The 502722-nt window shown below is 50.7% G+C and overlaps 7 protein-coding genes, 1 non-coding gene and 1 pseudogene across 19 annotated transcripts; 5 read left to right on the top strand and 4 right to left on the bottom strand.

Annotated features, from left to right (window-relative positions):
• Positions 1–4049: 4049 nt before the first annotated feature.
• Positions 4050–41693, bottom strand: FIBCD1 (fibrinogen C domain containing 1). The gene is made up of 7 exons (XM_010360955.2): positions 41614–41693; positions 31111–31590; positions 25782–25941; positions 25287–25423; positions 12653–12749; positions 7119–7298; positions 4050–5890 (listed from the first exon to the last, which is right to left on the bottom strand). Exons 1-7 carry the CDS (start codon positions 41683–41685, stop codon positions 5631–5633), a joined length of 1386 nt encoding a protein of 461 aa, XP_010359257.2. The 5' UTR covers positions 41686–41693; the 3' UTR covers positions 4050–5630.
• A 74058-nt stretch (positions 41694–115751) lies between these two features.
• On the top strand, positions 115752–201920 carry LAMC3 (laminin subunit gamma 3). Its single transcript, XM_030919061.1, has 28 exons — positions 115752–116213; positions 133233–133537; positions 138727–138857; positions 143265–143431; positions 146619–146807; positions 146885–147002; positions 149482–149580; positions 153513–153649; positions 157158–157268; positions 160648–160840; positions 161005–161120; positions 165010–165228; positions 168810–168998; positions 174878–175123; positions 175996–176149; positions 176828–176970; positions 177532–177710; positions 179651–179792; positions 180946–181151; positions 181565–181641; positions 184109–184243; positions 185463–185610; positions 187104–187253; positions 190688–190790; positions 194161–194360; positions 196129–196275; positions 196370–196469; positions 200419–201920. The coding sequence occupies exons 1-28, from the start codon at positions 115841–115843 to the stop codon at positions 200667–200669; spliced, it is 4728 nt and encodes a 1575-aa protein (XP_030774921.1). The 5' UTR covers positions 115752–115840; the 3' UTR covers positions 200670–201920.
• LOC115894086 lies at positions 128047–128185 on the bottom strand (annotated as a pseudogene).
• A 3699-nt stretch (positions 201921–205619) lies between the features above and the next one.
• AIF1L (allograft inflammatory factor 1 like) lies at positions 205620–232425 on the top strand. 2 transcript variants are annotated; one of them, XM_010360956.2, is made up of 6 exons: positions 205620–205800; positions 205942–206003; positions 220626–220692; positions 223838–223879; positions 227020–227182; positions 229535–232425. In XM_010360956.2, the coding sequence occupies exons 1-6, from the start codon at positions 205770–205772 to the stop codon at positions 229620–229622; spliced, it is 453 nt and encodes a 150-aa protein (XP_010359258.2). In that variant the 5' UTR covers positions 205620–205769; the 3' UTR covers positions 229623–232425. The 2 variants fall into 2 exon arrangements, with proteins under 2 accessions (XP_010359258.2, XP_030775668.1); XM_030919808.1 differs by lacking the exons at positions 205620–205800; positions 205942–206003 and adding an exon at positions 211960–212139.
• A 1713-nt stretch (positions 232426–234138) lies between these two features.
• Positions 234139–343752, top strand: NUP214 (nucleoporin 214). 6 transcript variants are annotated; one of them, XM_030919319.1, is made up of 36 exons: positions 234139–234321; positions 236103–236298; positions 236910–237061; positions 238192–238390; positions 240011–240081; positions 242137–242200; positions 242666–242769; positions 245037–245143; positions 246102–246168; positions 247780–247906; positions 249029–249190; positions 253448–253598; positions 254988–255163; positions 256299–256396; positions 259804–259890; positions 260092–260241; positions 261228–261386; positions 268775–268878; positions 272382–272564; positions 273542–273627; positions 273733–273816; positions 281521–281784; positions 282891–283052; positions 286183–286282; positions 295120–295195; positions 297227–297305; positions 300660–300744; positions 303933–303994; positions 305897–307696; positions 310745–310815; positions 323914–324070; positions 331475–331627; positions 336844–337015; positions 339328–339467; positions 341372–341396; positions 342543–343752. In XM_030919319.1, exons 1-36 carry the CDS (start codon positions 234154–234156, stop codon positions 342574–342576), a joined length of 6075 nt encoding a protein of 2024 aa, XP_030775179.1. In that variant the 5' UTR covers positions 234139–234153; the 3' UTR covers positions 342577–343752. The 6 variants fall into 6 exon arrangements, with proteins under 6 accessions (XP_030775179.1, XP_010359260.2, XP_030775178.1 ...); XM_010360958.2 differs by having other exon boundaries at positions 253124–253598; positions 255021–255163; positions 256302–256396; XM_030919318.1 differs by having other exon boundaries at positions 253124–253598; positions 255021–255163.
• On the top strand, positions 235570–235671 carry LOC115894053. The gene has a single exon (XR_004054109.1). It is a non-coding gene; the product is annotated as a U6 spliceosomal RNA (small nuclear RNA).
• Positions 326465–366896, bottom strand: LOC115893912. 6 transcript variants are annotated; one of them, XR_004053933.1, is made up of 5 exons: positions 366444–366896; positions 362064–362176; positions 356131–356194; positions 348886–349163; positions 346888–348624 (listed from the first exon to the last, which is right to left on the bottom strand). XR_004053933.1 is itself a non-coding variant. In XM_030919320.1 (3 exons), the coding sequence occupies exon 3, from the start codon at positions 348373–348375 to the stop codon at positions 347665–347667; it is 711 nt and encodes a 236-aa protein (XP_030775180.1). In that variant the 5' UTR covers positions 348376–349163; positions 362064–362176; positions 366444–366883; the 3' UTR covers positions 346892–347664. The 6 variants fall into 6 exon arrangements, 2 of the variants coding, with proteins under 2 accessions (XP_030775180.1, XP_030775181.1); XR_004053935.1 differs by lacking the exons at positions 346888–348624; positions 348886–349163; positions 356131–356194 and adding exons at positions 326465–326611; positions 333324–333378; XR_004053932.1 differs by having other exon boundaries at positions 346887–349163.
• Positions 366897–368383: 1487 nt separating this feature from the next.
• FAM78A (family with sequence similarity 78 member A) lies at positions 368384–387408 on the bottom strand. The gene is made up of 2 exons (XM_010360960.2): positions 386246–387408; positions 368384–371653 (listed from the first exon to the last, which is right to left on the bottom strand). The coding sequence occupies exons 1-2, from the start codon at positions 386566–386568 to the stop codon at positions 371125–371127; spliced, it is 852 nt and encodes a 283-aa protein (XP_010359262.1). The 5' UTR covers positions 386569–387408; the 3' UTR covers positions 368384–371124.
• A 14288-nt stretch (positions 387409–401696) lies between these two features.
• PLPP7 (phospholipid phosphatase 7 (inactive)) lies at positions 401697–423938 on the top strand. Its single transcript, XM_030920269.1, has 2 exons — positions 401697–402458; positions 422823–423938. Exons 1-2 carry the CDS (start codon positions 402008–402010, stop codon positions 423185–423187), a joined length of 816 nt encoding a protein of 271 aa, XP_030776129.1. The 5' UTR covers positions 401697–402007; the 3' UTR covers positions 423188–423938.
• The last annotated feature ends 78784 nt before the right edge of the window (positions 423939–502722 follow it).

The raw sequence follows: 502722 nt of genomic DNA, 5'->3' as shown, positions 1-502722 counted from the left end.
GTTGTCGGGGTGGCATGGTGCCCTCTCAGGCGGTGTTCACTGCTGCTGGGGAGGGCACAGGGTGGTGGCCCCCAACTAAGCCCGGGTCTTTGGGGCGGTTGGCAACTGCCGCTCTATTTCTGCCAGCTGAACCCCTCCTGCCCTGGGGAGCCGCTGCCCACGCTGCTGGGCACCATTTCTTGGGTAAATGCATGGATCCTTGTCTGAGGACCTCTGTGACTGAGTCCTTGAACCTTTCCAGGAGCTGCCTCAGGCTGGTCTGGTGGTTGCAGGAAAGGAGTTGAGTTGGGCACACCTGCACCTGGGGTGCGTGTGGCCTGTGGGAGGCAGGTGGCCATGATCTGTGACTTCTGCAGCCTGGCTCAGGAGTCCCATCCCCAGAGTCTCCACCTCTGCCCCTCCCACTTCTGCCCCCTCACCTCTGTCCTTCCCTCTTCTACCCACCCACCTCTGTCCCCCCACCTCTGCCCCTCCCTCCTCTGCCCCTCCCTCCTCTGCCCCCACCTCTACCCCCCACCTCTGCCCCCCAACCTCTGCCTCCTCACCTCTGTCCCCTCTCTCTTCTACCTGCCCACCTCTGTCCCCCCACCTCTACCCCTCCCTACTCTGCCTCCTCCTCTGCCCCACCTCTGCCCCTCCCACCTCTGCCCCTTCCTCCCCTGCCCCCACCTCTACCCCCCACTCTGACCTCCCACCTCTGCCCCCCTACCTCTGCCCTCCCTCCTCTGCCCCCCCACCTCTGCCCCCTCAAGCTGTCAGAGCAGCGGGCACTATGCTGGCTGAGTGAGAGTCCGTGGTGGAGGGAAGAGAGGGATTCGTGTTCTGTGAACCCCAACTTGGAAACCTCTGGCTGCACAGGGGGCTGTGAGACTCCCCGGCTGCTGCCCCCGACAGGTGCCGGGCGGAGGCCGAGCACAGGGCATCACCACTGCTGCTCTTTCTACTGGCCCCGTGCAGTACCTCCAACACAGGCACTCGATAAATATTGGATTTTATTAAATAAACTCCGGGGATTGTTTTATCTGTAAGCCTCAAATTGGTTTTATGAATAAATAGCCACTGGGGACTGTTCGTTCTTAATAAAGTGTCTCAGTTCCTTGGAACTCTAGCCCCAGCCACAGGAGGTACCCACGGGATAGTTTATCAGCCTGGGGACCCGGAAGGGATGCACCGATGGACCAGGCCCCGGGCTCATCCTCCAGAGCCCAGGCCCGGGAGGACCAACCCCACTGGGCACAGCTTGTGCAGGAGGCAGGTCCTGCGTCTGCCTGACCAGCCCAGGCCGTCTTTGCAAAGCCCAGAACTGGCCCAGTCAGACGGTCTTGAGCAGCCCCGGTGGGTCCAAAACTATCTGGGAAATGCCTTTTGGCTGCTCTAATAAAAATGGTGGCTGGGTGCGGTGGCTCATGCCTGTAATCCCAGCAATTTGGGAGGCCGAGGCAAGAGGGTGGCTTGAACCCAGGGGTTCAAAACCAGCCTGGGCAACATAGCAAGAGCCCATCTCTACAAAAAGTAGGAAAAAAATTGTTGGGTGTGGTAGTGCGCACCTGTAGTCTCAGCTACTCAGGAGGCTGAGGTGGGAGGACCGCTTGAGCCCAGGAGTTTGCCATGATTGTGCCACTGCTCTCCAGCCTGGGTGACAGAAAAAGATCGTCTCTAAAAATAATGATGGGGGGGAGTTCAGGGGAGACAGAGCAAGAGACAGTCCTGGAACACATGGGTATCTGATCCACTCAAGCTCTGACATGAGGCATGGAGTTGGGCTGGAGGCAGAGACTGGAGCCGGGTCACCACGAGACTTTATTAAAGACAGAACGCACAGACACCAAGCACCCACAGCCTCTCCTAGCGACGCTCCCGTACCAGGCTTCTTCCACTGGTCACTGTGCTGGCCCTCTGAGCTCCCTCTGCAGCGCTGGCCCCCTGAGCTCCCTTTGCAGCCCTGTCCAGTGCTGTGTGGCCCGAGGCACACACCTGTCAGCGCACAGGGGGCCAACATGGCCAGCCTTGGGCCAGAGCTCCCCCACATTCCCCACAAATCGCACCAAGGCCTGACCTCAGCCCTCTGGGTTTGCCAAGTCCTGCCGGCTGCTTGGGCCACACAGTTTGGGGACACCCTTTTCTCTGAAAGCAGATGAGGAAATGGAGGCCCTGGGGAAGCCCAGTCTGCTGAGGGCAAAGCTTAGTGTCCTGTCTCCTTGTTCCGGGTTCTGTGTGTCCTCTGCTGGGTCCTCCTGCTGGTGCATTGCTCCTGAAGTCACAGGACAGGGGTCTGCTGCTGGCCACGGGCCTTCTTCATGTCCCCTGTCCCCCCATCTCACACAAACGGTACCTCCCCTCTTCCATCCCCTCCCTGGAGTCAGCGTCCTCATGGTTTGAGATGGTTCAACAATCCTCCAAATCTCTGCCTGGTCAGACACGTCCCTGGGTGACAGGGCCTCCAGAGACCCTGGCTCCCAGCTTCGAGGGCTCTGGCCCCAGCCAAGCCAGCCAGAGGCCTGTGTGGATGAGGATAGGTGGCAGGAAGGGTAAGGGGGACCAGGAAGAGGGGGGCGCTGGTGATACAGCTTTTCTCCCAAAGACAAACATTATAAAACTGATTTACATGCAGCTGCAGGGGAAAGCTGTTTGAGAACGGCTCATAGCTCCGTTCCTATCTCCGGCTGAATGTGCTGAGGCCACCAGCATGGAAACCAAGAGTCCTTCCATCCTCTGGACCCTGGTGCTCAGGCAGTCAGCTGGGTGGCCTTTGGTGTAACTCTCTGAGATGTGTGCGAAGTTTAGGGGAATGGAGGAAGGCCATTTACTGATCCACAGAACTTGCCTGTGCACGTGGAGAGGCAACGGCGCAGGTGCACCGCCTCCAGGTCCCAGTGTGGCGATGCAGAGAACCCTCCCACTCAGCTTACTCCCCTCAAGTGAAGAAGCAGGAGGAGGCTCAGTCAGGCGGCATTGTGGGATGGAGGGCCGCAAGCACCCACCCTCAAATTGGGCCTCGGGCGACAGGGTTTGGGGCCCATGGGTCCCAGGCGACCCTGTGCACACGCCAGCCCTTGGCCTGGTCAGTCAGCCCACAGGTCTCCAGCTGTCCCTCGCCCAGGGCTTTCCTAGCATCCCGGTCCTCCAGTCTCAGATGAGAGCCATTTGCACTGGTATCAGACTGTAGGCTCTGCAGGGCTGGGGTGAGAGGCTGTGGCCCAGAGCAGGTGCGCAGGGACCGTTTTTCCCCAGTGCCAGTCTTTGAACGTGCCCCTGGGGGGGGGGCAGTGCACTGGCTTGGGCCCTCCCCACCATGTCAAGCTCTGTGCCCATTCAGCTGGTGCTTGGTGGGGCCGTGTGCCCGCTCCTGGTCTGGGACAGGGGCTGGTGTTCCAGGGCAGTAACAGGGCTCTAGAAGGGAAAGGCATATCCAGTGCAGCCGGCCGCTGAGGACAGATGGTGCCTGGACCTGGACCACAGGCTCCCAAAGGCCCCCTCCACTTGCCCCCGGCCCCTTGCCAGGCTCCAGCCATGGTGCATCTGTTCCGTAGCCAAGCCCTGGCACGAGGGCCCCGGTGCCTCCTGCTGTACCCACACATCTGTGAGTCCATTAACTTCACACTCACCAGGAGTTTGTTTGATGACACATCAGAAAGCGCTTGGCACTTTCTAAGCAGCCGCCGGCATGGGGAGGCTGGTAGCTCCCGCCTGGGGCCTGTCGGTGGGGGCTCCTGGGATGAGAACTTGAGTTCCACCTGGCCTCTGCAATGTGGCAGGGTGCCCTGGGAACCCAGGTGGTCTGGGTGGGCTCCCTTGGCTTCTAGAGGGTGGGAAGAGGAGCTGAGGGGGGATTTCCCTTTGAATCTCGTGTGATCATTTTACCCACATCTTGCCCCTCGTGGCCCCTCACCTGGGCTGCTCCATCCACCAGCCCAGCCACATTGGGCTGCCACTGCCTGATTCTTGGCTGTATCTGCGTCCAGCTGAGGACTGAGAAGGCAGGGACCAGGTCCTGTCCAGCAGGCAGGGCAGCCCAGGGCCACGGCAGAGGGAAGCGCTGCAGACATCTGCGCATGTGGATGACCTAGTGGCGCTGGAACAGACGCCAGGTCACACGGCCTCTCCCACCGCCCCCCTAGTGGTGCTGAGTCAAATTTATTGTTTTTTAAGCACAAACTTTCGTGGGAGGGGAAGGGAGAACGGAACGCCACACTACCCAGGCACCTGCCATCGGTGTCCTTTGGAGGAAGCCACCTCCCCTCGTGCCTGAGGAGGGGCTGCTGGGCAGCTCCCCCAGGCTGACTCCAACCCTCTCAGAGGCCCCACATCGGGGTGCCTTGGAAAAACCGCCCTGCGCCTGGGCCTGACGCAATGCACGCGGGTCCAGGGCTGCTGAGCAGAAAGCTGAGGACCCGGCTCCAGCCCTGCCCTTGCAGCTGCTGGTCCTGAGAGCCTGTGGGGCTCACCTCTGCGTGTGCGCACACAAGGAGCGGGGATGACAGCGTGCTAGGTGTTGGGAAGATTCAACAAGAAAGTGTCCAGGTGGTGCCTGGTCTGGTGCCCCAGTCCCCTCAACCCCATTTGCCCAGTGACCTGATCCCTGCCCCTTGACCACTCGCTGGGCCTGGCCTGGGTCCAGATGGCCACAGTCACTGGCAGGAGTTGGCCTCCCCATGGAGACAGTGGCCTCAGGGAGGGGGTTGCCGCCCCCATGGCCCTCCCAGGAGGCCTCAGGACCCTGGAGTCCCTGGGAAATTGGTGGTGGGGGTGGTACAAGCCTCATCCCAGCCCTGCCTAGGCCCCAGCCCAGAAAACTAAGAGCTTCCCATTAGCACAGCCCAGCCCCACGGTGCAGGGCCCCACCCACCTTCCAGAGGCAGGAGAAATGGGATGGCGGTGGGTGGGAGATAGGTTGGGCCTCATTTGAGACAGAGAGCAGGTGGGTACAGCAGGTAAGGGGACTGGAGACCCCAGGCCTGCCGGGGCACAGGGTGGGTGGCCTCCAGGGAACTGGTCTCAGCCTTAGAGCATGGGTCCCCAGAGGCAGCAGCTCCCCTTCCTGGCCTCAGGGCATGGTAGGATGGGGCCACCCAGCCCACAGCCAGGCCAAGGCCCTTGGGGGAGAGGTGGGTTATCTGGGCACCAGGGAAATGGGGGTGAGGGTTGGCACTGGAAGGGCTGGAGGACACTGGCCTCAGACCTGACTTCAGAGAGACCTGACGTTCCCCACGATCTGCTAAGAGGGCTCCAGGGGTGCTGTCTGCCCCCTGCTCTCTGTCCCCATAATGCCAGGTGTTTGGGTGGACAGAGCAGAGGGTTGCCTGGAGCAGACTTCACCATCCTGGCCAGGGGACGGCAAACAGCACGGGAGCCACAGTGGGGGCAGGCAGGAGCTGGGGTCGTCAAGTTTGCCAGCCCCCATCAACAGAGGCAAGAGATCAGTTAGCTGCCAAATGGAGCAGGTGGGGATGGTGAGAAGGTGATGTGTGACTTCACCAGCCCAGGGGGCTTCGTGTCAGGGATGGCCCAGCCCCTCCCTGCTGGAGTGGGTCCGCCAGGCACAGGTGGGTGGAGAACATTCACGAAGGAGTGAGGTGGGGTCAGCGATGGGGCGATGGGGACCAGCAGGGCCAAGGGCAAGGTGCACCGGTCTAGCGGTCCTCCCGGACCGGCCGGATCTTCATCTCGGAGAACTTGAGTGAGTACTGCCAGCCGGTCCAGGAGGACCACTCCACACCGTCGGCATAGGAGGTGTGGGCACCACGCAGGTACTGCCCGTTGAGGTTGGACGTGTGGCAGTTGCGGTACCACCAGGCGCCTCGGTAGAAGGCAGCGCAATTGTTCTCTGAGTGGTCGCTGTCACGGTCCTTGGTGGTGAACCTCATGCCGCTGTGCTTCAGGAGGGAGTCGCCTGCGCAGGGGTGCACACAGATGTGGGCACGGGGGGCACGGGTACGCCCACTGGTGTTGCATGTGTGAGCAGACACCAAGGCACTGCACCTGAACCTGGACGTGAGTCCATACACGTACGCACGTGCTCTCACACATACACACTGGTGTGCACGCATGCACGCACACCTGCCCCTCCACACCCGGGTGTGTCCATGCAGGTCACACGCACGCAGTCCCTCCTCGGGCGTGCCTGTGGCTGCCCCTGGGTCTAGGCAGTCTCTATCCCTCCCCCGGCTTTTCCACATTCCCTCTCCTGCCTCCCCCTCCTCAGCCTGAGAGGGGAAAACCCAGCCCAGGGGGTCCAGCCACCGACTTTGGAGACCCAGCAGACCCGAACCCCGGGTCTCCTGATTCCTGGCTCTGCGTTCAGTCTCTTCATCTGCAAAACGGGAAAACAGTCCAGGCTCTGCTGGTTTCGCCTTGCAGGGGTGAGGACCAAGAAGGACTTGGAGGTGGAGGCAAGTAGCCTTGACCCTGACCCCAGAGGGCTGAAGGGCATAATTAACATTATTATGAAAAAACGAACGTTAGCTTCACAGAAGCTCATTTTTTATGACGCAACAGAATCAGCTGATGAAGACAGGGATTAAGGAATCCTTGGTAAGGATGAAAATTTTCCCTTTTCTGTCTTGTTCACTCTTTCAATTTGAAAAACGTATTACTTAAAAAAATTTTTAGATTGGTTTCAGGCCTCTGATTGTGATATGGGGTTGGTAGTTTATCAATATTTGTTTGTTTTTTTTTGTTTTTTTTTTTGAGACGGAGTCTCGCTCTGTCGCCCAGGCTGGAGTGCCGTGGCCGGATCTCAGCTCACTGCAAGCTCCGCCTCCTGGGTTTACGCCATTCTCCTGCCTCAGCCTCCCGAGTAGCTGGGACTACAGGCGCCCGCCACCTCGCCCAGCTAGTTTTTTTGTAGTTTTTAGTAGAGACGGGGTTTCACCATGTTCGCCAGGATGGTCTCGATCTCCTGACCTCGTGATCCGCCCATCTCGGCCTCCCAAAGTGCTGGGATTACAGGCTTGAGCCACCGCGCCCGGCCCTCAATATTTGTTATTTTTCAAAAACCTGATTACTTTCAAAGGGGGCAAAATCCATGAGCCTTGATCATTTTGGAGGGCAGGACCTCCTCCGTCCTCCATCCTCCCAGGCCACGCCCTTCCCCATCCCTGCCTTGGCTGGAGCCTCACCTGCAGTGCCGGAATAGTCAGCCACGGTGAGCGGGTACCCGTCTTCCTCAGGGTCCACGGAGAACAAGCCCACGCCGAAGCTCCCATAGCGGGCATAGGCCGTGCCATTGTCAAAGTCCTGCAGGTCCACGTGCAGCTCATAGGCAGTCTGTGTGGTCAGGGCGTGGATCCTCTTGAGGCCTGAAGTCGGGGAGAAAATGGTGGGGGAAGCTGAGGGGCGTAGGAAGCGAATCCCAGGGAGAAATGATAAATGACAGCTGAGCTCATGCAGTTGGGGACAGAAAGGGACAGCCACCAAGCACGTGCCATCCGCCCTGGGCTACTGCAAGTCACTGAGGACCGACGGATTTCATGTTTGGTTTTCTCTGTTCCCTGTAAGTGGAGCTGTGCTGCTTTTCAAACGCTGGGGCTCTGAGCTGGCGGGAGGACTGCAGGAGGCGGGAGGAGGTGGGGGTGACAGCACCCTTACCCAGACTCCAGCCAGAGCCAGACAGGATCCGGTGTTCGCATTTTCTAAACCAGGCCTTTGGGCCTTTGCACATGCTGTTTCCCCGCCAGTGCGGAAGCCCCATGAGAGTGGAGGGTCCACCTGACCACTGCTGACCACAGTGCCTGGGCTGGGGCCCGGCACAATGGTGCTCACCCAGCACTGACTTAATGGATGGGAGGCAGGAGGCAGCATCCTCATCCCTCTAGGCCGGCTCTGTGCCCCCATCCCACTCTCTCCCTCCTGCTGTCCCCGCCCCACCTCAGCTCTGCCCTGCCCATGCCCGGGGTCTCATGCCAGGCCTCCCCCACAAACACACATGTGCTCAGACACCCAACGTGCTTCATTGCTGGTGTGATTACTCTGGATTAAGAGAGCATTTAATGAAATGATTTACAAGTTGGTAGCAGCGAGCGGTATTCCATCCGCTTCTCCCTCCTGCCTGCCTCTCCCCGGCTCCACACCTCCCGGGGTCAGTGTGTGCTGGCTGGAGGTTGTGCGGATCCTCCCTGATCCCGCCCGGACAAGAAGGCTTTGGTCCCAGTCACCAGGTCCAGGAACCAGGAGCAGCTGCTGTGGGAGGAGTCACAGCAAAGCTGACCGCCCGACCCACGTTCCTCCCCAAGGACCTGCCAGAACCCGGGCTTTGAGAGCCTGGGGTCTCACCCGGAGTCCCACCTCCCTGACTCTCCTGCTGCGGAGTCTCAGGGCAGCCGCTCTCCCTCTCTGGGCCCTGGCTCAGCTAGCACAGGACTGACGTGAGGGGCCAGGAGCGCATCATCCACGAAAGGGCAGGCGGGAGGTAATCATGACAACAGCCGCCACCTGGACGGGACTCACGAGGACCCAGCACCATTCTCAGCCCTTCGTGCAGATGAGTGAATCCAGTGGAATTAGAGTGAGTCCAATTTAATTACAGAATCCCTGGGCAGCTTTTCTGGCAGGGCTGGCCCACTGCACACATTATCCAGGTGCTGACTGCTGCTTCCCAAGGCCCCGGGGAAGGAGTGCGTATTACTCCCTATTTTACAGGGGAGGAAAATGAGGCCCAGGGAGGTTAAGGAGCTGGCCCAGGTCACACAGCTGGTGAGCGGCACTGCTGGGATTTGAACCCAGGCAGAAGGGTTCACTGCTATTCAGACCTTACCCAGAACAAATCAGACGATGCAGGAATAGGGAGAGAGGGAGACCGCCCCTGCGGGGGATGCTGGAAGATTCCTTTTCCCACCACTAAATGGCCACTGGGGCCCAAAGGCCTCCATCAGCCACTCCTCTGGATTGAGTGATGCTTCATGAGCGGTGTCCTGGGGGCTGCTGTGCAGGACGCCCGAGGGAGGGGTGTGTGGGGACCTGGGGCCTGGACTCCTCTCCGTCCTTCCTCCAGTCCATGCCACCTCCTCCCTCCCTCGCCTCCCTGCCTCCCTGCCTCCCTCCCTCCCTCTCTGCCTCCCTCCCTCCCTCTCTGCCTCCCTCACCTCCCTCCCTCCCTCCCTCCCTGCCTCCCTCGCCTCCCTGCTTGCCTGCCTCCCTCGCCTCCCTGCCTCCTTCCCTCCCTCCCTGCCTCCCACGCCTCCCTGCCTCCTTCCCTCCCTGCCTCCCTCCCTCCCTCCCTGCCTCCCTGCCTCCTTCCCTCCCTGTCTCCTTCCCTCCCTGCCTCCCTTCCTCCCTGCCTCCCTCCCTCCCTCCCTGCCTCCCTCGCCTCCCTCCCTCCCTCCCTGCCTGCCTGCCTCCCTCACCTCCCTCCCTCCCTGCCTCTCTGCCTCCTTCCCTCCCTGCCTCTCTGCCTCCTTCCCTCCCTGCCTCCCTCCCTCCCTGCCTCCCTCCCTCCCTGCCTCCCTGCCTCCCTCCTTCACCTCCCTCCCTCCCTCTCTGCCTCCCTCCCTCCCTGCCTTTGCTCTTAGGCTTTCTCCAGCTCTCCCCGCTCTCCACCTCCTTCCAGAATCGCCTCCAGCCATGTTAGCTGTTCTTCCCAGATTCCTTCACCAGCTCCCAGCTCAAATTGCAGGGAGCAAGAAAGAGGGCTGACGGCTTGAAATGGACAGGAAACCAGTAAGACCCTAAACCTCACACGGTCACCCCAGTGGATTCCGGCTGGACTAAAGTTCTCAACCTAAAGCAACACTAGAAAAACAGAAGAAAAGGCGGGTGCGGTGGCTCACGCCTGTAATTCCAGCACTTTGGGAGGCTGAGATGGGCAGATCACGAGGTCAGGAGTTTGAGACCAGTCTAGCCAATATGGTGAAACTCTGTCTTTACTAAAAATACAAAAATTAGCCGGGTGAAGTGGTGGGCGCCTGTAATCCCAGCTACTCAGGAGGCTGAGGCAGGAGAATAGCTTAAACCCGGGAGGTGGAGGTAGCAGTGAGCCGAGATTGTGCCACTGCACTCCAGCCTGGACTATAGAGCAAGACTCCGTCTCAAAAAAAAAAAAAAAAAAAAAAAAAAAAAGGAGAAGGAAAACAGAAGAAAAAATAGAGGAGACTTAAAATAAAACTAGGAAGGGAAGGAAAAGGACAGCAGGGGCTAAAACCCAGAAAAGATATGAAGAAAAGGGTGGCAGAACTAGTGCATAAACATCTTAAGTTTCTAGGAAATAAGTAATAACATGACCCCAAAAAAGAAAAAGAAAAAGCTGAAAGACAAATGGCCAGAAGTTAATACCTGTCATGTGTATTGGACAAACGATCGCTAACCTTAATATATAAAGAGCTCCCATGACTCAATAGGAAAAGACAAACCACTCAATGAGAGGGGATGGGGAGGGTGGTGCGGCAGAGGAGGGACCGGCGCTGTTGACATTCCTGTCAGGCCTCGTCTGCAGGATGCTGGAATCAGGACTTGCTTAAATGCTTCCTCCCGCACCATCTGTGGCTGCTGATAGATTTCAATTAAGATACCATGAGCACGGGCATCACCGCTGCTCCAGGGGGTGGGTGGTGGCGAGGGCGTGCCTCAGCCCTGCCGTCTTGTCCTTTTCTTTACCCCCAGCTTGGGGAGCCTGAGGCAGGGTCTCCCCATCTCCCCTCCTTCCATCCACCAGGTTCAGGGGATGAGGCGAGCTTGGTTGGGCACCAGTGTGTGGACCCTGCTGGGGCTCCCCCTACCCCAACACACGCATGCTTGTGACAAGAGACCTCCCCTTCCTGAGCCTCAACTTCCTCATCTCTAAAAGGAGGGGATGACAGCAGGGCCCCCAACTAGGTAGGTGTGAGGTTTTGGGGACGATGCATGGGAAGCGTGTAGCTGGGCACTCAGTGGGTCAGGGGTCAGCACTGGATGTGGGCATGAAGTCCACATGGGGTGTGACCTTCCCTGTTGTCGGCACCCCCGGGGGACCAGGGCACGGCAGGTCGGAGAGGGCCCTGCCCTCATGGGCTCGGGTGAGGAGGGGGCATGGGTGGCAGATCTTGCCCAGGGGCCTCCATGCACACAGAGGGGTGGTCCCGCCTCGCCACCCCAACCCTGCCTTTGGGGCCACCACCCCAAAGGTGTCACTGAACGTCCTTACAGGCCTGGAGCCCCCCTGACCCCGGCTGGTGCCCAGACCTGCGCTCTCAGCCCCTCAGGTGGTGCTTCCCACCAGCCATTCCAGCCTACACCCTTCTCACCCTCTCCTTCCTGCCCAAGCCTCCCCCCACCAGCTCTGACCCCGCACTGGGGAACTTCCCGGATGTCCTCACCCTTCTCACCCTCTCCCTCCCACCCAAGGTTGTGGAACCTCCGCAGCTTGTGGAACTCCCTGGATGTCCACACGCACCCTGGGGGGCTTAAGTGCAGGAGGACACTGTGGGGCATTCGAGGCCACCCAGAGGACATTCAGGGCACGCGTCCCCCGGCACCTGTGCGTTTCATGTATATTCAAATCACTGCAAGGGAGTGACGGCTCCCGGGGGCACAGGATTTCCTTCTGGAGTGAAGAAAACGTTCTGGACCCAGTGATGATGGATGTAGTATTCTGAATATACTAAAAACCATGGGGTCATACGCTTCCACACGGGGAATTTTGTTGTATGTAAATTATATCTCAAGAATAACCAGAAAAATCCACCTCACATCAAGCCACAGCCACCTCCCAAATATATAGGTAGACCTGAAAGTTGTGATTCTTTTAGGAGAGGTTTTGTTTAGAGTATTTTGTTTAGATAGTGAAATGTTAAGGACTTTCAAAAATTTTAAAATACTGAGTGAATTTTTTTTTTTTTTTGAGACGGAGTCTCGCTCTGTCGCCCAGGCTGGAGTGCAGTAGCGTGATCTCAGCTCACTGCAAGCTCTGCCTCCCGGGTTCACGCCATTCTCCTGCCTCAGCCTCCCGAGTAGCTGGGACTACAGGCACCTGCCACCTCGCCCGGCTAATTTTTTGTATTTGTAGTGGAGACGGGGTTTCACCGTGTTAGCTAGGATGGTGTCGATCTCCTGACCTCGTGATCCTCCCGCCTCGGCCTCCCAAAGTGCTGGGATTACAGGTGTGAGCCACCGTGCCCAGCAATACTGAGTGAATTTAAAGGTAAATAATAATATTGACAGAACCTTCTGAGCCCCTACTTTGTGCCAGGCAGGGACTGTGTCCCAGTGGCGGGAAGGCGTGCAGTTGCCTGCAGGCCCAAACAGGAGCCCTGGCTGGGAGCACCAGTGGCTGCTCCTGGGAGTTACATGCCTGGTGTCCCTGGCACCCTTGGGCAGGGCGGTGCCGGGTTCTCCTCTGTCCTCCCACTGCCTGGGATGCTGCTGCCCACCTGCCCAAGCTTACTGGATTCGGGACAGCAAGCAGGTCCCAGGGCGACCCCGGCAGGAACTGACCTCCAAGGGCGTGTGGGACCCTCAGCCTTTATGAGCACTTGGAGCCCACCCATGCCAATCACTTCCATTGGCAATGTCTGGCCTCATTCCTGCTGAATGCCTGTCACCTTCATGCACGACACCTGTGAGCTGGCTCGGGCGTGCCGGGAAACCCAGTCCAAACCCATTCAGGGAGTGGCTGGGACCCAACTGTGTCCGGAAGGCATGGGGAGGAGGCCCACCTGGGCCGGGAGGCGGGCGGGGTGCTCACCTAGCCAGTGCTCCCCAGTGAGCCTGCCAAAGCCGTCTCGGTACGCGTCCCAGCCCCGGAAGAAGTTTACGGAGCCATCCTCCCGGCGCTGAAACACCTGCAAAGGGAAGATGGGGATGGGGCACTGGCACCAACCACAGCTGGGCCCACCCCGCCCAGAGACTCCTCTCACCCTGCTCCTGATCTGCCCTCACGGGAGGGCAGGGGCCTGGCTGCCCACTTCCCCCAACAGACCCTGGCCCGGGGCCTGGAAAATAGCCGGGGCTCCAGAGCCTCGTGGTGGCTCGAGGTGGGACTGACCAAATGCCCACAGGCCCCCGAAATGGCTCCTCAGAGAGGCCGAGACAGGTAGATCACGAGGTCAGGAGTTCGAGACCAGCCTGGCCAAAATGATGAAACCCAGTTTTTACTAAAAATACAAAAATTAGCCAGGCGTGGTGGCGCATGCCTGTAATCCCAGCTGCTCAGGAGGCTACTCGAGGTCGGGCATTGTGGCTCACACATGGAATCCCACACTTTGGGAGACTGAGGCAGGAGCATCGCTTGAGCCCAGGAGTTCGAGACAACATAGTGAGACCCCATCTCTACACAAAATTTTTAAAAAATTAGCCAGGTGTGGTGGTGGGCGCCTGTAATCCTAGCTACTTGAGAGGCTGAGGCAGGAGGATCCCTTGAGGCCGGGAGGTTGAGGCTGCAGTGAACTGTGATCATGCCACTGTACTCCAGCCTGGGCTCTCTCAAAAAAAAAAGGTAGGGGGGAGTGGTAGGCCAGGCACGGTGACTCACGTCTGCAATCCCAGCACTTTGGGAGGCCGAGGTGGGTGGATCACCTAAGGTCAGCAGTTCGAGACCAGACTGGTCAACATGGTGAAACCTTATCTCTACTAAAAATACAAAAATTAGCCGGGCTTGGTGGCATGCGCCTGTAATCCCAGCTACTCAGGAGGCTGAGGCAGGAGAATTGCTTGAGCTCAGGAGGCAGAGGTCACAGTGAGCTGAGATTATGCCACTGCACTCCAGCCTGGGTGACACAGCAAAACTCTGTCTCAAAAAAAAAAAAAAAAAAACGAATCTCGGTGGTGTGGAGGAAGGTCAGCTTTGGGGCCCACCTCCAGCACTTTGCTCTGGGCCTCAGTTTCCCCAATGGTGAAATAAAGTGGGGAGGGGGCAGGGTCCTAATATCTTTTTCCAGGTCAAAACAAAACTGAACAAAAGTCTATCCTCCAGTGTTGTTGTTTTTTTTTCTGAGGCAGAGTCTCGCTCTGTCACCCAGGCTGGAGTGCAGTGGCGCGATCTCGGCTCACTGCAAGCTTCGCCTCCCAGGTTCCCGCCATTCTCCTGCCTCAGCCTCCCGAGTAGCTGGGACTCCAGGCGCCCGCCACCACACCCGGCTAATTTTTTTGTATTTTTAGTAGAGATGGGGTTTCACCGTGTTAGCCAGGATGGTGTCGATCTCCTGAGCTCGTGATCCGCAAGCCTTGGCCTCCCAAAGTGCTGGGATTACAGGCGTGAGCCACCACACCCGGCCTATCCTCCAGTTTTTGAGAGCCAAGAGCACCCCCACACACCCCAGGCTTGGCCTCCAGAGCCCCATCCCTCAATAAGCTCCCTTCCCCCAAAACAAGCCTGGGCGGGGGTCGGGGTGCTGGGAAACCGGAGTCCAAGTGGCTGCTCAGGGGAGGACGAGGAGCCCACAGCTGGCGGGGTGTGACTTGGGTACCAACGAATGCCCAGGCTGCCTCTGTTCTTCATTTTAATAACATTCTTGATTTGGGAGTCAGGAATCCCATCGGTTAAATTGCTTTGAAATAATACCACGCTGGTCCCGGCCAGAGCTGCCTGGAGTATTTACAGGATCCGTTGACAATCCATCCCGGCTGGCCTCCCCAGCCCTTCCAGCCCTCTTTCTGTTTAACAAGCCTTTTCCTGCTTATTCTCCAAGGCAGCTACCGCGGCCCGGCCGGCCTCCATCTGTGTCAGTCTGATGTGTTAGAGATCTGGCTGCGGTACCGGCGAGCTGCCAGTTTCATTACTAAGCAGCCTGATTTCAGTCGCTCGGAACTGCCTGGGTGCCCAGTCTGACCCGAGGCGTCTGCCGTGTGAGTGTTTGCCGATGCTCTGAGCCCTCAGGGACATGTCCGTCACGGCGTTTGGGCAGCTCTGACGTCAGGGAACTGGAGGGAGATGACACCTCCTTTTTCGTGCTTTGCTGCCTCAAACCTCGCCCAGCTCTGAAATCTGAAAGTCCTCAGGAGTGACCGGCTTGGGGCGGAAGGAAATTCGATCAGGCTTGGGGAGATCTGAGGAGCAGTGGAGAGCCGTATTGACGGCTGCATATTGGGACCCTGAGCACGCACCTTTTCAAAGGCCTAATCCTGGCAGAAGCTCAGGCTCTCCCCTGAGAAGGCAACGGGCAGCGGGAGCCTGTTTCTGAAGGAGGAGGGGAGCTAGAGGGACCAGCAGGCCCGAAGCCCCCTGGGATGCCTGGCTGGCATTGGCCGTCAGTTGGGCCTCTGCCCTAGGGATTGGGGACCTGGGCATACTCAGTGCTCTGTTCCATAAAGGAGTTCCTGAAGGCAGGGGTTGTGTATCTGGGTTCCAGGGCCCCAGCTTTGCCTTAGAGAGCCCTGGCAAGTACCCCCACCTCTCCGGGCCCCAGCACCCACATCTGTAAAGCAGAGATCATAGCCACACCTTCCTCCCAGGCTACGACCATCCACTTAGAATAAGCTCAGGCCTGGCACATAGGTGTTCAGCAAGTGCCAGCTGGATGGAGAGTAACAGCACCGAGGCCCAGGCCTGGGTGAGGGCTCCTGCCTCCACTGCGCCTCTCCCGGCCTCCGGCCTCCACTCTCCCCCAGCCCTCCCGAGGGGTCTGTCCCAGCCTCTCATTCAGACAGATGTTCCACTGAGCATCTACTGCCAGGCACCAGCTGCAGAAGCCAAGTCAGCAGGTACAAGGTCATGGTTCTGCCCTCAGGGACCTTAGGGCAAAGGAACACAGGAGACACCATGCTCAGGGGACCCCAACCCGGTGAGAGGCAGGACAGACTTGGAGGAGGGGGAGAGAGCAGGTCTGGCCAGCAGGGTGGCCCTGGAGGAGGGGCAGGATCCTGGGCCCTGTGTCTGCCTGCTGGGCGGGGCAGGAAATGCAGGGAAGTAGGCTACAGTAGGGGTGGTGGGGAGATCCCAGCAGCCTGTGGACATGCCCAACCAGGGGCAGGTGGGCTGATGTACAGGTGCCCGGCTGTGCCTCTTCCAGAAGGCTCAGAGGGACCATCCAGAATGAGAACAGGAAGCTCTGGTAGCCCAGAGAGGACAGCCTCCGAGAGGATCCCCCAGGCTCTGCCTCCAGCACTCACTCCCACCCCGGGATGCCTGGAACCAATGCTGCCACTTACGGAACTCGCCAGACCCCAGCCCTGCCCTGACTCTTCAGGATGCGGCGGGAGGGGCTGTTCCCGCCCCTGTGTCCTGGCTGATGGGATGATGGGCAGTCGAGACTGAGCGTGGGGACTGCGTGCTCTCTGCATGCCCTTGTCCCTCCCCAAGCCCAGGCGCCCCACCCTTACAGGGCCGAAGCTCGGACCCTGGCCAGAGGCCAGGCGGCCGTGAGCAGCAGAAAGCAGGGTCCGACTACATCTTGTGCCTTTAGTCCCATGACCGTCTGGACCTACCCTTGCTGCCGGCACCTGACACTATGTCCACACTCACGCTTGGTGGCAGGTCCACTGACCAGGGTGGCTGCAGCCTTGAGTGTGCCCCCCTACCCAGGCCTCTGGTGCCAAGAGCTGGTCCCTGCACCCACAGTCCTCGGCCCCCTCTTTCTCACTGCCCTCCCAGTCTGGGTGCCAGTTACAGTGACCCCACCATGCCCCCGGGGCTCCTCCTTGGTGCCAATCAATTGGGGTGAGCACACCTGGCCCCCTGCCTTTGCCTCTGCCCAAGAAAAGACACTAAAATCGCACATGGCTGGCACTCCTGTCCATGTAGCCCAAAGCAACACCCCCTTAGAAACGGCAGCTATTGGCCGGGAGCGGTGGCCCACACCTGTAATCCCAGCACTTTGGGAGGCCGAGGCTGGCAGATCACCTGAGGTCGGAGTTCGAGACCAGCCTGGCCAACATGGCGAAACCCCATCTCTATTGAAAATACAAAAATTAGCCAGGCATGGTGGTGGGCGCCTGTAATCCCAGCTACTCAGAAGGCTGAGGCAGGAGAATCACTTGAACCCGAGAGGCGGAGGTTGCAGTGAGCCGAGATCCCACCACTGCACTCTAACCTGGGTGATGAAAGTGAGACTCTGTCTCAAAAAAATAAAAAATTAACTGCAGCAGGTGTCAGCCAACGTGGACACTTTACCGTGTGCAGTGATGGACTGCGGACCCCCTCTCAAGACACCAAGACACATCCGTGGTCTGGCCTTGGAGAAGTGACCTGCAGACTGACCATGTCCCAGGGAGATGCAACCGACGTCACCACACTGGCACACGCATCCAGACTCCAGACTTAGCTTAATGCAGAAGGACATGCACTAATACTTTCTTTTTTCTTTTCTTTTCTTTTCTTTTTTTTTTTTTTTTTTTTTTTTTTTTGACACAGAGTCTCACTCTGTCGTCCAGGCTGGGGTGCAGTGGCACAATCTCAGCTCACTGCAACCACCGCCTCCCAGGTTCAAGCAATTCTCCGCCTCAGCCTCCCGAGCAGCTGGGATTACAGGCGCCCGCCACCACGCCTGGCTAATTTTTTTGTATTTTTAGTACAGACGGGGTTTCACCATCTTGGCCAGGATGGTCTGGAACTCCTGACCTCGTGATCCACCTGCCTCAGCCTCCCAAAGTGCTGGGATTATAGGTGTGAGCCACCGCGCCTGGCCTTAGTGCACTGATATTTTCTATCGTGTAGTACTCCACTCTATTTGACTGGAAAAATAATGTTGATCAAACTGATTCAGTTGATTTTGCCAGTGGCCCACGGAGTACTGCCGCAGTTTGGGAACCGCTGACAGCCTTTGCCGTGGGCTGTCCTGATTTCTTGGTTCAAATCCCGAGTGACCGCCTGTGCGGGGCCCTGTGCTAGGATCTCAGGCTTGGAAACCCTGCCCCAACCTTGAGCCAATGACAGCCCAACGTGGCCTGACTAGTGCAAGTGCCAAGCACAGCCCAGATCACCAGGTGGGTTGTCCAAGCTTCCCCCGTGTGGGAGAATGTTTAGTCTGACTCTGAGCCCACGATGAACTGCAGCTGTGACTTTATATTTCTGGCAAACAGCTTCAGCGACACTGGACCTTGGTGACGTCGGACGCCTGGATGTGGCCAAGCACAGAGGGCTTTAATTACAGAACGAGGACCAGCGGGATGGGAGGACAGAGGGAGGAAGTGAGGAAAGGATCCAGGCGTCCACTTCCCCTTCTTTCCGCCCCACCCACCAAACATGAATCCCCACTCGGCAAAAAGGGGCGGGGAGTCTGGGCACGGTGGCCCACGCCTGTAATCCCAGCACTTTGGGAGGCTGAGGCGGGCAGATCACTTGAGGTCAGGAGTTCGAGACCAGTCTGGCTAACATGGCGAAACCCCAACTCTACTAAAAATACACAAATTAGCTGGGTGTGGTGGTGGGCTGACTGTAATCCCAGCTACTCGGGAGGCTGAGGCAGGAGAATCGCTTGAACCCGGGAGGCAGAGGTTGCAATGAGTCGAGATCGCACCACTGCGCTCCAGCCTGGGCGACAGAGGGAGACCCTGTCTTGAAACAAAACAAAACAAAATGGAGGCAGGGAGCAAAAGACAGGGAAACAAAAATTACTGATTCACTGTCAGGCCAAAATATGAATTGGTCCAGCTCCGGGGGCATCTTTCTTGGGTCCTGGCTGGAAAACGATTGAGTAGAAACACTCACTGCGGCCACGGCCTCTTGGGCAGATGCCACGAGTGGGAAGACAGACAGAGAGTGTTTTATTGGTGCGGATTGTCAGAAGCCCGCCACCCAGCGCATCTTGGAAGTGCCACTTAGAAGGGCTCTGCCAAGGGAGAGCTGGGCCCACATGGTCCTGCAGATGGTGTTGGGCGGGTTCAAAGGAAGGAGTGACAGCTCTGGACGCAGAGGAAGGAAGACAGCAGCAGCCACCGACGGCCCTGTGTTGTCAGACGGGGCCTGGGGACCAAAGGAGGCAGAGATGCCTCTGGGCTGCTACAGCCTCACGCTCTGCAGGTTGCATCCCGCCCAGGGCTGCCTCTGCAAACAGACCCTGACCAACCAGCTACTGCTCTGCCACCCTGCCCAGAACATGCAGCTGGCGTCCTGAGCACTGAGCTGGGCTCTGTGGTCACCCCAGCACCCGGCCAATGCCTTAGAGGATGACCACGGCCTGGCCCTCCCTGCCACAGCCCTGGAGGGAGGGCTGGTGCTCCCATTAAGCAGATGAGAAGACTGAGGCTTAGAGGAGTGGGCAACCTGGGTGTGCAGGGCTGAGATGGCCAGAGGAGTGGGGATAACAGTAAACGCTCACTCCCAGGTAGCTCCCTGGGCTGGCACCCAGGAGACCTGAGTTCTACCCAGACTCCAGCCAACAGGATACGTGGCTTCTCCCCTGCAGAATAAGGGCTCCTGCACAGCACCCCATGTGTGCTTGGGCTCACAGGGATGACCTTGGCCCTCAAAGCTCACAGCCCCATGAGAGACAGACGCACAAGCCAGCAGCCACAGGGCGAGCAGCTCCCACCCTGGTACATTCCTCCAAACCCCAGGCCTCAGTTTCCTCATCTGTAAAGCTGGGATTATAAACGCCTCAACCCACAAAGTTTTGATGAGAATTAAATGCGCTGGTGCACAGCATTCAACAGAGCTTGCTGGGAACCCTGAGAAGGAGTGAGTCCCTCTCCTGGGGCAGTTGGAGGTGGTTATCTGGGAGGGCTCCCTGGAGGAGGAGATGCCTGGCTGAATGGCACATTAAGCAGGGCCTTGCCAGCTGGTCAGAGGAGCTGAAACCCAAGGAATGGGGGATGAGTGGGTCCAAACCCTATGAGATTGGGAGAGAGGGTCTCCGATGCCTTAGAACGGCCCCCTGGAAGTGGCAACTGCAGTTTTTCCTAGACTGTGATGAAACTGATGCAGAAACCAGTTACAGACAGGACTGCGTTGGTTGTGGAGCTGTGGCCTCCACCAGCCTCGCCAGCTTTCTGATCAGGTGATTCTCAGAGGGGGGCAGAGGGGTCCTGGCAGAGGAGGATTCATGTTTTTAAAGAACAAAGAACTTGGATGTGTGCACTACGGCAGCCCTTCACAGGCAGCCCTGGGGCGGCTCTGCGGCGTTCCCGGGAGTCTGGCTTTTCCTGAACAACTTTCTGGACACCTCTGGGCAGTGCCCCCAGGGAAGCCTCTGGGCTCAGTCCGGAACAAGGCAGAGCTGAGTTCAAATCCTGACTCTGCCTCTCACAGGCCACATGACCTCGGACAGGTCGCGGAACTTTTCTAAGCCTGTTTCTCTCTGCCTAAGCCCCCGCAGGGCCGGTGGGGAAGACGTAACGAAGTCAATGCCTAACTGGATGGCACACAGTAGGTCTAACCAACATCACCACCCTCCGTTCAGAGCCAGCTGCTGAGCCCAGAAGGAAATCGGACCCACTCCTTGTTTTTGACTGAAAATGGTACCCCCGGGCTTGGCGCCCTGCCGTCATTCCCAGGCTTGGCAGTCGGTGCCTGCCGGCTCTTGGCACAGCACTGCCAAGCTGCTGTTTCTTGGGTGCTGAGCCACATCGGGCGCGGGGCTGGGCCCTGCACGTGCATTGTCCTATTTCCGTTAAAAGTTTGAAAGATCCAAACTGCTCCCAACAGAGGCATGCTTGCTCTGCACGATGAACCAAGGAAACGTGAGGGTGTTGTCACCAGTCACCGGTCACCTCGCCGTTATGAATGTGTGTGTGTGCTGAGGACCCATTCCCCAGGCAGGGCGTGGGCCAGGCAGCAGCGTGGGGACACTGTGGCCCATCAATGTCACAGCAGATCCCCTGCCACCACTGCCTCTGGGACAAGAAGGGCTAGCCACAGCTGTAGCCCAAGTAGAAAGGAGCTAACATCTCATCTACTGGACCCCGAGGTCCTGCTGCTCAGCCTCCCCAGCAAAGGGGTCCAGGCTGGCAACTGGGGAGGCCCCGGGAGCTTCTCATCCCTCCCCGAGCCTGAGCCTGCTGCTGGGCTCCTTTGATGCTGTCCATGCGAGGGCATGATTTTCCTCCCTGCCTGGAGAGCTCAGGTCGGGGGAAGTGGGGGCTCCGTTCCAGGGGAACCAATTACAGGCAGATGTGTACTGGCTGACCTCGCACACAGGAAGCACCTGGCGGAGTACAGGGCCACATAGAATAGGGTTTGGGGCCGGGCGTGGTGGCTCAAGCCTGTAATCCCAGCACTTTGGGAGGCCGAGACGGGTGGATCGCGAGGTCAGGAGATCGAGACCAACCTAGCTAACACGGCGAAACCCCGTCTCTACTAAAAAATACAAAAAACTAGCCGGGCGAGTTGGCGGGCGCCTGTAGTCCCAGCTACTTGGGAGGCTGAGGCAGGAGAATGGTGTAAACCCGAGAGGCGGAGCTTGCAGTGAGCTGAGATCCGGCCACTGCACTCCAGCCTGGGCGACAGTGCGAGACTCCGTCTCAAAAAAAAAAAAAAAAAAAAAAAAAAAGAATAGGGTTTGGGCCACTTGGCACCGTGGTGTTGGGAGACGTTGGGTGTGCCTGGGATCAGAGCAGGCGGGTATAGGGTCCTATCGTGGCCACTCCAAGTCCCTGCTGAAGGACATGTTGATCTGGACCCAGGGTGTGTGATCCCGGCCAGTGACTATGCAATGATGAGGGCTTGGCAGTCAGGCCTAGGGGACAGCGCTGCCCCCGGCAGATTGCGGTGGGGACAAGACTGTGTAGCAGGACAGGGAGCCTGGGTGGGGGCGGGGAGTTCAGGCGCTGAGGCCCTCCTTCCGCCCACCTGCAGCAGATTCTGGGCACAGCCACCCCGTTCCCCAGGCCCTGCAAGGCAGGCAAGAGGGTCACCCCACTGGACAGATGAGCAAGGGGCCCTCCAAGAAGGGATATGACCCTCACATCTCACACAGCCATGGGCGCTGGGGGTGGGGGGTGTGGGCTGGCAATGGCTAGCTTCATCCCACTCGGCACCTTCTGAATAAGAAAAACTGGCCTTTCTTTTTACGATTCCGCCTCCCCTTGATTACAAGATGCTACAAGGCAGAGCCAGATCCTGTGTTCACAGGGAACCTCCGGGGCTCAGCACTGACTCCCTCCCAGCCCCTCTCCCTGCTCACTCCTCACAGGTGAGCAACCCGTGAAGGGTTCTGACTTCGCCCACATCTGCAGAGCAGCTCTATATGGTACCCATTTCACAGATGAGAAAAGCAAGACTTACAGAGGTAAAGCTACGCAGCCAAAGGGTGCCAACAGCCATCATCTGGCAAGCATTTAGAGAGTGCCAAGGGTGTGCGGGTGTGGTGCCGACCCTGAGCTAACGTGGCCACAGAAGGGTGTGGTCCCTGCCCCTAGGACTCCTGCCACCGAAGGGCTGGACCTGTGATGGGGGTGATGATGGGGTCTGAGGATCACCTGCATGACCCAGCCCCTGCCGCCTCCCCTGCCTTGTCCTGGACCCAAACCTCCTTAAACCAGATAGGCCAGTAGCACTGAGCTACCATGGCCCCCAAACAAGCCACACCGTCTCCCTGCCTCTCACTCCTCCCATCCCCCAGACTGGAATAGGTGTCTCTCCTCTGAGCCCCGGAGCTCCCCATTCCTGGCACAAGTTGGCTTCCTTGCCCTTCTGTCCGCCGGGCCGGGAGCTTGCTGACCTGTCTAGCCGCTGCTGACCTTCCTGGCCCTGGCTTGCTTTGGGCGCTCAGTGTTTGAACACAAGAATAAGTGTGTGCCACTGTGGGAGGCCTGGAGGCTGCTGGGTGGCCTTGGGCACATCCCTGGCCTTCTCTGAGGCTGCCCTGCCTGCCTCCAGGGATTGAAGGGCGCTGGCATGATTGATGCTGGGGGAGGGGGCCAGGAGGCCATGATGCTGGGGGAGGGGGGCAAGAGTGCATGAACTGTAAAGTGGCCCTGGGGACAGGGCTGCTGAGTTCCACCCTCGCCACGCAGGTCTCTCCAGGAAGCAGGCTCTGGTGAGAGTGTCCAGCCCCAGGGTCTTGGGGCACAGCTCCAGGTGCCCTGTCCTCCAGGAAGGATCAGGCGGCGTTGGCGCTCAAGGCCTGCCAATGTGGACAGGGAGTCTAATGAGGATGGATGGTATCCGGGGCTGGAGAGGCGGCAGCCAGCTCCCTCCCAAACAAAAATTGAGTTTCTGAGAGATTCCGTGTGGCATGGGGGTGATCCTGACAGATGTCAAGAGGTTCCTGGGAAAAGATTTCTTCTGATGGAGGCCCAAATGGATATTAACGCTCACTGGCCACGCAAGCACTTCTCAGATGAGAATGGCCTCTCTCCCAGAGCCCCCGGAACCGGGTGTCTGAGCGCCAGGGCTGGGGGGGAGTTCCCCATCGACTCCCCTCTAATCGCCTCTGAAGCCGAGGCCGTCGGAATGACCCGCCTCCCAGCCCAAATCCTGATTGACTTCCCGGGAGACTGACTTCACGTCCACCGGAGTGGAAGACGCATGGCCCGCGCCGGCGTCCTGATCTTTCATTAAGCCTGTCCTGACCCTGAACTCTGATTTCTGGGTTCAGCTGGTGCCTTCTCACTGTTCCACCTGCCAAGAGGTTCCCAGAAGCAAATGCCATAACTCAGACGTTCTCAGCGTTAGGAAAACAAAAGAGCTCTTATCCCCCAGACGCAGCTCCAGTCCATTTAAAAGCTCTCCTCTGGAGCTTGCAGACAGGTTTAGAGATGTGTCTGTCTTTGGGGTCTTGGGGGGATTCTCATCTGTTCTCACGCTGGCTCCTAACACAGCAGGCTCTGCCTTGCTGGCGGACTCGTCCCTCCACCGCCCGCCTGTGCGGGCCTCCCCACGTCCTGCCTCTGCTGAGGACGGCTGACCCCTTTCAACACTGACCCAGGCCGCCTACACCCTGCCTCCCCCAAAAGCTCCCCGCCAAGAGGCTTCCCTCTCTCGTTTCTCGGTCACTTGTTTTGTCTGATGTTAAGCCCCTTCCCCAGATGTTTGTGGGTCTAGACATCAATACACCAAAAATAGTCAACACCAAGATCCTGGGCGAGATGCGTCCCGCACTCAGCGACAACAGCCCTGGGGCAGTGGGGTTCTCACCGGGCCACCCCCTGGCCTGGTCTGGGGTCTCTGTTCCTGGCTGAGCAGCCCTGACTGGCATCTCTGGCCTCCCAGTCTTTCTCCAGCACACTCCTTCTCAGCCGAGCCCCCCACTTTCTTGTGCTTGCAGTTAAGAGCTCTAAGGATGTAGGCAGGCATCCCCATTTCACAGCCGAGGAAATGGGGACTCAGAGAACCGAGGTAAGTTGCCCCAGGTCACACAGCAGGACTCAGAGCCATGCCTGGGGTGGTCTGTGGATGACGGAGCCAGAGCGCAGAACCTCCAGGCTCCCCGCCTCTCTGACATCTGCTGTCAGGGCCCCATCAGAGACCTGAGGACTGAACGCTCATAACACCTCCTCCCTGTCCCTCTCCCCACTGACCAAGGATGCACATCGCCAAGTCACCTCTCCTGAAGCACAGTCTCCATCCCATCTTCTCTCTTCAACACCCCCAGTAGCTCCCGAGTGTGTATCCCAACCCTGCAGCCTGGGGCTGGACCACTCCAGCCTCATCTCCTCACGCACCACAAATCTCTTGGGCCCTGCTCCCCAAATGTGCCTTGGGAGCCGCGTTAGGTTGCCTCCTCCTCCTGGAACACCTTCTCCTTCTTGCCCGCACTCAGAAATCCTCCCCGCTTTAATGGCTCATGAGAAATGCCCCCTTCTCCAGGAAGCTTTACCCTCATCTCTGCTACAGTGACTTCTTCCACCCAGCGCCCCCCGGCCTGTAAATTCCTCGGGAGGACTGGGACAGGGGCTTCCCAGTCCCAGTCTCACGCACCATTCTCCCAGCACCTGGTGTAGTCCCGCCCCTGCCCTGTGACTGGCAGTTGGGACATCTCCCTCCTGTTTCCCACCCAAGCAGGAACCAGGAGGCATAGGAATCAGACAGCTCCTGTCAGCCTGTAGCCGCGGGGGGTCTCTGCTCCTAGCAGCCACACTCCTCCTTTCTCTTCTGCACACGCGCCATGTATTGGGTAGTTCAAAAAGTCAGGCGCCCGCACACAACAGCCCTGGAACCCACGTTAGCAACAGGTTTCTGTTGCCACGTGTCCTCCTAGGCCCAAATCCCAACTTGCCTAGAAACCCCCACTGGAAGAGCCACGGCTGGGGATCTCAGGGAGCCCAAGGTGGCTCCTGCCTAATGTCCACTCCAGAGTGGGTCCCCCAGGGTCAGCTCAGAGTCCCCTGTTCCCCTCTTCTGTAGGGGTGGGGTCAGGCCAGGCCACAGGGCACCGGGACGGGGCCAGTCCACAGGTCCACGGTGGAGGGCTGGGTGGGAGGCTGCTCAGAACGCCCAGGTTCACGTACACAGCCTTGCGGTCCCCGGTGCCTGTCCTGCCACCCACTCGGCCTGGGACACTCACCGTCCAGCCGCCGCCATCCGTGCGCATGTCACAGTAGACCTGGAAGCCAGCCGGGTAGTGCGTGGGAAAGACAGAATAGACGCCATCGTCCTGCTGTCCGCTCAGGAGGACGTCCAGACAGTCTCGGGGCCGGGAGCCTGAGGCAGGCAAGGCCGTCAGGGTGGCTGCGGCCCCCAGTGCGTTCCTGCCCAGCCCCCTCGCCTACACTGTCTGTCCATCGATAACGCATGTGGGGTCCCATGGGGTTGAGAGAGCACCGGCCTTGGAGTCCGACCTTGGCTCTGCCACTCCCTGCTGAGGCCGGGTGAGAGAATCACCCTCTCTGGGCCTTACTTTCCTCATCTAGATAATGGACCAAGGGGGCTTCAGCACAGGCCACATGGAAGCAGGGTCGGGCCCTGGAAGTCTCGTGGCTGGGAACCCTCACCCCAGCTTCCCCACTCCCTACAGCTGGGACCCAAGTCACCGGAGGAAGGCAGCCCCTGCCCCACTCACCAGTGGCACAGCCCCGGGGCCGGGCTCCCCGGGCAGGCGCTCTCTGAAGGTCGGCCTTGGCGCGGGGCCGGCCCAGCCCCCGGTCCCTCTGTAGGGCATCCAGGACGTCGCCGACAGAGTTCACCAGGTGAGCCATGTGGCCCTGGCTCTCAGAGAGAAGCTGCGGACACAGGGGGTGAGCCGAGGGGGCAGGGGCTCTGTTGGGGGGTGGGTGGAGCACATAGCTGGTCAAAGGCCAGAGTGGGCCCTCTCCTGAGGCAGAGGTGGGCTCCTGGCTCAATGGTAGCCCCCGCCCTGCCCTGCCCCCTGGGTCCCTGTCCAAGGTGGTCTGAGGGGCCAGCGGGTTATAATGGAAACTGTGCTCTGGGGCCTCGAGGGCTGAGAGGGCCGGGGAGCAGGCGGGAGGGGAAGGAAGCTCCAGCAGGGGACCTGCCACCTCTGCTGCCCCAGGCTGTCTTCTTCAGCCATCTCTGCGTGTTCAGCCCAGGGAAGAAGAAACTGGAGAAGGCCATGCCGTGCGGGGAGACAGCGCCTGGCGTTGGGCAAATCCAGCTTCAGCCCAGCGCGTCCACTTGCCAGTTATATGACCAGAGGTGAGTGTCCTCACCACACCTCCTCTCCCCTGGTCTGGCCGAACTGCTATGGGGACCAGTGATAACACATGGGAGGTGCCCAACACAGCGCCAAGGACCGGCCGGGTACTCAGCACACCAAGTTCCCACAGCACCTTCCAGGCTACCAGAGATCCCCACTGCTGCCTCTTCCGATCCCAAGCAAGGCTGCTGAGGCAGGAGTGATTGATCTGGACTTGACAGAGGGGTGCCCTGAGGCTGGGGAGGCCACGGGGCTTCTGGACCAACAAGTCATCCCCATCCCACCCCCACTCCCCATGCAAACATCACTCTGAGTTTCTGTGGCTCTCTGATGTCCATGACCTCACTGGGTCCCCCACCACGCTGCTAAGAGGGAGGACTTAAGGTTGTCATCTCTTGTGACAAATGGAGAAACTGAGGCCCTGAAAGAGAGATCCCTGAGAGTGAAGGATGGCACTGGGGGCAGGGACCAGGACTCAGGCCACTTCCCCAGGGCTGGCTGGCAGGAAAGGGGCCTGGGGCTGTGTTCTTGTGTAGGAGACCAGGGTCGGGATGGGGACGGGGTGGTGGTTTGGACCCAGGTCCTGGTGTTGACTGTCTTGTGTTTTTACTCCAATCCCTCCCCCATTCACTAGCTGCGTGACCCTGGAACAGTGTCTGAATCTCTCCATGTCTCCACTGCCTTGTAACCCAGGATAATGAGCCCTGTTTCTCTGAGTGGGGGGATTCAGGAGAGCCTGGGCTGGGGAGCTCAGCCGTTGTTTCCTTTACTCCCACCCTCCATCACAACCCTGGGGTTGGAGTTTGGCAAGCGCGATGCTATCCCCCAGCACCTCCGCCTGTGTTGGCTGCCTGAAGGGTCTGAGGTCTGTTGCCCTCACCCTGGGCTGCAGGAGGCTGCAGGACCACGTGGAGGGTGAGGGGGTGGCGAGCAAGCTACAGCTGGCCAGCCAGCGAGCGTGGAGTCGGCCAGATCTTTACACACCGAACCTGTCACTTGTCAGATAATAGCCCATTCGCAGAAGGAAAATAGAAATATACAGTGCCGGCAGTTTACAAAATATGATTCTCGGCTCATCCAGAGGCAAGGGCCCTGCAAAGCTTTTAGTTTCCCTGTCAGTTTCCCCTCGGCTGAGCAGGTGATTCAGTGAGGGCTGAGGTGGGGGGAGAGAGGAGCAGAGATGAGCAGGCAGAGCGTTTGGGTGTCACGGCAGTGTCCTGTAGACGAGCTCCATGCCCCACAGAGGAACAGAGGGAGCACCCCCAAACCGGGGCGGGAGGGAAGACGGCAGGTGGGGGCTGCCCTGCAATGTGTGTGCGGCGAAGATCACTTGGTTAAATCACACGGGTGCTGCCCATTTATCTGAGTCAACACAGCCACAACACACTCAAAAAACTCAGGCACGGCCTCCTCCCTCTTGCTAATGGGCAGGGAAGACCTCGGTTTAAACCAGCAGATGATTAAAGTTGAAAATGTACATATAAACATGCCCCGAATCAATGGCGAAGTAAGTCTCTCTGCTCGCCGAGCTGCACAGGCGCATCGGGGAGGGCTGGGCAGCGCTTAGAGGTAGTGGCATCAGACCTGCTGTCCCCAGCACTGCTTAGCTGTGTGAGCGAGCTTGCACAGGCACCTGCCACTCAGAGCCTCAGTCTGCCTCTCCATAGGATGGGATAACAAGGCCGGGCGCGGTGACTCACGCCTGTAATCCTACCACTTTGGGAGGCCAAGTCGGGTGGATCACCTAAGGTCAGGAGTTTGAGACCAGCCTGGCCAACATGATGAAACTCTGTCTCTACTAAAAATACAAAAAAATTAGCTGGGTGTGGTGGTGCGTGCCTATAGTCCCAGCTACTCAGGAGGCAGAGGCAGGAGAATTGCTTGAACCCGGGAGGCAGAGGTTGCAGTGAGCCGAGATCGAACCACTGCACTCCAGTTGGGTGACAGAGCAATACAACCATGTCTCAAAAAAATAAATAAATGAATTAAAATAAAATAAAATGGGATAACAAATGTACCAACCTCCTGGAGCTATTGGGCTGCAAAGTGCCTGTCAACACAGAGCCCAGCACATGGTATAGGCCTATCACTCCTATCAGAAAAGGGATTTTCGGCCCAACACAGTAATATCAGCACATGGGGAGGCCAAGGTGGGTGGATTGCTTGAGGCCAGGAGTTTGAGACCAGCCTGAGCACCACAGCAAGACCTCTCTACAAAAAATTTTTTTAAATCAAAAAACTTAGCTAAACATGGTGGGGCACACTGGTAGTGCCTGCTATTTAGAAGGCTGAGGTGGGAGGATTGCTTGAGCCCAGGAGGTGGAGATTGTAATAAGCTGTGATCGTGCCACTACTCTCTGGCATGGGTGACAGAGTAAGACCGCCTCAGGAAAAAAAAAAAAAAAAAAGAAAGAAAGAAAAGAAAAAAAATAAATAAAAGGGAGTTTTCAATAGTGGCATGGTGGTTCCCTACAGGTTTAAATTTCAGCTCACAAACAATTTCTACTATAATAATAAGGAGATGTTGATGGTGCAGACGGTGAGTATCCCCCACGTGACAGAGCCAGCAAAGCCCTGTAGCCAGGCCCTCCAATATCCCCTCAGCATAGACTGTGTTATGTACATGTCATGGGTCAGAAGAACCAGCCCAGAGAGGGGCTGCAACCTGCCCAGCATCCCACAGCTGGCACAGATGGGGCCTAGACTGGATCTAAGCTCTGTGGACTCAGACCCTCTGGGCAGAACGGCTCAGCTCAGCCATGACCAGCAGGCCTCAGGGACTATACGTGAGAATCACCCCCGTCCGGGGATCTGCAGGGGGTTGGGGATGAGGCCCAGGAACTTGCCTTTTCCTTTTTTTGAGACAGAGTCTCGCTCGGTTGCCCAGGCTGGAGTGCAGTGGCGTGACCTTGACTCACTGCAACCTCTGCCTTCCGGGTTTGAGCGATTTTCCTGCCTCAGCCTCCTGAGTAGCTGGGATTACAGGCGCCTGCCCGGCTAATTTTTGTATTTTTAGTCGAGACGGGGTTTCACCATGTTGGCCAGGCTGGTTTTGAACTCCTGACTCCAAGTGATCTGCCCACCTCGGCTTCCCAAAGTGCTGGGATTATGGCATGAGCCACTGCACCCGGCCAGGAAGCTGCCTTTTAACAAACACCTCTGGCGATTCCAACCCAAGGTGCCTGCAGGCACAGCTTTGAGAAACCCACGTCTGATCGACTGAGGGTCTGGGAAGCTTGGAAGGGAGGAGTTAAGAGCACGGCTCGCTGCCTCTGAATGAAACATAAAGACACACTGTCTCTTGAATCATCCAGTCTGTGGGGAATGAGTGAAATCAAACATTTTTGGGGAAGTAAATATGTCAGGTGAGCCAGCGCTCCTGGGCCCAGAAAGGCTGTTAGTCTTGCGGAAACACTCTGTACCTCTGCGCAGGCTATTGGGAGGGCAGGACTCTGGAGTCCCTCCTTCTAAATCCCCCACCCCAGCTCTAAGGGCAGGCCTTCATGAACTGGGCCTGAGCTGACCAGGGGCTGAGCGATTTGGAGTGAGGTGGAGGTCCCAGGTCAGCCGGAAAGTCAGGAGGTACTCCTAGCCCCCAGCCTTGCTGATGAGGCCTGGGGAAGTTGCAGCCGCGGGCTGGGGGGGGCAGCCGGAAGGCAGTTTAAACATCCCTCTACCCCGGGAAGGGGAAGCCACCTTCCCATCAGTCACCCAGACAGGGTGATGAGGACTATAATTTCTCCAGCTGCCGCCTTCAGAGGCAGGGAAGGGGCCCATTGCTCATGAGTGCTGAGTGACCAAATGCCTGGTTCTCCCAGTGGCTGCTGGGGGGTGGGGCGGAAGGGGATGGGGCGCCCATGGGGGCAGGGGCTTGGCTCCTAGCCTTCAGGGATCTGAGTCACCGGGAGGATGTGGCACAGGGCCGGGGCTGGGCGGGGCTCCAAGGGCACTGGATTCCAGGTCTGACCTGGCCACGGCACCCAGGAAAAATCACCACCCGTTTCTGGGCCACCATTTTCTGTCCTGGAAAAGGGTGGAGGCAGATGAGATGATCCCACGTCCCTCATCCTATGAAGGCGGAACTTCTTGTGGCTGGTGCTTCCAGTGTGGTCTCAGAGCCGAAGTTGGAGAGTCTTCACCCAGACCCACCTGGAGCTGGCTGGAGCCTGGCTTGGCTGGGGGCAGGGGTGGGGAGGGTGGAGGTGGTCTGGGACAGGCTAGGGGTCTGGCTGGGTTGCCTGGACTGGTATCTCTGTCCCTGGGAAGCTGCGGGCATTGCATGGTAGTGAACTAGGAGGGTCGTGGAGAGATTGGAGCTCTGATGGGGTCGCACTGACCAGTCACGTGATCTTTAGCAAGTCACATCCCCTCGCTGAGCCTCGATTTGCTCCAGTTGGGGGCGCAATGCCCTGCCTCGCCTGCATCTTGGAGCACTAGGGAAGCCCTCGAGCCCTGGATTTGACGGAGTGCCAAATGCCGTGGGGTGCTGTACAATTACCCAGGGTCACCGGGAGATAAACTGGGTTTGAATCCTGGCTCCCAGTAGCTGTGCGGCCCTGGATGAGTGACTGCGCCTCCCTAAGTTTCATGGGCTTGTCTGTAGATGGGAACAGCAGTAGCCCCTTGTCTGGGGCACTTGGGGATTAAGTGAGGCTGTGGACATCAGGCGCCTGGCACGTGGCAGCACTGACCCCTTGCCTCCAGCAAGACCCCAAGACGCAGACCCCAGCCCTACCTGGATGAGGCGGCCCTGCTCGCTCTGCAGGGCGCTGAGGCCCTGGCCCAGCGTGCCATGCCCCTTCCGTAGCCCCATGCACTCCGTCTGCAGCTCCGAGGCCCGGGTCAGCAGCCGCGGCAGCTGGTCGGCCAGCGTGTCCAGCAACTCCTGCTCCTGGTCGCCCACCAGCCGTGGCTGGGCCTGGTGCTCGGTCAGCGCCTCCAGCACCGAGGCCTGGGCGCTCTCCAGGCGTGCGAAGCTGTCGGCGAGGTCGGGGCAGCGCGGGTCGATGAGGATGCTCAGGCGGGAGCTGTCTGCCCTCTCCACAGTGACCAGGGCGCTGTTGGCACCGGCAGCCCCAGTGCTGACGACAGGTGGGGGTGCTGTGCCTGGCGTGTGGGTGTGGTTCAGGAACAGCACGGCACCGGTGACAGCCACGGCCAGCAGCACAGCCAGGGCCAGCAGCACGGTGCACAGCATGTAACCACAGCTAGGCCGCTACAGGCCCGCCCAGGACGCAGACACAGACAGACAGACGAACAGGAGAGAGAAGGGGCCAGCATTAGAGGCATATCTGGGGTCAGAGGAGCCCCTTCTTGGGGGCTGGGCGAGGGCGTGGCACAGAGAGACTGAGATGAGACAGGCACTGAGAGACAGTCCAAGGGGAGACAGAGAGACAGGGACACGCACAGATGCAGTGAGAGGGACACAGCGAGCGCCTCAGGGAGAAAGTGAAGAGAGACAGAGCCCCAGAAGGAAAGTGGAGACGTGGTGGGAGACAGGGAGATGCAGGGAGACACAAGGAGGCACAGGGAGACACGGGGAGATGCAGGGAGACGCAGGGAGACGGAGACGGAGAGGATGGGAAATAGAAACCGAGGCAGAAAGACACAAAGACACAAGCAGAACGCCAAGCCTTCCTTCTCGCTGCCCCTGCCGCCTGCCCCCACCCCCCCATGCCCTGCACGGTGATAGCCCAAGGACCCATGGTCACCTGTGTGTGCGGCCGTGTGGCCCCCGTGGAGCCCATACCACCCAGTAAGGGCTGGAGGTGGAGATCCCACCTCTGCAGCCAGACGGGTCAGGGGTCAGGCCTCCAAGCTGCATTTCCCACAGTGTGACCTTGGGCGAGGGGCCTCACCTCTCTGAGCCTCAGTTTCCTCGCCTGTAAAATAGGCGATATAGAGACACCCACCTCTCTATATACGGGTCAGAGACAGCTGTGATACAACAGCAGCGATGCTAGAGATGGTCTCGTGCTGTCTCTGGAACGAGTGCCCTGGGGTAGTGGGCACCCATCACGGAAGGTCCCTTCCAACAGGGGCAGCCACATCTCGTGTTCTGTCCCACTGTCCTTTAGTCCCCAGGGCACATGGGGGCTCCCAGGCACCTCCTCCCCGCACCCCAGCCCGTCCTCTCTCCTTCCTCTACCTCTTCACAGAGCAGGCTCCTGGCAGGGCAAATGCCAACCTGCTGGGCCAGGTAGCCCTAAGGCCACCCTGGAGAAGAGGCCTGCTGCCTTCCAAGGAGGAGGGGTGCTGAGGCAACAGGTGGCTGTCACTCCAGAACAAGCCATATCTCAAAACCGGGAACGGGGCCGGGCGAGGTGGCTCACGCCTGTAAGGCCAACACTTGGGAGGCCGAGGCGGGCAGGTCACGAGGTCAGGAGATCGAGACCATCCTGGCCAACAAGGTGAAACCCCGTCTCTACTAAAAATACAAAAATTAGCTGGGCGTGGTGGCGCATGCCTGTAGTCCCAGCTACTCGGGAGGCTGAGGCAGGAGAATCCCTTGAACCTGGGAGGCGGAGGTTACAGTGAGCTGAGATCGTGCCACTGAACTCCAGCCTGGAGACAGAGCTAGACTCCGTCTCAAAAACAAACAAACAAACAAATGGGAACGAAGGGCAGGTGCGATAAAAAAAAAAAAAAAAAAACTGTATTGGCCAGAAGCCAGGGCTGAGGAACAGCTTGTGGTGAACGGAGGTACCAGAGGGTGGCTGCACACGCTCTCGGAGGCCCAGATTCACCAGGCAGACTTGCTCATGGCCCCTGAGCATTACACACAAGGGAACACTGAGGCCCAGAGAGGGCAAGGGGCTCTCCCAGAGTCACACAGCAAACAAAAGCAGAATTGGGATTAGGCCCCAAGCCTCCTGCCTTCCTCCCCAGGCCAGGCCCCTCCTATGATGGAATTTCCTCAACTCTCAGACACACTTTCCCCACATTTTCAACTTTCTGAATTTGAGACCTGTCTTTAAATGACTTCGTATATTAAAGCGCTTGGAGCCGTGCCTGGCACGTTGTGCTCGCGCAATAAATATTAGTGGCTTTTATTATCCCATGATCAATGTGCACACAGCATCTGGAGGACATTTTTTTTCCACCCAAAGTGTTATTTCTGTGTGTCGTCAATGCTGGGATGCACCTTCTCTTTTTTTCACGTTTTAGCATCTCCAACGTGGGGGGACATCTAACAATTGTAATTGACAGTTCGCTTGCTTTCTTAGTGATACACTGTACAGAGATAGATGCCTCTTACGTCATTGTATCTTACTACCTAGAAGATGAGGTAGAGGAAAGAATCATTTTTGCAAATTCAAATTCTACAAGGACCTGCCGAGTGACCTACTTGGCACCCAAAGAGGACAGGGTGGAGGGGACATGCACCTGGACATGCAGACCCCCAGGAAAGAGATCTGCTTTGTTGTCAGGATGCGGAAGAGAGTTCCTTGGCCTGTCCCTGTTGTCATGCAGCTGCCAGGACTCAGTGCTCCACGCCTGCCTGGTCCCCTTGGGGGCTACGTCCATTCCAGGCTCCACGCATCAAGACAATTTACTCCAGCCAGACCTGAATGCACAGTTCTCCTGCACCAGCTCTGCACAAACTGCTCCCTTGGCATCCGCTTCCCCTCCTCCTCTTCCACTGGCCTAATGTATTCTCTTCTTTCAGGGCTCAGCTAGCTGTCACCTCCTCCAGGAAGCCTTCCTTGACTGTTTCCACTCCACTCCCCCCAGCTTGGAGGGGCTCTTCCTCTGTGCTCCCCCCGTGAGGGTGCTTACAAGACAGATTGTTGTGGCCTTCAACTTCATTTACTCACTCATTCATTCAATCATCTATTCCACATTCACTAGATCTCCCCATGACCAGACTCTGGGCCAATCCTGAGGAGTTATCAGGGGACCAGTCAGCTCCACCTCCTGCTCTTGGGGGAGTTCCTGTTCTATGAACTTGGATTACTGGGATTCTTTTTTTGGAGATGGAGTCTTGCTCTGTCACTCGGGCTGGAGGGCAGTGGTGCGATGTCAGCTCACTGCAAGCTCCGCCCGCCGGGTTCATGCCATTCTCCTGCCTCAGCCTCCCAAGTAGCTGGGAATACAGGCGCCTGCCACCACGCCCGGCTAATTTTTGCATTTTTAGTAGAGACGGGGTTTCACCGTGTTAGCCAGGATGGTCTCGATCTCCTGACCTCGTGATCCACTGACCTCGGCCTCCCAAAGTGCTGGGATTACAGGCGTGAGCCACCGCGCCTGGCGGGATTCTTTTTTTTGAGACAAGGACTCACTCTGTCGCCCAGGCTGCAGTGCAAGGGCACAATCCTGGCTCACTGCAGCCTCAAATTCCTTGGTTCAAGCAACCTTCCCATCTCAACCTCTTGAGTAGCTGGGACTATGCACCATCATGCCCGGCTAATTTTTTTTTTTTAATTTTTGTAGTGATAGGGACTCCTTACTTTGCCCAGGCTGGCCTCAAACACCTGGGCTCAAGCAATCCTCACACCTTGGCCTCCCAAAGTGCTGAGATTACAGGCACGAGCCACCATGCCTGGTGCACAGACTGTGATTCTTGAGTTTGTCTAACTCTTTCGGGGTGTCTTGTGAAAGCTGTGGGCACAGCTTCTGAGGATTCAGGGACCACTGAATCCCAAGTTCAGGAAACTTGCCCTGGACTGTGAGCCCCTCCACAGGTAGGGACCTGCTCAACACCTGGCACAGAGCAGCCCCGATGGCCGCTGCTGGGTGGACAGGCAGATGGACAGAAGGAGGGAGCTGGCATAGGGAAGGGGTGAAGGCATTCCTGAGACCTACCTGACTTGGCAGGGCAGAGGCTCATGATCCTGGCTGGGCCCTGGGCCCCGAGGCAGGGCTGCCTCTGACCCTGTGCCCATCTCTGATAGCCTGGCACAGAATGGGCAAGCTTCAGGCCATCCCCAGCCCCCAGCCACCTGCAGGTCAGCAGCTTACAGACAGGTGGGCGCTGCACCATCACTGCCATTCCTTGGGCGTGGACCATGTTCCCATCACTGAATTCTCCAAGTAACCCCATGCAGTTGAGGCTATGGTTGAATTCACTATGCAGATTGGAAAACTGAGGCTCAGAGAACAAGACCCTCATCCAAAGTCACATGGGGGAGGTGCACTGGAGCCACCACCTGGACCCAGGACTGGGGCACTCCGGAATTGCCTCTGTGCCAGGGCCGATAACTGGGCTGTTCTATGATTTCCTTCCTCTGCCTAAAGTATGGCTGGGTGTGATAGACAAAGCTCTGTGTCAGCAGCTAAGTCCCTGTCATGCACACTTCTGGAGCCCGTTGGGAGACACCTTGCCCCGAGCAGCTCAGGGCTGCATCACCAGACTATGTAGCATTAAGGTCTGCTGGCTGGCGAGGCTGGGGCTGGCATGGCAGAGAGGTCAGCCGTCTTCCCTCTGAGACTCCCACACCCCTGCCCTATCTTGCACCCTCCTCCCACCCAAGCCCCTCCCTGGTGGGAAGGCAGAGGGCACCAAAATGGGGAGGGGCTCGAGGAAGCCGCAGGGGGTCCCCTAGAGGCAGGGAACAGCAGAGCTTGGAGATGAAACGGGGTACTCAGCAGAGGAGAATTAGTCTTCAGAGATCACCTTAAAGATGAAGTACTGTTCGCTTTTATGGGCTGCCGTTTACGTGCCTTGCAAAGAAATCTGCCCGAGATAATAAGGGGGGCTCTGGGCGCTGAGCAGCCCAACTGGTGTGCCTGAGGCTGGAACTGATTCATCCGTCCTGGCGTGGCCAAGCGGGGTGCACTCCCTGGGGGCTGCGGAATGGAGAGAGCCCCCAGCTCCCAAGACAGGGCATCCTGGGCAGGTGGGCAGGAGAGAGACCGGGGCCTGAGCCGGGAGCCCCGGGTTCAAAGCCCACTTCTGCCACTGACTACCTGCATGAGCTTCCAGCTGGAGGGACCCAGCTTGGCTCCTCGAGTGACCCCCAGTGACCACCCAGGGTTCACGGTTGCGTAAGAAGCCTTGGCCAAAAGGAGGATAAGGCTCGTGCCAGGAGGGCGGCAGGCAGCCCCCGGGGGTGCCTCAGTTATAGGGTGACCTCTGTCCAGGCTACCTTCCCTGAGGCCCCAGCCTTGGGGGTTCTGAGGAAGCGGGGTGGGGGGAGCTCAGGAGGAAGGGATTTGATGCCAAGGCGCTCTGCTAAGCTGGCACACCTCCCTTCCTCCTCACCTCCTAAGGGAGTTGGCTGGCAGGAGTGCCCTGGGGAGACTGGGACCACACTCCACAGATGAAAGTAAGACGACGAAAGTCTCCCTCCAGGGGCGACCAGGCCAGGTTAGACACAGGTAAGCGCCCCTCCTGCCACCCACCCCCATCGCCTAAGAGCACCCAGCCCAAGGCAGGCAGCTGTTCTGCATGACAAAAACACAACCTGGGGCGTTGCATTGGGAGATGGAAAGTTGGAGGTGGCGGGGTCCTGTGCGCTCTGGATCCAGTAGAGGCTTGCACAGAGCCTGGGCGGGGGCTTATGGGCTCCGTGGGTTGAGAGGACTGGGCCTTGCCTCAGGCCAGAGCCTTGGGGAAATTCCGCCTGTCTCCCAGGAGCCCATTCCGCTCCCGGCTGGCACATGGCTGGGCACACAGCTCCCAGTAAGGGCTGAACTCTGAGTCCCTGGCCCTGGCAGAGGGAGGGTCCCGGAGACACCCCTGGGGGGTGAAGGGCTGGTGGTTCTCCTCACCATTCTGGGGTCCCAAAGACTTAGGAAGGGGGTCTGCAAGCTTGTTCTGTGAGATCTGAGCGGGAACCACCATCCCGCTGGTGACCCTTCAGAAGAACCCTGCTAGGGCCATCTGGAGCCTCAGGCCACAGGGAGGGGCACAGGAGGGGCTGAAGGTGTCCAAGGGGACAAGAGCGTCCCACAGAGCTCCCAGCCTCTGCCCCTCCTGGAGGATCCAAGCCCTCCAGCTGTCTCACTCCCTGGGAGCATTTGCTCTGAACCATGGATAGGGGTTCTCCAGATGTTTCCTATAAGGGTCTTGCCTGCCATCCCCCCAACATACAGCTCTGGCCTTTCCAGAGGGCCCACCGGGGCCTCAAGCCCACTGAAGCCCAAACCAGCATCTCTCCACCCCAAACCTGAGCCCTCCTACTTCTCACTCAGGGATGGCAACAACCCCACCTGCTGCCCCCATAAAGCTGGCACCTCCCCAGGCCTCCCTCCCTCACTCAACATCTGGCCAGTCACCTGCTCCCGTCCATTCTGCCTCCTCAGCCACACCACACCCCGGCTAAACAGTGAGCTCAGAAGGAGGGGCTCGGGAAACCCCAAGCCTAGCACAGTGACCTCAACCCAAACCCCAGGGGACAAGAAGAAAGAGGCATAGGTCTTCTTTCTAGCACCCATGACGGTTTGTAATCGCCTCTGACCTGTGAGCTTGTTCACCCCAAGAGACTCTAAGCTCCCTGAGGCACAGACCGTATCCACCAGACTATACCTCCTAGCATGAGGTGGGGCCTCCCTCAATAGTCACTGAGTAAATTTAATGCAGTGGGGATTTAGGTTAGATATCAGGAAGAACTTCCCAAAGAGATTTTTTTTTCTTTCTTTCTTTCTGAAATGTTCTTACAAATGTTGAAAGCGTCAAGAGATCTTGCCTGGGATGGATTGGAAGTTGACCTCCCTGTAGGGTGGCTTGGGAGAAACAAGCCCCTCTGACCAGCGGAGATGGTTGCAGGGTGACTTCCTGCCCCACGCTCCAAGACCAGAAGAATCATTGCTATTTCTAGAGCCTTTCATCTGACAAACTCCAAACTCCTGGCAAATATCGTTTCACTCTGCCCCAAGGGTGTGAGAGGCTCTTCCTTCTGCAGGGAGAGGGAGGGCGCGCTAACAAAGTCCAATCTGCAGGGAGAGGGAGGGCGCGCTAACAAAGTCCAATCTGCAGGGAGAGGGAGGGCGCGCTAACAAAGTCCAATCTGCAGGGAGAGGGAGGGCGCGCTAACAAAGTCCAATCTGCAGGGAGAGGGAGGGCGCGCTAACAAAGTCCAATCTGCAGGGAGAGGGAGGGCGCGCTAACAAAGTCCAATCTGCAGGGAGAGGGAGGGCGCGCTAACAAAGTCCAATCTGCAGGGAGAGGGAGGGCGCGCTAACAAAGTCCAATCTGCAGGGAGAGGGAGGGCGCGCTAACAAAGTCTGAGATGGCAACTCATCCAAGGTCGCCCGGCAAAGAGGAGCTGAGGCTGGATAGGGCTGGGATAGATGGGGCCCACAGCATCCCCAGAAATGGCTACGTTTGGACAAAGATCCTTCAGGACCTCTGGACCTAGGCTATCCCCACTCACAGCAGGTGTTTCGGTGCCCTGAGAACCACACAGCCTGGACACTGGAGCCCCAACTCGGGCTGCGTGGGCTGAACCAAGAAAGGGTGGCCAGCCTCTCTTCCCTCCAACTTCCCACAGAGGCCCTTGTCTGCTGTCCAAGAAGACCCAGGTTCGAGTCCCAGCTCCAGCTCTTAGTCTCAGTTTCCTCGTCTATCAAATGGGTTCATCATCCCTGCCACCAAGCTCCTAGGGTGCCTGTGACTAAGAAACGAGAGGTGTGGCCTGTGACCTACTGGTGCTTGGAGTGCACCATCGGCATTATGCTCCCAGAGGAAAATCCCCCATTAAAGAATCTCGGCCAGGCCCCTCGGGTAGGAGCCAGATGTTCAGACGGCGTTTCCTGGTGGGCAGAGAGGAGACCGGGACACAGCCAGCCTGTGGAGGGGACAGGCTGCTGCGACAGGCATCCCCCTCATGAGCATATAGTGCTTTACAGTTTGCAAAACACACCAGTATTTCACGTGGCCCCCATAACAGCCCTTGTGAAATGAGGAGGAAGCAAAGATTGCTATTCCCACTTTACAGATGGTGAAGCCCAGGCCCAGAGAGGGGGAGTCACTTACCCAGAGCCACACAGCATGTCAGTGGGTGAGATGAACCTGGCCGCAAAGGAGGAGAGAAGGCTGGCCCAGGGGAGGGCAGGCCCAAGGGAACCAGGGCAGCCAGCGCTCTCTCTTTCTTCTGACAGTGGCCACAGGAAAGGCCTTGCCTCTTGTCTGAAGCTTCAAACAAGCCCAGAGCTGGCACAGGGAACAGGCTGTCTACATGCTGGGTCACCAAAGGGGTGGGGAGGGGAGGCGGGTACTTGCTATTGGCCCAGGCTCCAGGAGCCACAGCCTTCAAGCTGCCTCCAGTGCCAAGAGGCAGACAGCTGGGCTGTGTGGCCTGGTGGCAGCGGAAAGCTGTGCCCTCAGGGAGCAGCAGAGGAAGGCAGGGCCCGATCCAGAGGCCTTGAAGCCACATTTCAAACACATTCCCCAGAAGGCACCTCCCCTTGAGACAGACCAGTGCCTGCTGGCTGTCTCCTGAGGCTCTTCCTGGCCAAAGCTTCATGCAGTTCGATTCAGCAAACACCCTCAATGCCTGACCTGAGCTGCCTGGAAGGAATGGAGCCTGGGCCCGGGGAGAGAACCAGAGATGGGCTCCAGAAGAGGGTGTGTGCAAAGGGACCTCCTGATGCAGGAGGGGCCCAGAACAAAGCAGCTGAGTGGCACAGGCTAGAACACTACTAGAACTTAGAGACACAGCCACAGGGCATCAGGGAAGGCTCCCTGGAGGAGGTGGCAGCATTCGAGTTGGGTTTTGAGTATATGTAGGGTGTCGCTGAGTGGAGGGGTGTGTGTCTGTGTGTAAGCCTGGGGAAGCAAACAAGATGACACAGAAAAGATCTGGAAATGGGGCAGCGTGGTGTGGGGCCCAGGGTTGGCAAATAACAGTCACTGCCTGTAAGGGACCAGTGGGAAGGCACAGTGCGCCAGGCTAGGAATGGCCTTGGAGGACAGGTCTAGAAGTTAAGACAGTTCTTGCTAAGGGGGAGAAGTCAGATCTCAGCAGGAGGGAACTTGTTATTTGGAGGGGGCTTAGGTGCAGACCTGACCTTTAGAGGGGCCCGACTGCCCATGAGAAGCAGTGGGATAGGTGTGTGGTTAGACCAGGCTTTGAATCTCCACTCTCTTGCCAACGTGCCGTGTGACTTGGGCACGTTCCCAACCTCTCTGATCCCTGGTCTGTGATGTGGGGACGCACTGGCCCCCAGCCTGCTTGGAGAAGTGAGGTAGTGCCGATGAATGGGAAGGGGCTTTGCAAACCGTAGAGGGCTGGGCCCTTGTGCCACAGCAGTATCACACCAGGAAGAATGAGCAGGTTGCAGCTCCTGAGGGGAAGGGACCACCAAGAGCTGCCCGTGCCACCCCCTCCTGCAGCTGCAAGCACGAACTGTTCCTTCCCCAATGACATCTGTCTGGGAGAAATTTAAAATTTAAAATGGGCAGCCCTATTCCTTCCCCTCCTTGGTGAGCGAGCTGCCTCCTCCTTTCGCCTGCCTGCCCCAGTCCCTTGGCAGCCCAGCCCCGGGCAGCCCTGGGGCTCCCCTCCGCCTCGGCTTCCGGACTCCAGCCTCCTTGCTGGCCAGCCTGGGTGCTCTGCCCTCACCCGCTTCCACCGCACAGCCCTGGGCACCCTCCAAGCCCCACCTCCACTGTCCCTGAAGAGGCAGCAGGAAGGGAGGAATGAACCAGCCCTGGAGCACACAGACAAGGGTTCAAATCCCAGCAGAGCTGCATGGCCTCAGGCAGGAGCCAACCGTCTCTGAGCCCTGCTTTCCTTGTCTTAAAGTCAGAAAATCAAAATACCCAGCGTTCCTGCAGGAGATGAATCTTTATTGATCCCCTACTGTATGCAGGGCCCTGGCTAAAGAGGGAAGGATGCAGAGGAGATTCAGGGGGTCAGGTTCAGGACCAGGTGCCTGACACAGGGTGGCGCCCAGAATGGAGATTTTGTGGGTGGCTAAGATGCCCATTGGAGAGGTGAGGAAACGGAGACTCAGCAAGGGGGCTGATTTGTCTGTGGACACACAGCGAACTGTAAGTCCCCGACTCCCTCTGCACCCGCGTGCACCAGGGGGTCGCTGGGGGTGCGGGGACAGAGGGTACCCGGCCCGCAGCGCGTGTGGCTCCTGCAGGGGTGCCGCCCCCATCGAACCTCGAGTTCAAGCCTCGGTTAGGGGAGGAGGAGAGGAGGGTCCCCATCCCGGCCCGTGCCTCCGGAGCCTTGAAGGGGTGCGCTCTAAACTCCAGGCCCCGCACTGGGTGCCCGCCCCGCCGGCCCGAGCAGCCACCGCCTGGCCAGCCGCCCAGGCCCAGTGTCCCAGCGCCCGCGCGTACCTGCGGCTTGTCGCGCGGCCGGTCCTCAAGTTGGGCAGCGCCGCCCATGGTCTTCCACCGGTCGTTGACCATCTTCCGGCAGGACTGGCGGGGGCGCCGGGCGAGGCGCGCCGCTGCGGAGCGCAAAGGCGGCGGGGTGGGCGCGGGCGCGGGCGCGGGGCGCGCTCTGTTCACCGGGTCCCCGCCTCTGTGCCCCGCGCCGGGGCGGCCCGGGAGCGGGCAGGCGTGTGCGGATGAGCGCGCCGCTGTGTGCGGGCGGGAGCGGGAGCGGGAGCGCGAGAGCCGCCAGCCCAACGCCCGCCGCTCGCGCTGCGCGCCGTCCCCGCTCACGGCTCCCGCGCCTCCCTGGCGCGCTCCTTTCCCTCCTCCCTCGTCCCTCCTCCTTCCTTCTTAATCTCCGCGTCTTTTCTGGTCTCGGACTCTCTTTGCTTTTTATTGCTCCCCTTGGCCTCCCCCGACACACTCACACACGCGCGCGCGCTCACACCCGCGGACTTGGATAGTGAACTCCGCCTCCGAAAAGGCCAAGAGAAAGAAAGGAGGCCGAACTGACCCCCAGACACCGCGGCCCGCCGAAGGGCAGCAAACAGCCGCGGGCGGCCCGGCTCCTGCTGGCTCCCGGAGGGGCTTGATAGCCCCCCGGCTGCGTCTCTGCTCAAACTTCCTCCCGGGCCGGACTCGCACAACTCACCGTGCGCGGGGCGGACCCCAAGGGCGCCCCTGCCGGCCGGTTAGGCGTCTCGGGGGAGTGGCGCGGCGCTCCTCCTGGCTCCCTCCCGGCTCAAGGAGCAGGGCTCGCCCCAAGATCCTGGCTGCACCTGGGGCAGGTTCGGTGGGGGTGCGTCCCTGCGGGCCCTGCGAGGTCTCGGTCCAGGTTCTGGGGCAAGTGCACCCAGCTGTGGGGTCTCCAGCCCCCGGGGAACTCCCTGCTCCCGACCCCGACGCGTGAGCCTGGTCCTGGGGGCGTCCCAGTTCGCTTCCGCAGACCCCTGCCCTCACGCCCGCGGTCGGAGAGCCCACCCGACGCCCCCTGGCCCGGGCGGCCCGTGGGCGAAATGGGGGTCCCCGCCACTGCCACAGTCGACTGCTCTGTGGTCCCGAGTCGCTCTGCGCTTGACCCGCGCTCCCCGGCGCGCCCCGCGCGGTCCCAGCCACCATCTCCTCCTCCGCCGGGAGGGGATTTGTGCCGGGAGGGGGCTTCTTAGTTGCCCCTTCCCACCAGCAGCACTTTTAAAATCATTTAATCCGCCCGGAGCGGCTTTCGGAGGTAATTGACAAAGTCCTTAATCTGCGCGGCGAAGGAGCTGCTATTGTGGCTTCCGACCGGGAGGCGCCCACACTGCCCGACGCCGCGCTCCCCTCCCGCCGAGCCCGCCGGCCGCCCCTCCTCCGCCCCTTTCTGCAGCCCCATCTTTTTCTGCTCCCCCAGCTCCAGACAGACACCCCCGTTCCCCGCCCCCGCTTCTCCCCAAAGCTGTTTTCCGGCTCCCGGGGCGCCTTGGCCGCCGCGCTGTTCCCTGGCACCGTCTCCGTCTCTCCCCCACTGGCTGCCAGTCTGTCGCCCCATCTTCGTCCCTCTCCCGATCCCTCTACGCGTCCGGCACCGGCAGGGCAGACTGGCTGGGGGTGGGGGCCGCGTCCAGCCTAGGCTGGGGCACTCCCTGGGCCCCGTGCCATCCGAGGAGACTGTCATCCGCCAGGCGCTGGGTTCACAAGCCACCAGCTGTTTGTCCCCAGCCGCCTTTTCCTTCCAGGACGACCGCTGGCCTCACCTGCGGCCCGATCCCGGCTTCCCGAACTGAGGCGGCCCGGGAGTTGGAGAGGATCCCACAGCAATGGCTGGCAATCAGGAGACCCGGGTTCCAATTCTGGCCTCTGGCTCTTTCTCGCCCCCGGGCCTTTCCTATGAATTAAGAGGGTCAGCAGGTGACCTAGAGGGCCCTCAGACTTGGGAAGAAGGATGTGGTAGAGGGCACAGGGCCCTGGCTGTGTGGCTGAGGGCAAGCAACATACCTCTCCTAGCCTCAGTTTCCCCATGTAAGCCAAAGGGTTAACCGCACACGCCTCGGAAGGGCTCTGCCACAGTGCATCACAGCACCTGAGCAGGGCAAGGCTCAGGTGTTCCTGCTGTGACCTTGGGCAGATTCCACGTCATCCCCAAGCCTCGGTTTCCTTGTAAACAAGGACTTGCCTATTGTTGGGGAGTGGCGAAGTTTGCAGGCCCCTGTGCAGTTACAGGCACAAAGCAGGCAGGTGGCAGAAATGCAAGGCTCTGACTCCACAGTTTGGGGAGAGGATGTAAACTTCAGACGCATTTGTGCACAGATAAAAGATCACCCTGGGGGTGGAGCGAGGATAGGGGGCTGAACTGAGAACCCAAGGGAGGGGTGCTAAGGGCCAACGGAGGAGATCTTGGGGGTGTGCTACCAGCAGTCAGGGAAGCATCCTGGGATGCAGGGGTGTGAGCCCACCCCCAAGGCCCATGAAGGCAGCATCCAGACGTCTGGGTGCTGAGGGAAAGGCATTTCCAATGGCGGGGCCACAGAAGGGAAGGCGGAGCTCGGGGAGTGACCCGGGGGTACCTGGGCAGGTGCAAACCGGAGGACGGGAGGACGGCAGGACGGGAGGACGCTCTGGAAGATCTCCTTCCAGGCCTGCAGAAGCGCTGTTGGACAGGTGAGCGGGGCCACCTAGCGGCTCCTTCTGGGAGTGTTGGAGGAGGTTGGAGGTTGAATCATCTCACCCGCTCAGCCACAAGTTCCTCAACTTTCCAGCCTGCGGGTGTGCCTTCCATGTGTGTCTTTGGGAGCAGGTCTCACTCTGTCACCCCCTCTGTGCTGACACCTCTGCTTCACACCCCGGGAGAAGGGTCAGCCGTGATGCAGGACTGTCATGAACCTGCAGGCATCTGCTCAGAGCTTTACACGCTGCACTCCGCGGACATACTTAGGGCATCGTTCTGGGAGAAGGGAGGGCCACCCCATTCACTGGAGCCTCCGAATTGGTGGAGAGGAATAAAATGGAAGTGGATCCCAGAAGCCAGTGCTGAGCCACAGCCAAGATCTGTGCCAGAGATAGGGCAGCCGACCCCACAGAGCAGACAGGCCCTCCACCCTCAAATTTCCCTTTGACAAGGCTGATGGCCACAGAGCGCTGGGGGCAAGCTTGGCTGTGCTCAGCAGATGGGACAGGACAGAATCAGGGCTTTCCAGCCAGCCCAAGACTGAGCATTCCTTGTCAGGGATGAGCCAGCACCTCAGGATGCTGGAACCCGGGACCAGGAGGCTACATGGGGTTAGACTTGAGGTTGTCTGGTACACTTGTTCACTCTCTGCGCATCCCCTCACCTTCCTCTGTCTGCCTCACCAATTCTGCCTGTTCCTATGTGGTGTTTCCAAGGTCAACTGGATATGATGGCCCCACCAATGGGCAACTCCTATTTAGGACTGAACCAGGCATATCAATCATAGGTGGCAGATGGCCAGAGACAGCTGTCCTTGGTCAGGTACCAACCAATCAGACCTTGGTCAGGTTCAATATGGGGGCATGGCTGTTGGGGGCCTAATGCAGGACCCCTCCCTTAGCAGGGAGTGGGTGCAGGGCAGGCAGTATGGCGACATGGGAGAGGTGGAAAGAAGAGCCCAAGGGGAGACAAGGAACAGCAGCCAGGGACATAGGGGGAGAACATTCAGGGTGCCAGCCGTGACCAACAGCCACCTGTTGGCAGCACCCTTACGCTCAGCCCCGTGCTGGGCACCTTATACCCTCCCAGCCGCTCTAAGTGGGCACTATTGTCCCCATTTTGTGGATGAGGAAACTGATTCAGAAAAGGTAAATTACATGACTGGGTAATTGTGTAATTAACAAGATGATACGATCAATATGGGGCCAGGCATAGGGGCTCACACCTGTGATTCCAGCACTTTGGGAGAGCAAGGCCAGTAGATCACCTGAGATCAGGAGTTCGAGACCAGCTTGGCCAACATGGTGATACCCCATCTCTATTAAAAATACAAAATTAGCCAGGCGTGGTGGCGCACTCCTGTAATCCCAGCTACTCCAGAGACTGAGGCAGGAGAATCGCTTAGAACCCGTGAGGCAGAGGCTGCAGTGAGCCGAGATTGTGCCACTGCACTCCAGCCTTGGCAACAGAGCAAGATTGTCTCAAAAAAAAAAACAAAAAAACAAAAAAACAAAAAAAACAATATGGAATTACCATTTGCCAAACATTTTCCATGTGCTGGATACATCAATACCATTAGCAATACCATCTTATTTCAAGCAATCCTCACCCAAGACCTGTAAGTGTTATTAATAGCCTCATTTTCTGATGAGGCAATAGAAGCTCAGAGAGGTTAAGTAACTCGATCAAGACCACACAGCCATTGGTGGGGCAGAATTTTTTTTTTTTGAGACAGAGTCTCTATCTGTTGCCAGGTTGGAGTGCAGTGGTGCGATCTCAGCTTGTTGGCTCACTGCAACCTCCTGGGTTCAAGCGATTCTCCTGCCTCAGCCTCCCTAGTAGCTAGGACTACATGCGCACACCACTACACCCAGCTAATTTTTGTATTTTTAGTAGAGACAGGGTTTCACCATGTTTGCCAGGATGGTCTCGATCTCTTGACCTCCCGATTTGCCCACCTCGGCCTCCCAAAGTGCTGGGATTACAGGCGTGAGCCCCTGCAGCTGGCCGGTGGGGCAGAATTTGAACCCTAGTCTGTGCACTTCTAGAGACCATCTCTCTTTTTTCAATACCTCGGTGCCTCTTGGTCTGCCAGAGCGGGGCCTGAGTCACCCGGTGAGTGCGCTGAGCCAGCATTCAGCAGGGCTTAGCGGACGTGGGCAGAATAGCCAATGTGCCTGTCTCTCTGGGCCTGGGGGACTGACTGGCCAGAAGGTCGGGACCTCTAGTCCCCATCCACTCAGCCTCTGCCCTGCACTGCCAAGGGCACTCAGCTCTCACCATAAAGCTGTTTCAACTTAACTCTGACAGTCACATTTATCATTAAAAATAAATGTATCTTGGCTTCCTGTGGTGTGGAAATCTACTGTGCGGTGATTCAATGGGCTTGTCACCCCTCACGGTTAGGCACGGGGAGCTGAACGACTGGATGGTCTCCAACGCCAGCTCCTTATTTTCTGCGGCTGGAGCCAGAAATGTACAGTGGGCTGACATTTAATTTAGAATCCAACATACCTTGACATAAACCCATAATACAAAGGCGGGGGTGGGGGTGGGGGCTGCCAAGCCTGGTGGGGGGTGGGGGGAGTCCAAGTGACGGGGCGAATTTCTTTCTTTCTTTCTTTCTTTCTTTTTATTTTGCTTTGTCAACATTGAGTGGTGATGACAGATGAGAGGCCGTGATCAAAGGCGAGAATTAGCACGGAGAGAATGTGTGTGTGTGTATGAGTGTGTGTGAATGTGTGTGTGCGTGAATGCGTGTGCGTTTGTGTGTGTGAATGTGTGCGTGTTTGTGTGTGTGAATCTGTGTGCGTGTTTGTGTGTGTGGTTGTGTGTGTGAATGTGTGTGCGTGTTTGTGTGTGGTTGTGTGTTGAATGTGTGTGCGTGTTTGTGTATGTGAATGTGTGTGCGTGTTTGTGTGTGGTTGTGTGTGAATGTGTGTGCGTGTTTGTGTGTGTGAATGTGTGTGCGTGTTTGTGCGCATGTGTGTGAATGTGCGTGTTTGTGTATGAGTGTGTGTGTATATGAGTGTATGTGAACGTATGTGCGTGTTTGTGTGTGTGTGTGAATGTGTCTGTGTGAATGTGTGTGCGTGTTTGTGTGTGTGTGTGTGCACGTGTGTGAGTGTATGAGTGTGTGTGAATGTGTGTGTATGAGTGTGTGAGTGTGTGTGTTTGTGTGTGTGAGTGTGTGTTTGTGCGTGTTTGTGTGTTTTGTGTGTGTTTGTGTGTGAGTGTATGTGAGTGTGTGTGAATGTGTGTGTGTGAGTATGTGTATGAGTGAGTGTGTGTGTTTGTGTGTGTGTGTGAGTGTGTGTGCGCGCAGCCTTTGTGTCAATTCATGGGTGCCTGGGTGGTGGGTCTGTGCCCTGAGCCCACTGGAATGCTGTGTGTGGCATCTTGTGATGTGTCTGAGGCTGGACTGTCAAGGCTGAGGCTAGAACCCAGGAACAGGACAATGTGGTCACTCCAGGTGAGGACAGCACCTGCCAGTTCTGTCTTTGTGTCTCTAGCCCTTCCCACAGGTCTTCTAACACCGTCAGTGCTCAATAAATGCAGAGCAGAAAGGGGAAACGTGATTTTAAAAGCTGGATGCAGAGTTCCTCTTAGGGAGAAAACTGACTTTTTTTTTTTTCTTTTTTCAGCAGAACATCCTGATGGACTGACTATTTAGGTGTGAAAAGCAGAGGCTCGAGGCTGACCTGGGAGGAGAAGCTGCAGGAAACCCAGCAAGAAATGCCCAGGTGGAGGGGTGGAGGTGAGACAGCATGAGGTAGGGGGCAGAACCCCCAGGCAGTTGGGGTTCCGGGGAGGGCCCACAGTGCTGGGAACCACAGCACTGACGCAATACACACCAGGGGATGTTTTCTCTTGCATGGAAAGTGATTTTCAGTGTCATGCTGCAGAATCCCATTCATTATCCTCCAATCCTTGGTATAAAGTCCTCCCTGCTCAATAGTCTTGTGTTGGTGATGGTTTGGGGAAATGAAAAGAGTGGGCCCTGCCTCACACCAAAGTCCAGGAAAGGAAGAGGGAGCTGTCCAGCACAGGTGGGGAGGGGAGAAGAGGGGTCCTATCGGGACCCAGAATTCAGACCGAGCAGGAAATCCAGCCAGGGGTTGAGGAAGGAGTGCCTGAGCTTGTATTACTTCAATCTGCATTTTCGAGACACATTCCAACCTCACAGATGCAGAATTTGGGGACCCCGGGCAGCTAACACTTGGGGTACAAATGTTTCTTGTTGAATGAGAGGAAGTAGGTGTGGTAAATGAACTTCTTGCACGGAAGTCTGAATACAACCGGTGGCCGCATCCCGACCAAACAACAAGAGGCCAAGCTTTCAAAAATGCTGCGTCTTCTTCTCATCCTTCTGTTAGATTCTGTCTACCAGAATTCCACCATCTGAAGTCCCTGGGGTGCAAATCCGGTTAGTTGTTAATTCCTCCAGCTCTCATGTATGGTGGCTTGTGTCACGTGTTTTGCAATTTTGCATTGCGAGTTCCATCTTTGTTAGAGTTTTATCCGTGGGAATCAGTGTGTCTAGGCCGGGAGTCTGTCTCTCCCTGGAGGATGAGCTTGTATTTCCACAAGGCACCGGAAGACACGCCAAACCTCGGACTGCTTGAAGTTTAGTTCCCGTCTTGCATGTAGAATAAATTCAGATCCAAAATATTCATGAGGACAGGCCTGTGGTTATTAATTTATGGGGGAAATTTTTTCCTTGTCATCTTCCTAGTTTCCTTGTCATCTTCCTTTTTCCCCTGCAGAGAGAATTTTCCTACTCTGCCAGTTCATTCAGGGTGTGGCCCTGGCTTTAGTTTAGGTCTGGCTCCCTGCCTCCTTGGGGCCCAAGGCCTGTGTCCTGGGCCATGACACCCAAGGCCATGGTGCCCATAACTGGTGATGCCTTCGGCCTCCATGGCTTCAGCCCCAGCTGCTCTGGGTTTCCTACTGCTTTTTGTTTCCTATTTGGCTGTGCCTTGAAAAGGATCCAAGTTATTGTATCCAAGTTTTTGTTTGGGTGTCTGGTCTGCCATATTGTTGAAAGCAAAAGTCTCTTCTTCTCGAACGCCTATTTTTATTTTCTTTCTTAAATTTTAAAGTCAAATTTACATATATTAAGATGGACACATCTTAAGGGTACCATTGGGGAGTTTTGACCACCATGCCAATCAGGACTCAAAACATGGCCAGGCGTGGTGACTCACACCCGGATTCCCAGTGCTTTGGGAAGCCCAGGCGAGAGGATCGCTTGAGCTCGGGAGTTTGAGATCAGCCTGGGTAACATGGTGAGAATCCATCTCTACAAGAAACAGAAAAAATTAGCTGGGAGTGGTGACGTGTGCCTGTGATTCCAGCTACTAGGAAGACTGGTCCCTTGAGCCCAGGAGCTTGAGGCTGCAGCGAGCCATGATCGTGCCACTGCCCTGCCCTCCAGCCTGGATGACAAAGCAAGACCCTGCTTAAAAAAAAAAAAAAAAAGATGGCCGGGTGCTGTGGCTCATGCCTATAATCCCAGCACTTTGGGAGGCCGAGGCGGGTGGATCACAAGGTCGGGACTTCAAGACCAGCCTGACCAATATGGTGAAACCCCGTCTCTACTAAAATACAAAAATTAACCAGGCGCGGTGGCAGGTGCCTGTAATCCCAGCTACTCGGGAGCCTGAGGCAGGAGAATCGCTTGAACCTGGGCAGCAGAGGTTGCAGTAAGCCGAGATTGTTCCATTGCACTCCAGCCTGGGTGACAGAGTGAGACTCTGTCTCGAAACAAACAAAAAAGACAGAGAATATTTCTGTCACCCTAGAAAGTTTCCATGCCCCTTTCCAGTAGCTTCCCCTGCAACCACCGTTCTGATTTCTGTCAGCTTATTTTTGCCTTTTCTTACTTTATGTAAATGGAGACCTGCAGGGCATACTCTTTTGGGTCTGGCTTCCTTCGCTCCTTCACTCCCCAGGTGAGCTGTGGGTGCATCCATGTTGTGTGTATATTGGCAGCTCACTCCTTTTTACTGCCGTGTATTTCATCATACGGTTCTGCCACAATCTGCTTAACCATTTTCCTGTTGGTGGGCATTTGACCTGCTTCCAGTTGGAGCTGTTGAGAACGGTGTTGCTGTGGACATTTGTGCACTTGTCCCTGGTACACATATGCACACATTCTTTGGTCATATACCCAGGAGTGGAATTGCTGGGTCATAGGGTGGGACTGTGTTTAACTTTATCAGAAACTACAAAATTGCTTTACGATGTGGCTGTCCTATTTGATACCCCCACTAGGAGCACTTGGGGTTCCAGGTTCCTGATTTTCTTCCAACGTCCCTTTGAGTGTCACAGTGAGAGATGGTGGCTGTGGTGTGTGTGCCGGGTGCCCTTGTCACTCACTTGCTCAGTTCATTCATTCAGTCAGTCAGTCATTCCACAGACATCCACCCAGCACCTCCTCTGCAGCCTCACCCACTCTGCCTTGTCCTAATTCAGTTTGGGCTCTTGGGATGGGGGGACCACCTGTCCCTGGGTGCAGCTCTGCCCTGGTAGGTATCCCCGTTTGGCACCACTCCTGCCTGAGGGTGTGTCTTAAAGCCGTGGTGGGGAGGGAAGGGCAGATCAGTTGTCATCTGTGCCTCCGAGGATGTTGGCATCTGAGTCAAACCTCAGAAAGCTGCCAGTGGTACGGAAGGGCTGCCAATCTCAGTTCTGTTTCCCAGTCACCCCTCCCACCTGCATAGCTGCAAGTACCCAGCACCCTCTAACATCAGTGACCAAACAGCTGTGCCCTTATTAAAAAAAAAAAAAAAAAAAAAACCGGACAAATTGCTTTCTGACATGGCTGTACTGCTTGACACTCCTACTGGCAGAATTATACATTCAAACCCCCAAATCTTCAACTGGCCAGTGGTTATCAATTTGCAGGAGAAATCTTCCCCTGGCACCTTCCTTTCCCCCAGGTAGAATTTCTCCCCGTCTGCCCATTCCCTGGGGGCATGGCCCTGGCTTTAACTTGGCTTCCTAGGGCCCAAGGCTTTGTGGTTGGGGTTCTGGGTGCTGCACTTCTCATCCTCTGGGCCCCACTTTGACGCCCCCGCCTGGAGAAGGAGGTGAAGCTGCGTAGACAGAACCTTGGTTAGAGCCCCACCTGTATTGCTTCTTGATGGGTAGCTCCCTGCCTGAGCCTTGGGGGAATTCACAGGGCCTGGTGTTCCTGAGCAGTGCCCCCAACGGAACCCAGGTTTCCTTGCAGGCCTACCCGAAAGCTCTCCCGACCACCCGTGTGCCCTGGGAGACTCTCTTGCCTCTACCCCTACCTCCCACATCCCATCCACCAGCAGGTTCTTTCAACAAATATTTATTGAGTACTACCATGTATAGTTTAGTTCTAACGAACAAATAAGTCATATTCAATGGTGATAAGAAAACAAAACCATTGGAAGACTGCAGGTGGGGAGAAAGGGGCATGTCATGAGTTGACAGACAATTATGCACGCTCATTCTAGCTGCTGTGTCAAGGATGGACTCTGAGGGGCTCTGGGGTGGTGGGGACCAGTGAGGAGGTCATATAGAATGGCTGGGGAAGAGGCTGTGAGGAGGTGGTATTTGAAGGACCACATGGGAGGTGCTGAGGGAGTGGCAGTTGCAAAGGCCCTGGGCAGGAACAAGGCTGGTGTGTGTTAAGATGTGAAAAGAGGCCTTGTGTTTGAAGCAGTGACAGGTGGGAGGAGAAATGAGACCGGAGAGAGAATGAGCGATGGAAGGTACACACCGGTGATGAGTTTGGATAGCACGCGGTTGCAATAGAAAACCATTGAAGGGTTGGGCATGGTGGCTTACACCTGTAATCCCAGCACTGTGGGAGGCTGACGCAGGTGGATCACCTGAGGTCAGGAGCTCGAGACCAGTCTGACCAATATGGTGAAACCCCGTCTCTACTAAAAATACAAAAATTAGCCAAGCTTAGTGATGGGCACCTGTAATCCCAGCTACCTGGGAGGCTGAGACAGCAGAATTGCTTGAACCAGGGAGGTGGAGGTTGCAGTGAGCCAAGATGGCACCACTGCACTCCAGCCTGGGCAATGGAGTGAGACTCTATCTTAAAAAAAACAGAAAAAGAAAAAACCACTAGAAGATTGCAGGTGGGGAGAGGGGAGAAAGGGGCATGCCATGAGCTGACGGACAATTTTGCACGCTCGTTCTAGCTGCTGTGTCGAGGATGGGCTCTGAGGGGCTCTGGGGTGGTGGGGACCAGTGAGGAGGTCAGGCCAGCTGTCCTGGCAGGAGATGAAGGTCGTTCAGACTGGGGCATTGGCAGTGGAGTCAGTGAGACATGGACAGACGTGGACGTGGGACAAGTTCTGGAGATGGCACCAGGAGGCCTGACTGATGGAGTAGATGAGGAGTAAGGTAGCGGACGGAGCCGAGAGCTGGGGCCCATGACACAGGTGGATGGTGGGGCCACTCACTGAGATGGGGAGACCTGGAGGAGAAACAGGCTGTGATCAGGAGTTTTGTTCTGGCTGTGTTACGTTTCAGCTGCCTATTAGACCTCCAGGAAGGGCATGGAGTGGGCGTCAAATATACAAGTCCAGAGTCCAGAGAGATCCAGACTGGAGTCATCAACTCTGAGAGGCTTGAGGTGGGTGATGGCTCTGGAGAGTCATTGACTCTAGAAGGGGTTGCAGGTGGGCGATGAGCTGCAGGTGGGTGATGGTTTCTGGGGAGTCACTGACTCTACAAGAGGCTGCAGGTGGGCGATGGGTTCTGGGGAGTCATTGACTCTAGAAAGGGCTGCAGGTGGGCGATGGGCTGCAGGTGGGTGATGGGTTCTGGGGAGTCATTGACTCTAGAAGGGGCTGCAGGTGAGTGATGGCTCTTGGGGTGATGGAATCCTTGCTCCTAAGTCCTCCCTCACTGTTAGAGATTTACATGCCCACACCCTTTGCCTGGTGCATCCAGTGTCTCCTACCCCATCAACCTTAGACTTGGCTGTATGACTTACCTTGGCCTTAAGAGGCACACTCTGTAGTTCCCTCATGGCCATGAGAATACTTCTTGGTCCCAGAAGGCTGACAGACATGTGGCACAGACCTGAACCTGGCAGATCTATGAGCCAGGAAAATAAATGCTGTTTCTGCAAGCCACTGAATATTGGGAGTGGTTGTTACACAGAATAGCACAGACAAAACTGAATGATACACAAGCAGAGGCAAGGTTCTGTCTTCCCTCCCAGGGCAGTGACAGGAGGAAATAAGATCGTGCACCCCAGGGCTTGGCCAGCACACAGCAGGTGTTCAGCAAACATTCATTTGTTTTACTATCATGCAGTTCACTGTGGGCTTAAAGGAGACACTTCTTATGTGTTTTCTTCATGGTAGCTCCTGCCACACGCCATCTGTATTTCTTTTAAATTTCACATTTGTATTCTAATTATAAAAATCACCTATTATCACTCTACCCAGAGATAAGCCTGGTTACTATTTTGGGGTGCTTCCTTCTAGTCTCTGTTTTCTTTTCTTCTTCTTCTTTTTTCTTCTTTTTGAGACAGGGTCTCACTCTGTTGCCCAGGCTGTAGAGCAATGGCACCATCATGGCTCACTGCAGCCTCTACCTCCTGCGCTCAAGTGATCCTCTGATTCTCCTGCCTCAGCCTCCTAAGTAGCTAGGACTACAGGTGCACACCACCATGTAGCTAGGACTACAGGTGCACACCAGCTAATTTATTTCATTTTTTGTAGAGACTGGGTTTTGCTATGTTGCCCAGGCTGGTCTGGGCAACTCCTGGGCTCAAGATATCCTTGCACCTTGGCCTCCCAAAGTGCAGGGATTACAGGTGTGAGCCACTTCGCCCAGCTTCTCGTTTCTTAGTAATTGCCAGAGACTTGTAAATATTGGGTCAGCAGGACCAGCAACTTCTTGGGAATCTATTTGTCTGTACTGATGTGCAACGTGGACAGGGAGAAGGATCTTCATGATTGTTTCTGTGGCAGGCACTTGGGGTTGGGATGGGAAAACAACAGCAGTGTTTATTCAACATTCACCATGTACCAATGCAGCTCGCACCATTGGATCTCCATCCACGTGGCCACTCAGTGCTCAACCTTCCAGAACATGCCAAGACCTGCCATTGCACCTTCTCCCCACGAGTACAGCCCTCAGCTGATGGCAGATGGAGGTTGGAAGAGTCAGAGGATAAATACCCCAGCTCCCTCGCCCTTTGGAAGGGCATGTTCTACATGTTTCCCAGAGTTCCCCTGGGCTCTCCAGCCCCAGTGCCCAGTGCTTCATCTAACACACAGCACACACAGTTTTGGATGCCTTCCTCTCCTCGTCTCCCCCTCCACTCGCCTTCCAGCGCTTCCTGGGTCACCTCCAAATAAGCCACTGCTATTTACATCTCTGCTTTGGCAAAAGCCACCATAAGGCAACCGGGTGCTATGTATGTGGGCTTGATGTGTGCCTCCCATTTCCTTTCATAACCATTCAGCAAATCCTCCTTTAACCTCTGTTCTTGCAGCACCTACTGCTGCTATGTGACAATGACCGAGGCAGGGGTGAGTGTGCCCCACTGACCCTGTCTTGCCCAGACTGAGGTTATACAATAGATCCCACGTGATTGTGAGAATTTCCCTCATGTTCTTCAAAATCCGAAAACTCAAGCCAGGTGTAGTGGCTTGCACCTGTAATCCCAACACTTTGGGAGGCTGAGGCAGGAGGATTGCTTGAGCCCAAGAGTTCAAGACCAGCCTGGGCAACATAATGAGATCCCATCTCTACAAAAAAATAAAAAAATAAGCCAGGCATGCTGGTGCATGCCTGTAGTCTCAGCTACTTGGGAGGCTGAAGTAGGAGGATCCCTAGAGTCCAGGAATTCAAGGTGGTTGTGAGCTATGATTGCACCACTGCACCCCAAAACAAAACAAAAAAAAAAAACAAATTCAAAAATTCAAGCTGGGCAAAGTGGCTCACACCTGTAATCTCAGCACTTTGGGAAGCCAAGGTAGGAGCATTGCTTGAGCCCAGGAGCTTGAGACCAACCTGGACAACATAACAAGACCCCCTCTCTACAAAAAATTTAAAAAAAATAGCCAGGTGTAGTTGTGCGTGCCTGTGGCCCCAGCTACTCGAGAGGCTGAGGTGGGAGGATCGCTTGAGCCCAGAAGGTCAAGGCTGCAGTAAGCCATGATCACACCCCTGCACTCCAACCTGGATGACAGAGTGAGACTCTGTCTCAAACAATAAAAATTAAAACATCATAAATAAATAAATAAAGCTCCCAAACTCACCTTTAAACCTAAGCCTGTTTGACAGTGATATTAGCTAATACGTAGGATGTTCTTTGTACCAGCAGCTGAGCTGGGTGTGCAACACGTGCCGACTCATCCAATCCTGGCAGTGACTCTTTATCCCTGGACACAGGTGAGGAAACTGAGCACGGAGTGGCCACACGGTTGAAGACTTAAAGATCTATACCCAGGTCATCTAACTCCAGAGTGGGTGGGGGAGGTGCATTGGTGTTTGTAAACCTCCCTTATTTCTGAACACTTATTTCTACTTTCTAGTTGTTGTAAACAGTGCATAGCGAACAGCCTTGCCCTCAATTGCAGTTTGCCTTGCTAATTACTTCCTTAGGGTGGATTCCCAGGAAGAGAATTACAGGGTCAAAGAGCAGGACTGTCTTTAAGACTCTCCATCCCCGGTGCCCAGCTCTGGCCTTGCTTTCCAATCTCCCATCTTCTTTCCCACACTGTCTTAAGTCAATAGGAAGCGTACAGCCTTGGCCTCCCTCCGCCCTGCCCACATCTGCCTGTCTCTGCACCTGAGGACATGGGGGTGATCTCCATCCCAGAACCCTGGGTCCCATTCTGTGTCCCAGCAGGGAGAGTCTTCATGTGCAGGTGCCCCTGGCACACTGTAGGGGTTTGGTTGTGATTGAAGGAATGAATCAATGAATGAATGAGATCCCTGGCCCGCTTGGTTCCACTTTCCATTGCAAAGCAACCACCTGTGAAGCAGCCTCCTCACTCCGGAGTCCAGAGGGCAGCTCTGAAGCTGAGAGGGGGGCTCCCCACTGCAGGCGTCAGAAGTGGGGAAGGGATGCAAACCCCAACCGCTCAGTCTGTACCCAAAGCCCATTTGATCCTGATGAAAGCTTCTCTAGCTGAAACAAGTGTGCCAGCCAGGACACCTTTGCTTAAGCCAGGCTCCCTGCCTGGAAGCCTCCCAGCTTGGATTTTCTAGTCTGAACAGGAAGGATAACAAAAATACTGTGTTGGATATCCATTGCTGCAGAACAAATTACCCCAAAATGGAGCAGCTCAAAACATGCAAGGCTCAGGAATTCAGGAGCAGCTTAGTTGGTTGGGTCCTATTCAGGGTCCCTCAATAAGTTGCAGTCATTATGTTGGCTGGGGCTGCATCATCTGACGGCTTGACTGGGGCTGGAGGATCTACTTCCAAGATGGTGCTGTCGTATGGCTGTTTGGCTGGTGGCCTCGATTTCCTGCCCCCTAGACTTCACCATAGGGTGGCTTGAGTGTCCTCACAACATGGCAGCTTTGTTTTTTGTTTTGTTTTGTTTTGTTTTTGTTTTTGTTTTTGTTTTTGTTTTTGTGAGATGGAGTCTTCCTCTGTCGCCCAGGCTGGAGTGCAGTGGCACAATCTCGGCTCACTGCAAGCTCTGCCTCCCGGGTTCATGCCATTCTCCTGCTTCAGCCTCCCGAGTAGCTGGGACTACAGGTGCCCATCACCACGCCTGGCTAACTTTTTGTACTTTTAGTAGAGACTGGGTTTCACCGCGTTAGCCAGGATGGTCTTGATCTTCTGACCTTGTGATCCACCCACCTCAGCCTCCCAAGGTGCTGGGATTACAGGTGTGAGCCACTGCGCCCAGCCGGCAACTTGGTTTTAAGGACACTCAGCTTCACAGATTGCCAACCAGAACACGCAATCCGAGAGAGAGAGCAAGATGGAAGCCACAATCTTTATAACCTACTCTCGAAAGTCACACTCCATCATTTCCACCACATTCTATTGATTAGAAGTGAGTCCCTACATACCATCCACACTCAAGAGCATGGGAACTAGGCTTGTCCTAAGAGAAGAGTGGGTAGTTTTTTGTTTGTTTGTTTGTTTGTTTGAAACTGAGTCTCACTCTGTCATCCAGGTTGGAGTGCAGTGGCACTATCTCAGCTCACTGCAGCCTCCACCCCCTGGATTGAAGCAATTCTCCTGCCTCAGCCTCCTGAGTAGCTGGGATTACAGGCGTGCACCATCATGCCCATCTAATGTTTGTATTTTTAGTAGAGACAGATTTTGCCACATTGGCCAGGCTGGTCTCAAACTCCTGACTTCAAGTGATCTGCCTGCCTTGGCCTCCCAAAGTGCTGGGATTACAGGTGTGAGCCACTGCACCCAGCCAGAAAGGGCAGTTTTAAAAACCACCACAATTGCCTGCCAGGGTACAAAGAGGACTCAGGGAGATGGGTCTGATAAGTGCCGAGCCCAGTGCTGGACACCTGCAGGCGCTCAGTAAGTGGTGGACACTGTTGTTTTATTACGATTATCCAGCACCTAGAACCCAGTCTACCCCAAATAGCACCATCAACATATCTTCCTGAATCCTGTCTACCTCATTTCAGCCTTTACTCTCAGGCAGCCAGGGGGTCCCCATTTTCAACAAGAAAAAGCCCAAACCATTTTTCTTGGCAGTCAACCCCACCCCATCCAAACCAATCCCTCATTTCTTCACTGAATGTTTCCTCTGTGCCAGTCACTTCCTTCCCACCACCACACCCTTAGCCAGCCTATCACCCACCAAGAATCCTGCCCCATCTTGGGCCTCTGCCTTCATTTGAAGCCCCTCAGCCCCTGTGCCTCAGTATTTTCCTTCAGTTCTAGATTCTTGCAGCACTACGGCCATTTACACAGCCATCAAATTCCAGGCCTCTTCTGTCACTCACCAGTTCCCCTCTGTCATCTTGTCTCCTGCCCAAGACTGCATCTCCTCTTGTCCCTTCTCAGAGAGGCCTGTGGTTGAGCAGAGGGCTGAATGAGAAAGAAACCCAGCCTGTCCTCAAGAAGCTGACAATATGTCCCTCAAAGACTGGACTCATTGCTGGTACCTCTGGGAGTCCCAATGTAGAGGAGAGCTCTCAGTGGGTGTGCAGAAAATCTTGTCAGAAGTTACTGTCCCTGGGCAGGGCTAATACCACCAGTATCACCATTATCATCATCATCACCACTATCGTCATCATCACCACCATCACCATCATTACCACCATCATCACCATCATCAGCACCATCATCAGCACCACCACTATTACCATCATTTTCCCTACCATCCTCATCACCACCATCATCACCATCACCATCATCATCATCACCATCACCATCATCATCGTCACCATCATTATCCCCACCATCCTCATCACCATCATCACTACCATCATCACCATCACCATAATCACTGTCACCACAACCATCATCATCACCATCGTTATCCCCAGCATCCTCATCACCATCATCACCATCACCATCATCACCATTACCACCATTATCACCACCATCATCATCACCATCATCACTACCATCATCACCATCACCATGATCATCATCACCATCATTATCCCCACCATCCTCATCACCATCATCACCACCATCATCGCCATCACCATCATCATCGTCACCATTATTATCCCCACCATCCTCATCACCATCATCACTACCATCATCACCATCACCATAATCACTGTCACCACAACCATCATCATCACCATCGTTATCCCCACCATCCTCATCACCATCATCACCATCACCATCATCACCATTACCACCATTATCACCACCATCATCATCACCATCATCACTACCATCATCACCATCACCATCATCATTGTCACCACCATTATCCCCACCATCCTCATCACCATCATCACTACCATCATCACCATCACCATCATCATTGTCACCATCACCATGATCATCATCACCATCATTATCCCCACCATCCTCATCACCATCATCACCACCATCATCGCCATCACCATCATCATCGTCACCATCATTATCCCCACCATCCTCATCACCATCATCACTACCATCATCACGATTACCACCGTTATCACCACCATCATCACCACCACCATCATCAGTACTACCACCACCATCAGTGGCACCACTTTTGCGGGCAAAAGCAGCTTCTGAAACCATACCCCAAAGCAGGCTCCACTCCCTTCCATCAGACCCTGCAGTCAGGAAGGGCCGTGGGAGGTCCTGGCCTTCACCTGTGAGAACTGCCTTACGCATGCTGATTTCCACCCACATGATATCAGAGGACCCCTTGCCCTGACACTACAATCCTTGTCCCCTTGTGTAGCCACCCCAGGTTCCAGCGCCAACTGTCCTGTCTACCGGAACATAACACCATGAGGTCCCCAGCTCCTGACCCTCCCCTAGGTCATGCCCCCTGGCCTGAGCTTTGGGATGTCAGAAGCCCCCATGGAGTCCACTGCTAAGACAAGCCCACCCTGCCAGCCTTCCCACCTCTCATAGCTGACCCTGCTGGGTTCTATGTTACCAACTCCCCTGCCCCAGCACCACTCTGTGCTCTGCAGTGAGCACAGCCGACTGTCACTCCCCTCAAGGGTGCCCAGGCAGTAGCGAGGTGTGAGGACTGTGGGAGCATAAGAGTTGTCTCAGGGTTGTGCAGAGGAAGCCAGGCCCCCCCTAAATACCTCCAGCTCATCGCACCAGTTCCATTCTGCCTGGAGCCCCGTGTCTGAGCCCTCAGCTCAGAGCAGACAACCATGCTAATCCTGTCCTGGGCTGGTGGCCACCCCCACTGAGGAGGGGGAGCAAGCTGCCCAGAAAGCTGGTGTGGAGTGCCTGTTAGCTGTGGATGGCATCGTGGTGCCACCGGGAGATTATCCACACACAGCTAGTCCCCAGCGGCTGACCCCAGTGCCCCAAAAGAAGGTAGCTAGCTATTAAGGAGATTCATGGGCAGGGGTGAGGCGAGGAGGAAGGCTAATCAAGCTGTACTGATTGTAATTGTCCGAAGGTGCTGGCCTCTCTCGTAAACATGCCGACTGCGGGCCCTGCTTCTGCGTCTCAGCAGGACTTCTCCCTGCTGGGACCGTGCTGGGTAATGTTCTTTCAACATAACTCTATTTAAATTCACATTTCCATCATCCCCCAGAGGAGCCGAGAGAGAGCTGAGCTGCGTGGTATAAGCCGGGAAAGGATTAGATGGGGTGGGTGGTATTTTTTTTCCTTTTATTTTCCCTTAGTGATGGAGATGGGGTTGTGCAGGGTGGGCCATTCTAGAATCCTGCAGAATTGGAACTCGAAGAGCTGTTACAAACCATCCAGCTCAACCCTCTGCATGTCCAGATGGGAAACTGAGGCCCCAGGGGCCCTCGGGATGCTTGGCAGAGCCCCCTCCCAGGATTCCTTCCCCCAAGGAGACCCTGGGGCGGATGTCAAGGAAAGGCCTGGAGGTTGGGGGGACCCTATGGGGGCCTTGGAGGCCTGGAAACCGGACTGTATTCCTGCGTTAGTTGGTAGGTAATGCAACCTTCCTTCAAGTCAAAGTGCCAGGCCAGCTGAGGCCCCCCAGAGCCTCAGCCCCCTCCCTGCTGCTCTGCCGAGCTCCTGCCATGAGTCTGAGTCACGTTTCTCCAGAGCCACATGTTCTCTGTAGGAAGCCTCTGGGGGCTGGCAAAGGCCCTGGCCTCTCAGGAGAGGAGGGGGCAGGTGAGCGGGTCAGTGGGATTGCATGGGCAGGAGTGTGGCTTCCGGCCCTCCCGAGCCTGGGTGGAGGGTGGGGTGAGGGGCTGCAGCATAGACTGCGGCTGAGACCCAGGGAAGCAGGGCCCCTGTCGCCAGGGGCTGGGCCCGGAGGGTGGGGAAGCCTAGGGCAGCAGACGGGAGGCAGCAGACACGAGGAAGCAGCTGCTCTGGGTATGGAACTCCTAGCCTTCTGAGTGCCAGAAATGTTCAAACAAGCATCTGGTTTTGTTTTTTGAAATTTCTCGCATTATCAGCCGTTTGGGTGCTGTGGAGGGGGCTGAAGCCTGGCCTAGATTTTCCACCCCCACCAGGAGGCCTTGCCACCATGGTGATAGTGGGGTGGGAGTGGGGTCACCTCTTGTTCTGAGCAGCCAGGCAAAGCCCTGTGGGGCCAGGTCCCGGTGGAACAGCCATGGCTCAGCCCCTTGCCGGCATGAGCTCAGGAAGCTGCATCCCCTCCGCAGGCTGTCACCTAGACTAGTAGGAGGGGTTTTTTTTGTGGTCTCCAACTGGACCCTAACTGGATCCAACTGGATCTCCAAGTGGAGCCTCTCCTCTAGGATGAGGGGCATTCCATCCTGGGCAGGGGTAGCCTCCTACATGGATGCGAAGGCTCTGGGCTGTCACATCATGTCCAGCATGAGTCTTTCCTGCACTCCATGTGCCCAAATTTTCTCACGTGCAGGCCCTGTAGTGAGCCCTGATCATGGTTCAGAGAGGTTGAGATATTCACCTAAGCTTGCACAGCCTGGAGATGTCCTTATTACCGTCTCATGGTGCCCATTGGGTCCAGTCTGCCACTCTGATGGCCCCACGGAGGTGAGTGGGCAGCACCTGGGCTGAGTGTCAGGTGTCCTGGGCTGTTAGCCAGTCACCCCCTCAACTGCTGTGACCTCCATCAAGTCACATCCCCTCTCCAGCCTTAGTTTCCCTGTCTCCTAAGAAGGCCTACCCCTCAGAGCCCTTGCAGAGGTCAAAGAAGACAACGACTTGAAGTTATTTTGCAAAGGGCTTAGTGAGGAGTCACAGACTCAGATGCTGACAGGGCAGGCGGGTGCAAGGCAGCCCAGGGGAATGGGAAGGACAGAGGCGGGAGGCATTGAGTTTCTTTGGCTGGCCTGCCACTTTGTGTCCCTGCAGAAAGGGCCAGATATGAGAGGTTAGAATAGTGCAGTGTAGGCAGGCAGATGTGAGTTCTTCTCCCAGCCTTGCCACTTACTCACTGACCTTGGGCAAGTGACTTGAACTCTCTGAATCTTGGTTTCTTCATCTGCAAATGGGCAAATTTCCTTGGGTGGTCACAAAAGTGCAATGAGATTAGGCACATCAACTCCACAATACAGGTATGGCACCTGCAGTGGCTCAATAAATGTTGGCTGCTGTTGTTATTATAATCACCACTATCATCACCACCACTACCACCAGTACCAGCACCAGCACCAGCACCACCACCACCATCACCACCACCACCATCATCATTACCACCACCACCACCATTACCACTATAACCACCACCTCCACCACCATCACCATCACCACCACTATTTCCACTACAACCATCACCATCACCACCTCCACAACTATCACCATCACCATCACCACTTCCACCAGCACCACCATCACCACCTCCATCACCACCACCACCATCACCACCATTACTACCACCAGTGTCACCATCACCACCACCACCACCATCACCAACATTACCACCACTCCCACCTCTCCCCTACCACCACCACCATTACCACCATTACCAGCACCACTACCACCATCACCATCACCACCACCACCACCATTTCCACCACAACCATCACCATCACCACCTCCACAACTATCACCATCACCATCACCACTTCCACCAATACCACCATCAACACCTCCATCATCACCATCACCACCATCACCACCATTACTACCACCACCATCACCATCACCACCTCCACCACCATCACCACCACCAGCACCACCACCATCACCACCACCACCACCACCATCACTATCACCACCACGACCACCATCACCACCACCATCACCAACATTACCACCACCCCCACCTCTCCCTCCACCACCACCATTACCACCATTACCACCACCACTGCCACCACCATCACCATCACCACCACTACCACCATTTCCACCACAACCATCACCATCACCACCTCCACAACTATCACTATCACATCATCACTTCCACCAACACCACCATCACCACCACCACCATCACCACCATTACTACCACCAGCATCACCATCACAACCTCCACCACCATCACCACCAGCACTACCACCAGCACCACCACCACCATCACCACCTCCACCACCATCACCACCACCACCATCACCACCACCACCACCACCACCATCACCACCACCACCATCACCACCACCACCACCATCACCACCACCATCACCACCATCACCATCACCACCACCATCACCATCACCACCACCATCACCATCATCATCACTACCACCACTGCTGTCACCCTGCTACCATCATCACCACTATCCCACCACTACTGTCACCACCACCATCACCGCCATCACCATCACCTCTACCACCTCCATCACCGTCACCACCTCAACCATCATCACCACCACTATCACCATCACTACCCTCACTACCACCATCACCACCACCACCACCCATCACCATCATCACCATTATACCATCACTACCACCATCACTATCACCACCACTCCCACTCACATCAGCACTGTGACTACCATCTCAGCACCACCAGCATGACCACCATCACCTTCACTAGCACACTTCCCACTACTTTTACCCAAAGGCCTTCCTTCCCCCTCTTGCACCCTGACCCCATTCTCCCCTAGACCCTCAGGGGCTTCTCAGGGCCTGGGCTGAATCTGAGTGGGGCCTTGAGCCATACAAGGAGTGAAAACTCCCCAGCTGCACACAGGGCCCAGCGTCCATCAGTTTCTTGATGACCAGGTTCCAAAGCCATCTAGCTCGGGCGTACCCTTTGGGGCCTGCTCACAAAACACATGCCTATTTTAGACCCAGATTTGCCTCTGGCACCCCCTACCTGCCACTCTGCCAGCTCCCTGCACCCTGGAATCCCCATAAATTATTGATGTCAGAAGTGCAAGGCTCACAAGGAGCTGGACGGAATAAACTGGTCAGCTCCAGCCCCAAAGGTGCCCATGGGGTCTCAGGCAGGCAGGGGCCACCTGGGAGGATCCAAGGGAAAGGGAGTGGGACTGGGCACTGTTGGATAGGGTTTGGCCAGGAACCCAGGAATCCTGCCCTAGAGCCTGGACACCCCAACCTTTGAGGTTCCAGAGGGAGATTGGTTCTATGGATGATGACGGTGAATGGAAGGTGAAGTAGGATTTGACTCTGTCCAACTCTGGAAGTTTTCATGTAGAGTTTCATCTAACCTGGAACAACTCACGTCTAAACTACCCAGACCAAGATGGCTTGTGAGGGAGCTCGTCCGACCCCCTAGATGCCCACCAGGAAAGTGAAGTCACTTCTCACCAGAGGCCCCAAGAGAACCAGGGCCATGCAGTGTCGGCTTTGCCCTCCTGCCTGGGGCCAGTATCTGGACAGCCCACCTGGCTTTTGATGGGAGGAAGGGGGGGCTCTCAAACCTGGAAAAGAAAGAGTGGGAGAGCTGTGGTCATCTCCTCCAGCAGGTCCATGCACAGTGACCGCCCTTCATCGCGCCGGCCCCATCCAGGACCTGGGATCGGTTCAGACCCTCTGAGCAGCTTCCTCCGTGCCCCTGATGAGGACAGTGGAGGTGAGGGTCTTTCAACTCCTCCCTGCAGAAGCCAGCAACTGGGACCTTGCCCAGGAACTTTTGTTCAGCTCACATGACTGCTGGGAAGGACTCACACCGAGTTGAGGAGCAGGTGAGGCCAGGATGGGCTCTGCCACCCACACGTATGGGTGCCATCAGACCTGTCACTTGCCCATCCCCCTAGACACTGAATGGGAATCTCCTACCCCTAGAATCGTTAAACCACCGAGGTTCAGCACCAGAGAATCTCGAATCGTGAAATCACAAGCCTCCCAAGATGTCTGGGAGAATGTTTTTGTCAAAAAAGAGAGAGATAACAAATGGCAAAGGAATTAGAAAATGTTTCCCAAATGTGAGGATGGCTGATTCCTTTGTGCCGCCTTGGAGGATGGGTGCGGGGTGCCTGGTAGGAGTGGAAACTGAAGGGGGTTGGAGAGGCATCACAAAGCTGCCAGGACACCTGCTTCTTCTTGAGCAAGAACCCAGAGACGTGACTAGCTACTCCAGATGTCACTAACCCCCTCCACCTTCTCATGCTAACTTCCATCCTCGCTGCTAGGTCCCCACAAGCCTGGGGCTCGGCTGGGACCAAGAAGAACACCCTTAGCCCCCACCCCCAGCCCAGCTACACTTTTCCCATCTGTCAAATGAGGTGTCTGGATTCGACTGTGATTAGAATACTCTGTTCAAATGTGATTTCATACAGAACCATCCCCGTCCCGAGGTTGGGAGGTGGTTATTGAAGGGCCCAGGGCACCCTGCTGGCCTCCCATTCCTCCTCTGTACCCCCCAAACTTCAGCCCCCACACATTCGCTCCACCGAACCTGGGACTGCAGAGTACGTCTTCAAATTCCTGGCCCGGATGGATGCTCGGTGGATTAACATTCCAAACTTCTGCACGTGGGAGAGGTCTCCATCCTCACACAACAGATTGACACTGACCCATTCCAACTGTGCCCAGGCTCCCAGCCAGCCTCGCCAGCGACTCTGACTGGGCCCAGGACAGCTGAGCCAGGGTCCCCAGACATCAAGGCAGGGTGGAGGGGATGCAACTAGAGTAAGGGGGTGTGTCTCTTGAAGGAAGGGGTTCTTCCGAGAGTGGACCCTGGGACACATGGGGCTCCATAGTGCCTCTTTAGGGTCCAGGGACCAGGCCCTGACCCAGTACAGGTCCTTAATCAAGGGCAACTGGACAACTGGCACTAAGTGGGGGTGGCCAATCTCATGTGTCCCTGCTTGAACCTAGGATGCTGGGTGGTGCAGGGAGTCCTGAGGCAGAAGGGAGATGGCATCCCTGGGCACTGGGAGTGTCAGTGGGCTTGTATCTGGGTTGGGGCAGGGGTGAGTGGGAGGGATTTGGTCTCCTTTTGGAGAGAACCAGGAACCCACTGACAGGTTTTTAATGGGAGCCTCCCATGTGATCAGATGGTACTTGGAAGTTCACTCTGATCCTGAAGGGAGATGGATCGAGGGGTCGGCTGGGGCTGCACAGAGGCCAGGAGAGGTGATGTGGCTTGGAACAGGGTCAGGAGAAGGATGACAAAGTCAGCAGGGCCTGAGGGCCTAGAAACATGTTTAGGAGAGGCAGGCTTCAAGGAGAGCCCCTCGGGGAGTCTCTGGTCCGGGCCTTTTGACAATGGGATGCTATTCACCTCAGCAGGGAAGCTTGGGTGAGGACCAGGCATTTGGGGTAGATCTGAAACTCCATATTGGATGTATTGACCTGTGGGGGAGCCCTTGGAACACCCTGTGGGGGAAGTCAAGGAGGAAGCGAGACACCCAGAAGTAAGATACAGTACGGCTGGGGCTACAGGCAAAGGCTGTGCTGCAGGAACAGGTTGTGCTGCAGGCACAGGTTGTGATGCAGGGTCAGGTTGTGATGCAGGTACAAGCTACAGGGACAGGCTGTGCTGTATAGTGACAAGTTGCGCAGCAGGTACAGGCTACAGGGACAGGCTGTGCTGCAAGTAGAGGCTACAGGTACAAGTTGTGCTGTAGGAACAGGTTTGCTGTAGGAACAGGGTGTGCTGTAGGGAAAGGGTGTGCTGTAGGGACAGGTTGTGCTGTAGAGTCAGGTTGTGCTATAGAGTCAGGTTGTGCTGTAGGAACAAGTTGTACTGTAGGAACAGGCTGTGCTGTAGTGTCAGGTTGTGCTGTAGGAACAGGTTGTGCTGTAGGAACAGGTTGTGCTGTAGGGTCAGGCTGTGCTGTAGGGTCAGGTTGTGCTGTAGGGACAGGTTGTTCTGGAGGGACTGGTTGTGCTGTAGGGTCAGGCTGTGCTGTAGGGACTGGTTGTGCTGTAGGGACTGGTTATGCTGTAGGGACAGGCTGTGCTATAGAGACTGGTTGTGCTGTAGGGACTGGTTGTGCTGTAGGGTCAGGCTGTGCTGTAGGGACAGGTTGTGCTGTAGGGACTGGTTGTGCTGTAGGGACAGGCTGTGCTGTAGGGACAGGCTGTGCTATAGGGTCAGGCTGTGCTGTAGGGACAGGTTGTGCTGTAGAGACTGGTTGTGCTGTAGGGACTGGTTGTGCTGTAGAAAAAGGTTGTGCCGTAGGGTCAGGTTGTGCTATAGGGAAAACCTAAAGGGATGCACTGTGCATAGTCTCTACATTACAGGTAGCTGAGGATGAATGGGTTGGTGCTGAGACCAGGATGAGGCATGGGGCTGAGTCTTGCGGATCTGCCACTTGAGAATTCCAGGACACCGCCATCCTTTGCCAGGCCAAGATGAAGCGTGAGAGGAAAAGCTTCCTCTGCTTCGTGGCCTGTGAAGACATCAATAAGGGCTGGTGGGCTCCTTGTGAGAAACCCTTGGAGACCCCAGAAATATCAGGGGTGAGCTGAGAGTAGGCTGTGGCCCCAAGGTCATGTCAATGTGGGTGGGGGAGCAGCGAAACAATGGCCTCGTGGTTCCTGTGACTGTGTCAGAGCTCACAGCCAGCAGGCCTGGACCTCTGGACTCAGGGGTGTCCACGGCAGCCCTTCCAAGATACCATGATTCAAAGAAAGCAGGATCTCCGAGTCTCAGACAGTCATTTTGGAGTCAATGACAGGGACCCATCTTGCCCTGTCTCTGTACACCCCAACTCCTGGGATATCCGCAGCTGACCTTCCACTCCAGCTGTGGTTCCTGACATAGGTTGGGGAACAGAGAGACTGAGGGAGGAGGGGGCAGGCCTCCCACTCTGTCCCACGGAGGCTTCCTGGAATGGGGCCGGCAGCCTGAGTCGTATCCCTGCGACTCACATGGCCCGTCAGACATTCTCATAATATTAATAATGTAAGGGCAGCTCCCTCGGAGACCACAGGCCCGCACTTGGCTCTGGCAAGAGCTTGGAATGTCAAGTTTTCCTAGGGACGCCACCAGACAGATGAGGGAGTACCGGCTGCGGTGGGCAGGGCAGCTTTCGTGACAGCCTGCCCCCGCCCTGGGGGGCTGTCTGGGATGTCTTTAAGGATGCTTTGTTAAACCCCATTAAATATGCATCAGCCCCCATTAAACTTTAATGTCCCACTTTTAGGTGTCACATTTTTCCCCTCCTCCTGGGATGGGAGCCACGGAGAGTTGACGTCTGGCACTTGGGGACCCAGGCAGGGGCTGGGCTGTGAGCAGCCTGGCAGTGTGTACCCCCGCCAGCACCCAGGCCTAGGGCAAGGCCCACGGGAGATTGTGCCCCTGCGGTGTTCGGTGTCTCGCGCCCCAAACCTCACCACTACCAGCCCCCAGGCTGGAGGGCTCTGCCATGAGAGTCAGAAAACTGTCAAGAGCCAGACAGTAAATGTTTTAGACTCTGCATGTGCATCTTTGGTTTCTTTTTACAACCCTTTAAAAATGCGAATGCCATTCTTATCTCACTCTATTAAAGAAAAAACAAACAATTCAATGGCACTTGTGAAGACATGGTTAGGAAAACTTTATTCAGAATCATCAAGGACCATGGCCAGGGAGTCTAAGGCTTGGGGGATTGGGCTCAACTCCAAACACAGCCTGGACAAGTGGAGATTAATAGCCGAGGAGCAGCGTGGGGGGTGGGGGTCAGCGAGTAAAAAATCCCCAAGAGGAGACATTAGGGGAAAGGGGAATTCTGCAGAAACCAACCCAACAGGATTCTTGCTGACAGGCCAGGGGGATCAGTTCGCCTGGGGGATGGGGGAGGATGAGGAACCTGATCAGATATCCAGTTTAGGGGTTTTGACTACACTGACTTCGCAGGGTTCTTGGCTAAAACCAGATTTTACAAGAAAGTGCACAGATGGGCCCAGGCCGGGCATGGTGGCTCACACCTGTAATCCCAACACTTTGGGAAGTTGAGGCAGGCAGATCACCTGAGGTCAGGAATTCATAGACCAGCCTGGCCAACATGGTGAAACCCCATCTCTACTGAAAATACAAAAAATAACTGGGCGTGGTGGCGAGCGCCTGTAGCCCCAGCTACTCAGGAGGCTGAGGCAGGAGAATCGCTTGAGCCTAGGAGGCAAAGGTTGCAGTGAGCCGAGATTGCATCACCGCACTCCAGCCTAGGCAACAGAGCAAGACTCCATAACTCCTTCAGAGTTACCATTTGATCCAGCAATTCTGCTCCCAGGTATATGCCCAAGAAAATGAAACCTGACATCCACACATGGTCGAGTACACACACGTCTCATTTTATTGTGTGATTTTTACAAGTCGAAGGTTTGTGGCAACTCTGTGTCGAGCATGTCTGTCAGTGCCATTTTTCCAACAGCCTGTGCTCACTTCATGTCTCTACGTCGCGTTCTGGTAATTCTTGCAATATTTCAAACATTTTAAAGGTTTTATTTATTGTTTTTTATTTTATTTATTTTATTTTATTTTATTTTTTGAGACAGAGTCTCGCTCTGTCGCCCAGGCTGGAGTGCAGTGGCGCCATGTCGGCTCACTGCAAGCTCCGCCTCCCGGGTTTACGCCATTCTCCTGCCTCAGCTTCCCAAGTAGCTGGGACTACAAGTGCCCACCACCTCGCCCGGCTAGTTTTTTGTATTTTTTTAGTAGAGACGGGGTTTCACCGTGTTCGTCAGGATGGTCTCGATCTCTTGACCTCGTGATCCGCCCGTCTCAGCCTCCCAAAGTGCTGGGATTACAGGCTTGAGCCACCACGCCCGGCCTGTTTTTTATTTTATTTTATTAGAGACCATCTTGTTTTCTCACCAATGGTGGAGTGCGATCACACAGTCATAGCTCACTGTAGCCTCAAGTTCCTGGGCTCATGGGATCCTCCCTCTTCAACCCTTTGAGTAGCTAGGAAGACAGGTACGCACCACCATGACCTGTTCATTTTCTTATCTTTACTTTTGTAGAGATGGGGGTGTGCGGTCCCACTATGTGTCCCAGGCTGGTCTTGAACTCCTGACCTCAAGAGATCTTCCTGCCTCAGCCTTCCAAAGTGCTGGGGTTACAGGTGTCACCTCGCCCATCAGACTTTTTCATTCTTATTATATCTGCTATGGCGACCTGTGATCAGTGGTCTTTGATGTTACTACTGTAACATCAGTAGTAATAATTACAGTAAACAATTGTATAGCGGCAGCACTAACTGCACCCGTATATGTCAGCAAATTTAAATGATAAATGCTGTTTGTGTTGGTCCCACTCCACCAACCAGCCCTCCTGATCTTTCTCTCTCTCCTCGGGCCTCCCTATTCCTTAAGATACAATAATATTGAAATTAGCCTGATTAATAACGCTGTGATGGCCTCTAAGAGTTCAAGTGATGGCCAGGCGCAGTGGCTCATGCCTGTAATCCCAGCACTTTGGGAGGCCGAGGCGGGCAGATCACCTGAGGTCGGGAGCTCAAGACCAGCCTGACCAACATGGAGAAACCCCATCTCTACTAAAAAATACAAAATTAGCCAGGCATGGTGGTGCATCCCTGTAATCCCAGCTACTTGGGAGGCCGAGGCAGGAGAATCTCTTGAACCTGGGAGGCGGAGGTTGCAGTGAGCTGAGATCGTGCCACTGCACTCCAGCCTGGGCAACAAGAGCAAAAGTCCATCTCGAAAAAAAAAAAAAGAATTCAAGTGAAAGGAAAGGTCCCAGGTCTCTTCCTTTAAATCTAAAGCTAGGCTTGATTAAGCTTAATGAGGAAAGCATGTCAAAAGTCAAGACTGGCCTAAAGCAAGGCCTTTTGTGCCAAACAGCCAAGTTATGAATGCCAAGGAAAAATTCTTGAAGGAAATTGAAAGTGCTACTCCAGGGAACACACAAATCAAAAGAAAAGTGAAACAGACTTATTGCTGATATGGAGAAAGTTTTAGTGGTCTGGACAGCAGATCAAATCAGCCATAACATTTTAAGTCAAAACCTAATCTAAAGCAAGACCCTAACTCTCTTCGATTCTGTGAAGGCTGAGACAGGTGAGGAAGCCGCAGAAGAAAAGTTGGAGGCTAGTAGAGGTTGGGTGATGAGGTTTAAGGAAAGAAGCTCTCTCCATAACACAAAAATGCAAGTTCTCGAGAAGCTGCAGCAAGTTGTTTAGAAGATCTCGCTAAGATCATTGATGAAGGTGGCTGCACTAAACGCTAGGTTTTCAATGTAGGTGAAACAGCCCTCTGTTGGAAGATGTCATCTAGGACTTTCATAGCTAGACAGAAGTCAATGCCTGGCAAAGCTTCAAAGGACAGGCTGACTCTTGTTAGGGGATAATGTAGCTGGTGACTCTAAGTTGAAGACAATGCTCATTGACCATTGCAAAAATCCTGGGGCTCTTAAGACTTATGCCAAGTCAACTTGGTCTGTGCTCTATAAATAGAAAACAAAGGCCAGGCGTAGTGGCTCGTGCCTGTAATCGCAACATTTTGGGAGGCTGAAACGGGCGGATCACGAGGTCAGGAGATAGAGACCATTCTGGCTAACATGGTGAAACCCCAACTCTACTAAAAAAAAAATAAATAAATAAAAATAAAAATAAAAATTAGCCAGGAGACCATCCTGGCTAACATGGTGAAACCCCGACTCTACTAAAAATACAAAAAAAAAAAAAATTAGCCAGGCATGGTGGCGGGCACCTGTAGTCCCAGCTACTCGGGAGGCTGAGGCAGGAGAATGGCATGAAACCCAGGAGATAGAGCTTGCAGTGAGCTGAGATCCGGCCACTGCACTCCAGCCTGGGCGACAGAGCGAGACTCCGTCTCAAAAATTAAAAATAAAAAAACAGAAAACGAAGCCTGAATGACAGCAAATCTGTTTATAGCGTGGTTTACTGAATATTCTAAGCCCACTGTTGAGACCTAACACTCAGAAAAGAATATTCCTTTTAAAAATCTTACTGCTCATTGACCCTGGACCTGGTCACCCCAGAGCTCTGATGGAGATGTACAAGGAGGTTGATGTGGTTTTCCTGCCTGCTAACCCAACATCCATTCTGCAGCCCGTGGATCAAAGGGTAATTTCTACTTTCAAGTCATCTTATTTAAGAATATACTGCATAAGGCTACAGCTGCCATAGACAGTGATTCCTCTGATGGATCTGGTCAGAGTAAATTGAAAACCTGGGAAGATTCACCACTGTAGACACCATTAAGAACCTTCGTGATTCATGGGAGGAGGCCAAAATATCAACATTCACAGGAGTATGTCAGAAGTTGATTCCGACTCTCACGGATGACTTTGAGAAGTTCAAGACTTCAGTGGAGCGGCTGGGCGTGGTGGCTCACACCTGTAATCCCAGCGCTTTGGGAGGCTGAGGCAGGCACGTCACTTGAGGCCAGGAGTTCAAGACCAGCCTGGCCAGCATGGTGAAACCCCATCTCTACTCAAAATACAAAAAATTAGCCAGGGGTGGTGGCACACGCCTGCAATCCCAGCTACTTGGGAGGCTGAGGCACAAGAATTGCTTGAACCTTCGGAGGCAGAGGTTGCAGTGAGCCAAGATAGTGCCACTGCACTCCAGGCTGAGCAACAGAGAGAGACTATCTCAAAAAAAAAAGGAAAAAACAAAACAAAACAAAAAAACCTCGGCCAGGCGCGGTGGCTCAAGCCTGTAATCCCAGCACTTTGGGAGGTCGAGGTGGGCAGATCACCTGAGGGCGGGAGTTTGAGACCAGCCTGACTAACATGAAAAAAAACCATCTCTACTAAAAATACAAAATTAGCCGGGCGTGGTGACGCACGCCTGTAATCCCAGCTACTTGGGAGGCTGAGGCAGGAGAATCGCTTGAACCGGAGAGGTGGGGGTTGCGGTGACCCGAGATGGTGCCATTGCACTCTAGCCTGGGCAACAAGAGCGAAACTCTGTCTCAAACAAACAAACAAACAAACAAACAAACAAAAAACAACCCCAAAGACTTCAGTGGAGGAAGTCACTGCACATGTAGCAGAAATAGCAAGAGAACTAGAATTAGATGTGGAGTCTGAAGACAGGGCTGAATTGCTTCAATCTCATGATCAAACTTGAACGTGAGGAGTTGCTTTTTATAGATGAGCAAAGACAGTTGTTTTTTGAGATGGAATCTAGGCCTGGTGAAGATGCTGTGAGCATTGTTGAAATGACAACAAAGGATTTAGAATACTTCATAAATTTGGTTGATAAAGCAGCAGTGGGGTTTAGAAGGATTGACTCCAATTTTGAAAGACATTCTACTGTGGATAAAATACTATCAAAACAGCATCAGGCCGGACGCGGTGGCTCACGCCTGTAATCCCAGCACTTTGGGAGGCCAAGGCGGGTGGATCACGAGGTCAGGAGATCGAGACCATCCTGGCTAACACGGTGAAACCCCATCTCTACTAAAAATAAAATAAAAAAAATTAGACAGGCGTGGTGGCGGGCGCCTGTAGTCCCAGCTACCTGGGAGGCTGAGGCAGGAGAATGGCGTGAACCTGGGGGGCGGAGCTTGCAGTGAGCAGAGATCGCACCACTGCACTCCAGCCTGGGCGACAGAGCGAGACTCTGTCTCAAAAAAAAAAAAACAAAAACAGCATCATATGCTACAGAGAAGTCTTTGGTGAAAGGAAGACTCAATCGATGTGGCAAACCTCACTGTTGTCTGATTTCAAGACATTTTCACAGCCACTCCAGCCTTCAGTAACCACCACCCTGGTCAGTCAGCAGTCACCGACATCAGGGCCAGACTTCCCACCAGAAAACGGATGGCGACTTGGTGAAAGTTCAGATCATTAGCACTTTTTAGCAATAAAATATTTTTACTTCGGGTATGTACTTTTTTTTTTTTTTTTTTTTTTTTTGAGAAGGAGTCTCGCTCTGTCACCCCGGCTGGAGTGCAGTGGCCGGATCTCAGCTCACTGCAAGCTCTGCCTCCTGGGTTTATGCCATTCTCCTGCCTCAGCCTCTCAAGTAGCTGGGACTACAGGCGCCCGCCACCTCACCCGGCTAGTTTTTTTTTTTTTTTGTATTTTTTAGTAGAGACGGGGTTTCACCGTGTTAGCCAGGATGGTCTCAATCTCCTGACCTCGTGATCTGCCCGTCTCGGCCTCCCAAAGTGCTGGGATTACAGGCTTGAGCCACCGCGCCCGGACGGTATGTACATTTTTTAGACATAATGCTATTACATGCTTAGTAGATTACAGTGTCACGTAAGCTTGACTTTTGTTTTGTTTTGTTTTTAGAGAGAGTCTTGCTCTGTCACCCAGGCTGGAGTGTTGTGGTGCAATCTCGGCTCACTGCAACCTCCGCCTCCTGGGTTCAAGTGATTCTCCTGCATCAGCCTCCCGAGTAGCTGGGATTACAGGTATGCACCACCACGCCCAGCTAAGTTTTGTATTTTTAGTAGAGATGGGGTTTCACCATGTTAGCCAGGCTGATCTCTAACTCCTGACCTCGTGATCCATCCATCTTAGCCTCCCACTGTGCTGGAATTACAGGTGTGAGACACTGCGCCCGGCCAAGCTTAACTTTTATATGCACTAGAAACCAAAAAAATTGTGTAACTCCCTTTATTGTGATATTTGCTTCATTGCAGTGGTCTGGAATGAAACCTGTAATATATACAAGCTATGCCTGTACACAAATGATAATAGCTGCATTGTTCTCAATCACCAAAACATGGCAACAGCCCAGATGTCCATCAGTGGATGAACGAATGAAGAACATGTGGGTCTATCCATGCAATGGAATATTATTCAGCAATAAAAAGGAATGAAGTATTGGCACCTACTACAACATGGAGGAACCTCAAAGTCATGTTTGATGAAAGAAGCCAGACACAGGCCAGGTGCGATGGCTCACGCCTGTAATCCCGGCACTTTAGGAGCCCGAGGTTGGCAGATCAAGAGGTCAGAAGTTCGAGACCAGCCTGGCCAACATAGTGAAACCCAGTCTCTACTAAAAATACAAAAAATTAGCCAGGCATGGTGGCTAATGGTGGTGGCAGGTGCCTGTAATTCCAGCTACTCTGGAGGCTGAAGCAGGAGAATCGCTTGAACCTGGGAGGTAGAGGTTGCAGTGAGCCGAGATCACACCACTGCACTCCAGCTTGGTCCACAAGAGTAAAACTCCGTCTCAAAAAAAAAAAAAAAAAAAAAAGAAGAAGAAGAAGCAGCCAGACACAAAGGGCCACATATTGTATGGTTCCGTTTCTATAAAATGTCAGGAATAGGCAAATCCATAGATGGAAAACAGATTAATAGTTTCCAGGGGCTGGAGTGAAAGGAGGATGAAGAGTGACTGCTTAATTGGTCTCTGTTTGGGGTGATGAAAAAGTTCAGACAGCACAAGATTGTGAATGGTCTAAATGCTGCTGAACTGTGTACTTTAACATGATTAAAATGGCCAGGCGCAGTGGCTCATGCCTGGAATCTCAGCACTTTGGGAGGCTGAGGCAGGCGGACCACTTGAGGCCAGAAGTTTGAGACCAGCCTGGCCACATGACAAAACCCTGTCTCTACTGGAAAATACAAAAAATTTTAGCCAGGTGCGGTGGCATGTGCCTGTAGTCCCAGCTACTTGGGAGACTGAGGCAATGAGCGGAGATTGTGCCACCACACTCTAGCCTGGGTGACAGAGCAAGACTCCCTCTCAAAAAAATAAAATAGACTGCGCACGGTGGCTCACGCCTATAATCACAGCACTTTGGGAGGCCGAGGTGTGCGGATCATGAGGTCAGGAGATCGAGACCATCCTGGCTAACATGGTGAAACCCTGTCTCTACTAAAAATACAAAAAATTAGCCAGGCATAGTGGTGGGCGCCTGTAGTCCCAGCTACTCGGGAGGCTGAGGCAGGAGAATGGCATGAACCCGGGAGGCGGAGCTTGCAGTGAGCCGAGATCACACCACTGCACTCCAGCCTGGGCAACAAAGCGAGACTGTCTCAAAAAAAAAAAAAAAAAAGGTAACTTTTACTTTGTATATATTTTGTCATAATAATAGTCAAATACTTTAGATATAAAATACTACATATAATATAAAATATTAATTTATAAAATAAAATAAAAAAGCACTGCACCCAGGCTCCTGGAGTCAGGATCTGTCATGAGACACTGAGGATTCTGGGTTCTGACCTCTTCCCTGGTGCTTCTTATGTGCAGCCAGCATGGGACATGGTCAGGCTGAGTGGCAGCCCCGGAGGGAGCCTAGGTGAGGAAGGGTCAGTTCTAAAGACGGAGCTCCTGGGGGCTGAGCTGGGACAGGGAGGGGGCGCTTTATTTTAAAATCTTCTCTTCTATCTAGCCTTTAAAAGGCTCTTCCAGCCGGGCGTGGTGGCTCACACCTGTAATCCCAGCACTTTGGGAGGCTGAGTGGAGGTCAGGAGTTCAAGACCAGCCTGGCCAACATGGTGAAACCCTGTCTCTACTAAAAATACAAAAATTAGCTGGCCGTGGTGGTACGTGCCTGTAATCCCAGCTACTCGGGAGGCTGAGGCAGGAGCATCTGCACTCCAGCCTGGGCAACAGAGCGAGACTCTGTCTCAAGAAAAAAGACTCTTCTTCCTGGGGGGAGGTGAGGATGGAAAGGGATCTTGCATGTGCCTGGCCACAGTGAGCACCTAGTAACTGCTGCCTGGTGATGGCGGGAAGAATGACCAGCCGGGTTACCGTCCAGGCAGGATCCGATCTGCTTGGGCATGGCGGGGTGGGGTGGGGCACCCCGAGCCTCCGGGCCCAGCCCTGGCCACTCGAGTTGAGGCGCCTCAGCTCAGGAAGCTCACGCATTGCAGAGGCTGTGCGTGGTTTTTGAGCTTGGAGAAGGAGGCCTGAGGCCTGGCAATCTGTGGGTGGGAGAACTCAGGACAGGCCTACGAAGAACCGTGGAGGGAACAACAGACACCTACATTTTAACATTGTGTTTATTTTGTTTCTTCTTTTTTTTTATGTTTTAGAGACAGGCTCTCACTCTGTCACCCAGGCTGGAGTGCAATGACTCACTGTAGCCTCAGCCTCCCAGGCTCAGGCAATTCTCCAACCTCAACCTCCTGAGTAGCTGGGAGTAGCTGGGACTACAGGCACGCACTACCATGCTAGCTAATTTTTGTGTTTTTGTAGAGATGGGGTTTCGCCATGTTGCCCAGACTTGTCTTGAACTCCTGGCCTCAAGTGATCCACCTGCTTTGGTCTCCCAAAGCATGATCTCCTTATGCTGGGATTACAGGCATGAACCACTGCGCTGGGCTAAAATTTTGTTTATTAATAATCTACTGTAACCAGACACTGTACTGAAGACAAAGAGAATTTGTACTGGAGACAAAGAGAATCAGAGTCCTGCCCTACACAGAAACAGAGACACACACAGAGACAGAGACACGCAGGGAGACACACACCACAGGGAGAAAGAGAGCCCGGGCCTTGCCTACCGACTACAGAAACAGAGACGTGCAGAGACACACACTGAGACAGAGAGGTGGTCATACATGTTCCAAAAGGAAGGGCAAGGAGAGGGAGAGGAAGGAAGGAAGGGAGGAAGGGCAGGAAAGAGGAAAAGAAAGGAAGGAGGGAGGGAGGAAGAAAGGAGGTGGGGAGGGAGGGAGGGCAGAAGGGAGGGAGGAGGAAGAGAGAGGAAGTAGGAAGGGAAGGAGGAGGGAGGAAGGAATGAAGAAAGAAAGAAGGGAGGAGGGAGGGAGGGAAAGGCTTTCTGCCGCTGGTGGCAGGCATTTTCCATTCTTAACAAAGCACCCGCCTGCTTTCGACTTTAAGAGGCATAGACTTGAGTGATAGAAATGTGTGTTCAAAGCCGAAAAACCTGAAAAGGCCTGCACTCAAACCCCGTCTCTGTGAGGGGCCAGTATAGGAGCCCAGCCTGTTTTCTCATCTGGAAGTGGGAATTCTCGAAGCTTAACTCACTGACGGCTGTTGGGTCACAGGATGGACCTGGTGCACGGGAAGTTTCCGGAAACGATAGCTGCAGCCTGTGTGCTGCTCATCCTCCTAAGGGGAGAGAGGACCAAGCTGAGACCCCAGTGAGCTAGGGAAGGGGCTGGTGCCACAGCAGCTTCTCTGGCTTCCCAAGGAGGCTCAGACCCTCAGGCCCTCCCAGGCCCCTCTGCCCCTGCCCTACTGGTTCACAACGAGAGACACGTCCCCACCTCCGCTGGTTCACTGACTTTCTCATTGTCTGGGAGGCCCCAGTGTCTCCACCTCTCTCTGTCTCTGTGTGTGTCTCTGCACATCTCTGTTTCTGCAGTCGGGAGGCAGGGCCAGGGCTCTCTCTCTTCTTGTGGTGTGTGTCTCTCTGTGTGTCTCTGTCTCTGTGTGTGTCTCTGTCTCTGTGTAGGACAGGACTCTGATTTTCTTGTCTCCATGGCATGTGTGTCTCTACATATGTCCTTGTGGTCTGTGTCTCTCCATGTCTCCTTGTCTCTGTGGTCTGTGTCTCTCCGTGTGTCTCTGTCTCTGTGGTCTGTGTCTCTCCGTGTGTCTCTGTCTCTGTGGTCTGTGTCTCTCCGTGTCTCCTTGTCTCTGTGGTCTGTGTCTCTCCGTGTGTCTCTGTCTCTGTGGTCTGTGTCTCTCCGTGTGTCTCTGTCTCTGTGGTCTGTGTCTCTCCGTGTGTCTCTGTCTCTGTGGTCTGTGTCTCTCCGTGTGTCTCTGTCTCTGTGGTCTGTGTCTCTCCGTGTGTCTCTGTCTCTGTGGTCTGTGTCTCTCCGTGTGTCTCTGTCTCTGTGGTCTGTGTCTCTCCGTGTGTCTCCTTGTCTCTGTGGTCTGTGTCTCTCCGTGTCTCTGTCTCTGTGGTCTGTGTCTCTCCGTGTGTCTCCTTGTCTCTGTGGTCTGTGTCTCTCCGTGTGTCTCTGTCTCTGTGGTCTGTGTCTCTCCGTGTGTCTCCTTGTCTCTGTGGTCTGTGTCTCTCCATGTGTCTCCTTGTCTCTGTGGTCTGTGTCTCTCCGTGTGTCTCTGTCTCTGTGGTCTGTGTCTCTCCGTGTGTCTCCTTGTCTCTGTGGTCTGTGTCTCTCCGTGTGTCTCTGTCTCTGGTCTGTGTCTCTCCGTGTGTCTCCTTGTCTCTGTGGTCTGTGTCTCTCCGTGTGTCTCTGTCTCTGTGGTCTGTGTCTCTCCGTGTGTCTCTGTCTCTGTGGTCTGTGTCTCTCCGTGTGTCTCTGTCTCTGTGGTCTGTGTCTCTCCGTGTGTCTCTGTCTCTGGTCTGTGTCTCTCCGTGTGTCTCTGTCTCTGTGGTCTGTGTCTCTCCGTGTGTCTCTGTCTCTGTGGTCTGTGTCTCTCCGTGTGTGAAACTCTGTATTTATCTGTCTCTGTGTCTACTTCTGTTTCTCTTCTTCCGTCTTTCTCTGTATGTCTCCCTATGCCTCTCTGTGCCCTCTGTCTCTGTGCTGTGTCTCTGTGTCTCTCTGCCCCTTCTGTCTCTGTGCTGTGTCTCTGTCTCTCTGCTCCGTCTGACTCTGCTGTGTCTCTCTGTCTCTGTCCCTCTGTCTCTGTGGTATGTCTCTGTGTCTCTCTGCTGTGTCTCTGTGTCTCTGTCCCTCTGTCAGTCTCTGCTGTGTCTCTGTGTCTCTGTCCCTCTGTCAGTCTCTGCTGTGTCTCTGTGTCTCTGTCCCTCTGTCAGTCTCTGCTGTTATCTCTGTATTGCTCCAGGTCTCTCTGATCTCTCCCTCTCTCCCTCCCTTCAGTGGAATCAATCTCCGGACTTATTAAGTCCCATTCTTTCTCAGAACATTTGCCTTTGAAATCTCAGCAGATGGGCTGGGGCCTTGGCTGACACCTCAGGCTGCCCTGGGCACGCAGCCCACCGAGGGCCCAACCAGAGGGGGCTGCCCAGTTATGCCCACTTCCCGTTTGTGAGATGCCAGCCCTGCCTTCTCTGAGGTCTCTGCCGGCCTGTGGGACAGCGACCAACAGTAAGTGGTGCTGTTTACCCAGGCCTGAACTCCCTTGTGGCTGTGCTGTGTGGAAGGGATTAACCTGGTTCTGTGGGCACCAGGAGGGTAAACTAAGGCAGTCGAGCACCAGGTCCATGGAGGCAAACACAGGGCGACAGAGGGCGGCCTTCCTCTGCAGGTGCAGCCATCTACCTGCAGGTGAGCTCTGCTCCCTGCCGCCCGCAGCCTGGCCCCAGACTCCCAAATACCCTCCAGCTGTTTAAATGACCCTCCAGCAGGCCTGGGAGGCTGGGGCATAACGGTGGCCATCATTGTCTGTTTGGGTGGCCCCTGAGCTACTCAAAGTGTCCAGCTCCACCTTCTAGAGCTGAGGACAGGTGATGGGCTCACCAGGGCTGGGTGTGGACCCTGCCACCTCCCAGGTGGGACAGGAGGGCCAGAGCAGAATGCCTCCCTCCCCTCATCCACGTCCACCTTCACCTGCAAGACAAAGCCCAGACTCCGTCCTGGTGGCTGCCGGTTCCCACCCCTCCAGCCGGTGCCACACTCCCCTGTCCCCCTGGGTACCAGCCACCCTGGCTTTCTTCAGCTCACTAAACACAAACGCCCTGCCTCTGTCTTTCCTCCCGGACTTTGCACAAGCTGCTCCCTCTGTCCAGAACACCCCCCTCTGGCCTGCATCGCAGTTCACCCCGGCTCATCCTCAGGGCCAGTCTTCCCTGACCGCTGGTCACCTGCCCCAGCTGTCACAGGTGCCGCTCAGTACACGGCCTGTATCTCCCATCACAGCTCATGGGACAAAACTGTTCTCCTCCTGGTCTGCCTCCGTGGGCAGTGGTGGCTGGAGTTGCGTCTGCATGCTGCCTGCTAGTGTTCCCCTTCCCCTGCCTCTGGCTGGCCCTGAGTGGACACCCATTGACGAAGGGGTGAAAATGCCCCCAAAGCTCATCATAGGGGGTTCCGGGGGATCCGCCAAGGGAGCTGCAGGTCTTTTCTGAGCCATGCAGTCATCTACGGCATCACGGTTGATCTCATGGTCATCCCTGCTCAGCTCTGTTCCCGGAGGAGGCAGTATGTGGGGCCACAGAGGACAGACCTGACTCCCAATGTCTCTAGGAGCCTCTCCCAGCCAGGCGGGAGGCACACAGAACTCCCCAGGAGCCGTGGGAATGAGATCAATGCGACACCCACCCAGGCCATGGACCCTGCAGTTCTGGCTGCTCCCCACACCCTCCCAATCACTCTCATTCCTCTCCAACCTCAGGGACTTCTGCTCATCGGTAGCTAATGACGGAAAGAGGGCCACAGGCTTGGAAACACAGCAAGGAGTTCAATGGAAAACTGAGCACCAGGCCAGGCGCGGTGGCTCATGCCTGTAATCCCAGCACTTTGGGAGACCAAGGCGGATGGATCACCTGAGGCCAGAAGTTCAAGACCAGCCTGGCCAACATGGTGAAACCTCGTCTCTACTAAAAATACAAAAATTAGCCAGGCGTGGTGGCAGGCGCCTGTAATCCCAGCTACTCAGGAGGCTGAGGTATGAGAATCACTTGAACCCGGGAGGTTGCAGTGAGCCGAGATTGCACCACTGCACTCCAGCCTGGGTGGCAGAGCGAGACTCCGCCTCAAAAAAAAAAAAAAGAACAAGAACAAGATCATGTCTTTTGCCGCAACATCGATGGAGCTTGTGGCCATTATCCTAAGCAAACCAAGTGCAGGGACAGAAAACCAAATACTGTGTATTCTCGCTTGTAAGTGTGAGCTAAACAACAAGAATACATGGACATAAGGAGGGAACAACATACACTGGGCCTACTCGAGGGTGGGGATTGGGAGGAGGGAAAGGATTACAAAATGCCTATTACGTACTATGCTTATTACCAGGGTGACCAAATTATCTGTACACCAAGTCCCCATGACACGCAGTTTATCCATATAACAAACCTGCTGGTCGGGCGCGGTGCCTCAAGCCTGTAATCCCAGCACTTTGGGAGGCCGAGATGGGCGGATCACGAGGTCAGGAGATCAAGACCATCCTAGCCAACATGGTGAAACCCTGTCTCTACTAAAAAATACAAAAAAACTAGCCGGGTGAGGTGGCGGGCACCTGTAGTCCCAGCTACTCGGGAGGCTGAGGCAGGAGAATGGCATAAACCCGGGAGGCAGAGCTTGCAGTGAGCTGAGATCCGGCCACTGCACTCCAGCCTGGGAGCCGTTTCCAAAAACAAACAAACAAACAAACAAACAAACAAACAAACCTGCACATGTACTCTTGACCCTAAAATAAAAGTTAAAAAAAAAAAAAAAAAGCTAGGCCCGGGTGCGGTGGCTCAAGCCCGTAATCCCAGCACTTTGGGAGTCCGAGACGGGCAGATCACGAGGTCAGGAGATCGAGACCATCCTGGCTAATCCTGTGAGACCCCGTCTCTACTAAAAACTACAAAAAACTAGCCGGGCGAGGTGGCGGGTGCCTGTAGTCCCAGCTACTCGGGAGGCTGAGGTAGGAGAATGGCGTAAACCCGGGAAGCGGAGCTTGCAGTGAGCTGAGATCCAGCCACTGCCCTCCAGCCCGGGCGACAGAGTGAGACTCCATCTCAAAAAAAAAAAAAAAAAAAAAAAAAGCTAACTATTTATGTATTTATTTATTTTGAGACGGACTCTCACTCTGTCCCCTAGGCTGGAGTGCACTGGCACGATCTCGGCTCACTGCAACCTCCACCTCCCGGATTCAAGTGAGTCTCCTGCCTCAGCCTCCTGAGTAACTGGGACTATAGGTGCATACCACCACACCTGGCTAATTTTTGTATTTTTAGTAGAGACGGGGTTTTACCATGTTGGCCAGGCTGATCTCAAACTCCTGACCTCAGGGGATCTGCCTGCCTTGGCCTCCCTAAGTGCTGGCATTACAGATGTGAGCCACTGCGCCTGGCCTAATTTAATTTTATAGTGACCAATGGCCCGTGACACAGCCCTCAGGAGATCCTGAGAACCTGTGCCCCCTAACTCATTTTTTAACACCTTGAATCTCTGGGTCAGCAGTCCCTGCCTGGGGCATGCAGGTCCAGAGGGCAGAGCTGGGAGGCCAAGGTCATGACTGAAGACTCTGGACATGGACTCTGAATCCTCATGGCAGCTCTTGGAGGTGGGCATCATTTTATGCCCCCATTCTACAGAGGAGAAAACAGAGGCTTCCACCAAGATGTTCAGTGATTCTCCAAGGTCACACAGCTAGCAGGAGGGACTGGAACGGGGTCTCTCTGGCTCCAAAGCTCACGGTCTTTCTGATGGGTGACACTGCACCAGTGTGGGGCCCAAACTCCAGGACTTGAAACCTGACTCTTGGAAAGGAATGAGTGACTCTGGGTATGAACCTCAGAGAGCACAGACCCTGAGCACAGGGGTCTCAGTCGCAGCCAGGCCTGTGAGCGGGACGGACAGTGAATTCACACACGGTGCCGCCCTCTGAAAGGCGGTGGCTTATCCATGAGAGATCGTTGCCTGGGTCCAGTCCTCAGAGGGGTGACTGGGTCTGTGTCCTGGACAGAGGAATTCAAATACATTTTCCCTGACTCATGGCCACTCATGATGTCAAGCAATGCGAAGCCTTCATTGACTGACTCATTCATTCTGTGAATACAAGTTGTCCCTGGATACCGATGTGGGATTGGTTCCAGGATCCCTGCAGATACCAAAATCCACAGATACTCTAGCCTCTTCTGCAAAATTGCGTAGCATTTGCATATAACCTACACACACCCTCCCGTGTACTTTAAATCATCTCTAGATTACTTATAATGCCTAATGCAATGTAAGTGCTATGTAAATAGTTGTTACATTGTATTGTTTAGGGAATAATGACCAAAAAAAAAAAGTCTGTACATATTCAGTACAGGTGCAAACATTCTTTTTTAAAAATATTTTCAATCCAAGGTTAGTTGAATCCACAGTTGCAGAATCCGTGGATGTGAAGACTTCCTTTGGGCCAGGCGCTGGGCAAGACCCCTGGGAGACAAAGTAATAAGGCAAATCCCCGGCATGAGGCTGCTGTCCTAGTGGGAGAGATCGGCCTTGAACAAGGAAATACAGCAAGCTTAACACACCAGGGCCGGGGCTGGTCAGGGGCTGCAGCATCTGGGGCGGGTGTGAGGGAAGGCGGGTTTCACATGCACACATAGGCATGCATGCGCGCACACGCGCACACACACACACAGAGTTTGTGGCTGGACCCCCGCTGCAGTAGCCTCTTAGGTGTCTGAGATGAGGCCTGAAGCAGGGCGGGCGGGCAGGGGCAGGAATGAGCCAGGCTAAAATTTCAGGGAAGAGTCTTCCAGGCAGCAGGAACAGCCTCACAAGGCCTGCAACAGGATGAGCGTGGTGTCTGAGGGACTGAAAGAGCCAGTGTGGCCGGAGCATCTGGCCCAAAATGAAGAGTGATGTGAGTGAGGTGGAGAGGTCCGCGGTGGCCAGAGCAGGCGGGCCTGGCGAGCCATGCCAGGGCTCTTCCACCAGGGTGCTTCAGAGCCAGCAACAGGCATTGGACAGGAGACAATGTGAGCCAATGCACATTTGGGAAAGATGGCCCGGCTCCTGGATGGACAATGGATTTGCAGGGAGTAGCGGAAGGAGGAGGAGTCCTGAGAAAGACCAGGGCAGGAACCCCAAGGCCAGGAGGTGTGAGGCTGAGCACAGGGAGACAGCAGAGGGCTCTGGGAGAGGCCTAGGTGTCGCCTGAGGGGACATGTTGATAGACTGGCCTTTTGAAAAAGCCAGCTGGCCCCAGGGGTGGAAGGAAGCTGGTGCAAGGAGGTGGTGTAGGGGCTGGGTCTGACTCTGGTAGCCTGAGCAGGGTGAAGAGACTGGCTCTGTGTCCCGGCTGCCCCATTTCCAAGCAGCGTGACCTTAGAAAGGTCGCTTTGTGCGTCTGGCCCTGACTGTGTGCTTATCTGTTATATGCTCGATCGGCTCGAGAGGCTGGGTAACAACCCCAGAATCTCAGGGCCTGGAAAGTGCCACAGTTTGTTCCTTGCTCACACAGTACACCCCTCCCCTATGGGCTCTGGAACCAGGCTGACAGGAGCCAGGCCACGTGGAGGGTGAGCCAGAGGTTCCCACACTTTTTTTTTTTTTTTTTTTTTTTTTTTTTTTGAGACAGAGTCTCATTCTGTCACCCAGGCTGGAGTGCAGGGGTGCCATCTCGGCTCACTACAACCTCTGCCTTCCAGGTTAAAGCAATTCTCCTGCCTCAGCCTCCGGCGTAGCTGGAACTACAGGCAGATGCTACCACGCCTGGCTAATTTTTCATATTTTTAGTAGAGATGGGGTTTCACTGTGTTAGCCAGGAGGGTCTGTATCTCCTGACCTTGTGATCCGCCCACCTCAGCCTCCCAAAGTTCTTGGATTACAGGCGTGAGCCACTGCGCCCAGCCAATTGGTTCCCACGCTTGAACACAGCCCACATCCCTCCCTGTCTGGATTCCTTGGCTGGAGGGAGCCATAGGGCCACGCCTCACTCCAAGGGGGCCAGGCAGTGAGAGCCTCCGGACATGCGTTCAGTAACGTCCACTTCACAGGGTGCTGTGCAGAGTGCAGTCAGTGAGGTGCTGCAGGAAGGGTTGACTGTGCAGAGTTGATGCTCAGTACAGGACAGCAAGGATGATCCCAGGAGGGCGTTGCTGGACCCGCCTCCCCTTCCTGGGCATCTCCCCAAAGGAGAGTGTGATCCCCAAACCTCCATCACCTGCCAGACCCATGGGCCAATAAGAATCAGTCACAGAGGCCGGGCACGGTGGCTCACGCCTGTAATCTCAGCACTTTGGGAGGCTGAGGTGGGCGGATCATGAGGTCAGGAGATCGAGACTGTCCTGGCTAACAAGATGAAACCCCATCTCTACTAAAAATACAAAAAAATTAGCCGGGTGTTGTGGCCAGTGTCTGTAGTTCCAGCTACTCAGGAGGCTGAGACAGGAGAATGGCGTGAACCCCGGAGGTGGAGCTTGCAGTGAGCCCAGATCGCACCACTGCACTCCAGCCTGGGCGACGAAGCGAGACTCGGTCTCAAAAAAAAAAAAAAAAAAAAAAAGAATCAGTCACAGAATGGTTTTGTTTTGTTTTATTTTATTTTATTATTTATTTTGTTTTGTTTTGTTTTTTGAGACGGAGTCTCACTCTATCCCCCAGGCTGGAGTGCAGTGGCGCAATCTCCACTCACTGCAACCTCCGCCTCCCGGGTTCAAGCGATCCTCATGCCTCAGCCTCCCGAGGAGCTGGAATTACAGGCGTGCGCCACCATGCCCGGCTAATTTTTGTATTTTTAGTAGAGATGAGGTTTCACCATGTTGGCCAGGCTGGTCTTGAACTCCTGACCTCAAGTGATCCGCCCGCTTCAGCCTCCAAAATTGCTGGGATTACAGGCTTGAGCCACTGCGCCTGGCCAGAATTGTTTTCTTTAAATCAACTCACTTTTTGTTTGTTTGTTTGTTGTGTCACTGAAAAAGAAGGTCCCTAATTCAGGAGTGCCTAACCGTTCCTCTGCGCACAGAATTTGCAGAGCCAAGTGTATATATATCTAAGGCCGCTCCCAAGTTACTCCAGCCCAGAGTCCCACTGCTTAAATAATACATGAGACGCGCTGCCTATATTTTCCATGGCAAGGCTGTGGATTAGAGCATGATACGATACATGGTATAATAAAAGCAGACGATCTATGCTGGTATCCTTTCAGCACCTAGAACATGGCTCTTCACTTCCAAGCAGAGAGCAGGGATCAGAGAGGAAGGGCAGGCTATGAGTGAGGACAGAGAGTTGGCTCTGGCGGGGCAGTCTGGGGCAGTGGGAAACGTCCCAAGTGGGCAGAGCTAGGTTTGAACCCTGGCCCTGCCACTTGCGAGGTGCGTGACTTGCAAGTCAAGTACGGGGAGGACCTTTGGTGTCCCCACCAGGTCCCCCTTGAGTCCCCTCTGCGAGCACTGCCTCCGTTCCGCCAGTGTCTCAAGGCTTTGCTTTGCAGCCATTGACTGGTGCTGGGTGCAAAAGCCCAGTTCCTGGCCTTGGGATGGGGCAAAGCTGAGGGTACACTCTATGCTCTAGTGTACCTCGTGGGAGCAGGCTGAGCCCAGCCCTCCCTTAAACCCACCCCATTGCCATCTCCCTCTTCCCTTTCCTGCCTTCCTCCCTCCTTACCAGCTTCTCCTTCGAGTTCTTCCTTCACAAAATCACTTGCCCTGAAATCCTAGATTAGGGTCTCCTCCTGGAAATACCCCTCTAAATAGCCAGGGACTTCACCTCTGTGCGCCTCACTTATCTCACCTGTGAAATGGATATAACATTCCCTCCAGCCTGCAGTTGGCGCAAAGAGCCTTAGCATAGGGCTGTGCACATAGCAACTGCCTAAGAAATGAATCTCTTCTGATTCATATGCAACACACAGGAACCTTGTCATGGTGCTGCTGAGGAATGAAGCATTGACCCTGGGCAGTGGGGGGTGTCTGGGGAGCCCTGCACAGTGGTAAGGAGGAAGCAGTTTCAGAAAACATATGTAGCCCCTCCTGGGCCCATCCACCTGCTCCTCATCAGAAACAGTCCCATCCTTAGCTCTTGGTGTGCAGCACAGCATCCTCGATGGTCAAGCTGGGTTGGCGCTTTGGGGGACAGTCAGTTACGAGACCAGGTTTGGCCTCTCACGTCGTCACTTCTTTGAGACGTGGCCTAGGTATGCGGGCGCCTGGGTTAGAGCAAGTGGATGTTTGACTGCAAAGTCATGTCTGTTACGGGGGGTGGGTGTGCAGATAGGGGGATCTCTTCACAGAGAAGGTAGAGCTGATAGGCTGGTCAGAACAAAGAATGTTGAGCAGAGGCAACCTGGACCCTCCTGCCCACCCTGGGCCACCCACCTCTCCGGCCACATCCTTAAAAGAGAAGCAACTTGAATGAATAATGGATCAATGGCAGACGTGCTCTTGCCTGAGAGCGGGCAGGGCGAGCTTCTCTTCTGTATCCTTTCGAGTCCAAGGGAGATGATTTTGCAATTCTGTGAACCACTTAAAAAAATAAAAGGAAAGAGAAAAAAAGAGGCAGCTGCTCTGCCCTCCCGGCCACTGCCCACAGTTCTTTGGGTGAAGGTCTTGGTTAAGCTGTGGCTAGGCCTCCCCGCCCCAGGCACGGTAATGGCAACACCATCCATTTGGATGGGGGCATCTGCTAGGTCTAAGGGCTTTGCAGCAGCACCTCATTTAACCAGTCCAGGAGGTTGCAATTATCTTCCCATTACTGATGAGGAAAAGGAAGTGACCACCTGGGAAGCAGAAGAGACTCACGGCCTTCCCTGGCTGAGCTCTAACCACCAAGCCATCAGGCCCGCCTCGCAGGAGCCTCTCCCGCTTCCTCTCAGGGCCACAGATCCACTGGGTCCTTGCAGGAGCTATCCCCGGCCTGGGATGGGGTTTGTAACCTTAGGACTTTCCCCATGGGGTACAGGTGTGGGGAAGCCCCCTTCCCCTGCTGCACCCCAGGGCCCTGGCTTCCCCAGCACCCCCTATCTCGCTCAGCCACATCTCAAACCTGGGACTGAGGTTTCCTGCAGAAAACAATCCTCAAAGCTGCCTTTGGTCCTTATTAAGTCAGCAGCTCCCCCATGGAAGGAGGGTGCTGGGTAAGTTCCCTGCTCCTCTCCCGCCCTCTCCTCGCGGCACCTTTCATCACAGGGAAGAATCCCAGGAGGGCCAGCGTCAGCTCAGCCTGAGTTACCAAGACAACGGCCTCTGCCCACTTGCCACGCAGCTTCCGCACCTCCCTGCGGCCCCCGCCCTCCACTCAGGGCCAGCGAGGCCCAGGCAGGTGCCTCCGCCACGGGGCTGTCAGCCTGGGTTGCAGGCCGTGGCTTTCATCTTTGAGACTCTGCCTTCGAAGCGGATTGCATTCTCTCAGGTTCCGGGTGGTAAGATAGTTGAGGGGGGAGTGACGAGGAGACGGAATGAAATCCTCTCCACTGTGGAACAAGTTCCGTCCCACTGCCTCCTCCTGCCGCCTGGTCCGGTCAAGCCCATCGTGGGGGGCCAGGGCCCTGGGGAAGGACAGCACGGGGGCCAAGGCCAGGAGGTTGAGGAATAAGACCAGCCGGGTACAAAGCTCAACTCCACTGTTCTTAAGCTGTGTGTCTTTGGGCGGGTTACTGGATCTCTTGGAGCCCTGGTACTGAATGGATGCTGATTACTGTCTCATGGGGTTGTTGCGATGGTGAAATCAGAGTGTGTGTGGGGCCAGGCATGGTGGCTCACGCCTGTAATTCCAGCACTTTGGGAGGCCAAGGTGGGTGGATCACCTGAGGTCAGGAGCTGGAGACCAACCTGGCCAACACGGTAAAACACCATCCCTACTAAAAATACAACAAATTAGCCAGGTGTGGTGGCAGGCGCCTGTAATCCCAGCTACTCGTGAGAGTGAGGCAGGAGAATCGCCTGAACCCGGGAGGCAGAGGTTGCAGTGAGCCGAGGTCGCGCCACTGCACTCCAGCCTGGGCAACAAGAGCGAGACTTCATCTCAAAGAAAAAAAAAAAAAAAAGAGTGTGTGGACAGCCTGGAGGCTGGCACCTAGGAAACACTCAGTAAATGAACTGCCTGCCCTGGCCCCAGCCTCCTTTGAGTGGAGCCCAGGAGAACACCACCACAGAGAAGGGGATTGACATTTATGTGGAGCTCCCTGGACACCAGGCCCCGCTCAGTGCTCACACCTGCACTGCCCAGGAGGGCACGTGAAGGCCCTGTCCATGGTTGGTTCGCTTCATGGGTGACACTAGAGGGAGGAGCAACTTGCCAACATTGCTGGGTAGGTAAGGCCAGGCGGCCGCCTCCTCTCCCAGGCCTGTGTGATCCTGAAGCCCAGGCTGTTCCGCACAGCCAGCCTGCTTGGAGACTTCGCTTGGTTTCTGCGGCAGCTGGATGAAGAGCCTGCGGTTGGCAAAAACAGGAAGACTGGGGCATCCCTGTGGCCCCTCAGCCCTCGGAGCAGCTCCTGCTTCCCAGGGTTACCCTCTGCTGTGAGCCTCTTCCTGGGCAGTAGTTGTGTTTTCCTACCCCCTGTCCTTGGGGTGACCTCAGAACTGTCACAAAAGCCCTGGGAGAGACGCAGAATCCAATCACCTATCATTAGGTGTCCTCTATAGCGTCTGCCCTAATGGAGAGGAGGAATATGAAAAGAGATCACAGCAGAATGAGGCAGTAAACCGATTAGCTGAATCCAATCAAATTCGGAAGGCCCCCGGTGGGGGCGCTTCAGACTGGCGTGAGCGGACAGAGAATGAGGGGCTGAGAACACATCCGGCTGGCCAGGAGTCCCGTGGTGCTCCATGTCCCATGAGGCAGTGGGTAGGAATGTAGGCAAGTCAGGCCACGCTGGCCGAAGACATTCTGCCAGCTGAGAAGGCGACCCCCAAATCACCAGGTGTGGCAAAATCCCTTCCACAGTAGCTAGCATCTTTTAGCCCCAAAAGGTTTAGAATTAAGTATAGGTGTGTTTAAGAGAATCAAAACAATAATAATAGTATTTTTGTCTCAAAAGTTTTCCTAACTTTACAGGCTGAACGCGGTGGCTCACACCTGTAATCCCAACACTTTGGGAGGCCAAGGCAGGTGAATCACTTGAGGCCGGGAGTTCGAGACCAGCCTGGCCAATACGATGACACCTTGTCTCTACTAAAAATATGAAAATTAGCTGGGCCTGATGGCACGTACCTGTAATCCCAGCTACTGGGGAGGCTGAGGCAGGAGAATTGCTTCAATCCTGGAGGCAGAGGTTGCAGAGAGCCAAGATCACACCACTGCACTCTAGCCTGGGTGACAGAGAGAGACTCTGTCTCAAAAAAAAAAAAAAAAAAAGGGCCTGGTGTGGTGACTCATGCCTGTAATCCCAGCACTTTAGGAGGCGGAGGCAGGCAGATCATGAGGTCAGGAGATCGAGACCATCCTGGCTAACACGGTGAAACTCTGTCTCTACTAAAAATACAAAAAATTAGCCGGGCGTGGTGACGGGCGCCTGTGGTCCCAGCTACGCAGGAGGCTGAGGCAGGAGAATGGCGTGAACCCGAGAGGCGGAGCTGGCAGTGAGCCGAGATCGCGCCACTGCACTCCAAACCGGGCGACAGAGCGAGACTCCATCTCAAAAAAAAAAGAAAGAAAGAAAGAAAGAAAAAGTCGTCCTAACTTTACAAATGCTGAAACCACCCACCACTCACGCTGCTTGGTTCTTTTGCCGATTAAACAATGAGGTCAGCCTCGTGATTCTGACTTAAAATGTGAAACTGAGCGCGTGGCTTAGACTTGAGACTTGAAGCTGCGCTCTGAGAAAGTTTGGAAATAGTGCTGGAATTCACCACATCTGTAATTCAGTGTGTTCGACGCACAAAAGATGTGCTTCAATCTGTAGCGAGGCTGGTTTCTCATTCGGGCCATGGAAGTACTTAAAAAGGAAACTGAATCTATTAAGTTTATTTATGCAGTTCAAAATGTTTCAAGGAGCTCGATGAACTGGTTTTGTAAATGGGACCAAGCAGTAACGAAATGGTCCTTAGAAAGGATTGTTCTGATGTGCTGGATTTTAAATAGAATAGTAACATGTGTAAAGTGAACTTAAAAGCTTAAGAAAGAAGAACATTTTTGAATGCGTAACATTCATGAAGCAAATGTTAATGTTTAAAATCAAAGTCATTGTCTGAGTAATCTTTTCTGTGCACAAGAGCCACCCCAGAGAACAGCAAACCAGTGACAAAGATATGTCCCTGTCCCCATTCAAAATTTGTTCCTCCTGTGTTCCGCACCTGCTGTATCCTTTCCCAAGAGGTGAGCTTTCAAGGTGACAGGCTCGGCTGCTGTCACAGCCACAGGTTTACGGTTCGTGGGCTAACGTCTGGTTTCAACAGGACACACTTGGGTCTCTAATAAAGTGGCTGCTCAGAAGCCTTTAGTTAACCCTCCCATTCAAGGGAGGAAGGATTGATTGAGCCCTGACAATATCCAGGAGGAGGTATTTAAGGCACCAACGAAGATAACAGGAGCTAACAGTGCTACGGTGTTCATCATTTGCCAGGACCAGTGATGAAGCTTCATAGATATTGACTCGTATAATTGCTCTAACAACCCATTTCACCAATGAGAAAACTGAGATGCAAGCTGATGAGTGGGGGCCCCAAAGACTTGGCCCCAGAGAGTCTGGCTGCAGAGCCTAAGTTCTTCCTCAGGCTTCTGTCCTTCAGCATCTTGCTGCATCCTCCCACCACCCCTGTTAATTAGACATTGTTGTCCCATTCTGCAGATCAGTTAACTGAGGCTCAGGGAATCTGGAACCTCACCCAAGGTCACACAGTCACATGGGACAGAGATCCGGCAGCTTCTGGCCCTTCCAACATCTGTGCAGCTCAAATCCAATGGGGGATGGACTTCATTATTGTTGTCCATCTGTCGCCCGGGCTGGAGTGCAGTGATGTGATTACGGCTGACTGTAACCTTGACCCCCTGGGCTCAGTGGATCCTCCCGCCTCAGTCTCTTGAGTAGCTGGAACTACAGGCATGCACCACCATGCCCAGCTCATTTTTATTGTATTTTTTGTAGAGACAGGGTTTTGCCATGTTGCCCAGGCTGGTCCTGAATTCCTGAGCTCAAACAATCTGCCCGTCTTGGCCTCCCAAAGTGTTGGGATTATAAGCATGAGGCACCTTGCCTGGCCAGGTCATGGCCTTTCAACAGATAGTACTGAATGGTTTTTAATTATAGCCATACCAGTGTTTTGCAGGCCAAGGACAGGAGCTTGGAGTATGCAGCAAGAAGACCTGGCCTGGTCTAGAGACAGGAGGGGTGCACCCGAGGAGGTGGTGTTGACACTGAGACCTGACAGATCTCAGCTGTGGCCAGGTGCAAGTGCACCTGGTGAGGAGGGGCCAAGGGCAGAGCCTGCTCACTGAAGAACAGCCTCTGTGAAAGCTGAGGCAGGAGGGCACTGGAGGGGTGCCCGGCGGGTGCCAGGGAGAGAGGTGGGGTGGGGCAGGCTGCAGAGAGGGCAGAAGCCAGATGGGACACTTTGAAAGTGTATCCTATTTGTTTATTTATTTTGAGATGGGGTCTTGCTCTGTCACCCAGGCTAGAGCGCTGTGGTGTGATTCTCCTGCCTCAGCCTTCTGAGTAGCTGGGACTTGTAGGCATGTGCCACCACACTCAGCTATTTAAAAAAGTATTTTGTAGAGACAGGGTCCCACTAGGTTGCCCAGGTTGGTGTCAAACTCCTGGGCTCCTGCCTCAGTCTCCCAAAGTGCTGTATTACAGGCGTGACCCACCGCACCCAGCTCCATCCTAACTTTGGACATTCTCCTAAGAACAGCTGGAGGTGATGGCAGGGTTTTGAGCATGAAAGGAATGAGGTTAGCCACATGTTTGTAAGCCATCTGTCCCAGGAGGGCAGCAGGATGAGGCAGGGGAGTGGGCTGCTACGGGCGCCCAGACGAGCAGCTGGAGCCAGGACTGACCTGGTGGCACAGAGCCCAGCAAGGTGTGCGCATGGAGAGTTGTTTAGAAGACAGCTCGGATAGGGGTTGGCCGCGGTGGGGTGGGGAGGGACTGGGAAAGAAGAGATCCCTTGGGGCCAAGCTGGGTCATGGGTGTGGTGTGTGGATGCCTCTCCGCATAGACCCCTGGCCTGCCACACCAGGGCCCAGACCCAAGGCCTTTCCCCAGCCCAGGATGAGGCACGGTGGGCTGTGCTGTCGGACTGAGAAGTGTCGCTGCAGGGGCCGCAGCATACTGGCCTCTGTGGAACCCCCCCGGCCTGGCCCGAGGTGCCCTCGCAGCGACCTGAACCGCTTAACTCCTCCCAGAGGAGTCCGGGTAATTCGGTCTCTGTGTTTACTCCTGCAGTGAGCGCCTCTGAATCTTTCATCTTGACTGCTGACTGTATCAAAATTCCCGTGGTAATTGGATCAGGTGCAGTATTTTCCATGAGGATATTAAATCAGGCCTTCTGCCCGCGTCCAGAACGATCCGTTTCAGAATATAAAGACGCAGGAGATGGCATTACCCAAGGTATTTTTCCTCCTTTAAACTTTCCCCCCCATCTTAATCATGGCAGCTCTTTATTTGTTACCAAATAAATTGGGTCGTCCTCCCCTCCCCCAGTTTGTAGCTAAAGGAAAGATTCTTGTGCACGGAAGTGGGAGACTATGGGGGTGTGAGCGAGGCAGCCAGGCGGGGAATCTGGGGCTGGATGGCAGAGCCCAGAGTCATCCAGGAGGGTCCCACCTCCAGGGGACCGGTGGGCCTAGGCAGGGTCCTCAACAGAGGGGAAGAGATCAGCCAGACACTGCCCTCATTCTCCCGATCAGACCCGGGAACAGCCACTTGGGGAGGGGGTTTGGGCAACCCAGCCTTGGTGGGAGCCCCTTGTCAGCCAGCCTTGTCCCATAGCTGGCCTCGAGGTGGGACATTTTAACTGTCCTTAAAACACCGCAGGAGAGAAACTCATGGATATGGCAAGACTCCGGGTGGGGAGGGAGTTGGAAAGAAGCTCAGAGACATTTAGTTGTTTAAAAAAGACAGACGAGGGAGAGTATTAAGGTCAGTTGGGAGGCTGATGAGGCCATGGCCAAATGGCTCTGTCATTTGGAAGGGTGGGGTGGCAGTTGCACAACCATGTGAAAGAACCAAATGCCACCAAATTGTTCACTTTCAGACGGGTAATTTTATGTTAAGTGCATTTCATTTCCATTTTTAAAAAGCAGCTCTTGTCAAAATGCTGTGTTACCCACCAACGACTTACTTCCATCGTTCAGCCAATATTGAGCAATATTGATCGAGCCTGTGTTCTGTGCCAGGCACGGGCCTAGGTCTCCAGGATGTCACGGTGAACATAGCAAAGATCCCTGCTCTCGGGGAGCTGACATCAGAGAGGAGGAGGGGGAGACAGGCAATGATAAGTGGGGTGAAAAGTGCTGGGCAGAAAAAAGAAGTAGGGAAGGAGGTGGGCAGTGAGAAGGCAACATGAAACAGAGCCCAGGGGAGGGGAACGGAAGCAGGAAGGGGAGGGACGGCATGGAGGTGAGTATAGGGGAGCAGAGAAGGAGGGGGAGAGCCTTGGAGGGTCTCGAGCAGCAGGGAGGGCAAGAGGGTCTCTCTGGTTGCTGGGGCAGGATGGATTTCAGGGGGCAGAGACCATCACAGGGACTCCACTGGGCAGCCAGTGCAGTTATGGAGGTGGAAATGCAAATTAAAACCACAAAGAGACCCCATTACACAGCTGCCAAAGTGGCTAAAATTAAAGACAGACAACACCAAGTGTTGATGTCCACACAGAGCAACTGGAATGCTCCCATGTGGCTGTGGGCTATAAAACGTCCTGGCCACATTGAAGAAGAACATGGCAGTTTCTCATAAAGTTAAACATACATCTCCCCTATGACCCCACAATCCCACTCCTGGGTCCATACCCGAGGGAAGTGAGTGCTTATATTCACAAAATGACTCACGCCAAAACATTCATAGCAGCTTTGTTCATAATAGCCCCAAATCAGAAACAACCCAAATGTCTACCCACAGAAGGATGGATGCACAAACTATGGTCAGTTCACAGAATGAAATACTATACAGCAGTGAAAAAGAACCAACCCCTGACACTTGTAATGACGCAGATGGATCTCACCTACTTTAATGATGAGCAAACAAGAAAATAGACACAAAAGAGTTCCTATTATAGGACTCCATTGGTCTGAAGTTCTAGAAGTTGCTGACTGTGCTCTGGTGATGGAAGACAGAGGTGATCTTGATGGCAGTGGGCAGAAGGATAAGGGAATTTCTGGGAGTGACAAATGTTCTTTGCCTTGATCTGTGGTCTCATGTGTGCATACATGTGTAAAAATTCATTGAGCTACATAGTTGTAATGCATGCATTTCACTGAATGTAAATTACACATACCCCCCCTTCGCCAACACACACACACAAAGTGGCAATGGAGAGAGGATGGTGGCTCCAACCAGGTTGTAGTATGGTTGGCGGGTAGGAGTCGCTACATCCAGGCCTGGGCCACCTGGAATGCCAGCCACCTCCTGCCCTTCCTGTGGTCCCTCACTTTGCGTGGGGCAGCCAGGGTGGGCAGATGTCCCTTCATGGGGACAGGTGGCCTGGGAAAGTGGTTATTGACTTTAGGGACCTGGCTTGTTTGTCTAGCGGGGGAGGGGCTGGCGGCGAGCATCACAGGACCAGATTCCTGATTATAACTTCATAACGGGCACTGGTGATTCGGGAGGTGCTAATATTTATGGAATAAATACAGTGCGATTTATGGCCATATCTCCCTCTGATGTCCCATCTGATATGCAATTCAATTTCTTTTATTGTTTTTGGGCTTTTGCCATGGAGGAGAATGCATAAATAAATAAATATGTGGGCAAACGGCAGCCGGCAGGCCAGGCCGAGGCTGCCAGCCCGCCGTCTCCAGTCCCATATTAGGCCCATCGATCACAAGTTATGAAGCCGGAGCCTGTCCCCCGGCTGGGATGAGCAGCAGACGTGCCGGTCACTCCCTGTTATTTAGGGGCCTCCGTTGGCGGGCTGCCCTGCCTGCCCTCTGTGTGCCACTGGGCCATGGTGTCCCTACTCAGGACCCAAGCCGGTGCAGCTCTGCCACTCGCTTGCAGGAATCCCGGAGGATTCTGCCCAGGGCCCAGGAGGGCGTGTCCCAGCCCTTCTGTGGGCTGAGAGCACTGAGGACTTCCCCCCACCTGCCTCTCCCATGGGAACTCCACGCCTCACAGGGCGAGGCTGCCTGGCTCTCCCATAGGCTCCTTCCTGCTTCCACGCCCATCAGCCATGCCAGAAGTTCCGTTTTGGAGTCAAATCACATCTTCAAAAACCAAGCACCAGCATCTCTGAGCCCTGGGACCCTCGGTAAGTCCCCTCCATCCCTGTACCTCGCTTCTTCATTTGAGCACAGGATAGCAGCCTCTGTCCCGGGGCTGCCTGGAGGACGGCCAGAGGCCCTGCATGCGTGGGCACTGGCCAGGCACCCACTGCACAGAGTCGGATGGGGACGGCGCTTGCCGTGCCAGGTGCTGGAGATGCGCGAACCGGCAGACAGCATCCCGGTCCTTCGCGGGGCCCCGCCCTCAGAGTCACAGAGTGACTCAGTGGCTAAGCCTGAGGTCATCAGTGATCCCCAGGACTGTCCTCTGCTGGGAACCGGACCCCAGCCTGTGGGAGGACTCAGCTGGAGAGCCCATAGCCTCTCCTTGGTCCCCATCTCAGGTGGGCCTCTGGGCTCCGAGATTCAGGTGGGCTGCCGAGTCCCTCCCCGTGCTCTTGGGCCAGCCGCGAGTCTGGAGCCCCCCACTTCCTGCCGAGTCCCTCCCTGTGGTCTGGGGCCAGCTGCTAGCCTGGAGCCCCCCACTTCCAGATGCTGCCATCCTGTGTCTCCCCAATCCCAGAGCATCCTGGGCCAGGCTGGGACCTATCTACAACAAGCTCACAGCTCCGCTCCTGCACAGCTCCAGGGACCACCACAGGTCTCGCTCCGCCACCAGTCCCAGCCGCTTTCGTCCTCTGGCTGTGCTGAGGGCTCCTGCACCAGGCCTGTCCCCCTCAGGGCCCCATAGGTCCTGCCACACACACAGATACATCCCACAGACACACATCACGTGCACACACACATACGCACCCATACCACATGCACACACACACCACCAACATGCACACATGTACACACACACAAACACACACCAACACACAGATACCCTTCCCACATCCTCCCCTCACAGATCCCAATGGAAACCCGATAGCTCCCAGCACATCCTTGAGACACGTGTGTGCATGAAAATCAATTTGCAAAGAATATCCCCATTGCAGAGACTGGGGTGGGGACTGACAATAAACTATGGAGAAGGCACATCTCTGCGGAGACCTGAAGGGGAAGACAAGGGGTTGCAGCGGGGAGGGTGCTCCGAGCAGAGGGAGCGATGTGTGCGTGAAAGCTCTGCAGCCCTCACGGAGCTCCCCAGGCAGGGGGAGTCCTAGTCGAACACTGAGGCTGTGGACTGTCCTAAATGGGGTTTGTCCTGGAAACTGGGAGAAGTGGGGAAAGACAGGGCCAGGAGGCTGCTAAGAGAGTGGGAGAACTGGGTTTCAATCCTTCCTGACCCTCTCAGGATCAGCGACATCGGGCAAAGCTCTCTGCTTCCGTGAGCCTCAGTGTTCTCATCTGCAGCCTGGGGGCAATGCCCCTTCCTAATAAGATCATCTTGGGCATGAATCTGGATGGATTGTACGGCAGGTGGTGGGGACAGAGCCTGGCCCAATGGTGGTGAGCAGGAGGAGTCACCTCTCTGAGTCTGACACAGCGGGGGATGCCCCCTAACCCCACCTGCTCCGAGTGGCCCCCATTTTCACCCCGTCCCGCAGAGGGCAGGGGGGTGACACTGAATCCACCTTCCTGTCCTCCAGGGGCCTCCAGCAGGCCGTGCCTCCTGAGCAGGCATAGACTTGGCAGCCTTACCGTTTTATTTTCTGAGCCCCCTCGCCTGGCCTTCGCATCGGCCCCAGCAGGCGGCATAAATTTCCCGCGGCCTATGCAGGGCCCCATTTGCGCATCGCCAGGAATGCTAATCGGCCCCTGGCGGTCCCAGGCGGAGAATCCCGCCTTTCCCTGACATTTGTAAAGTTCACGTTTTCAAAATAAAGCCACGTGAAGGGCGAGGCACCCGTAGATCACTTCCCTGTCACCGGCCTGCCGGCTCCTTCCCTGCCCTTGGCCTTCACTCCCCTGCTTAAAAGCCGTCAGTCCTGGGAGAACAGCCACCACCGAGCTTTGAGCTTTGCTGGCCAGTTCCTTTCTCCCAGCTTCCCGTCTATTTCTGCCCTCCCTCCCTCCTTTCACACACTCACCCATTCACTTATTCTTTCATTTTGCACTATTTATTGAGCACGTAGTGCACACCCTTCCTGGGTGTGTGTCAAGGACACAGCAGGAAGCCCCAGAATTCTTATCCCCAGGAGCTGACAGTCAAGTGGGAAAGCGGGACATGAAACACTCGCTTAATGACAAGTGTGAGAAGCGCCACAAAGTGGGAGGCAGGGGAGGTGTCACAGGGTTGGGGCACCAGGGACTGTTTGCCTGAGGAAGTGGCATCACCCCAGGCCTAAAGGAGGAGCAGGAGTCAGCCCCCACCCCACCCTGGCGAGAAGAGGTAGAAGGGAATTTCAGGATCTGCAGGTGCAAAGTCCTGGGATGGAGAGACCAGGGATGCCTGAGGGTCTGGAGGAGGCTGGTGAGTTCTGGAGTCTTAGGAGCTTCGGCTCAAGAGATCCCCTTTACCCGAGGGGAATGGGGGCCCCGCAGGGTCGTGCCAGGCCCCTGGTGCAGACTGGGGTCCTGCTCAGGTGAGGCTCAGTGCACGTGGCGCTCACATGGCCAGGCCCTAGGGCAGCCAGAGCTATGCGTGTGCCTCCCGTCCCTGGATGGGTTCTGCTGACTTTTAATCGGGTTATAACTGGGTTCTGGTGACTTATAACTGGGTTCTGGTGACTTATAATTGCTGTTTCCTTGTCCTCAGCAGAAAGAGCTCAGAAACGAAATTACTGTTTGAGGACAGCCTCCCTGCAGTGAGAACTGCTGGCAAAGACCAGTGTCTTCTTCCTATAGCCGCATAGCGGCAAGCAAGGCCGAGCTCATGGTCTGGAGGGGAGACAGACCACAAACAGACAAGCAAAAACATGCCCAGCAGGTGCAGTGAGGGCTAGAGGGGAAACCCACAGAGTGGCAGGAGAGCGCTGGGGAAGGTCAGCAGGAGGGTCTGGGACGGCCTCTCCGTAAAGGGACGTTGGGACAGATTGGGATGCAGAAGAAAGGATGGGAAGAGCGTTCCAGGCATGAGGAGCAGCAAGTGCAAAGTCCCCGAGATGGGAACGGGCTCTGTGTGATCAGGACGGAGGCCCGTGTGGCTGCAGCCAACCCAGTGGGCAAGGGGAGAGAGTGGCAGGTGCGGTCAGTGAAACCGGAACTGGGTAGGGGGCAATCAAGCAGTGCCTCCTGTAGGGACAGCGAGGCCCGCACAGCTGGGGGCAGAGGCCGCTGGAGAACCCAGGAAGGAAAGGCTCTCATTTTAAGCAGTACTCATTCATCACTGACTCCCTCTTCATTGATTCACCATCATTCATTCATTCTCACTCATTCATTCCTTTTCTGTCCATTCTTCCATCCACTTCCCATTCATTCATCCCCTTTGCCTTTTGTGAGCATCCACTCTGCTGCCTGCCTGGAGGAGGAGTCAGACCCACTCCTTGCCTGCCCTCAAAGGGCTCCTTGTCTGTGGTGGGGTCAGAGAGACAAGAAAGCCCACTGTAGGGGCCTGAGGTGTTTAATCCACCCATGGAGGGGGGGAGTTCCTGGATCCCTGGCTGGGCCCATCTGTGGGTGACACGTGGCACCGCGAGCTGTGGGCCAGTATCTGGGCACTGGGCAGGGGGTGCTGTGTCAGTGTGGACCTGGCTGCCAGCATTTTATCAGGAAGTACCAGGCCCAACGGGAGCTGCTGGGAACCCTGGGTCCCCAGAGGAAGTAGCAGTGGGGGCCAGCAGGGGCCAGAGGCTGGGGCTGGAGCCTCTCACCGGTGGGGCAGACAGCCTGGACCCCTGGGAGCAGCCTGATAAAGGGAAGCCACTCTAGGCAGACCTCAGAGGACATCCTTTGCTTCCCTTTATCATACAGATGGGAACGCTGAGGCCCAGAGAGGGGAAGGGACTCGCCCAAAGACACACAGCATGGGAGGGGCCGAACCAGGAGAAGAGTCTGGCCTCCTGCGTTCCTCTGGGCACACACCTTCAGCACTGGCAACCGGCTTCCCCATCTCCCCCAGGCCTGCTCCCGGACCGGTGACCCTGTCCCAGCACAGCATGCCCACCCAGGCCCCACCCAGAGACCCAGAGCCAGCCTCAGCTTTGCTCACCCTTCCCCCAGTCCAACTGGTGATTTTCTGTCCCCAGTGCCTTTCGGTACAGACACCCCCATGCCCAGGGGCCACAGTTTGCTTCCCAGGTCCTGCAGACCCCAGCTCCTCCCTGCTCCTGTTTAGGCTACCACCTCGTTCTCCTCAGGTCCCCGCAGCAGCCGCCAAACCATTTCTGCTTCCATACCACCCCCAGCGGGCCAATCGCCCTGCACATCCCAAGAGAAAATCTCCCCACAGCTCCCCATGGCCCCCCGGTGAAGTCTGGGCTCTCCAGCAGGATGTCCCAGGCCCTTCTTGGTTCCCCTCTTCCACCCGCCCCACTCCTCAAATGCCCATCCTCCCACATCCACCCCTGGCTTTTGAGCCTTTCACATGCTGCTGTCTGCCTGGGATGCTCTTCCCCAACCCCTTTTCCTGGGTACTCCACTCTCTCCAGGTCTCAGCCGATACCCCACTTCCTCCAGGAAGCCCTCCCTGATCTCTCCAGACTGGGTGAGGCACCAGCTCTCCATTCTCACTGCCTGGTGCTTATAGCCTTGTGTTGTTATTAACAGCTTCTTCTCTGGATCCCTAAAGTGCAGGGACAGTTTCATCATTTTTCATCACTCTGTCCCCTGTGCCCAGCCCAGGGCCCAGAGTGTGGGCTGAGTAAACATCTGTCCGGTAGGTAAATGAATGAATGAATGAATGGATAGACAGCCACGTTTATCTCCTTTGTAGCCCAGCCTGTGGCCCCTGCACCACCCAGAAGGGGACATCCTTTATTCTTCTGAACCCCCTGAACTTGAAGGGCTGCCCAGGGCTGACTCATCCAGGCCCAGACCCACCTCAGGCTGAACACAGCAGGGAGGTTGAGACAGTTGCTAGACTGAGTAGTGACATGCCCTGAAGCCAGCCATGTCCGTTGGTCTGTCTAAATCTGTTAACTCTCTAGGAGGAGATGCTCCGTGAGGGTGACAGCTGAGGGGCCCCCTGTCAGCTCCCATCAGCTCCCTCTCCATCCTGCCTCCCATCTCATCTGGCAGGTCTCCACTGAGCTGTCACCCCCTCCGAGAAGCCTCCCTGATTGCTCACCCCATCATGGAGTTCATCCCAGCCCCGTGTCTATTTCCTTTGCGGCTCTTACCATGATCAGTCACTATCTAATTCATCCGGTTGCTTCCTGGGTCACTGTCTGTCTTCCCGATTCTCTGGGGAGCACCATGAGATGACAATCTATCCCCTGTACCTCAGCAACCAGCCCAGGGAGGGCGCGGAACAAATGTCCCCTAAAGGAAGGAAGGAAGGAATGGATGGATGGATGAAGGAGTGAATGGAGAGCAAAGTGGAAAGGGCCAGGCACACTGGGGTGTGTACGCGGCTCTCTGCTGACGAGCAGAGTGGTCCTGGGCAAGGAGCTGTCTCTTGCTGGGCCTCAGTTTCCCTGTCTGCAATGTGAGGAGAATAACAGTAACTACTTGTGCAGTTGGTGCACTCAGCCCAGGTCTGGCTCCCAGGAGGCCTCACAGGGGGTGATCTTGTCCTTGCTCAGAGGGGCAGGGCCGTGCCCATGGGGATATTGCAATACAGACAGATGGGCATGGGCCTGGCAGTGGGATCCTGGGGGCTGATGTCGCCACTTGCTAACTTCTCTCTTCCATAGTTGTCCACAAGCCCTTGGCAGACCTCCCAGTTTTTAATTCCTGCCCTTGAAGGCTGCCTGCAGAGCGAGTGATGTCTCCCCACTGAACAGAAGGGAAGACCGAGACCCAGGCACGTGGACAGAGGACACAGGCTTAACAGAGCTTCTGAGCCAGACTGGGCATCCTGGGAACCATCTAGACCAACGCTCTTGCTGTCCACACCGGGAACTGAGGCACCCTAGAAAGGCAGAGCCCTACCCAAGATACCACAGTGAGTCTGAACTCCAAAGCTGCGGGGTGGGGGCAGGGGGAGCTGCCTTTCCCCTGTGCGCTGTGCCCCCAACGCTGGGCTCCAACGAGGCTGCAGAGCTGTCAAGAGAGATCAGCAGGGCCCTGGCCGATCTCCCCAGATTTAATTAACAGGCCTTTCATCTCTGTCCTGAAGGAATCAGCTATCTTCTGTCTTCTTAATTAACGTTCATTAAGCAAATCAGAACAACAGGGTTTTTCTCCCTTCTTTCTTCTCCCGGAAGGTTTTAACCCTTAGTAGGTGGGCTTCAGGGAGGGGAGCCTGCTACCTTTGCTGGTAGCCCAAGCAGAATGCCAGGCCTCTACAGGAGCCCCCTAGGTCCCCAATGCAGGCACATTCCTCATCAGACACACACACACACACACTAGACACACACACACTGGACACACACACACTCACATATCAGACACATGGGACACATACACACACATCGGACCCACACACACATCAGAGACACACACACTTCAGACACACACACACATTGGACACACACACACATCAGAGACACACACGCATATTGGATACACATACATATCAGACACATGGAACACACACACACATATTGGACACACACACACATCAGAGACACACACATACACTGGACACACATGCATATTGGGTACACATATACACATATCAGACACATGGAACACACACGTGCACGCACACGCATCAGCTCCTCCTACCACACCACCATCAGTCTGGTGACCTGGTCTCCACTCCCATCTTCCAAAAGGAAACAGGCCTGGGCGACCTGCTGCTCAGGAGCCTTCTCTGGTTCCCCGCTATGGCTAGGACAATGGGCAGACTCTCACCAAGCTCTGCCCGCTTCATGTCTGTCTGCCTCCCAGGCCCCCTCGTCCGCCTTGTTCCTCTCACTCGCTTCCCACCTCCCCACAGGGCACTTGCAGTTCCTTCCTCAGTTGTGCCCTCCCCACTTCTCCTCCGGAGACCCTCTCCAATGCCACTCCTCTCCTTCCCGAATCAGCTCTCTCTGCCGGTGCTAAGGACAGCTCCCTGAACCCCTGAAGGAAATATTCAGGAGTCCCTGCTCCCGGAGCATTCCCAGACACAGGCACACCCACCAGTGGGTCAAGGCCAGTGTGATGCAGGTCCCACTTACCGACCCTAGGAACTGGTACCAGCAGGGGACCTCACATGACATGGTAGGAAGTACTTAGGTGGCACCAGGGCTCCACTGGGGGGAGGGATGCAGGGGCTGCCACCAGGTGTCAGGGAGAGGGGCTGGAGGTTGGGGATCTGGAGAGGGGCCCCAAAGCTCCAGGCTGCAGGGAAACTGAGGCCACGTGACCTGTGGCTTCTGTGGGTTTCTGGTCATGTGTGTAAAGAGGGGGCCCCTGGCTTCAGGGGACAGATGTCTTGCCAGGGTGGGGGGCCCAACCAGAAGGTGCCACTCAGAATCTTCCCCTGATGGAGAGCTGGCAGCCCTCACCCAAAGACTGGCTTCCTCAGTTCTCCTGGCTCCTTCCCAGCCCCTTCCGGCAGTGCACGTATTTATTGTCCCCTTGTTGCCCAGATTTGGGGGGTTATTCTGAGACTCTTTTTGTGGGTGCACAGACACTGCTATGCCCAGGGAGTATACTTTGCTTCCTGAATTCCGTGGACCCCAGTCCCTCCCCGAACCCTATCCTAGGAGGAGCTGACCACAGGGATAGGAGAAACCTGGTCACATCCTGCCTCGAATGTGTCCCCAACAAACTGCTTCTCTTCCTTGGGGCTCAGTTTCCCCTTTTGTACAGCCTGTGCCCTGGATCCAACCATCTTTATAGGCTCAGATCTTATCGGATCCCAAGCCACAGGGAAGCGGGGACCTTTAGCCACCCCGCCCACAGTGCCATCCCTTCTACTCTCGCTGTCTGAGCCCCTCCTTCCCGCTCTGGGCTTCCCATCAACCTGGCTGCTCCACACTCAGCGCTGGGGCCCGGAGTGGCTGGGGAAGGGCGAGAGGGTGTCAGCTCCCGGGGCCTGAGACATGCTCGTGCCACTCACCCAGAAAGCGGCTTCGGGAAGCAGCTTTGTCCGATGGAGCTCCGCGCCCCCCACGGCGCTAGTCAGCTCCCCTGCCCTGTGCAGCAAGGGCCCGGAGTGTCCTGGGCCACCAGGGGCCGGAGAGGGGCCCGTCCCCGTATTGTGGCCAACATCGCCACCTGGTGGTTGGTCGCCGGTGAACTTGAGCAGCTGGACGGTGAGAGCTGGGAGGAGAAGCTGGGAATGCAGGAGGCACGGGGGTGCTGGGAGACCTCCGCAAATGAGGTCACCAGCCCAGGCAGGACGGTCCCCTTAAGGCCTGCTGCTAGGGCTGAGAGAGGTCGGTGAACACCCAGCTGATGCCTCTTGAAGGAGCCCTGATCTCTAGCCCAACCCCTAAAGGATCAGTCTTTACTGGCCGCGGGGTTCTCATTCATTCCATAAATGCTCCTGAACACCGCTCAGTGCAGGCCACGGGGACACCAGGCAGAGGCATATGTGGTCCTTGCCCCCTAGGGGCTCACAACCTCCAGCCCCTGCAGATCCTCACAGGACAAACTGCCACTGCCAAGAGACCCACATCCTCTGGCCTCTGTGCCCTGCTCCAGCCTCACCCCACAGGACCAGCTCCCTACTCAACACTGCAAACACAGGCCGCCGACCTCACCTACTTGTGCACGCCTCTGGACCTTTGTGTGTGCTGCTGTCTGGGATGCCCTTTCCTCTACTCCTCCTTTACAGCTCAGCCTAAATGCTGCCTTTTCTGGGAAGCATCCTCCAACTCCAGGCAGAACGAGCCACCCCCCTCTCCTTGCACCCATTCCAGGCACTGTTTTGTTGCATGTGTCAGCCTGTGTGTCCAGATCTATGCATATCACACCTCTGCCTCACTGACTGTGAGCCCAGGAGGGCGGGGGTTCAACAGTGGGCAACAGTACATTTGCTGAGGGACAAATGACCACAACTCAGTCTTCAACAGGTTCAAACAAGTCTTGGAATGTCATTTGGCTGTTCCCTTCTTTTCTTTAATTAGAAAAAAAGACTTCCTTCCTTCCTTCCTTCCTTCCTTCCCTCCCTCCCTCCCCCCTCCCTTCCTCTTCCTCCTCCTTCTTCTTCATCTTTTTCTTTCCTCTTTTCTTTCTTTCTTTCCTTCTTTCTTTCTTTGTTTCTCTCTTTGCTTTCTTTCTTCCTTCCTTCCCTCCTGTCTCCCTCCCTCCTTCCTTTCTTCTTCTTTTCTTTTCTTGTATTTCCTTCCTTCCTTCCTTTTTTCTTTTCTTTTCTTTTTCTTCCTTTTTTGAGACACGATCTCACTCTGTTGCCCAGACTGGAGTGCAGTGGCACAATCACAGCTCGCTGGAGCCTCCACTTTCCAGGCTCAAGTGATCCTCCCACCTCAGCCTCCTGAGTAGCTAGGCCTACAGGTGTGCACCACTATGCCTGGCTAATTTTTGTATTTTTTGTAGAGATAGCATTCCACTATGCTGCCCAGGCTGGTCTTGAACTCCTGGGCTCAAGCAATCCACCAGCCTTGGCTTCCCAGTGTCGAGATTACAGGTGTGAGCCACCACTCCTGCCCATCAGGCTATTTTTTCATGAACTATTTTCCTCTCTGACCAGACCATGGGCTCATAGAGAGCAGGATCTTGTGGGAATTATAGCAATAACAATTTATGGAGCACTCACTCCATGCTGAGCTCTGAGCCAAATACTCTCCAAGTGCTTGTGTATTTCCAACAGGAAGGACTGAACACAGGTCACTAAGTGCTCAGGAGATGGTTGGGAGGACTAGAGGGGCTGACACCTGGGACACTGCAGAGCTGACCCACCAGGGAAGCTGCCACCAACCATGTCTGAGGCTACCACCGCTGTTGGCTCTGAGAACCCACAACTGTGCCTGCAATCCAGGGGCTGGAAATAAGAGTGAGAAAGCCACTGCTCCTGCTACTGCCACCACACAGAGACCTCTCAGCACATGCAGAGCTGGAGAATGGGAAGCAGGTCAGGCTGAAAACCTCCCTTCTCTGTGACCTCACTTGCACCAGAAAAATCTGCCAGAAGGGCGGAAGTTGGCCTCTGCCCACTTCCACCTTCTAATTCTCAAGTGAAGACACCCTGCTGGCAGGACCGATTCTCTCTCTCTCATTTTTTTTTTTTTTTTTTTATGAGATGGAGTTTTGCTCTTGTTGCCTAGGTTGGAGTGCAATGGCGCGATCTCAGCTTACCGCGACCTCTGCCTCCTGGGTTCATGCGATTCTCCTGCCTCAGCCTCCCGAGTAGCTGGGATTACAGGCATGCACCATCATGCCTGGCTAATTATGTATTTTTATTAGAGATGGGGTTTCTCCATGTTGGACAGGCTGGTCTCGAACTCCCGACCTCAGGTGATCCGCCCGCCTCAGCCTCCCAAAGTGCTGGGATTGCAGGCATGAGCCACTGCGCCTGGCCTGGCAGGACCTATTCTACATGTGGGACCCTAGTGGCAAAAGCAGCTGGGAAGAGTAGCTCTTAGGGTGGCAACCCAGGCATATCAGGGAGACATCCAAGAAGGAGGGGGGACCAAGGCTTCATTATCCTCCACAGTCACACAGGTGGTGGAGATAGAATCTGAGCCCAGGTCTGTCCCTGAACATCATGTGGCCAATGGCTTCTGTGTCACACAGATTGAATTGAGAAGATGACCAGTTAATTCGTCCAAGCAGAGTCCTTGATTGAGAATTAGGGTGGCAGGGCAGGGTCTGCTTTGCCATGGAGCCTGGGAGGAAGGATGCTGGCTTCCTTGTCCCCAACCCCTCCCCCTACATCATGGTCCTGAGCTCTGGAGGGTCCAGAACAAAACTGGCCCCGTCCCACAGGTCCATCTACATGTCCCTGCCACCAATCTTGCTACATGGGTTGCTAAGCCACTTGCCACTGTCCACGAGTTCCTGTGCATCTTTCCCAGGTGTACAAACACTGCCCATTGGAATCACTATCCCCAGGGCCACCCTAGAGTTGGCTGGAAGGGCAGTGGCAGTCCATTCTGGTCCCATAACTGCACATTGAGCTGACTTACCTGGGAGCCAGGCTAAGATTTTTTCTTCCTCCACCAGCTGGTCATAGCGAACGCCTTCCTCCCAGGCTATAGGTATGAGCCAAGAAGGAAGCATCAGAGATGGGGGGCAACACGGGGGTCTGTGCCACCAGTTCCTGAACTCCCTCACACTAGGGACGACCCGTCCCTGACCCTAGACCTACTATTTCCATTTCATGAAGGCTGGCAGTTGGGTCTGCATCCTTGACTTCATGGGTCTAACTGCATCCAGTTCTTGATAGTAGTACCCACCATATGGTCTGTTGATTTCCTTTGATCATCACTCAGCCTCTACAAGAGCCCGGTCGCAGACCAAGATCTGCCTTTTGAGTGGCGTAGAGCTCTCTGCGGGGCTGGCAGAACCCTGGGGCTCCAGAACCCTGGGGCTCACGATAGTTATGGTTCTTTCCCAGCACAGATTCCACCAGCACCACGGGGCCCACTGGCACACATGCCTAAGAGGCAGGGCTGTTTGCATATGGCCTGGAGCTGCTGCCCAGCCCTTTCCTACTCTGGGCACATGTGCAGCAAGTAGCCTTACCTGTTCCCTGATAAGTGGGTCCGAGAAGTGTTCCTACATGCAGAGTATGCTGCTTCTAGGACCTAAAGAGGCCCACCAAGCATTGTGCATCTCGGTGATAGAGACAGTGTGACTTTTACTTTGGAGGGTGCGATGGTTCATTTCATGTGTTCACCTGATAAGCCACAGCACCCAGATGTTTGGCCAAACGTGATTCAAGATGTTTCTGTGGAGGTATTTGTTAGATCAGATTAATGTCTAAATCATAACACTTGGAGAGAAGCAGAGGCAGAAAGTGGGTGGGCCTCCTCTAATCAGTTGAAGACTCAGTAGAAAAAGACTGAGCTCCCTGAGAAAAAGGGACTTCTACCAGCAGGCGGCACGGGAACTTCAGCTCTTTCCTGGATCTCTAGCCTGCTGGCCTATCCTGCAGATTTGGGACTTGTTGACTTCTACAATCATGTGAGCCAATTCCTTAAAATAAATTTCTCTCAATGTATTGATTTATTTTTACTTATTTATTTTTTTGAGACAGAGAGTCTGGCTCTGTCACCCAGGCTGGAGTGCAGTGCCACAATATAGGCTCACTACAACCTCCGCCTCCTAGCTTCAAGCGATTCTCCTGCCTCAGCCTCCCTAGTAGCTGGGATTACGGGTGCATGCCACCACGCCTGGCTAATTAATGTATTTTTAGTACAGACAGGGTTTCACCATGTTGGCCGGGCTGGTCTCGAACTCCTGACCTCAAGTGATCTGCCTGCTTCGGCCTCCCAAAGTGTTGGGATTACAGGCGTGAGCCACCACGCCTGGCCCTCTCTCAATTTATTTTCAGTTATTTATTAATCTCTCTCTCACATATATGTGTGTGTGTGTATGTGTGTGTGTACATATTCTCTCTCTCTTTCTCCATATATATATATGCAGCCATGCATCATTTGATGACAGGGATTCATTCGGAGAAATGTGTCAGCAGGTGATTCTGCCATTGTGTGAACATCAGAGAACACACTTACACAAACCTAGACGGTATAGCCTACTGCATACCTAGGCTACATGCTGTAGTCCATTGTTCCTAGGCTACAAACCTCTACAGAATGTCACTGTACTGAATACTGCAGGCAATTTTAGCACAATGGTAAGTATTTGTGCCTCTAAATATAGAAAAGGTACAGTAAAAATATGTGGGCTGGGCATGGTAGCTCACACCTATAATCCCAGCACTTTGGGAGGCCCAAGTGATTGGATCACTTGAGGTCAGGAGTTTGAGACCAGCCTGGCCAACACAGTGAAACCCTGTCTCTACCAAAAATACAAAATTTAGCTGGGAGTGATGGCGCCTTTAGTTCCAGCTACTCGGGAGGCTAAGGTGGGAGAATCACTTGAACTTGGGAGGCAGAGGTTGCAGTGAGCCGAGATTGTACCACTGCACTCCAACCTGGGCAACAGATGAGACTCTATCTAAAAAAAAATGTATATGCTATAAAAGATTAAAAATAGTATACCCATATAGGGCACTTACCATAAATGGAGATTGCAGGACTGGAAATTGCTCTGGGGAGTCAGTGAGCGAGTGGTGAATCAATGTGAACGCCTTGGCCGGGTGCGGTGGCTCAAGCCTGTAATCCCGGCACTTTGGGAGGCTGAGACAAGCGGATCCCAAGGTCAGGAGATTGAGACCATCCTGGCTAACACGGTGAAACCCCGTCTCTACTAAAAAATACAAAACACTAGCCGGGCGAGGTGGCGGCCGCCTGTAGTCCCAGCTACTCGGGAGGCTGAGGCAGGAGAATGGCGTAAACCCGGGAGGCGGAGCTTGCAGTGAGCTGAGATCCGGCCACTGCACTTCAGCCTGGGCGGCAGAGCGAGACTCCGTCTCAAAATAAATAAATAAATAAATAAATAAATAAATAAATGTGAAGGCCTAGGATGTTACTGTACACTACTGTAGACTTTATGAACACTGTACACTTATGCTATATTAAATTTATTTAAAAATATAAAGTATTCATGCTATGATGTTATGATGCCTATGACATCACTGGACAATAGGAATTTTTCGGCTCCATTATAATCTTATGTGGTCCATCATTGAACAAAACATCATTATGTAGCATATGACTATATATATAAAGTTCGCACTATTAGCCAATCCCTGCAAACTTTTTTGGGGGATAATCCTGCTGCATCCTTAGCAGGCCCAGAACTTCCCCAGTCAGGCCATGCTGAACTTTTCCCTAGTTGCTGGACCTCTGGCCAAGAGGGGAGGTGGGCAAGGACCATCTTACAGGAGAAAGGCAAGGATGAGCTTACAGGCACCTGCCTCATTTGAGGCTCCTGCAAACTCTTCAAGCAGTGGTGGGGTGGTGGGCACTATCTTCTAGAAACGGGGAGTGGATCCCTTCTTCAGGCCCAGAGTGTTAAAGGAATCTGGAGATTCAAGGTTCTCAGTAAATCTGTCCAGATACCCACCCTAAATCTCAAGGTCACACTCCTTCCCTATCTGGACCCTGCCTGTGATTTAGGGTGCTTTCCAGGGATGGGAAATCAATCTCCTCTGGAGTTCAGCGCAATGTACAATCAGATCCTGGGCCTGGTTTTCAGCTTTGTCTACCCCCATGTGGTTTGTTTGTTTTTTGAGATGGAGTCTCACTCTGTCACCCAGGCGGCAGTACAGTGGCACAATCTTGGCTCAGGGCAGCCTCCGCCTCCCGGGTTCAAGTGATTCTTGTGTCTCAGCCTCTGGAGTAGCTGGAACTATAGGTGCACACTACCACACCTGGCTATTTATTGTATTTTTAGTAGAGACAGGAATTCATATGTTGGCCAGGCTGGTCTTGAACTCCTGATCTCAAGTGATCCACCTGCCTGGGCATCCCGAAGTGCTGGGATTACAGGCGTGAGCCACCACACTCAACCAGGTCTTTCTTTTTTTTTTTTTTTTTTTTTTAATTGTTGGCAACAAGTGCCTCTGGCTTTCTAAATTTGTTTTGGATTGGTCCAAGATCACCCTGACCTGGTCATTTTCCCTCTTGAAGGCATCAGTGACCTTCAGCAAGGGCCACCCAATCCCACAGTCTCTATAATCACTATTCCCTACTCTTAAGCACCAGAGATTGGATGGACCATCGTCTCCTTCCACTTGTACCTTGGTCAAGTTCACTGTAGGTGAAAGTCTCCTTGCTTGCACTGTTACTGCATGCTGGGAGCTACCAGTACTCCACCTAGCTCTAGTGATACCAGCCAGATGTTATTGTAAAAAGTAAAGTAGAAGTTCCTCTTCAAAGAGACTTTCCTCCCCATCTAATTAAGAATAAATGTGTAATCCCAGCACTTTGGGAGGCCGAGACAGGCGGATCATGAGGTCAGGAGATCGAGACCATCCTGGCTAACATGGTGAAACCCCATCTCTACTAAAAAATACAAAAAACTAGCCGGGCAAGGTGGCGGGCATGTGTAGTCCCAGCTACATGGGAGGCTGAGACAGGAGAATGGCGGGAACCCGGGAGGCGGAGCTTACAGTGAGCTGAGATTGCGCCACTGCACTCCAGCCTGGGCGACAGAGCGAGACTCCGTCTCAGAAAAAAAAAAAGAATAAATGGTAACTTCTCTTAGAAGCAAAATTTATTCAAAGACCCGTGCTAACATTCTTAAATATCTGCTAGCCGTAATAAAGAAATCAATGTACTTTATGTTCTTAGCTTCCACAATTTAGCCTGAATATTTGCCCTGGCATGCTTATACTGATCCAAGCAGGCATCAGGTCATAACGTATTCCTCTTTCTTATTTAGAAGTGTTTTTCTCTACAGCACCGAGGAACAAGCATTTCTAACATTATCATGGACACATTATGACTTTCCTGGACATTGGGCAGTTTTGCCTTAGCGGGCTCCTTTATTTATTAAAAAATATTAAAAATTATATTTTACCAAGGGGAGAAGGTTATAGAGTTATTGTTTAAGGGGACAGAGTTTCAGTTTCACAAGATAAAAAGTTTTGGAGGCCGTGTGCAGTGGCTCACGTCTATAATCTCAGCACTTTGGGAGGCTGAGGCAGGCGGATAACTTGAGGTCAGGAATTCGAGACCAGCCTGGCCAACATAGTGAAACCCCGCCTCTAAAATACAAAAATTAGCTGAGCATGGTGGTGGGCGCCTGTAATCCCAGCTACTAGGGAGGCTGAGGCAGGAGAATTGCTTGAACCCGGGAGGCGGAGGTTGCAGTGAGCCAAGATGGCACCGCTGCACTCTAACCTAGGTGATAGAGCCAGACTCCATTTCAGGAAAAAATAAAATAAAAGGTCTGGAGATGGATGGTGGTGATGGTTGCACAGCAAGGCGAATGTACTTAATATTATTTAACTGTAACTTAAAAGTGGTTAAGATAGTACATTTTATTAATATGTTATATGTATTTTACCACAATTATAATTTTTTTTGAGACAGGGCCTCCCTCTGTCACCCAGGCTGTAGTGCAGTGGCGTGATCTCGGCTTACTGCAACCTTCGCCCCCTGGGCTCAAGCAATCCTCCCACCTCGGCCTCCCAAGTAGCTGGGACCACAGGCGTCTGCCACCATGTCCGGGTAATTTTTTGTATTTTTAGTAGAGACGAGGTCTCACCATGTTGCCCAGCCTGGCCTCAAACTCCTGAGCTCCAGCGATCCACCCGCCTTAACCTCCCAATGTGCTGGGATTATAGATGTGAGCCACTATGCCTGGCACTAACATTTTTAAAGATTATATTTAACAACTGTATTGATCTAAAGATGGGTATAGTAATATCATATGTTAAAACATGTTCTTCAGCCTAAAAGTTCATTTTTTTTCTTCTGACTTTCAATAAATTAGAACAACTTTTGCGGGTTCCTAGAATTCCTGTAGGCCGCCACATTTCCTGTGCCTGATAGATGAATTAGCTTTGGATGGGCGCACAGCCCAGTTCAGGGTAGCTGGGTGGACCACCAAGAGTCTGCTGCAATCATGTTCTTGACCATAAGAGAAAGCTTTAATGAAGAAGCTTCCATGACACCATCAAAAAATAATCTGGTATTACATTAAATTGATGTTTTAACTTGGGGAGAATTTGTATATGTAAACAGTTGGAAATCTGTGAATACGGATGCTGGTCTCTTCAGGTTTTCTGTCTTTCAGTAGCGTTTTATAATTTGGTTCATTTATGTCTTTCACGTTTCATACTGCATGTATTATTAGGTGTTCTACCATTTTCTACATTATTGCTGGCATCAGCTTTTTTTTTTTTTTTTTTTTTTAAACATGCTCTATTGCATAGGCTGGAGTGCATTTGCATGACCTCGGCTCACTGCAACCTCTGCCTCGGATGCAAGCGATTCTTGTGCCTCAGACTTCCAAATAGCTGCGATTACAGGTGTGCCACCATGCCTGGCTAATTTTTGTTTTTTAGTACAGACGGGGTTTCACCATGTTGCCCAGGCTGGTCTCGAACTCCTGACCTCAGGTGATCCGCCTGTCTCAGTCTCCCAAAGTGCTGGGATTACAGGCGTGAGCCATCACGCCCAGCCAGAAAATGCCTATTGCTGGCATTAGTTTTCGTACTCTATCCTGTAGTCAGCCATCTTACGGAGTTCTTACTAATTTTAATAGTCTTAGTAGAATCTTTTAGATTTTCTATATGTATGTTCAGGTAAATAGAAGATATAAATATTTATACCTTTTAAGTTTTTAGCTTATTGCATTAGCTAGAACTTCCAAAATGACCTTAGGTACCAATGGTGATATCATATACTAACTCTACTTAGATATAGTTCTGAAATCTCTAACTTATTCCATGGGTCTATTCTGTAGCCCTTTCCAGAACTGTATTGTTTTAATCATGTGTAAATAACTGGTGGTGACCAGTCCACTATAGTTCATCTTGCTTCCAAAAATTTTCTTTCTTTTTTTTTTTTTTTTTTTTTTTGAGATGGAGTTTCTCTTGTTGCCCAGGCTGGAGTGCAACGGCATGATCTCAGCTCACTGCAACCTCTGCGCCCCAGGTTCAAACAATTCTCCCGCCTCAGCCTCCTGAGTAGCTGGGATTACAGGCACGCACCACCACGCGCAGCTAATTTTTGTATTTTTAGTAGAGACGCGGTTTCATCATGTTGGCCAGGTTGGTTTCGAACTCCTGACCTAAGGTGATCTGCCTTCCTCGGCTTCCCAAAGTGCTGAGATTATAGGCGTGAGCCACCACCCGGGCCAGGAAATTTATTTTTATTTTTTATTTTCCTTAGAGTTTGTCTGGGAATGGCTGCCTTTTTTTTTTTCGAGACAGGGTCTGACTCTGTTGGCCAGGCTGGAGTGCAATGGCACTAGTACAGCCCACCGCAGCCTGACCTCCCGGGCTCAAGGGATCCTTCCACCTCAGCTTCCCAGGTAGCTGGGACTACAGGCTTGTGCCATGACGCCGGGCTAATTTTTGTATTTTTTTGTAGAGATAGGGTCTCACTATTTTGCCCAGGTTGGTCTCGAACTGCTGGCCTCAAGTTATCCTCCCGCCTCCACCTCCCAAAGTGCTAGGATTACAGGCGTGAGCCACCGCGCACGGCCTGGCTGCTAAATTTTATCGAATGACTTCTCTCCTTCGATTTACTAATGTTTATAAATGGAGAGTAAAGGGGGCATTTATGGGGTTGGGGGCAGAAGGCCTCTCCGAGGTGACATTTGTGATAAGACCAGGTACCCTTGTCACAAATATCAGGTTAGAATCTCTTTGCTGTGAGAGCAGAGCGCAGCCGGCAGCAGGAGTGCTTTTCAGGGTTAAGGGCAACAGGAGCCGCGCAGAGCCATCTCACAACCCTGTCCAGAGCGCAGTTTGTTGCTAGGATGAGATGCGCAAACGGTAGCGATCAGGTAGAGATCCTCGTGTCCCCTTTTATCTCAGGACTTCCAAGGCACTGGTGAGCAGTTTCTACTTAATGAGCAGCCATTGAAGCCTCCCAATGGCGATAATGAGCCTGCATCTTTACCTACCCCACTCCACAGACTAGGAAACTGAGGCTCAAAGAAGCCCGGGTCGCCTCTGGGGCGGACTCCCAAGCAGCGCACTGCCGAGCACGTCCAGCAGGTGGGAGTGGGCGCCCGGGGACGGCGCGGTCCCTGGTATTTTTAGTGGGGTGGGGCCGCCGCCGCCCGCCCCTCCCTCCAGCCTCCCCGCCTAACCGGGGAAGGCGGGTCCTGGCGGCCAGCGCGCGGTCCGCGCCCACCCGAGCCGCGCCCACCCGTGCCGAGAGGCGCCGTCAGAGCGCGCGGCGTCGGTGCCCTTGACCATGGCGGCGGCTAAGCTCCTGCTGGGGTTGGCGCTGCTGGCACCTCGGGCGGCCGGCGCGGGCATGGGAGCGTGCTACGACGGCGCGGGGCGCCCGCAGCGCTGCCTGCCCGTGTTCGAGAACGCGGCGTTCGGCCGGCTTGCCCAGGCCTCGCACACGTGCGGCAGCCCGCCGGAGGACTTCTGCCCCCACGTGGGCGCCGCGGGCGCGGGGGCGCAGTGCCAGCGCTGCGACGCAGCCGACCCCCAGCGCCACCACAACGCCTCCTACCTCACCGACTTCCACAACCAGGACGAGAGCACCTGGTGGCAGAGCCCGTCCATGGCCTTCGGCGTGCAGTACCCCACCTCGGTCAACATCACCCTCCACCTGGGTAAGCGCGGGCTGGGGGCACCGCCACCACACCCCCTGTCCCCACTCCACTGGGGGTCTGAGGCCAAGGCTTGAGCTGCTGTGCGCCCAGGTTGGGCTGCAGGACCCAGATATGGTGTTGGATTATGGGCGGCTCAGAAATAGGAATTAGGCTGGGTGCGGTGGCTCACTCCTGAAATCCCGGCACTTCGGGAGGCCGAGTTGGGAGGGTCGCTTGAGCCCAGGAGTTCAAGATCAGCCTGGGCAACGTAGTGAGATCACATCTTTACAAAAAATAAAGAAAAATAGGCCGGGCGCGATGGTTCACATTTGTAATCCCAGCACTTTGGGAGGCCGAGGTGGGTGGATAACTTGAGGTCAGGAGTTCCAGACCAGCCTGGCCAACACGGTGAAAACCCGTCTCTACTACAAATAGAAAAATTGGCTGGGCGTGATAGTACCTGCCTGTAGTTCCAGCTACTCAGGAGGCTGGGGCAGGAGAATTGCTTGAACCCGGAAGGCGGAGGTTGCAGTGAGCCGAGATCACACCACCTTAGTCCAGCGTGGGCCACAGAGCTAGACGCTGTCTCAAAAAAACAAAAAACAACAAAAAAAAAAACCAGCTGGGCGTGATGGTGCACAACTATGGTCCCAGCTACTCAGGAGGCTGAGGCAGGAGGATCACTTAAGACTGGGAGGTTGAGGCTGCAGTGAGCTATGATAGTGCCACTGCACTACAGCCTGGGCTACAGAGGGAGACACCATCTCTTAATAAAAAGAAAGGATGAACAAAAGAAGAAAAAAACCAGGACCTGTACCCCTAGATAGCCAGAAGGCTAGACTGAGGGGTGCCCCGTGGGGCGGGAGCGGCAGGGAGGCCCTTGCAGAGCTGTGGGTCTAGGTTGCGATTATAATCCCCTGTAATGGTTTTCCATCCTAGGCTGGAACTGTTGGGGAGGTGACACACCAAGGACTGAATTGGTCACCCTCTAGGACAGGGGCTCCTGATCTTGGGGCTTCCGGTCAACTTCAGTTACTCAGTGGACCCCTGAAGCTGCCTGCAGTCATTGGGTGGGTTCTGGAAGATAGAGGTTGTGACATTCATCACTGCACAGGCGAAGTTTAACCCTCTGGGCAAGGAGGACTAAGTCTCTTCGTGCTGCTGAGTAGCTGCGCCCGGTGGCGTGGCCTCTCCACCATGCTCATGACTTGCCGAGGTGCAGGAGCCCTTAGATCTCCAGGAATCACAATCTGGAGTCTGAACCCAGCCCTGGTTCTCAGCCCCTGCCCCCACTGCAGGGAGCTGGAATGCTCTCTCCTCCCTGCGAGTTCAGCCCAGTTCCCATGTCCTCTGTGGCCGGGTATGCGCTCAATGTCTTTCCTGTTGCAGCCTCCACTGCCCTTTCAGGAGGGGCTGGTATCACTAGTTAGACTCCCTTATCTTCCAGGTCAGTCTCCCAAAGCTTTGAAAACTCAAATTATTTTTATAACTCATTTTGGCTGCTAAACCTGACCTGAGGCTGTTTATAAGCTATGTTTATCCTGGTGAGAATGAATATTCATTCGCTTTGCTACTGAAATCTCATCTGAGTGCAGCCGGCAGCCCCAGACCCCACTGGGGGTATTAGCACAATATATGGTATAAGGCCTGCATCATCTTTCTAAAAGCTGAAAAATTCTCAATTCCCAAACACATCTGGAGCCTAGGAGTTTGGATTAGGGATGGTGGGACTGTCTCCCATGTTTCAGAAGAGAAAATTGAGGTTCAGAGAGGTTGTTGTGCACAAAGGCACACAGCTGCTAAGTGACCATCTGAGCGTGTGGACAGCTGAGGACATCAGAGGTCAGAGCATAAACTCCTTGATGTGAGTTCTGCCACCATCAACTGAGTCAGCTCCACCTCAGCCTGGTGACAGTGTCCTGGGGAGGGCTGGGAAGTGACATTGGAGTTGGGGGGGACCGTGAGCCCCCTTTGCAGAGCACACGGGTACTAGCTGCCACCCCAGAAGCTCCCTTCTTGGACCACATCACCTTCTCTCGGCCTGTCTGGATCATTAGGTGGGGCTTCTGGACGGGACAAGGGGGAGGGGAAAGGAAGCCAGTGGGGAGGGGGGAGTCTGGGGGAGCTGTCTGAATGGAGCTGGCAGGACCCCAAGGCCACAGGGGAAGGAATCTGGAACAGGGTGGGGAGTTGCGGGGGAGACACTGCTGCATGGCAAAGGGTATCACATGTGTCCTGGGAACCCAGGGGCCAAGGAAAGGGCTCAGCCCAGGCACAAACAAGGTGGGAGGAAGTTGGGAGAAATGGCCAAGGTTTTGGATTTGGGGTAGTTCCTGTTTCCTGAGCCTCTGTGTTGTGCCAGGCCCTGTGCTAAGCTGTGCGCCCTCGTTGAACTCTGCCCAGAACTTTAGAAGCGGGGTGGTTCTGATCCTTCTGAAAGCCAGGAGCCTGAGAGCCTCCACACTGTAAATGAAGACAGCGAAGACACAGACACACACACACACTCACACACACACACACACAGACACACACACGCACACACACACTCACACACACAGACACACACACGCACGCACTCACACACACACACACAGTCTCACACACACACACTCACACACAGTCTCTCACACACACACACACTCACAGACCCACACACACACACTCACACCCTCACACACACTCACACACGCTCCCTGCTGTGTCTTATCCCGGTGAGCATTCTTTCTGTTTTGTTGCCAAAAACCAGGCATATAGGAGAGTCCACAAGTATGAGTGACAGGGTCACCTCCTCTGTCCTGTGCTCTGGGGCCAGCTCAGCATTCTCTTTTGCCTGCTCTGGGAGGCAGAATAGGGTAGAAATCATGAAACGGGGGCTTTGGACTTAGGCCCAGCAGAGCCACTCACTGGGCAAGCAGCATCCCCTCCCTCAGCCTCAGTTTCCTCACCTGTACCTTGCGGATAAGAGTCGCTCAAGATAACAGCTCCTGAGCAGCTGTTCAGGTTCATGAGCCCGGGTCGGAGCCGTGGCAGTCCTTGTGTGTGACCAGCGGGGCTGCTGAGACGGCTCAGGGCTGAGGCTGCCCTGCGGGTAGGCTCCCCTGCAGGGATTGAGAAATGCTCGTCACGGCCACCCTGCCTCCTCAAAGACATCCTGACCCTGGGCTCTGTTTACGCACAAGGGGCGCCGGGGGCTCAGCGCAGTCCCAGATTTGGGCTCTTTTTGGTTTTCTTTGACTTAGGTTTGCTCCAGGCTAAGCCATGGCTTGCATAATAGCGGGGGAAGGAGAGGCCTGGGATTGTCAGTGTCCCCTGTGGAGGCTGTCTGACAACCTCTCTTCCTGGTCCTTAGGCCACCTCTACTGGCTCTGTCCCCCACTGCTCCCTCTCCTTGAAGGCTCATGGGAGGGGAGAGTGGGCGGCCAGCTTTGGCCCGGGGTCTCCTAGAGGGAATGGGGTGAGGGGCAGGGAAGGAGATGGAGGTCGCCGTGTTCCCAGCCCCCCGTGGCTCTCGGACATCTGTTCCCGATCCTCCCGTCATCTCTGAGCTGAGCCTTCCTGTCTGGGATGAAAGGCAGCAGTGGGGTCTGGCAGCCCCAGCCTGCCACCAAGGCCCAGGGAGGCCACTGGGCTGGGGCCTGGGAGTCAGTGGGGGTGTGAGGGGAGTGGACAGTGACAGGGGTACAGACCGTTCTGGGGCTCTCACCATGTGCCAAGGACTCGCCCAGACAGCATTCCACACCGGCGTGCTTTGTTCTTTTACAGACAGCAAAACTGAGGCGCTGAGGGTGAGATCAGTTGCTTAGGTTCACACAAGTCAATAAATGGTGGCCCCTGGGACCGTTCCCCTAACGGCTGCACTTGGGAATGAAGAAGGTCCGGGCTAGGCTGGTTCACATGCTTCAAGCCTCGGTCCTGGGAGGAACAGTGTGGGCTGTGGCTTTCACTGTGCTGGGGGAGTCTCCTGCCCGCTTGCACTTAGATCGCTGAGAATCTCCTGGAATCACAGAAAGACCTCAGTCCCCAAGCGGATGAGTTCTCCCCTCCCTCCCCTGCAGGTCCTGGATGCCCCTGCGTGGAGTTGATTTCTTCTTGCTTTCATTTAGCTGTTTGCTTGGTGGTCACCCAGCCTTGGCTCACTGGCCACAGGATGCAGCTGTGAACAGGGCTATGTGTGGCCCCTGTCCTGGGGGGCTCGGGGCTCGCCAGAAGGCAGCCTGTACTGAGCAATGCTGCAAACGAGGATGTATGCTCTGAGAACATGCACTGGCGCGCATGAGCCTCATCAACAGGGTCAGGAAGGGTCTCGCTGAGACCTGAAGGATGGTAGGAGCTGACAAAAGAGGAAAGGATGTTCCAGGCTGAGGGAGCAGCACCAAGAGGCAGAGGCAGCTCTGTGTGTTCGTTGACAGGCCGGGCCTGGATGGCCTGAGTGCAGACACCAAGAAGACGCTGCGGTCTGGCCAGCCACAGCGAGGAGCTGGGCCCCAGGGGACTGGACATTAGGGGGACCCTGCGGCCCCTGAGGGGCCCTGGAGCCAGCTGGGTCTCCTGAGCTTTGGCTCCGTTCTGTCTTCCTGTCGAGTGGGTGGCTGCGTTTGCCTTGGCCTGGGCCAGTGCTGGGGGCCAAGTCCTCCCTCCTGCTCCCTGGGGGTTCTGGCTGGAACGCTGAGCCCCAAGCAGGGCAGGGGGTCAAGGCAGCGGCTGGTTAGCCTCCATCCACCCACAGAACTGCCCCCCAGTCCCCTGGGCCCAGCTGGCCTTGGCCACCTCTCTCTCTCTCTGGGCCTCCCCGGACTAATCCAGGAGATGCAGGGGTAGGAAGTCACAAAGCCCAGGATGGGTGTAGGCAGCCTCCCATGGCCTCCGCGTCAGGCCTGTCCACTTCCCACACTGCCCTCCAGCAAGGCCTTGGCCAGGCCAAGGCACTGTCTCTCCTCCAGCACTTTACATGTGCTGTGGCTTCTGCCCAGAACACTTCTCCTCCCACCTTCAGCCTAACTCACATCTTGTTCATCCACAAAACCATTGCATGTCTGCCGATCCCTGTGCCGAGCCCTGGGGATGTCTGTCTGCCCCACTCAGCTTAGAGGTGCCTCCTCTGGAAAGCCTCTCACCCCTCCAAGTTTGGGCAGAGGGCCTGCCTGTGCATCCTTGCAGCCCCTAATCCTCCTTCCACCAGAGTCTGGATTACACTGCGTGAGGGCTTGGTTTGTTTATGTCCATCCCTATCTCTGAGCTCCAGAGGGAATGCCTGTACCCTAGTGCCCAGCCTGCATTTGCCTACTGCGCAGGGTGCTGGGTAAAGGTTGGTCAGGCGAATGAATGGAAGAGCAGCTCAAATTTCACTGAGGCTGGGTGAGACTCACACCTGTAATCCCAGCACTTTGGGAGGCAGAGACGGGAAGATCCCTTGAACCAGAAGTTCAGGGTCAGCCTGGGCAACAAAGTGAGACCCTGTCTTTACAAAAATAAAAATAGAAATGAAAAAATTAGCCGGGCATGGGGGCAAGTGCCTGTAGTCCCAGCTGCTTGGAAGGCTGAGGTGGGAGGATCACTGGAGCCTGCGAGTTCGAGGCTGCAGTGAGCTGTGATCACACCACTTCACTCCAGCCTGGGCAACAGAGCGAGACCCTCTCTCAGAAAAAAGAAAAATGTAGTTGAACAAATGCTTCATGCCTGAGACTGTTCCAAGTGCTTCCAAGGTGTTTGTTCATGTAGCCCTGTTATTGTTATGCCTATTTTGCAAATGGGGACACCGAGGCACTACATTGCAGTCACTTGCCCACTGAACCTGAGGGAGTTCAGGTATTTTGCCCAAGGCCACAGAGGCAGGAATTGGTGGGGCTGGGCTGTGAACCCCAGGATTGCAAGATTGCACTGTGTTTCCTTGCTGAGAGCGAGGGAGTGAGGAATTCATGGAGGAAGGACCCCCAGCCTTGCAGGTGCCTCCCATACTCCTAAGCCATGGCGTTCATGGCAGCGCTGCCATCCTCCCGACCCAGCCCTTCCCTACCCTGCCCTGCTCTCCCTTGCCCAGGCTCCAGTTGCTTGGTCTACCTCCCTTCCCTGTGGCCCCTTGTCCCAGGCAAGCCCTCCCAGCAGCTGTGCCCTTGCCCACCTCATGCCCTGGCTTTGCTTATTTAAATCATAGTCGACATCCAGGACTCCACCTGCACCTTTCGCCCTGGCTCGGTCTCCACCTGAGCCCTTGACTGGGTAATTGGAACAGCCTCCTCAACACCGACCACTCTGGATGTCATGCAGGGGTCCCTGTGTCCCTAGAGGCATTTTCTTTTCTTTTTTATTTTTTTGAGACAGAGTCTTGCTCCACTGCTCAGGCTGGAGTGCAATGGTGCGATCTCGGCTCATTGCAACCTCCACCTCCCAGGTTCAAGCAATTCTCCTGCCTCAGCCTCCTGAGTAGCTGGGATTACAGGTTCCCGCCACCACACCTGGCTAATTTTTTGTATTTTTAGTGGTGACGGGGTTTCATCATGTTGGCCAGACTGGTCTCGAACTCCTGACCTCAGATGATCTGCCCGCCTCAGCCTCCCAAAGTGCTGGGATTACAGGCATGAGCCATGGCACCTGGCCCATAACAGCATTTCCACAGTAACCAAAGCCGAGGCAGCCTAAGTGTCCACCAATGGGTGAATGATGAGCAAGAGCAAATGTGGTCCATCCATCCAGTAGAATATTACTCAGCCCTGAAAAGGAAGGAGATTCTCACACAGCCACAGTACAGATGAACCTTGAGGACATAATGCTAAGGGAAAGAAGCCAGTCAAAACAGAACAAATACTGTAGGGTTCCACTGATATGAGACGCATCCTGGGATAGTCACATCCACAGAGACAGAAGGTAGAAGTCTGGTTGCCAGGGGCTGGGGGAGGGGCAATGGAGAGTGACTGTCTCATGGGGACAGAGTTTCAATTTGGGAAGATGAAAGAGTTCTGGAGATGGATGGTGGTGAAGGTTGCACAACAATGTGAGCTGTGCAAATGGTTAAGATGGTAAATGTCATGTTATGCATATTTCACCACAATAAAAGAAGGTTTGGGGAGAAGTACATGTCGGCCCTGTGGGAAGGCGGCTTGGCAACATGGATGAAGACCTACGAGAATATTCCCGGCCTTTGGCAAAGGAATCCTACTTCTGGGAATTAAAATAAGGGAAGGGTCCTAATGCATGAAAACGTTCATCGAGGCGTTCTTTATAGTAGGGAAAAATTGGAACCATAAGGGAATAGTTAAGTAAATTGTAGGACATAAATTCACATGGTGATTGGAACCATTCAGTGCAACAGCTGACAAAGGGTTTGTAATACACAGGGAGCTCTTAAGTCAAAATGTTGAATGAAGAAAAAGACACAAGTTGGTACATGTGGAATCATCAGATTTATATTTTAAAATCCCTAAAGAGTAGGCAAAAACGAAAGATATCAAAATGGTAAAAGCGTGTTTGTCCTCAGGACTTGCAGCGACTTTTCTTCCATTTTTCGTGTTTCTACATTTTCCCAATATTCTCTCATGAAGCTTGTTCTAATTTAAAAACTGGAGAGAACACATTGCTACAGTATTTTTTTTAAAGCACCCGCATTGCTATGTTTTGTTTTAAGATGTTTTTCAAAGTTCTGGTGCAGCACAGCTTGGCACCGTAACTCCCAACCCCTTAAAAGAAAGCGTGCGGAGCAAACAGAGTCCGGATCTGGGGGCGGCCTGGTGTCTGTGTCTGTTTGGAGCAGAGGTTTCGCATCTTGGAACCAAGTGGGGGACTGGTCCAGATGTGCATTCGCTAAAGGATGCTGTGCGCGGGCTGCTGCGGGTCGCCGGCGCAGACTCCTTAGTAAACATCTAGCAGCCAGACACCTCTCGGGAGGGGAGCTTGGAGCCACTTAAAAGGTAGCTGGCAGCTAGAAGCGTGATCGGAAAAAGGCAGTCACTGGGACTTCATGCAAAGGAGCAGCCTCACGCCATAGGAAACATCCCGACTTTTCCGTCCTTGCCAAACCAGGAGGTGAGAGAAGACGCAGCAATATCACAGAGACACAGAGGGGACTTTTTGTTACAAGAGTTAATTAGAGGCTGGGCGTGGTGGCTCACGCCTGTAATCCCAGCACTTTGGGAGTGTGAGGCTGGTGGATCACTTGAGGTCAGGAGTTCGACACCAGCCTAGCCAACATGGTGAAACCCCGTCTCTACTAAAAAAAAAAAAAAAATTAACTAAGCATTGTGGTGGGCGCCTATAATCCCAGCTACTTGGGAGGCTGAGGCAGCAGAATCGCTTGAACCAGAGGCAGAGGTTGTAGTGAGTCGGGATCAGACCACTGCACTCCAGTCTGGGTGATAGTAAGACTCTATTTCAAAAAAAAAAAAAAAAAAAAAAGAATGAGTCTGGTGGTTCAACCTGTAATCCCAGCACTTTGGGAGGCTGAGGTGGGCGGATCACCTGAGGTCAAGAGTTCGAGACCAGCCTGGTCAACATGGCAAAACCCCATCTCTACTAAAAATACAAAAATTAGCCAGGCATGGTGGCGTATGCCTGTAATCCCAGCTACCCAGGAGGCTGAGGCAGGAGAACCGCTGGAACCCAGGATGCAGAGGCTGCAGTGAGCTGAGCTTGTACTGCTGCACTCCAGCCTGGGCAACAAAGCAAGACTCCATCTCAAAAACTAACTAACTAACTAACTAACTAACTAACTAACTAACTAACTAAATAAAAGAAAGCAGCTTAATCCCTCCTTTGTGATGAAAAGGTTTCTTCCAAAGGCAACCAAAAGGCTAGGAAAGGAGTGGCCCCAAGATTTTTTTTTTTTTTTCCCTGGTGTCGGAGTCTCACTCTGTAGCCCAAGCTGGAGTGAAGCGGCATGATCTCGGCTCACTGCAACCTCTGCCTCCTACGTTCAAGCGATTCTCGTGCTTCAGCCTCCCGTGTAGCTGGGACTACAGGTGCGTGCCACCATGCCCGGCTAATTTTTTGTATTTTAGTAGAAACAAGGTTTCACCATGTTGCCCAGGGTGGTCTCGAACTCCAGAGCTCAGGTGATCCGCCCGCCTCGGTCTCCCAAAGTGCTGGGATTACAGGTGTGAGTCACCATGCCCGACCCCCAAGATCTTTTAAACAGCGACGAGAATTAAAACCTGCAGCCCTAGCCCAGCCCCTCACAAGCTCCAGGGGCTAATGAGGCTTCTGGGTGATTGAGACAGCTGTGTTCCTATCAGGAAGGCCAAGCCAAAGTGTCATCCTCAACTGTTAGCTGGTGGTGACACTGCTTGGGAGTACTTGGCTACCCTCACCTCCAGGCCACCCGATACGCTGTTCTCTGTGCGTAGAATTCTGTTCCTTCTGCTCTCCTCACCTGTCTGGCTCCCATGCACCCCTGCTCATCCCACCAGCTTACTAGACCACATGCCCCAAACTTACTTCTCACCACCTCCTCCCTCTCCATGCTCCTGCCAGCCTGAACTACAGGCTTCACCACGAGGTGGCCACAGCTCTGCCAACATCCTGCCTGATGTGGAATGCACCTTCTCCTCACCTTCCCTGGCTAATGGCTGCTCATCCTTGGAACCATAGGATGCCTTGTTGATGCTCCCACAGCCTGCCTGGGCTACTTTGGCCTGTTCTATAAAGACCTGTCTGTCTCGGCTGGGCACGGCTGCTCACGCCTCTGATCCCGGCACTTTGGGAGGCTGAGGCAGGCAGATCACTTGAGGTCAGGAGTTCGAGACCAGCCTGGCCAACGTGATGAAATCCCATTGCTACAAAAATACAAAAATTAGCCAGGCTTGGTGGTGCATGCTTGTAATCACCACTACTCAGGAGACTGAGGCAGGAGAATGGCTTGAACTCAGGGGACGGAGGTTGCAGTGAGCCAAGATTGTGCCACTGTACTCCAGCCTAGACAACAGAGTGAGATTCTGTTTCAAAACAAACAAACAAACAATAACAAAAACAAGACCTGCCTCTCTCTCCCTACCTGTCACCTCCCCTTGGGGCAGGTGCCATGAATCCTTATTGCTGAGCATGGCACCTGGCACACAAGAGGTGCCCAATAAATGCTTGCCAGATGAATGAGTAGATTTGAGGCAGGATTTGTACCTTCAAGGAGTTTATAATCCAGTGAGAGAGTGGAGACAGCAGGTAGTCCTGACAGTATGGGACACTGTCCCAAGTGTGCCTGGGAGTCATGATCCCTGCATGAGTCTCTGTTTAACAATAGCCAGCATTTAGTAGGCACCTGCTGTGTGCCAGGTGCTTTGCCAAGTGCTTTACACGCACTGTATGGCTGAGATCCCCAAACGCTTCATTTACTAATGAGGAGTCAGGCTCAGGGAGGAGAAGGACTTCCTCAGTGTCATGCCCAAAGTCACTGCTCAAAACCAGGGTGCCCTTCTACTCAGGAGTCCATGGGACCCCAGAGAGAAGGGACTGCCTAGGAAGGGAGTGAAGGGGCTTCTGGTGCCCATGGAGACACGGAGGTCCCACCCGCCCCCCTCCTGGTCTTCACCTGCTGGCTGAGCCAGCAGCTGGGCACAGCAGAGCGTCCCCCACCAGCCACCCCGCACCGCCCAAGCCAAACAGCAGGAGCGCCAAGTTGCATCCTCTCCAGCCAGCTGGAACATAAAGCCCATCAAGAATGATACCGGGACAGTCATAAAAATCAAGCCGGCCCACATCCGGCACTGACCAAGCAGAATGAGCTCAGTATGAAGAGGCTTATTTTGGGAAAATGGAAACAAAACAAAGCCCTTTAATTGGAGCCATCTGGGGAATAGCGGCCTGGGGAGTAGGGCGGGAAGGGCTAGGGTGGAAAGTTGAGCTGGGAATGCATGGGTGAGGCTGCCCTGCCCACCTCGAGCATTAGAACCAGGCGGTGAGCTGCTCCCAGCCTACAGGGGAGTCACACACAGCAGGGTCCCTGAGCCCCATCTGGCCACCCACTGCTCCTGTTCTTCCTCTTCCAGGCGAACTCTTGGCAATTCTGGGTGTGGTGACTCCCTGTGAGGAGCTGGGGACTCCCCATGGCCATGACACCAGATACCACAAGACCCTGGCTGAACCAGGGCTAGGCTCCATCACAGCCCTCCCATCTTGGCACTAAGTCTAAGCCCCAAATATGAATCAAGATTGCCAAGTCTGAAAAAACAAAAAGATTGTCAAGTGCTCCTCTAACCTGGGGAGACCAAACAGTTTTCCTTGGATTGATTGTTGCCTAGGGCTTTGTGTTAAGAAGGATTCTGAGGTACAGTCTGAGCTGAAACATGACTGAGACATGACTACACGTTTGCAAAGAGAGGTGGCAGGGCATTCCAGACCATTGCATTAAGTCAGGGAACAGACGAGGGGCTGAGAGGTGACAGAGAGGAGGGCAAACGGAATATTCCAGTGAATGAGCTAGTGATCTGGAGAATACTGAGGTCACTTGCTGAGGATGGAGGTGATTCACCAGCTTCTTGTTTTGGTGCATAGAGAGACTAGGGGAGGAAGGAAGATGCCTTTATTTTTTTTCTCCAAATACATATAACACAAACGTTTAATCTGGCTTTTGATTCTTCTGGGTATATCCCCAGAAGTGGGAGTGCTGGATCGTATGGCAAAAAAAAAAAAAACCTATTCTTAGGTTTTTTGGTGTTTGTTTTTTTTTTCTCCCCAAATGGCAAAGAGTCACTGGCTTGCTTTTAATTAGCTTTCACTTTTAAGCTTTTGTAATCAACCAGGTGAGAATGGTAGGAGATATTTCCCAACACTTCTCATGTAAATTCACATTGTAGGTTCTTATTTGGAGTGACACGGGCTCTTCACTGCTTACAAGGTTATTCTTGAGTTGCAAAAATTCTCTCTTCATGCTTTTTCCTGTATTCCTCTATTCGATCTCGGCTGCCACAGAAAGCAGAAAGCAGTCAGAGAGAAAGCACAGGGACGCTCTTTTTGCATCTGTAGTGGAAACCTTAGCCGACAGTAACTGCTCTGGGGCTGTCAAATAGATGCATTGTTTTTAGTTTTTTCAGGAACCACCAGTTTTCCATAGCGGCTGCACCATTTCACATTCCCACCCACAGTGCACAAGGGTTCCAATTTCTCCATATCCTTGCCAACACTTGTTATTTTCTGTTTTTTTTTTTTTTTTTTTTTTTTTTTTTTTTTATAATAGCCACCCTAATGGATGTGAGGTCCAATTATACATATATATATATATAACTGTGTAGGGAAAAACTCCTCAAAATGTGTTTTTCCTCTGCTCTCAGACCACAAGCATCATCAACACAGAAGACATCTGTGACCAAATGCGTGGGGTTTTCCCCCACACAACAAGCAGCGGTACCAGCTGGGTGTCCTCTAATTCAGTTCTAACACAATCTAGTCAGAGATAGCATCAGATCCCACAGGTTGAGAGCTCAGTCCCCAAGGCTGTCTTCCGCCACACACACCAGTCGCAAGTCAAGGCCTCAGAACTTCTGACAGACTAGCTTCAAGTTCCCATGACCCCTTCTTTGGGTTCAATCAGTTTGCTGGAGCAGCTCGCAGAACTCAGGGTAACAGATGGACCGGTTTATTGTAAAGAATATTGCAAAGGACACAGATGGAGAGATGAGCAGGGTGAGGAACGGTGAAGGGGCGGGAGCTTCCATGCCCTCCCTGGGTGCCACCCTCCAGAAACCTCCCAGTGTTCAGCCATCCAGAAGTTCCCTGAACCCTGTCCTCGGCTTTTTATGGACGCTTCATGCGTCAGCATTGCTTCCCCTGGGTATAGGGTGGGACCCTCTCCTGGAGGGTCTTAAGACCCACAGTCAGAAAGGTGGGGGAACTTTAGAGTGAAAGGAGGGCAGGAGAAGGCAGAGGCCTGCCCCTGAGGCCCAACACACCCAACATTCTCACAAAAGACCATAAGGAGGGCTATGGGAGTCATAAGCCAGGAGCTGTGGATGAAAACACACACACACACACATATATATTTTGTTTGTTGGTTGGTTGGTTTGTATAGAGACAGGGTCTCACTCTCTTGCACAGGCTGGAGTGCGATCACGGCTCACTGTGGCCTCTACCTCCTGAGCACAAGCCATCCTCCCACCTCAGCCTCTCAAGTAGCTGGGATATGCAAGCCACCACACCCAGCTAATTTTTAAATTTGTTCTTATTTATTTATTTTTTGTAGGTCGGGTGTGGTGGCTCACACCTGTAATCCCAGCACTTTGGGAGGCCGAGGTGGGCAGATCACGAGGTCAGGAGATCGAGACCATCCTGGCTAACATGGTGAAACCCCGTCTCTACTAAAAATACAAAAAATTAGCCAGGCGAGGTGGCGGGTGCCTATTGTCCCAGCTACTTGGGAGGCTGAGGCAGGAGAATGGTGTGAACCTGGGAGTGGAGCTTGCAGTGAGCCGAGATGGCACCACTGCACTCCAGCCTGGGCAACAGAACGAGACTTCCGTCTCAAAAATAAATAAGTAAATAAATAGAGACAGGATCTTGCTGTGTTACCCAGGCTAGTCTTAAACTCCTGGGCTCAAGCGATCCTCCAGCCTTAGCCTCCCAAAGTGCTGGGATGACAGGTGTGAGCCACTAAGCCCAGCTTGGAACACCTTTATTACCCTGTACCTATTAGCAGTCACTTTCTGTTTCCCCCCAATCCCCGTCCTGAACCCCTATCCTGTGACAGCCACCTGTCTTCTTCCTATCTCTGTGGATTTGCCTATTCTGGACATTTACGTGGAATCCCATAATATGTGGTCTTTGGTGATTAGCTTCTGCCACTTAGTGTAACGTTCTCGTGGTTCATTCTTGTGGTTGCTTGTGTCAGCACTTCATTTCTTCTTATAGCCCCATCATAGTCCATCATATGACATACCACGTTTTATTGATTCATTCATCAGTTGATAGGCATTGGAGTTGTTCCCACTCTTCGGCTGTTATACAAAGAAAGCTGCTGTGAACATCCATATGTATGTTTTGGGTGGATGTATATTATGTGTTTTCATTTCTCTTGAGTATATGCTGAGGAGTGGAATTGCTGGGTCCTGTGATAACCCTGTGTCTAACATTTTGAGGAACTGCTGGGCTGTTTTCCAAAGTGGCTGCCCCATTTTACATTCCCATCAGCAGCGTATGAGGGTTCCAATGCCCCCACTTCCTCACCAACACTTGTTATTATCTCTGTCGACGCTAGCCAGCCTAGTGGATGTGAAGGGGATCTCATTATGGTTTTGACTTGCATTTCCCCGCCGGCCAATGGTGTGGAGCATTTTTTCTTTTGTTTCTTGGTCATTCATATATCCACTTTGGAGAAATGTCATTCAAAACCTTTGCCGTTTTTGTTTTTTCTTTTTTGAGATAGAGTCTCACTGGGTTGCCCAGGTTAGAGTGCCAGGTTCTCACTCAGTTGCCCAGGTTGGAGTGCAGTGGTGTGATCATGGCTCACCGCAGCCTCAACCGCTTGGGTTCAATCAGTCCTCCCACCTCAGCCTCCTAAATAGCTTGGAGGCACAGGCCACCGCGCTCGGCTCATTTTTTATATTTTTTGTAGAAATGGGGTTTCACCATGTTGCCCTGGCTGGTTGCGAACTCCTGGGCTCAAGCAATCTACTTCCCCTTTGCCTGTTTTTAGTTGGGTTGTCTTTTTGAGTGGTAAGTATTCTTTATATATTCTGGATAAGTCCCTTATCAGATATATGATTTGCAACTATTTTCTCCCACTGTGTGGGTTGCCTTTTCATTTTCTCGGTGGTATTCTTTGAAGGACAGAACTTTTGATTTTGATTAAGTCTAGCTTATGTATTTTTTTCTTTTGTTACCTGTGCTTTTGGTGTCATTTCTAAGAAGGCTCTTCTAGCACAAAGTCCCAAATATTTATTTACTCCTCTGTTTTCTTCTGAGAAAGAAGTTTAAGCCTTTTTTTTTTTTTTTAAGACAGAGTCTTGCTCTGTCGCCCAGGCTGGAGTGCAATGGCACCACCTCAGCTCACTGCAACCTCCACCTCCTGGATTCAAGTAATTCTTCTGCCTCAGCCTCCCAAGTAGCTGGGATTACAGGCACCCGCCACCATGCCTGGCTAATTTTTGTATTTTTAGTAGAGATGGGGTTTCACCACGTTGGTCAGGCTGGTCTCAAACTCCTGACCTCAGGTGATCCATCCGCCTCGGCCTCCCAAAGTGCTGGGATTATAGACATGAGCCACCGCACCCAGCCTTTTAGCTCTTACTTAGAGTCAAGATGTTTTGGGAGAAGACTAGGATGGCTTGTCCTTGACACCTAAGGAAGATGGTGATGGCAGTGGGCAGCCTCCTGGGGGTCTCTGGGACCAGGGATGGAAGGATCAGAGAATAGAAAGCCGGCCATGGGGAGGGGACTGGGTGAGTTCTGTGCTGCTCTGGGGAGTGAGAGGCTACTGCCAACGGCAGAGATGCAGGAGGGACTCCCTGTGTGGGCCATTCTTCCCTTCATTCATTCATTCCTGCACCAACACTCAGTGAATGCCTGCCAGGTGTCAGGCACCTTGCTAGGTGCTGGGGTGGCAGAGATTACCAAAGAGACGCCCGGTGCCGACGACGAGGAGCTCTGTCCAGGGTGGGGAGCCACTGCTGAGCAGGTAACTCTGCAGGAGGCTAGCTGTAGGGTCACATTGCAGGAGGCCCCTTCCCCTGTCTTGGGGGGATGTCAGGGGTGTGGATTAGGGCTTAAGGTTGAGTTGGGCTTCTGTGAGGAGGGGGTACCTGGATGGAATCCTTAACGTAGGAGGGTAGGGGGAGATGGTGGCATTTCAGGCAGTGGGAAAATTGCCTTTTAAATTCAGGCTGTACTTCCTTCTTATTATTGAAATTATACCCGCTCTCAGCGTAGACGCCAGATACTTCCCAGCTCGAACTGTGGAAGGTGGGAGTTCTCCCGCGCCCGCACCCCAGCCTCCCTCTCCGCCTGACTGTCTGAGCCGTTTCTGTTCCCTGATGCATCCTTATCTCCCAGCCTTGTGCCTGCACTGCCACATCGGGGTTTTTCTCTTTTTAGGGATTGCCTGTTGACATCCCATGAGGGAAGAGGAGGAATTGGGAACCCCCTTCCCTCTACCACAGCCATCCTTCCTACCCCAGGGTAGCTGAGTCATTGTGATGGAGTCAGGTCTGCTGTTGAGGATGCTTCCAGGGTGGAGCGCAGGGCAGGCAGGTGCCTAAAGCCTGCAGATCCCCTAACTGGATGTCGGAGGCATGTGGGGGAGTGGGGCTAAAGCCCAGGGAAGCGAGAGGCCACTGGAAGGTGGGGGTTCAGGGAGCAAGCAGAGGGGCTCAGGAGGAAGCCAAAGCAGGCAAGGGAGAGGAGAGCAGGTGGAGGCCCCGGGACAGGGGACTTTTGAGGTGATGAGCATGATCAGAGGCCCAGGAAAGGAGGTGTGATCAGGGGCCCCTGGCTGTGGCCACGGGGGGCTGTGAGTGAGGTGACTTTGCAAGTACAGTGTCTTCTGTGGAGTGGCCCAGAGAAGCTGAATTGTAGTAGGTTGAAGGTTGAGTTGGGAGATGAGGCTGTGGGGCAGTGGATTTAGACCTGTCTTGGGAAATTTGGAAGATAGAAACTTGGAGCAATAAGGGGTCCAGGGAGGATTTCGTGAGGATTAGGAGATCTGTAGTCATTGCAAGGGAATGAGGCCGAAGGCCCAGTGCAAGGATCGGCTTTGTTGGGGTACAGTAAAAGAAATAACTTTCTAACAGTAGAGCAGGTTTTCTTAGAATGTGGCAACATCCCATTGCTGGAGATATTTGAGCAAAAAGAGATGGCTGCCTATCAGGGGTGTTGCAATGGAGATTCCTGTGCAGGGTGGTAAGTTGACCCGGAAAAGGAACAGCAAATACTTGGGAAGCATGCGGGCATTGTCCTTCCCAGTGCCCCAACAGGCATCACGAATGGAGGGTGGCATGCCCTGTCTAGAGCTCTAGACAGCTTCCAACGATCCATCCACGCTAGTGCATGCAGTGCAGCCGTCTGCCCTCCCCGGACCAGGATTCCATTCCTCCCACCCCTTCCATAAAATGGGCCTTGTCTTCCTGGCTGCAGGGAAGGCTTACGAGATCACGTATGTGAGGCTAAAGTTCCACACCAGTCGCCCTGAGAGCTTCGCCATCTACAAGCGCAGCCGCGCCAACGGCCCGTGGGAGCCCTACCAGTTCTACAGCGCCTCCTGCCAGAAGACCTACGGCCGGCCCGAGGGCCAGTACCTGCGCCCTGGCGAGGATGAGCGCGTGGCCTTCTGCACCTCCGAGTTCAGCGACATCTCCCCGCTGAGTGGGGGCAATGTGGCCTTCTCCACCCTGGAGGGCCGGCCCAGCGCCTACAACTTCGAGGAGAGCCCTGGGCTGCAGGTCAGAGAGGAGTGGGGCTTGGGGCGTCGGGACAGGGTTGGGATTGGGTCATGGCAGTAGGAGGGTCTGATGTGCCAGGACACACAGGGTGGGGGACCTGCAAAACCCCATGGGTTTTTTAAATTTTTTTTCTGAGTCTTGCTCTGTCACCCAGGCTGGGGTGCAGTGGCACAATCTCTGTTCACTGAAACCTCCACCTCCTGGGTTCAAGCTATTCTGCCTCAGATTCCCAAGTAACTGAGATTACAAGTGCCTGCCACGACGCCTGGCTGATTCTTTTTTGTATTTTTAGTAGAGAGGGGGGTTTTGCCATGTTGGCCAGGCTGGTCTTGAACTCCTGACATTAAGTGATCCACCTGCCTCAGCCTCCCAAAGTGCTGGGATTACAGGCGTGAGCCACCACTCCTGGCTGACCAGCAGCACTTTCTGTGATGACGGAAAGCGCCTTTAGCTGCACTGTCCCATGTGGTGCCACCAGCCACCATGAGATGTGGCCAGCGCAGATGAGGAACTGGATTTTATATTTTATTTAATTTTAATACATTTTAACTTAGATAGCCACATGTGGCCAGTGGCTGCCACGTTGGAGAGACCACTGCGGGGTGGCGGGAATGCACACACTGTGACCAGTGTGATGCTTGGCACGTAGGGCGTACCCACCCATGCTCTGGAAATATGCGTGCATGACAGCTCCCTGTCCTTGTCCTCGTAGTAGAGAGGCCTGTGGCCATGTCGGTCCATTCAGGGCCCTCCAGTTCAGCCCACATAGGTCCACCCAGGTGTGTGGACCTGCCAGTATCGGCACCCATCTGTGTCCACATTGCTATGTGTCCATAGCTGTTTATCTACACACAAGTGTGTTGGGCGGCTCTCCAGTCCACCGGTCCCCAACCCCTGACTGCAGACTGGTACTGGTCCAAGGCCTGTTAGGACCTGAGTCACAGCAGGAGGTGAGCAGCAGGCAGGCGAGCATTCCAGCCTGAGCTCCGCCTCCTGTCAGATCAGCTGCCTGTGGCATCAGATTCTCCCAGGAGCCACTGGGTTGCATGTCCTCATGAGAATCTAATGCGTGATGGTCTGAGATGGAACAGTTTCATCCCAAACCACCGCCTACCCCGTTCGTGGAAAAAATTGTCTTCCACGAAACCTGTTCCTGGTGCCAAAGAGGTTGGAGACTGCTGCTCTAGTCCGTTTCCCCGGGTTCGGACCCAAGACGTGTCTGAACCCGGGGAACCTGCCCTCTCCTCCCCTCCAGACTTTCAGAGCATCTCCTTTGCCCATCTGGGATAACGAGGGAACTGGGGTTAGAATCCTGCTTCCAGAGGGGACACCGAGACCCAAAAAGAAGTTGCATCCTGCCAGCGATGTGCAGCACGAGAACACCTGGAGCCGGCTGTGTCGGGGTCCCAGGACCACACTTGAGTTTAGTGATTCACTAGAAGGACTCATGGAACTCAGAAAAGCTGTGAGGCTCAGAGCTGCAATATTTTGCAATGAAAGGCTACCAGCTAACATTAGCCAGGGGAGAGGCGCACGGCCAGGTGTCAGGAGGGACCAGGCTCTGAGCGTCCAGCTATTCTCCCAATGCAGCGGAGTCACACGCACAGCACATATTTCCCCAGAGCCACATGTGACCGTGTGCACAGACTACTGCCAACCTTGAAGGCCAGAGTTTTATTTTTAATTTTTTTTTTTCTTAGACAGAGACCTCGTCTCACTATGCTGCCCAGGCTGGTCTCGAACTCCTGGGCTCAAGCGATCCTCCCACCTCAGCCGCCCAAAGTGCTAGGCTTAAAGGTGTGAGCCACCACACCTGGCCTGAAGTCCAGTGTTTTTACTGGAGGTTGGCAGTGTAGACACAGCTGACTGCCTGTGTGGCCGACCTGTCTCCAACCCCTCCAGAGGTGAAGCCGATTCTGTGTGGCCCAAGGCCCCCACCGCAAATCAATTTATCAGCATGGACTGTGTAGTGTGGCCAAGGGAAGTCACTCTTACCAGGTGGGACATCCAAGGATATGGAGGTCACTCCCTTGGGTCCAGGGCAAAGGGCCAGGCCCCTCTTCAGGCAAGCCAAATCCTTTATCACACAGAACCACATCTCCAGACCTCCAGGCCCTGCTTATCCCACTAAAAATGTACACATGTCACCATGATTTTGTTTACAAATTACAATTTCTTCTCCATGGGCTCCAAAGCTCTGTAGGTTAGAAAACATCAGCTGAGATCAGATGAAGACAGGCAGGGAGGGCCGGCCCCTGCTCCCACCTGCGTCTGTGCAGCCACCACCCTGGGGACATCCTTGGTCGTTGGAGGTTTTGTGTCTCGTTGCCTCATGTATTCTGAATACTGTCCCTGATGGAGAGATGATCTTTTGAGAAATGTCTCCCCTGCTGCTTCTGGATAGAAACCAAGAGCAGAGCAGGACAAAGAGAGGCAAGTCTACCTTACTCTTTTCTCCTGATGCTACCCTGGACACATTTAGGGTGCAGGTGCTGTCTCAGAGGACACAGAGCTTGGAAGGAAGGATGTGGCTCCTGGGTCTTGGGCCCCTCTGACCCCCATGGAGCGGCCTAGGACTTTGGAGGAGAAGGCCGCGACCTGGCTGTTGCAGAGTAAGACCGCCAGAGTTGAGTGGCTGCCTGAGCACCCCTTGGACATACAGCCCAAGTTGTGCACCTCCTGCTTCTCCTTAATACCACAGCCTGGGTCCTGGGATCCATCCAAAATCAACTCCAGCACCCACTCGTAGCTTAAGCTGGAGTTCCAGTGCCTGGGGTCAGTGGGGCTTGCCCTAAAATGACTTTTTTTTTTTGCTTTTTTTTTTTTGAGACAGAGTCTCGCTCTGTCGCCCAGGCTGGAGTGCAGTGGCCGGATCTCAGCTCACTGCAAGCTCCGCCTCCCGGGTTTACGCCATTCTCCTGCCTCGGCCTCCCGAGTAGCTGGGACTACAGGCGCCCGCCACCTCGCCCGGCTAATTTTTTGTACTTTTAGTAGAGACCAGGTTTCACCGTGTTAGCCAGGATGGTCTCGATCTCCTGACCTCGTCATCCACCCGCCTTGGCCTTCCAAAGTGCTGGGATTACAGGCTTGAGCCACCGTGCCCGGCCCTTTTTTTTTTTTTTTTTGAGACAGTCTCACTCTGTTGCCCAGGCTAGAGTGCAGCGGCACGATCTTGGCTCACTGCAACCCCTGCCTCCAAGGTTCAAGCAATTTCTCTTACCTTAGCTTCCCAAGTAGTGGGACTGCAGGTGTGCGCCACCACATTGGCTAAGTTTTGTATTTTTAGTAGAGACGGGGTTTCGCCATGTTGCCCCAGCTGGTCTTGAACTCCTGGTCTCAAGGGGTCTGCCTGCCTCGGCCTCCCAAAGTGCTGGGATTACAAGTATGTGCCATCGTGCCGGGCCCTAAAATGAGCTTTAAGGCACCAAGACATGCCCCCTGCAATTGAGGCTAAGGCTTCTCTCTCCCGGTGTCCATCCTATGTCCCAGAGATTTTGACCCCACTCCTTTATTGCCGTTGTCCTTGCAGACTGATGGATTGGGTTACAGACCAGGAAGCAGAGGCAGGAGACCTTGGGCAGGTCACTGCTGTCTCTGGGCCCCACTGGCATGATAAGGTGTTGGGGTAGACACAGGAAGGCAGACCAGCTTCGTGGTTAAAGCTGGGGCCCTGGGATCAGGTAGACCAGAATCCCGGCTCTGCCGTGCACGGGCCGTGCAACTTGGAACAGAACAGTTACCCTCTCTGAGCCTCAGTCTCCTCATCTCTAAATGGGGTTAATAACAATACCTACTCCAGGGTTCCTGTGAGGCCCGAGCGCTAACCACACAATATGCGTCAGTAGCCGCCACACCTCCTAGCTCTGACTTCCAGTTGGTTTGAGTTCTCCAGGTGGCACTTTTTTCTGGGGAAGGAAGCATCGCGGTGCCTTCAGCTCTGGACGGCCGGGCTTCCCCACCCCAGGCCTTAGCTCCTTGTTCGGCAGCCGGTCCAGCAGCATCAGAACCTGGGCACTTGTTAGAAATGCAAGCTCCCCGGCTCCACCGCTGACCTCTGAATCAGAAGCTGCACTTTAACCAGATCCCTGAATGCACGCTGACCTTTGGGAAGTGCATCCTGGGGTGATCCGGGCCTGCGAACTCAAACACAAGCTTAGCTTGGTGCAGAGGCTGCCACTTTAGTGTTTGGGTGCTGGACCCCTCTTCCTGGCCAAGGCATCCTCCGGCAGAGTCCCCGGGTGCCCGGCAGTAGCTCCGGTTGCCGAGCTCTAGGGGAGCAGGAGGGGCTATAGGCCTGAGTCACGCTGGGGCAAAAAGACGACCTGCCAGGAGCTCATTTTCTGTACTGATGGGCCTGATTGCTAAAGCGGGGGCTCCTGGGCGGAATCAAAACGCTGATTCATATTCAGCTGGAGCCGCTGCTGATGGTAACAGCAGGCAAATGAAAATGTCAGTCTTCACGTGGGTTTTCCCCGACTTCCCCTCCACGCTCTTCCATGGGGAAGCTGCTCATTCAGGAGTCCGCAGGTATTTCTCGAGCGCCTGCTAGGGCCAGGCAGAGCCCAGGGCTGGGGAGGCAGCGAGAACAAGGCGCCGCAAGTCCCTGCTGTGTTTAGGGCAGGTGACCTAAACACAAGAGCCTGACCCTCAGCATGTGAGAAGCCAGGAAACCCAGGGCCTGCTGCACGCCAGGCCCCACTGAGCAGGGGAGAAGGTCGCGGGGGCACACCATCCCCCCGCTGTATCCCTGGAATGGGGTGCAGGAGCCCCTGGGAAAAGCCAGGTGACCTGCACAATGGGGTCTTCAGCGGGCTGCTTCGACCCCTGTCCCCCCCAAACCTCAGCTGCTTCCTGACCACGGGCCCGACTTCACAGCCAGTGCTGACACTGGCTACCCTCCTCCAGACACCTTTGTAGGGGAAGTGCTATTTTTGTTCCATTTCACAGGTGGGAAAATGGAGGCTCTAAGACATTGAAGTTGCACCAGTCGGTGGCCTAGCACCCAGGTTGGGGTGAACCCCCAAAGCACAGCCTCATTTCTGCAGCATTCTCAGAATTGGCTTGAGCTTGGCCTGTTCCTGTGTCCCAGGAGCCCCTGGGGCAGCCAGCTGGACCTGCCAGCAGAGTGATGGGGGTAAATACTAGATACTCGGGAACCTGCTGATGGCTCCCTCTCCCCTCTGCCCCAGGAGTGGGTCACCAGCACCGAACTCCTCATCTCTCTAGACCGGCTCAACACGTTTGGGGATGACATCTTCAAGGACCCCAAGGTGCTCCAGTCCTACTACTATGCCGTGTCCGACTTCTCTGTGGGCGGCAGGTAGGTGGGAGAAGGGAGGTAGGGTTCCAGGACTCAGATCTGAGAGCAGAAGGCGGCTGCTGTGCGGGGGCACAGAAGCCAGGTGTGCCCCAGGGGAGAGGGAGGGAGCACCTGCCATTCAAGGCCCTGGGGGCCCCCACCCAGCCCACCTCCTGCCGGGTCCCCTGCATCAGCTGATTTGCCATGTGCCAGACACACTGGGTCTTGGTGCCCATTGTCCCCTCAGCCTGGAGGTTCCTCCCTTTCTCCCTTCCTTCCTCCCTCCTTCCCTCCCTCCCTCCCTTCTTTCCTCCCTCCCTTCTTTCCTCCCTCCCTCCCTCCCTTCTTTCCTCCCTCCCTTCTTCCTCCCTCCCTCCCTCCCTCCCTTCTTTCCTCCCTCCCTCCCTTCTTTCCTCCTTCCCTCCCTCCGTCCCTCCTTCCCTCCCTCCCTCCTCCCTCCCTCCTCCTTTCCTCCTTCCCTCCCTCCCTCCTTTCCCGCCTTCCCTCCCTCCCTCCCGCCTTTCCCTTTCTTCCCTCCCTTCCCTCCTTACCATCCCTCCCCCACCTTCTCCATTCTCTTCCCTCCCTCCCCTCCTTTCCTTCTTCCCTCCCTCCCTCCTTCCCCTCCCGCCCTCCTTTCCTCCTTCCCTCCTCCTCACATTTCCCTCCTTCCCTCCCTCCCTTCTCTCCTCCACGCCCTCCCTCCCTTCTGTCCTCCCTCCCTCCCTCCCGTCTTCCCTCCCGCCCTCTCTTCCCTACGTTCCTTACTCCCTCCCCTCCCTTCTTTCCTCCCTCCTTCTTTCCGCCCTCCCTTCCTCCTTTCCTCCCTCCCTTTCCTTTCCTCCCCTCCCGCCTTCCTCCCTCCCTTCTTTCCTCCCTCCCTCTCTTCCTACTTTCTTTCCTACCTCCCCTCCCTCCCTCCCTCCCTCCCTCCCTTCCTCCCTCCCTCCCTTCCTTCTCTCGCTGTCTTTCTTTCTGAAGGAGTTTTGCTCTTGTTGCCCGGGCTGGAGTGCAGTAGCGCAGTCTCGGCTCACTGCAATCTCTGCCTCCCAGGTTCAAGCAATTCTCCTGCCTCAGTCTCCGGAGTAGCTGGGATTACAGGCGTGCACCACCACGCCCAGCTAATTTTATATTTTTAGTAGAGACCGGGTTTCTCCATGTTGGTCAGGCTGGTCTTGAATTCCCAGCCTCGGGTAATCTGCCTGCCTCGGCCTCCCAAAGGGCTGGGATTACAGGCGTGAGCCACAGCCCCCTTCCCCTTTCTAGTATGGGAATGTTACTGGCTCCTCTCTGGCCCCTGGTTCTGGTCCTGGTCCTACACACCCTTAGCACCCATCAGTGCCCTGGGCAGTTTGTCTCTCCTCCAACATCTGTCCCCTCCACGAAGCAGGGGCTGCCCAGGAGGAAGAGGCCCATCTCTCACCTCAAGTCTCAGGGCCTGTCTTGCACATGGCCACCTGGCAGTGGGTGCCCAGGGAGGGCTGTGGGACGAGGGAGGCACGAACGTCTTCCACGTCAATGTTTCTCAGTTTTCTTTGAAAGGAGAGAGGAAAACAGGTGCTTTCCTGCCCCAGTCACATGGGGACGGCAGACACTGATCAGATTGCTCCCCAGTGAACACATCAGCCCGCGCCAGGATGACAAGGAAGGGGAGCAAAGGGACAGCGTGTGCCTGGGGTCGGGGAGGACAGGAGCTGGCGCTGCAGACGGGACCCGGGAGTGGGAAGGCTGGGGTTGAGGACCAGGGGATGGCCAATGTGGCTGGGTGAAGGGTAGGCGGGCAGACATGGAGAGATTGGCAGAGTGTCGGGGCCTGGGCAGGTTTAGCCTCACCTGGCAGTCAAGAGGAAGCTGTGGAAGGATTTGGTCAGGGTAGTAACAGAGTCAGATTTTTAAAACACCCCCAAACCCCTGACAGCCAAGTGGGGCGGATAAGAGGAGAGAGGAAGTCGAATGTCAGGAATCAGGGCAGGAGGTGGCAGCTTGGGCCAGAGAGCTGGGGTGGGGGGAGCATGGGTCTGAACGCGATTGAGGACGGAAACACAGCTCTGTGTGTGAACCATGGGCCGTGGGAGTGGGAAGCAGGGATGACACCGGACTCTGGGCCTCCACAGTTCAGACGCACTTGGGTGGCATTAGAGAGATGGAGAAGGGGGAAGCATGAGGCTCAAATGCCTGTTTGGGTGTCTGAGCTCCAGGGAAGGTCAGGGCTCGTCACTGAGAGCCCCTACGGCCATGAGGATCCCCCTGCTCCAACCTGCCCTCTTATGTGAGTCAGCGGGAGGAGCTCCCTGGGGAAGGCGGCCGTGAGCTCCAGTGCCTGCTGTCAGGGGACTTTGGGCCAGAGGACATCCAGGTTCCAGCTGCCAGAGCCAGACCACCCTCAGACCGCAGCTGGCTGGGGCAGGCTGCTCACGGCAGGGGACAGGTGGCCCCAACAACCTGTGTTCACAGTGGAGCCCGTGGGGTCTCACTCTCCTTTCCCGGGTCAGAGGGCTTCACAGGGCAGGTTGCAGCATCCCCTCCAAGGCAGGGGCAGTCCTTTGTCACTTCCCTGGTGACCACTGTCCCAGGATTGCCTGGCGCCTGCCTCACCCCAGGAAACCCTGGGGTGCTGCCTGCCTAACCTGGGCCCTGAGTGGAAGCCGTGCCGCGTGCCCTACCACACACTGTGTCCCCATATCAGCTAAAGCACCTGGAGTCCCAACAGCAGTTGGCGATTTGTCAACACCCGCTGAGGGTAGAGCGTGGAACGTGGCTTAGGGGAGCCACCGAGTGGCCACAGAGGAGTGTCCAGGAGCTCAGGGTCCACGTGGAGTCGGCGAGGACGGGCTTCAGGTCCAGCTCAGCCACTTAGCATCTGTCAGTTCCAAGGCCTGAGCCTGATGCCTCCTGTGTGAAATGGGGACACTAATGTCCCTCCCACCTCCGGTGAGGCTCTAGGGAGAAGCTATTGCCTTGGCCAGGGGCAGAAGCCATGGCCTCTGAACAGCTTGGGACAGGGACAGTGGTGGGGACAGGGACAATCACTCACAGGTTCAGGCTCTGCCGACCATGCCGCGGGCTCCCAGGGCACCCCTGTTCCTGCCTGATTCCACCCGTCTCTTGACCCTGTGTCTGGAATGGGGACACAGGCCGGGGCTGTGCTCAAAGATGCTGTATTTGCCCGTTCTTGTACTGCTGTAAACACCTGAGATGGTTATTTATTTATTTATTTATTTATTTATTTATTTATTTATTTTTAAGACGAAGTTTCACTCTTGTTGCCCAGGCTGGAATACAATGGCACGATCTCGGCTCACTGCAACCTCTGCCTCCCAGGTTCAAGTGATTCTCCTGCTTCAGCCTCCAGAGTAGCTGGGGTTATAGGCATGCGCTGCAACACCTGGCTAATTTTGTATTTTTAGTAGAGACTGGGTTTCTCCATGTTGGTCAGGCTGGTCTCGAACTCCTGACCTCAGGTGATCCGCCCACCTTGCCCTCCCAAAGTGCTGGGATTACAGGCATGAGCCACCACATGCAGCTGACAGTAATTTATTAAAAGAGGTTTAATTGGTTCACAGTTCCATGGGCTGTACAGGAAACACGGTGCTGGCATCTGCCTGGCTTCTGGGGAGGCCTCAGGAAACTTACAACTTAAAATCATGGTGGAAGGTGAAGAAGGAGCAGGCCCATCACATGGCCAGAGCAGGAGCAAGAGAGAGAGCAGGGGACAGGGTGGGGCAGAGGGGTGGGTGCCACACACTGCTAAACAACCAGATCTCATGAGAACTCACTCACTTTACAGTGCCGAGCGGGGAGGATGCTAAACCATTCAGGAGAATTCCAACCTCGTGATCCGATCACCTCCCACCCAGGCCCCACCTCCAACACAGGGGATTATAGTTTGACATGAGATTTGGTGGGGACACAGATCCAAACCATATCAGACATAGACTCACAGGGGATTTGGAGGGACTCAGGGGCTGTCCCTGTTTGGGGTACCCTCTTTCCTGCCCTTTGGGACACAGTTAAGGGATAGCTGCTGGAGGCGGTCCCCTCAGCCCCCCACACCTGTGCTGCTGTGACTGCCGGCCCACTCTCTACTCAGGAGACTAAGGTGACTTCTTCCTGGGTCCCTCTCAGCCCCCAGGTGGGGCTCCTGCCAGGTAGAAGCTTTCTGTGGCGGGCACTTGCTAGCTGGTGGCTTTGGGCAGCTTCTCCGTGCCTCACTTTGCCCACCCATTATATGGGGGTGGGACCAGGCTGGTGAAGATGGAATGGGTTTGTTCCAGAGCTCACCAGCACAGTCAGTTCTCTGTTACTGCTGCCCCCAGGGCACATAGTAGGTGTTCAGTGAGGGCCAAGATTGAGGGTGGAGTCTGGCTCATACCTTGTCTGCCCTGCCGGCACCTGCGGGTCCCCTTCCTCCTCCCTGTCTTTTCCCAGGTGCAAGTGCAACGGGCATGCCAGCGAGTGTGGCCCCGACACGGCGGGCCAGTTGGCCTGCCGGTGTCAGCACAACACCACCGGCACGGACTGTGAGCGCTGCTTGCCCTTCTTCCAGGACCGTCCGTGGGCCCGGGGCACCGCTGAGGCCGCCCACGAGTGTCTGCGTGAGTGTCACGGGGCATCAGGGACCTGAGGCTGGTGTTGCAGGTGGGGAAACGAACTCCCCCGAAACCTCACAGTGGTGGCTCCTCCTGGGTACGCCGGGAGGGGCAGCTCGGGGTCTCTGGGCTACTGCAGAGATGAGGACGAGCGGAAGGGGAGCCTGGGGAGGGGGTGTATTTAAGCCTCAGTCTGTCCTCCACTAAGTAGCTCAATCTTGGCCCTCACTGAACACCTACTATGTGCCCTGGAGGCAGCAGTAGCAGAGAACTGAGTGTGCTGCTGAGCTCTGGAACAAACCCATGCAGAGGCGCCTGTGGTGGGAGGGCCGGAAGGTCCCTGACTTACTTCTTTGTGTTAACCGCTCCCACCCCAGCAGTTAATCAGAACCAGGCTACCCCACAAGCAAGGGGATGCTGACGGCCCACCCAGACTCTTCCACGGGCCCCCAGGCAGCTCTTCGGTGTCCCAGCCCCCATGTGATGTGGCTTTGACCACCTAACCTCAGAGAAGCGCTGGAGAGAGGATGATGCCATCATGTCTTCTCCAGGGACACAGGCCGAGAGCAGGGACCCCCTGACTTCCCTTCTGGCTACGGCGCCGGCTGCAAGACCCACCCTGTGCCCAGACAGCCTGGTTTCCTCCAGGCTCTCCATGCACAGCCACTGTTGCTGGGCACCGGATCCCAGCTGGTGCTGGTGCTGCTGGCAGGAGCACATCTTCACTCACAGGCCCGCCAGGCTCGCTGGGCGGGCAGCTTGGCCTCTGGGCCCGGCTGACTTCTTGGGCCTGGGCCATTGGCGACCATAACCAGGGCTGGGCGGGGAGGGGTGGGGGGCGGCTTGTTCTGAGGGTGGGGCGCTGTCTGCAGGAGCTGCCCTTGCTGGCCTACCTCCACCAGGGAGTCCTGGGGCCAAGGAAGCTTTGCTGGCTGGCTTCCACCGTCCCAGCCTGCTGCTGTCTCCACGGTGGGGACACAGTGGCCAGACTGCTTCTACCATGTCCTCAGCCCTGTGCTCACGTCTGTGTCTCTTAGTCAGCAGCCTGGGAGCCAGGGTTTCATGCTTGACCCTTCATCCCCACCCTCACCCGCAGCTGAGACAGCCCCGAGCCCTGAATTCTGCCCATCCGCATCACTCCAGTCTGTCTAACTTCTGTCCATTGCAGCCGATGCCTTGGGCCTGGGCCTGCCTCCTCTCCCTGCACACCTGAAGTTTCCTCTTCCCTGCTCTCCATGCCCCCAGCCCTCCCCTGCCTGCAGCTAAGGCTCTTTTCTTGAAACAAGGCCTCACTCTGTCACCCAGGCTGGAGTGCAGTGGCACAGTCATAGCTCACTGCAGCCTCAAATTCCTGGGTGCGTTTTCCTCCCACCTCAGCCTCCAGAGTAGCTGAGACTACAGGCACATATCACCATGCCAAGCAATATTTTGTAGAGATCGGCTCTCACTGTTGCTCGGGCTGGTCTTCAAACTCCTGGGCTCAAACAGTCCTCCTACCTTACCTCCCACAGTGCTGGGATCACAGGTGTGAGCCATGGCACTGGGCTAGGGCTTTCTAAAGGACAAATTTAATAACATCCATCCCCTGCTTAAACCTTCCCACGGCTCCCCCTTTGCTCCCAGCTAACGTCCACTGACCACAGCAGCCCAGCTTCCCTGGAGCAAGCTCTGCTAGCCTCTGACTTCACAACTGCCTCTGCACTGCAGGCCCCCACTGCACAATGTCCCCGCTTCCCTGCCATCATGCGACATGCCGCCTGCAGCCTCATGGCACACCCACACCAGGCCGTGCTTCTATCTCTGGAAGTGGGGTATCCCCTGGGCTTTTGCCTGTGTCTGTGATGCCCTTCCCGCTCACTCTTCCTCTGCCTGGCCTATTCCTCACTGCTCAGCCTTCAGATTCAGCACGGCTGTGACTTTTTTTTTTTTTTTTTTTTTTGAGACGGAGTCTTGCTCTGTCGCCCAGGCTGGAGTGCAGTGGTGCGATCTTGGCTCACTGCAAGTTCCGCCTCCTGGGTTCATGCCATTCTCCTGCCTCAGCCTCCCAAGTAGCTGGGACTACAGGCACCCGCCACCTCGCCCGACTAATTTTTTTTTTTTTTTTTTTTTTTGTATTTTTAGTAGAGACAGGGTTTCACTGTGTTAGCCAGTGCTGGGATTACAGGCGTGAGCCACCGCGCCCGGCCATGGCTGTGACTTCTGGGAAGCCTTGTCCCACCACCCCAGCACAGCCGCAGGGGCCCCTTCTTTCAGCTCCCAAAGCCCCCTGCCTCTCCTGTCCCAGCCCTGCACCTGCAGGGGGTTTGCTTGCTTGCTTGCCGTCTGGCCTGTGGGCAGCATGAGGGTGGCAGGTGTACGTGGCTCCGCACCTTTCATGGATGCACCCCTGAGCTCACTCTGGGAGCCAAGACAGAGCCAGTCCTGCACACAGACTTTTAAAAATGATTTAATGGGGAAACGAAAGGTGACTTGTGCTTTCTGTACCCCTGAGTGACCTCACACAATAGTGAGGTTCACACTGTTATTATGGCTTGGAGGACCTACAGGAGATTTTGGAGTGAGCCATGCTGCCACTCCAGAAGGCAGCCAGCCTCTGATCAGTGCCCGTCTATCTGGGTGTATATCCTGGTTGCCTGGGAGGGTCCTCTTTCTGCCCGTTGTTTCGGTGTATTTACTAACGGTGTCCCGTTTGCTCTTAAGAGTGTCCTGTTTTGGCCGGGCGCTGTGGCTCACGCCTGTAATCCCAGCACTTTGGGAGGCCGAGACAGGCGGATCACGAGGTCAGGAGATCGAGACCATCCTGGCTAACACGGTGAAACCCCGTCTCTACTAAAAAATACAAAAAAACTAGCCGGGCGAGGTGGCGGGCACCTGTAGTCCCAGCTACTTGGGAGGCTGAGGCAGGAGAATGGCGTAAACCCGGGAGGCGGAGATTGCAGTGAGCTGAGATCCGGCCACTGCACTCCAGCCTGGGCGACAGAGCGAGACTCCATCTCAAAAAAAAAAAAAAAAAAAAAAAAAAAAGAGTGTCTCTGACCTTGATCAAGCTGGGCCTGAACTCCATTCTGGACCATGCTCTTGCCCTTCTCTTTGCTCTGCCTGCTCATTTAGCACAGGGAGGCTGACTGGCACAGATGCCCCCTCCAACCACATCACAGGGGACTCACACACCTTTCCCCACTCCTGCCCACAGCCTGCAACTGCAGTGGCCGCTCCGAGGAATGCACGTTCGATCGGGAGCTCTTCCGCAGCACAGGCCACGGCGGCCGCTGTCACCACTGCCGTGACCACACAGCCGGGCCACACTGTGAGCGCTGTCAGGAGAATTTCTATCACTGGGACCCGCGGATGCCATGCCAGCCCTGTGACTGCCATTCGGCAGGTGAGTGGGCTCTACATCCCCGGCCTCCAACCCCCGCCCCTCCTGGCTTCCACTGCCCTGTGCCCTTCCTCTCCCAGGCTCCCTACACCTCCAGTGCGATGACACAGGCACCTGCGCCTGCAAGCCCACTGTGACTGGCTGGAAGTGTGATCGCTGTCTGCCCGGGTTCCACTCGCTCAGCGAGGGAGGCTGCAGGTGAGGGCGAGGGGCGGCCTCGTATGGACACATTGCATGGAATGACAAGAAGCAGGAGGGACAGGCTGTCGGTAGTGCCTCCCCTCCCCATCCCTTCCTGTCTGCAGCTACCTTGCCCTAATCCTGGTGAGGACTGGGGAGGCCAAGAGACAAAAACAGACCATAATGAGACCAGGCTGAGCCCTGTGGCAGCTCGGCAGATCTTGCAGGTGGAGGGCAGGCTTCCTGCAGGAGGTGCTGCATAAGTGCAGGGAGAGGGGAAGGATGGGTGTTTGAGGTGGGGCGGGGGGCACGGGGGGCCTCTGGAGGAGCTGTGGATCGGTGGGAAGCAGGAGTGGGTGAGGAGGAGGCTGAGTGGAGGCTACAGCAGAAACACCTGGGCAGCGTGCTTGGGGATTTGACTGTGGAGAAGGAGAGCAGGGCAGATTCCAGAGCCTAGTGCAAGGAGGAGCTGACAGGACATGGTGACCAGGGGGTCGAAGAGGAAGAAGGGGTGAAGGCTGACCCTTGGGGTTCTCTGGGCCTCTGGATAACAGGGCATGCAGTGTGGGGGAGTGGGGTGGGAGAGGCTGAGTGTCATCTGGGTACTCTGAGTCTGGTACCCAGTGGGACAGCTGAGGGGAAAGAGCAGCAGGGGCTCCTGGGGTCTGGACCTTACCCCAACAGATTTGCCATCACTTGATTGAGAAAGTATACAGTGGTCAAAAAACAAACAAAACAAAAAAGCTATGATAAATTTAGAAGCACTTTTTTTTTTTTTTTTTGAGACAGATTCTTGCTTTGTTGACCAGGCTGGAATGCAACACCGCAACCTCTGCCTCCCCGGTTCGAGCAATTCTTTGCCTCAGCCTTCTGAGTAGCTGGGATTACAAGCATGCACCACCATGCCCAGTATCTCTATTTTTTTTTTTTTTTTTAAGATGGAGCTTGCTCTGTCACCGAGGCTGGAGTGCAGTGGCGTGATCTCTACTCACTGCAACCTCTGCCTCCCAGACTCAAGTGATCTTCCTGTCTCAGCCTCCTGAGTAGCTGAGACTACAAATGTGCACCACCACACCCGGCTAATTTTTGTATTTTTTGCTAGAAATGGGGTTTCGCCATGTTGCCCAGGCTGGTCTCGAGCTCCTGGGCTCAGGTAATCCACCCTCCTTGGCCTCCCAAAATGCTGATGACAGACATGAGCCACCCCGCCCGGCCCAGAAGCACTTTTAAGTGAACTTGCTTTGGTTAATAACAGGCATCCTTGTATATTTGAAAGGCAGTAGAAACACGTTGGGGATATCTAGGAGATCTCCGATTCCTCGTAAAATATTTGGTGGTTCTGGGCATAAAACTGACCATGAGATGGGGCCTGGCTGTTTCCCTGGGGTCTTTCTCACCTCTGGACCTTTGCACGTGCCACACTTCCCAGCCCTGCCCCCTCTCCCCAGCCTGTGGCTCACAGCCTCCTGCTCATTCTTCAGGTCTCAGCTGAGGGGCCCCCCTCTCTGGAAGCCTTCCCTCCCACCTGCCCCTCGCCTGCACCCCCAGGCTGAGTCAGAGGCCCTGCAGTGCGGGCACAGCCTCTCGTACATCTCCCATAACACGTATCGTGGTACAGGGTCTGTGTGATCTGTCTGTCTACACTGGACTGTGGGATTCACTAGGGAGGAACCATGTCTTGTTAGATGAGTGGATGGATGGAGGGAGGGATGGAAAGATGCATGGATGGGTGAATGAATGGGTTGATAGGTGGCTGCTGGACATAAAGGTGGAAGGATGAATAAGTGGATGGAGGAGTGAGGGGATAGATAGAAAGATTCATGGAGGCCGGGCACGGTGGCTCACTCCTGTAACCCTGGCACTTTGGGAGGCTGAGGCAGGTGGATCACCTGAGGTCACAAGTTCAAGACCAGTCTAGCCAACATCACGAAACTCTGTCTGTACTAAAAATACAAAAATTAGCTGGGCGTGGTGGTGTATGACTGTAATTCTAGCTACTCGGGAGGCTGAGACAGGAGAATCACTTGAACCCAGGAGGCAGAGGTTGCAGTGAGCCGAGATCGTGACACTGCACTCTAGCCTGAGTGGCAAAGTATGACTCTGTCTCAAAAAAAAAAAAAAAGAAAGGAAGGAAGGAGGGAGGGAGGGAGGAAAGGAAGGAAGGAAGGGAAAGAAAGAAAGAAGAAAAGAAAAGAAAGAAAAAGGAAAAGAAAGAAAGAAAAGAAAAGAAAAGAGATTGGTTCATGGATGACGAGTGAGTGCATGGATGAAGATGGAAGGGTCCTGGATGGTGTGTGCTGACTGGGCAGATGGGCCACTGTACCAGGGATGGATGGGTCATTTCCTTGGCAAGATGGGAACAGTAAAGTCAGGTGAGACTCCTGCATCAGCCTCACTCTTGAGGTTGGCAGCCGGGAATGCTCCCTTCCTAGGATGAGCTGTTCCCACTCTGAAGTTGCTCATTGCACATTTTCCCCTTGTCCTGTCTCTTTGGCAGACCCTGCACCTGCAATCCTGCTGGCAGCCTGGACACCTGTGACCCCCGCAGTGGGCGCTGCCCCTGCAAAGAGAATGTGGAAGGCAACTTATGTGACAGGTGTGTGAGCTAATCCAGCAGTAAGCTTGCTGGAAGTGACCTGGGGGCTCACTGATGAGGTACCAAAGCTGTGGAGTGCAGGGAGGAGCAAGGGGCACAGTCTTCATGGACTTGGGTGACCTTGTTACCCTGTGCCCTTCCTGGAACACCATGTATCTGTCATACAGGAAGTTACTCAAAAGCTTTATGGCACTGTTTATGCTTTGATCCAACACCACTGATCATTTATAAGCTGAGAAAATACATGTCTTAGCTTAGAATCCTGAAAAGAAAAAGCTGGAAGAATAGGAGAGACCATCTAATCCAGGGATAGCAAATACATGGTGCTCATACTACCACATGCTGTGGCAGACATCACTAATGGTGCACTATCACAGCCCTCCCCTTTCACACTCACTGCAGACATAGCTAATGGAGCACTATCACAACCCGCCCTTTTCACACCCACAGCAAAACATCACTCATGGAGTATTATCAACCCTCCCCTTTCACACCCATGACAGACACCACTAATGGAGCACTATCACAACCCTTTCACACCCATGGCAGACATCACTAATGTAGCCCTGTCACAGTCCTCCCTTTTCACACTCACGGTAGACATTACTCATGCAGCACTGTCAGTACCCCTTTCACACACACAGCAGACATTACTAATGGTATACTCATGGTAAAGATCACTAAAGGAGCACTACCACAGTCTTCCCCTTTCTTACCCACAGCAGATATCACTAATGGAGCACTATCACAACCCTCCCTTTTCACACTCATGGCAGACATCACTCATGGAGCATTGTCAGTGCACCCCTTTCACACCCACAGCAGACATCACTAATGGTATAACCATGGCAAACATCACTAAGGGAGAACTATCACAACCTCCCCCTTTCATACCCACAGCAGGCATCACTAATGGAGCACTATCAACCCTTGCCTTTCACAGCCACGGCAGACATCACTAATGGAGCCCTATCAACTGTTCCCTTTCGTAGCCATTGCAGATATCACTAATGGAGCACTACTACAACCCTTCTTTTTCACTCCCACAGCAGACATCACTCATGGAGCACTCTCAACACACCCCTTTCACACCACAGCAGACACCACTAATGGCATACCCACGGCAGACATCACTAAGGGAGCACTGTCACAACCCTCCCCTTTCATACGCACAGCAGACATCACTAATGGAGCACTATCAACCCTCCCCTTTGACACCACGGCAGACATCACTAATGGCATACCCATGGCAGACATCACTAAGGGAACACTATCACAACCCTCCCCTTTCACACCCACAACAGACATCACTAATGGGGCACAACAGTCTTGGCCATGAGCCCTACTATAACCTCAGGATCCTTCTTAACACCCTGCTTCAGGAAGCCCCTACCCATTGAGCTGGGTTTTGAGCCTGTCTGCCATCTTTGCAGTCTGATCATGGTACAAATGGAGCATCTGAAGCTCTGCAAGTCAAAGGGGGCTCTCCCAATGCCATGAAGTTCATAAACTTCCTCTTTCAAGTGTTCAGGAGGCCTTCAAGCTCCAGCAGTGCAGCCAGCAGACAAACATGGGTTTAGCTCCTCGGGTACACACTATCTCTTCTTCCTGGCTTTGTGTCTGACATTCCCCAGAGCTGCTTGGAGAAGTGGCTGATTCTGGGGCTGGGGCTGGAAAAAGACAAGATAAGTCCAAGGCGTCTTATAGTGCCAGGAAGCAAGGAAATGCTGAAAAACAGACACAAACCAAACAACCCAAACCAGAATGCAGGCCCATGTCAAAAGGACACAGGAGCCGACATGAAAGAGCTCTCAGGGCTGAAACCATTTGAGCAACAAAATAAACAACGATAGTATTGGATTATAACCCAGAGAATGAAGTCAAATCCACAAATCCATCCTGATGTAAATAGATGATTGAATACATAAATAGATAGGGGTTAAGGGACAAACCTTCCTTGCAGAAGAATTCCAAGTGATGAATGTGGAAACGAAAGAACTAGAAAACCACTGTTCAAACCTCACAGCGGGAATTGCTACAGGCAAGAGCTGCTGATGAATGCTGACACTGGTGGGCAGAACTTTAAGGAAAGGGGGGATATTTGCATAGCCTCAAAATATCTTTTAATTACTGGGGTGGCTTGAACATCTGTCCATGGGTTCTTTGATACTCTTCCCTCCAGGAAGTCGAGCTTAATGCCCCTGTTTTTGAGACTGGGCTGCATTTAGTGACTTGCTGCTTTTTTTGTTTGTTTGTTTTTGGTTTTGAGATGGAGTTTCGCTCTTTCGCGCAGGCTGGAGTGAAGTGGTGTGATCTCGGCTCACTGCAACCTCTGTCTCCTAGGTTCGAGTGATTCTCCTGCCTCAGTCTCCCGAGTAGCTGGGATTATAGGCGCCTACCACCATGTCTGGCTAATTTTTGTGTTTTTAGTAGAGATAGGGTTTCACCACGTTGGCCAGGCTGGTCTCGAACTCCTGACCTCAGGTGATCCACCCACCTCAGCCTCCCAAAGTGCGTGAGCCGGCTGGGCGCAGTGCCTCATGCCTGTAATCCCAGCACTTTGGGAGGCCAAGGTGGGTGGGTCACGAGGTCAGGAGTTCAAGACCAGCCTGGCCAACATAGTGAAACCCTGTCTCTACTAAAAATACAAAAATTAGCCGGGCATGGTGGTGCACACCTGTAGTCCCAGGTGCTCGGGAGTCTGAGACAGGAGAATCGCTTGAACCCGGGAGACAGAGGCTGCTGAAATCACACCACTGCACTCCAGCTTGAGCAACAGAGCGAGACTTCGTCTCAAAAAATGTAAAAATAAAACATAAAAAAATAAAAATAATAAATAATAGTTTTTTTAAAAGTGCGTGAGCCACCGCGCCCGGCCTATTCACTGACTTGCTTCTAATCATTGGACCGTGGTGATTGCACAGTGGAGAAGACTGGCAGACAGCACCCTCAGCAGGTGATGAAAGTCAGCATCGCTTGGATGTCATGTGGGTTTCCCGTGCTCCCGCGTGATGTGACAAGAAGGGCACTTCACCACTGTGTATTTCTTTCCCAAGCCTATAACCCTGGTCTAATCATGAGGAACATCAGGTATTCTAAAAATACCTGATCAGTGCTTTTCAAAAAGTGTCAAGATAGTGGCAGATATGGAAAGACCGAGAAGCGGTGATAGGTTGGAGGAGAACAAGGATACCGCTAAACGCAACGCCACGTTCCGGATGGGATCCTGCAGCAGAAAGCAGACATTAGAGGAAAAAGTGGAGAAATCCTAATAAAGTCGCTGGGTGTGGTGGCTCAAGCCTGTAATCCCAGCGCTTTGGGAGACTGAGGCGGGTGGATCGCCTGAAGTCAGTTCGAGACCAGCCTGGCCCATATGGTGAAACCCCATTTCTACTAAAAATACAAAAATTAGCCGGGCATGGTGGCAGGCGCCTGCAATCCCAGCTACCCGGGAGGCTGAGGCAGGAGAATCTCTTGAACCCGGGAGGCTGAGGCTGTGGTGAGCCAAGATTACACCACTGCACTCCAGCCTGGGCCACAGAACAAGATTCTGTCTCAAAAAAACGAAAAAAATCCAAATAAAGCCTGGAGTTTAGTTAACTTAGTTTTGACAAATGTACAGTGGTAATGTCAGATGTCAGCATCAGGGGAGGCTGCCTAAAGCAGGTATGGGAACAATCTGTAATGTTCTTGCTATTCTTCTAGAATTCTGAAAAAATTTTGTTTTTAAGTTTCTACAGTGATTCTAGACTCTCATTGGTCCAGGTGGGATACCCTGGTCCCGCCCCTTCCTGGCTGATTTCTGAAAAACTTTTGTTTCTAAGTTTCTGCAGTGACTCTAGACTCTCATTGGTCCAGGTGGGATACCCTGGCCCCGCCCCTTCCTGGCTGGTTCACGTGGCCCTGGTGGGCATGTCCTGCCTCCATTGCAGATGTCGCCCTGGGACTTTTAACCTGCAGCCCCACAATCCGGTCGGCTGCAGCAGCTGTTTCTGCTATGGCCACTCCAAGGTGTGCGCAGCCACTGCCCAGTTCCAAGTGCATCACATCCTCACCGATTTCCACCAGGGTAAGAGGTGCCCCCTGCAGACGTCTCCCAAGGGTCTGCTCCCAGCCTAGCGGCAGGTGGTCCTGCCCTGGGGACATCTTGCACTGGTGGATCTCCCATTGAGGAGAGGAGCCACAGGGCTGCACAGCCTAGGTGGGGTCGGGGGTGAGATGATGGCTCCCCAGTGCCCACCTGCGACCCCCAGCTCCCTCCCCAGTCTCTGACTCTTCTCTTTATACTCGTGGTGGGGTTGGGGCCCGGGTACGTGACACTTTTTGGATCCTGTAGGGGAATTTCCACTCACCCCATTGAGACTGGCCTCCCTTGGTATATCTAAACACTGGGTATATCTAAACACTGGGAATTCAGGCTCAGTCTCCTGGCCTCCACTTATTGAGCACCTGCTGTATGCCAGGCACTGTGCTGAGCACCTCACATGCAAGGATTCTCATTCTCCTTTTAATAATGAAGTAACTGAGACCCACAAAAGGTAGGCCACTTGCTTGAGGCCACATAATAGTTGTGAGCACTGAGTTTATCAGCTCCTGAGTTTTGCTCCTTTTTTTTTTTTTTTTGGACACAGGGTCTTGCTCTGTCACCAAGGCTGAAGTGCAGTGGTGCAATCACGCACAGCTCACTGCAGCCACCACCTCCCTGGGCTCCCGTGATCCTCCCACCTCAGCCTCCTGAGTAGCTGGGACCACATGTGTGCACCACCATGCCCGGCTCATTTTTGTATTTTTTTTGTACAGACGGAGTCTTACCATGTTGCCCAGGCTGGTCGAGAACTCCTGAGCGCAGGTGATCCGCCCACTTCGGCTTCCCAAAGTGCTGGGATTATGAATGTCAGCGCCCAACTGTGTTTTGCGCTTAACTACTATGGCAGCCGCTACCATGGTCCCTGACTCCACGTGGTACAGCCGCATCTTTTTTTTTTTTTTTTTTTTGAGACGGAGTCTCGCTCTGTCGCCCAGGCTAGAGTGCAGTGGCCGGATCTCAGCTCACTGCAAGCTCCGCCTCCCGGGTTCACACCATTCTCCTGCCTCAGCCTCCCGAGTAGCTAGGACTACAGGCACCCGCCACCTCGCCCGGCTAGTTTTTTGTGTTTTTTAGTAGAGACGGGGTTTCACCGTGTTAGCCAGAATGGTCTCGATCTCCTGACCTCGTCATCCACCCATCTCGGCCTCCCAAAGTGCTGGGATTACAGGCTTGAGCTACTGCGCCCGGCTGTACAGCCGCATCTTTAAAGAGGAAAACAGCAGAGCTCGGAGCTCTGCATTAAACCAGAGGCTGCGTGGGCCCCAGCTGTGTCCCACAGAGCGCCCCCCACTTTCTGCTTGTCCCCAGAAAGGAGCGAGGCATCAGCTGGAGCAGAACCTCAGGGCCCACGCTGGTGCGCCCCAGACATGAGGGCCGCGCGCCCTCTGCTGGATACCGTGCAGAAGGCAGGACCCAGAGATGTGCGGACCGGGACAGCGTGTCTGGATCCTGGGTCCGGGGGTCTAGGGCGTTAGCGTTGGGCAGGACTCATTTTCTAGACCCTAAGAATAGTGTCATGATCTGTTTTCACCTTGGGCCAGGCACTGGGTGTGGCCGGCCCTTCAGGGGTATCATCTCATTTTGTCTCACAGTTGCCCTTGGGCAGCAGTTCTCAAACTTTTTGGTCTCTGGATTCCTTTTTTTTTTTTTTTTTTTCCGAGATGGAGTCTCACTGTGTTGCCCAGGCTGGAGTGCAATGGCACGATCTCAGCTCACTGCAACCTCCGCCTCCCAGGTTCAAGTGATTTTCCTGTCTCGGCCTTCTGAGTAGCTGGGACTGCAGGCGCCCGCCACCATGCCCAGCTTATTTTTGTATTTTTAGTACAGATCTGGGGTTTCACCATGTTGGTCAGGCTGGTCTTGAACTCTTGACCTCAACTGATCCACCCTCCTCAGCCTCCCAGAGTGCTGGGATTACAGGTGTGAGCCACTGCACCCGGCCTCTGGATCCCTTTATGCTTGTGAACATTATTGAGGACCCCAAAGTGCTTTTGTTTAATGTGGGTGGTTTACATGGATATTTGCTGTCTTAGAAATGAAAACTGTGGCTGGACACAGTGGCTCATGCCTGTGATCCCAGCACTCTGGGAGGCCGAGGGGGATGGAACACCTGAAGTCAAGAGTTTGAGACCAGCCTGGCCAACATGACAAAACCTCGTCTCTGCTAAAAATACAAAAATTAGCCAGACATGGTAGCCAGCTCCTGTAATCCCAGCTACTCAGGAGCCTGAGGCAGGAGAATTGCTTGAACCTGGGAGGTGGAGGTTGCAGTGAACCGAGATCACGCCACTGCACTCCAGCGTGAGTGAGAGGATGAGACTCTGTCTCAAAAAAAAAAAAAAAAGAAAAGAAAAGAAAAGAAAAGAAAACTGAGTGGTTTTTAGATTTTTATTATTTATTATTATTATTTTTTTTAGCAGAGACAGGGTTTCGCCATGTTGGCCAGGATGGTCTCGATCTCTTGACCTCGTGATCCACCTGCCTCAGCTTCCAAGAGCACTAGGATTATAGGTGTGAGCCACCATGCCTGGCTGATTTTTTGTTTGTTTTTGAGTCAGAGTCTTGCTCTGTCACCCAGGCTGGAGTACAGTGGCGTAATCTCAGCTCACTGCAACCTCTGCCTCCGAGGTTCAAACGATTCTCCTGCCTCAGCCTCCTGAGTAGCTCGGATTACAGGCACCTGCTTCCATGCCTGACTAATTTTTGTATTTTTAGCAGAGACAGGGTTTTGCCATGTTGGCCAGGCTGGTCTCGAACTTCTGACCTCAGGTGATCCGCCCACCTTGGCCTCTCAGAGTGCTGGGATTACAGGCCTGAGCCACTGCGCCCAGCCTCCTAGTTTCTTCTAAATGCCTGTCTGCAAACTTCTCTTCATGTTGACATCTTCCTTTCTCTGACCTCTTTCCCCACGTTCCTTTCTTCTTACCCCTTGGCTGCCCCAGATGTTTGGCCTCTGCCTCATTGCCCCCTGTCCCCTGGAGAGGCAGCCCCTTAAGGTCACTCGCTGTGTGCTGGGCTGTGCTCTGTGTTAACTGCTGTGGCCAGAGGGAGGAGGCACTGGACTGGCACTGGGGACCAGAAGGCCTGGGCTCCCGTCCTGGCTGGACCCCTTCCTAACCAGGTGGCCTCCCTGCCTGTGATGGTGTTAATAACACGGGTCACTAGAAGGACAGGGTTCGTGAGGTCACAGGTGAGAAAGTTCTCTGAGAGCCTGAAGATGAAGTCAAGTCTGGTACTATTAGAGATGCCCTGATGTCCCAGGGCACCCATGTGGGGGTCTTCAGGCTGTCTTCATGTTGAGCTCAAAACCCCACTGAAAGGGCAGGGCAGGCTTCCAGACCTGACCATGCCCCAAGCAGAGCCGGGTCCCTGAGCTTTCTAGCTTCTCCTGAGGCTCCCTCCCACCCCAAGGCTCCAGCTGGGGCTGGCACCTGGAGACCACCCTCTGTGGCCTCACACTGATCGGGGGATGTCTGTGTTTGCTGTCTAGGAGCCGAAGGCTGGTGGGCCAGAAGTGTGGGGGGCCCCGAGCACCCCCCACAATGGAGCCCACATGGGGTCCTCCTGAGCCCAGAAGACGAGGAGGAGCTCACAGCACCAGGTACCTCCAGCACCAGGTGGGGGCTGACTGCCCCGTGTCGGTTCCTCCTGCTGCTAAACAACTCACCACACATTAGAGGCTGAAAACAATGCCAGTTTATTCTTTTAGAGTCCTGGAGAAGTCAGAAATCGGTCTCTCGGTGCTAACATCAAGGTGTCAGCAGGACTGAGTTCCTTCTGGAGGCCCATGGGAAAGTCCCTTCCTTGCCTTTCCCGGCCTCTAGAAGCTGCCTGCATTCCTGGGCTCGTGGCCCCTTCCTCCATCTTCAAAGCAGCCGAGTTTGTCTCATGCCCCATCACTGGCTCCAACTCCCCTGCCTCCCTCTTGTGTGTTTACCATTAAACTGGGCCCAAATGATTGATAGGGCCCAGCTGGATAACCCAAGATGCTCTTCCTACCTCAGGTCAGCTGATTAACAACCTAAATGTCCCCTGCCACAGAACACACCATATAAACAGATTCCAGGGATTAGGGTGTGGATGCCTTTGGGAGGCTGTTATTCTGCCACCAGACCACAGTATCTGATGAAACCCCCATTTTTCTGGTCATAGCTTTATCACGGAGGGCTTCTTCAGTGCCACAGAGCCATAGCCACTGTCATGGCCCAGAGAATCTCTGTGTTTCATCAGCCTGTCGCCCACCAGGCCACCACACCCCAAGCCCAGGGCCACAGCATTCTTGCAAAAGGAAGGAGGTTCTTGATCATTCTGACCTCTCCACCCCACAGTGAGGGGACCTGTGAGTTCCTGGCGACTGTCTCAGTCCCAGAACCCGGAGCCTAGAGCCCATCTTTAGCCCCACTGTGGCTGATTCAGGGCTTGCCAGCACCCCGGACCAGCTCTGCCCTCTCCCTCCCTCTCCCAGAGAGGTTGGGGAGATGATGTCACAGATGGCTGAGGAGCCGTGTGCCCCGCAGCCAGGAAGTCAGAGGCCTCGGGCCCTTCGTGGGGCAGGTGCTGCAAGCTCAGAGTCCCATGAGCAAAAAACACACTCTGTTCCATGGCCACTCTGCTGGCATATGGAAGAAGAGGGGCTTATTCCTGCAGGAAGTGCTCGCTGGGTGTTGGGCACACTGCAGGGGTGAGATGGATGGACGGCCTGTCCTCGTGGTGCTCTCAGGCCAGCCCGCTCCCAGGGCACCCTGAGCAGCTGGAGGTGAGGGCATGGCAGGGGAGCCAGGCTTCTGCCCGTTGCTCACGGAGGGGACACAGAAACAAGCGTCTGGGCTGGCTGGTGACAGCATCAGAGAGAATGAACACACAGACCCTCTGGCCAGCATGTCCACTTTCTGTAGTCTACCTATGAGCACTTGGGGGCAAAGACCAGGAGCTGAGTGAAGATAAGTATTTAGGCTGGGCGCAATGGCTCACACCTGTAATCCCAGCACTTTGGGAGGCCGAGGTGGGTGGATCTCCTGAGGTCAGGAGTTCAAGACCAGCCTGAAATGATGGCTGGTGAAACCTCATCTCTACTAAAAATACAAAAAAGTTAGCCAGACATGGTGGTGCATGCCTGTAATCCCAGCTACTCAGGAGGCTGAGATGAGAATTGCTTGAACCCGGGAGACGGAGGTTGCAGTGAGCCAAGATGGCATCACTACACTCCAGCCTGGGCGACAGAGTAAGACTCTGTCTCAAAAAAAAAAAAAAAAAAAAAATGGGAGTATTTAGTGGTGTAAGCTTGGGGCAGTCCCAGGAGGGACTGGGTAGCCTATTGGTGGACTGTGACGCAGCCTTTACAAAGACTGCCGATTGTGGAACAGTATGTGGATCCATCTCACGTGTAGAACATGAGTAGCAAAAGATGGGGGGGAGCATTGCACTGGCGCTGGTGACTGATTCTGGAGGCTGAATCGGGGTGCAGCCGGAGCATGTGGCCACCATCTCCCAGGGCTCCCTGCTTCAGGCTGCTTCTGCACAGGTGAGCAATTCCCCCAGCCAGGAAACGCTCTGGGGCAGAGGGACACAGGGACTCTCAGTGTATCAGGAGCTGCCCACCGAAGCTGTGGCGGGGCATACTACAGAATTTGAGGGGTGCACTGCAGAATGAAAACTGCCCCCCAATTCCCAAATAGGGGGAAGTACCATTAAAGGTACTAAAATATAAACACTTGTTTTTCCCTACAATTTTGCCCTTTATTTGTCATGGTGTTTTTTGGTTTGCTATTTGATGCCATTCTAGGTAAAGGAAATTTTTAAGTTATTAGCAGGAAACATATTAAGTTATTAGCATGAATTTTACCTTTTTTTTTTTTTTCTTTTTGAGACGGAGTCTTGCTCTGTTGCCAAGGCTGGAGTGCAATGATGTGATCTCAGCTTACAGCAACCTCCGCCTTCCGGGTTCAAGCAATTCCCTGCCTCAGCCTCCTGAGTAGCTGGGATTACAGATGCCCGCCACCACAGCTGGCTAGTTTTTTGTATTTTTAGTAGAGATGGGGTTTCACTATCTCGGCCAGGCTGGTCTTGGACTCCTGACCTTGTGATCCACCCGCCTCGGCCTCCAAAAGTGCTGGGATTACAGGCGTGAGCCACTGCGCCCGGCTGCGTATTTTGTTCTTACGAGGACAGTGGAAATACTGCACACGACAAGCCCAGCCACTTTTATTTCACTCTTTGACACATGCATGTTCCACTAACACGGCACACGTCCGTGGCTTTCTCACAGGTAAGGGAAAGACTGCTGGGAAAGGAGGGTGGCCTGTGCTCTTTCCTCATGGGTCACGATCTTCCGAAGCAATGATTGATTGATACAGGGAAGTGACATGAGTCAGAAGGTACTGCACAGGGCTTCTCCGTGGTTTGTGTTTCTCGGAACACCAGTGCCTTCTTTCCAAGTTTGGAGCAAGTTCTGATTGGAAGGGAAGGTGTGGCCTGGGGCCCAGCGCGCATCTGCTCGCTCATCCAGCTCACTTACCTTAATGTCACCTGGAGTCCCGCCAAACTCCTGCTGCTGGGTGTTCCCTAGGAATTCCGTGTTCGTGGGCATCGTGAATGCTGCTCGCGAGCAGGCGGCAGCCTCTGTGGTCACACATGTGTGTGTATCCCCTCCGTTCATGCTTGGACTCCGTGTTCCATTGGACACCACTTCTAAAACCCTAGTTCAAAGATAAAATCATTAAGAATGTGAAGATGGTCACAGCAGAGCATGAAGCCAAGTGTGGGGACGTGTGTGACTGCACAGGTCACACTCCTGTGAAGCCGGGGACGGGCTGCGGAGGTGTGGGCGGGTCCCCTGCAGGGTCTGCCGTGCCGGGAGCTTTTGATTTTCTACCCACTGCACTTTTATCTTGTTTGAATGTTTAGTTGCCAATAAAATCAATATAGACTTTTAAAATCAAGCTAACCATATGAAGACTGTCAAAGCCTTCTTTTGTCTTCAGAGAAGTTCCTGGGAGACCAGCGGTTCAGCTATGGGCAGCCCCTCATCCTGACCTTCCAGGTGCCCCCCAGGGGCTCCCCACTCCCTGTGCAGCTGAGGCTGGAAGGGGCGGGCTTGGCCCTGTCCCTGAGGCACTCTAGCCTGTCTGGCCCCCAGGATGTCGGGCATCCCAGGGAGGTAGAGCTCAGGTTCCAGTAAGTATCCTCTTCTGTCCTGAGAGATGGGGAGGTGGGAGGGGTGGTCTCTGAGGTCCGGGCACATTTCAGATGCCCCTGTGGTCTGGGGGGCTGCACCCCATCCCCAGCCGTGGCACCCCCACCCTATGTCGGGATCTCACTTTGACCACTTCTCTCGCCAGCCTGCAGGAGACCTCTGAGGATGTGGCCCCTCCGCTGCCCCCGTTCCACTTCCAGCGGCTCCTCACCAACCTGACCAGCCTCCGCCTCCATGTCAGTCCCGGTCCCAGCCCTGCTGGTTAGTAAAGACAACCACATGCCCAAGACCCGAGCGCTTGCCAGTTCTCAGAACTGGGCTGGGCTCCTGGGGCCACGGTCTTGTTGGGACCTCGCGGCCAGGTGGTTATTGTCCTGTTTTGCCAAGAGGGAATCTGAGTCAAAAGTCAGGACCGTTGCCGGAAGTCATATAACCTGTGAAGGCAGTGGGGATGGTGGCTGAGGTCAGATGCAGGGACTGGACAGGAGAGAGGCCTAAAGGATGGGCCTCAGAGGCAGGTGTGTGGCCAGCAAGCCACCCAGACCCACTGGGTGTGGGCACTTCACCTTCGCTGAATCCACCAAGCCCCGGTCCCTGCCGGACGCAACCCACAGCCGGCAGTCCAGGAGTCCCCTAGGAGAGTGACTCCCATGCTGGTCACTGGTGGTATTCTACCTAAGCCACCGTAGGAGGATGTGGTCTTCCCAAAGGGGGCCAAGCCATCACACATCATTGATGGGGATCTGTCACCACCTCCCACCCTGGTCACAGTGATTGACAGCCTTAGCCTCTGATGTGCTCATTATAACCTACCCACACACGCTATTTTAAAAATCAATATAGGCCGGGAGCAGAAGTTCACGCCTGTAATCCCAACACTTTGGGAGGCCGAGGTGGGTGGATCATGAGGTCAGGAGTTTGAGACCAGCCTGGCCAACATGGTGAAACCCCATCTCTACTAAAAATACAAAATTTAAGTGGGCATGGTGGCATGCACCTGTAATTCCAGCTACTTGGGAGGCTGAGGCAGGAGAATCGCTTAAACCCGGGAGGCGGAGGTTGTAGTGAGCCAAGATTGCACCACTGCACTCCAGACCGGGCGACAGAGCAAGACTCCATCTCAAAACAACAACAGCAACAACAAGAAAAAAACAGCCCGGTGTGGTGGTCTGTACCTATAGTCCCAGCTACTCAGGAAGCTGAGACTGGAGGATCGCTTGAGCCCAGGAGGTTGAGACTGTAGTGATTTGTGCCACTGCACTCCAGCCTGGGTGACAGAGCGAGACCTTGTCTTTAAAAAAACAAAACAAAAAACAAAAACCTTAGTGTCTGTGTGTAAAATGAAGCTGAGCTCTAGGCTCAGATGTTTACAAAGGGGTTTTTCTACCCTTCCAGCACCAAGCAGGACATTTGAAAGTCACGTGGGGAGTTTCTGGGAATGTCAGTTTCTGGGAACTTTAGGCCTCTTCATCCACATGACAACTAACATGTCCTCAGATTTGCTTCCAGGGGAGGGAGATTTTGCTCTTTTTGAGAACCTCTGGCTCAAATGGTCAGTTTTCCCCGGGCCTCTTTTGAGTCCAAGGGTGCTGGAATGCACTGGAGAAGCAGGTGATATAGTGACCCTCCCTCGCACCTGCAATCCCCAAACTTCCTCTTTCCATGGGTAATGTTTTGGGAGGCCTCTCTCTAAATCTTTCTGTGTGTATGTGCTTAACATCTGTATTTTTTTTTTTTTTTTTTTTTTTTTTTTTGAGACAGAGTCTAGCTCTGTCGCCCAGTTTGGAGTGCAGTGGCGCGATCTGGCTCACTGCAAGCTCCACCTCCTAGGTTCACGCCATTCTCCTGCCTCAGCCTCCCGAGTAGCTGGGACTACAGGCGCCCGCCACCTCGCCCGGCTAATTTTTTGTATTTTTAGTAGAGACGGGGTTTCACCGTGTTAGCCAGGATGGTCTCGATGTCCTGAGTTCGTGATCCGCCCGCCTCGGCCTCCCAAAGTGCTGGGATTACAGGCGTGAGCCACCGCGCCCGACCTTTTTTTTAAACATAGAAATGTGATTACACAGTCGGGCGTGGTGGCTCATGCCTGTAATCCCAGTTCTTTGGGAGGCCGAGGCGGGCGGATCGGTTCAGCTCAGGAGTTTGAGACCAGCCTGGGTAACATGGTGAAACCCTGTCTCTGCTAAAAATACCAAAATTAGCTGGGAGTGGTGGTGCACACCTATAATCCCAGCTACTCGGGAGGGAGAATTGCTTGAACCTGGGAGGCAGAGTTTGCAGTTAGCCAAGATCATGCCACTGCACTCTAGCCTGGGTGGCAGAGACAGACCCTGTCTCAAAAAAAGAAAGAAAAAGAAAGAGAGAGAGAGGAAGGAAGGGAGGGAGGGAAAAGAAAAGAAAGAAAAGTAATCACACAGTACAATATTCTGGGACTTACTTTTTGTCAGCTAACCAGCTAACATTGTGTCCTGGAGGTTGTTCCTTGTCATTACGCGTAGAAAGCCTGGTTTTCTGTGTCTGGTGTGTAAGATCCTGCGGTATGGGTGCTCTGTGAGGTTTTAGCCATCCCCCTATTGACAGGCACTTGAGTGGTCTCCAGTTTTCCCCATTACAACCGTGTCACAGGGAATAGGGACCAGACTCATAGAAAGGTCTTGGTATTCCAGTATAAGTGTTGCTTTAGGACAGAGTGCTGGAAATGGAGATATTAGGTCAAAGAGGGAGCATTTTCCATTTTCATCCACGCTGCGGAATTTTCCTTCAGAAGGCCTGCTCTGATGAGGAGTGTCGGCTGCCCCCAGTCTCCCTGTTCTGTGTCTACAGATGGTCGTTTTCATATTTTGCCCAGAGTTTATAGTCGTTTTCTGTGGGAAGGCTGATCTGCCAGGACCCCTACTCCTCTGTTACTGGAAGCAAAACCTCCTGATTAGTATTCATACATCCACACTCATTTTTTTTCAAATATCAGATTTCTTTATTTTTAAAACGTACCCATTATAGTTTATCTAAATGCAAAATGTTCACTTTCCTTGCAGGTAAGAAATGTCACTGACATTTCTGTATCAATTAGCTTCTCTTACATCAAAATCCTGTTCTAGTCATTAGTCTCAAAATCTCCTATAACACTTAGAACTTTAGGCTGGTCGTGGTGGCTCGTGCCTGTAATTCCAGCACTTTGGGAGGCTGAGACAGGAGGAGTCCTTGAGGTCAGGAGTTCAAAACCAGCCCGGGCAACAGGGCAAAACCGTTTTTCTACAAAAAATTTAAAAATTAGCTGGGTGTGGTGGCACACACCTTTGGTCTCAGCTACTTGGGAGGCTGAGGCAGGAGGATCATTTGAGGCCAGGAGTTCAAGGCTGCAGTGAGCTATGGTTATACCACTGCTCTCCAGCCTGAGTGACAGAGCAAGATTCTGTCTCTCTTAAAAACAAACAAAACAACAAGAAAAATCTTAAAACTTTAGAAATAGACCTTACACTTTGCCTAAATGTAGCATTCAGTTATGAGCAGGCCAGGTGAATTTCCTACACCCCATCCTCCACTAAAATTCGTCTATAAAATGTTATCTGTCTGAGAGGTGTGAATGGTATCATCGTTGTTTAAATCTATATATCTTTAATAACCTGTGGAGTGGATATCTTTCCATAAAATTCTCAGCCATATCTATTTCTTCTTGAAAACTGCCGATTCATCTCCCTTACCCTTGAATGGACTATTAAAAAAAAAAAAAAAAATTCAACCGGCACAGTGGCTCACACATGCAATACCAGCACTTTGGGAGGCCAAGGCAGGGGGATTACTTGAGGCCAGGAGTTCAAGACTAGCCTGGGCAACGTGGAGAAACCCGATCTCTACAAACATTTTAAAAATTAGCTGGGCTTGGTGGCTTGCCTGTAGTCTCAGCTCCTGGGGAGGGTGACGTGGTAGGATCACTGGAGCCTGGGAAGTCGAGGCTGCAGAGCTATGATTGTACCGCTGCACTCTAGCCTGAGTGACAGAGAATCTGTCTCAAAAAAAAAAAAAATCATTGATTGTTAGGCTGCCTTTATATATGTGGGCCTGGTTCATATGTGAATAGGAGGGTTTTGAGGGGAAGCATGTGCAGGGAGCTTGTGCCTCCTCTCTTCCTCTCTCCCTTCTCGCCCTGCAGGCCAAGTGTTCCTGACTGAGGTCCGGCTCACATCTGCCCGGCCAGGGCTTTCCCCGCCAGCTTCCTGGGTGGAGACTTGTTCATGTCCCAATGGCTACATGGGCCAGTTCTGCGAATCCTGTGCTCCGGGATACAAGAGGGAGATGCCACAGGGGGGTCCCTATGCCAGCTGTGTCCCCTGCACCTGTAACCAGCATGGCACCTGTGACCCCAACACAGGTGAGTGTCCCGGCACCCCATCTGAAGGCACCTGGGTTATACCCAAAACAGCGAGATGAGTACTGACCTGAACAGGGCCAGCCTGGCACAGGCATTGAGGTGTTGGCCAAGCTGAGGGGCAGTGTGGGCACTGAGCTTTCCCGTGCTGCTTACTGCCTGGGCGCCTCATATTTTAATAAAAGTTACTACTGGGATTTATTGAAGCCTCAGACTCTGTGCCAAGGACTTTTTATGCATCAGGTGAGAGCCGTAAGCCAGCTGCTATGCAGGCCGTCTGTCCGTGCCACCTTCTCCCCGGGCTGATCCTTTTCCCAGGAAGGACCAAAGAAAGACCTCAGGGGTTCTTACATGCAGAGGGTGCTGTGAGGAAGGGCAGAGGCACCAGCATGGTGGGTGACAGCAGGAGGGTTCTCATGAGGGTCACACAGGTGACAGCAGCTCATAGGTGCCAACCCAGAACCACAGACCTGCCACCCTCACCCCTTAGTGGCCTTGAGAAAGTCACTTCCCTCCCTGAGCCTGCTTCCTCTTCTGTAAGGTGGGGATATTGACAGTATATACACAGCCTCTGTTTCTACACAAAGCCGCATGGAGGTCAGGAGACACTGAGGCTCTGAAAACACAGGCCTGGTTGCATCAGCGCTCAGCCATGGCTAACCAGGAGTACCTTAGGGAAGCGCAGATAATGAAAGTCTCTACTTTTCAGGACACTTGGGAAATAATAAAATAGTGTCACCAGGTTCCTATATGTGCTATTCGCCTTCTCTACACTACATCATTGACTCCTGCAGACATTCTCGCGGGAGCCAGGACCCTTCCTGTCCCGTCTCACAGGGGAGGGCCCCACGGGCAGATATGTGGCCAGCAGGCGGCAGAGCCGTGCCTCCCTCCAGCCTGGACTCCCAGGGCCTGGTCACTACTGGCTACTCGTTCCCACTTCTTTTAGTTTTATTTTATGTTTTATATTTTATTTTATTTTTTGTGGGGGGTGACAGAATCTCGCTCTATTGCCTATGCTGGAGTGCAGTGGCACAATCTTGGCTCACTGCAGCCTCCTGCTGGGTTCGAGAGATCCTCCCACCTCAGCCTCCTGCGTAGCTGGGATTATAGACACCTGTCACCATGCTCAGCTCATTTTTATATTTTCAGTAGAGATGGCGTTTTACCATGTTGAGGCTGGTCTCAAACCCCTGACCTCAAGTGATCCACCTGCTTCAGCCTCCCAAAGTGCTGGGATTACAGGTGTGAGCCACCACGCCTGGCCCACTGATCCCCACTTCTATAGGAGCAGACCTGGCCTTGCTCGGGGTCACATGGCCAGGAGGCACTTAAGTAGGCTGGGCCCAGGCCTCTCTCCACTCCCACACAGAGGGCCTCATGCCTAGATGCCTGCTGCCTCCCCAGAGCAGGTGGGGGCTCTCTGAGAAGAAGGCTACTGGGCATTTTTCTTCCTGAAAAGACAGTAGCAAGGCGTGGTGGCTCACGCCTGTAATCCCAGCACTTTGGGAGGCCAAGGTGGGTAGATCACCTGAGGTCAGGAGTTCGAGACCAGCCTGGCCAACATGGTGAAACCCATCTCTACTATCTCTACTAAAAATATAAAAATTAGCTGGGCGTGGTGGCGGGCACCTGTAATCCCAGCTAGTCAGGAGACTGAGACAGGAGAATCGCTTGAACCCAGGAGGCAGAGGTGGCAGAGAGCTGAAATCATGCCATTGCACTCCAACCTGGGCGATAAGAGAAAGACTCTGGGGGGAGGGGGAAGAGGCCAGGCGCGGTGACTCACGCCTGTAATCCCAGCACTTTGGGAGGCCAAGGCAGGCAGATCACCTAAGGTTGGGCGTTCAAGACCAGCCTAGCCAACATGGTGAAATCCCACGTCTACTGAAAATACAAAAATTAGCCAGATGTGGTCAGGTGCCTGTAATCCCAGCTACTTGGGAGGCTGAGGCATGAGAATTGCTTCAACCCGGGAGGTGGAGGTTGTAGTGAGCCAGGATCATGCCACTACACTCTGGCCTGGGTGACAGAGCAAGACTCCATATCAAAAAAAAAAAGAAGTCGGCTGACGTAGCCAGGGAGGGCAACCACAGCCACACGCCACATGCCACACACCACATACAGGGCACTCTCTCTTCTTGTGTCCATGGCAGGCATTGGTAATCGAGCCCAGATGAGGCCATGTAATCCCTCCCTGTTGCAGTGCTTCCCGCAGCCCCTCTGGAGGAAGCAGAGTCCTCCCATGGCTGGGATCAGTCTGTCATCCCCACAGAGCCTCTGGCCCTGCCACAGCATCCCGCTCAGCTTGGCCAACTCCTCATCTGTGAAATGGGCAGTGTAACCCTGCTCCCTAGGCTGGGAGGAGGAATGAGCCTATGGGTGCTGGGCCTAGGCTGGGGCAGTTCCCTTTGGATGCCAGCCCTGCTGTGCGTGAGCGGCCTGGTCCTCACTCTTCCTCCCAGGTCACCTTGTCTTGGCTGCTGGGGTGCTTGCTGCCTGGGGACCTCCTGGAAGTGGTGGTCTTGGTTAACCCCGTCTCAGCCAGGCTTCTCACTCAGTCCCTGGCAGTGGGCCTCCCTTCTCAAGCAACCTAGGCTCTGAGCAGATGCCAGGTGTGGTCATCCTGGGGAAGAAGAGTTTGCAGAATCCACCATCATCAGGAGCCAGAGGGCAGAAACAGGGGTTCCCGCCTCTGAGACTAGGTATCCCCTGTGTATCCCAAACCACATAAAGGGGAGCCTCTTTGCAAAGTCACGTGAGGCAGAATTCTGGGTCTATGTCTCCCTTGGAAAAGTTGCTCTTCCTTTTGGTCCCTTGGAATCAAGAGGACAACCGTGTAGCGAATGGTAGCTGTGTCACCTGTTGGTTCAGAGAGAGATTTCGGAACACAAAATAATAACAGTGCTGGCCGGGCGCAGTCGCTCATGCCTGTAATCCTAGCATTTTGGAAGGCCGAGGTGGGCAGATCGCTTGAGGTCAGGAGTTTGAGACCAGCCTGGCCAACATGGAGAAACCCCATTTCTACTAAAAATACAAATATTAGCCAGGTGTGGTGGCGCACACCTGTAATCCCAGCTACTTGGGAGGATGAAGCAGGAATATCACTTGCACCTAGTAAGTGGAGGTTGCAGTGAGCCAAGATTCTCGCCATTGCACTCCAGCCTGGGTGACAGAGTGAGACTGTCTCGACTAGTGATAATAATAATAACAACAGCATCGACTATTATGTGTGCCAGAGAGTGTGCAAGGCACTTTGAATGCATGGTCTTGTTGGACCCTGACAAGAATCCTTTGAAGTCAGTGCTGTGGTTGTTCCCATTTTGCAGATGAGGAGACTGAGATGTGGGGGCATTAGACAACTTGCCCAGCTTTGCACAGGCAGTAAGTAGTGGACATGAACCGGGTGGTCCAGCTCCAGACCTGGACCCTCAATCCCCAGGCCCTGCTGCCTCCGCCTGGGAAAGGTTCCCACCCCCCTTCTGCCCGGGATGTGCTCCCTGACCTCTCCTGCCAGGATGCCCACCATCTCTGGGCATTCTGGATTCAGATAGTGGTAAACAGGTGCTTGTCTTGCCCCTCAGGGATCTGCGTCTGCAGCCACCATACCGAGGGCCCATCCTGTGAACGCTGCTTGCCGGGTTTCTATGGCAACCCCTTCGCGGGCCAAGCCGATGACTGCCAGCCATGTCCCTGCCCTGGCCAGTCGGCCTGCACGACCATCCCAGAGAGCGGGGAGGTGGCGTGCACCCACTGCCCCCCGGGTCAGAGAGGTGAGTGACTCCTGCGCCTGAGCCCTGCCCCACCGAGGGCCAAGTCCCGGCGCTGTGACTCTGCCCTGGGCTCCAGGGTTAGGGCTCTGGGTTTAGGGTGTGGCAGGTGAGGGAGAGCCCAGCTTATAGGCAGCAGGCATGACCTCTGGGGACACGGAATCCCTTAGCCCCATAACCAGAGCCCCAGGCTGCTGCATATTGCCAGCAGAATTTGGGCCATTTAAAATTTGGGCCATTGAAAAATACTCATATCTGGTCCCTGGCCCCTTAGAGTCTGGGTTAGTGATAGTTGAACAAGTTCCCTGGGTGATTCTGTCACACAGCTAAGGTGGAAAACCTCAATTAAACTTCTAGCCTTTAAAAAACGTCATCAGGTGATGTACAAAGCAGAACCACCCACGCCCACCCTTGTTCTCAGGCTTATTGCATTCTTTCCTGCTCTGGACTTAGACATCCTCGACTCTGATTTTTTTTTTAAAGCAGCTTTATTGGCCGGGCGCGGTGGCTCAAGCCTGTAATCCCAGCGCTTTGGGAGGCCGAGATGGGCGGATCACGGGGTCAGGAGATCGAGACCATCCTAGCTAACATGGTGAAACCCCGTCTCTACTAAAAAATACAAAAAAAAAAAAAAAAAAAAAAAACTAGCCAGGCGAGGTGGCGGGCGCCTGTAGTCCCAGCTACTCGGGAGGCTGAGGCGGGAGAATGGCGTAAACCCAGGAGGTGGAGCTTGCAGTGAGCTGAGATCCGGCCACTGTGCTCCAGCCTGGGCGACAGAGCGAGACTCCGTCTCAACAAAAAAAAAAAAAAGAAGAAAAAGCAGCTTTATTGAGATACTATTCATACACCTGACAGTTCACCCATTTAAAGCGTACAATTCGGCTGGGTGTGGTGGCTTATGCCTGTAATCTCAGCACTTTGGGAAGCCAAGGTGGGCAGATCGCTTTAGTCTAGAGTTCAAGACCAGCCTGGGCAACATACCAAGACTCGCATATCTAAAAAAAAAATACAAAAATTAGCTGGGTGTGGTGGTATGCACCTGTAGTCCCAGATACTCTGGAGGCAGAGGTGGGAGGATGGTTTGAGCGTGGGAGGTGGAGGCTTCAGTGTGCCCAGATTTCACCACTGTACTCCAGCCTGGGCGACAGAGCCAGACTTTGTATCCAAAAAAAAAATTTAAATAAAGTATAGGCCTGGTGCGGTGGCTCATGCCTGTAATCCCAGCACTTTGGGAGGCTGATGCAGGCGGATCATGAGGTCAGGAATTTGAGACCATCCTGGCTAACACGGTGAAACCCCGTTACAAAAAATTAGCCAGGCGTGGTGGCGCGCACTTGTAGTCTCAGCTACTTGGGAGGCTGAGGCAGGAGAATCACTTGAATCCAGGAGGTGGAGGTTGCAGTGAGCCGAGATTGCGCCATTGCACTCCAGCCTGGACAACAAGAGCGAAATTCCATCTCAAAAAATAAAGTAAATTCGATGACTTTTGGCATATTACAATATTAATTTTTATTATGATAAAATATATATAACATGAAATTTGCCATTTTAACCATTTCTAAGTGTGTAACTCAGCATCAGGAAGTACATTTGCAATGCTGTGCAGCTGTCACTCATCCATCTCTAGAACTTTTTCGTCATCCCAGACAGAAACCGCACCAATCAAATGTATTGTTGAGGCCGGGCGCCATGGCTCACGCCTGTAATCCCAGCACTTTGGGAGGCCAAGGCAGGTAGATCACCTGAGGTTGGGAGTTCAAGACTAACCTGGCCAACATGACAAAACACCATGTCTACTAAAAATACAAAAATTGGCTGGGAGTGGTGGCAGACACCTGTAATCTCAGCTACTTAGGAGGCTGAGACAGGAGAATCGCTTGAAACCAGGAGGTGGAGTTTGCATGAGCCAAGAGTGTGCCACTGCACTCCAGCCTGGGCGACACAGCAAGACTCCATCTCAAAAAAATTAAAAAAAAAAAGTATTGTTGAATAGATAACAGCTGTTCTCCTCTCTGTCTCTATGAATTTGACTGCTCCCAGTATTCCATTTAAATGGAACCATACAGTATTTGTTCTTTTGGGTCTGGCTTGTTTCACGTAGTGTAATTTTTTAAGATTCCTAGACATCTGATTTTGCTTTTGGTACTTGTGGCTGCATTAAATTGATTTGTCAAATGCCATGTGCTTTCACTGGGACCATTCTGAAAGCAGTTCTCTGGCAGCCAACAGCCAACAGGGCAGGGCGGATGGCCACAGAGCCAGGAGCTCAAGAACCGAGGGATGGAGATTGCACCGCAGAACCCTGCACCTCACTGGCCACCATGCTGTCCCTCCATTCTCATTATCTTCCTTACATTTTCTAGCTCCCGACTGTGGCTCCCCTGGCTTGCAGATATGCGTGAGGCCAGTGAGAATGGACAGTTAGAAAAGCTCAGGCGGACCCAGGCTGAGACATACTTGAGGGAGGATTTCAGGGGAGCAGGCTGTGCTGTGTGCAGAGGGGACCACCCTTGAGAGGGAGGGTCACCTGGAGTGGACTTTAGACCTGGGACCTTCTGCCACTACCCTTCTTACCTACACCAGTGTCCTCTGGGTCCTGGGAGGGCCTCACACACCAAGAGCTCACCTGGGGACGTCTGAGTCAGGATTGACCGAGGTCAGGTCCTGATTCTCACTTGTCCCGGGACGACTCCTGCCTGCCATCCTGGCCCCTTGCAGCCCTTCCCAGGACCTCCAGAGCTGCCTCCTGCCCTGTGAGCTGTCCCCACCTGGTTCCAGGTGAATGGCCACTTAACCATGGGGCTCATTCTTCATCATCAGTTTCAATCTCCCCCTTTCCTGTCTTATTTTATTTCTATTTTAGAATCTACAAGGCGGGTGCTAGCCTCGACCTTGAACTCTGTTCCAGTTTGTCTTTTCCTTTCCTTTCCGTTCCATTCCATTCCATTCCCCCCTTCCCTTTTCAGGGTTGCCCTTAGCACTATTAACTTTTTTTTCTTTGGAAACAGAGTCTGGCTCTGTCCCCCAGGCTGGAGTGCAGAGGCGCGATCTCAGCTCACTGCAACCTCCGCCTCCGAAGTTCAAGCGATTCTCCTGCCTCAGCTGCCTATAGCTGAGATTCTCCTGCCTGTAGCTGGGATTACAGGCACCTGCCACCACGCCTGGCTAATGTTTGTATTTTTAGTAGAGATGGGATTTTGCTATGTCGACCACACTGATTTTGAACTCCTGGCCTCAGGTGATCCACTCACCTCAGCCTCCCAAAGTGCTGTGATTATAGGTGTGAACCACCATGCCCGGCCAGTACCATTAACTTCATTTCAACTGACCAATGACTTTTGAGGACACAAGGGGCTCACAACTATTCTTCACAGTGGCAGCAGCTATTTTTTAATTATAAAATTATTACATACTCTTGACTGACTTAGTAACTTCAGAAAAAATAAATGAAAAAATAGAAATAAATGTACATACTCGTTGTAATGTTGGAGCAGTGTAAAAATATTAAGAGGAACATGAAAAAAACATGTAAGCGGCCAGGCACGGTGGCTCACACCAGTAATCCCAGCACTTTGGGAGGCCAAGGCAGGTGGATCACCTGATGTCAGGAGTTCAAGACCAGCCTGGCCAACATGGCAAAACCCCGTCTCTACTAAAAATACAAAAATGAGCTGGGTGTGGTGGTGCGTGCCTGTAATCCCAGCTAGTTGGGAGGCTGAGACAAAAGAATCACTTGAACCCAGGAGATGGAGGTTGCAGTGAGCCGAGATCATGCCATTGCACTCCAGCCTGAGCGACAGAGCAAGATTCCATCTCAAAAAAAAGAAAAAATAATAATATGAGCAAAGCAGCATTCCTGTCACGTCCAGGGGACCGTGGCTATTACTTGGGCCTGACATTGGTTTCATGTAGAGATAGGCAGAGAGATGGACATGTTTATAAAGAGTGGCTGATACCACATGAAGCACTTGGAACAAGTATGTTCTTTTATGCTCCGTCTATGTCCAGAGTGGATCCCTAGAAACACCCTCCAAAAGCCCCCTCACACAGCATCTCTTCTGTGGCTCACAGTGACCTGGGGGCTGGAAGATGAGCCAGAAAGTCCGGGTCAAACCCAGAAAGCAGGGCAGGAGTCTGCAATGCAGAGTCTAGAGAAAGTTCAGGAAACATGAGAAACAGAAAAGGTAAAGGGGCCAGGGACTGCACAGGAAAATCCACCCAGCTAAGAGGGAGATGAGGAAGAGGACCAGGAGAAGCAGGTGACTGACCGTTGGATGGTGACAATGAAGAAGGTGAGGAAGAGGATGATCAAGACAATGGTAATGAAGAAAATGAGGATAATGATCAGAATGATGACAATGAGGTGATGATAAAGATAAGGTGACAATGACAGTTGTGCGGGTGCAGTGGGAATGTGGACCTCAATTCTGTGGGCAACTGTGACCCCCCTGTCTGGCCACTGCCTGCGCTGGCTCACAACACCACAGGTGACCACGGGTGATGATGAGGATAATAGTCAAGAAGGTGATGATGATGAAGATAATGGTCAAGATGACAATGGTGATGAAGGTGATGATGAGGAGGATAATGGTCAAGATCATGAAGAAGAAGGTGATGGTCAACATGAGGATGAAGTAGGTGATGAGGATGAGGATAATGGTCAAGATGATGAGGAAGATAACGGTCAAGATGATGAGGAAGGCCAGGTGTGGTGGCTCATGCCTGTAATCCCAGCACTTTGGGAGGCTGAGGTGGACACATCACCTGAGGTCAGCAGTTTGAGACCTGGCCAACATGGCAAAACCCCATCTCTACTAATAATACAAAAAAATTAGCCAGGCGTGGTGGCACATGCCTGTAGTCTCAGCTACTTGGGAGGCTGAGGCAAGAGAATCACTTGAATCCCAGAGGTGGAGGTTGCAGTGAGCCAAGATTGCGCTTCCAGCCTGGGTGACAGAATGAGAATCCATCTCAAAAAATCATAAAAATAGCCAGGCATGGTGGCTCACGCCTGTAATCCCAGCCCTTTGGGAGGCCGAGGCAGGCGGATCACAAGGTCAGGAGCTCGAGACCATCCTGTCTAACACGGTGAAACCCCGTCTCTACTAAAAATACAAAAAATTAGCCAGGCATGGTGGCAGGCACCTGTAGTCCCAGCTACTAGGGAGGCTGAGGCAGGAGAAAGGTGAACCCGGGAGGCGGAGCTTGCAGTGAGCTGAGATCGTGCCAATGCACTCCAGCCTGGGAAACAGAGCAAGACTCATCTCAAAAAAAAAAAAAAAAATACAAAAATTAGCCAGGCATAGTGTTGTGCACCTGTAATCCCAGCTACTAGGGAGGCTGAGGCAGGAGAATCGCTTGAACCCAGGAGGCAGAGGTTGCAGTGGGCTGAGGTCGCACCACTGCACTCCAGCCTGGTGACAGAGCGAGACTCCATCTTGATAATAATAATAAAAGATGATGATGAAGAAGGTCATGATGGTTGAGGTGCTGATGGGGATAGTGGTGATGGTGAAGATGATGGTGACGATGATGATGAGGGTGTGAGGACAGATATGTGATGATAGCCACTGCTGCTGAGTGCTTACTACATGTCAGGCCGGATGTTAAGCGCTTTTCACAAATTATGTCACAGTCCTATGGGGAGCCGCCGTTGTTGTCCCCACTTTAGAGAAGAGGAACCTGAGTTCCTAGAGGTGCAGTGGCTTGCCCGGGACCACATAGCTGTGGGCAGCCACTGGGAGCTGGTCCCAGATCCTCCTGCCCAAGCCTGTGCTTTGCCCCGGGGAGGCTGGAGGGACGCTTGCTCTGCTTCACACCCATCCTCATCCCTGGTGGGCCCAGCTGACTGCGTTCCTCACACGTGCTCCCTCTACACACAGGGCGGCGCTGTGAGGTCTGTGATGATGGCTTTTTTGGGGACCCGCTGGGGCTCTCGGGGCTCCCCCAGCCCTGCCACCAGTGCCAGTGCAGCGGGAATGTGGACCCCAATGCCGTGGGCAACTGTGACCCCCTGTCTGGCCACTGCCTGCGCTGCCTGCACAACACCGCGGGTGACCACTGTGAGCGCTGTCGTGAAGGTTTCTATGGGAGCGCCCTGGCCCCTCGGCCCGCAGACAAATGCAAGCGTGAGTACCCACCTCCAGACCCCGGGGTGGCGCACAGTGGGCCCCTTCTCCTCTGCCCTGGCTCAGGACCCAGAAGGGGTGACTAAGGAACCCACTGGAACCAGCTGGCCCCTCTGCAAGACCATCCAGCCTCAGGCAGGTCACTCCCCTTCCCTGTCTCCGTGTCCAGAAAGCACAGGGGTTTGCCCCTCTCCAGGGTCTCTTTCAGCCAGGAGATCTCATAAACTCTGATCCCAAAGCCTGGATAGTCTACCGCTTACCTCCCGCTCTGCAGTTAGCACGTATGGCTGACCCGGTGATCGCCCTGCGCCGGGTCTCCACGGCCATGCTTACCGGCATCGCCTCAGTCAACATTCAGCCCCTGGGAGGCTCCCAGAGCCCTGCAGGACTGAAGCTCAGTCTTCGCCCCACACTGATGTGCTTGGAGCCCTTTCCTACACTGCAGCTGCCGGCTCCTGCTCACTTTTTTTGTGGAACCCCGGCAGGAAACACAGCTCTGGCCCAGAATGAGATGCTCCCCTGGTGGTGGCCAGGAGAGCAGGGTCACGGGACCCAGAGCAGTGGGTGCAGGGCTTTGCCTATGACCCTCGCCCAAGTCTCTGGCCCTCTGCAGCCTGCCAGGGCTCAGGGCAGGCTCAGAAGGACTGTCTGCCGCCATGACCGTCCTGGGCTGTCCCTCTAAGGATGTAGTCAATGGGCTGAGGCTTGAGCTCGGTCCTGGAGCCTTTTTCCAGCAGGGGCTTTGGAATCTGGGCTGAATGTGCAGTATCATCTCTGGAGGCTCCCCCATCTCCTCTGCCTCTGTTGGACCTCCAAAGGTGGAACAGACAATCTGCATTGTTGCCAACACCCCTTCCTGCTCCTGCCCCCAGCCTGCAGCTGCCACCCACAGGGCTCGGTCAGTGAGCAGATGCCCTGCGACCCAGTGACAGGCCAGTGCTCCTGCCTGCCTCACGTGACTGGACGGGATTGTAGCCGCTGCTACCCTGGCTTCTTTGACCTCCAGCCTGGGAGGGGCTGCCGGAGGTAAGTAGGGTGAGACTGCTGGCGCCCTGGGGACCTCACCAGGATGGAAGAAGGCACCAGGCAGCCCCCAGGGAGGGGCCTGGTTCAGAAGGTGTTGTCCTAGGCCCACTGCCAAGCGCGTTGTGCCCTTTGCCAGAGGGGGGCAAAGGGATGGACCCTTGGCATCGGACTCATGGTCCTGCCAGCCTAGGATGCAGGCCAAGAGCAGCCCTAAGGGATGTCCAGGTGGGCAGGTGGCCGGTTTGGTCTCTGATTCCCTTCTCAGTGACACCGTCACTGTGTGGCCTTTTGGCCACAGTAGCATCTTAGACAAGCGTCCTTAGGGAACAATGGAGGACTCCAGGGAAACACCAAGTGGAACAAACAGGTTTCTTCCTTGCAGGACTTCTCAGAGCCCTTGCTATGCTGATTGCATCGCGACTTTCCAACAGAGGGTTATAGTCTGCCCGAGACATGTTTGTCCCCATAGCCTTATTTTATCTTCTTTTATCCCCGAACATCCAGGGAGACTTGTGCTTTCCAGAGCACAGCTGGGGAAGCTGTGCCATGCACCAAGAGGAGATGGGGTCTTGTCAGCAGAGGGCTGTGATCTGAGGCCCCAGCCAGCTGCAGCTGGCAGAGGCTGGGCCAGAAGTGGCCCTGAGCTTGCCTCAGACCCGGTTCCTTCCCTTATCACAGCTGCAAGTGTCACCCACTGGGCTCCCAGGAGGACCAGTGCCATCCCAAGACTGGACAGTGCACCTGCCGCCCAGGTGTCACAGGCCAGGCCTGTGACAGATGCCAGCTGGGTTTCTTCGGCTTCTCCATCAAGGGCTGCCGGGGTAAGGAGGCTGGGTCCTTCCCAGGCTGCCTGGACGGTTGGGCCTGAGGTCTCTGGGCAGAGATGACAGATGGGGAAAATGGGTGCAGCAGAAAAGGATGGTCAGATACAGGACAGGGTCCTGAGAGCAGCCGGAAGCGTGGAGGGAGTTGCTTCTGTGGCGGTGACCAGGAGAGCAGCATCGCATGAACCCAGAGCAGTGGGTGCAGGGCTGTGCTTGTGACTCTCGCCCAAGTGTCTGGCTCTCTGCAGCCTGCCAGCATCCTCATGCCAGCCAGAAATGTAGTCCCAGATGCCGCTATTAAGTGCCTGTGTGCCTGGGGCCATCATGTCACTCTCTGGGCCTCAGTTTCCTCACCTGTAGAGCTGGGCTGCATTGGCAGTTGCTAAACCTGGCTGATCCTCAGATCCCCAGGGAACATTGGAATAAGCCAGACTCTGTGCCACCTTCAATCTTCTGAATCAGAATCTCCAGGGAAGAGCCCAGGAATCTGTTTTTGATGCTGCCCAGGGCGTTCTGGGAACACCCAGAACCCAGCACCCACTGCCCCGGCCCCTCTAGCCTGCAGGTGCTCCCCACTGGGCGCTGCCTCAGCCCAGTGCCACGAGAACGGCACATGCGTATGCAGGCCTGGCTTTGAGGGCTACAAATGTGACCGCTGCCACGACAACTTCTTCCTCACGGCAGATGGCACACACTGCCGGGAATGCCCGTCCTGCTATGCCCTGGTGAAGGAGGAGGTGAGTCTGCCCAGACCCACTCAACTTTCCATTCATTCTGTATCCCTAGCAAGTGCCAGCTCTATGCCAGGCACCAGGAACTGCCTGCTTACCCCCAGAGCTCAAGCCTTGCAAGCCCACCACCCACCTTCTCCCTATGCCCACCCAACCCAGCTTCGGGCCTGTTCCAGCCTGGCTCAACCCTCACCTAGGCCCTTCCCCTGCTCTGGGTGGATGGGGGAAAGGTGACTCTTGTCACCTGCCTTTCCCGAACATGCCGGGCTGGGGTCTCACTTTCTCAGGTTCAGTGAGGATGAGACCACAGATGACCCCTTGGTAAACAGGGTTAACAGGAGGCGATTCTGAGTGGGGAGGTGGGTGGTGCTGGAGTCAGGAGTTCAAGCTCTAGGGTTAACCCATTGGGGTTCCCCTCCCCCAACTCCGTTCATTGTCATGTGTCTGGGCAGGCAACAGCCTTGGTAAGCCTCAGTCTCTCTCCTACTCCAGACTGGAGATAGTTAGGCCTGCAATCCTTTTCTAGAAACCAGTGGGGCCAGCTTTCAGAATGTGTGGCATTGTAGAAAGATAAGATGGCATGCACTGAAGGCCAGGCGCTGTGACTCACTCCTGTAATCCCAGCACTTTAGGAGGCTGAGGCGGGCGGATCATGAGGTCAGGAGTTTTAGACCAGCCTGGACAACATGGTAAAACCCCATCTCTACTAAAAATACAAAAATTCGCCAGGTGGGGGGGGCGTGCACCTGTAATCCCAGCTACTCAGGAGGCTGAGGCAGGAGAATTGCTTGAACCTGGGAGGTGGAGGTTGCAGTGAGCCAAGATCACGACTGCACTCCAGCCTGGGTGACAGAGCTAGACTCTGTCTCAAAAAAAAAAAAAAAAAAAAAAAAGGCTGGGCGCGGTGGCTCAAGCCTGTAATCCCAGCACGTTGGGAGGCCGAGACAGGCGGATCACGAGGTCAGGAGATCGAGACCATCCTGGCTAACACAGTGAAACCCCATCTCTACTAAAAAATACAAAAAACTAGCTGGGCAAGGTGGCGGGCGCCTGTAGTCCCAGCTACCTGGGAGGCTGAGGCAGGAGAATGGCGTAAACCTGGAAGGCGGAGCTTACAGTGAGCCCAGATGGCGCCACTGCACTCCAGCCTGGGCAACAGAGCGAGACTCTGTCTCAAAAAAAAAAAAAAAAAAAAAGACATGCTGCACTGAATATCACGTAATCCCCCACTGCAAATGGGCAGCCCCCATAGTCAAGCCCGGTGATATTTATGCAGGAAAACAGATGACTATTTCCACCAAGTGGGTAAATGAAGACCACAAGTAGCCTTTTTCAGAATAGGTTTATTTCAGTTCAGGTTTTGCTCCAGTGAGGAATGGAACGCCCTGTGGCTTTTCAGAACATTTTGGACTTGGGAATGGAGGACAGGGCCCGGGACCTGTGCCGGCCACTTAGAGCGGTGACAGGGGGAATCAGACTGGGGCATGGCAGGCATTCGTGCTGAGGCTGGCTCCAAGGAAGTGCTCCGTAAATGCAGTTATTGTTTGTCTGATGAAAAGACGGGGCTAGGGGACGTTCGTAGCACATTCAGCCAGTGTCCATAGCGTGCTTTCTCCATGTGGCGTCCTGGGAACACAGTGAACAGGACAGACAGAAATCCTCCTGAGGCATCCCTTCCCATCCCTTCCTCTCTCCCTTCGAGGTAGGACAGCAGTGTGGTCAGTGGTGTCAGCAGGTGCCGTGGGGATGGGAGGGGAAGGGACAGCTACCATGGGGTGGGCACGGTTGGCTCTCAGGGGTGCGGCATACCCTTAGCGTTGAGGCCCAGGGAAGGATTTGGAGAAGGGAACCCACAGGGAGAGTGGCAGGGTAGAAACTGGGGGAAATGTCTGGGCAGGACCTGCATGCCAGCAGCCTCATACACCTTTTCTTCCTGTCCTCTCCAGGCAGCCAAACTGAAGGCCAAACTGACTTTGATGGAGGGGTGGCTGCAAGGGTCCAACTGTGGCAGTCCCTGGGGACCACTAGACATTCTGCAGGGAGAGGCCCCAAGGGGGGACGTCTACCAGGGCCACCACCTGCTTCCAGGTACAGCGGGAGCGTAGAGTGGGAGGGTGGGAGGCAAGGGGAGGTCCCCAATGCCTGATGTCTGGTCTTGTCAGATACTTTGGGGACCCTCACAACACAGCCCTGTTGCCATGGGCCTCTCCTTCAATGTCCCTAGCCCACCTGTAATTTTATGAATATCAGTCCTTGTCCCCATGCCCCTGCCCTACCCAGACTCTAAGCTCAGTGAGGATGGGGCTGGGCTCATTCATTTATTCACTCCCTCCACAAGGGTCATGAGGCGCTGCTCCAGAGGCTCAACTGGGAGGGTCTTACTGTCTTGATTCTGGGCCGTTTTGCTCACTGCCATAGCCCAGCACAGTGCTCAGCACATAGAAAATGTTAATAAATGAGTAAATAAGAAAAAAGAAGGAGGGCCGGGTGTGGTGGCTCATTCCTGTAATCCTAGTACTTTAGGAGGCCAAGACAGGAGAATTGCCTGAGCCCAGGAGTTCGAGATCAGTCTGGGCAACATAACAAGACCTTGTTTCTACGAAGGGAAGGAGGGAAGCAGGGAAGGAGGGAGGGAGAGAAGGAGGGAAGCAGGGAAGGACGGAGGGAGGGAGGGAAGGAGGGAAGCCGGGAAGGATGGAGGGAGGGAAGGAAGGAAAAAAAAAAAAAAGAAGGGAGCTGTCACTAAAGCCAGGAGGAATTTGGCCTTGGGACCTGGAAAGGCGCTGAAATGGATTGGATTCCTTTGTGAAATTTTATGTGTATAAGCGCCACACTCTTTTAGCAGCCAGACAGAGGCGAGCTGAGAACCTGTTAGCAGGACTCACTGTGGAAATAGGGGCTATCAGATACCATGTCTTAAAATGCCCATGTGAGCCACATGGTGAATTAGAGCTGATTTGAGGGGTCCAGAACTGCTTGTGTGGCCCCGGGAGGCCTGGGTCTCTCCCGGTCCCTGTGTATGACTGACTGACTGCGGGTGGGACCTTGGGTCCTGTTTGCCTTCTCTGGGCCTCAGCCTGCATCTGGAAAATGGGGAGCCTCTGCCTTTGGGACTACCTGTTGGTGCTCGGGGCTGCTGATGCCTGGGAAATGGAGGGCACAGAAGGGGACCCCTGGGGGTGGGGGCTTTTGTGTGACGTATCCACCACTCTGTGACCCCCGGGCTGTGGGCTTCCCATAGGAGTTCGGGAAGCCTTCCTGGAACAGATGATGGGCCTCGAAGGTGCTGTGAAGGCCTCCCGGGAGCAGCTGCAGAGGCTGAGCAAGGGTGCCCACTGTGCCCAGGCCGGAGCCCAGAAGACCTGCACCCAGCTGGCAGACCTGGAGGCAGTGCTGGAGTCCTCGGAAGAGGAGATCCTGCATGCAGCTGCCATTCTCGCGTCTCTGGTATCCCAGGGGACCCCCCCTACCCAAACACACCAAGCCTGGGCATTGGTCCCTGCCCCAGCCTTCCCATTGACCTGGTGACCTTGGGTATGACTCCCCACTTTGGGAGGCTCCATTTCATCTGCAAAATGGGGATCACACAGTATCTCCTCCGTGGATTCGGCGAGAGGACATTTGCAAAGGGCGAGGCATGTTCTGAGTAGACTGAATGCACAGTAAGTGGTGGGCAGCATCGTTATTGGTGTTTCTGTATCCTAGGACCCCGCTCACTGGATGCCGATGTTGTGGCCAGCTTTGTGCATTTATAGAATGACTGGTGCCATCCAGTTCTGCCTCACAATTGGGCCAGATGTGGCCCTTGCCCTTCGGGGATGGGAAGTCAGTTTCCTCCTCTCTTCCTCTTCTTTCTACAGGAGATTCCTCAGGATGGTCCTGGCCAGCCCACCAAATGGAGCCACCTGGCCACAGAGGCCCGTGCCCTCGCCAGGAGGTGAGTCCCAAGACATGGTGAGGTTGTGCCTGGCCCTTCTCCTGGGGGTTCCTGAGTCAGAGTCAGCCCCTTAGGTGCCCCCACCCAGAAGTTGGGATCAGATATTACAAGAGCTATCTGGTGGGGGCAGTGTCACCAGTATGTGGAGGGGCAGGCAAGGGGAGTCCAGAGATGTTGGGGGCAAAGCTGGGTTGACTGAAGGCATCAGAGAGCATCTGCCTGCTTTCTCTTTGTGAGAGTTGTATAATATACAAGTTATTATATTGGGGGTATAGTTCACACTACACAGAGGCCTTTACCCACGGCACTCCAGCCTGGGCAATAGAGTGAGACACTGTCTCACTGTATAATTCAGTGATTTCCCTATATTCTCAGGGTTGCAAAGCCATCGCCACAACCAGTTTTAGGATTTTCATCATCCTCAAAACACCCCTGGACCCATCTGCCATCAGCCCCCGTTTCTCCTTACCTCCCCAGGCCCTGGAACCACCGCTCTACTTTTTGTCTGTATAGATTTGCCTATTCTGAGCATTTCATAGAAGTGGAATCACACAGTGTGTCGCCTTTTACCAGTAGCTTCTTAGCCCAGTGTTTTCAAGGCTCATCCACATCGTGGCATGGATGGGTGCTTCGCTCCGCTTACGGCTGAGTAATATCCCATTGTATGGAAATGCCACATGTTGTTTATCCGTCTTCTGCCCACAGGCATTGGGTTGTTTCATCCACTGCCTTTAAGAAGCAACTTAAGGCCGGGCGCGGCGGCTCACGCCTGTAATCCCAGCACGTTGGGAGGCCGAGGCGGGTGGATCACGAGGTCAGGAGATCGAGACCATCCTGGCTAACACGGTGAAACCCCGTCTCTACTAAAAAATACAAAAAAAAATTAGCTGGGCCTGGTGGCAGACGCCAGCAGTCCCAGCTACTCGGGAGGCTGAGGCAGGAGAATGGCAGGAACCCAGGAGGCGGAGCTTGCACTGAGCTGAGATCATACCACTGCACTCCAGCCTGGGCGACAGTGCGAGACTCCGTCTCAAAAAAAAAAAGGAAGCAGGTTAAGGCCAGGCACAGTGGCTCACACCTGTAATCCCAGCACTTTGGGAGGCTGAGGCAGGTGGATCACTTGAGGTCAGGAGTTCCAGACGAGCCTGGCCAACATGGTAAAACCCCATCTCCACTAATAGTACATAAATTAGCCAGGCATGGTGGCGGGTGCCTGTAATTCCAGCTACTTGGGAGGCTGAGGCAGGAGAATTGCTTGAACCTGGGAGGTAGAGGTTGCAGTAAGCTGAGATCACACCACTGCACTCCAGCCTGGCCAATAGAGTGAGACTCCATCTCAAAAAAAAAAAAGCAGCTTAAGATCCTAAAAACACAAGGTCTGTGACAATTTTCTCCTTGAGCTACACTCCAGGGACCTTAGACTCATTTTACAGATGGGAAAATATTCAGAGAAGTTAAGGAGCTTCCTAAGGACACCCAGTTTGGAAGCAATAAAGCCAGGATTCAGACCCAAGCTGTTGTGACCACTCTCTTCTATGCTGTCTACATTGGGGTGACTGTACAATTTATTGTCCAAGCTGAGATGCTTTCATGTGTGATAAAATGTCCTATTGGCCAGGCACAGTGTCTAACACCTCCCAAAGTGCTGGGAGGCCGACACATGAGGATCGCTTGAGTCAAGGAGTTACAGACCAACTTGGGCAAGATGGTGAAAGCCCCATCCCTATAAAATAATTTTAAAAATTAGCCGGGCATGGTGGCACACACCTGTAGTCCCAGCTACTTGGAAGACTGAGGCGAGAGGAACCCTTGAGCCTAGGAGTTTGAGGTTGCAGTGAGCTGTGATGGTACCCACTGCACTCCAACCTGGGCAACAGTGTAAGACTTCATCTCTTAAAAAGAAAAAAATAAGGCCCTGGCTGGGTGCGGTGGCTCACACCTGTAATCCCAGTACTTTGGGAGGCCGAGGCGGGTGGATCACCTGAGGACAGGAGGTCAAGACCAGCCTGGCCAACATGGTGAGACCCCGTCTCTACCAAAATACAAAAATTAGCTGGTGCACACTTGTAATCCTGGCTACTCGAGAGGCTGAGGTAGGAGAATCGCTTGAGCCCGGGAAGAGAGGTTGCAGTGAGCTGAGATCACACGACTGCACTCTAGCCTGGGCAATAGAGTGAGACTCTGTCTCAGAAAAAAAAAAAAAAAAAAAAAAAAAAATCCTATTAATCCTTATGCCGAGACAACAGACACAAACTCCATGTCTCTATGTAACAGGAACAGGGCATGGAGTACCTTTCCTGTCAGCCCTTGAAGTGTGTAACACAGAAAGATGGAAAAGGAGTACTTGTCTTTGTGGCTGTCCTCTGTTTGGGGCAGCAGGAGGCCTGTGTAGTAGGGGGCATAGTTCTGGTCCTGGGCCCCTTCCCTGCGAGCCCTTGGTGATGCTCAGGTGGGTGTCCTCACACAGCCACAGAGACACCGCCACCAAGATTGCAGCCACTGCTCAGAGGGCCCTGCTCGCCTCCAACACCAGCTACGTGCTTCTCTGGAGTCTGCTGGAGGGAAGGATGGCCCTAGAGACCCAGCGGGACCTGGAGGACAGGTGAGGCCTCCCCAGGTGTGGGTAGAAACTTTAGGGTTGGCCTCCTGGAGTTGACAGGGCCTAGCCAGAGGCTGCTATTTCCAGGGCTAGCTCCCTTGAGTCCCGACATTCTTTGTCATTGGTGTCTTGGGGTGTCTTGGGTCAGCATCCCGCTGGGAGTGGGGCCACAGGGTCTTGGGCCACTCGGTGGTAAGTCACAGTAACCCACTTTTGCCTGGGATGGAGTGCAACTCAGCCTCTTCAAGAGAAGGGAAAAGAACTGAAACCCAGAGCAAGAGATCCCTCGCTCTCCCTCTGCAGCATTCCCTGAGCACCCCCTGGCCCCTGTGCCCCAGCCCAGGGCAGCTCCTCTAAGCTCCTCTGCGGCACCAGCTTCTTTCTCTGCCTCTGCAGACAACCGGCTCTGCTTCTCTGCTTTGGTGACCCCTTCTGTCCTTCTCAGTTTAAAGGTCCATGGAGACTCCCCAACATCTTGCTGAGCCCCTTGACGTTCCTAAACGAGAATGGGATTGGCTCCGTTTAGATCAGATGTCCTGCCCTGAGCCAGTTGGCATGGCTGGGGGAGGTCACAAGACCCACTCCAGGGGCAGGGCGCTGGCTCTCTAAGGAAGAGTAAAGGATGGAAGGGAAGCCAGAGGTCTCCACCCCAGCAGTGCCCTTGTCAGGGAGGAATGGGTGGGACAGCGTGTGGACAGCTGGTCAGGACATAAAACCCATCCTAGCTGATTGGTTATAGACCACAGGCCCATCAGGGCAAAACGGCCCACAGAGATTCTGCAGCCCAGGGCTCTCCATTCATCTGTGGTGAGGATGTGCCCAAGGTCTCCGGAAAGGGCATGGCTGAGTCAGGACCAGGGCCAGGGCCACTGTGCTCCCCATTTCACCGGGCATTTTCCTCTTTGCCATTTACCCAGAAGAGCCAAACATTTGCAAACATGTGATTCTTGAGTGGAAACCAAGCAGAGCCCTTTTCAGCAAAGTGTGGCTGAACTGAATGATGCAGAAATAAGAATGTGGCCCTTTCACAGCCCGTCTGGCTCATCTGAAAGCTGCAGAGAGGCGGCCACTTTCCGAGGCAGCTGTACCGACCCCACAGAGAGCTATTCTGCCTGGGAAGTTGGCAGAGGCCTTTGCAAACCAATGGCTCCAGCCTGGGACCCAGACAGGGATGGGGAGGGCTAGTTCTGCACCCAGCTCCATGGCCTCTATTTCCTCCCAGGTACCAGGAGGTCCAGGCGGCCCAGAAAGCACTGGGGACAGCTATGGCAGAGTTGCTGCCTGAAGCGGAAAGCGTCTTGGCCACAGTGCAGCACGTTGGCGCAGATACAGCCCCGTACCTGGCTTTGCTGGCTTCTCCGGGAGCTCTGGTCAGCTCAGTTGTCTCAGAGCTCCATGTGGGGTCGGGAGGATCTACTATAGAAGCTGGAGGCTGGGCACAGTGGCTCACGCCTTTAATCCCAGCACTTTGGGAGGCCGAGGCGGGTGGATCACCTGAGGTCAGGAGATTGAGACCACCTTGGCCAACGTAGTGAAACCTCGTCTCTACTAAAAATACAAAAATTAGCCAGGTGTGGTGGTGTGTGCCTGCAACCCCAGCTACTAGAGAGGCTGAGGCAGAAAAATCGCTTGAACCAGGGAGGCAGAGGCTTCGGTGAGCCAAGACTGCAGCACTGCACTCCAGCCTTGGTGACAGAGCGAGACTCCATCTCAAAAAAGAGGAAAAAAAAAAAAAACCAACAAACCTATTATAGCATCTGGAGAAACCAGTGGGGCCCAGGCAGAGGCAGGTGACGCGGCTCATTTTTAACTATATCACAGCTAAGTCAAATGATATAACCTATCTATGGGGCTTGGCAGAGTCAGAGCCCAACCATTCTCTGTTGATGATAATGTCAAGGCTGGGGCCTCTTCCTCCTTACAATGACATTAGCAATGTCATCAGATGGACACAGGATGCAATTCCAGCTCTGCCACTCCAGCTCTGTGACCTCGGCCAAGGACTTTCCCTCCCTGAGCCTCAGTCTGTCACATGGAACTCACCCATTAGCTTATTTCAAGGCTGCTTCCATGGGAGCTGGACAGAGATTGGGGAGCAATGCACGAGGTAGCTGGCCGGCCCCTCTGTGCCCATCACCTTATACTCATCACCTCTGTGTGAATCAAGTCCATTGTGTCGATTCAGTAACCCTGAAATCCCAAAACTCAGAAACTGAACATGAAAGAATTCAGCTTATACAAATGCACTTGGGACAAATGCTAACCCAGATTGATGCCCAAGGCTGCTTGTTTGAGGTCTTCGCTCCTCCCACGGCATGTGGAGAGTGATGCACAGCTGTTAGTGTGTTCGAGCCCAGGTTCTGTTTCCAACACCACTGAGGGTGTTCGATCGTATGTAGTACCTGCACGGTTCTCCTCTAAAGTCTGGGAAATTCTGCATTCTGAAGCCATCCAGCCCCCAGGTCTCAGTTCAGGACTGTGGAGCTGAGGAAGCGTTCCCACTTTGCAGTGAGGCAGTGTGGGTTGGGGAGGTTGGCTGGGTTGCTCAAGGCCACACAGCTAGAAATTGGTAGGGCTGTCATCCGAGCCCCAAGCTAGGGGTTCCCCAGCCTGGCTCCTCTTGCCCTGGCCCCTCTGCCTCCTAGGGTCCACACAAAGCCCCACCCCTGCTATTCCTGCCTCTGGGCTTCCGAGCTACCTGGGGCATCCGCTAGCTCATCAGGTTTTCAGGAGGCTTGGGGTTCTGGGCTGGCAGCCAGGGACAGACCCGATGCCTCAGTCCAGCAGGGCACCTCCCCTAAGTAGAGAATCTGCCACTTGCCCTTCCTGCCAGGCCCTGCCTGAGCCCACTGTCTCCCTGCAGCCTCAGAAGTCCTGGGCTGAAGACCTGGGCCTGAAGGCGAAGACCCTGGAGAAGACAGTTGCATCACAACAGCACATGGCCACCAAGGCTTCCCGAACCCTCCAGGCTGCTGCCCAGGCGGCACTACGGCAAACAGAGCCCCTCACACAGGTCAGCTTCAGAGCGGGGGACCTGGGAGAGGTTGGGGCTACCCTGAAGGTGACTTGGGGTCAGGGTTGCAGGAAGGAGAAGGGCAGAGACAGAAGTAGCTCTGTCCTGCCGGGCACAGTGGCTCACGCCTGTAATCCCAGCACTTTGGGAGGCCGAGGTGGGTGGATCACAAGTCAGGAGATCGGGACCATCCTGGCTAACATGGTGAAACCCCATCTCTACTAAAAATACAAAAAATTAGCCAGGCGTGGTGGCACATGCCTATAGTCCCAGCAATTTGGAAGGCTGAGGCAGGAGAATTGCTGAACCCAGGAGGCGGAGGTTGCAGTGAGCTGAGATTGCACCACTGCACTCCAGTCTGGTAACAGAGTGAGACTCCGTCTAAAAAAAAAAAAAAAAAAAAGGTATCTCTGTGCATCCCTGTGGTACCTCCTGCAAAACTCCACATGCAGCCTGAGGCAGGGGAGGGGACCCTGATACCCTGAGAAGAGACGATGGACAGACCGACAGAGGATAGCACCAGCAGCACGCGGGGCCACACCCACCATCCTGGGATCGTTCTCGCTCATGCCTGCATTCATTAGTTCATTCTGTAGTTCATTCATGGCTCATTTGAAAGCTGCAAAGAAGTGGCCACTTTCCAAGGCGGCTGTACCGATAGTTTTGTTTGTTTTCAATTTGGTTTTTGAAACAGTCTTGCTCTATTGCCTGGGCTGGAGTGCAGTGGTGCAATCTCGGTTCACTGCAACCTCCATTTCCCGGGTTCAAGTGATTCTCCTGCGTCAGTCTCCAGAATAACTGGGACTACAGATGTGTGCCACCGTGTCTAGTTAAATTTTTTTGTATTTTTAGTAGAAATGGGGTTTCACCATGTTGGCCAGGCTGGTCTTGAACTCCTGGCCTCAAGTGATCCACCTGCCTTGGCCTCCCAACGTGCTAGGATTATAGACATGAGCCACCACACCCAGCCCCATTCCTTTTTTTTTTTTTTAATTATTTTATTTATTTATTTATTTATTTATTTATTTATTTACTTTGAGACAGACTCTTACTCTGTTGCCAAGGCTGGAGTGCAGTGGTGCGATCTTGGCTCACTGCAGCCTCTGCCTCCCAGGTTCATGCAATTCTCCTGCCTCAGCCTCCATAGTTGGGATTACAGGCCCGCGCCACCACGCCTAGTTAATGTTTGTATTTTTGGTGGAGATGCGGTTTCACCATGTTGTCTAGGCTGAACTCCTGATCTCAGGTGATCTCCCCGCCTCAGCCTCCCAGAGTGCTGGGATTACAGGCGTGAGCCATCGCGCCCGGCTTCCATTCCTTTTAAAGACAGGATAAGGGGGCTGTCTGTGAGGCGTGAGAATGTATCTGAAGAGCAGAGCCCAGTGCCCGGCGCTTACTTGGGGAGCTTGGCTTTGCCCCGGGGTAGCACCTGCTCATCTGGTCCACTGCCCTCGTCCAGGGTGAGGGTGCCAGGAAGTGAGGTGACTTCCCCAGGAGTCAGGGCCAGGCCCCAGCATGTACTGATGCCTCACCCCACCACAGCACTCATACCTTCGTCCTCCTCTCCACCCCATGAGCAATCAGAATAGGCCTGAGGCAGTACTAGGTGGCTCCTCAAACTCTACTATTTATTTATTTATTTATTTATTTTTTTGAGATGGAGTCTCCCTCTGTCGCCCAGGGTGGAGTGCAGTGACCGGATCCCAGCTCACTGCAAGCTCCGCCTCCCGGGTTTATGCCATTCTCCTGCCTCAGCCTCCCGAGTAGCTGGGACTACAAGCGCCCGCCACCACGCCCGGCTAATTTTTTGTATGTTTTTTAGTAGAGACGGGGTTTCACCGTGTTAGCCAGGATGGTCTCGATCTCCTGACCTTGTGATCCGCCCGTCTCAGCCTCCCAAAGTGCTGGGATTACAGACTTGAGCCACCGCGCCCGGCCTATTTATTTATTCTTATTACAGTGACATTCACATGGCTTACAAACACCTATTTTAGATTAAATGGCTTTTAGCACATTCACAAAGTTGTGCCACCTCCACCTCAGTCTAGTTTTAGAACATTTTCACCACCCCTAACCCCAGGCCCACTCAGCAGTCACTCCTCATTTCCATTCCCGAGGCCCTGGCAGCCTCCACTCTGTTCTCTGTCTCTGTAGGTTTCCTTCGTCCAGCACTTTCGCAGAAACAGAATCATGTAATACGTACCGATGGTGTCAGGCTTCCTCCTGTTAGCATCCTCTTTTCAGGGTTCACCTGCCTTGCAGCCTGGATCTATACTTCCTCCCTTTTTAAGGCTCGGTCATATTCCAGTGTGTGGATGAAGCATATTTTGTTTACCCACTCATCCATCAAACCCATATTCTTTCAGTGGATCTAGTCCTGTTGAGTGGCAGTGGGGAAGAAACTGATTTTCCATAAGTCAAGGTGTGTCATAAACAGATTTGTGATTTTCACATCTACTTACTGAGATAGAGCAGTCTTGTCTTCTCCTCTTCTCTCCCCTTCCCCTTCCCCTTCCCCTCCCCCTCCCTTCCCTTTTTTTTGAGATGGAGTCTTTATGCCACCCAGGCTGGAGTGTAGTGGCTTGATCTCGGCTCACTATAACCTCTGCCCCACAGATTCAAGCCATCCTCCTGCCTCAGCCTCCCCGAGTAGCTGGCATTTCAGGCATGCACCACCACACCTAGCTAATTTTTTTTTTTTAATTTTTAGTAGAGACAGGGTTTCACCATGTTGGCCAGACTAGTCTCGAACTCCTGACCTCAAGTGATCTGCCCACCTCAGCCTCCCCAAGTGCTGGGATTACGGGCAAGAGCCCCTGTGCATGGCCAATAGAACATGTTCTGAAGAGATGTTCAGGTGTTCTTCTCGTTCCTTTTTTTTTTTTTTTTTTTGAGACGGAGTCTCGCTCTGTCGCCCAGGATGGAGTGCAGTGGCACAGTGGCGTGATCTTGGTTCACTACAAGCTCCACCTCCTGGGTTCACGCTTTTCTCCTGCCTCAGCCTCCCAAGTAGCGGGGACTACAGGCGCCAGCCACCACGCCAGGCTAATTTTTTGTATTTTTAGTAGAGACGAGGTTTCACCGTGTTAGCCAGGATGGTCTCGATCTCCTGACCTCATGATCCGCCCGCCTTGGCCTCCCAAAGTGCTGGGATTACAGGCGTGAGCCACTGCACCTGGCTATTCTCATTCCTTTCATCCTAGTGTTTCAGTTTTCCTTTGGGATTTTGTGGACAGGTATCTCTTGGGAGATATTCAGGGTTCAACTTTTATATAATAGCACAGATCAGGTGCTCCGGGTGGACAGTGTGACCCAGAGTCAGGGATTTGGTGATGACTTGGGCACCCATATATGTGGGTTTGGTGCCCACTGAGCTGCCCCCAGGCCCTGCACCTGTGGAGCCAGCTGCCCAGCCTCTCCTCGTCTCTCTCCAGCTACACCGGGAGGCCAGAACCGCCCTGACCCAGGCTTCCTCATCTGTCCAGGCTGCCACAGTGACTGTCATGGGAGCCAGGACTCTGCTGGCTGACCTGGAAGGTATGTGAGTCTAGCTGACCACTAGGCTCTGTAATGCACAAACGCCCCTGACAGCCACTCAACTCTCGCCTCAGCCAGGGCAGGCTTGCAGAGGACAGGAGTCTGGTCTTGTGGGCTTAATGAAGCTAAGCGGACTTTCCCTCCACCTCTCAGGATCCTGCCCCATCTCATACATCACTCACCTTGGACTTGCCCATGTGGCTATCCTATACACCCCAGGTCATCAGACCACATGCAGAGCCCCTCCAGACCAAGTGAGAGGAGACTCTGATATCATTGGCTGTCCACCCAGGTCAAGTCCTCTCTGGCCTGGGCTCCAGTTAGTTATCTGGTACAAATATGGCTGTCCGGGTCCAATGTTGAGTTGCGGCTATGGGAAGGGGATGGAGTTTCTCTTTAGAAGGAGTTTTGGGTTGATGCCATTCCAGGCCCTTTTTTGAGCTTTGGGAAAACAGGGCCAAGTGCCCCATTTTGCAGATGGGTAGGCTGAGGAAAGGAATTGCTATTCATCCCTGGGTCAGAGCTAAGCTGGGAATAGAAGCCAGCAAGTATTACAATTCTACAAGTACCCACCTGTGCAATGGGCTTCTGTGATATCCAATTTGCTCCGGAGAGAAGCCCCCCTCACCCTTTATTTGTGGCTCCTTATCCAACAGGCTGGATAAGGAACATACTCTGAACCCCAGATGTCTCTTGGGGTCTGAGGCCAGAAGTCAGACTTCTGCTGTTGTCTTGGTTCTGTGGCCTCCTTCCCCAACCCTGCCCATTGCCCAGAAGAGATGGAGCTCTAGCTGTGGACCCAGGTCCTCGGGGGGCAGAGTATGGGCTGTCAGTGCTCCTGTTCCCCAGTTTCCTGGCAGCTTGAAGTCCTAGTCACCCATCATTTGGGGACTTCCTGTGGGAAAGGCGTAGCCGTGTGTGCTTAAGTATCTAGAGTCATATTTAGAAAAAGGTACATTCAATGACTTATAAGGATGGAATGTTAGGATCTTAGAACATTAGAATTATAAGAGGTCTTACGGTCATCTGGTGCAAATCTCACACCTGGCAGTAGACTCATCCACCCTCAGCTTGCCTATCTCCTACAATGGGGATCTCACTACCTTACAAGGGTTTATCTTCTCATTGTCGGGGTTCTGAGAATGAGAACGTTCTTGTTTGTAGTGGATGGAAATTTCCTTGCACTGCTCCCATAATCCACAAGAGGGCTAACCTCAACCCTCTAACCCCAGGCTCTTTTTCCCATTCTGATCCCATTTTAGAGACACTCCCTCTTACCACCAGCTGGGCTGTGCTCAGTTGGTGTTCAGGATAAAAGGAAAATTCACAAAGTGAACTGTGGAGCAGTTTTCCCCAGGGTGTGGCCGGGGGTCTCCTAGCCTATGATACGCTCTGCCAAGAGAGGGCTTGTATTCAAATAAGTTTAGGAACTGTCTCTTGCTGCAGCATCCTCTTGAGGTCTTACAGAGAACACTTGAGAATATTAAAGGCTCTGAGAAGGCCTGTAATAAAGAAACCTGCTTCACTTTCAACTTAATTGACACTTCTTCCTAATGTTTGTTAACACCGTGGACAATTAGGGTTCCACAGAATACATATTGAGAAACATCAATTTTGTGTAAAAAGGAGCAAAGCAGATCTAATTTCTGGGTAGAACAATTCTATAATATTATGCCCCCAAAGATTAGAAGGCTTCATTCATTTTAAAAATTGACTTTGTCCACTGTAATCGGTAATTTATTATTATTATTTTTTTCCTGAGATAGTCTCTGTGTCGCCCAGGCTGAAGTGCAGTGGCACAGTCTCGCCTCACTGCAACCTCCGCCTCCTGGGTTCGAGCAATTTTCCTGCCTCAGCCTCCCTAGTAGCTGGGATTATAGGTGCCCACCACCATACCTGGCTTTTTTTTTTTTTTTTTTTTTTTTTTTGGTATATTTAGTAGAGACGGGGTTTCACCAGTTTGGCCAGGCTGATTTTGAACTCCTGAACTCTGGTGATCTACCTGCCTCAGCCTCCCAAAGTGTTAGGATTATAGGTGTGAGCCACGGCACCTGGCCTGTAATCAGTTCTTTTGATGATAAACTTCCTTTAGAATTTTTTTTTGAGTTGGGGTCTCACTCTGTCACCCAGGCTGGAGTGCAGTGGTGCAATCATAGCTCACTGTAGCCTCCAACTCCTGGCCTCAAGTGATCCTCCCATCTCAGTCTCATGAGTAGCTAGGTCTATAGGTATGTGCCACCATGCCCAGCTAAGCTTTTGTCGTCTTGTAGAGATGAGGTCTCACTATGTTTCCTAGGCTGGTTTCGAACTCCTGGACTGATCCTCCTGCTTCAGCCTCCAGAGTAGCTGGGATTACAGGTCTGAGCCACCACATCTGACTAAATTTCCCTTAGAATGTTATCTGAAAGGAAAGGAAATAGTCTCTTTGTTTACCAAGAAGGAAACTGCTTCTTACTGGATAATAAAATCTATGGGAATTCTAACATTTCCACTAGGTGTGGTGGCTCACACCTGTAATCCCAGCACTTTGGGAAGCCAAGGTGGGTGGATCACTTGAAGCCAGGAATTTGCAATCAGCCTGGCCAACAAGGTGAAATTCCATCTCTACTAAAAAAGAAAAAAAAAAGAAAAAAAAAAAAAGCTTAGCCGGGTATGGTGTTGTGCGCCTGTAATCCCAGCTACTCAGGAGGCTGAGGCAGGAAAATCACTTAAACCCGTGAGGCAGAGGTTGCAGTGAGCTGAGATCTCTCCACCGCACTCCAGCCTGGGCGGAGACCTTGTCTCAAAATAAAAAAAGAAAAAGGAATTGTAACATTTCCCTTTTTGTCTTGATCGCTTGAGAGCTCAGTGATCAATCAAACATTTGGTTTCTGCAATGTCATTATCCAGATTTTCTGGTACTTGTTCCTCCTTCTCTGTCCTTCCTCATCCTTCCAGTTACATCAGACTCTTGGTTTTCCATGGTAAGGATCCATTTGTTGATTTACTCATCACTATACACTGCCTCAAAGTATTGTTTAGATATAGGCGGTACATGAAAATGCCGAGCTGAGCAGACTGAGCCGTGGACTGTGCTAGCCCCCATCACTGGCCCCAGCATGGACCACCACGTAATTCCTTGACTTTAATAGACGTCCTAATAGAATGAATACCCATCTCAAAATTCCCCGAGCAGTATGTCTGTGTCTTGCTTGCTTTTATTTCCTCCTGGATAAGCCTGAGAAGGTGATAACGTAGGTTGCATGCACCTCAAACTTCCACTCGTTGTCCAGGGGTCTGTGGCCAGCCAGGCAGCTCTGCCAGCGGCTGCCTGGGAGGCGCTGGAGGTGTGAGCCCAGTTCCCCTGACCCAGCCTCAGCGGGGTTTGCAGGAATGAAGCTGCAGTTTCCTCGGCCCAAGGACCAGGCGGCACTGCAGAGGAAGGCAGACTCCGTCAGGGACAGACTCCTTGCAGACATGAGAAAGAAGACCAAGCAGGCGGAGAGGATGCTAGGAAACGCGGCCCCTCTTTCCTCCAGTGCCAAGAAGAAGGGCAGAGAAGCAGAGGTGTTGGCCAAGGACAGTGCCAAGGTCAGGGCGGTGGCTGTGACAACAGTGGCCTCCTGCCTCCTGGGGGGACTGCCCTTCCGTGGGCCCCTTCCCGACATCCGTGCTGACTACTCCGCACTCACTCACTGCTCAGTGGGCCCAGGCATTTAGCTCAGGGACTTCACGGGGGTGAGCCTGTGGGTTCCTCACAAAATAGGCGTCATTGCTGTCCCCATTGTACAGGTGAGAACGCTGAGGTGCAGCCAGGCTCATGAACTTAACCAGGACTTACACCTGGGTCTGCTGGCTTTCCTGCCTAAACTTCTAGGTTTTTCTTTTCTTTTTTGTTATTTTGAAGTTTGCATTTATTTATTTTACCTGCCTTTTTGTTTTTAATTTTTTTCTTAATTTTTTGAGATAGAGTCTTACTCTGTGGCCCAGGCTGGAGTGCAGTGGTGCCATCTCAGCTCACTGCAACCTCTGCCTCCTGGGTTCAAGTGATTCTCCTGCCTCAGATTCCAGAGTGGCTGGGATTATAGGCGTGCTCCACAACACCTGGCTAATTTTTGTATTTTTAGTAGAGCGGGGTTTCACCATGTTGGCCAGGCTGGTCTCCAACTTCTGATCTCAGGTGATCCACCTGCCTTGGCCTCCCAAAGTGCTGGGATTATAGGCGTGAGCCACTGCACCCAGCTTAAGTTTTGTGTGTGTGTGTGTGTGTGTGTGCGCGCGCGCGTGTGTGTTTTGTGGAGACTGTTGCCCAGGCTGGAGTACAGTAGCGCAATCACAGCTCACTGCAGCTTCAAACCCTTGGGCTTAAGTGACCTTCCTGCCTCAGCCTCCTGAGTAACTGCGACTACAGGTCTGTGCCACTGTGCCTGGCTAATTTTTTTTTTTTTTTTTTTGTAGAGCTGTGGAGTCTCGGTCAGGTGTGGTGGCTCACTCCTGTAATCCCAGCACTTTGGGAGGCCGAGGCAGGCAGGTCACTTGAGGTCAGGAGTTCGAGACCAGCCTGGCCAACATGGTAAAACCCTGTCTCTACTAAAAATACAAAAAAATTAGCCAAGCATGGTGTCGCGCACCTGTAGTCCCAACCACTCCGGAGGCTGAGACACAAGAATTACTCGAACCTGGGAGGTGGAGGGAGGTTGCAGTGAGCCGGATTGCACCGCTGCACCCCAGCCTGGGCGACAGAGTAAGACTGCCTCAAACCAAAAAAAAAAAAAAAAAAAAGAAAGAAAGAAAAAGATTGGGGTCTCTATGTTGCCCAGACTGGTCTTGAACCTCTGGCCTCAAGCAAGCCTCCTGCCTCAGCCTCCCAAAGTGCTGGGACCATAGACATGAGCCACTGCACCCAGCCCTGGCTGATTTTAACTAGGCTTTTTAAAAATTGGTGCCAAATTCTAATCATTGCATATCTCCCCAGCTCTGCTGCTGGTTCTGTTGCTCACACACCAAGGAAACTCTTTATGGTGCCTAGGAAAAGTGCTGGATTTGCTGTAGGGGCCCCCTGGCTTGATCTCTTGTCATGCCACTTGGGCTTTGGCCAGCCCCTCCTCCCCTCTGTGCCTCCATTTCCTCATCTGTAAAATAGTGGGAATTTCTCCTCCTGAGAGAAATGTGTGGTATCCAGCAGTCTGCACTGTGCCCAGCACTTAGCCTGCGTTCAGTACGTATTTGTTGCATGCATGCATGAATGAATGATCTGCCTGGTACAGACTGCTTGACATTATTGCCGTAAGAGCTATTTACCTCCAAAAGGACTTACTGCACTCACCTCTTCTCCCTGCCACTGCCACCCATCCCATAGCTTGCCAAGGCCTTGCTGAGGGAGGGGAACCAGGCGCACCGCCGTGCCAGCCGGCTCACCAGCCAGACGCAAGCCACGCTCCAACAGGCGTCCCGGCAGGTGCTGGATTCTGAAGCACGCCAACAGGAGCTGCAGGAAGCTGAGCAGGTACGTGTACCAGGGCCCCCACGCTATTGCCTCCTGCCCCTGGCAGCCAGGGTGGGGGTGCCATTCAAGCTGTTCTTCCTCCTCCCCCTGGAAGGTGGGTGCTGGGCTGAGTGAGATGGAGCAGCAGATCCGGGAATCACGCATCTCCCTGGAGAAGGACATCGAGGCCTTGTCAGAGCTGCTTGCCAGGCTGGGTAAGGAGGCCCCAAGGCTGGGCCCTGAACCCCTGGGTCCGTGGGGCACCTCTAGGATCGGATCTTCTGTGAGCTCCAGTCCTGGGGAAGATTTCCTCCTTGTCCTCATCATGCTTCCCGCATCCCCGTCTTTGTGGTCAATCACAAGCATTTATAACCACGCCCAACTCCCTGTGCCATGTAAGACAGGGTTGGCATCTAGAAGTGAGTTCACTTTGAGTAACTCTTTGTGCCTCCAGAGGCCTCTATTCTTGGGGGTGGGGCAGGGGGGCACACAGAAAACTCACCGTTGTCAAGAACGCCTACAGGCACCAGGTGAGCAGATCAGCCCTCAGGAGCTGAGGGTTCCGGAGAAGAAGACTGTCATGGCAGAAAATGTGGCATCAGGTGCTGGTTTGGGATCAGACCAAGATTCAACTCTGGCTCTGTCCCTTTTTTGGCCCTTAGACCTTGGGCAAGTCACTCCACCTCTCTGAGCCTCGGAACCCCCATCTGGAAAACGGGAGTAACAATGGGGTGGTTTAGAAAGCGCTTACCACAGTGCGTGGTGTATATTGAGAGTGAGTGAATAGCGGCTCGTAGGAAGGAGGTCAGATTCAAGACAGGCCTTAGCAAGGAGGCATTTTGGATGAAGGGACCAAGGTACGAAGGTCCCAGAGGCCCAGTGTTGTGGGGAGGCTCAGGAGACAGCAGACGGGGCAGTTGGACTGAAAAGAAGAGCATGTATTTTTTCAAATTGTAAAAGACACATAATATGTTCCATCTTAACCATTTTGAAGTGTACAGTTCAGCAGCATTAAGTATATTCATTGCTGTGCGATCATCACCACTACCAGAACACTTTCATCATCTCCAACTGAAGCTCTGACTTCCTGAAACGCTAACCCCCATTTCCCTCCCCCAGCCCCTGGCAGCCATCATTCTACTTTCTGTCTCTATGAATTTGACTACTCTGGGCCAGGTGCAGTAGCTCATGCCTGTAATCCCAGCACTTTGAGAGGCTGAGGCGGGCGGATCATTTGAGTTCAGGAGTTTGAGACCAGCTGGACCAACATGGTGAAACCCTGTCTCTTCTAAAGATGTAAAAAACATAGTCAGGCATGGTGGCACATGCCTGTAATCTCAGCTACACAGGAGGCTGAGGCAGGAGAATCACTTGAACCTGGGAGGCAGAGGTTGCAGTGAGCCCAGATGGCAACACTGCACTCCAGCCCGGGCGACAGAGTGAGACTCTGTCTCAAGAAAAGAATTTGACTACTCTGGGGACCTCATATAATTGGAATCATACAGTATTTGTACTTTGAAAATTTTTTTTGGAGACAGGATCTTGCTCTGTTACCCAGGCTGGAGTGCAGTGGTGCAATCGTGGCTCACTGCAGCTTCAAACTCCTGGGCTCAAGCAATTCTTCCACTTCAGCCTTCCAAGTAGCTGGGACCACAGGCAGGCACCACCACACCCAGCTAATTTTTTTTTTTTTCCGAGACAAAAAAATATGCTCCTTATGTTGCCCAGGCTGGTCTCAAACTCCTGGGTTCAAGTGATCCTCCTGCCTAGGCCTCCCAAAGTGCTGGGATCACAAGCGTGAGCCACCATGCCCAGCCTTATTTGTCTTCTTTTGACTGACTTATTTCACTTAGCAGAAAGTCATCAAGATTCACCCATGTGGCAGCATGCATTTTCAATTATCATTCGTAATAAGAGAAGGGAGAATTGCCACACTCTGCACGTTGTCTGGACACCAGGCCCACGCTAAGCTATTCACACATGTGATCTTACAGAATTCTTATACTCACTTTTTTATGCAAGGACAGTTACTCTTTTGCCATTTTGCAGATGAGGAAACTGAGTGTGGAGAGTTTATTTTTATTTTTTATTTACTTTTGTTTTTTGTGGAGACAGCATCTCGTTATGTTAACCAAGCTGATGTTGAACTCCTGGCCTCAAGGGATGCTCCCACTTCAGGTTCCCAAAGTGCTAGGATTACAGGAGAGAGCCACCACACCCAGCCTAGCACAGAGTTTAGATAATGTGCCCAGGGTCCCACAGCCAGCTGGTGGGGAAGCCATGGCTCACCTGCGGGTCCAAGTGACTCAGAGTGCATGCAGGTAGCCCCTAGTCGACACCTAAGGCCCTGTCATGGAGCAGACACTCTCTTCAACCTTTCCTGCATTGTCACTGTTGTTCATTCACTTGTCACACTCTGTGTCGGCCTTGTGCTTGGCCTGGGGATGCGGAATGAACAGCACATGCCTGGCCTCTGCTCCAGGAGCCCTAAGCAGCCTGGGCAGGTAGAGTGGGGGCTGTAACCCATTTCTGAATCTCTTCGAAGACCAGGCTGTTTGGATTTTGCTGTGGGCAGTGGGGCCTCTTGAGGTCCTACCAGGTCAGCAGGGCCTTGGCTCCCCTCTGCCTTCTCTTGCACCCTGGCTTGGTGCTCGCAGCTGCTTACCCAGGAGATCCAGGGCCTTGGGGAGCCCTGGGGCCCAGTGGAATCCTGCGGGGTTAGAAGAAACCGCTTGGGGCTGGATGCAGTGGCTCACACCTGCAATCCCAGCACTTTGGGAGGCCAAGGTGGGTGGATCACAGGAGGTTAGGAGTTCAAGACCAGCCTGACCAACATGGTGAAACCATGTCTCTACTAAAAATGGAAAAATCAGGCCAGGCGCAGTGGCTCACACTTGTAATCCCAGCACTTTGGGAGGCTGAGGCGGGCGGATCACCTGAGGTCAGGAGTTTGAGACTAGCCTGGCCAACATGGTGAAACGCTGTCTCTACTAAAAATACAAAAAATTAGCCGGGAGTGGTGGCAGATACCTATAATCCCAGATACTTGGGAGACTGAGGCAGGAGAATCGCTTGAACCTGAGGCTACAGTAAGCCGAAATCATGCCACTGTACTCCAGCCTGGACAACAGAGCAAGACTCTGTCTCAATAAATAAATAAACGCATACATGCATACATACATACATACAAAAATTAGCTGGGCATGGTGGTGTGGGCCTGTAATCCCAGCTACTCGGGAGGCTGAGGCAGGAGAATCACTTGAACCCAGGAGGTGGATGTTGCAGTGAGCTGACGTTGTGCCACTGCACTCCAGCCTGGGTGACAGAGTGAGACTCCATCTCAAAAAAAAAAAAAGAAAAAAAGAAGCCACTTTGGACTTACCTCCCCATTGCCATCACTCTCCCACCTGGCTGAGATCCATCTTTCTGTTAAACATTACACTTAGTGACAAGGTGACAAGGGCCAGATGGGAGAGAGGCAGCCTGCAGATTCTATTCCATCACTATTGCTAGCAGTTCTAATGTGAGCACCTGGCCCCAGGGTTAGGGTTGGGGTTAGGGTTAGGGTTAGGGTCGATGCTTGGGGAGACACAGAGAAGTCCTTAACCCCAGGAAGTAGTGTGAAGACATGCAGGGGCCAGAACCAGGACCCCACTGCCGCCTTCCAGGCCTGCAGTCCCTGATCCAGCTGCCTCACTGCCTCGCTCTGAAGCCAGAGACCCTGTGGTTTACCCCAGTGGCTGCCCACATCCAGGCCCACAGGCAGCATCTGTAAATACGTGTGTCAGTGAATTGAGCCAGCATGTTCAGCTGGCAAAAATCACAGGGGCCTCTCTCCCACACTGTTTTGTAAATGAGTAAACTAAGACTCAGAGAGGACTCACCTGAGGCCTTCTTTTTTGACAATAATAATAAAACCATCAACAAAAATGACATTTGTCAAGTGCCACCCAGGAGGATGTTCCTGAGTCTGCCTAGGGGCCCATTGGGATGCATGGTTCCTCACCCACCTCCCAGACCTTCTGGTCCCCGTCTTTCCCTGGTGGATGGTGGGCTGTTGGAATCCTGGGAGGCCTGAGCTGGGGAGAGGCTCAGGGACTGGGGGGTGCCCTGGGGCCTGCAGGGCTGCCGGCTCACAATGAGGCTGTTTGTGCCCCACCACAGGGTCGCTGGACACCCATCAAGCCCCAGCCCAGGCCCTGAACGAGACTCAGTGGGCACTAGAACGCCTGAGGCTGCAGCTGGCCTCCCCGGGGGCCTTGCAGAGGAAACTCAGGCTGCTGGAGCAGGAATCTGAGCTGCAGGAGCTGCAGATCCAGGGCTTCGAGAGCGACCTCGCCGAGATCCGTGCCGACAAACGGAACCTGGAGGCCATTCTGCACAGCCTGCCTGAGAACTGTGCCAGCTGGCAGTGAGGGCTGCCCAGATCCCCGGCACACACTCCCCCACCTGCTGTTTACATGATCCGGGGTGCGCATACTACCCCACAGGTGTGCCCACACAGGCGTGCCCCGGAGCCGGCTGCTGTGAACTCGCCCCCACGTGAATAGTCACACTCCCTGCCAATTCTGTCTGTGGCTTCTTCCCTGCCAGCAGGACTGAATGTGCGTATCACCCGGGTATCAGTGCACACTCACCCCTGCACATGCATAAACAGGCACACCCCAGTGTCAATAACATACACACGTGAGGGTGCATGTCTGTGTGTATGACCCACATGTGTTCAGGTCCATCCAGTCTACAACTTACAGTCCGCACACATTACAGTCCACAGCTGTTGTGAGAGCCACCTGTGTGCTAGGCACCCTCTGGATGTTGGGCAAGTTGTTACATGAGATGCCCTGGGGTGCTACATCCACTCACTCCAGACAGCAGGGAGGTCTCAGCAGATCTGCAGAGATCAAGGGGGTCAGTAACAGCCGAAGCCCCTAGTCCCAGAGCTGGCTGCCCTGTGTTTCACGGCAGCTCCCTGACCTGTGTTGCTGCATGCACGCCCCACAGCCCAACACAGCCAGAGGACCAACAGGCCAAGAAATGCAAGATCCTGCGAGGGTTCTCAGCAGTGGAATCTGAGACCCCGAGGCCATGGCCAGGCCTGCTAGTCCGGCTAGAGCAAGGCCCACTCCTGGCAGGAGTGTCACTGGCTTCACTGGATGCTTCCCTCTCAGGGTCCTGGGACTGCACCAGACGCCCTGAGGGAAAGGCCCGCCCTGGCCTGTACCCACTTCAGCGTGTGATCTATCCAGAGAGCCAGGCCCAACAGCACCTAGGTCAGGGGGCTCAGGCTACCAGGAGCACGCCTTTGTGCCCCCAGCAACCCAGTTGACCTTTAATTGACGCTTTCCAAACCAGCCCTGCAGCACCACTTGCCATGCGGGAGGCCACAAGGGTGTGCAAGCCTGGCTGCCATTCCAGTCTGTCCTGCCTGGGAATCGCCCTGTGGCCAGGCCCGCATGCCGGCCTCTGCCCAGGACTCCTCAGCATTTCCTCTTGGCATCCTTCCCTCTCCCAGGCCCTCTTCCAGCAGATGGCAAGGCCTTGGCATTGGGAAGACAGGCACCTCTGCAGGCTCAGCCCCCTCCCATGGCTCCCCTGACAGGGGCGGGGTAGGGCAGCAGCACAGACCAATTCTGTTTAACGTGGAAATAAAGGACCCTTTTACTGGGCAGGGTGGTGTGCCTCTCACCCTCCCCCACTGGTGGGCAGCCAGGGCCCTGGCTGTGGGTGTGCACATGACACGCCTAGTGGGTGACCAGCGTGTGGACCGGACGCTGGTAGGAAGGTGGCAAAAGCTGAGCTCGTGGCTGGGCCAGTACCTCCCATTAGAGGGTTTTTCTGGGGTGGTGTGATCACAGGTACCTACCACGCAAAGCCTAGGAGCTGGGGCGTTGGAGGGGTGGGGTGCAGAGAGGCCCTCAGCTGACCTCTGGTTCAGGCTGGAGACGAACTCACAGCCAAGTGTCCAAGGATGATGAGGATCAGGGAGGGGCGTCATCCAGGAGTGGGAGGGTGTGGGTTGTGCATTGAAGGGTGGGGAGGCAGAGGGAAAAGCAATCCAGGCAAGAGGGTGGACAATAGTCCGGGGCCTGCAGGGTGGGGGCTCGGCCAACTTGCATCACTCCAGGAACCCAGGTTGAATGGGGTGGGATGTTGGAGCTGCTCAGTCAGGGCTCTTGGCCGCAAACCCCAAACCTCTCCTGAGGTGATTTCAGCAGAAAAGTGGTGTTGGGAGGGTCGCTTGGAACCCTGGGGTAAAAAAGGCTGCTAGGCATTGGAGATAGCCTAGGGAGGGGAGCCTGAGGCTTCCAGGATAGGTTGGCTTCCCTCTTTCCCCCTCCCACCTCTCTTCTTGGTCTCTGTCTCTGCTCTCCTGTCCTGTATCTACTTTGTTCTTTTCTCTTTATTTATTTATTTTTTTTGAGACGGAGTCTTGCTGTGTCACCCAGGCTGGAGTGCAATGGCATGATCTCGGCCCACTGCATCTTCCACCTCCCAGGTTCAAGCAGTTCTCCTGCCTCAGCCTCCCAAGTAGCTGGGACTACAGGCACTTGCCACCATGCCCAGCTAATTTTTGTATTTTTAGTAGAGACAGGGTTTCACCATGTTGGTCAGGCTGGTCTCAAACTCCTGGCCTCAGATGATCCACCTGCACTGACCTCCCAAAGTTCTGGGATTTCAGGCGTGAGCCCCCGTGCCTGGCCCGTTCTTTTCTCTTCACAGAGTGGCTTTCTTTGCTTTTCCTGTGCCCGATAGGGGAAGATACCCACCCCCACCGCCATCCCCTATAATGGCCCCAGGTGTACATGTCATCAGGTCCAGTGCTTGCAAGAGACAAGCTGGTGACTGTGTCCTGATTCCAGCTTCTCTGCTTAGGTGAAGTCCTCCCCATCCCCTGTCCAGGATAATGAGGATCTCTCTGGATCCAAGGCCATGTAATGGATGACCAGTGCCACCCACCAACCTAATGGGAGATGGAGTTCAGAGAAGAGGTGTGCTGCTCCAGAGAAAACTGTAAAATCCAGGCTACAGTGGGGGATTGACATGATTAAGCTGAGCTAGGAGTGACTTGGTCCCTAGATGTCTGGGCAGAGGTGGAGAGGCCGAAGATGGGGGAGCTGCTGCTGCACAGTGAGTTTGGTGATTGGCGTCCAGTGTAAGTGATGTCGAGAAGATGGGATTCTTCCAAGACCTCTGGGATAGGGTCTGATGTCCCCCTCCCGCCTCCCTCCAGTGTCTCAGCCGATGGCACACAGTCGTCCTGTTGCCTGCTCTTGGCATTCAGCCTTTATCCACTCAAGCCATGGGATCCAGCAAAGCTTAGTCCCAGCATCCCTGATGGGTGGAGAACTCGGGCCTGACGTGTTGTGACTCACGCAGTCTAATCATGCCTGGTGCATGTGCTGATCCATTCTCTGGCCTCAGAGGTGGGGCCACTGCCGGGTGGAATGCGGCAGCTGTTGAACATCTGGCTAGCAATGCAGTCCAGCAGCTGAGCAGGAGAAGGTGGGGTGGCCCCTGCCCTGTAGGATGGCTGACTGGGCCAAGCAGCCCGACTGGCCAGGGCAATAGGCTGCTGGAGCCCGGAGAGAGGTGCGTTATAAGGGCTCTGTCCTAAGTCCGCTCCCATCCACCTAGGATGATAACAGTAAGCTTTTACCCTCTGCTTAAACCATCCAGCAAGTCATCAGAGTTACAAAAGTCCCTGCTTAGTGCATTCTGGGTTACTTCATTGTGAAGATCAGGGGACTGAAGCTCAGCCAGGTCAAGTGCCTCGCCCAAGGTCATGCAGCTTGGCCAAATCCAAACCCTTGGTGAACGGACAGAGGAGCGTCACCTAGGAGAGGTGGGCGCTGGTCTTGCTGGGGAGGAGGGGCCTGCCCCTAGACTGCTGTCCTGACCTCAACCCCATCCCATTCTGCCTAGTCCCTCAGGGCACTTCCCTCCCCAGGGACAGCCACAGAATAAAAGATGATCTCGGCTGGGCGTGGTGGCTCACGCCTGTAATCTCAGCACTTTGGGAGGCTGAGGCAGGTGGATCACCTTAGGTCAGGAGTTCGAGACCAGCCTGGCCAACATGGTGAAAACCTATCTCTACTAAAAATACAAACATGGCCAGGCGCGGTGGCTCAAGCCTGTAATCCCAGCACTTTGGGAGGCTGAGACAGGCGGATCACGAAGTCAGGAGATCGAGACCATCCTGGCTAACAGGGTGAAACCCCGTCTCTACTAAAAAATACAAAAAACTAGCCGGGTGAGGTGGCGGGCGCCTGTAGTCCCAGCTACTTGGGAGGCTGGGGCAGGAGAATGGCGTAAACCCGGGATGCGGAGCTTGCAGTGAGCTGAGATCCGGCCACTGCACTCCACCCTGGGCGACAGAGCGAGACTCCGTCTCAAAAAAAAAAAAAAAAAAAAAAAATACAAACATTAGCGGGGCGTGGTGGCGTGTGCCTGTAGTCCCAGCTACTTGGGAGGCTGAGGCAGGAGAATCACTTGAACCTGGAGGCGAAGGTTGCAGTGAGCCGACATCAAGCCACTCCACTCCAGCTCCGGGCCACAGAGCAAGACTCTGCCTCAAAAAAAAAAAAAAAAAAGATCTCAGGGTCCCAACCCTAGGAGTCAGATGGAGGCACCCTCAGTGTGCACGGTGGGGCCATTCCGAGTGCTGTCTGCCCCAGACAGCGCCTGTCTATGCCTGTGGCCCACCACCATTATGAGGAGTGCTCCCTTGACTCTGGCTGTCCTGATTTGGACACTAGACTTCAGGGTCACTCTGGCCACAGGTACCCTATCCTGCTCCCTGATCTCCACTTTTCCTGGAGTCATGGGCTCTCCTGCTGGTGGCCTTGCGCCCCAGCTCCAGCTTCCTGACTTTTCTCTTCTGGAAATGGGAATGCCAAATCCTATTTCATGGAATGTTGAGAATGAAATGACTGATGTACGGTGCAAAGTGCCTGTGAGTGTCCAAGAAATCGGTTTTATTAACAAGACATGAGTTCATTCCAGTTGATTTGACGGGCCACTGTTGTCACAGCAGCCGCACCGTCCCAAAGGCAGCAGTCATGTTTGAGCGCAGACTCCCCGACGGCACTTGGTCCTCACAACCACCCCATGGAATTCATGCTGAGATCCTCGCATTTCATTTCTGTGGCAGGGACTTGCTGAGGTCCGGGGAGGGGCAGAGAGGAGGGGTGCGGCCGCCCCGCGCTGTGCACTTTCCGCGTCCTCCAGCAGAGGGGTCGGCCGGCGGGCTCCGCGTCCCGCATAATAGCAGCTTTGAAGCCCGCGGAGCGGGAGGCGGGAGGGGAGGGGCGAGGCGGGAGGGGAGGGGCGAGGCGGGAGGGAGGGAGGGGCCGGCAGCAAAGGGAGGGGTGTGTCGGCCGCCCGAGCCGTCCCTCCGCCCCTCGGTCCCGCGGCCCACACGCAGCCAGCCGGAGCTCGGACCAGGCGCCTGTGCTTCCACCTCGACCCTCGCTGCGTCCGCGAAGCCTGGAGCCGGTGGGAGCCCCGCGCTCGCCATGTCGGGCGCGCTCAGCAACAGGTTCCAAGGTAGGCGCCGCCGTCCCCGGGCCGCCACCTGTGCGCGCCGGGCGGACCGCGGGGTCCACCGCGCGCGGGAAGCGGGCGGGGACGGGGGCGCGTGGCCCGGAGAGGACCCTGCTTCCAAGGCGGCCTCTTTGTCTCCTCCAGGAGGGAAGGCGTTCGGCTTGCTCAAAGCCCGGCAGGAGAGGAGGCTGGCCGAGATCAACCGGGTAAGCCCCGCGCCCAGAGCAGCACGCGAGTCCCGAGCCGGGCGCTGCGCGGGTGCCGCCTCCGTCCGCGAGGCCATGCGGTCCTCCAGATCTACCCTCTTCCTCTCCTTCCCCGGGCTTCCCTCAGGTGCCTCCCTCCGCCCCCAGCCCCTTCGCCTCCAACTCCAGGTAGATCCGCCTCCGCCTCCCGCCTCCGGTCCCGGCGTCTCGGGTTGCAAGTTGTTACTTTTGCAACTGGGGACTGGGGAGGTGGGGCCGGGTCAGGAGCTCGGATGCCAGCCGGCTCGTGGCTCCCCGCAAGCCCGCTTGGGAGCAGCCCAAGGATTTGGCGCGGGAAGCGCCCCAGGCCAGTGATCTCTCTAGCTCAGAACACAGGCTCCGGGTCATTTGCTGGTCTGTCGCCCAGGCTGGAGTGCAGTGGCTCAATCTCAGCTCATTGCAGCCTCCACCTTTGGGATTGAAACGGTCCTCTCTCCTCATCCTCCCGAGTAGCTAGGACTACAGGCCTGTGCCCCCACGCCTGGCCTTAGCTATTGTTGTTATAAGGGATTCAAAAGTACAAATAGAAGACTGATGGGCCTAGAGATCCTGGCAGTTCCCCGTGGTCTCCCGCCTGGCGGCTCCTCCAAGCACACCACTCCTCTTCACTCCAACTTTCAGGAATGGTTGCCTTAAGGGACTCCATGCTTTTCTTGCTAGTCCTGGTGGATTTCTCGGAAGAAATCCTGCCTACTGTTGCCAGGCACGCAGCTCCATAAATTTGCGTAGATTCTAGAAGATAAGAAGCGATATCAGGACCAGTCTAGGTTGGCCAAAGCTCAAAGGCAGCACAGCCAGTGGCTTTAAAGTTCTGCAAGACCTGGGCTCTGATCTGGCCTCCACAGTGTGCCAGCTCTGTGGTCCTTAGCAGAGGGCCTCTCATCTCCAAGCAGGGCATTTTGCCGGCTCAGAGAGGGAAGGCCTGTGGCCTGCGTGGCCCAGCACCCAGCATTCAGGAAGCTCTCACAGAACTGGTATTATTTCCTGAAGTGGACGTCTTCCAGTTTCCTTCTTAACTGGTGGCAGAGGCATGCCTGCTGAAACAAGGCTCGGCATTCCCCTCGTGGGCTCCTCTGGTCCCCTGGACACCCAGGGTCTAAGCCCAGCTGAGAGTCTGGAAGTGGGCAGCTGGTGAGGTCAGCAGAGCCTGCGAAGGCTGTGGGAGGCGGGTCCGAACCTGCGGCCCGGTTGTGGTATTGCCTCTTGCCAGCAGTGTGCAGCCTTGATTCCCCCTTGGTTTTCTTGGACTGCTTGGATGTAGGGAGCCTGTCGGTTTTCCATCCACTGGCTACAGGACTCCCATTCAGTCCCCAGCTACCAGGCTCTGGGGACCTCACGGTCCCCCTCCAGGTAAGCTCCGGCCGCCTTACCACCACCCTCACTCTGCTTCCTGGGGGCATCTTGAGCACAGCTGGAAGGTTGCCTGGACATCTGGCTGGGGTGCTTAGGGGTCTAGGGTCCCTGCTGGGCTCCTTCCCAGTTCACTGTGTGCCTGCCCAGCCTGGGGCTTGGCTACTCTAGCCCTCTGGACAGAAGCCTGAGACCCTGACCTCATATAGCCCCCTGGGTCACCCGGCTAGGCGGGTTCTGAGCTGGCTGGATCCACCCACAGCCGGCGGGATCCGGAGCCACAGACAGCTGGAGATGGGGGTGAGGTGACCGTGGTTGGACAAGTCAGAAGAGCTGAGAGGGCAGGGCCAACCTCGCCCTTGGGGAGGCGGGTAAAGGGTGGGGGGCGGCTCCAGGGTTGTTTTGGGAAGCTGACTGGCTTGGCTTAGAAAGAGGAGGGACTTACAGCTACCAGGGGCTGATGTGGGCAGCACTGGGACCAGGGAAAGTGAGCAGGAAGGAGCTGTGGTCTAACCATCTCAGGACAGTGCCTAGAGAGGGCAAGCAGCCGACCCAGGACCACATAGAAGCCAGTGACAAAGCTTACACCCCAGCGTCCTTCCCCTGCTGAGAAGCTGTACTGAGACCCAGCACGTGAGCCCAGCCGCTGTAGGGCTGCTGAGGCCCAGGAACCGGGGCCCTGTAGGAAGGAGGCGCCAGGATCACACGAGAGGCTTGAGCTGCTTCGCCACAGTGGAGCAGGGTGACCCCACCAGTTTAGTCATGAGGTACCTGCAAGCACTGATCTGTGACTGCCATGTCACCTCTCTGAGCCTCCTTCTCCAAAAAGATAATGGTTGTGATTTTTTTTCAGTGAGACAATCTATGTAAAGCACCCAGGAGAGCTGGCTGCGGACCTGATAGTTATCAGGACAGTTTCTTGGTCCGTGGCCTCAAGGTGCAGGGAGTGGAAGATACGCTGCCGTGGCTCATGCTGGTCGTCCAGCCCAGCAAAACCTCATCTTCCCCAGCCTGAAATGGGAGCGGGGATCTCTGCTCTCTCTGGAGTCCCTGCAACCATTAGCCAATGGAAGTGGATGGAAGCTCTTTGCATACTGTAGGGGAGTCGCTCCGTGTGAGAGTGAATTTGGTTCACCCATGGCCATGGCTGCAGTGGAGAGACCTCGAGCTAGGTGGATTTTAGGCAGAATTGTGCTGGCAGCTCGGACTGCCTTCGTTGGGGGTGCAGCTTCACTGCACCACTGGAGTGTGGATTCTGGGGGCCTGGGCTAAGCCCAGGATTCACTGCCAAAGAGTCCCTGCTTCTGTGCCAGGCAGCTTGGACACCGCCATGGCTGCTGCCTGGGGCACAGCCCAGCTTGGCTGGCAGATCTAGGGGCTTCTCTGGGCCAATACCTAGTTCTCTTTGGGGCCTTTCTCCTCCCTTGGTGTAGGCCAGCTTCCAGAGGGGCAGGGTAGGTCGGCCTTAGCCTTTTTTTTTTTTTCGGGGTCTCACTCTGTCACCCAGGCTGGAGTGCAGTGGCGTGATCTCGGTTCACTGTAACTTCCGCCTCCCGGGTCAAGTGATTCTTCTGCCTCAGCCTTCCGAGTAGCTGGGACTACAGGCGCTTGCCGCCACGCCCAGCTTATTTTTGTATTTTTAGTAGAGACAGGGTTTCACCATGTTGGTCAGACTGGTCTTGAACTCCTGACCTCAGGTGATCCGCCTGCCTCGGCCTCCCAAAGTGCTGGGATTACAGGCGTGAGTCACCACGCCCTGCCCAACTTTAGCTTTTTGTTGTTGTTAACAGAGACAGGGTCTCACTCTGTTGCCCAGGCTGGGGTGCAGTGGCCCAATCGTGGCTCATTGCAACCTCCATCTCTCCCCAGCTCAAGCAATCCTCCCATCTCATCCTCCCAAGTAGCTGGGACTACAGGTATGTGCCCCGATACCCTGCTTTAGCTATTGTTATTATAAGGGATTCAAGAGTGAAAATAGAAGACTCTAATGGGCCTAGAGATCCTGGTAGAGGAAGCTGTATGAAAGTGCGCCTCGTTTTGGTTTCATTTTAGTTTTTGCTGTTGTTTTCGGAACACTTGGCATGTGCCCGTCTTGTGCCAGATGCACTGAGGGCATTATCTTGCGAATGCCCACTCTAACCCAGGGAGTATTGTGGTTCCCATTTTCGAGAAAACGAGACTCAGAGAGGCTGGGTGAATTGCCTGGGTTTAAACAGCCTCGACTTGAACCCAGCCTATTTTCTCAATTGCTCAGCTTGGCTGGGCCTCCTGCTGGGTGCCCGCCCCCAGCTCCATGCGCTATGTGTTTGTGTGTGCACGCACGTGTGTACATAGCAGCACTACCAGAGTGGGCAGAACTGGCCAGCACCTCCTACTCCCCCTGCATAGCTGGCATTCCCCAAGCCCTGATGGCATGGTTGGTGACCCCAGGCCAGCCAGGCATGGCCTTATATGGCAACGGGAGAGATTTTCTCCAGCTTCCCACAGGGACAGAGAGAAGCAGTGGGGCTGGGGGGGCTGCCCCTCAGGGTGGCTGCGCCCTGGGACTTAGCAGGAGGCGCTCAGGGGACAGCGAGCACTGCCACATGAGCTGACTAGCAAGCGAGGTGGTTTTTTGTTTGTTTGTTTGTTTGTTTGTTTGTTTGAGATGGAGTCTCGCTCTGTCATCCAAGCTGGAATGCAGTGGCGTGATCTCGGCTCACTGCAACCTCTACTTCCCGAGTTTAAGCGATTCTCCTGCCTCAGCCTCCCAAGTAGCTGGAACTATAGGCACGCACCACCATGCCCGGCTAATTTTTGTATTTTTAGTAGAGACGGGGTTTCACCATATTGGTCAGGCTGGTCTCAAACTCCTGACCTTGTGATCTGCCCTCCTCGGCCTCCCAAAGTGCTGGGATTGCAGGCGTGAGCCACTGCATCCGGCCAGCAGGGGAGATCTTCAACACAGTAACGAGCTGTGGCTGTGCTCCGTGCCCACAGATTGACATTCATCATCTTGCTGACCCCGCAACAGGGCACCCCTGCAAGTAGATGCACAGTGAGAATCTGCAGACAGCCCCATGGGATGAGGATTATTATCATGACTCCTATGTTTTGTTTTGTTTATTTGTTTTGGGACAGGGTCTCACTGGGTTGCCCAGGCTGAAGTACAGTGGTATGATCTCAGCTTACTGCAGTCTTGACCTCCTGGGCTTAGGTGATCCTTGCACCTCAGCCTCCTGAGTAGCTGGGACTACAGGCATGCACCAACATGCCAAGCTAATTTTGTGTGTGTGTGTGTGTGTGTGTGTGGAGACAAGGTTTCACCATGTTGCCCAGGCTGGTCTCGAACTCCTGAGCTTAAGCAATCTGCCCACCTTGGCCTCCCAGAGTGCTGAGATGACAGGCATGCATCACTGTGTCCAGCCATGACTCCCATTCTGGAGATGAGGAAACAGAGGCTCGGCTGGATGAAGTCACCTGCAAGGTCACCTAGCCAGGAAGTGGCAGATCTGGGATTCAAACCCAGTCACCCTGGCCTCTGTCATCAGGTGACTGCAGCCTAGCTATGGACACAGGCCTCTCTTGCTTATGTCAATAAGGCTCTCTGGCTACTGTCCCAATGGTCTAGCACTCCTGGGTTGAATGAAAGGCACTCAGCATTCCCTGTCACGTTTAGGTACCTGATGGTTTTTTGTTTTGTTTTGTTTTTCGTTTTGAGTCGGAGTCTCACTCTGTTGCCCAGGCTGGAGTGCAGTGGCATCATCTCGGCTCACTGCAACCTCGACCACCCGAGTTCAAGCGATTCTCCTGCCTCAGCCTCCTAAGTAGCTGGGATTACAGGTGCCCAACACCACTCCCGGCTAGTTTTTGTATTTTTAGTAGAGACAGGGTTTCACCATGTTGGCCAGGCTGGTCTCGAACTCCTGACCGCAAGTGATCCACCCACCTTGGCCTCCCAAAGTGCTGGGATTGCAGGCATGAGCCACTGCGCCTGGCCCCTGATGGTTTTTTCAGAAGCCATATGTCATCTGCATTGGGAAGGCAGGGCAGGCTGGGTAACTCTGCCCGGGGGTGTATATATACCCTGCCCCTCCCCCAGCAATGGGGGGTCTCTGAGACCTGACCCAGGCAAGTACACAGGTGTGTCTTTTTTCCTGTGTACCCGGCAGTGCCACTCTGTCCCTGCCCAGGTGAATGTACCCAGCTGGCATTGCTGGGCACACATGTCTCTTGCTCTTCCTTAATATATTATAAGGGAGATGGTGATAAGTGGCCACATGAGCCTCTGAGGATTCAGTGTCCCCTGCAGGTCCAACCAGTTATGACCTTGGTGTGGCCGTGTCACAGGAAGCTGGAGATGGAATTTCTGCAGGGTGTGCTTTATTGTGTAGCTGCTTGGGTGTTTTTCTTTAGCTGCCCCATCTGTTGGCAAGGATGCGGCATCTGAATGAGGCCCAGGGCTGCAGTGGGGAATGTGAACCTGCTGTCCTTGTGGGTGCACATTACAGGCTCCTGCTACTTGCCAGGTGCCAGCACCACTTGTGGCCTGGCCCTGGCCCTTTAAGAGCCTGTGGGCTGCGTCAGAGGCCCCACGCCCCGGCATGGTGCTTCCTGTCCTTGGAGTTTTTGTCCAAGGGCTGAGACACCAGCCCCTTGGATGGCCTCCAAGATGGTGATATCCGCCCACCCCAAAATTCTGCTGCGGCTGATACAGAAAGACAAACCTGGAGGGCCAGGAGCAAGGGTTCGCCAGAAGGTGCTAGAGGTACCAGCCCAGAAAGAGAGTTAAGTCGGCGAGGAGCAGGCAGGCGGGAGGGCTTCTGAGGCCAGGCACAGCAGGGGCTGCCAGCTTCAGATGGGTTTGGAAACCATCCCTCCTGGGCGTAGCACTTGGGGGCCTCGCTGGGGGCAGGGATGGGCTTGGGGGACTCTGGCGAGGATCAGAGGCTGTAGGTGACCAGGAAAGGCAGCAGTTAACAGATGCCATCGGGGACGGAGATGAGAGGATTCAGGCAGGTGGATGGCCCATCACTGCCAGGTCAGCCGGGCGCTGAGGACAAAGCAAAACTTGGCCTTGAGGGATGGCCAGTGGGCCAAGGCTCGCCGGGAGGACTTCAGGGGATCACGAAGGATCACAGAATGGTCGGTGGGCGGTGTTTTCCCTGCCCTTCCCCCTCACACCTGCCTCTCGATGTGGCTTGAGTTTGGATGATCCTAAGACATAATAATAATTTTGAACACTTAGCAAGTGCATAGGAGCCAGGCTCCTTCTGTGTAATTAGTTCGTTTAATCCTTACCGCAGGCCAGGCGCAAAGGCAGGAGGATAGCTTGAGTGTGTGAGGTCGAGGCTGCAGTGACCCTGCAGATCGTGCCACTGCACTTTAGGCTTGGAAACGGAGCAAGACCCTGACTCAAACAAACAAACAAAATTCGTTACAGCAACTCAGTGAGGAGGTTCTACATAACATTATGATCCCATTTGGTAGATAAGCCCACTTTATAGATGAAGAGACTGAGGCCTAGAGTGGCAAAGCAAGTTGCCCTGCCCAGAGCCACAGAGCTAGTAAGTGCTACAGCTGGAATTGCAACCCTGGCAAGCTGTCCACTGTGTCCTGCACACCCTGTGCTCAGAGAGATGATGTGATGCTTTCAACTGTTGTGACCTCCAGCAGGGCCTGTCCCTTCTGGTACCTCGGTTTCCCCAGCTATTGAACAAGGAGGGCAAGCCGAATGCTGTGAGGAGTCCCTTCTGGTTCTGTGGCTGGGTGGATATTTTAACAGCTCTGCCACCTCCCAGGCCCCACCCTTGGACACTCTGGTCCCCGGGGACTGAGAAGTCGGCTCAGCTGCCTGTGTGTCAATCCTAGCTCCTGCCTGCTTGCATTTCCTGGCCCTTTGCTAGGGACTGATCAGGCCACTGTGGCCTCCAGGCCTGCCCCTCTGCATGTCAATAGCCACTTTCAGGGCCCAGAGGCCCCCTGTGCCTCTCACACCGGCTCTCCCACCCCAGCACTTTCTGCAGCCGGGAAAACTTGTCTTTGGGGACAGTGGGTTAGATTGTGTGAGGAGGATAGGGGATAGAATAAACCGCCTACCCCCCCGCCCCCATCTCCCTGGAGGGCTATAGAGTGGTTCCCTGGCCTCCGGAATAACCTCCTGCGGTAGCCGAAGAGGAAAGGTAACTCCCAGTATTGACTTTCTTTCCCAGAAACCTGCAGCCAGGCTACCTTCTTGTTTGGGGCAGGCTTAGACCTTGAATTGCTAAAACTTGGCAATCCTGAGCAAGTTGAGCAACCTCTCTGAGCCTCAGTTGTCCCATCTGTCAAATGGGGATACCTGGAGAGAGGAGAGAGAAATAACTGGCCTGCTACCCAGGGAGGGGGTCTCCTTCCTAATCTGTTAAATAGTCTATGAGAGTCTATGGTGGTTATAAGCTAATTGTATGGGCATAAGTGTTAGAAAAAAAAACCAAATAGCTAACATTTATTTAATATTTGCTGGCTGGGTGCGGTGGCTCATGCCTGTAATCCCAGCACTTTGGGATGCTGAGGTGGGTGGACTGCTTGGGCCCAGGAGGTGGAGGTTGCAGTGAGCTGTGATTGTGCCACTGCACTCCAGCCTGGGCAACAGAGCAAGACTTTGTCTCAAAAAAAAAAAAAAAAAAATTCACGCAGCCACGAAGTGGATTCAACCCAGGCATTCTGGCTCTGGTTTGCCCCTTTTTTTTTCCTTTATTTTGCTTTTCTTCCAAACACCTGGGGTGGCTTCTATCTGTCTCCTCTGCCTATGGACCCAGGTCAGGGCAGCCAGGGGTCCTGGAAAGACAGGGTATCTGTGCATTAGGCAGGGACTGGGGGAGGATGCCTGCAGGGAGGGAGCTGTGGGTGGCACATGAGCAGGAACCAAGAATCCAGAGCTCAGATGTGGAGCGGGCATGGCAGCCTGGCTGGTGGAGTCCTTTTCCTGCCACTGCCCACCGGGCTCCCCCACCCCGTGCCCAGGCATGGTCAGCACAGCTGCCCTAATCCCAGGGCCAGTGAGGGCTGCCCACACATGAGCAGCTCAGCTGCTTCTCCCACCCTGGTCACTTGTGGCCCAAGCATTTGTCATTTTCTGTTTTGTTTTGTTTTTTGAGATGAAGTCTCACTGTGTGGCCCAGGCTGGAGTGCAGTGGCGTGATCTCAGCTCACTGCAACTTGCACCTTCCGGGTTCAAACAATTCTCCTGCCTCAGCCTCCCGAGTATAGCTGGGATTACAGGTGTGGTTTTTAGTAGAGACAGGGCTTCTCCATGTTGGCTAGGCTGGTCTCGAACTCCTGACCTCAGATGATCTGCCTGCCTGTGCCTCCCAAAGTGCTGGGATTACAGGTGTGAACCACCATGCCATGCTGCATTTGTCATTTCTGGCTCTAAGGAAAAATAGGAGTCCAGACCCAAAGCCCCTCCAGTCTCTATCACACATGGGCACACACTTTTGCAAAGCTGCCTGATTGTTGCAGGGGTAAGGATGGAGAAAGTAACTCTGGACTGAATGGCAGGCCTTTCCATTCATTCAAGAGATGTTTTTGTTGTTGTTGTTGTTGTTGTTTGTTTTGTTTTAGAGACGGAGTCTGGCTGGAGTGCAGTGGTGCAATCAAAGCTCATTGCAGCCTTCACCTCCTGGGTTCAAGTGATCTTCCAGCCTCAGCCTCCCAAGTAACTGGGACTACAGGCATGTGCCACCACGCCCAGCTAATTTTTTGTTTGTAGAGATGGGATCTCCCTATGTTGCCCAGGCTGACTTCAAACTTCTGGCCTCAAGTGATCCTCCCTCCTTGGGCTCCTCAACAGATATTTATTGAGTGTCTACTATATGCTGGGCACTTCGACGCTAAACCTGTGGCTGGGGCCCTGCCTCCTCCCAGCTGCCTCCTGATACCCACTTCCTCCTTAGTACTGTGCAGGGAGGGAGCCCCAATTACAGAGGATTTCATTCCCAGTGCAGCCACTTGCTGGCTCTGCTGTTTTGGGCAAGTTAGTTAATCTGAGTTTCAACTTCTTCACTCATCCTGCACAGGTTTATTGAGCATCTGCTATGCGGAACCTACATTCTAGCAGGGGAGGCAGAGAGTGTGTAGTAACCTCAGTGAGCAGTGGCAGTGGAAATCATGTTTAGAGGTCGTCCATCCCACGGAGCAGGATAAGGTGGACTGGAAGTCGGGGCAGCTACAGTGGGCAGGGAGCAGTATAAAACAGGGTGGACAGAGCTGGACATGGTGGCTTACGCCTATAATCCCAGCACTTTGGGAGGCCGAGGCAGGCAGGTCGCTTGAGCCCAGAAGTTTAAGACCAGCCTGGGCAACAGAGGGAGACCCCACCTCTACAAAAAATACAAAAATTAGCCAGGTGTGGTGGCTTACACCTGTAGTCCCAGCTACTCTGGAGGGCTGAGGTGGGAGGATCGTTTGAGCCCAGGCAAGTCGAGGCTGCAGTGAACCGTGATCATGCTAACAAAAAAGAATGAGTAGGGTTGGCCGCATTGAGAAGGTGACATTGAGGCTGGGTGTGGTGGCTCACACCTGTGACCCCAGGACTTTGGGAGACTGAGGCAGTCGGATCATCTGAGGTCAGGAATTTGAGACCGGTCTGCCCAATATGGTGAAACCACATCTCTATTAAAACAAAAATTACCGGCCGGGCGCAGTGGCTCAAGCCTGTAGTCCCAGCACTTTGGGAGGCCGAGACGGGCGGATCACGAGGTCGGGAGATCGAGACCATCCTGGCTAATATGGTGAAACCCCGTCTCTACTAAAAAATACAAAAAACTAACCGGGCGACGTGGCGGGCGCCTGTAGTCCCAGATACTCGGGAGGCTGAGGCTGGAGAATGGTGTAAACCCGGGAGGCGGAGTTTGCAGTGAGCTGAGATCCGGCCACTGCACTTCAGTCTGGGAGACACAGCAAGACTCTGTCTCAAAAAAAAAAAAAAAAAAATTACCTGGACGTGTCGGTGCGCACGTAGTCAGGAGGCTGAGGCAGGAGAATTGCTTGAACTCGGAAGGCGGAAGTTGCAGTGAGCCGAGATCGCGCCACTGCACTCCAGCCTGGCGACAGAGTGCGACTCCGTCTCAAAAAACAAAAACAAAGCAAAAAAAAAGAGAAGGTGACATTGAGCAAAGGCTTGAAGGAGGTGAGGGAGAGAACCACGCAGATCTGTGGGCTCCTTGAAGGAGGTGAGGGAGAGAACCACGCAGATCTGTGGGCTCCAGGAAGGAGGCACAGCTAGTGCAGGGTGCAGCCCAGTGCAGTCTTCCCATTCATGCTGTGCACGTGGCCTTGCTCTTCATCCCTGCCTGGTTGGTCTGTGTCTGACTGTGTGTAGTTTGTCTCTAAGGCTAGGGACCATGTCCTTGACTTGAACCCGTCCACCTACAGAGGGGCCCAAGTAAAACTGGATCTCTAGGGCTGGTCGGTCCAGGCTGAGGCAGGATTTCTGGTCAACCAGAGCCCAGGAACTGGGACAGGCCCTCCAAATCTCTCCCCAGAGGTTCCCAGATGTTGGTGCTCTTGTGCCTCCCCAGGAAGTTTCTCTAGTTCTTGGTAAAGTGAAGGGAATGCACTGTCACTGTGGTGAGTTGGACCTAGGCTAAATGGATTCCATTTAAACATTCAGAGATGGAGAACTTCCTACTTTTATGAAACGTTCTTTTCTGAACTCATGGCAACAGTCAATGGACATTGTGTAAAAAGTCTTTACTTGGCAAAATAAAAACTTGGCACTCCTATGTTAGTGCGCCCCTCCTTTAAAAATGTTTCTTGTCTGCATGACCCCAAAGCCTGGGAATCACTGATCTAATATGTCCTTCCACTGGACAGATACGGGATCTGGGACCCTGGGAGGTGCCTGGTTTGCTCACGGTCACAGACAAAAGTTAATTGTCCTCCTTTTGGGCAGAGGATGGGGTGAGGGAGCAGTGCTGAAGAGCTACGAGAGGGAGCCAAGAGGAAAGGAAGTCCACGACAGAGCCAACTAGGAGGAGGGCAGCCTCAAGAAGGATCCAGCATGAGCTAAGTGGAGGCAGGGCTGCAGCCAGTGCATGGCAGTGAGACCTGAAGTGAGGTTGTGGCCAAGCCAGCAAGACCCCATAGGCCCTGGGACTGCCCTCTGCCCAGGTGCAGGAGGACACAGGTCCTGGAGTCAGGTAGACCCAGGTTCGAAACCAACCTTCCCTAGCTGTCCATGAACCTTTTTTTTTTTTTTTTTTTTGAGATGGAGTCTGGCCCAGGCTGGAGTGCAGTGGCACAATCTTGGCTCCCTGCAACCTACACTTCCCAGGTTCAAGTGATTCTCTTGCCTCAGCCTCCCAAGTAGCTGGGTTTACAGGCGTGCACCACCACGCCCAGCCAATTTTTGTACTTGTAGTAGAGATAGGGTTTCACCGTGTTGGCCAGGCTGGTCTCAAACTCCTGACCTCAAGTGATTCGCCCACCTCGGTCTCCCAAAGTGTTGGGATTACAGGTGTGAGTCACCGCGCCCGGCCTGTCTATGGACTTTAGACGTGGTATTTAACCTCTCTAGTCCTGATGTTTTAACTTGTAAAATGGGAATAATAGTGGCTGTGAGGATTTAGTGAGATAGTGTCTGCCACAGCCAATGTTTTACCAAAAGCTGGAGAACAGCCAGACCCCTCTCCCAACCCAGTGAGGGAAGCCCTGTTTTCAGGTATGTTTCTCCTGTGGTCAAGGGGTGCTGAGTTAATGTGGAGAAATTTAAGCCATAGAAGAGGCCATGTTCTGCTTCATACTCATAATCTTATCTGTTGCTCATTGAGAGCTGACCTGTGAGCCCAGTGCCCAAGGAGTGGGTACTATTGGGCCTATTTCATAGCTAGTAAAAAGGGAGACTGAGATCCAAACCCAGATTGCTTTATAGTCAGTCAGTTCTTGTCATCCTCTATTCTACTTGAAGCCTCTTAGGGGTTTGCAACAATAGACTAGGAAGGTGGTGAGTTCTCTGTCCTAAGAGATATGTAAGAACAGACTTGGCCATCATGTAGTAGGAAATGGATCACGTGATTAATGTGGGTGACATTGCGCATCATTTGAAACACCAGCTTTCTGTAATTTCAGGTTAAGGACCTTATCATATTCACCATGGTCTCCTCTGCTCCCTTGATGCCTAGCACAGTGCAGTATGCACTGTGTCCCCCAAGAATGTTGAATGAGTGAATGAATGAGTGAATGAATGGATGGAGGAGCAATGTCCATGTCTGGTCAGCTCAATGATGAAGAATGGAATGTCCACTGGCCAGGTGCAGTGGCTCAAGCCTGTAATCCCAGCACTTTGGGAGGCCGAGGTGGGCAGATCACTTGAGTCCAGGAGTTTGGGACGAGGCTGGGCAACATAGTGAAACTCTGTCTCTGCAAAAAAATACAAAATAAGCCAGGCGTAGTGGCAGGCATCTGTAGTCCCAGCTACTCAGGAGGCTGAGGTGGGAGGATCACTTGAGCTCAGGAGGCGGAGGTTGCAGTGAGCTGAGATCTTATCACTGCATTCCAGCCTGGATGACAGAGCAAGACCCTGTTTCAAAATAATAATCATAATAGCTCCCTCTTGGGACTCCTAGGAGCCGTGAAGAGATCACATAGGTAAGGGCTTCACCCTGGAGGTTAGTGTTAGTGTCCAGTCCTCCCCACCCAGCCCATCTGGTTCGGAAAGGACTCATTTGAGTCTCTCCAAGCATCTGAAGGGAAGGCAGGCCAGAGATCAAAACCCCCATTTTACGGACAAGGAAACAGGTGAGAGGTAAATGTACAGTCATTTTCCCGTTAGAGCAGAGATGATGAATAAACACACTCACTGGATTTCTTTTTTCTTTGTTTTTTTTTTTTTTTTTAGACGGAGTCTCCCTCTGTCACCCAAACTAGAGTACAGTGGCGTGATCTCAGCTCACTGCAACCTCCACCTCCCAGGTTTAAGCTATTCTCCTGCCTCAGCCTCCCAAGTAGCTGGGATTACAGGCGCCCACCACCACGCCCAGCTAATTTTTGTATTTTTGTAGAAATGGGGTTTCACTATGTTGGCCAGGCTGGTCTCAAGTTCCTGACCTCAGGTGATCAGCACACCTCGGCCTCCAAAAATGCTGGGATTACAGGCATGAACCGCCTGGCCTGGCCTCACTGGATTTCTATACAAACTCAAGAAGCAGTCAGGATCATGGTTCTCATTTGGTAGATAAGGCAATAGAAGTGCAGGGAGGGCCGGGCGCGGTTGTTCACGCCTGTAATCCCAGCACTTTGGGAGTCTGAGGCGGGTGGATCAGCTGAGGTCAGGAGTTCGAGACCAGCCTGGCCAACATGGTGAAACCCTGTCTCTACTAAAAATACTGGGCATTGTGGCGCGCGCCTGTCATCCCAGCTACTGGGGAGGCTGAGGCAGGAAAATCACTTGAGCCCAGGAGGTGGAGGTTGCAGTGAGCCGAGATTGCGCCATTGCACTCCAGCCTGGGGGCAAGAGCAAGACTTCTTCTTAAAAAAAAAAAAAAGTGGCCGGGCGCGGTGGCGGCTCAAGCCTGTAATCCCAGCACTTTGGGAGGCCGAGACGGGCGGATCACGAGGTCAGGAGATCGAGACCATCCTGGCTAACGCGGTGAAACCCCGTCTCTACTAAAAATACGAGGAAAAACTAGCCGGGTGTGGTGGCGGGCACCTGTAGTCCTAGCTACACGGGAGGCTGAGGCAGGAGAATGGCGTAAACCCGGGAGGCGGAGCTGGCAGTGAGCTGAGATCCGGCCACTGCACTCCAGCCTGGGCGACAGAGCGAGACTCCGTCTCAAAAAAAAAAAAAAAAAAAAAAAAAAAAAAAAGTGCAGGGAGGAATGAATGAGCTCAGGATCACATTCCTAAGAAGTTAATGATGGAACCAGGGGCTTGTCTTTGGAGCTCACAGCTTCACGGATCTGAATCTGGGGTGTCCTTGGGAAAGGGGCACGGGTCCCAGCATTGGTAATGTAGCCGCTGGCTGGAGGGCTTAGTCACCCAGAGCGAACCCTGTGGGGCCTCTCCAGGCTGCTGGGCAAACCTCCTGTCCACAGGGCAGACGGTGCAGATCTGCCTCCAAGGGGTGACAGGAAGCCGGGGTGACCATGGGACAAACTGGGCCTGGTTGCACCTGGCTACCCGACTGGAGGGAAGGCACCTGGACAGTGGGCCCACATGTGGGTGACTTCTGTCCCCCACCCCTTGTTCAGCACTGTCCTCTCACCTCTGTAGGAGTTTCTCTGTGACCAGAAGTACAGCGATGAAGAGAACCTTCCAGAAAAGCTCACAGCCTTCAAAGGTAAGCTGGGGCTGGCTGCCCTGCATTCGTTCCTGGGGGAGGTGGGCTGGCCCCTCGCCCTTGCACACAGGACCCCTTAGCCCCACAGGACTAGCCTATGGCCCTGTTTCATCCAGAATGCCCTTCTTCCTGGCAGGCTTGGAGACAGGGACCCCCTGAGAGGTGAGGGGAGGCCCCTCCACCTTCCTCTCTGCCCCTGTGGGCCCCGTCACCCCTCGCCTGCAGCCCGGTCTTGGCCCTGCTCCTCTCTCTCCCCTCCCTGCCCACGGGGCTCAGGCTGGTTCCCGTCCGCCGCTGCCCAGGCCCCATCACTCCCCGGCCCCGCACACAATCAGCTCTTTGTGAGCAAGCCTTGCCTCTCCCCCTCCCCAGCAGAGCGTCTCAGGAGCCCCCGTGGAGAATGGACGTTTGTGTCGCAGCAGTGGGGCAGGGGGGCAGAGTTTCTGCCCATTGAAACCCGGCAGCACGGGATGAAAAGAAAGCAGGGCCTGGGAGCCGGTGCAGGGAGAGGGGCAGCATAAAGGTCCCTCTGTTTGGGGCCCTGGCGTTTGGTTTCCAGCCAGCACCTCAAAAGGAGAGGAGCCGGGCACATAGGGGGTGGCACAGACCCACCTTCCCTGCCAGGGGAGGCACTTAGGCACAGGAGCCCTGGGCTGTCGTGGAAAATATCCTGGAGGTTGCATTCCCCTCCAAAGTGTTTGCAGTGTGAGCATCCTCCCGGCTCCGGGGCAAAGAACTTGGTCAAGTGCTCCTCAAATCGCTTCCAGTTGTCCTTAGGCTAGGCGTCTAGGGCTCATCATATTAATAACAGCTGGCATTTGTTGGATGTCGGCCTGTGTGAAGCACTTCTCATGCGGCGTGGCGAGCCCCCCGACATCACCCCAATCAACTTGGAGGGAGATGGTTCGCTTGTTAATGTACAGATGGAGAAACTCAGGCTCAGAGGGCGGGGTTGTTGGCATGGGAACACACAGCTCGCCTAGGGCAGAGTTGGGACTTGAACTCAGGTCGGTCTGGCTCTAAAGCCCCTACCCTTAACCGTTATGCCATGATGCTTTTTACATTAAGAAGAGAAAAGGGAAATAGTAAAAGACACTCCTGACCCCACCCCGTCCCAGCCACCTGTAGCAGAGCTGTGAAAAGAGAGCAGTCTAGTCCCTTCTCTGCATACCAGTGTGGCCACCCCCAGGGGTGGCTCTGGGAGAAGGGAGGGATCTCAGGGCTCTGGCGTCCTTTCTACTTGTCTTCACTGGGATGTTGGGCCAGACAGGAAGTTACATCATTCACTCATTTGCTCTCCAAATGAGCACCTGTACATGTGCCAGGACCATTCCAGGCTGGGGGCACCATGGTGAATGTACAAGGCAGCCCGCACCCCGGGAGCCTGTGTTCTAGCCAGGGGGCGGTGTGAGAGAGGTGGTGGGAGGCTAAACAGAGAGCTGGGAAATACAAGGTGGGCAGATTGTGGTAGGTGCTTTGGTGAGAAATGAGTGAGGGAGGACAGGAGTGCTAAGAGGTAGGGAGGGAGTACAATTTAGAAAGGGTGGGGAGGCCAAGCACGCTGGCTCACACCTGTAATCCCAGCACTTTGGGAGGCTGAGGTGGGTGGATCACCTGAGGTCAGGGGTCCAAGACCAGCCTGGCCAGCACGGTGAAACCATATCTCTATTAAAAATACAAAAATTAAAAAAAAAAATTACAAAAATTAACTGTGTGTGGTGGTGGGTGCCTGTAATCCCAGCTACTCGGGAGGCTGAAGCAGGAGGATTGCTTGAACCCGAGAGGCGGAAGTTGCAGTGAGCTGAGATTGAGCCACTGCCCTCCAGCCTTGGTGACAGAGTGAGACTCCATCTCAAAAAAAAAAAAAAAAAAAGGGCATAATGGTTAAGAACAGAATGGTTAAGAACAGGGGCTTTAGAGCCAGACTAACATGGGTTCAAGTCCCAACTCTGTTCTAGGTGAGCTGTGTAGCTGTGTATCCCCCCTGAGATCATGCTACTGCACTTCACCTTGGGTGAGGAAGTGAGACGGAGCAAGACTCCTTCTCAAAAATAAAGAAAGAAAGAAAGAAAGAAAGAGAGAGAGAGAGAGAGAGAGAGAGAGAGAGAGAGAGAGAGAGAGAGAGAGAGAGAGAGAAAGAGAGAAAGAGAGAAAGAGAGAAAGAGAGAAAGAGAGAAAGAGAGAAAGAGAGAAAGAGAGAAAGAGAGAAAGAGAGAAAGAGAGAAAGAGAGAAAGAGAGAAAGAGAAAGAAAAAAAAGAAAGGGTGGGGAGCCCTGAAGCCATGAGGGAGGGCTGTGAGAATACTTGGGAGAACATTCCAGGCAGAGGGATAGGGGGCTGGAGCAGGCAGGGAGTGGGTGGGGGCAGCACAGCCTGCGGAAGAGCCTCTGCTTTCTCGGTTGGCTGATTGTGAGGCAGGATGGACCGTGAGGGCCCCACTCTGCCGGGGCCGGGGTGACCCGCAGAGGCCCCATGCTCGTTTGGCGCACTGCCCCCGTCAGAACATACCAAGCCCACTGCTCCGCGCATCCTCCCTCACTGCCGGAAGTTTTCCTGGACTCCTTGATCAGGGAAGCATAACTCAGTCTGTGCATGAGGTTTGGGGTGACGGTCTGTGTACCCCAGGAAACCATATGTCTACTTTGTGGGCTAGGGCAGGCCTTTCTTCTGGTTTCAGAAGCACAGGACCCCTGAATCACTGGTTCCCGCACCTGGTTGCCCTTCAGAACTGCCTGGGACACTGAAAAGCACACCCATGCCTGCCCTCACCCTGTCCTTCCACACCCATGAGCCAGAATCCCGGCAGGGAATCAGATCTAGTCACTTTGCTACTAACTCAGATGTAGCTGGTCCACACTACTAGGGACCTGGGAGGAAGTAGCTGCCCTCCTGGTAAGAGGGTCAGAGTGGCTCCCAGCCATCTTTCCCTTGTGGCACCTCTAGGAGAGTGGTCCAGGCAGGATGAGCTCTTTCTCCAGAGGCCATGGCTCAGCAGATGGGGAACTCAGGTCAAGACCCTTGGTAGGGTGCGGGAGGTGGTTTGGACTCCTGAGGACACGGTCATTTGCCCACAAGGGAGCTACTGGGTCCCCGCAGGGAGATGCTGCTTCCAAACTAATGCTAGTTTTTGCTCTGTGATTTCCAGAGAAGTACATGGAGTTTGACCTGAATAATGAAGGCGAGATTGGTGAGTGAGGCCTTGAGTGTTTTTAGGGAGGAGGGCGTTAGGTGGGTAGAGGGCTTGAGGGACCCTCTATGCGGGTAAGAGGCACGGGGCAGTCCGGAAGGCTGGTGAATATGCTGCAGCTGAGCCAGCCCCAGCCCCTTGCCTTCTGCCCTATTGCCGCCGCCCTCAGACTCCTGCAGACCCTTTCATCCCCTACTGCTTCCCTCCCCACCCACACCTCAGCCTCCCACCCCAGGTGCTGTGGGGACTCAGGACAGAGGGTGCCACACCTGCCCAGGCCTGGAGACACTCAGGGTGGACAGGCCCTGGGCCCCCTGGCTGGCCTTTCGGTGGCCCCGAAGTCTGTCCTTCCATTGTATGTCATTCGGCAGTTGGCAAGGTGCTTTTATACACGTTGATTCTCTCCTTATTGCATCCTGCTGTGCAGGTACTGGCACTTACGTTCTGGTAGGAGACCATACCTGGCCCTTACCAGCAAAGAAGTGGTTAAGGCTGGTTTAATTATCCCCATTTTACAGATGAGGAAAGCAAGACTCGGGTGAAATGGGCCAGACACGGTGGCTCACGCCTGTAATCCCAGCACTTTGGGAGGCCGAGGCATGGGGATCGCCTGAGGTCAGGAGTTCGAGACCAGCCTGGCCAATGTGATGAAACCCCATTTCTACTACAAATATAGAAATAATCTGGGCGTGGTGGCGGGTGCCTGTAATCCCAGCTACTCGGGAGGCTGAGGCAGGAGAATTGCTTGAACCCAGGAGGTAGAGGTTGCAATGAGCCAAGATCATGCCACTGCACTCCAGCCTGGGTGACAGAGTGAGACTCCATCTCAAAAAAAAAAAAAGGGGTGAAATGACTTGCTTGCGTGGGACACTGGCAGTGAACCAGGGCCCAGCCTTTGGTTTCTGAACAGTTTCCCCCTTTTCCATTTCACCCTGCACCTCGGATTGATGCTGCCACTGGCATTTCTATTCCTCTTCCTCTGTCCTCTCTCTTTCCTTCTCCCTTTGGAATATGTTGATCTTTTTTTTTTTCTTTAGAAAGAAAATTTGGCTGGGCACGGTGACTCGTGCCTATAATCCCAGCACTTTGGGAGGCTGAGGCGGGTGGATCACCTGAGATCAGGGGTTCGAGACCAGCCTGGGCAACATGGTGAAACCCCATCTCTACTAAAAATACAAAAATTAACTGAGCATGGTGGTAGACACTTGTAGTCCCAGCTACTCGGGAGGCTGAGACAGGAGAATCGCTTCAACCCAGGAGGTGGAGGTTGCAGTGAGCCAAGATTGCACCATTGCACTCCAGCCTAGGGGACAAGAGCAAGACTTCATCTCAAAAAAAAAAAAAAAAAAAGGTTTTGGCTTATCAAATAAACACATTTTCATCATAAAAAAAAATTGGGGAAACACAGCAAAGCACAAAGACAAAAATACATCACCCCACAACCCCACCTTCCAGAAGTAGCTGCTACAGACATTTCCGTTTCTAGCCTTCCACTCTTTATTCTAATCACAAAAGCTGTTTTATACCATTTTTGAGCCTCCTCAAAAATAATAACTTTCTATTGGTCAGCCTGGCCAGAAAAAATAAGTAAAATAAAACAATGGTGAGTGTTTTGATTTATTATTGATTTTTCTTTTTTTTTCCTTTTCTTTTCTTTTTTTTTTTTTTTTTTGAGGCAGTCTCATTCTGTTGTCCAGGCTGGAGTGCAGTGGCGCAATCTTGGCTCACTGCAACCTCTGCCTCCCAGGTTCAAGTGATTCTCCTGCCTCAGCCTCCCAAGTAGCTGAGATTACAGGCACGCGCCACCACGCCCAGCTAATTTTTGCATTTTTAGTAGAGACGGGGTTTCACCATGCTGGCCAAGCTGGTCTCATACTCCTGGCATCAAGTGATCTGCCTGCCTTGGCCTCCCAAAGTGCTGGGATTACAGGCGTGAGCCACGGCGCCAGCTGATTTTCTTTTGAAATATAGTTAATGGCTGCATTGTAGGAATGGATTCTAATTTGTTTAGCCGATGCCTTTGTGTGGACCATTTGGATGCCTTCCAATTTTAACTATGATTGATAATCCTGTAAAGAACCTCTTTGTACATGAGTGCTTGTTCACCTCCCTGGTTATTTCTGTAGAGGAAATCTCAGGAAGGGGACACTGGGTCAAAGGCTTTTGAAGCATCTTGCCGAACTGCTCGAGAAAGGCCCTGCCAACTTCAGAGTCTGACAGTGCGTGTGCAGCCCCTTTCCCCTTTCCTGGAGAAGGCTGTCCGGATCGCTGAATGCCTGGACATCCTGGCACCTTTGGGCCTGGCCCCAGTCCCGCCCGCCCTGCCAGGAGGAGCACTGGCTGTACCACGGCCCACGGCCCCCACCACAGCCCTCTCCTGCCAGCCTTTGCTGACCCATTGTTCACCGAAGAACAATCCAAAGGAAATTGCCTCAGATTTTGGTGGGAGCTGGGCGGTCAGAGACAGCACCGCCTTGGACTGGAGTGACATTCTGGGGCCTCCCTTGTTTTTCTTGAATTTTGTTCTTTTTGTTGGTTTTCCTGCTCTGTGGGATATTTTCGGCGTCCTCTCCCTTCCAGCTGGGGCGGAGCCCTAGGACAGCAGGACAGGAGTGGCAGGTGGGGAGAAGCCACCTGCCACTCAGCACCCAGCAGAGTGACTTTCAATGCCTGACTCCCTGACCCTGCCACACTGGGCGTAACTCCCCAGGCAGCAGGAGAGTGGGCACCCAGCCTGCCCTAACTGCAGGAAATAGCAAGCCTACAGTCATGGTGTGAAGAAAGTGCTCTGGGCCGGTGCTTCCCTCACGGCTATCCCTGAATGATGGCATCCACCCGTTCCACCATTGGTGGGAGCAGGAGTTCAGAGAGGTTAAGTAGCGTGCCCCAGATCCCAGAGACAGGAATAGCAGAGCTCAATTCCAATGTAAGCCCATCTGACTCTAGAGGCCCAGGTCGCTAACCACTAGTCTATACTGCCTCGGAAGAGAGCAGGGAGGGTGTGATGGGCTCCTCCTCCCTAGAGGAGGAGTGCAGACACCAAGCTTCTAGGCATGGGGTACCTGGTGGAGCTTTCCCAGCTTCCCCGCTAAGCCCCAGAGGCCCATCTCCACTTAACAGATATGCTTTTCTTCTGGCAGACCTGATGTCTTTAAAGAGGATGATGGAGAAGCTTGGTGTCCCCAAGACCCACCTGGAGATGAAGAAGATGATCTCGGAGGTGACAGAAGGGGTCAGTGACACCATCTCCTACCGAGACTTTGTGAACATGATGCTGGGGAAACGGTCGGCTGTCCTCAAGCTGTGAGTACCCCATCCTTCCCCGGGACCTCTGAAGGTAAAATCATTCTGTGCAGAGAGGCCTGTGGCTTTGGGCACCCCGGCCATTCCCCAGCTAGTAGGTGACTCATTATGTGACCTGCTGGACAAGGTACTTACTTTCCCTGATCCTTATTTCCTTATCTGTCAATTTTTTTTTTTTTTTTTTTTTGAGATGGAGTCTCACTCTATCGCCCAGGTTGGAGTGTAGTGGCGTGATCTTGGCTCACTACAACCTCCGCCTCCTGGGTTCAAGCTATTCTTCTGCCTCAGCCTCTCTAGTAGCTGAGATTACAGGCATGCAATCTTGGCTGAGATTACAGCCAAGCTATGCTTGGCTAATTTTTGTATTTTTAGTAGAGACAGCGTTTTGCCATGTTGGCCAGGCTGGTCTCGAACCCCTGACCTCAGGTGATCTGCCAGTCTCAGCCTCCCAAAATGTTAGGATTATAGGCGTGAGCCACCACGCCCGGCCCAAATGGTCATATTAATATGTACCCTGCAGGGGAAATTAGGTTGTAGCAGAGTCAGGCAGAATCAGCACTCAGTAAGTGGCAACTGTGATGATGATGATAATGATGATGGTGGTGGTGGTGATGGTGATAATGGTGATAAATCTGTCGAAACTTTCCGAGTCTCAGTTTCCTCTTTTTTTTTTTTTTTTTTTTTTTTTTTTTTAGATCTCGCTCTGTCACCCAGGCTGGAGTGCAGTGATATGATCTCAGCTCACTGCAACCTCCGCCTCCTGGGCTCAAGCGATTCTTCCGCCTCAGCCTCCCGAGTGTCTGGGATTACAGGTGTGCTCCACCACACCCAACTAATTTTTGTATTTTTAGTAGAAATGGGGTTTCACCATGTTGGCCAGGTTGGTCTCAAACTCCTGACTTCAAGTGATCAGCCCCGCCTTGGCCTCCCAAAGTGCCAGGATTACAGGTGTGAGCCACCACGCCTGGCAGTTTCCCCATTGGTAAAGCACCTCCACTACCCCACAGAGTTGTTGTAAGCATAAAATAGAATCAAAAATTGGCCCCAAAGGGAGGTAGGGTTTGCATCTTGATGCTATTACTTGCTACCAAAATGACCCTGGGCAAGTTACCTTAGGTCTACAAGTCTCAGTTTCTTCGTCTATAAAATAGGGGTGATAATCATGTCTTCTGTGATGTCCCAAGGGCTAATGAAATGACACTTATGAAGAGTCCAGCCTAGTGTGTGGCTGATGGCAAACACCTACTACATGGTAGCACACTGTGGGTGTTGCCCCAACGAAGAGCGTTAGAGCATTGCCTTGCACAGTCTCATCGTCATTTGTCACAGCTGAAAATAACACTCCGCCGTGCGTGGTTTCTCACGCCTTTAATCCCAACACTTTGGGAGGCTGAGGCAGGTGGATCACATGAGGTCAGGAGTTCGAGACCAGCCTGGTCAACATGGTGAAACCCTGTCTCTACTGAAAATACAAAAATTAGCTGGGTGTGGTGGCACACGCCTGTAATCCCAGCTACTCAGGAGGCTGAGGCAGGAGAATCTCTTGAACCTAGGAGGCGGAGGTTGCAGTGAGCAGAGATCACACCATTGCACTCCAGCCTGAGCGACAAGAGCGAAACTGTCTCAAAAAAAAAAAAGAAAAGAAAACAGAAAATAACACTCACTTGGCTTTTATGAAATAAGATTCACTTTTTTAAAAGTACTAATGTAAAATATACCTGTCTCATTTTACAAAGGAGCTTGTTGAGGCCCAAGGAGACTGAGTACCTGGCCCATGAGCCCACGGTCCAATCTGGCCAGATCTTCTAGCACCCCCACTTCCAGGGAGAAACGCCGAGGATCAGAGAGGTCAAGTGTCTTGGTTGAACCACCCAGCTGGGAAATAGGGCTGGCATTTGAATCCAGGCGGTTGCCCTGGAGGTTATACTCTGAGCCCCTACCCTCTACTCCCCAGACACCACTCTCAGAGCAGTGGGCAGGTTTTGGAAGATCTTTGCACAGTGGCGTGGCCCAGCCTGGCTCAGCCTTCTCCAGGCAGTGTGGTTAAGGGAAGGACATGGCCTAGAAGTCAGAAGCCTGGAGTTGCACCCAGCCTCCGTCCTGGACTGCCTGTGTGGTTCTGAGGAGTCACATCACCACTTTGCGCCTCCATTTTCTCCTCTGTAAAATGGGACTAGCAGCCCCTTCCTTGGAGCTGCTGTCTTGGGCTTCTGCAAGGATCCCACCGGAGAACAGATTTAAATTCTGTCGAGGACTCTGCTGACATGAGGCTGGGATGATCTTTCCCTGGATGAGGGAAGGATCCTAATCTTGTTTTTCTTTCTTTTTTTATTTTCTCCGTCTCCAAACCAGAGTCATGATGTTTGAAGGAAAAGCCAACGAGAGCAGCCCCAAGCCAGTTGGCCCCCCTCCAGAGAGAGACATTGCTAGCCTGCCCTGAGGACCCCGCCTGGACTCCCCAGCCTTCCCGCCCCACTCCTCCCTCCTGATCCTGCTGCCCTTCTTGACACACTGTGATCTCTCTCTCTCTCATTTGTTTGGTCATTGAGGGTTTGTTTGTGTTTTCATCGATGTCTTTGTAAAGCACAAATTGTCTGCCTTAAAGGGGCTCTGGGTCAGGAAATCCTGAGCCTTGGGTCCCCTCCCTCTCTTCTTCCCTCCTTCCCCACGCCCTGTGCAGAAGGGCTGACATTAAACCAAAAACTAGAGGGGGCAGGGAGCCTGCTAGCCTGTGTTCCCCACTCTTGGAACCGGCACTGTCCATCCTTCCAGGAAGTCTCCAAGCCAAGTTCAGGCTCACTGACCTGGATCTGATGAGGACCCCAGGCCACTTTGAGAAGATCTTGGAGTAGGGACAAGATTGCAGGGCCTCTTTCGGGTTTCCTTGGACAGTGCCATGGTTCCAGGGCTCTGGGGTCACCCAGGACACAGCCACTCATGGCCCAGCTGCCCCAGCTGATCCCCACTCATTTCATACCTCTTCTCATCCTTAATGATGTGACAGAAGGTGGGAAGGAAAGGAGCTTGGCAATGTGAGCCCTTCAAGAAGGTACCAGAAGGAACCCTCTGGTCTTGCTGTCTGGCCACACCTTTGCAGGTGGCTGAGAAGCAGTGTGCAGCCCTACTGTCCCTTACTGGGGCAGCAAAGGGCTTCGGAGGTAGAAGTGAGGCCAGGGGTTTTGGGGGGAAAGATCAGCTCAGTGCCGTTCCACCTTTTAGGGAGGATACTGAGGGGACCAGGATGGGAGAACGAGGAGTAAAATGGTCACGGCAAAGTCAATAGCACTGGTAAGCCAAGACTGAGCAATACAAGGTTGCTTTTCTGACCCCAATCTGCTTGAAACCTGACTCTACTTCCTTCATTTGTCTTCCTACCCCACTCACATCATTCATTCATTTACTCATTCACCAGATATTTATTGACCTCCTATTATAAGCTTTACGTCCTCCCATGTTGTCCTGACATGTGCAGTATCCACTGTCCGATTCATCTCTCCCCAGACCTCTCAGAACCTTGAGTTTGGGAACTGGAATGGGGTCATCGGTGTCCTTTCTTATGGACTCACAGGATTTTAGAGCCCTAATGCACCCTGGAGGGTAGCTGGGCCAGTCTTCTCACTTCACAGGTGAGGAGACTGGTGCCCCACAGGATTAAGTGCCTTGCCCAAGGTCAGGCTTATCTCCAGAGGGAGGTGCCCTGGACTGGGGCCCAGATGTTCAGGGACCCTGCCTACACCTCGTCTCCAGTGTGGGCTGCCTAGTTAGTTATGAGAACAGGGAAGGGCTGGGAAGGGGCAACCTCCTAGGTCAGCACTTGGAGAGGGTTTCACTTGCTCTGAAGACCCTGGTCCAGGATTCGCCCTCCCCCGTACCTCCAAGTCAGCATCAAGCTTTGGCAAAGACCAGGCCTCTGAATCTGCCTCTTGTAATTCATGCCGGAAGGTGTCAAAGTCAGGCCCATCCTGGCTGATCAGGGAGTTCAGCCTTAACCCCACCTGTGTTCTGAAGTCTCTTACCCTACCTGCTCAGGACTTAGACACAGTTATTCACTGAACATATTTATTAAGCACTTGCTGTAGGCCAACAGTTAAGAATCCAATAATGAAATGGACAGATTCATGGAACTTAGAGTCCAACAGGAAAGTGAGACCCAGACAATGACAATGAGATAAATGTTAGGGAGGGGGAGGTATGGGGTGACTTCCCTGCAGTCCTGGGTGGCCTAGCTGGGCCCAGGACTGGGTGAGAGTCTTGGCAGAGCCTTTGCAATACCTTAAGTGGACAGGACTGGGAGCTCTTGGTGATTGGAACCAACGTGGGTTCCCTGCGGCTCCTTAGTCACCTCTGATAGCAGATTGAGGGAGGAAAGCAGGTAAGGCATGAGGAAATGGCCAGGTTGGGTTAACCCACTGGTTTCAACCAGTTCAGGAATGAGGTTATTTGGCCACGACTGGCTGATCTTGAGCTCAAGGATCTGCTTCAAATGCACACGGGCCTAGTTGAAGTTTAAACCCCAGCAAAACATTCCTCCCTGTAAATGGAAAATCCTACTGCTACCCCCTCCCCTGCCCTGTTTTTTTTTCCCCCCACAAGATCATTAGATTAGCAACTGCCTGTCCTCACCGCCTCTCCTCTCTGGGACAGGCTGGGACCTTTGAGGAAGATAAAGCCTTCCTTGACTACCCATCATATTCAGTGTTCCTGTTCCTCACTCAGAGAGGAAGGCAGAACCAATCAGGCTTATTTCAGTAAGTTCCACAATTCTACAAGACTGCAGGAAGTCTCCTTAAGGGAGGAGAGCAAGGAGATTCGGCCCCAGCTTCTGGAAATGGCTGAAGAGAGGGTTTTCTCATTGAATGGGGGTGGGGGCTCGTGTGTCCTGGGAAACCCCATCAGTCCCTTCATTTCTTAGAACTCAACTCCTGGGAGGAGAGGGTCTCAAGAGGGGTCCCTGGAAGGAGGGAGGGGGCTGTCTGCACATATTTCAGGTTGTGGCTCTTGGTTCTAGGACTCTTACTTCTCTGGCTAAGGGCTCAGCTTCTTGGGACTTCAACTGTCTTCCTTCTGAAAGACCAAATCTAATGTAACCAGTAACGTGAGGACTGCCAAGTATGGCTTTGTCCCTATGACTCAGAGGAGAGTTTGTCGGGCAAATTCAGGTGGATGAAGTATGTGTGTGCGTGTGCATGGGAGTGTGCGTGGGATATCATCTCTACAGATTGCAAATAAACCAGACAAACTTACCAACGTCTTGATTGGTGTATTTTGGGGATGGTTCTGGGCTCAGCAAATTGCGAACTAGCTAATACAGTAAGAGATTAAATGAGCGCATCCTGTGCATTTGGTCTGAGACAGCTGAAGTTCATTTATCCTAACTACCTCCCTGCAAGAGACAGGTTCTATTATGTCATCCTTGTTTCACAACCGAAAAGCAGGCTTGGATAAGCAACGTGCTGAAAGCCAAACAGTAAATGGCACGATCCGACCCCACTGGAGCCAACCCGTGAGATCCAAGTTAAGAACCTCCGTCCTAGAGCATTTATAATTCACTACAGAAATTTATTGTATGAAGGACTGTAATATCATCAGTCAGCCTTATCCAGACAATCTCAGTTCTAATCCTGTCATTACCACTTTCTGACTGAGGGCCACCGGAGAAATTTCTCAACTTCCCCTGTACTTCCCTTACCTCAACAATTATTATTATGTATGTTTATGTGTATATATACATATATATCCTTTTTTTTTTTTTTTTTCCTGAGACAGTCTCACTCTGTCACCCAGGCTGGAGTGCAGTGGCGCAATCTTAGCTCACTGCAACCGCCACCTCTCGGGTTCATGCCCTTCTCCTGCCTCAGCCTCCTGTGTAGCTGGGACCACAGGCGTCCGCCACCACGCCCAGCTAATTGTATTTTTAGGAGAGGTGGGGTTTCACTATGTTGGCCAGGCTGTCCAGCTCCTGACAGGTGTTCCACCCACCTCAGCCTCCCAAAGTGCTGCGTACAGGCGTGAGCCACCGCACCCAGCCCATTTTTATTTTTCAAGGCGGGGTGTGGCTCTGTTACCCAGGCTGGAGTGCAGCGGTACAATCACAGCTTACTGCAGCCTCGACCTCCTGGGCTCAAGCAATCCTCCCACCTCAGCCTCCTGAGTGTGCTGAGACTACATGCCCATGCCATCACTGCTGGTTAATTTTTGTGGTTGTTTTGTTTTTTGTAGAGACGGGGTCTCGCCATGTTGCCCAGGCTGGTCTCAAACTCCTGGGCTCAAGCAATCCTCCTGTCTCGGCCTCCCAAGTGCTGGGATTATAGGCGTGAGCCACCGGCGCCTGGCCTACCTCATCAATTAAATAATAACCCCAAGGATGACTAGAAGTCTTCAAGATTACATGAGATCCCACATCTGAAGGTTTTCGCAAAGGACATGGCACAAACTCGTGCAGCTAGAGGTGCATATGGCTCTTGCTCTGGAAATGATCACCTTGATAGGAGCAAACAAAGCTGGTCTTCGGTGCCCTTTAATCTCCCCTCCCAGCCTTCCACCTTCCACACTGGCAATCCCCCGACCCCGTTTTTCTGAACCTCCCTTTCTCCCTCCCCTTGCATAGCCCAAAGCCTCTCTCTAAAGTAGCCCACCGAAAACATCTGTCAAATTCCTAACTTATCTGAATCGGAAGCTACTAATAGCCAACCTACATCTAAGAGGAACTGTAAGGTGTCAGAGGAACAAGGAGCATAGGTCGCTTAGGCGTGGGCCACCCAAGAAGAGAGATTGACACTAAACGAACCCGCGCTGGCTGCGAAGGCGGGAGCGGCACCAGGACGATCCAGGGCGCAGGCGCAGGGGCCCCACGGCTACGCCCCTATTCAGCACGAGCTGGCCAATGGGGAGCGGCGGCCGGGAGAACGCGCGGCTTCTCTGGGTTCCGCGGCCTCCCTGGCCAAGCTTGACGTCACCAACGCGCGCCGGAAATGCGGGATCAACTGCGCGCCGCTGGCGCTGAGGGAAGGAAGTTTGCAGTCGAGCGGCCTGGGTTCTGTCGGCAAGGCCGTGGGAGGCAGCGGTGGCTGCTTGGACGCACCGAGGGCGGCGCGATGGGAGACGAAATGGATGCCATGATTCCCGAGCGGGAGATGAAGGTCAGAGACTAACTGGGGCCTCCCTCACTTCTTTAGTCCTGGCATTGCCTTGGAGCCCAGCTGAAAGGCTAAGCGCGGTGCCGGCTGTCCCGCCTCCTGCTTGAACAGACTACCGCGTTCACCGCTCTCAGCTGCGCGTCTGCCGCGCCGCTGGCATGATAGCCCCACCGAATGCAGTTTCCCAGTCCCATCCTGGTCTCGTGCACGGCTCTTGAGTTACCCTAGCTACTTTCATGTGGCGGTCACAATAGTGCCAATAACTGCTGCTTATTGAGCGTTGACTGTGTGCCAGTCGCTGTGTAGTCATCGCAACAGCCCTACGAAGTGGTTATTAACGTAGAGGAGTAAGTCGAGGCTCGGAAAGTGATTTCCCTAAAGTCACATTTGACAGCGGGGCTGAAAGTCAGCATCATTGAAGACCTTTGCTCTCCCAGTACTTCTGTAAGGTGGTACGGGCTTGCCTAACGTAGAGTCAGGGGAGGTCATCCATCCTGCAGAACCTTTAGTTGACTGGACTAGGAAGGCTGTTTTGACATCGGTGGATCAGCCTCAAGCCAGGAACCTAAAGGGAGGGCCAAGTGTTTCCAGTGATGGGAACGTGGGAGTCCCCCAGGGATAACTTCAGCATGGTGTGTTTAACAGTTCTTATATGTGTTCTGACAGAATGAGGGTGCAGCAGACGGGCTACATCTGTTTTAAATAGGGAAAGGAAGTAAGGTGCAGGAAGATTTTAGTCATCTGTGTGAACAGTAAATCACTAACATGCATGTAGGGTATAGTAATACGTGCCATGTTTAGAATAGTGATTTTTTTTTTTTTTTTAAAGGCATAGTCTCGCTCTGTCACCCAAGCTGGAGTGCAGTGGCATGATCTCGGCTCACTACAACCTCCACCTCCCCAGCTCAAGCAATTCACCTGCCTCAGCCTCCCGAGTAACTGGGATTACAGGCACCTGCCACCACGCCTGACTAATTTTTTATATTCTTTGGTAGAGACGGGGGTTTCACCATGTTGGCCAGGCTGGTCTCGAACTCCTGACCTCAAGTGATCTGCCCTCCTCTGGCTCCCAAGGTGCTGGGATTACAGGTGTGAGCCACCGTGCCGGCCTAGAATAGTGATTATTTTTTGAGAATCACCACCTGTGGTGAGCCACCTAATGAGATTGTGTCGTATTCCTCAGATATGCTGGGGTAGAAGAAAAAAAGGGTTTATTAATAGAATCACAGACTTAGAAGATGGTAATCTCACACTCCCTTTAGCAGCACATATAAAATTGGGATCATGCAGAGAAAACTAGCATGGCCCCTGTACATGGATGACACACAAATTCGTGAAGTGTTCCATGTCAGAAAACATTGAGGGCCGAGCGGAGTGGCTCACGCCTGTGAGCCTGCACTTTGGGAGGCTGAGGCGGATGGATGACTTGAGGTCCGGAGTTCGAGACCAGCTTGGCCAACATAATGAAACCCTGTCTCTACTAAAAATACAAAAATTAGCCAGGCATGGTGGTGGGCGTCTGTAGTCCCAGCTACTTGGGAGGCTGAGGCAGGAGAATTGCTTGAACCTGGAAGGCAGAGGTTGCAGTGAACCAAGATCGCCCACTGCACTCCAGCCTGGGCGACAAAGCGAGACTCCGTCTCAAAAAAGACAAAAAGACAACTGAGACAGACCTTGTTCTCAGTAATATATATTTTTGTTGTACTGAAATTGCGTCTACTGAATATAACTTGTTTTAATTTCTTTATTTATTGAATTGATCTTGTTTTGATTCTTCACAACAGGATTTTCAGTTTAGGGCGCTAAAGAAGGTGAGAATCTTTGACTCCCCTGAGGAACTGCCCAAGGAACGCTCGAGTCTGCTTGCTGTGTCCAACAAATATGGTCTGGTCTTTGCTGGTGGAGCCAGTGGCTTGCAGATTTTTCCTACTAAAAATCTTCTTATTCAAAATAAACCCGGAGATGATCCCAATAAAATAGGTAAGTTCCCTGGTTTATGTTGCAAAGTAGAGAGAGGAGTGTGGTGGCATGCTCTTGTGTTTCCTTCCCAAGAAGTCATTCTAATACTAAAATGAACACTGCTGTGAGTTTGAAGGTTGACTCCCAAGAAGATTAATGGAAGCCTTTCTAGGTTTTCTCCTTGGTCCTTTGTACTTTTCCTTACATGAGTTGTTCTTCTCAGCTCAAGAGGGAAGCACTTAACCATTATGCCATGCTTTTATTTTTGCTCAGTTGAACTTGGGCTCTGGCTCTCTGGGTGAAGGGTTTTATTGGCATGGGTTTTCAGTTGGCACAACAGTACGATCCAAACTATTGGTAATGTGTACTATTTAGAGCATTGTTGCAAAAATATTTTCAGCAAGGGCAACAGCCACAGTTAGTTTCCCCAGATAGTATGAGGAAGAATTCCTGGGATACTTAATGCATGATTATATATCTTAAGAAAGTAAAGATTATCTGTATAACTAGGTATTGGGGTGTATGTGTGTTTATGTAGATGCAAAAAATTTTTTCACGTTGAACTGGGTAGAGGTTGTGGCTTTATGCTTAGAACATACTGTTTTCTGCTTTGTATTTCTTTGTTTTCATAGTTGATAAAGTCCAAGGCTTACTAGTTCCTATGAAATTCCCAATCCATCACCTGGCCTTGAGCTGTGATAATCTCACACTCTCTGTGTGCATGATGTCCAGTGAATACGGTTCCATTATTGCTTTTTTTGATGTTCGCACATTCTCAAATGAGGTAAGCTACTGTTACACTGTGATGTCAACATGAGAACCCTAAGCAGATTTCCTTGTGTTGAACTGTAACTCGGAAGCTTCATAGGTTAACCCTTGAAGTCTCTCTCTAGATTAAAATGTGGGTTAAAAAAAAATCCTTAATTATAGAACCATAGATCTTTGAGACAGAAGGGACTTCAAGAAATTCTTTCATGGCCGGGCGCAGTGGCTCAAGCCTGTAATCCCAGCACTTTGGGAGGCCGAGATGGGCGGATCATGAGGTCAGGAGATCGAGACCATCCTGGCTAATATGGTGAAACCCCGTCTCTACTAAAAATACAAAAAAAAACTAGCCGGGTGAGGTGGCGGGCGCCTGTAGTCCCAGCTACTCGGGAGGCTGAGGCAGGAGAATGGCGTAAACCCGGGAGGCGGAGCTTGCAGTGAGCTGAGATCCGGCCACGGCACTCCAGTCCGGGCGACAGAGCGAGACTCCGCCTCAAAAAAAAAAAAAAAAAAAAAATTCTTTCATAACGCCATCTGCCCTAAGTTGTTATCAGGAGGCTTAGGTGACTTGCCCAAAGTGATAGATTAATAGACAATGTCAAAAGTTCCTGCATTTTGGGTCTTCCGCCTCATAATGCAATGTTCTTCCATTTCAAGCAGTTTAAGAAAGATGATAATAATAGCAAGTGTTTATACTGACTGTGTGTCAGACTCTGTACTAAGTGCTTTATATGCCTTGTGCCTCGTTCATGCCTACCACAGCCTTATGTAGTAGGTACTGTTATCTTCATTTTATAGGTAGAGAAACAGGCTCAGAGTTTAACTGTCCAAGGTCCCAGCACTATTAAGAAGCAGAGTCAAGATTTTAATCTAGTGTCTGCTATTTATTGGTTATTTTGCAGTTGTGCATTCCCCTGCTGAGAGTCCCCCTAAGCATGTTAGAATGATTGATTGCCATTTTCAAAGTTGTGTTGAAATTGTCTATAGCAAATAGATTGATGTATAAAGCTAAATCTTTTTTTATGGTTATGGAGAAAAATAAACTGATTTGAGATAACTTGTATATTCAGTAATTTCCATTGAATATTAAATGTTTGTGCATTTACTAATTTTTTAACTTATTTCACTTTTGCATATTTGTTTTGAAAGGCTAAACAGCAAAAACGTCCATTTGCCTATCATAAGCTTTTGAAAGATGCAGGAGGCATGGTGATTGATATGAAGTGGAACCCCACTGTCCCCTCCATGGTGGCGGTTTGTCTGGCTGATGGTAGTATTGCTGTCCTGCAAGTCACGGAAACAGTGAAAGTATGTGCAACTCTTCCTTCCACTGTAGCAGTAACCTCGGGTGAGTAATAAAGGCTTTCACACTGTAACATACAATCATGGTCATCTACTTAAGAATTGATTTCTAGAAGTAAAAGCGGATAGCTGGTTTTGTTTTGTTTTGTTTTGTTTTGTTTTTTAACATGGTGAGGGAGGTTAAGAATGGAAGAGTTCTTTTTTTTCTTTTTTTTTTGAGACAGTCTCACTCTTGTCACCCACACTGGAGTACAGTGGCATCATCTCAGCTCACTACAACCTCTACCTCCTGGGTTCAAACAATTCTCATGCCTCGGCCATCTAAACAGCTGGGATTATAGGCATGCACACCTTGTCCAGCTAATTTTTGTATTTTTTGTAGAGACAAGGTTTCTACATGTTGACCAGGCTGGTCTTGAACTCCTGACTTCAAGTGATCTGCCCTCCTCCACCCACATATGCTAGGATTACAGGTGTGGGTCACTGTGCCCGGCTGAGAGTATTCTTTTTTTTTTCTTTTTTTTTTTGAGACGGAGTCTCGCTCTGTCTCCCAGCTGGAGTGCAGTGGCCGGATCGCAGGCTCACTGCAAGCTCCGCCTCCCAGGTTTATGCCATTCTCCTGCCTCAGCCTCCCGAGTAGCTGGGACTACAGGCGCCCGCCACCTCGCCCGGCTAGTTTTTTGTATTTTTTTAGTAGAGACGGGGTTTCACCGTGTTGGCCAGGATGGTCTCGATCTCCTGACCTCGTGATCCGCCCGCCTCGGCCTCCCAAAGTGCTGGGATTACAGGCTTGAGCCACTGTGCCCGGCCTGAGAGTATTCTTTATACCCATAGTTAATGTCCTTGAAGCTAAGCAGCATACATAATTTAACCTGAATGTACTTGGGTTTTCTGGAGAAATATTTTGGTACAGCTGATTTAGAAGAGTTTTTTGAGAATAATTGTTTCTGAATCTGTAATGGTGGTACTCTGAAAGTCACTTGTACCTTCATGGGGAAAAGCATTTGAAATGTTAAATGGGAGCAGGAGAATGATTTCTTTTTTTTTTTTTTTTTTTTTTTGAGACGGAGTCTTGCTCTGTCACCCGGGCTGGAGTGCAGTGATGCGATATCGGCTCACTGCAACCTCCACCTTCTGGGTTCAAGCAGTTCTCTTGCCTCAGACTCCAGAGTAGCTAGGGTTACAGGCGCGTGCCACCATGCCCAGCTAATTTTTGTATGTTTTAGTAGAGACGGGGTTTCATCATGTTGGCTAGGCTGGTCTCAAACTTCTGACCTCAAGTGATCTGTCTACCTTGACCTCCCGAAGTGTTGGGATTATAGGCGTGAGCCACCGCGCCCAGCCAGTGATTTCTTGGTATTTGGAAACCTTCTCTCTTCTGCTTGTCTTATCTAAAGACTGCAGAGTTTTCTGTATTTTGCAGCTTTCGGGACAGTAATCTATTGAAAAAGCGTTTTTAGCTTTCAATTCAATAAGCCCAGTGATAAATCAGTTGGCTTATGTCGTTAAAATGATTTTACTTTTTTCCACTTTGCTGGATAGGGATGATCCTACAATCTTCCAGGGACTGACAGAGGAATGAGAATTGATAATTAGCTGTGTGTGACAGATCTCATTGGTTTGCTCCATTTTCTTGTTTTTATTTGGTAATATTGTCTTTGCTCAGTGTGCTGGAGCCCCAAAGGAAAGCAGCTGGCAGTGGGAAAACAGAATGGAACTGTGGTCCAGTATCTTCCTGTAAGTTCTTATCTTGAACTTCAGAATTTTTAAGTTGCTCGCTTTTTTGGGGGGTGGTTTGGGAGTATCTTTCTTGTTTTTCCTATTAAAAAGTAATTTATACTCATTGTAACAAATCCATCAGTGAGTGAAGAGTGGAGCTCTTCCCTTCCTTCCCATAGTCCTCCTTCCAGAGGCACCCACTGTGTTGTGTTGAGTACGTAGCCTTCCAGACTTTCTGGATGTTATACAAATAGTCTATGTGTAGCTGCATTTTTGTTTTGTTTTGTTTTTCATGTAAAATGTGATAATACGCTATGCACTGTTCCCCAACTTTTTCAGTCCATTCCGTAAAAACAGAGCTTAAGGGAAAAGAGTTAGTGAAAAAGCTATGTTGATAATACAGAATCACTCTGGGTTAAAGCACAGTATTTGTCTTTTCACTGAGCCCGTCTTTGATGGTCTGTTTCTCTAACTATGGGCACCAAAGAAAATGGGTACACTTGTTGTTGCATGTGCACTCTGTCATCCTCCCTGTGAATTTCTTGAGATAATGTTCACAAATATCCTTCAATATCAATTGAGTTGCAAGGAACCCACATGTATCTATTGAACCTGGACACGAAGGAGGGATTCACAGGTGATGCTAAGGCCTTTGTTGTGCCTTCTTCCTCAAGACTGTTCTCTTGCGAGGAGGGGAGCAGAGTGCTGAATGTAGGCGGTGTAGGTTTAAGGTTATGTTTCTTAGTTGTTATTACCGAAAGTTACATGAAATTTGGTACATAATCTTTTAGGGCACTAACCTGTAAAAAGATAATGCAATTTAGGCCGGGCGCGGTGGCTCAAGCCTGTAATCCCAGCACTTTGGGAGGCCGAGACGGGTGGATCACGAGGTCAGGAGATCGAGACCATCCTGGCTAACACGGTGAAACCCCGTCTCTACTTAAAAATACAAAAAAAACTAGCCGGGCGACGAGGCGGGCGCCTGTAGTCCCAGCTACTCGGGAGGCTGAGGCAGGAGAATGGCGTAAACCCGGGAGGCGGAGCTTGCAGTGAGCTGAGATCCGGCCACTGCACTCCAGCCTGGGTGGCAGAGCAAGACTCCGTCTCAAAAAAAAAAAAAAAAAAAAAAAATAATGCAATTTATTTAATTTTGTTGCTTTGCTGTTTGCCTTAAATTTTTTTTTTTTTTTTTTTTTTTTTTTTGAGAGATGGTCTTGCTCTGTGCCCAGGCTGGGGTTTAATGGTGTGATAAGGTAATGGCTCACTGCAGCCTCAGCCTCGTGGACTCAGGTGAGTCTTCCATCTCAGCCTCCTAGGTAGCTGGGACTACAGGCGCTTGCCACCATGCACAGCTAATTTTTGTATTTTTTGTAGAGACAGGATTTTGCCATGTTTCCCAGGTTAGTCTCAAACTCCTGGGCTCAAGCAGTGTGCCCACCTTGGCCTTCCAAAGTGCTGAGATTACAAACATGAGCCACCTCGCCCAGCCTTATTCCACTATTGATGATTATCTGCATCAGTGCTAGTGCTGTTGCTGCTGCGAATGGTGTTGCACTGACTACTCTCATTACCTATATCTGAACATGTTCCTGCGTTTTTTGTTTTTTTTTTTTGAGACTGAGTTTTGCTCTTGTTGCCCAGGCTGGAGTGCAGTGGCACGATCTCAGCTCACTGCAACCTACGCCTCCCGGGTTCAAGCAGTTCTTCTGCCTCAGCCTCCCCAGTAGCTGGGATTGCAGGTGCCCGCCACAGTGCCTGGCTATGTATTTTTAGTAGAGACAAGGTTTTGCCATGTTGGCCAGGCTATTCTCGAACTTCTGACCTCAGGTGATCCACCTGCCTCGGCCTCCCAAAGTGTTGGGATTACAGGTGTGAGTCACCACACCCGGCCACGTTCATGCATTTCTGTAGGATGAAGTCCTGGAAGTAGATAGCACTGTTCTGTGTCTTCAGTCTCACCTGGCCAAGGAGATGGAACAGGTGGCATCTAAGGAATAGATTAGATTTGATAGTTTGATTGGTTTAGGGATTGTTTCATTTGATACTTTATTTTCCCCTCCAAATCTCTTTCAGACTTTGCAGGAAAAAAAAGTCATTCCTTGTCCTCCGTTTTATGAGTCAGATCATCCTGTCAGAGGTAACAACTGCTTTTCTTATTGGGCTGACCTCTAATGACATGTTATGTATATTACAGAAATTCGAAATCATATAATGTACCTGCTCAGTGAGGTGTTGGTGTTTGCTTTATGAATAATGTCACTATTTCAAACAGCTAATTAAGTCAGTGTAAAATATGGCCCTCTGGGTGACGTCTGTGTTTCATGGTAAATGACATGAAATGGATCCCGAGTTTTTATTACAATTCTTCATAATTTGCCCTGATTATAATCCAGCAGAAAAATTATCATTTGGGGATGAGTTTGGGCTTCTTGGATCTTTGTACCTGTGAATTATATTTAGTCAATGAAATCTGGGCCTTTGATTTTTTTTTTATCCATAGTGTGTATTATAGCATGCAGTGGCTAATCCAAACATAAGCTACTTTTGGTTGTATCTGGTTGCTGTCACTTTTATGACCTACTGATTAAGATGTGTCTTTCAGTTCTGGATGTGCTGTGGATCGGTACATATGTCTTCACAATAGTGTATGCTGCTGCAGATGGGACCCTGGAAACGTCTCCGGATGTGGTGATGGCTCTCCTGCCGGTATGCATGTGAAAGAAATTTCATTCTTTGAGAATTAGAGAAGTCTTCTAATAAAGCTGGAGGCTTTGATTTGATTTCAAGGTTTTTTTTGTGTTTGTGGGTGTTTTGGTTTTTTTTTGTATGTTGAAAGTGTAATTTTAATAGTTAATTCTTCATCTTACATAGGAGCACAATAAAATACACCACAATCTGAAGAAACTCTTTTTTTTTTTTTTTTTTTTTGAGACAAGATCTCACTGTGTCACCCAGACTGGAGTACAGTGATGTGATCTCACCGCACTGAAGCCTGGACCTCCTGGACTCAGGTGATCCTCCCACCTTAGCCTTCTGAGTAGCTGGTACTACAGGTGCACACCACTATGCCTGGCTAATTTTTTTTTTTTTTTTTTTTGGTGGAGATGGGGTTTCGCCATGTTGCCCAGGCTGGTCTTGAACTCCTAAGCTCAAGTGATCTGCCCACCCAGGCCTCCCAAAGTGCTGGGATTACAGGTGTGCATCACCGCACCTGGCCTGATTTCAGGTTCTTTTACTTACTGGCAGTGATGATGCAACTTCAGGTATAAGGTTTCCATGCTGTACCATGGGCCTGGAGTCCAACATTGGAGTGTCCACAGCGTGTTCTATTGTTTTGGTATGAAGTTTAAAAAAAAATGAATTTGCGGCCGGGCGCAGTGGCTCAAGCCTGTAATCCCAGCACTTTGGGAGGCTGAGACGGGCGGATCACGAGGTCAGGAGATCGAGACCATCCTGGCTAACACGGCGAAACCCCGTCTCTACTTAAAAATACAAAAAACTGCCGGGCGCGGTGGCTCAAGCCTGTAATCCCAGCACTTTGGGAGGCCGAGACGGGCGGATCACGAGGTCAGGAGATCAAGACCATCCTGGCTAACACGGTGAAACCTCGTCTCTACTAAAAAATACAAAAAACTAGCTGGGTGAGGTGGCGGGCGCCTGTAGTCCCAGCTACTCGGGAGGCTGAGGCAGGAGAATGGCGTAAACCCGGGAGGCGGAGCTTGCAGTGAGCTGAGATCCGGCCACTGCACTCCAGCCTGGGAGACAGAGCGAGACTCCATCTCAAAAAAAAAAAAACAAATGATTTTGCTTCAGTTATAAACTATGGGTCTTGGTTAACTCGATAAAGAAATTTTAGAAGAGCAAGACAGTATCTTGATTTTTAAAATTATTTCATTTGCTCTCGAAGTTTTAATGCCAACAGTATGCTAGGCACTGCTTTAAAGCTGAGTACATAGCAGTGATCAAGGTGATGGCCTTGCTTTTAATGGTGTTAAATTTGTTGTTGATAATTTTTACTTATTTTTTAGAGACAGAGTCTCACTCTGTTGCCCAGGCTGGAGTGTAGTGGTGGGATCACAGCTCACTACAGCCTCAAATTCTTGGGCTTAACTCATCCTCCTGCCTCAGCCTCCCGAGTAGCTGGGACCACAGGCATGCACCAACACACTCAGCTGTTTTTAAATTTTTCGTAGAGGTGGGGTCTTGCTTTGTTGCCCACACTGGTCTCAAACTCCTGGCTTTCAGCAGTTCTCCCACCTCGATCTCTCAAAGCGCTAGGATTATAGGTCTGAGCCACTACACCTGGCTGGTCTTACATTCTAATGGGATAGTCAATACTAAGTGTGAAATCAAGGACTGATAAGAGTGATGGAGAAAATAAAGCTGTGTTCGGGATAGATGATGACTGGTATGTGTTTGAGATTGGGTGTCAAGGGAGGCCAATTTGATATTTGAAAAAGATGTCTTGTTTTTAACTCTTGGGTTTCTAATAAGGTTGCATTTTTAAAATGTTTGTGTAGATGCCTTCTTTTAAGATTAGAGGTTTTTTCTATTCTAGGGGATAATATTAACACTAGTATTTATTAATTTCTACTTACGTTTCACGTACTGGGCTGGAAGTTTTATATGTATCATTTCATTTTACACTTACAGTAGCCTCTGAAGTAGGCTTAGGAGATCTAGTATACACATGAGAACACTAAGTATCAGGAATGTTGAAAAATCTGCATCTGTCATGGACAGAAAGTTGCAGAACAGAGTTTAAATGCAGTTCGCTTGATGGCCAATGTTTGTACTCCTTGTACTAAGTGCTGTATATCTGGACTTAGACTTTATACCATGTCCGTATATCTGGACTTAGACTTTGAGTGAATATTCTCATACAACTTTAAATGATTTATCATTTGAGATTCTTTTACTGTAGGATCCGAGAAAAATTGCACATAATTTTTTTCTTGCTTTGTTCATTGTAGAAAAAAGAAGAAAAACACCCAGAGATATTTGTGAACTTTATGGAGCCCTGTTACGGCAGCTGCACAGAGAGACAGCATCATTACTTCCTCAGTTACATTGAGGAATGGTGAGCAGAGAGTCTGGACAGGGCATTCCTGCTCTCACTGGAAGATCACACCTGAGTCACCTTGTCCCGTGTTGAAATCTTTTCTGATTGATTGATTGATTGATTGATTGAAGGATTGATGGATTGGCAGGGTCTCACTCCATTACCCAGGCTGGAGTACAGTGGCACGATTGTAGCTCACAGAAGCCTGGAACTCCCAGGCTCAAGTGATCCTTCCACTTCAGCCTCCCAGATGGGACTACAGGCACATGCCACCACACCTGGCTTAGTTTTAAAGTTTTTGTTTGTTTGTTTGTTTGTTTGTTTTTTGGTAGAGATGGGATCTTGTTATGTTACTCAGGCTGGCTTCCTAAAGTACTGAGATTATAGGTGTGAGCTACAGCACCCAGCCTGAAATCTTTTCTATTATAGAGGAAAGTGGAGGCTGAGATACCTTGAACGTATTTTCAGCTTATTCTTGATAATGTCTATTATTTCTTTTTCCCCAATCTTGAGTTATTCATATTAAATACATACTAATTTCAAAAATCTAATTTTCTCATTAACCCCTAGTGATGATTTATGAAAATACTGATACTCAAGGAATATATTAAAAGTTTCCTTCTGAGAGCAGAGTTGCCCATTGGAATGGAGATTACTCAAAGCAAAGCTTCCATCCCTCTAGCTACATTATTCTGCCTTTGGGTGGCATATTGATTGTGAACTCTGACTTGATTCTGTTGTGTCTTTCCTTTTGTCTTCCTGTAGGTAGGCAGTGAGCTGATTCCACAGGGCTTTCTCACAGAAACTAGAAAGTTCAGCTTTATATCTAGAATCTTCCCACCTTTGTTCAACTAGATAGAAAACCTTACTCTCTCCTCGACATGTAGAGGCAGCCCTCACAGATGTTACCTGCAGACCCAAGTTAGAGAACTATTGCTATATTTGAATGTAATGGTCTCTGGTTTTATTCTTTAAGGGATTTAGTGCTGGCAGCATCTGCAGCTTCAACAGAAGTTAGTATCCTTGCTCGACAAAGTGATCAGGTAAATCTTTTTTGTCACTTTTGTGGTACTTTCTTTTTTGTGTGTGGTTAAGGTGTACATTGTCTCACATCTGTTTTATCAAGTTTCTGCATGACAGCAAAGCTTCAGTGACTGAGTGCCTTGGCCAAATGGCTTGGCTATTGCATGGAGAAACACGGGTGTCAGACTTAATACTTCTTTCACTTCTGTTCTTTTAGGATCCATCCCTGGTCTGTGGAAACATGCTATGCAGTTAACCTCCAACTGGAGTATGCCCAATGCATAGGAGGCTTTTTCTGCCTTGTCCTGTTTTGTCATCTTTGTTTTCTTCCTGTTACTTGAACCTCCTCCTTCTATACAATTTAACAATAATCCATCCTCAATTATGAAAGAAAAACATGCAGATGACTCACCAGAAATACTTTCTGTTTGACTTTGAAAAACTGTCAGAAAGAGCAAAGCACCTTTGCATATAAGAACCTTCTTTGGGCCGGGCGCGGTGGCTCAAGCCTGTAATCCCAGCACTTTGGGAGGCCAAGACGGGCGGATCACGAGGTCAGGAGATCGAGACCACCCTGGCTAACACGGTGAAACCCCGTCTCTACTAGAAATACAAAAAATTAGCCGGGCATGGTGGCGGGTGCCTGTAGTCCCAGCTACTCGGGAGGCTGAGGCAGGAGAATGGTGTGAACCCAGGAGGCGGAGCTTGCAGTGAGCCGAGATTGCGCCAGTGCACTCCAGTCTGGGTGACAGAGCGAGACTCCATCCCCCCTCCAAAAACAAAACAAAACAAAACAAAAAATCAAACTCCTGACCCCAGGTGATCCACCTGCCTCAGCCTCCCAAAGTGCTGGGATTACAGGCGTGAGCCACTGCATCCAGCCTGTTTTTCTTTGTTAGTCATTAAGCACTCTTCCCCTGTGATTCATGCTTCCCAGTCTGGTCAACACTGAAAGTTAGGCAAACTGTTAGTGATTTTAAAAACCAAGAGTCATTTGTTGGAAGGGACAGAGCCTATCCAAGCAAACTTAAGCAAAAAGGGAGTTTACTAGAAAGACTTAGTAGTTTCTCAAGGACTGTAGGGACAGGAAAGCTGACCAGTCTGAGGAACTGGCACCAAGAACTGGAAAGAGAAGAACTAAGGTTATCTCTATCTCTATAGACGATTGCGCACAGGGCATCTGAGCACAGGCCAGCCTTACATGCGTCTCTGTGAAAGACTCCAGTAGAGATGAGCTGGAGTTCCTGGTCCCAATCCAAAATGTCTAGGAGCAGGTATTGACTGGCTGACTGCAGCTGTTGGATTTATCCCTCATGGTCAGCAGTCTACCTAGTTGTCATGGAACGCACCTCAGAAAGTGTTCGTGATAGTGATTATTCACAAGGCAGGGGCTTGGTACACCAGGAACAGATAGAGAGGGGGTCGATTTGGAAAATTAACTTCCCATTTGTTGGGGGTACTTCTGGCTTTTAGACCATCTTCCCAGATTTCAGAGCCTCCTTCCTAGTCAACACATACATCTAAACCAAGTGAGGCATCTCTGTTCTCTCCTATTTGAACAATGCTAGGAGGACTCAATGCAAAGCTCTAACCACCGTGGCATTTTCTTCTTTTTGTTTTTTTTTTTTTAGATTAATTGGGAATCTTGGCTACTGGAGGATTCTAGTCGAGCCGAATTGCCCGTGACAGACAAGAGTGATGACTCCTTGCCCATGGGAGTTGCTGTAGACTATACGAACCAAGTGGAAATCACCATCAGTAAGTGTAGCCTGGTAATTAGTGCAGAAATAGTCTTCTTTCTAGTTAGGGTTAATATTGAAACACCAGTTAAATGTTACTGACAGAGTCTACTCTGCTGGGCACTTGTAGCTTCTGGCAGCACATTTCTACCTGAAGAGTGATACAGGCTGTATTGTGACAACACTGAACTGATTTGAATGGATATTCATTGATGAGACCAAGGCCAGACACTGTGTATGTGTGGGTGTATGTTTGCACACTTGCACGTGTCTGGGTGTACTTAGAATCTGGTTGAAATATAGAACAAGCCAGGATTTTATGGCTTGGTTTCTTTGTCCAGTCCAATTCCCTGGTGACCTCCCAAAGAAGCAATACCCGAATCTGGTACTGCACATACCAAAGTACTTGGTTTGAAGGCAAGGATTGGAAAATAGAGACCTCAGGCCCATGGTTTCCAAACAGGGCCTGGATATGTGTTTTGAATAGATCTTCCCCGCAGTAGCTTGGCTATGCTGTAGTCATTGAAATGTAAAAGTGCCACAAAAGAAACAGTCTTTGCCATCTGGTACTTAAGTTTAGAGAGGTGTCCCCATCAGGCACCATTAAGTTGCTTGTTCTTTCCCTGGTTAGGCAGGAGTATTTGTTCTGATTAGCTCATTTGCTCTGATTCTCTTGAAACCTTAATTGATAAAATACATACTTGTCATTCAACTGTGAATGAGGATTAAGTAGTTTGACTCATCTTTCTGTGTCCTGTCCATTCCAAAGAGTCTAGTCTCATTTTCCTAATGACCCAAGTACTTCCTAGATACTCTTGTCTTGGTCAGGGGAGTGCCAAGCCTGCTTCCTGAACACTGAGACACTTGTAAAAACTGAGGGACCTTTGGGAGAGTCAGAGCTACTGGGGATGGAGCTTTTAGGCAGGGCCCAGCAGGATGGTGGTGATCTGATAGCGGCAGGAGCTCTCTTTAGCTGGTGCATGGAAGACTGTTCAGGTCTAAAATCAGAACAAACTAACTTGAGCTGCTATTCAGATGAGTCCCTTAAACCCTCTTCATGTTGAGGGCAGTCTTTGCCTTCCGGCCTCAGGCCCTTAAATTGACTTGGTTCTTTTATTGCTTTTGTTTTCTTTTTTAACAGATGATGAAAAGACTCTTCCTCCTACTCCAGTTCTCATGTTACTTTCAACAGATGGTGTGCTTTGTCCATTTTATATGATTAATCAAAATCCTGGGGTTAAGTCTCTCATCAAAACACCGGAGCGACTTTCACTGGAAGGAGAGCGACAGCCCAAGTCACCAGGTATGTGCCTCTGCGTGCTTTATCAATAAGGGAATACCATGGGACTTGCACAAGAGTATTTCCAAGAACCAACATGGTGTGAAGACACATAGTGATTATCTTTACCAGGCTCGGCTGTCTTAGGAAGGCACACGCTAATCTTTTTTTTGAACGTGCATGCACATGTTTGCCTTTCCCTACCCTCAAGCTTTATTCTGCAGCCATTACTTTACTTCAGAGATGAAGGAAGGTCAACCAGATGGTTTGCATCCAGTCGTTTACCAACAGTATTCTAAGACCCTGTGTTATGTGATGTGCATCCAAAAGACATTGTGCTTAATCATGGGGGTTGGTTAAAGAAATGATTGTATAGTCTTACAGTGAAATGCCATGTAACAATTATAAATGTTATATTTATTGACTGGGAAGGAGTGAGTGGAATACATCACAAAAAGAAAAAAAAAACCCTATATTCTGTGTTCCTTTTTGTATGAGAAAAAAACATACATAGAAAAAAAACTTGGAGATGAATTTAAAATCTAAATGGTGGTTATTTCTAGGTGAAGGGAACATGGGTATTTTTGTTGTTTATATTTTCTTGAGGTTTTTTTTCTCCTTTTGGAAACATTATTTAAGTAATAGATGTTTATTGGAGGAAAATGAGAGCATACAAAATCATAATCACTTAAAGCCCATCAGTCATCAAGCAATGGCCACAGTCAACACTTTGGTACCTATCCTCCATGAAAATGAGTGCACACATATAAATACTAGTCTGTATTTTAAAAATGTTTACAGTGAGATTTGTATCACTTGTGAAAAGAAACTTTTTTTTGTGTGGAGATAGGGTCTTACTCTGTTGCCTAGGTTGCAGTGCAGTGGCATGATGACAGCTCACTGTAGCCTTCCTCTCCCAGGCTCAGGCAGTCCCACCTAAGCCTCCCAAGCAGCTGGAACTACAAGCATGTGCCACCATATGCCGCTGTTTTTTAAATGTTTTATTTATTTATTTATTTTTGTTTATTTTTTTTTTTTGAGACGGAGTCTTGCTCTGTCGCCCAGGCTGGAGTGCAGTGGCCGGATCTCAGCTCACTGCGAGCTCCGCCTCCCGGATTTTACGCCATTCTCCTGCCTCAGCCTCCGGAGTAGCTGGGACTACAGGCGCCCGCCACCTCGCCCAGCTAGTTTTTTGTACTTTTAGTAGAGACGGGGTTTCACCGTGTTAGCCAGGATGGTCTCTATCTCCTGACCTCGTGATCCGCCCGTCTTGGCCTCCCAAAGTGCTGGGATTACAGGCTTGAGCCACCGCACCCGGCCTTCCTAAATGTTTTATAGAGATAGGATTTTACTATGTTGCCCAGGCTGGTCTCAAACACCTGGACTCAAGTGTTCCTCCTGCCTCAGCCTCCCAAAGTGCTGGGATTATAGACATGATACACTGTGCCTGACCAGAAAATATAAAACTTTTAAAAAGATCATTGTTTCATATATTCAAATTTGACTAATATTTCTCTTTTTTAATTCTGTGAGTACATAACTAATACATTTTTTTTCTTCTATTATGACCAGTTTCCTATCTAAGCAAAAATGTATGACCAGTTGGTTTGGATAAGGTTAACAATACTTAGGGGTATATTCTCTCACTGCATCGCAGTGCACAGTGAGTTGTATATCCCAAATAGAGCCACTCAGATACTTAGGCCCTAACAACTGGCAGCACTACCCCAAGTGATACACCAGATGGCTTGCAGAGTGTTGTATCGGGGTAGTCCGTTATTCATAGTGTGTACTCTTTGTGTTGGGTTTTTTTTTCCTCTTTATTCAGCCATGAATAAGGGTACCATGAACTACCTATACCCAGCTGCCTGGTGTGTCTGTAATAAGCAGAGCAGCCTGTGAGATTAGGAGCCTGTGGGACGAGGTTTGTTTCTGAGCGTTTGCTACTAGCGCATTCAACACTGGAGCACAATCAGAGGCCAGTTTTACTGTTAGCCTTTCCTAGAGAAACTCCCCTCTTCCTTCACAGTTTGTCCAGAGGTAGTAGTTGTGTTCAGATGAGTGTAATAGAGCCCCTGCAGGGGGAGTGTCTGTCCTGTCAGCTAAGTGTAGCTAACACCTACTCCATGGGTTCAGAAGACATTATGGTTCCACCTGTTTCTACACTGCAGTTCCAAGAATGCGGTATTGATCAGAAGTAGTAGTAGCATGATGGTTTTCCAATAATCAGTTCGTTTTCAGTGGAAAAAATGCTAATGATTTCTTTAGGGTCTGGTATGTATTTTTCATGTCAGTTTACCTAATATGCATGGAAGTGTTTAACATCTATGTGTGTCTTTACAGAAGTTAGTTGTTGCTGGTTCCATATCTGTTGTATAAAGAAGTATTAACAGAATAGATTTGCTTGCATTATTATACTTTCATCAAAGTGACAGTTTACTTGGATTTTTGTTTTCAGAAAGTGGTATTTTCATACTTGTATCCTAAGTATTATTACATTGCTTTAGACATAGTGTCTTCCATGAAGATAAATTGCCATCTTAGCTAATTTGGAACAGCCAAGCTCTATTAACTATTAATGTAAATAGAAAATACTGACACAAAGTGTTCCTTTGTTATTTATTTAGTTGGTTATTTAATTTAAAGATTAATATTTTTACCTTATGGAAAGTTTGGAAAACAGAAAAAAAATTTATTCATTTTTGAAACGGGCGTCTCACTCTGTTGCACAGGCTGGAGTGTAGTGGCAGGATCTTGGCTCACTGCAGCCTCTGCCTCCCAAGTTCAAGTGATCCTCCCACCTCAGCCTCCCAGATAGCTGGGACTATAGGCACAAGCCATCACACCTGGCTGATTTTTTGTAGTTTTTGTAGCAACAGGGTCTCACTTTGTTCCCCAGGCTGGGCTCAAACTCCTGGACTCAAAGGGTCCTCCTGCTTTGCCCTCTCAAAGCTCTGGGATTACAGGCATGAGCCATTGCACCCAGCCTTCCATTGACTTTTTTTTTTTTCCCCCTAACCATTTGGATTGCATTAAATATCTTTTTCATTTTTTGCATTATTATTGTAAGCTTTATTCTTAGAAGAGGAATTACTGGGTCTGTTTTTTATGGTTTTTTATACAATGCCAAAATGTTTTCTTTAAAAAACTTACAAGTCACCTACCAGTGATAAAAAGGTTCAGGCTTGTTTTACCCATCCAAACATAAGGGGTTATATGTATTTACATTCTTATAATTTAGAGGACAAATTAGAAATGTACCTTGTTTATATGTCTTTGATGAGAGAGATTAAATGTGTTTATGTGAATTAGATTCCCTGTTTATTAGTTCTGAAATTTTAAAATCTCAATTTGTATGAGCTTTTTAAAAAATAGAAAACATCTTATTTGTCATTTGCTGTGGATCTTTTTAGTTCATTACCATTTAGTTATGATACCTGAGTAGCTATTTTTTACACAAATCTTAACCTTCTCCCTTTGTGATTTTTTTTTTTTTTTTTTTTTGGTCACTTCTAAATTTATCAAGGTGTCAGATCCTGAGACCTAACATCTGTCAATTTGTCTCCTTTGTTTTGAGATACATGTATTTGTGTGACTTTCTATGTGTATTTATCTGGAATTACTTTTAGTGAAATAAGGTGGAAGTCTGAATTAAAACTTTTTCCCAGTTGTTAATGAAATGTTGCAGTGACTAAATTGTTTTGTGTGCCGTAGTAGCACTGAGAAGTCCATGAAGTCCAATTATTCTAATGTCTTTTCTTAGTTTTCCTTCAGTTTCATTTATCTCATGCCACCTGAAAACTCCAGTATTAACTGTGTTCCCATCTGTTCTTTTTGCTTCTTAAACTGGTAACATTCCTGACTTCATTCTACCACAAATTCTTTTCCACTTTCTTTCTATTATGTCAACCTCACTGTTACGGTATTAACATTTTCCTTCCTTTTTTGTCACTGCAGGAAGTACTCCCACTACCCCGACCTCCTCTCAAGCCCCACAGAAACTGGATGCTTCTGCAGCTGCAGCCCCTGCCTCTCTGCCACCTTCGTCACCTGCTGCTCCCATTGCCACTTTTTCTTTGCTTCCTGCTGGTGGAGCCCCCACTGTGTTCTCCTTTGGTTCTTCATCCTTGAAGTCATCTGCTACTGTCACTGGGGAGCTGTCTTCATATTCCAGTGGCTCTGACAGCTCCAAAGCAGCCCCGAGCCCTGGCCCATCAACCTTCTCTTTTGTTCCCCCTTCTAAAGCCTCCCTAGCCCTCACCCCTGCAGCGTCTCCCACAGGTCCATCAGCTGCTTCATTCTCCTTTGGATCATCTGGTTTTAAGCCTACCCTGGAAAGTACACCAGTGCCAAGTGTGTCTGCTCCAAATATAGCAGTGAAGCCCTCCTTCCCACCCTCAACCTCTGGTGTCAAAGTCAACCTGAGTGAAAAGTAAGTCACTTCTAAAGTTTGATTCTTCTGTGGGTTGAGTAGAAATATTAGATGTTATTTGCTAGAAGTAGAGTCGCTGTGAGAGGAGTTACTGAGTAGAATTTTTTACCCAGAGTAATACTTGCAAATGACAGAAATTCAGCCAACATAAAAAGCTGACATTTCATCAGTGGATAGAGTCCAGAAGTGTCTCTTAGCTAGCATTTTATTTTATTTTATTTTATTTTTTTGACTACTAGGGATTTATATTCAGATAATTTGTTTTGCTTTTTTACATTACAAATGTTGGAAATATTATTTTAAAAAAAGAAGCAATCCAGAATATGCATCCTGGAAGGGAAATGAATCCCTTGTTGTCTTTTTTCCCCCCGTGTCTACCCTTAACTCACTCTGAACTGCTGTCTACACAGCCACAAAGTCATCTTGTGACACTGTAAATCGTTAGGTGATTCTTCTGCTTGACAGTCCCTGTGAAGTCCCGTGGCTGCTCACTGCTAATTCTTAGGTTGGTATCCAGTTTCCTCCAGATCTGGGTCCTGCAGCTCACTCATTTTTTATTTATTTACTTTTTTATCTGCTTGTTCTTTTCTCCCCACTAGAATGTAAGCTTTTTGAGGGAAGCAGTCCCTTATATCTTGTAACCCCTCCCAAGATAACCACCAAATATAAGTACTACCAGCTTTTTCCCTGCTTGCCTGTCCTATCTGTTGTTGCTGTAGTGGTGGTGCCGCCGCCACAGTTACTGTTAGTACTGAACTGGCACATATCCACTTCATGCTAAGGGTTACATAGTGTTCCATTTTGCTGGCTGCACCACAGTTTATCTGACCAGTCGTCTAATGCTGGATGTTTAGATTGTCTACAGACTTTTGCTCTTTAGGTGGAGCCGACTTTACATTTCTTTTAGGCCATAAGTGTCCCAAAGACAGTGACCTGCATTCCTCTTCCTTTCTCACTCCCCAGAGAAGGTGCTCACTCTCAAAAGGAGTTCTCAGTAATTTCCTTGGTAAGAGAAAGTACTAACTGTCCTGAGCATAATTGTGTCCCACCTCATGTTTAAAACTCAGCTGGAAACAATAGCATTTCATATCATGATCAACTTGGTATTTCATATTGTGATAAACTTAGTTTTGTCTTCAAGTTAAGTACTTGATATTTCCCCTGAATAATTAATTCCTAAATAAACAGACAATAAGAGAAATATTTCCTTGCAGCTTTCACCTTTTATAAGAAATAGCTAAACATTTATGTTTCCTGAAGGCAGAATGTATGTTATCTTTGTAAGTTAACATAAAAGATAATAAGTTATCTTTTTATGACATTGCTCATGCTAGTGTAAAAGAATCTTCTAGCAGGCTCTTCTGAGACCTTGGGGCTGCCATTTTTCAGGTTTACTGTCACGGCTACCTCTGTTCCTGTTAGTAGCTCCCAGAGCGCACCCTCGATGCCGCCATTCTCTTCTGCCTCCAAGCCAGCTGCTTCTGGACCACTCAGCCATCCCACGCCTCTCTCAGCATCACCTAATTCCGTGCCATTGAAGTCCTCAGTCTTGCCCTCACCATCAGGTATGATTTTAAGCAGACAACTTTAGACCTCAGCCCTGCCTTCTCAGATTAACAGTTTTAAGTGTTAAGAGTCCTACTAACATAGTTGGACAAGGTTATTTTTTCTTGCTTCCTGTATCATGCATTAATGATTAATGTGCTGTGATTTTCATACTCTAAATTGGGAGATTTGCTCTGGCTTAAATGCTGCCATGCTTCTCTCTGACACTTCTTATGGAGCTAAGTGTACTTAATGATTCAAAGAACATGTCTTGCTCTTGGGCATTTGTTTTCATGTGGAGTCTGCCCTCCATGAAGAGCAGTTACAGAACAGTTCTTTAAGAAACACAGGCAAAATAATTGTTTGGTGGGGTGCAGTGGCTCACGCCTGTAATACCAGCACTTTGGGAGGCCGAGGCAGGTGAATCACCAGAGGTTAAGAGTTCAAGACCAGCCTGGCCAACATGGCAAAACCCCATATCTACTAAAAATACAAAAATTAGCCAGGTGTGGTGGCAGGTGCCTATAATCCCAGCTACTCGGGAGGCTGAGACAGGAGAATCACTTGAAACTAGGAGGCGGAGATTGCAGTGAGCTGAGATCGTGCCACTGCATTCCAGCTTGGGCTACAGAGCGAGACTCTGTCGCGAGAAAAAAAAAAAAAAAGAAGCACAGGAGAGTACCTGCAGTGACTGTATTTGTATTGAGACACTCTCACTCTGTCACCCAGGCACATCACTGCAGCCTCTACCTCCTGGGCTCAAGTGATCTTCCCACCTCAGCCTCCCGAGTAACTCAGGCGTGTACCACCACCATCGGCTAATATTTAAAATTTTTTATAGAGACAGGGTCTTGCCATCTTGCTCAGGCTGGTCTCAAACTCCTGGGCTCAAGCAGTCCTCCTGCCTCAGTCTCCCAAAAGGCTAGGATGACAGGTTTGAGCCACCATACCTGGCTCCTAAAATTTTAATTTTTTTTTTCATTGTCTTAGAACAAAGGCTAGCGCAGCTGGTGGTCATCACTCTTTAAAGTAAATCATGAAAGTGGGCCCAGGGGCAATGTGTAACTTGATTTCTTAGATTTGGAGAAAGGACATTTGTGATAGGAGAAATAAAGGTAATAAATGCTGTGTATTTTAACTGACTTCTTCTTCAAGCAGGACGACCTGCTCAGGGCAGTCCAAGCCCTATGCCCTCAATGGTACAGAAGTCGCCCAGGATAACCCCTCCAGCAGCAAAGCCAGGTTCTCCCCAGGTGTGTTTAAATTCAGCTTGTGATGTTTGTGTTTATTAATTTACTGCCCCAAGCATACATTTGAACAAAATAAATTTTCATGTTTTAGAATTCAGACCTTGGACATAGTAGTTGGGACTATGTGATAGTAAATACCAAAGTGTGAGGTTTGAATACTTGTATAGTCATAAAAGCCATTTAGCTATTTTAATTTTTTATTCGTGTACAATACACATAGAAAAAAGTACACATGATACTTGTACAGCTCAGTGAATTGTCACCAACTGAACATACCTTGGTAACGAGCATCCAGATCAAGAAACAGAATTTTACAGGAACCTGGCTAGGCACGGTGGCTCACGATTGTAATCCCAGCACTTTGGGAGGCCAAGGCGGGCAGATCACCTAAGGCCAGGAGTTCGAGACCAGCCTGGTCAACATGGTGAAACCCCGTTTCTACTAAAAATGCAAAAATTAGCTGGGCGTGGTGGGGCGCACTTGTAGTCCCAGCTCCTGGGGAGGCTGAGGCATGAGAATCACTTGAACCCGGGAGGCGGAGGCCAGAACCCCAGAGTTCTTTTTCACCTGTCCCCTTCTAATCACTACTCTTGCCAGAGTAGCTGGTTTCCTGATTTCCAATAGCATAGATGAGGTTAGCCTGCCTGTACCTCCTATCACGTGGAATTGTACATTATGTATTCTTATATCTGGCTGCTTTGTTCAACATTATGTTTGTGAGATTTATCCATGTCATTGTTGTATGGAATTTATTGTGTGATTATATTACAAGTATTTGTTCCACTCTGATGGGCACTTGAGTAGTTTCCAGGTTTAAGCCATTGTATGTAGTACTGCTCTGACTGTTCCAGTGATGTCTTCAGTGAACACATGTACAGGTTTCTCTTGGGTGTATCCCTATGAGTGAGATTGCTGTATCATAGACTCTGCATGTATTCCTCATTAGTAGATTCCCACCTAGAGTGTATGAGATTTCTGGCTGCTCCACATACTTGCCACTCTTGGTATTTTTCATCTTTTGTTGTATTGTTTTGTGGTTTTAACTTGTATTTCTCTAATGATTAGCAAAATTGAGCTTTTTGAAATATGATTATTGGCCATTTGAATATTTTCTTTTATGTTGTATCTGTTCATGTCTTTATTCTATTTTTCTGTTGGATTGCCTGGCTTTTTCCTTCTGATTTTTAAGAATTAGTTCCTTGAATACACACGCATACATGCACATACAATGCAAATATGTTCTCACTGTGAATTGTCTATTCATTGTCTTTTTGGTCTCTTCGATGAATACATGTTCTTCATTTTAATACAGTTGAGTATATCATTTTATTTTATTTTTTTTTTTATTTTTGAGATGGAGTCTGGCTGTGTTGCCCAGGCTGGAGTGCAGTGGCGCCATCTCGGCTCACTGCAAGCTCTGCCTCCCAGGTTCATGCCATTCTCCTGCCTCAGCCTCCCGAGCAGCTGGGACTACAGGCGCCCGCTACCACGCCCGGCTAATATTTTTTGTATTTTTAGTAGAGACGGGGCTTCACGGTGTTAGCCAGGATGATCTCCATCTCCTGACCTCGTGATCCACCTGCCTCGGCCTCCCAAAGTGCTGGGATTACAGGCGTGAGCCTCCGTGCCCGGCGAGTATATCAGTTTTTTCTTCTTTTATGATTAATGTTTTTCATGTTTTATTTTAGAAATCATTTTCTATTTCAAGGTCAAAAAGATGTTTTTCTAAAAGCTTTATTATTTTATCTTTCATATTTAGATTTGTAGTCTGTCATCTCAGTTTATTTTTATGGTGTAATGTAAAGAGAATTGTATGTCTGTTTCCCACGTGATTACTTGAGTGCCCTGAGAACAAGAGTTATGTCTTTTCCTTTCTGTGTCCCCCTAACCAACCCTTCTCCTACCCTAACACACACCTGTACTGGGTACATAGTAAGTGCCCAGGTCACAGTTCACGCTTGTGGCATGATGCATGACACACAGTGTTTGTCAGATAAATGTTTGCTGTTAATGAATGCTGATGCAGTCTAAGACCTCTTTAGTGTTAATCGTTGTAAGTATCAAATAATCTAAAGGGCATTTCAAATTATAGCATCTTTAAAGCAGAACTCTTGATTTCTGTCTCCTCTAGAGGCTAGTCCTTTTCCAATGAATAAGTAGCACTAACAAACCAGATGTTTGCACAAGCCCCAAGCCCCAAAGCATCCTAGATCCCTCTCTTTAACGGTACCTGTCCCCAGTCCAGGCTGGCAGGAGGTCTTGTCAGCTCCACCCTCTGCTGTGTCACATGTCATAAGGCCACAGCTCTGTCCCCCTGCTAGCATCCTGTGTCAAGCTGTTGCCACTTCTCACCTTGTTAACCTCTCGACTACTATCTCTGCTATCCCCACTCTAGATAGCAGCAAGAGAGATCTTTTAAATCATAAAGGAGATTTAAACTCTCCTAAAACACCAGTAGTAGCTTTCCAGCACCTTTAGAATAGAACCCAGACTCCCTGTAGTGACCTTACATGACCTATCCTGGCCTGCCTTCCTGACCCCACCCCTGCCCTCTCCAGCGTCTGCCCTGACTTCACAGAGCCCATGTTTACTTTTTTTCTTTGCCAAGGTTTCTCCTGCCTTGAGACCTCTGCACTTCCCTTTCTTGCTGCCTGGCAGGTGCTTCCTGCAGATCCCATAGCTTGCTTTCTGCTTGCAGCCTCAGTTCAGATGGCAGCCCGCAGTGAGGGCTTTCTTGGCCATCTCATCTGAAGTAGTGCCCTCTTTTATTCTCTTTATGTTTTCCTGTTTGTTCTCCAACTGAAATTATCAGATGTGTTTATATTTTATTATTTAGCGTGTCCCAGTAGGAGGTAAGTTCCATGAGAATTGGGCCCTCATCTACTTGTTCACCTCTATCTGTGCTGTCTAGGACCTGCCTTACACAAAGTAGAGATCCTATAAATAAGGGTTCGTTAGAATGAGTGAAGAAACAATGCTGTGTTACAGGAGCACCACTCCCTATAATAGGCACTGATATAATTGCGTATAGAAGCTATGGCTTGGGCCGGGCGTGGGGGCTCACGCCTGTAATCCCAGCACTTTGGGAGGCCGAGGCTGGTGGATCACGAGGTCAGGAGATTGAGACCATCCTGGCCAACGCGGTGAAACCCCATCTCTACTAAAAAAAAAAAAAATACAAAAAGCCGGGCATGGTGGCGGGTGCCTGTAGTCCCAGCTACTTGGGAGGCTGAGGCAGGAGAATGGTGTGAACCCAGGAGGCGGAGCTTGCAGTGAGCCGAGATTGCGCCACTGCACTCCAGCCTGGGCGACAGAGCCAGACTCTGCCAAAAAAAAAAAAAAAAAAAAAAAAAAAAAGCAGCTATGGCTTATATAGGATCAATTTTTAAACCTTTTGCCTTCCATTTCAGGCAAAGTCACTTCAGCCTGCTGTTGCAGAAAAGCAGGGACATCAGTGGAAAGATTCAGATCCTGTGATGGCTGGAATTGGGGAGGAGGTAAATTTGCTTCCTGAGGATGTTTTTCTGGAAGTAGCTGACAGACTTGAATGGGTCAGAGTGCCAACCCCTATATGACTAGTTCATTCTAGCACTGAAGCATGACCCATCCCAGCAGTCTGAGCAGTTAGTAAGCACAGTAGCAGTGACATTACTGTTTGTCCTTCAGACTGAGTAGTTCCTCACTTGTGGCTTCTGCAGATTGCACACTTTCAGAAGGAGTTGGAAGAGTTAAAAGCCCGAACTTCCAAAGCCTGTTTCCAAGTGGGCACTTCTGAGGAAATGAAGATGCTGCGAACAGAATCAGATGACTTGCATACCTTTCTTTTGGAGATTAAAGAGACCACAGAGGTGTGTGTTTATGGATACTTTTCCTGAGTTGAACTGCATTTAACAATTTTTTTTTCTCCTAATACTCCATGGGTGTATTTACTTTATTTCTTCAAGGACCACCAATGTTGTTGTTTTTTTTAACATGACTAAGTAGCTTGCCTAGAATCCCTGAGTTCAGATCCTACCTTCAGCACTTAATAAATTATGTGACTTTGGGCAAGTTAACCTAGTTACTCTATTTTTTTGGTTTTCTCATCCATAAGGTGGAGTGAGTTTCTACCCCTTTGACACATGCTATGCACTCCATAAAGTTTATTATAGTTGTTAATTTAATTTAGGTATATTTGAAATTTTACTGTCTTAAAGTGTTAGATTTTTTAAAAAGGATATTTTAGGACATATGCAGTATGAAAATATTAAATGTTTGGTGTTAATAGTGTTAATTATTATTACTGTTATTACTACTTATTACTGTGTGCCAGGAACTAGTGCCAAACACATCACTTGTATTATCTCACTGAATCCTCCACAACTTTGCTGTGTCATACATACTGTTACTGTCTCTATTTTGCAAGTCAGGAAACTGAGGCTTAGGTAAATTTGTCAAAAGTCACCCACTTATCAAGTCGTGGTGCCAGGATTCTGCTTTAGACTGTCTGATTCCAGAGTTCGGGTCTTAAATAGCATGTTTGGAAAGAGGAAAGTTCTTTAGAGTGTTAGCAGTAATTATCTTCACATAGTAGTATTAGAGCTGCTGCCCATGCTTTTTGTATTTTCTGCATTTTCAATCGTTAGAATGTATTTTTTTAATGGAGATGAAAAATAAATGTCAAAAAAGAACATTAGTGTCTTTCTAAACAGTTACATTCTTTTTTTTACATGAGTTAAGTATATTCATATGTTCATTGTGTTCAGTGTTTGAGAAACACCACCTTCCTTGATCCAAACAAAAAGGTTTGGGCTTAACAACTTTTTGTATCAACACATTATTGTACTTTTTCTAGTCGCTTCATGGAGATATAAGTAGCCTGAAAACAACTTTACTTGAGGGCTTTGCTGGTGTTGAGGAAGCCAGAGAACAAAATGAAAGAAATCGTGACTCTGGTTATCTGCATTTGCTTTATAGAAGACCACTGGATCCCAAGAGTGAAGCTCAGCTTCAGGTAGGAGATCTGTGTAAATCCATTTAAAAGATTTAAAAACTCATGTAACAATTGCTACCTCTTTTTGCATATAGATTTGGATGATGGCTCTTTTTGAAGTTGTTGATTTTCTGCTTATAATTTATCATACTTCCCATAAACTTCCTTAACTGTGGCAAAAAAGAGAAAAAAAAAAAAGTGCACTTCATGTAATTATATAATTTTTTCATTTAAAAAATAGATTTTTAAATTTTTTTTTTTCTTGAGGCAGGGTCTACTCACTCTGTTGCCCAGGCTAGTGTGCAATGGTGTGATCACAGCTCCCTACAGCCTTGACCTCCTGGGCTTACGTGATCCTCCTGCCTCAGCCTCCTGAGTACCAGGACCACAGGCATGTGCCACCGCACTTGGCTAATTTTTAATATTTTATTTGGAGAGACAAGGTGTTACTATGCTGCCCAGCCCAGGCTGATCTGGGAACTCCTGGGTTCAAGCAGTCCTCCTGCCTTGGCCTCCCAAAGTGCTGGAATTATAGGTGTGATTGGCCAAAATTCTTTATTAAACCTTAAGCTTAATATAGAGTACTCTGTTGAAACATATATTTATACGTTGAATTATAGATAGTAGTTATTAAAGTGGCAACTATTTCTTGAGTGCCATTTAATCTGCTAGGTGTTTCTTACGCATTATTTCTAACCTTCAAAGCCAGCTGCTCTGCAAGGTAAGAGTTACTGGTTCCTGTAGCCCCCTTATACAGCTAACTGGAAATTAAATTTCATAGGCTAAGTAGGTTGTCCAAGGTCATGTTGGCTAGGAAAAGGGGAACCAGAATTGAAACCTCCATTTGCCTGAGCTCTTTTCTGTATGCCACACTTTAGCTTTTCTCTTGAATTCTTTTTTTTTTTTTTGAGATGGAGTCTCGCACTGTTGCCCAGGCTGAAGTGCAGTGGCACCATCACAGCTCACTGCAGCCTCAGCCTCCTGGGCTCAAGTGATCCTCCCACCTCAGCCTCCCACATAGTTGGGACTACAGATGTGTGCCACCACACCCAGCTGATTTTTAAATTTTTTGTAGAAATCGGGTATCACTAGCTTATCCAGGCTGGTCTCAAACTCCTAAGCTCAAGTCATCCTCCTGCCTTTGTAATCCCAAAGTTCTGGGGTTACAGGTGTGAGCCACCATTCTTAATTATTCTTAATCTCTGCTTTCGGTAATTGGATTTTGCTTTCCATCTTTTAGTTTACACCGAATCATTGTGTCAGTGGCCTTAGTGTGGGGTTTCTCTTCTGGTATCTCACATTTGTCTGGAATTCCAGCGGGAAGGGTTCACTGGCATTTCTGGTCTTCCTCATGACATCTGTGGGGTTTGCGGGTGTGATGAATCGTTCTTGCCTCAGATAATTTGAGGCCACAAGCTTTATTGTTCCTCAGTGTTTCTGTCCCACACCTGGTCAACTTACTGAAAATTAAAAAAAAAGAAAGCTTCCTTCTTCAACGAAGATTGCAGAGCCCTTACTGTGGTCTGCAGCCCTCTGGTATTCCTGATGCATCCTCCTTCTACCTATTACCTCTCAGCGAGAGAGTGCTGCCTGTCTACTGCTCATCAAATTACAGGCATCCACTCTGCGTCCTAGCTACATGTTCTTCCTACGTGCCTTTCCACCTATTTCTCTATTAACAAACTAAGAGGAAAGCATACAGCTTTAGGGGGACGCTTATTCAGAAGGGAATAATTTTCTTTTTTCATGGTGCTAAGTAGGTAATACTAGTTAGCATGTATTGAGTGTTTACTGTGGGCAATGCACAGATGATGAAACCAAGATAACTGAAACTGCCCAGGTTTTACCACTAATAAACCTTGAAACCTTGAACCTGGGCAGTCTGACTCAAGAGCCTCTGCTTGTACTCAAGAGTCTGGTTTACAGTTCATGCAGGTTTACAATTCTTGCAGTCGGGTAAGTGACAGAAAGATGAACATGTAAATGTAGTGTGGGATATGTTGCTATGGGACCACAGGTGAGGGAGCAGCTGAGCCAGAGAAAAGAAGTATTTGTGTTAGGCTTTAAAAGAATAATTGTTTTTGCTTGGTGGACACAATTGGGAAGGCATTCCAAAGAAACAGCAGCAGCTAACACAGAGGTGTGGTTATATCTGAAGAGATCAAAGGAAAGAGCCTTCTGTAGTCATCAAGTATTGAGTTGAAAGTTACATTTGCTACTAAGGTTATTTCTACTTCTCTTGAATCAGCTTGGCTCTTTTTAAATTACATTTTCTCTTTTTCAGATGGGACATAGACCCTTATCCACAATTATGTTTTTTTTTTAATTTTTAAAAATTTCAATAATTTTTGGGGAACAAGTGGTGTTTGGTTACTTGGATAAGTTCTTTAGTGGTGATTTCTGAGATTTTGATCTCCCGTCACCCAAGCAGTGTACACTGTACCCAATGTGTAGTCTTTTAGCCCTTACTGCCCCCCCTTCCCCCCAAGTCTCCAGAGTCCATTATATCATTCTGTTTGTTTATTTATTTATTTAGAGACAGTCTCATTCTGTCACCTAGGCTGGAGTGCAGTGATGTGATCTTGGCTCACTGCATCCTCTTTCACTGTTTTGGTCAGGCTGGTCTTGAACTCCTGACTTCAAGTGATCTGCCCGTCTTGGTCTCCCGGAATGCTAGGATTATAGGTGTGAGCCACTGCACCCATTCCATTGTATCATTCTTATCCCTTTGCATCCTCATAGTTTAGCTCCTGCTTATGAATGAGAACAAATGGTGTTTGGTTTTCAATTCCTGAGTTACTTCACTTAGAATAATGGTCTCCAGCTCCTCCCAGGTTGCTGCAAATGCCATTATTTCATTCCTTTTTATGACTGAGTAGTCTATATATGTGTGTCACATTTTCTTTATCCACTCGTTGATTGATGGGCATTTGGATTGGTTCCATATTTTTGCAATTGCGAATTGTGCTGCTGTAAACATGCATGTGCAAGTGTCTTTTTCATGTAATGTCTTCTCTTGGTAGGTACACAGTAGTAGGACTGCTGGATCAAATGGTAGATACTTTTAGTTGTTTAAGGAATCTCCATACTGTTTTCTGTAGTGGTTGTACTAGTTTACATTCCCACCAGCAGTGTAAAAGTATTCCCTTTTTACCACATGCACGCCAACATCTGTTATTTTTTTATTTTTTAATGATGGCCATTCTTGCAGAAGTAAGATGGTATTGCATTGTGGTTTTGATTTGCTTTTCCCTGATAGTGATGTTGAGCGTTTTTTCGTATGTTTGTCAGCCATTTGTGTATCTTTTAAGAATTGTTCATGTCCATAGCCCACTTTTTGATGGAATTGTTTGTTTTGTTCTTGCTGATACATTTGAGTTCCTTATAGATTCTGGATATTAGTCCATTGTCAGATGCATAGTTTGTGAAAATTTTCTCCCTATCTGTGAGTTGTCTGTTTACTCTGCTGATTATTTCTTTTGCTGTGCAGAAGCTTAATTAAGTCCCATCTATTTACCTTTTTGTTGCATTCGCTTTTGGATTCTTGTTCATGAACTCCTTGCCTAAGTCAACCTCTATAAGAGTTTTTCTGATGTTATCTTCTAGAATTTTTATGGTTTCAAGTCTTAGATTTAAGTCTTTGATCCATCTTGAGTTGATTTTTGTATAAGGTGAGAGATGAGGATCCAGTTTCATTCTTTTACATGTGGCTTGCCAATTATCCCAGCACTATTTGTTGAATAGGGTGTCCTTCCCCCACTGTATGTTTTTTGTTTGCTTTGTTGAAGATCAGTTGGCTCTAAGAATTCGGCTTTATTTCTGGGTTCTCTATTCTTTTCTGTTGGTCTGTCTGCGTATTTTTGTACCAGTACCATGGTGTTTTGGTGACTATAGCCTTGTAGTATAGTTTGAAGTCAGACAGTGTGATAACTCCAGATTTGTTCTTTTTGCTTATTCTTGCTTTGACTGTGTGGGCTCTTTTTAGTTTTATATGAATTTTAGGATTTTTTTTTCTAGTTCTGTGAAGAATGATGATGGTATTTTGATGAGAATTGCCTTGAATTTGTAAATTGTTTTTGGTAGTATGGTCATTTTCACAATATTGATTCTACCCATCCATGAGCATAGGATGTATTTCTATTTGTTTGTGTTGTTTCCATTTGTTTGTGTCGTCTGTGATTTCTTTCAGCAGTGTTTTGTAGTGTTCCTTGTAGAGGTCTTTTGCCTCCTTGGTTAGGTATATTCCTAAGTTTGGGGTTTTGTGTTTGTTTTTGGTTTTTGGTTTTTATTTTTTGCAGCTGCTGTAAAAGGGGTTGTTGTTTATTTGAGTCTCAGCTTGGTTGCTCTTATTGTATAGCAGTGCTACTGATTTGTGTACATTGATTTTGTATCCTGAAAGTTTACTGAATTCATTTGTCAGATCTAGGACCTTTTTGGATGAGTCTTTAGGGTTTTTTAGTACACGATCATAACATTGTCAAACAGCAACAGTTTGACTTTCTCTTTACCAATTTGGATACCCTTTATTTTTTCTCTTGTCTGATTTCTCTGGCTACACAAATAATTTTGAAAATACATTTAAACATAATAAGATCTTTCTATAGATGTAAACTGCTTTTCCTAGTATATAGCACATTATCTCCATTTGTAGACATACTTAATTGATTGCCTCAGTTTTATTTATTTGTTTTTTTTAAGAGACAGAGTTTTACTGTGTAGCCCAGGAGTGCAGTGACTATTCACAGGCGTGATTATGGTATACAAAAGCCTTGAATTCCTGGACCCAGGATCCTCCTAATTCAACCTCCTGAGTAGCTGGGACTCTAGGTGTACCTCACCATGTCTAGCTCTGTTTTGTTTTTATTTTTGTTTTTTATTTTAGACAGGGTCTTTCTCTGTTGCTTGGGCCAGGGTGTGTGGTGTGGTGGCTTGATCCTAGCTCACTGCAGTCTCAAACTCGGGCTCAAGTGATCCTCCTGCTTCAACTTCCCAAGTAGCCAGGACTACAGGCACACACCACCATGCCTGGCTAATTTTTTATTTTATTTTATTTTATTATTATTTTTTTTTTTTTGAGTCGAAGTCTCTCTCTGTGGCCCAGGCCAGAGTGCAGTGGCACGGTGGCACGATCTTGGCTCACTGCAAGCTCTGCTTCCCGGGTTCACGCCATTCTCCTGCCTCAGCCTCCCGAGCAGCTGGGACTACAGGCACCCACCACCATGTCCGGCTAATTTTTTTGTGTTTTTAGTAGAGACGGGGTTTCACTGTATTGGCCAGAATGGTCTCAATCTCCTGACCTCGTGATCCGCCCACCTCGGCCTCCCAAAGTGCTGGGATTATAGGCGTAAGCCACCGCACCCGGACTTGCCTGGCTAATTTTTAAAATTTTTGTAGAGATGGGGCCTTGCTCTGTTGCCCAGGCAGGTCTTGAACTCCTGGGCCCTAGCACTTCGCCTGGTTTGGCCTTCCAAAGTGCTGAGATTACAAGTGTGAGCCACTATGTCTGGCCTTCTGTTTTTTTGAAACAGTCTCACTCTGTTGCCCAGGCTGGAGTGCAGTGGTGCGATCTCAGCTCACTGCAACCTCTGCCTCCTGGGTTCATGCAGTTCTCCTGCCTCAGCCTCCTGAGTAGCTGGGATTACAGGCGTGCACCACCACGCCCAGCTAATTTTTGTTTTTTCTGTTTTGTTTTGGAGACAAGGTCTCACTCTGTCGCCCAGGTTGGAGTGCAGTGGCGTGATCTCAGCTCACTGCAACCTCCACCTTCCAGGTTCAAGTGATTCTCCTGTCTCAGCCTCTGGAGTAGCTGGGATTACAGGTGTGCACCACCACACCCGGGTGTGGTGTATTTTTTGTATTTTTAGTAGAGATGGGGTTTCACCGTGTTGACCAGGCTAGTTTCGAACTCCTGGCCTCAAGTGCTCCACCTGCCTTGGCCTCCCAAAGTACTGGGATTACAGGCATGAGCCACTGCACCCAGCTCTAATTTTTGTATTTTTAGTAGAGACAGGGTTTCAACATGTTGGCCAGGCTGGTCTCAAGCTCCTGACCTCGAGTGATCCACCCATTCTGGCCTCCCAAAGTGCTGAGATTACACGCATAAGCCACCATGCCCGGCCTGTTTTTTTGTTGAGAGACAGAGTCTTGCTCTGTTACCCAGGCTGGAGTGCAGTGGCGCGATCTCAGCTCACTGCAGCCTCTGCCTCCTGTGTTCAAGTGGTTCTTGTGCCTCAGCCTCCTAAGTACTTGGGATTATAGGCGTGCATCACCATGCCCAGCTAATTTTTGTATTTTTAGTCAAAGCGGGGTTTCACCATGTTGGCCAGGCTGGTCTGGAACTCCTGACCTCAGGTGATCCGCCCACTTCAGCTTCCCAAAGTGCTGGGATTACAGGTGTGAGCCACAGCACCCAGCCACGTGGCCTGTTTTTAATTTTTGAGAATCAAGTTGCATAGCCATGAAGGTTAACAGTCGCCCAAAATTTAAATAAAATTATTGCAGGCCTATAATAAGTTAAATAGCTAAAATTTTAAATAATAGCAGGTTCAGTTTTTAGTGCCAATACTGTTCTTTGCTTTTGTGAACAAATGAGTATTTCTCAACCGGGAAGATGACTTACAGGTTCTATGCTGTGAATAGATAGGCTTAGAATTATTTTCAGCACTGTTTGTCTCCATTACAGTTAATTTTATGGGTGGGGGAGCAAAATCTAAATGGATGCTCTGTCTGAGTACCAGAATGGAATGGAAAACTCCCAGACCATGGAACTGAGAAATGAGAATTAAGAACATTTGTTCCCCGGGGGCCTAGGCAGACACACCCATTCTGTTTCCCTTTTCATTGTACCAGATCTCTGCCACCTCTGCCTCCTGGGTTCAAGCGATTCTCCTGCCTCAGCCTCCTGAGTAGCTGGGATTATAGGCACCTGCCACCCTGCCTGGCTAACTTTTGTCTTTTTAGTAGAGACGGGGTTTCACCATGTTGGCCAGGCTGGTCTCGAACTCCTGACATCAAGTGATCCTCCCGCCTCGGCCTCCCAAAGTGGAGAGCCACCACGCCCAGCCGATTTTGTTTTTAATTATAAAGTTTTTTTATGTAATTTTTTTTATTTTTACGCATTATTAGAGACAGATTCTCGCTTTGCTGCCCAGGCTGATCTTTAACTCCTGGCTTCAAGCAGTCCTCCTGCCTTGGCCTCCCAGAGTGTTGGGATTGTAGGCCTGAGCCACTGCACCTGGCCTCATTTTAATTATATAATTTTAATAATCGTATTAAAACCTATTCTGATTTCCTTGTTCATTATGGTTCTTAATATAGAAGTATTTTAGAATTCTTTTGACTGTTTTGATACATTTTCCCCCAAACTATCAGAAAAACAAGTCGTTTGCCTTTTAATTTTTTTCTTATAGGAAATTCGGCGCCTTCATCAGTATGTGAAATTTGCTGTCCAAGATGTGAATGATGTTCTAGACTTGGAGTGGGATCGGCATCTGGAACAAAAGAAAAAACAAAGGTGAGTGAGATCTCTCATCTGCAATGTGTTGGAATAGATATTGCTATTGCCGTTTTAAAAAGGTGATTTAGGAACCTATGAAAATCCCCAGCCAGGTACAGTGGCTCATGCCTGTAATCCCAGCACTTTGGGAGGCTGAGGCAGGTGGATCACCTGAGGTTAGGAGTTGGAGACCAGCCTGACCAACATGGAGAAACCCTGTCTCTACTAAAAATACAAAATTAACCATGCATGGTGGCACATGCCTGTAATCCCAGCTACTCGGGAGCCTGAGGCAGGAGAATTCCTTGAACCCAGGAGGCAGAGGTTGCAGTGAGCTGAGATTGTGTACCACTGCACTCCAGCCTGGGCAACAAGAGCAAAGCTGTGTCTCAAAAAAAAAAAAAAAAAGAAAGGAAAAAGAAAATCTCTACAAAATGTTCATTCTTTTTAACAGTCATTCTACTTGAAATGTTTTTCTACAGAAACGATACAATAATTTACATAAAACAGTTTATATTGCAATATAATTTATGATAGTGAAAAATTGTATTCAACCTAATTATCTAAAGGTACAGGAGTAGCTTAATAAATATGGTCACTTTTTTTCTTAACTACAGAATACCCTGCAACCATTGACTAGTGTGTTCTCCAATAAATTATTTAATATATTGAATATGTATTCTATGTTCTACAAAATGTATAGAATATATAACTTTTGCTATAATTATTAAATGTGATATAAAAATTTAATAAGTAAAAAGACAAAAGCATATTGGCTAATAACAATGTGGAGGTACAAAAGTATATAGATGTATCAAAATATTCATAGTTATATCTGCAAAACAGGATTAAGGAGAATTTTCCTTAATACTCTTCTGCATATTTCAAATTTTCTTTTTGAGAAAACATTTGTAATTAGTGTGGATAATTAAAAGGATGAGAGGAATGATAGCAAAGTAATGGGAAAACCTTTTAGCGTAGTTTTTTATCCTTAGATATTTGGTTTTAAACCACATATTTTCCACAAGGAATAGAATGAGAGCGTGAAGGGCCCATTAGAAATTTGAAAAACAAATCAGCCCTGAAATGTTAGATTTCTGAAACACCTACACTTGATTAATAGATTAGCTAGCCCTGTATGAAAACAAACCAAGAAATGGTCTATTTGATGTACTTTTCAGTGGGACAACCTGGGTGTGATATCAGGGACAGGACTATAATACACTTATAATTTAGTAAGCAGAATTCAATAAATTACATTGTGTTATGTGGAGAAAGGCTAAAAATCCCAACTGGAGAACCCTCAGCTTGCAGCATTTGTAGGTATAGGGAGATAGAAGTGAGAAGCTCTCCTACCCCACTGTCTACGTGAAGGATTCCTGTGGCCCATGGACTGGAGCACTTGTCTCCATGGGCAGTGGGGTCCCATCAGAGAGCCAGCGCACACGCCTGGTTCTGATTCATGTTCAGCCATATGGTTTGCTTTCCCACAAGGGAAACAATGGTGTAACCTGGCAGTGGGTACATTCTGCTCTGTTCAATGGTTTTATTTCTCTTTGGTAATTAACAAGTTAGCCTTGTAAGAAAGTGCATGATGCTTAAAGAGAAGCCAGGCTTTTTTTTCCCTTTATACCAATTCTGTGGATTTACTACTTATGCTTTTCTGAGTTCTCTTTCTGCAGAGTTCAAATTCTTAAATTTTCTATTTTGATAGCACTTCTCTGTTTTAGGGCCATCCCTGAATGTTACCTTGTATGTACCCTATTGAAATGCCTTTTTTATTTTATTTTATATTTTATTTTTTGAGACCAAGTCTTGCTCTGTCGCCCACACTGGAGTGCAGTGGCCTGATCTCAGCTCATTGCAACCCCTGCCTCCGGGGTTCAAGCAATTCTCCTGCCTCAGCCTCCTTGAGTAGCTGGGATTATAGGCGTGCACCACCACACCCGGCTAATTTTTGTATTTTTAATAGAGATGGGGTTTCACCATGTTGGTTAGGCCGGTCTCCAACTCCTGACCTCGTGATCTGCCCACCTTGTCCTCCGAAGGTGCTGTGATTACAGGCATGAACCACCGTGCCTGGCCTGAAATGCCTTTTAAAAATTGTGTGTTGAACTACCTTGTTACCAGAGGCAGTCGTTCAGTCAGCCCTGAACTCAAAGAGATCATGGGAAAAGAGGAAATAAATCCAGAGGTTTCTGTTTAGCAACCATTTTTCATTCCGTGATTTGTGTTAAGAGGCAAAATATACATAGAGTCACTTGTTGCTTAACGTGTTCTGAGAAGTTCATTGTTAGGCCATTTTGTCATTGTATGATCATCATAGAATGTACTTACACTGTGTGTACTTATTACCTAGATGACATAGCTTGTTACATACCTAGGCTCTTATGGTGTATAGCCTGTTGCTCCTAGACTACAGTACAATACAGCAAGCTTGTACCAACCCTTGGCCTGCAGGCTTCATGTGGCCCAGGACAGCTTTGAATGTAGCTCAACACAAATTCATAAACTTTCTTAAAACATTATGAGATTTTTATTTTATTTTTTTTTAAGCTTATCAGCTAGCATTAGTATATTTTATGTGTGGCCCAAGACAATTCTTCCTCCAGTGTGGCCCAGGGAAGCAAAAGATTAGACACCCCTGCTGTATAGCATGGTTTTGTACAATTGTACTATAGACAATTGTAACACAAATCACTAGGCAATAGGAATTCAGCTCTACTGTAATCTTACTGGATCATCGTTGTATATGCTGTCCATCATTGACCAAAACATCATTATGTGGCACGTGACTATATTGACATACCATAGCAAAGAAAATTTGGTTTGTAACTGATGTGGGATTATTCCTTTTGTTTTTATTTGTATGGTTTTTCCTATTCCCTCTGCAAATTAAAGCAGTCAGAAAAAAATTTCAGAGCAACTTAAAGAGTTCTACTGAAAAGCAGAAGCAAATAGACCTGTCCCCCTCTGCAGTCAGACCTACTTCCCAGAGGCAGCTACTGTTGTCCCTGTTTTGTTTTAGTTCTTTGGGCAGGTTACCTCCCTGATACTAAACCTTATGCTCTCCCACTATTTTTTGACGATAGTCTGAAGAATTAACTGACTCCCATAGACTTCCAGTGAACCTGTTTTTTGTTTTTGTTTTTAATTGGATATAATTTACATTCAGAAAAACAGATAAATTCTAAGTAGAAAGCTGACCCTGTTCCTGACTCGCACCTCACTCCTGCCCTTTTCTTCCTAGGGCCTCTCTCAGGTGTCAACCTAATTTATGCTATCCTTTGCTACAGGCCTGGCCTGCCTGTTTCTAGCTGTTTTCTCCACATACCATGTTATTTTCATTAGGCTTTCATCTCCTTTTTATTTTCTAGTAATTTCTTGATGGTTCTTGTCCAGTGCTGGTTCTCCATTTTATCGTTTTTACTGTTACCATTGTAGTCTTATTTGTTTGTTTTTTACTGGGAGATTCCTTTACTTGAACCATTCATAAATTATTTTCTCATTGTTGTCAACAGGCACCTGCTTGTGCCAGAGCGAGAGACACTATTTAACACCCTAGCCAATAACCGGGAAATCATCAACCAACAGAGGAAGAGGCTGAATCACCTGGTGGACAGTCTTCAGCAGCTCCGCCTTTACAACCAGACTTCCCCATGGAGCCTGCCCTCGGCTGTTCCTTCCCAGAGCAGCATTCACAGGTGTAGAGAGGACTTGTACTCAATAAATATGGGTGAATGAATGCATGAACAAACATTTAGGGAGTAATGTGGGGTAGTCTTAGAGTGGTTCAGATGTGGGTGTGCAGGTGACTCTGTTGTCTCTCACCTTTGTGATCCTGGTCAGGGTCCCACCCTCTCTGATCCTTTGTTTCTTTGCTTAAAAAATGGGGATGACAAACCTGGTTCATGGGATTGTTTGGGAGTTAAATTAAGTCTGTAAAGTATTACACTGATGAAATGGGTGTTGAATGTATCACAGCAAGTGATACACCATAGTAATAGTGTCATGGTTGATTGAAAGTCAGCTGATAGGATTAAGTTGACTGACTTGTTTCTGAAGCCCGGATTTGTCATTCTGCTTGAATGTGGGGACTTTCAGACCCTGGCAGATGGACAGTTTACCTTGAGTTTACCAAAATGGTTTTGTTGTTGTTGTTGTTGTTTTGAGACTGAGTCTCGCTGTGTTGCCCGGGCTGGAGTGCAGTGGCACCATCTCGGCTCACTGCAAGCTCTGTCTCCTGGGTTCTCGCCATTCTCCTGCCTCAGCCTCCCGAGTAGCTGGGACTACAGGCGCCCGCCACCTCGCCCGGCTAGTTTTTTGTATTTTTTAGTAGAGACGGGGTTTCACTGTGTTAGCCAGGATGGTCTCGATCTCCTGACCTCGTGATCCGCCCGTCTCGGCCTCCCAAAGTGCTGGGATTACAGGCTTGAGCCACCGCGCCTGGCCTACTTTTTCTACTGAGGCACCATCATGTTGTGTTTGGGGTGGAGATGGTATATAATATGGTTGTGATCTCACTTCTTTTAGATTAATTCTATCAGTTGGTCAGATGGCATGTTTATATATAGGGGATATTCTTATGTCTTGCATTTATATTTAGGAGGATAGTGTACACCCGACAGCCTCAGATCTTTCTGCTCCTAGTTGGTCTGTATGTAACACTGTCCTGTTTCAGTTTTGACAGTGACCTTGAAAGCCTGCGCAATGCTTTGTTAAAAACCACCATAGAATCGCACACCAAATCCTTGCCCAAAGTACCAGGTAATTGCATCCTTCCCAGTGTTTTAACTCCCTTTGTTCTCTTCTAGCTACTGATATCTTAAAAACTGAGTTTTAATCATTTATGGGTTTATGGGTTTCTTGCAGCTAAACTGTCCCCTATGAAACAGGCACAATTGAGAAACTTCTTAGCCAAGAGGAAGACCCCACCAGTGAGATCCACTGCTCCAGGTAAAGAGAACTGGTAACTGGGCCTGTACATACTGATAGGGTGCAGTGGGGTGTGTGTGTGTATGTGTGTGTGTGAGAGAGAGAGAGCGAGCTAGGGTGCTGTGTATGTGTGTGTAAGTGTGTGTGTGTTGGTTCTTAATAGGGGATAGAGAAGATGTCCCCAGAATCTGTTGTTAATCTGAATATTGGAATAAAAAGCAGCTTATATATACTTGATGAAGCAGCAAGGTAGTTGTTTTGGCTTTTACACTGTTTTCTGCAGTCCTCAAGTTATATGGCACTGATTCCTAAGGGTTTGAGGTAGCCTGAGCTAGATTCTAGCCTCTGCTTTAGCCAGAGAAGGTTTACTTTTCTGATTTTGGGTTTTGAGTAAGTTTGCATTTGGGAAAAAAGCTTTTTAAAAAACAAATAATAGAAAATAAATAAATAGAATAGAAAATAAATAATAGAAAAAAAAAAAGACAGTCTCCCCATATTGCCCAGGCTGTTTTCAGACTCCTAAGTTCAAGTTATCCTCCTACCTCAGCCTCCCAGAGTGCTGGGATTACAGGCTTGAGCCACCATAAAAAGGAATTTTTGACACATGCTACAATGTAAATGAACCTTGAGGACATTGTGCTAAGTGTAATAAGCCACAAATAGACAAATACTATGTGATTCCACTTATATGAAGTATCTAGAGATATCAAATTCATAGAGATGGAAACGAGAATAGGGGTTGCCCTGACTGAGGTGGGGATCATGGGGAGTTATTGTTTAATGGGTATAGAGTTTCAGTTTTGCACAGTGAAAATACTTCGGGAGGTGGATGGTGGTGATGATTACACAACAATGTGAATGTACTTAATACCTATGAACTGTGCACTTTAAAACACTGAAGATGGTAAATTTTATATTTTACCAAATTTTAAAACTTGGAAAAAAATTTAAAGTTAAAATCGTAAGCTTTTCCTCTGCCTTCTGTGTTTAAATGTTCTTTGAACACGTGCCTTATAAAGACATTACAATATTTCCTTGTATTAGAAGACCATATGCCTATTACTAATCTTGTTGCCAAAATTTTACTCAGAACGTCTTTATTCACAAATCTTTAACCCACATCAGATTATATATTTAGATAAGAGTCCTTAGAAGTGAGATTTATGGAATTTACTTATTCATTCATTCAATAAATATGACTGCCTAGTTTGTTCCAGTCAGTGGTAAGAGAAACATTGTCTCTGCCCACATGAAGCTTTTCATTTAAGAGGAGGAATTCAGACATTAAGTAGATAACCGCACATGATACTTACTCATTTAATATTAGTGTGCATGCTAGGAAGAGTAACTCAGCATGTAAACACTTAATTTTTTAAATTGGGAAAAACAACACACACAAAGGGCGCGAAACTAAAACGTATATCCCTGTAGCCTCTACTCAGGTCAAGAAACAGAATATTGCCATTTCTTAGAAGCCCTCTTGTATACCCTGGTTTTCCTTCCTCCCCTAAGGCACCATTATATGGGCTTATGTGAGAGTTTCGCCTTTGCCTTTTTTTTTTTTTTTTTTGACATTTTTTGTTATTTTAAATTTATTATTTTGAAAAAATTCAAATTTCCAATTGCGAGTACAGTAAGCACCCGCTTACCCCTCACTCATATGTTTGCTACAGTTATTGCTGAACTATCTGAGAATAAGTTAAAGACAACGCCCCTTACTCCTAAATACTTCAACATGTGTCCTCCAAGAACAAAGGTGCTCTCTTACACGTCATAATACAGTTCGCAGGTTCAGGAAATTTAACATATATAGTTATCTCATATATAGTTGGTACTCAAATTTTGCCAGCTGTCCACTCCCTACATGTTGATTGGATCTAGGATCCAATGCAGGATTCTGCATTGCATAAGTTGTCATTCTCTTTAGTCTCCTTTTCTTTGTTTTCCTTCAGAGCTTTACTATGTAAGCATACCTCCCAAAACACTATAATTTGGTTTTGCCTGTGTTTTGGTTTTGCATACCACATAAATCCATTCACTTAGTCTCTAAATGGGCTTCTCTTGTTCCACATCAGGCTTATAAGATCCATCCGTGTTGTTGCCTCTAGCTGTTATTTTAGTTGCTCTATATAGGATTCTATTGTATGAGTATGCTGCATTTGTTTAGTCATTCTCCTGTTGAACATGTGCTGCTTTCAGTTTATAGCTATTACAGAAAAGGTGGTTCTGAATATTCCTGTGTGTGTCTCTCGGAGCACATATGTACTCTTCATTTGGTTACATAGCTAGGAGTGGCATTGTTGGCTCATAGTCTGTCCATATGCCCAGCTTTCATAGATTCTGCCAAGCAGTTTTTACCAAGTGGTTGTACTTTATCATCAGTAGATGAGTGTTACAGTTGTTCCACATCTTTGCCAAGCCTGATAGTGTCAGTCTTTTTTCTTTTAACTATTCTGGTAGAACTCTTGTAAAATGTTTTAACTGTTCAGATACTTTCTTTCGTGGAGTACCGAGTTAAATCTTTCGTTCATTCATTTATTATTAAATACTCTTTGTTATTGATTTGTAAATGTTTTTATAAATTCTGGAGACCAGTCTTTGTTGGTTTTATGAGTTTTAGATACTCACTTTGCCTTTTTGCCCTCTTATGTCTGGGTGAACAGAAGTTCTTTTTTGTTTTTGTTTTTAGAAACAGAGTCTTGCTCTGTTGCCCAGGCTGGAGTGCAGTGGTGCAGTCATAGCTCACTGCAGCCCCAACCTCCCTGGCTGAAGCAATCCTCCTGCCTCAGCCTCCTGAGTTGCTGGGACTATAGGCACAGGCCAGGCCACCATGCCCAGCTAGTTTTTTATTTTTTTGTAGAGACATTATCTCGCTATGTTGCTCAGGCTGATCTGGAACATCTGGCCTTAGGTGATCTTCCTGCCTCAGCTTCCCAAAGCGCTGGGATTACAGGTGTGAGCAACTGTGCCCAGCCTGTTGGTCAGAGGTTCTTAATTGTGAAAGTGAGATTTATCAGCCTTTTCTTTCTTTTTTTTTTTTTTTTTTTTTTTTTTTTTTTTTTTTTTTTGAGACGGAGTCTCGCTCTGCCGCCCAGGCTGGAGTGCAGTGGCCGGATCTCAGCTTACTGCAAGCTCCACCTCCCGGGTTCACGCCATTCTCCTGCCTCAGCCTCCCACGTAGCTGGGACTACAGGCGCCCGCCACATCGCCCGGCTAGTTTTTTTGTATTTTTTAGTAGAGACGGGGTTTCACCGTGTTAGCCAGGATGGACTCGATCTCCTGACCTCGTGATCCGCCCGTCTCGGCCTCCCAAAGTGCTGGGATTACAGGTTTCAGCCGCCGCGCCCGGTCAGCCTTTTCTTTCATAGTTAGTACTTTTTGTGTTCTGTTTAAGAAATCTTCTATCTCTAGGTAATGAAAGTAGGTATGTACCTTTATTATCTTTCGGAAACATTAAAGTTTGCCTTTCACAATTGGATCTGCAGGCAGATCATCAGCTCAGGAGATCAAGACCATCTGGGTCAACATGGTGAAAACCCATCTCTACTAAAAATACAAAAAAATTAGCTGGGCATGGTGGCACGCAGCTGTAGTCCCAGCTACTTAGGAGGCTGAGGCAGGAGAATCGCTTGAACCCGGGAGGTGGAGGTTGCAGTGAGCCGAGATCACGCTACTGCACTCCAGCCTGGCGACAGAGTGAGACTGTCACACAAAAAAAATCCCAAAGTGCTCAGATTACAGGTGTGAGCCACCACGCCCGGCCTCTGCTTACATTTAAATTAAATGAAATTGCAAGGCAAGGTGGTGCATGCCTGTAACCCCAGCTGCTTGAGGAGGCTGAGGCAGGAGGATCACTTGAGCCCAGGAGTTCGAGACCAGCCTGGGAAAGGAGCAGTGAGACCTTGTCTCAAATAAATATATAAATTTTAAAAATAAAAGTAACATTTAAAATTTAGTTTTACAATCCTAGTAGCCACATTTCAGGTGCTCAGTAGGCACATGTGACTAATGGCTACTGTAATGGCAAAAACATATAAAGAACATTTCATCATTGCAGAAAGTTCTACAATTCAGAGTAGGGGTTGGTAGATTTTTCCACAAGGGGCCAGCTGGAGAATAGTTGAGGTTTGCAGGCGCTGTGGTTTCCACTGTACCTACCTAACTCTGCTGTTGTAATGGGAAAGCAGCCACAGACCATGTGATGAGAGGGGCATGTCTGTGTTTCAGCAAAACTTTGTATTTCTACAAAGAGACAGCTGGCCTGTGGTTGTAGTTTTCTGACCCCTGCTCTAGAATGTTTTGGCATTCTTGGTGTTTTACATTTTTGTATTAACATTAAAATTGTCTTGTTAAATTCTACCTCCCTGTACCTAGAGTAGTCAAAACCGTGGAGACAGAACTAGAAACTGCCAGAAGCTGGAAGAGGGAGGATGGGGAGTTTGTGTTTCATGGGGATGAAGTTTCAGTTTGGGAAGATGAAAACATTCTGGAGATAGGTGGTAGTCACGGTTATACAACATTAGAAATGTATTTATACCATGGAACTGTACACTTTAAAATGGTGACTGTGGTGACATTTTATGTTATATTTTATCACAATAAAAAAAAAAAAGAGAGAGGAGGCTGGAGAATCACTTGAACCCGGGAGGCAGAGGTCGCAGTGAGCCGAGATCACGTCATTGCACTCCAGCTTGGGCAACAAGAGCAAAACTCCATCTCAAAAAAGAAAAAAAGTTTCGGGGGAGGAATTTTGCCTTCCTCAGCCTTCAAAGGAAAGTTGAGATTTTGACTGGAATTGTATTGAGTTTCTAGATCTACATGAGAATTGACATATGTGCAGCAGTGAACTCTTAGTTTCTGAACTGGGTACATATTTGTGTATTCGGGTATTCTTTAATTTCTCTTAATGTTTTCTGCATGAGAGACGTGCACATCTTTTGTTAGATTGCTAAAAATTTGATGCTCTTATAATGGTAGATTTTTTTTTCCCTTAAATTTTATGGTTTATGTTGGATGTAGTAGTATAGAGAAATACAGCTGATTTATGTATATTTACTTACACCCAACAACCTGGCAGAACTCATTTATTCTAACATGTCTGTAGCTGTTTCTTGGCTTTGTAACTATGGGAACAATGATACCCTCCATGGATACTAATGGTGATGTTTCTGCCTTTCCAGTCCTATTATTATTATTATTATTACTGTTTTACCTTACTTTACTGGCTAGAACCTCCAGTGCAGCATAAAAGTGTCGTGTAGCTATCCTTGATCTCAAAAGGAGCACTTTCTATAGTTCACCTTAAGATGTGAGGTTTGCTGCATCTACTGAGATGATCATATGACTTCTATCCTTTTGTCTCCCCACCCTCCCTGCCCCCCGTCATGTAGCTTTCTGTCTTTCCTTACCTGAACTAGAGTGTAAACAGAATAAGATTCTTTAAATTTCAGTGGGACCCTCTTTCTAATGCAGGCAGTTAGCTGCATCCTTGATCACAGTGGAGGCAGCACCGTTGGCATAGTGAGCAGTCCATGCTCCACGCTTCTGTGAGCGAGCATGCCCACTGCATCCTTCAGTTAGATGGGCTCCCTCCACCAAAGGCAGGTAAATGGCCTCAGAAAGGTGAAGGAAGGAACTAAGAGTACCCCCATGTTACATAGGACCTTGGAGGTTACATAGTTAATCCAGTGTCTCTTTCTGTCTAATTCTTGAAGGTGATGTGATTATTTGAGTCATCTTTTATTGTTACTATCAGGAACTGCAATAGGATTTTAGAGACATTACAGAGAGCAATTAGGCCCAAGAGAACATGGGTTTGTATTAGTTTCCTATGGATGCCATAACAAATTATCACAAACTTAGTGGCTTAAAATGGTACCTAGTTGTTATCTCACAGGAAGATTTTCTGTGATGATGGAAATGTTCTGTATCTTTGCTGTCCAGCAGGGTAGCTACTAGCCACATGTGGCTATAGAGTACATGAAATGTGGCTAGTGCAATTGAGGAACTGATTTTTCATTAATTTGCTTTTAATTAGTTTAAATTTAAATAACCACATATGGCTACTACCAAATTGGATAAGACAGCCGTAGCACATAGCGTTGGTTTTTAGTGGTGTTTGTTATGTTATACTTACATTATGACAATAAAATCTTGCAGAGCCATGTGCACATAGGACACAAAGTCAATAATATTTGCAGAGCCATTTTAAATAACTTGGGGAGGGAAGAAAAAGGGCTAGATTATTTTGTTTGGTTTTTGTTTTTTCCAATATACAGGAAGTATTCACTTGCATTCTGAAATTTATGATAGAAATTAACATGACATAAAGCCTTACTCTTCATAATCTAAACAGAAGGCCAGGATTCAGTTCAGTTCAATTCTGTTTTCTCTTTTGGGTTTTTGTTGTTGTTGTTGTTTGAGAAGGGGTCTCACTCAGTCACCCAGGCTGCAGTGCAGTGGCACAATCTGGGCTCACTACAACCTTTGCTCCCAGGTTCAAGCGATTCTCCTACCTCAGCCTCCTGAGTAGCTGGGAGTACAGGTGTGCGCCACCACACCCTGCTGATTTTTGTATTTTTAAGTAGAGATGGGGGCCGGGCGCAGTGGCTCAAGCCTGTAATCCCAGCACTTTGGGAGGCCGAGACGGGCGGATCACAAAGTCAGGAGATGGAGACCATCCTGGCGAACACAGTGAAACCCTGTCTCTACTAAAAAAATACAAAAAACTAGCCGGGCGAGGTGGCGAGCGCCTGTAGTCCCAGCTACTCGGGAGGCTGAGGCGGGAGAATGGCGTAAACCTGGGAGGCGGAGCTTGCAGTGAGCCGAGATCCGGCCACTGCACTCCAGCCTGGGTGACAGAGCGAGACTCCGTCTCAAAAAAAAAAAAAAAAAAAAAAAAAGTAGAGATGGGGTTTCACCATATTTGCCAGGCTGGTCTCGAACTCCTGACCTGGTAATCTGCCTACCTTGGCCTCCTGAATTGCTGGGATTACAGGCGTGAGCCACTATGTCCAGCCATTTTCTTTCTTTCTTTCTTTTTTTTTTTTTTTTTGAGACAGGGTTTCACTCTGTTGCCCTATTTTTTGTAGAGACAGGGTCTCATTATGTTGCTTAAGCTAGTCTTGAACTCCTGGCTTCAAGCAGTCCTCCTACCTCAGTCTCCCAAAGTGTTGCGATTATAGGCCTGAGCCACTGCACCAAATCTCTTGTATATTTTTTAAAAATCTAATTGTCTAAATCAGAAGAATCATTAGATTTATTTGGAAATGTTCGAGACACTCAAGACTGAGGACATTCTGTCTATTCCATTTTGCTTTGGACCTGTTTTTAGCAGCTTATTGGAAGGTGACAGTAATGGTGTGATTGTTCACCCCACCGTGGAAACTTGCCTGTTACATTTCTAGTATATGCTTATTATACTAGTGAGGGCTCCAGGTCTTCTACTTTGACACCAGCATTAATTCTGTCTCTTATGTTTTCACATTCTTTTATTTAACAGCCCCAAGATGTTCTTGTTCACACGGCTCAGTTTCTCAAATTCCCGTCTGAGCAAAAACCAAAAACCATTTTTGTTCACATTTGACAATACCTGCTTCCACTTAAAATAAGTAATAATTAAATCATTTTACAAGTTGAAGTTTTGTTTTATCAACAGTGAAAATTACTTAGCTTTTGGGCTTGCTTTGAGTTGTCTAAATTGTGTTTTGTTTGGGGCTTTTGTAGCCAGCCTGTCTCGATCAGCCTTTCTGTCTCAGAGATATTATGAAGACTTGGATGAAGTCAGCTCAACATCATCTGTCTCCCAGTCTCTGGAGAGTGAAGATGCACGGACGTCTTGTAAAGATGAGGAGGCGGCGGTTCAGGCCCCTCGGCATGCCCCCGTGGTTCGCACTCCTTCCATCCAGCCCAGTCTCTTGCCTCATGCAGCACCTTTTGCTAAATCTCACCTGGTTCATGGTTCTTCATCTGGTGTGATGGGAACTTCAGGTAAGTAAACAGTGGGAAAGCAAACTGTTTTTTCCCTGTGATGTTTCTAACTAATGAAGGAATTATAACTGGGTTTTGTACTGTCACACCAAAATGGTGGTTGGCTCCAGCCCACTTTTTTTTTTTTTTTTTTTTTTGAGATGGAGTCTCGCTCTGTTGCCCAGGCTGGAGTGCAATGCTGGAGTGCAATGGCGCGATCTTGGCTCACTGCAGTCTCCACCTCCTGGTTCAAACGATTCTCCTGCCTCACCCTCCCAAGGCATGTCTCCTAGTGGAGACAAGGTTTCACCATGTTGTGTTGGCTAGGCTGTTAAATTCCTGACCTCAGGTGATCCACCTGCCTTGGCCTCCCAAAGTGCTAGGATTACAGGCATGAGCCACTGCACCTGGCTTCTCAACTCACTTCTGCTAATATTCTAGAAATTAGAAGACTAATTGAAAAGATGTGTGTTCCCCTTGAAAGCGGTTGCTAGGCCATTGTGAGGAAGGAGATGGCTCTCCAAGGTTATGCACTGTAACAGCTTTTCTGCTGAGCCAGGTTGTTTTTTAAAACGGTCTTTTTCAGAAGTAAGTAAAAGGGGGCTGTTTGCTTCAGTTATAAAGCAACATCCTCTCTCATGTCTTTCAAATCCTGGCTCATTTCAGCCTGACTTATGGCATATTCTGCCTCAGAACTCACCAGCTCCGATGCTTGTGGTCAGTATTGGCTCACTGTACTGACTGGTGTTGTGCCCCCACACTTTCAGTGCGGTGTCAGGGCTTTGCATCAAAGTGACTTCCAGCAGAGAAAAATACCAGTGTTAGGTACTAGAATGAAGAGAATTTGTGAGAGGGGATCAGGGAATTGGTCTATATTGGTATAAAAGTTATATCTCAATCAGTATCAGGAAATGAAAATGTAAAGTATCTTAGTAGAGGTGGGTAGGCAAATTGCATGCGGTAACTAAAAGACACAGATGCCAGCCTGTTAATTTGCTGGTTCTTTTCTATGTTAACGCTGATTTTAGCATTTTCCCTGCAGTCGAATGTAAAGAATTTACCAGTTTAACCTTTTGTGTGTTCCTGTTCTCTCACCCACTCACACTTAATTTTTCTTTTTCTCTTAGTGGCTACATCTGCTAACAAAATTATTCCTCAAGGGGCTGACAGCACAATGCTTGCCACGAAAACCGTGAAACATGGTGCACCTAGTCCTTCCCACCCCATCTCAGCCCCACAGGCAGCTGCCGCAGCAGCACTCAGACGGCAGATGGCCAGTCAGGCACCAGGTAAAAGCTGTAGCCCCATACCTGTACAGAGGCTGATTATGACATGTCTGAGTCACAGGCCAGGACAGCAGGTGGCAGGAAACAGTGGGCTCTCTTTGGTGCCCTTCAGAAGAGAAGATTGACGTGACAGCCCCCTTGCCTTTGTGGAGAGAGTTCTAAGAAGGCAGAGACTAGGTCTGAAAGTCTTTGCTTTTAAGGGGAGGGATTAGAACTGCCACATTTAGTAGGTGGAAATCAGTGGGGTTTTTTTTTTTTTAAACAAAGTTTCTAATCCTACTTTTGAATAATGTCTGCTTAGAGCCCTAAAATTATAACCTTTGAAGTTTGATAATCTAATAACATTAGCATCATCTCTTAGTATCTTACAGATTGCAACTACATTGAATGCAAAATAGCCATTCAAATACCTATTTTGACTGGGCATAGTGACTCATGCCTGTAATCCCAGCACTTTGGGAGGCTGAGGTGGGAGGATCACTTGAGGCCAGGAGTTTGAGACCACCCTAGGCAACATAGTGAGACCTCATCTCTAAAACAAAACAAACACAAACAAAAAGAATGACCATTTCGTGTTTGAGTAATCTAAAGTTCAGAGAGGTGAAGGTTATCCCACCAGTAAGTAGCAGAACTCAGACTCTAACCCTCTGCTCTTTCTCAGTTCAGCATTTTTTCTTCTCCAACTATATCTTGCATGAAGCTTTTTTTTTCTTTTTAGATGGGGTCTAACTATGTTGCCTAGGCTGGAGGACCTCGGTGCGATCACGGCTCACTGCAGCCTCTGTGATCTCCCGAACCCAGGTCACCTTCCCACCTCAGGCTCCTGGATAGCTAGGACTAGAGGCATGCACCACTATACCAGGCAGATATTGGAAAAATTTTTGTAGAGACGGGATTTTGCCATGTTACCCAAGCTGGTCTCAAACTCCTGGGCTCAAGTGATCCACCCGCCTCTGTCTCCCAAAGTGCTGGGATTATAGGCATAAGCCACTGCACTTGACCAAAGCTTCTTTTTTTTTTAACATTATAAAATTTAACTTTTACAGATGGAAGCTCTAATAAGCCAGTTAGCACTTAACATTTCATCAGTGACTTGTCATTATCCCAAACGTTCTACATTAGGATTTTTCAGTCTGCGTAGTTAGTCTCAAGGACTTCAGTTATCACTAGTTATCAGTTTTATAAGCTAGTAGTTCTCAACTAGAGGCTGCCCCCACTTCCCTCTCCTCCTCCCCTGAAACAGTTGGCAGTGTTGCTGGCATTTAGTGGGTAGAGGCCAGGAATGCTGCAAAAAAAAAAAAAAAATCTTTAAAATGCGTAAGACACCCCCACGACAAAGGGTTATCTAGCCCCAAAATGTCAGTAGTGCCAGGGTCAAGAAACAGATGTAAGCCAAATATTTTTGTTTTAGCTGAGTAGAATTATTTTTTAGATATATCACTACTTGGAACACTTATCAACTTATAGTTCTTTTTAAAAGACTAGAAAGACATAATGGTTTGATTTAGGAAAAAAGAACTAACATTAAACAATGATAAGTCAAAAAATTGTAAAGAAAAATTTAAATATTAAAACCTTTGTTAAGGCATCTAACATATATATTGAAGAACAAAACAAAGATAACTTTTAAGGTACCTTTGAGCTTTCTAAAAATAGAATTCTTTGATCTCTTTAAATATTACTTGGACCAGGCAGAATCTTGCCATTGTGCTGAACAGGGCTGAAATCGAGCTGATCGAGTCAATGATTTGTAAAAAGTTAAAATCTGCTGGGATTTAGGATTGTTCCACTTAGGAGGTGGTGTGATCTGCATTATCATGTTGGATGCAAACATTTCTAAGGTATAGGCACCTTTGAATATGAAATATGAAAGATTTGCAGTCGTAGGCAAGATGTTGCATGAAGCTTTTTTTTTTCTTTTGAGATAGGGTCTAGCTATGTTGCCTAGGCTGGAGGGCAGTGGTGCGATCATGGCTCACTGCAGCCTCCATGATCTCCCGAACCCAGGTCACCTTCCCACCTCCACCTCCTGGATAGCTAGGACTATAGGCATGCACCACTACACCAGGTCACTTCTCTGAAAGAGAGAATAAAAGAGAATAAACCACAGGTCTATCGTTCTGCTTGTGGTACCGCTTTCACCTTGGTCACTGATGCAGTTAGAAATGATCCACAAGCTTTGCTCAGGCTTCCTTAATTGCTAATTATAGAATGTCATTAAGTCTTTTGGATACAATTTAAAATTATAAGACAAAGTAAAATCTGATAAGATAAGTAGGTGTCAAATATACACCTCTTAGCCTCTTCCCCCATTATTGTCCAAGCTCCATTTTCCACATTTTATCCATTATGCCTGTCTGTCTCACTAGGCCATGAGTTTCTTTAGAGAAGAAACTACAGATACATTTTGTATTCTCAGCCCCTAACACAGAGGCTGGCACATAATAAGCCCATGTTAAAGAAAGACAGAGTGAATGAGTGGCAGAAATCCTGAGTCCAGATGCTGTTAATCCTCTAGCTCAAGCTGCGCTTTTCCAGCTCTATTGTGGAAAAGCTGGCCAGAGAATTCTTTTCCCCTTAGCAAACTATCACAAGAAGAGAAAACCAAACACCGCATGTTCTCACTCATAGGTGGGAACTGAACAATGAGATCACTTGGACTCGGGAAGGGGAACATCACACACTGGGGTCTATCATGGGGAGGGGGGAGGGGGGAGGAGGGAGGGATTGCATTGGGGAGTTATACATGATATAAATGATGAATTGATGGGTGCTGACGAGTTGATGGGTGCAGCACACCAACATGGCATAAGTATACATATGTAACAAACCTGCACGTTATGCACATGTACCCTAGAACTTAAAGTATAATAAAAAAAAAAAAGAATTCTTTTCCCCTACTCCAGGACATTTGATTCAGTTGCAGGAAGCCTTGTTCCATCACCTGTGTTAATGGAGTAGGCCAGGTGTTCCTTTGAACACAGTGCTGCAGAACTATCTAAAGTAGATTTCCTTCAAATGATAAGGCTCTACTCTGCTTGGGCTCGTGTCTTGGTTTTTCATTTATATATGACTGGAACTTTTTATCCTTTACTGGAATTAATATGGTGTTCTCTCTTCTCTGTTTAAATAGCTGTAAGCACTTTGACTGAATCAACGTTGAAGAATGTCCCTCAAGTGGTAAATGTGCAGGAATTGAAGAATAACCCTGCAACCCCTTCTACAGCCATGGGGTATGTTCTGATTGCAGTGTGTTTCAGCCCCTGGCTGCTTCTGTAGTAGCGGTGGACCGCCTGCAGGGAGCAGCAGTGCCACTGTCACAGTCTGGTTTTCCTGCACCGCCTTAGGTTATAAGGGGGGTGACGGCTAAGGCTGCCTACACAATGCATTTTCAGGAGATTGTCCTTTTTAACTGGCCAGTGACAGTTGCCTCACAAACTTTTAAAGTTTGTCTTGATACTGTATGCTCAGTTTCTGTTTGCCACATGTAAGTCTCTGTGTGGTATACATTAGGTGTGCAGGTTTTTTGTTTTTTGTTTCTTTTAATGCCCTCGGGGTTCCAGAGTTGATGCTTTGGGTCTGATGCAGACTTGATTCTGGAAACTGTAATCTCAAGGGTGATACTCTTCTCCCTCACTTCCCTTCTCTGGGCATTTCTGTTCTTCCCATTTCTTTTGCTTTTGTATGAAAAAGTAGTCTTTTAAAAGACAGCAGCTCTGTTTGGAGACTTTAGCTTCTTTATCATGCCATGTTTGAGGGCTAGATTGTTGCTGGTGGAGCCCACTTGCTTTTTTGGTGGTGCTGGCGGGGTTTTTTTTATTTTTATTTTTTCTTTTTCTGACAGGATCTCACTCTGTCACACAGACTGGAGTGCAGTACGATCATGGCTCGCTATAGCCTTAACCTCCTGGGCCCAAGCCGTGCTCCCATATCTGCCTCCCAAGTAGCTGCTGGGATTACAGGCACATGCCACCACATCCAGTTAATTTATTTTTTGTAGAGATGGAGTTTTTGCCGTGTCACCCCAGGCTGATCTCAAACTTCTGGGCTCAAGTGATCTTCTCACCTCATCCTCGCAAAGTGCTGTGATTACAGGCAGGAGCCACTGTGCTCAGCCTAGCTCACTTGTCTTTAGTCCTCATCTGTGTTCAGAATTCAGGGTGCTGACTGCCTCCCGCTGCCCTGGGCAGGTTCACAGAACATGCCTGTGCCCTGCTTTGCCCTGCATATTTTGTAACTGTGATCCCTTTAGACCAGCCACCATCCCCTGTGGCAAAGGGAAGAGTTGAGGGATATTTCCTCGCTTGGAACATGGGGATCTTGACTAGTATCACATTTCAGGGAGTTAGTGTCTGGTACCCACGATTAGTCTAGCAGCACCACAGCATGCCCACCTTCTGCCATCCCACAGAGCAGATCTGTCCACGGCTTTGTTTTCCTTCTCTCAAGTGGCCCTGTCTCACTGGTCCGCTGGCCTTTTTTTTTCCATGTTGTGCTGTTTATCAACACTGCTTGTTTGAGGCATTTTTAGTTATCTCAGGGCCATACTAACAGCTAAAAAACAAGCCTTCTCTATTACTATTTTGTAGTGACCTCGGAGCCTTGGTATGATGCTGTTTAGACCAAGATGGTATTTGTGGTTGTTGCAAACTTTTCAAGGGAAAGAACTATGCGTTAGTGTTTGGGAATTGTAGCCAGATTCCCAGCATAGGGAAGGCAAGGAAAAGCCACTGAAAGGCAGAATGTTACGTAAGATGGGAAAATTCAGCATATGGTACAGGAAGTATTGTCTGGTATTTCCGAGATATATTAGGTGCTAACCGTGTATGAGAAGCACCTTTTGGAGATTCCACTTCTCCTTTTCTCAAGCTTCATTTCCCTAAATGGTTCATATGGGCTGATCTTTGATGAAGGCTTTGTTCAAGGAGTAATTTTGAGTCTACTCTTTCTGACAAGAAAAAATCTCAGACGACTTAAGAAATCTTGAAGAAACTTTCTGTTCCATTCTCCACAGAATTGGACTCTGGTATAATTATTTCATGTGTGTGCCCAGCATGGTGCCTGAAATGTAGAAGCATTCCTTTTCAATAATCATTTATTCAATAATAGGTAAACTCTACTCAAACATAAGTTGAAAAGTGAAAATTGGTATTTACTGCCACCCCTCCCCAGGAAAGATTGAGACAATATGTTCATTGTAAAATGACTTGCCTTGAGATTCTTTTATGTTTTATTTTTTAAATTATTTTCAACCAGCTCTCATGGAACAGATTCTTTTAAACAGTTTCCTAAGTGTATTTTAAGTATTTAATTTTGCAGTTAGCTTTTTCTCAATGGTATCTTACAGAAAATTTATCATAGGATGAGCTTACATATTTCTGCCGTTGGTGTATTTTATGTTCACTGGCCTCATCCATTCAGTTCGTTGGAAGAGTGTTTATCTGGCGCCAACCCACAGCTATTCAGATTCCTTTGCAGTGCTCCATCGCTTGATTCAGCAGATTCTTACACAGCATCTGCTGTGAGCATGATACTGCCCTGGCTACTAGAAATAGGGTAGTTGAGTAAGACATAGCAACCAAGAAGAGAGCCGGGAAACTGCCAGTTACACAAACACTTATTTTGTGTGCATTCATTCATTTATTCATTCTTTCAACAAATACTTAATGAGCATTTGTTGTATGCCACACACTATTCTTAGGTGCTGGAGATAAACTACCTGTTTTGTTGTTAACAAAATAGACCGAAAAAACTAACCGACTGATGATTGTTTGAAGAGACAAACAATAAGCAAAATAAATAAGTAAAATATATAATATATTAGATGGTGATATGGTGTGATGCAGAAAATTAAAGCAGGGAAAAGGGTTAGAGAGTATTGTCTGAACATGGGTTATAATTTTAAATAGGGTGGCCAGGGAAGGCCTCCTCGAGAAGGTGACCTTTGAATGAAGAGAGCAAGTCCAGACAGCAGGTCTCATTAGTATCTCCGAAGAAAGCTCCAAGCACAGGGCCTGTGGCAGGAGCGTGTCTACAAGTTGAAGAGGGAGCCAGGAGGGACCTCTGGTGACGAGAGTAGAGGAAGCAAGAGGAAGACTGCTGGGGGAGGAGGTCAGGGAAGACTTGGTGGACAGTGTCTGTTTGAGTCCCTGCTTTCAGTTCTATTGGGTATATATGTAGGAGTGGAATCGCTGGATCACATAGCTCAAACTGGTTTACAGAGGTGCCGCACCATTTTTCATTCCCAACAGTAATGTTTGGGGGTTGCAGTTTCTCCACATCCTCGCCAACACTCTTTATTGACTATCTTTTTTATTATAGCCATCCTAGTGGTGTAAAATGGTATCTCACACTCTCGGTGTGAGACAGCATTTCCCTAATGGCATCTTTTCATGTGCTTATTGGCCAGTTGTATCTTCTTTGGAGAAATATCTATTTAGCTCCTTTGCCCCATTTTAAAATTAGGTTGTCTTTTTATTTTTGAGCTATAAGTTTCTTTATATAATCTGTATTCAAGTCTCTCATCAGGCATATGATTTGCAAATATTTTCTCCCATTCTTTGAGTTGTTTTTCACTTTCTTGATGTGTCCTTTGACACAAAAATTTAGTCCAGTTTATTTTTTCTCTTGTTGCTTGTGCTTTAGGTGTCAGATGTAAGAAACCGTTGCCTAATCCAAGGTCATAAAGATTTACACTGATGTTTTCTTTGAAGAGTTGTGTGGTTTTAGCTCTTATATCTAGGTCTCTGATCCATTTGGAGTTAATTTTTGTAAATGGTGTGAAGTAGAGATCCAACTTCATTGTTTTGAATGTGGTATCCAGTTGTCCCAGCACTACCACGTATCTTTTCCATCCTTTTATTTCAATTTATTTTGTCTTTATATTTAAAATGGGTTTCTTGTAGCACAACAGTGTGAATGTACTTAATACCACTGAGCTACATGTACACTTAAAAATGGTTACTTTTAAGATGGCAAATTTTGTTAAGTGTATTTTACCACAATAAACAAAAATAATTTAAAAAAATAAAATGGATTTCTTATAGACTAGGGGTCCCCAGCCCAGGGCTGCAGACCAATACCGGTCTGTGGCCTCTTAGGAACCCGGCCACACAGCAGAAGGTGAGCGGCAGGCGAGCGAGCATTGCCACCTGAGCTCCACCTCCTGTCAGATCAGCGGCAGCTTTGGATTCTCATAGGAACATGAACCCTATTGTGAATTGCACATGCAAAGGATCTAGATTGCATGCTCCTTATGATAATCTAACTGAATAAAATATAAAATTATAGCCTGATGATCTGAGGTGAAACAGTTTCATCCTGAAACCATCCCCCTCCGCTGTCCATCTGTGGAAAAATTTGTCTTTCACAAAACTGGTCCCTGGTACCAAAAAGGTTGGGGACCATGGTTGTAGACAGTATATAGTGGCCCTAGCTTGCTTTTTTTTAACCTTGACCATCTATGACTTTTAATTGGAGTGATTAGATCATTTACCTTAAGTATAATTATTGACATGTTTGGGTTTCAATCTGTTATATAGCTATTTGTTTCTATTTATCCCATCTGTTTATTGTTCAGTTTTTGTTTTTCTGGCTTCTTTTGGGTTAAATATCTTTATGACTCTATTTTAACTTTTTTGTTGACTTATTGGCTATAACTTGGTCTTATTTAAGTGCTTACATTAGGGTTTATAGTATACATCCTCAAGTTATCACAGACTGTCTTCAGGTGATGTTACATTACTAAAGAATAGTGTAAGAATCTGACAGCAGTATTCTGTTTTCTCCCTTCACCACCTTTATGCTGTTGTACATTTTACTTCCACTTGTACTGTAAACCTCATGATACATTGTTATAAACAGTTGACTGTCTTTCCTCCCCTCTGCCCCTCAGACGGATTCTTGTTCTGTCACCAAGGCTGGAGTGCAGTGGTGCAATCTCAGCTCACTGCAACCTCTGCCTCCCGGGTTCAAGTGATTTTCCTGCCTCAGCTGGGATTACAGGTGCCCACCATCACGCCCAGCCAATTTTTGTATTTTTGGTAGAGACAGGGTTTCGCCATGTTGGCCAGGCTGGTCTTGGAACTCCTGACCTCAGGTGATCCGCCTGCCTCGGCCTCCCAAAGTGCTGGGATTACAGGCGTGAGCCACCGCAGCCGGCCAACTATCTTTTAAATACATTTAAATAAGAAGAATAATGTTTTCATGTTTATACATATAGTTATCATTTCCAGGTTCTTCATTCCTGTGTCTGGTCCCAGCTTGCCATCTGGAATAATTTTTCTTCTGCTCAAAGGACTTCCTTTAATGTTTCTTGAGGTTCACATCTGAATTCTTTTAGCTTTTGTATGTCTGCAAAAGTCTTTATTTCACCTTTGTTTTTGAAAGATATTTTCACAGGGTAAAGAATTCTAGATTGATAGTTTTTTTTCTTTCACCAATTTAAAGATGTTCCTCTACTTTAAAAATAATAACTCTAGTAATCGACCAGAAACTTGAAAGGAACTTTAATCCTTTTGTTTTTCTTATTACAAATGTTTGTTATAGATATAAAAAAGATAGTTAAAAAGAACAAAATTAAAATCACCTTTATTCCCACCACAAATGTATGATTGTTATTTACACATTTTTATCTTTATTTTATGAAAATGTTTCTTGTTAGAGAAAAATTTGGATGGATGCTGCTTTATAAATTTGTAACCTTTTCAGCTTAATCATGAAATCTAATTATTTACATTTTCCATGTCATAAAGAATTCTTCTTACACTATTCTTATTTTTTTTTTTTTTTTTTTTTTTTTTTTGAGACAGGAGTCTTGCTCTGTCGCCCAGGCTGGAGTGCAGTGACGCAATCTCAGCTCACTGCAACCTCCGCCTCTCGGGTTCAAGCGATTCTCCTGCCTCAGCCTCCTGAGTAGCTGGGATTACAGGTGTGCACCACCACGCCTGGCTAATTTTTGTATTTTTAGTAGAGACAGGGTTTAACCATGTTGGCCTGGCTGGTTTCGAATTCCTGACCTCAGATGATCCACCCACCTCCGCTTCCCAAAGTGCTGGGATTACAGGTGTGAGACACAGCACCCGGCCTCTTTTTTTTTTTTTTTTTTTTTTTTTGAGGTGGAGTCTCGCTCTATCACTCAGGCTGGAGTGCAGTGGCACAATCTTGGCTCACTGCAACCTCTGCCTCCCCGGTTCAAGCAATTCTCATGCCTTAGCCTCCCAAGTAGCTGGGACTACAGGTGCCTGCCACCACACCTGGCTAATTTTTCTGTATTTTTAGTAGAGACAGAGTTTCACCTTTTTGGCCAGCCTGGTCTCGAACTCCTGACCTCAAGTGATCCACCCACCTCGGCCACCCAAAGTGCTGGAATTGCAGGCATGAGCCACTGCGCCTGGCCTGTTTTTTCATATTTAATGTGGGTTTTTTCAAAGCTCTAATGCAGTTGCATCTTACATTATTTAAGTTACTTAGCATCTAAACATTCATGCAGGAAATACAATTTGCTTTAACAAACTTTTGGATACTATTTTAAAGAATGTGTCTATGAAGACATTAAATTTACCAATGGAGAAAATAGTTGGCAGTTATATTTGCATCGACAGATGTCAAAAACTCCCAAGAATTGAATAGGGAGTGTTTGTTTTCAGTATCTTCTATCATTTTCATTCTTTTTTCCTGTTGATTTCTTTGTTTCTTCAGTTACTCTTGATAAGTTCCACTCTCTCATACATGAGTATATATGAAAAGATACATGTGATAGTGATTAAGATTTACCAAAATAAAACATAACCAGGTCTCTCGTTTTTTATGCTTTTTAAAATCCTGAAATAAGTTACAAGGAGTTGAGGCTTTTCACAACAATGGGATGAGTATTTACCTTGTTGAAGTTCATTAAAGTTGAAGGGGCCAATAGCAAAGGTCCTAGGTGACATTTTAATGCTTCACAACCCAACTTTATAATTGTGTGTAGAGTACACATCCATAGAACATGTGTGCATTTGTCTGCCTGTGTTGGCATGTAGTGCTGGTAATATGTGGCCAAAATCAGAAAAAAATGACTCTTCTGTGTTTTATTTTTCTCCAAGAACCCAAGTTTCCAAACTCTTAGTGACCTGTGCCTCTGTCCCTCATTTCTGAAGCAGGAGCTTTAGTGTTGCGGGAAATGTCAGTGTTTGTAGACCTCCTCAGTAAAGAGATGTCTCTTTGGGGCTCTGTTACGGCACCATTTTCTTCTTATGGTCCTTTGATTTTGCTTTTCATGTGTAGAACAAAGAATATCAAGATGAATTTCTGGTATTTTTCAGCTCCCTATTGCTAAAAAGTAGAATAAAGTCATCTAAAATATGGGTACTTCTGAATTTGGCTTTTCTATCCCTTGATCATTTCTGGCTATTGATTTCCATTGTTTTGTTTCATGATCATGCACAAACGGTTGAACATATTTGTTTGAGAGTATACTGTTTTTTTCTGTTTGCTGTCTTGGATCTTGATAGAGATTTCTTGGATCTGATTTGTTAGTTGGTTTCCTGGCTGATTGCACTGAACAGCATTTCTCTGCAGGGGTGTCACATGGTGTGTAGGTACTGTGAATCCTAATTTTGTGTATTTGGGGATTTAGGATACCCAGGAGATACATAGCATTATCACAAGTAAATAGAACAATAATTACACTCAGTCTTATTTGTGCATAATTTACTATCATGTCACAACTGAATTTTGGCTATAAAAAAATTTCTAAAATTTGGATAAATTGCTGCTTTTATTTTTATTTCTGATTTGTTTGTCTTTGAGAAAGCATGCAAGAGTTTCCTTTCCCTTGTGATCCTTGTGAGCTCCAACCTCTTCTCTAGGCAAGTCTCCCGTGTCTGCCCAGGTATTGCTCAGGGCCCAGCAGTCTCACTCACACATTCTTTTCCTCTGGTATAGATTCAGCAGAGGTGAGGGGGGAATGCTACATACTATGTTGCCTGGTTGGTAAACTATCTCAGGGGAACAGGGATGTGTTTCTCCAGAGAGATGCGTGTTTATAGCTGCTTCTGGCTTCAGCAGAAGCATGAAACGGGTTTTGTTTCATTGAACATAAGTTCATTTTTTTCCTTCTCTCTAAATCAAAGTCTGTTTAGGAAGGTTCCCGTGTTATTCCAGTGGAGAATCTCAGTGTGCTTGTAAGGTTTGTTAAGTTTGATAATTTTCTTCTGTAAGGCACTGGCCTTTTATCTTCTAAGTTAATTTTTTGATGGAAAATATGAATCCTCCCTAAATCTAGGGGCGTTCTGAAAAATAACCAAGTCCTGCAACTACTACTATGTATACCAGTCAGAGTAGCGCTGGGCTGACAACAGATAAATTGATTGAAAACATTACCCCTAGGAGCCAAGAACTTTTGTGTATGTTTGCACTAACAGGTAGTTTTCCAATATGCGAACACTAGTTATTGAAATAACAGTTCCTCACATACAGTGTTCACCTACTTCAGAGTTAACAAAAGATGATGAGAGCTCTTTTTGTGAATAGGGGTATACTTTTCATGCTGTAGCAAAGGCACAGGTTGGGAATGGAACGGTGGTACATTTGAATCCCTTGAATGCTGACCTGGTGAGCCCTGAGGATAGCTGCTGTGAGAAGCTAAGATCTCTTTGGATAGCACCTTTGGGGTAGCAGCGAATTGGATGCATAGGTGGCAGTGAGAATGCTTCCCATAGAGCCTGCTTGGGTTGGAGAATCAGGAATTCCTCGTGTGATCTACAGTACAGGGAAGGGCCAGGGAGGAGGGCTTATACTCTGGATAACGAAAAGATCTGGTTCTGAATGGTTACTAATGTTTTTCTTAGAATTGCAGAAAGGAAATAAGTTTTAAGGCCACTGCTTTGACTTTCATGCTAAAAACCCAAAGTTCATTTTTAAAATTTATTCTTCAAAAAAAATGTCAAATCAGTTGGATTGGCGTCCCACACAGCTGTATCCTACCCAAAACTGGTATCGTATATTGGACAGAAGGTTGGCTTGAGAATGAATGTGATTTTTACCTAGTCATGCCTTTCTCTGAGTATATGCTTTGTGTGTTTTTCAGTTCTTCAGTGCCCTACTCCACAGCCAAAACACCTCACCCAGTGTTGACCCCAGTGGCCGCTAACCAAACCAAGCAGGTAACTTACTGATTTTTACCTTTTTTTTTTTTTTTTTTTTTTTTTTTCCCCTGAGACAGAGTCTCGCTCTGTTGCCCAGGCTTGGGTGCGGTGGTGTGATCTTGGCTCACCACAACCTCTGCCTCCCTGGCTTAAGTGATTCTCGTGGCTCAGCCTCCTGAGTAGCTGGGATTACAGGCACCCACCACCACGCCCAGCCAATTTTTGTATTTTTAGTAGAGATGGGGTTTCACCACGTTGGCCAGGCTAGTCTCTAACTCCTGACCTCAGGTGATCCATCTGCCTCAGCCTCCCAAAGTGCTGGGATTACAGGTGTAAGCCACCGTACTCAGCCTGAGTTTTACTTTTAACATTCATGCTGCGTCTGCCTTTGTAAGTGAAGACGGTACTGTTTTTAAGTCTTGACTTTGTTTAAATGAACCGTAAGTCTGATAAAGGCCCATAATCCTTTCCCCACAATTTATGCCAGTCTTAACATGGCTGTTAATCAGAATAGGTCAGTCAGAACCTGATATTGTCTTCATAGGCCATTTAACATTCTGCACCTAGTAGTTTGGGGTCATAATTCTAATACCATACATTTTTATATGAGGTATTTTGCTTTGCAGTTTACTTTCACATTATCTCAGTTAATCCATACAACAACCATGTACAGTGGGAGGATAGGTGTTTAGATATATCTCACTGGTGACACAGCTTAGGATTGAGTGACTAACGCAAACTCTCATGATTAGTAAATGGTGGAACCAGAGCTGGGTCCCAAGGCTTCTGACTTCCTCCTGTCCATTGCTTGTTTCACTACACAGTATCAGTGTCTGGGGTGTAGGTTATCTGGTTTTCTCCTGCAATCCCTGTTTGTCAGAGTTTACATATTTTTAGTGATATTATGTCTAGCTTGTCTAGCTTCAAGCTTTTGCCTGATAAACATTGTCCCTTAGAGAAATAGGTCATATTGCAAACAGTTAAACAATCCAGAAAAAAGTGATAGAGGATGATTAGAAGGTCAGTCAGGCTAGTGTTGAAACTCTTCCTAGGAAATTCTGGTTTCTCTGCTAGTCTTACATCTGTCTCTGAGATGAGTAGTTTGTGTTAGGGATCAGAGTTTGAGACTGGATATCAGAGCTTGCCTATTGTAAGTTCTCAAACTTGCCTCTGTTCCTTAGTTTACCATAACTTAAAATGGCATTTAAGCATTTAGCATTTGATCTTTCTTCTGGAAGTATTTGTGTTCACCATGGAAAACACATGATAAGGCATAAATCATGATGAGCGAAGGAACATTGACTGGAGATGGATAAGTCAAACAGTTTTGCTTTTAACCTTATTGTACATTCTTTGAGAGCTAGAACAATTTTACTCATTTACTCCTTTGTTAATTTGTCTGCCTAATATTCAAGTGCTTTTGATGTGCTAAGCACTGTGCTAGGCACTGGGAAGATAGCCGTGAGCTAGGCCAGTGTGACTGCCTTCTTGGAGCTTGCAGAGTATTTCTGTTTTCATCCTTTATTTATTTATTTATTTATTTATTTATTTATTTATTTAGAGACGGAGGCTCGCTCTGTCACCCAGGCTGGAGTGCAGTGGCATGATCTTGGCTCACTGCAAGCTCCGCCTCCCCGGTTCATGCCATTCTCCTGCCTCAGCCTCCTGAGTAGCTGGGACTACAGGCGCCCACCACCACTCCCGGCTAATTTTTTGTATTTTTAGTAGACGTTGTTTCACCGTGTTAGCCAGGATGGTCTCAATCTCCTGACCTTGTGATCTGCCTGCCTTGACTTCCCAAAGTGCTGGGATTACAGGCATGAGCCACCGCGCCCAGCCTGTTTTCATCCTTTAATATGATCTTACACATGGTTAACTTAAATTGAGACCTTTTTTTTTTTTGTTTCTTTTTCTTTTTGGTAATTTAACTAAAAGTGTTTGTGCTTGCTTATTTTAAATTACGTTTTTATGTTTACATTTTGCATATTTCTGTGTTACAAAGGGTGGTTAGTGGTTTAACATAAACATTTTGCTTGTATTCTGTTATAGGGGTCTCTAATAAATTCCCTTAAGCCATCTGGGCCTACACCAGCATCCGGTCAGTTATCATCTGGTGACAAAGCTTCAGGTCAGTTTACATTTTTGTTTTCTTGAAAATAAAGGTGAAAGAAGCACTTCACAGTAGGGGTTATTGTTCTAAATCACTGAAACAGTTGCCATAGGAAACAGGAGTCACATTTGACGAGATCGGGAGCATTTAGGGTAGTATGGCTATAGACAAGAGATCATATTTGAAAGGCTTCATTCAGCTAATGAAGAATTTCTAGAAAATTAGTATGCCCTTCAGTGGTGGCTACGTAGACTTCTGAAATTTTGAGGTTAGTTTGAAAGATGATAGAGCAATAGGAGAAAAACCTCCCTTTAAATTCTTTTCCTAAAATGGAGCAATAGTATTATCTTTTTCTTCCTTGCTGGATGATCACAGTTGAGAGTGGAATGGATCAGAATGCTAAACGCTATTTCTTCCACTCAAAGGAATTAAAAATTCTGTTGGTCCACAGTGCCAATTCAAAAACCGGTAAGGTAGAGAAAGTAAAACAGATTTGTAAGATCTCAGTGTATATAATGAGTCCCTATTATGAGATTTTATGGCTTCACATAACTTCTCCTACACTCACTCAAGCATAATTATTCTTAATTTGGTTTTCACAGTAACCATGAGTGTTTTGACCAGACACTTTGTCCAGGTATCATTGCCCAAACCAACTTGATGCAGAATGCGGGTCTTCCTCAGTGTCCCCTTTTGTTGGCTCCTTTATTATAGCCTACCTAATTTGGCATGTATTACTTTCTGCTGCAAGGGTCTTGTGCTGTCTGCAGTACTGAATTTTTACAACACTCTGGATGGATTCTGGCGTTTATTTCAGTCATGCTCTTAAGTGGGCCTTCAAGCAAATTCTGTTAGAAATTGAACTTCATCACGGTGAAACCCCGTCTCTACTAAAAAAAAAAAAAAAACTACAAAAAACTAGCCGGGCGAGGTGGCGGCGCCTGTAGTCCCAGCTACTTGGGAGGCTGAGGCAGGAGAATGGCGTGAACCCGGGAGGTGGAGCTTGCAGTGAGCTGAGATCCGGCCACAGCACTCCAGCCTGGGTGACAGAGCGAGACTCCGTCTCAAAAAAAAAAAAAAAAAAAAAGAAATTGAACTTCATACATGAGCAGTCTGCCTCTCATAATCTCAGTCATACAATCATTCTGACTTTCTCTATAATCCCAAACTTTCTGATTGGATACTGGGTTTATCTTTAGTAGATTTTCCTTGCAGAAGAAAGCCATTATTGCATAAGCCAGAGTTGTATTCTAGAATTTGGATTGATATGGAACCACAGTTAGTATCACGTACACCTCACATGAGAAGGAGGTATCTAGCACTTCTCGACTGGGGCCTAAAGCTTTATGTTAAAAGGCAAATTTTATAGTGGAATTGTCAAAGACTTGAATATTTTACAAAAAAGTTTTGAAAGATCATATACTCTTTTTTCAAGGGCTTCATTGGAGAGGTTTTTGTCACTCTTGGAGTTAGAATCCAAGAAACCTAAGGAACTTTGCTTTATGCATGTCTAGGCAAGTAGTGTGACTTGCAAGAAATTTCCAAGATTCACCATTCAGTGCTGATCATGAAGTCCTCTCTGTCATTATGAGGTGTTCACTTCTGTTTTCACTTGCCAGGTAATCACGGTTTAGAAAAGAACTTTTTTTCTTGTGGTAGGAAAACTTCCCTGAAAGGTGCTATTTAAGAGTTTGCAAGAAGTTTCTTTTTGAAAAACATCATTTCTAAAACCTCTAGAGAACAGTTCTCTTACTAATTAATAATGGAAATGCCTTCATTGTTTTTCTGGTTGTAAAACTATTACATGTCCAGAAAAAGTCTATGGTGTAGAGATATATAATGCAGAGTGTGAAAGCTGCCCTATAGATTCTGTATTCCAGAGATCATGATTTCATGTATATCTCTTGAGGTTACTTCATTGTTTTTTAAAGAAAAATATCCTATATACTGCATATCCTATATATATTGATTTTGTAACTTATTTCCCCTTCTCTGCCCCCTCTTACAATAAATGTCTTTGTCTCTCCAGATATGATACAGATCCACCTTACTCATTTTAAGAGCTGTCCACAACCTCACTGTGTAGTTACACCTTATTAAATTTAACTAGTACTCTGATGATTTAGATTGTGATTTTTCATCCCGTACACTTTACATCGTATACCAGTAGTTTTAAAAATATTTGTACTATTATCTACCCTGTGTTTGTTTATTTTAGAAGGGGTTTTTTTTTTTCTTGTTGTTTGGTTTAGTTTCATTTGATTTGGGCTTTTAAAATACAGTTTTCCTCTCCCCTTTCCCCCTTTTAAAGTGGAGCAAGGCTGGGCGTGCTGGCTCATGCCTGTAATCCTAGCACTTTGGGAGGCCAAGGCGGGCGGATCACCTGAGGTCAGGAATTCGAGACCAGCCTGGCCAACATGATGAAACCCTGTCTCTACTAAAAAAAAAAAAATACAAAAATTAGCTGGTCATGGTGGTGCGTGCCTATAGTTCCAGCTGCTTGGGAGGCTGAGGCAGGAGAATCGCTTGAACCTGGGAGGCGGAGATTGCAGTGAGCCAAGATTGCGCCACTGCACTCCAGCCTGGGAAACAGAGCGAGACTCTGTCTCTAAATAAATAAATAAATAAATAAATAAATAAATAAATAAATAAATAAATAAAGTAGAGCAGTAGGGAAAAGACTGAAGATTGTCCCCAAACTCTAAGTAAGTAGTTAGAGTGAAATTGCACATGGGTAGAATGATGGATTGCACTTTTAACCTTCTTGCATGTTTCTATATTATAGCAATCATGTCTTACATCTGTAATTTTTAAAAAAGAGCACGATTATTTGCTAAATACCAACAAAATCTATGGAAAATGCAGAAATGTATATAGAAGTAAACAGCCTTAAAGTCACTACTCACAAATATTTAGCTTATGAACCTGTTTCTCTTTTGGATTTTTGTCCTTCAGCATAGATTAATTTCAAATAATTATAAGGCTACATTATATGTAGTTTTATTTACTTTTGTGGAGAGGGGGCTTAGCCTCACATTATAAGCATTTTCTCCTACCACTGAAATATATAAGAATGTACTTTTAAAACTGTATATTGAAACTGTACTAGAATTATTTTGATATATTTTCTGTAAATGAGAGGATGGCACACCTTAGACTGGAATTAATATTGACAGAGCCACAGAGCAATTTCAGAGACCTCAAGCACAAGTGAGGCAACGTGCTCACTCCCCATGGCCACTGGCGTGTCACAGAAGGCACATGCGGTGCTAAGCAGCACCACACAGGCTGAGCTACAGGAAATTATACCCTGGAACAGTGCTTCTGTCTTTTTGTAATATTCTTTTTTTTTTTTTTTCCCCATAATTTCAGGGACAGCCAAGATAGAAACAGCTGTGACTTCGACTCCATCTGCTTCTGGGCAGTTCAGCAAGCCTTTCTCATTTTCTTCATCAGGGTCAGTAATGAACTTAAGTTTTATGGCAGATTACTAACAATTAGCTTCCCCAAATCTTACAATTGTAGATATATTTATATACTTATTAAATGTGTATGAACCTAGAGTTCTTACCACAGCAGTAATACATCTGATGATAGTGGCAGTAGCTTAATGTTCTCATGTAAATCAGTTTTCCCTTTGCAATTCAAGTTGATACATATTTGTTACATATTTGTGTATCTGTTTTGTTTTTTAGCCTAAGCCTCATTTTCTTTGGGTAGTGAGTCTGCTAAATTCTGTAGTTCATTTAGTTTGTCACACTGAGATGTTTCCATTCTGACACCATTTTGGGGGCTAGATGTGGCATTCAAATTGGCTTTTCTGGACAAACATGGTGGCACATGCCTATAATCCTAGTGCTTTGGGAGGCCAAGGTGGGGGAATTGCTTGAGGCCAGAAATTGGAGACTGACCTGGGCAAAATGCAAGACCTCATCTCTACAAAAAAATTGAAAAATTAACCAAGTGCGGTGGTTCACTCCTATAGTCCCAGCCACTTGGGAGGCTGAGGTGGGAGGATCCCTTGAGCCCAGGAGTTCGAGGTTACAGCAGAGTGAAACCCCATCTTCAAAAAAAAAAAAAAAAAAAGCGCAGTGACTCACGCCTGTAATCTCAGCACTTTGGGAGGCAGAGGCAGGAGGATCACAAGGTCAGCAGATGGAGACCATCCTGGCTAACACGGTGAAACCCCATCTCTGCTAAAAATACAAAAAATTAGCCGGGCTATAGTCCCAGCTACTGGGAAGGCTGAGGCAGAAGAATGGTGAACCCGGGAGGCGGAGCTTGCAGTGAGCCGAGATCGCGCCACTGTACTCCAGCCTGGGTGACAGAGCGAGACTCCGTCTCAAAAAAAAAAAAAAAAAATATATATATATATATATATATACACACACACATACTGAACTTCTTAGAGAATGTAATGAAAGATAATAGATAATAGGCATTTGAAATTTGAGGTTTTATACAGATGTGGAGGAATCTGTTTCCATTTCTAATTTTAAAAAAACAATGATGGCTGAACTTGTAAAGTTGAATTGTTTTTAAAAAATGAAAGAATCTTCTAAACCTCATCTCAAGATGAGCCTTTGTTAAGGTGCCTGTTCTCTGTGCTACGAGCACTCATGTTGAAACCTGTGTGAGCTGCTGAAGCATTCTCTTCCCTGCAGTGACGGGGTTAGACTCTGTGGAACTGAGATCAAAATGTGTCAAAATGATTTTTTGACACTGAAGCATTGTGCATTCAGTTCCATTAGAAAAGTCTCTTAAGTTCTTCAGTTTATGCGTTTGTAACTGGGGTCATGTTAACCAGTCTCTTTTTCCTGATTTTAATATATTGGGTGTCCTTCAGCCTAAGGAGAAAAGAGGGTATTAGAATATTATTTGAGGGGGAAAGTAATATGTATATTTTTTTCTTTATTATAAATCATTATGTTTTATATTTCCCAAAGGTAATTTGAAGCAAATTTTAAAGAGTAGGTCAATGCCAAGAATTATTACATCCTTTACAGATGGCTAATAATCAGTCTTTACTTCCGTGAAATGATATTCTTCTTCCTTCTTTTTTTTTTTTTTCTTTTTTTCTTTTTTTGATTTTGAGGCAGAGTCTTACTCCGTCACCCTAGTTGGAGCACAGTGGTGAGATCTTGGCTCACTGCAGTCTTCACCTCCCGGGTTCAAGTGATTCTCTTGCCCCAAGTAATCCCAAGTAGCTGGGATTACAGGTGTGTACCACCGCGCCCAGCTAATTTTTGTATTTTAGTAGAGATGGGGTTTTTTCATGTTGGCCAGACTGGTCTTGAACTCCTGGCCTCAAGTGATCCACCCGCCGCAGCCTCCCAAAGTGCTGGGATTGTAGGCATGAGCCGCTGCACCTGGCCCTCTTCCCATTTTCAAAATAACCCAGAAAAGGTGGGGTCATTGAATCAATGGCTTGACACTGTTAGATAAAATTTCTTCACAAAGAAATGTTGTGTTTTGTTTTATTTTTAATATGATGGGCAGAAGTGTCTAAGTTAATACATTATTTAGTATATTTGATGTGCTTGGTCTCTTACATTTTAAAGCTAGTTTAAAATCTGCGATTTGAAGTGTGTATGTGTGTGTGTGTGTGACAGAGCAAGATTCTGTCCCCCCCCCCCCCAAAAAAAAAGGTGTGGTGGCACAATCGTGGCTCACTACAACCTCCACCTCAAGGATTGATTGGCCGCCCTGATAACTGGGACTACCGGGACCACAGCTGGCTGATTTTTGTTTTTTAATTTTTGGGTTTTAGTTTTTGGGGGTTTTGTTGTTTTTGTTTGGTTTTGGGGTTCTTTTTTTTTTTTTTTTTTTTTTGGAGAAACAGGGTTTCACCATGTTGGCCAGGCTGGTCTCAAACTCCTGGGCTCAAAGGATTCACCTGCCTCAGCCTCTCAAAATGCTGGGATTACAGATGTGAGCCACCATGCCTGGCCTGCGATTTTATCACAGTGAATAATCTGTTCTGATTCACACTGGCGTGGGATGTTCTTCCTTATCTATGGTGTCTTCACTTACAGTGTAAAGAAAACGTACAGAAGGAGAGAGGAAATGGTGAAAGGAGTCAGAAAGTTTTTGAACCAGATTTTTCTAGCCCTAAAACTCAGTTCTGTCAAAATGACTGAGATAGGGCTTCTGTTTCATTGTATCCATTGTTTTCCCTAGCAGTGTGGGACTCTCTGACATGCTTGTTGGTTTTGGAGGGGTTCTGAGAGGCTCTTCCTAGTCTAAGTGTTTTTGTCTCGCCAGACCTTCCTTCTGTCCTCTCACTTAACAGACCATCTGCTCCGGCCACCATTCCCACGTGCACATTTGTCATGTGCTGCAGCTTTGCTCATCTTGCGAGAAGTCCCCACACAAACTTCTGCTACAGAAAGCCCAGCCATCCCCCAACGGGCTCTCAACTGCTATCCGTATCGTATCTCACCCACAAACTGCTTCTCTCTGCTTAGAGATCATAGAGTCGCCTTACTGCTTCTAAGATAGGTGCTTTGACTCTGTTGTCGTTTATCTTCTAGATTGTAAATTCCTGAGGGCGGTTTGTATGAATGAATGATAAAATGGAATATTAAGAGGGTAATATTGTGGCTTGGTTTGTTCCTTTTTAATTTCTCTTTTTCTACTTGTTAGGACTGGCTTTAATTTTGGGATAATCACACCAACACCGTCTTCTAATTTCACTGCTGCACAAGGTACAGACTGTGTTCAGTAGCATTACTCATGTGTTTTCTCTAAACAAGTACAGGTTATTTTTGCCCAGATGTTAGTATTTGACTTGTTCCTGAGTCTTACTTACAGTATCTGCAATAAGTTCAGTGTTGCTAATGTGCATTAGAAATATGCTTAGTTTAAGAAACTGATGTGAACGATTTCTATTTTATAATTAATGACAAGGAAAGGATTTGCTTCTGGAAAATCAGGTCTGCACTTTAGCATTTAAATGCTAATATGTGAATTAAAATTTCTCCATTTTTTTATCTGTAATTTAAAATTTCATCAATTTATAGGGTGATTCTGTAGGGCAAGATAGACATAGTAATACATAGACTGTAGAAATGAAAGACCAAACTCATTTTTTTCCTTGATAACATACCAGCAAATGCACTGATCCCATGCATGTTGTTAAAAATCTGTCAATAGGCTGGGCACGGTGGCTCACGCCTGTAACCCCAACATTTGGGGAGACCGAGGCGAGCGGATCACCTGAGGTCAGGAGTTCAAGACCAGCCTGACCAACATGGAGAAACTCCATCTCTACTAAAAATACAAAATTAGCTGGCCGTGGTGGCCCATACCTATAATCCCAGCTACTCAGGAGGCTGAGGCAGGAGAATCACTTGAGAGAGGCGAGGTTGCAGTGAGCCAAGATTGTGCCATTGCACTCCAGTCTGGGCAACAAGAGTGAAACTCTATCCCAAAAAAAAAAAAAAACAATTCCATCAATAGCATGTTTTTAACATTTAAAAGAATTTGAAGACCTGTAAATAAACCAGATCTATTTGTTAAATGCCTTTCAGTTATCCATTTATAATTAAGTCTTTTATTTTATTTATGTATTTTGAGATGGAGTTTCACTCTTGTCATCCAGGCTGGAGTGTAATGCCGCGATCGCAGTTCACTGCCACCTCCACCTCCCAGGTTCCAGCTATTCTCCTGCCTCAGCCTCCCGAGTAGCTGGGATTACAGGTGCCCACCACCACACCCGGCTAATTTTTGTATTTTTAGTAGAGACAGGGTTTCACCATGTTGATCAGGCTGGTCTCGAACTCCTGACCTTGTGATCCACCTGCCTTGGCCTCCCAAAGTGCTGGGATTACAGGTGTGAGCCACCACGCCTGGCATCGTTACTCTTTTATTTATTAACCACTGTTGTTTGACCAGGCCTTATGGGTGCTTTACCCATATTTCATGCGATCTTTGTAACAGCTCTCTGAGGGTAGGTACTGTAATGATCTGGATTTTCCAAATGGGGGAATTGAGGCTCAGAGAGGTAAAGCAACCTTTCCAGATTCACACAACCAGCAAGTGGCAGAGTGCGTAGCTCCAGAGCCCATGTCCTTGACCACTAGTCTGTGCTGCCTCTGTCAAATAGCTGACTTAGTAGAGCACTAATAAGTAGCCATTAATTGTACATAAAAATTATTTTCTATGGACTGACACTTTATTTGCCCATAAAAATGAAGGAAGAACTTCCACTTCAAATCAAGTCCTGGTCTATCAGGAGGTCCACAGGCTAGTGCTGTGCCGAGGATGTTGTTAAGGAAAGCACACAGCTAGGGTAAATTAAGGGAAGAGGCCTTTTTATTTCTCTTTGGGATAATATGTTAATTTCACATATTCTAGATATTTTGTATTTGTTGTGATTTAATGGTCATAAAAAGATATTTTTTCCTTTTCACCTCAGACAACTCAGAGCTGATGTTTGTGTGGAGAAGCATGCATTCCACCTCCTTAGAGAAAGCTGCTGTGAGAACAAGGCACGCTGACTCTGTAGAGGAAGGAGAGAAACTTTGGCTTAGAAACACAATCAATGGAAATGGAATGGGTCATCTTTGCTAAATCCAACCCATTTTCTAATTTCTTTTTCTTGCTAGGGGCAACACCCTCCACTAAAGAGTCAAGCCAGCCGGACGCATTCTCATTTGGTGGGGGAAGCAAACCTTCTTATGAGGTCATTCCTGAAAGCTCACCTCCCTCAGGAATCACATCCGCATCAAACACCACCCCAGGAGAACCTGCCGCATCTAGCAGCAGACCTGTGGCACCTTCTGGAACTGCTCTTTCCACCACCTCTAGTAAGCTGGAAACCCCACCGTCCAAGTTGGGAGAGCTTCTGTTTCCAAGTTCTTTGGCTGGAGAGACTCTGGGAAGTTTTTCAGGACTGCGGGTTGGCCAAGCAGATGATTCTACAAAGCCAACCAATAAGGCTTCATCCACAAGCCTAACTAGTACCCAGCCAACCAAGACGTCAGGCGTGCCCTCAGGGTTTAATTTTACTGCCCCCTCAGTGTTAGGGAAGCACACGGAACCCCCTGTGACCTCCTCTGCAACCACCACCACAGTAGCACCAGCAGCAGCCACCAGCACTTCCTCAACTGGCGTTTTTGGCAGTCTGCCAGTCACCACTGCAGGATCCTCTGGAGTCATCAGTTTTGGTGGGACATCTCTAAGTGGTGGCAAGACTAGTTTTTCATTTGGAAGCCAACAGACCAATAGCACAGTGCCCCCATCTGCCCCACCACCAACTACAGCTGCCACTCCCCTTCCAACATCATTCCCCACATTGTCATTCGGTAGCCTCCTGAGTTCAGCAACTGCTCCCTCCCTGCCTATGTCCTCTGGCAGAAGCACAGAAGAGGCCACTTCATCAGCTTTGCCTGAGAAGCCAGGCGACAGTGAGGTCTCAGCATCAGCAACCTCACTTCTAGAGGAACAACACTCAGCCCAGCTTCCCCAGGCTCCTCCGCAAACTCCTGACTCTGTTAAAAAAGAACCTGTTCTTGCCCAGCCTGCCGTCAGCAACTCTGGCACTGCAGCATCTAGTACTGGTCTTGTAGCACTCTCTGCAGAGGCTACCCCAGCCACCACTGGGGTCCCTGATGTCAGGACAGAGGCAGTACCACCTGCTTCCTCCTTTTCTGTCCCTGGGCAGACTGCTGTCACAGCAGCCGCTATCTCAAGTGCAGGCCCTGTGGCCGTCGAAACATCAAGCGCCCCCACAGCCCCCAGCACCACATCCATTGTTGCTCCCAGCCCATCTGCAGAGGCAGCAGCATTTGGTACCGTCACTTCTGGCTCATCAGTCTTTGCTCAGCCCCCTGCTGCCAGTTCTAGCTCAGCTTTCAGCCAGCTCACCAACAGCACAGCCACTGCTCCCTCTGCCACACCCGTGTTTGGGCAGGTGGCAGCCAGCACTGCACCAAGCCTGTTTGGGCAGCAGACTGGTAGCACAGCCAGCACAGCAGCTGCCACACCACAGGTCAGCAGCTCAGGGTTTAGCAGCCCAGCTTTTGGCACCACAGCCCCAGGGGTCTTTGGACAGACAGCCTTTGGGCAGGCCTCAGTCTTTGGGCAGTCAGCGAGCAGTGCTGCAAGTGGCTTTTCCTTCAGTCAGCCTGGGTTCACTTCCGTGCCTGCCTTCGGTCAGCCTGCTTCCTCCACCCCCACATCCACCAGTGGAAGTGTCTTTGGTGCCGCCTCAAGTACCAGTAGCTCCAGTTCCTTCTCATTTGGACAGTCTTCTGCCAACACAGGAGGGGGGCTGTTTGGCCAAAGCAACCCTCCTGCTTTTGGGCAGAGTCCTGGCTTTGGACAGGGAGGCTCTGTATTTGGTGGTACCTCAGCTGCCACCACAACAGCGGCATCCTCTGGGTTCAGCTTTTGTCAAGCTTCAGGTAAGAATTTGTGGAAGCTTTTTACTTTGTTTCCCTCTCTACTGTTTGAAACATTAGCAACAGACCCCTATTACTTTTGTAATTAAAAGAAAGGAGAGACTTGAAACCCAAAAATAATCTGTAGGTTAAAGAAGACAGTTTGGGCCGGGCGCGGTGGCTCAAGCCTGTAATCCCAGCACTTTGGGAGGCCGAGACGGGTGGATCGCGAGGTCAGGAGATCGAGACCAACCTAGCTAACACGGCGAAACCCCGTCTCTACTAAAAAATACAAAAAACTAGCCGGGCGAGTTGGCGGGCGCCTGTAGTCCCAGCTACTTGGGAGGCTGAGGCAGGAGAATGGTGTAAACCCGAGAGGCGGAGCTTGCAGTGAGCTGAGATCCGGCCACTGCACTCCAGCCTGGGCGACAGCGCGAGACTCCGTCTCAAAAAAAAAAAAAAAAAAAAAAAAAAAAAAAAAAAAAAAGAAGACAGTTTGGAGCACATGTGGTCTCCAGAACTTGTTTGGCCTAATTGGCTGGATCCATTACAGCTTAATGCAGCTCCAGTTTTGCTTCTTAGCAAATTTTCCACTCTGCAAGCTACCGGAGTGCCAGTTTCATGGGGGAAAAACAAGCATCTTTAGCTGAGGTCCTGGCAAGTAATTTAATGACCAATAAATAGGAAATTTCAAATTTGGAAGGCACTTTAGAGATCATTATACCCAAAGCTGTCAAGCCTCAAGGAGACTGCTCTAATGTCAGATAGGATAGTGCCGGTGGAACCAGCAGGAGAATCCAAGTGTCATCATAGTCCACCACCCTGCCAGTGTTTTCTGTCCCCTCCAACACCATCTTTCTTGCTGTAATCGCAGTCACTGACATTTAATTTGGGTTTTTTTCTATTTTCAATGTTGTGACTTTTTGTAAAAACTACAGTTTATTGTTTTTGACAGTGAAACCTAATTCTTCACTATTGCATTTTCCGTTTTAGCAGCTGCTTTTACTTCTAAAAGTTATCAATAAGCAAGGCAATTTGAAAATCTGTCCTGAGATTTGCTTTCTGATAGTTATCTTGTGAAAGGTAATTCTTCAGCAGTAGACTCTAGGAGAAAAGCAAGGATCAATGATTTCGTTGTGGGCAAGATTACTAGTAACTGCTAATTCATTATTCGATGATAACTTGAAAATGGCTCATAATTTATTAGAAAGGAAACATTTTCCTTTCTTCAACAAATGTTTGTTACACTCCTCCTAAATTCAGCTATAAGGACATGGTGTTGAAAAGACAGACACAGTTTTGAGACCCACCCAATGCCCTGTGAAGAGGCCGGAGGGCCACTGAATGATGGGAAATGTGCTGACTTCGTCCAAAAAATGGGCAAGGAGAAGGCCCTATGAGTCTTAAAAGAGAGAAGGACGTGTAACACAGTCTGTATCACTACTGCGGCATTTGCTCTGCAGTCAGAACTTGAGAAGACCTCATGCACAGGCGTGGCCATACTATTTCAACAAATTCAGAACCCAAGGAGGAATCTTCTTTCATTTAGTATCTGTGTGGAAAGGTATCTGAGCTGTCTGCTTCAGCCCTAGTTGAGGAATTGAGTCTTGTCCAAGCTCACCTACCCAATCAGTGACAGAAATAAGGAAAGAGGCCAGGCATGGTGGCTCACGCCTGTAATCCCAGTACTTTGGAAGGCCGAGGCAGGGGGATCACTTGAGGTCAGGAGTTTGAGACCAGCCTGACCAACATGGAGAAGCCCCTTCTCTACTAAAAATACAAAATTAGCTGGGCGTGGTGGCAGGCGCCTATAGTCCCAGCTACTTGGGAGGCTGAGGCAGGAGAATCGCTTGAACCTGGGAGGTGGAGGTTGCAGTGAACCGAGATCACGCCACCGCACTCCAGCCTGGGCAATAGAGCGAGACTCTGTCTCCAAAAGAAATGAGAATAAAACTCCTGCCTTCTCGCTCCTTGTCTGGAGCTCTTTTGTTGAATAGTTTTGCCTCATCTTCCCAGGCCCTGTTCAGCTCAGCACTTCAACCATGTTATGCCATCTGGAAGAAAGATAAGCTACTCTGAAAGAATGTGGTATTTGAGATTCAGAAGAAACCGAGGAGTAGAAATATTCATAATATTAAGTCAGTCATTAGAAAGAATTTCTGGGGGCCGGGCGCGGTGGCTCAAGCCTGTAATCCCAGCACTTTGGGAGGCCGAGACGGGCGGATCACGAGGTCAGGAGATCGAGACCATCCTGGCTAACACGGTGAAACCCCGTCTCTACTAAAAAATACAAAAAAAACTAGCTGGGCGAGGTGGTGGGCGCCTGTAGTCCCAGCTACTCCGGAGGCTGAGGCAGGAGAATAGCGTGAACCCGGGAGGCGGAGCTTGCAGTGAGCTGAGATCCGGCCACTGCACTCCAGCCTGGGCGACAGAGCAAGACTCCGTCTCAAAAAAAAGAGAAAGAATTTCTGGTCACTGAAAGTCTGAGCATAAGCTTTTCTTAGCCCCCATCCACTTGGAGTTTGGTAGGAGAGGATTCATTCCCCAGGGCTTTGAACTTACACTACTTTAAAATGTTAGCAATGAAAAAGGGTCTTTAAAGTATTTGCTCAGAATTTTCTCCAGACTAGATGGGGAAACATTTTATTCATAAGTTGATTTATTATGGGCTATCTTAGCACACCTGAATGTCATTTAAAAAGAAACAAACTTAGGCTGGGTGTGGTGGCTCACACCTGTAATCCCAGCACTTTGGGAGGCCAAGGCTACGGGTAGATGATGAGGACAAGCGATCAAGACCATCCTGGCCAACATGGAGAAACCCCGTCTCTACTAAAAATGCAAAAATTAGCTGGGCATGGTGGCACACACTTGTAGTCCCAGCTACTCAGGAGGCTGAGGCAGAAGAATCGCTTGAACCCGGGATGCAGAGGTTGCAGCGAGCCAAGATCGCACCGTTGCACTCCGGCCTGGCAACAGAGCGAGACTCTGCCTCAAAAAAAAAAAAAAAATTAATGTTTTAAAAGACTCATCCAATCCAAATTGAATTTTTGTTTTCTTTGTATTTTACAGGTTTTGGGTCTAGTAATACTGGTTCTGTGTTTGGTCAAGCAGCCAGTACTGGTGGAACAGTCTTTGGCCAGGTAAATATGCACTTGTCTTCATTCATGTCAACATGTATCATACCCATTCAGTTTTCTTCACTGTTAAATAATCAGTTCATGTTGTATATCTAAATCCAGCCAATAGCCATGTGTGGTTCTTAAACTATGCTCCCTTCAACTGCCTTGGAGATGCAGGAGTCTCAGCCTCTGATTAAGGAGGACCACTAGAATTTTGATCCTCCTTCCACAGTCTTCTGGGAAAGTATTTTGAAAGCACATTGCCTGATTCCTTTTTTCTTCAGATACAGGATCTTGCTCTGTTGCCCAGGCTGTAGTACAGTGGCACAGTCACAGCTCACTCTAGCCATAGACTCCTGGGCTCAAGCAATCCTCCTGCCTCAGCATCCCCAGTAGCTAGGATTATGTGCATGTGCCATAACACCCAGCTAATTTTTTATTTTTGTAGAGACACAGTCTCACTGTGTTGGCCAGGCTGGTCTCAAACTCCTAGCCTCAAGCGATCCTCCTGCAAGGGGATTACAGGCGTGAACTGACACGCCTGGCCACATCGCATGATTTCTATCAGTCCCCTGCATGTTAGGCCAAGGGTTGACAAACTACAGTCTGAAGGCTAAATATACCATTTGGCTTTTTTGGGGTTCATTGTTTAACTTCTTTAAGAATAGTGTTTGTGTGTGTGTGTATGTCTATATGTATGCGTGTGTGTGTGTGTATCTATTTTTTTTTTTTTTTGGAGGCAGGGTCTAACTCTGTTGCCCAGGCTGGAGGACAATGGTGCAGTCTTGGCTGACTGCAGCCTCCACCTCCCAGGCTCAAGTCATCCTCCCACCTCAGTCTCCCAAGTAGCTGGGACTACAGGCTTGTGCCACCACACCCAGCTATTTTTTTTTTTTCTTTTTGTATTTTTAGTTGAGACAGGGTTTTCCCATATTGCCCAGGCTGGTCTGGTCTCTTAACTCCTGAGCTCAGGGTGATCCGCCCACCATGGCCTCCCAAAGTGCTGGGATTACAGGCGTGAGCCACTGTGCCTGGCCAGTTTTTATATTTTTAAGTGGTTGTTTAAAAAGAAAAAAGAGGAAGAAGGTTTGGCAACATATATGTCCCCTCTGCTAAGCTATATGTAGCCCGGAGACTCCTTTTGGTGAACTGAGCTATTTGATGTTATATAGCTAGCAGTTATCTATGTGCCAGGCATAATTTTAAGTCTTTTATACAAATTAATTCATGTAAGCATCGCAGCACCTCCATAAGATAGGTGAGATTATTATCGCCATTTAAGAGATGAGCACACTGAAGGCCCAGAGAGGTTAAATTAACTGTTACATCAGACACCAGCTACATTGAGATCATTTTAGATCATAGTAACCTCCTAAGGAACCCTTATGAAGAAAGATACCCTGATTTATCAGAAAGGATTGTGACTTTCTGAAGGTAGAATTTGTATTAGTCAAGGAGTTAATAAAGTGGTAGGCATAATATATGTTTCTTATACATGTTCAGAAAGAAATTTTCTTTATCATCTCTGTTTTCCTTTGAAGATAGGCTCTGCCCTAGTCTGTGATCTTTCTTAAGAGAGAAGTAGAACTTCTGATTTCCATTTTCTGGTAGTAGAGGACTAAGTCATTCAGGGGAACCATGTTCCCTACTGAGAACTGCTAAAAAATGCTAGATAAAACATAAAAACCCCATTTTTAAAAGCACCAATAAACTAACAAGGTATTTTACCAAGCCAAAAGGAAAATGGGAACCTAGAGAAGTAAAGTGGAGCCCACAAGTCAGTTGTGCCCTCACAGCATTTACTAATCTGAGAAAATGTGAATTTTCTATTTAATAACCCCCTAAGGTGACGGGACAAAAATCACCAACTAAGATATGCACAAAGTGTGGAGTCTAAAAGAGACCCTCCCACAATCAGCTGGGACTCCATGTTGACAGGTCTCAGCCTATGACTAGACTGATAATGGTTCCAGGGTGATGCTGCCTCCAGGTGTCTGGCAGAGGCAGCGCAGGCCCACCCTGAAGGAGAGGAACTTTACCTAGCCTTCGAATTACTCTTACAAGTGATTTCTGTCCCTAAATGAGACACACAAGGAAACCAGGAACTATGAGCAAGAGCCAGAATAAGCATCAGACATTACCTTTGCACAGACTACCTAAACTATCAAGCAGCTGGGGCTTACAGAGTTTAGAAGAAATCAAAGACAAACTTGAAAATACCAGTAAGGAATAGAAAATCATAGGAAGTGTCATAGCAGATTTGAAGAAGAACCAAATAGAATTTCTAAGAAAATGTAATGATTAAACTCACGTTTAAACTCAGTGGCTATATTTGGAGCAGATGAGACCTTCTGAAAGGAGTAGTGGCACACTAGAACAGAATGTGGTAGTCAATGTTTCCAGCTTTGAGGGCTATGGGTAGCCTCTGTCAGAAGCACTCAATGCTGCCATTGTAGTGCAAAAGCAGCTGTAGTAGACAATATGTAAACGAATGAGCTTGATTGTGTTCAGTAAAGCTTTGTTTACAAAAACAGGCAGTGAGCTGGATTTGGCCCCTGAGCTGTAGTTTGCTGACCAAGCCAAGGGCTGGATTTGGCCCCCGAGCTGTAGTTTGCTGACCTAACTAGAAGGTAGGTTAAGGTGAGGTATCTGGAATGCATCACAGAAAGCAAAACGAAAGACACGGAAGAGAAAAAATCCTGTGGGAGAAAATGCAACATACATTGAATCAGAATTCCAGAAGGAGAAGAGAGAAAGAAACTTCCGAAACTATTTGATAATAATAACCCGCAGATTCAGAAGCCCAGCAAGTGCCAAACGAGAATGCATAAAAGGAAACTGATTCTGAGACCTGTCCTAGTGATACTGCAGAACACCAAAGATAAAACATTAACAGCAACTGGAGAAAAGACAGATTATCTTTCTAGGAAGCCATAGGCAGACGGACAGCAGACTTTTCAGCAATGACCATGAAAGCCAGAACGGACCACCTAGCATTTCTAAATCCACCAAAAAATATCTAAAGAATGAGTAGAAATCAAGACTTTTTTTTCCGATAAGCCAGTCCTGAAAGAATTTACATCTAGCAGACCTGACTCCAGCCTGGACGACAGAGCGAGACTCCATCTCAGAAAACAAAAGAAATTCTAAGAGATATTATTTGGAAAGAAGGAAAATTTGACCTCACTAAAATTATGGCCTTCTTAATTTTAGGGTAAAACAAGCCATTAAATAGGAAAATTGTAGCCTATGTAACCAACAGTGTAATTATATTCAGAATATGTAAAGATTTCCTATAGTTCAAAAAGACAACTATACCCAAATTAAATTAAAAGGCTGACAGTACCAAGTATTGGTGAGGAAGAAGAGCAACTGGGAACTCATATATTGCTAGTGAGAGTGTAAATTCATATTAACCACTTTGGAAAACCATTTGGCAGTATCAAAACTATATACAAAATCCCTCTTGGCCCAGCAAATCTACCCTTAATATGTAACCAACAGAAATGAGTGCCTTTGTTCACCAAAAGATATGGGTAAGAATGTTCACAGCAGAATATTCTTAATAGCTAAACACAGGAAACAGTCCAAATGCTTATGAGCTAAAGAATGGATAAATAAATTGTGGTATATTTATACAGCCAAATGCCACAGAGAAATTAAATAAAATGTACTGCTCCTGTAACTGGCCTATGTTTGTTTTTTTGTTTTTGTTTTTGTTTTGAGACAGAGTCTTACTCTATTGCCTAGGCCGGAGTGCAGTGGCATGGTCTTGGCTCACTGCAACCTCTGCCTGCCAAATTCAAGCAATTCTCTTGCCTCAGCCTCCTAAGTAACTGGGATTACAGGCACCCACCACCACGCCCAGCTAATTTTTTTATTTTTGGTAGAGATGGGGTTTCGCCATGTTGATCAGGCTGACCTTGAACTCCTGACCTCAGATGGTCTGCCCACCTGGACTTCCCAAAGTGCTGGGATTACAGGCGTGAGCCACCATGCCCAGCCTAAATTTGTTCTTTAAAGAAAGTTGTGCAGGTATGTATCAGGATACAAGTATATTCACAGCAACATTGTTATAATAGCTTACAACTAGAAGCAACCCAAATGTTTATCAACATTCATATGGGTAGGTAAATTTATATTATTCCACAATAAAATTTTTTTTTCTTTTTTTATTTTTTTTGAGACAGGGTTTTACTCCTGTCATCAAGGCTGGAGTGCAATGATGTGATCTCTCTATTCACTGCAACCCTCGCCTCCCAGGCTCAAGTGGTTCTCCTGCCTTAGCTACCCAAGTACCTGAGACTACAGGTACACACACTGCCTGGCTAATTTTTTCTATTTTTTTGTAGAGACGGGGTTTCACATGTTGCCAAGGCTGGTCTTGAACTCCTGGGCTTAAGCAGTCTGCCTGCCTCAGCCTCCCAAAGTGCTGAGATTACAGACATGAGACACTATACCCAGCCCTCTTCTTTTTTTTTGAGACAGGATCTCACTCTGTCACCCAGGGTGGAGTGCAGTGGCACAGTCACAGGTAATTGCAGCCTTGATCTCCTGGGCTCAAGCAGTCTTCCTATTTCAGTCTCCAGAATAACTAGGTCCACAGATACACCACCACGCCCAACTAATTTTTTCTTTTTCTTTTTTTTTTTTTTTTTTTTTTTGAGATGGAGTCTCGCTCAGTCGCCCAGGCTGGAGTGCAGTGGCGCGCTCTCGGCTCACTGCAAGCTCCGCCTCCTGGGTACACGCCATTCTCCTGCCTCAGCCTCCCGACTAGCTGGGACTACAGGCGCCCCACGCCCGGCTAATTTTTTGCATTTTTAGTAGAGACGGGGTTTCACCATGTTAGCCAGGATGGTCTCGATCTCCTGACCTCGTGATCCGCCCACCTCGGCCTCCCAAAGTGCTGGGATTACAGGCGTGAGCCACCGCGCGCGGCTAATTTTTTCAATTTGTTGTAGAGAAGGGGTCTCACCATGTTGCCTAGGCTGGTCTGGAACTCCTGGCCCAAGTGATCCTCCCACCTGGACCTCCCAAAGTGCTGATGAGATAACAGGCGTGAGACACCATATCTGGTCCCGTAGTAGAATATTATCCAGCTAGGAAATTCAGCTACATGTATAACTGACAAGCACAACGTTGAACCAAAGAAATAGAAAACATCACTGTGATAAACTCCATATTCCTCCTCCACAGAGATTATGTTTGCAGTTGGAAGGGCCAAAGATTGAAATCAAGGTTTTTTTCTATGATGGCAGGGGCCTTATTGTTCTTATTTATTGCTGCATCTCCAATGCTTAAAGACTGTGTCTAGCACATGATAGGCATTGTGGAAATGAATGACCTTTCAGGTAGCAGAAGTATCCTCAGAAAACTCTAAAGATGCTGGACAGATTCTGGCTAGGATGTAAAAGGATATAGAAAACCTTCACTGCCATAATAACACCAAGAAAAAATCAGATAATATAGAAATCACACTTACTCTGGCAGTATTGGAATTATTTACTACTGTATAACAAATTGCCTCAAAACCTAGTAGCCTGCAACAGCTACTTATTTATTATAGTCTTGGATTCTGTGGGTCATAACTTCGGATGTACTTAGTGGGGATGGCTTGTCTTCACAGTATCTGTGGTCTCAGCTGGAAGAAGGGAAGACTTGAGGCGGGAGTCATCTGAAGGCTCACTCTGTCAGTGGCTGGCTTGGCTGTTGGCTCAGACCTTAACTGGAGCTGTTAGCTGAACACCTACATTTGGCCTGTGTAGCCTGGGCTCCCTCACAACATGGTGGCTAGGTTCCAAGGATGAACATTCCAAGAAAGAGGAAGAGCCATGCTGAAGCTGTGTAACCTTTTATGACCTATCCTCAGAAGTCACAGAACATCACTTAGGTTGCATCCTCTTCATCAAGGCACTCACAAATTCCCATCCAGGTTCAAGAGGAGATACAGAGGCCACCTCTTGCTCTAGAAGAGCATATGGGACTAGAAGTAATGCTGTGATCATCTTTGGAAAATCTGTCATAATGGGACTATTGAAGAGTGGCAGAAAGCCTTGCTGAACTGATTTCCAGAGAGTGGAGCCCATCATAGGTGTGAGCACTGTGGCACAGCTGCTGCTAGGGGCAGATGCTAGGTCTGGGTTTGAGCAGGTAGTAGAGAGGCCTTACCAAAGACTGAGAAAATGTACTGGCTGGAGAAGGAGCTGTTGGCAGTGATGGGGGCAAGCAAAATAAATGACCAGTAATTACATGAAAAGGTGATCAAGTAGCATTAAACTAATGAGGGAAATGAAAATCAAAACCACAATTAGTTAAGATACCACTTCACATCCACTAGGATGGCTATCATTTAAAAAGTGAAAAATAAAAATAACCAGTGTTAGCAAGAATATGGAGAAATTAGAACCCTCATACATTGCTGGTGAGAATGCAGAATTGTGCAGCTACTATAGTTTGGTGGTTTCTCAAAAAGCTAAATATAGTACTTCTAGCATATGACCCAGCAGTTCTACACGGGTAGAATGCCCAAAGCAGTTGAAAAACGGGACTCGAACAAATACTTGTACATCCGTGTTCACTGCAGCATTATTCGCAGTAGCCAACAGGGGGAAACAACCCAAGTGTGAAACAGCAGATGAATTGGACAAACAAATGTGGTCTGCACATTCACTGGAGTGCTTTTCAGCCATAAAAAGGAGTGAAGTTCTTGGCCGGGCGCGGGGGCTCACGCCTGTAATCCCAGCACTTTGGGAGGCCAAGGCGGGCGGATCACAAGATCGGGAGATCGAGACCATCCTGGCTAACACAGTGAAACCCCATCTCTACGAAAAATACAAATAGAAACTAGCCGGGCGAGGTGGCGGGCGCCTGTAGTCCCAGCTACTCAGAAGGCTGAGGCAGGAGAATGGCGTGAACCTGGGAGGCAGAGCTTGCAGTGAGCTGAGATCTCGCCACTGCACTCCAGCCTGGGCGACAGAGCGAGACTCCGTCTCAAAACAAAACAAAACAAAAACAAGAGGAATGAAGTTCTCGGCCGGGCGCGGTGGCTCACGCCTATAATCCCAGCACTTTGGGAGGCTGAGGCAGGTGGATCATGAGGTCAAGAGATGGAGACCATCCTGGCCAACATGGTGAAATCCTGTCTCTACCAAAAACAAAAATTAGTGGGCATGGTGATGTGCGCTGGTAGTCCCAGCTACTCGGGAGACTGAAGCAGGAGAATCACTTGAACCCAGGAGGCGGAGGTTGCAATGAGCCAAGATCATGCCACTGCACTCCGGCCTGGGCAACAGAGAGACTCCGTCTCAAACAAGCAAACGAACGAATGAATGAATGAATGAAGTTCTCATTCATGCTACATATAGATAAACTTTGAAAACCATATGCTAAGGCTGGGTGCAGTGGTGCACACCTGTGATCCTATCACTTTGGGAGGCCGGGATGGGCAGATAGCTTGAGCTCAGGAGTGTTGAGACTAACATGGCAAAACTCTCATCTCTACAAAATAAAAGACCCACAAGTTAGCTGGGCGTAGCAGTGCATGCCTGTAGTCCCAACTACTAAGGAGGCTGAGGTGGGAGGATCACTTGACCCCGGGAGGTCAAGGCTGCTGCAGTGAGCTGTGTTCACATCACTGCACTCCAGCCTGGGTGACAAAGTGAGAACCCTGTCACAGTCAGTCAAATTTATTTATTTATTTAACGATGGAATCTTGTTCTGTCGCCCAGGCTGGAGTGCAGTAGCGCAGTGTCAACTCACTGCAACCTCCACCTCCCGGGTTCAGTCAGTTCTCCCACCTCAGCCTCTCAAGTAGTAGCTGTGACTACAGGTGGTCACTGTCACACCTGGCTAATGTTTGTATTTTTAGTAGAGTTGGAGTTTTACCATGTTGGCCAGGCTGGTCCCAAATTCCTGACCTCAGGTGATCCGCCCACCTCGGCCTCCCAAAGTGCTGGGATTACAGGCATGAGCCACCACACCTGGCTTCAGTCAATCAGATTAAAAACTCAGATTGGGATCTGAAAGACTTATAAGTGCAACAATAATTTATTCAGCATACATATCCTCCAGCTCTTCCCCACCAATCCTCCCCAACTTTTGCAAAAAAAAAAGGAACTAAAGGCAGCACTAAAAAGTAGAAAGAACTAACAGAGTCTTACATTCTCCTGTTTTCTGTAACTATTGTTTGAAAGGTGATACTTCCTCCTGGCTCGCACCTCAGGTACTTATAGACCAATAACCTGAAACCTAAGCGGAGACAATGTTGGGCTAACCAGAGGTGAGCCCAGTCTTCTTAAATCTGTGACTCAGGCTGGGCGCGGTGGCTCACGCCTGTAATCCCAGCACTTTGGGAGGCCAAGGCGGGCGGATCACAAGGTCAGGAGATCGAGACCATGGTGAAACCCCGTCTCTACTAAAAAATACAAAAAAATAACTAGCCAGGCGAAGTGGCGGGCGCCTGTAGTCCCAGCTACTCGGGAGGCTGAGGCAGGAGAATGGCGTGAACCCGGTAGGCAGAGCTTGCAGTGAGCTGAGATCCGGCCACTGCACTCCAGCCTGGGTGACAGAGCGAGACTCTGTCTCAAAAAAAAAAAAAAAAAAAGAAAGAAAAAAAGAAAAACAGAAGTCTTTATCTGTATTTGAAGTTTAAGTCTAGTATGTGAAATTAAAAAAAATTAGGCTTAACAGCAGAGTGAATACTACAAAAGAATGGTGAACTCGAAGACATATCAATAGAAATTATCTAAAATGAAGGTCAGAGAGATGGAAAAAAAAATGGATAGAGCATTTCTGCTATCTATGCAACAATATCAGGCAGTCCAACATAGGTGTAATCAGAATCCTGGAAGGGTAAGAGACAGAATGGGTAGGATAAATTCACAAAAGAAGTGCAAAACTTATACAATGAATACTATAAAACATTGTTGAAATTAATGACAACCTAAATAAATGAAAATACATACCATATTCATGGATCAGAAGACTCAACATTTTGTTAAGATGGAATACTTAGCTAGTGAATTGTAGAACCAGTGCTGAAACCAAAGTCTGTTCAGATTAATTTAATCATTCATATAGGAATTCGTGGTGGGTAGGACAGGTGAAAATGGCTGTGTTCATGGAGCTTCCATTAGATGGAGGGAGTCATCCTTTAATAAAACAGTATAATTTCAAATAGTGTTAAGTACTATGAAGAAATAAAGCATGATGTGATAATAATTGGGGAAGATGGTTTAGGTTAGATGGTCAGGAAATGCCTCTCTGAAAAAGTCTCATAAATGTCTCTTTTTCTTCTTACATTTTGTTTTCTTGAATTAGGACCAAATAAAGGGCACACATTGAGATTGCTTGCTATGTCTCTTAAGTCTCTTTATCTATAGGTTCCCCTTTCATGTCTCCTTTTTGAATTTTTCCTGGTAATTCAGTTGTTGAACAAAGCTGCTCATTTGTCCTGTGGCGTTTCCCATGATCTGGTTGCTGACTGCACAGCTTCCAAGTGAGTGCCATCTGTTGCAGGAAGTCAGGGACCCCGAACAGAGGGACCTGCTGAAGCCGTGACAGAAGAACATAAATTGTGAAGATTTTATGGACATTTATTAGTTCCCCAAATTAATACTTTTATAATTTCTTACGTCTGTCTTTACTACAATCTCTGAACATAAATCGTGAAAATTTCATGGACATTTATCACTTCCCCAGTCAATACTCTTGTGATTTCCTATGCCTGTCTTTAATTTCTTAATCCCATTATCTTCATAAGCTGAGGATGTATGTTGCCTCAGGGCCCTGTGATGATTGCATTATCTGCACAAATTATTTGTAGAGCATCTGTGTTTGAACAATATAAAATCTGGGCATCCAAAAGGAACAGGATGGCTGCGATTTTCAGGGAACAAGGGAGATAACCACTGACCTGAGGGGCTGGACAGAACAGAGTCATGTTTCTCTTCTTACAAAAGCGAATAGGAGAAATATCACTGAATTCTTTTTCTCAGCAAGGAACAGCCCTGAGAAGGAGAATGCATTCCTAGGGGGAGGTCTCCAAAATGGCCACTCTAGGAGTGTCTGTCTTATACAGTTGTAGACAAGGGATGAAATAAGCCCTGGTCTCCTGTAGTGCCCCCAGGCTTATTAGGATTAGGAAATTCCTGCCTAGTAAATTTTAGACCTGTTGTCTGCTCTCAAACCCTGTCTCCTGATAAGATATTATCAATGATAATGCATGCCCAGTGGGACATGAAACTTCATCAGCAATTCTGATTTCACCCTGGTCCTGTGATCTCGCTCTGCCCCCATTTGCCTTGTGATATTTTATTGCCCTTGAAGCATGACCCTATTCGTACACCCCTCCCCTTTTGAAATCCATAAGTAAAACTTGCTGGTTTTACGGCTCAGGGGACACCACGGAACCTGCTAACATGTGATGTCTCCCCCAGACACCCAGCTTTAAAATTTCTCTCTTTAGTACTCTTTCCCTTTATTTCTCAGACCAGCCGACACTTAGGGAAAATAGAAAAGAACCTACACTGAAATAATGGGGTCTGGTTCCCCGATAACCATTCTCGACCCTCTGTTACTTCCTCTGCAGTGGTGGTTGGGTCTAGAGACTTGAGGAGAGTCAAGTTGATTTTTTTTGGCAATATTGTTAAGTCTAGATCTTAAACACTCCTTACTTCTTACACTATATTAAGGCATTATTGTTAAAATTTTCAGATATAATGGTCATGGGGTGATGGTTTGTTTTATAGATTTATACAGGAAAATTAGTGGATGAAATGATATGTCTGAGATTTGCTCCACTGTAATAAAGGATAAGAAGTACTTGGGGGTAAAGACAAAATCTGACAGGCCATGAGTTGAGCATTGTTGAATCTGGCTGTTGGGTGTCTGGAGGGTTCATTATACTCTTCTGTCTGCTTTTTGTACAGTTTTTAGATTGTCCATAATTTTATGTTTTAAAGCCTATTATTTATCTCAAAATGAATGAAATTCTCCCTCACCCATTTATGAGGATACAATAACTATCAATTCATGTTGACTTCAGTAAAGTATGTTAGTGATGAACTTCATTTTTATGGGAAGCCATTATTTATCAAATCACTTTTTTTTTTTTTTTGGACGGAGTTTCGCTCTTGTTGACCAGACTGAAGTGCAGTGGCGTGATACTGCCTCACTGCAACCTCCACCTCCCAGGTTCAAGCGATTCTCCTGCCTCAGCCTCCCAGGTAGCTGGGATTACAGGAATGCACCACCACACCCAGCTAATTTTGTATTTTTAGTAGAGACAGGGTTTCTCCATGTTGGCTAATCTAGTCTCTAACTCCCGACCTCAGGTGATCCATCTGCCTTGGCCTCCCAAAGTGCTGGGATTATAGGTGTGAGCCACTGCCCCCAACCTATCAAATCACATTTTAAAAATTAAGCTGAACCATTTGAGGTTTCTGAGCCTTGTCAGGCAAAATGCTCATATACTGGCAGTTTTCTGTGTTTCAGCCTGATGCATGGATGTCAGCTAAGCAGTCAGATACCTTCCACGTGCATGCATTCATTTTTAGGTTTCCTACCTTTCTGTGGCAGTTTACTAGTTATCAGAGCCATTTTTTGTTAGGACTGGATTGGATTCCTAGTTTTTAAATGGTTGTAGTGAATTGGTACTGTTTTGTTGTCGTCGTCGTCGTCGTCGTTGTTGTTAAGAAATTTAAAGGGGAAATAAAAGAGACTAGGAAGTACATTAAGTATGTTGCCCTAAAACAGAAATTAGCTTGTTGTATTTGAGGCACAGAAGATATGTGTGACTATCCTGAGTGAGGAGGAGGGTGATAAAAGATGATATCAGAGCGGTGGACGAGGGACAGATCATGTAGGGCCTTCTGGAATTGGTAGACAGGAGCGAAATGATGTGACTGCATTGCAAGTAGTGCTCTAGCTGCTGTGTAGACATAGACCGTAGTGGGAGCAAAAGACCAGCTAAGTTGTTGCATAGTCTGGGCAAAAGCTTGGGGTTAGGTGGCTCAGGCCAGAGTAGAAAGGAGGGGATACCCTGGGGGGTGGGGGGTGTTTCAGAAGTGGCCCCTGGAGGTTCAACGAGTAGAGATTAAATGATCACTTAGAAAATACTTAGAAATGTGTCTAGCACGTACAAGAGTGCTTGATTTTTGGTTCATTGTGGTTAAAACACTGAACAACCATTTTTTGAGCATATAAGTCTGTTTCAGGCTCTGTTCTAAAGTATGTTACATTTCTTGGCTCATGTAATTCACTCGCCACCATGTTGAGGTGGGTAGTTTATTACCCCCATTTTACAGGAGGGAATCGATAACACCGCTCTGCTCTTGCAAGTTTCTGTGCACAGTGGCCCCTTTCTAAAGTCCATCTTATTCTGCATTCTCAGCCACGGAGAGATGACACTTAACTAATGTGAATTGGCCCCTCAGATGTAACCCAGTTGTTCTTTAAGAACCGGCTTCCAGAGAAGTTAAGTGTCTGGGACCTGACACAGCCTCGAGTCAGCATTTGTCCCTGCACTAGCAGCATCTTCTGAGCATGAGATTTGCGAACTTGGGCCGAATTCAGCTTTGGTCATCATTTCAACAATGAAGCTAATTTAAGCTTACTTCTGCAGCACTGGGAAAGTCATTATGAAATAAAAGCGCACAAATCGAGAGAAAGACAGTGAAAATCACTTACTATCCATTGCTGATGAGTTCAGCCAAACACTGGAGGAATCAGAATAAGGGGTGTTCATAATAGCTTGTAAATGTTTTCAAACTTTTTATTTGGTGGATCTCCTGTGGGTTTGGTTTTCCTGACCCTGGTATTGTGTCACACAGACAGTGTGGGCAGCGTGGCAGATAAACATTAAAAGTTCCCACCTACTATAAGTCATGTTTTCAGAGAACTGTGAACATGGAATAGCTTGAGAATTTCTCATAGGTAGGAAGTCCCTGTCCAGAGTCTAGCTTCTTTTGTGGTTGTTAGAGCATTTGTACCAGAACTAATCAGAGTTCTCTTGCTTTTTCCATTTGTACCAGCTGTGAGTACCTCCTGCCCACGGATGCAGCCTGCCATTTCACGATGACCTCTCATCCTATCTTACTTCCTGACCCTTTTGTTTTTTAGCAATCATCCTCTTCCAGTGGTAGCGTGTTTGGGTCTGGAAACACTGGAAGAGGGGGAGGTTTCTTCAGTGGCCTTGGAGGAAAACCCAGTCAGGATGCAGCCAACAAAAACCCATTCAGCTCGGCCAGTGGGGGCTTTGGATCTACAGCTACTGCAAGTAAGTTGAGAAGACTTTTCCCAGTCCCTTGGTACCCTAATGCCATTTTCATTCTTAGGGAGTTATCAAAGCTTAAGTGACAAGTGTAAAAAGAAAAAAAAAATCTAGAAGGACCATTTAAAATGTCTTCCCCAAAGCAATGTGATCTGTTTTGGTTTTTTATTTTTGGTTTTTTAATGAGATGTGCTATATAATCATGAAAAGACATCAGATCTGCAGGGAGAGGATCTGTGTATTGAGCTGCTCCCCTCTTCTCTCCCAAGGCCCAAATCGTTCTGTTTCTTAGTATTGGAGTGACTTGAAGTGAAGGCAAGCAGACAAGCATTAATGAGCGGCAGCAGAGCAAGCCGGGGATGCTGGGAGGAGAGCGTGTAGACTTTCGTTTGGGTAGTACTCTCCGAAGTTTCCTTAAAATGCAGCTCCTGTGGGGAGATGTCATCCAAAAGTGGAAGCCTTTACTGTTTCTCACCTCTTACATTTTTGTATTATTTTCATCTGAAGCTGTAGGTTTTTTTTTTTTTTTTTTTTTTTTTGAGACAGAGTTTCACTCTTGTTGCCCAGGCTGGAGTGCAATGGTGCAATCTCGGCTCACTACAACCTCTGCCTCCCGGGTTCAAACGATTCTTCCGGCTTAGCCTCCCAAGTAACTGGGATTACAGGCATGTGCCACCATGCCCAGCTGATTTTTATATTTTTGGCAGAGACAGTGTTTAGCTATGTTGACCAATCTGGTCTCAAACTCCTCTGCCCGCTTCGGCCTCCCAAAGTGCTGGGATTATAGGATGAGCCACCATGCCCAGCCTTCTTTAGCTAATTTTTAAAATTTTTTTTTTTTTTTTTTTGAGACAAGAGTTTCGCTCTGTCACCAAGGCTGGAGTGCAGTGGCGCGATCTTGGCTCACTGCAAGCTCCACTTCCCAGGTTCACGCCATTCCCCTGCCTCAGCCTCCCGAGTAACTGGGATTACAGGCGCCCGCCACCACGCCTGGCTAATTTTTTGTAATTTTTATAGTAGAGACGGGGTTTCACAGTGTTAGCCAGGAGGTCTTGATCTCCTGACCTTGTGATCCACCTGCCTTGGCCTCCCGAAGTGCTGGGATTACAGGCGTGAGCCACCGTGTCCAAACCTTTTTTTTTTTGAGACAGAGCGTTGCTCTGTCGCCCAGGCTGGAGTGCAGTGGCACAATCTCGGCTCACTGCAACCTCCCGGATTCAAGCAATTCTCCCAGCGTAGCCTCCTGAGTAGCTGGGATTACAGGCGCCGGCCACCAAGCCTGGCTAGTGTTTGTATTTTTAGTAGAGATGGGGTTTTACCGTGTTGGCCAGGCTGGTCTTGAATCCTGACCTCAGGTGATCTGCCCACCTCAGCCTCCCAAAGTGCTGGAATTACAGGTGTGAACCACCGTGCTCGGCCTTAAAAATTCTTTGTTGAGCTGTGTATTCATGGTTGGAAATGAAAGAAATCTGTTTGTGTAGATCTATTATCCTGCTGCTCAGACAGAGGCTGAGATTAGAAGTTGGGAGCCTGTCCTGTTTGTCTCAGCTTCTCTCATTTAATATGCTCTACATGAAGTTTCTCTCATCTGTTGTGCTGTGTGAGATCTCCATGAATCATGAGCTAGTGTTCTGCAGTCATGACGGATGTTTCCTTAATATTAAGGCCTATGCAGTTAGCAAAACTTTCTATCCTGATTTGCCCTTCTAAATTCCTAAATCAAAAACTAGTCATTTTTTTTAGTTCAGCCTGGGCAACACAGCAAGACCCCATCTCAAAAACCAAACAAACAAAAACCTAGTTTTTTTGTTGTCACTGTCCACTCCACTAATACATAAGGAAAGATTACTTGTCAAGAGACACATACCTTTTAATTCGTGAAATTACATAATCAGAAGTTTTTGTTCTTTAGGTTTCAGTTGGCCAGGAGGGATTTAGAATTCTGAATCTTAGAAATCAAGTCTAGTAGTTTTCAAAAACCATTTTTGCCAATGAATTCTTAAGTAGCATCCTGACAAGGAAAAACAAAAGTAGGTTCATGCTGAAGCAGGGGTCAAGAACTCCAAGACACACAGCTGGCTGGCACCACACGACTGTGAGGCTCCATAGCACATACTTTGAAAACATCGTCCTTTTATGGCTCTTCATTTTCCATTGAGGAAACAAGCCCAGAATGCTGAGGTCACAGAGCGAGAAAGTCACAGATGCAGAGCTCAGCTAGACTGTATGTCACATGCCAAACACAGAATCTGGCACAGAATAGACACTAACATGCTCCACTACAGTTAGAAATGTGGGTTTATCCCAGAGTTAAGGTATCATATGTGAGGTTGTGTTACTGGCCAATTTTGTTGAAAGTTAAATGTGTCATATCCCTATAAATTTACTCATTTACTCATTCATTTACTCATCTCTAATGCCATGGCTCTTGACCGTCAAGGAGTTGCCTTTTGTCAGTGGCTGGCTGCAGCTGGTTTGCACGGACACAGGAGGGCCAGCCATGCACATCTTCCCAGTTGCTCGTTTGGTGACATCGTGTGGGGTAGCCTGAAATTAGCCATTGTAGAGTATTGATATCATGGAAATCAGAAAACCCTACAAACCAGGACTCCCCAGCCTGTCAAACATTACTGGCTAATTCTTTTAATTCTGGTTTAAAATAAACACATAACTATTCTTGATACCAGATAACCCATTAGTCTTCATCTTCTAAATGTTGGCTGTTAACTATAAACCAACAATTTACATGTGTGCCTAAGGGAAGTTTAAGTGATTTTAAGGAGTTGAGGAAACACTTAACATTATATTATTTTTAAAAACTAAGTATATGATTTTATTTCAACAGTTTTTGGGGGTACTAAGTGTATGATTCGATAATGAAAGGGACAGGAATTTTTTTAACCCTGAGAGCCACCAAGTACAGGATAAGAGGAAGGAACAGTGGAGAAGGAAGAGCTGGGAGTCGTCTGGGGAAAGTCATTGTCCTCACCATAGTACTCAGGATACTTTCTGCAGAATTATCAGTGACAGCCTCTTTCTCCTTAGGTGGCTCTGCATCATTTGATGCTTTGAGCACCACTTCTTTCCTGGACTGTATGAACTGATTCTCCTGGTTCCTTCTGCCTTTCAAACAGTTCTTCCTCTGCTCCTCTTCTTTTCTCTACATTCTCTCCTTCCCCCACACCAACCCCCTCACTCCCCACCCCATTTTGCTATGGGGCATTCCCCATGGTCCTCTGGTTCATCACAATCTTCTTCTCCCTTCCCCCTGGCTCTTCCATTGTGATCTAAAAATCCATGCCAAACTGAGTCTTAAGACTGCATTTATTTTGCCCCTTTTCCTACTCGAAACCCTTGGACAGCTTCCCACTGACTATAGGATAAAGTCCAAACAAACTTGAAACTGGAATTCAGGGCCCTCCTTGAGCTGGCCCCAAAGTGCCTTTCTGACTGTACTCAGTTCCCCAGGATGTTCCTTCTGGTTTGGCCAGTTTGTCTGCTTGCTGTCCACACAGCATCCCTCCCTCACTTCCTCCAGGTTCACATGGCATCCTGCACCCACCTTCTGAGCCTGTCCTTCTTTTTAAGGATGAATGCGAGGCTGTTACTGTGTGCAGTGCACCTTTGCCCGAGGGTCATTCAGGCCCATCATGATTGCTCCCTCTCTGGAAATCCTGCGGCCCTTGGATTTCATCACTACACAAACCATCAAGCAGAAAGAAACCAGCCTTTATAAATCACTCACTGTGTGCCAGAAGCTCAATGCACGTGAGCTAACCACTTCTTACAACGGTGCTTTTAGATGTGGCTGTCCCCATTTCACTAATAGGAAAATCAGGTCCAAGAGGAGATATAGACTGCAGAAGCTGCACAGCTATTCAGTGGCATAGCCAGGATTTAGTCCAGATGCTTTTCCCGAGCTCTGATGGGCCATGTTTACATAACGTCTCCCAGGTATGCCTTTTTGGGCAACACTTATGCATGGAAAAGACCCCATTATAGAGAATTATTTGAGCAGTTCTCTTTGTGACATTTATGCCCTGGGCTGCTTAGCCCTGAAACTGCCCACTGTACCCCTGAGACATCATGAGAACTATAACAATGACCAGGAGAGACAAGCTGAGAACACCAGTGCTTGGAGTTGGCATGTTCTGTATCCAGAAGCTCAAAGCTTGCAAGAAGGGCTTCTCTCTGTCATTCCCATAGACTCTACTAAAGAAAACCTGTGAACTCATGGGGTCATCTAAAAGTCACCACCACTGTGGATTGTTACCCATAAGGACCTGTTGCCTCCTTGAGTATTGTCCTGAGGACACTCTGTAGGGCCATTCCCAGCACATTCTTTCTGTTTAGGGTCCTGAAAGACATATTTGTCTTGTCAGGAGATGAAGAAACCATTTGATGATGATCATGTGGGTTCACGGGTCCCTCTACAACTGTTCTTGAAGAAAACATCTTGGAAAGTATCCTGGGCAAGAGCTTCTTGAGAGACCCCTTCGGAGTGTGCATTGCAGTCTTGTTCAGTGACTTTAGACCTGCGGGATGAAATGGGGTCTGGTCTGGTTCTCTTTGTGTCAAATTTAATTACTATTCAGTTTATATTAAGTATAATTTAAATCAGATTGGCTCAGGCACGCATATTGGATTATGCTAGTGTTTTTGCCAAATAAAAGACCAAAGAGGATCCATGTTTTGCCAGCAGGGCAGAAGCCCAGAGCAGATGCCAGTCTTACCTGTACTCGGCACCCCTAAAGTGTCAGTCACAGATGGCTATGCAAAGACAAACTTGTTTTTTTTACTGGATAGTTTATTTACAAATCAAAAAGAATCTTCTATAGTGAAATATTGTTCTGTTCGCCAAGATATTCTCTTTTGGTAATATGAGAATATGGTAACGTATTTTCAAAAGCTAGAGATTGTGTTATTTTGGAACCATTAGGAGAAAACCAAGAAACACATTGTTGACATTAGAAACAGTCGCAGTCATTATTTTATGCTACTATGTTTAAGAGCAGTTTAAATCAATGGTAAAATGTCTCAACATGCAGAGCTCCTGGAGAGACTAAATGAGAGTGATTACAGCTTTAATGGTGTCATTCTTGGGATCTTTTAAAAATGAAAAGGATTTCATTATCTCCTGCTGACCTGCTGAGTGTCTTACTAGCTGAAGTGTGATTGAGATGTGGAAGGAGGAGGCTGAAGGAACAGAGAAGGGCAGCAGCCTTTTCTGAGGGTCCACAACATATCACACTAGTGCCCTGTGTGCATCATGTTATCTTCCCAGCATCCCTTGCAGAGTCAGAATTGCTGTCCTGTTCTATGTGTGGGGAAACTGGAACTTAGTTAAGTTCTTGCCCAGGGTCATACAGCTATTAGGTAATCTCACCCGGGTCTGACTGCAAACTTCACTGCTTGTTCCACTGTGATATGCCGTAAAGATTTTAAAGTCAAAGAGTTTTAAATAGAGAAAAAGATAAAAAAGCCCAAAGATTTCTAAATGATCTCTGACTTCCCACCACTATCCCAGTAAAATCATTTCACCTCTCATTTCATATGGTTGTACCAAATTTCTCCAAGAGGATTCAACCCCAGTCTTGCCTTTGAATTTGTTTGCTATTTGAATTTTGCATTGCTAGCACTAACAAAGTGCAAAATTGCAGCCCTCTGTTCTTGAAATACGAAGTAAACGGAATGGCTGAGAAGCCTGTTTTTCATCTCCAGTGTCAAATGTACTGCCATTGAAGGAATCAAACTTAACTTTGGGCTAGCTCAATAAGGGGAAGGTCAAACTGCTCAGGAGGCCGTTTTGTGGGACTCCATCAAGGGATAAATTATCCTGTGGTACCGAGTTATGAGGGTGATACAAAGGGATTTCTTAACCACCCAGCTGCCAATGCCTGACATACCCGACATGTGGGTCCTTAGCCAAGCTCTCAAATTGTCAGCTGTGTTTTTCTAGGGCAGTGACCATAATGTGATGGGCCAAGTCATATTGTATTACTGGTGCCTGGAAATTTGAGGTGACTGGGTCCCAAAGTGAGGCCACTCACTTCCTGGATTGTGGATTAAGAGCATTGCATCTGGATGTATTAACCGTGTTGGCTCTCCTGTTAGGGTCGGTTTGTAGGAGCACAAGTTGAGAGACCTGAGGAGGTGACAGGTTAATGGGGGGGGGCACCCCTTCCAACAGCTCAACTTTGAAAATGATGTTAAGTGCTCCCCCTCCTCCAGTCCTCTCATTTCACCTTCCCTGTGAACACCTGACTGGCTTAGGGAGAGACTGGTCCTTTATTACCCACCCAGTGATTACCCAGAGCATACGCTGTGCATCCCATTTATGCCTTGTGTCTTTGGGCATCCACTCCACTTCAGGATAGTTTCTCCCTGCCTTGTGGGCATATATTTAATAAAACACCCGTCCAGACGTGGTAGGAAATGTGAGTTATTCCTTCCCTTCCCACCAATCCCCCTCCCCCCCCCCCAAAAAAAGTCTGAAAACTCTGACATATCCTATGCTGTATTTGAGTGACAGCTTCTGTGTATGTAGACTTTGGCTATTTATTGTCTGTCAGGTTTGCATTTCTTGTAACAGGTGAAAAAAAATTCTCAGCCATCTTGGTTTTTAGTAGTTTCTTTTTTTCCTTTAATTCTTGGAGTGAATTCAGTGCATAGTTGAGAGAGGGCGAATGACCCCCTAGATAAGTATCTAAAAGGTCAAGGGCTTCATTAAACCTCTTAGAGGAAATCTGACTGGAAGTCTTGCTAGCCTCTTTCACATTCTTCAAACCATCCCTATATCCCCTTGGATCAAAGATAGGAGCACCATGATTTTTCTCATTTCACTGCCATTCTCTGAGCAGCTCGGGCAGCCATAAGCATGCTGAACTTGACTATAAAAGCACTAAGTAAGTGCTAGGAGCCCTTATGCCTGGTTTGGATTTGTTCTAACTTTAATTTCCCTAGTTTGACAAAATTTGAAGTTGGTCTTGGTGTGAAGAAACCAATCAAAGCAAACCCTTTCTTCAGAAGAAAGCAGCCTGTGGGGTTGAGCCGTGGCCTCCATTGCTGGGCAGTCCTAACACCTGCGGGAGCACGCCGTGAGCTTCTGCAAAGGAGCCTCTTCAGTGGGGCCTCTCACTGCTCCTTTATTTTGTGCCTGTAGAATCATGCCAGGAAATCCTGAGCCTGGGTGCCAGAATGATTAAAAACTTCCCAGCAAGGTGCTTGAAAATCAGAGAAAGTGCCTGTCGCTCTGTCGCTCCATCGCTCCGCTCCCTTGGGTTCTAGGCAGCTTGTCACTCCCATCTTCCCAAACACCCAACTGATGTTTTTTTCTTTGTTCTGAGAAGCAGGTAAAGACATTTCTCTCCCTCTGACCTCCCTCATGTCTTCATCTCTTCGTCTCTTCAGATACCTCTAACCTATTTGGAAACAGTGGGGCCAAGACATTTGGTGGATTTGCCAGCTCGTCGTTTGGAGAGCAGAAACCCACTGGCACTTTCAGCTCTGGAGGAGGAAGTGTGGCATCCCAAGGCTTTGGGTTTTCCTCTCCAAACAAAACAGGTATTCCTATGTCTATTTGTTATGGTTATCTTTATATGCATATTTGTTTATGCGTAGATATCTGGAAGGAGACATCTCTAGGGTGGTTATCTCAAGAGAATAGGATTGGAGTAAAGAAGTTAACTGTTTCCTCCACTTCGTATTTACTGAGTATCTGCTACATTCCTAACATCATTCCAGGTCTTCCAAAACATGTTTAAAAGCAAAGAACGCAAGTAATGCAACCTTTTTTGTGTGTGTGTGTGTGTGTGAGATGGGGTCTAAATCTGTCGCCAGGCTGGAGTGCAATGGTGCAATCTCGGCTAACAGCAACCTCCGACTCCCTGGTTCAAGCAATTCTTCTGCCTCAGCCTCCCTAGTAGCTGGGATTACAGGCATGTGCCACCATACCCAGCTAATTTTTGTATTTTTAGTAGAGACAAGGTTTCACCATGTTGGCCAGGCTGGTCTCCATCTCTTGACCTCGTGATCTGCCCACCTCGGCCTCCCAAAGTGCTGGGATTACAGGGTGAGCCACCGTGCCCAGCCGTAATGCAACTCTTTAGAGAACACAGAGTCTTCTTGGGAAGAAAACATTGTAAATATTTTAAAGCTGCAGAATAACCAAAGTAAAGGAACACATAAGGAAATGATAATTAAAGTATCAACAGGAAAGCGTCCTGAGTCATGGATTTGTTGGGATGCCCATTATTTGTAAGGGTCAAAGCAGATTATCTGTTTAACTTCTCATCTGTATATTACTTTCCCCTCTTTCACAAATCAGTTTTTTTTTTTTTTTTTTTTTTTTTTTTTTTGAGATGGAGTCTGGCTCTGTCGCCCGGGCTGGAGTGCAGTGGCACGATCTCGGCTCACTGCAACCTCTGCCTCCCAGCTTCATGCCATTCTCCTGCCTCAGCCTCCCAAGTAGCTGGGACTACAGGCGCCCGCCACCACGCCCGGCTAATTTTTTGTATTTTTAATAGAGATGGCGTTTCACCATGTTAGCCAGGATGGTCCCGATCTCCTGACCTCGTGATCCCCTCACCTTGGCCTCCCAAAGTGCTGGGATTACAGGTGTGAGCCACCACTCCTGGCCCCCAGATCCCTTTATTTTTAATTGAAGTATATATGTATCCACAATCCACATAGCATAAGTACATAGCTGAATTAATTTTCATAGTTGACACCCATGTAAACAAGGAAAAGGAACATTATTTGCACTACTTTTTATCCCAGCATTACTATTAAAGTATACATTTATATAAACTATATGCCTTTTTATAATCATGTATGATGTATTTATAACTAAAAATTTTTAAAGAACAATATATGTTTAGATCTGAAAACATGTACTTCATTTCTGTCATCTATCTCTCCATTCTGTTTCTGTCTCTGAGATCTGCGGAGAGTCTGCACTCCTGTCCTTGTTGATGGAAAGTTGTGTGAAAAGAATTTTTTTTAAGACGGGGGGTCCAGGGTAGGCTGTTTGAGCAAGCAGCTTTTGAAAGCAAACTCCCCGTGGGTAAGTGGGCAGGACACTTGGCCCTCGTATGTATAGGATGCTCTGAAATATGCTAATTCCAGAGGAAGGATCCAACCTCAGGACTAGATGCATCGGTGGCTCTGACTTGGGAGTAAGGCTGCCCCAAATTAATACATGGAGTCTCATGTGTAAAGCCTAAAGTGCTGTAGTTTCCAAATCCACTGTGCACCTTACCTCAGACTGTGACTCAGGTAGCTTAGTCCTTGGTTGCTAGTTGTTAATACTGCTCCTAGAAATTAAAACAGAATATTCTGAAATGCGCTTCGCAGCTTTCTTTTTGCCACACACACAGTGCATTATTTAAAAATGAAAGGGCCACAAGGCTTTTATCCCAGTTAGAAAGGCACATCGTGAACATTTCAACTGGGGAATATTAGTTCATCGATCATCAAGACTTTTTATGTTTTTAGGAGACTGATAATGTTTTCTTTGACTCTTATGGTTTTCCTATATATGGTTCTTTATCCTGGGATTATGTCCCCATTGATTTGGAAATCTGACCTTTGAAATTGCACCTGTAATCCCAGCAGTTTGGGAGGCTGAGGTGAGAGGATCACTTGAGCCCAGAAGTTCAAGACCAACCTGGGCAGCATAGTGAGACCCTTATCTCTAAAAGAAAAAAGGAAAATCACACCTAATTCAGACACTGGTTACAGTGGCTCACACCTGTAATCCCAGCACTTTGGGAGGCCAAGGAAGACAGATCACTTGAGTCCAGGAGTTTGAAACCAGCCTGGGTAACATGGCAAAAACCCATCTCTACAAAAAAAAAAAAAAAAAGGCAAAAATAAGCCAGACACAGTGGTGCATGCCTGTAGTCCCAGCTCCTCAGGAGACTGAGGTGGGAGGATCAGTTGATCCTGGGAGGCAGAGATTGTAGTGAGCCAAGGTTATGCCACTGCACTTCATCCTGGGCAACAGAGCAAGACTCTGTCTCAAAAAAAGAAAGAAAATCTGACCTTTTTATTTGTCCGGTCTTAGAGAAAATATATCCCCCAACTTTTCATAGTATGTATTTACTTGCCCCATGAAACTGTAATACTTAGATTGAGGACTCAAATAGAGAAAAATTATCTTTCAGATACATAAGATGAATGAACTAGTAACCATAAACATCAAAGTGAGGGCAGGGGAAAGACCATTCCCCCTCATGTTTCAGGGACTTCATCTCTCTGCAGCCGAACTCGTATTGGTTCTGGGAGAGCTTTTTCTGTCGAAAGAGGGGACTGGAAGTCCCGAGTAGAAGGAAGGGCTGTTGTGAATGGAGGAACTGCCTTCCTGCGCAGGCATCGGGGCAGTCACTTTTTGCTGTAAGAGAGATTTTAAGTTGATGATTTGGATGGGTCTTTGAAAAATTCCAAAAGTGTCTATCCTCCCTTCTATAAAATTGCATTAGAAAATAATCCTGCTGGAGGTCATCCAGGGAGAGGACAGGAGGAAGGTGGGATGCACTGAAGATGGCCTTGCTGTCCTGCCCACCATGGCCAGTGGTCTACACCCTGCTCTCTCGCTCAAGTGTTAGATTTGGAGGGAGGCAGGCAGGGGATGAACGATGGGAAGATGACAGGTGGGCGTTTGAGTCGCACAGACCTTGTTCCAGTCCCAGCTCTAGCACCCACCAGCTGGCTAAAGTTTGGACAAGTGGCATATTCTCTAAGTCTCAGTTTCCTCCCCTGTGATGTAAGGATCCCAGGTTTATTGGGAGGATTTAAGAGAACTGCTGTGAAGCACCTGGCATAGAGTGGGCCCTCAATAAATCAGAAAGTTTATCATCATTGATTATTAGAAAATTTATATTTCTTCTGGAGAAGAAATTTATGAAAATACGGCGACTGATAAAATCGAACCCCTCCTGCCATCAGGAGGGAGTTGCCTGTTTAAGCCAGAGTGACTGTTTTCTTCCTGTGTAATTTGGCTGTGACCCAGGTGTGTTGTTTGGGGGCTTTTTCTCTCTGTGTATATTTAACCGCCACCCCTCCCCTGTCCAGTGTATTTTCTGTGTCATCATGACTTCCTATTTTTCACTCACCTTCCACCAAGAAGTCTAAGCAATATTGAATACAAGGCACCAGATAAAGCCCTGCATATCTAGGAAGAAAGTGTAACTAGATCTGTGATCAGTCTTAAATAATTCAACTGTAAGGGTTTTTTAGCACTTTTTTTTTCCAGTCTGTTATATTTATAACCCAACAGTCTCTATTATCATGGCTTGGAATTTCACTCAAGGTTTTAAAATGCGGAATGTTAACCCAAACATGAGCCTTAGCAAAAAAGTATCTTCTCAGTTGTGCCGCCTACCACTATTAATGGCAAAAAGGCACATGAGTGTATCACAAAATAACCGTTAACTGAGAAATTCAGCTGACAACTTTTCATACCCAGGATTTGATCTTTCCTGATTCAGACAGCAGAATCTTGTGTTGTGATTACATAAACAATAAGAAGTCTAGATTTCATCCCTCTAACAATAGATTCACTTTCTGAAAGGGGAGAAAAGGCTTGTCGCTAAGCCACCATTACTCTCGCCAGCACGCAGTTCATAGGCCAACACTCACTTTAAGAAGTACTACCCTTTAGAGAGTGCTCCCAGTTAGAGCACATTTCTTACGCCATTCTATTCCGTTCATTCCAGAAGACACTCACTGAGTGTCTGTTCTAATACTTTCGAATGATTTCAGCAGTGTCTTGGAAGTTTGGGAACCGGCATCAGGAATAGCTCAGGGGAGGATGTTTTGTCTTCCCGCCGGACAGGCATCACCAGCAATCAGAGTAGGGTGCCCCATGTGTGACCTCACCCTTGTCTGTGTGGCCACCTGTGTGGTGCTGCCCTCTGGCAGCCTGAGCTCCCTGGGCAGCAGTGTTGGCAACTTGCAGAAGGCATCTGAACTCTAGGGCTGTCCTCACTGTTGACTTACTATTTTATTAGATTTATACAGCAGCCTACCTCCAAAGAAGACATTTGGTGTGTTTTTTCATTGAGAAGTAATTCCAAACTGCAGGAAAAAAGCATTAAAAAAAAAAAAAAAAAAAAAAAAAAAAAAAAAACCTTCTCCACTGAGCGAGAGAAAGGGAGACTCCGACGAGAGACGTAGGAGCCATCAGGCTGTAAATAAATAAGAAGCACCTGGCTGGGCGCCATGTGCACGTCTGTCTCTGCTATGACCCAATTCAGGAATTCTCCCTGAGAGGGGATTTTGAGCCTCTGATTTTATAATTTGGGTTTCTGTGAAGCTAGATGTCTTGCATGCGTACTGATAAGTAATATAGTTTGTCATCTTTTTGACAGCTGGGTAGGGATTGGAGTTTTCGAGAGTGGTTTTTCACTCCAAACAGCTCAGAGGACCTGCGAGGGTGGGAGGTGCACCGAGTGGGCTCTCGGAGGTCTGCTCACACGGCTTCACACTGACTTCACAGGGTTTGCAGGAGCTCTCCTGAGTGAACCCCAGAGCCCTCTGATAGAAATGGAGGGGGGTGGTTTGCTTTGAGGGCTTTTGTTTTGTTGTTTTCAGTACTATTTTCTTGATAGAAGGGCAGGGGGGTGTTGCTCTTCAGTTCTTGCATTTGAATTGCTGACATCCTCTTTTCCCTTTTTTTCTAACTATTTTGATTTGGTTTATCATTGCTCAATGTCTTCTCTTCCTGTCTCCTCCTTTCTTTCTCCCTATTTCTGTTTGTTTGCCTCTGTTTTGCTCAGGTGGCTTCGGTGCTGCTCCAGTGTTTGGCAGCCCTCCTACTTTTGGGGGATCCCCTGGGTTTGGAGGGGTGCCAGCATTCGGTTCAGCCCCAGCCTTTACAAGCCCTCTGGGCTCGACGGGAGGCAAAGTGTTCGGAGAGGGTACTGCGGCTGCCAGCGCAGGAGGATTCGGGTAAGCCCCCTGGGGAGGGCCCTTGGGAACCCACATGCCAGTCAAAAAGCACTAGGGGCCTATACTCGTGCTCTGAAAAGAAATTTGACCATGAGCTGAAGGCCCCTCCCTTGAAATTGGTGAACAACTCCCTCAAGGATTCCTGTTCCTCTCCAGGGTAAGACTCATTTCTTTTAAGCCAGGCTTTGTTGAATTCATGGGTGGACCTCAGCTGTGTTGCTGTTCCCTGGTATGAGAAATGCTGGTCATCAGAGCCCCTGTTCTCCTGCTGGGGCTAAAGGAAGGCACCAGCCCTGCCTTAACTACTGCTTTGTAGCCAAGAGGGACCCCCTTGTGGAGCTTCTGTTAGGAAGTCCTCAATGAATGGTTTCCACCAGATTCTTTCATCTTGGGATTATTCTGTGTTAGACCCATTGTCCTTGAACAAACAACTCCCTGTGTCCCCTGCTCCCCTGCAAGCCCCCACAGTGAGTGTTCAGTTCCACAGGTGCCCCCATGGGAAGATCCTGGATGATCAGGGATTTCGAAGCTGCTCCCATTGCCTCGTGTGCGTCTGCACTGGAAAAGGCCATGTTAGGGAGTTGCATTTAAGGGCAGAATTTCAGTCTGGTTGCCAAAACCCCAAGGGAAAAAAATCTTCACCACACCACAACATCCTAATTTAAAAATTATACATGGGGTGACTACCAAGTCTGTCGTTCAAAGGAGGTGTTGATGCCTGAAAGTTCTAAAATGCCTCTCACCACGGTACTGGGCTCAACATGAGCTGAAGACTTGGGGGAGGGGAGATGATTTTGTCTAGGGGAATTGTAGAGATACTTGGGATCTGAGTCTTGGCAAGCTAACAGCATCTTTATCTTGAAAATAAACTATAGTATGTTCTTACTCACACCCTTTCCCTCCATGCAAGATGCTGGAGCGCAGCAGCAAGAGTGAGGGTTGGCCTGCTGCTTCTCCTGTTTCACAGGGAGACTAATGCCTTAGGTTTGCCCTCAGGAAACCCCAAGAATTAAAGTTAAGGAAAGCTTGGAAAGGACAGTTAGAGACCCACTTAGGCTGGTATTCTCAGAGGTCTTAATGGACGCTGTTCTCTGCAGTGATGACCTAGCACATAGTACCACAGAGTTGGTGGAAGGTTTGGGTTGACTGGGTATCTTGAGAATTGATTTATTTATTTGAAACCAGCTGTTTTCTTTACTAGTAGAAAAGTATCATATTCTGCTTTGGGGCAGCTCTCACACAAATCCTGATTGGCTGGTTAGTCAGTCCTAAAAAGGGTTAATACCAGGTCAGTTATTAAATCTCCATAAAAGCCCATTACCTTCTTCCAGGTCCCTGGCCATGAGCCTATCTCCTACCCTGAAGGGCAGGCTTCTGAGAAGGGCAGGCTGTTGCTGATGAGGCCCAAGGCAGGAGGAGGAAGGGAGCAGATGCTCCTGGGAGAAAGTCCAATGAGAGCAGATCCCTTGGCCACCTTTGTATGGAAAGAGCCTTGACCTCACCATTAAAAGTGAATAGAATGGTGGGAAGGGGGAGTTTTAGATACTTTTTCTTGCTTTGAGGTTGACTCTTGCCCCAGGTGCTGCCCCTTCTCCAAGAAACCACTGATCTATTTCCCTCACCTAGTCACCTCCAGACCCCAGAAGCTCTCGCCAACCCAGCTGAATTCCTCTGCAAATGATTCAGGGGGCTCTGGTAGACCACACAGTGCCCCCTTCTGTGCTGGACCGTATCTGGAGGGAGGACTGAGCGAGGGTGCACAGGGGATTGTCTCCAGGTGGGGCCTGCAGGGGAAAGAAAATGGTAGCCACTTTTACATTGTTTTGGATAGTAATTATTGATTGAGGAAACAAATACAAAATCCTGAATGAAACGACTTGGAAAAAGTAAATAGAATCAAGATCCCAAGAGGAGCTGAAGATAAATAAATGGGAGCAGGCTGTGGGGGAATGGTCGGTAAGTGAGAAATGCTAAGATGATAGAATACAGCTTCACGATTGTTGGAGGTAGAGCAGGAAATGTGTACTACATAGTTCCCGAATGCCCTGGTGTTCTGATAGGGGATGGAAACCGGAACACTGGCCAGGTTGGATTCGTACTGTAGTCCTGCCGCTTTTCTTCCCAGAGCAGAGAGAAAAGTTGGCCCTGGACGACAGCTCGATCTCTCTAAAAGGCTGCTAGTTAGGCCCAGCCTGTCACCCTGGATCATGTGTATCATGTATATTGAGATTTACGGCAGGGGGCTGAGGCTTGCAGATGGCCGAGTGGTGAGAGGCCCCACTGACCTCGGTCTGTTTCTCACTGGAGCGCAGGTTTGGGAGCAGCAGCAACACCACATCCTTCGGCACACTGGCGAGTCAGAATGCCCCCACTTTCGGATCACTGTCCCAACAGACTTCTGGTTTTGGGACCCAGAGTAGCGGATTCTCTGGTTTTGGATCAGGCACAGGAGGTAAGCTGCCACAAGTTCTCCCTGCACAAGCACAATGGGTCCCTCTTGCCTTCTCCCCCCAAAGAAATGAGTATGTTTTACCTGACCAGTCTGTTTAGTATTTTAAAAGCTGACCAGGCACATGGCTCACGCCTGTAATCCCAGCACTTTGGCAAGGCGGGAGGATCTCTTGAGCCCAGGAGTTTGAGACTAGCATGGGCAACATGGCAAGACCCCATTCTCTACAAAAAATTTTAAAATTGGCCAGACATGGTGGCACACACCTGTGGTCCCAGCTACTCAGGAGGCTGAAGCAGGAGGATCACTGGAGCCCGAGAGGTCGAGACTGCAGTGAACTGTGATTGTACCACTGCACTCCAGCCTGGGTGACAGAATGAGACCCTGTCTCAAAATAAATAAATACATAACATACTGAAAGTGGTTGAAAAAAAAATTTTTTTTTTTTGAGACGGACTCTCGCTCTGTTGCCCAGGCTGGAGTGCAGTGGCGTGATCTCGGCTCACTGTAAACTCCACCTCCCGGGTTCACGCCATTCTCCTGCCTCAGCCTTCTGAGTAGCTGGGACTACAGGCGCCCGCCACCACGCCCGGCTAATGTTTTGTATTTTTAGTAGAGACGGAGTTTCACTGGGTTGGCCAGGGTGGTCTCTATCTCCTGACCTCATGATCCACCCACCTCAACCTCCCAAAGTGCTGGGATTACAGGCGTGAGCCACCGCACCCAGCCGAATATATATATATATATATCGTACTGATGAAGAAATATATATATTTTTTAGGTTTTAGTTAGACTTAGAACATTGTGTCATTTCTTACCAAAGAAATTACTGTGTTTGGCCGGGCGCGGTGGCTCAAGCCTGTAATCCCAGCACTTTGGGAGGCCGAGACGGGCGGATCACGAGGTCAGGAGATCGAGACCATCCTGGCTAATACGGTGAAACCCCGTCTCTACTAAAAAATACAAAAAACTAGCCGGGCGACAAGGCGGGCGCCTGTAGTCCCAGCTACTCGGGAGGCTGAGACAGGAGAATGGCGTAAACCCGGGAGGCGGAGCTTGCAGTGAGCTGAGAGCCGGCCACTGCACTCCAGCCTGGGCGGCAGAGCAAGACTCCGTCTCAAAAAAAAAAAAAAAAAAAAAAAAAAAAAAAAAAAAAAGAAATTACTGTGTTTATTTCCTCTCAGGATTTGAGAGGCCCAACATAATGGTCTTACTAGGCCTTGGTTTAAAAATCTAAGCCAACAGACTCAAAAAAAAAAGAAAAGAAAGACGTAGAAACTTCACAGAACATCTCGCATTTGTGTAACACTCTGCTTCTTCAGATGGCAGAATATGTGTCTTCCATTTTGTTCTTGCAGTAAACTGACGAGGCACAGAATTTAGGTATCATTACAATCGTACCAATGAAGAAACAAACTCCAAGGAACTAAGTGATTTGCCTAGAGTCAGTTAGCAGCAGAACCAGGCCTAGAATCTTGCTTCTCTGGCCCTCAAAAAGAAGAGGAACCAAATGGATGGAAAAACAACCACAGCAAAAAAAAAAAAAAAAAAAAGTTTTCTTAATGAAATGAATCTGTGTGGTCCAGCGCAGTTGAGAGAGAGGCCAAACCAGAGACCCTCTGCCTACAGCTGGGGCCGGGGAGGGAGGAAGAACCTAAAACACCAAGAAGAAAACTCATGAAAAGTAAAGGATTTCTTCTGCCTTCTGGGGGATCTGAGCAGCTCCAGAGGACAAACTCAGAATAAAGGGGCTTCTGCCTGTACCTTTCCTGCCTTCCTGTAGGTGGGGGAGGCACGGAGGGCTTCCCATGAATGAGAAGCACAGGAGGGCAGGCACTTAGCATGGGGACCACCTTCGTCTTTTGAGTGGATGTGTGCTTTAACTTCACTCTTCTTCTGCTTTTCAGGCTTCAGCTTTGGATCAAATAACTCGTAAGTATCCCCCTTTTTGAGTCTGACCTTAATTAAAAGCATTAAATAAGGTTGGAATTGTGTGGATCTTGCTGGATTTGTACATTTTTTTTCATTTTTTCCTGTTTTTAGAGTTTGTCCTCCAAGTGTGGGGGTTCAGCAGCAGGGTTTGGGTTTTGTGGACTTGCTCTTCTCTGTAGCAATATGACAGAAGGTGCCAGGCCTCGCCTTCTTAAGAGACATGGTTCAAAGAGAAAAAGAGCAGCCTGCCAGTGAGCTGGGCCTGAGGGCAGCGCTGAGGAGATGCTGCTCCTGACTTCCCTTGGGGGTTTCTCGGAAGCCATGTGCTAACCCCTGGGCTCTGGGCCATCACCAGGTCTCATGTGTTGATCCACCCTCTTTGCTTCTGTGTAGAATTTCATGGCGTTAAAATTCAGTCTTAGCCAGGTGGGTGGTTCATGCCTGTAATCCCAGCACTTTGACAGGCTGAGGTAGGAGGATTGCTTGAGCCCAGGAGTCAAGACCAGCCTGGGCAACATAGTGAGACCCCATCTCTACTAAAAATTTTAAAAATTAGCTGTGCATGCTGGTTCATGCCTGTGGTCCCAGCTACTCCAGAAGCTGAGGTGGGAGGATCACTTGAGCCTGGGAGGTCGAGGCTGCAGTGAGCCAAAATGGTACTGCTACACTCCAGCCTGGGTGACAGCCAGTCCCTATCTCAAAAGGAAAAAAAAAAAAAAAAACTGGACAGGCACGGTGGCTCACACCTGTCATCCTAGCACTTTGGCAGGCCAAGGTGGGCAGATCACTTGAGGTCAGGAGTTTGAGACCAGCCTGGCCAACATGGTGAAACCCTATCTCTACTAAAAATGTATATACATATATAGATACATACACACAAATTAGCCAGGCATGGTGGTGCATGCCTGTAATCCCAGCTACTTGGGAGGCTGAGGCAGAAGAAGTGCTTGAGCCCGAGAGGCGGAGGTTGCAGTGAGCTGAGATCACGCCACTGCACTCCAGCCTGCGCAACAGAGTGAGACTCTATCAAAAAAATAATAATAAAAAATCGGAGTTCTGACCTTTGCACACAGGCAGAGCAGCAGAGCCTGTGACTGCTCTGTGACAGAGCAGCTGACTCCACCACTCTCCTGTGCTTCCTTGCAGGTCTGTGCAGGGTTTTGGTGGCTGGCGAAGCTGAGGGGGTGTCAGCAGGCCCTTCAGTCCCTGGGATCAACTGCATCCTCAGCTGCTTCACCGAGAAATGCTGGAGCAGGCTTCTCAGACCGACGCTGCCATCAGAACACATACACCCAGAAAGAAACAACAGAAACCAAAACTCACGAGACGCGTGATTACTTGTTTTATATTTCACGTTGGGTTTTCCCTGCCACTATTAAACTGTCTGTTTCTGTACAGAATGTATGTGCGTTTTTTCAGATCACAGCCAAGGAGATAGCCCCATTTCTGTGGCTCTGAGAAGCCAGCAGAGCCTCCATCAGCCAGCACTGTGTCTTCAAGGATGGCATCCAAAGTCACCAGCGTCGGGTGTTGGTAAACAGCATCAAATGTGCCATGGTCTCACTTGGACCTAGCGCCCTCCACATAGGGAAGAGGTTGAAGGCTGGTGGGTCGTCTTTTTGAGGCCGAAACTTGGTTATCTCCTCTCCATGTTCTTTTTGCCATTGTGTATCAGGACCATCCAAGGACACACTCTGAGATTGAGAAGAGGCACAGGAAGCCACTCATGCCAGCAGCAGCTGAGTTTCAGAAGCAGCCATAGCGCTCTTCAGTACAATAGTAGCCAGCGTGAGGCAGGACAGTGCTGCCCCTTAGCCGGCCTTGTCCGCTCATCTCCATGTGGCTCTTGGGTGCCGTGTGTCCTACTCCAGAGAGGAGGGACCAGTTGCTTGAGAAGACAGCCTTTATATTCTGTATGTGGCAGTGACATTGGTAGCCACACCTACCCAGTGTCTGCTAACCACAGTGCAGATAGTCCTCGGGTAGACCCAGGAAGTGGGAAGACACTGCTATTGCCAGACAACACTAGCAGAACGGTAGTGGATTTGACAACAGTGTTTGCTAGCACGGCCCAGAGTTCATCACTGCAGTTCTGTTACAGTGCTTCTTTATCTTTAATGCAGTATCTTTGAGGTCTGTAACATCCTAGATAGTTGCCATCAAACAAGGACCGTCTCACATTGAAAACAGATGTAAGACTTTCTCTTTCAGACCCAGAATCTGACAGCGCTTTGGCTTGGGTCATGAGCAGGGGCGAGTTGGGAAGGGATTTTTTTTTTTTTTTTTTTTTTTGAGTTTTACATATTGGCAGGTTGTTTTTTTTTCATGTTTTAATAAAAGTTTGACATGACATTAATTCATCATGTTGCAGAGAGTGTGACCTCCTTGGTTCTGATGGCTTAAGTGGGGACAGTAGACCATGGTGAGGTCTCCACTATGTCACCACCTGTCTGATGGTCCCCATCTTGCCTGTGCCCCAGCATCACCTGCAGAGTTCTTTGTCAAGTACACATTCCCAGCCTCCATCCTGGGGACTCTGGCTCCAGAAGACTCAGATAGAGGCTGGACACCCACCTGGCTTTGTTTTTGGTGATTTCTTAAGCTCGCAAGAAGAGGAATCTCATTGTATAGCACTGTTGGGTTTCAGAAATCCCTCCCTCAACCAGATGCCAGCAGAGCCAAGAGCTGAAATTAGATCCGTGGTGTCTCTGGATGACTGTCACCCTGCACTCTGTGCAGTTAGGAGAGGGAGGGGCTGTCTGTACGGTCCGTTATCTAGGGGCCCTGCCTCTCGCAAAGAGCTGGGGTCTCCAAAAATTTAATGTGTGCCCTTTTTGGTCCTTGTAGAATTGAAGAGCCTGACACCTTCTCCACCCTGTGTTCACAGGAGGCCCTCTCAGCCATGAAGTGGGGGGACAGTCCCCAGTGACATTCACAGCCAGTCACAAGGCATGTTTCTCCCACCTGGGCTCGTGCTAGTTTGTATACAGAGGCCATCTAGAGACAAAGGGACTCAAGCTCTGACAGGAGAGGCTCATGGCAGAGGGCTTAGCTTTAAAGGGAGAGATGTACTCGGAGGCGCTGCAGGCTCCGTTCTGCCGTTGGCTGTCATCCTGCTGACTGGCACCCAGGCCGAGCCAGTCTTCTCCTACCCTTCTGCTTCCCCCTGGACACTCCTTTTTATAAATAGAAATGGTTCGGCCTAAACCCTTGACCTCAAATTCTCTGCGTTGATCCTCCGTTGAGGTGGCATGTGACATCTCTCCATAAGGCACTATCAGCTGTGCTCAGGCAGATAACACCCCCACTCCCTGTCAGGCAGCAGCCCCGGAAGAATGTGCTACAGGCATGTGAGCTCCTCCAAGTTTCTTTTTTGGGTTCGATTACAGTGGTAGATGGCAGGGGTCAGCTCAGCCTGCATCCCCTGACACCCGAGCTGTCGGGATGTCCGGCTGGAATGCACAGTCGCTCCCGCCTGCCCAGGGAGGAGATGGCGGGGCTTGAGCCGCCTCCAAATCAGGACAGGCAAAGAGTCTGGATGATGACAACAAGGGGCCCTAAGGATGCCTACGCAGCCCTTCTGGGGCATGTGCTGCAGTGGCAGGCACAGGCAGTTTCATGTATGTTTCTGTTCTGCTTAACTCAGGAAAGGGGGAAGGCAGACTGCACTAGGTCGTGTTTTGCTTGGCTTTTCCGGACACACATATCCCACTGGTAATTGGTGCTTCAGATGGCAACACAGGGATAGAGGCCAAATTAAGCTCCTCAGGGACAGGTAGAAAGAACCCCAGCTACACAATGACACAATCCCGGCCTCTCATTGGGGCAAAAGTGTGAGTCCTGTGGCACGGTGACGTGGCTAAGCCAGTGGTCCCCTCCACGTGGCCCTGCCTACCTGTGAGTGTCCTGGTGCCTGCTTTCAGCTTTGAGTTCTCTGTGGCAGCCTCTAGAGAGGCTTCTAGGTCAGGTCTCTGGCATTACAGAGGGAGTGGACTGTGCAGGCTGCCCTCACTCTAACCCGCACCAGCTCTGTAACCAGATCGAGGCGCATGGCCTCTATGTCTTGAGAGTTTTTCCCCTCAGCTGTAAAGTAGAATTGGAATACCTGGCTGGCAGGGTGGTGGTTCGGACTAAATGAGGTGTACCAGGCACAAACCTGCTTCCCAGTCTTGGTGATGCTGTTACGCTCACCCACAGGCTCTGGCCTGACATCCGGGTTAAATGGTCCCAAGTTGGTTCCCACTTCGACTTCATCTGGTTTGTGGGGTGGGGACATCTCCCGCCTGGCCTTCAGCCCCCTTATCAAACACAGGACCCCGCTGCTGGGGAGTGGTGGGGCTCTAGTGCAGCACGCAGGCTTTCGTTGGAGATTCTTCATCAGGGCTGGGCTAGGCCTTTGAATCTATTTTTCCTAAAACGGTGATTTCCTAAAGCGAGTGACTCTTGTACAGGTGATCCGCGAACCCCATGGGCCTTCTGCTTTAATCTAAGGACAGTAGCCATAAATACCCACCCAGGGGGCATCTGAAACACAGAACCCAGCTCCCATGAACATGTTGATTTTGCCGTTAATCCAGGCTAAGGGATTTTATCTGAAATGGTTGATAAGAAACACAAGTGCAAATTTAAGCTGCTCTCTGGCACCTGCTCAAAAAAGAAAAACTCTCAAAGTACAAGTGGGCCAAGTCACCTCCTTGCCAGTCAAACACTTTGAGCCCTCCTCTGTGAGTCCCCCTAACAGGAGGAAAGACCTTCCTTGCCCTCATCCCGCCTGGCAGCAGCTCACCCCACTTAGCTTCTGGACTGCCACTTAGTTGTTTATTCTATTTAATTTTTTTTAGACAGAGTCTTGCTCTGTCACCAGGTTGGAGTGCAGTGGTGCAATCTGGGCTCACTGCAACCTCCGCCTCCCAGATTCAAGTGATTCTCCTGCCTCAGCCTCCCTAGTAGCTGGGACTACAGGCGCCCACCACCATGCCCGGCTAATTTTTGTATTTTTAGTAGAGACGGGGTTTTACCATGTTAGCCAGGATGGTCCTGAACTCCTGGGCTCAAGCCATCCGCCCTCCTTGGCTCCCAAAGTGCTGGGATTACAGGCGTGAGCCAGCGCACCTGGCCCCATTTATAATTTCTCTTAGAAGACCTGTCCAGTACTTCTTGATATTTGATTTTTAGCCAACAAAACTGACCCAGTTTCATGCCAGAGATGGGGCTTCTTGCCCGTACTTCCTCTGAGGAAGGCCGTGGAGCACCCTGGCTGGAAGGCAGGGACAGTGGATCTCCCATCATGGGCTGCCAGCCTGTCGAATTCCTGTGTGTGCATCCCCATTGCTCTGCCTCAACATCACTCTCTACTTTTCTCCTGGGGAAAAAAGGAGGAGCAATTGGATGGAGGGTGTATCAACCCCCAAACTTCTGCCGTTTTCAAAATGTCTGCTATGGGAAGTTAGTATTCTGAAAAAAAAAAAAGGTGAGGGCTCTGTGGCCAAATAAGTTGAGGAAGAGTGGATGGAACAAAATTTAGCATCTTTTTATTATAAAAAATACCTTTTTGAGCCTTTAATATGCAAATGTGTTTTGTGAATCAGTAAGAGGAAACAGTCTGCTATTTCCCAAATACGTTTGCCTCAGAACCTTTCTCCTTGGAGCCGGGGTCGTTGGCACTCAGGCTGGGAACCGCTGCCTCGTGGATGTTGCTGGACGGAAGCACAGCTCACTTACTGCTGGTTGTGTTTCTAACACACATTCCTTTTTTAAAATTGCTTTGTAATAGTAACAATTCACTGGATGTTTACAGCATGCCAGGCACTGACTATGCTAAGCACTTCACTGACATTTTCACATTTCACCCTGTGAGCCACATACTATAACCCACAGCTTTCAGAGGAGAAAATGAGGCTGAGCCAGGAAGCGGTTTGCCCAAGTCTCACAAGAGAATGAGGGGCGGAACCGGCACTGGGGCCCAGGCAGTGCCTCCCTCCCACTCCTGCCAGGCCCTGGCTGGCTACCATTGGATCTCCTGATTCTTCTCCAAGATACCTGTTCATTTCCAAAGAAATCCTGCCTGCTGGTGCCAGCAACATTGCTGAACCCCTTACCGACCAACAGACCACCCTGTGAAAACAAGCTGGCCTTGACATCAGTCACAGCAGATACTCTGACACGATGAAGTTACCTGTCCCCTCTGCTTCCTCTCGCCTGTTTGTATCTGTGATCATGATCTGTCTAAAACGGCAGCCCAGGGGGGCTGGACAGAGGCCGGGCCTGTCTAGCTTATGTTGGTGTGAACCACACACAGATGGGGGTTTGCGGGTCCTGATGAGGACGCCAGGGTGGGAGCAGCTGGCTCCACACCCTTCAGCTGTGTCATCTGCCCTTCCTCTGCTGTCTCCTCCAGGGTCTGGCTTTGAGGCTTGCCAGAGTCCCACCAGAGGTCAGGCCACAGGCCCACTGAGGTGGCAGTTGCTGCACTGTTATAAATAGAAGCCCATCCATACCGCAGCCCCTGCCGGCCGGAGATTCTCTGCATTGTTTTTGGGCCTAGATTGCCAGCTGCAGAGGCCACAGGCAGGGGTGGGGGGAGCAAGTGGGCTGTGGATGGAAGGCGGGAGCCCCAGCACATGAGACAAGAGCCGAGCCCGGCCCTGGCTGGAGGTGACCTCACCTTGCTGGTATCTTGGCCCATGAGGGTGCAGAAGCAGCTTTGCTTTGTGGCCCATTGGATGTTGGCTTTCTCCACCTCGCCTAGTGCCTTTCCATCTGGAAGGCTAGAAGGGGACTTGGCTGCCATGCAGCCCTCACAGTGCCTGCAGGCCCTCCTGTCTGGCCCTTCTCCCATCTCCTGCCCCCTCCACGTCTCATCTCCCCGCGGTTCTCCAGGCCCCTCTGCACTTCTCTGCTCCTTAAATGGCCCATTCTCCTCCTCGCCACGGGACCGCTCCATCCTCTGTCCCTTCCTGCTCATCCTGCAGGTCTCCATTTAAGCGCCACCTCCCTCCTGCAGAGCCTTCCTGGTGGGCTGACCCACTCACAGGCACCGGCTGCCTTTGTGTGCTCCTGCACTGCTGCGCTGCTGTTTTGAGGCCTCCATCGCAATTGTAATTGCTCGTGTAGTCCGTGGTTTCATTCATTTATCTAGTCCGTCCCAGCAACGGGCAGCTCCGTGAGGGCAGTGCCAGGACAGAGCAAGAGTCAGGAACTGTTGATAAATGACTCACAGCACGACTTCCTAGAAAGAAGCCAAGACTTGTTCAAAAGCCAGAACCCCGCAGGAGATGACAAGGGGTAGCGAGTATTCAGACAGCTCAAGGGCACAGGGCCAGCTAATGGCACCAGAGCTGCACAGCAAGACCAGGGCTCCCCCACCCTGCCCAGGGGTCCTCTGGGTCTCATCCCAGGAATGCACTAGAGCAGGGCAGCCAGGTGAGTGGTGAAGAGTGCAGACTGGGTGCAGGAGGCCCTGGGGAGGAGGCCATCCTCTGAGACTCACCAGCTGGAGCAAGTCATCCCATCTGCCCCCAGTGAAAATGGGACAGGTGCCGTGTGCCTCATAGGGCAGGGCTTGCACGGGGCTCAGGGCAGAGCCTGGCACAGTCACTGCAGTGCTCACGGTGGCTTCCCTGTCTTTACAGGGAGAGACACAGGCCCCAGCAGACAGACACCAGTGCTCCACGAAGTCTTCCCTGATCCCACAGCTGACCGGCAGCACTCACTTCAGGAATGGGGCTCAGGGACCTCCAAAGGTCCAGCCTGGGTGACAGAGTGAGACTGCCAAAAAAAAAGTATCAAGACAGTAGACATCAGACAAGGACAGTGATCCCCAAGATTCAAGAAACTAATGAACGAGCCATATAATTGCCCCAGTTACCGCCTGGAGAAAGTGTCCAGATCACAGTGCATGGAAGGAGAGCCCACGAGGAGCCCGGCAGTCTCCCGGAGTTTACAAAGCAGATGACTGGGGGGGAGAGGGCCTCACACAGAGAGAACTCTGGACCCTTGCAGAGGGTCATCTCGAGTATTCAACTGAGTACTGCTCAGTTTGATACATGTGAGGAAATCCTGAGTCTGGAGAAGGAAAATAACATGAAAGGATTAGAGGCAAACTCTTCAGAACTCTAGGGCGAAGAATAGTGCCTCTTCCTGCCGGCCGAAGTGGAAAGCCTCATAAATCACTTCGCACTGGATACAGTGCTCAGAAATGTTTTGCCTTGGTGCTGGGAGCATATGAGTCCCACCCAGAATGCCGCTTGGATCTCACAATGCTTAAAAGCAAGACCCAAACAAATCAAACGATTTCCAAGTAAGAGCCCAGAACAAAGCCCGAGGAGCGCATAGGAATACAAAAGCACCCTGTAATGGGCGGCTGTCAAAGGTAGCAAAAGGGCGGGCCCTGGTGCGCAGTGGCTGAGGCCATTGCCTGGGCTGCCTGGCCATCACAGCCAAACAGGTACCGCTGGACCAAGAGGTGGTGGCCCTGGGTGGCAAGGGCATCAATGTTTCTAGCAGTTTCTACAGAAACAAGTGAAAGTGCCTATCCTTCCCCTGCAAGTGGATGAATGCCAACCTTTCTGGCAGCCCCTACCACTTCCAGGCCCCCAGCCACGTCTTTAGGCAGACAGTGTGGGGCGTGCTATCCTTAAGACTAAGCGAGGCCTGCGGGGCATGGTGGCTCATGCCTGTAATCCCAGAATTTTTTTTTTTTTTTTTTTTTTTTTTTTTTTTTTTTTTGAGACGGAGTCTTGCTCTGTCGCCCGGGCTGGAGTGCAGTGGCTGGATCTCAGCTCACTGCAAGCTCCGCCTCCCGGGTTTACGCCATTCTCCTGCCTCAGCCTCCGGAGTAGCTGGGACTACAGGCGCGCCACCTCGCCCAGCTAGTTTTTTTTTTTTGTATTTTTAGTAGAGACGGGGTTTCACCGTATTAGCCAGGATGGTCTCGATCTCCTGACCTCGTGATCCGCCTGTCTCGGCCTCCCAAAGTGCTGGGATTACAGGCTTGAGCCACTGCGCCCGGCCAATCCCAGAACTTTTAAGCTGAGGTGGGTGAATCACCTGAGGGTCAGGTGTTTAAGACCAGCCTTAGCCAAGATGGTGAAACCTCATCTCTACTAAAAATACAAAAATTAGCCAGGCGTGGTAGTGGGCGCCTGTAATCCCAGCTACTCAGGAGGCTGAGGCAGGAGAATTGCTTAAACCCGGGAGGAGGAGGTTGCAGTGAGCCAAGATCTCACCACTCCACTCCAGCCTGAGCGACAGAGCAAGATGCTGTCTCAAAAAAAAAAAGACTGGCCAGGCACAGTGGCTCACACCTGTAATCCCAGCACTTTGGGAGGCCAAGGCAGGCAGATTATAAGATCAGGAGTTCGAGACCAGCCTGGCCAACATGGTGAAACCCTGTCTCTACTAAAAATACAAAAATTAGCCGGGCGTGGTGGCAGGTGCCTGTAATCCCAGATACTCGGGAGGCTGAGGCAGGAGAATCACTTGAATCCGGGAGGCAGAGGTTGCAGTGTGCCGAGATCATGCCACTGCACTCCAGCCTGGGCAACAAGAGCTAAACTCCATCTCAAAAAAAAAATTTTAATTTAAATTTAAAAAGACTTAAGTGCGGCCAGGCTGCCCTAGACCACCTCCACGTGTCTGATGGGATCTCACCACCCTATGACAAGAAAAAGCGGGGCTGGGCGCGGTGGCTCATGCCTGTAATCCCAGTACTTTGGGAGGCTGAGGTGGGTGGATCACAAGATTGGGAGATTGAGACCATCCTGGCTAACACGATGAAACCCCGTCTCTACCAAAAATACAAAAAGAAATTAGCCGGGCGTGGTGGCGGGCGCCTGTAGTCCCAGCTACTGGGAGGCTGAGGCAGGAGAATGACGTGAACCCAGGAGGCGGAGCTGGCAGTGAGCTGAGATCCAGCCACTGCACTCCAGCCTGGGGGACAAAGCGGGACTCCGTCTCAAAAAAAAAAAAAAAAGAAAGAAAGAAAAAAAGCGGAGGGTGGTTCCCGCTGCCGTTAAGGCTGTGTTTCAAGCCTCTAAGAAGGTCTGTGCACCTGGGGCGACTGGCTCACAAGGTTGCCTGGAAGTAGCAGGTGGTGACAGCCACCCTGGAGAAGAGGAAGAAGGTCAAAATCCACTACCAGAAGAAGAAACAGCTCATGAGCCTACAGAAACAGACTAAGGGCAGGCACGGTGGCTCATGCCTGTAATCCCAGCACTTTGGGAGATTGAGATGGGCGGATCACTTAAGGTCAGGAGTTTAAGACCAGTCTGACCAACATGGTGAAACCCCACCTCTACTAAAAATACAAAAATTACCTAGATGTTGTAGCAAGCACCTGTAGTCCCAGCTACTAGGGAGGCTAAGGCAGGAGAATCGCTTAAACCCAGAAGGTGTGAGGTTGCAGTGAGCCAAGATCATACCACTGCACTCCAGCCTGGGCCACAGAATGAGGCTGTGTCTAAAAAAAACAAAAACAAAACAAAAAAGTCCTGCTTGGGCGGGGCACAATAGCTCACCCCTGTAATCCTCGCACTTTGGGAGGCTGAGGCAGGAGGATCATTTGAGTCCAGGAGTTCAAGACCAGCCTGGGCAACATAGGGAAACCCTGTCACTACAAAAAAAGAAAAGAAAAGAAAAAAATTAGCTGGGCATGGTGGCATGTGCCTGTAGTCCCAGCTACTCAGGAGACTGAGGTAGGAGGATCGCTTGAGCCCAGGAGGTTGAGGCTACAGTGAGCTCTGATGGCACCACTGTACTCCAGCCTGGACACCAGATGGAAACCTTGTCTCAAAAAATAATAATAAAAAATATAAACTTCCCACTTAGTCATATACTATATCTGCAGCTGTTAGAATGTGAGAAAGTGGCCAGGTGCAGTGGCTCACGCCTGTAATCCCAGCGCTTTGGAAGGCCAAGGCGGGCAGATCACTTGAGGTCAGGAGTTCAAGACCAGCCTGGCTAACATGGTGAAACTCCGTTTCTACTAAAAATACAAATAATTAGCTGGGCGTGCAAAGAAGCAAAGAAATATAATCTATAATGGGAAAACTCAAACAAATGAGATGGGCCCAGAAATGATGCAGATTAAAAAACTAGCAGTCGGAAACGTGAAAACCATGATCACAACTGTACTCTGTATTTCCAAGAAGCTAGAGGAAAGATTAAACATGTTGAATAGAAGCATAGAAGAGATACAAAAGATCCCAACTGAACTTGTAGAGATGAAAATGATGGTATCTGAGAAACACCTGGGAGGGATTAATAGGCTAATATGCATGACAGAGGAAAAGATGAGTGAACCTGACTTGAAGGCATAGTGATAGAAACTCCCCAAAATGAACCACCACGGAGAGAAGACTGAACAAATTTGGAACAGAACATCAGTAAATGGTGGGACAACTTTGAGTGGCCTAATATATGTGTAATTGGAGTCCCTGAAAAAAAGATGGAGAGAAAAATGCAAAAAGATCAGAAATGGTAACTACATGAGTAAATGTAAAGATTGGGGTATAGGGGCTTTTCTAAATCTCTTTAAAAGATAACTGTTTAAAGCAAAAATAATAACAATGTACTGTGGGTTTATGATATATGTCGGAAAATGTAGTATGACGACAGCTGGGCGTGGTGGCTCACGCCTGTAATCCCAGCACTTTGGGAGGCCAAGGAGGGTGGATCATCTGAGATTGGGAGTTTGAGACCAGCCTGGCCAACATGGTGAAACCTCATCTCTACTAAAACTACAAAAATTAGCCAGGCATGGTGGCAGGTGCCTGTATCTAGCTACTCTCAGGAGGCTGAGGAGGTTGCAGTGAGCCAAGATTGCCCCATTGCACTCCAGACTGGGTGACAGAGTGAAACTCCGTCCCCTCCCCCAAAAAAAGGATATAAAAAACCCTAAAGCAAGCACAAAAATAACACAACAAAGAGTTATAGCTAATAAGCCAACAAAAGGTACATAATAAAATCACAAAAACTCATCCAAATGAAAGCAGAAAATGAGGGGGATAAAAAGGAAGAAAGAGCAGATAGGAGAAAGAGAAAACAGTGAGATGATTGATTTAAAGTCAACCATATCAATAATCACATAAAATAGAAATGGTCCAAAAAAGCAAGACTCGGCTATATGCTGCCTACAAGAAACTAATTTCAAGTATGACACAAATAGATTAAAAAGAAAACAGGCCGGGCGCGGTGGCTCAAGCCTGTAATCCCAGCACTTTGGGAGGCCGAGACGGGCGGATCACGAGGTCAGGAGATCGAGACCATCCTGGCTAACATGGTGAAACCCCGTCTCTACTAAAAATACAAAAAACTAGCCGGGCGACCTGGCGGGCGCCTGTAGTCCCAGCTACTCGGGAGGCTGAGGCAGGAGAATGGCGTGAACCCGGGAGGCGGAGCTTGCAGTGAGCTGAGATCCGGCCACTGCACTCCAGCCCGGGCGACAGAGCGAGACTCCGTCTCAAAAAAAAAAAAAAAAAAAAAAAGAAAACAATGGGGAAAGAGTTATGCTAATGCCAACTATTTTTGAAAGCTGGAGTAGCTGTATTTATATCAGATAAAGTAGATTTCAGAGCAAAGAACATTGTCAGGGATAAACACGGTCATTTCATCATGTATCAATTCAGGAAGAGAACAGGAGTCCTAAGTGTTTCTGTACCTAATAACAGAGTTTTAAAATACATGAAGCGAAGCCATTAGAATTACAAGGAGAAATAGATATATCCAGAGGTTTCAACAGCCCTGTCTCAATCTTTGTATTTATTTATTTATTTTTTTGAGACAGGGTCTCACTCTGTCACCCAGGCTGGAGTGCAGTCGTGCACTCTCAGCTCACCATAACGTCCACCTCCCGGGCTCAAGCAATCCTCCCACCTCAGCCTCCCCAGTAGCTGGGACTACAGGAGCACACCACCATGCCTGGCTAATTTTTGCATTTTTTATAGAGAAGGGTGTTTGCCCAGGCTGGTCTCAAACTCCTAGACTCAAACAGCCCTCCCACCTCGGCCTCCTAAAGTGCTGGGATTACAGGCAGGAGTCACTGAACCCCACCCTGTCTCAAAAATTGACAACCCAAATAGACAGAAAATAAATCAGAATATAGAAGACTTGAACAATGCCCTCAACACACTTTGAACCTAACTAACATTTGTAGAACACTCCACCCAGCGTCAGTAGAATATGTGTTCTTTTCAAGTGCACACAAATAGGAAGGCCATATTCTAAATCATAAAACAAGTCTCAATGACTTTAAAAGGATTCAACTTACACAAAATATGTTCTCTGACCACAATGGAATTAAATCAGAAATCAGTAACAGAAAGACAACCAGAAAAATCTCCAACTATTTGGAGGCTAAATAACACATTATTTAAAAAAAGGAACTTAGAAAATATTTTAATGAAAAATGAAAACATAACATCACAATTTGAGGTGCTAAAGTAGTACTTGCAGGGAAATTCATAGCACTAAATGCCTATATTAAAATAAGAAAAAGTGCCGGGTACAGTGGCTCATGCCTATAATTCCAGCACGTTGGAAGGCCGAGGTAAGTGGATCACCTGAGGTCAGGAGTTCAAGGCCAGCCTGGCCAACATAGTGAAACCCTGTCTCCACTAAAAATACAAAAATTAGCCAGGCATGATGGCAGGCGCCTGTAATCCCAACTACTTGGGAGGCTGAGGCAGGAGAATTGCTTGAACCCGGGAGGCAGAAGTTGCAGTGAGCCGAGAATGTGCCATTGCACACCAGCCTGGGTGACAAGAGTGAGACTCCGTCTAAAACAAAACAAAACAAAACAAAAAAAACAAAAACAAAATTAGCTGGGCATGGTGGTGCATACCTCTAGTCCCAGCTACTAGGGAGGCTGAGGCACGAGATTCACTGAACCCAGGAGGCGAACGTTGCAGCGAGCTGAGATTGCGCCACTGCACTCCAGCCTGGGTGACAGAGTGAGACTCTGTCTCAAAGATGAAAAATCAAATAATAAAATAAAGTAAAAAGCTATCTTAGGAACTACAGAAAGAAAAATAATAAATAACAAGAAAGGAAATCATAAAGATCAGAGCAGAAATCAATGATGTAAACAAAACAAGACAAAAATAGGAAAAAAAAATAAAATCAAAAGGTGTTTCTTTGAAAAAATTAATTAAACTCTAGCCAGACTGATCAGGAAAAAAGAGATAAGATACAGATTACCAATGTCAAGGAAGGAGATGGACAATGTCACTACAGATTCTTTGGATATTAAAAAGAACATTGGCCGGGCGTGGTGGCTCAAGCCTGTAATCCCAGCACTTTGGGAGGCCGAGATGGGCGGATCACGAGGTCAGGAGATCGAGACCATCCTGGCTGACACGGTGAAACCCTGTCTACTAAAAAATACAAAAAACTAGCCGGGCAAGGTGGCGGGCGCCTGTAGTCCCAGCTACTCGGGAGGCTGAGGCAGGAGAATGGCGTAAACCCGGGAGGCGGAGCTTGCAGTGAGCTGAGATCCGGCCACTGCACTCCAGCCTGGGCGACAGAGCAAGATTCCGTCCCAAAAAAAAAAAAAAAACAAAATACAAACAAACAAAAAAAGAACATCAGGGAATATGATGTATGTTTCTATTAAAATCAACTTCAATGAAATAGAAAAATGACTTGAAAACAACAATTATCCAAGTTCACTCAGCAAGAGATAACCTGTATATCCCTATACCTATTAAAGAAATTGAATTTATTGTCAAAAACTTACTCATAAGGAAAACTCTTGGCCCAGATGTCTTCTCTGGTGAATTCTACCAAACCTAGAACTCTTCCTTAAGGAAGAAATAATATTAATTATATGCAAACTCTTCCAGAAAATTCAAGAGAAGAGAATATTTCCCAATTCATTCTATGACCACTAGCATTACTGTGACACTAAAACCTAACAAAGACATATAAGAAAAGAAAGCTACAAACAAATATCCATCAAGATTAATGGGAAAATTCTTATTTTATTTTATTTAAAGAAGTTTTTTCTTCCTACAAAATGCCAAACAGAAAAAATCTTAACAAGCTTTGAGCAATCAAATCCAATACTTTATAAAATCGATAACACTTAATGACCAAGTGAGGTTTACTCCAGAAATTCAAGGTTGATTCAACATTTGAAAATCAATCCATGCAATTCACCATATTAACAGAGTAAAAAAATTTTTTAAATGATTATCTCAATAAATACAGGAAAAGCATTTGATAAAACCCAATGTCCATTCTTGATAAAAACTCTCAGCAAACTAGATATTGAAGGGAACTTCCTCCACCTTATAAAAGGCATCTAAGATAAACCTACTGTTAACATCGTACTTAATGGTGAAGATAGAGTTCCCAAGACAGGGAACAAGGCAAGAATATCCGTTCTCACCACTTCTATTCACATTGCATGTGAGGTTCTAGCCAACGCCCTTAGGCAAGGAAAAGAAAGAAAAGGCATGTAGATTAGAAAGAAGATGTAGCCGGGCGCGGTGGCTCAAGCCTGTAATCCCAGCACTTTGGGAGGCCGAGACGGGTGGATCACGAGGTCAGGAGATTGAGACCATCCTGGCTAACATGGTGAAACCCCGTCTCTACTAAAAATACAAAAAACTAGCCGGTCGAGGTGGTGGGCGCCTGTAGTCCCAGCTACTTGGGAGGCTGAGGCAGGAGAATGGCGTGAACCCGGGAGGCGGAGCTTGCAGTGAGCTGAGAACCGGCCACTGCACTCCAGCCTGGGCGACAGAGCGAGACTCCGTCTCAAAAAAAAAAAAAAAAAAAAAAGAAAAAAGATGTAAAACAGGCTTTACATGCAGATAACATAATCATCTATTTAGAAAATCCTGTGAAATCTAGGGAAAAAGTTATTTTCGAGATAGTCCCAGTCTGTCCCCCAGGCTAGAGTGCAATGGCGTGATCTCGGCTAACTGCAACCTCCACTTCCTGGGATCAAGCAATTCTCGGGCCTCAGCCCAAGAGTGGCTGGGATTACAGGCATGCGTCACCACACCCAGCTAATTTTTGTACTTTTAATAGAGATGGGGTTTCACCATGTTGGCCAGGCTGTTCTGGAACTCCTGACCTCAAGTGATTGCGATTCATCTGCCTCTCCCTCCCAAAGTATAGGAATTTCAGGCGTAAGCCACTAAACTCGGCCAGAAAAAGCTATTAAAACCAGTAAGTAACTTAAGAAGTCTTCACAATACAAGCTCAATAAACAGAAAACAATTGTCCTTCCAAATACTAACAATAAATAATCAGAAATTGGAATTCAAAATTCCAGTATCATTTACAATAGCAGCAAAAATATGATTTGCCTAAGTATACATCTAACAAAAGATGTGCAGCCAGGCGCGGTGGCTCACTCCTGTAATCCCAGCACTTGGGGAGGCCAAGGTGGGCGGATCACGAGGTCAGGAGATCGAGACCATCCTGGCTAACACGGTGAAACCCTGTCTCTACTAAAAATACAAAAAAAAATTGGCCAGGCGTGGTGGCGGGCACCTGTAGTCCCAGCTACTCAGGAGGCTGAGGCAGGAGAACGGCGTGAACCCAGGAGCAGAGGTTGCAGTGAGCCCAGATTGAGCCACTGCACTCCAGCCTGGGTGACAGAGCAAGACTCCGTCTCCAAAAAAAAAAAAAAAAAAAAACACAGATGTGCAAGACTGTAGACTGTATACCAAAAACTACAAAACATTGCTGATTGAAATTAAAGAACACCTAAATAAATGGGGGACACACAGTCATGAATCAGAGCATTCCATATTGTTAAGTTGCCACTTCTCTCCAAATTGACCTATAGATTCAATGTAGTCCCAATCAAAATCAAAATCCCGACAGACTTTTTTTTTTTTTTTTTGGTAGCTGATTCTAAAATTCATATGGAGATGCAAAGGAGTTATAAATATTTCATAAAATTTTGGAAAAGAAGAACAAAGTTTGAGGACTTACACTTCTTTTCTTTAAGACTATAAAATGTGGCCAGGTGCAGTGGCTCATGCCTGTAATTCCAACACTTTGGGAAGATGGAGGGGGAGCCAATCACTTGAGGTCAGGAGTTCAAGACCAGCCTGGTCAACATGGTGAAACCCTGTCTCTGCTAAAAATACAAAAATTAGCTAGGCATGATGGTGCACGCCTGTAGTCCCAGCTACTCAGGAGGCTGAAACAGGAGAATCACTTGAACCCAGGAAGCGAAGGTTGCAGTAAGCCGAGTTCGTGCCATTGCACTCCAGCCTGGGAGACGGATGGAGATTCCATCTCAAAAATAAATAAATAAACAAACAAATAAATAAATAAAAATAAATTATGTATTTTATTAAAATAGTACATGTACTTCCAAAATATATACAACTATTATTTTAAAAGACATAAAGCTACATTATTCAAGACCATGTGGTCCTGGTGTCAAGATTTAAAGAAACATAGGTTAATTGTACAGAATAGAACATCTAGAAATACATCCACATGTATCTGGTCACTTGATTTTCGACAAAGGTGGAAGGTGACACAGCGAGAAAGGACAGCTTTGCAACAAAAGCTGCCGGGACGATAAAGTCTCCAAGTGCCAAAAAGAGAACTTTGACTCCTGCCCTGCACATACAAAACTGATTGAAAATGGACCATAGACATCAATGTAAAATCTAAAACTATTGAAGAAAACATAGGAGAAAATCTTTGTAATCTTGGATTAAACAAAGATTTCTTAGACCAAAAGCATAATCCATAAAAGAAAGTATTAATAGCTGGGTGCAGTGGCTCTTGCCTATAATTCCAGCACTTTGGGAGGCCAAGGTGGGAAGACTGTCTGAACTTAGGTGTTTGAGACCAGCCTGGCCAATGTGGCGAAACCCCATCTCTACTAAAAATGCAAAAATTAGGCTGGGCACGGTGGCTCACACCTGTAATCCCAGTGCTTTGGGAGGCCAAGGCGGGCAGATCATGAGGTCAGGAGTTCAAGACCAGCCTGGCCAACACGGTGAAACCCCGTCTCTACTAAAAATACAAAAAGTTAGCCAGGCGTGGTGGCAGGTGCCTATAATCTAAGCTACTCTGGAGGCTGAGGCAGGAGAATCACTTAAACCTGGGAGGCGGAGGTTGCAGTGAGTCGAGACCACACCACTGCACTCTGGCCTGGGCAACAGAGCAAGACTTTGTCTCAAAAAAAAAGAAAAAAAAAATTGCAGGCTTGGTAGCTTGTGCTTATAGTCCCAGCTACTCCAGAGGCTGAGGCAGGAGAATGGCTTAAGCTCGGAAAGTTGAGGCTACAGTGAGTTACGATCATACCACTGCACTCCAGCCAGGACAACACAGCAAGACCCTGTCTCTTAAAAATAAAAATTTAAAAATTGTTCACTTTACATATTATATGTCAATTATACCTAAACAAAGCTGTTTTTTTTTTTTAAAAAAAGAGTTTGAGCAACATCACCTCCCCTACTCCTACTCTTAAGACTTAGGCTGGGCGCAGTGGCTCACGCCTGTAATCCCAGCACTTTGTGAGGCCGAGGAGGGTGGATCCCCTGAGGTCAGGAGTTCGAGACCAGCCTGGCCAACATAGTGAAACCCTGTCTCTACTAAAAGTACAAAAATTAGCCAGGCGTGGTGGCAGGCGCCTGTAATCCCAGCTACTCAGGAGACTGAGTTAGGAGAATTGCTTGAACCAAGGAGGCAGAGGTTGCAGTGAGCTGAGATGCGCCACTGAACTCCACCGTATTCCAACCCAGGTGACAGAGCGAGACTCCCTCTCAAAAAAAAAAAAAGGGCAAACTTTTTTTTTTTTTAGATGGAGTCTCGCTCTGTCGCCCGGGCTGGAATACAGTGGCACATTCTTGGCTCACTGCAAGCTCTGCCTCCCAGATTCACGCCATTCTCCTGCCTCAGCCTGCTGGGACTACAGGCACCCGCCACCATGCCTGGCTAATTTTTTTTGTATTTTTAGTAGAGACGGGGTTTCACCGTGTTAGCCAGGATGATCTCGATCTCCTGACCTCGTGATCCGCCCACCTCGGCCTCCCAAAGTGCTGGGATTACAGGCGTGAGCCACCGTGCTTGGCCCAAAGGGCAAACTCTTAAAGCAGAGTGCTGGCTGCCAGGGCCTGGAGAGAGAGGAGAAAGGGGAACTATCGTTTAATGCATGTAGTTTCAGATTTATAGGATGAAAAAGTTCTGCAGCTCCAGGAGGGTGACTGCCTGCCAAGGAGGCAGGCGGCCAGCCACGGTTCTGACTCCAGGAGCCACATGTCCCTATGCTTTTTTTTTTGAGATGGAGTCTCGCTGTTGCCCAGGCTGGAGTGCAGTGGCACGATCTCGGCTCACCGCAACCTCCGCCTCCCAGGTTCCAGCAATTCTCCTGCTTCAGCCTCCTGAGTAGCTGAGATTACAGGAGCCTGCCACCACCCTGGCTAATTTTTGAATTTTTAGTACAGATGGGGTTTCACCATGTTGGCCAGGCTGGTCTCGAACTCCTGACTTCAGGTGATCCACCCCCCTCGGCCTTTCAAAGTGCTGGGATTACAGGTGTGAGCCACTGCACCCGACCACACCTATGCTTTTCATGATGGGTCCAATGACAGTGATTGTGGTTAACACCGATCAAGCCTTAGGCACTGGCTGCCCACCTTGGTCAGGCTGCAACCAGGAAGGAGGCAGCCCACCCTCCAAGGGACACGTGATCCACATGAGCATCTCGGCCAGGGGCCTTTCTTCCACCCACCTCATCCATCTACCTCATTTATACCAAGTGGGCACTGGACAGATGCCGTCCACGGCGCTGCACAGCCCCCAGTACGTCCAGCAAGATGGCCTGTGGGGTGGGGGACCTCACCCATTGGATTATTTTTTTTTTTATTTTTTTTTTTTGAGACGGAGTCTTGCTCTGTCGCCTGGGCTGGAGTGCAGTGGCCGGATCTCAGCTCACTGCAAGCTCCGCCTCCCGGGTTTATGCCATTCTCCTGCCTCAGCCTCCGGAGTAGCTGGGACTACAGGCGCCCGCCACCTCGCCCGGCTATTTTTTTGTATTTTTAGTAGAGATGAGGTTTCACCGTGTTAGCCAGGATGGTCTCGATCTCCTGACCTCGTGATCCGCCCATCTCGGCCTCCCAAAGTCCGTTGGATTATTTTGTCCCCTCAAAGTCTCAGCTAAAATTAGGGCAGCAAATAAAAGCTTTCTTGGGGGGAGGAGCGGGGATTGGGTCTCACTGTGTGACCCAGGCTGGAGTGCAGTGGTGCAGGCACAGCTCACTGCAGCCTTGAACTCCTAGGCTCAAGCAATCCTCCTGACTCAGCCTCCAGAGGAGCTGGGATTACAGGCATGCCCCACCACGCTGGGCTAATTTTCTCTATTTTTTGTAGAGATGGGGGTCTTACTATGTGGCCCAGGCTGGTTTCCACTCCTGGGCTCAAGTAATCCTCCTGCCTCGGCCTCCCAAAGTGGTGGGATTACAGGCATGAGCTGCGGCGCCCAGTCAAGAAAACCATTTTATCATCCCGTTACCAGCTCAATAACAGCTAACATCTGTTATTGACCTACTGGAGGTTCTGTGCCGAGGGCCTTGCCTGATGACCCCACGGAACCCTCCTCCCTGTGACCAGAGCGTAACCCTGTCTTGCAGATGAGGAAACTGAGGCTCAGCGGTGCCGCCAAATCCCTTGGATTTGCTAAGCACTTACTCTGGGCTGGGCACTTGTCCAGATGCTCAGGACCATCGGCTTCACGTGCCTCCGCAGTCTTGTGAGGTGAGGAACCACGTCCATCCCCAGTCTGTGTCCCAGGAAACCGAGACCTGAGAGGAGGGGGACTTGCTCAAGGTCACAGCCATAGAGGGACCCCTCGCCCAGGAGGGCTCACATGACCCTCTCCAGCCTCCAGGCCCAACTGCAAGGGGAAGCACCGTCCTGGGGAGACCAGAGACCCAGGCCCCCCTCACAGGCAAGGGGCTGGCACGCGGCCTCTGGCGGAACTTCTGGCCTTCACCGTCTCCGCCTGGTCACTCGTCAATGGCCAGCTGCCTTCTGGAAAGCTACCGTTGTAAGACAGTGACCTCGGGTGGAGTGAGGCATCCACAGGGGCTCAGTCCCAGAGATGGAGGCTGGAGCCCTGAGCAGAGACGCCAGCTGTGCTCAGGTCCTCTGTGGCCCCCAGGGCTGCAGAACTGGGCAAGCCGATTCCCTTGTCACTCCTAAAAGAACATTTGAAGCCCCCAGCAGGCCGGTGTGGGCCTCCCAGCTCCTCAGCTACTCTGGGCTCCTCAGCTGCTCCTTCCCCAGAGGCTGTTGGACCTGCCTTCCGGCCTCCAGCACATGGAGGTGATGGAGCACAGTTAGGAGGCGCTTCTGTGAACCAGGAGGCGGCCCTCACCACGCAGAAGCTGTGGGCGCCTTCATCTTGGACTTTTAGCCTCCAGAACTGTGAAGGATTGGTTTCTGTGGTTGATGAGGCATCCGGTCTATGGTTACTTTATTCTAGAGCCAAACTGGGCTAAGGCGATTGTCCGTACCTGTGAATATACTAAAACCGTAGAATCGTACACTTTCTATTTGCGTTTATTTTGTGAGACAAGGACTCACTGTCGCCCAGCTGGAGTGCGGTGGCACGATCATGGCTCACGACTATGAGCATGTGCCACTGTGCCCGGATAATTTGTTGTTGTTGTTGTTTGCTTTTTGAGACGGAGTCTCACTCTGTCGCCCAGTCTGGAGCACAGTGGCACAATCTCGGCTCACTGCAACCTCTGCCTCCAGGGTTCAAGCAATTCTCTGACTCAACCTCCCAAGTAGCTGGAATTACAGGCGCCTGCCATCACGCTCGGCTAATTTTTGTATTTTTATTAGAGACAGAGTTTCTCATCTTGGCCAGGCTGGTCTTGAGCTCCTGACCTTGTGATCCACCTGCCTCAGGCTCTCAGAGTGCTGGAGTTACTACAGGGATGAGCCACTGAGTCTGCCCTATGCCTGGCTAATTTTTAAGTTTTTTTGTAGAGATGGGGTCTCACTATGTTGCCCAGGCTGGTCTCAAACTCCTGAGCCTGAGATCCTCCCAATTCAGCCTCCCAAAGTGCTGGGATTACAGGCAGGAGCCACTGCACTAGCCAGAACCATACACTTTTTTTTTTTTTTTTTTAGATGGAGTCTTTGTCACCCAGGCTGGAGTGCAGTGGTTCAATCTCACCACAACCTCTGCCTCCCGGGTTCAAGTGATTCTCCTGCCTCAGCCTCTTGAGTAGCTGGGATTACAGGCGTGCGCCACCAGGCCCAGCTAATTTTTGTATTTTTTTCAGTAGAGACAGGGTTTCACCATGTTGGCCAGGCTGATCTTGAACTCCTGACCTCAGGTGATCTGCCCACCTTGGCCTTCCAAAGTGCCGGGATTACAGGTAGGAGCCACCACATCCAGCCAGAACTGTACCATTTAAATGGGTGAGTTGTGTGGTATGTGAATTGTATCCCAATAAAGCTGGGGTAAAGTATTTAAATACATTTGTGTGACTGACCACCACTCAGTCTGCATTTGTCATGGATGCTGAGCATCCCACATCACTAAGCCAGGCCCCTGTGGTCTAGATGTTGCAGAAGACCTGAGCCGTATTTAGTGAGAAGAGTCCCTGGTGGCTGAGCTAAGCCCTGGGGCTCAGTGGGATTATTCTGGGGGCCCCATTTGCATGTTTAACACGGAGCACAACTGCTACACCTTTGCTGGGCCCCGGACAGTGGAGGACAGGATAAGTTCGCATGTCTCTGGCCTGACGATTAGGAAGCTCAGGCATGTGAGGTTGAGCGACAAGCCCGATCTCACTCAGCAAGACAAGTGGCAGCCAGGAATAGTGCAGGGCTCCCAGCTGCATCTGGCCCGCCGTAAACACCCAGCCGCGCCACCCTTCTTCTGTCTGATTAAAAAGGGAACATGAAATTAAGAACCAGGGCTCAGGCTGATGCAGGAAATAATCCTGTCTCTGCATTCCAAGTCGCGCCGTCTGGGCCCAAAGGGAACTGGGCTGACCTTCGCCAATTCCCATGTTGATTTCGGGTTCACCTCCTTGGACACAGGCACACAGATGGAGTTCATTCGCTCCAATGTGTTGGCTTGCATTTAACAGTTGCCATCGGTTGGGTGTGGTGGCTCACGCCTGTAATCTCAGCACTTTGGAAGGCCGAGGCAGGCAGATCACCTGAGGTCAGGAGTTCAAGACCAGCCTGGCCAACATGGTGAAACCCCATCTCTACTAAAAATACAAAAATTAGCCGGGCGTGGTGGGGGGGGGCACCTGTAATCCCAGCTACTCAGGAGGCTGAGACAGAATTGCTTGAACCTGGGAGGCGGAGGTTGCAGTGAGCCAACATTGTACCATTCCACTCCAGCCTGGGCGACAAGAGCAAAACTCCGTCTCAAAAAAAAAAAAAAGGCCGGGCGCGGTGGCTCAAGCCTGTAATCCCAGCACTTTGGGAGGCCGAGACGGGCGGATCACGAGGTCAAGAGATCGAGACCATCCTGGCTAACACGGTGAAACCCCGTCTCTACTAAAAACTACAAAAAACTAGCCGGGCGACGTGGCGGCACCTGTAGTCCCAGCTACTCGGGAAGGCGGAGACAGGAGAATGGCGTGAACCCGGGAGGCGGAGCTTGCAGTGAGCTGAGATCCGGCCACAGCACTCCAGCCTGGGTGACAGAGCAAGACTCCGTCTCAAAAAAAAAAAAAAAAAAAAAAAAAAAAAAAAAAAAAAAAAAAAAAAAAAAAAAAGTTTCCATCATCCAGGATCAACAGGGCTGCTAAGGACTTGGACTCAGCATCATGCTGGGGAACCTTAGCAACAGAACGGCTGAGGGCAGCCTGGTAGAACTGGGGTACCAGAAGGCTGGGGTGTCACAGAAGGAGCAGAGACAAAGAATGGGGTCAAAAGCTGGGTGTTTGAAACCAGCCTAGCTCTGCAAGCTTCCCAGAAAAGTGGCCTTTGGCAAGCTCCTTGGTCTCTTCTGTGGGGCAGCGTCCTCATTGATTGAAAGGGAAGAGCATACTTGAAGGATTGGCAGTGGCAGGAAGGGGCCTGGACAGCACCGGAGTGGCTGGTTGTGCCCTGTGATCTTGATGGGCAATTTTTGGACTATCACACAGTAAAATATTTGCTTTCATCCTATGCCCAGACCCCAACCAGGTGGGAAGCCGTTTCTGTGGCAGCGCCCAAGCAGGATAGAGGATGACGGAGAGAACCACCAAGCCAGAGGTGACAGAAGATCACCTGGGCGGTTAGAAACCTCCGAAGGCCTGCAAGCGCCACAGGCCATCACACTTTTTATTTATTTATTTATTTTTCAGATGGAGTCTCACTGTGTCACCCAGGCTCTGGAGTGCAGTGGTGTGGTCTCAGCTCACTGCAACCTCTGCCTCCCGGGTTCAAGTGATTCTCCTGCCTCAGCCTCCTGGGTAGCTGGGATTACAGGCACCCACCATCATGCCCGGCTAATTTTGTATTTTTTGTAGAGACAGGGTTTCACCATGTTGGTCAGGCCGGTCTTGAACTCTTGACCTCGTGATCCACCCTCCTTGGCCTCCCAAAGTGCTGGGATTACAGGTGTGAGCCACCACGCCTGGCCAGGCCATCACCTTTTTTGCAGTTCCTGATGAGACTGTCTTCTTTAGGGCCCCAAAAGGGGCTTTCCTGGTTGGCCTCATGGCCCAGCCTACAGCAAGTCTCTGTTCCATTTAAAACAGCTCCAGAGCAAAAGGGACTCTCCTGAGAAGTGACCTCGAAGGTGGGAGGTGGAGGTGTATGGGGTCGCTGTGCAGCTGCTTCTCCCAGACCCTGGATGTCTCAGGCAGGTGAGCCTGGCCTGGCCCAGACAGCTGGCTTTCTCAGGCCCGGATCCTGGCGAGGAACCCGTGACAGCTGGGCAGAGTCTACCGTCTATGCCTCTTCTCCCAGTCTGGACTTCTAAATTTCACCTGCTGTCAGCTGGAGAGGCTAGAGGGCTTCCACTGTGTGACTAAATGCCACTTGGAATCCACTTTACTCACAACCCCCGTCCTTGTACATTTCCCTCTTGAAACTGTTACTCACAGATTCGGCTGCGTCTTCTGTCTCACTGCGCCTCTGCATGAAGGCTTTGTTCTCCTGAGCCCCTGAGCTTCTGAAACCCTGCAGTCAGGTTAGGCCTGCACCCCATTCTCTGTACACACACACACACACACACACACACACACACACACACACACACACACCATGGTCTCTCATGGGCAGCGCTCAGGAGCCGACTCCACACCGAGAAGCCAAACCATGACAGTGAACTGCACCACCCAGAAGCCATCTGCGTGGAGCGCGGCCAGCAATGCCTGTTATGCAATTTCCTGCTTTGCTGTCTCAGCCCCAGGAGGCAGGATGTGAGCGCCGTTGGTTTGCTGCAACGTGGAGAACCCACAGAAGACCCGAATTCTGATGCCCAGAGTGCATGGGGCCTCCCTGTCCCCGTGGGGGTGCAGAGAAGCCACTGCCCACCCTGCATGATGAGCCCGTGCAGTGGGTGCAGCAGCCGGCCCCTCCTCAAAGGGAATGAGATGGGCTCATTGTGGGCCAGAAAACACTGACTGTCCTGAGACTTCCGGGGTGGGGAGGGGGGCACTTCCTGCCCGGGGCACCCAGGACTGGGGAGCAGAGGACTGTGACCTTCTCAGTAACAGTCACCAATGTTATTGGACACTGCACATGGCCCCACAGTCTCAGGCTCAAGACTGAGAGTGTGCCATGGCGAGAGGTGTTCTGTGGCCAGAGTTCGAATCCTGGCTCCGCCTTGCCCTAGCTGCGTGGTCTCAGGCAGCTCCTTGGCGTCCACTCTCGCTGTTCCTTCATCTGTGAAATGGGGGTGGCAGTAACACCTCCCTCGTGGGGTTGTCATGAGGATTCAATGAGTTCGCACCCACAAAGAGAGTAGAACAGGGAGTTTCCACTGCATCCGCCAGTAGGGAGCTCTTCTGAAAAGCTCCATTTTCTCTTTTTTTTTTTTTTGAGACAGGGTCTCGCTCTGTTACCCAGGCTGGAGCACAGTGGCGCAATCTCAGCTCACGGCAGCCTCCGCCTCCCGGGTTCCAGTGGTTCTCCTGCCTCAGCCTCCCAAGTAGCTGGGACTACAGGTGCCCGCCACCACACCGGGCTGATTTTTGTATTTTTAGTAGAGACGGGTTTTTGTCATGTTGGCCAGGCTGGTCTCAAACTCCTGACCTCAAGTGATCCACCCACCTTGGCTTCCCAGAGCACTGAGATTACAGGTGTGAGCTACCACACCTGGCCAAATCTCCATTTTTCCATACAAAGTAAATAGGGCTCAGAGGGGCTGAGTGTTGTGCTGAAGCTCACGTAAACGGCCTTGAATCTGTGGTCTGCCTTCAGAGCCCACAGCTACTCCAGGACCTCCGGGGCCCCCACCCATGCTTACACAAGAAAGCGCCATTTATAAGATGGTATCCATTCAAGGCTGAGGCCTCCCACGACCCCTCATCAGTTGCTGACCGAGGACAGGGCACAGGGCCCTTGTCCAGACATACTGTCCTGCCTGTCCACAGGAAGACAGCTTTGCAGGCTCAAGTTAAGGGTCAACCTAAACATTAATTGCCCTTGACACAGGGCTACTGCCTTTCTGGGTGGCACGGCCTCCATCCTCACAAAAGAGAACCTGTTTGCCAAAAAGCCAAGCTGCCCCCAATTCCTAGCTCTACCTCCAAGCCCACCACCCTCCAGGCAGGGCACTGGCAGGGGTACTTGTGGGTGCAAGGCTGAGACCGCAGGGCTCCTCTTGCTGGAACTGGTGCTGTGAACAGAGGCAGCTGGAAGGAGCAGGCCTCCAAGGCTGGCTCCCTCCTCCCATTCCCCAGGTCCTGAGCACAAGGATCCCAGCCTCAGCCCATCCTCCTGCCCTCCAAATAGGTTCACCCCTGTAGCCAGCACCGCTGAGCCACCCACCCCAAAGTGAATCGCCACTTCAGAAACATCCAGGACCTAGCCAAGCCTACTTTAAAATTACATTTTATTTCTCTTTATGAATATTTGTTTTTTGTTTTTTATAAAAAAAAAAAAAAGGTTCATTTTACATCTTCTTCAAGAGTCTTGTGCCTCCTGGTAAGTGCATTGGTTGGTTTCACAGTACTCTCCACGACCAAGGATGGTTCTTATTGCTGGAAGGAGTGAGTGGATGTCCACGCCAGGGCGGGGCTGGGGGACATAAGAGGAATCGGGGCCCCGGCAGGAAGCCTGGGGCCTGTGCTCCAACATGAGCAAGGAGGCTGAGGGGGCAGACTGGGGCTTAGCTGAGTGTCAGGACAGACCTGCAGCCTCTCCAGGGTCTTCCCAGCCCTTCTTCAGTGAGGAAGGAAGGGTGGAAAGAAGGGGCACAGGTGAAGGTGGGTCAGGGGGCAAGGTGGGCCGGGGGCCGGGCATGCAGTGGGAGGGGTGCTGGCTCCTGTCTCGAGTGTTTGCTTACACTCAAGAAATGGGGATTTGGGGGTCCTTCACCCCCCAGCAGCTCAGGAAGCCCCTTTCCATTCTGCTCTCCAGCCCCACTTCCGGGAAGAACCCGGCAGCCTGAGACCCGCTTCCTGAACCCCCAGGGTCCTGTCCCTGCTTTAGTGCAACAAAGACCTGAGTGGAGAAGTCTCCAATGAATGAAGGCCAAGATCCAGCCCCGTCCCCACCCGTCCTCAGACGTGCAGCTGAGACCCGCTGTTCCCCCAAAGCTACTGCCTTTCTGGGTGGCACGGCCTCCATCCTCACAAAAGAGAACCTGCAGTTTCTGTGGGGAGGTCCTGGCCCCCACCAGGGGCCCCCTGAGCACCGTGCCAGCCGGCAGCTCCAGCCCAGCGTGTCCCAGGACAGCCTCCTGGCACGAGCTGGGCCTGGAGACAGACGGCAGAGGCTGAACAGTCATTAAGCACCCCTTGAATAAACGCAACAGCCCGTGGACAAAGGAGCAGGCCAGGGACCTCGGTGCCCACACTGTCCCACGCTGTCACGGAGACTCCTACAAGTGGCTCAGCTGCAGCAGAAATGGATTATTTTTCTAAATGGATGGTTTTCTGTGCTTGGTAATTATTAGGCTGAGTATGGGCCCCGGGCGGGTAGCTGTGTGTTTGGCAAGCTGGAAGGAACACGGCTTCAGTGGGATGTCCCCTAATCGCCCCTGCAAGTGGCCACAAGGCAGACACTGCCCAGAACCCTGGCACAATGGGTCAGGACTCAGTAAGCCCTGAGGCTCCAGTAACCTGGGACCGAGGGAGGGCAGGTCCCAGGGATGGGCTTCCAGACGTCTGTCCTCACCTGTCACTCTCCACTGTGCCAGCCCAGCCTCCAGAGTGGCTCTGACCCCTCTCTACCATGAGCCCACCCGGCCCTCCCAGCCCTTGGCCTGGATTCACTTCGAGGACAGGAAGCAGGGGCTCGGCCGACTGCCTCCCAAGACTTCCCTAGAGCTCAGGTGCCTTCTACCGCCATCAGTGTGACACCCAGAGCCTGACTGCACCATCCGCTGCCCCGAAGGCCTGGGAGGGGCGCCCCTGAGAACGAGCCCTGTCTTGGCCCTTTTACAGTACACCAGGGGCCAGCCAGCCACAGGGGCCGGGGCCCACCTGATTCAAGTCTTAACATGCCCTGCAAGAAGGGATGTGATTGCCTTCCTTACCTTTGAGACTAACACTGAGGCTGTGTGTCGGCGGTCCGGGTCGCTGGCCCCCAGGCATTTGGGACCAGTGTGGATGGAGAAGGAAAAAACCACACAGCTGGAGGGAGGGCCAGGGATTCAACCTGAGTGGGTCCTGAGGACTGAGGGTGAAAATTCCCTGGGTTCACAGGAGCTTCCCTCTCTCTTCCTAGAGCCGCCCAAGGGAAGTTAAGGCTGCTGGGAAGAGACGGGAGAAGAGGCCAGGCTGCTGGCAGAGCCACCCCCTGGCCAGGGCTCACAGCCCCTCTCCGCAGGTGCCGGGATGAGACCTGGGGGTGGAGGGAGAGAAGGGGCTGTTCAGGCGGAATCTGCCTGTGGTTTTGTTTCTGCCAAAAAGAAAGAGTGAGCAGCTGGTTTCAGGTCTAAAGGCCCATCCTCACTCTTCTCCCAAGACAACCGGGAAGAAGGGCTCAAGAGACCCTCACAGGCGACCCCACCCCTCCCTCCACCTCTGGCAGAAGAGGAAAAGTCCGGTAGAAAAGAGATCCTGCTTTCTTTCTCCAATTGGTTTTCTTCCTTTAAATTCAGCTTAAGGCAAAAGTTTGGCAAAGCAAGTCTACATAAGGCCGCATGACAGAGGGCAGGGGGACCCGAGGGGAAGGCCGGCCAGCGCCACAAATCGGCAGCAGTGCGGATCTGTCTCTTTGATCGGGGCCGGAGCTTCCCTCCTAATCGGCTCCTCCTCCTCCTGCCCCTGAACCCCCATAAGAGGAGTTTTTAAAAAACGGAAAAAGCAGTGTTTCAGGGAATCTGTTACAGGTGCGTGACTGAAGCTGTGAGCAAAAGGAGAGGCAAGGAGACCAGAGGTGACCCTGAGGGCGCACGTGGGGTCTGTCTGTCCTGCTTAGGTCTCCCCCCTCCCTGAAAGGAAGCAGGTGCCGAGTGCCGGGGAGGCCTTCCCGGGGGGCCTCAGCACAGTGAGATCCGCCCGCTGGAGAGGGTAGAACGGTTGTATCTTGCTGAATGACTGAAGAGTGAGTCTGAGTTTTGTTTTCAGCGGTATTATTATTTGCGAAACCTAGTGGGTGGCCCTGGCTGTCACCGGTGCTTGGGCGGGATCACCACCAGTGGCTGCCCGTACTTGGGCCGCCACATGAGGACCTGGGCATCGTTGGCATTGGGCTTGACCAGGGCGCTGGGCGGGATGGGCTCGTTCTTGCTTAGGATTTTGGGCTGGTCCTGGGCAATGGGCTCCCGCAGCCGGGCGCGCTGGCCCAGGGGCCGGTTGGGGTTCACCTCGATGCTGAGCTGCATGCGCCAGTGGAGCGTCTGTAGGATGATCATGTCGTTGGTGGAGGTGTTGGTGGCCACCAGCCAGGTGGTGAAGCTCTGGTCCCGGTAGATGTTGGTGAGCTTGGCTACGTTGCTCTCGCTGACGGGCACGGCCCATGTGACGCTGGGGTAAAAGTTGTCATTCATGCTGATGATGAACTTGGAGTCTCTCTTGGTGGGGCCCACGATGGTGCAGGTCTCCGTGGTGTTGCCGTACCAGGGGTAGTTCACCCCGTCAGAGTCGCTGATGGCTTGGATCTTGCCCTCCTGGAGGTCGGGGAGTTCCCAGCTGGACCTGAGGACAAGGAAGGCCAGTTCACTCACTCGGTCACTCAAGGAGGGCTTTTCTGTGTCTCCCTGGTAGGCCAGGGGGCTGTCCTGGGCCCTAAGGATGGAACAGACCCAGCAGACCACCTGGTCCCCTTTGACATTCTGGGGGCAGGGGGTCAGACAATAGCTGGGAGTGTCACTGTCATCACTACCGCTGTTATAATCATAACCCTCGGACAGAAAAAGGTGGCCGGCCTGGCCCAAGTTGCTCCTGGGACATAGAGATCCTACACTCCCATGTGGCCGTGGATACAGTAGCATCTGGGAGCCCGTCCCAGGCTGTAGAGGCCCCTTAATTTAACATTACAGGCTCACAGACAATCTTCTCCATGCAACCCCACCCTGCAGATACAGAAAGCAAAGAGGTAGGCTGGGGGTGGACAATGAGGCTACCTTTTCCTAAGGACATTTGGCCAAGTGGTGGAGCCTGGGACCCGGGCGCCTGTTTCCACCAAGGCACCTGTAACAAGGAAACTCAGGACAGCCTGTGCCCACTGTGTCTTCTGCTCACCTACGTGCACAGTGGGTACTCCCAGGAACAAGCTACTGTTAAAAATGCACTCCTGGCCAGGCGTGGTGGCTCATGCCTGTAATCCCAGCACTTTGGGAGGCTGAGGCAGGCGGATCACTTAAGGTTAGGAGTTCAAGACCAGCCTGGCCAACATGGTGAAACCTCCTCTCTAATAAAAATACAAAAATTCACTTTGGGAGGCCAAGGCGGGCGGATCATGAGGTCAGAAGTTTGAGAACAGCCTGGCCAAAATGGTGAAACCCTGTCTCTACTAAAAAAAATACAAAAAATTAATCAGGCATTGTGGCACATGCCTGTAATCCCAACTACTCAGGAGGCTGAGGCAGGAGAATCGCCTGAACCCGGAAGGCAGAGGTTGCAGTGAGCCGAGATCATGCCATGCACTCCAGCCTGGGCAACAGAGTGAGAGTCTGTCTCAAAAAAAAAATAATAATAAAAACTAGCGGGGCACGGTGGTAGACGCCTGTAATCCTGTAATCAGGAGGCTGAGGCAGGAGAATTGCTTGAACCTGAGAGGCTGGGTTTGCAGTGAGCTGAGATTGTGCCACTGCACTCCAGCCTGGGTGACACAGTGAAACTGTCTCAAAAAAAAGCATTCCCAACTGGACGCAGTGGCTCACACCTGAAACGCCAGCACTTTGGGAGGCCGAGGCTGGCCAACACAGCGAGACTCTACCTTTAAAAACAAAAAAAATGCATTCCTGTTCCTAGAATTAATCACAATAGCCAAAAGGTAGAATCGATCCAAGTGTCCAACGACAGATAAATGGATAAACAAAATGTGCTATATACGTACAATGGAATGTTCTTCAGCCTTCAGAAGGAAGGACGTTCCAACACAGGCTACAACACACATTATGTTGAGTGAAATAAGCCAGCCACAAAAAGACACATACTGTGGGATTCCACTTATGTGAAGTCCCTAGTGTTGTCAAATTCATAGAGACAGAAAGTAGAATGGAGGTTGCCAGGGGCTGGGAGAAAGAGGAACGGAAAGTTGATGTTTCTTGGGGACAAAGTTTCAGTTTTGCAAGATGAAAAGAGTTCTGGGCTGGGCGCTGTGGCTCACACCTGTAATCCCAGCACTTTGGGAGGCCAAGGTGGGCAGATCACCTGAGGTCAGGAGTTCAAGACCAGCCTGGACAACATGGTGAAACCCCGTCTCTACTAAAAGCACAAAAATTAGCCGGGCGTGGTGGTGGGTGCCTGTAATCCCAGCTAGTCAGGAGGCTGAGGCAGGAGAATCGCTTGAACCCAGGAGGCGGAGGTTGCAGTGAGCCGAGATCGTGCCACTGCACTCCAGCCTGGGCAATAAGAGCAAGACTCCATCTCAAAAAAAAAAAGAAAAAGAAAAGAGTTCTGAAGATGGATGGTGGTAAAGGCTGCAAAACAACTTGAATGGACCTAATGCCACTGAGCTGTGCACTTATGAATGATTAAAATGGTCTATTTTTGTCAGGCATGGTGGATCACTTGAGGTCAGGAGTTTGAGACCAGCCTGGCTAACATGGTGAAACCCCATCTCTACTAAAAATACAAAAATTAGCTGGGCGTGGTGGCGGGCACCTGTAATCCCAGCTACTCGGGAGGCTGAGGCAGGAGAATCGCTTGAACCTGGGAGGCGGAGGTTGTAGTGAGCTGAGATCGCGCCACTGCACTCCAGCCTGGGTGACAGAGCCAGACCCTGTCTTTAAAAAATAATAAAAATAAAATAAAATGGTAAATTTTATAAAATGTTACACAGGCTTTACCATAATTTAAAAAATGCATTCCCCTACTTACACATCATATAATGTTAGCAGTTAGCAAAATAGGGGCCGCTATAGGAGGAATGATTAGGAACATGATTTTGCCAATTTTCCTGTTCATCTCATTGAAAAGCTCACTCATTAGAGTAACACCTGCTTAATGGGCATCTCCTGCCCAGCCCCTGAGCACGCCAGACTCAGGGAACCTGGAGGAAGCTCAGACAACCTCACTGTCTGGAAGTACCCAGTAATTCCAAAGATCTGGGGAGGTCCACAGCAGCAGGCAGGATGACAACGGGGTGAGCCTGCTCATTCTTTCCCCAGCACGGATGAAGAAGCGGGTCAGAGTCTCTTTGCCCACTGGGGGCCTGGTCTCCTATTTCAGAAGAAAACGCCCGCTCTGTCCTCACCCAGAGCTTACACTTGTTGGGAACAGATTCCCGTTTTTTGGTTTTTCAGGGCAGAAAGCAAACTTGCATAAGGAACCCTGCTTTGGCCTTGCCCCCTTTCATTTACAAAGAGCTGAAGGCCTGGTTTGGGGGAGGGGCTGGGCAGCAGAACAGCTCTCCTCTTCCTGACCCCAGCCTTGGGGTTTCCTTTCCTTTCTGCAGTCCTGAAACTCCCAGGCCCTGGCTCAGACACAGACAGGTGAGGAGCCTCCCGGACTGGCAGACAGCACTGCGTCATGCGGGGCATGGCTCAGGGCCAGGCCCAGGGCCAAATCGTCACCAGGTTGCAGGGATCCCCCCACCTGGCGGGTGCTAGGGGTACGGGAGATGTGTAGCTCAGGGGCACCTGCGACAGCCCAGGGTCTACTGTTAGCCCCAGCTGCTCGCACTGCGGTCCAGTCACAGACGCGCGGAGCCTCCACCGTCTCATCAGCAGCCCATGGACAATCCGCCGACATCTGCCTGCCAGGTTTTTGTGATGATGAAATGTATTGATACTCACTGCCTGGTGCAACCAGCAGCAGTCAGTGGACGCTTCTGGAGACACTCTGAGGGTGGCATGAGCAGTTAGAGGTGTGCCTCTCCCAGACCAGGTAGCCCTGATTTGACCTGAAGCCCTATTTTGACCTGAAGCCTTTTCTGACCTTTCATTACTATTTTTTTCTTTTTTTCTTTTTTTTTTTGAGACGGAGTCTCACTCTGTCAGGCTGGAGTGCAGTGGTGAGATCTCTGCTCACTGGAGCCTCGGCCTCCCAGGTTCAAGTGATTCTTCTGCCTCAGCCTCCTGAGTAGGTAGGACCACAGGCACCCACCACCATGCCCAGCTAATTTTACATTTTTAGTAGAGACGGGATTTCACCATGTTGGCCAGGCTGGTCTCAAACCCCTGACCTCAGGTGATTGCCCACCTTGGCCTCCCAAAGTGCTGGGATTACAGGCGTGAGCCACCATGCCTGGCTGTAAACAACCTGAGATTTTCAATGCAGTGACAGCAGAGCCTTGAACCACACTCGGGGCCCTTCTGAGTGCAGGCCCCGGGCAGCTGTCCAGTCCAGGAGCCCAGCAGGCCGTTCACCTCCATGGCTGTGGGCAGAGGCAGGCAGGGCCACCTGTCACAATCCCATCTGCCCAGTGACCCCAAAGGACAGCAGGCAAGTCCAGGCTGGAACCCAGGCGTCAGAATGCTTCCTGGGCTGAAGTGGCTTCCTCAGCCTCCCACAGTGTCCCTGTCTTGAGTCCCATCGTCACCTACCCAAAAAACATCTGCAGGGCACCTGCTTGGCACCACAGGCCATGAAGCCCTGAAAGGGGTGGACAGAGCTACTGGCCTGGCCAGCAATGGTGAGGCCTGTGTCTCCAGGACACAGCGCCATCCTGGACTCTCCCTCGCCCCTCCAGACTGTGCCCCTTCTCCTCCTCTGCCTCCACCCTGGCCTTACCCTTCCCTGGTCTCCCAGCCTCCTGCAATCTGTTCCCCTCCCAGAAGCAGCGCGAGGTATCTTCTAAAAACACAAATCCGATGGCATGGCTCCAACCCTGTTAAACCGGCCATGACTCCCCTATGCCCTTAAAACTGACACAATTGAAGACTAGAGCCCCGCGTGCATGCACACATGCATATGTACACACACGTGCGTGTACACACACGTCCTCCCTGGGCTCCAGGGCCCCAGCCATTCTCAGCTGCTGCAGTGGGCCATGCTCCTCCCTCTCAGGGCCTTCTACCGGGAGAAGTGTCATCCTCGTCCTCATCTTCATCCTCCTCCTCCTCCACCCCCTTTTCCTTCTCCTCCTCTCCCCTCTTACTCCTCCTCTCCTCACTCATAGCTGCTCATTACTCAGCTCTGCAGCCACCATCCCAAAGAAGCCTGCCTGGACCCTCCACATGGGCCAGGTGCCTCCTGGTATTCAACGCCACTGGATCTCATCCCACTGCCCTGTGGCCTGTTCATGACGGTGATTAAATACTGATGCACTCATTTGCTGCCAGTCTCTTTCCCAGACAGACCACGAGACTGTGAGGGCAGGGCCAGGCCTGCCTCACCCATCACCACATATCTGGGATGTATCACAGCACCTGGCCCAGCTTCAGGTACCATCAATGTCTGTGGCCAGGATCAATGGCTGTCAGTGCACACTGGGGTCTCCCCCAAAGCCCATAGGGCATCTCTGTGAGGAGTCCTGAGCCCCTAAAGTTGCTCTGAGCTTCTGCTTACCCTGCAGGGCTGCAGCTGCAAGAGCCTCTTGCTGGACGGTCTCCTTAGCAAGTGCTGACAGCAGGTACCACTCCCTGAGCACACGGGCTGCGCCGGGCACACCTCCCTGGGGCTGGGGCTGTGGGGTGCATTTCACGGAGGAGACTTAGGGCAGTTAGAGGCCGGGTCTGAGGTCACACAGCTGGGGAAGTCACTGGGCCAAGGTCCCCAGTCTGACCCAGCTCTTACCCCACCAGCCTCTAATGGAACCTAAGCGATTCTCCCACCTCAGCCTCCCAAGCTACTGAGATGAGCCACCGTGCCTGACCTAATCAGCTTTTAAAAGAATTAACTATGGGAGTCTGAGGCTGGAGGGTGGGGTATCGCTTGAACGCAGGAGGTCAAGACCAGCCAGGGCAGCAAAACAAGAGACTCTCATCTGTACAAAAAACTTAAAAATTAGCCAGATGTGGTGGTGCGTCCCTATACTCCCAGCTACTTGGGAAGCTAAGGTGGGAGGATTGCTGGAGCCCAGGAGGTCAAGGCTGCAGTAAACTAGGATTGCCCCACAGCACTCCAGCCTGGACAACAGAGTAAGACCCTGTCACTAAAAGAAAGAAAAGTCAACGAAATTTAGAAACACCTTTGAAATAGCAGGTTGGATATGCTATATATACAGATATATGTTCTAACAGGCATTAAATATGTTGCATTAAAATAAAATTTAGCCTTAACCTTAAATGATTGACTCAAATATTATTCCACCTCCTACAAGCGGCTCACATTGGGCACCTTAAGAAACACCTTTGGCTGGGCGCAGTGGCTCAAGCCTGTAATCCCAGCACTTTGGGAGGCCGAGACGGGCGGATCACGAGGTCAGGAGATCAAGACCATCCTGGCTAACCTGGTGAAACCCCGTCTCTACTAAAAAATACAAAAAAAACTAGCTGGGTGTGGTGGCGGGCGCCTGTAGTCCCAGCTACTCAGGAGGCTGAGGCAGGAGAATGGCATAAACCCGGGAGGCGGAGCTTGCAGTGAGCTGAGATCCAGCCACTGCACTCCAGCCTGGGTGACAGAGCGAGACTCCGTCTCAAAAAAAAAAAAAGAAACACCTTTACAGATAAAGACTTGAGGCTCCCGGGTTAGGGCCTGCCCATGCCACATAGTCTCCTGCTCAGCCCTGGTTTCAGCCCCTCACACGGGCCAGGCAGGAAGTTAGGAATTATTTTACCTACCCCCCAACGGTATGGATTCTATAATCTGATAAAATTTGCTGAAAGTACTCATTCTGTAAAAGCTTTAAAATTTTTCAGAAATGATTGCCCAAGAGCCCCCATTCCACACTGGACAGGCATCCCGGCTTCCTGACTTCCCCCCGTGCTGCTGCCCCCCCCCAGGCTCTCCCCACCACCACCAGGCCACCAGGCCGTGCTCTCCTGGTCTCCCCAACACCTGTTCACCAGGTAAGGGAAGGGCTGGAGGTCTCGCCTCCCACAGGGCCTGCCCACAGGGATTCCCCCACCACAACAAACTCCATTCCTTCTGGGACCCAGACACCTCCCTGCCGACCCCACCCCTCTTAACCCAGGCACAGCAGTGGATCACTGGGATTTAACACGAGGAGGAAAGACCAACAGAGCCTGTTTAATTTTAGTTATAGGCCAGGCGCGGTGGCTCAAGCCTGTAATCCCAGCACTTTGGGAGGCCGAGACGGGCAGATCATGAGGTCAGGAGATCGAGACCATCCTGGCTAACACGGTAAAACCCTGTCTCTACTAAAAAATACAAAAAAAAAAGAAACTAGCCGGGCGAGGTGGCAGGCACCTGTAGTCCCAGCTACTCGGGAGGCTGAGGCAGGAGAATGGTGTAAACCCGTGAGGCGGAGCTTGCAGTGAGCTGAGATCCGGCCACTGTACTCCAGCCTGGGCCGACAAAGCAAGACTCCATTAAAAAAAAAAAAAAAAAAAAAAAAAATTTAGTTATAAAAGAAGTGCTTTTAGGCCAGGCGCGGTGGCTCACGCCTGTAATTCCAGAACTATGGAAGCCAGAGGAGGGCGGATCGCTTGAGGTCAGGAGTTCAAGACCAGCCTGACCAACATGGTGAAACCCCGTCTCTACTAAAAATACAAAAATTAGCTGAGGACAGTAGCGCCCGCCTGTAATCTCAGCTACTCAGGAGGTTGAGGCAGGAGAATCGCCTGAACCCGGGAGGCGGAGGTTGCAATGAGCCGAGATAGCACCACTGCACTCCAGCCTGGGCAACAGGAGTGAAACTGCGTTGCAGAAAAAAAAAAAAAAAAAAGCTTATTAAGTGAAACCTGAAACCTACCTCCCCATGTACCCCTCCCCGTGTGCCCCGTGTTGTACTCCGGTAAACATCCTTTGGGACCTTGCTCTCTGCATATACACAGGACATGTTCCCAACTTCAGTATTTTCTTTTTAACAAAAATGGGTTTGTACCCTACATATTGTTTTTTTGTTTTTTTGAGACGGAGTCTTGCTCTGTCGCTGGGGCTGGAGTGCAGTGGCCGGATCTCAGCTCACTGCAAGCTCCGCCTCCCGGGTTTACGCCATTCTCCCACCTCAGCCTCCGGAGTAGCTGGGACTACAGGCGCCCGCCACCTCGCCCGGCTAGATTTTTGTATTTTTTAGTAGAGACGGGGTTTCACCGTGTTAGCCAGGATGGTCTCGATCTCCTGACCTCGTGATCCGCCCGTCTCGGGCTCCCAAAGTGCTGGGATTACAGACTTGAGCCACCGCGCCCGGCCTCCTACATATTGTTTGATAACTTTAAACAAAAATGTAACAACAATGTACCATTTCCCCACGTGGGAGTATCCATAGCTCTACCTTGTCTTCAGGGCCTGTGGCCCTGCCTCAGAGTCTGCACTGCAGACAGACCATAATTTCACTCCCTCTTAAGGGACCCTTGAGTTGTTCCTGGGTTTTTGCTATTAGGAGCCGTGCTGGAGTTAACATCCTTACTTGTGCATTGTTTTTTTTTTTTTTTTTTTAAGACAGTCTCGCTCTGTTGCCTAGGCTAGAGTGCAGTGGAGTGATCTTGGCTCATTGTAACCTCCACCTCCTGGGTTCAAGCAATTCTTGCACCTCAGCCTTCTGAGTAGCTGGGATTACAGGCGTGCACCACCACACCCCGCTAAGTTTTGTATTTTTAGTAGAGACAGGGTTTCGCCATGTTGGTCAGGCTGGTCTCGAACTCTTGACCTCAGATGATTCGCCTGCCTCAGCCTCCCAAAATGCTGGGATTATAGGCGTGAGCCGCCGCACCCGGCCCATGTGCATCTTTATGTGCTGCTTCCCCGGTTCACGTGATCATTAACTCACTTGTTCAGTAGATTATTTTTTTGGACGCCTCCAATATGCAGGCCCTGAGCTAGGGGCACAAAGCTTCTGTAAGAAGCTCTAAAAGTACAGGCTGGGCACCGTGGCTCACGTCTGTAATCCCAGGACTTTGGGAGGCTGAGGCAGGTGGATCACTTGAGGTCAGGAATTCGAGACTAGCCTGGTCAGCATGGTGAAATCCCATCTCTATTAAAAATATGAAAAAAAGAAAAAAAAAGCCGGGTGTGGTGGCAGGCACCTGTAATCCCAGCTACTCGGGAGGCAGAGACAAGAGAATCGCTTGAACCCGGGAGGTGGAGGTTGCAGTGAGCCAAGATCATGCCACCGCACTCCAGCCTGGGCGACAAGAGTGAAACTCCATCTCAAATAATGTACAGCCACCGAGCTAAAGGGCTTGCACGTGTGGACGGTAACAGGCACAGCCAGGCTCACCTCTCAGCATCCTCGCCTGCCGCAAGTGTCCTCCCACAAACAACAGGTGAAGACGCTCCCCTCCCCTGAACACTGGGCACCACTGATCTTTTTCATTGCACCCAACTCTGATCAGCAAAACAAAGGATGTCAGTATGTAACTTGTCATTTCCCTGATTACTACGGCTGTTGAGTGGCGCCTCGCACGTCTCCAATGTTTGTTTCCAGTGCTTGGACGGTGGATGAGGGCTGCAGCGATCCCTTGGCCGGGGCTGGTCCTGGGGGAGCTCTCTTTAGGCTGGGTCATCCCCCTTACTTCCTCCCACCCCAAAGCCTTGAAACAAGGACTTCCCTCTCCCACCCACCCCGCCCTTGCCTCTGCCAGGGCCCAGCAGATGGGGGAGGCCGCCTTCCGGTTACAGAGAGGAAGCCTCCTCCTCAATTGTTCTTTACACAACTGACGCTCAGGCCCCGGCTTCAGGAAGAGGCCACGTGGTCAACAGGGACATTCCTCCATGGCCTGTCCCCAGATCTGCTGGCGCTGAGCAAGACTGCTCGGGCAACCAGCTTCAGGTCTTAGAAGCTGTGACCACATCATAAAACGAGGCCTTCCCGAGTTCCTGGGGAGGACGCTGGGAGATGGCAGGTGGGAAGGCGCCCGAGGTAGCCATTCTCAGGGTCATCCCAGCAGGGCTGGGTGGCACCCAGCAGTCCCTCTACCCCTGCCCTGTCCCTTCCCACCAGACTTTTTTTTTTTTTTTTTGAGATGGGGTCTCACTCTGTAGCCCCGGCTGCAGTGCAGTGGTGCGATCACAGCTCACTTGCAGCTCTGACCTCCCTGGGCTCAGGTGATCCTCCCACCTCAGCCTCTCAAGTAGCTGGGGCTAGAAGCATGCGCCACCGTGTCTGGCTAATTTTTTTGTATTTTTTGTAGGCACAGGGTTTCACTGTGTTGTCCAGGCTGACTACTGGCCTTTCTTTTTTTTTTTTTTTTTTTTTTGAGATGAAGTCTCACTCTGTTGCCCAGGCTGGAGTGCAGTGGTGCGATCTCGGCTCACTGCAAGCTCTGCCTCCCAGGTTTGCGCTGTTCTCCTGCCTCAGCCTCCCGAGTAGCTGGGACTACAGGCACCCGCCACCACGCCCAGCTAATTTTTTGTATTTTTAGTAGAGATGGGGTTTCACCATGTTAGCCAGGATGGTCTCGATCTCCTGACCTCGTGATCCGCCAGCCTCGGCCTCCCAAAGTGCTGGGATTACAGGTGTGAGCCACCACGCCCGGCCCCGCTGGTCTTTCGTAACACAGTGACAGCATTCATGCTATAGACAGGAGAAGGGATAATGAAACCCAGGAGAAGGAATAATGTAACAACAGCAACAAGACAGCCACCTTTCCGCTGACTCTGACAGGCACCGCATAATGAATAAGACATTGTTAGTATCATGATTCATAGCTGTGGTATTGACGGCTACCATATATTGAGTGCCTGGTATATGTGAGGTGCTGGGTTAAGCTCTTATCATCACAACCCTATGAGGGCGAACTCATATTCCCATTTCACAGACAGGAACAGTGAGGCTTGGAAAGGTTAAGAGGCTGGCCCAAGGGTTGGGAGCTGGGGCTCACACCTTGCTACACACGAGCATGGAGCAGTGTCCCCATCAACCCAAAGAAACCCTTTCCATCTGAGCTGCTCCCCCTCCTCCCCACCCAGTCTGCCATTTGGCAGAATCCAGAGCCATAAACTGCCCCTGGCCTTGGCCTTGGCCATGGGCGTGGCTGTGGGCCAGGTTCCCAGGGGGCTCCAGAGAAGGGCAAACCAGGGACAACGTGAAACTTCTCCCACACAGGCGAGAAATTGTGACTTGTCATTTAGAAGACTCTGTGCCAGCTGACAGGTGGCAGTTGAGGAATTGCGGGGGCCGGGCTGTGGAGGCAGGTGTCTCCAACAATTTGGGCGGGGGGGTTGGCTTTTAAAGCGATGTGGGTTGCACCCAAAGCCACATAGAATTCTCTGATGCTGGCACAGAGAAACTCACTCTTTTCCAGCTCTGTCTGTAAAAGTCAGGGTATTATTGAGATGGTGTGGTTTTTTTGTTGTTGTTTTTTGTTTTTTTTTTAATTGTTCCATTTCAAATATTTCAGACCCAGAATGTCATTCTAAAAAGTGATCCTCCTGGTTTAGGGATTAATTTTAAGCAGGGATAATGTTTGGGGGTATGATGGATTTCGGTTAAGTATCTGGAATTAACATTTTGGATACAAGTCCATTTGTAAAGAATGAAAGCCCTAACCTAGCTCTCGTTACTTGGCTGTCCCTTCCCCGGGCCACTAAAGCACAGGGCCTGGGTTTCATTTTAAGGATGTGAATTGTCTGAGTCAAGTCCAGCGGTCCTCCACTAGGTGTGATTTCATAGCCCCTCCTGGGGACATCGGGCCCTCCCTGGGGACATTACTGACTGTCACAGCTTGGGGGGATGTGCTCCTGGCACGCAGTGGGTAGAGGCCAGGGACGCTGCCCAGCCCCCTACCCATGCACAGGACACCCCCCACCAGCACAAAGAATTACCTGACCCTGGGCCAGGCAGAGCAGAGGGACAATTCTGGGCTGGTTGGGGTTCCTGGTCACCCCAACCACTGTTCCCTTTCCTTCATGCCACAAGGCTTAAAAACTCGGAAAATGGAAGGCCTGGGGCAGGGGAGACAGGAAGGGAGTTTTAAATCCCACCTAAGGCTCACACCTGTAATCTCAGCCCTTTGGGAGCTGAGGCAGGCAGATCACCTGAGGTCAGGAGTTCGAGACCATCCTGGCCAACATGGTGAAACCCCGTCTCTACTAAAAATATAAAAATTAGCTGGGCATGATGGTGTGTGCCTGTAATCCCAGCTACTCTGGAGGCTGGGGCAAGAGAATCATTTGAACCCAGGAGGCAGAGGTTGCAGTGAGCCAAGATTGGCACCATTGCACTCCAGCCTGGGGGACAAGAATAAGACTGTCTCAAAAAATAAAGAAAGAAATAAAAATTAAAATTAAAAAAAATAAATAACTAAATCCCACCTAAATGCTTCTATTTCCATTCAGCAAGGAGCTAAAGCAAGGTGACATCCTGGCCTTCTCCACGAGCCCTTCAAGGGTGCAGGTTGAATCCGGGACTCTATTCTTTGGCCACTCAGCCCATTAGGATGATTCTGTTGATTACTAATAAGCACTCGGCAGCCTCCTCCTCTACGTCTCAGCTACAGGACGGTCACCCATACTGGCCTCTCGCTGAATCCTCACAGCAGCCTATGGGAAGTTCTCACTCTCATGGACAGACACGGAATGGAAGCCCAGGGGCTGCCTGGCCAAGGCCTTAGGAGCCAGGACACGTGGACCCTTCTGCCCAACTGCTCCAAGCCGCCCCTCCCAGGGAGCCTCTGACTCCATCCTGTCCCTGGGGCTGGTCCCTGTGTATCCCAACTGGGATTACACAGCCAGTGCACCCAGGGAGAATGAGCTGGGTGGGACACAGAGGCTCCCTGAAGCGAAAGAGGAGTCCCGAGAGCGAGAGGGAGCAGAGAGAAACGTCAGGGGCAGAGGGAGGGCAAGGAAAATGGTCTGGAGCCACTTTAAAACGCAAGCTCTTCATGCCTTACACTGCTTTAAAAAGTTTTAAACTCAGGAAGTGGGCCCTACGTGACAGACAAAGACTCAGCCTGGGGAGAAGATTCACTACACAGTGTGGCTGACATCTGTCCTAATTCTGTAGTTTTAGCCACTCACGTCTGATAGAATAACAGTAACAATGACAACACCGCTAAGGACGATCCCCATCCCATTACTGCCTGCAGTAAGTATTCACCACGAGCTTGGCGCGGGGCTGATTGCATGGCAAATTTGGTTGGCTTGAGTGATTCTCACAAGAAGTCATGGGGAAGGGTTTATTGCCAGCCCCATTTTGCAGATGTGTACACTGAGGCTCAGAGCAGTAAAGGGACTTGCCTAGGGTCACATCCTGGAAAGTGGCAGAGCCTGGCCCCCCGGCCACATCTGCCTAAGAAGGCATGAGGCTCTTCCAACCAGGAAGTGAGGACTGGGACAGGGAGGGCAAGGCTGCCTCAGTTCCCAGTCTCAGGCCTGGCTCCAGCCACATCACCCTCACCTACTCAGGGTCACCAGATGGAGAAGAAGTCTTAGTCAAGACATCGGAAGCCCATGTGCACAGAAGGGGAAGCTGAGGCTTGGAGTCTGTACCTTGGGTCAGGCCTGTGGCCTCCCCACCACATTGCACCAACCTCATTAGAATACAGTCCCGACGAATGCTCAAGTCTTTCCAAGTTCAGAAGAAGACACTGGCTTCCCAACCCCTTCTAGGGAATCAACTAGGCTTAGCCCAAAACCCCGAGGAAGACTTTTGTTTCTACAACTGCCCCGGATGCCTTCAAAGCCCGAGGAGGTTTCTGGGCTTAAGGGTTCTCAGAAAAGGTCCTCACTGCATAACTAAGAATCATGTTTCCCTGCTTAGAATAGAAAGGCAGCCCCCGGCCTGAACTGGATTACTAGCTGCTCTTGAGACGCAAAGGGCTTGGCACAGATACCAGGCTGGTGGAGACGGCCGGTGAGAGCCTCTGCATGTGCCCCCCCCGTGCACCTCTTTGGGACGGTCACAGTCACACGCTGGATTTAAGGGTTACTGTGATCCTCATGTTTCCTTTAGAACTTTGCAGTCATTAAGTAGAGAAGCCACCAGACTTGGTGTCCCACCATCCTCCACCCCTCTCATTTACAGGTGGCCCACGAGGTTCTTAAATCTGTGATAAGTTCCAACTCCTGGGGAAATTCTCCTCTTTTCCCCACTTGCAAAACGGGGAAGTGAAGCTGCACAGGGTAGACGCTGAGAGGGGCTCTGGGAGTGTCTGCGGCCAGTCACAGGGCCGCATGGGTGGGCTGCCCACCAGGACCTGCCTAGCCCTCCTCATGCTCAGAAACAGCTATTTTCACCACCACTGTCTTAGGGTGAAGCTTCATGTGAAGTCACTCTCCCAACTCTGCCTAAATGCAGCTCTTTCCACCCTGGGGACGGCTTTCTCTGGGGTCAGGAAGCAGGCCAGGAAAGGAGCTCCAGGGCCCCAGGGTCCTCACCGGGACCCCCAATACCCTAGGCACACTCTGGAGACGGGGCTTCAGGGCTGCAGGAGAGGCTCCTCTTTGCTGTGGCTGCTAGGGCCTCGCCGGGGGAACACTGGACTTGTCTGCATAAAGTGGTCTTCTGCCTTGGAGACAGAAAGCGTTACACTGTGAAGAAATCAGGCTTCTAAAACTAACTGTGCTCTCAAACACAGTGCCGTTTGGAACAGCGAAGCACTCCCCCAGGTCCTCGCACGCACTGGTATAAGCCAGAAAGATAATTGAGGCCCAATCGCAAAGCCCTGAACACACGGGTCTGGGAGTTGCAGAGTGCCTGAGTGTCTGCCATGGGCCCCCACAGGGCCAGAGGCCTGGAGGGCAGCCCTCCATCCTCTCTGGTGACCCCTGATGGCACTAACACTCCTCAGGCGGACGGCACGCTTGCTCTGCCAGGAAACACTGGGAGGAATGTTCCTCTGCTTTCTCGGCATCTTGCAAGGAAGGAGACGGGAACCCCGGGGAAACAGTGGCAGAGTAGGGTGCAGGACTGTGATTCCAATCTAGATCCACAGGGAAACTCTTCAGGGAGCCACCGGGCTAAGGAGGCCACCTGCATACCTGCCTAAAGCTTCTTCTGGCCTGGGTCCTGTCTCCATGGTATCTCCACCTTCCCCCCTATCGGCCGCCCCTCACCAGGCCTCCAAGCTCGGCCATCCCTAGCAGTTCCGAGAGCTGGCTCTCGGCCGTACTCACATGCCCTGCTCGCCGTACTGGTTGTAGAACTCCATGTGGCTGCACGCCTGGATCCAGCCAACTATCCAAGTCTCCTTCTTGGGGATAGGAGGCATGACTACCTGGGCCGAGGCCCGGAAGTGGGGTGTCCGGTAGCGGAGCACCACGCTGGAGGACTCATCGATGCTGGTGGGGACGGGGTCGATGGAGGCTTTCACATCAATCACCGTGATCCCTTCCCGGAAGACTCTGGCTTTACCTCCGATGCTCTGAATACAGCCCATGGCACACAGGAGCGCTCTGATCTCCAGGGAAGGCCAGCAGTCACAGAGAAAACCAGGCATTGAAAGGACGGAAGCTGCAGGACCCAGTGCAGACGGCGCTGCTCTCCAATCTCAACTCTCAAGACCGATATCCATAGGATAGAAAAGTCACTGAGTAGAGGGGGGTCGCATATATCACTACCTCGGCCTGTTTATAAATAAGGATTCTGCTGCATTTCACAAACCCTGGGCTCGCTCTTCTTCTCCTCGCAGTGGACAAAAATCACCGATATTCTTTGGGTTAAAAAAAGAAAAGTTTGTAGTTTAATGAATAATTATGTCGTTCTGACATCCGGCCCTTCTGTGCCTCATACGCGGGGACGGCAGCTCGCAGACTCTCCCTCAAGTCTTCGGAGGAAGCAGGCGAGCGCCGGCAGACTCATAAATAAGGAAGGCTCCGTCCCCGTGCGGTCGCGCCACCCTCGCTGCAGAAGCCTGACTTCCTGCCCTCCGGCCTTCCGCACGCGCTCCCTCCGGGCCCCGCACCCGCACCCGCCCGGCGCGGCCGAATCAATTGCAGAGCAGTTTCTGTCCGCCGGCCGAGGTCCCGGCGCCCTCGGGGCAAGCGCCGACCCGCGGCTTCCAGGAGGCGAGCTCAGGACTCCGGCTGCTCGCCGGTGTCGGGGGAGCGCGCCGCGGGCCCCGTCGGCGCCCACTCGTGGGCGCCGGCCGGACGTCCCCACGCGGGCACGCCGCGTCCCCTCGCCGCTGTCGCTGCTGGCCGCCGCGCAGGGTCCCGGGGCTGCGCTCCAGCCGCCGCCGCCCGCTTCGCCACGGCCGCCGAGGACCTGGTGGGAGGTGGAAGGGACAGCGCGTCAAGGCCCGCCTCAAAGTTGAGCCGAACTTTGCTACGGGGGGCGCGCGGGGGCGGCGACGCGTGTGCGCTGGGCGCGGGCTGCGGAGCTGACGGCGCAGCTCTGGGCGGTCTCCCCGGAGGCGGCGGCCCCCGCCCCCTGCGCCCGCTCCGTCAGTGGCGGCCGCACGACCGCGCGCACCAGCGAATAATAGCCGCCCGTGACATCTCCGCTGATACCGTCCCTGCCGGGGGCGGGGTGGGGGGCGAGCGGCTGTCGCTGCAGGGGGCGACGAGCACTTGCCCTGCGCTGTCCCTACCACCGCGCCGCCAGCGCCAGGTGCCCCTTCCCCACCCCGTCCCTCCGGCCCCTTGGGCACAGCGCCACCCACCAGGGCCGTCGGATCCGGCGGGCACCCCTTTCCCTGCTGGGGTCCCCCGGCCCTCGGAGAGCGTAGTGCCCCCGCCCCGCCGCGTCAAGCGCCTCTGTCGCCCCTCTCCAGCCGCTAGCAGCCCCGGGTCCCCGCGCGTCGGGCGCGCTCGCCGCTGCCAGGGAACTTTGGCGCGCACGCCCCCACCCGGGCAGCGCCGCCGACTCACCTGCCCCGGGGGCCGCTCCGCTGGCCCAGGTCGCCGCCCTCCGAATGCCCCTGACCCAGCCGCGGGCACGTTCTTGGGGCGCCCCCACCCCCTTCCCCGGGCACTGTCCCTTGGCTCTACTGGAATCTGGGGCCGGCGTGGGTGCCCCCGGCCCCCACCCTCCTCCCGGCTCGGGACTTCGGGGGGCGGCCGGGGGCGGAGGGCTGAGGCTCGGGGCTCTCTCGCCCCCACCCCGCGCGCCTCCTTTATTTTATGATCATTGTGAGAGCGCTGTCGCCGCTCAGCCCCGCCGCCGCGCCGCAGCCGCCTGGCGCGCCCCGCGCTGCCTCGCTCTGCTGCAGCATCGGAAAGGCAACCGGGTCAAACTTTGCAGAAACTCGGCCCCTGCGCCGGCCCGGCCCCCGCGTCCGCTCGCCGCCGCCGGCCAAGCGCAGCCGGCGCACGCGGGGACCGCCGCCCGCTCGCCGGCCCCGCGGGGATGCAGGTCCGCAGGCGGCGGCGGGCGGGCGCCGCCTCCTCCTCCCCGCCCGCCCGGCTCTCCACCCTCGCTCCCCGCACACAGCCCGCCCTCCCCCTGGTAATCCCTCGCTCCCCCTCGCTCCCTCTCTCTGCAGCTGCTCGGGGAGCTGAGCCTCTCCTTGAACAAACGACATTTCCTTTTTGGCCAGCCCCGGGAATTCTGGGTAGTGTAGTTCCGCTGCTGTCTCGGGGCCAGGTGGGCTGCTCCCCGTGCCCTTTGAACTCTACGGACCAGAGGTTTTCTGGTGCTCCGAGCACATGCAGAAGGGCTGCCCTGCCCTGGGGTTCCTGATTGCAGGGAGACAGTGGCTTGGTGGAGACAGCGCGGGGGCTTTGTAGGCTCCAAGGCTGGGAAGGTCGAGGGGAGGAGAGAGAAGTTTGGGGAGAGGTGGGTCCCCTCGAGCAGGTCTGCGGGCTGCCTGTTGGACCCCAGCTGTGTGATGAGTGCTGTACCAGAGCATCGTTTCAGCCACATCGGCCTCCCTGTGGAGGGAGACTGTGATGATGTGCACTTCACAGAGCAGGCACCCAGAGCTGAGAGGCTGGGGGATTTGCCCAAGGTCCTTCTCCCGTCTCCCCGCAGGTGTCCCAGCTGAGACTGGGAGCCCGGTGGTCCCAGTGCAGGGGCTCAAAAGAAGCGTGAGGCTCTACAGCCATGGGAGAGCTATGAACCCCACCCCTACCTTGCAGCCAGCCCTAGGGAAAGCCCAAGCAATTTGTGATATAAGGACATCTGGCAGCTACATTAAAGCCACATTCTTCATCCCCACCCCATTCCCATGACTCTGACTTCCACAGGAGCCCACAGCCGGCACAGGGCAGGTGCTTCCAGCCAGCCCCAGAGCCAGAGCACGCTGAGTGCATAAGGGCAGGGCTGGAGGGGCCGGGGGGCTGGCCACTCTTGGGTCTCTCCTTTGAAGGGTGAACAGCCAGACCATCTCACAGCAGCACTGACCCAGCCATGGAGCAGGAAGTGGCTGGCTAGGGTGGCCTCCGCCTCTCACCCAGCCACACCCTCACCCCAGCACTGCTGTGGCCCATGTCCCCAGCTAGTGAGGAGGTGGTCCCTTTCCAGTTCAGCTAGTAGGTGACTTATTCCTAGTCCCACTGACTCGGGCCAAGGCAGGGGAGCCAAGCCAATGCCACAGAGAAGGCCCCTTGGCCTGTTGGACACAGTAGAACCCCAGACAGCACACAGATTACATCAGGGCCCCACATAAATGTCCATTTCCAGGGAGAAGTCTTCCCTGGCCTCTTCACCATGTGAAGTGGCCTCTCCCTTCTATGAACTAATGGCCCCCACAAAACATTCTGTCCCTCTGGCACTCACAGGGCCTTCTACACCTCTTGTGCCATCAGATAATTACTGCACTACTCAGTTTATATGTAGGGAAGATATTCGCTTTTGAGGTGTCTGTTTCATTTCTCGACTCGCATCTCCCCGACAGCCTGGCCGGGGTGCTCTGAGAGGGTAGGAAGGCTGTCCTGGAAATGAGGTGAATGGTTCAAGGGCTCCATGAACAGGGGCAGAGTTGCACGTCCCTCTCGTGGAAAGGACAGGGGTCAGAGCCCTGAACCGCCTCGTGAGCAGTGAAGCTGCTGGAGGTGATTTCCCAGGAGTGGGCTCCCCTCAAGGCCAGCTGGGAGTGACAGTGTCCCCCTCAATCTTGGGCTCTGCCTGAATTTCTGAAGCACCCACTGTGTGTCAGGCATTACATTGAGCAGGCACTGTCTCTTCTATCCTTGACTTTGACCCTGAGCAGTGGGCTCCACAGACAGAGAAAACCAGGGATCAGAGGATAGTGACTTCTCAGAGGCTGGATGCCAGCTCAGATCTGACCAGCTCCAAAGCCCACAATCAGCTTCTTCACTAAGCACACCCCACTTGCTAGCCGGGGCCAGCCCCTCAGAACTAGGATAGGACTGACCACTAGGAAGTCCTACCAGCAGAGGTGTGTGGACGGTCACATGGTGAGGGCTTGCAAAGTAGAAGACCCCTTTCCCTTAACCTGCTCCCCCTTGACATCGCCCCTGCACAGGATGTCATCTCAGTCTGCAGGAGAACAGACCGGTCAGCGTCGGTCCATGGGCCTGTTTGCAGGCTTTGAGTGAGGGGGCAGCTCTGCCAGGCAGGGGGTGTGAATGGGCTGGGCTCCTGTGTGCACTGCCTGCCCTGGCTTCTGAAGCGCCCACCAGGGTTCCGGCGGCTTCCCCTGCTCGCGGCCCCTCCGACCCTGCCACTTCCCTACACAGCCCTTCCTCCTGCTCGTCATTTTCCGGAGCTCCGTGGGTGTTGGGCACAGACCCACGGCAGCCTCAGCATATGTGGAAGACTCATGATGCATCCACGCGCGTGTGAAGTGCCGGTGTCTGGAGAGCAGAGGAAGGGGACATCTGTTTGAGTCATTACCCAACAGCACAGGGCACTCCCATTGCTCCCAGGCCCCTTTCCCCTCCCCCAGGCCTCAGGGTCCCTGGACTCTGAAAAATGAGAAAGAGGAGGGGTGGGGAGACACAGCCCCACCCCCCACCCGGGATGGTGAACAGTGGGATGGCAACTTGGGAGCTCAAAGTGTTGTCAGTGGGAGGACAAGGTCCTCAATTCCTGGTACGTTGGCCCAGAGAAGTCATGAAAACCCAAAGCCACACAGCAAGTCAGAAATAGAAACAACACTGACCCCGCCCAGCTACAGGGCCCTGGGAGGTCTTCAGAAAGAGCCCGCTGCAGTGTCTCCTTGCAGGCATCACCGTGAGCTGGGGCTTTGCACACAGCATCTTCATGGCTTTCCACAATGATCCCAGACCCGATCCAGAGAAACCCAGTGATCAGAGGTTGACCCGACCCTGTCATCATCCCATTCTACAGATGAGGACACTGAAGCCTGGTGAAGAGGGAGGGGTGGATGGAACCAGGTGGCCTGGCTGTAAGACCCAGAGGCTGGATGACTCAGATATAGTGGGTGCTCTCACCAGCGTTCCCTGCAGTATGGGGACCTTGTTTCAGTGACCACTAGAGACAGTCCTAAGGCTCTTTCTCTCTCATGGACCACTTTGCACTCAGGGTTACAGCGGGTCCTCCAAGGGCTCACCACCTTCAAGAACGGAGTCATCAGAGGCCAAAAAGGCAGCTCACGGGAGGCAAGAGTTTTTGTTCTGCAGATGGAAATGTTCGGTGCTGGAATTCTGTTGCCCTGGGAGACAGCGTTCTCTCCTCAACTGTTGGAGATCAGACCGAAAGCCAATGACGAAGCTTGGAATGTCCACCGGGGAGGTGGGTGGGGCCAAAGAGCCAGACAGGTGTCTGGAGGTGGGGGACATTGAGAGGCTCCGTGGCAGATGGAGGCACAGGGCACGTCTGCAGCCCTGACCTGCCTCACTAGGACAGGGGGCAGACTGGACCTGGCCAGGGGAGTAGGGACAAGATCTCAGAGACAGCTGGTCCAGCAGCCTCCCCTTCAGGTGGGGAGCAAAGGCCCGGTGAAGCCCTCCAGGGAGGCCTCCTTCACTAGAACTCAAGTCTTCTGGCCCCTCACTCAGTGAGAGCATCACTCCACTGAGGGCCATGGTGCCACATGGGGATGGCAGGGCACGCGGCAAGGGCTTAAGACCACCACTTGTGCTGGCTGCAAATCTGGAGGCTGAGGCCTTCCCAGCTGAAGCTCAGAACCACATGGCTTCTAGGGCAAGTGAGGTTTGGGGCTTCTCAGCCCACCTGCCCACTGTTCGAGTTCATTCCTTCCCCAGTGTGGACCGGACACATCTGCCGGGCCAGGCACTGGGAAGATATAGTGGAGGGGTCACTGCCAGGCCCAGACAACAGCACTGGCATCCCCGGGCCAAAGATGTCGGGGATAATGCCAGGAGCCATGAATGAGGGTATTAATTATCATCAATAATAAATAGGTACACATTGATACTCAAAATGGTTATGAGTAGGCATCAATGGCTATAAATCAGGAGGTATGTCAGTTGTGTCCACATGTGTGTGTCTGCTGCTGAGCTGGAGGAAGGGTGGGTGCACCAGGGCTGTGGGGTGTGAGGCTGTGGGGTGTGTGTGCAGTGGGTTAGGGTGTGTGGGGGAATGTGCATCTGTGCGTGACGGTGTGAGTGTGCATCTCTGTGTGTGAGGCTATATTTGACAGTTGTGTGTGATTGTGTGGGTGTGTATGAGTGTGTCCATCATGTAAGTGTATGTGCCTGCATGCCATGTGGGTGCATGTCCATGTGTGTTTGGGGTGTGTAATGGTGTGAATGAGCATATGTGGTGTGCGTGTCGATGGGCAAGTGTGTGCAAGTTGTGTATAACCGTGTGTGTATTGTGTGAGGGGATGAAAGTGGGGGGGGGTGTAAGGATCTGTTTAAGTGTGTGTTCTGGTTGTGTGTGTGGGTCCATGTGTGTCTGTGTGTCTGCGTGGGTGTGGGTGTGAACTGGTGTGAGTGTGGTGAGCACGTCTGTGTGTGTGCATGAGTGTGAGTGTGCAAGTGTGCCTGCACATGCGGGCGTGTTGGGTGTGAGTCTGGGGCTGAGTCCGAGGCACTGGGGCTGAATCGAGATCGGGAAGGGGCGGGTAGGGACTGTCCCTCGCTGCCCACCGAGGGTCCCAGGTAGGGTTCCTGACCTCGCACTCCGCCCCGTGAAGCCCCCCAACACCCTCCACTCCTGCTGTGGTCCGGCTTCCTCATCCTCCTGGAAGTTTCTGGGAGCCTCCAGCCACCGCCCTGAGCGCCTAACTTCTTCCCCCGCGGGGCGCGCGTCTGAACGCAGTCTCCCAGCCCAGGCCCGGAAACTCACGCAGCCCAAGGCCGGCACCGCGGAGCTGGAGCGCGCTCAGCACCGCCCCGCCCACCCCGACGCCGCCCCTCTGCACCCCCTCACCACCAGTCCCACCCAGCAGCCTCCGTCCGAGAGGTCAGAAGCCCACGTGCAGGAGATGCGAGTGGGGGGCCGCGGGTTACCCCGGCCAGAAGCGGGCTGCGCCGCCCCCCAACAAGCCCCGCGGTCCCCCGTCCCCCGCCTCCCGGGAAGGACGGAGGGGGCGGCCTGGGATCGGGTGCGGGACTGGGAGTTCTCCAAGGTGCTAAAATAAACCCAGCGAAGGATCAGGTTTCCCGACCAAAATAACCCAGGAGCGGCCTTAGAAATGCGAACTGGGAAAGCGATCCGGGCGGGAGGCGGGGGTGAAAAATGCTTTCCGCGGAGCTCCCTCGCCCTCCTGGCAGTGCACACCACGACGGACCCTCTCTCCTCTCCCCTGCAGCTGCCAGGCCGCCGGCCCCACCCAGAGTGGAGCTTTTCACCCACTGCCTCCCCTTGCTTTCTGCCGTCAGTCCCCCCGTAGTGTCCCACTGGCAATCGTCTTTGATAACCAGGTGTGTAGCAGGTTCAAGCACGGCTTGGAAGTTGTTTCTACTATGAGCCAGGCACTGCCTGAGCACCTGGGTCCCACCAGTGAACAAATAGAGGACAGTCCCTGCCCCGGGGGACTAGCCTTTTCCTAGCAGGTCACAGAACCCCAAACACTCACAGAATAAAGAGGTGAGGCTATGCTGAGTCCAAAAGGGATATGGGCTTTAGAAAAGAAAAGAAAATTAAAAGGCTGGGTGTGGTGGCTCACACCTGTAACCCCAGCACTTTGGGAGGCCAAAGCGAGCAGATTGCCTGGGCTCAGGAGTTTGAGACCAGGCTGGGCAACATGACGAAACTCCGTCTCTACTGAAAATACAAAAAATTAGCCAGGCGTGGTGGTGCACACCTGTAGTCTCAGCTACTCGGGAGGCTGAGGCAGGAGAATTGCTTGAACTCAGGAGGCGGAGGTTACAGTGAGCTGAGATCGAGCCACTTAACTCTAGCCTGGGTGACAGAACGAGACCCTGTCTCAAAAAAACAAAAAGGAAAAAAAAAGCAGAGAGCAGAAGAGGGAAAAAGGCAAGGGGTGGGGGTGAGATTTGACTCGGGGATCCCTGCTGGCTCATGCAGTGGCCTGGCTAGATCTCCTCAACTCTGAGCCTCAGGTTTTCCCCTTTTGTGTGAAGGGCGTGAAAAGCCTGTCTGTGAAGTTTCTTTGCTGGTTACACTGGGTGATGTAGGGCGTGCACTTTACTCCAAGCCTGGCACAGGCATAGCAAGGGTCAGGTATAAGCCAGGGATAAACATGCATGTTTGTTATTTATGGTAACTATTTTACACTCTGAAAGACAGAAAACAAGTGTCTGCAGTGTCCAAACTGCTCTAGGTACCAAAAGCTGCCAGAAAACTCCTGCTGTCAAGTAAGAGAGAGGTAGTATTGTCAGATGGTTAGGGATTTAGGTTGAGCTTTGGGTCTGAATCCCTGTACTAGCTGTGGGCCTCGGCAAATCACTTCACTCCCAGCCCAGCTTTCAGCAATCAATATTTGGAACAAGGCCCAGGTAGAGCAATGCTCCTGGGAGGTCTACTGGTCTAAGGGGACGGGGCCGCCAAGGTCATCTTTGCTCTTCTCATTGGTCCTTCCATGGGGCCTGGCACACTGTGGCATCAAGAAGTGTTGGTGAAGGCTGGGTGCAGTGGCCAACGTCTGTAATCCCAGCACTCTGGGAGGCTGAAGTGGGCGGATTGTTTGAGCTCATGAGTGCAAGATCAGCCTGCGCAACATGGTGAAACTCCATTTCTACAAAAAATAGAAAAATTAACCGGGCGTGGTGGTATGCATCTATAGTTGCAGCTACTTGGGAGGCTGAGATGGGAGGATCACTTAAGCCTGGGAGGTGGAGGTTGCAGTGAGCCAAGATCATGCCACTGCACTCCAGCCTGGGCAACAGAGCAAGACCCTGTCTCAAAAAGAAAAAACAAAGTGTTGATGAGTGAATGAGTGAAACTGAATGAGTAAGTGAATGAGTGACAGATGAGGCCGAGCAAGCAGGGAACAGAGAAGTCGTGGGACACGTGGCTAGGAGGATAGCTCGAAGGCTCAGAGTCAGAGGGACTGGCCTGCCTAAGTCCCAACTCTGGCCCTGGCCAGTTGTGTGGCCTCACAAGTGATGTCACCACCTTGGGCCTGCACTTGTTCCTCTAACATGGGAAGAGGGTGGTTGGACTTGCCTCGTCAACCAAGAGTGTCTGTGGCCCCATCCTGCCTCCCCATGTCTGGACGCTAAAGTGTTTGGGTTAGCCCACCAGATCCCATGGGATCCTTCCCAGTATGGTCCCAGTCACCCCACCTTGATTATTTGTTCCTTTTTTTTTTCTTTTTTCTTTTCTTTTTTTTTTTTTTTTGAGTCGGAGTTTTGCTCTTGTCACCCAGACTGGAGAGCAATGACGCGATCTTGGCTTACTGCAACCTTTGTCTCCCGGGTTCAAGCCATTCTCCTGCCTCAGCCTCCCAAGTAGCTGGGACTACATGTGCCCACCACCACGCCCAGCTAATTTTTTGTATTTTTTTTAGTAGAGACGGGGTTAGCCAGGATGGTCTCAATCTCCTGACCTCATGATCCACCTGCCTTGGCCTCCCAAAGTGCTGGAATTCCAGGGGAGCCACCGTGCCCGGCCTCTTTCCTTTTTCTTTTCCTTTTTTCTTTTTTTTTCTTTTTCTTTTTCTTTTTTTTTTTTTTTTTTGAGACGGAGTTTCGCTGTGTTGCCCAGGCTGGAGTGCAGTGGCGCGATCCCGGCTTACTGCAAGCTCTGCCTCCCGGGTTCACACCATTCTCCTGCCTCAGCCTCTCGAGTAGCTGGGACTACAGGTGCCTGCCACCATGCCCGGCTAATTTTTTGTGTGTGTATTTTTAGTAGAGACGGGGTTTCACCGTGTTAGCCAGGATGATCTCCATCTCCTGACCTCGTGATCCACCCACCGCAGCCTCTCAACGTGCTGGGATTACAGGCTTGAGCCACCGCACCCGGCCCTTCTTCTTTTTTTTTTTTTTTTTTTGAGGCGGAGTTTTGCTCTTATCACCCCAGACTGCAGTGCAATGACGGATCTCGGTTCACTGCAAGCTCCGCCTCCCGGTTTACGCCATTCTCCTGCCTCAGCCTCCAGAGTAGCTGGGACCACAGGCGCCCGCCACCTCGCCCGGCTAGTTTTTTGTATTTTTTAGTAGAGACGCGGTTTCACCCTGTTAGCCAGGATGGTCTCGATCTCCTGACCTCGTGATCCGCCCGTCTCGGCCTCCCAAAGTGCTGGGATTACAGGCTTGAGCCACTGCGCCCGGCCTTTTTTTTTTTTTTTTTTGAGACAGAGTTTTGCTCTTGTCTCCCAGGCTGGAGTACATTGGCATCATCTCAGCTCACTGCAACCTCCACCTCCTGGGTTCAAGCCACTCTCATGCCTCAGCCTCCCAAGTAGCTGGGATTACAGGCGTTAGCCACCATGCCCGGCTAATTTTATATTTTTAGTAGAGAACAGGATTCACCATGTTGGCCAGGCTGGTCCTGAACTCCTGACCTCAGATGATCCATCCGCCTCGGCCTCCCAAAGTGCTGGGATTACACGCATGAGCCACTGCGCCCGGCCTTGACTACTTGTTTCTATCCTGCTTTAGGGCACAAGGATATATGTAGAAGGACGGCCACCCTAAAGTAGTTTTTGAATAGTTACACAATGGAAACAATGAAATGTCCAATAACAGGGGATTGGTTACATAAATTCTGACCCATTCATGTGACAAAATGCCAGGCAGCATTTGAAAAATAATAGGGTGTCATGGAAACATGGCAAGATTTATATTGTTAAGTGAAAAGGGTAGGGTGCTTTTCAGAAGAATGTATGATGTCATGACATGTTTAAAATGCATATTTTGGTGCCAGGCGCAGCGGCTTGCATCTGTAATCCCAGCATTTTAGGATCGTGGCAGCAGACCACTTGAAGTCAGGAGTTGAAGACCAGCCTGGCCAACATAGTTGAAACCTCATCTCTACCCAAAAATACAAAAATTAGCTGGGCGTAGTGGCACACCTGTAGTCCCAGCTGCTTGGGAGACTGAGGCATGAGAATCACTTGAACCCAGGAGACAGAGATTTCAGTGAGCCAAGATCATGCCACTATATTTCAGCCTGGGCAACAGAGTGAGACCCTGTCTAAAAAATAATAATAATTTTAAAATGCATATTTTTGTGTACGTTGCATATATACGATATATAGAGATATAGCTTATTTAGTATATATTATTTTCTAATTATTAAAGTAATGCTTGGTTGATGCAAAATATTTTAGCAACTGGAAATCAGACAAGTGAGATGCCCTTTATATCCTGATCACCCTCATGTTAACACTGGGTGGTAGGATGAAACCTATATCAACCGTGTCTGCTGAATCTATTGCAGTAAGTATGTAACACTTTAATATATATAGTAAGAAAACAGTATGGCGATTCCTCAAGGATCTAGAACTAGAAGTACCATATGACCCAGCCATCCCATTACTGGGTATATACCCAAAGGATTATAAATCATGCTGCTATAAAGACACATGCACACGTATGTTTATTGCGGCACTATTCACAATAGCAAAGACTTGGAATCAACCCAAATGTCCATCAGTGACAGACTGGATTAAGAAAATGTGGCATATATACACCATGGAATACTATGCAGCCATAAAAAAGGATGAGTTCATGTCCTTTGTAGGGACATGGATGCAGCTGGAAACCATCATTCTCAGCAAACTATCGCAAGAACAGAAAACCAAACACCGCATGTTCTCACTCATAGGTGGAAACTGAACAATGAGAACACTTGGACTCGGGAAGGGGAACATCACACACCCAGGCCTATCACGGGGAGGGGGGATGGGGGAGGGATTGCATTGGGAGTTATACCTGATGTAAATGACAAGTTGATGGGTGCTGACGAGTTGATGGGTGCAGCACACCAACATGGCACAAGTATACATATGTAACAAACCTGCATGTTATGCACATGTACTCTAGAACTTAAAGTATAATAATAATAAAAGAAAAGAAAAAGAAAAAGAAAAATTTTAAAAATATATAGAGAGAGTAAGAAAAAATAAGGCTATTGGTAAAATTATACTGTTTTATAAATTGGCTAATTATTTTGTGGATATGTGTCCTGTATCCCCAACTAGACTGCGAGATCAGTGACAGGACGAGATCAATAAGAGCACTGAATGAATGAGTGAATGAATGGATGAATGAATTCTCAGTCTCTTGGGAAGTGGGATTGTGCAGCTCATGGGGGGTGCTTATACAGGTTTGTGGGGGGGGCAGGCACAGTGGCTCATGCCTGTAATCCCAACACTTTGGGAGGAGGAGGCAGGAGGATCACTTGAGCCCAGGAGTTCGAGACCAGCTTGGGCAATATAGGGAGACCTCATCTCTAAAAAAAAAAAAGTAAAAATAAAGGCTTGTGGGTTGAGGCAACCAGGAGTGTCTGTGGTCCCATCCTGCCTCCTGGTGTCTGGGTGCTACAGTAGGTGGTTCAGGTTAGCCCACCAAGCTTGCTTGCTCAATGTTGATTCTCAGCTACCTGAGAATGTGTACAGAGTCACCCCACCATACAAAAGAGAGGAGCAGGTCTCAGGGTCCTGGAGGAAGTCACCAAAATCATCACGGACAGAAAGAGCCCTTCACATAATCTTCTTGCCAGCCTTCTAAAGGGAAAATGGGCTTGGAATGGTGAAAGGACTTGCCTGGAGGTGGCTGAGCCAGGGTTTGAACCTGGGGCCATCCTACCCCAGACTTTATGTCTTAACTACTGCTGGGCAGGAGCCAAATCAGATCCTATGGCCCCGCCAGTGCGAGGCCCAGTGTGGCTCTCAGAACCTGCCAGCAGCTCTAGCCAGATGAAATGCTGACACAATCTCTGGCTATTAATAGCCCCTGTCTGGGCCGGGCTCCTGTGCCCCTCCTGAGGCCACCCAGGGAGAGTGGGGTGAGTGCTTGGTGGAGAGATGAGCAGATCAGATCCCTGTGGTCCAGGGATCTGAGTCCAGCGGCCCTCGTGCCACGTCCCATAGGGACCACTTAGGAGCCAGACCCCTTCTCTTTTCAGCTTCCTGGCTGGAGGCCTTCACCCCCTCAGCCTCAGCTTCCACGTCTGTAAATGGGGATATCACAGCTGCATTACAGGACTGTCATTAGACATTGTTGGTAAGCTGAACACGTAGAGAGCTCAGCACACAGAGAGCTTGTACACGCTCAATATCCGTGTCTGGCGTGCACACTTCCACGTGCGCCTGTTTCCAGCCATCTGGAGTCCGGGATGAAGCAGCGCATGTCATCATTGCTGCACCCAAGATGGCAGGACATCTCGCAGCCATGACATCCCCTCTATGGCCGCACAGTCCGAGTGGAGCACACTGGAAAGGAAGAGGGGGGAATGATGCGGGTCTAGCCTGCTCCAGCCCAGCCCGACCCAGCCAGGGCGTCTGCAGGGAACCCCAGACTGAGGGCTCCTGGACTCTGGCCTCTTCCCTGCCATGGATGGGGAGGAGGCCAGACCACAGGGTTGGGCCCTTCTGAAGAGGGCACTCAAAAGGAAGAGAGGGCTGTGCCTCGTTTGTCAAATGAAATCAATTCCTAACCCACAGGGCTGAAATCGATTCCTAACCCATTCTGCGGCAGGGACCCAGCTCAGCATTTCCCAAACACGGTCTCACCCAGACTCATGAGAGCCCTAGGAGGTGAACACTGTCATTCCCATGCGACAGGTGGCAACACCAAGGTCCAGGGAGGCCAAGTGACTTGCTCAAGGTCTCCCAGCTGGTTGATGGCAGGGCAGAGCCCCATCTGTCTGACTCAGAGCCTGAGTGCCTGTTCCCGTGGCCAGGGAACACCCACTCCCTCCCGGGGCAGCTTCCTGTTCTTGGGAGACTCTAGGTGGGCCTGAGGCACCATGGGCGGGCTCCATGGTTGGAAGAGAAGTTACAGCCTCCTGCCTTCATCTGGGCTGAGCAGACAGGCCCTGGCACCCAGAATCGGGAGACAGAGGAGCTCGCTTCTGACTCTTCTGGTCATCTTAAACTGGCAGCTTCCCCCATCGAGCCCAGGCCCAGTCAGCCCTAAAAGGGCTGTGGAGGCCAGGCGCAGTGGCTCAAGCCTGTAATCCCAGCACTTTGGGAGGCCGAGACGGGCGGATCACGAAGTCAGGAGATCGAGACCATCCTGGCTAACACGGTGAAACCCCGTCTCTACTAAAAAATACAAAAAAACTAGCCGGGCGAGGTGGCGGGCGTCTGTAGTCCCAGCTACTCGGGAGGCTGAGGCAGGAGAATGGCGTAAACCTGGGAGGCGGAGCTTGCAGTGAGCTGAGATCCGGCCACTGCACTCCAGCCCGGGCAACAGAGCGAGACTCCATCTCAAAAAAAAAAAAAAAAAAGGGCTGTGGAGACTTTGGATTCCCCCAGGTGGCCCAGGTGGGAGCAGGGATACCTACCTCACATCCCGAATCCTCGACTGGGCCCTCTGGGTCTGCGTTCTGGGTTTGCAGCCTCTCGACCCTTGGGCCCCATGCAGCCACACAGGCCTCCTGGGCCTCCTGCAAGGCGGGCTGTCCCTGAATGGGGGTCCCCCTTTTTTCTTCCTTCCTGTGGGGAGCCGTCCATGACTCCCAGACCAGACCCAGAGCTCCCAGAGCCCTGCTTCTAGGATTCTGCCACACATTTGCACACTTGTGACCACTTACACGTGTCCTTCTTTCCATCCCCACCAAACTGTGAGCTTTTTGCAGTGTGCCCAGCACTGACACAGTGTCAGGCACGCGGTAACTATTTACAGGTTGCCTGAAGCTGCTGTCACACTCCTGTCCTTTGCAAAGTTCCAGGTAGTGGAGGCAACCTCCAAGAGGCGATCCGTTACCAGCTGACTCGTTACCCCTCCCTCTGATGGAAATCAGAGCTCACGGATTGTCGTTTGATTGGACTGTGATGTGCTGAAGCTGAATTCAAGACTGATTTAAAAAAAGACCTGCCAGCTTAATGAATGCTGTCACAGAGGGAGGAGCTGGACCTGACCCCAGGGACCCAGGATGATGCTGTCAATGACGTCTTTCACTCTATCTGGTGCCCAAAGAGGCCTCCACCCGAGCAACACCGTCCAGTTTACAGAACCAGGTCCAAGCTGCCAGGCCGCTGGGGCAGACAGGCCTGGCTTGCAGGGGTCTGGACGGCTCAGAGGGAAGCTGGTAAAAACAAGGTAAGCCCAGGTCCCACCTCTGCCCTGTCAGAGGCCAAGGCCACTGCAGAGTCCAGAGCAGCCGGAGGACTACATTTCCCAGAGTCCCCCAAGCCCAGGGATGAGCCATTGGCTGATTTAAATAGCCCAGGCCCGAGGCAGCCAGGCCGCAGCTGTGGACTCCTCACCTCCCGGAGGCTCCCCTGGTGCAGGCCCCGCATTGGAGGGCTCGATTGGCTGCCCGGCTGGCACTGACGTCCCCTTGGAGCTGGGTGGCAGCGGAGATAAACAACCATGTGCAATTCTCCACCCTATATTTAACAGCTGCGGCGGAGAAGGCAGGGAGGCAGCCACGGTGGCGGCTCGGGGGGCAGCTCTTGTCTTCGGGGAGAAGGCCCTTGGAGCCGGGCTGGCATCGGCCTTCTTGGGGTGAGCGAGGTCACCATGCCAGCTTCCCAGAGCCGGGCCCGCGCCAGGGACCGCAACAATGTCCTCAACCGGGCTGAGTTCCTGTCCCTGAACCAGCCCCCCAAAGGGGGCCCGGAGCCCCGCAGCTCCGGCAGAAAGGCCTCAGGCCCCTCGGCACAGCCCCCACCTGCTGGTGACGGGGCCCGAGAGCGACGCCAGTCACAGCAGCTGCCAGAGGAGGACTGCATGCAGCTGAACCCCTCCTTCAAGGGCATCGCCTTCAACTCCCTGCTGGCCATCGATATCTGTATGTCCAAGCGACTGGGGGTGTGTGCCGGCCGGGCGGCGTCCTGGGCCAGTGCTCGCTCCATGGTCAAGCTCATCGGCATCACGGGCCATGGCATCCCCTGGATTGGAGGCACCATTCTCTGCCTGGTGAAGAGCAGCACACTGGCCGGACAGGAGGTGCTCATGAATCTGCTCCTGGGTGAGTGTGCCTGCCACCCGCCACTCACTGTCAGGCCCCTCGGGAGGGAGACCGGCCTGCCCAACCCTGCCCTGGCCAGGACCTGCACAGCCCTCAGAAACCGGCTGGGATGGTCTAATGAGGTTAGGCAGGAAGGGTGCCCCAGAAACGGGCAGGCTCCAGTGTGGGGAGCGAGAGCCAGGGATGCATAGAGGAGGCTCCCCAGTCACATGCCAAATGAAGGCAGAGGCCAGTGTGGCCCTGTGAGGAGGGCCTGCTCAGCAGAAGGCACCACTGCCCATAAGCAGCTTGAGGGGAGGCTGGGCCAGAGGCAGTGGCCTCAAGGGAGATGGTCAGGGCTCTGGTGGGCATCCTGGAATGGGGTGTCACTGTTTGACTCCTGCCCCGTGGCTGGGGTCCTCGCTCCTTGACAGCTCCCAGCTACGCAGTGCCCGTGAGCTGCCCATGAACACCTCCTGCCTCGGTTCGGGAACCCGGCAAGCTGCCCAGGCTTCTCTCGCAGGGTCTGGGGATCCAGGGGGTCCAGCTGGTACTGCCACACACTCACAGCCCCCTGGAGTTCTTCCCTGCTCCTTCCCAGGAGGAGTCACTGGAGAAAGGGTCGGGGGGCCAGTTGGTTTGTTTCCAAAGTCTTTGCCACCAACATCTTGCAGATTAGCACTGCCTTGTGCCAGGTGCCACGTGGGATCCATGTGGGGGCAAGCCATTCCCTCCACCCAGAGGTGACACCCAGCCGCCGTCCGGCCCACCCTTCAGGCACCACCAGGTCCCCAAGGTGCCCCAGGAACCTCTGCTTCCATCCTCCGTGTCAGGCCCACATCGATTTTCTTGGCTTTCCCAGTGTGGCCATCATTTGGGGGACATGTGAGGTGGAGGTCTCGGGAGAGATAAACGTTAACAAGGGGTCTCGGTTCCAAAAGGGCGTTGGGTTGGACCACAGAGAACACGGGTTCCAGAGGAAGTCACAATAAAAACATGTATCTCCTCACTCTAGTCTCAGTCTGGAGGCTCCCTGCTCTGTGGGTGGGACTCAGGGAGGCAGAAACCATCGGATACTTCATGCAGGAGATGGCTGGGTCTGCCACCTTCGAGGTTTTCTTGTTCCTTTTGTTTTTTTAGACAGAGTCTCGTGCTGTTGCCCAGGCTGTAAGGTTGAAGTGCAGTGGCGTGATCTCGGCTCACTACAACCTTTGGCTCACTACAACTCTGCCTCCCGGGTTCAAGCAATTCTCCTACCTCAGCCTCCCAAGTAGCTGGGATTACAGGTGCCCACCACCACACCCAGCTAATTTTTGTATTTTTAGTAGAGATGGGGTTTCACCATGTTGACCAGGCTGGTCTTAAACTCCTGACCTCAGGTGATCCACCAGCCTTGGCCTCCCAAAGTACTGGGATTACAGGCATGAGCCACTGTGCCTGGCCGGTTTTCTTGTTTATTACTAAATTGTTTACATTACAATAACTTGTGATTTACTCCTGAATAAACAGTCTCACGAAGTTGGTGCCATTATCATGCCCATTTTACGTATTAGGAAACTGAGGTTCCTATAAATAAAGCAACCTGGCCCAGCCTCAAGGCTTGAGATTTGCACCGGCTCCAGCTGACACACAGACCAGGTGCCGTGCCACGGGCATGGGAGGGAGGGACAGAGCAAAGTGGCCGAGGAACTAGGCCAGGCGCTTCCAGGGGCAGAACCTGCTCTCATTATCAACAGTTTCACACGGGGCCACGTGGCTTAAGAAGACTGTTGGGAGTTAGAGAGGTAGGTTGCCTGCTGTCAGAGATGGGGTGGGAAGGCATACGCCCGAGTCTGTCTCTCAGCCCTGCTCCCTTGATCGTATCTCCTCCTTCCCATCTTCCTTCCCCATTTGACGAGGGAGGTGATGAAGTTGTCATTGGTTGAGTGCTTACCGCTTTCCAGGGCTTTGCATAAACCATATCATTACTTCGGCTCTTCACCATAACGCATGGAGCTTGGTGCTGTTATTATTTACCGTTTAAAGAGGGGGAAACTGAGGCATGGAGTGATGATGGTTCCAAGATCGGGCAGCTAGTCAGTGATGGAGCCAAGAGCAGAACTCGAAGCAACTCTAGCTTTGCTTTGCATTTTCAGAGGAGAGGGAGAGGGAACCAGCTCAGACTGTGTGAAGTTTCCAGTGGCGGGGGTGGGGATCAGAGAAGAAAGGAGGTGCATCTCAACTTACCCACAGTCAGCAGATGCTCTAGTAAGGGGTGAGCTCCCCCAGGCAGGAGGTATGCAAGCAAGCTGCCTCTCATCACCAAGTAAAATAGCTCTGCTTTGATTTGTTTTTTTACAGGAATGTTTGCTTTTAAGAACATTCCCCCTGCTCCAAACATTGAAAAATTTGCAACTTACTTGTTAAGATAAGGCTTCAGGCTCATTCCAGCAGCCAACTGCCATGGGCACAAAGGTGTATGCCCCACAGGATAAAGATGAAGATTTGAGATGCCTTCCTCCTTGAAAAGAAGTTATAGACATTTTTTAAAACTTTAAAAACAGGCCGGGCGCGGTGGCTCACGCCTGTAATCCCAGCACTTTGGGAGGCCGAGGCGGGCGGATCACGAGGTCAGGAGATCGAGACCATCCTGGCTAACACGGTGAAACCCCGTCTCTACTGAAAATACAAAAAATTAGCCAGGCATGGTGGCAGGCGCCTGTAGTCCCAGGTACTCGGGAGGCTGAGGCAGGAGAATGGCATGAACCCAGGAGGCAGAGCTTGCAGTGATCCGAGATCGCGCCACTGCACTCCAGCCTGGGCGACAGAGCGAGACTCCATCTCAAAAAAAAAAAAAAAAAAAAAAAAAAAAAACTTTAAGGCCAGGCGCGGTGGCTCAAGCCTGTAATCCCAGCACTTTGGGAGGCCGAGACGGGCGGATCACGAGGTCAGGAGATCGAGACCATCCTGGCTAACATGGTGAAACCCCGTCTCTACTAAAAAATACAAAAAACTAGCCGGGCGAGGTGGCGGGCGCCTGTAGTCCCAGCTACCCGGGAGGCTGAGGCAGGAGAATGGCGTGAACCTGGGAGGCGGAGCTTGCAGTGAGCTGAGATCCAGCCACTGCACTCCAGCCTGGGTGACACAGCGAGACTCCATCTCAAAAAAAAAAAAAAACTTTAAAAACATCATTTGTTGAGTTTTATTATGTACCAAAGACAATGGCATGAACGGCCTGTATTTTATGATGTAAAAAAGCTGTTGATGACCTTTCAAGGTAAACATTAATGTGCCCATTTTACAGATGAGTAGACTGAGGCTCAGAAAGCTCAAGCAACTTGCCCACCACACAGCTATAAGTGGTAGGTTCAGGAAGTAAATCCAAGGCCCCGTGACTGCAAACCCCCCCACTCCTTGCTGCTCACTGTGGGGCTGCAGGTCGGGCATATCACCCATGTTCGCTGCACTCCTGGAGCGTGTGTGCTTTGAGGAGGGGAATGGTCTGGGAGGAGGGTGACTGACTTCTATCCAGGTATTGAGATCATGGGGACATAGGGCCTGGCACAAGGCGGGCACTCAGCACAGGCCCAGAGCAGGCCGGATGGGTCTGGGGACCCCAAGGTCATTCCGTGGGGATGCCAGCTCAGCCCTCGGCTTGGTGGGAGTAAATGGCAGCAAATGGCCAAGGCACGCTCTAATCCCGCTGCTCTGGTCTGACCTGCCAGGAGGGATGGTCCCACGGTGCCCTGTCCCAGGAAAGCAGACCACCCGCTGAGCGCAGGCTGCGGGTTCCATCTGTCCTTTTGTCTTTGGAGGGCACCCTTCAACCCTGGAGCACAGGCTCTGGGTCAGACTGGCTTTTGTCCAGGTCTCTGCTCTGACCCTTACTTGCTGTATGCATCTGCTCAAGTCAGTTCCTGTCTCTGAGCCTCAGTTTCCCTATCTGGGGGCTGAGGGGGCTGTGGCAGGGATCTGAAGGGAGCTGGTAAAACATTTGACACGGTGGGTGCCATGCCACACATGTCCCACCGATGGCTGACATCACTGCAGTACTGAAGGCGGAGGGAGCCCTGCCTAACCCTGCCCACACTCTGGCCCCACGGCACTGAGCCAACTCCTGGGCCAGTCTCTGGGCTGGGAGCAAGACCTCCGAGCTTGTGTTTGGGACCTGGGTTCCACTTGGCTCTGAAGAGGCAGACTTGGGAGCTTGGGAAATGGGAGCTGCAGCTACAAGGCCTAGGAAGGGTCCTGCTGGGCCCAGGGAAGTTCTCTGCATGCTTCTGCATGGCAGGCAGTCCCAAGCCCTCCCTCCTTGCCCCTCCCCTAGTACACACTGTCAAGACTCCAGAAAGCTCAGAGCCAGAAGGGGTCTTAGCAGCAGGCAAAAGCTTGGACTCCAGAGGCAGCAGGACCTGGGTGCAAATCCCAGCCCTGCTGTGGGAACTCAGGCAAGTGACGTTGCCTCTCTGAGCCTCAGTTTCTTCATCTGTCAAATGGGTTGTTGGGAAATCTCCCTGATGAATCTCACATAAAGTGCTTGGCACTTACTGATGTTGGTTAACGCTTAAGTAGCTATGATTATCATCATCATTATCACCATCATCGTCAGAAGTCCAGGACTAGCCTCCTGCCAGGTACCTTCTAAGCTCTAGAGGCCTTGAGACCACCCTGCCCCCTTCCTTCTCCCTCCCGCGCAGCACTCAGCTTGATGATCTGAAGGGAGCCAGGTGACAGGTGACAGGTGACCAGGCCCATCCTGGTTCACTCAGCCCATCCTTGTTTCCTCATGGGCCTGTCCTGTAGTAGGAAATGCCTATGGTCTTGTTCCCTGATCTGTGTCCTTTATGAAAGTATCTTTTTGTTTGTTTTTGAGACAGAGTCTGTCTCTCTGTTGCCCAGGCTGAAGTGCAGTGGCAAGATCTTGGCTCACTGCAACCTCCACCTCCTGGGTTCAAGCCATTCTCCAACATGGTTTCGCCATGTTGGCCAGCTGGTCTCGAACTCCTGACCTCAGGTGATCCACCCACCTTGGCCTCCCAAAGTGCTGGGATTACAGGGGTGAGGTGGTCCACCCACCTTGGCCTCACAAAGTGCTGGGATTACAGGCTTGAGCCACTGTGCTGGCCTATAAAAGTATCTTTTTCTTTTTTTTTTTTTTCTTTGAGACAGAGTCTCGCTCTGTCCCCAGGGTGGAGTGCAGTGGTGCGATCTCGGCTCACTGGCATGAACCTGGGAGGCAGAGCTTGCAGTGAGCCTAGATCGTGCCACTGCACTCCAGCCTGGGTGACAGAGTAAGACTCTGTCTCAAAAAAAAAGTATCTTTACTGAGATTTTCCTGAATATGAAAACTACTTTTTTTTTTCTTTTTGAGACAAAGTCTCGCTCTGTCACCCAGGCTGGAGTGCAGTGCTGTGATCTCGGCTCACAGCAACCTCTTCCTCCCTGGTTCAAGTGATTCTCCTGCCTCAGTCTCCCGAGTAGCTGGGATTACAGGTGCCCGCCACAACACCTGGCTAATTTTTGTATTTCTAGTAGACATGGGGTTTCACCATGTTGGTCAGGCTGGTCTTGAACTACTGACCTCATGATCTGCCTGCATCTGCTTCCCAAAATACTGGGATTACAGGAGTGATCCACCACTCTTGGCTAAGAAAACTACATTTTTATGTCATTTTTTTTATTGTGATAAGCTATCCATCACATAAAATTGATCATTATAATCATTTTAAGTACACAGTTCAGTGGCACTGAGTCCATTCACACCGTTCTGCAGCCATCACCACCATCCATCTCCCAACTCTTTCCATCTTTCATCTTAAAAAAACAGAAGCTCGGCCGGGCGCGGTGGCTCAAGCCTGTAATCCCAGCACTTTGGGAGGCCGAGACGGGCGGATCACGAGGTCAGGAGATCGAGACCATCCTGGCTAACACGGTGAAACCCCGTCTCTACTAAAAAAATACAAAAATCTAGCCGGGCGAGGTGGCGGGCGCCTGTAGTCCCAGCTACTCGGGAGGCTGAGGCAGGAGAATGACGTAAACCCAGGAGGCGGAGCTTGCAGTGAGCTGAGATCCGGCCACCGCACTCCAGCCCGGGCGACAGAGCGAGACTCCGTCTCAAAAAAAAAAAAAAACAAAACAAAAAACTAGCCAGGTGAGGTGGCAGGCGCCTGTAGTCCCAGCTACTCGGGAGGTTGAGGCAGGAGAATGGCGTGAACCCCGGAGCGGAGCTTGCAGTGAACTGAGATCCGGCCACTGCACTCCAGCCTGGGCGACAGAGCCAGACTCCGTCTCAAAAAAAAAAAACAAAAAACAAAAAACAGAAGCTCTGTCCCCATTAAGCACTGACTCCCCACTCCCCCTCCCCCAGCCCCTGGCAACCTCCATTCTACACTGTGTCTCTGTGGATTTGACTGTTCTAGGGACCTCACGTAAGTGGAATCGTACCGTATTTGTCTTTTGTGACTGGCTGATTTCATTTAGCATGATACCCTCGAGGTCCATCCATGCTGTAGTGGGCGCCGGCATTTGCTTCCTCTCTAAGGCTGAATAGTGCTCAGTTACAGGATGGACCACACCTTGTGTATCCACTCGTCCACCCATGGATGCTTCAGTTGCTTCTACCTTTTAGCTGCTCTGAGTAACACTGCCGTGCACACAGATGTATATGCATCTTCTTGAGCCCCTGCTTTCAGTCCTTTTGGTTGTATACTCAGAAGCGGGCCTCTGGATCACAGGGTAATTTTATGTCGACTTGTGTGAGGACCTGGCCTACCGTTGCCCATAGCAGCTGCGTGATTTTACATTCCCCCAGCAATGCCCAAGGCCTCCGATATGTCCACACCTTCGCCAACACTCATTATCTGGTTTTTCAATCAGAGCCATCCTAATGGGTGTGAAGTGGTATCTCTTGTGGTTTTGGGTATTTTTTGTTTGTTTTTGGTTTTTGTTTTATTTTGGGTGTTTTTGTTTGTTTGTTTTTTGAGACAGAGTCTTGCTCTGTCACCAGGCTGGAGTGCAGTGGTGCGATCTCGGTTCACTGCAACCTCCGCCTCCCAGGTTCAAGCAATTCTCCTGCCTCTGCCTCCCGAGTAGCTGGGACTACAGGTGCCTGCCACCATGCCTGGCTAATTTTTTGTAGAGATGAGCTTTCACCATGTTGGCCAGGCCGGTCTCAAACTGTTGACCTCAAGTGATCCTCCTGCCTTGGCCTCCCAAAGTGCTGGGATTACAGGCATGAGCCACTGCGCCCGGCCTTTGTTGTGGTTTTGCTTTGCATTTCCCTAACCATCAGTGATGTTGGGCGCCTTTTCATTGTACATTCTTTTTTTTTTTTTTTTTTTTTTTTTGAGATGAAGTCTTACTGTGTTGCCCAGGCTGGAGTGCAGCGTCACCATCTCGGCTCACTGCAACCTCTGCCTCCTGAGTTCAAGTGATTCTCCTACCTCAGCCTCCTGTGTAGCTGGGATTACAGGTGCGCACCACCATGCCTAGCTAATTTTTTGTATTTTTAATAGAGATGAGGTTTCACCATTGTTGGTCAGGCTGGTCTCAAACTCCTGACCTCAGATGATCCACCCACCTTGGCCTCCCAAAGTGCTGGGATTACAGGCATGAGCCACCGTGCCCAGTCTACACATTCTTATAGTAAGAAAAAAATGCAATCATTACAAGGCTAGATCAAGAAGAAAGTGAGCCTCTCCCTTAAACCCTCTCCCAGGAAGAGCCTCTGCCACAGCTTGGGTCACGTGTCCCTGGATTTTTCCCTGTGCATATGCTAACGTGTAATGTGTTTCTCAGGTTGTGTTTTGCCTGGTTTGGGCTCACTCTCACAGCTGTGGCCCTCCCACCTGGAATCCCGGTCTGGACCCCCCATGTCCCTCACGCCAAGCATTAGGGGTTCATATGCTCCAGATAATCTGTTCTGGCAGTTCTCCCATCCCCTGCCCTCTGGCTCTTGCTCTCAGGGACAATTGAGGTGACAGCCTCTCCACGAGGCTTGTCTAGCCTGTTCCTAACTGAGGGATATTTAGGCTGATTCCAAATCTTCACTTAGATACCCTTCTGTGGGAGACCGCACACACTACCTCCTCAGAAGTAGAGGGGTCCCGTCCCCAGCCTCCTTTCTCAGCATTTCAGTGGGCTCAGTACAACAGTCCCTCAGGGGGGCTTTTGGCCACCCCCAGGCCAGGTCAACCCTTAATACACTGCCCTGGCAGCCATCCACACAGCAGGTGCAAGAGAAATGCAATGGTTTGTGGTGCCAGTAGGCAGGGTCTGGCTCAGCATTGCCCACCAGCACAGCTAGTGTTTTTCCTAAGACAGAGTCTCGCTCTGTCACCCAGGCTGGAGTGCAGTGGCACAACCTCAGCTCACTGCAACCTCTGCCTCCCAGGCTCAAGTGATTCTCCTGCCTCAGCCTCCTGAGTAGCTGGGATTACAGGCACCCACCACCACTCCTGGCTAATTTTTATATTTTTAGTAGAGACGGGGTTTCACCGTATTGGCCAGGCTGGTCTCGAACTCCTGAGCTCAAGCTATCATCCCGCCACCGCCTCCCAAAGTGCTGGGATTACAGGCTTGAGCCACTGCGCCCGGCCAAAATAACTTTTTAAAAATGTGCACAAATAATACGTGCTTGTGGCAAGAAAGATTTTAAAGTGCAGAATTACAAAATGACGGGAAAAATCACCCCTATACCTCCTACCCAGCAAGAAGCATTGTTAGCATTTAGAGCAGTACCTTCTAGATTTTTCCCTCTCATATAAGCACATTTGTTTACATACATATCTTATTTTATGAAGATGGCATCCTACTGGAAATCCTATTTTATAAGCGGCCTTTTCCACTTAACATACCCCACGGCTCTCCGATATAGTGGGTCTATAAATATACATGGGCCTTATCATCTGCCGCGGCCACAGTGTGCTCTGGTGTCTAGATTAGGCCACGGTTTGTCCTGTCTGTCTCTTGAAGAGCGCTGGGTTGTTTCACGTTTTTCGGTGTTATAAACAACGCTGCAGTGAACATCCCGGGCCATGAATCATGGCCCACATCCCTAACGATTTCCCAAGGAGATAGTCCTGCAGAGGGAAGAGCTGAGTCCAAGGGAGACACGTGGAGGAGACTTCTGATTCCGAAGCCAAATGCCCTTCAGGAAGTTCAGAACGATTTACACACCCCTTGGGCAGCATGAGGCTGGCTCCCAGCTTTCCAGAAGCCAGAATGGGGGATGAGAAGCAGGATCGACTTCCCAGCCCAGGAGCACCGGGACCCCTCCTCCCAACCCAGCCAGAGAGAGACATCTGCCCACCAACCCAGCCTTTCACAGTCTGCAGGGCGTCCCGAAGCCCCGTCTTTGCTCCTTGCTTTAGAACAGCTGAGCCCACAGCCTCCACCTCCCACCCCTACCCCACTAGCCCCAACTCCCCAGAGACCCTGCCCTGCTCTAAGCTGGTCCTACAGAATGCATCCTCAGGGGGAAAACAGCCCAACGCCACAAAGGGCCACACGAGGTCACCCCAGCTGCCCCTCTTCCCCCTGTGCACAGAGCTGCCGGCAGACAAGTGATGTTCTGATTTTCAGAGGCCTCAGGAGGAGATGATTCCAAATCTTCCAGGATGGCAGCAGCTCTTTTCCAAGAAAGCCCTGGCTCCTGCCTGGCCTCTGGGAGCCTCCGGCTCTCTGGTTCCCTGGCCACCACCAGCCCTGAGGGACCTGGGCTAGGGGAGAAGGGTGGGCCTTGAGGTGGGTTCTTGTCGTCTTCTGAGGGCCAGGAAGCCTCTAGGACAGCAGGGCCTCAGGAACAGCTGTGCTTCCTGCATGGGAGCTTCAGACACTCAGGCCCCAACCCTGTGAAAAGAGCTGAGAGTGGAGCTGGTTGGAATGGAAGAGTGTGAGGGGTGGTGGGGCCAAGCCCTGGTGTCCTCTGATGGGGTCCCGGGGGTGCATTTACCGAGTGGCTGCTGCACACAAGCATCAGAGCAGGCCCCTTGTCATCCCAGCATATCCATGGCAGGGAGCTCTGAGGGACAGACACACCGAGGTTATGCTGTCCACAAGTGGCCAACCTTGAAGCTGGTCTCGTTCTGGAGCCTGAGTGCGCAGCCACCACCCTGGGTGATCTCAGTGAGTGGAGGCCAGTGGAGGCTAAGGGGCCTCCCTGAGACATTCGCATAGCAGGTCCCGGGCAGTGCAGCTCCCACCAGTTCCCCAGCTCTTGCCCTGACCCTCCTGCTGGGCGGACCTTTCCCCCTACAGGGGTCCCCTTGCCCTCCTTGAGTCAAGAAGGGAATGTAGGTCGGTCGACTGGACAGAGCCATGTGGACGGAATCAGCCTTGAGTAATGGCGCCATTTGCTTCTATTTCTGGGCACCAGATGATGCGCTGACAGTGTCAGAATCACAGTCACACGGAGGCCTGGCCGCACGGGAGGAGGGAGAGAGGCCCTTCAGGGGCAGCAGGAGAGGGCAGAGTGGGGTGGGAGGCCCAGGGGAGGCCATGGCTCTGTTGGAGAGTCGCCCTGTGGTCTGAGGGTGGCAGGCCACTGCCTCTTCCATTCACAACCCTCCTGGCCAGACGGCTGCAGCATGGTGAGGGCGAAAAGCCACACACCCCATCATACCTGTGATAGAGTAACAGTCTGTGTCACTATGTGCTCACTGCCCACCGTCCTGCTTGGCCGTAGGGGACCCTGCCAGCCTGGTTCACAGTGCCAGGCCTGACACATGCCTGAAATACCCAAGAACCGGCGGTGCCCAAGAGCAGGTGGAAAAGTGAGTGAACAAGGCACAGGCTAGGTGGGTCAACCCAGCTGGACGGCCAGGCTGGCCCCTATGGTCCCCGCAGGGCCCAGGGCAGAAAAGGGAGAGCCTCCCTCTCATTATGGCCTGAAGAGAGGGAACCAGCCCAAAATAGCCACAGCTTCCCAAAGGCCCAGCTGTGGGGCGTCTTAGTCCATTTTATGCTGCTGTAACAGAACACCACGCACTGATTTATAAAGAATAGAAGTGGATTTGGCTCATGGTTCTGGAGGCTGGGAAGTCCAAGGTTGACGGGCCGCATCTGGTGAGGGCCTCCTTTCTCCCTGTGCCTTCTGCATCTCATGCAAGGGAGTGCATGCCTGGGAGGGCAGGAGGTGACCACACTCACCCTTTCATCAGGAACCACCCCCAATACCTGTGTTCATCCATTCATGAGGGGAGAGCCCCCATGGCCTATTGCTATTTTATTTTATTTTATTTTGTTTTATTTTGTTATTTTTTGAGACAGAGTTTCACTCTTGTTGCCCAGGCTGGAGTGTAATGACACTATCTCAGCTCACCACAACCTCCACCTCCTGGGTTCAAGCGATTCTCCTGCCTCAGCCTCCTGAGTAGCTGGAATTACCGGCATGTGCTACCACGCCCGGCTAATTTTGTACTTCTAGTGGAGACAGGGTTTCACCATGTTGGCCATGCTGGTGGTCTCAAACTCCTGACCTCAGGTGATCCACACGCCTTGGCCTCCCAAAGTGCTAGGATTACAGGAGTGAGCCACCGCAGCCGGCCTGATCAACTCTCGGAACTGTTGCATTGGGGATTCAGTTTCCAACACACGAACTTCATGGAACTTGTTCAAGCCATAGATAGAGTTTCCAGATCAGGAGACGTGGGCACCCACAGAGGCCTCCCTGGCAGCCAGGGGAGCTCCAGATGACCCCCACAACACACCAGCTTCAGCCACATCTGTTTCATACACCGAGTCTGTATGCTTTCATTGGTAAAAACAATGTTTTGCTGCTAGAAATTTGAAAGGAGCCAGGGATAGTGGCTCACACCTGTAATCTCAGCACTTTAGGAGGCTGAGGCAGGAGGATCACTGGAGCTCAGGAGTTCAAGACCAGCTTGGGCAACAAACTGAGACACTGTCTCTACAAAAAAAAATCAAAACATTAGCCAGTTGTGGCCTGTGCCTGTGGTCCCAGCTACATGGGAGACTGAGGCAGGAGGATCATTTGAGCCTCATCAAGGCTGCAGTGAACCATGCTTGCACCATGGCACTCCAGCCTGGGCAACAGAGGGAGACACTGTCTCAAAAAAAAAAGGAAGGTTTGGGTCTAGCTTAGTTTTTGGCCTATGGATCCTGACAGCCTATGCAGAGAGCTGGGGCATGTGGGGAGGTTGAGGCAGCCAGCCCTCCTTGCCTTTGGCCACCCCATCGGAGTGAGGTACTGGGCCCAGTGTACCCTCCAGGTGACTTAGTAAAGTCACCCTTTCCTCCTCCCTTTTTCCTTGACCACAGCAGCTGTCCATGGGGGCCCCTGTGCTCAAAAGGCAGATTTTATTTTATTTTATTTTATTATTTTATTTTATTTTATTTTATTTCGTTTCATTTCGTTTCGTTTCATTTTATTTTATTTTATTTATTTATTTTGATACAGAGTCCCACTCTGTCACCCAGGTTGGAGTGCAGTGGTGCCATCTCAGCTCACTGCAACCTCCATCTCCCAGATTCAAGCAACTGTCCTGCCTCAGCCTCCCAAGTAGCTGGGACTACAGGTGCCTGCCACTACGTCCGGCTAATTTTTGTATTTTTAGTAGAGATGGGTTTTCTCCCATGTTGGCCAGTCTGGTCTCGAACTCCTGACCTCAGGAGCTCCACCCGCCTCGGCCTCCCAAAGTGCTGGGATTACAGGTGTGAGCCACTGTGCTGGCCTCGAAAGGCAGATTTTGAACCCATCAGCTGCCGAGCCCTGGTTTTCAACCTAAAGACCTGGTCGCCAGTAGGACAGATGGCCCATGCCTTCCAGTGGTTGGTGTCATATTTCAGCCTACCATGGAACCCAGTCCCGGTCTACATTAACCACCTCCTACCCCAGATTCTGGCAGCTCTTTGGGCACCCAGACCCTGGCTGGCCATCAGTCACCAGCCACCACCACCAGGGAGGCCCTGGCCTTGTCTGGCCTGGCCTCTCTTACTTGCCTTGAGGTGGTGGAAGGCTTGGAACCTGGGCCAGACAATTTTGACCCTGGTGGGACCTTAGGAAAAAAAGCCTTTGCTGATGCTCCTGCATGGTGTCCCAGCCTCCAGGACCAGAGCCTCCCACAGCTTCCCAGGCCAGGTGGGGCCAGGACTTGCAGGCAGTGTAATGGCAGCAGCATGCTGTCAACCACCACACTTCCCCCAATTCATTGGCTTATTTCCTCCTGGGACCACCCTTGCTACGGGTGAGTAGACCAAGGCTCTGGCAGGGAAAGGAACTTGTTCTTTTTTTTTTTTTTTTTTTTTTTTTTTCTTTTTTTTTTCTCTTTTTTTTTATTTTGTTCTTTTTTTTTTTTGAGACAGAGTCTTGCCCTGTCGTCCAGGCTGGAGTGCAGTGGCGCAATCTTGGCTCACTGCAACCTCTGCCTCCTGGGTTCAAGTGATTCTCCTGCCTCAGCCTCCCAAGTAGCTGGGACTACAGGCACCCGCCACCATGCCCAGCTGAATTTTTTGTATTTTTAGTAGAGACAGGGTTTCACCATGTTGGCCAGACAGTGTCTCCCTCTGTTGCCCAGGCTGGAGTGCCATGGTGCAAACATGGTTCACTGCAGCCTTGATGAGGCTCAAATGATCCTCCTGCCTCAGTCTCCCATGTAGCTGGGACCACAGGCACAGGCCACAACTGGCTAATGTTTTGATTTTTTTTTGTAGAGACAGTGTCTCAGTTTGTTGGCCAAGCTGGTCTTGGACTCCTGACCTCAGGCGATCCGTCCACCTCGGCCTCCCCAAGTGCTGGGATTATAGGCGTGAGCCACCGCACCCGGCCAGAATTTGTTCTTAATTAGCAGGGTCAACCCCCAGGCCAGAAGCACCAGGACCCCTCCTCACAGCCCCAGTCAGCAAGACTTGAACCCCGCCTGTGACTCCAGAACCTTCAGATTTAACCCCCTCCCCATGAACTGCCTTCCCTCCCCAGGTGGAGAGAGCCTGTCACCAGGCCATTTTTGGGGAAGCAGTGGGGCTTGCAGATGAGAAGGGCCCCCTGGGCTGGAGAGGACCAGCTGGCCCCTCTGAGCTGGCTTCCTCAGCTGCTCCATGGGGCGGAGGCATGCCAAGGTCAGCACAGCCACCTCCCTCCAGCTCCCACCTGCCCTGGGGACCTGGCAGTCCCCAGTCCCTCTCTCCTGCTGGAACTGTGACCTCCCACAGGCTTCAAATGGCACCAAACCACAGCATGGCCAGCACACGAGCTGGCCAGCCACACGCCTCCTGGGAAGACCCAGCCCATGGGGACAGCTGCCGTGAAATTGGCAGGCAAGGGTAGAGCAAGGTTTTCTCCAGGCCTTCAGGCCCTACCCACCTCGGGCCAGGCAGCTCCTCTGTGCACCTGCTCAGCCCCCTCCTGTGCTGGCCAGGCACTTCCAGGGTGTGAGGCTCTCAGCCAGCCCTGTGGCTAATGAGAGGGGCCAGGAGAGGCCACAGTTCAAACCCCAAACAGAGAGACCAGACTACAAGCAGCAACCCTGAAGTGGGTAGGAAAAGGGGAAGCCCCGAAGTTCTAGTCCTCCAGGGAGGACTGTGTGATATGGAACAGTCTAACTGCCTGGCACGGACAGTTAGGTGCACCACAGTGCCTCACCCCTGCAGCATGGGGATCGGGGGTATGTGATGGGGCAAGACTTTCAAAAGTAGGCAGCAGAACAACATATGTAAACCATGTTGCAAGCTTTATTAAATCTATGCTCCAAAGGCCGGGTGTGGTGGCTTGCGCCTGTAATCCCAGCACTTTGGGAGGCCGAGGTGGGTGGATCACCTGAGGTTGGGAGTTCGAGACCAGCCTGACCAACATGGAGAAACTCTGTCTCTACTAAAAATAGAAAAATTAGCCGGGAGTGGTGGCACACACTCGTAATCCCAGCTACTCGGGAGGCTGAGGCAGGAGAATTGCTTGAACCCGGGAGGCAGAGGTTGCAGTGAGCAGAGATCACGCCATTGCACTCCAGCCTGGGCAACAAGAGTGAAACTCCGTCTTAAAAAGACAAACAAACAAACAAACAAAAAAAACTATGCTCTATAGATGGATGGAAGGGTCTGGAACAATGGCTACCTCTGAGGGGCAGGATTACAGGTGATTTCAACTTTAGGTTTTGTTTTCTGTGTTGTAAATGTTCTTCAGTAAACAGCATCTTCTACATCTTTTTTTTTTTTTTTTTAGGTTTTTGTTTCCATTTTTGCCAAGAGCTGACTATTCTGGTAAACACTGAAAAGTTTTCTAGGGAAGCTCCCAGCATCCAGCTGTACTGAACTGTCACCGAGTCATGACCCCCACCTTTATCCAGCCCTCCTGGTGGGCCAGGCGCTTGGGGAGACCAACTCAATCGTTTGCTGGGACTTCCCTGCTTTAGCACCGTATGTCTTGTGTCCTAGGAAACCCCTCTGTCCCAGCGAAAACTTGTTACACTGCAGTCAGCCTGCAGGCACGGTGCGGGCCCCCCTCTGGGAGGTGGGTGTCTGTGAGCTTCGTCTCACAGGTGAGGAAAGTTAGGTGGTTTCCCTGAGGTCACGCAGCTGGGAGGCTCCGGGGCTGGAACTCACAGCCGGGTCTCTGGCTGTGACGCCTGTGAGCTTTGCCACCACGCTACACTGCGGGTGTTGTCTTCACTGTCCCTGGAGCAGGGCTTGCAGGGGCTGTGAACTCACTGGGGTCCCCAAGTTCACCTGAGGTGGGGAAGCACAGGGGGCAGGGGCACGGGCTCCCTGCTGACTCTTCACCTGCCCTGGGGGTGCTCTCTGGCCTGCCGATGCCACCCCCACCCCCAGGTGAGGGTGTGAGCTCCAAGGGCCTTTCTTTTTTTCTTTTTTTTTTTGAGAGTCTCGCTCTGTCGCCCAGGCTGGAGTGCAATGGCCATCTCAGCTCACTGCAAGCTCCGCCTCCTGAGTTTACTCCATTCTCCTGCCTCAGCCTCCCAAGTAGCTGGGACTACAGGTGCCCACCACCTCGCCCAGCTAGTTTTTTGTATTTTTTAGTAGAGACGGGGTTTCACCCTGTTAGCCAGGATGGTCTCGATCTCCTGACCTCGTGATCTGCCCGTCTCGGCCTCCCAAAGTGCTGGGATTACAGGGTTGAGCCACCGCGCCCGGCCACCAAGGGCCTTTCTAATGGTGGGGAGGGTTGACCCAGAACCCCCACATTGGTTGTATGGGTGCCACTCAGATCAGCTGGGTGAAACTGGAGTTCTGGCATGGTGCCTTCCTCTCATGGCACAGAAAGGCAGAGCAACCTCCCAAGGCCACGCAGCAGGGTGGGGGCAGAGACATGATGGAGATCCAGGTCTCCCCTGTGTTTCCAAAATAGGGAAAGAAAGGCCAGGCGCAGTGGCTCACGCCTGTAATCCCAGCACTTTTTGGGAGGCAGAGGTGGGCAGATCCCTTGAGGTCAGGAGTTCGAGACCAGCCTGGCCAACATGGCGAAACCCCATCTCTATTAAAAATATAAAAATTAGCCAGCCGTGGTGGCAGGTACCTGTTGTCCCCGGCTACTCGGGAGGCTGAGGCAGGAGAATCGCTTGAACCCAGAAGGTGGAGGTTGCAGTGAGCCAAGATCACACTGCAGCACTCCAGCCTGGGCGATAGAGTGAGACTCTGCCTCAAAAAATAAAGAAAAAGAAAAGGAAGAAAAGAGCCCACCTCGCTGGTTATGAGCCTCAGGCCAGTAACTCAACTAAGTTTGGAGACCGTGGCTCTGTTTCTAGCCCCAGGGGAAAAAAAAAAACCTCTGAACAGGCCGGGCGCGGTGGCTCAAGCCTGTAATCCCAGCACTTTGGGAGGCTGAGATGGGCGGATCACGAGGTCAGGAGATCGAGACCATCCTGACTAACACGGTGAAACCCCATCTCTACTTAAAAAATACAAAAAAACTAGCCGGGCGAGGTGGCGGGCGCCTGTAGTCCCAGCTACTCAGGAGGCTGAGGCAGGAGAATGGCGTAAACCCAGGAGGCGGAGCTTGCAGTGAGCTGGCATCCGGCCACTGCACTCCAGCCTGGGCAACAGAGCCAGACTCCGTCTCAAAAAAAAAAAAAAAGAAAACCTCTGAACAAACAGGCACGGGCTCTGCCTCCATGGAGTGATGACTTCATGCCACAGACAGCGAACCCTCACCTCCCAACAGATGCCTCAGTGACTGCGGGGCGGGTGGGGGAAAGCCATGAAACAGGCCAGACGTTGAGACTGAACCCTTCAGGGCCTGAGCTGTCTGGAAGGCAGGGGCAGGTCCCTGAGGTGGTGGGTTGGGAAAGAGTGGGACATTCCAGAAAGCAAGAGCATCAGGTATGAGTGTCCTGAGCTCCAAGGGTTCATGTTGTCCTCTGTAAAGTGGGGATGCCACAGTGCAGTTGCTGGGGAAAACAGTGGGGTTCCTCAAAGAGTCACATACAGAGTTACTGTCATTGCCAACCAGCGACTCCACTCCTAGGGATCTACCGAAAGAACTGAAAACAGGCACTTGGCAAACACTTGCGCACACCTGCATAGCAGCGTGAGTCACAGCAGCCAAAAGGCGCAAACAGCTCGATAGCCATCAACAGATGAATGGATAAACAAATTGTATCCGGACACAGTGGCTCACACCTGGAATCCCAGCCCTTTGGGAGGCTGAGGTAGGAAGATAGCTTGAAGCCAGGAATTTGAGACCATCTTGGGCATCAAAGTGGGATGCCCATCTGTTAAAGAAAAAAAAATTTTTTTTTTAATTAGCTGGGCATGGTGACACAGTTGTAGTCTTGGTAACTCAGGAGGCTGAGGAGGGAGGAGCCGTTGAGCCCAGGAATTGAAAGTTACAGTGAGTTATGATTGCACCACTACACTCCAGCCTGGGCAACAGAAAGAGGCTCGCTCTCTCTCTTTTTTTTTTTTTTTTTTTGAGACAGAGTCTCGCTCTGTCGCCCAGGCTGGAGTGCAGTGGCGCGATCTTGGCTCACTGCAACCTCCGCCTCCCAGGTTCACGCCATTCTCCTGCCTCAGCCTCCCGAGTAGCTGGGACTACAGGCGCCCGCCACACGCCCGGCTAATTTTTTGTATTTTTAGTAGAGACGGGGTTTCACCGTGTTAGCCAGGATGGTCTCCATCTCCTGACCTCGTGATCCACCCGCCTCGGCCTCCCAAAGTGTCTCTCTCTTTTTTTTAAGATGGGGTCTCACTCGGTCACCTTAGCCTCTCAGGTAGCTGGGATGAGAGGCGTGCACCACCACACTCAGCTAATTTTTGTATTTTTTTTTTTTGTAGAGATGGGCTTTTGCCATGTTGCCCATGCTGGTCTCAAACTCCTGGGCTTAAGCAATCCTCCCACCTCAGCCTCCTGAGGAGCTGGAACTACAGGCGTGTGCCATCACACATGTCTAATTTTTGCATTTTTTGTACAGACAGGGTTTTGCCATGTTGTCCAGGCTAGTCTCAGACTCCTGAGCTCGAGTGATATGTTCACCTCAGCCTCCCAAAGTGCTGGGATTACAGGTGTGAGCGACCGTGCCCAGCCAGAGACATCCATCTTTAAAAAAAAAAAAAGAGGCTGGGCACAGTGGCTCACGCCTGTAATCCCAGCACTTTGGGAGGCCAAGGCAGGCGGATCACCTGAGGTCACGAGTTTGAGACCAGCCTGGCCAACACGGCGAAACCCCATCTCTACTAAAAACACAAAAATTAGCCAGGCACGGCAGCGCCCGCCTGTAATCCCAGCTACTCAGGAAGCTGATGCATGAAAATCGCGTGAACCCGAGAGGTAGAGGTTGCAGTGAGCCGAGTTCACGCCACTGCACTCCAGCCTGGGCAACAGAACGAGACTCCATGGAAAGAAAGAAAGAGAGAGAGAGAGAAAGAGAGAGAGAGGGAGGGAGGGAGGGAGAGAGAGAGAGAGAGAGAGAGAAAGAAAGAAAGAAAAGAAAGAAAGAAAGAAAGGAGGGAGGGAGGGAGGGAGGGAAGGAAGGAAGGAGGAAAGAAAGAAAGAAAAAGAAAGAAAGGAAGGAAGAAAGAAAGGAAAGGAAGGAAAGAAAGAAAAGAAAGAAAGAAAAGAAGAAAGGAGAAAAGAAAGAGGAGAGGAACAAATACTGGTCCATTCATAAATGGAATATTATTTGGCCATGAAAAGGAATGAAGTGCTGACACATGCTGCCACATGGGTGGGCGCTGGAAACGTTACGCTAAGGAAAGGAAGGCAGACACAAAAGGTCACATACTGTCTAATTCCATTTACATGAAGTGTCTAGAGGAGGCAAATCCACCAAGACAGAAAGCAGATTGGTGGTTTCCAGGGGCTGGAGAGAAGGGGATGGGGAGTGGCTGCTTCGTGGGTACAGGGCGTTCTTTTGGGATGATGAAATGTCTTGAAATTAGAGAGAGGAGGTGGCTGCCGACACTGGGATGTGTTAAATGCCACTGAACCGTGTACTCTAAAATGGTTCGCTGTACGTGCTGTAAATTCTGCTTCAACTTTTGAAAAATGGGAATGGGGCTGGGCACAGTGGGTCACGCCTGTAATGGGTGAATACTTTGGGAGGCTGAGGCGGGCGGGTTGCCTGAGGCCGGGAGTTGGAGACCAGCCTGGTCAACATGGAGAAACCCCATCTCTACCAAAAATACAAAAAATTAGCCAAGCATGGTAGTGTGCGCCTGTAATCCCAGCTACTCGGGAGGCTGCAGTGTGAGAATTGCTTGAACCCAGGAGGTGGAGGTTGCAGTGAGCCAAGATCGGGTCACTGTACTCCAGCCTGGGCGATAGAGCAAGACCCTGTATCAAAAAAAAAAAGAAAAAGAGGCCAGGCGCATTGGCTCATACCTGTAATCCCAGCACATTGGGAGGCCAAGGAGGGTGGATCACCTGAGGTCCAGGGTTTGAGACTAGTCTGTCCAACATGGCAAAACCCCATCTCTACTGAAAATACAAAAATTAGCTGGATGTGGTGGCGGGTGCCTGTAATCCCAGCTACTCAGGAGGCCGAGGCAGGAGAATCGCTTGAGTCTGGGAGGCGGAGGTTCCAGTGAGCCGAGATCACGCCTCTGCACTCCAGCCTGAGTGATGAAGTGAGACTCTGTCTCAAAAAAAAAAAAAAAAAAAGGAAAAGAAAAAAGAAAAAACCAAAGAAATAAAATGCATATTAAATCAGGGCATGAGAAAAACAAGGTGAGGGGAGAGAGCTTGGCGAGGGCTTTTATAAACAGCGTGGTCAGGGAAGGCTTCTCTGCTAAAGGGAGTGGCTACGGGAAGGCAGGGCGTGACAGGCAGAGGAGACAGCAAGGGCAATGGCCTGAGGCGGGACCGTGCCTGGGGGTCAGCGTGGCTGAGTGACCGGAATGAGGGGCAGGGAGGGGAGATGAGGTCGGGGAAATGTCGGGGGCTGGGGCCTGGGCCTGGCTGGTGGCCCTGATGGCCCGGGGGCCTCTGTCTCCCCCGAACAGCCCTGCTCTTGGACATCATGACAGTGGCTGGCGTGCAGAAGCTCATCAAGCGGCGTGGCCCGTACGAGACGAGCCCCAGCCTCCTGGACTACCTCACCATGGATGTCTACGCCTTCCCGGCCGGGCACGCCAGCCGCGCCGCCATGGTGTCCAAGTTCTTCCTCAGTCACCTGGTGCTGGCAGTGCCCCTGCGCGTGCTGCTGGTGCTCTGGGCCCTCTGCGTGGGCCTGTCCCGCGTGATGATCGGCCGCCACCACGTCACGGACGTCCTCTCCGGCTTCGTCATCGGCTACCTCCAGTTCCGCCTGGTGGAGCTGGTCTGGATGCCCTCCAGCACCTGCCAGATGCTCATCTCCGCCTGGTGAAGCGCCCACCGGCCCATGCAAGGCTCTGGGGGCAGGGCTGGCCCTACAGAAGGTGCAGGGGGTGGCAAGGTGGCAGGCACGGGTTGAACAGAGCCACCAGGAGTTGGAGCGGCCACCCCCATCTTCCCCTTCTGGTTGGAGGCCAGCGAACCCAGGCCGCCCCTCCCAGTGACAAGCGTGTTTGGCAGTGCCAGGCCTCTCTTGCCCCTTTGCTTGGACTCCAAGTCTCCTCTCTAGGTGGCCTGGACCCACCCGTGGGGACAGCCCTATTTAGCTTCTGCTCTGGGCACAGCAAAGACCAGGATGGTGGGAGGGGCCAAGTCTCGTCTTTTCATCGTCATGACTGTTGAGTTCTTGGCTGTGCTCATCACGCCACAGCACGACACCTGCCAAAATGCCCCCAACCTACTGCCTGATGCAGGTGCCATTGCCATGAGCAGTCATTGACAGCTTAGGGCAGCACTTTCGAACGGGTGCCCCATGGGACACCAGCCTGTGAGATGCTTTTGGGGGAAAAGGGTTTTGTGGTTCAATAACTTTGGGAAGTGCTGCATCCTCTGTCCCCAAGTTGGACATTCACAAAGGCCGTTATTGCCGTCAAGGCTCTGACGAGTCCTGTAGAAAAACTTCTTGCTGGCCGGGCACGGTGGCTCAAGCCTGTAATCCCAGCACTTTGGGAGGCCGAGATGGGCGGATCACGAGGTCAAGAGATCGAGACCATCCTGGCTAACATGGTGAAACCCCGTCTCTACTAAAAAAATACAAAAAAAAAACTAGCTGGGCGAGGTGGCGGGCGCCTATAGTCCCAGCTACTCGGGAGGCTGAGGCAGGAGAATGGCGTAAACCCGGGAGGCGGAGCTTGCAGTGAGCTGAGATCCGGCCACTGCACTCCAGCCTGGGCGACAGAGCGAGACTCCGTCTCAAAAAAAAACAAAAAAAGAAAGAAAAGCTTCTTGCTAAACCTTCTTTAATCCATGTTTTCTAAACTTATTTGACCACAGAACCCTTTTCTTGGGGAACAGCTATTAACCCCCAAGGAACCACTGGTTCCTCAAGCGCATTTTGGGAGCTGCTGTCAGAGAGCTAAAGGGCCTGGGGTGTGAGCTGACTCTCCGCTGGGGAGGCCGGGTGCACCACTGCAGCCCGAGGAAAGCACTGGCCACCGCCCGTGGGCATCGATGAGGCTTTGGCCCCCAGGGGCCGGACTCCATGTGACCTAATAGGTCGTTTCCAAGTCACCCGTTACGGATGTGCATTTCATGTGACAATACAGATGACATGCAAATGGCCCTCTCCCGTGTGGCTTTTTCCTTGTGCAATTCAATTGCTCCGGATGCATTCGCCTTATTAACATGGAATGGGCGGAAGGGTGGGGTAATTCTTCGGCCCTAGACAGTGCCGTGATGCCAGGGATCGGGGGCTCTGGGCACAGCTGGCCTCCTCCTGGACTTTGCCAGGTTGGCCAGTCCCTTCACCCTGGGGTGGCCGCCTGGTGCTCCCTCAGTCCCCAGGTCCTGTGCTGGCTGTTACCTGGGGCCTGGGCAGGGACTGTTTGAGAAGCCCTCACTGTGATGCTGATGGATCAGAGACCCTCTCTCACTTCAGCCTCAGGCCTTCCCAAAGCCCCCCGCCCTGACACGTGACTAACCTGATCCTCGTCCCCCAGGAAGTGGACAAGTGACCAGTCAAACACAGCAAAGCCTACAAGAGCTGCCACGAGGGATGTGCAGGGCAGTGAGGGCTCAGAGAAAAGGCCCTGGAGCCCAGCCTTGGGGTGTCAGTGCATAGGTCCTGGAAGGGGAAGTCTGAGCCCAGATGGAGGGAATGGGTGGAGGGAGCCAGGAAGGAGAGGAAGAATGTTCTAGGCAGAGGGAGGAAAAGGGTGAGGGCCAGGAGGCAAGAGCCCTCGGGTCCTATCACAGGTCGGCAGGAGGCCTGGGGACACCCTGAGCTCCCCTAACCTCACTTTGAGTGTGAGCGCTCGTCTGCGGCTCTCAGCAGCCCTCTGATGTGAGGTGATCAACATGCCCATTCCATAGATGGGAAAATTGAGGCCCTGAGACTTGCCCAAGGTTGTCCCAGCCAGGAGGCAGCACAGTGGGGTGGGAGCCAGTCTGCCTGGCGGTGGCCGGCCAGCCTCAGTGTTCCTTGGCTCTCAGCCGCATCCCGCCACTCTCTGCCTCTGTTCCCACATGGCCTTCTCCCTGTTTGCGTCTGTCTTCCTGTCACTGTCTATGGTCCCCTTCCTATAAGAATAACAGTCATACTGGCTTATGGTCCATCCTACTCTAGTATAACTTCATCTTAACCCATACCTTTTTTGTTGTTGTTGTTTGAGATGGAGTTTCGCTCTTGTTGCCCAGGCTGGAGTGCAGTGACATGATCTTGGTTCACCACAACCTCCACCTCCTGGATTCAAGGGATTCTCCTGCCTCAGCCTCCCAAGTAGCTGGGATTACAGGCATGCGCCACCGTGCCCAGCTAATTTTTTTGTATTTTTAGTAGAGATGGGGTTTCATCATGTTGGCCAGGCTGGTCTCGATCTCCTGACCTCAGGTGATCCTCTCACCTCAGCCTCCTAAAGTGCTGGGATTACAGGAGCGAGCCACTGCGCCCAGCCCCACATCTTAGCCACACCTACAAAGACCCTATTTCCAAAGCAGATCACATCCATAGACACTCGGAATTAGAGCTTCAGCATCTCTTTCTGGGAGGACCAATTCAGTACGTAACCCACAGGACATTTTTCGGGAGAAACACATCTTCCCCTCCTAGCTGGCCTCACCGGGACAGGGCAGGGATACAGCTGCACTGCCATCCGAGGGTAGGGCTGCCACAAAGGGGCCGGCCTGTCAATGACAACAGGCAGTTGGGTGTCCCAGGTCCAGCCTGCAGGTCTACAGGCCCTGCCCCCCTGCTGCAGAGATTCCACATCCTTGACAGTGGTGGTCTGTTCAGGGCCAATGCCCCTGCAGACAGGATCCAAGACCCTGCCCGCCCTGGCAAGGCCCCTGCTTCTGTCTGAAGCCTCCTGCACATCCAGGCCTACTGTGGGTGCAGGGAATCTGCACCTGGTCTTTGCCCTGAGGGAGCTCAGGAGCACTGGGTCCAGCCAGGTCACCCCAAAGCAAACCTCCAGTATCTAATCTTGGCCGGGTGTAGTGGCTCATACCTGTAATCACAGCACTTTGGAAGGCCAAGGTGGGCAGATCACTTGAGGTCAGGAGTTAGAGACCAGCCTGGCCAACATGGTGAAGCCCCATCTCTACTAAAATTACAAATAATTAGCCAGGCATGGTGGTGCACGCCTGTAGTCCCAGCTACTTGGGAGGCTGAGGCAGGAGAATCACTTGAACCCAAGAGGCAGAGGTTGCAGTGAGCCGAGATTGCACCACTGCACTCCAACCTGGGTGACAGAGCGAGACTCTGTCTCAGGAAAAACAAAGAAATAAACAACAACAAAAAAAACCCAGCATCCACTCCTGAACCCTGGCGGGTTAAAGTAGCTTCTGCCCATTCCCACGGTGCTCATGGCGGTGCCTTTCCAAGGTGCTGAGCAGAAGGGGAAGGGTGTCTTCTTTCTCCCTTTGCCCCTGCCCTCTGGAATCTGTCATCCACCGCAGATCCAGCTCCAGGTGTGGGCTGGGGACAGCTTCTGCCGTCCAGAGCCCGTATCCCCAGCAGGGACATAGATACCCAGGGTTTCTGGCTCCGCAGGTGGTGGCTGGGTGGTCTCTGGAGTCCTTAGGATCAGGAGGGGTTTCTAAAGGATGGAGGGCTCTGGGCAAATCCTCTGAAGCTTGGAGGGGCCAGTGGAGCCCCAAGAGCGCCTGGCACACCGGGAAGGGGAGAGCCTCCTGGAAGGCAGTTGACGTGCTGCCTGGGAACCATATCCTGTGTGATGGCAGCGGCAGCCGGTGCTGGCTCAGGACAATGCCAGCACTTCCTGGTGGTGTTGACGTCCCGTCCCCGAGCATTGGTGTCGTTGTCTATCAAAGGGGATGACAGGGGCCCCGGGGGGTTGATGTGTGACTCAGGGTGCCCTCCACCTGCGAACCTAACACATCACCGGTCATGCTCAGTGTTGGTCGCAGGGCTCCTGGCGTTGTTGCCCCTGGTGGCAAGGAAGGAACTGGGACACGCTGTGCTGACATGGCCGTTAGCACAAGGCAGACCCGGGCTCTGACTCTTCCAAGACTTTCCCTGGACTTCATCACTCTCAGACACCGACGTGTCTCTAGAACCAACGTTCTGCAGCCCCTTTCCATGAAGACCCAAGGGCCGTGGGAAGAGCTGCCACCCTCAGGTCCCAGATGACCCCTCTGGGGGCACCTGCAAGAACAGAGCCTGAGAGAACAGGGAGGAGGCCGTGACTCCTTCAGGACTTGCCACCCTGCCTTGTTGCTGGACAGAGCCTGGGTAGGGAGATCGACGCGGCTGTGCATTGGTTGACAGCTTCCAGTTCCCACCATGGAACAAGAGAGACGGTGTGTACCTGCTCCGGCATGGGGAATGCACTTTGCTGAGTAAAGCCAATAACTGCTCCTTTTTTTTTTTTTTTTTTTTTCTTTTCAAGAGTTGAGGTCTCTTGGCCAGGCACAGGGCCTCACACCTGTAATCCCAGCACTTTGGGAGTCCAAGGCGGGCGGATTACCTAAGGTCAGGAGTTCGAGACCAGCCTGGTCAACATGGAGAAACCCCATGTCTACTAAAAATACAAAAATTAGCCAGGCATGGTGGCGCATGCCTGTAGTCCCAGCTACTCGGGAGGCTGAGGCACGAGAATTGCTTGAACCAGGAGGCGGAGGTTGAAGTGAGCTGAGATTGAGCCACTGTACTGCAGCCTGGGTGACAGAGCAAGATGCCACCTGAGGGAAAAAAAAAAAAAAGAAGAAGGAGAAAGAGAAGGAGAAGAAGAAGAAGAGTTGGGGTCTCACTCTGCAGACTGCAGTCCAGGGGCATGATCACACCTCACTGCAGTCTCAAACTCCTGGGCTCAAACGATCCTCCCGCCTCAGCCTCCCACGTAGCTACAGGTGTGCACCACCACACCGGCTAATATTTTTCTTTTTGTTTTTCTTTTTTTACTTTTTTTTAAATGGAGCTAGAGTCTTACTCTGTCACCCAGGCTGGAGTGCAGTGGTGCAACAGCTCACTGCATCCTCTGCCACCCAGGTTCAATAGATTCTCATACCTCAGCCTCCCGAGTAGATGCGACTACAAGCATGCACCATGACGCCCGGCTAATTTTTTTTGTATTTTTAGTAGAGGTGAGGTTTTGCCATGTTGACCAGGCTGGTCTGGAACTCCTGACTTCAGGTAATCTGCCTGCCTCGGCCTCCAAAGTGTAGGGATTACAGGCGTGAACCACCACACCCAGCCTATTTTTATTTTTGTAGGGATGGGGTCTTACTATGTTGCCCAGGCTGGTCTCCTAGCCTCAAGCAATCTTCCTGCCTTGGCCTCCCATAGTGCTAGGACTGTAGACGTGAGCCACCGCGCCTGGTGATTGACATGCCCATTCCATTTTTTATGGTGAATTATAAATGATTTTTTTTTTTTTTTTTTTTTTTTTTTTTGAGATGGAGTCTCGCTCTGTCGCCCAGGCTGGAGTGCAGTGGCCGGATCTCGGCTCACTGCAAGCTCCGCCTCCCAGGTTTACGCCATTCTCCTACCTGGTGCCCGCCACCACGCCCTGCTAGTTCTTTGTATTTTTTTTAGTAGAGATGGGGTTTCACCGTGTTAGCCAGGATGGTCTTAATCTCCTGACCTTGTCATCCGCCCGTCTTGGCTTCCCAAAGTGCTGGGATTACAGGCTTGAGCCACCGCGCTCGGCCTATAAATGATTTTTGAATGGTAGCCGCTTCTGCATACCTGAGACACACCCCGAGTGGCCCTGGGGCATTTCCCTTCTAAATATGGCTGGGTTGGATTGGACAAAGAATGTGTTTTGGATTCTGGCATCAATGTCCATGAGGGATGCTGGTGTCTGTTTCTTGATTTGGTTACCAGAGGCATGCTGGCCTCTTCTACCCTTCTGAAAGAATCTGTGTAGAATTGGTATCATCTCCTTCTCCAGCCCCCAGATCCCAGATCTCTGCTCTCCCTCTCGTTCCTAGCCTCTTGGAAAGCACCCTCTTCTTAGAGTTGACATTCCGTTCTCAGCCATGATTTGAGGGGAGGAGTGAAGAGCGGGGCTCACACCTCCTCCGGGCCTGGCTTGTGTTACGTCTTCCATATGCGTCATTGTGATGACCTTGTCCCTATTTTACAGATGAGGAAACTGAGGCTCAGAGAGGGAAACCCATCCCCGTAAGGTTGCCCAGCTCGGATGTGGTGGACCCGGGATCAGAAACCGGGCCTGAGTGGCCCCAGCGCAGAGAAGCCCTCCAGAAGACAGAAACGCAGGGCGCCCGCCAACCTCGGAATGAGGCTGAGCTGGCGAAGTGACAGGCGCAGGGAGGCGGGGTGGGGGTGACTTGTTTTTCTATTTTTTAAACAGAACCAAACCCCACCACGCCAGGCGGCTGCCTGTGCTGTCTCCGGTGGCCTTTGGCCAGACTCCGTGGGCCTCACCCTGGGCTGCAAGTTGGGTGTGGCAGGAACGGTGCCTGCTCCGTCCTTACGTGACCCCGAGAGGTCTCTACAAAGGTAACACCTCCTCCACCCTGCTTGTTCCCACCCACACCCTCTCCTGCCATCAGACAGACCCAGCCCTGTGGATTTCGGACTTCTCTGCACCAGCTGGAATCCCTGGAGCCTGGCGCTAACCCTGATTTTGCCCCATGCCCTCCAGCCACCCCAGTTTCTTCCTTCCCACCCCACCCACCCAGCATCACCTCCTCACCACCTCAGCTGTCATGGCCAATGTAAACACTTCCCAGAATACAGAACAGGAGCCCAGAGAAGGCCTGCAGGAATCATGACTATGGAAAATGGAAAGGGTGGTTTTCAATGTGTCATTTCGCCCCCAAGCAGGAGCCGTGAAGGTCTAAGGAGCGTGGCAAACCTCGGGAAATGCGTGGCTTGTCCTCAGTTCTGATCTGGCCAAGGAGTCTGGGTCTGGAGGGTGGACACCTGCAGCATAGCATGTTGGGCAGGGTCTGTGCAGGGGGGTCTCTTTTTTTTTTTTTTTTTTCCTTTTTTGGGACAGTGTCTCACTCTGTCACCCAGTCTGGAGTGCAGTGGCACAAACTCAACTCACTGGAATCTCTAGTTTCCAGGTTCAAGCCATTCTCCTACCTCAGCTTCCCAAGTAGCTAAGACTATAGACGGTATCACCATGCCCAGCTAATTATTTTTTTTTTCCTAGAGACGGAGTCTCACTCTGTTGCCCAGGCTAGAATGCAGTGGTGCAATCTCAGCTCACTACAAGCTCTGCCTCCCGTGTTCATGCCATTCTCCTGCCTCAGCCTCCCGAGTAGCTGGGACTACAGGCACCTGCTACCACACACGGCTAATTTTTTTGTATTTTTAGTAGAGGCAGGGTTTCACCATGTTAGCCAGGATGGTCTCGATCTCCTGACCTCGTGATCCGCCCACCTCGGCCTCCCAAAGCGCTGGGATTACAGGTGTGAGCCACCATGCCCGGCCTAATTTTTTGTATTTTTAGTAGAGATGGGGTTTCACCATGTTGGCCAGGCTGGTCTCGAACTCCTGACCTCATGTGATCGCTTGCCTCCGCCTCCCAAAGTGCTGAGATTACAGGCACAAACCATTGCGCCTACCCCTCAACTTTTTGTTTTTTGGGTTTTTTTTTTTTTTTTTTTTTTGAGACAGAGTCTCGTTCTGTCACCCAGGCTAGAGTGCAATGGTGTGATCTTGGCTCCCTACAACCTCTGCCTCCCAGGTTCAAGGGATTCTCCTGCCATAGCCTCCCGAGTAGCTGGGACTCCCTGTATGTGCCATCACGCCCAGCTAATTTTTGTATTTTTAGTAGAGACCAGGTTGCACCACGTGGGCCAGGCTGGTCTTGAACTCCTGACCTCGAGTAATCTGCCTGTCTCGTCCTCCCAAAGTGCTGGGATTACAGGCGTGAGCCCCACTCCTGGCCGGGGGTCTCTTTTTAAGCAGAAAGACCTGCTCGTGGAGTAGTGGGGAGAAGCAAGGGAGAGCCTTGAGCACACAGCCCTGAACACACAGCCCCCTTGAGGTGGCAGGCAGGGTCCTCCTCCAGCTGTGGGCCACAGAGCTTCACTCTCTGCATGTCCAGCCACATGTCTCTCTGAGCCTCAGCTCTGTGCTTTGGGAGGGTCACTGGCTGGAAACCCAGGGTAGGCTGAGGGGGCCAGGCTGGAGCTGGGCTGGGCTGGCTAGTGTGAGGGAAAGAGCATATACACGGGAGTCGGGCAGACCTGGGTTCAGATTCTGGCCCTGACAGGTTGCTGACCCTTCTGAGCCTCAGCTTCTCCGCCTGTGAAATGGGGCTAATACTTGGCTTACACAGTTGTGAGGGTCGGAGACAGGGCAATGGGACCACCCAGCCTGGTGCAGAGGGTTGTTGGAGAATGAGCTGCTTAGGCCACTGCCCCCTGGAAAGGACCCTGAGTATTCCCTGGGCACTTAGGGACGCTCTGGGGCTTGGACAGGTGGGCGACAGGAGGGACCTGGAGAACCTCCAGGCAGGCAGCTCACCCATGTCATGATGGCACCTGTCCCCTGGCCACAGTTTGCCTGGGTACCTGGGTGTTTGGGTGGCAGAGACAGGGTGGAGGTGTGGGGAGGAATCTCCGTTCCTGCCCCCGTGAGCCTGGCTTTTCTGGGATGCTCTCATAAGAGCATCCAAGGCGTAAGCACCTCTCAGGGGTGGCGAGGGTGTTGCGCTGCCTCCTTCTACAGACGCAAATGCCACCTAATCACACAGCTCCCTCTGCAAACCCGCTCCCATCTCCATAGCAACCACAGGGCTTCGGCGCTCCTGGGCTCCTGGTCACTGTGGTTCAACTCCTAAGAGAGGGAGGGACCCCGGGTTTGTCCCCATCCAGCCCCAGGAAAGAGACGTTGGCTCGAGGAACCCATCTCAAGGTCAAAGAGGGCGGGGTGAGGGCAGGGCGGGGACAGGCAGGCTGCAAACAGCTCGGCTCTCTGCCGCTTTGGTCAGGAGGATTCTGGGAAGGGAGGACGGAGGAACAGAGATGCAGCTCTGGGTGGGAGGGCCACAGGGCTTAGCACCCACTCATCCTGTGTGCGGCTCCCACCCGCCCCATCCGAAAAGGCTCAGGGAGGCAGCGGGGCAAGGACTGGCTCTGGGCAGTTTCCTCATCTGTAAGATGCGTTGATGCTCTGCACTGGCCTGTGGAGTGGGGGCCGCTGCGGTCCGTGCCCCCCACAGTCTGTACATTGAAATCCCAAACAAGGCCGGGCGCGGTGGCTCAAGCCTGTAATCCCAGCACTTTGGGAGGCCGAGACGGGCGGATCCTGAGGTCAGGAGATCGAGACCATCCTGGCTAACACGGTGAAACCCCGTCTCTACTAAAAAATACAAAAAACTAGCCAGGTGAGGTGGCGGGTGCCTGTAGTCCCAGCTACTCGGGAGGCTGAGGCAGGAGAATGGCATAAACCCGGGAGGCGGAGCTTGCAGTGAGCTGAGATCAGGCCACTGCACTCCAGCCTGGGCGACAGAGCGAGACTCTGTCTCAAAAAAAAAAAAAAAAAAAAAGATTGTGCCATGCACTCCAGCCTAGGCAACAGAAAGGAAAAAAAAATCTGTCCCCCCCCCAACAAAAAAAAAAGAAGAAGAAGAAAGGAGATTAAGACAGGACAGACACAGAAGGAAGGCAACAGGAAGATTTGAGTAGAAGGCGGCCATGCGCAAGCCAAGAAGAGAGGCCTCCTGGGAAAGTCACCCTGCTGATACCGCAATCTCAAACTTCCAGCCTCAGAACTTCCAGCAGGTAAATGTCTTGTTTAAGGCCCCCAGTCTGTGGTCCTTCGTTATGGCAGCCCTGGAAGCACAGGAATAGCAAGGCTGGGAGGCAGCGGCAAGATTGAACGCACTCCAGCCAAACCTGGGGACAGATCCACAGTGCAGAGCACTGCTCTGCGGCATGACTTACACTATGCCACTGGTCTGGCCACTCTGCTTCTGGGCCCTGTAGGAAGAGCACTGTGCAAGGAGTCCACCCTGGAGGAGATGCGTCAGCACAGACCCCATCATGGCTTTCTGAGGCCCTGCCCGAGGGAAGCAGCTTCCCAGGCCAAGGCAATTCTCACCAGGACAAAGCTCTCGACTCCCCAGCCCTTCCCTGCCTGGGGAAAATCCAGGAGGGTCAGGGAAGGGGATGGCAGGAACTAGAAAAATCCTCCGACTCCCACATCCGCCGCCATCTGTCTCTAGGAAGAAACAGAACATCTGGCACCAGCTTTGGCCCATGCCGTTTATGTAAGCCACATGTGACCCCATGTGGCCCAGGCAGCCCCTCGCAGGTTGGTGGCCTGGCCTCGCCCCACCTGACTTTTCCTCACGTGTGAAATAAGCGTGATAATCACGGGGCAGTCGGAGGGGGATGTGATGATGCTCAGAGAGCCCTGCTGCTCCCTGGAGGAGCCTGAGCCCACACTCACTCACACATGCAGTCTCAGCCGCTGGCCTCGTTCTCCTCATACGTAAAATTATGTACGTGAGATCTCCAAGCGTCCCTCCAGCTTCGATAGTCCTTCAGTAATCCCTCCATACTTATCCACAGGTATTTCCATATCTAAACTTCATGCATGCACACCTGCAGATGCAAACATGAAAACACACGTGTCCGTATTTGCACACAGTTACATTTATACATGCACCTAGATATAAAATGTACCTTTCACCATGGGCCAAAAGCCAGGGCCAGATGTCCCGTTTCTTCCTGGAGACAGATGGCCATGGGTCTGGGAGTTTCTGGGTTTTTCTAGCTCCTGCCATCCCCTTCCCTGACCCTCCTGGTACACACACAGAAAAGCCTGTCCACACACTGTGTTCTGCTACATACACATCCATGTGTATATGTACACGCTTAGTTTTACCTACATTCATGCACAAATACTTTTGTTTTATTTTTTTCTGAGACAGGTTCTTGCTCTGTTGCCCAGGCTGGAGTGCAGTGGTGCAGATGTTGGCTCACTGCAACCTCCACCTCTCGGGTTCAAGTGATTCTCATGCCTCAGCCTCCCAAGTAGCTGGGATTACAGGCGTGCACCACCACACCCAGCTAATTTTTGTATTTTTAGTAGAGATGGGGTTTCACCATGTTGGCCAGGCTGGTCTCAAACTCCTGACCCCAGGTGATCTGCCTGCCTCGGCCTCCCAAAGTGCTGGGATTACAGGCGTGAGCCACTGCACCTGGCCGTGCACAGATACTTATACATATGTGTGTTCTTTTGTTTTTTTTTTTTTTTTTTTTTTTGAGACAGTCTCACTCTGTCGCCCAGGCTGGAGTGCAGTGGCGCGATATCGGTTTACAGCAAGCTCCGCCTCCCGGGTTCACGCCATTCTCCTGCCTCAGCCTCCTGAGTAGCTGGGACTACAGGTGCCCACGACCATGCCCGGCTAATTTTTTTTTTTTTTTTTTTTTTAGTAGAGATGGGGTTTCACCGTGTTAACCAGGATGGTCTCGATCTCCTGACCTCGTGATCCACCCACCTCGGCCTCCCAAAGTGCTGGGATTACAGGCATGAGCCACTGCACCCGGCCATATGTGTGTTCTTGCACTGCTGTACACACTCATATGCCTGCATGTTCTCTTGAATGCACAAATTTACATGTATTCTGCCAGATTTAGCAAATCAATATGCAGGATGCATTATTTGGGACCTATGTATACTAAAATACTATTTCATTTATCTGAAATTCAGTTTCACGGAGTGTCCTATATTTTATCCAACAATCTAACATGGATATATAACATGCTCACACATGAAAACTCATGAAGCCATCAGGGTCCCCGGGACCCAGCCCAGGACGTGCCGTTTTGCCAGAAGAATGTCCAAGCCCTTCTTTTTGTCTGATAATTAAATCCACAGATGCTCTCCTGGCCACAGTGCAGCTCCGGGTCCCCATTTGCCGCATTTAATAACCTAGCCCTTGGAGAGCAGGGGCCAGCTTCCAACAAGAGAGCCTTGGGTTTACTGGGATCCAAAGAAAGTTTCTGTCAGCCGGGGATGGTGGCTCACACCTGTAATCCCAGCACTTTGGGAGGCTGAAGCAGGCAGATCACCTGAGGTCAGGAGTTTGAGACCAGCCTGACCAACATGGTGAAACCCCACCTCTACTAAAAATACATAAATTAACCGGCGTGGTGGCTAATGCCTGTAATCCCCGCTATTCAGGAGGCTGAGGCAAGAGAATCGCTTGAACCCGGGAGGCCGAGGTTGCAGTGAGCCAAGATCTCTCCTTTGCACTCCAGCCTGGGCAACAGGAGCAAAACTCTATCTCAAAAAAAAAAAAAGTTTTTCTCGCCAGCAGCCCAGCTGTGAAATCTGGCAGCAGTGGGAGCTCTGGGAACCCTGGGGCCCCACCCGTAGAGCCGAGGCCTGGGGCCTGGCCTCAAGGAGGGGTGTCCAGCTCGGGTGAGGGATGCAATCTCAGCCCCCAAGGGCCGGCTTGGCCTCTTCTCCATCTGGAGCTGCTTCTGCTGGTGGGAGACAGGTCAGGACAGGACAAGGATGCCGTGAAAGCTGCTTCCTCCCCTCAAATCTTTCAGCGGGAACGGCAAGGAACAAGGTCCTCAGGGGACCTTGGCTAGGAGAGAGGGAGTCACAGAAGACAGGACACAGCCGCGCCCCGACCATGAGACCCAGACCCTCTGTCCCCTCCGCTCCCGCACCTCCCTTAGGAAAGAGGAATTCTGATGCTGAGCCCTGGGCCGGCAGATGCGCGATGAGTTTCTTTTTTTTTTTTTTTTTTTTTTTTTTTTTTGAGACGGAGTCTCGCTCTGTCGCCCGGGCTGGAGTGCAGTGGCCGGATCTCAGCTCACTGCAAGCTCCGCCTCCCGGGTTTACGCCATTCTCCTGCCTCAGCCTCCCGAGTAGCTGGGACTACAGGCGCCCGCCACCTCACCCGGCTAGTTTTTTGTATTTTTTAGTAGAGACGGGGTTTCACCATGTTAGCCAGGATGGTCTCGATCTTCTGACCTCGTGATCCGCCCGTCTCGGCCTCCCAAAGCGCTGGGATTACAGGCTTGAGCCACCGCGCCCGGCCGAGTTTCTTAAGGGCCTCACAGGGAACAGGGTGAACTTCTTTAAGCAATCATCTGTTTCCCTGATTAGTATGTGTTTTGGTTATACAAGAATGCTTTTTTATTATTTAAAAAATTAGAGGCCGGGTGCGGTAGCTCACACCTGTAATCCCAGCACTTTGGGAGGCCGAGGTGGGCAGATCACGAAGTCAGGAGATCGAGACCATCCTGGCTAACACAGTGAAATCCCGTCTCTACTAAAAAATACAAAACATTAGCCGGGCCTGGTGGCGGGCGCCTCCCAGCTCCTCGGAAGGCTGAGGCAGGAGAATGGCGTGAACCCGGGAGGCAGAGCTTGCAGTGAGCCAAGATCGCACCACTGTACTCCAGCCTGGGTGACAGAGCTAAGACTCCGTTTAAAAAAAAAAAAAAAAAAAAATTAGAACACACAAGGAAACCAAAAGCAAAGCTATTTTAGTTATTCCTTTCAGATGTTTTTCTACACGTTTGTAAAAATGTAGACATATTTTGAAGGAAAAAAAAGCAACTATATTCTCTAGTTTTGTGACCTGCTTCTTTTTCACTTACTAACATATTGTGAACATGTTTCTGCATCAAAAAGTAAACACCAGCTGGGTGCAGTGGCTCACACCTGTAATCCCAGCACTTTGGGAGGCCCAGGCAGGCAGATCACTTGAGATCAGGAGCTCGACACCAGCCTGACCAACGTGGCAAAACTCCATGTCTACCCAAAAATACAAAAAATTAGCTGGGCGTGGTGATGCGTGCCTGTAATCCCAGCTATTCGGGAGGCTGAGGTGGGAGAATCACTTGAACCCAGGAGGCAGAGGTTGCAGTGAGCAGGGATAGAGCCACTGAACTCCAGCCTGGGTGACAGAGTGAGACCCTGTTTCAAAAAAAAGCAAAACAAAACAAAACAAAAAAATTAAACACCAGGCATGGTGGCTAACACCTGTAATCCCAGCACTTTGGGAGGTGGAGGCAGGCAGATAGCTTGAGCCTAGGAGTTCAAGACTAGCCTGGCCAACGTGGCGAAACCCTGTCTCTACTAAAAATAGAAAAATTATCTGGGTGTTGTGGTGTGCTCCTATAATCCTAGCTATTCAGGAGGCTGAGGTGGGAGGATCGCTTGAACCTGGGAGGCGGAGGTTGCAGTGAGCCAAGATCATGCCACTCGCTGCATTCCAGCCTAAGTGACAAAGTGAGACCCTGTCTCAAAAAACAAAACACCTATATCTTGACTTGTCACAGCCTCATGGTGGTCCCTGGTATGTAAGAGCCATTTTTTGTGTGTGTGTTTTTTTTTATGTTGCTCCTCATTTTGTTTTGTTTAAATTGAGGTAAAACTCACATAAAAATATTAGGTTGATGCAGCCAGGCACAGTGGCTGATGCCTGTAATCCCAGCACTTTGGGAGGCTGAGGCAGGTGGATCACCTGAGGTCAGGAGTTTGAGACCAGCTTGGTCAACATGGTGAAACCCCATCTCAACTAAAAATACAAAAAAATTATCCGGGTGTGGTGGTGGGCACCTGTAGTCCCAGCTACTTGGAAAGCTGAGGCAGGAGAATCACTTGAGCCCGGGAGGCAGAGGTTGCAGTGAGCCAAGGTCATGCCACTGCACTCCAGCCTGGGCAACAAGAGCAAAACACTGTCTCAAGGGGAAAAAAAAAAAAAAAAAAAAAAAGTAGGTTAGGTTGGTGCAAAAGTAATTGCAGTTTTTGCCATTACTTTCAATGGCTAAAACTGCAGATACTTTTGCACTAACATGATACAATGAACTTTTTTTTAAATTTTATTTATTTATTTGAGACAGAGTCTCGCTCTATTGCCCCGACCAGAGTGCAATGGTGCGATCTCGGCTCACTGCAACCTCTACCTCCCAAGTTCAAGTGATTCTCCTTCCTCAGCCTCCTGAGTAGCTGGGATTACAGGTGTGCACCATCAAGACCTGCTAATTTTGTATTTTTAGTAGAGACGGGGCTTCACCATGTTGGCCAGGCTGGTCTCCAACTCCTGACCTCAGGTGACCTGCCTGCCTTGCCCTCCCAAAGTGCTGGGATTACAGGCATGAGCCATCACACCTGGCCCAATGAACTATTTGAGAGTGTATGATTCAGTGGTATTTAGTACATTCGCAATGCTGTGCAACTACCACCTCTACTTAGTTCCAGAATATTTTCATCGCCTCAAAAGGAAACCCCAACCTGCCTCCCATCAGGAGAAAAGCACTAATCTGGAAACCACTAATCTGGTTTCTGTCTCTATGGATTTGCCTCTTCTAGATACTTCATGTAAATGGAATCAGACAATATGTGGCCTTTTGTGTCTGGCTTCTTTCCTTTCATGTAATGTTTCAAGATTCATCCATGGGAGCACACGGATCCATCAGTGCTTCATTCCTTTTTATGGCTCGATAATATTCCACCATATGGATAATGCTATATTTTGTTTATCCAGTCATCTGTTGATGGGCATGAGTGTGGTTTGAACCTTTTGGCTGCTGTGAACACAGTTGCTGTGAACATTGAGGTACGAGCATATGTTGAGTGCCTGTTTTGGGTTCTCTTGTTATACACGTGGGAGCGGAATTTCTGGTTCCTGTGGTAACTCTATGTGTCACATTTTGAGGAATCTTGAACTGTTTTCCATAGCAGCTGCACCATTTTCCATTCCCATCAACAAAGTACAATGGCTCCAGTTTCTCCACATCCTTGCCAACTCTTCTTGCTAACTTTTTTTCTTTTTTTTTTTTTTGACACAGAGTTTCACTCTTGCCACCCAGGCTGGAGTACAATGGCATGATCTCGGCTCACTGCAACCTCCGCCTCCCCGGTTCAAGCAATTCTTCTGCCTCAGCCTCCTGAGTATCTGGGCTTACAGGCACCTGCCACCACGACTGGCTAATTTTTGTATTTTTAATAGAGACGGGGGTTTCACTATGTTGGCCAGGCTGGTCTCGAACTCCTGACCTCCAGTGATCCGCCTGCCTCAGCTTCACAAAGTGCCAGAATTACAGGCGTGACCCACCACACCCAGCTGGAGACAGGACCTTCAAAGAGTTGATGACGTTAAAACGAGGCTGTCAGGGTGGGCCCTGATCCAATCTGACTGGTGTCCTTCTAAGTAGAGGAAACTTGAACACACAAAGAGATACCAGGGATGCACAAGCACAGAGGAAAGAGCTTGTGAGGACACGACGAGCAGGCAGCCATCTGCAAGCCATGGAGAGAGGCCTCAGGAGAAACCAAACCTGTTGAACTTTGATCTTGGACTTCTTTTTTTTTTTTTTTTTTTTTGAGACGGAGTCTCGCTCTGTTGCCCAGGCTGGAGTGCAGTGGCCGGATCTCAGCTCACTGCAAGCTCCACCTCCCGGGTTCACGCCATTCTCCTGCCTCAGCCTCCCAAGTAGTTGGGACTACAGGCGCCCGCCACCTCGCCTGGCTAGTTTTTTGTATTTTTTTGTAGAGACAGGGTTTCACCGTGTTAGCCAGGATGGTCTCGATCTCCTGACCTCGTGATCCGCCCGTCTCGGCCTCCCAAAGTGCTGGGATTACAGGCTTGAGCCACCGCGCCCGGCCTGATCTTGGACTTCTAACCTCCAGAGCTGTGAGAACAGAAAATTTCTGTTGTATGAGCCACGCAGTCTGTGGGATTGTAGTATGACAGCCCTGGGAAACAAAACACTCGTCTCAGCTTGTTCACCATCTGATGTGTTTCCCGAGTACGCCCAGCCCCACAGTCCGCCCTTCCTTTGTCAGGGATCTGAGGTGTGCAGAGCCCCACACCTGTGCCGGTCAGCAGCTGCCATGTAGACAGTGGGACCCTGATGCTGCACAGAGGTTCCTGGAAGCAAGTGGCCTCTCTCAGAATGTGTAGAACACAGCAAAGACTTTCATTATTTCTTTTTAAATACAGAAGCCCGGGTCCCACCTACAGAGGTTTGGGTGTAATTGGTGGGGGATGTGGGCTCCTTGCGGGGATTGGTTGCCAAGCTTCCCAGGTGATCTGAGTAGAGCCAAAGTTAAGAATTGATCCTGGGCCAGGTGAGCCAGCTCACACCTATGATCCCAGCACTTTAGGGGTCCAAGCAGGAGGGTCCCTTGAGTCCAGGAGTGCAAGACCAGCCTGGGAAACATAATTAGACTCATAGATCATGCAGCTGCCATGAGCCACGATGGTGCCACCGCACCCCAGCCTGAGCAACATGGTGAGACCCCATTTCCACTAAAAATCAAAAAATAGTTCGGCATGGTGGCATGCACCTATAGTCCCAGCTACTCGGGAGGCCGAGGTAGGAGGATCGCTTGAACCCAGGAAGCTGAGGCTGCAGTGAGCCATGAATGCACCACTGCACTCCAGCCTGGGTGACAGAGCAAGACTCTATCTCAAAAAAAAAAAAAACAAGAATCAACCCAAATCTCCAGGCCCCTCAACTGGAAAGGCCAAGGGAATCCATCGGGGTACAGCCCAAGGCTCTGAGTCCAGGAAAGGATGGGGTAGTTTGTAGGGCAGAGGTCCTTCTGCCTCTGGCCTGGTTCCTGCCTAGCTTTGCCAAGAGGGGTCAGTTCAGGTCTCTCCCGGGAGGGATCAGCAGCCCCTCACTCTTCAATGATCACATTCAAAATCTACATGGGGGGTTGTGTTGAGATCTCAAAGGGGAGAAGGAGGAAGCCTCTATGCACTCCAGGGGGAACAGGAGACCCTCGACCTTGTTCCATCTCCCCTTCCTTCCCACTCCAAACCCGAGCAGCTGCAACATTCCACTCCACGCCAGGCAGGCACGGGGTCTGGTTAGGATTCTGTTTCTTGGGAGAGACGGACCATGGGACTGCATCCTGGTGTTCAGGGGCTCGGGGCGCCTAACTCTATCACCCCCGCTGTGGGGGCCGAGGCAAGGCTCGCCGTAGACATGGGCTTGTGTTTGTTCTGTTCCTGGAAGACATGCACCGCCACCGAGTCACTGGGCTTTCGACTCAGCTGTGTTTCCTCCTGCAGATGAACCCAAACGCAGGCTTTGGATTCAGCAGAGCCAGCTGGGACACCGGCCTCCCACTGGCATCTGTGTGACTTTGGGCAATTCTCTTGACCTCTCTGAGCTTCGGTTTGCAGTCTCTCTGAAATGGGAGGAACCAACTAGGCCAGCGTCTCAATTTCTGGACTCAACCCTTGGACATCTCAAGTGGGTGAGTCCTTTCCCTTTTGGGCTGCAGTGAGTTGGAGCTGGGCTCCTGTTACTTGTAACCAGCAGAGCTGAGTGCAGGTGGGACGCTCTCTGAAAATGGTTGTGGAAATGAAGCTTGTGAGCTTTAACCAGGGTGGGATTCAGAGGGCTCATGCAGTACCAGGCTGTTCCCCACTCCACACCCAGGAAAGGGCAAAGCCCAGTGACCCCTTGCATTCTCGCTTCAAGTCCCTGGACATAGCACAATAAGAATAGCTTCCATTGACAGGAGCCCACTAGGCCATTGTTGACGCTTCCCCAAACTCTCCAAGTGGGCTATTATGATCTCTACACGCTAAGCAGAGTCAGGAGGTGGCTGAGCTGCAATTCTTGCTAAGAGACCGCAGAGGTCCAGAAATGGATTAATCATCATCTTTGGGTCATCACAGTTCTCATTATTGAGCCTTGCTGCTTTACGTGTTTGCTTTTAAGATTTTTTTTTTTTTTTTTTTTTTAAGAGATGAGGTCTCCCTCTGTTACCCCCGCTGGAGTGCAGTGACATGATCCTAGTTCACTGCAATCTCAAACTCCTGGACTCAAGCAATCCCCTGACCTCAGCCTCCTGAGGAGCTGGGACTACAGGTGTATACCACCACACTCAGCTAATTATTTTAAGTTTTGTAGAGATGGGTGTCTCACTATGTTGCCCAGGCTGGTCTTGAACTCCTGGGCTCAAGCAATCCTCCTGCCTCAGCCTCCCAAAGTGCTGCCAGCCTACTATTTTTAACAAAATAATGGATACCCATGAAATCACCAGAAAAATCTAGTAGAACGCTGACAATACCTGTTTTCAGGTATTTCTCCCCAACTCCTAAATTTTGTGTTTATTACTCCCTTGCTTAAAAAATAATAATAAGCTGGGCATGGTGGCTCACATGTGTAATCCCAGCCCTTTGGGAAGCCGAGGCAGGTGGATCACCCTGAGGTCAGGAGTTCGAGACCAGCCTGGCCAACATGGTGAAACCCCATCTCTACTAAAAAAACAAAAATTAGCCAGGCGTGGTGGTGTGTGCCGATAATCCCAGCTACTCAGGAGGCTGAGGCAGAAGAATCGCTTGAACCCAGGTGGCAGAGGTTGCAGTGGGCCAAGATCTTGCCACTGCACTCCAGTCTGGGTAACAGAGAGAGATTCTGTCTCAGAATAATAATCATCATCATAGGTCAGGCACCATGGCTTACACCTGTAATCCCAGCACTTCGGGAGGCCAAGGGAGGAGGACTGCTTGAGCCCAGGAGTTCGAGACCAGCCTGGACAATATAGTGAGACCTTGTCTCTAAAACAAATAAAATAATAGGTTTTTGCTTCTTTTTTTTTTTTTTGAAACGGAGTTGCCCAGGCTGGAGTTCAGTGGCTGGACCTCAGCTCACTGCAAGCTCCGCCCCCTGGGTTTCATTCTCCTGCCTCAGCCTCCTGAGTAGTTGGGACTACAGGTGCCCGCCACCTCGCGCAGCTAGTTTTTTGTATTTTTTAGTAGAGACGGGGTTTCACCGTGTTAGCCAGGATGGTCTCGATCCCCTGACCTCGTGATCTGCCCATCTCGGCCTCCCAAAGTGCTGGGATTACATGCTTGAGCCACCGCGCCCAGCCAAATAATAGTTTTATATGTTACATATATGTAAGTAATAATTATATATTACTTATAAATATGTCTAAACAATGTATTTATAGATTTGATTGCTTTTGTATTATATGAAAATGACATTCAGTGTTTTGATGACAGGAGTCATCCATGTGGTTGCGTGTGGCTGTATTTTATTTAGCTTTCACCGCTACATGACATTCAAGTGTGTGAATAAACCACAGTTGATTTTTCCATTCTCTTTTCAGTGGGCATCGGGTTGTATTCAGCTTTTTACTGTCATAATTAGGGCTACTACCAACATTCTTGTACAGGATCATGTAGTTTGAGGCTACCTGAAAATGAACTTGCTGGGCCAAAGGCTAAGTGAATAATCAACATTATAAGATATTGCCAAGTCAAGGCTAGGTGGGGTGGTTCACACCTGTAGTCTCAGCACTTTGGGATGCTGATGCAGGAGGAGCACTTGAGCCCAGGAGTTTAAAACTAGCTTGGGCAACACAGTGACATCCTGTCTCTAAAGAAAAGAAAATAGGCCGGGCGCGGTGGCTCAAGCCTGTAATCCCAGCACTTTGGGAGGCCGAGACAGGTGGATCACGAGGTCAGGAGATCGAGACCATCCTGGCTAACACGGTGAAACCCCGTCTCTACTAAAAAAATGCAAAAAACTTAGCCGGGCGAGGTGGCGGGCGCCTGTAGTCCCAGCTACTCGGGAGGCTGAGGCAGGAGAATGGCGTAAACCCGGGAGGCGGAGCTTGCAGTGAGCTGAGATCCGGCCACTGCACTCCAGTCCGGGCGACAGAGCGAGACTCCGCCTCAAAAAAAAAAAAAAAAAAAGAAAAGAAAAGAAAATAATAAAAATTTTAAAATTAAAAAAACTTTTCAAAAGATATTGCCAAACCATAGTCCAAAACTATTGGCCAATTAATAATCATACCAGAAATCTGTGAGTGATCTGGTTAATCTATGTGCTTTCCAGCACTTAGTATTGGCCAAGTTCTTCATTTTTACAATAAAATGGGTATGAATGGTATAATGGTATCCCCACTTTTTTTTTTGAGACGGAATTTCACTCTTGCTGCCCAGGCTGCAGTGCAATGATGTGATGTTGGCTCACTGCAACCTCCACCTCCCGGGTTCAAGCAATTCTCCTGTCTCAGCCTTCCGAGCACCTGGGATTGTGGGTGACTACCACCATGACCTGCTAATTTTTGTATTTTTAGTAGAGATGGGGTTTCACCACATTGGCCAGGCTGGTCTCGAACTCCTGATCTCAGGTGATCCGCCTGTCTCGGCCTCCCAAATGCTGGGATTACAGGGGTGAGCCACCGCACCTGGCCTCTCATTTGATCTTTTTTTTTTTTTTTTTGAGACGGAGTCTCGCTCTGCCGCCCAGGCTGGAGTGCAGTGGCCGGATCTCAGCTCACTGCAAGCTCCGCCTCCCGGGTTTACGCCATTCTCCTGCCTCAGCCTCCCGAGTAACTGGGACTACAGGCGCCCACCACATCGCCCGGCTAGTTTTTTTGTATTTTTTTAGTAGAGACGGGGTTTCACCGTGTTAGCCAGGATGGTCTCGATCTCCTGACCTCGTGATCCACCCGTCTCGGCCTCCCAAAGTGCTGGGATTACAGGCTTGAGCCACCGCGCCCGGCCTGATCTTTTTTTTTTTTTTTTTTTTTTTTTTTTTTTTTTTTTTTTTTGAGACGGAGTCTCGCTCAGTCACCCAGGCTGGAGTGCGGTGGCGCGATCCCGGCTCACTGCAAGCTCCGCCTCCCGGGTTCATGCCATTCTCCTGCCTCAGCCTCCCAAGCAGCTGGGACTACAAGCGCTCGCCGCCACGCCCGGCTAATTTTTTTGCATTTTTTAAGTAGAGACAGGGTTTCACCGTGTTAGCCAGGATGGTCTCAATCTCCTGGCCTTGTGATCCGCCCGTCTCGGCCTCCCAAAGTGCTGGGATTACAGGCTTGACCCACCGCGCCCGGCCTCATTTGATCTTGATGTGCATTTCTCTGATTAATGAGGTTGAGCATCTCTTCGTGTTCATTGACCATTTATGAGATGCCTGTTCATGTCTCTTGCCCATCTTTTTTATGTCCTTTTCTTATTGATTTCAAGGTGTTCTTTATATATTATGTTATTTGTCAATTATATATATTGAAAATATCTTCTCCAGCTTAGCAGCTTGTCATTTTACTTTCTTGTTTTGTTTTGGTTTTGGAAATAGGATCTTGCTCTATTGCCCAGGCTGTAGCCATGACCGTGACTCACTGCAGCCTTGACCTCCCAGGCACAGGTGATCCTCCCACCTCAGCCTTTCTACTAGCTGGGACTGTAGGTCTGTGCACCATGCCCAGCTAATTTTTATATTTTTTGTAGAGATGGGGTTTCACCATGTTGCCCAGGCTGGTCTTGAACTCTTGGACTCAAGCGATCCACCTGCCTCAGCCTCCCCAAATGCTGGGGTTACAGGCGTGAGCCACTGCACCCAGGCCATTTTACTTTCTTCATTTTGTCTTTTGATTAAAACAAAATCTTAATTTTAATATAATAAAATGTGTGATTATTTTATTTCACGGTTAGTGCTTTTTTCTTTTTGGTCTTGTGTAACAAATCCTTTCTTACCCAAAGTCAGAAAGAAACTCATAGATATTTTCTATAATTTTTAACATTTTGCTTTTGACATTTGAGTCATTAATCCATCAGGAGTTGACTTTTGTGTATTTTGTGAAATAAAAATCGTTTCCTTTTGGAAATGGAGAAAATTAGTATGGAAAATATAGATAGGCTGGGCGAGGTGGCTCATGCTGTAATCCCAGCCCTTTGTGAGGCCAAGGCAGGCAGATCAGCTGAATTAAACCTTTTTTCTTTATAAATTACCCAGTCTCAGGCAGTTCTTCATAGCAGTGTGAAAATGGGCTAATACGTCTATATATACATAACCACCTTATATTCCTTACGGATCTACCATGCCACCTCTGTTATATGTCAAAGTCATACATGTGAGGGTCTGTTCGTTTTCTTTTTGTTGTTGTTTTGTTTTTGTTTTCTGAGACGGAGTCTCACTCTGTCACCCAGGCTGGAGTGCAGCGGTGTGATCTCGGCTCACTGCAACCTCCACCTCCTGGGTTCAAGTGATTCTCCTGCCTCAGCCTCCCGAGTAGCTAGGATTACAGGCACCTGCCACCATGCCTGGCTAATTTTTGTTTTTGTTTTTGTTTTTTTTTGAGACGGAGTCTCACTCTGTCGCCAGGGCTGCAGTGCAGTGGCCGGATCTCAGCTCACTGCAAGCTCCGCCTCCCGGGTTCATGCCATTCTCCTGCCTCAGCCTCCCAAGTAGCTGGGACTACAGGCACCCGCCACCTCGCCCGGCTAGTTTTTTGTATTTTTTAGTAGAGACGGGGTTTCACCGTGTTAGCCAGGATGGTCTCGATCTCCTGACCTCGTGATCCGCCCGTCTCGGCCTCCCAAAGTGCTGGGATTACAGGCTTGAGCCACCGCGCCCGGCCCTAATTTTTGTATTTTTAGTAGAGACGGGGTTTCACCACATTGGCCAGGCTTGTCTGGAACTCCTGCCCTCAAGCGATCCATCTACGTTGGCCTCCCAAAGTGCTGGAATTACAGGCTTGAGCCACTGCGCCCAGCCATGTGAAGATGTGTTTCTGGACTCTGTTCTATTCTATTCATTATTTATTGTTGCTCAAGTGCCATACTGTTTTAATTCCATAGCTTCAAAAGTCCTAATATCAGATGGGACAGATCCTCTTTGGTCGTCGTCTTCTGGAGTATGTTGGTCCTTTGGTCTGTCGTATAACTTTTAGAATCGCTGGTCAAATTCTACAAAATTCTTATTGGGGCTTTGATTGGAACTGCACTGAGTCTCTAGCTCAGTTTATGAAGAACTGACATCTCTGTAATACCAGGCTTTCCTGTCCTTAAGAATGGGTTATCTCAGCCGGGCGTGGTGGCTCATGCCTATAATCCCAGCACCGTGGGAGGCCGAGGTGGGTGGATCACGGGGTCAGGAGTTCAAGACCAGCCTGACCAAGATGGTGAAACCCCGTCTCTACTAAAAATACAAAAAAATTAGCCAGGCATGGTGGCAGGCACTTGTAATCCCAGCTACTCAGGGGGTTGAGGCAGAGAATTGATTGAACCCAGGAGGCGGAGGTATAATTGCCTGCCTAATTCTTGCCTACATTTCATTATACTTATTCTTAAGTACTTATTATAATTTTCATACTCTTGTGAACATAATCCTTTTTTCCCAAGGACATTTTCCAGTTGTTTCTTCCCAGTATATATAGAAATGCAATTAGTTTTTGTATATTTTTCTTATATCTAGGTATCTTGCTAAACTCTCCCTTTGGGGTTCCATATAGCTGGTGGTATCTGAAAATAATGTGTTTTATTTTCTCTTTCCCAATCCTTATGTTTCTAATTTATTTTTTCTAGTCTTAATGTTAGAGTGAAAGGCCGGGCGCGGTGGCTCAAGCCTGTAATCCCAGCACTTTGGGAGGCCGAGACGGGCGGATCACGAGGTCAGGAGATCAAGACCATCCTGGCTAACCCGGTGAAACCCCGTCTCTACTAAAAATACAAAAAAAACTAGCCGGGCGAGGTGGCGGGCGCCTGTAGTCCCAGCTACTCCGGAGGCTGAGGCAGGAGAATGGCGTGAACCCGGCCCGGGTGACAGAGCAAGACTCCGTCAAAAAAAAAAAAAAAAAAAAAAAAAAAGAAAGAAGGAAGGAAGGAAGGAAGGAAAGAAGGAAAGAAAGAAAGAAAGAAAACCCAAGGCTTCAGGCCTGCATTCTGGCTCGTTTATTCCTTCACCAGCTGGAGCCCTCCCCTGTGGCAGGTGCTGGCTGAGCCTGGGGAGACCAGGCCACACTGGACGACGGTGCTTTGAGACCCTCCCTAGAAGAATCCTCTAGCCTCTGGCTTAACCCCAAGCCCCCTTCACCAGTCACATCCTGGCTTCTGGCAGCAAACATGAGCTCTCTTGGCTTCCTAAGAACCAGTTGTCCCTGTCCCCACCTACCCTCAACCCCAGCGGAGGTGGGGGGTCCCCTCCTGAGAAGGGTCATATTCTAGGCCTGAGGCCAGCCAGGCCAGCCCAGTGGTGTTTTTCTCAAGCTGCCTGAAGAAACAAGCCCAGCATATGTCCTTCCTGCTGTTATAATCCTCTTCCTGCCCCTGCGCCCCCTCCTCACTTGGCCGGAAAGCGGCAGGCTTTCTCTTCCCCTCCTTACAAGGGAGGCCTGGGCTGGAATGTGTCCCTTGATAACGGGGCTCGTGAGGGGCTTGGCATAGAATGGGCTGCCTGCTGTGGGCTCTCAGACACATGTGGGACTGACTGATAAGGGCCCTGCCGACCTTCTGCGCTGAGGCCCCACTTGACAAGCTGTGGGCAGGATTTGAAGAGGGGTCAGTGTTCACAGAGTCCCCTGGAATCCATCAAATGTGCAGGGAGCAGGCCGGGCGCAGTGGCTCGTGCCTGTAATCCCAGCACTTTGGGAGGCTAAGGTGGGTGGATCACCTGAGGTCAGGAGTTCAAGACCAGCCTTGCCAACCAACATGGTGAAACCCCCATCTCTATTAAAAATACAAAAAGTAGCCAGGTGTGGTTGTGGTGCACGCCTGTAGTCCCAGCTACTCGGGAGGCTGAGGTGGGAGAATTGCTTGAACCCGGGAGGCCGAGGTTGCAGTGAGCTGAGATCATGCCACTGCACTCCAACCTGGTGACAGAGCGAGACTCCATCTCAAAAAAAAAAAATTGTGCAGCGAGCACAGCCTTGGGCGGACCCTGTGCATGCGTAGGGGTGGGAGTAAGGGGAGGGAGACCCAGTCACTGTCCCCAGGGGCTCACAGCATAAAGACCCCTGGGGTCAAGGACTTGAAAAGAGGAATTTGCTAGGTACAAAGTTTTTTTTTTTTGTTTTGTTTTTGAGACAGGATCTCACTCTGTCACCCAGACAGGAGTGCAGTGACACAATCATGGCTCACTGCAGCCTCTACTTCCTGGGCTCGAGCGATCCTCCTGCCTCAGCCTCCAGGGTAGCTGGAACTATAGGCATGCACCACCATGCCTGGCTAATTTATTAATTTTTTATAGAGACAGGGGGGTCTCACCTACCCAGGCTGGTCTCAAACTCCTGGGCTCAGGTGATCCTCCCACCTCAGCCTCTCAAAGTCCTGGGATTACAGGCGTGAGCCAGTGCGCCCAGCCTGAAGTTACTTCACTCACCCATTAATTGCTCCAACAAATCCTACAGATGTCACACTGAATGAATGAGTCTAGAATGAAGGTGAAAGAATCAGGACTCAGGTATCAGCCAGGCCCAGATTTGAGGCGTGGCTCCATTCCTTAGTGGCAGGTGACCTGCCATGTGAGACTCCATTTCCTCATTTGTAAAATGAGAAGAACCTGCCGGCCAGGCATGGTGACTCACGCCTGTAATCCCAGCACTTTGGGAGGCTGAGGTGAGCAGATCACCTGAGGTCAGGAGTTCGAGACCAGCCTGGCCAACATAGTGAAACCCCATCTCTACTAAAACTACAAAAATTAGCCGGGCATGGTGGCGGGCGCCTGTCATCCCAGTTACTTGGGAAGCTGAGGCAGGAGAATCGCTTGAACCCAGGAGGCGGAGGTTGCAGTGGGCCCACTGAATTCCAGCCTGGGCGACAAGAGCAAAACTATCTAAAAGATAAAAAGAGGAGAAACAAGTAACTACCTCAAAGGCACCTCATAAGGATTTGGGGAGATGGCATGCATACTGAATGCAAAATGGGCTTGGGCAAAATGGGCTTGGGGCATGGGAAGCCCTCAGTAAATGTTTTGTTTTTTTTTTTTTAGATGGTATCTTTTCTCTGTCACCCAAGCTGGAGTCCAGTGGTGTGACAGCTCACTGCAACTTCTGCCTGCTGGGTTCAAGTGATTCTCCTGCCTTAGCCTCCCAAGTAGCTGAGATTACAGGCCCCCACCAGCATGCCCAACTAATTTCTGTATTTTTAGTGAAGACGGGGTTTTACCATGTTGGCCAGGCTGGTCTCGAACTCTTGATCTCAAGTGATCCACCCACCTTGGCCTTCCAAAGTGCTGGGATTATAGGCACAAGCCACTGCGCCCGGCCTGTAAATGTTTTTTTTTTTTTTTTCCTGAGACAGAGTCTCGCTCTGTTGCCCAGGCTGGAGTGCAGTGGTGCAGTCTCAGCTCACTGCAACCTCTGCCTCTCAGGTTCAAGTGATTCTCCTGCCTCAGCCTCCCAAGTAGCTGGGACTACACACACGTACCACCACGGCTGACTAATTTTTTGTATTTTTAGTAGAGACGGGGTTTCACCGTGTTAGCCAGGATGATCTCGATCTCCTGACCTTTTGATCCACCCTCCTCGGCCTGCCAAAGTGCTGGGATTACAGGTGTGAGCCACTGCGCCCAGCCCTGTAAATGGTTTTTAAACCATGACACTGGCTCCCAGTGCTTTGGGAGCCCAGGAGTTCAAGACAAGACTGGGCAACACAGCAAGACCCTGTCTCAAAAACAAAAACAAAAACAAAAACAAAAACACACAAAAACTATGACTGCTGTAATCCCGAAGGCCTGGAGATGAAGAAATGCTCTCCCCTCCACCTGCCTCTGCAGGGCTATGTGTGGGTTGGGAGCAGCCATGAGGGCAGTGTCTGGGGACGCAGGGCAGCTTCCTGGAACCTGGGCTGGGAAGGAGGTGCAAGGGGCAGAGCCGGGAGTAGGGGAGCCTCTCTCCTGGGGCCCCAGGCTTTTGTGCACGTGACTCATTCCGTCCTCTGCAGACCGGCCCCCTCTGCTGTCATGGCTGCCCCTCATGGATCCCTCACCCCAAGTCCAGTTTCTCTTCTGGATAGTCAGGGCCAACCCCATGTGACCAGCATCTCCTGGACCCAATTCCAAATGGCCAGGAGAGCTGAAACCCAGACCTTGCTTGTGTCCAGCCCTGGCCAAGCCCACTCAGCTGCGGCTGCTGGCGGGGGCCTGTGGGTGCAGGCAGTGAGCTCTGTAAGAGAGGGCGCCGGGCCACCCCTTGCTGTAGGACCCCAGCGTCCAGGCCTGGGCCCATGTGTAGCAGACCTTCAAAAACACATTTCCGCCAGGCGCGGTGGCTCACGCCTGTAATCCCAGCACTTTGGGAGGCCGAGGTGGGTGGATCACAAGGTCAGGAGATCGAGACCACGGTGAAACCCCATCTCTACTAAAAATACAAAAAAATTAGCCGGGCGCCGTGGCGGGTGCCTGTAGTCCCAGCTAGTCGGGAGGCTGAGGCAGGAGAATGGGGTGAACCCGGGAGGCGGAGCTTGCAGTGAGCCCAGATCGTGCCACTGCACTCCAGCCTGGGTGACAGAGAGAGACTCCGTCTCAAAAAAAAAAAGAAAAAGAAAGGCTGGGCGCGGTGGCTCAATCCTGTAATCCCAGCACTTTGGGAGGCCGAGACGGGTGGATCACGAGGTCAGGAGATCGAGACCATCCTGGCTAACACGGTGAAACCCCGTCTCTACTAAAAAATACAAAAAACTAGCCGGGCGACGAGGCGGGCGCCTGTAGTCCCAGCTACTCGGGAGGCTGAGGCAGGAGAATGGCGTGAACCCGGGAGGCGGAGCTTGCAGTGAGCCGAGATCGCGGCCACTGCACTCCAGCCTGGGCGGCAGAGCTAGACTCCGTCTCAAAAAAAAAAGAAAGAAAAGCATTTCCTAGGCCAGGCACAGTGGTTCATGCCTGTAATTGTAGGCTGAGGCAGAAGGATCACCTGAGGTCAGGAGTTTGAGAACAGCCTGGCCAAAATAGTGAAGCCCTGTCTTTACTAAAAATACAAAAATTAGCCAGGCGTGTGGTGAGCACCTGTAATTCCAGCTGAGGCAGGAGAATTGCTTGAACTCGGGAGACAGAGGTCACAGTGGGCCAAGACCATGCCACTGCACTCCAGCCTGGGCAACAGAGTGAGATTCCGTCTCAAAAAAAAAGAAAAAAAAACGCATTTTCTAGAAGGGCAGCTCTTTCTTCTTTGCATACATCAAACCGTTTAGGAACACTGTCTAATTACAGCCAGGGCAGGACAGTTCTTGTCTCCATTTCACAGTGGGGGGAAGTGCTTTACCCCAGGCCATGTGGCAACTCAGGCCTGCAAAGCCCCAGCCAGGGGTGGGCAGTGCCAGTGGGAGGGAGAGGGTGCCTGGGGAGTTAAGAATATCCGGGCAGTGCTCAGCCTCTGGGTCTTGTGATGCCGAAACTCAAGAGCCCCCTGACTCAGCAGGATATTAATAAGCCTGGCCGGTTCCCAGGAGGCCGGCTCTGCCAGGGGCTGGAACAGAAGGACTCCCAGCCCTGCAACCCGGATCCGCCCTCCCCATGGCAACACAGCCCCAGCCCTACTCCTTCTCCAGGTGCCCCCTAGCAGCCAATGTGGGGGAGCCCCCCAATCCCTTGCTGAGAGTATTGGGCAAATCTCACTGAGCTGAAGGGAGCCTTCCTAGAAGGGATCCAGGAGGAACGACAGCCAAGCAGCCTGGGAGAGGGGAGGGGTTTGAGCAGCCAACAGTGTGGGCTTTGGGGCTGAGTTGCAGCCCTGGCTCTCCCATTTCTAAGATGCTCATTTGGGACAAATCTAAAAACACTAAGCTTTGGTTTCTTTCTTTCTCCTTCCCTCCCTCCCTTCCTTCCTTCCTTCCTTCCTTCCTTCCTTCCTTCCTTCCTTCCTCTTTTCTTTTCTCCTCCCTCCTCCCTCCCTCAGTCTCTCTTTTCTTTACTCTTTTCTTTTCTCTTCTCTTCTCTTCTCTTTTCTCTTCTCTTCTTTTTGAAACAAGGTCTCACTCTTGTCACCCAGGCTGGAATACAGTAGCATAATCACAGCTCACTGCAGCCTTGACCTCCCAGGCTCAAGCAATCCTCCCACATCAGCCTCCTGAGTAGCTGCGACCATAGGCTTGTACCACCACACCCAGCTAATGTTTGTATTTGTTTTTGTAGACACGGGGGTCTCACTGTGTCACCCAGGCTGGCCTCAACTCCTGCACTGAAGCTATCCTCTGGCCTTGGCCTCCCAAAGTGCTGGGACTACAGGCGTGAGCCACAAGCTGCTCGGCCTGAGCCTTGGTTTCTTTTCTTTTCTTTCTCTTTTTCTTTTTTGAGACAGAGTCTTGCTCTGTTGCCCAGGCTGGAGTGTAGTGGCTTGATCTCGGTTCACTGCAATGTCTGCCTCCCAGATTCAAGCGATTCTTATGCCTCAGCCTAAGATGGGATTTCTCTCTATTTTTAGTAGAGATCGGGTTTCACCATGTTGGCCAGGCTGGTCCTTGACTTCTTAATGTGTAAAGTGGGGATAGTAATGGTACTTCATTTCTGGTTTTGCTATGAGGACCCAATGAGGCAGTTGTCCCGAAGCGCAAGCCTTGGGGGCCCTCGCTGTCCAGGCTGGTCTCAGTGGATCTGGCTGTCAGGGCCACTCTCAGCTGAGTTTCTGTCCTACAGCGCTCTCTCGTGGGAAAAGGTGGTCATTGCAGGGGCATCCAACCCAGGTGGCCAGGAAGTTTTCCTATTCCAAATTGGAGTCCAAAATGTGGCCTTTCTGATCAAGTTAAATTCATGACCCTTACTACGTATGCACCAGCATGGTACGGTGAAGGAGGATAAAGAGAAAGGAGACCCACTCCCTTCCCCTTGGAAGCCCAAAGGACAGCACTGCCTGGTTTGGGCATCAATGCCTGGTTGACCAGCCTGGCCAACATGGTGAAATCTCGTCTCTACTAAAAATATAAAAATTAGCCAGGCCTAACACGGTGAAACCCCGTCTCTACTAAAAATAATACCAAAAAAAGAAAAAACTAGCCGGGCGAGGTGGCAGGTGCCTGTAGTCCCAGCTACTTGGGAGGCTGAGGCAGGAGAATGGTGTAAACCCCGGAGGCGGAGCTTGCAGTGAGCCGAGATCCGGCCACTGCACTCCAGACTGGGCAACAGAGAGAGACTCCGTCTCAAAAAAAAAAAAAAAAAAAAATTAGCCAGGCATGGTGGTGCATGCCTGTAATCCCAGCTACTTGGGAAGCTGAAGCAGAAGAATCACTTGAACCCGGGAGGCAGACGTTGCAGTGAGCCGAGATCATGCCACTGCACTCCAGCTTGGGCAACAGAGCAGTCAAGTCTGGGTCCTGGTCCTGCCCTCTCCCTCTCCGACCTGCACAAGCCACACCCTCCCTGAGTTCCAGAGTCCTCCTCTGTAGACAGGATCACAAAACCTTCCGGTGGTAAGAGCTACGGAGAGGAGCTAGGAAGAGTCAGCAGGAGGCTTGTGTTTGAGATGCGGTGGCCAGGGAACCCAGCTTTGAGGAAATACCCAAAGCAGTGAGGGAGAGATCTTTGCAGAGATCTGGAAGGCCAGCGAAGGCCTGTGAAGGCCTGTCCCAGTTCAAGGAAGAGCGAGAGGTCAGTGGGGCCAGCGCGGAGTGATGGGGGCAGGAGGAGATGAGGGGAGAGGGGCTGTGTGTCACGATCATTGCGGTAGGACGCATAATGAGGGGCCCTAGCCCAGGTGGCCAGGGAGGCCTCCCAGTGCAAGGGGTGTCCAAGCTTCAGCATGGCAGAGGGGCGGGAGAGCTCAGAAGACCTGATCCCAGTGTGACTCCAACACTAACGCCCTCTGTGGTCCAAGATCAGCCCACATCCCCTGGGCTCAGTTTCCTCATCTGCAACATGAGGGACCTGGCCTAGCTGCAGTCCCTCTTTCTATAATCTGACACCTGCCTCTGGGGCCAGGGCTCCAGCCTGACTGCGTCATGCACAGGGGCCCCCAGCCAGCTCAGGGTAGGGGGCATTCATGAAAGGCCCTCACCCCCTCCAGTCCAGACTTTTGCATCCCCTGGGCCTCAGCTGGGTGCATGAGTGGAGTAGGGGCAGCATCAGATCTTTTGCCCTGAGTAAGGCCTGTGGCAAAGGCCCCAGGATCTGAAAGCTTGCTGTGCTCGCTGCTACCAAGTTGTCTTTGCTTATAGGCTGTTAAGGGGTAAACTGTGTCTCCCCGGAAAACTATGTTGATGTTCTAACCTCCAGTCCCTCAGAATGTGACCTCCTGTGGTCTTTACTGAGATAACTGGGTTAAGATGAGTGGTTTGTATTTCTCCACATCCTTTCCAGTACCTGTTGTTTCCTGACTTTTTAATGATCACCATTCCAACTGGTGTGAGATGGTATCTCATTGTGGTTTTGATTTGCATTTCTCTGATGGCCAGTGATGAGCACTTTTTCATGTGTCTGTTGGCTGCATAAATGTCTTCTTTTGAGAAGTGTCTATTAATATCCTTCACCCACTTTTTGATGGGGATTTTTTTATTTTTTCTTGTAAATTTGTTCAAATTCTTTGTAGATTCTGGATATTAGCCCTTTGTCAGATGGGTAGATTAACCCACTGCAGTGGCTCACACCTGTAATCCCAATATTTTAGGAGGCTGAAGTGGGAGGAGCCCAGGAGTTAGAGATCAGCCTGAGCAACATAGGAAGACTCTGTCTCAATAACAACAAAAAATTAGCCGGGTGTGGTGGCACCACATGCCATGGTCCCAAACACTCCAAAGGCTGAGGCAGGAGGATCACTTGAGCCCAGGAGTTTGAGGTTGCAGTGAGCTAGGATCACACCACTGCACTCCAGCCTGGGCGACAGAGTAAGACCTTATCTCAAAAATATGAAATTAAAATCAAAAGGAGCGGGGGCAGGAATACTGGCTCATGCCTGTCATCCCAGCACTTTGGGAGGCCAAGGCAAGTGGATCACTTGAGGTCAGGAGTTCGAGACCAGCCTGGCCAACATGGTGAAATCTCATCTCTACTAAAAATATAAAAATTACCCAGGAATGGTGGTGCATGCCTGTAATCCCAGCTACTTGGGAAGCTGAGGCAGAAGAATCACTTGAACCTGGGAGGCAGAGGTTGCAGTGAGCTGAGATCATGCCACTTTACTCCAGCTTGGGCAACAGAGCAAGACTCCGTCTCAAAATAAATAAATAAATAAAATAGAAAGGAGAAATGGACACATACAGAAGACACGCGGAAGGAAAGAGGGAAAGCAATGTGAACACACAGAGAGAAAGCCAGGTGCAGTGGCTCACACCTGTCATCCCAGCACTTTGGGAGGCTAAGGCGGGTGGATCACCTGAGCCCAGGAGTTCGAGACCAGCCTGGGCAACATGGTGAAACCCCATCTCTACTAAATACAAAAATTAGCCAGGCGTGGTGGTGCATGCCCATAATCCCAGCTACTTGGGAGGCTGAGGCAGGAGAATTGATTGAACCTGGGAGGCGGAGGTTACAGTGAGTTGTGATTGTACCACTGCACTCCACCCTGGGTGACAGAGCTCTGTCTCAAAAGAGAGGAAGGGAGGGAAGGAGGAAGGAAGGAAGGAAGGAAGGAAGGAAGGAAGGAAGGAAGGAAGGAAGGAAGGAAGGAAGGAAGGAAGGAAGGAAGGAAGGAAAGAAGGAAAGAAAAGAAAAGAAAGAAGACACAGGGAGAAGATAGGCTCTGTGAAGAGGGAGGACAGGAGTGACTCCGCCACACGCCAAGGAACACTGGAGGATGCTGGAGGCTGGAGAGAGACCTGGGCAGGAGGATTCCCAGCGCCATCAGATGCAGCGTGGCCCTGTCCACGCCCTCAGTTTGGACCTCAGGCCTCCAGAACTTTGAGGCAGAACATTTCTGTGTTCTAAGCCGCCAGTTTGTGACATTTTGTTACCACAGCCCTGAGAAATTACGCCACAGTTCTTCCAGTGTGCCAAAGACAGGAAAGGTACCCCAAAAGTCATAAGTTCATGTTGATATTTCTTTCTTTTTTTTTTAACACTTTATTTATTTTAATTTTTTATTTTTATTTTTTTTTTAAATCATACTTTAAGTTCTAGGGTATATGTGCACAACGTGCAGGTTTGTTACATAGGTATACATGTGCCATGTTGGTTTGCTGCACCCATTAACTCGTCATTTACATTAGGTATCTCCTAATGCTATCCCTCCCCCGCCAACCCCATGACAGGCCCCGGTATGTGATGTTCCCTTCCCTGTGTCCATGTGTTCTCATTGTTCAGTTCCCACTTATGAGTGAGAACATGTGGTGTTTGGTTTTCTGTCCTTGGCGATAGTTTGCTCAGAATGATGGTTTCCAGCTTCATCCATGTCCCTGCAAAGGACATTAACTCATCCTTTTTATGGCTGCATAGTATTCCATGGTGTATATGTGCCACATTTTCTTAATGCAGTCTATCATTGATGGACATTTGGGTTGGTTCCACGTCTTTGCTATTGTGAATATTGCCTCAATAAACATACGTGTGCATGTGTCTTTATAAAGCATGATTTACAATCCTTTAGGTATACACCCAGTAATGGGATCACTGGGTCAAATGGTATTTCTAGTTCTAGATTCTTGAGGAATCGCCACATTGTCTTCCACAATAGTTGAACTAGTTTACACTTCCACCAACAGTGTAAAAGTGTTCCTATTTCTCCACATCCTTTCCAGTACCTGTTGTTTCCTGACTTTTTAATGATCACCATTCTAACTGGCGTGAGATGGTATCTCATTGTGGTTTTGATTTGCATTTCTCTGATGGCCAGTGATGAGCATTTTTCATGTATCTGTTGGCTGCATAAATGTCTTCTTTTGAGAAGTGTGTATTAATATCCTTCACCCACTTTTTGATGGGGTTCTTTTATTTTTTCTTGTAAATTTGTTTAAATTATTTGTAGATTCTGGATATTAGCCCTTTGTCAGATGGGTAGATTGCAAAAATGTTCTCCCATTCTGTAGGTTGCCTGTTCAGTCTGATAGTAGTTTCTTTTGCTGTGCAGAAGCTCTTTAGTTTAATTAGATCCCATTTGTCTATTTTGGCTTTTGTTGCCATTGCTTTTGGTGTTTTAGTCATGAAGTCCTTGCCCATGCCTATGTCCTGAATGGTATTGCCTAGGTTTTCTTCTAGGATTTTTATGGTTTTAGGTCTAACATTTAAGTCTTTAATCCATCCTTGAATTAATTTTTGTATAAGGTGTAAGGAAGGGATCCAGTTTCAGCTTTCTACATATGGCTAGTCAGTTTTCCCAGCACCCTTTATTAAATAGGAAATCCTTTCCCCATTTCTTGTTTTTGTCAGGTTTGTCAAAGATCAGATGGTTGTAGATGTGTGGTGTTATTTCTGAGGGTTCTGTTCTGTTCCATTGGTCTATATCTGTTTTAGTGCAAATACCATGCTGTTTTGGTTACTGTAGCCTTGTAGTATAGTTTGAAGTCAAGTAGCGTGATACCTCCAGCTTTGTTCTTTTTGCTTAGGATTGTCTTGGCAATGCAGGCTCTTTTTTGGTTCCATATGAACTTTAAAGTAGTTTTTTTTTTTCCAATTCTGTGAAGAAAGTAATTGGTAGCTTGATGGGGATGGCATTGAATCTATAAACTACCTTGGGCAGTATGGCTGTTTTCATGATATTGATTATTCCTATCCATGGGTATAGAATGTTCTTCCATTTGTTTGTGTCCTCTTTTATTTCGTTGAGCAGTGGTTTGTATTTCTCCTTGAAGAGGTCCTTCATATCCCTTGTAAGTTGGATTCCTAGGTATTTTATTCTCTTTGAAGCAGTTGTGAATGGGAGTTCAATCATGATTTAGCTCTCCATTTGTCTGTTACTGGTGTATAAGAATGCTTGTGATTTTTGCACATTGATTTTGTATCCTGAGACTTTGCTGAAGTTGCTTATCAGCTTAAGGAGATTTTGGGCTGAGACGATGGGGTTTTCTAAATATACAATCATATCATCTGCAAACAGGGACAATTTGACTTCCTCTTTTCCTGATTGAATACCCTTTATTTCTTTCTCCTGCCTGATTGCCCTGGCCAGAACTTCCAACACTATGTTAAATAGGAGTGGTGAGAGAGGGCATCCCTGACTTGTGCCAGTTTTCAAAGGGAATGCTTCCAGTTTTTGCCCATTCAGTACGATATTGGCTGTGGATTTGTCATAAATGTCTCTTATTATTTTGAGATATATCCCATCAATACCTGGTTTATTGAGAGTTTTTAGCATGAAGGGCTGTTGAATTTTGTTGAAGGCCTTTTCTGCATCTATTGAGATAATCATGTGGTTTTTGTCTTTGGTTCTGTTTATGTGATGGATCACGTTTATTGATTTGTGTATGTTGAACCAGCCTTGCATCCCAGGGATGAAGCCCACTTGATCGTTAGTGGTGGATAAGGTTTTTGATGTGCTGCTGGATTTGGTTTGTTAGTATGTTATTGAGGATTTTCACATCAATGTTCATCAGGGATATTGGTCTAAAATTCTCTTTTTCTGTTGTGTCTCTGCCAGGCTTTGGTATCAGGGTGATGCTGGCCTCATAAAATGAGTCAGGGAGGATTCCCTCTTTTTCTATTGATTGGAATCGTTTCAGAAGGAATGGTACCAGCTCCTCTTTGTACCTCTGGTGAAATTCAGCTGTGAATCTGTCTGGGCCTGGACTTTTTTCGGTTGGTAGGCTATTAACTATTGCCTCAATTTCAGAGCCTGTTATTGTTTTATTCAGGGATTCAACTTCTCCTGATTTAGTCTTGGGGGGTGTATGTGTCCACAAATTTATCCATTTCTTCTAGATTTTCTAGTTTATTTGCATAGAGGTGTTTATAGTATTCTCTGATGGTAGTTTGTATTTCTGTGGGATTGATGGTGATATCCCCTTTATTATTTTTTATTGTGTCCATTTGATTCTTCTCTCTTTTCTTCTTTATTAGTTTAGATAGTGGTCTATCAATTTTGTTGACCTTTTCAAAAAACCAGCTCCTGGATTCATTTATTTTTTGAAGGGTTTTTTATGTCTCTATCTCCTTCAGTTCTGCTCTGATCTTAGTGATTTCTTGCCTTCTGCTAGCTTTTGAATGTGTTTGCTCCTGCTTCTCTAGTTCTTTTAATTGTGATGTTAGGGTGTTGATTTTAGATTTTTCCTGCTTTCTTTTGTGGGCATTTAGTGCTATAAATTTCCTTCTACACACTGCTTTAAATGTGTCCCAGAGATTCTGGTATGTTGTGTCTTTGTTCTCATTGGTTTCAAAGAACATCTTTATTTCTGCCTTCATTTCGTTATTTACCCAGTAGTCATTCAGAAGCAGGTTGTTCAGTTTCCATGTAGTCGTGAGGTTTTGAGTAAGTTTCTTAATCCTGAGTTCTAATTTGATGGCACTGTGGTCTGAGAGACAGTTTGTTATAATTTCTGTTCTTTTACATTGCTGAGAAGTGCTTTACTTCCAACTATGTGGTCAATTTTGGAGTAAGTGCGATGTGGTGCTGAGAAGAATGTATATTCTGTTGATTTGGGGTGGAGAGTTCTATAGATGTCTATTAGGTCTGCTTGGTACAGAGCTGAGTTCGAGTCCTGGATATCCTTGTTAACTTTCTGTCTCGTTGATCTGTCTAATGTTGACAGTGGAGTGTTGAAGTCTCCCATTATTGTTGTGTGGGAATCTAAGTCTCTTTGTAGGTCTCTAAGGACTTGCTTTATGAATCTGGGTGTTCCTATATTGGGTGCATTTATATTTAGGATAGTTAGCTCTTCTTGTTGAATTGATCCCTTTGCCATTATGTAATGGCCTTCTTTGTCTCTTTTGATTTTTGTTGGTTTAAAGTCTGTTTTATCAGAGACAAGGATTGCAACCCCTGCTTTTTGTTTTGTTTTGTTTTCCATTTGCTTGGTAGATCTTTCTCCATCCCTTTATTTTGAGCCTATGTGTGTCTTTGCATGTGAGATGGGCCTCCTGAATACAGCAGACTGATGGGTCTTGACTCTTTATCCAATTTGCCAGTCTGGGTCTTTTAATTGGGGCATTTAGCCCATTTACATTTAAGGTTAATATTGTTATGTATGAATTTGATCCTGTCATTATGATGTTAGCTGGTTATTTTGCCCATTAGTTGATGCAGTTTCTTCCTAGCATTGATGGTCTTTACAATTTGGCATGTTTTTGCAGTGGCTGGTACTGGTTGTTCCTTTCCATGTTTCGTGCTTCCTTCAGGAGCTCTTGTAAGGCAGGCCTGGTGGTGACAAAATCTCTCAGCATTTGCTTGTCTGTAAACCATTGTATTTCTCCTTCACTTATGAAGCTTAGTTTGACAGAATATGAAATTCTGGGTTGAAAATTCTTTTCTTTAAGAATGTTGAATATTGGCCCCCACTCTCTTCTAGCTTGTAGACTTTCTGCTGAGAGATCTGCTGTTAGTCTGATGGGCTTCCCTTTGCGGGTAACCCGACCTTTCTTTCTGGCTGCCCTTAACATTTTTTCCTTCATTTCAACCTTGGTGAATCTGACAATTATGTGTCTTGGGGTTGTTCTTCTTGAGGAGTATCTTTGTGGTGTTCTCTGTATTTCCTGAATTTGAATGTTGGCCTGCCTTGCTAGGTTGGGGAAGTTCTCCTGGATAATATCCTGAAGAGTGTTTTCTAACTTGGTTCCATTCTCCCGGTCACTTTCAGGTACAGCAATCAAACATAGATTTGGTCTTTTCACATAGTCCCATCTTTCTTGGAGGCTTTGTTCATTTCTTTTTACTCTTTTTTCTCTAAACTTCTCTTCTTGCTTCATTTCATTCATTTGATCTTCAATCACTGATACCCTTTCTTCCACTTGATCGAATTGGTTACTGAAGCTTGTGCATGTATCACGAAGTTCTCATGCCATGGTTGTCAGCTCCATCAGGTCATTTAAGTTCTTCTCTATGCTGTTTATTCTAGTTAGTCATTCATCTAATCTTTTTTCAAGGTTTTTAGCTTCCTTGCAATGGGTTCGAACATCCTCCTTTAGCTCGGAGAAGTTTGCTATTACTGACCTTCTGAAGCCTACTTCTGTCAACTCGTCAAAGTCATTCTCCATCCAGCTTTGTTCCATTGCTGGCGAGGAGCTGCGATCCTTTGGAGGAGAAAAGGCACTCTGGTTTTTAGAATTTTCAGCTTTTCTGCTCTGGTTTCTCCCCATCTTTGTGGTTTTATCTACCTTTGGTCTTTGATGATGGTGACCTACAGATGAGGTTTTGGTGTGGATGTCCTTTTTCTTGATGTTGATGCTATTCTTTTCTGTTTGATAGTTTTCCTTCTAACAGTGAGTACCCTCATCTGCAGGTCTGCTGGAGTTTGCTGGAGGTCCACTCCAGACCCTGTTTGCCTGGGTATCATCAGCGGAGGCTGCAGAACAGCAAATATTGCAGAACAGCAAATGTTGCTGCCTGATCCTTCCTCTGAAAACTTCGTCTCAGAGGGGCACCCAGCTGTATGAGGTGTCAGTCGGCCCCTACTGGGAGGTGTCTCCCAGTTAGGCTACTCAGGGGTCAGGGACCCACTTGAAGAGGCAGTCTGTCCATTCTCAGAGCTCAAACTCCATGCTGGGAGAACCACTGCTCTCTTCAAAACTGTCAGCAGGAATGTTTAAGTCTGCAGAAGTTTCTGCTGCCTTTTGTTCAGCTATGCCCTGCTCCCAGAGGTGGGACAGGCCTCCCAGAGGCAGATAGGCCTCTGTTGAGCTCTGGTGGGCTCCACCCAGTTCCAGCTTCCCAGCCACTTTGTTTACCTAGTCAAGCCTCAGCAATGGTGGACACCCCTCCCCCAGCCTGGCTTCTGCCTCACAGTTCGAGCTCCGACTGCTGCGCTAGCAGTGAGCAAGGCTCCATGGGCATGGGACCTGCCAAGCCAGGCGTGGGATATAATCTTCTGGTGTGCCATTTGCTAAGACTGTTGGAAAAGTGCAGTATTAGGGCAGGAGTGTTCCGATTTTCCAGGTACTGTCTGTCACGGCTTCCCTTGGCTAGGTAAGGGAAATCCCCCAACCCCTTGCACTTCCCAGGTGAGGCGATGCCCTGCCCTGCTTCAGCTCACACTCCATGGACTACACCCACTATCCAACCAGTCCCAATGAGATGAACCAGGTACCTCAGTTGGAAATGCAGACATCACCCATCTTCTGCATCGATCATGCTGGGAGCTGTAGACTGGAGCCATTCCTATTTGGTCATCTTGGAACGATCCATTTTTTTTTTCTTTTGAGACAGAGTCTCACTCTGTCACCAGAGTGGAGTGCAATGGTACGATCTTGGCTCACTGAAACCTCCGACTCCCTGGTTCAAGTAATTCTCCTTCCTTAGCCTCCCGAGTAGCTGAGACTACAGGCGCCCACCACCATACCTGGCTAATTTTTGTATTTTTATTACAGAAGGGATTTCACCATGTTGGCCAGGATGGTCTCAATCTCCTGACCTCATGATCCACCTGTCTCAGCCTCCCAAAGTACTGGGATAACAGGCGTGAGCCACTGCACCTGACTATGTTGATATTTCTAATTCAAATTCAAAACTCACAGTTGTTTCCTCTGTATTTGCATCCCTTTTCTCCTACATATTTATTTCCATTGTCCTACACTACACATTAAATAGTTTCAAGATTAATTTTGGGTTTTCTTAGAGACAAGGTCTCATTCAGTCACCCAGGCTGGAGTGTAGTGGTGCAATCTTGGCTCACTGCCACCTTGACCTCCTGGGCTCAGGTGATCCTCCTGCCTCAGCCTCCCAACTAGCTGAGACCACAGGTGCACCCCACCCTGGCCAGCTAGTATTTTAATTTGTTGTAGAGATAGGATCTTGCTATGTTGCCAGGGCTGGTCAACTCCTGAGTTCAAGCAATCTTCCCTCCTTGGCCTCGCAAAGTGCTGGGATTATAGGCATGAGCCACTGTGCCTGACCTCAAAATTAACTTTAAAGAAGCAAAATCTCAGGGCTGGGCGTGGTGGCTCACACTTAGAATCCCAGCACTTTGGGAGGCCAAGGCAGGTGGATCACCTGAGGTCAGGAGTGCAACACCAGCCTGACCAACATGGAGAAACCCCGTCTCTACTAAAAATACAAAATTAGCCAGGCATGGTGGTGTATGCCTGTAATCCCAGCTTCTCCGGAGGCTGAGGCAGGAGAATCCCTTGAATCTGGGAGAGAGGGAGGTCGCAGTGAGCTAAGATCGTGCCACTGCACTTCAGTCTGGGCCACAAGAGCGAAACTCCATCTCAAAAAAAAAAAAAAAAAGCAAAATCCCAATCAATCTAAGGACTTTTATATTTATTCTTCCCCCGTATTTGTACAAAGCTCAAAGCTGTCTTGACTCAAGTCTCATCTCAAATGTCACCCCTGCAGGAGGCCTGAGCACCCGTTATTACCCTGACCACTGTGCTCATCACATTCCCAACATTGCCCAACATGGTATCTCTGTTTAGGTCTCTGTTTATTGTTTCCCCTTCCAGAATGTCAGCTCGGTGCAGGCAGTGGTTGCTGTCCATTTCTTCTCTGCTGTGTCCCCAGTGCCCAGAACAGTACCTGGGATATACCTGGCATTCAATAAATATTTATAAAATGGATGGACGGAACCAGGCACGGTGGCTCACGCCTGTAATCCCAGCACTTTGGGAGGCCGAGGCGGGCGGATCACTTCAGGCCAGGAGTTTGAGAGCAGCCTGGTGAACATGGCGAAACCCCATCTCTAACGAAAATACAAAAATTAGCCAGGCCTGGGGGCACATGCCTGTAATCCCAGCTACTGAGGAGGCTGAGGCAGGAGAATCACTTGAACCCAGGAGGCAGAGGTTGCAGTGAGCCGAGATTATGCCACTGCACTCCAGCCTGTCTCAAAACAAAAAAAGTGTGGATGGATGGATGGATGAACTCACCTGCTGGTTGTCTCAGGTAGGCTAACCTCACACATATACCAGCCTCATTTCTGGAACATTCCATAGGCTATGAGGTACCTGTTGGAAATAAATGCAGATGTAGGTGATCACCCTCACAGCATATTGGGGCCACAGCTTGGAAGTCCCTTGGCCACCATGTCACCTCGGATGCCTTTCCATTGAGACATTCAGGTGGCCTTAGCGCTGCAGAGGGATGAGGTCCATGGACATTCTGATCTCCAGCTTTCCAGGAAACGTGAGGCTCCTGGCAGCGCCCTGGCTGCCAAGACAAGGCTCCTCCAAGCCTGGCCGACTCAGCATATTCTCCAGGCTTCCGCTGAGACACCCCTTTCCGGCGATGGCCCCTCTGGTCTCCCTGTCATGGGAATTTGTGTGTGGGATGCTTGCTTCTATTTTGTGGCATTGTCTGTGGGGGTTCTGCCTGAGCACACGAAGTGCATTCACTGTGCCCAGCATGGTGCCTGGTACACACAGGGTTCAACCCGCTCCATTTGAAGGTTAGTGAAGGAGGCAGCGTGTCCACTAAACATGCTCCCGCTCTGCGCCTCCGCCTTGAAAGCGGGCGTAGGGGGAGGTGTGGCAGACCAGAGGCAGAGCTCTCTGGGTGCCAAGGCGAAGGGAGGAAACCAAAGCCATGTACTAAAGGCCAGACTCAAATCATGGGGGCAGCGGCAGGGAGTCTTCAGTGATGTGGAAAGATGGGTTCTGCTGGTCATCTCAGAGGAGAGGACAAGAAACCCAGACATGCTAGACTGGGCATGGTGGCTCACGCCTGTAATCTCAGCACTTTGGGAGGCCGAAGTGGGCAGATCATGAGGTCAGGAGATCGAGACCATCCTGGCTAACATGGTGAAACCCCGTCTCTACTAAAAATACAAAAACAAAATTATCCGGGCGTGGTGGCGGGCGCCTGCAGTCCCAGCTACTCGGGAGGCTGAGGCAGGAGAATGGTGTGAACCCCGGGAGGCGGAGCTTACAGTGAGCCGAGACTGCACCACTGCACTCCAGCCTGGGCAACAGAGCAGGACTCCATCTCAAAAAAAAAAACAAAAAAACAAAAAATCAGCCAGGCGTGGTAGGGCGCACCTGTAATCCTAGCTACTCCAGAGGCTGAGGCAGGAGAATTGCTTGAACCCGGGAGTGGAGGTTGCAGTGAGCTGAGATGGTGCCATTGTACTGCAGACTGGATGACAGGGTGAGACTCCATCAAAAAGAAAAGAAAGAAAGAAATTCAGACATGCCTGTTCCAGAAGCAAAGGGAAGAGTAGACTCCAGGCTCTAGAAAGCCCAGCTTCTGCCATTCCCCTCCTGCCTTCACTGTCTGCCCCCAACCTTTCCAGGCTGTCTGGAACCCCCAACACCAGGCCCACATGGATCTTATCAATTCACTCAACAAATATTTGCTGAGCTCCCATCTGTGCTGGCTCTGCCTGTGGGGCTGGGAATGTCAAGTGAACCCAGGCAGCAAACCCTCCAGGACCTTGGGGTGGCGTGAAGGCCCCAGATTTGTGAAACTGGAACAAAGCCAGACCCTGTGGCCACCACCTTCTGGGCAACCTCAGATGGAGCCTTCCAGACACATCAACTCCCAGGGCTGTGGAAAGAAAGGACGCGTTTGCTGGAGACTTACAGAGGGGTGGGGCAGGGGGCACTGCGGGTCAAACAGCCATACTCGGTGTCCTCTTCCCCACAGCCCTTGCTCTCCCTTCCCCTCTCTCAACCCTCCCTAACCCTTCGCACTTGCCCCTCTGCCTCCCTCATCCCCCAACCCTCTTTGCCTCTTCACCTGCTCCCGAACAGCACAGCAAGCTCCAGGGAGCCTGGGCAGCAGCAGACTCCCTGAAAAATGGGAGGGGGGCAGGCACACTGGTTCTTGTCTGTCATCCCAGAGCTTTGGGAGGCCGAGGAGGGAGGAGTGTTTGAGCCCAGGAGATGGAGACCAGCCTGGGCAACATAGGGAGACCTCAGCCCCCTCCCATCTCTACAAAAAATTTTTAAATGAGCCGGGCATGGTGGTGCACACCTGTAGCCCCAGCTACTCAGGGGGCTGAGGTGGGAGGATCACTTGAGGCCTGGGAGTTTGAGGCTGCAGTGAGCCAAAATCGCACCACTGCACTCCAGCCTGGGCAACAGAGCAAGACCCTGTCTCACATACAACAAAAAGGTGGCTAGTGTGACAGAGGAAGTGAGTCCTCAATTTTAGTTGTTATTAATTAGAATTAATTAGCTAGCAGCTTTTGGATGGGACAGTGCAGTTCTAGAGGGTTGATCAGACTCAGGTTTACTTCCTTGGTGAGACAACCCCATGGGTGGGGTGTACTGCATTCACATAAGAAGCCTGAGCCCTGAGCCGTGTCCAGGCTCCAGGGTTGGGTCACGGTCTACATCCGCGAGGCAGTGTGGCCTTTCTGGCGCCACCTACTCCTCCTAGTGTCTGAGGCTTTCTGCTCTTCCAGCCTGGAGGTGCCAGGCTGTTAGGGGTGGCACCTTCCCCTCCCCAGGAAAAGATGCAAAAGCCCCTGATGGCACAGGCAACCCCTCCCCAGAAGGGATGGGATGGAGAGGGGACAAGTGGCAATCGCCCCAAACCAGGACCGCAGTTCATGGGTGCCCGGGTCCCTGGGGAAAGGGCTGAGGTCCTTCCTGCACTCAGAGAACAGGAACTGCGCGCTGAGCACCCAGCTGGAAATCAGCCATGGACAGGACAGACCTCTTCCCTGCCCCGACAAGCTCACGGTCTGGCAGAGGAGACTCATGTTGAAACACATAAATGGCCACCTCGCCAAGTCATAGCCATGGTAGTCAGGGCTCAGAAGGAGAAGCCCAGGGCGCTATGACAGCATGTGGAGCGGCAGTCACCAAGAAGGGCTTCCCTGGGGAGGTGACAGTGAAACAGAGTCCCCCAGACGTGAGCGGGACTCGGCCATAAAGGAGGGAGGAAGAGTGTGGCCGGCAGGGGGAGCTGCGAGTGCAAGGCTGAGAAGCAGGAAGGCCGGGGCGCCTGCAGGGAGATGCAAGAAGTCTGAGGACTATTGGCTGTTCCGTTTGGGGTGTTCCTGCTCTCCTTCCGCCCTGGGGGACATGTTCCGATTCTACCCGGCGCTCCCCAGTCCGTGGGCTCAGTCTTTCCTTGTGGGCTCCATTTCCCAGCTCCTAATCTCTCTGCACCTCAACCCCTCTTCCCCTCCATGTAGCCATGAGGCCCAGAGCCACCCCGAGAGCAGCCTTGGAGGCCTGACTAAGACAGCATCCCCCATCCCTGAACACAGAGCCTGGAGAAAGCTTGGGTCATGGTGGAGCCTTTCATGGAAAGGCCCAGGAAACACCCTATGACTCAGGCCAGGGACAGGGCTGGCCCTCATCGACTGCTTCACCCCCAGCCTGAAAGAGCGTGGGCAGAGGCTGGCACCACTGTGGCTGGGGACGTCCTGATTTCTCCCCTGCAGAATGTGGTTATCCTGGCGCTGGGGTGGCCCTGAAGCTTGGCTATGAGGGAAGCCTGTTCTTAGACACCCCAGCCTTAGGAGAGAAGAGCGGTGTACTGCCGCTGATAATAAACAGTGGCTGGCCGGGCCTGGTGGCTCAGGCCTGTAATCCTAGCACTTTAGGAGGCCCAGGAGGAGGGAGAACTGCTTGACCCCAGGAGGTCGAGGCTGCAGTGAGCCATGATCGTGCCCCTGCACTCCAGCCTGGTCCACAGAGCAAGATCCTGTCTTAAAAAAACCAACAACAAAAAAAACCTTTCTTGGCTGGATATGGTGGCTCATGCCTGTAATCCCAGGACTTTGGGAGGCTAAAATGGGAGGATTGCTTTGAGACCAGCCTGGACGACATAGTAAGACCTTGTCTCTATGTGAAAAATTTTTTAAATTAAAAAAAGTCTGGCCGGGCGCGGTGGCTCAAGCCTGTAATCCCAGCACTTTGGGAGGCCGAGACGGGCGGATCACGAGGTCAGGAGATCGAGACCATCCTGGCTAACACGGTGAAACCCCGTCTCTACTAAAAAAAAAAAAAAAATACAAAAAACTAGCTGGGCGAGGTGGCGGGCTCCTGTAGTCCCAGCTACTCGGGAGGCTGAGGCAGGAGAATGGCGTAAACCCGGGAGGCGGAGCTTGCAGTGAGCTGAGATCCGGCCACTGCACTCCAGCCTGGGCGACAGAGTGAGACTCTGTCTCAAAAAAAAAAAAAAAAAAAAAAAACTGAAACACAAGCCAGGTGAGGGAAGACATGCCTGCAGTCCCACCTACGGGAGGCTGAGGCAAAAGGATGACCTGAACCCAGTCTGGGCAACATAGTGAGACCCTGTCCCTTATTTAAACAAAACAACACAAAGACATTAGCACACACTTGAGCCTAGGCCTACACGGGGATAGAATCATCAGTCCACCTCCACATCGTGACCACCTAGGAGGTTTTTAGGGGTAATAACATGCATGAAGTTGAGATACATGATAACAATGCCAGTGGGCTTGGTGGCTCATGCCTATAATCCCAGCACTTTGGGAGGCCAAGGTGGGCCGATCACTTGAGCCCAGGAGTTCAACACCAGCCTGGGCAACATGGCAAGACCCCGTCTCTACCTAAAAATACAAAAAGTTAGGCGGGTGTGGTGGCTTGCACCTGTAGTCTCAGCTACTTGGGAGGCTGAGGTGGGAGGATCACCTGAGACCAGAAGGCGGAGATTGCGGTGAGCTGAGATCACACCACTGCACTCCTGGGTGACAGAGCAAGACTCCGTCCCAAAAAACAAAACAAGGCTGGGTGTGGTGGCTCTCGCCTATAATCCCAGCACTGTGGGAAGCCGAGGCAGGTGGATACCTGAGGTCAGGACTTCAAGACCAGCCTGGACAACATGGAGAAATCCCATCTCTACTAAAAAAGTACAAAAATTAGCTGGGCATGGTGGCGTATGCCTATAATCCCAGGTTTCTCGAGAGGCTGAGGCAAGAGAATTGCTTGAACCCGGGAGGCAGAGGTTGCAGTGAGCCGAGATCATGCCACTGCATTCCAGCCTGGGCAATAGAGCTAGACTCCATCTCAAAAAAAAAAAAAAAAAATACTAGGTTCTGTAGATAACCACATGCACCCGCTGTTCTTTTACACCAGCATCACCACAAACATATGAGTAGCACATTTTCTTAGACACTATGACAGCTACGATAGACCAGGCAATAGGAATTTTTCCGCTCCATTAAAATTGCATGGGACCACAGACATACGTGTGTCCCATCATTAACCAAAACATTGTGGTGTGGGACTGTACCACATCGTGTTTGTCCATGCCTCCGTTGACGGACATTTTGGTTGCTCCCACCTTTTGGCTGTTGTGAATAACCTCGCTATGAATGTTTGTGAACAAGTTCCTGTTTGAGTCCCTGCTTTTGATCCTGTGGGCATAGACCTGGGAATGGAATTGCTGCGTCATATGGTAACTCTGTGTTGAACTTTCTGAGGAACAGCCAAACCGATTTCCAAAGTAGAGACACCATTTTACATTCCCAGCAGCTGTTTCTCCACATTCTTGCCAACACTTGTTACTTCCCATTTTTTCATTAGAGCCAGCTCTAAAAAAATTAGTGGGTATGAAGTTGTATTTCATAGTGGTTTTGCTTTGTTTGGGAAAGGTCTCATTCTGTCACCCAGGCTGGAATGCAGTGGCACGATCTCAGCTCACTGCAGCCTCAACCTCCTGGGCTCAAGCGATCTTCCTGTCTCAGCCCCCTTTACTCATTTTAAAATTTAATTGTCACCTGTAATCCCTGCACTTTGGGAGGCCAAGGCAGGCAGATCACATGAGGCCAGGAGTTTCAGACCAGCCTGGCCAACATGGTGAAACTCCGTCTCTAATAAAAATACAAAAATTAGCCGGATGTGGTGGCATGCACCTGTAATCCCAGCTACTCAGGAGGTTAAGGAAGGAGAATCACTTGAACCCGGGAAGTCTAAGTTGCAGTGAGCCAAGGTTGCACCACTGCATTCCAGCCTGGGCGACAGAGCAAGACTCCGTCTCGAAAAAAAAAAAGGCCAGGCGAGGTGGCTCACACCTCTAATCCCAGCACTTTAGGAGAACGAGGCAGGCGGATCATGAGGTCTGGAGATCAAGACCATCCTGGCCAACATGCTGAAACCCCGTCTCTACTAAAATACAAAAAATTAGCCAGGTGTGGTGGTGCACGCCTGTAGTCCCAGCTACTCGGGAGACTGAGGCAGGGGAATCGAATCGCTTCAACCCTGGAGGCTGCAGAGGTTGCAATGAGCTAAGATCACACCACTGAACTCCAGCCTGGCAACAGTGAGACGCCATCTCAAAAAAAAAAAAAAAAAAAATTGAATTATAGGGGTTATTTATATAATCTGGAAATTAAACCCCCATCAAATATGTGATTTGCAAATGTTTTCTTCTATTCTGTGGATTTTTTCACACTTGATAGCGTCCTTTGATGTATAGAAGTCTTTAATGAAGGATGATTTATCCATTTTTTCTTTTGTTGACTGTGCTTTGGGTGTTGTTTCAAAAACCAATGCCAGGCCGGGCACAGTGGCTCACGCCTGTAATCCCAGGACTTTGGGAGGCTGAGGCAGGCTGATCACAAGGTCAGGAGATCGAGACCATCCTGGCCAACACAGTGAAACCCCATCTCTACTAAAAATACAAAAAATTACCTGGGTGAGGTGGCGGCACCTGTAGTCCCAGCTAGTCGGGAGGCTGAGGCAGGAGAATGGCGTGAACCCAGAAGGCAGAGCTTGCAGTGAGCCGAGATGGCGCCACTGCACTCCAACCTGGTGACAGAGCAAGTCTCCGTCTCAAAAAAAGAAAAAAAAACCAATGCCAAATGGCCAGGCACGGTGGCTCATGCCTGTAATCCCAGCACTTTGGGAGGCTGAGGCGGGCAGATCATGAGGTCAGGAGATCAAGATCATCCTGGCTAACACGGTGAAACCACGTCTCTACTAAAAAAAAATACAAAAAAATTAGCAGGGCGTAGTGACGGGCACATGTAGTCCCAGCTACTAGGGAGGCTGAGGCAGGAGAATGATGTGAACCCGGGAGGCGGAGCTTGCAGTGAGCTGAGATAGTGCCACTGCACTCCAGCCTGGGCAACAGAGAGAGGTTCTGTCAAAAAAAAAAACCAAAGCCAACTGCATGCAAATTTTCCCATATATATACACACACACACGTATATATGCACATATACAAGCGTATATATATACATATATACACACACACGTATATATACACACACGTATATATATGTGTGTATATACATGTATATATATATACGTGTTGTGTATATGTTGGTGTGTGTGTGTGTGTGTGTGTGTGTATATATATATATATATATATATTTTTTTTTTTTTTTTTTTTTTTTTTTTTTTTTTGAGACGGAGTCTCACTCTGTCGCCCAGGCTGGAGTGCAGTGGCGGGATCTCGGCTCACTGCAACCTCCACTTCCCCAGTTCAAGTGATTCTCCTGCCTCAGCCTCCTGAGTAACTGGGATTACAGGTGCACACCACCATGCCCAGGTAATTTCGTATTTTTAGTAGAGAAGGGGTTTCACTATGTTGGTCAGGCTGGTCTCGAACTCCTGACCTCAAGTGATCCACTCACCTAGGCCTCCCAAAGTCCTGGGATTATAGGCGTGAGCCACCTTGCCCAGCCTCCCATGTATTTTCTTCTAAGAATTTTATAGTTTTGCCTCTTAAGTTTTGTTGTTCAATCCATTTTGAGTAAATGTTCGTATATGGTGTAAGATAAGGATCCAACTTCATTCTTCTGCCTGTGGATATGCTGTTTGCCTAACACCACTTATTGAAGAGGCTTCTTTCTCCCATTAAATGGTCTTGGCACCTTTGTGGAAAAGCACTTGACCATAGAGGTACGGGCTTATTTCTGGGTTCTCATTTTTATTCCATTGTCTATGTGTCTAGCCTTATGTCACTACCACCTGCTTTGATTATTGTAGCTTTGTAGTACATTTTGAAATCTGGAAGTCTAAATCATCCAACTTTATTATTATTCTTCAAGATCATTTTTGGCTCTCTAGTTTCCTTTAAATTCCATATGAATTTAGGATAGATTTAGCGATCTGCCCGCCTTAGCCTCTCAAAGTGCTGGGATTACAGGCGTGAGCCACTGCGCCTGACCAGGTTGGCTCTACTTTTTAATATGTACAAAATTGACGTAATGGAGAGTTAGTAAGAAGAAAGTTGGTTGGGCACGGTGGCTCATACCTGTAAACCTAACACTTTGGGAGGCTGAGGTGGGTGGATCACTTGAGGCCAGGAGTTTGAGACTAGCCTGGCCAACATGGTGAAACCCCATCTCAACTCAAAATACAAAAATTACCTGTAGTCCCAGCTACCTGGGAGACTGAGGCAGGAAAATCACTTGAACCTGGGAGGCGGAGGTTGCAGTGAGCCAAGCTCGTGCCATTGCACTCCAGCCTGGGCAACAGAGTGAGACTCTGTCTCAAAAACGAACAAAACCAGGCTGGGGGTTGTGACTCACGCCTGTAATCCCAGAACTTTGGGAGGCTGAGGCGGGTGGATCACGAGGTCAGGAGTTCAAGATCAGCCTGGCCAACATGATGAAACCCCATCTCTACTAAAAATACAAGAATTAGCCAGGCATGGTGGTGGGCACCTGTAATCCAAGCTACTTGGGAGGCTGAGGCAGAATTGCTTAAATTTGGGAGGCGGAGGCTGCAGTGAGCCAAGATCGCACTACTGCACTCCACCCTGGGCGACAGAGCGAGACTCCATCTCAAAAAAAAGTCAGGGTGCAGTGACTTACGCCTGTAATCCCAGCACTTTGGGAGGCCGAGGTGGGTGGATCACCTGAGGTCAAGAGTTCGAGACCAACCTGACCAACATAGTGAAACCCCATCTCTATCAAAAGTACAAAATTAGCTGGGTGTGGTGGCACATGCCTGTAATCCCAGCTACTTGGGAGGCTGAGGCAGGAAAATCGCTTGAACCCGGGAGGTAGAAGTTGCAGTGAGCAAAGATCGTGCCATTACACTCCAGCCTGGGCAATAAGAGTGAAACTCCATCTCAAAAAAAAAAAAAAAAAAGAAGAAAAAAAAAGCGAGATCGTGTCATCCGCAAATAGAGACAGTTTTACTTCCTTCCCAGTGTGGATGCCTTTTACTTCCATTTCTTGCCTAATTGTTCTGGTGAGAACTTCCAGTGCACTGTTGGTAGAAGTGGCCAAAGCAGCCATCCTTGTGTTGTTTCTGCAGAGGCTGAACTTTTAACCGCATGATGGATTTTTTTTACTGAGTCGTCCTGATTCTTGGTTTTGGGGCTGGAGGTTACGGTTGGTGTGTCTACGTCAAAGGCACGGGTGGAAACGGGGAAAGCCAGCCAGTTAGCGACCACATGGGCTTTGGTGCAGCCCCCCCAGGTGGTTGCTTGTGTCCACACCTGTAGCCGTAAGAAGGTGCCCTGGCATGACTCCCTTCTCCATTTTGCTCATAACTTCCCTCCCCTTCCCCCACACCCCACCAGCTGTGGGGGTGATATCTTTTAGGTTAACTGCTTTTGCCTGTCTCTGCATGTAGGCCAAACTTATTATGGGAGAAATTTAGTTTATAGTTTAACTCTGAAGCGAGGATGCTAATAGTCCCTCCCTAAAACTAATCCTCCCTCCCTTCCCCCACAGAAGATGAGAAGGTTGTACACACAAATAACAATGTTATGTTGCAAATTTACATAAATTGGCATGAGTGACTCATGTATGTCTATAATCCTAGCACTTTGGCAGTCGGAGGCAGTGAAGTGGCATCGTTTGGGGGAAATACCCAAGAATTGTTGTCTTGACCTAAGGAAAATGAAGATGCAGAGGCACAAGGAGTCAGAAAGTTTGGGCCGGGCGCCGTGGCTCACGCCAGTAATCCCAGCACTTTGTGAGAGGCCGAGGCAGGCAGATCACCTGAGGTCAGGAGTTCGAGACCAGCCTGGCTAACATGGCGAAACCCCATTTCTACTAAAAATACAAAAAGTTAGCCAGGCATGGTGGCGTGCGCCTGTAATCCCAGCTACTCGGGAGGCTGAGGCAGGAGAATAGCTTGAACCCGGGAGGTGGAGGTTGCAGTAAGCCGAGGTCGTGCCATTGCACTCCAGCCTGGGCAACAGAGACTCTGTCTCAAAAAAAAAGAAAAAAAGGTGGAAAGTTTAATAGGTAAAAGAAGCAAGAGAAAAACTCCCCCCAGGCAGAGGGAGGGAGTTCCATTTGTGGCGGGGATGCGGTTGGTTTTACAGAGGGGCTTGAAGAGGTGGTGTCTGATTTACATAGGGTCCAGAGGATTCATTAGACAAAGGGTGTTGTTTACCTGGCACTTGAAGAGGCTGACCATCCCACTATCCCACCCTAATCTTTTATCATGCAGATGGAGTCTCCACCTGGCTGGTGCCATGACACCTGCACACGTGGCAACAAAGAAAAGGGAAGAGAAAGACTCCATGTTGACTCTACCTGGCTCCCAGGTATCCCTTTTCTATTGGCACGGCTGCCGGCATTCACCTACACAGGTTTCCAGCTTGCTCATCTATGCTTGCAGCTTGATTTTTCAGGCTGCTTTTTGTTAGAAAAGAAATGAATTGGGGGCTGCTTTATTATTATAATAAAAACCTTACGGCCGGGCGCGGTGGCTCAAGCCTGTAATCCCAGCACTTTGGGAGGCCGAGACGGGAGGATCACAAGGTCAGGAGATCAAGACCATCCTGGCTAACATGGTGAAACCCCGTCTCTACTAAAAATACAAAAAAAAAAAAAAAAAAACTAGCCGGGCGACCTGGCGGGCGCCTGTAGTCCCAGGTACTCGGGAGGCTGAGGCAGGAGAATGGCGTGAACCCGGGAGGCGGAGCTTGCAGTGAGCTGAGATCCGGCCACTGCACTCCAGCCTGGGCGACAGAGCGAGACTCCGTCTCAAAAAAAAAAAAAAAAACCTTACTGAGGACTCCTGTGCCCTCACTAACTGCCTAAATAATTTCTTTTTAACTCCTATGTCAGTGGGAGGATTGTTTGAGCCCAGGGGTTGGAGACCACCCTTGGCAACACAGGGAGACTCTGTCTCTACAAAACATTTAAAAAATTGCCAGGCGCAGTGGCTCACGCCTGTAATCCCAGCAATTCGGGAGGCTGAGGTGGGTGGATCACAAAGTCAAGAGATTGAGACCATCCTGGCCAACATGGTGAAACCCCTTCGCTACTAAAATACAAAAATTAGCGGGGCATGGTGGTGGGCACCTGTAGTCCCAGCTACTCGGGAAGCTGAGGCAGGAGAATCACTTGAACCCAGGAGGCGGAGGTTGCAGTGAGCCGAGATTGCGCCGCTGCACTCCGACCTGGCGACAGAGCAAGACTCCGTTTCAAAAAAATAAATAAAACAAAAATAAATAAATAAATAAAACAAAATAATTAGCTGAGTGTGGTGGCATGCACCTGTGGTCCCAGCTATAGGGGAGGCTGAGGCTGAGCCAAGATGGTGCCACGCCATTGCACTCCAGCCTGGGCAACACAGTGAGACCTTGTCTCAAAAAAAAAAAAAAAATGCATATGCACACTGTGACCCGACCAAAGGACAAGAAGTTTCACGACACCCCGCTAGCCTTTCATTGCCAGTGAGATGTCTGTGGTCATGGGTTACCCTGTGACCTCAGCCTCTTCTCTCTTCTCTCGTCTCCCTTCTGCTAACAGAAAAAGAGCCTAGAAATTGATGTTAACGTAAGCTGGTTCTTTAGAACACCAGTCTGCCATCCTCTTGGTTTGCTGGCTCTCCAAATCAAGTCACTTTCCTTACCCCAACACCTTGTCTCCTGACTTACTGGCCATCATGTGGCAATCTGTACAAGCTCTGGACTCAGTTACAGCTTAATGGTCCAAATTGAGGCGTGACAGGCAGCACTGGCCCCAGCTATAGACAGACGTTTATCTTTGTACAGGTGCCCCAAAGCCTTCACACTTGAGAAGCTTGAGCCACCGATGGGGAAAGATCAGGTAACCTGACGAGCCCAGGGAGCCATTTCCGAGCAGTGGTTCTGCCTCTAACAGTCCACCCTGCCCTTTCTGAGGCAGTCTTGGAGGAAACCTTTGGCCATGTTAGTATCGTATATTGTACAACCCACAAGGAAATACACTTGAAAGGGTGGGATAAAATAAATTGATATGGCCGAGCACTGTGGCTCACACCTATAATCCCAGCACTTTCAGATGTCAAAGTGGGAGGATCATTTGAGCCCAGGAGTTTGAGACCAGCCTGGGCAGCATGGAGAGACCCTGTCTCTACAAAAAATTTAAAGTTAGCCAGGCATGGTGGTGCACACCTGTAGTCTCAGCTACTTGAGGTGGGAGGATCACTTGAAACTGGGAGGTCGAGGCTGCAGTGAGCCATGATCACAGCATTGCGCTCCAGCCTGGGCAACAGAGTGAGTCCATCTCAAAAAACAAAACGGGCCAGGTGTGGTGGCTCACACCTAATAGCAGCACTTTGGGAGGCCGAGGTGGGTGGATCACCTGAGGTCAGGAGTTCCAGACCAGCCTGGCCAACATGGTGAAACCCCATCTCTACTAAAAATACAAAAATTGTGGCAGGGCACGGTGTCTCAAGCCTGTAATCCCAGCACTTTGGGAGGCCGAGGCGGGTGGATCACCTGAGGTCAGGAATTCGAGACCAGCCTGACCAACATGGAGAAACCCCATCTCTACCAAAAATACAAAATTAGTGAGGCGTGGTGGCTCATGCCTATAATCCCAGCTACTCAGGAGGGTGAGGAAGAAGAATCACTTGAACCCGGGAGGCGGAGGTTGCGGTGACCCGAGATCATGCCATTGTACTCCAGCCTAGGCAACAAGAGTGAAACTCCATCTCAAAAAAAAAAAAAAAAAAAAAAAAAAATTAGCTGAGCATAGTGGCCCTGTAATCCCAGCTACTTGAGAAGCTGAGGCAGGAGAATCGCTTGACTCTGGAGGCGGAGGTTGTGGTGAGCCGAGATCGCACCATGGCACTCCAGCCTGGGCAACAAGAGTGAAACTCCATCTCAAAAACAAACAAAAAAACCCCAGATATACACCTTGATTTAATACTCCCAAGAGCTATTCGCTTGGCCCCATGTCTGTGACAGCTGGAAAGAATGCTTTATAAAAGAAAGAAGAGGCTGGGCGTGGTGGCTCATGCCTGTAATCCCAGCACTTTGGGAGGCCGAGGCGGGTGGATCACGAGGTCAGGAGTTCAAGACCAGCCTGGCCAAGATAGTGAAACCTTGTCTCTACCAAAAATACAAAAATTAGCTGAGCGTGGTGGCACACGCCTGTAATCTCAGCTACTCGAGAGGCTGAGGCAAGAGAATCGCTTGAACCTGGTGGGGCAGAGGTTGCAGTGAGCTGAGATCATGCCACTTCACTCTAGCCTAAAAGAGCAAAAACTCCGTCTCAAAAAAAAAAAAAAAAAATTCCTTTGCTGTGCCCAGCAAATCATGATAGCATATTTTTTCAATCCCATCTACCAATTACACAAAAGTTCTTGGTTACTTGGTTACATTTGGCTTCTTAACTTTCTTCTTACTCACTCTGCGTCATGTCACTTTTGAACATATTCAAAAGTAGACAGAGTAGTATAATGAACCTCCATGTAATCCAACACCCAACCCCATCAATCCTCAGCCAAGCTGCCTCATCTATTGCCTGACTTCCACATTATTTTATTTATTTATATATAGTTTTAAAGACAGGAGTCTCACTTTGTTGCCTAGACTGTCCTCAAAATCCTGGCCTCAAGCAGTTGGGATTTCTGGCATGAGTCACAGTGCCTGGCTCCCACATTATTTTAAAACAAACTCCAAACATTGCATCATTTCATCACAAATAATTTTATTATTTTATTTACTTATTTATTTTTAATGTTTGATTTTTTAATGTTTATTTTTTGAGACAGAGTCTCACTCTGGCACCCAGGCTGGATGGAGTGCAGTGGCACTATCTCGGCTCACTGCAACCTCTGCCTCCCGGGTTCAAGCGATTCCCCTGCCTCAGCCTCCCAAGTAGCTACGATTACAGGCATGCAACACCACGCCCGGCTAATTTTTTGTATTTTTAGTAGAGACGGGGTTTTGTCATGTTGGCCAGGCTGGTCTTGAAACAAATAATTTTATAATCTTATATAAAACCCTAAAAGAGGCCTGGCACGGTGGCTCAGCCCTGTAATCTCAGCACTTTGGGAGGCCAAGGTGGGTGGATTACCTAAGGTCAGGAGTTCCAGACCAACCTGGCCAACATGGTGAAATCCCGTTTCTATTAAAAATACAAAAATTAGCCAGGCATGGTGGTGGGCATCTGTAATCCCAGCTACTTGGGAGGCTGAGGCATGAGAATCGCTTGAACCTGGGAGGTGGAGGCTGCAGTAAGCCGAGATAGCGCCATTGTACTCCAGTCTGAGTGACAAAAGCAAAACTCCATCTCAAAAAAAAAAAAAAGCTTTAGAGTAGGAATTAAAAGAAGTAAAGTACACTTGGAAGAGGGCCAAGAGGTTGACTTGAGAGATCAAGTAAGCAGTCTGGCCTTTTGACTTGGGGTTTTACATGTTGGCATGCTTCCGGGGTCTTGCGTCCCTTCTCCCCTGATTCGTCCCTTGGGGTGGGTTGTCCGCATGTGCAGTGGCTGCCAGTACTTGGGAGGGGAGCATGCTCAGTGTGTTTCCTGGAGCTGTGCACGTGCTCACTTGATGCGTTCTTCCCTTACCAGTCAAATGACTCTAGAAGTTCATACCCCAGTTAAACGCGACCATTTTGCCTCTCAATGCACATGCTCGAGCGTACTTGCCCAGCTCCTGAGATCTTATCAGGAAGCCGCTGATCCCCAGTCTCAGGTGTTCCTGTTTATTGGGAGACTGCTTTCCCTGCTGCCTGTGCCGAGTCACAGTGCCTGGCTCCCACATTATTTTTTGACCAATTATTATGTTAGAGAGACAGTTAACAACCACTTGACCATTACATGATGGTTGCGGACATTCCTGGTGTGGGGGGGCCCTCTCCTGCTGTGCTCACGCCTGACTAGCTACCTACTGTAACAAGACCCCGTCCCTTAAAAAACTAAAAATAAAAATAAATTTAAAAAGTAGGCCAGGCACGGTGGTTCATGCCTGGAATCCTTGGGAGACTGAGGTGGGAGAATTGCTTGAGCCCAAGAGTTTGAGACTAGCCTGGGTGACATGGCAAAGCCCCATCTCTACAACTCTACAAAAAATACAAAAATTGGGCTGGGTGCAGTGACTCACGCCTGTAATCCCAACACTAGAGCGCGCCACTGCACTCCAGCCTGGTAACAGAGCAAGATTCCCTCTCAAAAATAATTAAATAAATAAGAAGTATGGTCTTTCGGCCGGGCGCGGTGGCTCAAGCCTGTAATCCCAGCACTTTGGGAGGCCGAGACGGGCGGATCACGAGGTCAGGAGATCGAGACCATCCTGGCTAACATGGTGAAACCCCATCTCTACTAAAAAATACAAAAAACTAGCCGGGCGAGGTGGCAGGCGCCTGTAGTCCCAGCTACTCGGGAGGCTGAGGCAGGAGAATGGCGTAAACCCGGGAGGCGGAGCTTGCAGTGAGCTGAGATCCGGCCACCGCACTCCAGCCTGGGCAACAGAGCGAGACTCCGTCTCAAAAAAAAAAAAAAAAAAAAAGAAGTATGGTCTTTCTGCCATCAGTAGAGACAGGCTAAAAACATCTGTAACATCTGTAACTCCCTCTCACCCTGAATACTTTGTTGAAATTCAGCCTTGCTTTCTGCTGGCTTTCCAATGATACATGTGATTGATGAAGAAATATGTTTCAGTTCCTTGCCAGAATTTATTTTTATTTCTGTTACAGTTTTTACTGCAGATTTTTTTTTTTTTTTTTTTTGAGATGGAGTTTCGCTCTGTTGCCCAGGCTGGAGTGCAGTGGCCCCGTATCAGCTCACTACAAGCTCCGCCTCCCGGGTTTACACCTTTCTCCTGCCTCAGCCTCCCTAGTAGCTGGGACTACAGCGCCCGCCACCACACCTGGCTAATTTTTTGTATTTTTAGTAGAGACGGGGTTTCACCATGTTAGCCAGGATGGTCTCGATCTCCTGACCTCGTGATCCGCCCGTCTCAGCCTCCCAAAGTGCTGGGATTACAGGCTTGAGCCACCGCACCGGGCCTGTTTTGTTTTTTTTCTTCAGACATGGTCTCATTCTGTCAATCAGACTGAGTGCAGTGGCAAGACCTTGGCTTACTGCAACCAACACCTCCCCAGCTCAGGTGATGCTCCCTCTTCAGCGTCCCAAGTAGCTGGGACTACAGGCATGTGCCACCATGCCTGGCTAATTTTTGTATTTGTTTTTTTGTAGAGATGGGGTTTCATCTTGTTGCCAAGGCTGATTTTGAACCCCTGGGGTCAAGTGATCCCCCTGCCTTGGCCTCCTAAGGTATTGAGATTACAGGCATGAGCTCCTGGCCTAATACTACCCTCATTCATTCATTTCTTTTTTCAAGATGGCTTTATTATTCTTTTACAGCTTTACTGAGGTATAATTAATGTGCAATAAACTGCACATATATGAAGTGTAAAATCTGATGTGTTTTTGTGTTTTGACATATGTCTATACATGTGAAATGATTAACACAACCAAGATGATATTTCTTTCACCCTCACTGGGTTCTTCCTGATTTTTTTTTTTTTTTGAGGCAGAGTCTCACTCTGTTGCCCAGGCTGCAGTGTAGTGGCAAGATCGTGGCTCACCGCAACCTCTGCCTCCCCCATTCAAGTGATTCTCCTGCCTCAGCCTCCCCAGAAGCCGAGATTACAGGCGCCTGCCACCACACCCAGCTGATTTTCATATTTTTAGTAGAGATGGGGTTTCACCATGTTGGCCAGGCTGGTCTCAAACTTCTGACCTCAGGTGATCCACCCGCCTCCGCCTCCCAAAGTGTTGGAATTACAGGCGTGAGCCACCATGCCCGGCCTCTTCCCGCTCTTTTGTAATCCATCTTTTCTTCCTCCTACCCCCAACCCCAGAAAATCACTGATCTGTCACTTTTGGTTAGTATTTTCTTTTTTTTTTTTTGAGATGGAGTCTCGCTCTGTCCCCCAGGCTGGAGTGCAGTGGCATGATCTCAGCTCATTGCAAACTCCGCCTCCTCGGTTCATGCCATTCTCCTGTCTCAGCCTCCCGGGTAGCTGGGACTACAGGCACCCACCACCAAGCCTGGCTAATTTTTTGTATTTTTAGTAGAGACGGGGTTTCACCGTGTCAACCAGAATGGTCTCCATCTCCTGACCTCGTGATCTGCCCGCCTCGGCCTCCCAAAGTGCTGGGATTACAGGCGTGAGCCACCGTGCCTGGCTGGTTTGTATTTTCTAGCATTTTCTATAAATCAAATCATGCAATGTGTATTTTTTATCTAACTTTTTTCTTTCTTGAGACAACGTCTCTTTGTTGCCCAGACTGGAGCGCAGTGGCACAATTATAGCTCACTGTAACCTTGAACTGGGCTCAAGTGATCTTCCTTCCTCAGCTCCCTAAGTAGTAGCTGGAACTACAGGCGTGGGCCACAGTTTTTTTTTTATTTTTTATTTTTTATTTTTGAGATGGAGTTTGGCTCTTGTTGCCCAGGCTGGAGTGCAATGGCGCGATCTCAGCTCAGCGCAACCTCCACCTCCCAGGTTCAAGCGATTCTCCGGCCTCACTCTTCCTAGTAGCTGGGATTACAGGCGTGTGCCACCATACCTGGCTAATTTTGTATTTTTAGTAGAGATGGGGTTTCTCCGCGTTGGTCAGGCTGGTCTCAAACTCCTGACCTCAGGTTATCTGCCCTCCTCCCTCCTTGGCCTCCCAAAGTGCTAGGAGCCACCAGTCATGAGCCACCATGCACGGCCTTTTTTTGTTTTTTTTGGAGAGATGGGGTCTCATTATGTTACTCAGGCTTGTCTCAGGCAATCTTTCCATCACAGCCTCCCAAAGCACTGGGATTATGGGCATGAAGCACCATGACTGGCCCTTTTATCTGGCTTAAAAAAAAAAAAAAAGTTTGTATTATATAAATACATATTTTAAATTTTTTCTAGAGACGAAGTTTTGCTATGTTGCCCAGGCAGATCTCAAACTCCTAAGTTCAAGCAATCCTCTTGCCTTGGCCTCCTTAAGTGCTGGGATTACAGGGGTGAGCCGTGGCACCCAGCCTGTCTGCCGTTTCGTTTTTTTGTGTTTTGAGATGGTATCTCGCTCTGTCCCCCAAGCTGGAGTGCAGTGGCACAATCTCGGCTTACTGAAACCTCCGCCTCCTGGGTTCAAGCAATTCTCCTGTCTCAGCCTCCCAACTAACTGGGACTATAGGCAGGCAACAACACCCCTGGTCAATTTTTTCGTCTTTTTTTTTTTAATTTTATTTTTGAGACAGTTGGTTGAAGAAAGGTATTGTTTGTCCAGAGCAGAGTTACTACTGAAATCAGTCTCCCGCAAAATTCTGAGGCTAGGCTCTTTCAAGGATAGTTTGGCAGGCAGGGGCTCGGGAACGGGTGCTGGTAATTGTTTGGGAATGTGATCATGGGGGTGTGGAAAATGCTCCTTCAGCACTGAGACTTCCTGTGAGTTGGGCCACAGGACCAGTGGGCAATAGTTTTTTTGGGTTTTTGTTGTTGTTGTTGTTGTTGAGACAGAATTTCGCTCTTGTAGCCCAGGCTGGAGTGCAATGGTGCAATCTCGGTTCACCACAACCTCCACCTCCCAGGTTCAAGCGATTCTCCTGCCTCAGCCTCCCAAGCAGCTGGAATTACAGGCATGCACCACCATGCCCAGCTAATTTTTGTATTTTTTGTAGAGGTGGGGGTTTCTTCATGTTGGTCAGGCTGGTCTCGAACTCCCAGCCTCAGGTGATCCACCCACCTCAGCCTCCCAAAGTGTTGGGATTACAGGTGTGAGCCACCACGCCCAACCAGGCTTTAGTTTTACAAAGGCAGTTTAGTTTGGGGAAGGACTACTATCATCCTTGCTTTAAGGTTAAACTATAAACTAGATTCTCCTGAAAGTTAGTTTGGCCTAAGCCCAGGAATGACCAAGGAGAGCCTGGAGGTTAGAAGCAGGATGGAGTCAACTATATCAGCTTTCTGGTTTGTTTATTTGTTTGAGACAGAGTCTTGCTCTGTCACTCAGACTGGAGTGCAGTGATGCGATCTCGGCTTGCTGCAACCTCCGCCTCCTGGGTTCAAGCAATTCTCATGCCTCAGCCTCCAGAGTAGCTGGGATTGCAGGTGCACACCACCACGCACGACTAATTTTTGTATTTTTAGTAGAGATGGGGTTTTACCCTGTTGGCCTGGCTAGTCTCAACCTCAGGTGATCTGCCCTGAGTGCAGGCCTCCCAAAGTGCTGGGATTACAGGCGTGAGCCACCATGCCTGGTCTAGATTTCTTTTACTGTCATAATTTTGCAAAGGTCTCAGGGCTGGGATGAGAGAGTGGGAACAGGGCTCGGCTTCAGTTCACCCCCACTAGAGCATTCTTCCATGCATTCCCAGTGATCACGAACCCCACTCCACTATCTCACTGATGCCATAATGTTTAACCATGCCTTTTACTTAAGGAATGCCAAGAAGTGGCTTTAGGAAATCCAAATATGAAACTAAGGTTGTGGCATGTTCCACCCTGGGAAGGAATGCTGAACAACTGATTTACAGCCTTCTTGCTACCAGCCAGACCACCAGATGGCCCCTTGGTCAAGAAAACCATAGCAACCAGCCATGCTGACCTGCATACCCTACTCTCAGTGTTTTGCCCAGTCCAGCCTGCACACCACCCTACCCCTGACGTTAATTCCCACACTTTGCCTAATAAAAAAACCCCTACTGACTCCTTTTAGACAGGCAGTCAGGGAATTCTCCTCTCTCTCTCTCTCTCTCTCTCTCTCTCTCTCTCTGTCTCTCGTGCCACCTCCATTGTGTCCAGGCATAAGCTCCAATGAAGTCTTTCCTGGGAAAACTCCAGCTTCATGACAATTTCTATTACATTGACAGCCCAAGAATCCATGGTCAATAACAGGGAGGAGTGGCTCACACTTTTTGTTTTGTTTTTTTTTTTGAAACAGAGTCTTGCTCTGTCGCCCAGGCTGGAGTGCAGTGGCACAATTTCAGCTCACTGCAAGCTCCGCCTCCCGGGTTCACGCCATTCTCCTGCGTCAGCCTCCCAAGTAGCTGGGACTACAGGCATCCGCCACCAAGCCTGGCTAATTTTTTTTTTTTTTTTTTTTTTTTTGTATTTTTGGTAGAGACGGACTTTCACCATGTTAGCCAGGATGGTCTCAATCTCCTGACCTTGTGATCCGCCCGCCTCGGCCTCCCAAAGTGCTGGGATTACAGCGCCTGGCCGTGGCTCACACTTTTACCCAGCACTTTGGGAGCCCATAGCGGAAGGATTATTTGAGCCCAGGAGTTCAAGACCAGCCTGGGCAACACAGTGAGACCCCATCTCTACAAAACATAAAAACAAATTAGCTGGGCACGGTAGCATACACCTATGGTCCCAGCTACTTGGGAGGGTGAGGAGAAAGGACTGCTTGAGCCAGGAGTTTGAGGCTGCAGTGAGCTATGATCCTGCCACTGCACTCCAGCTTGGGTGACAGAGTGAGACACTGACTCAAAAACAAAAAAAAATTCTTTTTAAGGGAATCGCCAGCTTGTGCTGTGAAGAATACTACCAGCTAGTTAGGTAAGTACACCCGTAACCTGCTTATCTGTTTGTTAATGTCTGAGCAACACGGACTTTTTTTTTTAATTGAGACGGAGTCTCGCTCTGCCGCCCAGGCTGGAATGCAGTGGTGATCTCAGCTCACTGCAAGCTCCGCCTCCTGGGTTTTACGCCATTCTCCTGCCTCAGCCTCCCAAGTAGCTGGGACTACAGGCGCACGCCACGTCGCCCGGCTAGTGTTTGGTATTTTTTAGTAGAGACGGGGTTTCACCGTGTTAGCCAGGATGATCTCTATCTCCTGACCTTGTGATCCGCCCGTCTCGGCCCAACACGGACTTTCAAATCATATTCTTCAACTGGAAATGAAGGGGAGAAAAGATCTCTGGGCCAAGAAATTATTGTCACAAAGACCTTATGCTAAATTATAATACAAAAAAAAATTCATATTTGGATTTTTAGCCCAAATCACTTGATCAGTCACATTTTGGGGGTGGGGGTGGAGAGAGTTGGTTGGACAAAGATCCTGTTTGAGACAGACCATGGCCACAGGGAGTTTTGGCTGGGAGCCTGATAATAAGGGAACAGCAATCCAAAGAACAAAACAGAATTTTCCTAAAGCACAGGATGACAATGTTACACAGACTGTTTCCATCCCCGCTGCCCGAAATTCATATGTTGAAATCCTAGCCCCAAGGTGATGGTATAAAGAGATGGGGCTGGGCTGGGCAAGGTGACTCAGTTCTGTAATCCCAGCACTTTCGGAGGCTGAGGCAGGAGGATAACTTGAGCTTAGGAGTTCAAGACCAGCCTGGGCAACATATTGAGACCCTGTCTCTACTAAGAATTAAAAAAAAAAAAAAATTGTCAGGCAAGGTGGCTCACGCCTATAATCCCAGCACTTTGGGAGGCCGAGGCGGGTGGATCACGAGGTCAGGAGATCGAGACCATCCTGCCTAACACAGTGAAACCCGATCTCTACTAAAAATAGAAAAAATTAGCCAGGCATTGTGGCTGGTGCCCTTAGTCTCAGTTACTCTGGAGGCTGAGGCAGGAGAATGGCGTGATCCCAGGAAGCAGAACTTGCAGTGAGCCAAGATCGTGCCACTGCACTCCAGCCTGGGCCACAGTGTGAGATTCTGTCTCAAAAAAAAAAAAAAAAAAAAAAAAAAAAAAAAAGAAGAAGTAGAAAAAGAAAAAAGAAATTAGGCCGGGCGCGGTGGCTCAAGCCTGTAATTCCAGCACTTTGGGAGGCCGAGACGGGCAGATCACGAGGTCAGGAGATCGAGACCATCCTGGCTAACACAGTGAAACCCCGTCTCTACTAAAAATACAAAAACTAGCCGGGTGAGGTGGCGGGCGCCTGTAGTCCCAACTACTCGGGAGGCTGAGGCAGGAGAATGGCGCAAACCCGGGAGGCGGAGCTTGCAGTGAGCTGAGATCCGGCCACTGCACTCCAGTCCGGGCGACAGAGCGAGACTCCGCCTCAAAAAAAAAAAAAAAAAAAAAGAAATTAGCCAGACATGGTAGCATATGCCTGTAGTCCCAGAGACTTGGAAGGCTGAGGTGGGAGAATCACTTGAGCCTGGGAGATCAAGGCTGCAGTGAGCTGTGATTATACCACTGCACTCCAGCCTGGGTAACAGAGAGAGACCTTGTGACAAAAATAGGCCGGGCACGGTGGCTCATGCCTGTAATCCCAGCACTTTGGGAGGCTGAGGTGGACGGATCACAAGATCAAGAGATTGAAACCATCCTGGCCAACATGGTGAAACCCCATGTCTCCTAAAAATACAAAAATTATCTGGGTGTAGTGGTGTGCACCTGTAATCCCAGCTACTCGGGAGGCTGAGGCAGGGGAACTGCTTGAACTGGGAGGCAGAGGTTGCAGTGAGCTGAGATTGCACCATTGCACTCCAACCTGGAGTGAGACTCCGTCTCAAAAATGAATGACTAAATAAATAAATAAATAAATAAAGCAATGGGACTTTTGGGAGATGATTAAGTCACAAGAGGCGCATACCATGTAAGGACACAGCCAAAGGACAGCTGTCTCTGAGCCAGAAGTAGGCCCTCACCAGACAATGAATTTACCAGCACCTTGCTCATCAAACTTCCCAGCCTCCAGAACTGTGAGAAATACATTTCTGTTGTTTGTAAGCCACTCATTTTATGACATTTTGCTATAGCGGTCCAGACATGCTAAGACAGGTTATGGATACAAACAATAGTGGTAAGTTATTAAGAAAAGGTTGGCTGGGCGCGGTGGCTCACGCCTGTAATCCCAGCACTTTGGGAGGCCGAGGCAGGTGGATCATGAGGTCAGGAGATCAAGACCATCCTGGCTACCACGGTGAAACCCCGGCTCTACTAAAAATGCAAAAAATTAGCTGGGCGTGGTGGTGGGCGCCTGTGGTCCCAGCTATTCAGGAGGCTGAGGCAGAAGAATGACGTAAGTAAACCCGGGAGGCGGAGCTTTCAGTGAGCCGAGATTGTGCCACTGCACTCCAGCCTGGGTGACAGAGCGAGACTCCGTCTCAAAAAAAAAAAAAAAAAAAAAAGAAAAGGTTAAACTATGTCCAAGACAAGATCCTCTATTTAATAGGACAAAGATAGTTTGGGTTTTTTTTGAGACAGAGTTCCACTCTCATTGCCCAGGCTGGAGTGCAATGGCACGATCTCCACTCACTACAACCTCTGCCTCCTGGATTCAAGTGATTCTCCAATCTCAGCCTCCTGAGTAGCTGGGATTACAAGCGCCTGCCACCATGTCCGGCTAATTTTTGTATTTTTAGTAGAGACAGGGTTTCACCCTTTTGGCCAGGCTGGTCTCGAACTCCTGACCTCAGGTGATCCGCCTGCCTTTGCCTCCCACGGTGCTGGGATTATAGGCGTAAGCCACTGCGCCTGGCCTTTTTTTTTTTTTTTTATTTAAATAAGATACTATTTCAGGCCGGGCGCGGTGGCTCAAGCCTGTAATCCCAGCACTTTGGGAGGCCGAGACGGGCGGATCACGAGGTCAGGAGATCGAGACCATCCTGGCTAACTCGGTGAAACCCCGTCTCTACTAAAAAAAATACAAAAAACTAGCCGGGCGAGGTGGCGGGCGCCTGTAGTCCCAGCTACTTGGGAGGCTGAGGCAGGAGAATGGCATAAACCCGGGAGGCGGAGCTTGCAGTGAGCTGAGATCCGGCCACTGCACTCCAGCCTGGGCGACAGAGCGAGACTCCGTCTCAAAAAAAAAAAAAAAAAAAAAAAAGATACTATTTCAAACACAAAAACTTTAGAACTTTGAGTTTGCTTTGGTAATCTGTAAAACTAACTCATATGGAATGATTAGTATTATTCTTAAGATGCTGTTTTGAAAAAGCCTATAGTATTCACAAGCTGTACTGTAACTCATTAGCAATTAATTGGTCATCAGGATGGATAGAGTTCATGCTATTTAAAAAAAAAAAAACAACAACAACTATGTTCTGACTGGGTGCAGTGGTTCACGCCTATAATCCTAATACTTTGGGAGGCCAAGGCGGGTGGATCACCTGAGGTCAGGAGTTCAAGACCAGCCTGACTAACATGCTGAAACCCCGTCTCTACAAAAAATACAAAAATTAGCCGAGCATGGTAGCACATGCCTGTAATCTCAGCTACTTGGAAGGCTGAGGCAGGAAAATCCTTTGAATCTGGGAGGCGGAGGTTGCAGTGAGCCAAGATCTGTGCCATTGCATTCCATTTGGGTCGACAGAGTGAGACTCTGTCTCAAAAAATAAGTAAATATATATATATATGTATAATTTTTTTCTTTCTTTTTTTTTTTTTGAGACAGAGTTTTGCTCTTGTCGCCCAGGCTAGAGTGCAAGGGTGTGATCTCGGCTCACTGCAACCTCCACCTCCTGGGTTTAAGCAATTCTCCTGCCTCAGCCTCCAGAGTAGCTGAGATTACAGGTGCCTGCCACTGTGCCTGGCTAATTTTTTGTATTTTTAGTAGAGATGGGTTTCACCATGTGTCAGGCTGGTCTTGAATTCTTGACCTCAGGTGATCCACCCGCCTCGGCCTCCCAAAATGCTGGGATTACAGGCATGAGCCACCGTACCTGGCCATAAATCAATACTTTTTTTTTTTCTTTTGAAACGGAGTCATGCTCTGTCACCCAGGCTGGAGGGCAGTGGCATAATCTCGGCTCACTGCAACCTCCACCTCCGGGATTCAAGCGATTCTCCTGCCCCAGCCTCCCACGTAGCCAGGATCACAGGCATGCGCCACCACGCCCAACTAATTTTTGTATTTTTAGTAGAGACGGTGTTTCTCCATGTTGGTCAGACTGGTCTTGAACTCCTGACCTCAGATGATCCGCCTGCCTTGGCCTCCCAAAGTGCTGGGATTACAGGCATAAGCCACTGTGCCTGGCCATAAATAAGTTTTTAAAAGCTACATTCTGAGAAGTCTACTAATGAAAAAGTTAAGCAAGCAAACAAAAAAAAATCCTACGTTTTGTACTGTTATTAATTACTGACAACCTACTTAATGGCTCTGTTTTGTTTTTGTTTTTTTGAGGTGGAATCTTGCTCTGTCACCCAGGCTGGAGTGCAGTGGCATGAGCTCGGCTCACTGCAACCTCCACCTCCTGTGTTCAAGCGGTTCTCCTGTCTCAGCCTCTCAAGTAGCTGGGATTACAGGTGCACGCCACCATGCCTGGCTAATTTTTGTATTTTTCTTTTTTTCTTGAGATGGAGTCTCGCTCTGTCGCCCAGGCTGAAGTGCAGTGGCATGATCTCAGCTCACTGCAAGCTCCGCCTCCCGGGTTCACGCCATGTCGGGGAATTGAGGACATTTGGTCAAAGGAGAAGGATCCAGAACTGTGAACAGCAGAAATTGGTGCATGGCCTCTCATTTCTTTTTTTTTTTTTTTTTTTGAGATGGAGTCTCACTCTGTCACCCAGGGTGGAGTGCAGTGGCACGATCTTGGCTCACTGCAAGCTCCACCTCCTGGGTTCACACCATTCTTCTGCCTCAGCCTCCTGAGTAGCTGGGACTACAGGCACCCACCACCACACCTAGCTAGTTTTTTGTATTTTTAGTAGAGATGGGGTTTCATCATGTTAGCCAGGATGGTCTCGATCTCCCTACCTCGTCATCTGCCCAACTCGGCCTCCCAAAGCGCTAGGATTACGGACGTGAGCCACTGCACCTAGCCAACGGATCCATTTTGAAAACCTCTTAATAAATTATACAAAAACACACCATGGTGTAAATGTGCCACCATTCTTTGCCTGACCAAGTTCCTGTGTGTCACCTTGGTGAGGTGGTGCAGCATGATGGAAAGCAGGTCTGTGGTTAGCTGCATAGGGGTTCACATTCTGGCTGAGTCAGTTATTTGCTGGGAAAATTACTTCTCTAGTCCTCAGTTTCCTTATTTATTATTTTTATTTTATTATTATTATTTTTTTTCTGAGATGGAGTCTCACTCTGTCACCCAGGCTGGAGTGCAATGGTGTGATCTTGGCTCACTGCAACCTCCACCTCCGAGGTTCAAGCGATTCTCCTGCCTCAGCCTCCCACGTCATGGGGATTACAGGTGTGTGCCACCATGCCCAGCTAATTTTTTGTATTTTCAGTAGAGACGGAGTTTTACCATGTTAGCCAGGATGGTCTCGATCTCCAGACCTCATGATCCGCCCGCCCCGGCCTCCCAAAGTGCTGGGATTACAGGCATGAGCCACTGCACCTGGCCAGTTTCCTCATTTCTAAAGTGAGGCAATAAGGCCAGGTCCAGTGGTTCATGCCTGTAATCCTAACACTTTTGGAGGCTGAAGCAGATGGATTACTTGAGGTCAGGAGTTCAAGACCAGCCTGGCCAACAGGGTGAAACCTTGCCTCTACTAAAAATGCAAAAATTAGCTGGGCATGGTGGCAGGTGCCTGTAATCCTAGCTACTCAGGAGGCTGAGGCAAGAGAATCACTGGAACCCGGGAGGCGGAGGTTGCAGTGAGCTGAGATCATACCGCTGCACTCCGGCCTGGGCAACAATGAGACCGTCTCAAAAAAAAAAAAGAAAAGTAAAAATAAAATAAAATGGGGTAATAATAGTACCTGCTGCAGAGGGTTGTCGTAAGTATTTAATGAACTGATGCATGTAAAGCACCTGCACAGGGCTGGGATGTAAACTCAGAGTGCACTGGCTGTTTGTGTAGTATGAGTTACTGTTCATGTTTCAGCATGCATGCCCCTTACTGGTTCTGAAGAACACAATGGTCTTTGGTTATCAAGATATAAGTAAACAATTCAAGACTACTTTTGGGTGTTCCTATACTGATAAACAATCCTGTGTGTTTCTTTCTCCCTAGATAATTTTAATGATCTGGAATGCTTTTAATGACCTAATTTGGGGCTGGGCATTCATACCTGTAATCCTAGCACTTTGTGAGGCTGAGGTGGGAGGATTGCTTGAGCTTAGGAGTTTGAGACCAGCCTGGGCAATAGTGAGATCCCAGTCTCTACAAACATTTTTTTAAAAATTAGCCTGGCATTGCAGTGTATGCCTGTAGTCCCTGGTACTCAGGAAGTGGCGATGGAAGGATCACTTGAGCCTGGGAGGTTGAGGCTGCAGTGAGCCGCTGATTGTACCACTGCACTGCAGCTTAGGAGAAAGTGAGGCTACATCTAAAAAAAAGTCTGACTTGGGAGTATTTTCTTTTTTCTTTCTTTCCTTTTTTTTTTTGAGACAGAGTCTCTCTCTTTCACCCAGGCTGGAGTACAGTGACACGATCTCAGCTCACTGCAACTTCCACCTCCCAGGTTCAAGCGATTCTCCTGCCTCAGCCTTCTGAATAGCTGGAATTACTGGTGCATGCCACCATGCCTGGCTAATTTTTGTATTTTTAGTAGAGACAAGGTTTTACCATGTTGGTCAGGCTGGTCTCAAACACCTGACCTCATGATCCGCCCGCCTTGGCCTCCCAAAGGGCGGATTACACGCATGAGCCACCGGTGCCCAGCCGGATGTATTTTCAAAACAACTCTAAAGCAGAATGCTATTCAAGTCACCTAATTTCTGCCTCATATGGTGTCTCTTTATATGCATAAGCCTCACTGTTTCCATGGGTCCCTTGGAGATACTATCAGGAAGGGGATTGGCTGATGGACTTCATCTTTTGGTATCATTATATACTTCTGGTGGCATGTTACCCTTGTTTAAGAAGCCCAAGAGGCACTGCTTGCAGAGATTTTCACTAGACATGATCGTCAGTGTCAGCTTATTAAATATAAACAAGTGGCATCAGAAATAAGAGCTACCATTATCCTTTCCCGTTTTTCTGATAACATGGAAATTTTGCCCAGTTTTCAGGCTATTGCCATTCTTGCCACCGCCTAGTTTTACAATCACACCAGAAAGTACAGCGTGACTGAGAATTTGAATAAACCTTCCAAAAATCTTCTCTCCGAAAATGAACTGGATCTCTCTTGGGCCTCATACACCTCACAGATAACAAATCTTCATCCAGAAAAACGTTTAGCTCTTCGTTACGATGAATTTTTTGCGAATCTTCCATTTAACTTCTTCAACAACTTCACGATGATCTTTGCAGATAAGCTCATTCCCACAGAGGTTCCTTCGAGGAGGGAGTTTTGGGTTTTGTTTTTTTTCCCCCACAGATCAAAAGCTACAGAAATGAGAGGCCATGGCCGGGCGCGGTGGCTCACGCCTGTAATCCCAGCACTTTCGGAGGCCGAGGCAGGCGGATCACCAGGTCAGGAGATTGAGACCATCCTGGTTAACACGGTGAAACCCTGTCTCTACAAAAAATGCAAAAAAAATTATCCGGGCATGGTGGTGGGCACCCGCAGTCCGAGCTACTCGGGAGGCTGAGGCAGGAGAATGGCGAGAACCCAGGAGGCAGAGCTTGCAGTGAGCCAAGATCGCGCCACTGCACTCCACCCTGGGTGACAGAGTGAGACTCTATCTCAAAAAAAAAAGAAAAGAAATGAGAGGCCATGTACCAATTTTTGCTGGTCACAGTTCTGGATCCTTCTCCTTTGACCAAATGTCCTCAATTCCCCCACATGGCTCTGGAGATGGGTTTGTAAACCGAGAGACCCTGCTGTCAGCAATTAGCTTCCCTCCCCCACCGCCGCCGCCGCCGCCAAGACGGAGTCTCACTTTGTTGCCCAGGTTGGAGTGCACTGGCGGAATCTCAGCTCACTGCAACCTCCGCCTCCTGGGGTCAAGCAATTCTCCTGCCTCAGCCTCCCAAGTAGCTGGGTTTACAGGCGTGCGCCACCACGCCCGGCTCATTTTTGTATTTTTAGTAGAGACGAGGCTTCACCATGTAGGCCAGGCTGGTCTCGAACTCCTGACCTCGTGATCCACCGGCCTAGGCCTCCCAAAGTGTTGGGTTACAGGCGTGAGCCAACGCGCCCGGCCTTTAGCACTTAGCTTTTTGATTTTTTCTTCCCTTTGCTCATAAACATCTACAAGCCGATCACTGCTCTGCCGCAGAAGCGCCACCTGCCCCGACAGACTCAAGTTTGTGTACTGCCGCTGATGGGTGTGTCCATTTGCTTTCGGAGAAGTCTCCAGGTCTAGGTTCCGAATTCGGCTGCAAGCTGGGGACTTTACTGGGGGTCCTGTGCACAGACCACGGCGTATGGCTTCCTCTCAATCTCCCCCACCAAGGCTCCCGTCAGCATCTTGGACGGTCTTTCCCGGGACAGAGGCCACCACCCCGCCAAGGCTGGCCCTCCGTCCTCGAGCCGGACTGTCGCTGTCTCGGATCGCCTCCCACTACCCGACACTTGGAGCACGGATACGCGCGGCGGGACCCTGCGGGAGTCAACTGCTAGCGTCTCAGCCTAGCTGACGTTAAGTTAGTCAAAACGCATGGCGCTATTTCGGCCAGTCGGAGCTGGCCAATGGATGAGAGGCAGCTACTTCATGCAATCACGTCCGTCCAACGGCCCGCAGGTCGCCCAATCGCAAAACGATGCAGCCAAAGTCGCTTCCGGAAGACGCAGGGAAGGCGGGGAATAGGGAAGGGGTGTGGCCACAGGCCCCGCCTTCCGCTTTGGGCAGCCGCGGTTCTGGGCGTGCGTGAGGGAGGGTGGGTGCTGAAGGTGGAGGCGGCACCCACGCCAGGTGAGCAGACGTTCTTTTGGGTGGCTCTTTTTTTTTTTTTTTTTTTGAGACGGAGTCTTGCTCTGCCGCCCAGGCTGGAGTGCAGTGGCCGGCTCTCAGCTCACTGCAAGCTCCGCCTCCCGGGTTGACGCCATTCTCCTGTCTCAGCCTCCCGAGTAGCTGGGACTACAGGCGCCCGCCTCGTCGCCCGGCTGGTTTTTTGTATTTTTTAGTAGAGACGGGGTTTCACCGTATTAGCCAGGATGGTCTCGATCTCCTGACCTCGTGATCCGCCCGTCTCGGCCTCCCAAAGTGCTGGGATTACAGGCTTGAGCCACCGCGCCCGGCCTGGGTGGCTCTTTTACGATCGCTCGGCTACAAAGAAAAGGTAAAGGTAAATGTTTGAGATAATGGATATTTCGGTCACCTTGATTCGTTCATTACACATTGTATGCATGCATCAAAATAACATGTACCCCCTCAAATAAGTACTATTATCAATTTAAAAAATACCAAAGAAAACCACTCGTCCACACTGTGAGTTAGCGTGGTTAAAACTAAACACACTGTGGCTGGGTGCGGTGGCTCACGCCTGTAATCCCAGCACTTTGGGAGGCCGAGGTGGGTGGATCACCTTCCGAGGTTAGGAGTTCGAGACCAACCTGACCAAGATGGGGAAACCTCGCCTCTGCTAAAAATGCAAAATTCAAAAATTAGCTGGGTGTGGTGGCGGCGCCTGTAATCCCAGCTACTCGGGAGGCTGAGGCAGGAGAATCACTTGAACCTGGGAGGTGGAGATTGCAGTGAACCAAGATCACGCCATTACACTCCAGCCTGGGCGACAGAGCAAGCCTGTCTCAAAACAAAAACAAAAGCAAAAAACAAAAAAAAAAAAACACTAAACACACTTCACTGATTCACTTATCCAAGAGTTGCAGGTGACGCCTTCTGTTTATATTTATCTGTGTTCTGAAAAAAAAAAGTCAGAACGATATTAAATTTTGCTAACATGTATTACACAGATTGAACCCACTCGGCGTCAGTCTGTATAATGCATATTGTAAAGTTTAACCTTGCTCCTTTTTGAGACAGAATCTCACTTCATCCCTCAGGCTAGAGTGCAGTGGCGTGATCTCAGCTCACTGCAATCTCTGCCTCCCGGGTTCAACTGATTCTCCTGCCTCAGCCTCCTGAGTAGCTGGGATTAGAGGCATGCACCACCACGTCCAGCTAATTTTTGTATTTTTAGTTGAGATGGGGTTTTCTCCATGTTGGCCAGGCTGGTCTCGAACTCCTGACTTCAGGTGATCTGCCCACCTTGGCCTCCCAAAGTGCTGGAATTACAGGTGTGAGCCACCATGCCCAGCCGATTTTTTTTTAGATTACAGATAAATGTAAATAGAAGGATCATATTTCCCGCACACATCCCAGTGGACCAGCTTGCACCCTCCCCAGGGTACCACTGCCTCTCTTAGGAGACTCTGCCCCACAACACTTCAGTTTATTGTTTGTAGAGAGGCAGAAGCTGGGCAATTAATGTATAGGTAGACGGGAGACAGACTACCCAGGTTTGAGTCCTGTCCCTTCCATATACATGCTGAGTGACCTCAAGTCACATAACTTCTCTGTGCAATTTCCTTATCTTCAAAATAAGGTCATTGGCCAGGCGCTGTGGCTCACGCCTGTAATCCCAGCACTTTGAGAGGCCGAGGCAGGTGGATCACAAGGTCAGGAGTTTGAGACCAGCCAGACCAACATGGTGAAACCCTGTCTCTACTAAAAATACAAAAATTAGCCGGGCGTGGTGGCATGCACCTGTAATCCCAGCTACTTGGGAGGCTGAGGCAGGAAAATTGCTTGAATCCTGGAGGCGAAGGTTGCAGTGAGTTGAGATTGCACCATTGTACTCTAGCGTGGGCGACAGAGCAAAACTCTGTCTCAAAAAAAAAAGCATTAACAATAGCTGTCTGGCAGGGTTTTTGTGAGGATTGAATGAGTTATTATGAAGGTGCTTAGAATAATGCGTAATCCATAATCTGCACTTAATAAATGATGCTGTTGAGGGAATGGGTGTTGTCTCAGAGCAGGTAGGAGCTCCCCATGTTATCTGTCCTTATTTCATTGTTTGCCACAGCCTTTGGGGTCGGAAGGAACTTGTCCACGTCAGTTCTCCAAGCATGCACCTTTTACCTTATAAAATTTACCTAAACATTCTGAGACTCAGTATCCTCTGTAAATGAGAACTGATGTTAAGGATGAAATTAGTCTGGTCATGGCGGCTCATGTCTGTAATCCCAGCACTTTGGGAGGCCGAGGCAGGCGGATCACCCGAGGTGTTCAAGACCAGCCTGAGGTCAGGAGTTCAAGACCAGCCTGGCCAATGTGGTGAAACCCTGTCTCTACTGAAAGTACAGAAATTAGCCGTGCATGGTGGCAAGTGCCTGTCATCCCAGCTACTCGGGAGGCTGAGGCAGGAGAATCACTTGAACCCGGGAGGCGGAGGTTGCGGTGAGCTGAGATCGCACCACTGCACTCCAGCCTGAGCAACAGAGTGAGACTCTGTCTCAAAAAAAAAAAAAAAAAAAAAAAGGGGGTGGGCATGGTGGCTCACATCTGTAATCCCAGCACTTTGGAAGGCTGAGGCAGGCGGATCATCATCTGAGGTCAGGAATTCAAGACCAGCCTGACCAACATAGTGAAACCCCGTCTCTACTAAAAATACAAAAATATCAGCCAGGTGTGGTGGCACGCGCCTGTAATCCCAGCTAATCGGGAGGCTGAGGCAGGAGAATTGCTTGAACCCGAGAGGTGGAGGTTGCAGTGAGCAGAGATCGCGCCAATGCACTCCAGCCCGGGTAACAGAGCGAGAGTCCGTCTCCACAAAAAAAAAAAAGAAGAGGGCTGGTACTATGATGGCAGTTTGGAGGTAGACACCCACAGGGAAGGGTTTTTTTTTTTTTTTTTTTTTTTTTTTTTGAGACAGAGTCTCGCTCTGTCGCCCGGGCTGGAGTGCAGTGGCCGGATCTCAGCTCACGACAAGCTCCGCCTCCTGGGTTTACGCCATTCTCCTGCCTCAGCCTCCCGAGTAGCTGGGACTACAGGCGCCCGCCACCTCGCCCGGCTAGTTTTTTGTATTCAGGGAAGGGTTCTTAAAGGAGGATGTCCAAGATGAGTCCTGAGGGTTGAGTAGGATTCACCTGTGCCAAGCAGGCTGTGCGGGAATGGGAAGAGTTTCTTCCAGGCAGAAGAGGGTACCAAGGCCTGGAGCTGGGGGAAAGCCGAGTGTCTAGAAAGGGAGGAGGTGAGAGATGACGTCTGGAGAGGCAAGGAGAAGGCGGATTGTATTCCAAAATGCCAAGGAGCTCTGCTGGAGGCACTAATGAAGACCTGGCACAACTGGTAGCTGGTATTTCACTAGTTAATTTCTCCTCTGAAAAGAAGGAGACAGAGCACAGGAGTGTTCAGCTCACCCTCCCAGGGCTGGGATGGATGCTGAGCACCTGGGAAAAGCTGCCACTCACAGCCTTTGGGGAACTTTTGCAGGTGGGGACCTAACCTGTGGGGACATAGTACAGGGAAGCCCAATTATCTCATTATTATTGGTGCATTTTAGATTCCACACCTGGCCCCCAATGGCATGTCATTCCTCCTCCGGCTATGGTCCTCCTCTGGGAGGCTGGAGACCTGTGGCATAGGAGCACCCCCTGCCTTTGTGAGAACGGGCCTGCCAGCATTTTTTTTTTTTTTTTTTTTTTTTTTTTTTTTTTTTTGAGACAGAGTTTCACTCTTGTCGTCCAGGCTGGAATGCAATGGTGCAATCTCCGCTCACTGCAACCTCCGCCTCGCGGGTTCAAGCAATTCTCCTGCTTCCGCCTCCCGAGTAGCTGGGATTGTAGGCGCCGACCACCATGCCTGGCTAATTTTTGTATTTTTAGTAGGGACGGACTATCACCATGTTGACCAGGCTGGTCTCTAACTCCTGACCTCAAGTGATCCGCCCACCTTGGCCTCCCAAAGTGTTGGGATTACAAGCATGAGCCACTGCCCCTGCCTAAATAAAAAAGAATTTCAGTAGAGATAGGCTCTCACGTGCTCGCTTCGGCAGCATATATACTAAAATTGGACATAGGCTGTCACTATGTTGCCCAGGCTGGTCTTGAACTCTTTCCTTGAAGGGATCCTTCACCTTGGCCTCCCAAAGTGCTAGGATTACAGGCATTAGCCGCTGAGCCCAGCCTTGAATATTTTTAGTGGTGTGTGGTAAAATACACATACAATTTACCATTTTAATCACTTTGATGTGTCCACTTCAGTGACATTTAATACATTCAGTGTTGTGCAGGCATTACCTCTCCCTAGTTCCAGAACTGTTTTATCATCCCAAAGGGAAACTCGATATGAATTAAGCAGTCGCTCCCCATCCGTGCTTCTCAGTCTCTGGCAACCAGTGATCTGCTTTTTGTCTCTGTGAATTTGCCTATTCTGGGCATTTTGGGTGGTTTTGTTTTTGTTTTTTTAATTGAGATAGAGTCTTACTCTGTCGCCTAGGCTGAAGTACAGTGGTGTGATTTTTGGCCCACTGCAAATTCTGCCTCCCATGTTCAAGTGATTCTCCTGTGTCAACCTCCTGAGTAGCTGGGACTACAGGTGCCCATCACCACACCTGGCTAATTTTTGTATTTTTAGTAGAGACGAGGTGTCACCATGTTGGCCAGGCTGGTCTTGAACTCCTGACCTCAAGTGATCTGGCCACCTCGGCCTTCCAATGTGCTGGGATTACAGGCGTAAGCCACCGCGCCTGACCTTTTTTAAAAAATTATTATTATTATTATTATTATTATTATTTTTTTTTTTTTTTTTTTTTTGAGACGGAGTCTTGCTCTGTCTCCCGGGCTGGAGTGCAGTGGCCGGATCTCAGCTCACTGCAAGCTCCGCCTCCCGGGTTGACGCCATTCTCCTGCCTCAGCCTCCGGAGTAGCTGGGACTACAGGCGCCCGCCACCTCGCCCGGCTAGTTTTTTTTTGTATTTTTAGTAGAGACAGGGTTTCACCGTGTTAGCCAATATGGTCTTGATCTCCTGACCTTGTGATCTGCCCGTCTCGGCCTCCCAAAGTGCTGGGATTACAGGCTTGAGCCACCGCGCCCGGCCTTAAAATTATTTTTGCAACCTAATACAGGATGGACATTTCGTACAAAGGGAATCTTGCAATACATGGCCTTTTGTGTTTGACTTCTTTCCCTTAGCGTAACGTCTTTGAGCTTCATCCGTGTGGTACCATGTGTCAGCACTTCTTTCCTTGTGTCTATCCATTCATCAGCTGATGGAATTTGGGGTTATTTCTGCCTTTGGCTATTGTGAATAATGCTGATATGAACATTCGTGTATACTTTTTTGTTTGAACATCTGTTTTCAATGTGTTGGGGTATATATCCAGGAGTAGAATTTCTGGGTCATACGAGAATTCTACATTTAATTCTGAGAAACCACTAAACTCTTTTCCACAGCAGCTGCACCATTTTACATTTCTACCAACAATGTATGAATGTTCCAGTATCTCCGTATCTTTGTCAACACTTGTTATTTTCCATTTTTTTGGATGATGGCCATGCTAGTGGGTACGAAGTTGTATCTCATAGTGGTTTTGATTTGCATTTCCCTGCTGGCCGGTGATGTTGAGCATCTTTTCACGTGCTCACTGGCCATGTGTATATCTTCTTTGAAGAAATACCTATTCAAGTCCTTGGCCCATTTTTTTTTCCATTGGGTCGTTTGCCTTTTTGTTTTTGAGTTGTAAGAGTTTTTTATACACACACACACACACACACATATGCACGCATATATACACATATATATACAGATATGCACATATATACACATATATACATATATACACACATATATACATATATACACAATACATAATTTTTTTTTTTTTGAGATGGAATCTCACTCTGTTGCCCAGGCTGGAGTGCAGTGGTACGATCTTGGCTTACTGCAACCTCTGCCTCCTGGGTTTGAGCAATTCTCCTGCCTCAGCCTCCCAAGCAGCTGGGACTACAGGCATATGCCACCACGCCCAGCTAATTTTGTATTGTTAGTAGAGATGGGGTTTCACCATATTGGCCAGGCTGGTCTCAGAACTCCTGACCTTGTGATCCACCCGCCTCGGCCTCTCAAAGTGCTGGGATTACAGGTGTGAGCCACCGCTCCTGGTCCAGTTATTTATATATTCTAAGTCAGGTGTGGTGGTGCTTAGACTATATAGATGATGCTCCAAGTAGTCTCAGCTACTAGGGAGGCTGAGGTGGGAGGACTGCTTGAGCCCAGGAGTTGGAGGCTGCAGTGAGCTATGATCCCACCACAGCACTCCAACCTGGGTGACAAAGTGAGATTTTTCTCTAAAACATAAATAAAAATCTTAATAAAAGAGTTCTTAGGCTGGGCACGGTGGCTCACACCTGTAATCCCAGCACTTTGGGAGGCTGAGGCAGGCAGATCACCTGAGTTCAGGATTTCGAGACCAGCCTGGGCAACATGGTAAAACCTTATCGCTACTAAAAATACAAAAATTTAGCTGGGCGTGGTGGTGCGCACCTGTAATTCCAGCTACTTGGGAGGCTGAGACAGGAGAATCCCTTGAACCTGGGAGACGGAGGTTGCAGTGAGCTGAGATTGTACCTTTGCACTCTAGCCTGAAAAACAGAGCAAAAACTCCATCTCAAAAAAGAAAAAAAAAAAAAAGGCCGGGCGTGGTGGCTCACGCCTGTAATCCCAGCACCTTGGAGGCCGAGGTGGGCGAATTACGAGGTCAGGAGTTTGAGACAAGCCTGGCCAACATGGTGAAATCCTGTCTCTACTAAAAATACAAAAAATTAGCTGGGCGCCTGTCATCCTGGCTACTCTGGAGGCTGAGGCAGGAGAATCGCTTGAACCCAGGAGGCAGAAGTTACAGTGAGCCAAGATCACCCTACTGCACTCCAGCCCGGGTGACAGTGTGAGATTCTGTCTCAAAAAAAAAAAAAAAAAAGTTATTTGTATATTCTGAGAACTAGACCCTTCTCAGACATATGGTGTACACATATTTTCTCCCTCTCTGTGGGTCCTTGTCTCACTTTTTTGACATCAGGTTAGATTTTCAGATCTATTTCTCCAGGGCCTACACTTCTGAGATACTGGCCTACACTATCTAGGGCAAGACTCGATTACTAAATTCTGCTACCAATGACCATTCTTCATCCTACCCTTATCCTACCACCTCTACCTCACATGTCAGCTTCACTAATTGCTGTGTCTTCCTGGGTCTCCATGTTGAGGAATATTCTGAAGCGGTTGAGCAGGAAGAGGACTGTGGTTTGGGAATGCTGCCATGGGCACAGAAAGGGAGCAGGTGGGATGGCTTCCTGGTACTTGGCCATTCCTGTTCTTTATTTGGGAGGCTCCTTCGAGAGCTGCCTCTTTTTTCTTTTCCTTTCCTTCCCCAAACTCAACCCTTCAATAGTTCTTCATTGCTTATACTCAGCCAGAGTTTCCAAGTTTTAGTTCTATTTTTTTTTTTTTTTTGAGACAGAGTCTTGCTTTGTCCCCTAGGCTGGAGTGCAATGGCGCGATCCTGGCTCACTGCAATCTCCGCCTCCCGGGTTCACCCCATTCTCCTGCCTCAGCCTCCCGAGTAGCTGGGACTACAGGTGCTCGGCACCACGCCTGGCCAATTTTGTGTATTTTTAGTAGAGACAGGGTTTCACCGTGTTAGCCAGGATGGTCTCGATCTCCTGACCTTGTGATCTGCCTGCCTCAGCCTCCCAAAGTGCTGGGATTACAGGTGTGAGCCACCGCGCCCGGCCAGTTCTTTTTTTAAATTTGTTATTTTTATTATTATGTTTTTTTGGGACAGTCTTGCTCTGTTACCCAGGCTGGAGTGCAGTTGCGTGATCTTGGCTCACTGCAACCTCTGCTTCCCAGGTTCAAGCGATTCTTGTGCCTCAGCCTCCCGTGTCACTGGG

The sequence above is a fragment of the Rhinopithecus roxellana genome, chromosome 16, assembly GCF_007565055.1.
Source record: "Rhinopithecus roxellana isolate Shanxi Qingling chromosome 16, ASM756505v1, whole genome shotgun sequence".
In the NCBI taxonomy this organism is placed as follows: domain Eukaryota; kingdom Metazoa; phylum Chordata; class Mammalia; order Primates; family Cercopithecidae; genus Rhinopithecus; species Rhinopithecus roxellana.
Note: the sequence above shows the minus strand (reverse complement) of the source record. Positions and strands in the feature narration are given on the sequence as shown.

Excerpts from the sequence above, each read along its gene's own strand:
- FIBCD1 (XM_010360955.2), bottom strand. The coding sequence starts at position 41,685 with ATGGTCAACGACCGGTGGAAGACCATGGGCGGCGCTGCCCAACTTGAG. Across the intron at positions 31,591-41,613 it reads GGCCGCGCGACAAGCCGCAG|CGGCCTAGCTGTGGTTACAT; the intron begins GTACGCGCGGGC and ends GCGGGCCTGTAG. Across the intron at positions 25,942-31,110 it reads AGCAGGGCCGCCTCATCCAG|CTTCTCTCTGAGAGCCAGGG; the intron begins GTAGGGCTGGGG and ends CTGTGTCCGCAG.
- LAMC3 (XM_030919061.1), top strand. The coding sequence starts at position 115,841 with ATGGCGGCGGCTAAGCTCCTGCTGGGGTTGGCGCTGCTGGCACCTCGG. Across the intron at positions 147,003-149,481 it reads CTCAGCGAGGGAGGCTGCAG|ACCCTGCACCTGCAATCCTG; the intron begins GTGAGGGCGAGG and ends TCTCTTTGGCAG. Across the intron at positions 175,124-175,995 it reads GCCCGCAGACAAATGCAAGC|CCTGCAGCTGCCACCCACAG; the intron begins GTGAGTACCCAC and ends TCCTGCCCCCAG.
- AIF1L (XM_030919808.1), top strand. The coding sequence starts at position 212,032 with ATGGCCTCCAAGATGGTGATATCCGCCCACCCCAAAATTCTGCTGCGG. Across the intron at positions 212,140-220,625 it reads TTCGCCAGAAGGTGCTAGAG|GAGTTTCTCTGTGACCAGAA; the intron begins GTACCAGCCCAG and ends TCACCTCTGTAG. Across the intron at positions 220,693-223,837 it reads AAAGCTCACAGCCTTCAAAG|AGAAGTACATGGAGTTTGAC; the intron begins GTAAGCTGGGGC and ends TGTGATTTCCAG.
- NUP214 (XM_030919316.1), top strand. The coding sequence starts at position 234,154 with ATGCGGGATCAACTGCGCGCCGCTGGCGCTGAGGGAAGGAAGTTTGCA. Across the intron at positions 255,164-256,298 it reads AGTCTTGCCCTCACCATCAG|CAGGACGACCTGCTCAGGGC; the intron begins GTATGATTTTAA and ends TTCTTCTTCAAG. Across the intron at positions 268,879-272,381 it reads GAACAAAAGAAAAAACAAAG|GCACCTGCTTGTGCCAGAGC; the intron begins GTGAGTGAGATC and ends TGTTGTCAACAG.
- LOC115893912 (XM_030919320.1), bottom strand. The coding sequence starts at position 348,375 with ATGGAGACCTGCAGGATGAGCAGGAAGGGACAGAGGATGGAGCGGTCC.
- FAM78A (XM_010360960.2), bottom strand. The coding sequence starts at position 386,568 with ATGCCTGGTTTTCTCTGTGACTGCTGGCCTTCCCTGGAGATCAGAGCG. Across the intron at positions 371,654-386,245 it reads CAGTACGGCGAGCAGGGCAT|GTCCAGCTGGGAACTCCCCG; the intron begins GTGAGTACGGCC and ends CCTTGTCCTCAG.
- PLPP7 (XM_030920269.1), top strand. The coding sequence starts at position 402,008 with ATGCCAGCTTCCCAGAGCCGGGCCCGCGCCAGGGACCGCAACAATGTC. Across the intron at positions 402,459-422,822 it reads GCTCATGAATCTGCTCCTGG|CCCTGCTCTTGGACATCATG; the intron begins GTGAGTGTGCCT and ends TCCCCCGAACAG.